The 468,613-nt window shown below is 47.8% G+C and overlaps 1 protein-coding gene across 1 annotated transcript; it reads right to left on the reverse strand.

Moving 5' to 3' along the window:
* Positions 1-61,580: 61,580 nt before the first annotated feature.
* On the reverse strand, positions 61,581-322,119 carry NSL1 (NSL1 component of MIS12 kinetochore complex). The gene is made up of 6 exons (XM_069608536.1): positions 321,802-322,119; positions 205,552-205,627; positions 171,304-171,434; positions 100,879-100,933; positions 74,153-74,220; positions 61,581-62,060 (listed from the first exon to the last, which is right to left on the reverse strand). Exons 1-6 carry the CDS (start codon positions 322,024-322,026, stop codon positions 61,767-61,769), a joined length of 849 nt encoding a protein of 282 aa, XP_069464637.1. The 5' UTR covers positions 322,027-322,119; the 3' UTR covers positions 61,581-61,766.
* Between the last annotated feature and the right edge of the window lie 146,494 nt (positions 322,120-468,613).

Raw genomic sequence — 468,613 nt, forward strand, 5'->3', positions numbered from 1 at the left:
CGTATCACTGGAGCCATCCACAGTGGCTGGGGGCAAACAGCAGCCTTGGCCGTGGGGGCACCCAGGCCGAGGCTGCAACAATGGGCCAGGAGTCAGCTCTTGATCGACTGACGAGCTGGAAATTAGGTAGGTCACATGGTTACCACCATGTTACCAAGGCACAAGTCCTGTGAGCTACCATTCTCCCAGGAGGGGTGAAATGCAACAGGCAGCACACAGAACAAGAGAGAGAACGCACAAAGAGCAAAAGAGACAGCGCACAGAGAGCGAGAGAGACGCGCACAGAGAGCGAGAGAGAGATGGCGCAGAGAAAGCAAGAGAAATACAACACAGAGAGCAAGAGAGAAATACAGCGCATCGAGAGTGAGAGAGAGGCGGCGCACAGAGCGGCGGCACACTGAGAACGAGACGTCACAGAGAGAGCAAGACGGCTCACAGAGCGAGATGGCACACACACGGAGCAAGAGAGAGATGCGCAGCGCACATATCCATGCTCCTCAACCCTGGGTTCCTGCGCAACAGTGCTTTCCTTGGCTGCCCCCTGCCAGGGGCTCAGCCATAAGATATCAGGGCTATGGAGTAGCTCCGCTAACAGAAAACTCTAGGAGAGAGTGGGGCCTGGGTTGCTGGTCTTAGCTACTGCATAACGCATCTGGCTAAATCCAGGGTCTGTCTCGTGATGAGCAGCGCAAAGGAACAGCACACGGAAACCAACTCTGCATCTTTCCATATGTAACCCCAGGTCCAAATGGGCACTTTCAGGAGGTGGTTATAAGCAGGGGGATGTAGGGGTAATATAGGAGGAAATGAAAGGAAAAACAGGCAGGAGTAAAACAAATATTGTAAAGAATGTGGATGTGCTTTAACACTAGACTTACCTGAAGTACCATGTGTCCCCATCATGGGGGACACATAGAACTCTGAGATAATGGGCAGGTCCCCCATACCAGTAAAAATGAACTTCCCATTGGTGGCAGTACGTGACTGATTTGCATATGGCTGGACCCCTTCTGCAATGGTGCAAACAGGCTAAAAAACGGTGGTGTGGAAGGTTGCTCAGAGCAATGCCAGTGGTTCACATTAATTCAAAACCGTTCACCAATCACTTTTTTGATTTTAGTTTGTCTCCCTACATGAGAGAGGGTATGCCCAGATGTGTGTCGATTGTTCGCGTTGCAATAGGGAACCAAGTTGTGCCTCACTGAGGAAACCCCAACAAGGTCAAAACATGTCTGGGGTTGCTTGTGTTTCCTTGCAGAGGGGACCTGGCCTAGCAGTTCGTGCCGGCCTGCTTCCATTAGTGGCAGTACCTGACTGATTTGCATATGGCTGGACCCCTTTTGCAATGACGTGGACGGACTAAGAAACGGTGGTGTGGAAGGTTGCCCAGAGCAATGACAGTAGTTCAGATTAATTCAAAACCTTTCACCCATCACCTTTTTGGTTTTAGTGTGGCCCACCATAGGGGACACATAGAACTCTGAGACAATGCGCAGGTCTCCCCTGCCAAGAATGGACTTACCTGAGAAGGATTCCAAAAGGGAATTTATTGAAGAAAAATACAGAAATGGCAGTTCAGTGAAGGAAAAACAAAGGGAGCTGCGGAAAAAGAAATAAGAAAGGAAAAGCAAGAAGAGAAGAAAGAAGGATAGCACTCGCTGGGGGCAGCAACCTCGAGGGCGACCCCAGGGCATCTAGGAGGAGACAGGCTGGGCTATGTATGCAAGCTGCAGCCTGGCGTGGTTCTGAAACCACAGGCAGTATGTGGGGTGTGTCCTGGGTGAAGTAACGCCCCAGTCCAGGTCCATGTGAGCGGGCGAACCAGTGGCGTAGCCTGTGGGGCAACGGCCTGCCTGGGGACTGGGAAAACCTGTGCCGCATGACACAGCGGCCCAGTGAAGATAGTGCCCTAGCCTGGGGCCGCTTAGTGGGCAACCCGAACCGGGGCGCGGCCTGTGCAGATATGGTCTACCCGAGGGCCAGACGTGGCAGGCCGGAAGGAAGCAAAAGTCTCAGGCCGCGTGGCAATGGTGGCACAGTTCTGAGCGAAGTCCACCTACTGTGGGGCAAGATGGGGCAGGTGGTGTAGAGGAGAAAAGCCGACTGCACCAGCGGCATGCGCTAGGCTGCCAGTCCTGCAACAGGGCCTGTGAGGTATGTGCCCTCCTCGGGGTAGCGTGGGTAAGAATTAACTGAAGTGTGGCCGTTCCTTGCAGGCTCCACCCAGGGAGGGTCTGGGCAGAGCACAAAAGAATTGCTGCCTGTTCGGTCACCACCAAAAAGGAAAATGGCTCTGCCCAGGCTTGGCCTGGCAAGACCAGGAAAGAAAAAAGTAAAGAAGTGCTGCCACAGAGGAAATAATAGGGCATCCATAGCCCAATAAGCATAAGCACGCTATGAAGGAAATGACAAAAGCGCAACAGACGGCAAGGTCCCCGGAAGATCACATTTGTGAACATGTGGTAGCCACCAGCAGCAGAGCGGGGGGTTGACACATTGTTGAAGGGTAGATGCGTGGCCATCTGGAAGGTAGTGTACTTTGGGACTATTATACTTATTCCATGAGCGACAAGTGGGGACTGGAATTGGAAATTAAGGGCAGACTGCAGTTGGCAATGTTATTTACATTAAAGTGAAAAAAAGTGTTTTGGGGTAAAAGTAGGCGGTTTGTAATAAAGGGATGGAGCCTAGAGAAATGTGAGATTAGGAACCCAAAGTTCACTGAGAGTGGAGTTTGTTATGAAGGGTATCTTCTACCATAAACATTTTTTAATAACAAATGGTGAATGGGATAGGCAGTGGGGCCAGCACTGAATTACAGAGTCTACCTGTTAATAGGGTTGCAGTGTAAGGGTCAAAAACTCCCCCTCTGATGTACTGTGCCTTATTTAGTATCTGGAACTCAGGATTGTGGCCCATCTCCAGTACTAACATCTTTAAATCGCAGGATGCTCACCGCCTCACCTTACCAGCTGGTCTGGGATGGTGGGGTGGTTCCAGTGTGGCCCATTACTGGCCTGGGGGTACATTCAAAATTGTGCGCACCCGGACCAGTGCCAATAAAAACAGGGGCTACACTTAAAGCAACAACCCACACCTTGCCCATAACATTTTCTTTACACAACAATATCCTACTGCTCATAATGCTCCCCTGCCTTCTGAGTGTGAGGGTTCAGAAATGAAAGCCGGACACAAAGTTGTCATGTTTTTGTTAGATTTTTATTAACTTAAACGGGTTGGGTTGGGAAAATGCCTATCTGACCCTGCTCTAAAGAGGACTTTCCCTAACTAAAACCAAAAACTAAGGATCTGTCTGTCAGGAAGTCAGAAATCAAAAGCCGTTCTTGTGTCCAAACATTCTATCCTGACCCTCACACTACAATCAAAACAACAAAGTGAAAAGGGAAATGTCATCAGCCTGGTATTGGCAAAAAGTGTTCATAAATAAAAAAAAGAATAGCTCCAAAGTAAATGCTCTGCAAGATGAAAAAGACCTTGTTTCCACAGGGGGATTCCCTTTCCCTGGATCCTTGGATAATTTGACAATGGGCCTCATTACGACTTCCGCGGTAGCCGTTTCGGTAATTACCAGCACGGCTGCCGCCGGAGTCATGAATTTACTGGCACCTAGGAATGGGCAATTACCGGGGCACTACAGCCCAGGTGGACCCGGTAATTGCCCATTCCCGGGCGCCGGTCAATTTTAGACCCCATTCAAGTCCCATTGAACTCAATGGGAATGGAGAAGTCGGTGCATCCGACATGGTCTGCGAGCGGGTGCGGTGCGGTCGGCAGGTCAGACCTGCCGGGCTGACAAGCACCCGCTCGCAGACCTTGAAGTTTGCTGGTCCGCTAACAACTGTCCCGGCAAGCTTACCGGTACCATTGTTACCGGACCGGCAACCTTGTAATGAGGCCCAATATCTTTTCAACTAACAGTTCTTTGTGTCTTTCTTGGCCCACAACAATCCTGTTAGATAAAAAGCTCTTTAGCCCTGTAAGTCTTTCTTTAACACACGGTCCTTCTATGTTCAAAATACTGTCCTTTCTTGACGCTTCTTGGAGGTTTGCAATTTGCCTGGTATGCTTGTCTGCCATGTCTCTTTATGCACTTCTAAACTTCCTTGTGTACTCTCCTGCCAGGACTTCTCTTATACTTTCAAATGCCAGGTATACTCTCCTGCCAGGACTTCTCTCTTGTATTTTCACCTGCCTGGTATATTCTTGCCAGTACTTTTCCTCTTATACTTTCAATTGCCTGGAATAGTCTTGCGAGGACTTCTCTTTTATCACAGTTTCTCTTTGCTTTCAAAATTACATATACTTTCTTTGGCTTGGTATATCTATCTACTTCAATGTCCGCTTAAGCTTCCCTCACATCTGTAATTTATGTGTCAAACTTCCTACTGCACCTCCTCAGAGGTACTCTACCTTTCCTCTCTTTCCCCCAGAAGCTCACTGTCTCCCAAGCTCTGGTTCTCTCTAGGTTGGATTATTGTAACAGCCTCTTTCTAAAGCAACCGGCCTCTTCTCTCAAGCCCTGGGATCGTATCTCTCCAGCTCTGAAATCTCTCCATTGGCTCCAAGTGCATGCAAGGATTACATTTAATGTCTGCTTAAGCTTCCCTCACATCTGTAATTTATGTGTTCATATGTCATTGGGGTTTGTGTTTGCACTCTGCCCTTTTGGCTCGTAAACAATCCTATTCTTTCTGTAGCTTTACAATATTCAATTTGTTGTTCAAGCGGCCGCTCAAAAACCCCTGGAGTCCCCGCCTTGCTTGGGCTGACTCACCAGCTCTTCGCAGCATCTTCGGTCCCATTTGCACTTACGCAGCCTTCCTCTGCCGCTTGCTTCCCACTCTGGACGGCTCTGACGTCTCTCCGGCTCCCTTCCAGTCCCTGTAAGGAAAATGCTGCCTTTTTGAGCTCATGAGCACCCAGGAACCCTCTCGACTCTTGGCATCTCCACAGCACTCCCTGCTCGTGCTCCATTGCTTTCCATCCCTGCTGGCAAGCTTATCTGCTCCGCCACACGGGCTTGTGTCTCCAGCGTCCGCACGCCTTAGATGGAGATCCGGCATCTTCTCCTGAGCTGCCTCTGATAGTTTGGTTGCCATTTTTCAACAATTGGCACGCTCAGTGAGCTTGAGGCTCTCATTGCTCTGCATCATTTCCTTCATCCTTCTCGTCTCTACTTAGGTGGTTGTGGGAATTGGAGTTCATTGATGTCATTTGATGCATAATATTTGGAGTCTCTCTTTCAATGATTCCATATGAAAGATCAGTTCCTCTTGAAGGGAAATTAGAGCTGAAAAAGGTTCAGAGATGGAAGTTTGGCCTAAAGGGTGTTGGCAAAAGGGTTCTTTATTTTCCCTAAAGGGGGAGGGGGGGAGCAGGGACATAACAGGCCATTAGGGTATTGGGTATCGGGGGGGGTTTTCCTCGAGGGCAGATGGAGGATACCGCGCCTCATCCAATGAAGCCATAACATCTCCCTGGTAGTTGTCCTCCCATAGGCTCTATCCTATCCCCCTGGTTTTTCAACCTCTACTTGGCCCCTTTGGCCCACCTGATATCTACCTTCTCTAACATTCAGTGTTATGTGGATGATACTCGGCTTTCCTAAAGGGTCCCCTCAGCCTCCTCTTCTCTCTCGCTAATTCCTAACTGTCTATCCGTGAAGGATTGGTGCACCTCCAACGATCTCTGCCTTAATGCCGGTAAAACGGAGATCCTTCTCATTGGGACCCATCCCCCTGCTTTTCCCTCTCACTCTGGCCACCTGCCTTGGGCCCCCTTCCTTCACCTTCCTGCAAGGCAAAAAACCTTGGTGTCATCTTCAACTCCACTATCTCTTTCTCTCCTCACATCTCGGACGTCGCCAAGAAGTCCCACTACCAGCTGCATCTCCTGAAAGGAACTCTGCCCTTTCTCACTTTCCCCAAGAAGCTCACTGTCTCCAGAGCCCTGGTTCTCTCTAGGCTAGACTACTGCAACAGCCTCTTTCTCAATCTGCCTTCCTCTACTCTCCGCCCTCTGCAACTAATCCAGAACAGGACTGCAAGACTTATCCTTGGCTTCAAGCCCAGGGACCATATCTCTCTAGCACTGAAATCTCTCCACTGGCTCCCGGTGGGTGCAAGGATCAAGTTCAAGGCCCTTTGCATTGTCCACAAGGCTTTCTGGTGCCGGGGCCCACACTACATCCAATGCTCTCTTCCAAAATACCTTCCTTCTCGAGCCCTTAACTCAGCTACCTCCAACTCAAGGGTTAAACGCTTCTCCAGCCAGAGAATGAGGGGGAGGTAGATCTCTCTCCTCTGCAGGTGTCTCCCTATGGAACGGCCTCCCTGCCCCTCTCAAACTTGAGCCAGACCACCTAAAGTCCTGCAAGCAGCTCAACACTTTCCTCTTCTCTGCCTTCTCTCTCCCCCTCCCCTGCTGACCTACCTGTCTGCTGTACCGACTGGTTTCTTGGCTACCCTCAGAGTCTCACTTGGTGCCTGACTCTTTCTTGATCAATCACCCTTGAATTGCCTCCGGGCCTACCACACACCTAGGAGCTGTAACTGTAACCCTACAGTCCCTTGTTCTTGTTGCACTACCCAGAGCCACGCTGCCCTGGCTGCACTTACTCAGAGCATTGCTTCCCTGTTTTCCCCTCCCCTGTCCCTTGCACTTCTCCCCTCCGTTTCCCCTTGCACTTCTCGTTCACGCACTTGCATGATCTGAATGACACATGGCCTAGTAAGATCATTTGTCTTGTCCTCACTCTCGTCTTCCCTCCCTTGTCTTGTCGTGCCTTGAAACACTTGTGTACAGGCACGTTATAAATGACTTATCATACCATGTGATCCTCCCTCATATAGCTGCCCCCAGGGTCAGGAACAGGTAGCGACTGGGAGGAGGTCCCTGACAGGGAATCCGTGATGACTCCAGCTTCCCGGCCTGTGCAAAGTACATTTCTACAATTCATAAATACAATAGTGCAGTTCCGAGTAAATAAGGCACTACACACAGTATTCAGGTGGGACAAACGTGGGCCGCAGTTGCTTTATTGCAGGCATACTAAATTTGCATCCAGGGACAGGAGAAGAGAATATTTTGTAAAATTGGTGACTCGCAGGCCAATAATTGAGGGTTTATAGAAGCATGGGATGTTACTGACTATATTTTGATGCTAGAGTCCAAAAGGTAGCTCTTAATTGACGCATTCAGTTACATATATTATGAGGGAACTTAAGCCTTCTGCCTCCCCTCTAAAGAAAAGAAATGGATTGCATCAGTTAAAGTTAGGTGTTCTTGCTTGTTGGGCTGCAAGGGACCATTTTACTGACCACCCTAACAATGTATCTTCCAGCGAACATCGCAACCACCGATAGTGCTGTTCCCCTTGCTTGTATAATTCTTAACCACTGCTTACACAAGCTCCCGAGACTCCCTGGATCATTGACCGTGTTATCCGATTGCTTGTCCTAGCACCTGAAATTAACTTAAGACAAGGGGTTTAGCACCATCCATGTGGCCTTAAAACCATGCTGATAACATGATGCCTTTTCGAGCCACTCACACCACTGACCAGCCTAGACTCACCATTCGACAACAACTGTCTGAAACGGACACCCATTAATAGAATACACACTGCCGCTAGAATCAAACTGTGCTAGGACTCCATCACTACTGGAACACTTGCAGCTTGCGCTATACTTTAGTGAAGGGATCCGGGAGGGGGGGGCACAGTCTACGACCTTAAAACTCACCTGAGATGATCAAACTATCCTCAGAGAGATGAGCCTAAATTCTCTGCTCTTATAGCGCCCTGACGACTAGGCATGTGCAATGTGCCTTCCCTTTAAAGGTACACCATGCCGGGTTCGAATTCCCTAAAATAAGCCCCATGATCTCCAAGTGGCATCTGAAAGTGGCCTTGTGCAATTCCGGGAAGGGACTTATTTTACCATCTTTTCTCATGAGGTAACCACACTGATGAGTTACTTTACTGTGCAGCTAGTAGTTTTGACCAGTGTTACTGTACAAACATTCTTTAAAATGCACAATTTGCAACAATTGTACAAGAACTCCCCTTTGGATACTAACCAGTCTGCCACAAAAGGTATGAATTGCAATTTGCATATGTGGGCCACTTTTTCATGGGTGCCTGAGTCAATGTTGTGCCCCAGTCCGACTTTGCAGCCAACATAAAATACTGATAATGTGCAGTGGCGATCAACCCCCTCTGACCATGAGAAAGACCTTTTGTCCTCTGTAGTGAAAAGCTATGAGTACTGCTAAGAAGCTCTTCACGTCCCTACCGGCCACCAAGCTTATTTCATACCGCTGTAGTTGGTTACAAGAACATTATGCTTATAAAGAGCCTTGGTACGCATTACATTTCTTCTACTGTATACAGCAACCTTATGTTACACTTCGCAGATGAGCACAATGCCAGGTGACTGCGCCGACCTCGGCGGCAGTCTAACGGGTGCCACCCTTAGCAGTGATGCTCACTACAGCCCGACCAAGGAGGGGGAGAAAGATGCAGGATTTGACGTCTGGGTCCAATGGGGCGCAAGGGGAAGTGATACACTGCTGAGCAGCGGAAGAGGAGGGCCAGTCCAGATGAGCAGTATTTAGGGCCTTGCTGTGGACAGGGGTGAGCAGCAGCCGCTACCTCGGTGTGACCCTGGACAGCAAACTCAACTGGGAAAGCCAGATCGAGAACACTCAGCAGAAGGGAACAGGAAAGATGGCAGCGCTGTACCCACTCCTGAAGACCAAGTCCATGCTCCTCAGGACAAAGATCAACGTCTACAAGGCGCTCATCAAACCAACCCTGACGTATGCCTCCCCAGCATGGATGACCTGCCATGAACGACACTGGAAGAGTCTTCAAATAGTCCAAAACAAGGCCCTGCGGATATCATCTGGAGCTCCAATCTTCACAAGGATAGCAGACCTTCACAGAGACCTGGACATCGAGATGTTGGACGAATATCTAGCGAAGCTGAGTAAGAACTTCTGACAAGTACTGGATCAGAACCCGAACCCTCTGATCAGAAGACTCACTGCCACCACTTCAAACCCCTTCGACTGCTACCCGCGGCCCATCACTGCGAAGACCCTGTGAAACCAGCCCTACTGTGACAAGGCCACACAGACCAAGAAGAATACAAACCCACGACTACATACTCAACCCGAGAAGATGGAGTAATGAGGCTGAAGCCTCGGTATCCAGAAATCACCGCTGATGGATAAAAATCAATCAGCAAGAAGCACAGGGGTGCCCACTTTGCACTACGTTCCTTTGTCTGGACAACTCCAAAGGGATCCAGAACTCTGGCAACTCCAAACATTTATAGCTATATGCCATCATGAGGATCAGCTGTAATTGGAATTTCAAATTTAGCAACACGCACTAAAGCAGACTGATCTCTCCTTGGGTAAAAGACATTGAGTACAGGACACAGGTTTCAGAACGTTTGACCAAGGAAGCCCATGCCTCGACATGGTGGATGACACCCAAGTTGAGGAAGTGGCAATCAAGGAGGATGTTGTAGGAACTCCAGCAACCGGGGTGATGGATGCTACATTTTGAGCAAAATTCTCTTCCTTTGCCAAAGAAGGGGGTGGGAAATGGCAAATATGGGTGTCCTAATTGACGGGGCCGGCAAGCTACCAACTGACCTGGATTCTGTGGGGGGCCTGCAACGAAATAGCAGGGGGGCCTGTCTCGAACTATTCTGTCTCCGACAAGCTCATCTTGCAAAGAGAGGGTGGGATATTGTTGTGTGATATGGCAAGAGTTGCAGGGAACAATGCGTCTTGGTCAGCAAACACTGGACTACGCGTAACTCACCCAGGGAGTACGACAGAAGCACTACAGCAGGATGGTAAAAAGTGAAAAAGATTGTCTGTGACGCAGGAACAGAATGGAGGGAATGTGCTCACATGGGGAACATGGCAGGGTGGGCAGCTACATAACTTTAATAGATCAAGGGAGTGGCAGGAGGGGGGCAGCTATGACTCATACTGCTGGTCAAAGGCCAATCCCTGATTAGGCTGTAGAAGTTACCATGGCTCTCTCGTTACCCCCTGAAGAGGGATATTTTGACCCTAGGATATACTATGGGTTTGAGATCCCTTACAAGGGTCCCCTCGAGACGGCTCAGCTATGAGCCAAGAATCAGTGAAGGAATTTCCAGGGGTGGTGAATGAGAAGATTGAGAAGGAAAGGGTATTGGGTCGAGTGGCGGGCCCAAACCTGGGCCCTACTATGGACAACATTGTAATATCCCCTCTGTGGGTGGTACCAAAAAAGGATGAGGGCACATTTTGCTTAATTCACAATTTGTCTCATCCTAAGGGGATTTGGTCAATGACTAGTTGGATGAAGGGGTATGTTCGGTGAATTATGCAACGAGCCTAGCAAGGAGGGCAGACATGTTGCTTGCAAAGGTGGATAGTAAAGGTGCTTTTAGATTGCTGTTGGTTCATCCGGCCAGTTTCCATCTGTTGGGTTTCCAGTTATGGGCAATTCAGACATGGATAAATGCATGCCAATAGGTTGCAGCCTCTTGTGCGTATTTTGAAGCTTTCAGCTCCTTCTTGGAATGGGCCTTGAATGAAAAGGAGAGTAGGGGTTAATGTTAAAGGATATTTGTACCGCACACTATCACCACCGGAGTGGGGTCCTGGCCCTCTAGCAGCTCAGAAAAGAAAAGGGAAGGGGTGGGGTGAGTTAGTGGGGATGAGCTGGAAAAGGGCAGGAGAGCAGTGATGTGCTGTTGGCAGTCTCAACCCGGTAACGATGTTGGCTGGACTTGGGGTGTTTTCCGGTCGGTAGCCGTCATGTACTGTTGTGCGAGTTTGTGTGGTTTGTTTTGTTGTTGCAGTGTAGTGAAGTTTGTGCGGATTGTTGTGTTTATAGGCTTGTGTTTGGTTACAGTTTGAGAGGTGTATGCAGAGGAGTGTAATTGTTAGTGGATTGGTTAATTGGTATAGCTAACATTCACATCTCTATCCAGGCGTGGCACATGCCGACATCCACAGCTCAATCCAGGTGTGGCACCTGCCACCACACACAATCCCATTTAGATGAGTCTATGGCCAATGTTCACAATTCCAACCAAGCGTGGCCCATGCTATCATTCACCATATCATCTAAGTGTGGCCCAGACTGATATTCACGATCCTAGCTAGATGCGGCGCAGGCTAATGTCTAAAATTCCATCTAGGTGTGGCACATGCTAACAATGACATTTCTCTAATAGGTGGGACATGCTAACATTCACAATTCTATCTAGATGTGACGCAGCCTAGTGTCTAAAATTCCATCTAAGAGTGGCACATGCTTCATATACATTTCAATCTAGGTGTGACACATGCTAACGTCACATTTCTACCTAAGTGTGGTACATGCTAACAATCATAATTCTATCTAAATAGAAACCTAAACCATCAAGGACCACATTGACACCCTTGCTCCAGCCCTTGCTGACTTTTACAACCACTCTTTTGCCTCTGGATCCTTCCCCTCCCCCCTGAAGCACTCCCTTGTGCATCCTCTTCTCAAAAAACCCACAGCTGATCCTACCTGTCTGGCTAACTATCGTCCAATTTCCATTACTCCCTTTCTGGGCAAACTCCTGGAAAAACTGGCCATCTCTCAGCTCAACCTTCATTCTGACACGGTTGGCTGTCTCCATGACCACGAATCTGGCTTCAGAGCTGCCAGAAGCACGGAAACTGCTCTCCTGAACATCCGTGAGTATCTGCTCTCCAACCTTGACGCTAACATTCCCTCTGTCCTCATCCTACACGATCTCTCATCTGCCTTTGACACAGTCAACCATACCATCCTGCTCAACCGTCTCCGTGATAACCTCGGTATCACTGATCAGGTTCTGGCCTGGCTGACCTCTTTCCTCTTTGACCGACCTTCCCAGGTCAAACTTGGGTCCTTCCTATCATCTATCTCCCTCTCTACGTGTGGTGTTCCCCCAGGATCTAACTTCTCACCCTGGCTTTTCAACCTATACTTGGCAACTCTCGCCCACTGCATTGCCATTTTCTGTTCAAATTTCCAGTGCTACGCTGACAATACTCAACTCATCTTCAGGCTACCCTCGGCCATCTCCTCTCCTTCTCTCATCTCCGATTGCCTTACTGCCATTCAAGATTGGTGTTCCACCAACGATCTTTGTCTTAACGCCAGCAAGACTGAAATCCTCCTCATCGGGACACCTTCTCCATTCTTTCCCCTCACTCTCTGGCAGCCTCTCTTGGCCCTCCTCCTACCCCCACCTGCGAGGGTAAGAACCTCTGGGGTCATCTTTGATTCTACACTTTCCTTCTCTGCCCACATCTCTGAGGAGTCTAACAAGTCAAACTTCCTACTGCACCTCCTCAGAGGTACTCTACCTTTCCTCTCTTTCCCCCAGAAGCTCACTGTCTCCCAAGCTCTGGTTCTCTCTAGGTTGGATTATTGTAACAGCCTCTTTCTAAAGCAACCGGCCTCTTCTCTCAAGCCCTGGGATCGTATCGCTCCAGCTCTGAAATCTCTCCATTGGCTCCCAGTGCATGCAAGGATTACATTTAATGTCTGCTTAAGCTTCCCTCACATCTGTAATTTATGTGTTCATATGTCGTTGGGGTTTGTGTTTGCACTCTGCCCTTTTGGCTCGTAAACAATCCAATTCTTTCTGTAGCTTTACAATATTCAATTTGTTGTTGAAGCGGCCGCTCAAAAACCCCTGGAGTCCCCGCCTTGCTTGGGCTGACTCACCAGCTCTTCGCAGCATCTTCGGTCCCATTTGCACTTACGCGGCCTTCCTCTGCCGCTTGCTTCCCACTCTGGACGGCTCTGACGTCTCTCCGGCTCCCTTCCAGTCCCTGTAAGGATAATGCTGCCTTTTTGAGCTCATGAGCACCCAGGAACCCTCTCTCGACTCTTGGCATCTCCACAGCACTCCCTGCTCGTGCTCCATTGCTTTCCATCCCTGCTGGCAAGCTTATCTGCTCCGCCACACGGGCTTGTGTCTCCAGCGTCCGCACGCCTCAGATGGAGATCCGGCATCTTCTCCTGAGCTGCCTCTGATAGTTTGGTTGCCATTTTTCAACAATTGGCACGCTCAGTGAGCTTGAGGCTCTCATTGCTCTGCATCATTTCCTTCATCCTTCTCGTCTCTACTTAGGTGGTTGTGGGAATTGGAGTTCATTGATGTCATTTGATGCATAATATTTGGAGTCTCTCTTTCAATGATTCCATATGAAAGATCAGTTCTTCTTGAAGGGAAATTAGAGCTGAAAAAGGTTCAGAGATGGAAGTTTGGCCTAAAGGGTGTTGGCAAAAGGGTTCTTTATTTTCCCTAAAGGGTGAGGGGGGGAGCAGGGACATAACAGGCCATTAGGGTATTGGGTATCGGGGGGTTTTCCTCGAGGGCAGATGGAGGATACCGCGCCTCATCCAATGAAGCCATAACATCTCCCTGGTAGTTGTGTCCTCCCATAGGCTCTATCCTATCCCCCTGGTTTTTCAACCTCTACTTGGGCCCTTTGGCCCACCTGATATCTACCTTCTCTAACTTTCAGTGTTATGTGGATGATACTCAGCTTTCCTAAAGGGTCCCCTCAGCCTCCTCTTCTCTCTCGCTATTTCCTGACTGTCTATCCGTGAAGGATTGGTGCACCTCCAACGATCTCTGCCTTAATGCCGGTAAGACGGAGATCCTTCTCATTGGGACCCATCCCCCTGCTTTTCCCTCTCACTCTGGCCACCTGCCTTGGGCCCTCTTCCTTCACCTTCCTGCGAGGCAAAAAACCTTGGTGTCATCTTCAACTCCACTATCTCTTTCTCTCCTCACATCTCGGACGTCGCCAAGAAGTCCCACTACCAGCTGCATCTCCTGAAAGGAACTCTGCCCTTTCTCACTTTCCCCAAGAAGCTCACTGTCTCCAGAGCCCTGGTTCTCTCTAGGCTAGACTACTGCAACAGCCTCTTTCTCAATCTGCCTTCCTCTACTCTCCGCCCTCTGCAACTAATCCAGAACAGGACTGCAAGACTTATCCTTGGCTTCAAGCCCAGGGACCATATCTCTCTAGCACTGAAATCTCTCCACTGGCTCCCAGTGGGTGCAAGGATCAAGTTCAAGGCCCTTTGCATTGTCCACAAGGCTTTCTGGTGCCGGGGCCCACACTACATCCAATGCTCTCTTCCAAAATACCTTCCTTCTCGAGCCCTTAACTCAACTACCTCCAACTCAAGGGTTAAACGCTTCTCCAGCCAGAGAATGAGGGGGAGGTAGATCTCTCTCCTCTGCAGGTGTCTCCCTATGGAACGGCCTCCCTGCCCCTCTCAAACTTGAGCCAGACCACCTAAAGTCCCACAAGCAGCTCAACACTTTCCTCTTCTCTGCCGTCTCTCTCCCACTCCCCTGCTGACCTACCTGTCTGCTGTACCGACTGGTTGCTTGGCTACCCTCAGAGTCTCACTTGGTGCCTGACTCTTTCTTGATCAATCACCCTTGAATTGCCTCCGGGCCTATCGCACACCTAGGGGATGTAACTGTAACCCTACAGTCCCTTGTTCTTGTTGCACTACCCAGAGCCACGCTGCCAAGGCTGCACTTACTCAGAGCATTGCTTCCCTGTTTTCCCCTCCCCTGTCCCTTGCACTTCTCCCCTCCGTTTCCCCTTGCACTTCTCGTTCACGCACTTGCATGATCTGAATGACACATGGCCTAGTAAGATCATTTGTCTTGTCCTCCCTCTCGTCTTCCCTCCCTTGTCTTGTCGTGCCTAGAAACACTTGTGTACAGGCACGTTATAAATGACTTATATCATACCATGTGATCCTCCCTCATATAGCTGCCCCCAGGGTCAGGATCAGGTAGCGACTGGGAGGAGGTCCCTGACAGGGAATCCGTGATGACTCCAGCTTCCCGGCCTGTGCAAAGTACATTTCTACAATTCATAAATACAATAGTGCAGTTCCGAGTAAATAAGGCACTACACACAGTATTCAGGTGGGACAAACGTGGGCCGCAGTTGCTTTATTGCAGGCATACTAAATTTGCATCCAGGGACAGGAGAAGAGAATATTTTGTAAAATTGGTGACTCGCAGGCCATGTATTGAGGGTTTATAGAAGCATGGGATGTTACTGACTATATTTTGAGGCTAGAGTCCAAAAGGTAGCTCTTAATTGACACATTCAGTTACATATATTATGAGGGAACTTTAGCCTTCTGCCTCCCCTCTAAAGAAAATAAATGGATTGCATCAGTTAAAGTTAGGTGTTCTTGCTTGTTGGGCTGCAAGGGACCATTTCACTGACCACCCTAACAATGTATCTTCCAGCGAACATCGCAACCACAGATAGTGCTGTTCCCCTTGCTTGTATAATTCTTAACCACTGCTTACACAAGCTCCCGAGACTCCCTGGATCATTGACCGTGTTATCCGATTGCTTGTCCTAGGACCTGAAATTAACTTAAGACAAGGGGTTTAGCACCATCCATGTGGCCTTAAAACCATGCTGATAACATGATGCCTTTTCGAGCCACTCACACCACTGACCAGCCCAGACTCACCATTCGACAACAACTGTCTGAAATGGACACCCATTAATAGAATACACACTGCCGTTAGAATCAAACTGTGCTAGGACTCCATCACTACTGGAACACTTGCAGCTTGCACTATACTTTAGTGAAAGGATCCGGGAGGGGGGAGCACAGTCTACGACCTTAAAACTCACCTGAGATGACCAAACATTCTTCAGAGAGATGAGCCTACATTCTCTGCTCTTATAGCGCTCGGACAACTAGGCATGTGAAATGTGCCTTCCCTTTAAAGTTACACCATGCGGCCTTAAAACTCACCTGAGATGACCAAACTGGCTTCAGAGAGATGAGCCTACATTCTCTGCTCTTATGGCGCCCTGACGACTAGGCATGTGAATTGTGCCTTCCCTTTAAAGGTACACCATGCCGGGTTCGAATTCCCTAAAATAAGCCCCATGATCTCCAAGTGGCATCTGAAAGTGGCCTTGTGCAATTCCGGGAAGGGACTTATTTTACCATCTTTTCTCATGAGGTAACCACACTGATGAGTTACTTTACTGTGCAGCTAGTAGTTTTGACCAGTGTTACTGTATAAACATTCTTTAAAATGCACAATTTGCAACAATTGTACAAGAACTCCCCTTTGGATACTAACCAGTCTGCCACAAAAGGTATGAATTGCAATTTGCATATGTGGGCCACTTTTTCATGGGTGCCTGAATCAATGTTGTGCCCCAGTCCGACTTTGCAGCCAACATAAAATGCTGATAATGTGCAGTGGCGATCAACCCCCTCTGATCATGAGAAAGACCTTTTGTCCTCTGTAGTGAAAAGCTATGAGTACTCTAAGAAGCTCTTCATGTCCCTACCGGCCACCAAGCTTATTTCATACCGCTGTAGTTGGTTACAAGAACATTATGCTTATAAAGAGCCTTGGTACACATTACATTTCTTCTACTGTATACAGCAACCCTATGTTACACTTCGCAGATGAGCACAATGCCAGGTGACTGCGCCGAGCTCGGCGGCAGTCTAACGGGTGCCACCCTTAGCAGTGACGCTCACTGCAGCCCGACCAAGGAGGGGGAGAAAGATGCAGGATTTGACGTCTGGGTCCAATGGGGCGCAAGGGGAAGTGATACACTGCTGAGCAGCGGAAGAGGAGGGCCAGTCCAGATGAGCAGTATTTAGGGCCTTGCTGTGGACAGGAGTGAGCAGCAGCCGCTACCTTGGTGTGACCCTGGACAGCAAACTCAACTGGGAAAGCCAGATCGAGAACACTCAGCAGAAGGGAACAGGAAAGATGGCAGCGCTGTACCCACTCCTGAAGACCAAGTCCATGCTCCTCAGGACAAAGATCAACGTCTACAAGGCGATCATCAAACCAACCCTGACGTATGCCTCCCCAGCATGGATGACCTGCCATGAACGACACTGGAAGAGTCTTCAAATAGTCCAAAACAAGGCCCTGCGGATATCATCTGGAGCTCCAATCTTCACAAGGATAGCAGACCTTCACAGAGACCTGGACATCGAGATGTTGGGCGAATATCTAGCAAAGCTGAGTAAGAACTTCTGCCAAGTACTGGATCAGAACCCGAACCCTCTGATCAGAAGACTCACTGCCACCACTGCAAACCCCTTCGACTGCTACCCGCGGCCCATCACTGCGAAGACCCTGTGAAACCAGCCCTACTGTGACAAGGCCACACAGACCAAGAAGAATACAAACCCACGACTACATACTCAACCCGAGAAGATGGAGTAATGAGGCTGAAGCCTCGGTATCCAGAAATCACCGCTGATGGATAAAAATCAATCAGCAAGAAGCACAAGGGTGCCCACTTTGCACTACGTTCCTTTGTCTGGACAACTCCAAAGGGATCCAGAACTCTGGCAACTCCAAACATTTATAGCTGTATGCTGTCATGAGGATCAGCTGTAATTGGAATTTCAAATTTAGCAACACGCACTAAAGCAGACTGATCTCTCCTTGGGTAAAAGACATTGAGTACAGGACACAGGTTTCAGAACGTTTGACCAAGGAAGCCCATGCCTCGACATGGTGGATGACACCCAAGTTGAGGAAGTGGCAATCAAGGAGGATGTTGTAGGAACTCCAGCAACCGGGGTGATGGATGCTACATTTTGAGCAAAATTCTCTTCCTTTGCCAAAGAAGGGGGTGGGAAATGGCAAATATGGGTGTCCTAATTGACGGGGCTGGCAAGCTACCAACTGACCTGGATTCTGTGGGGGGCCTGCAACGAAATAGCAGGGGGGGCCTGTCTCGAACTATTCTGTCTCCGACAAGCTCATCTTGCAAAGAGAGGGTGGGATATTGTTGTGTGATATGGCAAGAGTTGCAGGGAACAATGCGTCTTGGTCAGCAAACACTGGACTACGCGTAACTCACCCAGGGAGTATGACAGAAGCACTACAGCAGGATGGTAAAAAGTGAAAAAGATTGTCTATGACGCAGGAACAGAATGGAGGGAATGTGCTCACATGGGGAACATGGCAGGGTGGGCAGCTGCATAACTTTAATAGATCAAGGGAGTGGCAGGAGGGGGGCAGCTATGACTCATACTGCTGGTCAAAGGCCAATCCCTGATTAGGCTGTAGAAGTTACCATGGCTCTCTCGTTACCCCCTGAAGAGGGATATTTTGACCCTAGGATTTACTATGGGTTTGAGATCCCTTACAAGGGTCCTCTCGAGACGGCTCAGCTATGAGCCAAGAATCAGTGAAGGAATTTCCAGGGGTGGTGAATGAGAAGATTGAGAAGGAAAGGGTATTGGGTCGAGTGGCAGGCCCAAACCTGGGCCCTACTATGGACAACATTGTAATATCCCCTCTGTGGGTGGTACCAAAAAAGGATGAGGGCACATTTTGCTTAATTCACAATTTGTCTCATCCTAAGGGGATTTGGTCAATGACTAGTTGGATGAAGGGGTATGTTTGGTGAATTATGCAACAAGCCTAGCAAGGAGGGCAGACATGTTGCTTGCAAAGGTGGATAGTAAAGGTGCTTTTAGATTGCTGTTGGTTCATCCGGCCAGTTTCCATCTGTTGGGTTTCCAGTTATGGGCAATTCAGACATGGATAAATGCATGCCAATAGGTTGCAGCCTCTTGTGCGTATTTTGAAGCTTTCAGCTCCTTCTTGGAATGGGCCTTGAATGAAAAGGAGAGTAGGGGTTAATGTTAAAGGATATTTGTACCGCGCACTATCACCACCGGAGTGGTACCCTGGCCCTCCAGCAGCTCTGAAAAGAAAAGGGAAGGGGTGGGGTGAGTTAGTGGGGATGAGCTGGAAAAGGGCAGGAGAGCAGTGATGTGCTGTTGGCAGTCTCAACCCGGTAACGATGTTGGCTGGACTTGGGGTGTTTTCCGGTCGGTAGCCGTCATGTACTGTTGTGCGAGTTTGTGTGGTTTGTTTTGTTGTTGCAGTGTAGTGAAGTTTGTGCGGATTGTTGTGTTTATAGGCTTGTGTTTGGTTACAGTTTGAGAGGTGTATGCAGAGGGGTGTAATTGTTAGTGGATTGGTTAATTGGTATAGCTAACATTCACATCTCTATCCAGGCGCGGCACATGCCGACATCCACAGCTCAATCCAGGTGTGGCACCTGCCACCATACACAATCCCATTTAGATGAGTCTATGGCCAATGTTCACAATTCCAACCAAGCGTGGCCCATGCTATCATTCACCATATCATCTAAGTGTGGCCCAGACTGATATTCACAATCCTAGCTAGATGCGGCGCAGGCTAATGTCTAAGATTCCATCTAGGTGTGGCACATGCTAACAATGACATTTCTCTAATAGGTGGGACATGCTAACATTCACGTTTCTAAGTGTGAGACATGCTAACATTCACAATTCTATCTAGATGTGACGCAGCCTAGTGTCTAAGATTCCATCCAAGAGTGGCACATGCTTCATTCACATTTCAATCTAGGTGTGACACATGCTAACGTCACATTTCTACCTAAGTGTGGTACATGCTAACAATCATAATTCTATCTAAGTAGAAACCTAAACCATCAAGGACCACATTGACACCCTTGCTCCAGCCCTTGCTGACTTTTGCAACCACTCTTTTGCCTCTGGATCCTTCCCCTCCCCCTGAAGCACTCCCTTGTGCATCCTCTTCTCAAAAAACCCACAGCTGATCCTACCTGTCTGGCTAACTATCGTCCAATTTCCATTACTCCCTTTCTGGGCAAACTCCTGGAAAAACTGGCCATCTCTCAGCTCAACCTTCATTCTGACACGGTTGGCTGTCTCCATGACCACCAATCTGGCTTCAGAGCTGCCAGAAGCACGGAAACTGCTCTCCTGAACATCCGTGAGTATCTGCTCTCCAACCTTGACGCTAACATTCCCTCTGTCCTCATCCTACTCGATCTCTCATCTGCCTTTGACACAGTCAACCATACCATCCTGCTCAACCGTCTCCGTGATAACCTCGGTATCACTGATCAGGTTCTGGCCTGGCTGACCTCTTTCCTCTCTGACCGACCTTCCCAGGTCAAACTTGGGTCCTTCCTATCATCTATCTCCCTCTCTACGTGTGGTGTTCCCCCAGGATCTAACTTCTCACCCTGGCTTTTCAACCTATACTTGGCAACTCTCGCCCACTGCATTGCCATTTTCTGTTCAAATTTCCAGTGCTACGCTGACAATACTCAACTCATCTTCAGGCTACCCTCGGCCATCTCCTCTCTTCTCTCATCTCTGATTGCCTTACTGCCATTCAAGATTGGTGTTCCACCAACGATCTTTGTCTTAAGGCCAGCAAGACTGAAATCCTCCTCATCGGGACACCTTCTCCATCCTTTCCCCTCACTCTCTGGCAGCCTCTCTTGGCCCTCCTCCTACCCCCACCTGCGAGGGTAAGAACCTCTGGGGTCATCTTTGATTCTACACTTTTCTTCTCTGCCCAAAGTCAAACTTCCTACTGCACCATCTCAGAGGTACTCTACCTTTCCTCTCTTTCCCCCAGAAGCTCACTGTCTCCCAAGCTCTGATTCTCTCTAGGTTGGATTATTGTAACAGCCTCTTTCTAAAGCAACCGGCCTCTTCTCTCAAGCCCTGGGATCGTATCTCTCCAGCTCTGAAATATCTCCATTGGCTCCCAGTGCATGCAAGGATTACATTTAAAACCCTCTGCATTGTCCACAAGGCTTTCTGGGGCCTGGGTCCAAAATATCTTCAGCTACCCCTCTGTAAATACCTCCCCTCTCGAGCTCTTTGCTCCTCCTCCTCTAACTCCCTCAGGGTCAGTCGTTTTTCAAAGAAACTAGCTGGGGGTAGATCTCTGTGTTCGGCTGGGGCCTCCCTCTCAAACAGCCTCCCTGCCACTCTAAAACTTGAGGAAAACCATCTCAGGTTCCGGAAGCACCTCAAGACCTTCCTCTTTGCTTCTGCCTTGGCCCTCCCTCTCCCCTGCTGATCTGCTCTCTTGGCACCTTGCACGGGGACACCCTCGGTCTCTGGTCCCAGGTTCCTGCTCATCCTGCCACCCTACCGCACTGCCTCCGGGCCACCCCTTGCACTGGGGTTTGTATCTGTACCAATACAGCCCCCGCCCTTTTCTTTCCCCTCCTGCACTTATCAGACCCACCTGATCTGCTGTCTCAAACCTCGCACTTGCCACTTGGCTGCACTACCACTTTGTGCTGATTTTATTATTTATTTATTTTTGTTATGATTATCCTGTTTCTCCTTTGCTCTGCACTTCCCCCTCCCCTCCATGCACTTTCCCCTCCCCCGCTCCCATGCACTTGCACATTCTCAATGTCACTGGGCCTAGTAAGATCGTTGTTTCGTTCTCCCCGTTCCCCTCCCTTGCCTTGTCGCGCTCTGAAACACCTGTGTATGAGCGCGATATAAATAATATCATATCTAGATGCGACGCAGCCTAGTGTCTTAGAGTCCATCTAAGTGTGGCACATGCTGACATTCATTATCCTAACCAGAATTGACTCTTGGCAATGTTCACAATTCCAACCCAGTATGGCCCATGCCATCTTTTACAATATCAATGCTAAAGGCAGCTGATCTGAGAGTCCTGTAAAGTGGGAGGGAGAACCATGCCTAACAGAACAACAACAAAGTACAATGCTAAACACAATTAGATTTGAGAGTGTGGGAGGGAGGCGGTGGAAAATAATCATAGTGTTTTAGATAAGTTTGCCTAAGTGGCTAGGATTTGGTGGTAGAGAAATTGCTCTACTCCCAACCCAGGCCGCTCCTACTGTACTGTGGGAAGACCCATTACTTGGATGATTCCTTGTTAATTGGAGAGGAAAATACAGATGTTTACACATATTTACTTAGCAAGCTCCTCATACTGACGGAGGACTGGGGGGGGGGGGGGGGTGCCACTGCCAGCTGTTAAAGCACAGGGCCTATGCACAAGAGTATTGAGATTGATACGGTTGAAGGGGTTTGTCGGATGCCACAGGATAAGATAAAAGAGTTTGTCATTGATATCAATTTGGGGTTAGCAAGCAGCAGGATCCAAGCCTTATTGGGTCGGTTACATTTTGCAAGTATTTATCCCCGCAGGGTGGGTGTTTGCCAGATGTCTTGCCCTCGTGACAATTTGGGCCACAAAGGGTTGGCACCTGGTGCGTTTGAGTGCAGGCTTGGAGGAGTATCTCCGCATGTGGCTGAATTTCCTGGTAGAAGTTAACGGCGCCCTCTTATGGCATGTGCCTTGCGTCCCTTGCTCGCAGGTTCAGCTCTTTACTAATTTCTCTGGAAGACACCGATTTGGGGCCATTTTGGGGAAGGAATGGTGCAGGAGGAGTTGGCCTAATGTATGGAACAGGAAGGGTTATTGTAAGAACATCAATGTGCTGGAGTTGTTCTCATTTCTGGTAGCCCTGCATGTGTGGTCCCAGTAGCTAGCCAGCAAACGCCTGGTCATGTGGTTCAGTTGGTACCGTTGCCCGGCAACAATGAGTTTGCTTAGTGCTTGAAAATAAATACTGAGACATGGGCCAGGCATGCCCCTGGGGTACCTAATGATGCAGCCAATGCACTTTCTCCTTCACAGATGGTGAGGTTCAGGCAGGCTTGTACAATGTGATGCGATGACTCAGTTCGACAACGGACTTCGAGATCCAGTTTGCAGGAAAGGGGTATGAGGGAAGTAGCAGTGCGGGTATTATCTGCACGAACGAGGGAAAGATCCTAACAGGTGTTTAAAAACATTTATGCTGACAACAAAGGAAGCAGGAACAGACAATTTCGGGGAAAAGGTTCAGTTATTCCTCCCGTGGGCACGAGACAGTAACAAATGCAAATCTTGGATGGCAGGACGACGGATTGCAATTGACTTTCACACCCAAGTAGCAGGTTTGGGTGACCCCAAAAAGAGTTTTCACATAAGGGGAGCCTTGAGGGGGCCAGGCCAGCACACAAAGACGGCAGACTACCTATCGAATTTGGCAGTGTGCTACTCATCATATGAGTGTGTCCTGTTTGGGCCTGTTCTGCGTTGACATGTTTGGGGGCGTTACACAGCAGCAAATTGATACAGAGCCTGCATCCAGACTCAGAACTCAGGGCACTGGGAAGGGAAGATTTGGCAATCAAAGAGGGCACCTTGTACGTGAGGATCAGGTTCTCCAACAACAATCGGGTCAGAAAGGAGAAGTCTCTGGAGTTAAGTAGACTGGGGAGGGTGATTGCTGCTGGTGGTGGCAATGGGGGAGTTCCTTAGACTTAGGCCAGCAGCATCAAGATAACTCTTCACACATGAAGACTGCTCACCGTTCATACAATTTTAGTTCAGAAAGGTAATGGCTGTGATGCTAGAAAATAAATACTGAGATATGGGCCAGGCATGCGCCCGGTGTGCTTAATGTTGCAGCCGATGCACTTTCTCATTCACAGATGATGAGGTTCAGGAAGGCTTGTCCAACAGGATGCGATGACTCAGACGACAGGGGGGGGGGGGTGACGATTCATGTACATGTCTAGTGTTAAACCCCTACATTTAATTATCAAAGTATACTTGAGCGAAGCGTCCTCAGTCGCAAAGCATGGTATGGAACTATGGGATTTGGGGAAGTCTAATGATGTCCAAGTGTGTGAGAATAGTTTATTTGCCTATTCCAATCATCAGCAAACTATGAGGTATATTTAGAATTAGGCCTCCCTCGTATTAAAGACATCCTACCGGTCCTCCACTGGAATCACTTGTGGAGTAACAAAAAAGCGACTCTTAAACAACATCTAATAAAAACTCTCTTGGATAAGGGAATGGTGATACCATGGCTGAGACACATACAATGTATGCTTGCAGAAATGAATGCACTAAATAACTTTGACCCAAAAACTTATCATATGCCTTGGCAAAGCAACTAAATAAGAATATAATCACTGGTATTCAGGATGGAGGAGAAGTGAGGGAGTTTTCAAAACCCTTTAATCGTAACCACATAGTTATTACCAAGGGTGCTTTACAAAAATATCTGCTATGGACTACCATCAAGGCCAGCGTGTCCCGATCAAAAGGGCAAGATTTAATTGTCTGCCCTTGAGAGCGATCCAATCTACATGTTCAAATAATATATCTGGCAAATTGTGCCCTCCCTGTCAAACACCTACTGAAGATCTCTTACATTTTGCATTACTATGTCCTGCCTATTGTAAGGAACTCATGGTGACAACAGTAAAAAGAGACACAAGTGATCACAGTTCAAGGGTGTTTATTGAACTTTATAATGGGTGGGATAAATGCCTAATCTAAACCTTGATCTAAGATGGGAACAAGCTACGACCATCAAATAATAATAAGGCAGTCCTAGTGGCGTCTTGTCAAATAAAAAGGGCCTATACTAAAAAAAAACAATTGCCATTTCCTTACTGCTAAATTACAAAAAGAGTGTGGGATAATGTTCACCAGAAAAGAAAGAAGTGGTCATAAAATGAAAAGTCAGGATGGTATGGCTGGGTCTCCTATCCCCAAGTTTGAAGCACGGGACAAGGCGGAACTCTCGAGCACAGCACACTCCTTGGCCTTTGTTAGGAAAGATTTCCATTTCATGTGTCATTTTCCCTCCAGTTGTGTACCCCCCAACTTTTTGCTGATGTTAAAGGAATAGTGCGCTCAAAAATATTATTGTCCCGAGGGTTCGGGCATGTGTTTTTAAGCATACGTTGATAGATCGTACAAACATTTCCTATGCACCTTACCGTAGTTTTCCTAATTTTTCCCCATGCGAAATCAGGCAGCAGAGCGCGGCCATCTTGTGCTAATCTTATTCGTTGCCACATCGCCCTAAGGTGAACTGCCCTGGCGGCACTAAATCATATCCCCCACCCCTGAGGCTGAGATCACTAGACGCGTACCGCCCATTTCACACGCCAATGCACGTCTCGTGTCAACATTCTCTGTGCTTCAGCTAATGACGTGTCTCCATGGAAATGGCAGGACGCCTCTTTCCTCAATAAGTATAAACAGACCGCTTCTCATCAGACAATATCATCCAACTTTGAGACCTTAACTCGGTCTGCGGCCAGAGATTTTGCTGCCCTCATTGGGACCGGGAATCGGCGCTGCTCCTTCCTAGTCCCTGGCTCCAGAGACGCCGCTCTCCTGCGGGAAGAAACGCTGCGGCTGTGGGCCCTGCTTTGGGGGAGGGGCGCAACATCAGTGGACATCCCGCTCTCCCGTGCGTTGACGCAGGGTGGTCTCCGGTGCCCCCGTAGATAGCGGTGGGGGGGCCATCATCTTTATAATCCAGACACTGCCCACCTTCCCCATCCACCACCCGGAGCTGGTCTGAGGCTGCTACGGGTCCCCGTGCAACACCTGAGAACTTTCCAGACCACTTGATGCCCCCGGCAGGCCTGCCCGCACAGCTCCTGGAATCCGGCCCGTTGGAACAGATGCCTGCCCCGTTATCTGTCCGCCAAGTCCCTCCTGCATTGACCCAGCGGCTGTGACTGCGGGCCCGGCGAGGAGTGGGACGTGACCCTGCGCCCTCCCCCAGGGCTTGAATCTCCACCCAGCCAATATGGTGAGTCCTCGGGTTGTTGCTGGCTACGGCGATGCTCTGTGGGGTCGCTTGCTGCTTCTCCCCGTGGCCCTTCGGTTAGGCGCCTTATTTTCTCTTCGGAGATCCCACTTGCTCTGCGTGATTGTGGCGGCCATTACACTCTCAGAGATACGTGGGAGGGCACAAGTCACACGAAAACACCCAAGGTCAGCTGTGACAAGCGTCGCTATAATAGTGATTTTCACCAGCAACTCACCTCATTAACTGGCACTGATCCCCACTCCCTTTCAGCTCCCACAAGGGAAAAATCAGTCTATTATCCAACTACCTAGCCTTCCATACAATGGAACTGGGGCACTACTTACGCTCCGTGGTTCTGCCAGTGTTAATCTATCCTAACCACGTGCGCACCTACTACAGCTTCTGTGCAGCCGGCTGTCTTCATCTTGCAGGATCTCCATACAATGCCTGACATACATGCTGGCTGCACTGGCACAGGCCCACACGAACGACTGGCCTATGCATCCTGCAGCACTCATGTGATTGGTCTCGTGGAGGTCTGCTCCCCCTCCTGAATCCCACCGTTAATATTCCACCCGGCTGCCGCTCTCAATCACGCCTAGCAGCCCTTGGAGGCCCCCAACACCTCCTTTTCTACACCCCCCCTTTTCTGCCTTGCCACTCTAGATTGTGTATGAGACTACTAGACCGCACACCTCTGGCCTGAGACCTGTAGCACATATCAAACACCGTCACTGTGCTCTTAGGTGCTTATTACTGGTGAGCTGTCGCTCAACACGCTCTCCTGCATCCACTGTCCACCCATCACTTGGTTTTAACTACTCGATTCATGACTTTCACTTCGCCCTGACGTGGAACCTGAACTGTGGAGGCGGCTGTTCCTTGCTCAGACTGTTCAGTTATTACCTTTGGACCCCCCGGTAACATGATGAAAGGTGCTGGTAAAAATACAGAGCTCCATCAATATGTTCACCAAAGCACCAACTAAACCTGCTGGCGACACTTCGGAACCTGAACTGACCACATGGAATTTATGCACGAGGGGTTCACCACCCTACATTCCAAATTGGACGACATGAATGGCACCATCCCCTCGATTAAAGCCCACATGGAAAAGACTGATAACTGAGTCACTGAATTCGAAACGAGTGTGGGTGCTGTGGAGGACGACTTGGCTACCCTTCGGGCTGAGGTCTCCACGCTATCCAGACAGATTTCTGAGGTTGCCAAAAAGAATGAGCATCTCAAATCATGCTCTAGACGCAACAATATTCGTATCATCGGGGCCCCCGAGGACAGGATTGAGGGGACCATGGAAGACTTTGTTGAATAACCTTGCAGATGCTCCTTGACTCTCCAAAGCTTTCACCACAATTTGCAATCGAGAGGGCTCACTGCGCAGTTACGGCCGAACTAAAACATGATGTGGCACCACACCCTATTATAGCACGTGTCTTAAATTAGCGTGACTGCGATGCCCTGCGCAAAGCTCCGAGGGTGAAGAGAGACCTCTTCCTAGGATCCCCCTGAATTCACCTATACCCAGATTTCTCTGTAGCGGTCCAGCATGAGCGTAAATCCTTTCTCGCAGCCAAGAGGAGGCTGCGTGATCTTGGGGTCAAGTACTCAATGCTATACCCAGCCAAGCTCAGAGTTGAACACTCCAATCAGGTTTTCTTTTTTACCATCCCTGAGGAGACCGCCAAATTTATTGACGATCACTTTCCTAGCTGATTTCACCTGTGCATACAACCATGCGCCATACCATAAAGACTGACATGTAATGCACACAGGTCTTTCGTTGCCTCCCCGGCTGGGAAGGCCCTTGTATCAGCCCTGTGTTGATAGGTTATTCCTGCCCTGTTACAATTAGATCACATTGTTTGTTTCTCCACTTATATCATCCACCACTAATGTTTACACTACATTTCTCCGTCCATCCACACACGGCTACACCATCATACCCGTGTGGAGTAAATTGTCTAGGATGGTATTCTGTGTCCATCTATTCTCTGGTCCCTGTGTACCTTGATGCTGGGAACTTCTAGTACTGACTCATGTTTGCGCACTTCTATTCGCCCTTGGTCTTCCCTCATTATTGCACTTGGTCTGCCTGTCTCTGTTCAACACTAGCACAAAATGCCACTTTGATCCAGATTTGTTCCCCGGCTCAGAAGCATCGCTGCCCAACCAGTGCACAACCCCCCCAGGTGATGATGCCTTTGTTCTTGTTATTGTTTGGTGGGAGTTGGGTTTTCACTCCTCTGGTTGGGAGAGGGTTGTTGGTGGTAAAGGGTGGCAGGGGGAGTTAAAGCAAAAAATGCTTGACATGCAATGAAGTGCTTGAGTATGTGCTCGTACTATGGTGTACGCAATTCAATAATAGACGTCTGACCCAAAATCTAGTATTTCCCATGACTCCTGGTTCTCCTGATGGCCGATCAGGACTTGGTCTGCATGAGCTGGAATGTGAGGGGTCTTGGTAGTTACAAGAAGATGCAGAATTTACAATTATATGTGGAACGCCACAGGGTTAAAATCCTTTTTCTTTTTACAGGAGACACACACTAGATCTGAGGGGTGCATCAGGTTTGCCAAGATGTGAGGTCCCCAAAGGTACTATACTAGTTGCTCCACCCAGAATAGGGGTGTCATGATCATGGTACATGGGAGTATTAAGTTTCAACACATCATATCCCATATAGACCCATTAGGACGTTATGTCCTGCTCTACGGCAGACTACATAATAAAGAGATTTTTCTTTTCAACGTGTATGGACCCAACACTGACAACCCCAAATTTTACACCCACCTGGTTTCCCTACTTGCTGGATTCCCCTGGTCCCGATCCTCTGAGGCAGGGACTTCAATACTATCCTTGATGTTGAATGGGATAGATCTCTCCAGCGCTGCTAAAGTGATTTTGGCCACTCTGTCTCAGCTATCACGTTCGGACGCATTTAGACTCTTACACCCAGATTCCCGAATGTATTTGTTCTATTCCTCCGTACGTGATTCACATTCCAGGATAGATAGGTGGCTCACATCTGACATACACATTAGGAACATTACACATATGTCGATCTTACCCCAGACATACTCGGACCACTCCCCGGTGATAATCCCCCTCAACTGGGACTCGGACCGCGGAAAAACCTGTTCATGGTGGTTGAAGCCGCAGTCCTTATCGGACCTAGCCTTCAACTCGGACCTGCAATCAGCTATAGATGATTATTTTACACTTAATACCGGGTCGGTCCGCACTCAGGCTACCCTTTGGGAATCTTCAAGGCCTACATTAGGGGCATTGCCATCTCTAAAGAATCTGGGATCCTTAAAGTGATCCGGAGAGACATATCGAAGAGTGAAACTGCACTCGCCTCCCTTGAGGCCCAATATGCTCAGACACAGTCCACTGAGTCCCTTTCCAATATCGGCATAGCATTAGATACATTCTGAATGCACGCTGAGCGGGAGAGGAATTCCATTGACATTCTGGGTCTCGCTATGAGATATGGTGATGAGCGGGAGAGGAAATCCATCGACATCCCTGGTTTCACTAGGAGATATTGTGAAGGTGAATGACCTGGCTGTGATTTAGCCAGGCTACTCCGCCAGGAAACAAGTGCCCCTAACATTCCGGCTATAGAGAAATATGATGGTTCCTTGGCCCTTCTTCCAAAGGACATCAATACAGAGTGTTTTACCTTTTACAAATCCTTATATTCCAATGTTGACATCATCCCTACCTCTGAAGTGGACGCTTTTTTGGATAGCCTCCCCTTATCCGTCCTTTCCAACAAAACTCGCAATGATCTCGACGCACCAGTCACGGCCGAAGAAATACCCAATGCTATGGATTCCCTGGCTTCAGGTAAAGCCCCTGGTTCTGATGGCCTCCCGATCGAATTTTATAAGCAAGTCAAATCACGGCTAGTCCCCCAGCTTCTGGTGCTGTGGGAAGAGTCCTCTGAGGCAGGTATAATACCACCCACCCTCCCTTCGAGAGGCCCTTATAACGGTCCTGCTCAAACCGGGCAAAATCCCTACCCAATGCGGATCATATCACCCTCTATCCCTCATTAACTGCAACATTAAGATTTTTGCTGAGATCTTGGCCCTGCGACTGACCCCTTACATGTCCCACATTATTCACTCAGATAAGTCGGGATTTATCCCCTGAAGATCTACCTCTCTCAACCTACGTTGTTTGTTTAACATCATTAACCAAACTGACCCTAACACTGATGCGGTGGCGGCGGCCTTTGACATGCAGAAAGCTTTCGATTCTGTCTCATGGGATTATCTCTGGCGGGTGCTTGCTAAATGTAATTTTGGCCCTCATTTTCAGTCATGGGTTAAATTATTATACTCAGATCCGTTGGCCAGGGTCCATACAGAGGACAGATGTTCACCATCCTTTCACATCGCCAGGGGCACGAGACAGGGGTGCCCCTTTTCCCCCCTTGATCTTCACCATAGCCATTGAACCTCTAGCAGACAGGATACACCAGGTTCCTTTGCACCGGGGTCTGAGACTACTGGGCACACCAGACATTATCTCCTTATACACTGATGACTCCTTACTCTTTATTCACTCCCCGGAACACAACCTCGCTCCGATCTTAGAGGACGTTGTCCATTTCGGATGGATATCTGGACTCAGAGTGAACTGCTCCAAATCCACTCACCGACGGTGTCCGGTTAAAGGTTTGAATACAAAAGGTTCGAATGCAATAGGGTCGAGTCAATAGGACCGAAAACAAAAGGTTCTAATTTTTTTTTAAATTATATTTATTTTTTGGGGGTTTCCGTATAGGTAAAACCCCCCAAAAAAAAGATATATATATATATAAAAAAAAAAAAATTCAAACCTTTTGTTTTCGGTCCTTTTGATTCGACCCTATTGTATTTTGAACCTTTTGATTCAAACCTTTAACCCTCACCAACGCAACCCTTCCTCCGCCCGACCTTATGGGGTTCTCCTGGGCACAATCTGAAATCACCTACCTTGGGGCAGTCGTCGCCTGTCAATCCGAATAAGTATTTCAGTTCAACTTTCAAAACTACTTGACCACACTGACTAACAAATGTTCCGGATGGGCTAAACTTCCAACTTCTTTGGCTGGCAGGATTGGTATCTTAAAAATGATTGTACTTAGTCAACTCCTTTACCGCTTCCTCAACCACCCACTCTGGCCCGGTATAGAATTTTTCCAATCTCTAAACAGCACGATTAACTCGTTCCTATGGCACTCTGGTGCAGTTCGCCTCAAACTAGACACACTGACTACCCCAATGGATAGTGGCGGCTTCGGAGCTCCCAACTTTGAAAAATAATGGCTGGTCGCCCAGGCGCAATTCGCGTTGCACTGGTTTAATACTATGAATCCTCCTTCACATGTTAGACTTGAACAGGGGGCGGTTGAGGGAAGTGATATTTGCTCCTTGGTCCTCTCTCCCCCTAATCTTAGTTGTAATCCCTTAGATCCGGTGGGCACCACGTTCCATGCTCTATCTAAAATGTGGACGTCCAATGAGTCTCACCCTTTTCACGGCTATCTACCTCTCTGGAATTTCATTATGGGAGCCCCCTCTATTACACCCTCTGGAGTGCATCTCTGGGCAGAGTCAGGATTCGAATCCATCCGTGATGTTTTCGATCAAGGAAACTTCTTGGAGTGGGCGGACTTACCTGAGGTCTTGCGGCTGAGGTCTCCTATTTGGCTTCAATACTCAGGCCTCTGTCGGTTCTTTAAGAGGAGCTACCCAAGTATTCCTGCTATACCCCCCATTGATCCTATTCTAGCCGAACTCATGAATTCTAACACCTCCAGGGGGAAGATCTCCAGGTTATATGCTCTACGACAATCTAAGTCTACTCCTCCATTTGACAAACTCAAACGCTCTTGGGCAGTGGGCCTGGAGATCGACATCACTGATCAATGCTGGAAACGTATGTGTGCTCGTACCCACAATGTGTCATTTAACTCGCGTTTCAAGCTTATTCAATTTAAAATCTTGCAGATTCCACTACACTCCAATTAGGTTACACAGCATATCACCAGATCATTCCTCCAGGTGTCCCAGGTGCGGTTCTGAGGATGCAACTTACATCCATATGCTCTGGTCTTGCCCATCTCTTACCCAATTCTGGAGGGAGATTTGCTCCACAATGTCTGATATCCTATAGCACGATATCACCCCATCCCCACTGGGTTGTCTTTTTCATGACTTTCCTTGTCCAGGAGGTTGGCAGGACTATGCATGCTTCTCGCAACTCGGTGTATCCTACTGTGCTGGCTCAGGCCCGTGTCCCCACGCACTCACAGTGGCTTTCCGCCGTGACTTGGGCCTCAGATACGGAAGAGGCCTGGGTGACCCTGCAACCTCCAATGTCCAAACACAGAAATGTTTGGTCCCCGTTCCGCTCCTATGTCTCCTCTATTTCCGCCAATGATGTGGGTGAGTCGCCTGTGTCTTCTTCTCCCGCCAACAACTCCACCTGAATTATGCATTAATTACTGTTTGCTTGTATGCTTTTTATGTGATCAGATCCAATGTCTATTCTACATGATTGCCGTTGCTGTACACCAAATGTTTGTATTGATGCTGTGACTACCAAGTTCGGCTTCATGCTCGATCTTCTATTGTAATGTCAAGTGCCATAAATAAAGTTTAAAAAAAATAAGTGTCTCCATTCAGAAGTGTTCCGGCCCTTTCCTGCATGCCTCTTGGCCGTCCGTCCCCCCCGCCAGATTCAATGACTGTTAGCACCTGTGGCCGTGTCCTCCCAAGGGGGGCTGGCAGGGGTGGGAACGGCCAAGGTGCCAAACATCATGTGCACTTCAAAGGTATCTTACGCGCAGGGGCCATTGTACACATGGCCTAGCCAGACCCAGTGTCTCCAAGCAGGCTCCCCTGAAGCAGGCCGCGCCCCTGCTATCCACATAAAACCACGCTATATACACGTCACTCATTCTCATACACACCCACCTTTCTAATTGTTTATAAACCCCTTGATATTTATCATGAGAACATCTGTGAGCACAGCAAGTCAACTCCTGAACGTGCTACCTGAGAACTTCTGTGACCACTGAGAGTCAGCCTGTCATTGTACTACCTGTGATCATCTCCCTGTTCTCCTGCTACTAACTACCCTGCTTGCTGAATCTAACTGTTTGTTGGTCAAGGTAAGGGCAGGTCACCTAATCATGTCTCCTTGATCTTTACATTTCTATCTATTTCGAATGAACGTACCCAGTAGTGTAATGTTCATTCATCTCATTGTCATTACCATTGACTTGAGTTTAATTTGTTCTGTTCTCGATATGTAGCAATTGTCATCAGTGTCAATTGGGATCGAATTGCATCCTTCGCGGACAGTGTCAATAAGCATGTTTCCTTTTGATGCATGATAGTACATTCAAGGGACGAGTAACATGTTACTATTTGCGTCACATCAATCAATTGTGCATGAAAGTTATCCTATAATACAGTCGGCTACGCTACACAGGTTTTGCTTTGGTGACCAAACATAGATTGCATAGAAAAATGTATGATATAATTCCATTTTTCTCACGCTTTTATGTGAAATCATTTTTTAATGATGTGGACCTTTTTTTTTTTTTTACAGAATTTTTAACAATGCCTGCATGTATGATTTACGGTTGCCGTTCTAAGACCCATAATAATAAATAGCTCTAATAAGAGAATGGGTCAGATATTGCGGATTTGCGCCGAACGAGCTTGAAAGTAGAGCCCAGGATGTGTTGAGAGACTTGAGGGGGTGATCGATTCCGCAGCCTGTACTTTACCACAAATATGTACGACCAATCGCATTACACAAAGAAGCATCGACTCAGAATGTCTCGTAAATTGCTTCCAAATGCAATTCCAACTCTATTCACGCACACGCTGCCTCAGGTGAGTCACGGTTCATGATTTAGCTGTAGGCCTTGGGGTACTGAACAGGTAATTACATGGACAGATTGGTGTTTTAGGTGTAAATGTCCCTTATAATACTTTTCATATTCACAAGGTTGTATTGCTTTATAACTAAACCCCATGTTGCTGTACATCTGTTCTTGGGTTTAGGAGTATCATAGAAAACTATTTATGGGAACAGATAACTATGCTATAGTGCCCTTGGAAATGAGCATAATCTTTTCAGAATCGGCTGCTTTACATGTCAATTGTTTTAGGTTAGCATTTCTAATTCAAATTTAATTTTCCTTTTAAAACTCCATGACAATGCATTGAATATGAAGGAGCAAGATTCTGCATCCATGTCTTTCCCGGAGTCGTCAACAGCTTCGAACGCGTATCAGGTAATTTTGTTTCGCTATTCAATTCCGGAAACGTATTATGCATGGAATTAGAGATAATATGATAAAGTTTACGCATCCTGTCATTTGTTTACATAATGTTTCATTTATGGGTTTTTATTGATATGTACCATTGTCTGCATCCCATTGTGTGTGTTCAATTTCACTTTTTTCATCCATACTAAAACAAGTACTGTGTTACAGGGTGATGCTGGTACTTCCACTACAAATTACATCATCCTTTCAAGCTGATCCAGAACCTGAGGTATGCGTACTGACAGTTCCCTTGAATACAAGAAAGTATATTGTACATCTGAGACTATTAGACAGTGACATTATTATAAACAAGCATCTTTTGCAAAACGCTTGAGTGCAACATTACAATCAGTGGGTTTCGCACAGTGATCTCTAATCGAGTACACTAGCCATCAATCAGGTGCAATTCGAAATGTATATTTTGACTAAATGACGTACACTGTGTACGAGGTTAGCTATGTAAGCCTTGTGTGCAAGGAAATTATTTGATTTAAAATACGATTGACTTTTTTTTTTAATCAATATTCTATTCTAGGCATGTATACAAGATCGGGAAATAGAAGAGGAGGCATGTGGATCCGAGGTGCCGGACCAACTTGTTGGAGCAGTCGTTACAGTGAAGAACACGGTTTCAAAGAAAATCAAGAAAGCAAGGGTAGCTAGCAAACAAGTGTGATTACAAAAAGTGTTTTGGGCAGGTGTCTTCATAACATGCTTTATTTTAAATCTAAAGTGCTATATACTGTGTGTTGGTTTTTACATTGAACATATTTTCACAACCATCTCCTAAAGGCCCAGAAGTAAACTAACTTTGATGACGCAGACAGCTACCAAGCTAGATACGCTGCTTGCCAAACTGATTTCACCATGGAGCAACTATTATTTGAGGCACAGCGTGTTAAAATCAATAAGCATACTCGAGATGCTTATGCCCAATGGCCAGAAAATGAATTGAATGTGACCGGCGAAGCCAGCAAAGTGTTATTGGACCATTGCTACAATGCGAGAACTCCACAAGATGAAGATGAAACTGAATATAATGAGGATGCTTTTGAATCACTAGCAGACCACTTGACACAATTAACACCAGCAAAAAAAAGGCCACCCAACAAAAAAATCGACATTGATGTTTTCTCTGATTCGTGTTCAAATAACACAAGTTGAATTAACAGAGACTGAAGCCTCAACACAATTGACCGAGGAACTTGCCAAAGAACTCGGCTACAGTGCGTCCTGTTCGGCCGTTATGTCCACCACACTTGAGTCACAAACCACATTCATGCAGGACGATAGTCTAATACAGGAGCCAAAATACATTGTATTCGACAGCTGCCTGATGGAGATTATACTGATGCTGAAATGTGCCCATCCATTGAGGGGGGGGGGAGTATGCGGGAAGCCATTGTTGAATGTAACTCGTGTATCACAAGGCACTAACTTGAAAATACAAGCCACCTGTGATCTGCTCCATGCAAAATGTTCATGGTCCGCTCAACCGATGCTGGGGAAAGTGGCAGCTGGAAATCTACTGTGTGCAGCAGCTTTACTTTTCAGTGGCTCTACTTTTAATAAATTGTCCAGTTTCTGCCAATTTGTGGGACTCCAGGTCCTTTCTAAAACACAGTACTACAAATATAAACGTGAATATTTATTCCCTGCTATTAGTGCAGCATGGAAAATTGAACAAATGTCAATTGAAAGGACATTCTCTGACAAACGGTTCAGGCTAGCTGTCAATGGACAATGTGACAGCTCCGGATTTTCAGCAAAGTACTGCACATACCACTTTCAGGACATGGAAACTAAAAGAATTGTGAGTTCGGTGGTCATGAAGGTGTTCCAATGTAAATCATCAGTGGCCATGGACAAACATGGTTTCATCAAATCCCTGGAAGATCTCCAATCGAGGGGAATGCAAATAGACCTCATAGCCACGAACAGACATGTTTCAATAGCCAAGACTATGAGAGAGCAGTTTCCAAATATTCACCATCAATTTGATGTATGGCATGTTGCCAAATTTATCAATAAAAAAAATCTCAGCTGCTGGGGAAAAAAAAGGTTCTGAAAATATTTTACAGTGGTCCCAGTCTTTCAGCAACCATATTTGGTGGAGCTCCAAAACTTGTGGTGGGTCTGTGGAAATTCTACTAGAAAAATGCCGGTCACTAATGCACCACTGTTCCAACGTTCACTCTTGGACAGAAAATCAACATTTCCACCAATGTGCACATGCACCTTTGTCGCCGGAGCAGGAACTCAAGAAGAGGTGGTTGATTCCATCTTCACCTCTAGACAAAGCTCTTGAGAAGAGCGCGTTTGATAAAACTCTATCAAGAGATCTGAAGGGACTCACAGAATTCTGTCACACGGGAGATTTGGAGGTGTTCCACAATATGTGTCTAAAGTACAGGCCCAAGAGATTGCATTTTGGCATAGACGGGATGCAATATAGGACATTACTAGCGGTATTAGCGCATAACGAGAACGTGGGGCATGAGCAATCGAGGACTGCAGGGAACTTTGGGATGCTTCGTTACACAATGGCATTTACGAAAAGAAGCAAAAAATGGATGGTCAAGCCAATATACCAGCAAATGGAATTCGATTTTGTGAAAGATCTTATTATGACTTTCTTGGACATACATAATCACAGAATCGCGCACGATTTTGTTCCAAGGACACATACATTGCCACAAAATATTGCAAACGTGCCCTGTCCACCGAAAGCAGAGCTCGTGGAACAGTTCACTTCCCGATTCAAATGATTACCATCTTTTTCTTTGTTCAACAAGGTTTATATAAAGTGTCCAAATAAAGCGTCCAATTTGTCTTTTGAAATCTATCCTCTTTGTCAATTTTATTTTCAAGAAGTGCCTTTTTGAGAATTCCATACAATGTAACGCTGAGCTTTCACACTTCCCAGTTTCGTCGAGTTATTGTGGGTCCTTTACTGATCGTGGGAGGATCAGATGGATAACAGCATGAAAGCAACTTTGGGGTTCTGCAGTTGCCTTACCAAACACTTGTCCAAATAGCACGTCCCACAAAAGGAATGAGACATAGGCTAGATAAGATACTCAGCACGCGAGAACTACTGACTGTTAGAAAAACAGCGCATCAAAAGGAGTTGTTGGTGAAAAATAGCTGCACTCTGACCTATATTTTCATGGGGGCATGTGTTGGGGTCATTGCTAATGTAAGGAAGGAGTGGGTCGGTTGAGCCCCTAGCCTCCATACATTCTACGCGAAAGTGACATCTTGCTCTTGCACTCATGGGGAACGCCTCCTTTGCCCTTCTGCAGCCATGGGCCTCACATAAGCAGAGGTGGGGCTATTGCTAGACACACTTGGACTCCATTTTGCGTACCCTCGACTCCAACTTTGGACTAGGCCGCATTCTGGCATTGCGAAGTTTCCCCTCCCCTCAGCAGCGCCGCGCACAGCGAGTACTGACAGCCCCACCTTTTTCCACCTGTGCCTCCCAAGTCCCTTTCTCACAGATGCACTGAGACAAGATGTTGCAAACAAAGAATGTATTAATTTAATTCTTCCACTGAGATCACTGTCGTGTGTGACAGGGCCAACCATGACTTGTAGTTCATCCATCTCAACAAATGTGCTCCTGCAACTCACCCCGCTGCTGGAAAATTACTGCTTGTTCAACCTGTGCCCCTCCAAAGCTATTTTAACCTTGTGCCCCAGAGTGCATCCTAATAAAACAAGACCCCAGTCACAGTATATTCCGTCCTAAACTAACACGTGTCACTCTACCCTTTCTCGCACTGATGTGCCAGACCTGTCAGCTATCAATCCCGATCCCCGCAGGTTACCTCAGGGGCAAGACCCCCACACCCTTCACCTAGCTAGTGACCCAAAGTGGGATAGTACAAACACAGGTGTGCAACTTATAGGCTTCTAATATATACCTAAAAGCCATCTAATATATACATAAAAGGTATAGTGATGATCATTAGTTAATGCATGTCTAGGAGAAGTGTGTAGGTCAGTGTGGGTAGTGAGCGCCTTCACGATCGGATGTCTTATCACAGGGCCCGATCTTTGATTTGGTGTGGGCTGGCTGTGGGAGTCGCTGGGAGAGTGCGAAGTTGTCCAGAGTAACATTATAAATAAGGCTTTTGGAAGTAAACTGTTTTCATTAAAAAAAAAGTAAATTACTAGAAATTTCGTGCGGCATTGGTGGATGGCAGCAAACAATTAATTTGTTTTTCAAAAATATTTCTAATGCCAATATGGTCTGAAGGGCTATTCACTCGCATTCGGAGCGAAGGTCAGCGGCTTTGAATTTTGCTTGCGAGCTGAGCAAACCTACGCATCGTACAAAGTATAGGTTCAATTGTTTTTTGACCTTCGAAGAAAGGGAGGATTCCGAAAGGAATAAAGGGAGGGGTGTAATGCCGTCAAATATGATAAGGTTCACCATTCTAGAACTGGACAAAGGATCATGAAAATCCGTTGATCTGAACGGAGTCTCTGCATTATGCTGAGAGAATGGAAATGCCGAATATTATGGACGATTTTATAGACCAACGAGTCAACATATCATTAGCCGACCGTTATTGCTGGCTTACATTGTACTGGGTTGTTCTTTGTGGCATATTGCAACGACACACAAATACAACCTGTGTGTGTACTTGTTTTTGTCCCGCGCACATGGGTAGTCCAGCATCGAAATGCATATACTCCACATCTGGGTCCCCCAGGTTCCACAAACGCCAAATTCTATGTTAATATTTAGTTGAAATGCTGTCTATGTGTTCTTCGAATTGTAGTGTCAGCTTCCGCATCCCATTTCAAGCTGAACATACTCCATAGCCCTAACCTCTCAAGCAAATTGTAGACTACTTTCCACGTTGTTTTCTCTGGGTTCCCATTCTTTCACGTTTGTGTTCATCATTAGTTTTCACACGGTGCAGAATTAATGGGTAAAATGATCAATTATAATAAAGAACGGCTACTGAGACACATTTCTGTTATGTTTTTCAAACAGCTACATCCTGCCTTTCTGCAATTGTCATCGATTCCAGATACCAATTGACGGCTTTTTTAACAGGCAGCTGAAGATACACTAAAATGGCTGGATCACCTTGACGCTGTTATGGGACGATCGCCACGGGCCAATATGCCCCTACGCGGTACCAGCGATAAGGAGCAACCTCACATCGTTTACGGTGGCCTAGCGCCAAGCTGATGCCAAGGCCTTGCGATTCACTGTGCGTCCAATGTCTTCTTATACCCAAAAGGAAAACCACCTGACTCACGATAAACATTTGTGGATTGAGAACAAATAAAAAAATTACCCATTTGCTTGAATATGGCAATCGCTGGATGTTCTTGGAGCGTTTATTGTGAAATAAAAGTACTTTACAAATTGTAGAGTTTTGCCATTTCCTTTAAAAGTATAGTTTTGTATTCAAAATTGGGACCCATTGTGTTGTGAGATGATGTGTGATGATATTCTGGGTTCTGCGTCAACCTACGTTAACACGTAGGTAATAACTGGGCGGGTTTGGCTACGCTGCCCAGTAACATCGTGGAGATAGGCAGAGAATATCACTAGGTTTGGTGATGTCAGCCTCAGGGGCGAAGGATATGATTTAGTGCCACCAGGGCAGTTCACCTTAGGACAATGCAGCAACGGATAAGATTAGCACAAGATGGCCACGCCCTGCTGCCTGATTTTGCATGTGTAAAAATGAGGAAACCTGCGGTACGGTGCATAGGAAATGTTTGTACAATCGATCAACGTATGCTTGAAAACACATACCCGAACCCTCGGAACAATAATATTTTTGAGTGCACTATTCCTTTAAACACTGTAGTCTGACTTTACCAGAGGAGCCCAGCCTTCAGCTGCACTCCTCTGGGCTTTTCGCTCACTTTTAATGGGGAAAATGACATGCCCTTAAGACAGTCAGTACTGGGAGAGTTTCTTTCCCTTAGTCGTTTCCAATGTTGCAACTTTTCTACAACATGTAACAAGTGCACAATGTACCTTCCGGTACAGTGCACTTGGGTCTATTAGTCATTTGCAAAGGCCCTAGATATACTCTCGAAGGATTTTATTTTTAGGAGAAGTGCAGATGTGCCTTGGACAGGGCTGGTGGCAGCTTATCATTTCGCATATTTTTAACCCTTTCCTGCCAGGTAAACCATGTTTGGCATGAATAGGTGGCCGGGGTCCAAAATGACCATGCCACGAGGTTCTTTGTCTTGTCGTTTGGCCATCTTGCCTCTTCACCTTCCCCAGGTCGAGCCGACCCAGGTCAGTCCTTATTTGGGCTCTCATTCTCCCGCGAAACGCCAAGCTTTCACAGGCTTCTGCATCCCTTGTATCTGTGCCTCCAGGATGTGGGTTGGGATGTCTGTTCCCAATACACATCCTGGCTGCCAGAAAGTCTGGAGTGTGGTGAATGCCTGGGACCACCATTGTTCCCGATTGGTCCACATATGGTATGCCTGTATGTGAGCAGACCTCCCATTGGGTCCTCTTCTTTTTGGCACAAAGGAGATACTGGATAAGAGAAGGCCCCAAACACCCATACCATGTCGATCTCTGGAGTTCTCACTGAATGGGGGATAGGATCCAAGTATCCTGAAACTAAGAAGCCGAGTTGAGGAACAGCTGGTGAAGGTCTGGAAGGTTTGGCACCCTGAGCCCGCTGTCATCCCGTGGGACCCCTCTGCATCTGGTCATCCTAGAAGGTCTGCGAAGACGCTTCACCCATTGGAATAGTGGGATCAACTATTCTCGGCATCTTCATCAAACCCTGCAAGTAAGCAATCTCGGAAGTGTCCCTGGGCCAACCACTAGCATTCTTTGCCCTGAAGATGGACTTTGGTACAGTCCGAAACACGTTGGCACAACAGTGAATAATTGGTGCTATTTGGGATTGGTACGCAAAAAAAGAGAACAGTCTTGGGCTGATTCCGGCGCTCCTCACAATATTCGAATAAAGTAGATGCAAAGCCGCGTAACAAAGGTCTATTACCCTTAGACTGTAAAGGGAAACAGTACTGAAAATATTAACTAATTAGACCTGAGAGTGTTTCGCGCTTTGTATTCAAGGTATCCAAATGGTCCATCAACACGAAAAACTGAATTACTCGTGCATGTAGGTGTCTGTATCAATTGTGCTTTAAGAGATGAGTCCATCGGTAACTTAGCCTAACTTCGATTTGAAGTCTTACATTCATGAAAATAAAGAGACTGTTACGTCACAGTTTGTAATTTTTCCCAATCTGAATACTTTGATAAAAAATGACAATAGTGTGCATTCAGGTAATTATGCAGGTTAAAGAGCAAATTGCATGTTTACGGTTCTGGTACATTTGGTTCCAATTTGTTGTTCTAAAGTTAACACTGTTAACATGAATCCTGTTACATCACAGAGAGATTCACATTAGCTTAATGAATTCCAGCTTGTTATAAAATGCTGTCCTCTTAATCACTGTTACTTCACAGTTTAGGATTCCATTTGTAAAGTACCTTGGATGCACAAAGGTAATTGTTATAGGTCTGTGCCCTCTTAATCACTGTTGTTTCACAGTTTTAAGTTATTACTTAGCTCAGTTTCGTACCTTTCAGTTTAACTTCACTCAGTTTCGTGCCATTGTTTATAAAAATATACTTGTGGTGAGACTGTGCCTTGTTGGTCTGCTACCCAACACGTGTTTCACCGTCTAGTTTTCGACGGATCATCAGGGGTTTCTTATTTGAATACTTATTCATAAGGACAGTTCTGATTTGTACGGGTTGAATTAGTTATGATTGGTCCTGTTTGAATTGCTCTTGGGCAGCCCTTTTGAAATGTTGTAATGAAAGGAACGAGTTCCAATTCGTAAAAATGTCAAGGTTTTCTGTGGCTGCTCTCTATTTGGGATTGGTGATTTTCAACCTAAAGACTTTTTTTTATGACTAAAAGTGGACATTGTGAACATAGGCCGAGGAGACCTTTATGCTTGTGCCTACAAAAAGCTTTGGATAATAAGGCTTTGCTAATAATATTGTTGTACACTGTCAGCTTACAGAAAAATGTGAAGTATGTTTTGTGTTGTAACTTTTTGTTTCAAGCATTAAGGATTATGTTACGTTTTCTTGCCAAAATAAAAACCTAGTGTTTGAATTAAAAGCATTTGTGGGCGTATTTGTTTTTAAAAAAAAGTTTGTTTCTTGGAATTGTTTTCTTGTTCCACTGGGTAGAACTGTTTTGAATGAAAATATTTCATAAATAATCTTTTGAATTTGAAGAGCATTGAATGTGAATGTTGAATGGCATTGAGTTAATTAAATTACCCCATCTGGGAGAAGCCATTGACCTCCCCGGACCTATTGCACCCATCCCTCGAAGAGAGACCAAATATAAATACAACACACAAAAAACTGCAGGGATTAGAGCTCAATCTAGACTTTTTGATTCTCTGGACCTGCTAAACAGACATAATTGGGACTTAGTTCCCTTTGGAGTGCATTGGTGGCTGACATGTAGCGATACACGTCTCTTGTTTTACAGTCAACCAGTGGGCTGACCAGCTTATGCAGACTCTTTACCCCGATACCGTCGCTGTTCTGAGCAGGCCCTCAAAACTTGGTATGTCGCTAGCTCTGTGTTCACGGCACTCTCACACCGAATTTCGTACACTTGGCGTTTCCAAGTCTGGAGTAAAGTGAGTGCGCCTGAACCGGAGTATTTGCAGTTACTGTTTCACCCAGCGGTAGTGACGAACTTTGCAGGTGCACTGCATTTGTGCCCCTCTTGCCCCTGAAGCCTGCTGCAGTGAAACTGGCCTGATCCATCCACCAGGAGCAGAGAAATTGCCACTGTCCCATTTGAGAATCATCACTGTATCTTCGCCACTGGAAGCCGCAGAGCCGCCAAATTGCCACACTTGAACCTGCAACCGAAGTGGACTCAACTAAGTTTGCTTCGGAGTGCACCGGGGTCGGTGAGTACTCGCAACCCTAACCAGTGGCCCCTAGCGCCTCCATCCATTTTTACGCATGAGTGGCCTCTGAGGGCCCCTTCTCCTTTCCACTGCTAGTGCAAACTATTCCCAACTCTTGGAATCGACTCTGCCCTCGAGTGGAGGCCCTCCTCGAATAGTGGGAACCTATTCTTCATCACCTCACCCACCTTCCTGAGCTGCTACAGACCTCTGAAGAGACCCCGTTTTGCCCATTTGAACTACTGTGTGCGCCAGCATTGCAAGTACATTTGAGCAATAGGCTCCACTCTTCTTAGGGATTGGACTGCCTCTTAGTTAGGAGTGTGTTGGATGCAGAACAGACTAAAGACTATTTGCACTACCTGTTTACTTCACCTTTTAGGTGGTGGACCCATTTCGTGCATTAACCCTTTAGACCCCAATAGTCTTGTATATATGTATTCAGATAGGATTGTATTGGCTTAATAGTATTACTGTGATTTGATTTGCATGTTGAAACTCAAAGGCCTTCAAATTAATGTATTTGTATTTTTGATAGATATATATATATATATATACATACACACACACACACACACCTGACTGGTGGTGATTTGTAAGTGTCCTTTACTCTGTGTGCTCATTGAGGTCTTTGTCACCCTCACCCCTCCCGAGACCTAGTCTTGACAGCCGCCAAGCTACCTTGATTGTTCTGGCTTGTCCAGAAGGTTACCCTGTTCCAAGAAACTAGGCTGGCCTTCCGAACCTCTGCCCACCAGGTCAGAGTTCAGAAATCCATCTTAACAAATTGGTGTACAGCGGTGGGATAGGACTGAAGGTATCCAGTGTTGCACACTAGTGAAGGCATTTCAAGTTATTCCTACCCAGGACACATAGTGAATGTGTAGTGATAACTGTACCTTTATAACCTTAAATGCTTCTAGATCAGAAACATTGAGAAAGATGTGTACTGAGAGGGGTTTACCTGCTCAAGGTACAAAATTGGAAATGATCAAGTTTCAAATGGATCCAAGGGATCTGGACATGGGTCTCATCCAAGATTTCCTAAAGATCTGCTCGGTGTGTATGATGAGAAAAATGACATTATGGACTTGCTGAATGGATTTGAGTATGCATGTGAAGTTCAAGAGGTTGTAAATGCTGATAAGATGTCATGGTTGCACAGCAGACTACCCCATTCTGGCTGCAGTGCTATTATGGAAATGTCAAAAGCTGAAAGAGTAGATTTTGCAATGTTGAAGCAAACTCTCATCTTAAAGTTTGGGAAGACTCCTGCCCAATACTTGAAGAGGTTTAGAGAGTACAAAAAGAAAGAAGGAAGTACATGGGTGTCATATGTGACTGATTCTTTAAAAAACTTGACTGGCTGGGTTGAAGGCTAGAAGGTCTCCAACTTTGAGGGTATGATATGTCTTGTCATGCTTGAACATATTTTTGCATCTTGTTCCCCTGAGCTTAAGCAGCATTTGGCAGATTCAAAGGAGTTACATCCTAAGAAGCTGGCCATTGCAGCATAATTGTTGGTATCACATAGAGTGTCCCATAAGGACAAGACTCACCTGGTAAGCAGGAAAAGTCCAAAGATAAAGATGGTGGGGGATGTGATAAAACTTCCTACCAAAAGATCCACAAAAAGAAAAATAAGGATAAGTCACAAGGGAACACACATGGTAGTGGAGGTTATCCCCCAAAACAGAACTCTGGTTACAGTAAACCTTCCTATGTCAACAGACCCAGTGGGTCTTGTGGAGCAAGTGACCATGTGAAAGGGGACCCCAGTTGTAAGGTCAAAACCTAGGGGGTCCACTCTGCTAATCTGGCCTTCTCCTCCTATGAGGAAGAAGAGATTAAAGGGGCATCCTTCTCCTCAGATTCCTTCCCCAGTGGGATAGATTCTGAGGTAGTTTTAGTTTCCCTGGGAGCCTATAGTCTCAGAGGCTTATGCTAGGATTCCAGACAATACCAATCACTACTTTAAGGACAGTGTGCTGATCAATGGAGTAGATACTCCTGCACTTAGGGATAGTAGGTGCAGCAGAACTTTAGTAGATTGGACCTTGGTAGAGCCAGAGGAAGTTGCCAGAACTCCTCTGAAGCCCACTAAGTTGGCTGATGGCCCACCTCTCAAGTTCCCAGTTATACCTGTAAATCTTACTATCAATGGTACAGTGGTCAGGATTCCAGTGAGCATTCAGAGAGATGTCCCAGAAACGGTCTTGCTGGGAAATGATCTCCGAGCTTTAGGGCTTGTGGGAGATGCAGCAGAAAGAACCTGAACAAGGTAACAAACAAGGGCAGCACTGGCCAAGTCCACTGCCATACCCAAGCCAAAGGGGAAACCCAAGGCTAGAGGAGTCAAGAAAGACAAAAGAGGGAAAGAAAACATTCCCCCCACTGAGGTGGAGGTAGTTGGTCAAACACCTGGACCTGACGAGGTAGAGGTGTTACCTTAAGTATTTGATTCAAATGAACATCCTGAACTAAATTAAAGACTTACAAGTAGAAGGTGGTCCTGACAGGGATGAATTCAGTAAGGGCCAACGTGAGTGCCCATCTCTGGAAGGCCTAAGGAGACGGGGCTGCTCCCAGCTTGAGGGTGAACCTCCTGGCAAGCATAGGATTTATTGGGAAGGTGGGCTCCTCTACAGTGAGCCTACTGAGTCTACAGAAGGAGACCATAGGAGGTTGGTGTTCCCCTTGCTGTAAGACCCCTCCTCCTGCAGCTGGCGCATGAAGTGCCCCTTGCTGGTCCCCTTGGTATCAACCAAGCAAATGTTATCCATACATTTCCACTGGCCCAAGATGGGGGTGCAAGTAGAAAGTCACTGCATGAGTTGTGCCACCTGCCAGTTTTCTGGTAAGAGTGGCACAACAATCCAAGCTCCACTGGTACCACTCCCAGTTGTGGCTGTACCATTTGAGAGGGTAGGGATCGACATTGTTGGTCCACTTGACCCCCAAACATCCCCAGGCAATAGGTTTATCCTGGTACTGGTCGACGATACTACCAGGTATCCTGTAAGACTGTGACTGCCAAGTCAGTTGCAAAAGCTTTACTTTGCATATTGACTAGGGTTGGCTTCCCTAAAGAAGTTGTGTCTGATACGGGCAGCAACCGTATGTCAAAGTATATGCAGGCCATGTGGAAGAAATGTGGTGTCACCTATAAGTTTTCATCGGCATATCCCTCACAAACCAATGGTCTAGTTAAAAGGTTTAACAGAACCTTAAAACGCATGATTGGGGCTCCGGAAGAACCCCAAAGAAGAAAATGGGATCTTCTGTTACCATGCTTACTGTTTGCCTACAGAGAGGTACCACAGGAGGGTGTTGGCTTCAGCCCCTTTGAGCTTCTGTTTGGTCACCTTGTGAGGGGACCTTTGGCCATAGTCAAGGCGGGATGGGAGAGGCCCACTCCCCCCATTACTACCAACGTAGTAGACTATGTGCTCAGGCTCAGAAAAAGGATGGTACTCCTGATGGGTCTGGCTAGTGAGAAACTGAAGGCAGGACAAGCACTGGTGAAACATTGGTATGACCAGAAGGCTTCCCTCATCAATTTCACACCTGGTCAGCAAGTCCTGATCATGAATCCTATAAGGCCTAGAGCTTTGCAGGACAAATGGTTAGGCCCTTACACAGTGGTGGAGTCACTGGGTGAGGTCAACTACTTAGTGGACCTTGGAAGGGCTGGACAGGCTCCAAAGTGTTCCATGTAAATAGGCTGAAGACTTTCATGCCAAGAGTTGAAATTACTGCACTGCTGCTGGCTTCAGATGTTGAGGAAGAGGAGTCAGAACCTATCCCTGACCTGTTCCAGGCAGTCCTTTGCACAGCTCCATAGAGGGTGTCCAAGTGGCCCCTCACCTGACTGCTTATAAACAAGCAGAGGTGAAATGTTTGCTGAGGCAATTTTCCCCCTTGTTCTGACAGTCTCCTGGTTTGACACCTTGGTGCAAACATGACATTGACACAGGAGAGAGTGTACCTACCAAAAGTACGGGATACAGGATGTCAGACAAAGTAAGGTCTTACAGTAAGACAGAGGTCAACAAAACGTTGGATCCTGGGGTGCTTGAACCCTCTAATAGTCCTTGGTCCAGCCCTGTGGTTTTGGTTCCAAAGGCGAGTACCTCTGAGTTGAGGTTCTGTGTGGATTACACGGCTCTCAATGCTGTCACCAAGACAGATGCACACCCCTTTCCTAGAACAGATGAGCTGATGGATACTTTGGGTGCTTCCAAATACCTCAGCACATTTGACCTCATTGCAGGCTATTGGTAAATAGCTCTTGCAGAACATGCCAAGGAGAAGACAGCTTACTCAACACCAGAGGGTCTTTACCAGTTCAAGGTAATGCCCTTTGGGTTGAAGAATGCCCCTGCCATTTTCCAGAGGCTTGTGAATCATGTGCTTAATGGGCTGGATGAATTCTGTCTTGCATATCTGGATGATAGCAGTTTTCAGTGCCACCTCGGAAGACCATGTGAAACACCTTAGGATTGTGTTGCAGGCTCTTCAGAAGGCCCACTTGACCATAAAGGCCAGTAAGTGCCAGATTGGACAAGGATCAGTGGTCTACCATGGACATGAAGTAGGTGGAGAGAGGATACAGCCTCTACCCAGTACAAGCATTACAATACTGGCCTACCCCCATTACCCAGACCGAAGTGAGAGCCTTTTTAGGACTCGCTAGGTACTACAGGAATTTCATGGCAGACTATGGCACCATAGCTGCCTCTCTGACTGCTCTCACCACTCCTAAGAAACCCAAGAAGGTAACCTGGTCTGCAGACTGTGGGAAGCCCTTGAATGGCTTAAAAGACTCCTTGTGCCAGGCCGCTGTTCTCAGGGCCCCTAATTACCAAATACCTTTTATTTTGCAGGGCTTCATTAGTCGCCAGCTTAAGGACAGAGAGCTCAGAAGGTCCACAGTAGAGAAAGAATTTATTTGCATTTTTAAAGCGCTCACACAGCCCGGGGGGCATCGAGGCGCTGTTACAGGAATATGTCTCTTAGTTGCACGCGCTTAATACCTGGAGGTTTCTAAGCGTGGACCCGGGGATCAAACCTGTGTTGCTCCGTGTCGTCTTGCTTCCAAGGCGAGCACTTTGCCGCTGAGCTATCCTCCTGGGATGAATGTTTCTCTATTGTGTGGGCCCTAAGAAAGCTGAGCCCGCTGTCGTCCCGTGGGACCCCTCTGCATCTGGTCATCCTGAAAGGTCTGTGAAGATGCTTCGACCCATTTGGAATAGTGGGACCAACTATTCTCGGCACCTTCATCAAACCCTGCAAGTAAGCTCTCTTGGAAGTGTCCCTGGGCCAACCAGTGGGCTGATCATCTTACGCAGACTCTTTGCCCTGATACCTCCACCGTTTCGACGAGGCCCTTGAAACTTGGTACCTCGCTAGCTCTGTGTTCACGGCACTCTCCCACCAAGTTTCGTACACTTAGCATTCCCATGTCTGGAGTAAAGTGAGTGCGCCCAAACCGAAGTATACGCGGTTACCGTGTCGCCCAGCCGTGGTGATGAACTTTGCAGGTGTGCTGCATTTGTGTAGAAAGACTTGAGTCTGGAAAAAAGTTTTTACTCAAATGCGACAAGTTTGAAATAAATGTAAAATAAAAGTAAAATGTTTTTCAACACCAACATCAAAGGCACCTTCAAATGTGGACATTGCAAACTATGCCCATTCATATACCAAGGAAGAAAGGAAATTCTTTTACCAAATGGAAACACCAAAACAATTGATCAAAAGATAAACTGCAATTCAACGTTTGTAATATATGCCATTGAATGTACATGTGGGAAGCTGTATATTGGAAGTACAACTAGAAAATTCAAGATGAGGATTTTTGAACATTTGCGAGCAATACGTAACAAAGATCTCCGATCCCCCATCTCAACTCATTATTACAAATCACCCCAATTCTGACTTGACAGAATTAAAGATATTTGGCTTGGAGAAAGTTGTGCTTCCCCCTCGAGGAAGCAACAAGAAAGAACTACTGCGGAAGCGGGAATGTAAATGGATCTGCATTATGGACACTTGTGTGGAAGGCTTAAATTCTGATACAGAAATGTATAATTGGTTGTAAGTCTAATCATTAAGCAAGATGGTACATTAAGTTTAGAACGAAAGATGTGTATATCCATATTTATTTTTTGGATATTGACAACAAAATGGTATATTATCAATAGTAGAAACATCATAGTTTGAGGTAAAATACTCAATTGTTATTAATCTAGAGTTATTATAATATTATTAGAAAAAAGAATTGCTTACTGAATGTCTGTAGCACAAATTATAAATTACTAACAAAATCCTAATTTTATTTCTAGCAGGAAACCTAACATAATAATTCCTTGTGAATTAAATTAGCTCTAAGAAAAAAGAAAAACATAATTACGAATCAAGGGTCTTTTCGTTTCATAAATCTGTATCTAAACAAAGTGGGAATTGCGCATCTACATTCCCAATCAAAAATAGCTGAAAAATGCGGCTTTACGTGAAGACGTCACCACGCTACGCGAAATCACGTGATCGCGGCGTGATGACATCATCAAGTTTTCAAAAATCAAATAAATAGCGCGAGAAAGCGCTGTAACCTGGATCACTTGACCCGGTACTCTCTGCAAACTTATCATGGTTTAGCAGACTATTTGAAGAAAGAGAGAGAAATAAGAAGGTAAGATATTTGAACTTCTTTTAAAAAATAATGCTCCAAGCTAGAATTACCACTTTCAACTATTTACTTATCTATTGGATGTTAAGAAGAAACAAATACTATGGGGAAAAACTTAAAAAAAAAATAATGAAGGATTTAAAATTAAAAACAAAGATTAATTGTTTCTTTATCCTTCTCTTCCTTAAGTGATTTGTTTCACAAAGATATTTATAAACATGCAAAATATCAGGCAAAATATGGACCATTAAGGAAAAAGCACTATCTTTGATTTAAAGAAGGATCTGAATATTATGAAAACATAATAATATTCCATGACCATAGACAACAAGGGTGAGTCAAAATGTTCAACTGTTCATATATAGGCAACAACTATCTTTTTTTCAATATATATATTTTTTAAGGTGTAGATAAATTATTGCAATCTGTTTTTCTTCAATCTTTCTTTTTGATAGCATATAGTTCCATCTCCTGATGAACCATTGATACCATCAATGGGGAAACATGTGTTGAGCTAGGAACTGTTGGGACACTCATGAAATTTATGATTTCCAAGATTCATCGGTACTTATAGTGTGAAGCTAACACTAACGGAAATAAATTTGTATATTGAATTCAAGAAAATCTATGAAGTGTGAAGTTAACACTGACATTTGCAAGATTGGACTACAAGTTTGAACAAATCTAGGAACTGTTGGGACACCCATGAGATTTATGATTTTTTAAGGCTTATCCTGTCAACTTTGGCATTGCAAGATTTAACTAAAATTTGAACAATAAAAAGGTCTTAAAGTCTTAATTGACTCACCTGGTAACAATTTATTTCAAACTTGTCGCATTTGAGTAAAAACTTTTTTCCAGCCTCAAGTCTTTCTACAATAAATCTGTGTAACAGTCACACAGCTACTGGAAAATACTCATGCTGACAACAATATCTAACTAAACACCAGTCTAATTTAAGAAAACTATAAAAGTGATTGCCAAGGGAGTGCTTTGTTGGCTGTACTCTTTGAAATTTTGTGCTGCATTTGTGTCCCTCTTGCCCTGAAGCCTGTTGCAGTGAAACTGGCCTGATCCATCCACCAGGGGCGGAGAAATCGCCACTGTCCCGTTTGGGAATCATCACTGTATCTTCGCTGCTGAAAGCCGCAGAGCTGCCAAATTTCCGCACTTGAACCTGCAATCAAAGTGGACTCGACTGTCGAAGTTTGGTCCGGAGTGCACCGGGGGTCAGAGAGTATCGCAACCCTAACCGGTGGCCCCCAGTACCCCCATCCATTTTTAAGCACAAATGGCCCCCGAGGGCCCCTCTCCTTTCCACTGCTAGTGCAAACTAGTGAACTATTCCCAACGCTTGGAATCGACTCTGCCCTCGAGTGGAGGCCCTCCTCGAATAGTGGGAACCAATTCTTCATCACATCACCCACCTTCCTGAGCTGCTACAGACCCCTGAAGAGACCCTTTTGCCCATTTGAACTACAGCATGCACCAGCAGTGCAAGTATATTTGAGCAATAGGCTCCACTCTTCTTAGCGATTGGACTGCCTCTTAGTTATGAGTGTGTTGGATGCAGAAGGGTCTAAAGACTATTTGCACTGCCTGTTTCCTTCCCCTTTTAGTTTGTGGACCCATTTCATGCATTAACCCTTTACACCCCATTGGTCTTGTATATATGTATTCAGATAGGATTGTATTGGTTTAACAGTATTACTGTGATTGGATTTGTGTGTTGAAACTCAAAGGCCTTGAAATAAATGTATTTGTTATATATATATATATATATATACACACTTACCTGACTGGAGTGATTTGTAATATATCCTTTGCACCTGGACTTCAACTGTGCTTTCTTTACATTTAAAAACACGTACACAAGCTCTTTGTCTTGCGAATTCCTCACTTTCATAAATGTTGCTACTTGCAACCTTGGGCTCAACACAGTTCATTTTACTATCAGTTTCCTCTGACTCACCGGCTGCGCTGAAGCTGTTGGCTTCTTTGTTCTCTGGAGTTAAGGTTATTACCACAATAGCCAGCTTGCCTCTCCACCTGTATTATCAAAACAGGGGACACAGTGTACCATTGACATCTGCTGCTCCGCACGCCAGCTGTAATTCCCGGTCTTATGCCTTCCCTTTCGGAGGTTTCGCGGGCATGACTTAAAAAATGAAAGGGCGATTCCCCCTTCGTCGTTCTTGCAGGTCCCACCGCCATTCTTCTCCGTTTGTACTGCTGGTTTGGTGTAGCTGTCTCCTTGTGCATTCGGCCTTGCTCAAAGTGTGCTTTCGTGCTCTACTTTTATCGTTGTGGGGAAGTTAAAAGGTCGTCAGGTGTGCCTAGTTATTGTCAATTGCCTTACTCTGCCTGACCCGTGTATTGGGACATGTCAGGTAAACGGCTCTGGTGTTAGTCCGTTGTCCATGCACCCCCCCATCCATTTGGGGTGGCGGGGAAAGGGCCACCACAAAACGTGGCACAGGCCCCCCCAATGGAAGGGGCAGTAGGTTTTGGGCACCCTGGGGACAGATTGGCACACTAATCTGCCCATCTGCGCAAAGGGAAGTTTGGTAAAGAAAAACAAAATTTGAAAATGGTTCCATGCATTTTGGGGGGGGGCTGAGGGGCACCCTAAACCACCAGGGAATTTTGTAATGGAAAGGGGGTGGCCCTCTCCGCCCCACCCTAAGTGGATGGGGGGGCACTTCTTGTAGCCCTCCCCGGGGGCAGGTTTCTTCCCCTGGAAGGGGCAAATGTGTTTTACTGGGGGGTGAGGGTCAGTAGACCACCAGGGATGGATTGAAACAAATGGTTTTTGTTTCGTTGACAGCTTTTTCTACGCGAGCAGCTGCAACATTATGTGAGTACTGTTTTTTATTATTCTACAGTTAGGGCAGACTGTCAGTGGGGTGGGTGTGACTGGGGCTGGATTGTTGATGGTGTGGGTGGGAGTGGGCTGTCTGGTGAGATATTTTGGTGGGCTGGGACACAATTGCAAGGGCAGCCCACAAATTGCCCCCCATGCCAGCAGAACATTGGTGTTTCCCTGGGAGCGGATGTCTCCCATGTGGGTTAATCGTCCGCAAGCCCAGGCTGCACTTCTGGCTGTGCTATGTTACAGATGTCACCTTCGTGGAGGAATGGGGATCCTGCCAGGGTTCCCTGGGACTGCCGCTGCACTTGGGGATGGTCAACCCACATGGAAGACGGGTGTCCAAGGCCAGGCACGTGATCCCCAACCATCCTGGTATTCTGGCTGGCCTGCGTTACAGCTTCTCCCTCCGGGAAAGGACGGGGAATTTCCTGGGCCTCCCGAGAACCACAGCTGGGCTTGGGGACGTTCAACCCACACAGAGTCAGCTGCCCAAGGCCAGGGATATGACCCCCTACAACCCTGGAGCTCGGCCTGGGTTGCGTTACAGCTTCTCCCCTCTGGGAAAGGACGGGGACCCTGCCGAGGCTCCCTGGAGCTGCCGCTCTGCTTGGGGACGGTACACCCACACATGGTAAACTGATGTCCACGGCCGGGGACATCACCTCCAACCGTCCTGGAGTTCGGGCTGGGCTGCATTACAGTTTTTCCCTTTGGGGTGGTATTGGCACACTGCCGGGACTCCCTGTGGGGAAAAGCTGTAACACAGGCCAGCAAGAACTCCAGGACGGTTGGTGCTGTCCCCGGCCTTGCACATCCGTTTACCATGTGAGTGTGTCGTCCCCAAGCACAGCAGCAGCTTCAGGGAGCCCCAGCAGGGTCCCTTCCCTCCCCCAAGGAAAATTATATATTGCAGCCCAGCCCGCGCTCCTGGATGATCGGGGGTGATGTCCCTGGCCTTGGGCGGCTGTCTCTCATGTGGTTTGACCGTCCCCAAGCCCAGCAACGGTTCCAGGGAGCTCCGACAGAGTCACCGACCTTTCCTGGAGGGAGAAGCTGTAACGCAGGCCAGCCAGAGCTCCAGGAAAGTCGGGGGTAATGTCCCTGGCCTTGGGCACCCGTCTCCCATGTGGGTCTTTGCCGGGGCTTGTGGGTCATAAATTCTGGGGTGATTCTCGCAAGTCAGACATCTGTAGATTCCGATGGGTGTCTTCTTTTCTGAAATGGATGGTTCCCTGTTTTCCTTGGTGGCTTCGACACCCTAGGCCCATATCTGTAGGTTGTCTCCCCAACCCGTTGGGGGTTACCAGTGGTTTAGCCTATTCCATTTGCACTAAGATAGGTGCACCCACACATGTGAGGTACCGTTTTCGTTGGGACACCTGTGAGAACGCGGGATGGTAGGACATGTGTTTTTGGCGGTGTGTTTCGGTGGGTGGGCGGAGGGAAATGTCTGAAAATTGTGTTTTTTTTGGCCAAATTTCGGCCTTTGTCAGGGGTTATAGGTAATACATTCTGGGACGGTTCGCGCAAGTCAGACCTCTGAATTCCCACGGGTATCTTCTTTTCGGAAATGCATGGGGTTCCATGTTTTCCTTGGTGGCTTCGACACCCTAGGCCCAAATCTGTAGGTTGTCTCCGCAAACTCTTTGGACGTTACCAGTGATTTAACCTTTTCCCTTTGCACCCAGGTAGGTGCACCCACACGTGAGGTACCGTTTTTGTCAGGACACCTGTGGGAACGCGGGAAGGTAGGTCATGTGGTTGGTGCTGGCAGCGTGTTTCAGTGGGTGAGCAGAGTGGAATGTGCGAAAATTGTGTCTTTTTCACCACATTTCGGACTTTAGCCGGGGGTTCTGGGTAATACATTCTGAGCCGATTCGCGCAAGTCAGACCTCTGAATTTCCCACGGGTGTACACTTTTTGGAAATGCATGGGGTTCCCTCTTTTCCTTGGTGGCTTCGACACCCTAGGCCCAAATCTGTAGGTTGTCTGCATGAGCAAAATTCCTGAAAATCTGCTGTGCCAAAAGGCTTGGGGTTGCCCATGTTTTAGGCTTTTCCCTTTGTGCCCAGGTAGATGCACCCACACATGTGAGGTACCGTTTTCATCAGGACACCTGTGGGAACGCGTAAAGGTAGGTCATGTGGTTGGTGCTGGCAGCGTGTTTCAGTGGGTGAGCAGAGTGGAATGTGCAAAAATTGTGTATTTTTCACTACATTTCTGCTGGGGGTTCTGGGTAATGAATTCTGGGCTGATTTGCGCAAGTCAGACCTCTGTGGATTCCCACGGGTGTCCTCTTTTCTGAAATGCATGGGTTTCCCATTTTCCTTGGTGTCGACACCCTAGGCCCAAATCTGTAGATTGTCCGCATGAGCAGAATTCCTGAAAATCTGCTGTGCCGAAAGGCTTGGGGTTCCCCATGTTTTAGGGTTTTCCCTTTGCGCCCAGGTATGTGCACCCACACATGTGAGGTACCGTTTTCGTCTGGACACCTGTGGGATCGCGGGAAGGTATGACATTTGTTGTGTTTGCATGGTTTTCATAACATTTTGACCCATTTGCTGCTGCCCTTTGTCACACAACCCTTTTATTTCCCAAATGTGACCTACATTTAGTCACCACATACTTATTTTTTCTGACATTTTCCCGATTTTTCCCCAGACTATGGTATTTTTCCCTACATAGTTGTTGCCTGACCTGCGCAAATCACCCCTTCCTAAACTTGGATTTTTGTCTTCTTTTCAGAAGTGTATGCCTTTCTGTCCTCCCATTCAGCTTTCCTACCCTTTTCATCCATATCCAATGGAAAAAAAAAGGCCATAATCGCCTACCTCTCACAAAATGGTTGATAACCATATCAAAATACATTTTTTTCGTTTCCACTCAACCTGTTCTTGAAAGCCAGGAAAATGGGGCATTCAGTACACCATTTGTTCCTAGCTCGTACAAGGAAAAAACTAGAGGCTTCTTTGTACATGACTTTATTGGCATTTTTTGAAACAAATCCAACATTTTCTCCCTTTTTGGTTATTTTCTCTCACCCTCTGCAGCAAACTAGGATTGCTGGGTGGAGTTACGACCGCGTACAGGTGGGGGAAAAAAAGGGGCCAAATTTGGCCGAGATATCTCATGTAAAAAAAAAGTTCCAAGGCATTGAATGGCGACATACCGAAAGCACCAAAAAAACACCTTCGCACTGGGGGGAAATACCCATGGCAGTTAAGGGGTTAAAGGATGCAATTTGAAGAGACTGAACCCGGAGTGCAGATCGAGTTTAGAAGAAGACCCGAGCATAGATGAGCTTAAGTGTGTGACATGTGATTTGAATTCTGGGAAAGGTCTGGGTCCAGACGGTCTACCAGTAGAATTATACATGATTATGCCGGACGAAGTATATGCCCTAATGCTGGCAATGTTGCATTCCTCACTAAACAACGCTGTACTTCCCTTCTACCACAAGGCATGCCGCCATTTCCCTATTTTTGAAGCAAGGGAAATCTTCAGTGAATCTGAGTAGCTACAGACCAATACGTTTGATTAACACTGATAATAAGATATTTGCAAAGGCCTTGCCATTGAGAATGGAGAACCGGTTACCCGAAATCATTGATCAAGAACCTGCAGGTTTTGTTAAAGGGAGACATGCATCGGAGAACATGCGCAGACTGTTGCTAACTCTATACGAAAGCAAGAAATTACCAACAGAGGTGGCAGTGTTATCACTGGATGCAGAGAAGGCTTTCGATCGCATCAAATGGGAATACTTCATGGCCACTTTAGAAGATGCTGGATTAGGAGAAAGGATGATTCTTTAGATACAACTTTTGTACTCAAGTCCATCTCGAATGCTCGTCCTCCTTGAAAACATTCTGTAACCCGCATCCAGGGCAGTTCCTGAACAGGTTCGATCCGGGCGTCGAGCTTCCCTTGTCCTGGGCCATGTCCATGGTAGATCTCAGATCTTCTGGAATCCTCCAAGAAGCGTAACTCGACGAAAACTTCACCCTTGAGGGGCGTAGAAAATTCCAAAACAGGTCCCCGTTGATCGGAAGTAGAACGGTGGAACTTGAGGCTCGATTTAACCAAAAATGAGAAAATCTTTGAAAAAAGCGCAAAAACGCAGTAAAACCTCAAGAGCTATAGCACGAGGACTCCCAACACTTGAACGTGCGGTAAAAATCTGAGGATGACTGCCGGGGGAGGGGCTTAGGGAGAGGGTAGTCATTGGCTGGGGGCAGTATGACCCAGAGACCAGTGATTGGTTACTACTAAGAAAGACAGATCAGAAACTAAAGTGATACCGATTCTTTCTTTACCGAGGATTCCCAGCCTGACGACGGGGAATATTCATGAACATGTGAATCCATGCCAGACCCCATGCTGGAGAAGTGTGAATACCAATGATCTTAAATCAGCTGTATTTGAACTGGGAAGAGGAACAAGACAGGGATGCCCACACTCCGCACTACTATTCGCCCTTGTAATGGAGCCGCTGGCAGCAAAGATTATGGCAGATCCTGTGATTCAAGGGGTTCAATTTGGAGAGGCCACACAAAAACTATGGCTCTATGAGGACGATATGCTTCTGGTGGTACAAAATGTACATACTTCTGTTCAGGCAACCATTAATCAAATTAAAAAATGTTATGACTATTCTGTATCCAAGATAAACTCGTCTAAATCGGAAGCAATGCCAGCCTCAAAAGCATATACCAGTCATCGGCAGAGGAATTAGGACTTCAGATGGTGCCCAGAGAAAATGCGATACCTGGGAATTTGGTTAACAAAGGAAGTGGATTGAAAGATGGATGTGAATCTATATCACGCTACTAAAAACCTGGAAAATGACTTGCGTATGTGGAAAGAATTGAGACTAAGCCTATGGGGGAGAGGCAATGCTATAAAGAGGACTTCAGCTCCACGTATCAATTACATTTTGAGTGTGATTCCTATGGTGGCAAAAAAGAAATCAATAAAGAAGATAGAAAGCCTGATGCAGTCATTTTTGTGGGACAGGAAACAACCTCGCCTGAAGCTATGGAAACTCCAACTATTGTCTGAAAATGGTGGATTGGGGGTTCTGGACTTTGTTAATTACCACCTGGCTTTCGGTGCAAGACATCTGCTTCCATGTATTGATAATTCATCAGATATCTGGACACAGGCTGAAACCAGTAGGCGATACTGACGTCGGAAGATGCAACTGGATGCAAATCGTATGCACCAACAAAATATCTGAGGGAATGTTGGAAAGGCCTAATGAAGCAACCCAATAAAGATGTCCCCAGTTCTGGTTACTCATTGTTGTGGCTAAATCCAGCGATTAAGCTAGAAGGGAAAACGTTGTTTTAGCCAAATTGGCTTTTGAGTGATATCCAATGGTTGGGCGACTTAATTGAAGATAAAAAATGGAATACCTTTAACTGATTAACTATTGAAAAGGTACTTAAAAACTTCACATATGGGGCATATCGGAAGCCAAAGAGAGCTGTGGGGGATAGGATTCCTGAAGAGGGCAAAAACTGGATGGAAAGGCTGAGAGTATTCAAATTGGATGGGCACATTGCTTCAAAGGTTTGCAAACATTTAGCACAATAGAAGGAAACATATGAGAAATTACTAGACACATGGTCTGAAGTAATAGGCTCTGAGATGAGTGTGAACATATGGAAGAATATATGCAAAAATGTGTCATTTACATCATTGAATATAGGGGAAAGAGCTATATCGATCAGAATCTTGAACAGTGTGTACTGGATACCACAGATACTGTATGGAAGGGGATTATTACAATCAGAGGCATGTTGAAGATGTAAACACAGAGTGGGATCTTTTGAGCACATGATATGGGAGTGTAGCGGTTTAATAGAATTTTGGAAAGGGGTTACGTTAACAATGAACACAGTATTGATGAATTATGTGGACTATGGTTTTACAGGCGTTATCTTAGGGGAGGAGGATCTGGCAGAGGATCTGTCATTCCGGCAGCGCTGTTGGTTCTTCAGAGCTTCAATTAGTGAAAAAAAAATAATACTGCGTGAATGGAAGAGCAAGCAATTGCCTTCAGTAAGAGCCTGGCTGTTAGATTTACAGCAAATGTCTTCAATTGAGCTAGTGATCTTGTACAGGAATAAGAAAAGAAATCTGTATGATCAAATTTCGGAAAGATTCTTGGATTTGTTAATTTCTACTTTATTATCTTCCATGTACTTTAAGGAATATTGGATCTATGCCACTGTTATGTAACACTACTGTGAAGGAGGGTGGGTGGGTTTAATTTCTATGCTATGTTGTAATCTTTTAAATTTTCAATAAAAAATTTAAATACAATACCCCCAGTAAATGCAACAAAATATTCAAAGTATATATGTAATCTAATGTTTAATTACTCTCAAATAAAGCACATTTATATATATATAAAATATACAAATCACAATAGACCACACTGAAGCGCAAATACAAGATGTATGTACAATTTAAAATGTTTACCTTTATACATGTATAATTTAACAGATTTCCACAACTGCATGCCCTGCAACTGCGTCCCTTGATAGGTTAAAGGAGTGTGTCAGGATTAATATTGAATCCACAGGACAGACCAGAAACTAGTTATCTAGCATCTCCATTTCCAGGATACGTTTTGATCGACGCACATGCATCTACTAGCCGAGCCACAGGTAACCATGTACAATTTGAGTTAGGGAAATAGAATATAGTATGCCCGGTATGTTTTGCTTTAAATGCATCTTACAGATTTTAGCTGCATACAGTCTTCTCTTTTACCACAGTCAATATATCAGTATATTTCTGGAAACATTACACTCTATATGGCAGGCCCAAAAGATGCCACACTTCACCACAAATGCCTTTTTACTGTCTCAAACTGGAGTAGTTCTTTTTTACCAATGCATTGTTCATGTCCCAATGGCCAGACTAATTACAATTAGCTCTGCAGAGCAGCACTCCTGAAATAAAATTTCTAGCTGAACTATTGGATGGTGATCATTTAAGGATATTGAAGAGAAACAAAACTGGGCAGCTAAAGAACTACAGTTATTAAAGTCCAAGATGCAAATCATGCAGTTCTGATGCATGCCAATACCAAGAACTAAGTTGTGGGTTAATGGTATTTTTGTTGGTGAAATAAATCCCTAGTAAATTGTGTCCCAAAGAAGTGGAGTCAGGTGGCTGGAGTCCTTTTGATGTTATCAGGGTAAGTATGGGTTTACGTTTCTTGGCATATAAAGTGCTGCCGGCACCAAAACAACCAATGACAGCTAGTGCCACATGTGACAAGGGGGTCATTTGTCTGTATGTACTAAGAGGCTTGAAGTACACATCACTGCTTGTTTATATGTTGGATACATCACAAAAGGCTTGGAAATTAATGGTCTTGTAAATTAGGCAACAAGGGACACAACTGTGGGTACAATTTGGGAAAGGGATTTTGAATTCTTGTGGCAACATATATGCACTCTCACCCATCTGATGTATACTGTAGGGCACAGAGGCTCACTTAGCCCCCTTAGACAACACAGTTTTACTTCTCACAAGGTCTCCTAATGACATGTGCATCAAAGCCCCCCCCAAACAAGCAGCAATAAATGTGGATTTCTCGGACATCAAGGCGGATCATAATTTCTAGAATATACCAAGCCTATTGTACTACACAGATACTGTGAGCAGTCACATACGCATTGGTCTTTGGGAGAGTTCCATTATCTGGGGATTTAAACTTGGTGCACGTGGGAGGACACGTTCACGGCTCAAGTTTAGCAATATTCTGACTGTTTAAACGATAAAGATAGATTTTGGAAGAAGTTGACACCATTTGCATGCATACTACCCTTTCCCCACTGCATGAGCCTTTTGAAAAGAAATGTGCACCATATAGTGTCATAATTAGTGTTGGAAAACCGGCAACTGCAAACCAAGTGTCATACTTTCATAAGGGCACCTAAATTGGAGCTGTGCTTCTGGCAATCCCATTTGTGGTCGGTTGAACATGGCCCAATAGATGGCTTTCATACAAGATTAAGAAAAATCCAGAAACCGCAAAGGCCCACTGGAAATGGGTCTGCAAGTGGGGCACAAGGTCAAAATAGTCACAAAAATGAAATGCTTACTTATGTTATACTTTTGTTTCCCTGTTTCAGCTCTTTGCTTCCCTCTATTGTAATAGCTATTAAATGGAAGGTTTGAAGGATAGTATTTGAAGATTTCAGTCAACAACTGACACCATTTCACAAGAATGGTACATCTCTTTCACGATATCTAGCACTTAAACTTTCAACTGGAAGTGGCCCTAATCCTTTCACAGAAAACACTGAGCCAATGGTAGATCTGTAAGATTCAGTTAAAACAATATCAGTCATAGAACAGGGGTCATGGAGAACATTGTTAAGGTGCCTCTCAGTAAAGTGCATGCCAAAATGATATGGGCCATTTACTAGCCCCGTCACATAAATACTGCTTTACATCAGCCAAGTAAAAATTAAAATAGTAAAGTCTTGGTGCCTGCCAGATACAGACTGATCCTGTACAACTAGTCAATTAGTTGGTCCAACGCCAGTTAAACAGCATTGGGTTAACTCTCTCTAGTCTACCACATCAAGATGCCAGCAAGAGCAGACACTGTACCTCAAGGTAGTATGGTGGCCCCTTTGCATACTGGAACCCATCAAATATAAACGGCAAAGGTTGCTACTGCCACGCCTGATAATCACACGTGTATTGGCACAGGTGGTCTGCATTAAGCTCGAGGTCTTAATGTGTCATATCCCCCTCCACCCGCCAGCCCCCGGCCATTTAGCTCTCCACACATCCTCTGCGAACTAGAGGAGATAGAAATAAACATTTTGAATTTCAAAAAGGTTGAGGCTACAATTACTCGAAGGATGAAGCTGAGGCAGTAAATCATTAATATCAGTGGTACAGGAACTTGAGGTATAAGCAAACACTGATAAAATGTAAAACATTAAGTATACACAGTCACATGTACAACCTCATATGTAGCTATATTAAATTGTCTGTTGCTATCAGCAATATTCAATGATGATAAATGAAACTGTTAACCTAAAAACTTGATAAAACCTTCTTTGTTTAAAAAATAAACAAATAAAAATATATAAAAGTTATCGAAAGAGATGAAGGCTGAATGGGTCCATTTTCATGGGCTTGCAGCAGAGTGCATATTGCTGGGAATTTTTCACTGTGGTCACCACAATGATAAACCAGAACACTGTCCATTTTCAGTCTAATATACAAGTCAATTCGTTTGTGCATGTAGGCTAATTTTTCTCTTTGAACGTGTCCTTAGTGGATACAGCTTGTTCTCTGGGGATTGGGATCTTTTCCGTTTACAAATGCGGTCCATTGAATTTGTAGCTTCAGTCCCTGGAGGTGTAATTTCTAGTTCTGTTACAAAGTCCATAGTTTTCTCTTTTTCTTCAGGCAGAGGGCGAGCAAAGATTTCTTTGTGGGTTCTGGAATCCTGCAAAACGGGCTGCATGCTCAAAACTTGAGAAAGCCCCTCTGTCGTCTCAATCTGTGCTGGGAGAGACTTGTGGGGAAAAACAGAGAGGCAAGCGATTAGTATTGAGGTAAAGTATCACACATTGAAACACTAGCATGCTTGATACACAATTGAAGCCAGTTATTCCTAATACGACCATTTATTACTAGATTGTTCCACTATGAACAGGAGATTAGGACTAGACACTTTGAATGCGAAAGAAGGGAGTGGCGCAATGCCTGCTAGGTGGGGTCTTAAACAAAGGTTAAAGTGGGTGTGAGGGTAGAGGGGGACTGATCACAATTGCTAGGATTACTTAGACAATCCTCATTACTCCTAGTCCTACTCTTCCTCGTCGCAGAATTTACCTCAGAGGCCCTGCCTTCATTCCAGGAACCCCTGTTCAATTTCTGTTCTTCAAAGGTATAATAGCTCCCACTTACCCATGAACACCAGTTAACAGTGCCGGAGCATCGGACTCTCCTCGCAGGGAGCGAGAGAAGGGTCATTTACTTATTTATTTTAACATTTGCACAGCGCGCCAAACCCAGGGGCATCTGGGCGCTGGATAACTTAAAGACAAGGTACACAAACGGTTCAATTAATTACACATACAGCTGGTTGTTGGTTACAGAAAAGCATGACACAGCCGAAGGTACTATCATTAACAAGCATCAGGCTTGACATCCTTATTATAGTGTGGTAGTGTCCTAGGCTTAAGGGTATTGCATGAACAGCCATGTTCCAAAGGGAGGAATCGGACCTTCGGAAAGGCAGGAGTGCATTCCATTGTTGCGCCGCCACCACAGGGAAGCTGCGACCCTCAGCATTTTGCCTTTTGAATTTGGGAATGGATTGTAAGTGCGAGTGGGCGGCATAAGTGGGTCTGTTGGATTGAGTTTTGGAGACTTTACTAGAGAGGTATTTGGGGGCAGTGTTAGATAGGCATTTGTGTGTGAGAGTGTCTTAGACATAATGCACTCGCGAACTAGCAGCCAGTGGGCTTTCTGTCTGGCTGCAGAGATGTGCTCTTTTTTGGGAATGTTCAATGCTGCTCTTAGAGCTGTGATGAGGAAGAGTAGGAGTAGAAGTAATGACGATTACAGGTAAGTAATCATAGCATTACGTCCACGTCCCTCTTCCTCATCCCAGTACTTACCTCTGAGGTATACCAGGGCATGGTCAACAGGGAGAGGTCCCAAACAAACACAGAGGGACAGAAGTGCTGCAATTCAAAACAGCATGCCAACCCGTTGACAATCTCAACAGACAAAACCTAACCCCTGAGGAGCCAACCCCGGGCGAGAAAACGTCCAGTCGGGAACGCGCGAGTAACGGGCACTGATCTGCCCAGGAAGCAGCCCCACATGTCACCAGCAGAAACACCCCCAGGGCATCCGCCCAGGAAACTGCCATCCACCTTGCGGAACGACCCAGGACACGGTCAGGCACAGACAAAGCAGTAAAGACAAGCCAAGGAGAGGACAGCCCGGATAGAACAGCTGACAGACACAGAGGTCTACAGCTAAATCCCCAGCAGAGACAAAAGAAACAAGCAGGCCAACAGAACGACTGAACAGCACCATCCAAGAAAGGCAGACCAAAACAGCCTGCCGAACAGCAACAGCGAGACCCCTGAAAAACCGGGAGAACCAGGAACATAGAGAGGAAGAACCCATGGAGGAAAACCCCATAGAGGCACAGGGACGAGAAGCAGCCAGACCCCTAAGGAATGGACGCACCAAGGCAACCCCCACCATGCGGCCCACAGAGCAAACCCATGAGGACCGAAACAAAGGCCCACAGGGAGCAAAGCGCAGAAACCACCAGACCCTCGGCAAACCCCACCTGGAGTAATCGGAGAACAAGGCAACCCACCACGAAAGGGGAGGATGCCAGACCGCCCATACCAATCCATAAAACGCCCCCAGTGTCGGTCCCAGGAGCACAATGGAGAAGGAGGGTCAAGCCCAGAGGACAAACCACAGGACCAACAAGTCCTCAAGAAGTCAACCGAGACAGAAACGGTAGGGCCCGGACAACCACAACCAACCAGTCCGACAAGCGATGAAGCACCACAGGACCCCACAACCCAGCGGGCACCCAGAGAAGCATCCCATGCCCACAACAGTAGCAAGAGCGGACCATACAGGCTAATCAGGTGCCACCCCCACCCAGAGACTATGGACCTGCAACCATCCCAGCAGACCCGCCTACAGACAGAGAAACTGCGACAGTGGCAATGTACGCCCGAGAAGCCTGGAGCCAGCGGCCCCCGAAGGCAGGAGACCAGGGGATGCAGATGGAGGCAGGCCCACAGGACTAGAAAACAGAAGGCCACAAGCCCCGACAGAGGAAGCAACAAGCGAGCCAGACCTACAGCTGCCAGGTAACCCAGACGAGGACAGAAGGAAGACTGTCCCACCCCTCTGCCCCCCCTGGCCAGAGGGACGACGGCCTACCCACCCGGAGAAAAACAGGACCCCAGCGTAAATCAGACCCAGGGAGGGACACATGCCAGTCATACAGAAAACCCCCAAACAGGATGAGCCTGGCAGACCAGATGCAGACGATCCAGGACCGACCAGCGCCAGGCCCCTTAGACCAGCCAGTCGGCCAGACAGGGGAAAAACAGAACACCCAGCACGAGGAGGCGAGCAACCAACATGGGAAACAACCAGAGGGTCGAATGCAAGCCAAAAAGGAGGACCCGGAACCGAAAGCAAACTGCCCACAGCAAAACGGAAGAAACGGACTAGGGAGGGGAGCAGAGCCACATGTGATTAAGTGACCCAGAGAACCAGGTACGCCAACCAAACCCCATCGAACCAGAGGGAGAATGCACTGAAGAGCCACAAACAGGGAAACCCAAGAGAAGGACACCCTAACCCTGCCCGCAGCCGCACGCAGGAACCACTGACCCCGAGGCCCAAGGAGAGACAGCCACCGCAGGGGGAAAGCAACTGCTGCGAGTACGTGGGTCCAGAGAGACCAGGACATCAGAGAAGGAATATGCTACTTACCTGTAACTCTGGTTCCCCAGCATCGGTATCTTTCATAGATTCACATTCTGTGAATATTCCCCATCGTCAAGCTGGAAATCCTGGTCAACAGAGCAGTTTACACTTAAACTGAAAACTTTCAGTCACTTTTGTGCTCTATTACAGTCATTTTGGGTCATACTGCCCACAGCCAATAGGAACACCTCCTTCATCTTATCCCCTCTCAGCTATCTTCAGATTCTGGCAAGCGCACAGGAGTGGCAGTAAGAGCCAAAGACGAGCTATGCGGGGTAGGCAGGAGGATCGCATGTGAATCTATGAAAGATACCAATACTGGAGAACCAGAGTTACAGGTAAGTAACCTATTCCTTCTCCACCATTGCATCTTTCACAGATTCAAATGCTGTGAATAGAATACAAAGCAGCATTATCTAGCTAAGCCAACAGACCTTCCCCAGAAACAGATCATTCCATTTGAGTACACTACTGTCTCAGTAAAAACTTAAAAAAATAATTTCTAGTCTTAAACCATCTAGATGTCAAGGCGACATTTGCCAAACCACAGTTATCAAGGAAGTGGTAGAAGAGCTTGCTCCCTTCATCACCGCTGTCATAAATGCATCCTTCGAAACAAGTAATGTCCCTACAAACCTTAAAGACGCATGGGTCCTTCCTCTACTAAAAAAAACAACAGTAGACCCTAACATCCATACAAACTACCAGCCTATACTACGGTACCTTTCTTACTTAAAATATTTAACAGGGCGGACTACCTGCAATTACAAAACCACCTTGAAGACAACAATCTATTGGGCCTACAACAATTAGGCTTTAGACCAGGCCATGGCACAGAGTCAGCCCTTCTAGATTTAAAAATCCAAATGGAAGAACTTAAAGATAGAGGGAACTTAGCTCTCCTCCTTCTACTGGACTTATCTGTGGCCTTTGACTTGGTCGACCATAAAATCTTGTGCAAACATCTTACATCAGTACATCCTGGGACTGGAACCTCTAGCTATATTCATGAGAAAACAATTCTTCGATGCTGGCATTAGGATAAGGGGCGAACATCACATCATCTCATTATATGCAGATGATGTTTTATTGTACCCGAGAGACCCCCACCTCAACCTACCAACAATCTTAGATGTTTTAGAGAACTTCGCCCGGGTGTCAGGGATATCTTTTAATAAGGAAAAGTCCAGCATATTCTCTCTTGCTGACCTGGCCACACAACCCGAAACTGATCTCCCAACGGTTGGAATCCGATGGAAACCCCACACTTTCAGATACCTGGGAGTCAACATCTGGCATACACCAGAACAAACACACAGTGGCAACACGCAGGTAGCGGTAAAAGGGCTCAGAAAATCGATGAAATTCTGGTCGAAACTATCAATATTGGGCAGAGCCGCAGTGACTAAAATGATAGTACTACCAAGATTCTTATACTACTTCCACAACATACACTACCTTATCCCCCTTACCTTTTTCCGAGTCATGGAGAAACTATTGAGAGAACTGCTGTGGAATAATGCTAGACACAAAATATCCCTGAACACATTCACTCTACCATACACAGCAGGCAGAATCCAGCTTCCAGACCTGGGTAAATACTACCTGGCTGCACAACTAAGCCACGCGACTAAATGGATGGCCGATGAAAGCACCCCCAAAACCAGATTACTCAAGCAACATGTAGCCCCAGCGAACTTGAAGGAGACACTATGGATCCCGACAGACTGCCTGGGAGAAACTCTGATGCTGGTAGAGCTGGGCATGAAGGACTGGGCCAGAACCCAGAGGCACAAAAGAGGGGCACACCCCCTACTCCACAGACATGCCGATAGCAGCAGGAGTGTGTAAAGAAAAAACAGACCTTGCCCGAATGAGACAGTGGGAGGTGTATGCTCTTTACACCTGGGGAGACACGTGCGAGGACGGAACCTTCAGAGAATTCGAAACCATGGTGGCGAACGAGGGCCTGCCCACTGGCCAATTTCTATGGTACAGGAAAGTCAGAAAAAGCGCCAAGTCACAATGGCACGAGTGGCCAGATGAACCAGAGATAGACCCCCCTAATAACACTGCTATACAACCTGGGAGATGGCTGGAAACCAATATCTAGGCTCTATGCCCAACTATCGTATAGACCCAACCCCAAAAGCGAGACTCTGAAGACAAGTTGGGAGATGGAGCTGGGGGAGTAAATCACCGAAAAGGAATGGTTAAGAATCCTAATATTCCACAGAGAGGTCTTGAGAAATGCCCGATTTAGACTTATCCAATTACAAGTATTATACAGGACGTACATGACCCCAGAGAAAATGGGCAAAATCAACAAGTCCAACAATTCACTATGTCCTCGATGCGCATCAGAGGGAGCGGCGATGACATATGTTTTGGGGATGCCGAAAAATACAGACTTTTTGGTCCAGAATAGAACAGACCTGCAGACGGGCAGGAGTGACCCGATACAAATGGTCCCAGAAGCAATGCCTACTCTGCGCGTACCCAAGAATAGTCAAGTTGCGGCACATAGTGAAACTTATGGACATGGTGTGTGTGTGCTAGCTAAGAGAGCCATTGCAATGACATGGAAATCCCAGAGGGGCCCACACTTCGAGAGATGGTACAGAGAACTGGAGCACTGGTCAGGGGCCAAGACAAAAGTGTGGGGGAGATGGAGTCGGCAGAGCAAGAGCAGAGGCCAGCCCAACATTTGAAGACTGGAAAGCACTAATACGAGATGTTTTTCACCCGTCAGATGACAAACCCCCCTGAACTATTCCATATACACCGAAACGTTATTGAACCAGATTTTAAGCTATTGCCCAACAGAAGCATCCGTACTACTAGACTTGGCACCACTCCGCCAACCCAAAATTCGATGAACTCCGACGACCCAAAGACTAAATGAACCGGGGCTGATCCCCTGGTGCACCTAAGTGGCAGGAATACCAGTTACCTAGTTAGTTCGTTTTGCACTGTTTGGTGTATTATATTTGTTTTCCCCTCCCCTTTTTTTATTTTTATTTTCTCTTTCTTCCTTACTATTCCTTTAGTTATTCCCCTCTCTCTCCCCTTATAAGAATGAAGCCTTACCAAATTACTGTGTAAATGTTTATAAAAGTTAAATGCCAATAAAATACTTTAAAAATAAACATCTTACATCAACTGGTCAATTCTCTGATAAAGCCTCTCCATGGATACAATCCTTCTTATCTAACAGAACAATGAGGGTATTCACCCTGACTGCAACTTCTGAACCTGTCCCAGTATCGTGTGGAGTACCGCTGGGGTCATGTGTTTCTCCGACACAACATTTTTACTAAGCTCTCAATGCCACTAGACCTTTCCTTTCCTCAGAAAGCTGTTTCCAGAGCCCTCATACTGTCCAGACTGGACTAGTGTAACGCCCTGTAGGCTGGCACTAACATTCGCAACTTCAAAAAACTCCTGGTGCTACAAAATAATGCTGTAGGAGTAGCTCTCAATATCCCGAGAAAGGTCACAACAGCTGTAAAACGGACTGCCCATTGGCTCCCGGTTCAAGATAGAGTTTTTAAGGTGATCCTATCACTTACTCATAAATGTCTGTCGAACTCCGCCCCAAAATACTAACACATTTTCTAAAAACCAAACCAACAGACCTATCCGGACCACACAAGCCCACCTCCTAATCATACCAGGATTCAAACTACAAAAAGCACAAGGCAGTAGCTTCCCAGTACAAGCGGCGAAACTTTGAATTCCTTACCCTTGACCTTGAGAGGAACCATCCTACTGGACTTTTAGAGCTCAGTTCTTATTCTTTCTTCTGGGGACCCCTAGGCTTCTCAGCCTCTATTGGGATATTAAGGCTTCCTCCTTTTGCCAAGGGCCATGGGCTTCTCCCCTTCTGTAACACATCCCTCTACTGGGGATCAAAGTCATTCTCCCTTTCTTTATTTACTGTAGCACACTCCTTTTCTGGGCTTGCATGGCTCCCTCGTCTTAGGTTCAAGGGGCTCTTCTTCCCCTAACTGGAGCGCACCCCTCTTCTGGAATTTGAGAAGCTCTTCTCTCTCCTCACTGGAGCCCACCCCTCTTCTGAGTTTAAGGGGTTCTCTCTTCTGACGCCCTCCAGCTTTCTCAACAAACTCCTCTACTCAGATCACAGCCCAGAAACGCTCTCTGCGGATCTTAGCTTCAATTTAAAGTCCTCACTGTCCTCACATGGACTAAAGGAAACTTTAATTGATTGGTTAATGTGCTTCCCATTCCAAGCCAGAGGAGGGAAGTCTTTAAAAGACTTGTCGCAATTTCGTATTTCTTTCAGTTTGTTTCCCATGCAGAAGCTGGTATTTGCCTGCTGATCTGCTCCTGCCTTCCCCCCTGGCTGTTCCCCTGCACAGAAGTTCGTTTTGTGGATTTCTGGTGTTAAAAGGCCATAACTAGGGGAAGTTTTCTTCACAGGCACTGATGCTTGGAGGGGTGGTAGGCGCCAACTTGGGTTTTTCCTTTGAGAATCCCACCTACTGATAAAGGGGTCTCTCTGGATGTGCTGGTGTTCCCCATAGCATATCTTTTCCTGAATCCCTGATAGACATTACGGAATCCACACAGGGTTTTGGATGTCTAAGCCTGATGCATCTTGGGAGATGCAGTCCCAAAAGCCCTGTTTTTGGGGGGCTTGGTAGTTCCCAACTAGTTGCTCTCTCAGCGGACTTGGGAATAGTTCAGGGCTGGTCCTGTCAGTCCTACTCTTAGGCAGACCAGGGACTGTATGCAATGTTGGCTCTGCAACTTTGCCACAATCCTGCGCCCAGGTCTGTGACTTGGCAGAATGAGAAGCAGCTGAAAACTATGCAGATAGAATTTGATGTTTTAGCTGTGTGGATAAGATATAAATCAACCTTATGTTTCTCAAAATGCCAGGTGTGGTTAAGATATAAATCAACCTTATGTTTCTCAAAATGCCAGGTCTATTCGATATGCGTTTGCAGCCAAAAAAGTAAAGAAATGGCTGCTGTGGAGTGGAAAACGTAGTCAGTTTTCTCTTTCCGTGGCGGCCATAGTAAACAAAGAAAGTGGCCGCGGTGGAAGGGAGAAGGGACTATATATAGTCCATTCTCCCTTTCCAAGGTGGCCTGAAAAGAAAAAAAAAAAAAACAAGTGAACACCGGTGCGAGGGACAAGCAATAGCGTGTGCAGCCTTAACGCACCAATCGGTGCATTTGTTACACTTAGAAAAACCTGTGCCGGGTACCAATTCCCTTTATTCCCCCATGCCTCCCAAAATATCCACCCTTTGCACCCCTGGTCAAGCTGCCGAGGTTACACTAACGGTCAAGGGATGTAAATGCACCCTCATCCTGGCTGAATTAGAAGTCTTAAAGAGGCTGCTCCTGCTCATCCCCAAAGAAGATAGCAGAGCCACAACCCAGAACGAAGGACAACACAGGGGATTTCGGACCACCAAAGGAGAGTGCGTCTTGTACCCTGGCAAATCGCCATTAATCTGACTCACTACTTTAGCTCCCAAAGAATATTCCAATAACGCCCAGGTCGACAAGCAGTCTCTGACGCCAGATGATTTTAACACTCGTTTCCAAACCCGGAGTCAACCAGATAATGTTGCTCAATCATTGCTGAAGGACGTCCCCATGCAGGCAAGCAGTCCGGGGATCCAGAGACAAATATACAGGCATCAAGCCAGGTCGAAGGTCAGGTTATTTAGAATCTAGCCCAGTCCACAAGGGTATTAGACGCAGTGCCTGCAGACTGCAGCCTTGGCAAGGTGTGGAAGTTGGCAAAATGAGAGGAGTATGTGAGGGGGGTGGGGGGGATTGGTGATTTTGCACAGGGTACCCAAACTGGGCCATGACTATTTTGAATCTAGGGAAGCACTTGTTTAAATGCACACATTGGTTCCGAGATATATGCAACGGCTCATCCTTAATCCGAGAGGACATTATAAACAGTACAAGATTGCACTATGAGGGGTGTGCCTTTGACTTCATATGAATTGACCTGAAGGAACACAGAGTGGCCAATGGCATATTGAGCGTTGCCATGAGATGCCATCCTTCACCATCTAGTTTGATTGAAATCAGAGCCCACCCTTATTACAGACCTCCATCTAACCACTAAGCCATATCATTCTCTGCTTTCTGGTGCTAATTCAATCCCACAGGGGAAAAGGCCTTGGGGATCAAATAATGGGAGAGGGGAGTTGGCATTCACGGTCAAGTCGAATACAACTTAATCAAGTCACGGTCCCTCTCATTGGGGCGGATATATTGAAGTTCTAGACCATGCTTCTTTTCACTTTATGGAAGGATGCATTGTAACCCATTTTGTTGTAACTGTTTCTGTGTTATGTTGCACTTTCATGGCCGAAAGGCTGAAATAAAGTTATTGATGATGATAAAATGGCATATGAGGGGCACAAAGTTTGTAGGTATTCTTTGATTATTTGCCCACACATTGACTGTCCATGGCCATGTCAATCCCTAAGGCAATTACCACCCGGTTCCTGCCCCCTCCCCGCCTAAAACACCTCATCAGAACTCTTTCAGCTCACTTTAAATTAAGCTTTACCATCAAACTTTGCACTGGAAGTGACTGCCAGTTTTGTTTTCAAATCAGTCTCCTGAGCGTTAATCACTTAATAGGAGCTGTAAACGTGCTTCTGGTGTAATACAAATGTCTGAACCAGGTCTGCCTTCAGCTACTCGATTTATAAGCACTATGCGTGTACTTCACTGAAATTCCGTTAAAAACAAGCTTTGGTAAAGCCAAGTTTTGGCTTGTGTAGAAGTATTAGGCATTTGCCAGGCACTGCCCAGTTACTCTTGCCATATTTCATCTACATCCATCAGGTTCCAGTTACTACTGCTAGTGCCTTTCCCATGCCTACACAAAAGCCCAAACTGTTGGCATTGCCAGTTTTTGTATTTAGAAATGGTAATACATCTGTAGTGCTCACACATCTCTGTGGGAATGCTAGAGAATATAATACGATGGCATTGTACTATATGCAGGACCATTGGTTAATAGGACTGTACTGACTCTTCTCAGCTGAGTGGCTGCAACTACACTTTCAATTAGATGCTAGCACTCATCAGTGTTGCTTTAGTTATAATGGACTGCACAGCACGTGCAAAATGGCAGCTATTCTTTGAAGTAAAAAGTACCTGGGCTTCCCAGTAAAGATGCTTTCGTTCAGTTTTACAGTACCATGTTTACGTTTCATTCTCAGACGGAAGACCAACGTTTGAATGAGCAGGGAGTCTAAATGACTGAAGGTATTGTGCACGCTTGTATGGTACACGCAAAGCACATTTAACAAACTCTCCTATGCCTGACATATAACTAACACCCCCCACCCTTCATACATAGACTTTTAAAAATATTCACAAAGCAGTTATACTTTTTTTGTTATGAATTAGAGCACAGAAGAAGAGCTATATCGTTTTCACTCTGATAAACATTCCTCCATGACATTTCTTTTAATATCACATGTCGATATTCTTAAAATACAGAGTAAGATGTATGTAATGATGCATGGTTGTGTTTGCCATGTTTGTGCCTCCGACAGACATTCCGTATAACAGGTCACTACTAATTAGGCAGAATTAACGATTCCACTCCATATGAATGAGCTCTTAGCCATGTGCTTTACAGCATATGCTTTTCAGGTAATGCCCAATAATTTCGAATACCAAAATAACGAGGATGAAAGAGTTTTTTTAGTTGATTTTTTCGACATTTTTTGTACCTTTTTAAAAAAAACAAATAGATAGGGAGTGGGGTAATGGAATAGGTTAGGAAAGGGGGGGATGTTGGGGGAACTGCAGGGGGATCGCCCCCCGTGTTTCTTTTAAAATAAAAGGAGTGCAAACAAGTCAAAATATTCTCATTAAAAAAAACGTGTCCTTTTCAGTCCTGGTATTTTTTATTCGAAATGCTCACGTAGATCCACTTTTCATCACACATATAAAACACTCTTCAGCAAGTCCTGCAGATTATGACATATTTCTTTAATTATCAATGTCAGACGGCTGAGTGTGCCTGTGTATTATCAGGAGCAGAGCTTTGACTGAGCGCGTCTATTGTCAAATGTCATTTAGGGAATGATTACACAAAGGCCTGAGTTAGTAAATCTGGGTGACATTAGAAGAGCTCTGTAGGAGGTTGTCTAGATGTTTACAAGTAACAAGGATGAATTGTTGTAATTCATGTGCAAGTTCTACCATCAAAATAGATTTACTTCAGCTGATACTTATGAATATTGTATTATTGAACTTCACAGTATTCTGAGGCCCTGTTCCATGGGGCAGGATTCTGTGGAAAGGGCCAGCCCCAGTAGTCAGAAGTGTATTGATCCATGGCACAGTATTCTGAAGTACTTTTTACTGTTATGTACTACTGCTGTGGGGCAATATGTGTACTGAATTCACGATATTCGATTTCTGATTGCAATATTCCATCTGGTACAATATTCTTTATGCTGCTTTTTTCTTTTTAACACTGAACAAAACTCCAGTGTTACCGGTGGACAGTACTGATTATGGCACAATATGTGTAATGGGAATTCCTTCTACTGCGGCTCAGTGGTTGAGGTGAGTTTTAAGCTGCAAAGGACTGAAGAACTCAGATATTGCAGGAAATGGCAATTTTTCCGTGAATCCAGACATATACGATTAAATAATTACCATTGTAAGTAACTTCCTCAAAGTGGTCAGAACTTGGTTTCCACCAGTATAACTTTGAGCTGGTTGTGAATCTGTTTCTTATTATCTCTCGGCACTAAAGAGGCAATTTCAGTATAGGACGCGCTCTCTTAAAATGAGAATACACTCCCATCCAGATCACATTGTATCCATGTGCTTTGGAGGGTTTCCTTAAATATGGACCTTTAGACGCCATGTTTTTTAAATGTCTGAAGTTGAACCCGCTCCCAGCCATCCTTCCACCAAAGGCGTTAGTTCATTTGAAAGCCTCTCTATTTCACTAGCGCCTTTGCTTTTAGTAAAATTGATACCGGCCGGTTTTCGCAAAGGTGACAACGACAAGCACCCCACTCATAAAATTGCTCCAGCACCACTGGCCACGAGGAAAGAAAATAAATGTCTTTATAATAGCACTTACCTTCATAATTTCGCCCAACTGCTTTGACACCCTTGATGTTTCAGCTGTCAAATTGGACATGCGAGCAACTAAAATGTAGAACAAAAATAAAACGTCATATAGTAATAGAGAGCGCAGTCCTTTAAAACATTTTGCAAAAAGTTCACCTTTTGTATACAGAACGTATGCGTGCAGCATAACATTTCTGTGGCCTCCTCTCCCATTTCATTGGGGATAATGCTATTGTACGTCAGAATTTCAAATAACTAAAGTTACCACAAATTCTGTGCGATTAAAGGGGAAGGTACAGGGACCTAAACGAAACCCTCAGAGTGAAGTTTGGTGAAGGAAATCACAGGAAGAGAGGATTGTGAAAAGACAAATTAATAGCCCTGCTTGCTAATCAATGCAGACATGAACATCATGGTGGAAAGATTGAAGCAGGTGTTATGTATTTTAGCAACGAGGCTTGTGTGTGATTTTTACTCAGGAGAGCTTGCAAAGAGACCAATAACTCTTACTATTTAAAGAAGTCTGTTGGAATGCATAGTGCTTTAGAAGGACATTTACAATACTAAAAAGGGCAGTATAGTAATATAATTATAGTTTATCCTGACAATTGGTGACTGTTGTGTTGTAAGTAGCATTAGAATAAGGGACAGAAAAAAAGTTAGAATTTTAGAATATGGAACCAGAGGTTGGAATGCGAGATTTGACAGTTACATAAATATGATTAAAGGAGTTGGTTCATGCCGCAAGAGCTCTGATTAATGGTGGTCAGTATTATAGATAAAACATTTGGCGACGAGGAAGAAAGATAAAGAAATCGCGGTGACCGTAACGTGAAAAGAAAAGGCAATTGAAGGTACCATGTTCAAATGAAATGAGGATTTGGATGTATGGAGACGCACTAAATGAAAGAAATAATGGGAAAAACCGCCACTAACATAGTCGGGTGCTAACATTGGAAAGGAAAGAGTGCCTGATGCGATTGTGCTTGATTTTAAAATAATATAAAAACGTTTGCACATACCAGAGCGCACGAGGAAAGCAGACACGAGTGACTGGGACTCGTGAATGTACATAAACAAAGTGATAAAGAAAAGCACCCTAGAACGTGGAATGCGTTTCGAGGAAGTGCTCCATGAGTAATGACCAAAGTAAAGCACTCTATGCAGCGTAAATTACGTGCCGCCATTTTAAGGATAAATAAACACTATCGTGCATATCAATGAGCCAAAAACATGCCTGTGTAACAAAATACTACACAGAGCAGTGATAAGGATATCTTTTCTGCAGCCAACGTATAAATAAGGACACAGTAAACGCCCCAAATCATAAACTCAAATTCAATTCACAAATACATCCAAAAAAAGAGGCAAATGTGAATGGAGTAAGTGAACAGTACACGGCAAAGTACAACACTGTAACACTGTATGGACACACGATGGCTATCCTTTAGTATACAGTGTTTGCACAATAGTGAAATATAACAGTGAGGATTGCACGATTTAGGTCCATACAAACAGGACAAAAACAGACATAAAAAAATAAAAATAATAAATACAAAATTTTTATTTATGTGTCTCAAGAATTTAAAGTGGTAATGAGAAAGGACTTAATAAAATAATATCTTAAAGTGAGCACAATATTGATAAAAACTAAAACAATTTACAAGCATTGAGATGTCTTCTGAAAATGGAAATGCAAGTGGAGATATGAATGCAGCAACTACAAGTCCAGTGTCGCAAATCATATCAACAGATCCAACAAACTTTCTAAGAAAGCCTAACCCCTTTGATCTAGAACCCCAGGAGAATCAGGGGCAGAGGTGGCAAGAGTGGATTGAAAACTTTGAAGAGTTCTTAAGAGCAGTAGGAAATCAAGATGCCGTCAACAAGCTGGATATCTTCACAAACCTAGTAGGGAGGGAAATTAAAAATGTTATTAAGACAATACCTCCAGAAGATAAGTCAACGTATCAATTGTTAATAACAGCAATAAATGCAAAGATAATTGTCCCTCCCAATAGAGATTATGAGCGGTACATCTTCAATCAGTGCACTCAAACCCCAAGTGAGACCATTGCGCAATTTGCATTGCGCTTGCATAGAAAAGCCATGTATTGTGATTTTTCAAACTTTAATGATGATGAGGCAATCAGGCTGAGAATAATTGATGGTTGCTTGTCTTCACAATTCAGAAAGCACTTATTAAAAAGATCACTTCCACTGAAAGAGGTACTTGAATTAGCACAGTATATGAAAGAGTAGATACTCAAGCAGCCAACATAGAAAATCCCAAAGGGATAGACACCGTTGCTGTCATGGGCCAGAGACAGAATGTACAATGGCAGAGGAAAAATCCAGGTGAACCTCATTGGTATAACAATCGCAAAGGTTATGGAGAAAGGCAATGTTATAGGTGTGGATTCAAGTTCCCGCACAAAAGTCAATGTCCTGCTCTAGGTCACATGTGTTTACGCTGTGGTCAAGAAAACATTTTCAAAACATGTGCAGAGAAAAAAATCGAGTGGACAAGCAATCCAACTCCGAAGATTTGAAAATCAACGAGAATTCAATATAAGGACAAACATGGAAGGAGGGGAAGAAGCAAAATCAAGGCCAGGTCAAACGAATGTACAATTGAACCAACCAAAATTTTGGCCAGGATTTGTGAGGACCATGGATGCTCTGTAAATTGATGAAACTAGACAAGCAGGACAAACAGGATTAGAACAGGACTCATTGCCACAGACCAACAAAAAATGAGAATTACATGAGTGAAATATACAATGATCCTTATGAAAACCCTCCAGTTGAAAGTAGAAGAAATGTCAATGTAAATGAGGAATATATAGGCTACGATATGTATGGCAAAGAATATGTTAGACTAATAGATAGAGCATCGGATGAAAGTAGAGCCATACAAGTAACTATAAACCTGGGAAACCAAAACATACCTTTCCCGATAGACACTGGGACAACAGTGAATGTGATGAGTAACAAAATATATGAAGGAATATCGCATCTATATTCACTGCAGATGTCAAGAGCCAACATATTTCAGTGGGCGCTACACAACCATTGACTGTAAAAGGAAAATTCATGTGTGACTTGATACACAAGGACACTCATATTCCCGCTAAAATTTTTGTCATTGAAAGTCCTGTAGAAGGAAGATGCCTTATCAGCTGCAAAATTGCAACAGGTTTGGGAATCATTAACGTGAATTATAACAAAAATGAGATGATAAAGGGCACTCCACCTCAGAGACAGGATATACAAAATGTAGTGGAGAGCGAAATGAATATGGAAGTGATCAAAAGGAAATTTCCTAAATTGTTTGAAGGAGTAGGTAAACTGAAAGGAGATGCACTGCATCTTCATATTGATTCAAGGGTTAAGCCAACGCCACAACACCCAAGGAAAATAGGGTTTCATCTCCAAGAAAGAGTGTCTCAGGAATTAAGACAGTTAATTGACAATGATATAATTAAAAGAGTAGAGAGTGGTCCAACACCATGGGTGTCGCTGCTAGTAGTGGTTCCTAAAGCTGATGGGCGCATCCGATTATGTGTGGACATGAGGATTCCCAATGTCGCAATACAGAGAGAAAGGCACCCCGGACCTAGCATTGAGGACATGGTTATAAGATTCAATCAAGCAACGAGATTTACAAAACTTGACTTAACTCAAGGATATCACCAATTGGAAATTAATCCAGAGTCCAGATATATCACCACATTTGCAACCCACAAAGGCTTGAATAGATACAAAATATTAAGCTTTGGAATATCTTCGGCAGCGGAAATATTTCAAGAAGCAAACAGGAAAGTGATTGCTCCTATGAAAAACACATTTAATTACAGTGATGACATACTGATATATGGTACTATGGAAAAGGAACATGAAGCACTGGAAGAAGTATGTATGGCATTGCAAAGTAGTGGTCTAACATTAAATGAGTCTAAGTGTGACGTAAACAAGAAGAGTCTACGTTTTTTTGGACATCTATTCTCTGGCAAAGGGATAAGAGCAGATCCGGGTAAAGTAAGCACTATTCTTGATCTAGAGCCACCAAGAAATATAGCTGAAGTGAGGTCATTTTTAGGAATGACGGGATATTGTGCCCGTTATGTGCCTAATTTTGCAATGTTGACGGAGCCCTTGCGACAGCTATTAAAGAAGGAAACAATGTTTGTGTGGAATGAAAAGTGCAAGAATAGCTTTGAGCTAATAAAGAAAGAACTTGAAGGTCGACAGTTGTCTTATTATAATCCAGAGTGGGAAACGGAAGTGATAGTGGATGCAAGTCCCGTAGGTGTAGGAGCAATTCTAGCGCAAGTTGAGCCAAAGCACCCGGAAAGACATGTCATAATGTTTGCTAATCGAGCTCTGAACAGCATTGAGCAGAAATATTCACAAGCGGAAAAAGAAAGTTTGACTGCTGTGTGGGCTTCTGAGAAGTTTCATCACTTCATAATAGGAAAGCCTTTTGTGCTCATCACGGATCACCAAGCTTTGATATCTCTATTTGGAAATCCACAGGTGAAGATGCCTCCACGTACTGAAAGGTGGGGAATACGATTATAAGAATACGATTATCGAATTGTACACAAACCAGGTAAAGAAGCGAACCCTGCTGACTACTTGTCCCGACATCCGACAGCAAAGAATGAAATGCAAGTTGAAGTAGAGGATTATGTATCATGTGTCTGCTAACGCCTTGCCACCAACGATATCATGAGCGGTATTCATTGAAAAGAGCAAAGGTGATCCGACGATTCAAGCAGCGATAAAATTAACAATGACTGGTCAATGGAAAAGATTGGTGGCAAAGCAAGAAGTTGGTGAGGAAGTAGATATAAAGGAATTGTAGAGGATGTCGAAGATATGTGGAGAGCTAACATCAACAAATGATGGCATGCTGTTAAGAGGAAATAGGCTGGTGGCACCTAAAAGTTTAAGGAAATCACTAGTGATATTAGCGCATGAGGGTCATAGAGGGATAACGAACACAAAGAAAATGTTAAGGAATCATGTATGGTTCCCGTGGATGGATGCCATGGTTGAGAACTTTGTGAAGAATGTTTTGCATGTCAAGTAACTGCACCTGATAGCAATGCTAGTCCACTTCATATTGTTCCTTTATCTGAAGCGCCCTGGAATAGGGTATCTATGGACTTTTATGGACCATTGAAAGAAGGAGGATATTTGCTGGTGATATTGGATGAGTATTCACGATTTCCATTGGTGAAACATGTAGCTTCGACAGCTTTCCATCATGTGGTGGGAGTTCTAGATGAAGTTTTCAGTGAGTGGGGAATTCCAAAAACAGTGAAAACTTATAATGGTCCTCCATTTCAGGGGCATCAATTTGAAAAATTTGTAGCATATTTGGGCTTTAAACATCAGAAAATTACGCCGCTGTGGCCACAAGCTAATGACATGGTGGAGAAATTCAGGCTCAATCGAAAAGGCAGAAAGCTATAGTGGAAAATATGGTAATAACTCAAGCGGTGTCACAAATGCTTCAGAACTATCGTAATACTCCAAATGAAATGACAGGATATTCTCCATCTGAACTGATGATACGATATAGACCTCAAACTCGTATCCCACAGTTAAATGATTGTACCCTAGAAGAGGAGGAAATAAGGCAACGGGATGAAGAGAGGAGAAAAAGAGTTAGAGAATGGACTGATAATAAATGGAGAGCAAATGATAACATTGAAGTGGGAGAAAAGGTGTTAGTTCGACAGAGATCATGTTCTAAATTGGATCTGAAATACAAGCTGGTGGTGTGGAGAGTAAAGAAAGTAAAGGGTCCTATGATCATTGCAGTTGATAAGGACAATCACAAAATTACACAGAACACGTAATTTTTCAGGAGGCTATTTCAAGAGGATCAGTTTGATGATGAGCCAGACAGGTCAAGATGTGGGAATGTTGGAGTGAACGACGACATTTCGACATGGGATGAACTTTCGGTGAACTCAGGAGATCTCCGGGTTGTAGCGAAGGAGTAACTAAATGTACAAGAGATGGTCAAGAAACTGGTAATGGGTTAAATTTGGGTGATGGAGATGTAGGAGGTAGGATTGAACCTGTTAATGATGGAAGACTGGAACCTGGTGTTCGAGTTGCAGTAAATAAAAATCGTCCTTGTCGTGTAGTGCGTAAGCCAGATAGGCTTATTGAGCAGATGTAGGTGTATAGACAAGCCAACAAACCGTAAGTACAGAATAAGCATTTTTAAGTAAGGGGGGAGTTGTTGTGTTGTAAGTAGCATTAGAATAAGGGACAGAACATGTTAATAGTAGTTAGAATGTAGAATGTTAGAATATGGAACCAGAGGTTGGAATGTGAGATTTGACAGTTACATAAATATGATTAAAGGAGTTGGTTCATGCCGTAAGAGCTCTGATTAATGGTGGTCATTATTATAGATAAAACAGTGACAGTTTATAATCATCAAGTCTTTTCAGGGAAAGTAGTCGAGACTTCCTTATTTTTACGATATAAATGTCCTCTATACACCTGCTCATGATTCAAAATAACATTTACCCCAAAATATGTAATGTGCTGTTGAATACTGCATTGGGTGTTGTGGACAGAGCTCGTACAGCCTACAAACGCAGTATTTTCAATGTTGAATCGATAGCCAGCCAAGCAATAGGATGTCCCCGATTATCTGATTTGCTAAAGGATGATTAGAGGTACAAATAAGTAAATATCCTGTCTAGGATCATCTGCGTCATCCCGAAAGACATAGACTTGGGGGTCCTGATGGGATTCCTCCAAGGAGGAGAATTGGTCACCGGGAGAGTGGACCCTCTGGGACGTAGGAGGGAGGGATGGGGGTCCACACATCCCTATGCCTCAAAATGTCCTTGAATTGGCCTGAGAAATCAATTAACTCTGCCATTTTGTTCATAGAGGCATAAAACTTGTCCCTGGTCCAGAAGGAGGAGCTGGTTCATGATGTAGGGCCCTAGAAAGAGGAGAGGAGGCCGGAGAATAGCCCTCAGGCGAAGAAAGGGCCTTCCTGGGGTCCAAAACGGGCGAATTAGCCTTACAAAACTTCCCCTGAAGCTTTGGGAACGTTTTTTGCTGAGTTTACCCGTTTTGGCGCGTCTTTCGGCGCTGGAGCATCTTTTGCCGCTGCTGCGTCTTTCATCGCTACCACATCAGAAGTTGAAGATTCAGAGGGAGCGCCTGCTACAGACAGCGGTTTAACACCATGCGTAGGCCGCAGAGGTGGTTGCACAGAGGGCGCTGAACCACGAGGTTCGAAAGGCCCAGGCAAAGACTTCGACAAACTTTCCTCAACGGGTCCACCAGGGAGAGTTTGGGGGTTGTGTGCTTAGAAGCATATGTTGCAGGAGTGTCCCTTTTGCTGGGATTTGACTTCCCCATAGCACTGCTGGCGGCATGCCTGTCGGGGCCAGCGACAGACACCTATAAGCACAAGGGCTCCACAGTAAGGTCACCGGCCTCCGAATCGGAGCCGCAGCTGCCCACAGATTACTCGTCTGAGGCGCCCAAGCCGTGGGGGGAATTACTCTCGGCCTACATGGCGTAGGCTGTTCACCGAGCTCTGCATTATGCGCAACCAATTAGATAGGCGGAAATAAACTATCTGGTGGGACCTCGACGTGTGAGGGATTTTGGGCACACTACATGTCACGTTAGGGATAGTGTTACAGTCACCACCATGTCAATGTCCCTTTTTGATCTTTGAAAAAAGATGCAATACTCTGCGATTACCACTAGATGTCAGACTATATGCACAGCATGTGATTCTAAGCAAATTCACAAGCATCAGAAATTACATATATACAAATTTCACAGCCCTTGCTAACATAGATGCCAAAATTGTCATTATCTGAAAATCTGATGGCACCACATAGTCTTAAAGGAAGAACCTTGCACTGGTAAACGCATGCCCTAGGCCTAAAAATTTCAAGAAGGACCTTTGCAGAGGCCAGATCGATAGTCTTTCAAATCTTTGGAATAAAAAGCCTCCCCCAGTTCAGATATCCAGCTGCACAGTGACCATCTTAAGTGCTCGTCAGGCATGCAATAAATGAACCAGGGGAGATTCAGTATATAGTACAAAGCCCTCCAGCCTTCTCCACAGAAAAGAAAACAGGAACAGAGGTATAGGCAGGGCCATCTTAAGCACTTTTGGGGCCCTGGGCACGGACATCTTTAGGCCCCCCCTCCACCAAACCAAAGGAATTAATGGAATCAAGAATACTGGTTGCGCCCCCCCCACCCATCGTGCTCACAACCTATACATTGAAATGCTGTCTCGCAGCATAATAAGAACGTTTACTCCCTTTAAATCCCCTTGCCCTCTTCATTCTTGCTCTAATCAGAATGATAAACAAGTAGCATTTGTAGACCAACATTAGCAGTCTACAAAGGGGTTACTGTTCTAGTACATACAGAATACTTTTGATCAATAACACCCAGGAAGGTAGATGTAGTATTAATGCAGGGTCGTATGTAAAAGGTACATCTAACCCATAATAGAGAACTCACATTTTCTGCCTCACAGAATGCAAAAGTGCTCATGCATGGATAGAAACCACCAATTGGAAGGAAGGAGAACGCTAAACATACCATAGCATGGATAGTGGAGGCAGGTTAGAAGCTAACAGGAAGGTGTCTTTATCCAGACAGGCTGAGATTAGAAGTGGGATATGGTTTTTAAATAGTGTTGCCATTAGATATCAAAGGAACAAAGGCCTGTGGTGTGCGATATAAATATGCTCACTATTAACACATTGAAACCACGAATAAGGCGTTTATGAAGATCATACCATGAGAAGGCAATCTCTCGGAAGCGCTGACAATTTTTAAAGGTTTAGGGACTGGTAATATTGAGAGGTTCGGCAATACAAGATTAAATGAGATGCCAAGGATCACACATGGGTTGAAGGGGTGAAGCTGGGATTTGGAAAGTACACAAATCACATTATCAAACATGACCATTTTTAAACAAAATATTATAGAAGGGTGTCATGCAAAAGGGGAATTATGCTAGCTTAATTATCTCCATCATCAAGGGAAGTATATAAGAACCAGCATACCAATCGATATGATTTAACAAATTTAATCTGGGTTTGCCTTTTGTATTTTAAAGCTTTAAATACTTCCAAAACAATGGCTTGTGACATTTTCATTCATAAACGTGCATAAAAACCTTCAACTTTTACCAAAAAGCAAACCGTTTTTTGTGTCAAAGAAGCAGACCTTAAAATATGTTTGCCTGTGGCCTGCAACATATGGTCCGCTCTCTTCTGTCTACCAACCCTTCCACCCAAATGGCCAACATAAGAAAGATCAAGTAATGGGCTAAATGATACCAGCAGCATGCAAGAAGGCAAACCTCACAGAAGACAGCACAGTAATGTAAGATATATTAGATGATTTGACCAGGATCACTGTATCGTCTGCCGGCAAATCCAGGATACAAACATGAACGCTGTTGTTCCATAGTCTTGAATTTGGATACTTATTCACCTCTTGGACTAACAGTTTATGCCATCGTTGGAGGTGATTGCCTAGGTTTTACAACACCGCATCTGAACAAACCAATTTCTAGCCCTTCACCATATGGATGATATGTTAGTTTTTATAGCAACCCCTATCTGGTACAGGAACATTGCTGATAATAGCAGATGTTGTTCTGCAAAACCAATTACATATGCAAGTAGGTTTATAAACTTCAGACATAGGAAAGGCTCAGCATATGAACACATATCTTTGCAATGGGTGCTTCACACAGTCAGCTAACTTCTGAACCATTGTGGCACTCAATTTATCAATATGCATTCCGCCATTGCCTATTGCACATGATCAACATAATTCCCACAGGAAGGAACGAATGCTACAGACTTGTGCCGTAAGGAGCACACAAACTAGTATACCACAGTGAACACAGAAAGCAATGCATGATGTGATCAAGACAGAATGCACTTGCCAAAACATAAAGGCAATGGTTTTAATGCTAATGATGGGTTATTCATAACGTGCTTAATACCCATGTTGCTCCTTGGTCCGTGTCGTCTTGCTTCTAAGACAAGCACGTTGCCCCTGAGCTATCCTCCCTAGCCTCAGCAGAACCTCATAAAATATCCTGACGTGTGCTATTTAAGACTGGTGAACAATGGAATCTTACTTCTTCAGATCAGCTAGCCTTGTGGGGCCCCCTCCAAGGTGGGGGCCCTGGTCAAGTGCCGCTTTTGGCCTCCCATAAAAACGTCTCTGGGTATAGGCACCTTTATGTTGTAAAGACTTTCTATAAATCCTACATCGCAGAGATTCTGGAGATCTACAATCGGCTCTCTGTGGTGATCCTGGATGAAGGGGGATACAATTGAGGAAGGTGCGGTCTGCAGGCTAAGTGATGTTCACCTTACATGCAAGTAAAATTCAATGCACACCAGTAGGTGGTATTTAACGACCACAAGTGTGGGGACAGAAGGCATTACGAGTTCAGCAGTAAATCCGCTGGAAAACCACCCAACGGAATAACCGTTACCGCCACTTGATCCGGCAGATTTACCACTGGATTACAAGTGGTGGTGGTGGTGTTAGGCCCCAATAATTTTGAGTCCATAGGACTCCAATAAGTATTTCAGTGGATTTCCCCCCCCCCCCCCACTCCAGGGCCAAACTCTTAGCATGGCAGAGCGAATAAAATGGTGGTAATTCTGTTACCGCCACTATTTTCCCGCCCTGCCATGCTCGTTTTAGGGCAAGTCTTGCAAGGCGTGGAAATTCTTGCTTAGTTTACGTTCATCCCTCTAACTTCTATAGCACCTCACAGGTTTGACTACATCTGGTCTGGAGGGCACAAAAAGCAAAACATTTTCTGGGCCCATACTCGGGATTGACAAGAGGTAGAGAAGGATTAGATAGCAGCTTTAATATCGCAACCAGGTCCTTGGCAGCGCTTGCACTAGTTTTGTACTTTCCCTGCTGATCATATATTTTCACACGAAACAGCTCAACGGGTATTCAGCATGGTAAGAACCTCTTTGTCAGAGGCAGAGAGACAGTAACACACACACAAACACACACTCCTCCACTCCCCTCAATACCCCCAACAGGGGCATCCATAACCTTAGTTGTGAGGGGAAGATGAGGGTAGAGTCAGTTACAATGATGGGGTGAGAAGGCTGTGCAACTCTACATCACTGAAGGTGGAAGCATGATCACTGCGTGTCAGATGGACGGTACCAATGGAGTGGATACTGTACTGTACTGGAGCGGTCCCACTCCACAAGGAGGTCATCTGCTCATAATTGGCATTGCATGTTTCAGCTCTTGCCTACAATGGCTTTATGTACACTTCGCTGAGAATAGTGGGAAAGCATCTGACCCAAAAAGACATGAGCTAAGAATTCTAAAGATCATATTAAGGCTAGATGAACTTAGGTAGCTACCCTTCTGCTGGATAGTGGCTTGCTTTTTACCATGTTTGTGTGCAGTAGACCCCAAATCACCAGCCCAGCACTGAGGACTTCTCTTCAGTGTGTTTATTTTCCCTGTGTTAAGTGACTGGTGTCCCGAGTCTCCAATGATTTGTCTTCCGAAGGCAGAGGATTACATTTGTTCGCAGAGCCACAAATGTGCCATGAAAAGAACTACTTGTGTGCCTAAAGGTGTAATAGACAGGTCCTGGCCACAGTGCCCAGAGAGAGGAAGAGCACTGCCAGGCCAGAGACCTAAAAAGACAGAGTTGTACAGCTTCAGTAAGGTACAGGTGAGGACAACAAGGCGTGCCATGGTGGTGCCTAAAATGGAGATGCTGGACTGAATCTAAATTGGAAATACCGCTGAGACCCTAGCAGTCACTCCTGTACAGGCTGGGTCATCAGGATGGAACTGTAGGCAAGCCATCAATAGGCCCATTAGCTTGCTCACAAAGAGTGTACTCCACCTGAGGTGTAAGACGAACCTCTGGAGCGAGGCTGTTGATGGCACCCCCAGATAGCTGCTGTATGGGTGCGGCCAAGGGCAACAACAGTACAGTCACCATTAAAATGTTTGGAATTAACACATTACCAGGGACTGGTGGATTAGAGAAAGGGAATGTAGTTTTTAAAAGCCAGAAGACTTCCGGTGTCGAAGACCTGCATCTAATGGCAAAGGAAGCCTTTATTTAAAGAAACAAACCACTAGAAATTCAGAAGGTACAAGTACATCACTGATGCTGCGGTCCAGGGTACTGAAGTCAACAAGGGACAGATTTTGCATTGTTTATAGCCAAACTGTTGAGGCATAAATGTCCAAAATAGGACCAGCACCGAAGACAGTGGTTGAATTGACTCTGCAAGAAATCTTCATCAGACTGGTCCAAGCAGAGAGAAGTAGTGAAGGCAAAGAAGCTGATGTGTGCAAGGGGTAGAGTGGAACTGAAAGTGGACAGAGGCCCACCCGTGCACAAGTACCCATGCTTTACAAGACAATTGTTCGTAGCTGGGGTATACATGTCCCTGCAGTCTGGAGGGAGGGCAAGTGATAGCAGTAAGCACAAAGCCTTTCTCAAACAGGTAATCATAAAAACATTCCACAGGAAACCAGATTACTACTTATTGATTAAAAACATTTGATGCACTTGGAGATTTTTATGGCTGATACGACTACAATAAGACATCAATTCAGCTACCCCAAGAACAGAATATTCATTGTGAAACAGTTGTAGATTTTGGTTTGGTTAGTTGCATGAGTAAATCAAACTCCAACAGGTGGAGAATGTTTTTATACATCATCTATTTGGTGTCCCTCCATCGACATCTATCTACACTGTACACTTGGAACTGAAAATGTCCCATGTTAAAGGCTTAATCATAGTATGACCTTAAGATCTATTGTCTTCAATATGGATGAAACATACCAACAAACTCACCCAGGATGTACTGAAGAGTCTTTTGTGGTTAGTATCAGTTTAACAGTTACAGATGTGCACAGGGTAAGCTCTGATGAGACAACCCAGCATTTATAACTCGAGTTGCTATAAGCCTTAGGAATAGTCTGACAGATTTTTCAGGAGGAATGGGAGGAGTTTTGCTCTAAGCACAAACCCTATAGATGCCACTAGCCCCAATTTTCGGATTTGGCTACTGTACGGGAGGATCGGTCAATAGGACACCCCCTCCCACTGCATCTCCCACCCTGGTGAAGACTCATGACTCGTCGGCAGCCCACGGGCCCCTGGGCCCAGGCGGCAGCAGACTGACACGTGAGACTGCATCACCACGTTATGTGGCAGACCACAGACGCCATCTTGTACTAAGCCAACTCCATTTTGTTAGAAACGTTTAGATCTAACCCAGACAGAGCCAACGTGCACACTGAAAGCTGCAGCTTGACCCCCACTCGACCGCGCTCACAGAGGCCCACACTTCACCCACCCCCTGCCGCATGGCAGATCCGCTGAGGACTCGTTCTCACGAGCCACCAGACACGAACAAACAACAAAATAAAACATTGTAGCTGTTAACCTTCCGCAGTACATCATTGCCCCAGCCATGAACGGGAGCATTAGGAAGTAACTGAAACCAGTCCCCAAAACCTGCATGCCCTGACCCTGTACCAAGCCCCCAGCGTTAGACTGTGTGGCGCCCTACACCCCTGCCTACCCCGAAAACTCTTGTAATGTGTAGAAACCATTTATGTAATATATATGTCGTGTTGACTAACATTCGCTGCTAACGTGAAGAAGAATGGGTAAAGAGTAATATGCAACAGATATTGTTTATAATGTGAAGATGTACGAAGACTGGCTAACTGATAACAATATGCAATAACATGTGTTGCCCTCTTTACACATACACCTGCCTAACACTACCTCATGTTTGTATGTCAACTATAGATGTGAATTGTTGTGCTAAAAGGTATGGCCCCCAGTTAGTATTTCTTCTAATGCAAATGCATACAAGTCATCTTAGAGACCCCACGTGTTGTTATTAGAGCCTCAACCAAGGGACAGTACACCGCCTTGTGCAGGATGCCGCGCACAGAGCTGCAAGGCCATCTCCCCTCCTCCCGCCCAGGCCCTCCAGAGATAGCTGGTGTTCAAACAGCATAGCCCTGCCTCCCCTCCCGACCCTGCTGGACCTATTTCAAGCATCCACCTCCCCCATGTCAGAGGCCGCCACAGCCTGACTCCATGACTTAAGAGCTACCTGGTCCTAAATCCCACCGTCTCTCAGGCACCAGTCAAATGGCACCAACGGGCCAGTGGTATCTCCGCCGACCCAAAGTTAATGGCCCTCAAAAGGGGGGCGCCCACCCTTGTACCAACAGATCATAATACCATCCCTCATCAAATCTACCAAGACAGGGTGGTCGAGTAACCCCTCCCATGCCCCGGACTATGCACATGGGACCAGATTGTTTGAACCTAAGGTATCTTCACAACTAATGTATTGGGACACTTCCGATTGCATACCAATGTTCCTGTCTGCGTATTGATCCAAGGTCAGTGCTTACAAGAGTTATAAGCCAACGGAAGCATGAAGTGTGATGAATGGGTGTGAATGTGTGGCCAAAAGGGCACATGTCAGTTTAGTTACCAATCATCGCTACAAGGCATGTCCGGCCCGGCACTCCACCCTGATGTGCCCAGCTGACTTCCAACCCCACGTGGCGCTGCACCAACGTCCACCAATCCTGAAGAAGCAACTGCCTACAATGTATACCCCCTAGACATCAGCACCCAACCCCCATGATTATGTGCCCCCTATAGCTTGTGTCACCCATGACGTTGTTCTGTAAATAAGTAGGCATGTCTTTGCTATTGTCAGACAGAGCGCTCTCGGAGTTTGCAGAGTCCTTTGCATGCCCTATATTGATTAGGATAAAAACCCTTTTGATCTCACCCGCACTTGGTCTTGGTCTCATTCCCTCCTGGGGTGTGTCCTTCATTGCCTCTCAATAGGGGGGGGTACGTTTTCTGGGGACGCTTACATTCACTACATACCTCACCATAATTAACCATCATGAGAGATATTCTCTGAACTTGAAAACACGTATGCCGCCTCTCCCTATAATCAGTAACAGCTGGTTGGGGTCTCGGTGCAATGGGCATGAAATGTGTTTCTGCTCTCATTTTTTTTTTTTTTTAATTTCTTTTATTGATTTTATGCAAACAAAACAACAAAAACCAAACAAGCAGCATAATCATAATAGTTCAGTTACACATCAAGTTATCGTAAGCACTGCTCCCATTATCCCTCCCTTCCCCCGTGAACCTATTTGTCAATCCCTTTCAATGTTTGGCACATGCGGCCGGGTTTCGTTCTCTTCGTAGTCTGTTGGATCTGGTACAATTCTGTTATTAGCGTTTTCCAAACCAACAGGGTACCCGCCTCCCCATCATCAGCCCGGCTACTCGGTTCTTGCCATGCCACCGTTTCAGCCTCCGCCCATTTCTTCAAGTCCTTCCACCATACATCCACCTTAGGTTTGTGGCATTTCTTCCACCCCATGGCGATCCTGCGTTTTGCAAGCACATACGCCAGATTTCTCAGTTTCTCAATATGCTTGAGCTTCCGTGGCCTACGGAACCCGCCCAGTAAGCAGGCCCAGGCCGTGTCTGTGACAAGAGTAACCCCTTTATCAGCCAGTTTCTGTGCCACTTCTCCCCAGTAGCACCTGATAATCGGGCACGACCAAAACATATGTGTCATGTCAGCGTTTTCTAGGTTACATTTAGGACACACTTGTATTCCAGCGTTTCGGAACTTGGATATCCTCAAGGGGGTCATGTATGCCCTATGCGTTACATACAGCTGTATTCGTTTTAATCTGGCATTTCTAGACACTTTTTTGTGGTAACCCAGGGCATGCTCCCATACCCCGTCCTCCATCGGGGCCCCCACTTCCACCTCCCAGTCCAGCCTCAGATGTGTTAAATCTTTCCCCGCCTTAGCCATCACCATCTCATACAGTCTCCAGATCTCATGACCCCCTTCGGACATATCATATATTGTTTCCAAAACTGCACCTGGTTCTTCTATCATAACTGTCTCTGGCCAGGTATTCTTAATCATCCGTACCAATCTAATGTACGTGACATATTAGCCCTTGTGTAGCCCCGCTTCTTCGTTGAGTTCTATAAACTCCTTAATGGATCCCTCTTGCCAAACATCGCCTAGCGTTGCCAGCCCCACTGATTCCCAGTAGGTCCTAACAATCGCCCTCAACTGATCATCCCCTCCTGTCAGAGCAACCAGCGGTATCTGCGGGAGGCACGGGCACGGGACTTCCATCAAACGACAAGCCCTACGCCAAATTTTCCATCCAAGCCTCAACATCGCAGGACGCCCCCTCATTTCAGTTTCGGACAGCCAAATCATTTCTTTCAGATAAAACGGGGCGCAGTCCTGTCCAAGCACCCTATGCTCAGGGGTCACTTCATCAGAAAGCCACTTGGCCACATACTGTAACTGTCCCGCCAAGTAATAAACCTCAAAATGAGGCAGTCTGATACCTCCTTTTTCATAAAAGTTCTGCAGTTTCCAAAACGCCACTCTATTTCGGGTACCGTGCCACAGGAAGTCCCTACACATGCTATTCAATTTGCTGAAAAACCTCTTGGGTATTATGTATGGGATATTACTGAAGTAGTGCGGGATCCTGGGCAGAACTACCATCTTAAGCATGCCCCCCCCATCATCGCCAAGGGCAATCTTGCCCAGAACTGCATGCGGTTTCTAATTTTCTCGACGGCTACTTCCGTATTGTGTCTGTGTTCTTCTTGCACCGTGTGATATACATCTACGCGCAAATAGCGAAAAGAGCTAGTTGCCCATGGTACCTGTAGCACCGGTAGTCCTTCTACAGGGATCCCCTTATAGCTACCTAGCGGGAATATGACAGACTTTTGGGGGTTCACTGAGATGCCCGACAACTCTGCGTACCTTTCCATCACTTCAAGTATGTATAAGAGATTTTCTTCTGGGTATTGCAAGTACAGTAACAGATCATCCGCGTACAAGGATATCAAGTGTCGTTCCCCTCCTACCTCAATGCCAATCGCATCATACTGTGCCCTAAGGCATATTGCCAGAGGCTCCAGGGCCAAGATATAAAGCATCGGGGACTAGGGGCACCCTTGTCTGGTACCTCTGCTAAGTTGCCATCTCTCGGATATCACCGCTCCAGTTTGGACCCTGGCAAGCGGCTCGCTATATAACATCTTGGCCCACCTGATATAGCCCGGCCCCATTCCATACCCTTCCAAAGCAGCCAATAGCCATGACCACTTGACCGAGTCAAAAGCTTTAACTGCATCTAGAGACACTATCGCCATCTCACCCTCGTTCTTACTACCCCATTCGACCACCCGGTGAAGCCGCCTATGATTGTGTGTTATGTTTCTGCTCGGGACATAACCCGTTTGGTCAGGATGTATGAGTCTACCAATCACTTTCTGCAATCGATTTGCTAGGACAGCCGTGAGAATCTTGCTGTCCTGATTCAGCATCGACAGGGGCCTGTAGGAGCCACATCTGTGCTCCGGTTTATTGGGCTTGGGCAGCGGTATTATGATCGCCTCTCTGAGTGACTCAGGCAACCGTCCTATCTCAAACGCTTCATTAAGCATGTCTAACATTGGGGGAGGATTTCCTCTCTGTATACTTTATAAAATTCGCTGGGGAACCCATCTGCTCCTGGGGTCTTACAGATAGGCAGCTGCTTCACAACCTCTTCTAACTCCTCCAACGTGATTGGCTCATCTAACTCCTCTCTCTCTTCTTCACTTATCTTGGGCAGCCCTATGTCTTCTAACGTTTCGATTATCTTGTGCTGGTCACCCATCTCATCGTCTCCGTACAGCACTTTGTAATATTCCACAAATTCTTTGTTAACCCCCTCTTGTGTGGCCACCTCATCTCCGTCCTCCCTAATAATAGTCCTGATCGGAGGCCTAGGGGTCTCGCTTTTGTATAGCCAGGCCAAAAGGCGGCCTGTCTTGTCTCCCCCTGCGTGCTGCCGCTCAACATATTTCTTATAATTGAGATTGCAGAGTCTTTCCCAATGCCCTGCACATTGCTGCTGTAGTTGGAGTACCAGCTCCGTGTCTACATCACCGCTCTTCAATGCTATTTCTAGCTCAGTTTCCACCCTCTGCAGGTCAGCCAAGACCCCACCTTGTAACCCTCTTGACTTAGCAATGGCCGCCCCCGCATCACCACCTTAAAAGCTTCCCATAATGTGCCCGCAGAATCAACACTCCCAGTATTCTCTTCAAAGAAGTTAGTAATCTCTTCACTTATATCTTCTCTAAAGACTGGATCTTTGAGCGCCTCTGCTCGGAGGCACCATGTAGGGATCTTCGCCCTCGGGGGGCAATATTGCCATCCGAGGATCAGGGGTGAATGATCCGAGAGGACCCTGGCCTTATATTCGATTTGAGTGATCTCAGACATCACATCTGCTGTGGCAAAGACGTAATCGAGCCTAGTATGCAGTTGGTGCGGGGCTGAATAGTGCGAATATTGCCTCTCAGTGGGGTGTTTCATCCCCACCCCAGATCACCGCGCTCCCTATACACGTACTAAGATTGGTACACAAGGCTCTGAAATATGTTGCTGTGTTTTGGTTGGGGGCATACGTGTTTACTATGCATACCTCCCTGCTCTCCACCAGCCCTCGCAATATAGCCATCCTTCCATCAGTTTCAACTACCTCTTGTATCGATTTGAACGGGACATGCGGTGCCACCCAGATTAACACCCCCCGGGCATATGCAGAGTATGGCGAGCCCACTACGGTCCCTCTCCACTTTCTCTTAACCAGGTCCAACTTCTCTCGCGTCAAGTACGTCTCCTGTAGTAGTGCGATATCTATTTTCTGCCTTTTCAGATACATCATGATTTTGTTTCTTTTCAGATAGCTGTTAAGGCCCCTGACGTTCCACGTTATTATCCTGAGGTCCCCCATAGGTCATTAATAAGCACCCTCGCCGATCCTCCGCCGATTACGCCCCTTCATGCACCGCAAGTTCACCATGCTGATTCTTCCAAATAGGCTCGAAACAAAACTTAATCTCCCCATGACCACACACACACTCAACTTCCCATCCCCCCACCTTCCTCCCACCCACCCCTCCCCCAACAATACCCTCCCCAACCGTTGCCCAGCTCCATTCCTGGATCTCAGGCACCCCCACATCTAGCCCTGCCTAGCTCAAGCTTCTACTCAGGGCTCAGTAGGGTTAAGCCGCCCTAATGGCCGCTGAAACTAGTAATCTATTGGGGTAGGTCGTCCACGTTCTGTTGCTCCTTTCAAAAAACATTACGTATACAGTTGCCAAACCGTTACCAGTTACAGTTACACTCACTATATTCCAGTCCAAATCGAGCACCTGGCTCAGATTGCGTACAAAGTTCAGTTAGTTACAGTTTCTCTGTGCCATCAGGGTCTTCCTCCTTACGGAAACTTCATTCGGTATGATCCTGCCGGTCACGATCCGCTTCTTGTTCCGGGCAGCCCTGCAGGTCCAGCCATGTGACAACATCCTCAGGGGTATCAAAAAATAGTGCTTTGTTCTTGTGTAGCACTTTCAATCGTGCCGGATACAACAGCATATATTTGACTCCCGCCGCCCTCAGCCTTCTTTTGACGGCGACGTAACTATACCTCTGCCTTTGCACCAGTATCGTATAGTACGGGTATGCTGTGATGTTGGTGGATGCTCTCTCTATCGTGTCGCCCTTCCGAAAATATTCGAGGATCTTTTCTCTATCCCTGTAATTCAGGATCCTCGCTATGATCGGTCTTGGCGGGGCCCCCGGCCGGGATATCGTCATTAGGGCGCGGTGCGCCCTCTCCACTGTAAATCCCTGCAAAAGATTCCTGGCTCCGATCCCTTGTATGATCATGTTTTCGACATAGTTTGTGGGGTCTTGGCCTTCTTCCCCCTCCGGAAGGCCAACCACACGAATGTTGTTCCTCCTCGCTCTTCCTTCCGCCTCTTCCACACGATTTTCCAGGTTGGTGACCTGTTGTTTTAAGACATGAATCTCCTTCGCATTGCTCGTGCTAACATCGGTATTAATCTTCACCTCACTTTCCAGACCGCTGGTCCTTTCTGCAAGTGCTCTAACATCTTGACGCAGCAGGGTGAGTTCCGTACCTACAGCATCGATCTTATTCTCTAGAGCTGTGCGCAAGTCCGCCATTGCCAAGTCCCATTTTTCGCTCAGGCCCGTTATAGCCTCCAGGATCTGGTGCTTGTCTCCTTCGGGGGCGTCATCCGCAGTGGTCACGACCATGCTCTGCACCGATGTTGAGGGGTCCGTTGCGTTTTCGTGAAAGTCTCCATCGTGGGTTGCTTAGTCTTGGTTCTCAACCCTTTCGCCGACATGGCGCTGCCCTCCACTCTTGTACGACTCCGCCTTAATGCAGCTATTGCACTGTCCTCGGTCCGACAAAGGTCTGGCTCCCAAGTCTCCTAACTCACATTCGAGATGGCACTTCGAATTGTCTTACGAATGGGCTATGGCCTCACACTCCCCATTCAAGTTCCGTAGGCCTCGTCGCCCAAGCATCCAATGTTATCGGTCAGCTTGCCGAGGCTCCATTAACGTATGCCAGGCCGGGTGCTCTCATGGTGTTAATTCGAACACTCCGACATACCTCCCTGTCGTACTATTCCTCCAGGCAATTTACAGCAGCCATATCCCGCAGTTCCGGGGAATCAGTGTCATTTCTCCACGGAGGCCTCTCTTTTGTTAGCCGCCATCTTGGTGCCGAAGGGGCCGCACAGTCGCGCCAACAAAAATGTGTATATTTCACGATTCCCGGGGACTATGAACTTCTCCAGCGAACTTCACTTGGCGTGCGGCTTCCGACACCTGATCCCCAAAGTTCTAGGCGCTCGTTACAGTTTCAACGGGTAACTTTGGCAAAAATAGAGTCGGATCATCAGGAGCTCCTCGCACAGCACGTCCTATTCCATGGCCAGTTGGCCACGCCCCCCGTGTTTCTGCTCTCATACTTAGTAGAATGTGTCACCCATTTAATTAACTTATGCCTTCCCTACAAAAAACTTGGCGAACATGGTACAAAATAAAGGAGGATAAAAAAGCATGAATCACAAGCCAATACAACAAAAATGATTTTCTGGAGGGCTAGGAGACAGAAAGCAAAAAAATGCAGTTTCAAATGCGTTTTCAATTGAGAAAGAGTAGCACTCGGGCAAATAGGAAGAGACAGAGAATTCCAAAGAAAAGGGGCAAGAAGTTGGAAAGAACGAAACATCAAAGAGGCACAAGGAGGTTGAGGGACAGAAAGACTAAACTGAGAGGCAGAACCTAAATCTCTATAAGGAGAGAATAAGGAAATCAGGGAGCATAGATGAGGGGAAGCCAAGGCATGAATGGATTTGAAGAACAGACACAAGAACTGGAACTCGAGACACATCATATCATAACAGAGGAGCAAACATACCAAACACCTCCCTTCCTACAATAGCTCATTTGAACTAAAGGCCACACAACTACAAGGTGCATGGAAGTCCCAAATGGGAAGAACAGAGCATCTCGTACCTGTCACTGCCAATAAAACAAATTCACCTGCTTCCATTCATTCATGAAAGACAAATATCGATACCTCTCTCCGTCTGGCAAATCAGAACCAATAAACTATGGAAGCAATAATCTGTTGAGGATACCGCTGGGAGATGGAAAGAGTCACCAAGCAGAAGAACCTAAAGGCATTCAACTCACAAGAAACTCAAGGGATTAACCACATCACCAATTATAAAGTAAATCAACTCCTGAAGGGGCTCAGCAAACTACATCAACACACGGACCATGACCATATACTATACGTCCAAGTCCCATCTACTCAAGCGTATCAGCAAATCCTTCAGTGTGTTTATTTTCCCTGCGTTAAGTGACTGGTGTCCCGAGTCTCCAATGATTTGTCTTCCGAAGGCAGAGGATTACATTTGTTCGCAGAGCCACAAATGTGCCATGAAAAGAACTACTTGTGTGCCTAAAGGTGTAATAGACAGGTCCTGGCCACAGTGCCCAGAGAGAGGAAGAGCACTGCCAGGCCAGAGACCTAAAAAGGCAGAGTTTGATTGGGAGCCAGTGCAGCTGAGCCAGGTGAGGGGAAGAAACTGGCTGACCAGGGAAGACAAAACAAGATATGAACTGAGAAATAAATAAAAGAAAGCAGTGGAAAGAGAACATAGTTAGGTAAGCCAACATAGGGAACTTCCATAAAGACGTGATAAAACTAAGGTCTGAAGAAGAGTTTTAGTGGAAGAAAAGGTTAGAAGGTGCCTTATTTCCCTTTTGCTGAATAAATGAAACTGACAGGAAGGAACTATAAGAGGTGATTTGAGGCTGTAGAGAGAAGAGTCCAAAATAAATCCAAGATTGCAAGCCTGAGGAGAGACCGATAAATTCCAAGGAGGGGGAAAAAGATGGATAAGGGAGGATGAATAGATGGGGTAGCCAGGAAAATAAGATTTCTGTCTTTTTAGGGTTGAGACAGAAGAAGCTAGAAGCCATTCAGGACTGAACAGCAGAAAGAACAGAAGAAAGCCGGTGATGTATATCGTCGCCAAAAAGAGGAACATTTGAGTGTCGTCAGCGTACAAATGAACTTGAAACCCAAAATCAAAGAACAAAGAGGGGACGCATAGCCAGAAAAAAAACAATGTCTTTACAATGTCGATCAGCACATTTTTGTCTTTGTATAGTGCCCGATTTGCTGACTTGAGCTATTATGGAGGAATATCTTTATGGAGCTTTTAATATAGGAGAGTTTATAAATATATTTGGTCAAATGTTTAATTATATAAAATGTACTTTTATTGCAGATTAGAAATAAGTTGTTGTTTGGGACTTTTGTTATTAGAATAATACAGCTGAGTAGGTTTTTGATACAAAAGTAAATAATAGAGAAGAGATCATTTAAACATAATAATAAAATCATACACTAAATACTCATAATTTCCAAAGTAGGTTTAACAATTATCTACATCTTAATCATGTGATGCTTTGCAGATACCTTCACCGGGTCAGCACACAATCTACACAGGTTCCATCTTTACCTAGCCCCAATGTGACTCCCATAACCTCTAAAGTGTTGACGACATTACGTTTAAAACTCAAGTATTGGTGAATGGGTAATCCAAGTTTATTAAATTGCAGCAGTTACTCGCCACTATGGGAGACCAAACAATCAGGATTTTAGGACATCTGCAGCTCACCTCTTGTTAAAAGAGTATTTCATAAAAACATAAATGTGCACTTTTGTTTAGGTGTAATGTGCTGTACTTGCCTTATCACGCGGTTATTCTGTCATAACCACATCTGCAAGCAGGTATTCACTAGTTTTGATTCAGCTGTAGTGTGGATCAAAATACCTACAATCTAATATTCATCAAATCAGGAGTGCAAGGATGGTACATTGGGATCGTTATCTGCTCAATGCCTTGTTCTGTTCCTGCATTAGAGGAAGAACAATAATGGCAAGGTTGGTCAAACACCCACCCCTATATTCCAAGTACATGCAGAATCGGGCATGTCCTCAGCAATTTCAGCACCCGTCAGGAACACAACTCTGCAGCACACATTTCTGGCATCACCCCACTCAGAAGACCTATGTGATAACATATCTCAGTCCATTGCCCCCATTCCCCATCAATAACCTTGAAGCACACCTAAATATTAATTATTACCTGGTGTGCAATATTCACATACCCCTTGGATGCACCCCATAATGTCATTTGTGCATCAGCAAAAATTAGACAAATGTTGCATACTTTTGTTTAAAGTTAAATCTAGCCATACATCTTAAAAGCACACTGCCAAATAGTTGCATTGAATCTATTTGAGAAAATAGCCTAATCCTTAAGACTGGTAGGAATGCTACAAGACTGATCCTAAATGTGTTTGAACAATTGTACTAGTAAAATAAGAAACACAATAACCCGGCAACCCCAACAAGTTAGCTCCAAATGCATAGAACTTGATTTTAAAGATCATTGACATGCTGTTGCTCTTATATCTGGGGAATCTTCAGTACATTAACATCAATATCCTTCAATCTCAGGATTCGTACTTGGCACACTGTACTAGCGTGCAGCATGCTCATCATGCCATACCTTTCTGAATACCCTTGCTTTACAAATACAATCTATCATATATGAAGGCATCATGTAGCAAGACAGAGCCAACACATTCACTTTTATTAACAAACGTATTTTATTTTATGTCAGGATGGAGTAAGGCCTACCTTGCCCTTTGTTAATGTGGGATTTCCCTACCTAAAGGACAGTCTGTGTCCGTAAATTCAACTTAAAAGTCTGGCTGTGTCCAGAACCTATACCTGCCCTCACAATTAAAGATATACCATGTGTAGGGATGTCAGCACCAAAATAAACAGTGTTCAAAATAAAGTTCTAAGCTTCTACCAGCTCTGGCTTGTTTTCAACTCCTCCTTCCCCAAGTTCAAATAATTCCAAAAAAGGCCTGGGGTTCCCTTTCCAAGTACATCACAATTCCAGGATAACTCTGGGCTCCCTTCCCAAAGTCCAACACAGTTCAATCTCTTGGCTTTCAATGAGGCTTTGTGTTTCACTTTATAATCCTTTCAACTCCGTAACAGTTCAAACAGATGCCTTCTTTTACTTCAACACTTACACCACACAGCCTTCGTCTCTTGGCTCTTTCCCAAGTCGGGCTACTCGGTCTAGGCGCAGTTGTCAGACCGCACGGTCCAACCAATATAGGTCACGCAACTGATAACCCTTGACATTTTGTAATGTTTTCCTTGACCAACACAGGTTTCCCACCTTGTACCGTCTTGTGGCCAATGCTGGATTTGACTTTTATGGACTTCATTCATTCACCGTGCGTCACCCTTTCTCAACTCTCATGCTGGACTTCCTTTGCATCTTGTACTCATGAAAGACAAGTTGCTGAACGATGTAAAAAAAATAACTCTCAACACATACACTCATGGTGTCCCTGAATCATGCTGTTCCCATCTTCATCTTGTATCCTGGCTTGCAACATTCTGTTACTGCTGACTTCTGCAATTGTATTCACTCTCCCCTCTTGCTTCTCCACTCCTTTGACTGCTAACTCTGTCCTCTCCTTCTTTCCCTTCTCCCTTTTCCTATCTCCTCCCCTTACTTTCTTCTATGCACTTACTCTATCAGAATTGTCCCTGGACCTAGTATGATAGCAACCTCGTCTGTCTCCTCCCCACTCTCCTTACTGGTTTTTTCCTCCCTAACCCCCATCCAGCACTATCTGAAATGTCGTCATGCCTATTACGATAGTCGCTTGTTTTGTTCCTCCCCTACCTTTCTGCACCCCTCTCCCTCACCTTTTGTTTTTCTCCGGCTCTGCCAGAAATGTCGTCAGGCCTAGTAAGGTAGTCACCTGTCTGTTTCCATTTCCTTCCCACTCTCCCCCTCCCTTCCTTATCTATGTCTTAGCTCTTGCACTATCTGAAATGTCGTCAGGCCGAGTACGATAATTAATTTCACATCCTTACTGTTCATGGCCTGTAAAAATGTCATTGTATTTTCCCTTGTTCCCCCCTTAGCAGTCTTTTGGCTTTGCCGCATCTTGTATTCACTTTATTCTGTGATGTATATCCTCTTCCACCACATTGCTTTCACATCGTTCAGCAACTTGTCTTTCACACTTGCGTTCACTTCGTTCATAAGTATTCATTACAGGTTTTTACTTTGATCATCAATGCTTTCACAATAGCACATCTCACATAATTTCCATATCTTCTCTTTAGTTCATTAATATCTGTTGTTGTATTCCACAAAATACTTGACAACTTGTTTGTGATTCAACATTCTTTCATTTGTGTTCCAAACCCCATTCTTATACTTTTCAGTTCCGCGATCGGTCTTAAAACAGGTCCAATTCCAGCCCCTGGAGCACCCCGGTACAGGTTTTCCCTGTCTCGCACTCACCTGGGCTTGTCTGCTGCTCTGTCTTCCTTCTGTTCTCTGGATTCCACTTCACTTCTGGGTACGCGCCGGGAGTTTCAACGAGCAGCGCTCACTACCTGTGAAACTCGGGCAGTGGCGCACGGCTCTTCAGTGTCTTCTGTGTTCCCCAGCTACAGCTGGGAACACGCGGCATAGGGAACTGCAGGGGCTCCGACCTCGTCAAAGCCCGTGCGGGTCGTAGTACCTCTCACCCCTCAGCAATGCAAGCGTCCTCTCCACTGGCCCCTCTCTAGCCTGCTCCTCGCCTCGCAGATGCATCCTTCTCACCAGGCAGGTTCTCCTTTCCACGCTGGTGGGCTCTCCTTTTAAGCACCTGTGGCCTTAAATGGGTTGCAGGTGTGCATCATTCGTAGTTGTCTCTTCCTCATCCCAGTCTTAAAGGCATTATTGTGGGACAGTGTGTGTGTGGAAGGGATAACGACTTACACTACTCTACGAAGGCAGGGGGAGGGTAGGACTCATTCTCAGACGGGAAAGGGGGATACCATCTTTCACCTGAAGACATCCTCTCCTACACTCCCTTTGGTCCCGCCACCCAGGTGATCCTCCCTCACATATCCACCCCCATGATCAGAATCGAAAAGCGATGGCCTTTCCCTGGCCACCTGAGATGAAGATCCAAGTACAGTAGATGGGAGGATGCCCTCAGGTTCCTCAAACACATTTCAAACACAACACAGACAAGTATTAAAAATGTATCTGTATATACTCACGTTGATTGAGATCACAAATAATTTGTTCTCGGTTTACAACAGGCTGGTAGTCCCCCTAAGAAACAAGAGAAATATGCATACTTCAACACACAGAATGATATTAAACACTGGCCAAAGAGGTACGATTGATTTAATTTATTCCATAGTTATAATAACTGTTTATGTCAAGTTTTCTACATCTAATTACAACTTTCTTGCTTTGTCCTTCAGGTTTTTAAATTTATTGGAATTATTTGTGATATAACCTTACATCACCACACACATTTACATAGATTCACGTGATTCTTTGACGTTATTCTAGACGTAAAGACAAACGTTATGACATCATAACGTGAAATACCTCCCACGTGATAAAGATGGGGGGGGAGGGTGTTGTTTAGCAGCGACTAAAATGGCCACCTGAGCACAGAGCACGAAGACAAATCCTCCTGTAATCTGTAATATAGTCAACATGGAGGCAGGAGGTAGGTAAGTCCTTTATAATGATACACGCTTACCAGGTTACATTCCAGAAGTCAGGTATTAGAGAATGGAAGCATGATCTTGAATATCTCCAGGAGAGCCCACTGGCCCCCACCACAGAGGCGACACGTTTCCAACTGCGCTAGGTGGAACTCTCACAGGCAAACCAGAACATTCTCAGAACCTACTTCAGCACCTGCATTACTTTCCATTATGTCACAGCTTCAATCACACATATAGGCAAGCAGGGAAGGGAAGCAGGATACAACACACCTCGTGTCCTTAGAGCAGTGACAGAGACACACCTATAAGTAGGTAAGAGGGAAGCACACAGGAGGAAATAACACACCGCCTTTCCTTAGACCAATGTCAAAGGCATGCAGGGGAGAGCAGGGGGAGAAGAAAACGGAAGGGCAACCATAAACAAACACCTAAAAACACTTGTGTACAGGCGCGTTATAAATGCCACATCATATCATAACAGAGGAGCAAACATACCAAACACCTCCCTTCCTACAATAGCTCATGTGAACTAAAGGCCACACAACTACAAGGTGCATGGAGGTCCCAAATGGGAAGAACAGAGCATCTCGTACCTGTCACTGCCAATAAAACTAATTCACCTGCTTCCATTCAACCATGAAAGACAAATATCGATACCTCTCTCTCTCTGGCAAATCAGAACCAATGAACTATGGAAGCAATAATCTGTTGAGGATACCGCTGGGAGATGGAAAGAGTCACCAAGCTGAACAACCTAAAGGCACTCAACTCACAAGAAACTCAAGGGATTGAGCAGGTGATTAACCACATCACCAATTATAAAGTAAATCAACTCCTGAAGGGGAGTTCAGCAAACTACATCAACACACTGACCATGACCATATACTATACGTCCAAGTCCCATCTACTCAAGCGTATCAGCAAATCCTTCAATTACCATCAGACGCAACTATACACAATACGTCTGAACCAGCACACAAAATCACACTTTGGTTACCTAAGCGAACATCTTCATCACCATACAGGATGACCGTAGCCTATACCTCAGACCCAAAAACACCTAAACAACCTGAAATTCCTTACCACAGGTTTATCGTCTGTGTGTTTTCCTGACACAGACACAATTCCAATTCCTCTTGTGGTCTTACAGTGTCCTCCAGACACACACCATATCATACATACTCCCAATTCTTCTTGCGGCCTTAGTATCCTCCTGACACAAGCCGACAGTAATATTCGTAATGACATGTATTGCACTCACATGCCCACTGCCAGGATGTCCTCCTGACACAGGCAGTAACAACTCCATTCCACAAAATGCAATCCTTACTCCCTATTCAGATATGATCACACCTATATCATACTCCATACACATGCAACCAAAAGGACAGTAACACACCTCCTGATATATAGCACATTAGTGTCACCATTACCATTATGCTATTTCAAATTACTCCATAATGCCATGTATGATGGGAACATTGTGCAACTAAAAGTCCATGCTGCATGAAAACCTGCGTCCTAAACCTAAAAATCCTCAAAACGGTTACAACTTCAATTCTGTATTTACATCACACTACATTGCACATGCACTCGCTCATATTGAGCTGCAAAATGGGTGACTAAAAGTCCTTGCTACTTCCTTTCTTGGCAGCTTTAAGGCTGAAATTCCTCAACTTTTTAAACGGATACATAACAATTTTAGCCGCAAATTGCCCAATTGTTTAGATCATGCATAGCGTTTTACACTCTCTCCTAAAGACACCCTAAATATCCTCAAGTTCACTCATGCAGCTACATCTAAAACAGCGCACTTTCTCTGTTTCTAATGGCACTAACAAACTTCCATCTCAACGATTTCATCAACCTGCAACGTCCAAGTCTGGTGCCAGACACGTTGTTACTGAGATACATACAAGAAGGACGTCAGATCTTTCAACGCGCATCACCAGTTTACAAAATCATTTTAAACGCACATCACTGGCTTAGAGTGCAACTCCGGCAGCACATTAACTAGATGTTGACAGTGGGTTTACCGATATTGGTCTTCATGTCGTTGCCCCATTGATAATAATCCGCCAAAGTCAACTCCATAGTCGCAGCTTCCAAACTGGAGCTTCACTGACAGCTCTCTCTATGATGGAGAAAGGCACAACGTGAACTCGTCACGTTCCAATTTGTGCTGGCAGGTCCTTTGCTCTGAACCTTCCGGTAGCCTCAGGAAGACTGTTGCTGCGATTGGGCCACAGCGAATCTGGTTGCAGACAGGATTCCATTCTGGCTTCACCAACTCCTTCACCCTGTCAATGACGTCACCATGAGGTGGGCTGCCGCAGCAGGGAGCAGATATCCACTGGGCTAACCATCACAACAGATGACCAGTGACTCGAAGCACCTTGTCGTATGTCACAGGCTACGGACCTCCAACAGCCACTCCGGGAAGCAATCCACTGGTGCTACCATCCTATTGACATTGGAAATCAAACGCTGCACACCGGTGAAACGGGTTCACCCTGCACACCCATGAAACAGGCTCTGGACTTCCTGCAACTACTTCAGTACAGCCAGCCACAACATGCCGGTAAGTGTCACTAGGTCGCACTCGCTTGTGCCTTGGGCCGAGTTCTTTTGCTGCCATCCCGCAGTAGTTCCGAGTGAGACGTCTCTCTCTATTCATCTTCATTTCCAGCTCCCTGCACTGTGGCAGCGGAGCCCTGATGATCACAGCTCACAGGGTCTCCAACTCTCTTCTCCCACATTTCCTTGTAATGGTGCAGGGACCTCACTCTCCTTCTTTCTCTCCGTTTTACATCCAGTGAGACATCCTTCTTTAGCACCAGGGAGGCATCCTCCTTATCCTCGCTCTCCTTTCTTTGCTCCAGGGGCATCCTCCTTCCCCCTTCTTGGCTCTAGGGAGGCATCCTCCATCTCCCTTCTTTACTCCAGGGAGGCATCCTCCTTCTCCCTCCTTGGCTTCTTGTACTCCAGGGAAGAATCCTCCTTCTCCCTTCATCTGTACTTCTTCCATTTCACTTTCACTTTCCACAGGCAGCATATCCTTCCTCCCTGGTGTATTAACATGGGTGGTGGGACTTATCTCTTTGGGGGGAAGTGCATCTCCCTCACCTCAGTTCCTTGCTCCTGCACTCTACACCCCGCAGCAGTCACATCTCCATCTCTCTTAACATGTACCTGATCTTCTCTTGGGGTTTGCATCAAGACCAGCTTGTCACCAGTGTTAAAAGGTCAACTTAGAGGAAGGAGGTAGCTAGATCCTTAGGCTCTTTATTATGATGCACGTAAGCGTGATAAGTCATGTTACATTCCATATGTCAGGTATTAGAGATTGGGAGCAGGATCTTAAGTATCTCCAGGAGAGCCCACTGGCTCCCACCACCCAGGCTACATGTCTCCAACTGCTCTAGGTGGAACTCTCATAGGCAAACCATAACATTCTAAGACCCTGCTTCAACACATGCATGACATTCTATTATGTCACAGCTCCACTCACACATACTGGCAAACAGGGAAGGGAAGCAGCACACAATATAGGGGGTGCATTATTCTGATGAAATTCCACCTTTCTTCCCGTAACCCTCCTACACGGCGAACTGACAATCGCTTTTCTCCTGCTGATGCTGGGACGCTCCGGTGGCTACTGTGAATCTGGACCTCTTGGTGGAGCCAGGGCCGTGGTGCGTGCCTGGCCAGACTCTGGTGGTGCTGCTCCTGGAGTTACGAAGCCTACTTCGCTGGTGGCGCAAAAGATCGACTCCCTGTCTTTGGGAGCCCCTGGTTCGTGGAGGGGAGACGGAGCACTGGTCAACATGTGAGACTGGCAGGCACTCGCAGACAGGGCTGTGAGCTCTCGTGTGTGGTACCTGCGCAGCCGTTGTTATCCTGGTGTACTAGACGTGCGCCGGGGCCCTGCTCCCCCCCCCTTAATGGCTACCGGAGGGGATCATCGCCTGTGCAGCAAATGATTCACTTTGAAGGGGCGAAGACTGTGGCGTATGTGGGCCCGGCTGCCGAGTTGTTGGAGTTCTGTGTTGTTGGGACGCTGAATGGGATATTTAGAGGTGGGCACGCATTTTCCCACAAGACATGTGTACTTCACAACACTGAGGGGCGCTGGTTGGATATCCAGCCCTCCTACTGTACCTATCCCCCTCAACTCGTACAATCATGACTGGGGGGAGGCCGGCCTAACAAAAAACAGGGCTCAGTGGATGTACACAAACACAATGACAACAGCCATTCCTTGCCCACCCACATTGGTGACAACAGGAACCGGGAATGCTGGCGGTGCCGCTGCATACTCCCGTCCGGACCCCATAATGGAGGCTATGCATTTGGTTCAATCAACTCCAACCTGGACGATCTATCAGCGAATATATGCTTCATTCGGATAAAGCTGGAGAAAGAAAGCGGCCACATTACCAATGCTGAGATCAGGATTGGGGAACCAGAGGATAGAGTTTCCACGACTGAGGCTGACCTGGGGATCCTTAAAAAGGAACGAACCTCTTCGAAGCTGAAATGCGAGGATCTTGAATTCCATACTAGGCGCAATAATGGACGGATGGTTGGGGTGCCCAAATCATCCCTCAAAGGCCCGATGGAAATGTTTGTGGGGGGCCCCATGACCACCATTTTGGGCCAACCCACGTTCTCCCCTCAGTTCCTTGTCAAAAGGGGACATAGAGCCCTACAGCCGCTGCCTAGACCCATGGCCCCACCTTGTACCATCATGGCGAGAGAGCAGGGAGAGATGTGTTTTGAAGCCAGCCGGGTGTTCATCTATCCAGATTTTCCCCCTGCTGTGCAATCAGCACAAAGGTCTTTTGACTCAGTTAAGCTCCTTCTCAGAGATTGTTAAATACCCAAAGCTGTATTGTTCCAGCTGCGGATTCAATTTGGTGGGTGAGCACATTTCTTTACAACACACTCAGAAGCAAGATCCGTCATCGAGTCCACCATTCCTTTTAGGATGCCAAGACCAAAGAACGTCCCTGGGGAGGGTCAGAGTGGGGTGGGGAAGACCTCTGGCTTGTGAGAAGGGCTGAGCGGGCCACCTGGTCATCCATGTCGGGTGATGTACCGTGGAGCTGCCGGATGTTTGCTTTGGTATATTGTTTATGTTTAACTGTAATTTCTTTTTTTTTTTTAAGAAAAGAAGGGGCATCTGCGGAACTGATAAGTTGCTATATACTTACTGCATTATACATGTCCTATTCATAGGTTGTCTTGGGTAGCTGGAATCCAGGGTAGAGATGCACCACCGCTCAGAACACCCTCACTGATTTTTCAACCAATTGCAAATGTTGTGGGTCTTAATTAAGACATCAGTGGCATCACATGTTTAACAGTTTGCGGCACCGTGGGATATGGGAGAAATTATGGAGGAGGCAACTTATGTTTTTCCATTATTCGCAGGCCCTAGTGACACTTCTCTCCTGAAATGTCCGAGGCATTAATAATCAGGCATAAGGTAGGAAGTTGGTTGCTTATGTTGAGCGGATATGTAAGCTACAGGAGACTCCTGAAATGGCAAATATGCATAAAGCCTTTGCTCCCAAGGGGGTGGTTCCGGTATAACACAACATATTCTTCACAGGCACGGGGGAGTTCTAACGTTACTTCCCCATACTCTGCATTCCAACATACCAAATCTATGGTTGACCCAAGCGATAGGTATGTTGTCACGCAGTGGACATTCTCCTTGTAAACACGTATGGTAAAAATTCGGATGCTCCAATTTTCTACAGGCAGCTGGCCTGCATCTTGGACGTGTCAGCGGATATCCCGATAATATGGAGCAGAGGTCTCAATATTATCCTTGATACAGAACTCGACCGCTCCACAGCTTCCTATAGGCCACTGTCAAGTGATGTGAAGGAAACCATACAAATAATGAAATTATTCTAACTAGTGGACGCCTGAAGGTGCCTATACCCGTGGACAAGAGAATACTTGTTTTATTCTATAATACACAATATGTCCAGAATTAATTAATGGCTAATCTCTCGTCTCTCCTCGATTTGCTGGAGGGCTGTCAAATAACTGGACCTGACTGTGCTACTTGACGATGCATTTAGACGATCATTAGATGTGAATATTGAGGTTTTCCTGGCAGCAAATGTGGGTTTGGTTTCTTCGTGCGCTACCTTATGGACAACATGTACGGTGTTAATTGGTCAGGGGGCCGTATCACATCGGTGGGAAGACTGAAATCAATAAGGAGGGAGTTGTAGTTACAAGAAATTAAGATCTGCTCTAACGAAGATCGGAATGGCAAGGCAACATTTAGAACAATTGAGAGGGGAAATTAAAACGGAACTGGTAAAGTTTCCTGAAATGACAGAACGGGAAACCTACTATATTAATAAATCCATAGTGGCACAGAGATACAGGGAGGTGGCTAGACCGGGCAGTGCAATCAAAGTGTGCTGGGAGGATAACGTATATACATACATCGGATGGAGCAGTACATACGGATAATGCCTCCATTTGTGTTATGTGGCGGGTCAGAAGAAGCAGCCCGACACTTGGAGGACATTTTTTAGTGTGGTTTATTCAAACAATAACAATAAGGCCAATCTTTCCCTATCGCTAGTGGGTTTCTCTGCCTAAATATATAACTGAAGGTGCTCGTCAGTCGTCAGAATTCCAAAATGAAAATGTCCTATGTCCAAAACGAAGTCTAACTGACCCTACCACTATATGACTAATTATACTAAGAAAATATCTCTTCCTTCTGGTTGCTCTCTTAAGGCAATGTCTATGTGTTTCATAGTTCTCATTAGTAAGATATCTTCAGATAGTCACCTTTTGGACAAGGTCCTATAGTTCTTGTATAATGTACTTGGGTCTTCTCTCCCCTCGTGGGGTAGTTTTTACACAAGGCTTTGCAATTTTCTTTTATAGTCCCTCCCAGATGTATAAAGCCTTTCTGGTCTCTGTAGCTCTGGCCTTTAAGTTGGCTATCCTTTATAGCAATGTAAGCATTTCCCTTTCCTGGCATGGCTCAGTTTTCTCACATCTTCTCTGTCCTATTTCACTTGACTTCATCTCCCTTTTAGATTCCCACCCTTCTTTCGAGGGTGTTTGTCTCCAATTCTTAACACCTTTTCTTTCAGGTTTATTCCCTATTCTCGGGATCACTTTTATACAGTTCAACTTCATGGCTTTATATTTATGAACTAGTCACTTTCACTAGGAAGAGTTTCTCTTGATTTCCATTCCTTGTTACCTTCTCTCGCAGGCTTATTCGTTATTCTACTGGTTACATTCATGTAGTTCTATTTTACTGGTGTTATTTTCAGTATTTCATCAATTTCACTGAGACAAGTATCTCCTCGTACATAACGATGTCTCAGCGGCCACTTCCCGATACTCCCGTTCTCCCAGTTGCCTCTGTTTGCAGGGGGAACGCAATCGGGCTCACCGCTTGCTCGGGTTTCTCTTCCTCTACGCCGCTGTACGTATACCTCCTTGGCGCCGGTATCTCTCACTCTGTTCTCTTCCTCTATGCGACCGTGTCAGACTACGGGTCTCAGGATCTTTCATGGACTCTGTTGCTAATGGTTTCGGCGCTGTTCGACAGACGGACAGCCTACCACAAAGTCCTCGTGGTCACGCCACCATAAAGATAAGGTTTCCCTTCTTTGGTGTTCTCCCCTTGGAAACACTGACCTTCTTGCCTATCCATCTGCTGGCCAGGACTCCTTAGAAAGTCGCGGGCTCTGCGGCTCTTAGGTTACTGCCGGCGTCACCTTGTCAGGGGGGCTTACGCTCTTCTATCTCTGGTTGTGCTTCGCCTCTACTCAGCGTACTCTCTCTCTCCAGCCTCCTCGTCTCATGTACATGTACATCTCCCATTAAAGAGACAGTTCCTCCTTTTTGTGCACACTGGGATATTTTAGTTTTGTCTTCAGCAAGGTCCTTGGAGTTTTCAATGTTCTTTACATCTGACAATCCCACATATGCCATTATGGTGGATGGTCTAGGGAGTTCCTCATGGGAACGGGAGCCCTTGTCCCCCAAGGGGGGAGTCTCTCCCAGTGAGGTCCCACCTGCCTAGACCCCCAGGGAGGGTCTTGCTGAGCGGGCTCACCTACCTAGCCTCACAGGGGGATGCTGCCCCTAAGGGAGAAGGGACGAATACCCTCGATTAGTCACAGATGCCTTTGTTAAATTCTATTGTGCACTTTATTCAAATCGGGATGTTGAACCTTTGGCAGACATGAAAAAATATCTATCTAAAATCATTTGAGTCTGCCGAAATCTTGAATGCCCTGTTCACGCTTCAGGAAATACTAGCTGCAATTTCGGACCTCCCATCTGGCAAATCTCCTGGGTCGGATGGCATAGTTGCAGAGTTTTATAAGGAATACTAACTATAGCAGCGCTGCTTCTGCAGGTATAGAACAAGGCGATGAACAGTGGCTTACTCCCCGCAGTCCGCACGCTCTGAGAGGCTATTATTATGGTCTTTCTGAAGCCTCATATACCACCTGAGAATATAGGCTTTGTTCCGTCCAGGTCTACAGCTCTCAACTTGTGGTGTCTCTTTTGTATCCTTTCCCAGATCAATCCTAAGGCAAACGCAGTGGCTGCCCTTTAGATGGCGAGAAGGTGTTTGACTCGGTTTCCTGGGTCATCTTGTTTTCAGTGTTGGATTCTTTGATTGGGCCATTATTTATTAATTGTGTCAAACTACTGTACTCCTCTCCCCTTGCTAGGATCTGGGCCAATGGAGTACTTTCAACTCTCCTGTGCATTGAACCTCTGGCCGAAATAATCAGAGTGAAACCGTACTTCGAGGTCCCCGGATATAATTTCCCTGTACGGCGATGATACGTTTTTAATTTGTCCGTGACCCTGAACTGAATCATCACCCACTTCTTGAAGAGATACAGGTGTTCTCTCAATACTCTGGATACCACATAATCTGGTCTAAATCGTAACTATTTCCACTGACTAGCATCTCAAGCCCACCGGGCAAGATGCTAGTAGGTTTATATGGACTCTGATGGCCATTAGTTAGTTACTTGAGAATTCAAATCTCCAAGTCCACTGATACCCTGTTCGCTGATAACCTGCCAATGTACTTGCTGACTCTTAGGGCCAAGTTGGACTTTTGGTTGAGACTCCCTTTCTCTCCCTATGGCAGCCTTTCTCTCGAAGATGATAGTCCTGCCAAAGCTCCTATATTACTTTGCTAAAATACCAATATGGCCTTGTAAAGCGTTTAACGAGATCCGTTCTCTTGCATCCGGGTTCGGCAGCATACGACCGGGGGGGCCTTGCTGCTCTGGATTCTGAGCCTCATTACCAGTTAGGCAGAAAATAGGAGGTACATCCTCCAAAAAATAGCCCTGAGGAATTACTGTTACCGCCAGGTCAGGTGGAATTTCCGACCGATTACAAGTGGTGTGGCGGTGTGATTCCCCCATTTACTTTGGGTCCATTGGACCCAATGGGGCTTTTTTGCAGAAATACTGTGGCGGAACTACCGCCGCAGTATGCCGCCAATTCTGCCAAATTTACGGCATTGAGTGGAAAGATTTACCTCCAGGGTTTTGCTGCAGGTAAATGCTCCACTCAAAATAAAACTCATAATTTGGCGTAGTGGTAAAAATGGCGGTAACCACCAATTTTACCACTTACTGCCTAACTCGTAATGAGATCGAAAAAGTTATTACTTGGCAGCCCAAGCACAATTTGCTACACACTGGTACGCAAATTCTCTTACCTATCGCCTTGTGGACATTGAGGCGCTGGAAGCGAGATTGCTGAACTTACACTCAGTACTATTGGGTACACAATATGGGGTGACTGCTCATTTGACCCCGGTGCCGACAACAATCAGGGCGTGGACTATGCTGTTCCACCAATGGGGTATAAAAATGTATTGTAGAAACGTGCCAATTTGGGGCTTTCTGGATATTCTCCCCTCACAGGACAGGGTGGTACAGCTTAGATTGGAGGCTGAGCGCATGCTCACCATGGGGGATATGTTTCCCGATGGGAGCTTTGTTACTAGGTTGTAATTTATTGCTACACTGGGAAGTAACCCGATCATACTCTTAACAATATGCTTGGATGAGAGCAGCTTTCCATAGAAAAAGGCCATCCTTCCTTGCGGAGCCTAAAGCGCACACCATACTTGACATTATCGCCTAAACCACAATCGGACGTAGATTGGTGTCCGTATTGTATCACAAAGCACAACAGGCTTCTGGAAACATAACCCGTATGTGATCCCGGTGGGAAACTGATGTGGGCCATGCTATACCGGACAACGTGTGGGCACCATGCTGTCTTCTCACCGAGGAGGTATCACTAAATGCCAGGTACCGTTTGATACAGTTCAAAGTACTTAATAGGCTGCATTATACCCTTGCCAATATAGCTAAATTCTCTTCAGGCACCTCTGATGCATACCCCGAATGTCATCAGTCACTGTATGATTTTGTACACATGTTATGGTCATGCCCAGTAATGCAATTCTGGGCCGATTTGCCCACAGTCTCGGCAGAAATTACTAATATTCCCCCTGCATTGGCTCCCACGAAATACCTCCATGGGGATATTGGTGCAACAACAATTGTGAACCACAGGTTTTTTTAATCTGGCGTGTTTCATTGCTAAGAAGTGTATCCTTAAACATTGAAATCACACACAGTCCCTACCCGGCAGGCGTGGTTCACTGAGTTGACATATTTGAATGAGAGAGAAGAGGCATATATTTCTGCTATCCCCACTACAATCCATCCAAAGACAATCTGGTAAGGATTTCAAACATATATGCTGAACCTGAATGTAACTATGGGTGTGATTGAATGATTTGGGTAACCATTTGTCAGTAGGTGTAACTGCCAAAACAGCTGAATGTGGGCTCTACATGGATCTTCCTTTGGGAGTTTGATGTAGCTGCTGCATTACCGTTGGTACGTAATTAGATTGTATTGATGTATATTCCCTTGATTAAATAAAGTTTATTAAAAATAAATACATAAAGCAGACCCTCCAGTTTACAGCTTACAGAGATTTTGCGATCCCACAAAATGCTGTGAAAACGGCAGTTTTGCAAAAACACTGGCAAAAACGACCGTTTAAAAAAAAATATTCTGGGGGCCAGGTTCCCAAAACTTTTTTTTGACATAAGAAATGAAATGTGCAAACACATCTCATCACTTGCGCCCAAAAAAGGAGCAGCCCAATCCACAAAGGACACCTAAATGGGCACATTTTATACGCATGCCCATCCAGATGGGCTTTTTCATCTCCTTGCGCAAATCAGGGGTGTTTCTGCCAATTTAAAAGTGCATCCCAAATTTCCAAGCAAGATACACTTTTAAATGTGTAGAAATTTTAGGCAACCCTATGTGCATGGGTGGTGGGGCGTTGAGGGGGTGTCACTGCATGACGATCTTTCCTGACCCTGTCATGCATTTTTATTTTTAAGGTATTAACCGTTGCAGTCTCACTTGCATTTCTGTTCCTCAAACAGGATAGAAATGCGTTTTTTGGGTCGCATTTTACAGTGGCAGGCCGCTGAAGGGCCCGTCACGGTGAAATGCACTGGGAGCGTGCAGAACATTGTCGGGAAAGCGCTTCTATTCAAGGCAGCTGGCCAGCACACAATTTGCGCTACAGCTCTGCCCCGTGAAAATGGACAGGTCACCTTTCAGAATAAGGTGACCTGCTCCTTTCCAAAAATGGGTTATCCAAAAATAGCATACCCTCTATTTTTAAATGCCCCGTTTTTTTGAGGATCTGGGTCAAAATGTACATTTTTTTTAAATGAAAAAATGGTCACACTATGAGAGGGAAAGAAGGGTTCCATGTAATAATGTCGCCACAAAAATCTTGCCATGCAAAAATATTGCTGAAAAATTGCCGTTTTTTGTGGCGACGTTATTGCATGGAACATGCGGGGGACACCCCCGCAACCCCCAAACTTATTTTTTTGTCTTTTTTTTTTTAAATTTTCTTTTTTTTTGCCCCAGTCCCCATATATATGGTCACCCAAATAATATCGCCACGACATTTTCCCGGCGATATTATTTACGGCGACCATATATATGGCAATGTTATTACCTGATACCGAAAGAAGAGAGAGGGGGGGAGTGATGGGTGAGATGTGAAGTGATAGGCAAGAAAGTAGAGGGAGAGCAGTGGGTCAGAGGAGGAAGTGGTGCACAAGTGTTCAGAGGAAGCAGTGCGGCAGTGGGCCAGACATCTGAGAGCGAGCAGAGGTATAGAAAGTAGAGGGAGCGTGTGCTCAGGGGGGAGCAGTGGGCCAGAAAGCAGAGAGGAAGCGGTTGGCCGGAAAGAGCCAGTGAGCTACAGATTGGGAAAAAGGATGAGAGAAGAGTGCGATAGAATGGGAGAAAGGATGCAAGATGCAGAAGCAGCACAAAAGAATGAAGGACAGTATACTGCAGGAGGAATTGTAGAGTGCAAGGTGTGAGTTGGGAGTGTGGCAGGGGTTGGGGAGTGCAAATTATGACTTGGCAGTGTGACATAGCACACGTGTATGTTTATGACAGAGTGAGAGGTTCAGGAATGCAAGTTGTAATGGGGAGTTGGTGAGATGTGTGTCGGTGATAGAGGTGTTTGGGAAATTGGAGAACATAGAAGGGTAATCATTTCAGCATTACAACTGATAATGATCAATTTAGTTAATACTATTAAATAGGCATGCAAAGTAAACCAAATATGTAGCCAAAACAAACCCTGTTCTGCCAAGCCAGAGACATCTGGGACTCTTCTTATTAAATAAATACAAAAGATACATAATAATGACACTGTGGCTCTCTTGTAGCCTTGCACTCCTGCAATGTGACATTCTTACACCTTCCAGCCAATACAAAATGTCCTACAAAAATGCTGAAATAAAGGTCTGTGCCGCAATATTTGCCATTTCATGCCGCAATATACTGGCGTGTTTGATAAAGATACCAGCTTAGAATTTTCACATGCTAAATTCAGTAAACTATGGGGTCACTGGTTAAATCCATAGCAGGCAATACCCACCACCTAAACGAATAGACATTTCCCAACCTTTGCACAAATAGGCCACTGCATAGAATGCAATACTACACACAGACAAGTTCAGTCAGGCTATTTCTGACCCTTTCTTTTTTTCTGTTTCAAATGTTTCCTGTAGGATAGAGGCTTCATTTATAAACAAAAAAGAAATAAATAAATAACTCCTTCTTGGATAATCTTGCATATCACAGGTATAGCATATATCCATTTATTTCCTTTTTTTAAATGTTTTTATTGCATTTAAATTGTAAAAACAATTTTTTTTTTAGCAATTTGTTCTGAATCAACGTAAAATAAATTAAAGTCAAATCAGATCAAAACCAACCGAAAAGAAGAAAAAGACAAACAGAAATTCAGATCATCTCACTGAGCCAAGCTCGAAGGATATTCTTTCAAGAAATTGGACAAGTGCAATTGCATTCTTGGTTCGTGATCCATCTATTAACAAGGGCCACCAGACCGAAGGATCAAATGCTGAAAAGTCAGAAAAAAGGGATCTAAAGTAGGTAGTGCGTAGAGCTCTCAGCCCCGGGCATTCCGTCACAATGTGGATCAATGTCTCAGTCTCATTAGTGTTTTTGCAAAATCAACAATGGTTCTCTTTGGACAAACCTCGGATTGCCTGAATCTCGTTTGTGAGGTATAAATTCAGACGGACACGAAGGAACTGCTCCCTTACTTTCCTGCCCGGAAATTGATTCAGATACAGACAAACCTTGTTCAGTTTCCAACCGTCCAAAGGCAAGTGCGACACCAAACGACATCCACTTGCAGCTTCCAAGGTTTGGATCCAGTCAAAGATTTTTAATTTTGCTTTTACTCGCATAGGGTTCACCAACAGTTGTTCCAAGCGACTTCCAATGTCAGACAGGCACTTTGTCATGTCCTGGGACCAATCCCACAGAAACGGATTGTCGTTTTGCGTTGATTTGTTGTAGATCAAGTCCAAGATTGAAGATCTTGAGGAGGAAAGGCATTTGCCAAAGAAGCCCAGTCTGCTCCAGGTAACTGAGCACCTCAGGGAAGAAAGGCCCAGTTCACAGTGAAGAATAGAGATCGGGGTAGATTGTGGAACACCCAACACTCGCTTCCAGAAAGCCCCCTCAAGGCAGCTCCAAAAGGGTTCTAAGATGTTAATCATTGTGTTGGCTCCATAAGTGACAGTTGGAATTACTTTAGCCTTGTAAAAGCAAAGGACCGGAAGAATAGAAAAGCACCCAAATGTTCCGTTTATCGCGCAAGCTTGGCAAGGTAAAGTTTTCATTTTCTCCAAAAGGTGGGATAGCATAGGCGTTTCAGGTTTTGAGTTGTTTAGCCAGACCCCCAAGTATTTGAAGGAGTCCACGTGCTCCATCTTCTCGCCACCAATTTGCCATGTAGGGCGGTTCTTAGTTTTTGCAGGTGTGCCGAAGCTCATAGTTTTCGTCTTCCCTTTATTAATCTCGAGCCCATTTTGGATAAGGTAGCTTTGGAGGGCACTGAGTTGCCTCTGTAGGCCCACCGGAGTCTGATCGATGAGCACCATTTCATTGGCGTAAAGCAATCGTGGAAGATGGATACCACCCACCTTGGGAGGGAATTATCTTATAGTCTGGAAGGCTTGTCCTCCAGATCGAAGTTGAAGAGTGCCGGAGTCATAGGGCATCCCCGTTTCACACCTCTCGAGGTCACGATTACTTTCGACAAGAGACCGCTTTGATTTAGTCTGACTCTCAGGGAGGTGTCCGAGTACATGGCCTCGATAGGTTCTAGAATAGTAGTTGGGCAGTTCTTTGCCATTTTGGACCAGAGAAGGCCTCTGTCTACCTGGTCAAAGGCCTGGACCAGGTCGACAAATACCAGACCCTTGACAAAGCCACATTGGTAGCGATCATAACTGTTGATGGACTTGCACCAGTGTTGAAAGTGGTCTAGAAGGATCATGCCGTATAATTTGCTGATGACGTCGAGGAGAGCAATAGGGCGGAAGTTCTTCGGATTCTTCCGATCTCCTTTCTTTTGGATCGGAACCACTATTGCTCTCCTCCATGAACTGGACACTTGACGACTTGTGGCGATCTGGTCAAATAAGAGGGATATAAAATAAGCCCAGTCTTCCGGGTACTCCCTAAGCATAACGTTGGTTAGGCCGTCGGGGCCTGGAGCACGAGAGATGTTCAACTTCTTGATCCGGTCTATAATATCGTTGATGTTAGTGTTTGTAGCCCATGGGCCCCGAGTTCTTAAGTGGGCTCCACTATCTCTGTGGTATTAGGCGAAGTAGAAAGCCTAGCATAATGATTGATCCAGGCATCCTCGCTTATTGAGTTGGATTGGTCTATCTTAGAGCAAGTGCGTCCAGTTTGATTAAGGACCAAAAAGCTTGAGGATCTTGGCCAGCCAAGGCTTTCAACATTGACTCAGAATCATTCTGCAGTCTTTGATGTTTGGACATACAAAGCCAGTTTTTGTAGCTTAGCTGGGCCAACCTTGCATCGTTATGGTCTTCGGATAATTTTTTTTTCTTTCTTCAATTCTCAATTTCTGGACCAGTCTTGTTTTGGCCGCCAGTACCAGGTCAAAAGCATGAATACCATTCTTAGTGGCAAGGCCTTTGCCTTTAGACTTGAGACTGAATTCCTCCAGCAACGGAGAGTATTCAACCATGGATGTCTCAGAATTTGTGGTTAACACTCTAATTTTAGCTGATGACATCCTGGGGCGTAGTCCCTTGTTGCAAGAGTCAACCATAATAGGTGTGTAATCTAAGGCGATGGGGTCAGATGTTCACCATTCCAGGAGGAGGAGGAGGTTGTGGTCGCTCTGAGGAATTTTAATCACCCGAAAGCTGTGGACAAAGGGAAGAAAATTAGCGGACACGTAGATGTAATCTAGTATGGAGGTAGATTCCGTGCCTTGCCATGTCGGCTGAGCAGGAATGTCTCCCGTAGTGCTCCCATTCAGAGGGTGCATTTCTCTGGAGTCCATGAGTGCATACCTCTTGTCCCGTCTCACGTGCCTAGGATCGTCGTAGTTCCACGATTGAGCCTGGTTCATTTGTACAAGATCAGTGATGTTAAGGTTGCCACAAATAAAGATTTAAAGTCGGCTCCTGAATTATATAAAAATCATCCAGGCAGGTGGTCATTTGAGCCATGAATAAATCATCAGGGATCAATACTGGGTTCCAGTATACCTTCATACGCAAAATCTTGGTTGGTGTGTCGCTACCAACCAAAAGAGGATCAGATTTCCATTTGATCGCGGTCTCTTGAACTAGACGGTTCGAGGAAACTGATTTCAAAAGTGTCAGGCCACTGCCTAGTTTTACTGCAGTGAGGAGGCCTACCGAGGGGCATCTAAGATTACCTTTCGCAGACGGAACAATAGATAAATCAAAGCCGTCCAACGTACGCTCCTTCAGCCACATCTCCTGCGGGTTGCTTAGGTCAAAGTCACCTAAGTTTAGTTTACTCGGTTGTGTTAAATGGGTGAACCCCCAGGTGTTCCAAGATATCATTTTCAATCTAGCAGGGTTATCTGAGGATTGGACTACTTGAAGATCCCTTCGTTGGTTCCTAATCGTACAGTTGGGTTGCTAAAATGCAGTTTGAAGTGCTAGGGTGTTTGCTAGCCATGACCAATCAGATGTTAGCAAATTGGGTTGTTTAGTTGGTTCTTGCAAAAAAAACATTCCCACTTGGCGGGATGAAGAATCGGTCTTGAAAGTCACGTTTACTTTGAATTCTGGGTATTTACTATAAATCACGCCTTTTCCCAATATTTTATTTGCCCTTTTTTCCCCAGATGGAAAAAGTTTTTGTATGAGGAAAAGTTTGTAGACACAGCACCATATTCCAGAATTGCCTTCACTATTTCCAAGAGGTACTGGATCATTTTATTGAATGTTTGAACATAAGACTTTTAGAATTAAAAGCATGTTTTCTTGTTAAATTGATATAATCATCATAGTGACTGTCTCCTTAGACTATCATTAGATTGAAGATATTGCACCTGATGAAGGAAAGGATTTCCTGAAACATCAAAAAGTTGGAAGATTAATGTTGAAAAAAACATGATAAAAATGAAATTTTGTGATCGAATACAATTGGAATGTATTGTAAATTAATTGATGTTATTTTAATGAGACAATTACAGTACATAGATTTTGACGATTTATATATTAAAATATAATGTACTCACAACTTTCTACTTGTCATATATTACTGACTGATTATTCAACAATTTATGACGTGCAGGGACCTGGGGTATCTATCTTAAAGATACAATTTTCTGACATGATTCTAGGTCAATTTCTGTAAACCTAACTTTTGAACCTGTGTCGGCTAGTTCAAATAGGACTTTTAGACAGCACTCAGTCTATACAGCTGAAATATACTACGCTCAAATAATTAACATGAACAAACATTTAATAATTTGAACTTTCACAACCACAACAATTGTTTAGGGGCTTGCAAAAGAAAACTGACTGGCATCCTGGAAAGCTTTCAGAAAGCAGCCTCCAAAATGTAATAGCCTATGAAGAAATTCTTTCTCCATTTCTCACAGAAATGGATCCAGAAACATTTGCGTCAAGAATAAATAATGTTGGTGGATGGTAGCCATATTTGGGGGGGAGAGGGTATAGTTAGACAAAAACATTCCAGAAATTGCCGACTACAAGTGAGCAAGACTCCCTTTGTGCCTGCGATCTCAATTGTGGGGGGATGGAGGCAGAGGCATCTATGAGTTGAGTAGGTTATGATGGATGGCTACTTTGGTTATGGAACACAATTTAGTGAAGCAAAAATGAAAGTCCAGTACCAGGAGGGAAATTGCCTATTTTTTGAGGAGACGCAGGGGACTTGGGTATAAAGACGACAATGGTCTGTAAAAGGAATAAGGGTGGAAGGTCATAATTTCAACACAAGAAAATAGAAATTATAGAGCAATGTAGTACAAGTCAGGTGGTCTGAAGTTTGTATGGGGCGAGAGACCTAGGGTGGAGCCTGCTGGCCAAAGAGTATTTTTTCAATGTGGTTTGAAAGAGTAATGAAGCGAAGTCTAGGAAAAGGCTGATGGAGTAGCTCAGCATGCTAAGAACAAAAGAGTAATCAAGTTCTATGAACAGCGAATAGTAAGGTGGTAGAAAATAAAATGTTACTAAGTGGGTGACAGCTTTGAGGAGTCAGACATGGGAGACAGACCCATAGGTGAAGTTTTCTCACGTCACCATTTAGTAAATAATAAAGGGTGAGACAAACGCCTATCCTTTCCTAACCTAACAAAGGTTTCCCTACCTAACAAACTAAGGTTAAAGAAAAATTACCTAATGTGCAAAAGAATCTCTCCCTCACACGAAATTCCGTTGGTGACGGTGCGCTGTACAAATACCTTTAACATTTAACATTTAACATACAACAAAATCAAACAGGAATTGTTTGGCGGTTTCCACTTTGCAAAAAACATACATGTTCAAATATAAAGAAAGCAATAATCCTTGTGACCCTGGTTGGATCCCCTTCCCCTGAATCAGATCAGGATGTTTCAAGGAAAGTTCAATTTCAGAAAAAGTTATTTTCATTCGCCAAGTTCTATTCCAGGTGGAACACACAGTTCTTAGCATCCAATATGTCCTTTACTTGACAACATGACTTTTAGTTAAAAAAATAAAATAAAATAAATAAAGGTTTCTCACTATAATTGTTACAGCTTTCACACTTCTGCTTGGTAACCAAAAAAAGTCTTTCTTCATACATCAAATTGGAAAATCAATGGAAAAAGATTATTTTATCAGAAGACCAATCACTTTTCATCACAAGGTACTTCTTCTTCATAAGCAACACCTTAATCAGGATGATTCATTCAGCATGTCTACTTGCATCAGGATGGTTGTATAACAGTCATCAAAACACAGAAGTGCAATCGCCACTTCTTTCCACCACAATCTTCACAACCTTCTACCACAGTCGCAGTAGTTCAGCTCTTTCTTCCTGGTCCACTGGCTTGCCAGGACTAACCACTATGTGTCTCTTTCCTGGTATACTCGCCTGCCAGGATAAAACTCCTACTACTATTCTTACTCTGAGGTGAGGCTTGTTTCCAACTTTCCACATTTAACTCCTGAAAAGGTAAAGTTGAATCAACAACAGCTTCTGGAATAAGTCTTTTGACTTGCAACATAATCGGCTTACAACTTCTTTCATACACCTGTGGTATCAGAGGACAATGATTCTTAGCTGGATCTGTTTGCCATAGGCAATGCAGGTTACAGTTTTCTCTCATTTGATCCTTTATACACGGAAGGGTTTTCGCCTGCCGTATCGGATATATTTCTACACAAGCTATTGGCAATGTGATTTACAACTTCTGGGACTATGACACTCAAATTGCCTTGAAGTTCCTTGCATTTGGCAATTCAGGTAATCATTTGTCTTGTTTCAATATTCTTTGTTTTATAGGTGTCCCTCTTAGCTTTGGTAATATTGGTTATACTATTTTCCTATTGGGTCTTTCCTTTCATGTAAGCCATAGTAACCTTGTTTAGTTATTGCCCCCTTTTGGCTTGGGCAATGTGTGTTACAATATTCTTCTGCTCAATCTCTCTGTTCAGGGAAATTGCCTTCACTTTGCGTTACTTTAAAGGTTCAGTATTCAAAATGCGCATTTCTGCCCAGCGGTCTACTTCGGAGCGCCCCAGGGTTACCTTCATTAGGCCATCACACTGGTGTTTACTGGTGTCTCCTCAGGACACACTGCTTATGTCTCTTTGCTCGTCGGGACTTCCCTCGCGTGTAACAGCTCCAGTCAGCTTCCTGCTGCTCGCGCTGTCTAGCAATGGAGCTCGCGTTGCTCGCGAAATGCAGGACAAGGAGAGTGTTTCTCTCCTTAAGGACAGCTAACCTCAACACCACTTCCCGCTGCGTGTCCTCTGCATCTCCTGGGCACCACAACCTCAACTCAATCAGGGAGAGGCTGCTTTCCAGGGCATTGCAAGAGACGGACCTACACCACAGGTGGTGCAAAGGAGATGAGCGGGAGCCCAGTCCCTGACTCCCCTGTATGTTCTCTGTGGTGTGAAAGCATTGACACTACTGTCTCATCCAAAAAACTTCTGGTCTGCCTAGGTTTCTTTTGCTTCTGTTGCAGAACTACATCTCCCAGAATTCCACAGGTTGTGACAAGAAAGAAGTGGAACAAAACTGCAAGACTGAACAGATGGCAGCTGAACGCTCTACACCCTGAAAGCCCATCACAGCACCGTCAGAGGAAATGATCGTGAAGCAGCAAAAACAAACCTTCTTGTCGCAGCCACAATGAAGACAGTAGCAGCATTGGGAAAGAGCGCAGGTAAGGTATTGTGTGTGTGAGAGAATAGTACCAAGTCTGATAGTACAGCGTGGAGGAAGGGGTAGAGAGCGAGAGGGGGTAGATAGCGAGAGGGGGTAGAGGCAGAGCGGGGTAGAGGCAGAGCGGGGTAGAGGCAGAGCGGGGTAGAGGCAGAGCGGGGTAGAGGCAGAGCGAGATAGAGGCAGAGCGAGATAGAGGCAGAGCGAGATAGAGGCAGGGTAGGGTAGAGGCAGAGCAGGGTAGGGTAGAGGCAGAGCAGGGTAGGGTAGAGGCAGAGCAGGGTAGGGGCAGAGCAGGGTATTGTGAGAAACCAGAAGGGGTCTCACCGGTAGTCCCAGCGGATCTCTCTCAGGTGGCAAGGGCATAGCCATCGGCTTTGGCTCCAGACACTGGGGGTGGACCAGTGGGGGGAGGATCACCTGGGTTAGGGGTCCTCGGGGAGGGGGAGACCGGATGGTAAGACGCAGTATTCCTCTCTTCCCTGAAACACCTTTATCCCATCCTACCCGATGGGAAACTTCGAAAACAATCACCCCCACCCACCCCCTTTCCTGCACAACACTTTCTCACGGACAGCCCGCTCTGGGAGAAAACAGACTCACACCTGAGCCATATACATGACCTGTCCTAATACTATGGTCAGGCGAGGTCAGGCAATCATCGACAATCACTCACACCTGACTTCCATTACACTTCCCCACATGGATAAAAGGTCGGGGCACGAGAGCACACTCTGAGGGAGGCAAAGCACATGAAGGTACAGCAGTTTCGAGTTGGCAGTTGAACGAGGGGAGAAAGACGGCCAGGCACGAGAGGTTAATGAGAGGGGCAATACTGTTGACCTCGTTGACAGGAAGCCGCTACTGTAAAGTGAGCGCTGGAAGGAACATTGTTAAACGCGTGTGGTGAAAGACGCAAGTGAAGCTAAATTGCTGGTGACTATTTGAACATTAGAAGAAAAGATAAGGTACAATTGACAGAGTGGTCCATCACTGTGAATGTGCTCAATCAAAAGGTCTCTGTACGGTATCTTGATGAAAGGAAACAAAAATAGTGTGAAATGAATCAAAGTCGTCCTGCAACGGTTGAAGCAAAACCCATCGCACATTCGAAAGTCTTCATTTCTGGTATCAAGAGGGGATCTGAGCCCGGACGAGGGGGATCCATGGTTGGTATGGTATTCTTTATTTATATAGCGCCTATGCATAGGCAAGTGTTTCAAAGCGCTCAAGGAGGGTGGCAAAACAGAGAAAATACACCAGTCGCTCAGAGCCCTTGAAAAACAGAGACGATAATAGTTCGCACAGGCAGAGTAAGTGCATAAAATACCTTTAACAGTGTGGGATAAAGCACATAGGCCTGACGGCGATTCTGCATATTTAACAGTACAATTAGGGGGTGAAAACAGGGAAGAAACAGACAGACTATCTTCAGGCATGGTGCATACGGATCAAGCAAGGGAGGGGTGGGTCACAGGGAGGGGCGGGTCAAGTGCACCCGGTCGGTTGAGACAGGGATAAGTGCAGAGAGAGCCACTCTCGGTTTAATTTCTCAGTGCGTTGAGTGTGGGTGGGGTGTAGGGTCCTGAGACAAGTGCTAGAGAAGAACTGGTGGGGGTGCCGGGGACCAGTGAGACTCGGGAGGTACACCAGGCGGCCAGTCAGCATTCTGTAGAATAGGAGGAAGAGAGTGGAAAGGCAGAACTAGGTTAGCAGGGTAGAGGGAGAGAGAAGGAAGAGGAGAAGAGGAAGGTCTTGAGGAGTTTCCAGAATTTCAGGAGATCCGACTCAAGACGTAGGGCGCGGGGAGGCTATTCCAGAGGGAGGCACCTGCCGAGGATAGGGATCTCCCACCAAATCTCTGCTTGGAGAACCGGCTCACTCGCAGAAGGTTGGAGGTAGATGAGCAGAGGGCTCGTGAGGGACAGTATTTAGGTAGGCAGCGTTGAAAAGGTAGGTGGGTCCCAGGCCCTTGGTTTAAAATGTAAAGGGTCTTGAATTTGATCCTTGGAGCCACGGGGAGGCAGTGGAGGGAATTCAGTGTCAGAGAACTGCAGTCCTTGGGTTTGAGGCCAAGAATAAGTCTTGTAGTTCTATTCTGGATGAGTTGCAGAGGCCGCAGGGCAGAAGAGGGGAGGTTGAGAAAGAGGCTGTTGCAATAGTTCAGCCTGGAGAAAACCAGGGCTCTGGAGACAGGGAGCCTATGGGGGGAAAGGAGAAATGGTAGAGTACCCCTGAGGAGGTGTAGTTGATAGTTAGATTTTTTAACAGATGTCTGAAATGTGAGAGGAGAAAGAGTGGAATCAAAGATAACGCCAAGTTTTCTTGCTTCGCAGGTGGGTGCAGGGCCAAGGGAGGCAGGCCAGAGTGAAAGTAGGAAAGCGGGAGCAGGGGTCCCAATACAAACGATCTCCGTCTTGGTGGCGTTGAGGCAAAGGTAGTTTGCAGCACACCATGACTGAATGGCAGACAGTCAGATATGAGCGAGGAGGAGAACACGGATGAGGGTAGCCTGAAAGATAGTTGCGTGTCATCCACTTAGCACTGGAAGTTAGAGGGGGGGAAGGTGGCAATCACCCGTGCCAGGGCAGCCATTTAGACCAAGAACCAGGGGGATATGTTAGATCCCTGGGGAACGCCACTGATTTATTTATTTTAAAATATTTTTATTGGCATTTATATCGAACAGTGCGACAAATAGCATGTTTAACAAACAGTTTTTTTGCACACACTGTGCAACACATGAACATAAACAGTTTAAGAACCAGTCTTCACATATACATCCTCCAGGTTGCATGTTCTGCAAGTAAATTAGTGGGGCGTCAGTGTTGCGTTAGTGCTTCTGGTATCAGGGGGTAAGCGGTTTCAAATAATCAGCACCTCAGCAGTAACGATAGTCCTGTGGGTATACAAGTCCGAAACCACAGTCACTGCATTCACGGGGGTTTGTCATCAGACGAGTGGAACATTTCCCAGACTAGTGCCTTCCAGGCTTCGTATGCTGGGCTTGCCTCACCCCCAGCCCTGGAGACCCCTTCACCCCACACTGTAGTCTCAACATTCGTCCAGTGCTCCAGCTCACTATACCATTGTTCATACCTCGGCCCTCCCGCCGATTTCCACGCCATCGCAATGGACCTCTTTGCTAGTATACATGCCATATCCATGAGCTTGATTATGTGTCTATATTTGCCAATCCTCGGGTAGGAACCTAGGAGACATTCCTTCGGTCTCCACTCATACCGCACCAGCCTGGCTTTCCTGCAGACCTGTTCTATCTTGTTCTATAAACATTGTGACTTTGGACACCCTCGAAACATGTGGAGCAACTCCGCTCCCTCCGGACCGCACCAAGGAAACGATGAAGTGGCCTTACAGTTGAACTTAGCAATTCTACTCTGGGTCATATACGTCCTGTATAGGACATTTAGTTGAACTAGCCTAAACCTTGCGTTTCTAGTGACGTCCCTGGGGTATGCAAGGGCCCTAGCCCATTCCCTTTCCATTATATCAGTTCCCGTATAGCCTCCCATTATTGTTTAAGTGCTGTGCTCTTGGGGTTAGGCCCATCTATCAATTGGTTGTAAATCCTGGATATTGGTTTCCACCCATCCCCCGGATTATGCAGTATTGCCAACAACGGGTCCATTTCTGGTTCTGCCGGCCAATCTTTCCAGATCTGTTTCGCAACTTTTTTGATCTTATGATACCATAGAAATTGGCCTCTGGGCAGCCCCTCTTTTTCTACCATGAAGTCAAATTCCCTGGAAGCCTCCTCCTCATAGACATCCCCCCATGTACAGGCACCTACCCCTCCCATAGTCTCATGTTTATTAGGTCCTCCCTAGTTGCACAGACCTCAGCCGCCATCGGATTTTCAGGGGAATATGAGCGGTCACCTTTTGACAATTTTAGGGCCCTATTCCATACCTTCCTGCCAAGCATCACCATCATAGGGGTTGTGTTCAAACACTTCAATGAAATCCATGGCATCTCTTTCAGGTGCGCGGGGGCCACCAGCTGCTTTAACAGTCTAATATCCGAAGTAGCCTCATCAGCAAGCCATTAGGCCACGTGACAGCTGCGCCGCCAGGTAATACAACTCGAGATCCGGCAGTTGGACCCCACCTTCCCTATATGGTAGCGTCAGTGTGGATAAAGACTGTCTGTGCCTGGCTGCACCCCACAAGAGCTCTCTCAGCAGTCTCTCTAGCATGCGAAAAAATGAGGCAGGGATGTAGTGATGAACATTGTGGAAGAAGTACAAGAACCTCGGCAAGACTATCATTTTAGTTACAGCAACTCTACCCATCACAGATAGTGGGAGTCTTGCCCAAAACCCCATGGACTTTCTGAGCCCCTTTACTGCTAGTTTGGTGTCGTCTTCTTGCATCATGTCTGGGGTGTGCCATATGTTCACTCCCAGATATTTGAATGACTGTCTGCCACGTAAGCCCTACCTCAGGAAGCTCGGCCCCTCAGGAAGCTCGGCCATCGGTCTCCCCGCCAATCATGCCAATGGAAATATGTAGGATTTCTTCCTGCTGAAGGATATCCCCGTGAATCCTGCAAACTTATCCAGAACTTCCAACACCACTGGAACATTCAAATGTGGGTCCCGCAGGGACAACAGCACATCAGCAGCATATAGGGACACCACATGGTGTACTCCTCCCACCACTATCCCAGCATAAAACAAAATGTTCCAATGTATATTGTTATCGGTTCCAGGCCCAATATGTAGAGCATGAGCGACAGCGGGCAGCCTTGTCTGGTCACTCTCTGGATGTCCCAGGGGGCTGAGACTATCTTTACAGTCTTTACACTGGCTATTGGCGCTGCATAGAGTATTTCAAACCCATCTGATGAAATGCTCGCCCTGCCCAAACTCCCTCAGTACCACTATCAACCACTCCCAATATATGGAGTCAAATGCCTTTATGGCATCCAGCGAGACAACCGCATAGTTTTCCCGCCGGTTAGCTGTTTGTTCCACGATGTGTTGTAGACGCCGCAAGTTTACTGCAGTGTTGCGGTTTGGGATGAATCCACACTGATCTTCATGTATTAGAGATCCTATCACCCTGGAGAGGCGGTTAGTCAAAATAGTCGTCAGGATCTTAACATCGTAGTTTAGCATTGCTAAGGGCGTATAGGAATCACACTAGTCTGTGGGTTTACCAGGTTTTGGGATCGGGTCCACCAAAGTCTCTCTCATGGTGTTCGGGAGAACCTTGGTATCCAGCGATTCCCAAAATACTTCATGTAGGATTGGAGTTAGCTCTGGCGAATATGTTTTATAAAATTCAGGGGGCAAACCGTCGCTACCGGGAGTTTGGCTGGTGGCCAATGATTTGACTGCTTCGCTTATATCATCAGCAGTCAAATCGCTATTGAGCATTTCTCTATGCGCCTTATCTAGTTTGGACAGCCCAATTTCCTCCAGCGTGTCATCTTGTTGCGGCACTTGTTTGTCATGGCGGTACAGATGGGAGCAACATTTGTGGAAGGTGTCATTTATAGCCATCTGCGTCATGTGCATTTCAACCCCCTCGTAACTAAGAGATGTAGTTAGGTGTCTTGGGTTTTCCCATCTGCAGAGCCATGCCAACAGTCTGCTCGGCTTTTCCCCCTCAGAGTGTGCTCTAGTGGTTTTGGTTATGTAGTCAAATTTCGATAATCTATTCCAGGCTGCCTTGTTGTTCACAGGTTGAGAGAGTGATAGTCGAGTGAATGGCTCAGAGCTCCACCTGGGATGGGCGGGGGGAGAGGAACGAGGTTAACCACGCCAGAGCCTGACCTGTGATTCGACGGGTGTCACAGAGACGTGCAATCAGGATGTGTGGTTGACCGTGTCGAAGAAAGAGGAGAGGTCAAGGAGAAGGAGGATAGATGGGGTGTTAGTGTCAAGATTTGAGAGCAGGTCTTCACGGTGTGTTCAGAAGAGCAGTTTCCGTGCCTCTGGATGCTCTAAAGCCAGATTGATGGTCATGGAAGCAACCAATAGATTCAGTGTGTAGGTTCCGTTGAGAGATAGCAAGTTTCTCAAGGAGTTTGCCCAGGAAGGGAGTTATGGAGATAGGGCAGTAGTTTGCCGCAATGGAGGGGTCGGCAGAGGGTTTTTTGAGAAGAGGGTGCACAAGGGAGTGCTTAGTTTACTTGGGAAAGCTCCAGTGGAGGAGGAGAGATTGCAGGGATCGGCCAAGGCTGGGGCGAGGGAGTCAAAATTGTCTTTAATGGTTTTTGAGGGGCAGCAGTCCACCTGTTTAGATGAAGCCTTCATAGATCAGACCTGTCTGGTAACCTGATCCGGTGTGACAGGTGAGAGAGAAGGCTTTAGTCGTGGACCCTCATGACAGGGGCAAGAGTGTCAACGGTGTTGGAGATAAAGAAATTGAGGTTGGCGGGGGCTGTGTCAGGGTGAGAGTCAGCCGAGGGAGTCAGTGGAGGAGAGTAGGAGGAGACAAAAGCAGCCACTGTCATTTTTTTCCAAGGGTCTGCTAACTTTGATTCCCAGTGGCTGTGCCGGATGTGGTGTCCAGTCAACTGGTCGACAACAAACTGGTCGACTGCAATTTGGTCGACACCATTTGGTCGAATGCCAAATGGTCGAATTTTTTTTTTTATATATATATATATATATATATATATATATATATATATATATATATATATATATATATATATATATATGTGTTTTGTGGGTTTTCGTGTGGGGAAAAAAAAAGGGGGTTGGGGGGGGGGGGGGGGGGGGAACCCCCCCAAAAAAAACCAAAAAATGGGTAAAAAAAAAAAATTAAAAAAAAAAATCGACCATTTGGCATTCGACCAAATGGTGTCGACCAAATTGTCTGTCGACCAAATGTTTTCGACCATTTGACTGGTAACCGCCGGATGTATTGCTGCAAGAGGAGAGGAGAGGTTAAGGTGTATAGAGAGAAGATAGTGGTCAGTCCAAGAAAGAGAGGTAGTGAGAGGGATAGAGAGGGATGTCAGTAGAGAGAAGAGCGTGTTACGCTCACCTGGTATCCACAGGGACGCCACCCAGCCCTGGTTGGATGATTTGCACTCTCGAACCCTCTCCCGGTACCTTGGTAAAGCTGGGTCTGCAATATTGGAGTGCTGGATTCAATACCAGATTGTCTTTATGTTTTCCCACCTCCCTTGGCCTGAACTCCTTCCTCCCCCTTGGGCCTTCTCCTCACCTTAATATTGTAAAAGGTGGATTCTCCGTCCTGCTCCTCATGGCAGGGGCGCGTAGATGGGGGGGGGGGCGAGCAGCGACCAAGTTACTTCACTGGTGCAAGCCCCCCTGTGGGAATCCAGGCCTGCTGCGACTCCATCGGTTTGCTGCTTTACAGTCTTTACATGCAGTTTTTATGTTCCTCTTAGTTCGAATAATAATGTCTTGCTTCTTTCCTTTTAGGTATGGAAAGGTATTTTGGTGTTGTCATGCAATTTGAAGATGAGCATTGGCTGGTAGGCGGGGGGTCGTGGCCAACCGCCATGTAGAGAGGACGCAACTTCGACGAGCTCCGCTCGATAAGCCTTCGATAAGCTGTTCTATGCGATTTTGAAGCTTCCTTTGTGCCTGCTAATGCATCCCAAGTGCTGCTGACATCTGCGGGAGGCTCCGGGACTCCCCACACTCGAGGGTGGAAGCCCTAAAGCCTTACTACGCAGTCTGCGAAAATCTTGTAGCTGGAGGCCAAGATGGCGGCTTCCACTTACTAAGCCCGGGGAGCCCTACGCCAGCCCAGCGAACCATGGAGACGGCTGTCCTGCGCTGCGGAGAGGAGCAGAGGGGAACAGCGTTCGGGAAGGATCCCTCCGGGCTGCATGTGTAGCTGCTGGGGAAAACCGGAGGGTGCATCGGAGGCGCTGCCGGGACCGCTAGGACACGCAGGCGACCGGAACAACTGGAGCCCCGCAGTGAAGATCCGAGGAGACTGGAGATCGGACCGGACCCGCCTGCAAGGTGAGAGGAGAGCGGGGAAGCCCTGCGCACTACGTCGAGTGCGGACGTCCGCTGCCTCACCCCGCTCCTGGTTCCGTCCCGCCGGGGGAGCCACGTACACTGCCCTCCCTGCCTGATCCACACCGCGGGCGCTGCCCGCGCGGCCCCAGCATCCAGCGCCCAGCACCCCCAGGAGAGTAGCGAGGGCGCACAGAGGAGATCGTGAGCTACGGTGTCCGGAACGGGAGTCTGGCAGAGAGGGGAGAGAGCAGCCGTGGCATAAACCCCTTCCTTTGGCGGTGTGCGGAGCGAAAGTCCCTCGTGTGTGGGCCGCCCACTGGGCCTCCCCCTGAGCCGGATATCTGCATCAGGTGGGGCCTTGCTGTCTCGCCCGCGCTGCATCGTGTGGACACCGATGCGGACAGTGATGGGGTCCGGGACTGTGTGACCCCCCTACCCCCTTGAATGAGACTCCAGCCAACGGATTATCGATGAGGTGCCCCCCCCCCCACACACAGCGGGGCGAAGTCCGGTGCCGGGCCAAACCACACACCCCCGCCCCGCGTGGCACACTTCTCCTTGCAGCACAGCCTGGCTGACATCGAGGCTGACCGAATGCGCCTTGAGGATCCAGGAGACCGAACCCCTGCAGTGCAAGATCATTCACTGCCCCGACCGGGGGCCAAGTGCTTGAGTAGACTTCAGCCCTGGGAGCCCTAGGGTGCTCGGCGCCCTTACACCATAAGCCTTCACACATTGCAGCTACACTTCTCAACCAAGGCCACGTCTAAAGAGCTCTCGCCGTGGCACCCCCCCGCGGTGCTTGAAACCCACAGATCCGACAGGATGTCTGGCCTAGATAAATCAACAGGGAGAGGGGCTAGGTCCAAGCAGAGACAGACCACCCTAGACGCCTACACAGCCAACAAACTCCCCAACCCTGAGGGCCCAGACAAGGCAACTGCTGGAAAGGAAACATGCCCCAATGTAGCGACGACTGAACCCAGCAAATCCCAACTCCTGGAAGCCATTACGTTATTCCAAGCAACGATGGTTAATAAAATCGATGCCGTAGCCATAGATCTGGGCCTCCCACGTCAGGACGTCCGCTCCCTGGCTGGCAGGACCGACGCACTTGAGACCCAAGTACGCGAGAATACACAAGTGAAAACCCAGCTCCTGCATGACGTGGACAGCCTCCAGCAAAGGGTCAAGAACCTGGAGGACAGGGTGGAGGAAGCCGAAGGGAGGGCTCGCCGGAACAACATCCGGCTGCTCGGCTTGCCGGAGGGCATCGAGGGTCCGGACCCCACCAACTACGTGGAAAACCTCCTACTGCAGGAGATCGGAGCAGAAAAACTATCACAGGGTTTCTCCATAGAAAGGCCTCATAGGTCACTCTCCAAGAAACCTCCACCAGGCGGCCCACCTAGACCTATGATAGCGAAAGTATTGAACTACAGAGACCACGAGGTCATCCTAGCGTATTCGCGATCAGGTGGCCAGATAGAGAGGAATTCAGCCAAGATAGCGATTTATCCTGATTATACCTTTCAGGTACAGATGAACAGAGCCCAGTTCATACACACAAAGGCCAGGTTGAAAGCTGCAGGACTGAAATACATGCTCCTATACCCTTCAAGGTTAAAAGTGATAAACAAGCACAGAGCCCACCTGTTCGACACCCCGGCACAGGCTCGGGACTGGATGGACGAGCAGCAACTACCGGACATTGAGGACAGAAGGCGTAAGCCGCACTGAACCACATTTCAAGGACTGCAGGAAAACGGTACCTACCTCAAGTGCATAGTAACAAATAAACCTAGCTCTGTGAGCAGCTGATATGATCCTATTACGCGGAACACCGAAGCAACAGCTCCCTCAACCCCCAGGAGTTTTTTCCTTTTTTCAGGGTACGTTTACCCGCCCGTAGGGCACCCGAAGACCATGCCTGGTCCTAAGGAGCGGAAACGGGACAGTCACGACGAGGGTTATCTCGTTAGACCAGTTATACGTTGGGGAAGTTTGTTTAAGGGGAGGGGAAAGCGGGGAATTCACACCCATGTTGGGAAATTTGAACAAGAAATACCGAGACCTCAGGATGTCCTCATTACAGTCGCACCACTAACAGGACCGAGACCGAGGGGGATCTATGGGTACCATCACGCTTATGGCTGAGAGTATAAAAGTAATGACGTGGATGTCAGAGGCATGAACAGCTATGTGAAACAACGCTGGATTCACGCATATCTGCGACGCTGCAAGGTAGGAATTGCTATGCTCCAAGAGACACACCTAACGGAGGAAAAACTGAAGGCACAGGCCAAAACATGGCGAGGAACCCTGATCGGATCCTCCTACTCCTCATATGCTACAGGGGTCCTGATATGGATCGACCCGACCGTCCCCTTTAGGGTAGTGAGCACCAAGAAGGATGACGAGGGCAGGATGGCACTCGTGCAGGGCACCGTGGATGGGAGAGACCTGTGCCTGGTTAGCACTTATGCACCCAATCATGACTCCACGCCTTTCTTCCACTCCCTATACACCAGACTAGGCCCCTATGTAAATTGCGTCATGATATGGGGTGGGGACCACAACTGCACCTTAGACCCTCTCTCAAAGACAGGTCTGATACCAAACACTCCCGCCCATCCCCCCTGCCAAGATATTGTCTAAACTGATAACCCAGCTGTCAATCTGTGATCTGTGGAGGGAACTGGGCCCGGAGCGACGAGAATACTCCTTCTCCTCGCAGCATAACGTCCACACCAGGTTGGACTACATGCTGGTCAGCCAGGAGCAGCAAGCCACTTTTGGCAAAGCACAGTATTTACCCAGGGTATTGTCAGACCATTCCCCCTTGTTAGTTACCTGGGAGGTGAACCCGCCCAGACCCCCAGTTCCCACGTGGAGACTGCGGGCCGAGGCCCTGCTGGACGCAGCCTTCCGGGATCACATGCAAGACAGCACAGATGAATACTGGCAAAACAACCTAGACAGTGTAGAATGTATCAGCACCGCGTGGGAGGCATATAAGGTGGTTATGAGAGGGGACATGATAGCTGCGGTGGGGGGGGCCCAGAGGCCCATCGTGAACTCCCTGGTAGGCGTAGAAAGGAAGCTGGAGAAGCTGGAGAGCAAGGCAGATTCGACTCCTGAACATCTACGGGAAATAATTACTCTGCGACAAGCCTGTCTATCGCACTGGGAGTCCCTGGGGAAACTAAGCTATGCCAAGCATACTGAAAGGACACACGCCCTGGGAGACAAACCTGACAAACTCTTGGCCTGGCTGTATAAGAGGGAAACCCCTAGGATCCCCATTTGCCGCATTCATAGACCAGATGGCACCACAGCGCACACCCAGGCAGAGATTAACACGGTCTTTTCCGAGCTCTACCGTGACCTTTACTCCAAGCCCCCGCCCTCATCTAACACCGGGATCAAAGACGCCCTAGATTGCATAAAGTTACCCAAGCTAGATTCACAGTTGGCTGAAGCCCTAGATGACCCGATCACCCCAGAAGAAGTGATGGCAATCATTAGATCATTGCCCTCCGGGAAGGCACCAGGCATGGATGGCCTTCCCGGGGAATTTTATAAGACATATGAGGGGACCCTTGCCCCACTGCTGGCACAAGTATATAACGAGGCTTTTGAGCGCGGCTCACTCCCGAATTCCATGAGTGAAGCAATAATAATCTCCTTGCTTAAGCCTGGTAAAGATGGGACGGATTGCGGGTCATATAGACCTATTTCTATGCTAAACGTTGACAGCAAAATACTGTCGGCACTTCTCGCCAATAGATTGCGCCGAGTGATTCCCCTGCTAATTCATCAGGACCAAACTGGCTACGTACCTGGGCGCTCCATTACCGAAAACGTATGCACGTTACACCACATCATATACAGCACCGAGTGAGAGTCCCAGAAATATGCGGTGGCATCACTCGACGCCACCAAGGCCTTCGATTCGGTAAGATGGGAATGGTTATACGCCACTATGGTCAGGATGGGGATAGGACCCGCCTTCCTTAAATGGACCCAATTGATCTATACTAATCCCACCGCTAGGGTGCACACCAACAGGACTTACTCTGATAAATGGCCCCTCTATAGAGGCACACGGCAGGGATGCCCCTTATCCCCCATGGTATACATAATTGCTGTCGAACCAGTGGCAGCTTACCTCCGTCAGGAATACGGTGGCGGAGGCATTGTGCTAGACGGAGTGTCACATCTCATCTCCATGTATGCAGAAGATATGCTTCTTTACCTGCACAATCCCGAGCACCTTCTGTCCATCATTCTGGAGACATTAGATTGCTTCCATAAACTCACAGGCATCCAGATAAACAAGGACAAGTCGTGTCTCTACCCCCTCGGAGCATTATATAGCGAGGAGCACAGATCCCTGCCCCCACTAGACCTTTAATGGCGGGTGACATCCTTTAGATACTTGGGTGTTACCATACACCATAACCCGAGCACCGAACACATTCTTAACACGGTTAGGGCGAAGGATGCACTCGCTAACTCCATGGACTTTTGGGGGAAGCTCCCTCTCTCAGTGGCTGGGCGGGCAGGCCTCCTCAAAATGGTAGCACTCCCACGCCTACTGCACTGCTTTTCCAACGTCCCCTTTAACATCCCCCCTGCTTTTTTCAGAGACCTGAACAAACTCTGTAGGGGATTCCTGTGGCAGGGAGGTAGACACAGGGTGGCGCTGGACATTCTTCAAAGACCCTATGAGAAGGGGGGTTTGAAAGTCCCCAATTTCGAACTGTATTACCTGGCCAGCCAACTAAGGCACGTAACGCATTGGATGGCGGATGAAACCACCACTGACACCCGACTCCTCGAACCGGCCCTGCCGCGACTGCTACTCCGAGACTTACTTTGGGTCGAGACGGGGGCTCTACAACATCATCCATACTTGATCAAGCTTGGAACCCAGCTCTGGAGGCGGGCCTGCATAGTCCCATATTCCCCGCAGATCCCCATTGCGGCAGTCATGGGGAAACCTTCATGGGGACACACGGAAACTCGCTCTCAGTGGGAACCTTGGGGGGTGGCAGTACTGGGTGACCTCATTTCTGAACAAGAGCTCATGACATTCACTGACCTCAGCGAGTCAACGGGCCTGCCCACAGGCCAGTTCTTGCTCCACAGAGCAGTAACACAGGCCCTGAAGAAAAGATGGCCAGCGGCCACCAACCAATTCATAGAGAATGAAACCATCAAATCATTGCTGGACACTGCAGAAGGAGGTCACGTATACGAAGCCCTATTGCAGAGCGAGACAAAAAATGAACTAAAATGCAAACGTAGATGGGAGTGCGAATTGGGCCTTGAATTTGAGGACAGAGCAAGGGAGAAAATAACCCATTACCATAAAAAAAATTCTCGAAATGCCCGTCTCCAACTCATACAACTGTACATTACCAACAGGGCCTACCTCACGCCTGACGCCATATCCAAGTTCAAAGGAGCTACAACCCAGACATGTCCCAAATGCCACGAGCCTAAGGCAGGAATGGCCCACATGTTTTGGAGCTGCCCGCTGGTCCAGAGGTTCTGGGCCCAGGTGAAAGAGGGTGGCGACGGCTGAGATTGAGGTGGAAATCCACGAGCCGGCAGCTTGCATATTGGGGAGATACAAGCATAGCAGCAAGAATAAGCCCCTAAATAGACTTATTGATTTGATATACATTACAGCTAAGGCGCATAGCCATGAGTTGGAAGAGCCCAAGGGGTCCAAGCGAGGCCCTTTGGTGGGATTACCTCAGAAGACGGATAGCCGCGGAGACGGCGGCTTGGGAAACAGCAATACAGGTACAAAAACTAGACTCCAGTGCAGACCTACTCCGTTGGGTAGCTCTGACGGTACCACTACTCTGCCCTGTGGCGCTGGACAGCGCCTCGAACAGTTCCGGCAGTCCCGGCCTGGCACGTGAGCCTATGGAAAACTGAGGATGTTACTGTGGTCTCGGAGGGAGGTGGGTGGGACTGGGAACGTTAAGGCATGTTTTTGTTTTATACATACCGCATAGTCTAACCAATGCGTCGTTTGTGTTACTCTTTGTTGAAATACCAATAAAGAAATAATAAAAAAAAAAAAAAGCATTGGCCGGTACGCGCGATACTGTCCGGTGAGTAATGCGTGATGTGCTGCGCTGTTTCGCCTTTTGTATTGCTAACCTGCGTCTTTTCTCTCCTTGCAGGTCGCGATGTTCCTCGCCGAGCGCCGTAATGTTCCAGCGACGATATTGACCAGGAGATGACTACCCAGGTAAGAATTGTGTTGCTTTCTTCGTTCGGGAGGAAACATGAGTAAACGCTTACTAATGCGGTCTTTCTTTCTCCTCTTTCCAGGTTCTGGTATTCCAGGATGCATGCGGTGCCGGATGATGGAGTTCGTACCTTCAGGTGAGTGGAACTGAAGTCGGCGATGGATTGAAGACAGGATACTGTTCCAGGTAAGTTTTGTAGTGTTCTTTCTTTCTCTGCAAGTCCTTGGTTTCAGGTAAGCTGGCATCAAAGAACTGGACACGGTAAGCGTTACGCTGCCCACAGCAGAATAACGCGAAGCATGTTCTGCTGTTTGGGTGTGGTTTAAATAGTCTCATGTAAAGTAGTCCAGGTAAAATAGTCCCAGGCCTGCCACACCCAAAAGACTAGACTGCATAGCTCAGTTCCTTGTAACTGAGCTGTGTGTGCCTCCATGTTGGCTGCACACCCCCCACCCCCCAAGTTAAATAGTCCCAAGTAAATAGTCCCATTCTAATGTTGGTCTTCATGATGGTTATGAGCCTGGCGCCAAAGGCGCCAGGACCGACTCCAAGAGAGTCTTGGATGAAGTTTTAAGGCCTTTGACCTGGCCCTAACTGGAAGGCTGACTTGCCAGTGAGGGCCAGGATTAAGGGTCATGACAAACGTCCAAGGTGTGGCCTGCGGTGTGCGTGGGGCCAGAGGGAAGGATAGAAAGGGTGAGAGTTGAAAAGGTTGTGGAAAGGACCTGAAGAGTCAGGGGAATCCAGACGGATGTTCATATCACCCAACAGGAGGAGATGGGAGGAGGAGGAGAAGGGAGGAGACCAGGTCAGTCCATTCCGAGAGGAAGAGAGTAGACTGAACTGGTGGCTGATAGAAGGTGGCCATATTGAGAGAAGATTTTGGGGTTAGTGAGAGTCTGCAAACTAGGCACTCTGAGGAGGATTAGGCCTGAGTAGGGAAGATGGACACAGGTATCCATTCTGGGAAGATAAGCGCCGCTCCACCACTTGTCTTCTTTGGCCTGTGCACAGAGAGGATTTTGTAGCCTTCAGGGAGGAGTGTGTCAAAGGTTGTGACAGAGCTCTTCTTGACCCAAGTGTCAGTGATGGCGAGCACATCAAGTTCGAGGAGGTTGCAGAGGATGGTGGTCCCCCCAGAGGGTGGCAAGTGGGCCAGGGGGATAATGGAAGATGGCGAAGGAGCAAAGGCCGACAAGGGAGCCGGGACAGTACGGCAAAGAGGAGGCGCCTGTGCAGAGGAGGAGGAAGGCACAGCAGGCAGGGGAGCCTGAACGGAGGGAGAGGTGAGGTAAGAAGGCGAGGGAGGACCCTGTCGAAGAGAATAAGGTTGGGTTGAGGACCCTAACCATGATGGTTCCATTGAGATGAACATTAATGATGACCCTGGAAATGGTGAAGAGGTCAAGGAGAACCTCCCAGCGAGTGCCACCATTAATGGGAGAAGAGGCGGTAGGAGAGTGAAAGCCGACCATGTAGCGAGTTCAAAGGTCAGGTGAGTTGACAAAGAAGAGGATGTCAGTGATGTCTCTATGGCGGAAGCTGTGACATAGGCGTTTGCAATGAAAAGGCCTGGGTTGGAGGTGAGAGTGTCCTTCTTAAGTTTCTTCCAGCCAGTGTTAGTGATGGGAGAATGATAGGAGATAGGGAAGCATTTGGAGAGGATAGGATATTATAGATAGTGACATAGTTGGCTGCAGTGAAAAGGGGGGGAAGGAGACACTTACCAGTCAGAAGCACAGATTCACTTGGGGGTATGGAGAGTTGGAGGGCACACCGGAGGAGGGGTGAGACAGAGGGATGCTTGACAGCTAGTAGGAGCACAGCAGTACAAGGCACCACTAAAATCGATGTTCAGCAGGATAGGAGGAATACATGCTGCAACTGGGCAGGCTAAAAACGATTTTCAATGGGACAGCAGAAATGCATGCAGCAACTGGCCAGGCTAAATTTGAAATTCAGCGGGACAGCCAAAATACATGCAGCAACTGGGCAATCTAAGTTTGAAATTCAGTCTGAGCCCGAACTAGGGAGACCAAGTTGTGAATCTTGTATCAAAAGGGATATGAGCCTCAACGAGAGAGACTTTGGAGGAAGGCCCGGTTGCCTATGTGTTGAACTGTTACCTAGTGGCCAAGAAGCTAGAGTGTGTGCAAAGCCTGCACGTGCCACCTTGACCTGTGCTGAAAAGGGAAGCTAACTGCTCAACTATCCTGACATATCATTTCTTGAACACTTTTCTTTTGCATACATTGTTCTCCCACACCATTTTGTATTTAGAAGTAAGGATTGGCAATAGCTTTATTAGTACAGGCCCTTTTATTTTGACAGACTCCACTAGGACTGCGTTATTATTTGATTGTCATAGATTGCTCCCATCCTTAGATTTAGGTTTAGATAGGCGTTTTACAACCCATTGAAGTTCAATAGACAGCCTTGAACTGTGATCACTTGTGTCTGTCTTTACTGTTTGATACCATGCCTTCCTTACAGTAGAGAGAGCGGAGTAGAGAGGAGGGGTAGAGAGGTGTTAGATAGAGGGGTTACAGAGAGGTAGAGGGGTTAGAGAAAGAGAGGGTAGAGAGGTAGAGTGAGATGGGTAGGGAGACAGAGAGAGAAAGGGGTAGAGAGAGGGAAAGGAGTAGAGCGAGAGCATGGGAGAAAGAGCAAGTGTGAGAAATAGGGAGAGAGAAAGAGCGAGAGAGAGAGAGAAGTCTTACTGCTCTACCACCTATCTTGATTGAGTTTGGCTAGATCGAATTTTCTTTACCCTGTACACTGGAATGAGGTGGTCTCTCAGAACCCTCCACTCAGGAGTTGTTCTGAAAATCCATCTTCATATCCAGAATGACTGGCTACATGTGAACAGGACTTTTGGAACAATCAAGAGCACAGTTGTTCTAATCAGTGCCAGTTTCCTTAGCACCAGAGGAGTCACCATTTCACCTCCCAGGGAAGTCCCAGTAGGCAACCCTTTGGAGCATAGGATCTAGCACTTCTTGTTTGAGCTGGTCGAGAGCAGGTTTATCTGGGCACCTCGCGCCTACATTGAGAAGATCTGCTCCGCAACCTCCCCTTTGAGCTCCCACTCTAGTGAAACACACAACATCTTACTTGGCCGCTGAACTACCAGCGAGCTGTATAGCTGGCGTGTGCACCTCTTCTTCGATTGGCCAAAACCAAAGTAGCAGGTCCTCCCTGCCCAATTTGAGTGATCCCACTGTTAGGTGGACAATCCTCTTTTTACCTGATGCAGTGGGTCTTCGTACATTTTTGCTTGATTCTTTGATGAAGCAGCTTTTTCCTCCCATCCAAGCATAATCTAAAGCTGCTCACAGAGAGTTATTCTTTATTTTTTGTGCCATGCCTTAACAGTCCTTAAGAATCCCAAGGCAGAACTAACCCAAAAGGTGCCCCATAGTGTGCCAGGTTGTATTTACCCTCCAGATTAGTAATGTGGCTAGGATACATTACTTTGCGCAAATCAGCCTGCCATCTGTGGAACCATTTTATCTCACTAGTGTCCTTTTTGATCCACTCCTCCAGGTACCTAAAATGGAGACTGTCTTTGTTCAACGTGCAGACCTGAGTGATAGGATATGATAGGATAGGTTATTTACAACGTGGTTAATACCCAGAGGTTCTAAGCACGGACCCGGCGATGGAATCTATGTTGCTCTGTGTCGTCTTGCTTTCAAGGCGAGAATATTGCCGCTGAGCTATCTTCCCGAGAGTGGATTGCAGGACTGAACCTTGTTGCTTTGTGCGAGTTGGGGGAGGGGGGAAGTGGCATATACAGCTACAGTCTGCCTGTCTGCCTGAGCTATGGTCTGTAACAGCTTGAACCTGTCTACTAGTCTATATAGGTGCTTGTCTGGGGAAGATGTGGATTTGGTCCTTTTTGTTTGAAACCAGAGGATTGCCAATTTAGCGGCCGGCCAATGGCTGCCTGCTAAATCCTTGAATGTAGCACAGCGTACCTCCCGCATGGTGTAAACAATGTCTTACCCACTAGAATTGTCTTGCTGATGTAATCCAAACCTGCATACCTCGAAGGACTGCTGCTCAAGGAAGCAGAATAAAGCTATAAACCTGCATCTTAAGTGATACAGGGAATCCAATGGTGAAGCCATGCCCCTCCAGTGTCTTCCCTGTGATGCGTTGGGGACAGCTGAATTACCTCACTGCCCCAAAGGCCCAGTCTCACTGAAGCTCTTGGCCATGCCTTAATCGCCTGTAGTCAAGCCACTGCTGCTCTGCGACTGCTGAACCCAATTTTCTACAACCAAGGACACCTGACAAGCATCCTTGTTCCATCTCCCACACCTCAGAACTTCCAGGGGCTCATGCATTCCGGTACTGCTCGACTGCATTCTTGTGGAGAGGTACACAAGTCGGGGGTGGGAAAGAACGGTATATGGCAAATGAAGCAGATCTTAAGGGATCAAGGCGCTGACAACGGGAGAGGGCAGGCAATTTGGCAGCAAGAGACATACAAGCAACTAGGGGGCAACAAGGGGGAGCAGAATGCACAATCTCAGATTAGGTGGAGAGTGGAGGAGGTATTAAAGAGAAGCCCTTCCTTGAAAAGGAGGGTTTTGAGCAGCTTCCTGTTGGCAGGGAGTATGTTCCAGTTGAAGGCATATACAGAAAAGTCCTGTCTTCTATATCTTCCTTCCTGCACTGGCAGAGTTTGTATGCATATGGTCTACCTGTTGCTCAGCTGCATCCTGGGACTGCCCCTTTCAACTCTTCCTCCCACCTGCCTGTCGCCCTATAATTTCTATCTCCCCTTTGTCCTGGCACCAAGCCGCCCTGAGCCCTGCAAAACTAGTTCCACTTGCTGTGTCCATCATGGATTGGGGGGGGCACAGGGGGCTGGTGCTCTGGATGGCTACTTGTCCCACACCATGTAATTATCCTCCCCTCCGTCAGGTCACCAAGCTGGCCCCTTTCATCTCTTCCAACTGCCCTGCATCCTATAATTTTCAGCTCCCCTTCCCTGGGAACCACAAAGAAAGTAGTGCTCCGGGGGGAGGGGGTTGTATTCTTGGGTGTGGGCGGGCTCTAGAGGGGTGGAGCAACAGTCTTATAAATGGAAAGAGGATCTGGGCTGGCTCGGTTTTTGGTTGCTGGCGGTGGTGTGCTGACGGGGGACAGAAGAACTCGGGATGCCCTTTCACCATCCTTTCCCTCTCTTTCCTCCCCCAACCTGCTCTACTTTTCCACCAGTAAGGTCCTGAACTCTCTTCCCTGCCCCCCCTTCCCCTGTGCCTTCTCCCCCTGACCCTGTCTCTGTGTCCCTCTCTCGAATAATAATGTCTTGCTTCTTTCCTTTTAGGTATGGAAAGGTATTTTGGTGTTGTCATGCAATTTGAAGATGAGCATTGGCCGGTAGGCGGGGGGTCGTGGCCAACCGCCATGTAGAGAGGACGCAACTTCGACGAGCTCCGCTCGATAAGCCTTCGATAAGCTGTTCTATGCGATTTTTAAGCTTCCTTTGTACCTGCTAATGCATCCCAAGTGCTGCTGACATCTGCGGGAGGCTCCGGGTCTCCCCACACTCGAGGGTGGAAGCCCTAAAGCCTTACTACGCAGTCTGCGAAAATCTTGTAGCTGGAGGCCAAGATGGCGGCTTCCACTTACTAAGCCCGGGGAGCCCTACGCCAGCCCAGCGAACCATGGAGACGGCTGTCCTGCGCTGCGGACAGGAGCAGAGGGGAACAGCGTTCGGGAAGGATCCCTCCGGGCTGCATGTGTAGCTGCTGGGGAAAACCGGAGGGTGCATCGGAGGCGCTGCCGGGACCGCTAGGACACGCAGGCGACCGGAACAACTGGAGCCCCGCAGTGAAGATCCGAGGAGACTGGAGATCGGACCGGACCCGCCTGCAAGGTGAGAGGAGAGCGGGGAAGCCCTGCGCACTACGTCGAGTGCGGACGTCCGCTGCCTCACCCCGCTCCTGGTTCCGTCCCGCCAGGGGAGCCACGTACACCGCCCTCCCTGCCTGATCCACACCGCGGGCGCTGCCCGCGCGGCCCCAGCGCCCAGCGCCCCCAGGAGAGTAGCGAGGGCGCACAGAGGAGATCGTGAGCTACGGTGTCCGGAACGGGAGTCTGGCCGAGAGGGGAGAGAGCAGCCGTGGCATAAACCCCTTCCTTTGGCGGTGTGCGGAGCGAAAGCCCCTCGTGTGTGGGCCGCCCACTGGGCCTCCCCCTGAGCCGGATACCTGCATCAGGTGGGGCCTTGCTGTCTCGCCCGCGCTGCATCGTGTGGACACCGAAGCGGACAGTGATGGGGTCCGGGACTGTGTGACCTCCCTACCCCCTTGAATGAGACTCCAGCCAACGGATTATCGATGAGGTGCCCCCCCCCACACACAGCGGGGCGAAGTCCGGTGCCGGGCCAAACCACACACCCCCGTCCCGCGTGGCACACTTCTCCTTGCAGCACAGCCTGGCTGACATCGAGGCTGACCGAATGCGCCTTGAGGATCCAGGAGACCGAACCCCTGCAGTGCAAGATCATTCACTGCCCCGACCGGGGGCCAAGTGCTTGAGTAGACTTCAGCCCTGGGAGCCCTAGGGTGCTCGGCGCCCTTACACCATAAGCCTTCACACATTGCAGCTACACTTCTCAACCAAGGCCACGTCTAAAGAGCTCTCGCCGTGGCACCCCCCCCGCGGTGCTTGAAACCCACAGATCCGACAGGATGTCTGGCCTAGATAAATCAACAGGGAGAGGGGCTAGGTCCAAGCAGAGACAGACCACCCTAGACGCCTATACAGCCAACAAACTCCCCAACCCTGAGGGCCCAGACAAGGCAACTGCTGAAAAGGAAACAGGCCCCAATGTAGCGACGACTGAACCCAGCAAATCCCAACTCCTGGAAGCCATTACGTTATTCCAAGCAACGATGGTTAATAAAATCGATGCCGTAGCCATAGATCTGGGCCTCCTACGTCAGGACGTCCGCTCCCTGGCTGGCAGGACCGACGCACTTGAGACCCAAGTACGCGAGAATACAGAAGTGAAAACCCAGCTCCTGCATGACGTGGACGGCCTCCAGCAAAGGGTCAAGAACCTGGAGGACAGGGTGGAGGAAGCCGAAGGGAGGGCTCGCCGGAACAACATCCGGCTGCTCGGCTTGCCGGAGGGCATCGAGGGTCCGGACCCCACCAACTACGTGGAAAACCTCCTACTGCAGGAGATGGGAGCAGAAAAACTATCACAGGGTTTCTCCATAGAAAGGCCTCATAGGTCACTCTCCAAGAAACCTCCACCAGGCGGCCCACCTAGACCTAAGATAGCGAAAGTATTGAACTACAGAGACCACGAGGTCATCCTAGCGTATTCGCGATCAGGTGGCCAGATAGAGAGGAATTCAGCCAAGATAGCGATTTATCCTGATTATACCTTTCAGGTACAGATGAACAGAGCCCAGTTCATACACACAAAGGCCAGGTTGAAAGCTGCAGGACTGAAATACATGCTCCTATACCCTTCAAGGTTAAAAGTGATACACAAGAACAGAGCCCACCTGTTCGACACCCCGGCACAGGCTCGGGACTGGATGGACGAGCAGCAACTACCGGACATTGAGGACAGAAGGCGTAAGCCGCACTGAACCACATTTCAAGGACTGCAGGAAAACGGTACCTACCTCAAGTGCATAGTAACAAATAAACCTAGCTCTGTGAGCAGCTGATATGATCCTATTACGCGTAACACCGAAGCAACAGCTCCCTCAACCCCCAGGAGTTTTTTCCTTTTTTCAGGGTACGTTTACCCGCCCGTAGGGCACCCGAAGACCATGCCTGGTCCTAAGGAGCGGAAACGGGACAGTCACGACGAGGGTTATCTCGTTAGACCAGTTATACGTTGGGGAAGTTTGTTTAAGGGGAGGGGAAAGCGGGGAATTCACACCCATGTTGGGAAATTTGAACAAGAAATACCGAGACCTCAGGATGTCCTCATTACAGTCGCACCACTAACAGGACCGAGACCGAGGGGGATCTATGGGTACCATCACGCTTATGGCTGAGAGTATAAAAGTAATGACGTGGACGTCAGAGGCATGAACAGCTATGTGAAACAACGCTGGATTCACGCATATCTGCGATGCTGCAAGGTAGGAATTGCTATGCTCAAGAGACACACCTAACGGAGGAAAAACTGAAGGCACAGGCCAAAACATGGCGAGGAACCCTGATCGGATCCTCCTGCTCCTCCTCATATGCTAGAGGGGTCCTGATATGGATCGACCCGACCGTCCCCTTTAGGGTAGTGAGCACCAAGAAGGATGACGAGGGCAGGATGGCACTCGTGCAGGGCACCGTGGATGGGAGAGACCTGTGCCTGGTTAGCACTTATGCACCCAATCATGACTCCACGCCTTTCTTCCACTCCCTATACACCAGACTAGGCCCCTATGTAAATTGCGTCATGATATGGGGTGGGGACCACAACTGCACCTTAGACCCTCTCAAAGACAGGTCTGATACCAAACACTCCCGCCCATACCCCCCTGCCAAGATATTGTCTAAACTGATAACCCAGCTGTCAATCTGTGATCTGTGGAGGGAACTGGGCCCGGAGCGACGAGAATACTCCTTCTCCTCGCAGCATAACGTCCACACCAGGTTGGACTACATGCTGGTCAGTCAGGAGCAGCAAGCCACTTTTGGCAAAGCACAGTATTTACCCAGGGTATTGTCAGACCACTCCCCCTTGTTAGTTACCTGGGAGGTGAACCCGCCCAGACCCCCAGTTCCCACGTGGAGACTGCGGGCCGAGGCCCTGCTGGACGCAGCCTTCCGGGATCACATACAAGACAGCACAGATGAATACTGGCAAAACAACCTAGACAGTGTAGAATGTATCAGCACCGCGTCGGAGGCATATAAGGTGGTTATGAGAGGGGACATGATAGCTGCGGTGGGGGGGGGCCCCAGAGGCCCATCGTGAACTCCCTGGTAGGCGTAGAAAGGAAGCTGGAGGAGCTGGAGAGCAAGGCAGATTCGACTCCTGAACATCTACGGGAAATAATTACTCTGCGACAAGCCTGTCTATCGCACTGGGAGTCCCTGGGGAAACTAAGCTATGCCAAGCATACTGAAAGGACACACGCCCTGGGAGACAAACCTGGCAAACTCTTGGCCTGGCTGTATAAGAGGGAAACCCCTAGGATCCCCATTTGCCGCATTCATAGACCAGATGGCACCACAGCGCACACCCAGGCAGAGATCAACACAGTCTTTTCCGAGCTCTACCGTGACCTTTACTCCAAGCCCCCGCCCTCATCTAACACCGGGATCGAAGACGCCCTAGATTGCATAAAGTTACCCAAGCTAGATTCACAGTTGGCTGAAGCCCTATATGACCCGATCACCCCAGAAGAAGTGATGGCAATCATTAGATCATTGCCCTCCGGGAAGGCACCAGGCATGGATGGCCTTCCCGGGGAATTTTATAAGACATATGAGGGGACCCTTGCCCCACTGCTGGCACAAGTATATAACGAGGCATTTGAGCGCGGCTCACTCCCGAATTCCATGAGTGAAGCAATAATAAGCTCCTTGCTTAAGCCTGGTAAAGATGGGACGGATTGCGGGTCATATAGACCTCTTTCTATGCTAAACGTTGACAGCAAAATACTGTCGGCACTTCTCGCCAATAGATTGCGCCGAGTGATTCCCCTGCTAATTCATCAGGACCAAACTGGCTACGTACCTGGGCGCTCCATTACCGAAAACGTACCCACGTTACACCACATCATATACAGCACCGAGTGAGAGTCCCAGAAATATGCGGTGGCATCACTAGACGCCACCAAGGCCTTCGACTCGGTTAGATGGGAATGGTTATACGCCACTATGGTCAGGATGGGGATAGGACCCGCCTTCCTTAAATGGACCCAATTGATCTATACTAATCCCACCGCTAGGGTGCACACCAACAGGACTTACTCTGATAAATGGCCCCTCTATAGGGGCACACGGCAGGGATGCCCCTTATCCCCCATGGTATACATAATTGCTGTCGAACCGGTGGCAGCATACCTCCGTCAGGAATACGGTGGCGGAGGCATTGTGCTAGACGGAGTGTCACATCTCATCTCCATGTATGCAGATTATATGCTGCTTTACCTGCACAATCCCGAGCACCTTCTGTCCATCATTCTGGAGACATTAGATTGCTTCCATAAACTCACAGGCATCCAGATAAACAAGGACAAGTCGTGTCTCTACCCCCTCGGAGCATTATATAGCGAGGAGCACAGATCCCTGCCCCCACTAGACCTTTAATGGCGGGTGACATCCTTTAGATACTTGGGTGTTACCATACACCATAACCCGAGCACCGAACACATTCTTAACACGGTTAGGGCGAAGGATGCACTCGCTAACTCCATGGACTTTTGGGGGAAGCTCCCTCTCTCAGTGGCTGGGCGGGCGGGCCTCCTCAAAATGGTAGCACTCCCACGCCTACTGCACTGCTTTTCCAACGTCCCCTTTAACATCCCCCCCCGCTTTTTTCAGAGACCTGAACAAACTCTGTAGGGGATTCCTGTGGCAGGGAGGTAGACACAGGGTGGCGCTGGACATTCTTCAAAGACCCTATGAGAAGGGGGGTTTGAAAGTCCCCAATTGCGAACTGTATTACCTGGCCAGCCAACTAAGGCACGTAACGCATTGGATGGCGGATGAAACCACCACTGACATCCGACTCCTCGAACCGGCCCTGCCGCGACTGCTACTCCGAGACTTACTTTGGGTCGAGACGGGGGCTCTACAACATCATCCATACTTGATCAAGCTTGGAACCCAGCTCTGGAGGCGGGCCTGCAGAGCAATGGGGTTGTCGGTCCCATATTCCCCGCAGATCCCCATTGCGGCAGTCATGGCGAAACCTTCATGGGGACACACGGAAACTCGCTCTCAGTGGGAACCTTGGGGGGTGGCAGTACTGGGTGACCTCATTTCTGAACAAGAGCTCATGACATTCACTGACCTCAACGAGTCAACGGGCCTGCCCACAGGCCAGTTCTTGCTCCACAGAGCAGTAACACAGGCCCTGAAGAAAAGATGGCCAGCGGCCACCAACCAATTCATAGAGAATGAAACCATCGAATCTTTGCTGGACACTGCAGAAGGAGGTCACGTATACGAAGCCCTATTGCAGAGCACGACAAAAAATGAACTAAAATGCAAACGTAGATGGGAGTGCGAATTGGGCCTTGAATTTGAGGACAGAGCAAGGGAGAAAATAACCCATTACCATAAAAAAAATTCTCGAAATGCCCGTCTCCAACTCATACAACTGTACATTACCAACAGGGCCTACCTCACGCCTGACGCCATATCCAAGTTCAAAGGAGCTACAACCCAGACATGTCCCAAATGCCACGAGCCTAAGGCAGGAATGGCCCACATGTTTTGGAGCTGCCCGCTGGTCCAGAGGTTCTGGGCCCAGGTGAAAGAGGGTGGCGACGGCTGAGATTGAGGTGGAAATCCACGAGCCGGCAGCTTGCATATTGGGGAGATACAAGCATAGCAGCAAGAATAAGCCCCTAAATAGACTTATTGATTTGATATACATTACAGCTAGGGCGCATAGCCATGAGTTGGAAGAGCGCAAGGGGTCCAAGCGAGGCCCTTTGGTGGGATTACCTCAGAAGATGGATAGCCGCGTAGACGGCGGCTTGGGAAACAGCAATACAGGTACAAAAACTAGACTCCAGTGCAGACCTACTCCGTTGGGTAGCTCTGACGGTACCACTACTCTGCCCTGTGGCGCTGGACAGCGCCTCGAACAGTTCCGGCAGTCCCGGCCTGGCACGTGAGCCTATGGAAAACTGAGGATGTTACTGTGGTCTCGGAGGGAGGTGGGTGGGTTGGGAACGTTAAGGCATGTTTTTGTTTTATACATACCGCATAGTCTAACCAATGCGTTGTTTGTGTTACTCTTTGTTGAAATACCAATAAAGAAATAAAAAAAAAAAAAAGCATTGGCCGGTACGCGCGATACTGTCCGGTGAGTAATGCGTGATGTGCTGCTGCGCTGTTTTGCCTTTTGTATTGCTAACCTGCGTCTTTTCTCTCCTTGCAGGTCGCGATGTTCCTCGCCGAGCGCCGTAATGTTCCAGCGACGATATTGACCAGGAGAGGACTACCCAGGTAAGAATTGTGTTGCTTTCTTCGTTCGGGAGGAAACATGAGTAAACGCTTACTAATGCGGTCTTTCTTTCTCCTCTTTCCAGGTTATGGTATTCCAGGATGCATGCGGTGCCGGATGATGGAGTTCGTACCTTCAGGTGAGTGGAACTGAAGCCGGCGATGGATTGAAGACAGGATACTGTTCCAGGTAAGTTTTGTAGTGTTCTTTCTTTCTCTGCAAGTCCTTGGTTTCAGGTAAGCTGGCATCAAAGAACTGGACACGGTAAGCGTTACGCTGCCCACAGCAGAATAACGCGAAGCATGTTCTGCTGTTTGGGTGCGGTTTAAATAGTCTCAGGTAAGGTAGTCCAGGTAAAATAGTCCCAGGCCTGCCACACCCAAAAGACTAGACTGCATAGCTCAGTTCCTTGTAACTGAGCTGTGTGTGACTCCATGTTGGCTGCACACCCCCCACCCCCCAAGTTAAATAGTCCCAAGTAAATAGTCCCATTCTAATGTTGGTCTTCATGATGGTTATGAGCCTGGCGCCAAAGGCGCCAGGACCGACTCCAAGAGAGTCTTGGATGAAGTTTTAAGGCCTTTGACCTGGCCCTAACTGGAAGGCTGACTTGCCAGTGAGGGCCAGGATTAAGGGTCATGACAAACGTCCAAGGTGTGGCCTGCGGTGTGCGTGGGGCCAGAGGGAAGGATAGAAAGGGTGAGAGTTGAAAAGGTTGTGGAAAGGACCTGAAGAGTCAGGGGAATCCAGACGGATGTTCATATCACCCAACAGGAGGAGATGGGAGGAGGAGGAGAGTAGGGAGGAGACCAGGTCAGTCCATTCCGAGAGGAAGAGAGTAGACTGAACTGGTGGCTGATAGAAGGTGGCCATATTGAGAGAAGATTTTGGGGTTAGTGAGAGTCTGCAAACTAGGCACTCTGAGGAGGATTAGGCCTGAGTAGGGAAGATGGACACAGGTATCCATTCTGGGAAGATAAGCGCCGCTCCACCACTTGTCTTCTTTGGCCTGTGCACAGAGAGGATTTTGTAGCCTTCAGGGAGGAGTGTGTCAAAGGTTGTGACAGAGCTCTTCTTGACCCAAGTGTCAGTGATGGCGAGCACATCAAGTTCGAGGAGGTTGCAGAGGATGGTGGTCCCCCCAGAGGGTGGCAAGTGGGCCAGGGGGATAGTGGAAGATGGCGAAGGAGCAAAGGCCGACAAGGGAGCCGGGACAGTACGGCAAAGAGGAGGCGCCTGTGCAGAGGAGGAGGAAGGCACAGCAGGCAGGGGAGCCTGAACGGAGGGAGAGGTGAGGTAAGAAGGCGAGGGAGGACCCTGTCGAAGAGAATAAGGTTGGGTTGAGGACCCTAACCATGATGGTTCCATTGAGTTGAACATTAATGATGACCCTGGAAATGGTGAAGAGGTCAAGGAGAACCTCCCAGCGAGTGCCACCATTAATGGGAGAAGAGGCGGTAGGAGAGAGAAAGCCGACCATGTAGCGAGTTCAAAGGTCAGGTGAGTTGACAAAGAAGAGGATGTCAGTGATGGTCTCTATGGCGGAAGCTGTGACATAGGCGTTTGCAATGGAAAGGCCTGGGTTGGAGGTGAGAGTGTCCTTCTTAAGTTTCTTCCAGCCAGTGTTAGTGATGGGAGAATGATAGGAGATAGGGAAGCATTTGGAGAGGATAGGATATTATAGATAGTGACATAGTTGGCTGCAGTGAAAAGGGGGGGAAGGAGACACTTACCAGTCAGAAGCACAGATTCACTTGGGGGTATGGAGAGTTGGAGGGCACACCGGAGGAGGGGTGAGACAGAGGGATGCTTGACAGCTAGTAGGAGCACAGCAGTACAAGGCACCACTAAAATCGATGTTCAGCAGGATAGGAGGAATACATGCTGCAACTGGGCAGGCTAAAAACGATTTTCAATGGGACAGCAGAAATGCATGCAGCAACTGGCCAGGCTAAATTTGAAATTCAGCGGGACAGCCAAAATACATGCAGCAACTGGGCAATCTAAGTTTGAAATTCAGTCTGAGCCCGAACTAGGGAGACCAAGTTGTGAATCTTGTATCAAAAGGGATATGAGCCTCAACGAGAGAGACTTTGGAGGAAGGCCCGGTTGCCTATGTGTTTAACTGTTACCTAGTGGCCAAGAAGCTAGAGTGTGTGCAAAGCCTGCACGTGCCACCTTGACCCGTGCTGAAAAGGGAAGCTAACTGCTCAACTATCCTGACATATCATTTCTTGAACACTTTTCTTTTGCATACATTGTTCTCCCACACCATTTTGTATTTAGAAGTAAGGATTGGCAATAGCTTTATTAGTACAGGCCCTTTTATTTTGACAGACTCCACTAGGACTGCGTTATTATTTGATTGTCATAGATTGCTCCCATCCTTAGATTTAGGTTTAGATAGGCGTTTTACAACCCATTGAAGTTCAATAGACAGCCTTGAACTGTGATCACTTGTGTCTGTCTTTACTGTTTGATACCATGCCTTCCTTACAGTAGAGAGAGCGGAGTACAGAGGAGGGGTAGAGAGGTGTTAGATAGAGGGGTTACAGAGAGGTAGAGGGGTTACAGAGAGGTAGAGGGGTTAGAGAAAGAGAGGGTAGAGAGGTAGAGTGAGATGGGTAGGGAGACAGAGAGAGAAAGGGGTAGAGAGAGGGAAAGGAGTAGAGCGAGAGCATGGGAGAAAGAGCAAGTGTGAGAAATAGGGAGAGAGAAAGAGCGAGAGAGAGAGAAGTCTTACTGCTCTACCACCTATCTTGATTGAGTTTGGCTAGATCGAATTTTCTGTACCCTGTACACTGGAATGAGGTGGTCTCTCAGAACCCTCCACTCAGGAGTTGTTCTGAAAATCCATCTTCATATCCAGAATGACTGGCTACATGTGAACAGGACTTTTGGAACAATCAAGAGCACAGTTGTTCTAATCAGTGCCAGTTTCCTTAGCACCAGAGGAGTCACCATTTCACCTCCCAGGGAAGTCCCAGTAGGCAACCCTTTGGAGCATAGGATCTAGCACTTCTTGTTTGAGCTGGTCGAGAGCAGGTTTATCTGGGCACCTCGCGCCTACATTGAGAAGATCTGCTCCGCAACCTCCCCTTTGAGCTCCCACTCTAGTGAAACACACAACATCTTACTTGGCCGCTAAACTACCAGCGAGCTGTATAGCTGGCGTGTGCACCTCTTCTTCGATTGGCCAAAACCAAAGTAGCAGGTCCTCCCTGCCCAATTTGGGTGATCCCACTGTTAGGTGGACAATCCTCTTTTTACCTGATGCAGTGGGTCTTCCTACATTTTTGCTTGATTCTTTGATGAAGCACCTTTTTCCTCCCATCCAAGCATAATCTAAAGCTGCTCACAGAGAGTTATTCTTTATTTTTTGTGCCATGCCTTAACAGTCCTTAAGAATCCCAAGGCAGAACTAACCCAAAAGGTGCCCCATAGTGTCCCAGGTTGTATTTACCCTCCAGATTAGTAATGTGGCTAGGATACATTGCTTTGCGCAAATCAGCCTGCCATCTGTGGAACCATTTTATCTCACTAGTGTCCTTTTTGATCCACTCCTCCAGGTACCTAAAATGGAGACTGTCTTTGTTCAACGTGCAGACCTGAGTGATAGGATATGATAGGATAGGTTATGTATAACGTGGTTAATACCCAGAGGTTCTAAGCACGGACCCGGCGATGGAATCTATGTTGCTCTGTGTCGTCTTGCTTTCAAGGCGAGAATATTGCCGCTGAGCTATCCTCCCGAGAGTGGATTGCAGGACTGAACCTTGTTGCTTTGTGCGAGTTGGGGGGAGGGGGAGAAGAACAAATTACTTTCTTACCTGGTAACGTTCTTTCGATGGGATGGTCCGACGACGTATTCCATATCTATGACAGGTAATCACCACAGCTGTGCTGCTTCGGGAACTTTTCCGGCGTCTGCGTCCTGCGGCGATGCGCCGACGTCGAGGACCTCCTCCGACGTTCGACGTCATCCGATGTGATAAGTAGGACGCACGACGCCTGTAGCCTCAGTTGTAGTTTTTTCCCCCAGAACGTGTGACATAAGTCAACTGCCAGTCAGACACAAAGCCTTGCGGAACGTAAGCTGCAATCGCAAAAGAAATTCTGCAGCGGGGAAGGCAGGGCGGGAGCGATATGGAATACGTCGTCGGACCATCCCATCGAAAGAACGTTACCAGGTAAGAAAGTAACTTGTTCTTCGAGGGGATTGGGTCCTCCGACGTATTCCATATCTATGACAGACTCCCAAAGCAGTACCAGAGCAAGGAGGAGGGAAAGAATTTATAAACAAAATTTAGAATAGCCAATCAAATAGCAGAGCAAAGGACCGCCTTGCCAAAGGCCAGATCCTGCCCTCTGATGGAATCGAGGGAATAATGCCGTACAAATGTATGTACTGAAGCCCAGGTGGCTGCATCACAGATGTTGCGAATAGGAACACCCCTCTGCAGCGCAGTAGATGCAGCCACACCCCTGGTAGAATGGGCCCGCAAGCCAGCCGGTGGGTCCTTACCCGCCAAGCGGTAACACTCCGAGATGGCCAAAATAATCCAGCGGGACAAAGTCTGTTTCGTCACAGCTTGCCCCAAACGCTTACCAGCATAACCAATAAAGAGTTGATCGTCCACTCTGACCCGGGACATGCGTGAAACATAAAAGCTTAAAGCTCTCCTAGGATCAAGCCTATGGAGCCTCTCCTCTTCCTTACCAGGATGCGGAGGAGGATAGAATGCCGGAAGAACAACCTTCTGGGCCAAATGAAATTCCGGCACCACCTTCGGAAGAAAAGAAGGACGAAGGACAACCCTGTCCTTGAGGAAAACAGTGAAGGGTGGCTTAACTGAAAGTGCCTGTAACTCACTCACTCTGCGAGCGGAAGTAACCGCAACTAAAAACACAGTTTTCAGAGTTAACAGCCTCAAGGGGCAAGAATGTAAAGGCTCAAACGGAGCACCCATAAGAAACCTAAGAACAAGGTTTAAATCCCAACCGGGCACCAGGAAAGGTGACGGAGGGAACACATTAGCGAGCCCTTTCAGAAACTGTGAAATTAAAGGGATCTTAAAGTAAGAACACTCATCAGACGAGCGCTTAAAGATGGACAGCGCCGCCAGGTAACCTTTAATGGTACCCACTTGCAAGCCCCTGTGGGCCAAAGAAAGCAAAAAGGACAGAACCATGGGGATGTCACATGCAAAAGGATCCACATTCTGAACTCTGCACCAGTCGCAGAACTTACGCCAACGGCAACGGTACAGAGACTTTGTTGCCGGCCTTCGGGCCGAAAGCAACACCTCCATCACGTCCTCAGGGAGGTCCCAATCCTTATACCTCAACCTTTCAGAAACCAAGCGTGAAGGTTGAGGGATCTGACCTCTGGATGGAGAACCTGACCCCCCCTCCCGTGAGAGCAGATCGTCTCGGTAGGGAAGACGACGTGGAGGGCAGATGGATAAGTCGAGAAGGTCCGGGTACCACGTCCTCCGAGCCCACGCCGGGGCAATGAGGATCATCCGGGAACCGAACTTCCGTAACCTCCGCAGCACTTGCGGGATGACGGGGACTGGAGGAAACGCGTACAGCAGCGGGAATGACCACTCCACCACGAACGCGTCTCCTAAGGCTCCTTCTGGAGGAAATTCCCGCGAGCAAAACCTTTCGCACTTCCGGTTGATACTGGAGGCGAAGAGATCCACTTGAGGGGTCCCCCAAAGGGCGAAGATCTCCAGGAGAATCTCCTGAGCCAACTCCCACTCGTGAGAGATCGCACTCTGCCTGCTCAGAGCGTCCGCCGTCACGTTTTCGGCACCGGCCAGATGAACTGCCGAGATCGAAACTTCCTGCTGGATGGCCCAGAACTCGAGCTGCATCGCCTCTCTGCACAGAGGAAGTGACCCTGCCCCCCCCTTTTTGTTGAGGTAGTGCATGGCCACTGTGTTGTCCGTCAGGATCAGGACATCCTTCCCTCGCACAGACGGCAGAAAAGCCTTCAGGGCTAGCCTGACGGCCCTCAGCTCCAACAGATTGATATGGAGTCTGGACTCCGACGGAGACCAACGACCGCTGACTGTCAGCCCGTTGGCATGAGCTCCCCATCCCGTGAGGGATGCATCCGTCACGATCGTCACCTCCGGCCAGGGAAGCCAAAATGGAGCCCCCTTCATCAAGTTGCCTTCGACGGCCCACCACAGAAGGTCCCGGGCGACCGAGGACGGCACCTGAATCGAGTCCGACATCCTGCCGGAGGACTGCGACCATTGCGTCTTGAGTGCCCACTGCAAAGATCTCATCCGCAGGCGAGCCTCTGGCACCAGAAGAATGCAGGATGCCATGAGGCCGAGCAACCTCAAGAACTCGAACGCTGGGAGCGTCTGGGCATGCTGAAACTTGTGCACCATCTGCTGAATGTGAAGAGCCCTCACCTGGGGAGGAAAACACTGCCCCAGGGAAGTGTCGAGCACTGCTCCGATGTACTGGAGCCGCTGCGTTGGCGTCAAATGGGACTTCTTTAAATTGAGGGAGAAGCCCAGCCTGTGAAGGGAGCGACAGGTGACCGATAGATGATCCAGGACTTGCTCGGGAGAGCTCCCCCTGATCAACCAATCGTCCAGGTAGGGGTAGACGTGAATCCCCCCTTGCCTGAGATGCGCTGCCACCACCACCATGAGCTTGGTGAAAACCCTCGGGGCGGAGGTCAATCCGAACGGCAGGACCCGAAACTGAAAGTGCGAGTCGCCAACTGCGAACCTCAGGTACTTCTTGTGCTTGGGATGGATCGGCACATGGAAGTAAGCATCCTTGAGGTCGAGTGACACCAACCAGTCCTGAAGCTGAAGGGCCTGGAGGACTTGAGAGAGAGTAACCATCTTGAACTTGTCCTTCCTGAGGAATTTGTTCAAATCGCGCAAGTCCATGATGGGTCTCAATCCCCCGTCTTTCTTCGAAACCAAAAAATAAGGGGAATACCATCCCTTGTTCCTCTCCGCTACAGGCACCAGTTCTATGGCGCCTTTCTCCAGCAGGGCTTGAATTTCCTGCGCAAGGAGCGGATCCGGAATCTGCAAAGAGAGGTTCCCCGGTGGATTGTCGCGAGGCCTGTGCCGAAAAGGAAGACAGTAGCCGTGGGTTATGATCTCCAGAACCCACACATCTGAAGTAATGGCTTGCCACTCTACAAGATGCTGCGCCAGCCTTCCCCCAACCGGCGAACCATGGGACATGGCCTCATGACTGAATGGGAGCGGCTGCGGCGTTACCTGAGGGCAAAGAGGCAACTGCCCGAGCGGCCTTGGCACCACGGGTACCCTGTCGTCCACCTCTGGTACCCCTGCGTTGGCCTCTTTGACTGCCAGCACCTCTCGCTTTACTGAAGGAAGAGTAATAGCGAAAGGAACCACCCCTCCACTGCTGTCCCCTAGGACGAAAAGGCAGAGGTTGGCGAACTGCAGCGCCCAACGACTTCGCTGCAGCTTTTGAGGTCTGCAACCTCTCAAGGCTCTCGTCAGCCTTGCTGCCAAAAAGGTGTTCACCATCAAAGGGCATGTTGAGGAGCCGGGACTGCACATCAGGAGCAAACCCCGACTTCCGCAACCACGCAAACCTGCGTATCACGGTGCTCGCCGCCATGGACCTACTGACGCATTCAGCCAAGTCCAGACCCGACCGAACGGACTCACACATGGCATCCTTACCATCCTGGACCATAGCAAGGAAACCATCCCGTTCAACCCCTTCGGGAATATGTTCAGCCGCTAACGCAACACAGTTCCACAGAGTGTGCGTGAAACGTGACAAGGCACAAATGGAGTTGGCCGCCTGAAGCGCCATACCACCAGAAGAAAACACTTTCTTCGCCCAGCCATCAAAACGTTTGTCGTCCCTATCAGGAGGGATGGTAGGGTACGACGCCTGCTTTGCCGGGGCCGTGGCCGCCTGCACCACCAAACTTTCTGGAGTGGGGTGCCTGGTCAAGTAGCAGGGGTCGCTACTGGCTGGACGGTATTTACGCGACAAGGATCTGCCCACCGCCGGGAGACTCTCCGAAGCAGTCCAAGCCGCCGCCACCCTTCCTGTAAAGCCATATGGAACGGCAGTACCGGGTCAGTTGGGGGACCAACATCAAGGATGTCCGTCAGATCATCTTGCACAAACTCCCCTGGGGGAGCAGACCATCCCAGATACTCAGACACCCTAGCCATAAGGCGCCAGTACGAGGAATCGGCATGGGAGCCAGGCTCAGGCCTACAAAATTCCACCTCCGGAGAGGTGTCCAGTCCACTGGCATCATGCAGTGACTGCCTCAAATCGTCAAACTGACTATGGCCCGAGACAATTTCATCTGGCACCTGACTAGGAACCAGGCCATCAGAATCCTCATCCGCCTCCGAAATATATTCCAGGTGGCGAAAAGGCACCCGAGAGTGCTTGCTCTTAACCAGAGCCTTCCTAGGGGGTACACCCGTGACACGGGGCACCTCCGACACGAAAGGCGTCGATGGCGTCGAGCGAATCGGCGCCGACGCCGAGAAAACCGGCAACGGCGCCGAGAGGATCGGCGTCGACGTCGAGGAAATCGGCGTCGACGTCAGATGCAGCGCCTCCAGTATCGGCGGCGTCGACACAGCCCTCGAAGCCGGAGCCCCGAGCGTGTCCATCGCCGACGGCTTCGACGAGGCCCTCGAAGCCGGAGCCTCGAGAAAGCCTGTCGACGCCCTCGACGCCTCAGACGTCGATGTCTTCCTCGAAGACTTCACAGGAGCACACGGTCTCGAATGCGTCGAGGACCGGGACCTGGAACGGGTACGGCGAGAACGAGCCTCCTTGTCCGAACGGGACCGCTCCCGTGACTCGTGCCGACCACTCTTGCGAGCGGCGTCTCTCGACCTCACACGGCCGACCCCACTCGGGGGCGCGGACGGCTGAGTACCCTGCGACTCAAGAATCACCAACATTTCCTTCCCGAAGGAAGCCCATTCTTCCGGCGTCGCACGGCTGGTGGGGTAACCGACGTGCCGTGCAGAATCCTCGGAAGAGGACCTGGAAGGCGACCGGTGACGGCGCTTCCGAGAATGCCTCGAAGAGGCCGAGGAGTGGCGAGACCCACTCCTAGAAGAAGACCGACGAGACTTCCGACGATGACGCGGAGAGTCACCCCTCGAATCATCCGTCGAAAGCCCCGCCGACTTCGACTTCCGGGGCTTGGACACCCGACCTACCGACAACTTCTTCTTACGTTCGCGTAAGGCTTTGGACGTGAGCGACTGGCAGTCGACACAGTCATCCGTGTCGTGGGCCTCCCCGAGGCACCAGAGGCAGGCGTCGTGCGAGTCAGTCACCGACATCTTGGACCCACACTCCCCGCACTTCTTAAAGCCCGGACGCGGGGTTGAAGACGAAGTGGAAGACATCGCCGAAGGAAATACACAAACGAACAGGTTCGAAGAACCAGAAAGAACAGAACTCCAAAGAGTCGAGGCTTAGAACCGAGAAACACGAAGCAACACGTTCGCGGAAAAAACGGAACTGAGGCTACAGGCGTCGTGCGTCCTACTTATCACATCGGATGACGTCGGACGTCGGAGGAGGTCCTCGACGTCGGCGCATCGACGTCATCGACGCAGACGCCGGAAAAGTTTCCGAAGCAGCACAGCTGTGGTGATTACCTGTCATAGATATGGAATACGTCGGAGGACCCAATCCCCTCGAAGTGGCATATACAGCTACAGTCTGCCTGAGCTATGGTCTGTAACAGCTTGAACCTGTCTACTAGTCTATATAGGTGCTTGTCTGGGGAAGATGTGGATTTGGTCCTTTTAGGTTGAAACCAGAGGATTGCCAATTTAGCGGCCGGCCTATGGCTGCCTGCTAAATCCTTGAATGTAGCACAGCGTACCTCCCGTGTGGTGTAAACAATGTCTTACCCACTAGAATTGTCTTGCTGATGTAATCCAAACCTGCATACCTCGAAGGACTGCTGCTCAAGGAAGCAGAATAAAGCTATAAACCTGCATCTTAAGTGATACAGGGAATCCAATGGTGAAGCCATGCCCCTCCAGTGTCTTCCCTGCGATGCGTTGGGGACAGCTGAATTACCTCACTGCCCCAAAGGCCCAGTCTCACTGAAGCTCTTGGCCATGCCTTAATCGCCTGTAGTCAAGCCACTGCTGCTCTGCGACTGCTGAACCCAATTTTCTACAACCAAGGACACCTGACAAGCATCCTTGTTCCATCTCCCACACCTCAGAACTTCCAGGGGCTCATGCATTCCGGTACTGCTCGACTGCATTCTTGTGGAGAGGTACACAAGTCGGGGGTGGGAAAGAACGGTATATGGCAAATGAAGCAGATCTTAAGGGATCAAGGCGCTGACAACGGGAGAGGGCAGGCAATTTGGCAGCAAGAGACATACAAGCAACTAGGGGGGCAACAAGGGGGAGCAGAATGCACAATCTCAGATTAGGTGGAGAGTGGAGGAGGTATTAAAGAGAAGCCCTTCCTTGCCCTCACCATCTATACCAGCCCCCACCTACCACTCCCTCGCCAACCCTTCTTTTCTCCCTTGGGGTCCCTTCTCACTCTTGCATCCAAGCGTACTCAGCAGGCACCCGTGTTTCACGCCAGTGGGTGTGCCTAGCTAGTAAGCCTGTCATCAATGCCCCGCCTTGTGCCCGCAGCCCAGTTCAGACAATCATCTGTGTCCAGTGCGCTTAACTTCATCTGCTGGTAATGAGTCTACTTCTCTGCCTGTAATAAATCTGTTCATGGTTTCTGCAAAGACTTTGGTGTCTTCATTTGTGTTCCCATTTTTTGGTGTGGCATGCCTGTTATTGCCACAGAGGGACCCAGTCCATCTGCCTAAGACAACACACCCTCACCGGGGTACGTTGGTTCCTGGCCTTCCCCATTTTGGCCTGCCTCCCACTTCCACAAGACTGTGGTACTCTTTCAACCCCACCCCCCGCATTCGTTGGTGACAACTAGATCATAGCTCCCTCTCCAAGGCCCAGTGTTCCTGACGTTCCAGACCATTCCTGCATTACCATGCGCAGAAGTGAGACCATTCCTTCATTATCAGGCGCAGAAGTGGGAGCCACTTGGGAAGTTTCAAAGACCTATGCTGCCCTATGTCGTGCAACCTGTGAGAAGCCTGAGGGGTCCTCACATCTACTACCCGTGGTCTTCTTCTCAGGTGGCCAGGTAATAGTAATCACTTTTGTATCCTGACCCTGGGGTTGGAAAAGCGAGGGAGGATCACCTAGGTGGCGAGTCCTTGGGAGAGACTGAGTATTCCCCCTTCCCATTCCATAATGAACCCGAAATCCCTGGCATACTTATGGGGTGTTGTTACCCCTTTTTCTCTGGCCAGGGTAACATCATCAGGAAATATTATAAATTCAGAAACCACAGAAGGAGGGCAAAAGAGAGGAGGGTTAATAAGGAGGCATGAGATCCCCCTTTTCCAATTGACGACCAGCCTAACCCTCCCTCGGCCTTTATGGGCTGTTAAACACCTTTCCCTGCAGTTTCCATCGTATACCACACTATGGTACTGGGACAAGGAAGAGGCCTGCAGAGTATTGTAAAGATCAGGCATGCCTCTTTAATTATGGTCAGGCAATTGGACTAATTGACCACCACCTGTGGTCACTTAGTAAGCCCAACAGATAAATAAATGAGGGCTTTTCACAGCAGGAGAGGTTGCATAGCAGCCTGTAGTGTGGAGCCGGCTAGGCCTGGAAGCTGGCGGACCGGAGAAACAGAAGAGGGAGACGCAAGTGTTGGAAGCTGTGTTGGGCGAGGACCAGAGACGCCGGGGCAGGCCCAGAGAAGGCCGAGACATCCTTTATCCCCTTTGTGTGGGGCGCAAGCAGAAGCTGCGGTGCGCCGAAATACTCTGGTCGCTGTGGACCTCCGGGAGAGCAAGTGGCACTCTCCCCGCCCTCTGTGAGAGAAGAGCAGAGACTGTGGAGCCGGGAAAAGCCAAGCGAGGAAGGGAGCAAAGCCGACGGGAGCAGCAGCCTGAAGCCGGTGAGTGCAGAAGAGGTACAATCATACTGGGGCGCTCTGAAAACCGTCAATAAGCCATTCATGAATAACAAACGTTGCAGAAACTGTTATAAACACTTTTGAATACCAAGGCAAGTGTTTGCAAGCTTAAACAAACTGAAAGCATTACTAAACATGTGAAGTTTGAACACTGAATGAAATGAAAGCCCTACTGAATACTATACAAAATGAAAACAAGTAATAAGGATGATGGAATAAGCATTTTTTAAATGCCACACAGAAAGAAAGCAAATGATGAGCGTATTCTGAATGTAATAAAACTAACGCTGTGCAGGTGGCAAGTACCACAGAATGAATTGACTGAAATACAAGTATTGGCAAAGCAAGAAAAGTCCCAAGAAGGGTGTGAGAAGAGCATTGACACTAGCCAAGTGGTCAAAAGACTGCAGGTTAAAAGTACAGAGAGCATAATTAAATGAATTGTAGCCAAGGCAGCCATAATAAGGTGTTGGAAGAAAAGTAGACCTGATGCAAGAATGACTCTTCACTGTTAAGGGAAAGGAGGGAACCATGGTTGATGAATTAGATGGAAAAGGGGTATCAGTTGCATGACCTGTGATGGGTGGACTGCGTGGTCTGTCAACCGCACGTAGACCGAGGGGACACCTGCATGAGAGTGATACTGATAAATCTCAGCCAAGAAAGGAGCATAGCAAAGTGACTAAAAGGAGATGGCAAGTGTTGATGTCAAGAGGAGCAAGTCAATGAGAATGTTTAGGAAGAGACTTGTGTGATAACAAATGTGGATTGGCAAACTAGGGAAAAGTAACCCCGGTAAGAAGGTTGGGGAAGATCCCAATCCTTAGTGAACTGTTTTGTTTCAAACTTTGGAACTGTCTTGAACTTGCGGAAGGGAACCCCGAGAGACTTTGTGGAACTGCTTTAAACTTGGGGAAGGGGAGCTGGAATAAGCCAGGAGCTGGAAGGATCTCAGAACTTTATTTGGAAAACTATTTCTTTAATTATAGCCACCCCTACACATTGTTTAGCTTTAGTTGTGAAGGCAAGTATAGGTTTTGGACACAGACAGACTTAAGTTGAACTTTCTGACGCAGACTTTCCTTAGTTTCGTTAGGTAGGGAAATCCCACCTTAGCATAGGGCAAATTAAGGCCTATAACCATCCTGACATTTAAGTTAATAAAATCTTTCTGTTTTAATTTTGAATCTGTTGTTTTTGTCTTGCTTTGTGATGCCTCGGCTCCAAGTCCTCCTTCCGTGGCTGGCTCATCGCCAGCATGATTTTGTAAGCAAATCTGTAATAATCTTACTTCCCTGGGTCTTTTCAAAACAACCAAAGACTCAGAAGGCCAATCCTGACCCCGAAGGGGACAGAGGAACCATACATCACCCACTACAGTAGACTGCAGCTTCACATTTCTGCTTCTGTGGCCCGGACCCTCAACCACCAAGACAGAATTTTGAACAAGCCTTCTTCCCAACTCAATGGGCAAGTTGTCAATGCACTTTCTTTTGCTTCAACCTTTATCTCTGGGCCCCCTTTTCATCACCATGGATCTCTGTTACCTAAACATCACATGAACTCCAGAAATTGCTTCTTTGGACACTTTCGCAAAAGATCTCTTTTCAGCAAAAACCTGCACAAATCTCGCACTGGAAACTATTCTAGTTAAGAAGAACAAGTTACTTCTTACCTTGTAACGTGCTTTCGATGGGATGTTGCTCCGACGTATTCCTTATCTTAGATATCTCCTTCCAGCTCTGCTGGCATCGGAAAATTTTTCTCTAGAGGGCGCTGCGCGTCGAAGTCCGCCGAGTCGATGTCCCTCGACAGCCGCCGTATCGACGTCTACGTCATCCTGCCTATAAAGGCCGCGCGCAGCGTCCGTTGCTCAGTTCCATTTTGTAGCCCACAGTATTTCTGTCTGGACTGGACTAATCACCCTGAAGGAGCGTAAGCTGTAACAACAAGGGAAGTAGAACTGGGGGGATGGATGGGAGGGTCGATAAGGAATACGTCGGAGGAACATCCCATCGAAAGAACGTTACAAAGTAAGAAGTAACTTGTTCTTCAAAGGGATTGTGTCCTCCGACGTATTCCTTATCTTAGATAGGCTCCCATAGCAGTATTCTATTATTGGAGGTGGGAGTACTGACTTCATGCTGCCTTCTATTGATGAATAGAGTGCAATACTGCCCTTCCAAACCTAGTCTCTTGACTGGAGGAGGAATCCAAGTTGTAAAATCGTGTAAAGGTATGGACGGATGACCATGTGGCGGCCGCACAAATGTCTTTAACCGGTACTCCTCTTTTGAGGGCCGATGAAGCTGCAATACCTCTGGTCGAATGAGCCCTAAGGTTTTGAGGGGGCTCTTTTCCTGCCAGTTTATAACATTCCAAAATGGCTAGAATGATCCATCTGGAAATGGTCTGCTTAGTTATCAGTAACCCCAGCTTGTGACCTGTGTAGCCTACAAACAGCTGGTCTGCTTGTCTTATCCTGGCCAGTCTACTGATGTAAAAACTTAAAGCCCTTCTAGGGTCCAGCCTGTGTAACCTCTCTTCCTCTTTCCCCGGATGAGGAGGAGGATAGAAAGATGGCAGGGTAATCTTCTGAGTGATATGGAATTCAGAAACCACCTTTGGGAGGAAATTAGGTTTCACTTGCAGGACAACTTTGTCTTTGTGAAAGATTGTATGAGGCGTTGTACAAGAAAGAGCTTGTAACTCGCTCACCCTTCTAGCAGATGTAAGTGCTATTAATAAAACAGTTTTAAGGGTAAGAAATCTTAACGAACAAGAATGGAGTGGTTCGAAAGGTGTGCCCATCAGGAAAGTTAAGACTAAGTTTAAATCCCATAGGGGAACCTAGAATGGTCTTGGGGGATAAACGTTGGTTAACCCCTTTAGAAACTGTATTACCAAGGGTAACTTGAAATAGGATGGTTCTTCGCAGTGCGCTTAAAGATGGATAGCGCTGCGAGATAGCCCTTAATGGTGCCAACTTGAAGGCCTGAATTCGCCAAATAGAGTAGGAAGGACAAAACCATTGGTGTACCACATGAAAAAGGGTCGATATTCTTTTCTCTACACCAGCTGCAAAATCTGTTCCAACGGCAGCGGTATAAAGACTTTGTTGCGGGCCTCCTTGCCTAAAGCAACACCTCCATGACATCATCAGGGAGGTCCCAATCCTTGTACCTCAGCCTTTCGGAAGCCAAGCGTGAAGGTTGAGGGTTTTGATGTCTGGATGGCGAACCTGACCTCCCTTCTGTGAGAGTAGGTTCTCTCTGAGTGGAAGTCGAATTGGAGGGCAGATGGACAAGTCTAGAAGGTCCGGGTACCACGTTCTCCTGGCCCAATCCGGGGCAATTAGGATCATGGTTTTCCGGAATCTTCTCAACCTCCTGATCATTTGAGGAATGACAGGGACCGGTGGGAACGCGTACAGAAGTGGAAACTCCCAGTCCACTATGAACGCGTCTCCGAGAGCTCCTCTCGGGGGAAATTCCCTTGAGCAGAACAGGTCGCACTTCCTGTTGACACTGGTGGCGAACAGATCCACCTGAGGGGTTCCCCAAAGGGCCAAGATCTCTTGAAGGACTTCCTGAGCTAGTTCCCACTCGTGGGAGACTGTGCTCTGCCTGCTCAGAGCGACCGTTATCAAGTAGCTCTCCGGCTAGGTGAACTGCCGATAGAGAGATTCCTTCTTGGATTGCCCAAAACCAGAGCTGCATCGCCTCTCTGCACAGAGGTAGTGATCATACGCCTCCTTTTTTGTTGAGGTAATGCATAGCCACTGTGTTGTCCGTCATTATCAGGACATTCTTTCCTTGTACAGATGGCAGAAAAGCCTTCAGCGCAAGTCTGATGGCCCTCAGCTCTAACAGGTTGATGTTTAGTCTGGACTCCGATGGAGACCAACGACCGCTGATGGTCAAGTCGTTGGCGTGGGCTCCCCACCCCGTGAGTGAGGCATCCGTGACTACTGTTATCTCCAGCCAAGGTTGCCAAAACTGCTCTCCTTTCAGAATGTTCTCCTGATAGGCCCACCACTGAAGGTCTCGAGCCACCCTGTCGGGAACCTGAAGAAGATCTGTCATTCTTCCTGAGAATTGTGACCACTGAGTCCTCAGTGCCCACTGGAGAGATCTCATTCTCAGGCGAGCCTCTGGCACTAGGAAAATGCAGGATGCCATGAGGCCTAGCAACCTCAAAAAGTCAAAGGCTGGGAGACGTTGGGCATTTTGGAACTTGGTAACCATCTGTAGAATATCTTGAGCCCTCACCTCTGGTGGCGAGGCTTTTCCCAGGGAAGTGTCCAGGATCGCTCCGATGAACTGGAGTCTCTGTGATGGTATCATTTGTGACTTCTTTAAATTGAAGGAGAAGCCCAGTCTGTGAAGGGAGTGGCAAACGTGATTTAGCGGGATCTGAGCTTGTTCCGAAGATACAGCCCTGATCAACCAATCGTCCAGGTAGGGGTAGACGTGAATCCCTTCCCTCCTTAGACTTGCCGCCACTACCGACATTAACTTGGTGAAGACCCTCGGGGCAGAGGTCAGCCCAAATGGCAGTACCCGAAATTGATAATGAGAGTTGCCAATTGCGAACCTCAGGTATTTTCTGTGTTTGAGATGGATAGGCACATGGAAATAAGCGTCCTGGAGGTCCAGAGATACCAACCAGTCCTGGAACTGAAGGGCCTGAAGGATCTGAGAAAGAGTTACCATCTTGAATTTGTCTTTCCTGAGGAATTTGTTCAATTCTCGCAAGTCCAAGATGGGTCTCAGTCCTCCGTCTTTCTTTGGAATGAGAAAGTAAGGGGAGTACTAGCCCTTGTTCCTCTCCGCTACAGGTACCGGTTCTATGGCACCTTTCTCTAGCAGGTCTAAAATTTCCTGCAAGAGGAGCGGATCTGGAGCTTTCTGAGAGCTGATCCCCGGTGGACGACTCTGAGGTATGCATAGGAGAGGCAGGCAATAACCTTGGCCAACTGTTTCCAATGTCCAAGCATCTGACGTGATAGCCTGCCATTCCGCCAGATGTTGAGTTAACCTGCCTCCTACAGGTGTCCTGTGAGGTAAGTCCTCAGAGTGGTTTTGGGGCGGCTGATGCAGATGCCGATGATAAAGAGGCACCTGCTGTTGCTGCGGCTTTTGAATATCTACCCCGTCCACCTCGGGTAGTTCTTCTTTGTCCCCTTTGAGCCGGTCGTCCTCTACCTCTTCCGAATGCGGAGTAGAAACGAAAGGACTTGCCCCTCGCAGAGGTTCCTGTGGGACGAAAGGGTGTCTGACGGATTGCAGCGCCTAGGGATTTTGCTGCTGCTTTTGATGTCTGCAGTTTTTCTAAACTGTCATCCGCCTTTTTCCCAAACAAAGAAGAGCCATCGAATGGCATGTTCAAGAGCCTGGCTTGCACATCTGGGGCAAAACCAGACTTTCTCAACCAAGCGAATCTCCTGGTTGTTGTACTTGCCGCCATTGCTCTGCTGATACTGTCAGCCGAATCAATGCCCGTCTGGAGGGATTCGCACATAGCGTCTTTACCGTCCTGTATGATATTTAGGAACGCCTCCCTTTCTTCTCCCTCCGGGATGCAGTCAGCCGCAGTAAAAGCACACTCCCAAAGTGTATGGCGGAATCTAGCAAGGGTGCAAGTAGCATTAACAGATTTTAACGCCATGCTACATGCCGAAAAAACTTTCTTTGCCATAGCATCATATTTCTTATCGTCCCTGTCCTGTGGGACGGTAGGGTAAGCAGTCTTGACGTCAGTAGAATATGCTGCCTGTACCAACAGACTTTCTGGGGATGGGTGTTTTGACAAAAACTCTGGGTCTGCAGAAGATACCCTGTATTTTGTAGGCAGCTTTTTATTTACTGCCGGGACGACATCTGGGGTTTCCCAGTTCGTCATAATCTTCCTCTGAAGAGCTTTATGAAAGGGCACTACAGGATCCTCCTGTGGACCTTTGTCAAGAATATCCGTGAGGTCATCTTGTTGGAAAGCCTGTGAAGGTGTTGACCACCCCATAAATTCTGTGATCCTGGCCATTAAGGCTCTATAGGGGGTTTCAGCATGCTCCCCCGGGTCTGGCCTAGCAAACTCCACCTCAGGGGAAGTGTCTAACCCACTTGCCTCATGTAAGGTATCATGAAGATCCTTTAACCTGCGTTCTTCTGAGGATAACTCCTCTCTAACTGGGGTTGCAGGTCCCTGCAACTCAAATGTGTCTTCCTGTTCAGAAAGTTCTCCCTCTTCCAAAATTGAGGACATAGTTCTCAATTGTTCTGAACTCACAAAGGGTGTAAAACCCATCTGCAAGGCAGAGGGTGCCAAACTTGTCATAATCGGCCTCGAAAACGTCGATGTCGTCGACGCCGAAGGCTTCGGGCGTGGCATCGAAAACAAAGGCGGAGGCCTCGAGGTCCTCGATAGAATTGGGATTCTGCTCGAGGAAGTCGACAATCTCGACGCCATCGTCATCGAGGACCTGGGGATAGTCACTGGGTGCATCGTAACCGCGACTTTCCTTGGCGTCGACGCCGGTGTCGAAGATGGCGTCGAGTCGACAGACCCGTGTGTCGAAGGTCCCTTCGTCAACGGCGTCGAAGACACCGGCCTCGGCGTCGACGGAACCTTCGAAGAAGGTTTCGAGGTCATAGCTTTACTCGAGGGTTCGTGACGCGCTCGAGAAGCTTCCTTCACCGGGTACTGCGACTCGATGCGTTTTTGACCTTCGGGTCTTTCGACCAGAGCATCGCTCTCGGCAGTCTTCGAGGGGGTCGAGGCCGCTTTCTCGAAGACGCTCATCATATTTTTGCGGAATTCCTCCCATTCAGCCCGGGAATTATGTTTCGTGGGGCAAGGGATTCTCTTAGGAGAAACACAGGAAGAGGAGGACGGAGAAGGGGATCTTCTGGAGGAGTGATGGGACCCACTCCGAGATCTGGAGCGCGAATGGTGACGAGGAGACGAATGTCTCCACTTCGTCGAGGAAGAAGAAGTTTTTGAAGTCTTACCTTTCTCCAGCTTCCCCCTACGCTCCTTCAGGGCCTTAGCTGTCATGGACATACAGTCCTCGCACTCCGAACAATGGTATTCAGCTCCCAAACACCACAGACAAACTCTGTGAGGGTCAGTCAGCGACATCTTTTTCCCACAATCTCGGCATTTTTTGAAGCCGGACCGAGGGGTCGTCGGTTCCGACGAGGAAGCCATCGAGTACGGATCGAATATCTCGAGGTAAATAGGATAAATTGTCTACGAAACTGAACAACGGTATTCCGAGGCACTGAGTAAGCGCGGAAAAATGGAACTGAGCAACGGACACTGCGCGCGGCCTTTATAGGCAGGATGACGTCGATAGGGCGGCTGTCGAGGGACATTGACTCGGCTGACGTCGACGCGCAGCGCCCTCTAGAGAAAATTTTTCCGAGGCCAGCAGAGCTGGAAGGAGATATCTAAGATAAGGAATACGTCGGAGGACACAATCCCTTCGAAAGGTATTTTACTCACCCGTGATTGCATTTTCCCTTCTAGGAAAGACTTTGTTGAGCTGCTAAGAACACTTTGAAACCTACAATTGCATCATATGACGCTTACTTAACTTTAAGTGCAGGGTTTCATCTCTCTCCATTTTCTATAAAAAGATTATAGTTTCATAAAAATATACTGTGTGGACTACTGAGAGTCAAGCCGGGGCTTCGCTGCCATACTAGAACTTAAGTGAGCCTGGTGAAACTTGCGATTGGTCAACTATCATTGGAAATTACTCCCGAGACAGTGTACAACGTAGGAACTGGTCAGCACAGGTGAACACCAACAACAACGCCAAAGAACAGATGCCTACTTCGCACGCGGTTGGCTCCGAACCGTGGCTGAGTTGATACAGATTCTTGCACAATTCACCCTCCCAGGGGTCTGATCGTACCCTCTGCAATAGTGCACTATTGCTAAAGCATTTTGGGGTTTCTGGAGAATCGTACTGCTAAAACTATGAGCTGACCTGCACTGGCTCCGGCTCCTGAACTCTGGGATTCCTATCGTTCCTCTGACATTGCTGGAGACCTTCATCTGGACCCTCATTTGAGGGTATCCTCATTCGGCCCTCCATCCTTCAGAACAGTGGGACTGCATCTGTTGTATTTTTAATAATAGTCCGATCTCTCTTCACTAAGAAAATCATGTTTTGTCAAGCCTTTGACCCACTGTTTTCATTTGATCTGCCTTCTCCTTAAAAAGAAAGAAACCGTTTTCTTACCTCTAAAGGTTCTCCGCTACCTCCACTGGAAGACTTTCCAGAAGTAAGAAGAACTTTTAGAGACTTTAAACCATTGCTTCTTATTGTACAAATTGATCTTGCAAAGGTTGACTTGCCTGTAAATGTTGCGATTTTCCTCATGTCTAAATATTTTGTTATTTTTCAAAATATATTGTGTGTAAAATCTTTTATTGTGTATTCATCAGGAGTCTTCGCTGTACCTTAGGACCACCCTGCTGACCTTCTAAAAGTTAGGCCTGGGCTGCTGTGCCACCCTATCCTTTGGAAAACCTACTATATTTGAAGGAAACTCTAAGCCAAGTGAGGTGAATGCATTTAGGCCCTGAAAACTGTGAAAATCAGAAAATCCCACCAATACACACACATCTATCTTTTTTGTGTAATGCATGGCGGTAGTGCTGTCCGTGAGTACCTGGACAGTCGAACATCTGATTCATGGTAAAAAAAAGAATTACAACTGTTTTGAGTTCCAGCAATCTGTTTCAGAAGGACTTTTCCGGGAGGGCTCCCTTAAAGATTCTGCAGAGGAACTTCCCGTCCAAAGAATGATACAGCCACGACCTGTATGCCCCCCAGACATAGCTGCCAGAGTAGGGACTCCCCCAAAAGGATCCTGCTCATGGATGCCCACCTAAGAAGGTCCTTGGAGACATGTGGAGGGTGGGAGGGAGCAAGATAACGTCCTTCATGTCCCTGTTGAACTGGGACTACTGTAGTAATCATTCCCGCAGTCTTGCTTCGGAGACTATGAAGATGCTGCAAGTCGTCCGCCCTAGCAAAACCAAGAAAGTTACAGTGCAGAGACCCCAGCGCAAATGGAAGAGGACTGCCACTCTCCCTCCTCTGGAAGAAGTCATGCCTCACTCTGTATACAGAACTGTAAGCGCTTGAAGGAGGTTCAAAATAATCTCTTTAGGTTGATGGAGAAACCTTATTTGTGGAACAGCTTCAGATCCACCTATTCCGATCTGGCCAGCAGAAGCCAGTCATCGACGTGGGGAAAGACATGCACTCTTCCTGTGCTGATGGGCAGCGAAAACTGCACGCCCTTCTTAAATACTCTTGTGACAGAAGGGAAGAGGAGTAGGAGCACTGAACTAGTAATCACTGTTTCCTACCTCAAAATGAAGGTATTTCTGATGTTTAGGTTGGAGAGAGAAATTAATTTACACACACTGCTGATCTAAAGACACACGGAGGTGTACAGCTCCAAAGCCTGGGTAGAGACAGAGTGGAGACATTCCACCCAGACCTGGGAGAATTTGCTAAAAAAATGAAAAAAATCATAGAGGCTGTTCGGACTGAAAAACCATTCTTGGGCGTGGACATGAAAAAAAGGAACCCAAGCAAAATAGTGTTAGCAGTTTTGAGTAGAATTATGGATGGCAGCACTTCTGCATGAGACGGCTCCATTGTCAGAGCTGCATTACGCCACCTGGTGACAGGAGAAAACTATCCGCCGTTGATTGCATCAGGGGTGTACTTTATAAAATGAAGAAACCGTGGAAGAAACGTATCCATTAGAAATTTAAAACTTCATCGAGCAAAGTTGAAAATTCTCCTAAATCACAAGGCTCCCGTGATTAGACTCAAAGGGGAGCTATAGAATGTGCAGATCCAACTGTGTATTGACTGATAGAGTTCTATGATAAGCGCACCATGTATACTGCAAGTGAACTTGAGTCAGACAGGAACGGGTGATGGAAAGGAACACTACTCATGAAACAACGTGAAAAGTATTTTCTGAAGGAGTCCTTCAGGTATGGTTTGAAATACCTGGAAAGAAATTCAAGCTCCCCCTAGGATTTTTGTTGGCCAAGATTCTGATAATCTTGCTTTGAGTTCTGCCACACTTTCCATTTTTTTCCAATCATACTCAGATTGCAAGCATGGATTTCAAGGGGTATAGATAGGATTTACAAGCACAGGCAGGACTCGTAAATTATTTCAAATCCCACTGGTTCTACAGGTTGAGTTTCTTAATGTATATACTCGCCCCAGCTGAAATACACTCGCCCTTGCCCCATAAGGACGGCGGACAAAAAATGTACTCATGCCTTTTGGTAAATGGTTTATGTCACCATTTAACAGAAAGTAGACGTTATATTTGGTGCAATGCTGCCACCCAGAGGCCAGCCAGGCACAATTAACTTGTATTTGCCATTTAATGCAAAGAAGGTATGTTTGCAGTAAAAGTCAAATAAGTGCCAAACATCCCCATGAAGGGAAAGTACCATACAATTTGTATTCGTCATTCATACAATCTAGACTATGCGAGTGGGTGATTAGATTTAGTGAGCCCCGACAGGAGTACGTGAACGTTTTAGGAACAAATTTAAACAGTTGTGGAAGGTTCTAAAATCACCCTTGCCCTCCACACCCCAAAATACTATTCTTATATGAGACCAATAAACAACAAATTAAAATTAAAAAAAATCTGCATTTCATCTATGCCAGAATAAAACAAACATAAACAGTCTAGTTATTAAAAGAAATATACAAGGATTGCATACTAATGTCCGTACATGAATTTACAAAATATGACTACCCAGATAGGTCACAGCAGCCAAGAACAATAAAACTGCAATGCCCTAGGTAAGGCATAAATGGATGGGAACTGATCCAACTGAGGCCAGATGCTGAAGGGGCTGCAAAGGATGTATAGGCACTGTCGTACAAGCATGTACAAAGCTCTGGACATATGCAGCAAATACCCCTCTCCCATACTGTTGCCCAGGAAGTGTGGGCACACAAAGCCCCCCCTTTTTCCATTTAGCGCACTTCGGCAGAAAGTGAACATACTGTACACCTACCAGCATTTCCCGCTCAGCCTTCAAAGTTCTGGAGACATGGGCAAGGATCTTCCTGGGATAGTACTTCCGTTTTGTAGTTGTTCCGACTATGACCTCATCAAACTCATCTTCTAAAATTTTTATGTCGAGACCTAACGGAAAAAGGGGAGAGAAAACGTACGGAGAATTTACATAGAAAGAAAACAAAATCAACTTGATCAAATTCTTACAGGCCATCTAATTTATGATATGAGGAGACAGTTTGTTTCCCATACCCAATCCTATGGCAAAGCTTTAACTAGTGCAAACAAAGAGCGTGCACAATCGTTTAGCATGCTCCAACTCTGGCTCCCCAAGCAACCATAATTAACATAACTGGCAACAAATATTATAAAAAGGTCGTCTCAAGCTCTTGCAATGGAGGGCGAGTCATTGTGCATGGAGGTACCACTAGGAAAAAAGTACGAACAGCAATACAAATGTGTAGAACGACTAGGAACCAGACGTTCGGAGCTCTCAGAACCACAAACGTTAAACAATATTGTATAGCCAGCCTCACTCAGCATTACCAAACAAAAAAAGCAGATAGAAGTAATGTCATTGACGCATAAGGATGCTTAAAAAACACATTCGTATCCATGTACATGTCGCCCTTCTACAGTCTTTTGTAAATCACCTACTCTGTAATCTGTAATTTAGTCCTCATGTTTTGACTTCATCCTGGTCTTCCAAACTAGGAATATTTGTTTGTAAGCCACAACCATGGCCCTCTTTATGCAACCATGATGTGCCATTCCAAATCTTTGAATATCTCCTAGAAAATGACAGAGAGCCAGAATCGCATGTCTTTCCACTGGGCCCCCAACACCAGGTCTATCCCATCCAAGACATCAGCCCAAAACGGCACGTGCCACATGTTTACTATTAGAACACGGACATAATAATCAGAATGACTAACTGGTGAATAATAGAAAAGGTTTTACCGGACCTACAAGGAGGATCATTAAATGATAAATGTGCCCAAAAAGAACAGTTTTGGATCTATAATCTTAAAACATCTACAGAGGGTCTTAACAATCATCTTAAGTGGCTAGTATTACTGTAAGGCTTTGTGGATACATTTGATCTTCAGTTTACAGCCCGTTATAACCATAGCCTTTTAGATCCAATGTAATGGGGACTACATTTCGACAGAATCTGCACAAAAATAATGTAATTAATTTTAAATATTCACGGATATTTTGTAACATTGAGGTTTTCGGACTTTGTGATCTCTAAGGAGGTCTGAGTTTTATTACAGCATATACTGTATAGTTACGATACATATGTAAAAAGCCATACTGAGGTTATGTTTACTCACTCAATTCTGCCTTTCTGCTCATTTCCAAAATGGGGAACGATGTTAGAGAGTACGACTCTGTGCCGGGAAAGTTAAAGACTCACATGTACTAGAGTCTAGTGTTTTTTACTTTGAGTCACGTCAAAGTCGCGTGGATTTCAATTAGACGCCAAGCAACTTTTTAAATGCTCTTTCATTCACATTTGGCTGTGCAAGCTTTCTGCAAACAAGCAAAATGGCGAAAGTGCAACTAAGTCAGCGTTGTAAGTAATACCCATTACTCTGTATTATTTGCATTTTTAGGGATACAGTCTTTATATTGAAATTATATACCGAATCACTTATTTTTATTTTTAAAGTATTTTATTGGCATTTAACTTTTGTTAACATTTGCACAACAATCAGTTAAATCTTTGTTTCCATAAAGGGGGAGGGAAGTGGGGAATAAAAAGAGAAGAAAAAAAGAAAAAGAAAATAAAACGAAAAATATAAAAAACAAACAATAAACAAACTAAACAACTAGTCTTCTTGCTAATATGCTGGGAGTTATGCCCCGGTTCGTTTGGTCTTTTGGGCATCAGAGTTCTTCAGGTGATGGACTGGCGGAGAAGCGCCAAATCTGATAGTTCTGTGGGTGCTTTCGTTGGGTATTGGCTTTAATTCTGATTCAATGGTGTCCCAGTGGTCGGGGGTAGTTCAGGGGGGTTTGTCGTCCGACGGGTAAAACATATCTCGTATTAGTGCTTTCCAGTCCTCGTATCTTGGGCTTGCCTCTCCTCCCGCTCTGTCTACTCCCTCTCCCCATACCTTTGTTTCGACCCCTGACCAGTGCTCTAGTTCTCTATACCATCTCTCGAAGTGTGGGCCCTTGGGGGATTTCCATGCCACTGCTATGGCTCTCTTGGCCAGCACACACACACGTCCATAAATTCCACTGTGTCGCAGTTTACTTATTCTTGGATACGCGCCGAGTAGGCATTCTTTCAGGGAACATTTGTATCTTGTCACTCCTGCTCTTCTGCAGGTCTGCTCCACCTTGGACCAGAAAGTTTGGATCTCCAGCCATCCCCAGAACATGTGCATCATCCCCGCTCCCTCTGACTTGCATCGAGGACATAGTGGGGTACTGGTCTTGTTGATGCTGGCTATTTTCTCTGGCGTCATGTACGTTCTGTATAGGACCTGTAGATGGATTAGCCTGAACCGGGCGTTTCTCGACACCTCTCTAGGGTATGTTAGGATTCTTTCCCATTCGTTCTCAGTGATTTCCTCCCCCAGGTCCGCCTCCCACTTTGATTTCAAAGCCTCACTTTTGGGGTTGGGTCTGTCCGACAGTTGGGCATAGAGCCTAGACACTGGTTTCCAGCCATCACCTAGGTTATATAGCAGTGTGATCAGTGGGTCTAGCTCTGGTTCCTCTGGCCACTCTTTCCATTGTGATTTGGCGCTTTCTCTGACTTTTCTGTACCATAGGAATTGGTCGGTGGGTAGGCCCTCGTTAGCCACCATGGTCTCAAATTTCCTGAAAGTTCCATCTTCGTATGTGTCCCCCCAGGTGTAAATGCCATGCCTCTCCCATTGTCTCATTCGGGCTAGATCTGCCTCCCCTTTGCATACCACTGCTGCAATCAGTATGTCTGCGGAGTAGGGGTGTGCCCCACTTGGGTGTGCCTCTGGGTTCTAGTCCAAACTTTCTTGTCCAGCTCTACTAGCATCGGAGTTTCCCCCAGGCAACCTGCCGGGACCCATAGTATTTCCTTCAAGTTTGCTGGGGCTACGGGTTGTCTGAGTAACCTGATTTCAGGGGTATATTCATCGGCCATCCATTTGGTCACGTGGCTTAGTTGTGCAGCCAGGAAGTATTTTCCTAGGTCTGGGAGTTGGATTCCGCCTGCTGTGTATGGTAGCGTCAGTATATCCAGGGATATTTTGTGTCTGGTGTTGTTGCACAGTAGCTCCCTTAGTAGTTTTTCTAATACCCGGAAAAAGGAGAGAGGGATGAGGTAATGTATGTTGTGAAAGAAGTATAGGAATCTTGGAAGTACTATCATTTTAACGAGTGCGGCTCTGCCCATCATTGATAATGGTAGTTTTGACCAGAATTTCATTGATTTTCTAAGCCCATGAACCGCAACCTGTGTGTTACCTCTGTGCGTTTGCTCGGGTGTGTGCCAGATCTGTACTCCCAGGTATCTGAAAGTGTGGAGTTTCCATTGGATTCCCACCGTTGGGAGATCAATTTCGGTTTGTGCGGCTAGGCCAGCCAGGGGGAATATGCTGGACTTCTCTTTATTGAAGGAGATCCCTGACGCCCGGGCAAAGTGCTGTAGGACCTCTAGGATTGTTGGTAGGTTAAGGTGGGGGTCTCGCAGGTATAGTAGGACATTGTCTGCATATAGTGAAACAATATGGTGTTCACCCCCTATTCTAATGCCAGCATTGAAGAATTGCTTCCTCATGTATATAGCTAGTAGTTCCAGTCCCAGAATGTATAACATGGGTGATAGCGGGCAACCCTGCCTGGTGCCCCTCTGGATGTCCCATAGTCCTTACACTGTCTTCCCAGTCTTGATTCTAGCCACCGGTGATTGGTATAATATTTTTATCCATCTAATGAAGGATGCCCCCAGCCCGAACTGTCTCAGGACCTCCAGCAACCACTCCCAGTATATGGAATCAAAGGTTTTTGTGGCATCTAAGGAGACCACTGCGTATGGTTCACGTAGGTCTTTAGTTTGTGCCACTATATGTTGAAGTCGACGCAGGTTCCTTGCTGTGTTCCGGCCTGGTATGAACACGTTCTGATCTTCATGTATTAATGTGCCTATCACCCTTGAGAGTCTTTAGGCTAGGATAGTGGTTAGTATTTTTACATCATAGTTAAGCATGGCTAGTGGCCTGTATGATCCGCATTCCTCTCTCGGTTTCCCAGGTTTGGGGATCGGTACTATCAATGTCTCCCTCATGCTTTTGGGCAAGGTTCCTTTCTCGGAAGATTCCTTAAAGACTTCCAAGAGGGTAGGGGCCAGGGTCGTGTCATACGTTTTGTAAAACTCGGGGGGGGGGGGGGGGGCAGTCCCTCACTGCCGGGGTCTTGCTCGTGGACAGTGATTTGACCGCCTTGGTTAGGTCCTCTATCGATAGGTCCTCATTTAGGGTAGCTACCTGGGCTTCGTTTAGTGTTGGGAGGCCTATTTCTTCGAGGGTGTCTAAGATGTCCCTTTGTGGTATCACTGTTGTGTGGCTATACAGTTGGGTATAGAATTGGCTAAATGCCTCATTGATTTCCGGCTGTGATCTGTAAATCTCACCGGTGGAGGTTTTAATTTCAGTGATCGGGTGTTTCGGGTGTTCCTTTTTGCATAGCCACGACAAGAGTCTACTTGGTTTATTGCCTTCCGCATGTGCTCTAGTGGTCCTGGTTATGTAATCAAATTTGGCTAGTCTTGCCCATGCATTTTGGCAGTCATTTCTGACTGTGGCAAGTTCATCTTCTGCTTCCCTTGTTTTAGGCGCAGCGGTTTCGAGCTGGGTGATTCTCTCTTCCCCAGCTTCTAGTTCTTTCCGTAGAATGTTCTGGCAATGACCTCCCCCCTAATCACTACTTTTAACGCTTCCCATATTGTGTCCCATCCTTTTACGGAGCCTATATTAATGTCCAGGTATTCTTGTATTTTGTCCCGGAGGTCCTCTTTGAAGGCCCCATCGGTGAGGGCTTCTGCCGGCATTCGCCACATTGGCGTGTGTGGTCTAGGCCCTTGTGTTTTCCATTCCATAAGGAGTGGGGAGTGGTCTGATATTGATCTTCCCAGGTAGGATATTGACTACTTGAGACAGGTGCTGTTTGTCTACTAGCAGGTAGTCAATCCTAGTGTACAGCGTATGGGGAGATGAGATGTATGAGTATGCCCTATCGTGCGGGTGACGATCCCTCCACACCTCAGCTAGGTCGAGGTTCTCTAGTACTTTGTCCAGTGGGGATTGGGCGGGGGTTGTTGGTGATGTTAAGGGTTTAGCTCTGTCTAACGTGCAGTCTCGTGTGCTGTTAAAATCGCCCCCCCACATGAAGAGGCCATCTCAGTAGGGTGTTAATTTGGCACTTGTCTTAGACAGGTACGCCGGGATGCCGTTGTTGGGGAGGTAAGTGTTGACGATGCAGATTTCCTGCTGTTCAATGCTGCCTTTCAGTATCAAGTACCTTCCTTCTGAGTCTACTTCTTTTGACTGTAGCTTGAAGGGCACTGTGCTATCAATCCAGGTGTAAACTCCACATGCATATTTAAAGTAGGGGGCACTAAAGCCCTGTCCTCCCCAGCATTCAGTCATTTTGGTAGTGTCTTCAGCAGTTAGGTGTGTTTCTTGCAATAGTGCAATGGAGACGTGTTTCCTTTTCAAGTATGATTTGATCCTGTTCCTACGCATGTAGGAGCCCATCCCTCTGACATTCCACGTCATCACCTTGATGTTAGCCGCCATCATCGTGTTGCATTGTCTTGATCAGCGTCTCCAAAGTCCTTTGTTTCCGCGTGTGTGTCATGGCGAAGAATAAAAAACATTTAAACAGTAACTTGGTGAACTCAACCAACTGCACCCAGCAGTTACGCCTCGTGGGCGGTGCTCGGGTGCCCCCGCCACCTTTTGGCCTCTCCAAGCCATCCTTGTTGGGTTGTGATAAAATGGCAACAGGCCTGCATCGGTCCTTTCATGGGGTTGTGTCGTTTTGCACAGGTCAGTCAGCATGGTGGACCTCGCTTCTCTGTTGGCAAATGCTTTGGTGAAGGTAGTTACTTGTCATGGGTAAAGCACTCCAGTAGGGCCCCGTTGGGTCAGTGTTGTGGTCGTGCATCGGTCTCCCCATCATCAGCCATGTTGTTGTGTTCGAGCCACATGTTTGCCGCTGCTGGAGTCTCTAGGAAGATGGCTCGTCCTTTGTGTATGATCCTGAGCCTGGAAGGGTAGAGTAGCATGTATTTAAGGTTCAGCTGTCGCAGCCTGGCTTTAACTGAACGTAGGAGTTTCTCGGCCTTTGGACCGCCGGGGTGTAGTCCAGGTATATTGCGATCTTTGCATTGTCCCTGTTTATTGCACGCTCCTCGCGCGAGTGTCGTAGTATAACCTCCCTGTCTTGGAAGTTAAGGATCCTGGCTATAATAGGGAGAGGGTGCAAGCCAGGTGGTGGCTTTTTCTGGAGTGCTCTATGTGCTCTTTCGACGGCAAACCCCTGGAAGAGTTTGCCGGCACCCACTTCCTCTTGCAGCTGTCTCTCCACAAAATGTGTGGGTTTGCGTCCTTCCGGAACACCAAGTAGGCAAACGTTTTTTTTGCGTCTGGATCTTCCCTCAGCGTCCTCAACCCTTTCTTCCAATATTCTGTTGCGTTTTTCCAGCTCCTCCACTTTGATCAGGACCTCTTTCAGTGTTGTGGACATCTCTTGCTGGTTCGATTCCGTGGCTGTCACACATTCTGCAAGATTGCGCAGGCCATGGCGCATTAGTTGCATGTCCGATTTCACTTCCTCTATCATGGTATTGATGAATGAGCGGAGTCCTGATATTGCTTCTAGTATCTGCTCATCTTTGGTGTCTCCTCGGGGGGCCTCTTGGGTTGGTTCAGTCACTTTGGTTTCCAGTCTTCGTTCCTTTGGGCGGGCTACCACAAAGGATTCCATGATGTTAGTTTTGCACTTTCCTTTGGATGGGGACATTGCTTTGCCTTGCAGATTGGGACTGCAAGCGGTCGCCAGGCTGTGCCAGTTCTCCCATGCCTCAGGCCTGCGTGCGCTTCTGTGATTGCCACCCAGTATGTATCTGGTTTGCGATCTTCTTGTTCCCTTGGGCTATTGTAGACCGCTCAGTTAGGCGGTGTCTTCCAGGTGTCATGATGCCTACCTCCAAGGAGCCAGGTCCGACCCAGCGACCCCAGAGGCAGGCATCATTTCCCCCAGGGGAGTGCCAGCGGGCCCAAGCTGGGGCCCTTTGGACGCAGTCCTGGCGCTTTAGGCGCCAGGCTCATGTTGGACCTCTGTCCTGGCGCCTTAGGCGCCAGGGTCATAAAGCTAGACATGTGTTCAAGTGTTTTAATGTGCACTTACCTGATGCAGACCATGCTGCCACATCCAGGCCCTCTTAAGGCCTGAAAGGAACTACTTTACCTGTGGGACTACTTTCCACCCAGGTGTGGTCGGGGAAGGATACATACCTGATTGGAGGAAGGATACACACTTGGGACTTCTTCCAAAGCTATTTAAACCACACCCGATCAGCAACTCACGCTTCGCGTTGTTCTGCTCCTCGCAGCTGGACGCTCACCGTGTCAGCTCCTGCATCTGGACTTCAGCCACGCCTGTCAGCATCCTGGGTCACCTGCAAAGGGAGACAAGAGACCTTACCAGCTAAATCTGCACCACGGAGACTTCACCGACGATCCTGAAAGGGAAGACATTATTTTTAAAAGCATTTCGTTACGATCGCTGCAGCGCTGCATTTCACTCACCTTTCCTGGGTTCCTCCATCTTCAGCAGCGATCATCCGGATACACAGCCACTTCCCAGAGCCTAGGGAAAAAGACAAGAATAAGAGGTGAGAGAAGGAAGGGAATAAGACTTACCTGTTGGGTCGTTCCCATTTCATTTCGGGTCTTGCCGCTTCCAGGCATTTTCCGGAACCCGGCCCCTATGGGGAAAAAAGACAAAGACATTGAATGAGCGTATGCAAAGACCGTTCCCGAGCGCTCATCCAGAACTAACCTGCCATTTACTGGAACTGGAACTGCACGTTTCACTTCGGGTCGGTGCCATATCTCCGGCATTCCGAACCCCGGCCCCTAAGGGGAGTAAAGACATAAGCATTAGCGCTTGCTGCAAAAAGACAATGAACATTATTATTAAGCTTGGACTTTTGAACTTGCAACAGAACTTTTACAGAGCCTTACCTGAATAGTCAAGCTTACCTGAACTCCCATCAATCCTCAATCCAGTGAAGTAACTGGGTTTCAACGCGCCCCTGCATCAGAAGCAGGATGGAGAGCTCATCCTTCCTGACCCTAAGGTGAGACTTCACGGGGAATCGTGGAAGGGTATCGTGGAGGGTTGGAAGAGAGTGGGAGGCTTCAGCATAACTCAGTCAGTAGGTAATACTCCCTTTTCACGCACAGGGGCATATTCCTGCAAGCCGGAGAAGCCAGAGTAGAGGGCCCTTCCTGTCCAACTTCAGAGTCCTGCGCTTCACCTTTGAAGAAGCATCAGCACTCGAAGCCAGACCTGCGCCTCCGTGGGAATCAGGTGAGCGTTACAGAACGCGAAGCCTACCCACAATTTCCCACCCGGGCGCTATGGAGACTTCCGAGACTGACCAGCTGGCCCAGCTTTTGGGGGAATTACGGGTAGAGGTGCACTCAGCCCGCCAGGAGACTAACGCTCTCAAAAGAGAACTGATCTTATCCAAGGAAAGAACAGATGACCTAGCCAAAAGGTTATTACAGGCCCAGGCAGGGCACACTCCTTTACCTAATTCCGGAGACATTTCCACATCAATGGGTTTGAGTAACCCGGTACAAATTAATCTACCTGGACACATGCCTTTGGCCCCGCCTGAACGTTTTGCGGGGGATACCAAGAAATATGCCGTCTTTATGAACCAATGTCGTTTACACTTTCTATGCAGACCCGGAGCCTTCCCTAACGACCAGACCAAGGTAGCCTTTATACTATCTTACCTCAGTGGCAGTGCTGCCGATTGGTCTATTCCATTGGTAAATCAGGATGATCCCATTCTCCAGAATTTTCAGGGCTTCCAGGCCAGCATGGAAAGATTGTTCGCTCGACACTCTCAAGGACAGGCCCTTGATAACGAACTGCTATCCTTACGACAAGGTAATCAGGATCTTCTGTCCGACACAGCCACCTTTAACAGACTGGTTGTGGAAACTGGATGGCCAGAAAGCAAAAGGATCACATTGTTTCATCGAGGCCTGCGCGGAGAGCTTACGGATGTTCTAGCTCAGATAGTAAACCCACCCCAGGTCTGCGCAGACTACATTGACTTGGTGGTTCAACTTGATCACAGACTTCAAAATAGAAAAGCAGATCGGTTCAAGTATGAAAACCGAGCACCGATCAAAACCCACGCTAACTCCAAGAGTACCGACGTATCTGAACCTATGCAAATTGGTGGTGTTAAAGGACCATTAACGCAGAAAGAACGAGAGAGAAGGCGGCAAATGCAACTTTGTCTGTATTGCGGGACTTCCGGTCACTTTCTTCGAAATTGTCCAGTTAAACCACTTAAGAAGGTGGTTGGAGCTACTGATAACGAATTAGTGACACCTGATTCGGGAAACGACCTAGCCCGGCAAGCGTAGGGGTCCGCTTGCCGAGCTTGAAAACTAACTCTTTGACCTCGCATTTTGTCATGCCAATGGTGCTCGTGGACCCAAAACAGCCTCAGCAGTTGCATGCTATAAAAGCATACATCGACAGTGGAGCTATTGGAAATTACATAGACCGTGAATTGGCTGCCAGGATTAAGCTTCCTCTCCGCCCGAAAGTAACCCAAGATGTCATTACTACAGTAGATGGAACCGAAATAGCCTCAGGGCCTGTAACGCATTCCACTGTTGAAGTGACACTGGTGGGTCAGGATGGACATCGGGAAGCAATCGTGTTTGATGTGTTCAAGGCCCCACAATTTCAAGTAATTCTTGGAATTCCTTGGTTAGAAACACATAATCCCAGAATTGACTGGCGAGCAAAGAAGATAAGTTTTCCTGATTGTGAACCAACTTGTTATCCAAGAAATCCAGCTATGGGTCTAGCCTCAGCAACTTCCACCCCTGTACAGCTACCGTCAGAATACCAAGAATTCCAAGACGTTTTTCAGAAAGAACAGGCTAACACGTTACCTCCCCATCGGTCTTATGATTGCCAAATCGATCTGGTACCCAATGCTCAACTACCTTGTAGTAGGATTTATGCTCTTACGGAACCTGAGAACCTGCATTTGCGTCAGTATTTAGATCAGTACCTAGCCAATGGTTTTATTCGCCCGTCCAAGTTTCCTGTCTCTTCAGCTCTGTTCTTCGTGCCAAAAAAAGAAGGCGACCTTAGAACGTGTATAGACTATCGCGCCCTAAATCAAATAACGATTAAGAATCGTTATCCTCTGCCCTTGATCCCTGAGCTTATCGACCAGGTGAAAGACGCTTGTGTGTACACCAAGTTAGATCTCCAAGGAGCTTATCACCTGGTGCGCATAAAAGAAGGCGACGAATGGAAGACTGCATTCCGCACCAAGTTTGGGCTCTTCGAATATCAGGTGATGCCCTTCGGTTTGTGCAATGCACCTGCCGCCTTTCAGTACTTTATGAATGATGTTCTTCGGGAACTTATCGATGTCTGTGTCATTGTTTACATTGACGACATCCTGGTGTACTCTTCTTCAGAATCTGATCACAGAAAACATGTTAGGGCAGTTCTTGAGAAACTGCGCCAGCACAGATTATTTGCAAAACTCGAAAAATGCGTTTTTCATACCACAGAAGTTGAGTTTCTCAGATTCATCCTGACACCTCAAGGAGTCCGAATGAACTCGCGAAAGGTGGACGCCATCCTCAAATGGCCATCTCCAAGGTCGGTGAAGGGAGTTCAGAGCATGCTCGGCTTTGCCAATTTCTATCGAAGATTCATCCCGGAATTTTCCCGAAAAGTCCAACCCATCACCGCTCTCCTAAAGAAAAACAAACGCTTCAAATTGACTCTTGAGGCCGATCAAGCCTTCCAGGACCTGAAAACCAAATTCACCTCTGCACCTGTATTGAAGCACCCGCACCCAGATCTCCCGTACATAGTGGAAACCGATGCATCCAGTTCGGCCATGGGAGCTATCCTGTCACAAAGAGACCCAAAAACTAACCAACTACACCCAGTGGCCTTTTGGTCCAGAAAATGTTCTCCTCCTGAAATCAACTACGCAATTACCGATAAAGAGTTACTGGCCATCAAATCTGCTTTCAAGGCTTGGCGTCACTACCTTCTCGGGGCAAGACACACCATCAACGTAATTACGGACCACAGAAACTTGCAGTATTTAAAAACGGCCAAAGCTCAATCTTCACGACAACTCCGATGGGCTCTATTCTTTGCGGAATTTGATTTTGTAATTACCTATCGCCCTGCCTGCAAGAATGGAAAAGCGGACGCCTTATCCCGGATTGGCATGGAAGAACCTAATTCGAGCTTAGAACCTGTGCCCATCATACCTGAGCAAAGAATCTTAGGCTTAACTTCATTGCAAACTATTGAGGATATCCAAACGCAAGTAAAACAACTTCTAGACTCTTCAACCTTACTGGAATGGAGTCAAAAGGGTCCTCATTACACCGTTAAGGATGACTTACCCTACTTCCAGGAGCGGTTGTTTCTGCCAAGTAAAGAATTGCAAGGACTCGTTATTGCCCATCATCATGAATCTTTAATGGAAGGACACCCTGGTATCGCTAAAACGGAGGAAAAAATCAAACGCCACTTCTGGTGGCCTTCTTGGAGAAAAGACAAAGTCTTTTGTACTGTCTTGTGGAATTTGCGCCCAAAACAAGGCTCAAAAGAAAAGGCCAGCCGGCCTACTTCAACCCTTGGATATTCCACCGGCGCCATGGCATACCCCGTCAATGGACTTTATAACAGATCTGCCTCCTTGTGCTGGTTACAACACAATCCTTGTAATTGTGAACCTATTCTCCAAAATGGCCCACTTTATCCCTTTAAAGGGTTTGCCTTCAGCTTCCACCTTGGCCAAGGAATTCCTGGAGAATATAGTTCGCATACGTGGTTTCCCTTCCATATTAGTCTCGGATCGTGGAAGTCAATTTATCTCACATTTTTGGAAGAAGTGTTGCCAACTAGCACAAATAGATGTGCGGTTATCCACCAGCCACCACCCCCAGACCGACGGACAAACCGTGAGAACCAATCAGACTCTCGAGCAATATCTTCGGTGCATGTTACACCCATCAGAGTTAAATTGGATAGACATCCTTTGGATCGCAGAATATGCATACAACAATTCAGTGCATTCTGGAACCGGACAAACCCCCTTTTATACTTTGTATGGTCACCATCCTCGGACCTCTGACCTAGATCCACCTCTGACCCTGGAAATGCCCGCAGTAAATCATCTGCATTCCACAATAACCCGAGCCTTCAAAGAAGCTGCAACTCATTTACAGCAAGCCAAGAAAAAGTATAAAGAAAACGCTGATTTGCACCGAAGTAAAACTCCTCCTTACCAAGTAGGAGACCAGGTATGGCTAGCAACTAAACATTTACCCCTCAAGGGCCCGCAAACCTTCAATCCCAGATTCATAGGACCTCATCCCATCAAAGCTATAATCAACCCAGTGGCCTTTAAACTGGATCTACCGTCCAACATGCGAATTCATCCAGTTTTTCATGCATCACTTTTGAAGCTAGTACAACCAGGAACCCAATTGTCCAAGCCTCCAGATCCAGTTCAAATTGAAGGGGAATTAGAATTCGAAGTTAAAGACATTTTAGACTCCAAGGTGGTAAAGTCGAAACTCTTCTATCTTGTTGACTGGAAGGGATATGGACCTCAGGAGAGATCGTGGGAGCCTAGTAACCATGTCCACGCACCTCGATTAGTACAAAGGTTTCACCGGAGATTTCCGAACAAGCCCAAACCCCTGGAGGGAAGAACCTTGGGAGGGGCCTGGGGGGGGGGGGGGTACTGTCATGATGCCTACCTCCAAGGAGCCAGGTCCGACCCAGCGACCCCAGAGGCAGGCATCATTTCCCCCAGGGAAGTGCCAGCGGGCCCAAGCTGGGGCCCTTTGGACGCAGTCCTGGCGCCCTAGGCGCCAGGCTCATGTTGGACCTCTGTCCTGGCGCCTTAGGCGCCAGGCTCATAAAGCTAGACATGTGTTCAAGTGTTTTAATGTGCACTTACCTGATGCAGACCATGCTGCCACATCCAGGCCCTCTTGAGGCCTGAATGGAACTACTTTACCTGTGGGACTACTTTCCACCCAGGTGTGGTCGGGGAAGGATACATAGCTGATCGGAGGAAGGATACACACTTGGGACTTCTTCCAAAGCTATTTAAACCACACCCGATCAGCAACTCACGCTTCGCGTTGTTCTGCTCCTCGCAGCTGGACGCTCACCGTGTCAGCTCCTGCATCTGGACTTCAGCCACGCCTGTCAGCATCCTGGGTCACCTGCAAAGGGAGACAAGAGACCTTACCAGCTAAATCTGCACCACGGAGACATCACCGATGATCCTGAAAGGGAAGACATTTTTAAAAGCATTTCGTTACGATCGCTGCAGCGCTGCATTTCACTCACCTTTCCTGGGTTCCTCCATCTTCAGCAGCGATCATCCGGACACACAGCCACTTCCCAGAGCCTAGGGAAAAAGACAAGAATAAGAGGTGAGAGAAGGAAGGGAATAAGACTTACCTGTTGGGTCGTTCCCATTTCATTTCGGGTCTTGCCGCTTCCAGGCATTTTCCGGACCCCGGCCCCTATGGGGAAAAAAGACAAAGACATTGAATGAGCGTATGCAAAGACAGTTCCCGAGCGCTCATCCAGAACTAACCTGCCATTTACTGGAACTGCACGTTTCACTTCGGGTCGGTGCCATATCTCCAGCATTCCGAACCCCGGCCCCTAAGGGGAAAAAAGACATAAGCATTAGCGCTTGCTGCAAAAAGACAATGAACATTATTATTAAGCTTGGACTTTTGAACTTGCAACAGAACTTTTACAGAGCCTTACCTGAATAGTCAAGCTTACCTGAACTCCCATCAATCCTCAATCCAGTGAAGTAAACAGGTTTCAACGCGCCCCTGCATCAGAAGCAGGATGGAGAGCTCATCCTTCCTGACCCTAAGGTGAGACTTCACGGGGAATCGTGGAAGGGTATCGTGGAGGGTTGGAAGAGAGTGGGAGGCTTGAGCATAACTCAGTCAGTAGGTAATACTCCCTTTTCACGCACAGGGGAATATTCCTGCGAGCCGGAGAAGCCAGAGTAGAGGGCCCTTCCTGTCCAACTTCAGAGTCCTGCGCTTCACCTTTGAAGAAGCATCAGCACTCGAAGCCAGACCTGCGCCTCCGTGGGAATCAGGTGAGCGTTACACCAGGCGATGGATTGGCGGGAGCAGGCAGTTGCTGTTGTTGGATGTGATGGTGTCTGTTCTGGGGGTCTGCAGCGTTTGGGTTTCGTGTGGTTATACGCTCATACAGCGGTTCTCTCCTTGTGGTACTGTAGCTTCTAGTCTGGCTAACCTCCTAGTTGATCTCGCCGAGTGCTGGCCTGCTCTAGTGGGGTTATATGATCCCCAGTTGATGGTGTAGCTAGCGCCGCTTTGTGGGTGGCAGCACGAGCGTGTTCCAGGTCGATTATTGCAGGCGTGATGCTATCCCGAGCCAGCAGGTTTCAGACCTCGGCGCCGTCTGCCATTTTAGGTTTGAAGGCAGCGATTCCGCTCGATCTGGTCACTGAGTGTGCAGAGTCGGTTCCCCCACAGGATCGTTCGTTCGTTGCCTGTGGGCATTAATTTCGCCGTGTATTACGAGGATCTGTTAAGGATCAGGACGGGAGCTTGGTCCCAACATGTCCTCACATCGCGTGTGCAGGCCACGCCCCCACCGAATTACTTATATATCTAAGCATGTACCTTGAAAACCCTTATATCGAATATAATTATGGTGGGTTAAAGCGTTCATTTTTGGGGGGAAACGATTGGGTTGTGTTTTTAGGGGTCTGACACAAGGGTTTGAGGGGGGAGGACCCCCCCAGAAAATATAATATCTCAGTATAAAGACATGTAACCCATTTTTAGGCACAGTATAATCAGTAAAGGAGAAGAGCATACAATTTAGTCAATATTCCTCTTTCATCATTACAGGCAGCCCCCGACACAACGGCCTTAGATTATGTAGTTGCAAAGTACTAAATGTACATTGATAAGTCTTTCTGCTCTTCCTGCATGCATGCTGTGAAAAATAGAAGGAAATTCACACCAGTCTCATACCAAATACAAGTTACTACTGCACTAATAAACAAAGCAAATTTACACAGATTTTCTGTATTATTGCAGCATGAAATAACCAGTGGAAAATCATTTTACCACAAATGTTTTGATGCCTATACACTGGTAATCTATTTAGCAAAATTTGGTTTGTAAATATTTGCCCTAGAGATTAAAAGGCTCTTTAGTATTCTCAAGCAGCGATTACCAATTTTAGTATATTTTTTGTAGAGTTGGCACAGTTCAACATCTTTCCTTTCCTTTCCTTTCAGGCATGAGTTTGAGGAGCGTGGCCACCAACCAGGAGCAGAGTTGAGTAGCCTGCTCTCACACGGCAGCGAGAAAACACAACTACCGACAATAGAATACGTTTAAAGAGTTTTATTACAAAAAAGTAAAGTATAACATTATTGCAAGAAAATTGATTCAGAAAGGCACTAACAAAGATTCTTGGGAGACAGACGGTCTTTGAACTACTCAGGATTTTAAATGAAGGACAGCAAACAAAAAGGCCTTCAGAAAGGAAGGTCTTGTGTTTAGGCCACTCTAGCATTCAGTCTTGACCACTTCTTCTGGGGACCATAAAGGTTTATATGCCTCTCCCAGGATTTAGGGCGTCCCCCCTTTGCCAAGTACCCCAAAATACTCTCCTTTCCAGTTATCTATTCCCATTTTCTGGAGACGAAGGGCCCGCCCCCTCTGCTCTTTTACTCAGGGATATGTTGCCCTGCACACCCAGGGAATGGAGTGCCCTGCTCACCGGCTATCTTCACTGTAGCACACCCATCATCTAGATTGCAGCGACTCCCCTCCTCCTCACACAAGCGCACAACTCTTCTGCAGTTCAGGGGGCTTGTCTCCCCCTCACTGGAGCACATTCTGCATGTGGGATTCAGGGGGGTCCTCTCCCCCTCACTGGAGGAGACACCCATTTTGGGATTCGGGAGCGGGGGTTGGAATCTTCCCCCTCACTGTAGCACACCCGTATTCTGGGATCAAGGGGCACGCCTGCTCTAGTGCTTTTGTGCTGCCTCAGCAAACTCCTCTTCTCAGCTCCCAGTCCAATAGACATGGACTCTTAAGTCTAGGTTTTAAAGCCCCCACTTTAAAAGCTCCCATTGCCTCAGGCACATTTTTGGATTGATTGTAGATCTGACAGCTGCTTTTGATGCTGTGGACCGCAATCTTTTGTGGTCAAAACTTAGCATGTGGGGAATCCCCAATGGTCTCTTAAGAATGATAGTCGAACTCCACGAGAATTCCAACATTCGAGTCTGCTTGGATTGTGATGGGCTATTGTCTCACCAAATTTCTTTTTCAAGTGGGGAGGGCGGGAATCAGGCAGAGTTGCGTCTTAGCACCCGGTCTGTTCAACCTATACATGGCCGATTATCTGGAGCCAGTAGCCTTTGTAACCCCCAAATTACACAAAATATAACCGCTCTGGATGGTTTACGCTGTTTACTTTTAAATTTTTGACTGCACTCGTATAGCAGTCCAACGTTTAATCGATGGCTTTTCCAGTTTTGCTGATTTGCATTCCTTAAATGTCAATCCAGTTAAGACTGAACTAATTAAGTGCTCAATACGGAATAAAGGTACTTCTTTCCGCTGGCGGATAGGTCCAGCGCATGTGGAGACGGTTGATAGTCTCCTTTAACTGGCCTTTTTGATCACCTCAAAACCTGGTAAATAGAAACTACAGAAGTGGTGGAACACGCATGCTAACGCACTCGCAACCAACTAAGTAGGATGGATGCGCACTATGGCAAATTTTCTTTGTTACCATGTGTTCGGTACTATTAGGAGAAATTAATTCCTAAAATCTTTTATGGGATGGATGTGTATGTCTCATCCACCGTGGAATATTTGCCCACCCTGGAAGCTCTGATCTGGAAAAGGGCTTTGCGCCTCTCAAGCTCTCTACCACTATGTGCCATAAGATATGAGCTTGGATTAGTCTCAATGAAAGCAACAGCATACTGAAAAAAGCCTTTCCTTAAGGGAGATTATGTGCCCGACTGAATGTTCTCTGTTTGTGGACCTGAAAGTAATATTGTTGGAGAAGGGCTGCCAGCCGCTGCAAGGATCGTATGATCTTTGCTGTGATCTACTTTTTAGATCTGGTAGCTCCATGACAGAATTGAATGAAAATACAACAAAAGCAGAACACTCGCTATACCACTTTGACTGGATTAATGCCAGAGATGGTATGCATTTGTATACATCCTTGACTCACCTTGGTGAGGATCACAAAAAATTGGGGATGGTGGTCCCATATCTAGCGATTTATCCGGACAGGTTTACTAGAAGAATCTTTATTCGTTTTCGTTGGAATCTTGTCTTGACTAAGGAGATTCTGGTTAGGTATGGTATATGTATGGTAAGCTTGAACTGCCAAATGATATTTCCCATATTGAAATGTCCACTACTTCTGTCTCTTCCTTGTAGCTCAACAAAAACAAATGTGAAGGGAGAAAGACGCTTGTATTGTGATTATGAATGTTTAATTTCTTTTTCTCAGAAAGGGAATTTGAATATGGTTATTTCATCTTTTATATTGAAATGAATTGTATAATGTGCTCGGTCTTATTTTAAGAATTATATTTTTGTAACTTAAATATTAAAAAGGTAAAAGTATTACAAACCAGGGTGAAGGAAGTATTGGCTTTTGGCCATCTTGGATATCTTTTAGCTGGTTTCCAAGTGCAGGAGCTGGTGTTTGTCTGGTGCTCTACTCCTGCCTTACCTCCTGGCTGTCCACCTGCACAGAAATTAATTTTGGAGGGTTCTGGTAGAAAAGGCAATTCCAATGGTCAGGAAACTCATAATAAATTCACCCCTGTGCACAGCCCTTTTTTTCTTTTAGGAAAGGGGAAAGAAGTATTTCTCTTCTTAAATGCTGCAGGAGAGGGAGACACACATTCTCCTTCACAAGCGCTGCTGCTGGGAGAGCCAAGGAAGTTGGCTTAAGTTAGGTTTTTCCTTCAGAGGATCCGCAACTGTTGACCAAGGGGTCTCTCTGGATGTGCTAGGTTTTCCCCATAGCGTATCGTTCACTCAATTCCAGAAACACCATCCGGAATCCACTGTGGATTTTGCATTTCTAAACTGGATGCATCTTTGGAGAAGCAGGTTGTTTCTGCACAAATCAATTGTAACTTTCAAAGGCTCCTTTGTCACCTCAACTCTGGAAGTCCACAGATCGTGTAGAAAGGCACACCTAGCCAGTTCTTGTGTGACCAAGGGAAACCTTTCCCTAAACACAATGAAGGTCATTAACGCCGATCCACGAGAACATGTCCAAATTTCATCACCCCCTTTGTGGGGCCAATTCGACCTGCATAGCATTCTATTGTCCACCTGTAAGGCCAGGTTGTGCCAGAGAGATGCCTCTCCCGGTAGATACATATTTGAATTATCTGAACCTATCCATGAGATCAAAGAGCTGTGTGGAGGTTCAAGATGGCTGCCTGCAGGGGATAGACGCGCTGGCGGAGCTCCCGAGCCCCGGACCTGGGAATTGCCCACCACCCGGTAACTTGGCTCTGACAATCACCGGCTGAGGTTGCAGAGGAGCATTGGCGTCTCGGTGCCCTTAAAGCACGGATCTGGGTGGACTCCCCCGTCGCGGAAGCCGCGGCCGCGGTGGTGCTGGAGCGGGAGCCTGGGGGAGGCTGTGCATCTGTGCGGATCGTCACAGGAGGAGGAGGAGCTGCGGCGGGGACGATCCTGCACCTGGTAGGCGGGGGCTGTGTGGCGGCCGCTTTGCCCCGTGGCGGCCCAGCGGTGGGGAGGCTTGGCCGTGGTGCTCTCTCTCCGGGAGCAGACCGGGAGTGAGGAGGCAGCCGCAGCCCAAGTTAGTGGGCCCCCGACCTGCTCCGGCGGAGAGGAGGGGCCGCGGCAGAGGTGGCGCAGCATCGGGCCGTTAGCTCAGTCGGAGCTTTGAGAAGCCGCGGGGAGAGGGCCCCGCCCCCAAGAGAAGGAAGGCAGCTGCGGGGGGGCGGCTACACTGGTGGCAGACGGCCGCAATGCTGAGGCCTTCTGCCCCCCTGGAGTGGTGCCTGCCTTGGAGGAGGAGGAGGGAGTGGCCCTCCGGAGACAACAAAGAGAGGCACCAGTGGGAGCGAGAATTGTAGGGGCCGGCCCTGGAGAGCTTGGAGGAGCTGGCCCAGGAGAGGCTAACAGCAGCAGCAGAGGAGACCCGGCCCCCGGAGTGGGAGAAACCTAAGGTTTGAAGGTACAGAGCGGGGAGTCACGCCAGGAGGCTGAGGAGAGGCCTGTAAAGTAAATCAATAATAGACCAGGAAGTGGGGGAAAGGCCTATAAAGCAACTCGTGCCGGGAGAAATCTGGGGGGATTGTTCAGCCTTGGCCCCCTTACGCAGATAGGCAGCAGGGATCCCCAACGGCCTGTGGGGAGGAGAGGCGGGACGCAGGGGACCTTTGGCGTTCCGAGGAGGGTGCCCTCCCAAGGAGAGTGGGGGCAGACCACATCTGCTATCCAGCGGGTTTATATGAGGGACCGCACGACAGGGAGGAGGACGTCGGAGACTTTGGACTAAGGCATTGGGCAAAAGGCCTGCGGAGTGGCCGCCTTGGCCTTGCAGAGGAGGTCGGTGGTGTCCAAGGGCTAACTTTAAGTGAGCAAGGCACGCCTGGGATGGCCGGGAAAAACAAAGGGAAGGGCGGGAGAGCGCTGCAAACTCTAGGGGACGCCCCAGGTACACTCCTCACGATGTGGCCGATGTAGGAGATGAGGGAGACAGTCAAAGGCACGAGAGACTGCTCAGACGACGCCGATTCACCATTGGAGGGGGGGGGACTCGGACATGCTCTCGAGGCAGGACTTTAGGGGGGGAGATGTCCACACTGCAAACTAGCCTAACTAAAACATTCCAGGAACAATTTCAGCTTCTGCGTGCAGACCATGGGGGAAATCAAGCAGGAACTGCGGCAGCTAGGGGAACGGACGGATCTCCTGGAGAGGGGCTTGCAAGAAAGAGATAAAGAAGTGTCAGCCAACAGTGAGGCAATTGAAAGACTCGATGTAGCCATGCAAAACCTGGAGATTCAAATGGAGGACATGGAATACAGGTCCCGAAGGATTAATATAAGGATCAAAATGTTGCCGGAAACGGTTCAGGACAGGGATCTAAAAGGAGTGGTCCAAACCATCTTCGCTAAGATACTGGGGACCCCCCCCCCGGATACCGTGGAGCTGGATCGCACACACAGGGTGGGCAGAGGGGTTAGAGGTACAACAGCAAGACCCAGAGACGTCCTAGTGGCTTTTACCAGGTATGCCCAAAAGTAGGCAGCCCTTCAGGCGGCAAGGAAGCAGGAGCCAATAATGTACAATGAGCACCACATCGCACTGTTCCAGGACTTGTCGAGCAGCACTCTGATAAAGAGGCGTCAAATGGGCCCGGTTCTTAAGGCACTAAATGCCAGAGGGATTCGGTACACGTGGACCTTCCCTTTCGGACTGGTGTTCGAGTGGGATGGGAACCAAAAGCGGATAACCACGCTGAAGGAAGGAGCGGACATTCTCCACTTGGACCTTGGTCTGGTCTATTCCGCAAGATAAGGCATTCCAACTCTTGAAGACAAGATTTACTCAAGCTCCCATTCTGGCCCAACCCAACATTGATCGACCATACCTCGTGGAAACGGATGCCTCTAACTACGCCATTGGAGCGGTGTTGAAGCAAGAATTTGAGGATAAACTAGAACACCCTATTGCTTACCTTTCACAAACCCTGACTCCCAGTGAGACACAATACTCCGTCCTGAAAAAAGAACTTTTAGCCATCCGCCAAGCATTCACTGAGTGGCGACATCTACTCCTGGGAGCAAGATATCCAGTCCAGGTCCGCACGGACCACCGAAATCTTCAAATTCTACAGTCATTAGAGTGTCGGAACAGTCAGGCTCGTTGGGCCTTCTTCTTTGCCCAGTACCAGTTCCACATCACTCATGTTCCTGGATCACAAAACTTGATTGCTGACGCCTTATCTCGACGGCCTGACTACGAAACTACCGAAGATAAGGCCTATCCTAAGATGTTTCCACACACGATTTTTGTAGCCCAAGCAGTCAACCTCCTGGAAGAAATCCGAGTACAAACCCAATCCTCTGAAATCTGGAAGAATATTTCAAGAAAGAATCAATGGAACCTGAGAGTCAAGGAAGGATATTTGTTCAAAGACAACGCTCTGCTCATTCCTACACAAAAATTACAACAAAGAATAATAAACCTCTGTCATGATACCCTTCACTCCGGACATCGTGGCATCACCAACACCCTCCACCTCATACAAAGACAATTTTGGTGGCCTAAAATGAAGACTGACAAACAACTATACGGCTGAGCCTGTGCAATCTGTAGTCAGAATAAACATGACAACAAGAGGCCGGTGGGTCTTCTGCTACAACCCGCACTACCAACAAGGACATGGGAAATTATCACTACAGACTTCATTGTGGAATTACCGCCTTCCAGAGGGTATACCATCATCATGGTTACCATTGACTCGTTCACTCATATGGCTCATTTCACACCCCTCAATAAGCTACCATCCTCATCTGAACTGGCTGGAATCTTCCTGGAGCACATATTCCGTCTTCATGGACTTCCTTCCAAGATAATTTCCAATCGAGGACCTAAATACATCTCACAATTCTGGTAACACCTCTGTCAAATATTAGGAATCCAACGCGCTCTTTCATCAGGTTATCACCCTCAAACCAACGGGGCCACAGAACCTGCTAATCAGACTCTGGAACAATATCTTCGATGTTTTGCTACTAAGGTTCAGGATGACTGGTCGCTCCTGATACCCGTGGCTGAATTCGCATATAACAATTCCGATCATTCAGCAGTTAAGACCAGTCCCTTTTATTGCAGCCAAGGATTCCATCCATCAGTTCTGCCCTCTGTTCTTCCACAACCCACACCGGTACCTACTGTCGACTCCTGGATTGAAACACTCATCAACATACATAAGGAGACCAAAGAGCACTTAGAGAAGGCCAGAACACAGACCAAGAGATATGCGGATTCCAAAAGAAGACCCTGGCCTTCTTATTCAGTTGGAGATCAAGTCTGGTTGTCCTCGAAATTACTACCCCGACATCTACGGCCAAACAAATTGCCCCCCTGGTATTATGGTCTGTTTTCCATCAAGGAAATTATAAACCCAGTCTCATACCGGCTCAAGTTACCAGAATCCTGGAAAAAGATTCACCCAGTTTTTCACACCTCCTTATTAAAACCTTACATTCAATCCTCACGGAAATCCTGCAGACCCACTCCTGTGGTGGTGGACAATCAACTGGAATATGAAGTGCCCCGGATATGCGACTCCAGGTATAAATGGGGTCGGTTTCAATATCTGGTTGAATGGAAAGGATATCCCCCCAGTGAAAGAACTTGGGAACCACTTTCTAATCTGAATACCCCTCTACTGCTCAGAAGATACCACCTCATACACCCAGGCAAACCTGGAGGAACAGGTTTTTAGAGGAGGCATGCTGTCATGACCCACAGGACACGCCCCTTTTGGTTTTCCTGGTCCTTGTCGCAACGGGCCTTGCATTCCCGGACACTCCCAACATGGCCGTCCAGCGTGACACGCCTTCAGCGGTCTATACATTGGACGTAACATATTCTACTAATAGACCGCACGCCCGCGGCTCCGTGCGTCTCAATGCTATTGCCAAGTAGCGATCAGACGTGTGCTCCGTAGTTCGCAGAATTGCTTTCCTGGTTCCTAGCTTTTCTACTTCCATTCCTTGCCCCTTTCCCTTTTCCTCTTGCTTCCTGGACTTGTGCGCCATTAGCACATCTTCTTCGTTTCCCGGATCCCCGGATTGCTGCATCCCGGAATCTCAAACGCACGCTGGAGTCGGAAGAGACTCACTCAGCCTATTTCAAGTCCAGGTCTGTCCGCAAGAAGACACCGTCTACAGAGTCCAGCAAGGATCGGTCTCAGGTGAGAAGGGGGGGGGGACTCCGTGATAGCTACTCCATTCATATGGAGTCCGGGCGGCATTAGGTATCTCGGAGTGAAAATTACACCAACCCTGGCAGGCTGGTACCCAGCTAATTACCCTCCATTGTTAAAAGACATTAAGTCCGACTACCGAAGGTGGAGGGGCCTTCGTGTTTCATGGCTGGGCAGGATGGCGGCGGTCAAAATGGTCACCCTTGCCGCATCTACTGTATCTTTTCCAGGCAATACCCCAAGCAGTCCCTGCGAGCTTCTTTAAGGAATTGGGAACCTTGACCAGAGAGTTTCTGTGGGAAGGGAAGAAGGTGAGGGCTAGTAAACAACTGCTGATGGCACCTAGACGGGAGGGGGGACTAGCACTTCCGAATTTCCAACAGTACTATGAGGCTACACAGCTACGGGTCATTAGAGATTGGCTTCGGGAAGGGGAAGCTACACAAGATAAACAGTGGGTGAAAATGGATAGAGCAGTGGTACATCGCAGTCTGGCAGAGGTGCTGTGGCTCCCAAAACAACATAGACCCAAGCATCTATATGAGAGCACTATAACGAAATTGATGGCGGAGAACTGGGATAAACTGGTGGGCACTAAAGGGATTACGACCTTCCCATCCCCCTTCACACCCTTATTTGGCAACAGGGATTTCACCCCTGGGCTGGAAGTAGGAGCTTTCAGGCGATGGCAGGAGGGAGGCTGTAAATGGCTGGGGGATCTGTTTCAGGGGGGGGGGGTTCTCTCATTTGAGGAGTGTAAGAGGGAATATGGGATAAAGGAGGGGGAAAGGCTCAGATACGCGCAATTACATAATTGGGTCTTGAACCCGGTGAATAAACAAGCAGCAACGAGAGAGAAGACGCGCTTTGAAAGATTCCTCCTGTCAAACGATGGGTCCAAGGGGTTAATAACTAACCTATATAAAATTCTGGACGAGGCATCCGATAGGGGCCAATGGCAGTACATGCAGAGGTGGAGTCAAATCCTAGGAAGGGAAATGGCGCGAGAAGAGTGGGCGAGGCTGTGGAGGGACATCCCCAGACTGGTTAAAGCATCCCAATTACAGGAAATGTGGTATAAAGGTACTGTTCAGGTGGCATTATACACAGCCGGTCTCCGGGAGATCTACCTTAGCACCTCGGGGAGTTGTTGGAGGAGATGGGCGCAGGAGGGCACGGCGCAACACATCTGGTGGGAATACAAGTTTGTTGTTGTTAAACCAATAAAAAGATGTTCTTATAAAAAAAGGGGGATGGAGGGGGAAAGGGGGGGGTTTGTTGAGGGAATGTTTTGCATAAGTTATACAATTCAATAAAAAGTGTTTTCAAAGAGCTGTGTGGCTATCACCGCTGGTAAAGACCTCCGAGTACCTGGAAGCTTACCTAGAGAGCACAAGCTGTCAAGTGTGAATGGCAGGACTGAGTGGGCCACTAGCTTTACCCAGGGAGGCATCACTGTGGTGGTCCAATCTAGCCTGTATGAACATTTCTTGCTTATCAAACCTTTATTATATTTTGCAAGCTCGGGATACCTGCATCCATTCCTTAACACTATGAACAAGTCTGTACCTGGGACCTTAAGAGTTACTTCTGCACCCTGAGAAAGGCTTTTTAGCATGTGTTTACTAAACTCCACACAGAGGGAATAGATCAAATATAAAGCTTTCAGGAGAAGGACCATCTTGATAGTGATAATTTCACCCCAAAGCCCTTGTGCAGCCCCAACCCCATTTTGCAATGTCCTGCTCCATGGTTTCATCACGCTATTTTACATTTATGCCACTTTCTTTTTCAGGTCACAGATTAGGAACACTCTTCAAATTTCTCAAAGCCCAATTCTGGTGTGATGGGATGAGTTCAGAGTACAGAGCCTTAAAATAGAATTGAACTACAATCAAAGATGCCCTTACCAGTCATTATCAGAGTAGTAATGTCACCCACCATGCTCGAGATCGTCCTGCGTTCCAATATACCCATCAGTTTCCTGGCCAGTTGCTTCCACATGCTTCCAATAAGATTGTCTGCAATAGAACACTCCTTTTTTAGCTATAGAGTCCACTAGAATATCCAGTGACCTTCAGTCTCCCAGCCCTAAATTGGTCTAATCTTCCAGAAAAAGCTTTTTTTTGTGTCTTGCAGAGTTTCTGCGATAGTATCTTCCCTTTTCTATTGACAGAACATGAATAGCTTATCATACAAAAAGAGGCCAGGGTGCCCCTCTGCAAGAAAGAACACAGCATAATAACCTTTTCTGTGGGAATGTGCAGAGAGACGCCCTGACCTCTTTTTGAATGTAAAAGGGACTTGGGGTTGGTCACCCTAAATTACCTAGGGTTATCCAGACATGGACCCCTTGCTCACTGTGGTCAGAGAGGCACAGCTCCACCTCAATGATGAGGCCCGACTAGGTCAAAATACTTGTCTGGGGTTGCTGTTGGTACTCTCGTTGAAAGGAAGATTGCCTAGCTGCTCAAGTGGGCGGCACAAAGACTGATATGCAAATGGATATTCCTCCTTTATGAAAGGTACAGTAAGCCAAGACATGTAGCTGCGGACTCTGAGTGGGTACATTCCCACAGAACAGGTTATCATACTGTTTTCTTGCAGAGGTGCGCCTGACCTCTTTCTGAATAGCTTATCGGTTCACCCTAAAGCCATCCCACACAGCGTGTTTTACTGCCAGGCCTGCGTTGACCTCAAGTAGTTTTCAATTGTTTCCCGCAAACTCTCTGCGAAACCCCCTTCCTGCAGAATTCCAGGCTTCACCATCTAGCTCCTTGGCCAGCTAGTTTGATCGAGCAGTCAATTTTTTGCATGACATTTATATGGTCCGATATCCCAGTCTCCTCCAGCTTCACTGGTTATCTCCTGATGACAAGCCAATCTGAAATCATAAAGTAACCAAGCCTAAAGTGGGAATCATGAACCGAAAAGTAAAAGGAGTATTCCCTGACCACTGGGTTCCTAATACTTCAGATATCAAGTACATTGTAGCCATAGAGCCGTTTGCTTGTCGCTCCTCCTGTGCATCTACAGTCGGCAGAATGATTTATTAAGCCACATAGGTGATGTGCTTTTAATTGTGTAGAAAACTCCAGGACTATGCGCCATTAGGTGTTGATTGTGTTTTTAATACTGAGTCTCCAAAACAACAAACTAGTGTAAATAGATGTGCCCTTTTCTTGATTACACGTGTATCGGCTCGCTGAGCCTTTGTTAAATCAGGGCCGAAAAAGCTAAAAACGGATTGGTCCATGTGTTATTTAGTAGCAAAATATATAAATGGGTCTGATCCCACAAGCCGGCGCGTGAGACAGTAGTTTCTGGGATATGGAGCTTGGGATCAGATGCCTGGTACACTCTCCTGCCAGGGATTTGCGCTTCCTTTCATATACTCATATAAGAGGTGTTTGTGTAAAAGGCAAGCCCTGGCAAGAGGACTTTCCAGGCAAGTCAAATTGGACAATATGCTATGAGAGGATCCTGACAAAGATATCAAAAGATAACTAAGGAGTGTGAATAAAACATTTTCTGAAGTAGGAGGGAGCCTGGCAGGAGAGTACAGCAGGAAGTACTTTGTATATACATTCCACTGCTATAAAAGGAACTCTGAGAACTGCTATTAAGTGAAGAGAAATCCAGGGGAAGGGAATTACTCTCTGCAGTTGTGAAGCATACATATTTTAAAACTTTGTGTTGGAAGGTAACATTTCTTGGTTTGAACATGTATACACTTTTCAAGGCCAAAGACATTTCCCTTTCATTTTACAGTTGATTTTAGAATGTGGGGGTCGGATTAGTACTTTGGACACAGGAGCTATTTTTTTGGACATTCTGACAAAGGGCCAACCCATTTGTTTTGTTTTGGTAGGGAAAATACCTCTTACAGCAGGGACAGAGAAGCGTTTTTCCAACCCACTTTTTAAAATAAAAGTCTAAAGCCAAAAACATGAATCCACTGTGCCCGAGTCATTCCTGACCCTTCCCATTTAGAGAAAAACATTGAATTCACATACAACTTTCTTATTCTCAGGAAAAATAAACACAAAATGTAGAGTACATGTTGGTTTCTAGTTTGGCATGTATATAAAATGTAGTGTAGGGTAGTTGGGCTATTTGGTCTAAAGGCTTAGGTTTAGGATAAAAGCTTTTAATTTGGACAACACAAAATCTTGATCCATTTAAAGAGTTGCACAAACATGAATGGAAATAGGAGGGTAGCAAACCAATTAGCACTTCATTTTACTTGGCATTAGGAGTCAGTTTAAGGCAGAGTCCTTTTGTTTCTATGCAATCTTATTTAGAAAAACTACTTCGGTTATTTAAATTGATGTTATTTTCTTGGGCATAAGGTGGACAAACTAGCCTCCTTCCTATTCCACTTTAAGGGATACAACCCTACTCAGGATTTCTCTTTTAATGTTACTATTGTGTTCCCAGGTCAAGAACTCTAACAATTGCTGAAACACGTTGTACACAATGTCACAAATCCCAGAATATTTGTCCCAGTGAAAACCGAGGAATTCATTTATTTGTCTGTCAGAATATATTATGTGCGCTGCGCCATCATGACGTCTGGTGCATATTTATTTTAAACTCAAAACGTCCCAAGGAGCCCAGACCCCATTCAGTGGCATAACTTGTAAAGGGTTCCCCTAAAAGGCTTTCAATTGCTATCAGGTGTTTAATTCTGAATGTACTTAGGTTTATTGTACTCACTTTGGGTTTGTCTTTTAAAGGCACAAGATAGGTAGGAAACAAACAGCTCCAGGCAGCTCCACCAAGCAAGCTCTACCCCCAGTTGGTCCCCAGTTCCAAAATCCCTCTACGACAATCTGGTTCCATCTTCGGCAAGCCTTTTTCATCATACTTACCTAGAAAAGGACTTCTTCAGAGGCATTTGCATATGCTACATCAAAGGTTGGTGGCCAACATAGTACTTCTCCTGTCTGACAAGCTGCATATTTCCCAGGAACCCTCAGTATTCCCTGTGTATCTGGCTTTAAATAATTGATAAACTTCATCCATTAAGCAACATTTGATACATTTTCTAATTGGACGGGACCTTGGATAGGTTCTGCCCAGATACAGACACCTACAATCCCCCCCCCCCTTCATTTTGATTGGTTCAATGTACTGTGCCATATGACGAGGGCAAGTTCTCTTCTGTAATTTTTTGTTATGGATCGGTACCATTATTGATGCCTGCATATTCGAAACCGCAACAACATTCTACATTTGAAGACCTCCTTCATGTTCCAATAACTGGTAATATGAGAAAGTTATATGAGAAAGTTATTATATGATGGTAACTGCTTTATTTATTTATTTATCTGTAATGTGCACTATACAGAAAAGATGTGATTCAAGGTGCATCAAGACAGGGGGAAAACGGGAAAAAAAACGTTCTTAAAAGGTCTTGAAACATTCGGAATGTGCAAGTGCTAAAGAATGGGAGCAGGAGAGAGGGGGAGGAGAAGGAGGACTGCAGGAAGGGCAAGGGTTGAAGACATAACAACTGAGGAGTGTCCTATGTAACTACCCATTGGAGCTCGGATGTTCTTTGCCATTGTACGACCAGGGAGGTATGCAATGGCTGAATACAATCGATTTTTGTTTTTAAGCCAAGCAAATCATTCAGAAGCTATGACAGATAATGTAATTTCATTTTGGTGCCGGTTAAATCAATAAAATGTTTTACTTTGTATTTCAATGGGTGTGTATTGTAGGTTTCCATGGGAATTATTAACTATGAAAATGTATTGTGGATTTTGTTGTTGATTTAGTGGTTATCCGAGTGTGCACTTTTTAGTATGAGTTCCTGTCCGAGCGCTGTATGTTTTTGTGAATGTTTCTTTAGGAATGCATTATTTACTTTAAATGCCAATGTATGCCTTGGAGATCCCAGGCCATGGAGCAGACACACAACAGATGTAGTTTATTGGCGTGCCTCAGGTGAATAGTTGGAGGGCTGTACAGAAATGTGGTCTTTTGATGCATTGATTCACTAAGAAACAGACCCATGTACTTACGATCCAGCTCCCCTCACAGAGTAAGACACCACAAAACTGGGGATTTTCTAAAATGTAAAGGCCTCATTTTTAAGAATCACCACGTGCTCCAAATATATCCCAGCTGTATCTGTTCGGATAAAATGATGGATTAATTACTAATTAATGGTGGACTTTATGATGCCAGAGAACTGACCTGTGAACCTTTTATCTTGGGAAATGGGTTGAATAAGCACAGACTAGATTTCAACTGAATTTGACCATTTTCACATGACATGCAAATAGAAAGCAATGCTATAGTACACATCTACTTAATTAAATGTTGGTAATAAAGGGCTTTATCAACAAATTAAATTCAAAAACATGTACACCACACAGCGCACATTGCATTAAATTGTTACTTTCCTGTCATATTAAAATACAGTTTTTGGATGATAATGTAACATGGCTGCACAAAGGGAAAACTGTTTGTCTTGAACATTTGCTTAAACATGCTTTGCAGGATTTACAATATATAGATGAAAAAACCCTAACACACAATGCATTTTATTTTTTAATAGAGATGAGTTTCTTTTATATATATATATATATATATATATATATATATATATATATATTTATATTATATATATAAGCCTTAAACAAAGCTTTCTCTAGCCCTTGCTAGTCCCAACACCCACAGTCCATTCCATTTCTCGGTCATGAAAACTTCACATGAAATCGAGGGAATGAATCGTATTGTTCACCCTGTTTGTGGGGTGCAGCACTTTATGAGAACATGACAAATCTGCCTGATGTTCATAAAATTAGTTCCTACAGTTTGGTCCGAGGCCTAAAGTCTGACCTGTGTGGCGGCGTGTTGCAGTCGTTCTGCTGGGTCACAATGATATCTAGATGGCAGCGTAGGGACATGCTGAGCCTTACTGGTGTGGTTGCGGCTACTTTCCCCGAGCATGGCTCACGGATGGATCAGGCATGTGGCCCAGTCATGGCTCGAGCTTGCAACGAACAAAGCAGTGAGCGCCAACACCTTTAATGTCAATTTTCAAGATCTTTTTCCTTCTTAGGCCATAGGATGCTCTTGGCAGCAGGACAGCCTCGTCCATGAGCTCAGGACCTAGGTCAGTCGGGAAGGCCTCTGCCCTTTCGTGCTCCGTGAAGGAGTGGGTTTGTCCATTTAATACCACCCATATAGAAAATGGGTATAGCATAGTAGTTTACAGTTTTCCTTCTTGCTTTCTTCTTCGCCTTGGTATACAGTCTTTTCCCTTCAACTACATCCATACCAGTATTCATAAAAAACCCTTGGCTTGGAAGGTTTGGTCTAAACTGGCGACATCCGATAGTGGTAAGAAACTGAATGTCATAAATGTAAGTAGTCCAATAAGTCCTTAAAGTCGCGTCTCACCAAGTCGGGGGTTTAGCCAAGTACAAGACCCCTTGCTGAATAGTGTGAAGTATAGGTGACCTGGAAGGAGACTGCGCCTGATTCTTGCACACGAGACTTATTTTTTTATTTTATATTTTTTGTTTTTTATTTTTCAGAAAAAATTGCCCTTAACGTTGATGACACGTGTTTCGGTCCTCCAAGGACCTTTCTCAAATCAGGGCTATTGATTAGTCTTATGGTCATGTAAGAGGCCCCTGTCACAAGATGTGAAAGATAAGCTTCCATATATCATTGGGATAAATCCCTGCTGTTCAGATTAAGCGCGTACAATCGCAGAATTGCTACAAGTCTCAAGGGGGCCATAAGACTAATCAATAGCCCTGATTTGAGAAAGGTCCTTGGAGGACCGAAACACGTGTCATCAACGTTAAGGGCAATTTTTTCTGAAAAATAAAAAACAAAAAATATAAAATAAAAAAATAAGTCTCGTGTGCAAGAATCAGGCGCAGTCTCCTTCCAGGTCACCTATACTTCACACTACATCCATACCAGGGTACGAGAAAATCATAGTTCAATATCTCCCCCAGGAGAGAGCTCCCATTTCTCTTGCCTTCCTTATAATGTTCTACGTTAAGGGAGACATCAGGAATTCTGCAAAGAAATGGTGAGCTCTTTGTCCCAATTGTGGCTTGGGAGCCAGCAAGCTGTCACCGCCTTCAATTGCTAAGACCTGCCTGAGATACAAATCTAGTGAGGCTCTTTTGTATGAAGTGACTAGCGTTACATTGTTCAGCATTTTCCGGAAATCCAGCAATGCAGAGGCTGTTTCACCGGGAGAAGTTTACTTCTTAAGACAACTCCAGTGTGAGCATTACATTTTGTGGTTGAGAGTCCCCGATTAGCCCTGCCATCAATATTAGTCTTACCTCTGAAGCAGTCATCCTCTCCTCCACTGTATCTACCTTTGATGTGAGTTAGCCGTCGTTCTTCTGAGCTGAAGCTCTGTACTTTGATATCTGCTAGGTCAGTACTCAAGATAAGATTTCAAAATGAGAGTATTTTACTCCCTACTTTTTAAAGTTGGGAGTAAAATGTTTTTTTAGGGAACAAAAAGCCAAATCCCAATGGGAGTATATTTTTAAGCAAGTAAAACATGTTTTAACTATAAACCAGACAACTTGTGTATTAAATATTTCACAGCAGGATGGCAAGCTCTTTTGTGTTAGATTCCTATTTTTTGTTGGGAGTATTTTTACTCCCTATTTGTTTAATTTTTGGGAGTATTTTCCAACTTTTAGGGAGTAAAGGTGGCCGATACATACACCTTACCTATACGGCTGCCTGTCATCCCTTCAAGTCTCTTCCTCGCCTATCTGGCATTTAGCTGGCTGGGAGGGCTCAGGCTCTGGTGTAGTTGGATAACCCATGGCTCAGTGGTGAAGAGAGGAGAAACATGAGTTTGTAGTGCCATCTTTGGTGCTGACTTTGGTGCTGACAGTTCTAGAACCAGATCCATTTTAAGGGCAGTGAGTTGGAAGAAAGCACTCCACCAACCCTGCAGCCAAGATATCTCAAACTAAGCTCGAAACTTTGTGAATTGCTGGCACAATCTGGATTTTGTTAGAGAACAAGAGGAGGTGAAGGGGCTCCAAACCTATAGTTCAGAGACTTCTAGGTCCGATTTGTAGACTACTACAACCTACTGAAATTAAACGCGGAACGTCTCCTTCGACATCTCACTGCTAAGCATCACTTTGATCACGTACTCTGTGCAATTAGGTCTGTGCAGTTAGGGTTTGAACATTGTTTTGACAGTTCTGACTCGCAAGCCAACTGAACCTGTATCATCTAGTGAGATTTAACTGGTGATGTGGAAAGATGATTTTCTTACTGATGTAGATACACTACATGAGTGCTCTATAAATAGTCACTAAACAAACACATTCAGATCATTTCATAGGACCAAGATGGTCATTCAGAATCATTCCTTGTTTTAGCCAGAGATTGTACATCCTAACATACTTTTCTGTGAAACCTTTCTTCAGGTGCTAAAGGTACTCTCCACAGTCTGGGCATCAAAAGACTACAACAGTTCAACCTGAACCATATAGAAAATGTTTGGCCCATGTTTATTCTGTACATTCACTGTGCTTGGCCTAGTGCAAGCAGGATTGCAAACCTTCGCTGTCTCCCGATTCCTGCAGTGTTGCTATGATATGGCCCTCTCAGTATTAATATTAATTACTTCGGGACAAAACCTGTGTCTTTTTCAGCAACATGTTCAATCGAGTCTAAAAAGCAGTCCCTGGGGCAACCACATGCTATTAATGCAAGCACTATGCATCATGTATTCTCTAGCTCATCTTCTCAGCTCTGTTAAAACGTGCTGAGGAACATTTTTGGCAAACCTTCTGGCATATCAGATTTCGCCGCTTCCCCAATTCAGTGTTGGAATTCTTTGTCATCTTCCTGCTAATCACAGGGAAGGTGATAGGGTGTGATAGCACGTACAAATGAATCACTGTAGTGAATCTTGAAATTGCACATCACTCCAGCAACAATTTACACACCATCCTTACTGTAATTCCATTATGTGTCTCTGAAATTGGCATAGAGGTCACACATAAGCACAAGAGAAGCTCAACAGGTACAGAATACAGAGTGAGGCTGTATAGGAGTTGCCCAGCATAGTGACTAGAATGTTCATTGAAAAGACACTAAGGAGGGTCAATATTGTACATGTTCATTTTGTGACTAGGTTTTTAGTTAACTTATTTCAATATTTTCTTGCATTTAACTTAATATAAAAATAATGACAACACTTTCTTGCAGTCAAATTAAACACTTAAGGTTGGATCATATATATGATATGATATGATGTTCTTTATAACACGTTTAATACCCAGAGGTTTCTAAGCGCAGACCTGGGGATCGAACCCGTGTTTCTCTGTGTTGTCTTGCTTCTAAGGCCAGCACGTTGCCTCTGAGCTATCCTCCCTTTTATTTATATTAAAAGGCACAATATCACCCAGTGAGACAAATCAAAAGGTAGTGTAGCATAAAATAGTAGGTAACATGTTTGAACAATGATAAATGTGGAAGAGGGAGGGGGGGGGGATATTTTCCTAAAACAACTGTTGCTGCAGATTAGTTGAGTGCATATATGTCAGGTACCCTCTTGACACTTCCAGCTTATTCTTCCTCTTGATTATGAATGCCATTATGCCAATCATCTACTTTTAGTTTGTGCTTATTCTTCCCGACTGACAGAATTATTCCTTCAACGATAACAATACCCCTTTGCAATCAGATTTAATGGATGGTGGAACAGATTTCTAACTACAAAAACACTTTTCTTTCATCTGCAAAATCTACCAATTGCTTCTCTTTTTAAAAAGGTATATTGATGCACCAGAGAACATGTGAAAGGAACATATTAAAAAACTCAATAAAGCTAAACCAAGAACCAACCTACCACTTGGAGAATCGGACGCTTCATGAAAAGGTTGTCCATCGATGGTGACATTCTCTTGAACGATAGTATCAAAGTTCTGAAAGAAATTGACGTATACATTACAGCTTCTTTAACTTCAGCTTACAGAGTCAGTCCCTCATGTGAACACCACAGTTTTTTTTTTCCAACCTAAAGTTGTGGCTCTACCAATAGAGTTAGTAAGAACAAATGCTTACATAGTAAACTTTAAATGTTATCAATATCTTCTCTATACATTTATCAAGGGGCAAAAATTAGTTGCAAACTTCTAGCCACACATATAAAAGTTACTTGCCACCTCAATTTTATACATACACACAGCATACCATTTCTTGTCAAGAGTCAAATATCACTAGGCAATGAGTAGTGGCAATTTTGCGCCCATTCAGTTATATTACTAAACCAACAAGTATTTAAGCTTGCAATATAGTCTTCAACGCAAATAGAAACACTTTAACAATGGTCTCACTCTCTTGTTTAGTATGTAGATCTATTCCCTTGTAAGGATAGTACAGGTGTATTAAAAAATTGTAAATTATATAGTTGCAATATTAGCAATAAAATAGTTGAGTACATACCCAGCCTTCTACACTTCTCCTATTCACTTCTAAAAAGTTAAAGCTGCCTACAACCAATCATCAAGGTGCAACCATTATGGCACAGAAAACTTAAATCCTACTCACAGTTGTGGTGCTGTTAGGATTGGCGAGCCAGGGAACAGGTGAGGTTATGCATACCAACCCCTGAATAATGCGGAGTAAACATTTCAAGTTGAAAACTACTAGCCAGGCATAAGTCACTTGCCCCCATAGTTCTCCACATACACAGCACACCATTTCTTACTCACCAAGAGTCAATTATGAAAAGCCAATTATCATTAGTGGCAAGCGCAGATGTTGAGGCTCGGACGAACCAATTAAATGGAAAGGATTACACAACTCAGTCAAAAGTAGATGGGCTTCTATGGGGCATTTAATGATAAACAGCCTACAAGTAAACTAAAGCCATGGATTAAAACATTAAAGGTAAAGCATTTTAACTGCAGAAGGATGAGACTGACACACAGGTGGCATGGTGATTGTTCTAGACTTATTTGTCATGAAAATAAAGAGAAAACATAACTTTCACAATCTCCAAGAGGGGTTTCCCAGCCTCAATTGAGGGGTCTGTTAGAATGTCCCTGTAAATCAATGGTCGACCGTCCTGTGTAAAAAACCCTACTTCTGACCTTTACACTTGAAACTAAACTAGAGATAAGGTAGACCTTCTTGGTCCAGAGGAATGACTCCCTTCTTCTGGACTGGGGATAAAAGTTCACTTCCAGGTTTTTGCTTCTTTTCTAGGGGAAGGACTCCCTTCCCCGGGTCAAAATTGAGCTCCAACACAAAAGACAAAGGTCCTCATCGAGAGTTGGGTGGTAACCCTTGAATGCGTCGGTAACAGCGTTAACTCCGCATTTAAGGGTCTGCCCAATCATGAGTCTGGCGTGTTTACCCCCAGCTCAGGGGGTAAACACGCAGGGAAAATGCAATTATTTTTACTGGCAATTGCACCAAAAATTCCCCAATGGGAATTAACAGTTAGCGCCCAACCTGTGATCCACAAGCAATACCGCCGGACAGGTGGGCGCAAACGCTAATAAAGTTGGGCGGTATCCCATATGGGATACCGCCCAACTCGTGATCAGGCCCAAAGTTCCGACACTTCTCACTGTCAGGTACACCACCTTGTATCATAAAGTCTTTTTAGCTTGGGTTACCAGGAGAATGACTCCCTTCCTCTGGTATCTGTATTTCACAGTTCAACACAACCAGGACTCCCTTCCCTAGGCTTATTGGTTTCACAGTCAACTTCACACTGAACTGTATCAAGTCTCTACTTTCAGCTAGCCTGGGCCGAATGACTCCCTTCCCCCAGGCCTTTCCAGCTTGTGCTAGTTTACCAAATTATCAGGAGAATGGCTCTCTTCTCCTTTTGTCTTGCTCACAGTTGACTATACCCAAGGGGCATGGTTCCCTTCCCATGGTCTTCCTTTTCAAGAACTTTCACACTTGCAACATCCCCTTCGTGTTTCAGCTCTCCTTTGCACTGGCCCACTTGATTCACTTCCCTGCCAGGTACTGCCACGTGGAAGATGACTGGAACTGCTTTTTTGAGTTTGGGTCCCTGACAAAAGTTTCACTTCCAGATTTTCTTTGGGTTGGCACACCTGGATCACTTCCCTGCCGGGTAGTGCCACGATGAAGATAGCTTGTGTCTTTCTCAGAGGAGGGGTCCCAGGCCAGTGTTTTAGTTTCACCTCTTCTTTGGGTTGGCCAACCTGGTTCACTCGCCAGCCAGGTATTGCCAGGAAGATGACTTGTACTTCTCTCTCGATAATAGGGTCCTCGACCCTTCCTTGCCAGTGGATGAGCGGTTGCTACTGCGATGAGAAACTCTTGTACTCTGATTGATGGTATGGGTCCTCAACCCTTCCCTGGTGGCCAGTCGATTTGACTGGCTCACTGTGACGAGGAGGTGGAGGAGGAAGACTGCAGGTCACCAGACCATGGCGTGATCCTTAGGACTTCGACTGCTTAGGAGCCTCAGGACTGCGCTCTTTGACTGCTCAAAGGGCCCTTCCATGTCCCCTCTGGATATCCTTAGCTGGCCCTTACCTTGTTCGGGGCCTTGGCTTGTTCCCGGAGATTCCAGGGACAACAAACGATCATCTGGGCTTCCCCGGCGTCTTGCTTCGGCTGTGGCAGTGTGACATTATTCCCCACTGCAGCTTGCTTCTGCTCACCCTTCCTCCATCCTTCGCCAGTCCGCCCGTGCGAACCAGAGATGCTCGCCTGACTGCCAACATCATCCAGGCTTCTCTCCTCAACAACGCAAGTTTGAAACCCCATTGTATGGTGTACCGCGCATCTACAGTCACTTGTGGCCGCTTCCTCCCTCATTGGACGTCCTTTGTGGATCTTTATACTTTGTTGCCAGCTGCATTGGGCCTGGTGGTGAAAGTATTTTGTAATTTTCTACTGGGCAACAATACATAGAGGTGGAGTCAAAATAGAAAGTACTAGAGGTGAGTGGGGCTTGAGGAGGGGGGGTATGTGTTGGTGTACTGTGAGGTGCCACAACCCGTGCAGTAGCCTCTTTCCCCAGGTGGGGAGCTCCGTCCCATGAGGACCTCCCTCGCAAAACCACCCCTAGGGGGACAATTGGGTAGCGACAGCCCCTCCCTAGCCTCATGAGAAGGGGCTCCCTCCTGGGGAGAAGTGGCGACGTCCAATGATTTGTCACACCCTGCAAGGATTCCTCTCTTCCGTGCTCTGATGGATCCTCATTGGCTGGCCAAAGTAGTATGAGGGGCAGCACAGGTTACCTACAGGCGCTATGACAAAATGTGAACCACAATAAACTAACTGTTTCACCATCACACGGGTAGAAAAGAAAATATATATGTTGCAAAAATTTGATAAAATGGACAATTTCAGTCCCCATAATATTGAAACAGACAAAAAGAATTTGGATTTGTAAACATTAAGTGCCACTTTTGGGCCCATGTGAAGCTTACAGTGTCAGGGTGAAGGCATCAGAAAGTTGGTTTGCTTCTTCTTGCCAATTGGTTCAGCTCTGTAGTTTTGACTCCAATGTATTGTAGTAAGCATTACAAATAAGAATTTGCAAAGTGTCCTTTCTAGGTCCATAGACTAAAACTACAGTCATAGCTCCAGCCTTAAATTAGCTGCTTACTTTCTCTTACCCAGTGTAGGGGAGGCATGGTATCACAGGTATAACACTGACACAATGGATACAATTTGTAAAACCTTTATTGAAGTTGTTCGGATTGGAGAAACTCCTACTTTGCCCTATAACTGAAATGGCAGCAGTCTTGACCATCAAACGATAAACAAAACAGTCCCAGAGGAGTCCGTGAAATCAGAAATGGCCTATACTAACAAAAACCTAATGCCTGCCCTATCTCTTGTACAAAAAGTGTAAAAAGGAGAAATGTATACAAAGGAAAAATCAGTGTTCAAAAGAATAAATGTGGCTGAACCAGCTCTCCTCCCCAGGTTAGTACTCACGGAGCAAAGTTGTCCCTTGTAGACAGGATAACACAATCTGGCTCCGTTTATAACACAATAGGCCTCAATACAAGGTTCCCGGTCCGGTAACTACGGTACCGGTAAGCTTGCCGGTATTGTAGTCATCGGACCGGCAAACTACGAGTTCTGCTCACGGGTGCCTTTCCACCCGCGAGCAGAACTTCAGGGGCTCAAATGGGAATGGGGGGTAAAAGTTTCCGGCCCCTGGCAATGGGGAAATACAAGGTCCGCCAGGGTTGTAATGGCCCTGTATTTCCCCATTGCCAGGGGGCGGAAGAATGTGTACGTTTGGCGGCAACCTACCGGTTTTACAGGCAAGACTACCGCTAAACTTGTAATGAGGCCCAATGAGCAGTTCAAAAACTTGGATCGAGGCCTGCCTTGCTTTTCACATTGAAGTCTCTCTTCCTGACTTCCAAAATAATGTTTCAAAAAGGTTCACGTAGGTCCCCCTCTGTCGGGCTCAGACCTTTCACAACAAAGTTCAACAAAAGCTTGCAAGGGGGCTCCCTACCCCAAGCTTATTTTACTTCGGGTCTCCCTTTGTCGGGCTCGGACCACTTTATGATGTCAAAAACTTTCAAATGTAATGTGCATGGCTTTCTTTACAGACAACAGCAGGACCACTTCGACTCAAAGTTTGCGTTTTAACTATCACTCTCCCTTTCTTTAGGAGTTACTCTTGCTTACTTCACTTTTGCTGTTCATTCGCTTTATTGCTTCAAACAATGTACCTTTCACAGAGACTTTCAAGTTGGCTACTTCCTTTCGCCAAACCAATCTGTTACTTAGTATCGCTGATCTCACAGCTGTCCTTACTTCAGAGTTCATTCCCAGCTCTGCCTTTCTTCCTGTCTCATCCTTACACGTGCAGCCTTCACTTGAGATATAATGTTGCTACTTCAAACTTAAACACACACCAGTCTCTCAGGTCACTTGCCAACTCAGCAGCTGTGTGAGTCTCTTTCTTGGTTTTGCGATTTCCAATTCACGAGTCAAGGTTAGTACTACAGACTTGGCCTCGCCTCCCATACTCTGCCGTTCACCTGGGAGGGTCGCTGGTGTCCTGGAAATGCAATGTAGTCTTCACTTGTGGGATCTGGCTTTCTCCGCGTACCTTTCCCGGCCTGTCGGAGGCAACAACCTCCAATAGAGATCTCTTGGGGTTTTCTAACTTGCTGCTCTCATCCCTTGGTCCGTCGCTCTGTTCCAAGTGCTGCTCGTACTCGTGTTGCATCTTGCCCAAAGAGTGTCCTTAGGTTCTGCCTTTTATTCATGTGAGGAGAACCAATTGCTATCAGGTGTATGCACTTAGAGTCAAGTGCATGACTTTGCCTGATTGGATTAGCAGGACATGTCCAGTACGATGTGTGAAAGTTAATGTTGTTACTCTCAGTCACCCTCTTACTCGGCCCAGTGTTTGTGTAAAAAGGGGGGTAGGAGGGGAGGAGTTGGGGCCTCGGAGTATCCTAAAAAATATGATGGGTTAGATAAACAAAATAAGGGGGAATACAGCATCTCACCATTGGCGGCCTCACCCCCACTCTCTGAAGAACCCTCACCCAGGTAATCCTCCCGCACTGGTCCACCTCCAAGAACTGGATCCAAAAGCGATGGCCGTGTCCTGCCCACCTAGATGACAAGTCCTCGAGGACTAGCGGGTGAGACACCCTTTGGTTTCTCACACCGGGCAGTCAAGCCTTGTGGAATCAGCTGGGTCCTCCAAACTCTGCAAAAACAAAGAGGTGATGGCTGAAAGGTTTAGAATGAATCTTAACCACTGGCTTTGCTCTGGGCAACCCTCCAGACCACTGTTCTCCACCTGCCAAGCCATTACAGAAGGGGAAAGACCATATGCAAATCAGGCTTGGCCCCACCCTAAAAGGGGCAGTCCAGCCCGAACTGCTAGGCCACATCCCTTCTGCACGAGATCACAAGCATCCCCAAACATGTTTCGCCCTTGTTGGGGGTCAACATGTTTGGGGATGCTTGTGGTCTCGTGCAGAAGGGAAGTGACCTAGCAGTTCAGGCTGGACTGCCCCTTTTAGGGTGGGGCCAAGCCTGATTTGCATATGGTCTTTCCCCTTCTGTAATGTCTTGGCAGGCGAAGAACCATGGTCTGGAGGGCTGCCCAGAGCAATGCCAGTGGTTAAGATTCATTATAAACCTTCCAGCCATCACCTCTTTGTTTTTTCTCCTCCAAACTCTGCCCCTATTTGGTTTCTTCATCTATCTGACCCCTCGTGTTGCTTCTAGACTCTGTCCTCCTGAGGTCTTGTAAAGATGTTTTATAAAAAGGCACAATGTCACCACCTCAAAAATCTACAACACCCTTGTGTCCCTGCTAGACACTTAACAGGAAGAAGTCAATGATTTTAGCACTAGTGTTATGAACTGCTCAGTTTGTTCTCCATCGAGAGAACATTTACAGGGTAATTCATAGAATTTCGCAGAAAAGTGTCGCAAGCGGCTGGCGCAGAGTGTCCGCGTGCGATTGTCTGCGCCAGGCGCGTGCGCCAAAACCGATTTCCGCGCACAGCGTATTCATGGATTTTAGGCTCCCAAACCAGCCGTGGCGCAGAGTATCGCAGCGACCCTGCAGCAGCGCCAGTAAGGCCCCCAAGAACGCCCTCGCGCAAGGAAAAGCCATCAAAATCGCTAAATCATCGCAAAGGGCTGCGCTAACCCTGGACCAGTTTACAGGGCTGCCAAACAAGAAACGCAAAGCGGGTAACGTTCATATCAGGGGTACGCGGGAAGTTTCACATGCGATTAGCCAGGGTAAGTGTATTACAGGGGTACGCGTGAAGTTTTACACGCGTTTAGCCAGGGTACGTGTATTACAGGGGTACGTGTGAAGTTCTACACGCGATTAGCCAGGGTGTATTACAGGGGTACGCGGGAATTATCACACGCGATTTGGCTGGGTACGTGTATGACAGGGGTACGTGTGAAGTTTTACACGCGATTAGCCAGGGTACGTGTATTACAGGGGTACGCAGGAATCATCACACGCGATTTGGCTGGGTACGTGTATTACAGGGGTGCGCGGGAAGTTACACACGCGATTTGGCTGGGTACGTGTATTACAGGGGTGCACGGGAAGTTACACACGCGATTAAGCTGGGTGGGTCCTCACAGGTGTTCCCTGTACACCCTCCACGGCCCCTGCAGGCAGCCCACAAAACAGGGGACTACCCTGCACACCTGCTCATGTCTCCCACCCCCCACACCCACAGCAGTGCAGGGGCAGCCTCCAACAGGCCCCCACTCATGTCTCCCACCACCCCCACCCCCAGCAGTGCAGGGGCAGCCTCCACCAGGCCCCCACTCATGTCTCCCACCACCCCCACCCCCCAGCAGTGCAGGGGCAGCCTCCACCAGGCCCCCACTCATGTCTCCCACCACCCCCACCCCCCAGCCACCAGGGGCAGCCTCCACCAGGCCCCCACTCATGTCCCCCACCACCCCCACCCCCCAGCCACCAGGGGCAGCCGCCACCAGGCACCCACTCATGTCCCCCATCACCCCCACCCCCCAGCAGTGCAGGGGCAGCCTCCACCAGGCCCCCACTCAGGTCCCCCACCACCCCGACCCCCAGCAGTGCAGGGGCAGCCTCCACCAGGCCCCCACTCATGTCTCCCACCCCCACCCCCCAGCAGTGCAGGGGCAGCCTCCACCAGGCCACCACTCATGTCTCCCACCACCCCCACCCCCAGCAGTGCAGGGGCAGCCTCCACCAGGCCCCCACTCATGTCTCCCACCACCCCCACCCCCCAGCAGTGCAGGGGCAGCCTCCACCAGGCCCCCACTCATGTCCCCCTGCAACCCCACCCCCAGCAGTGCAGGGGCAGCCTCCACCAGGCCCCCACTCATGTCCCCCACCACCCCCCAGCCACCAGGGGCAGCCGCCACCAGGCACCCACTCATGTCCCCCATCACCCCCACCCCCCAGCAGTGCAGGGGCAGCCTCCACCAGGCCCCCACTCAGGTCCCCCACCACCCCCACCCCCAGCAGTGCAGGGGCAGCCTCCACCAGGCCCCCACTCATGTCTCCCACCACCCCCACCCCCCAGCAGTGCAGGGGCAGCCTCCACCAGGCCACCACTCATGTCCCCCTGCACCCCCACCCCCAGCAGTGCAGGGGCAGCCTCCACCAGGCCCCCACTCATGTCTCCCACCACCCCCAGCAGTGCAGGGGCAGCCTCCACCAGGCCCCCACTCATGTCTCCCACCACCCCCACCCCCCAGCAGTGCAGGGGCAGCCTCCACTAGGCCCCCACTCATGTCCCCCTGCAACCCCACCCCCAGCAGTGCAGGGGCAGCCTCCACCAGGCCCCCACTCATGTCCCCCACCACCCCCACCCCCCAGCAGTGCAGGGGCAGCCTCCACCATGCCCCCACTCATGTCCCCCTGCACCCCCACCCCCAGCAGTGCAGGGGCAGCCTCCACCAGGCCCCCACTCATGTCTCCCACCACCCCCACCACCCCCACCCCCCAGCCACCAGGGGCAGCCTCCACCAGGCCCCCACTCATGTCCCCCTGCACCCCCACCCCCAGCAGTGCAGGGGCAGCCTCCACCAGGCCCCCACCCCCAGCAGTGCAGGGGCAGCCTCCACCAGGCCCCCACTCATGTCTCCCACCACCCCACCCCCTAGCAGTGCAAGGGCACCCTCCACCAGGCCCCCACTCATGTCTCCCACCACCCCCACCCCCCAGTCACCAGGGGCAGCCTCCACCAGGCCCCCACTCAGGTCCCCCTGAACCCCCACCCCCAGCAGTGCAGGTACAGCCTCCACCAGGCCCCCACTCATGTCTCCCACCACCCCCACCCCCCAGTCACCAGGGGCAGCCTCCACCAGGCCCCCACTCATGTCCCCCTGCATCCCCACCCCCAGCAGTGCAGGGGCAGCCTCCACCAGGCCCCCACTCATGTCTCCCACCACCCCCACCCCCCAGCAGTGCAGGGGCAGCCTCCACCAGGCCCCCACTCATGTCTCCCACCACCCCCACCCCCCAGCCACCAGGGGCAGCCTCCACCAGGCCCCCACTCATGTCCCCCTGCACCCCCAACCCCAGGAGTGCAGGGGCAGCCTCCACCAGGCCCCCACTCATGTCTCCCACCACCCCCACCCCCCAGCAGTGCAGGGGCAGCCTCCACCAGGCCCCCACTCATGTCCCCCACCACCAGCAGTGCAGGGGCAGCCTCCACCAGGCCCCCACTCATGTCTCCCACCACCCCCACCCCCCAGCTGTGCAGGGGCAGCCTCCACCAGGCCCCCACTAATGTCTCCCACCACCCCCACCCCCAGCAGTGCAGGGGCAGCCTCCACCAGGCCCCCACTCATGTCTCCCACCACCCCCACTCCCCAGCCACCAGGGGCAGCCTCCACCAGGCCCCCACTCATGTCCCCCTGCACCCCCACCCCCAGCAGTGCAGGGGCAGCCTCCACCAGGCCCCCACTCATGTCTCCCACCACCCCCACCCCCCAGCAGTGCAGGGGCACCCTCCACCAGGCCCCCACTCATGTCCAACTCATGTCTCCCACCACCCCCACCCCCAGCAGTGCAGGGGCAGCCTCCACCAGGCCCCCACTCATGTCTCCCACCACCCCCACCCCCTAGCAGTGCAGGGGCACCCTCCACCAGGCCCCCACTCATGTCTCCCACCACCCCCACCCCCCAGCAGTGCAGGGGCAGCCTCCACCAGGCCCCCACTCATGTCCCCCTGCACCCCCACCCCCAGCAGTGTAGGGGCAGCCTCCACCAGGCCCCCACTCATGTCCCCCTGCACCCCCACCCCCAGGAGTGCAGGGGCAGCCTCCACCAGGCCCCCACTCATGTCTCCCACCACCCTCACCCCCCAGCAGTGCAGGGGCAGCCTCCACCAGGCCCCCACTCATGTCCCCCTGCCCACAGGCCCTGACAATCCTCAAGCATTGGCCTCATGGCCAGCCACCACAGCCCAAAGACACAACCAAGTATTACATGCGCCCATGAAACTACTCCAATGGAAACAATGTAAATGAACACATGTGTCTCACACACACACAATGGTTGCAAGTGAACCTGAAAACCCATATCATGACATGCATGAAAACAATGAGATGAAACCACACACTGAAGAATGAAAAAAATCAAAATAATGTATTAAAAACAACAGTAATGGCAATCAAAATTAAACAATATACACAAGTATAAAATAAAGCAAATTAAGCTGGCTGTCCCTTTTCAAATTAAAATCAATAAATGATAATCCAAAAAAATGTCTTCTAAAGTTCAAGTCCATAAAAAGGAAATGAAGGGAAAAAAGAAATAGAAAACCATTGCTCCATGGAAAAAAATATTCATAGTAAAAAAAATATCCAAATGCAAAGTCCAACTATGTACAAAGTATTCAGGGTCCATCATCCCAACAGAAGAAATGAAACCTACAAAAAAACCTATCTAAAATGGAACTATATACAAAAGGTGGAGCAGTGTCCGTCGACTCCAAATAAAAATAAACAATAAAGGAAACCTATCACTAAATGACTATATACAATGGCGGCGGGCCAGTCCAGCGGCTCACTCAGTGGTGTTCCGGGCCAGGGCATCATCAAACTCCTCGTCTATGTCCCGGAGGCGGTCCTGTTCCATGGCCCCGAGGGTCCGCAGGGACGCCGACATGTTCACCTCCAACTCCCTGCGAATTGCCTCGAGGCACTCGGCCCGCCTCAGGGCCCTCCGCATGGAGTTCTCCGCCCTGACCATCGTGAGCCGCGCCTCTTCCGCCCGCCGCCGCTCCGCATCTATGGCGTGGCCCAACCGCTGCCACACGGAAGACACTGCCCGTCCAGGGTCCTCCTGCCCTCCGGCCGATGCCTGCCCCTCCGATGTTGAAGGCCCAGAGCTATCGTGGCTCCCACCTACAGCCTCCTGCTGCTGCAGCTGCTGCTGTCCATGTACCCTGTCCGATGGTGCCTGCGCATCCTCCTCCAGCTGGGGTGCAGTCGTTGATGTGGCCACCCCTGCTGGACGTCCGACTCCCGACTGTGGCAGGGATCTGTTGTCCACCAGCCTGGCCGCACGGTCGGAGGCAGCTCCACAGGGCACCCAGGTGACACATGGGTGGGAAGATGGCATGGAGGACGACTGGGGCATAGGGGGTTCTGTGGAGAAGGGGGTCGGAACAAGGTCCAGGAAACGGAGGAATCCAGACCTGGTGAGCTGTCCCAGTGGGTCAACGCGGTCAACGAGCCATGCGAGAAGATGTGCAGACTCATCATGAAAAGACTGCAGGTCAGCTCGCATGGCCCGTTGATGCAACGCCACCCCACCCTGGACAGGCTCAACCTAGTGCAGGATAGCCACATCCACAGGGAGAGGAAGGCCAGGTGTTGTAAGCCAATCCTCTCCCTGAGAACGGGTCTGGAGGTAGGCATCCCCGCTGGTGCAAGATGATGCAGTGACAGGAGCAGGGACAGGATTGCACACAGGCACCTCCGCGGCGGCCTGTGCTGCCTCCTGTCCCTGATCCTGCACTGCACCACTAGCACCAGTGGAATCCCCACCTCCAGACCCCGCCTCTGTCGCTTGCACGGCCTCCTCCTCCACCAAACCCCCCACCAACCTGGATGACTCCGTGCCATCTTCCTCCGTTGGGCCCTGTGGGGTCCCAGCTGCCCCTTCTGCTGCCGAGGAGTCCAACTCCAACCTCCGCCTCTTGGACCTCCCCTCGGCAGCTGCGGCCTGGGACGCGGCACCGGACTCCTCACTCCCCGACGAGATCACAACCTGGGAGGGGATCCAGGCCTTGCGTCTCCGGCTGGTGGTGCGACCCCTGCCGCTGTGCTCCACAGCACCTTCTCCGCCCTCTTCATCAGTTGACGCTGCAGACAGGGAGAAAGAAAACACAGGCATCAGGGCACTGTAAATTGGACTCATACACACATGACAGTTATACATGAGTGGCATTGGTAAACCTCAGACATGGCATCACAATAACCAAACACACATGTCATTTCAACTTGCACACATCAGCCATACCACAGCCATATTGCAACAGCCAGCACCATCTATTCACATACAACAGCATGAGCAGCCAAAGGTCATCCACACATCACATGCAACATAGGCAGTACATTACACATGCACACACACCACCAAACTGACATGCATGTGTACACCTCCGCCAACTGTCGCAGTGTTTTGATCGACATCCATGTCACACCTGACAATCATTCCTCCACATCCTGTGCCATGCAAGCCCACACACAAAAGCACCATCCATGTGTCACACATGAGACCCCTCGCATGTGTCACCCTCACGGCCCTGTACACCCCCCTACTTGGCCACATAAAAATACATGTTCAACCTGCACACTCCTGGCACACCACCACACGCACAGCTTACAATCAGTATGCAGGTACACTTACCGCTTGACTCCAGACGGGTCTGTTTCTCAAGGACCTGGATGTGGAGCGCTGGGGATATGCGTTCCAGGACCCTCATCTGATCTACCGACAAGTGGCCCCGGCGCCCCTTAGCATCCGCTGCCTTCAGGAGGCGCCGGGCCTTGTTGAGGGTCCTGGACCTGAAGTCCTCCCAGCGCTTCCTGACACGTTCGTAGTCGCGGACTGCCACCTCCTCCGCGTTGATGGCAGTCACGATGTCCATCCAGATCCGAGTCCGTCCTTCCTTGTCAGCGCGCAACCTTCCGAAGAGGGCATCATACTGCCCCAGGACATGCTCCACCAGGACACCAACTTCGGTGGCAGTGAAGCTGGTGCCCCTCTGCCTCCTTGGCCGGGGGTTGCCACTGGTGCCAGATGTTGCAGTGCCCGACATGGCAACCCCAGAGGCAGGAGTGGGTGGGCAACTGGGTCCTGGGGCTGGGCTGTGGGGCGATGGAAAAGCAGTCGGAGTCTTCGGTTCCAGCAGGGGTGGTCACAGCAACAGCACCCCTGGCTGATGTGCAGGCAGCAAATGGCAGGGCACGTGGGCAGCAGGCAGTCAGGCAGCAGCAGATGGCAGGTGGGAGCGTGCTCTGGGGGGCAGTAATTCGGCCTTCTGGGCAGGAGCGTGGTCTTCCGTGTGTGAACGCGTGGCCAGCTTGATACGGAGTGATTTTGCACGTGAAAATCCAACACGTCTGCGTGTAATTCGAGGAAAGGCCCTTAGCGCGTAAACGCGTCAGCACACGTCTGTACATTCATTGGCCCAAAGGCCACCAGCGTATGCGCGTCTATGAAGTCACGTGCACGTTGAATATGGCACACGTTGGAAATGTTGCGTGTTAAAAAAATGAAAGACACGTCTGAGTGTCAAAGCGTGTAATTGGTGGAAATGGCCTTAGCGCGTACACGCGGAAGTGGCAAAGCGTGTAATTGGTGGAAATGGCCCTACACGCAGAAGTGACAAAGCGTGTAATTGGTGGAAATGGCCCTAGCGCGTACACGCCGCGTAAGTGACGCTGGACGTGTGGGCCTGCATAAAAGGTACGTGTAGAACACTATTTCCTTGTACGTGCTTTTCGTGGAGAGCGAGTGGGTGAAATCTGTACTTCTTGTCGTTTCACACGCGATTTACTTCACGGCGTTTCAAGTTCGTACTCCCTGTTACCTCTGACAGCTTTTTCTCTTTTTTCTCTTTTTCTGGTTTTCCTGGGCTGTTCCCTCAAACAGCGTTCCCTTCTACTGTTGTCCTGTCTCCTCAGACAGCGTACAATTCTTCTTTTGGCGGGGGTGTTGCCAACGCGCACACGCGCTTCTTTTTCACGCTCTTTTTCCTGGCAGACGGTGAGTCACGTACGTATCTAACATCTGTGCTTGCCCCGTGTGTAGCCTACCCCTTCAGAGGTCATTCTAGGCTGCGTGCGACACGCATACGTTCATTCTTGTGTTACTGGGTGCCACAGCGTAGTGCAGGTTTTTTTTTCCGCACACGTGGTCTAGGAGGGGTTGCGTGCACGTCATCTCCCTTTTTTGGGCTTCCTGTGCGTTGCGTGACCCGTGATCTTTCCCCAGGGGTCACATTCAGCCTTGCTAGAGCACTAGGGTACAATTACCATCTGGTACCCAACCCCTTTGACCCCCAATTGCCCGGGACAATAGTTTACAGCCACTCCCATACGATCCGGTAGGGGACGTAGTCGTTACTTGCAGGGTGACCCTGTCCCCCCATGTGTGGAGGACCAGTCAAGAGCACCCATAATCCCCCCCCCCCTGATTGAGGCTGATGTGGCTGACACCATCCATGCTCAGCCCTTGTTGGACCAGCCCATTGTGGCACCAGACCTGGCTGACTCCATGGCTGACTTCCAGGCAGGTCAGCAGGCCTATGACACGTGCGCCGGTGCACGTTGATGTCATCAGGCCACGTGGATCAGGGGCAGCAAGGTCATCTGCTGCCCCAAGTAGGCAGGGTGGAGAGCCTGCAGGGGCAGCTGCAGCTCCATCCACCCCAGCTCTCACACACCCAGCCAGGACAGTGTCGGTCCTAGTCCATCCTGCTGACATTCCCCCTGACACCATTACACTTGAGCCAATGCCTGCACCAACTCCCATGCTGAGTGTGCAATCCCACACTCCTGATACAGAGTCCACCAGGGCTCCTGCCCCTAGTGTCCAGAGCGGCATAGGACATTCAGGATCACCACCACCTTCCAAGCGGAAGAGGAAGAGTGCTCGTCCGGCACAGGCTGATGCCCCAGACACGGCTACACAGTCCGGCCCGTCGAGGAAGCCCAGCTTCACGGATGCCGAACTGAATGCACTTGTCGAGTATGTGTCCGCACATGATAACGAGATGGTCATTGTTGCAGGATCCAAGACCACACCTGCACAACGCCAGGCACACTGGCAGACCGTTGCGGACATCGTAAGTGCCCTTGGAATCGTGAGGCGCACAGCCAATGATTGCTATAAGCGCTGGAATTACCTAAAGCGCAGGGCAAAGAATAAGCTGGCCTCAAGTCATGCCGCAACTCTAGTGACTGGAGGTGGGTTTCCAATAGAAGACATGGAACTCACTCCACATGAGTCAGTCGCTGGGACCTACGTCACGGAGGAACAGATCCAAGGCGTGGGAGATCTGCCTGATTATGAGGCATTGTCCGGTGAGTGCACATGCATGTGTGTGTCATCCATGTGCATGGTGTGTGTGTGAGGGCTTCTGTTTGTGTGCCAGGTGAGGGTGTATACACCTGAGTCGTTTGGGTCACCCATGTGCTTCATGCAATACATTCTGCGCAGCAGAATTTGGCCATAGCAGTATCCCTTCTGCCAACAGTAGACATATAGCCCAACAGTAGACATATAGCCCAACAGCACGCCAGTTGCCCTTGAAGTGTCACCTTGCAACAACATTGTTGCTTATTTTTCTCTGTTCATTCAGGCAAATTGTTTGCATTCCACCACTTTTACTAGGCATTTCTCGGTCCTCTAGTCACATGTCTGACATGGCTATGGTAAAGTGGAGTGACTTTGTTACCTGGATATCATTTGTTTAGACATGTCCCTGTGCAATCGGACCATTTTGGACTGGCAGCTCCAGGTGAAAAATCAGACCTGTTTGAATTAGAAAAGCTTTTACATGAGGGAACTGGACTGAATGAATAAGTGCTGCCCTCCTCTCCATCTTCACTCAATAGCAATGGTACATGCCATCTGTGTGATGGCATGTGTATTTCACCTGGCAATCACAGGCCAATGTGTGATGCCACTGCCAGTCAGCATGCAGAAAATGTGTTCCCCTTCCATCTTGGTGTCATCAGTGTGTGCCATTTGCCTGCCCTTCATACGCAGTGAGGGTGCATGCATGGGAGGGTTTTAGTCATGTGGGACATGTGTCAATCAAGTACTGGTTCTGTTGCTTCTCAGCCCTCATTGTGTGCCATGGTGCTAATGCCTGTTTCCATTTGTTTGCTTTTATGTCTTTGCAGGGGAAGACGCACCCGATACTGCTGGGGTTGTGGAGATGGTGCAGACCCAGGAGGGGTCCGAGGGCCGACCGACCACCAGTGAGGGACGTGGTGTGGTGGTGGGTGAGAACCCACAACTGCTGCAGGTCGTGCTCTCAAGGGGTGTCTCTGGCTGCACCTCCCCCGAGCTGTACTCAGGTGTTGATTCGGATGATGAGACCTACGTGCCGTCGCAGGTGAGTGTTCCTGGGAGGGATTCTGTTCTGTCCCACCCACCTGCACCAGGGTCAGAACCCTCAATGGGGATGTCAGTGTTGGCAGCTACGCCTTTGGTGGTTACGGATGCAGGGTCACACTCCGCGACATCTGATCCTGTTCCTGGGCCAGCAGATCAGAGGGGGAATGCAGTCCTGCAGCCTCAGCCAGTGCCGGCACAGCAAGGCACAGTTCGCCTTGCCCCAGACAGGTGTGGTGCCCGCCGACGTGGTGGCCGTACGCCACCTGGCAATACCGCATGGGAGTAATCCATTTACGGTATGGCAACCCAACAGGCAGCATCATCAGAGATGATGGCTCAGGCCATGGATAGGGTGGCCACTTCCATTGTCCCCCCCGAAAGGCTGATGGAGCGACTACAGCAGGCAACCGACTCCATCTGCCAGTCACACAGGGAGGACATGTTGGCGTCCAACAGGGACAGGCGGGCGGCACTGGCGACTCTGCAGGAAGCCATCTCCATAGAGTCCCAGGGCCACAGGGAAGCCCTGAGGCTGGAACTCCTTCACCTCAGGACGACTCTTGTTGAGCTTGAGGCTTCAACAAACCGAAGGACAGAACAGCAGCTGGAGCGTCTCACCCGTAGGCTCTCAGCTGAGATGCAGGCAACTAGGGCGGAGGTCCGGGCATCCCGTGAGTTGTTGCATGGGGACCTCCGCACACTCATCCTCCAGAACGAGACCTACCACACCCGCATGCTTGCAGCCATGGAGGAACAGACTAGTGCCTTACGTGGGCTGCCTCCCATAGTGCAACCACCTCCGGATGCAGCTGCACAGGGTGATAATAGCGACAGCAGTGATACTCCCACAATAGGGTAGCCGTGTGGGCCATGAGCCCATGGAGGTGTTTTTTTTCGCAAGATCCACACAGGTGGGTTTTGGTGTGCACCCTGTCCTCGGACCTCCTGGGTGGCCTCCCCAACCCCCCCGGGCCCATTAATGGCCATTTTTGATTATTTAAAAAAAATTTTTTTTTTTTTTTTTTTGGGGACAATGTGTTGCCTTGTGTGGCTCCCGTGGGCATACGCTGCATTGTGGCTGGGCACATGCAGGCTTGTCATGTATTTGGTTCAGATGCTTGGGTTTATGTCACACACACCCCTCCTGCTTCCCGTTTCCATGGGCTTGCAAAGGGTGTGCCCAAGTGACATTGACGTACATGGTGACATTGGACTCCCACTACATGTGTGGGTAGTCTAGTCAATACTGTGTATACATTCCTAGTGCATATTGCTGTTGTGTTGTACACTGCATGTTGCATTGATGTGTAACTCATCATCCGTGTCTACCTCCTAATTTGCAGGTCCTTTCCTCATGTCTACACAAGGCCCTCTACTTTGGAGATGGGGTCCATGTTGGCAGCAGTGCACCTACAACTCTACATGGCGGCAACACCATACAGTTGGAAGTGGTGGGAGTGCAGGCATTTCCAGGTGGTGAGACTACTAATTCCTTACATTCGTAATGTCATGTTAATGGTAGTTTTGAGGGTCAGTAGCTGATAAGTGTTTTTGCTAAATACCTGCTCAAGTGTGTTGTAGGTCCTGCATTACTGTGAGCATTTCAGGTGTCGCGAGTTTCAATTAGGGACACTGTACATTGTGACACTTGTGTCATGTTGTGGGGATTACTTTGTTTACCTGCACATAGCATGACATGGCACGGTGTGTCGTGTGGCGGTGCTAGGTATGGGTTGGGTGACATGGCACTGTCCTCATGTTGCATTTTGCAAGTGGGTATTCATTTTAGCTGCATAAATGTGTTTTTTCACGAAACTGCATTGGTGGTGTCTGTGTAGGTAGGGATGCACACATTGTAACACTTCCAGGTGAACAATCACAGGCTGATATGGTTTTGACGGTTGATTCTCCAGACATTCAGGATCAGTGTCAGGTTGAGTCATCATTGATTGTCAGATGGTATGTGCCAGGGCAGTGTGCACTCCACAGGGGTGTGATTTCTATGTGAAGTAATTAGCCACTAGCTGTGTACGGGCTGCCTCCCCCCGTGCCCTTTGCCCTCCCATGCGCAGCGGGCGTGCATGTGGTTGGGGATGTGGATGCACCACCATGTCCACAGGCAGGCCCCGGTGTGTTGCAACGTTGTGCAGGACACATGCTGCCACTATGATCCTGCACACTACTGGGGGAGCGTATAACAGCTGCCCGCCAGAACGGTCAAGGGAGCGAAAGCGTGACTTAAGCACTCCGAATGTGCGCTCCACTATGCCCCGGGTTGCAATGTGGGCTGTGTTATATCTTACCTCGGGTGGCGTGGTGGGGTTCCGAATTGGCGTCATCATGTGGGGGCTGAGAGGGTAGGCACTGTCCCCTGTGGAGGTGGTGATTGGTATCATTGGTGGGGTTGTGACCTTGCTCAGTATCTGACATGCATGCATGTACAGTGGCATTCATACTCACCAAGCAGCCATGTATCGCCATGCCGCCCAGCTTCTAGGTCTCGGCTTAGGGTGGACATTCGGTAAATGAAGCTGTCGTGGGTGGACCCGGGATAGTTGGCATATACTGAGGTGATGATTCCCTTGGCATTACATACTACCTGCACGTTGATGGAATGCCAGTGCTTGCAGTTCCTATAGATGTGCTCAGATGCCCTGGGGGGACGTAGAGCCACATGGGTGCAGTCGATGGCACCTAGCACTTTGGGGAATTGTGCCACACCGTAAAAATCCAGGGCGGCAGCATGCCTTTCTGCATGTGTTCTGGGCAGGTATATGTGCCTGCGGACTGATGGGCGTGCAGTGATGATGTTCAAGACCTGGTGTAGGCAGCGTGACTGCGTGGCCTGTGACACCCCACCCACTATGGCACTTGTCCGCTGAAATGATCCAGTGGCTAAGAAGTGCAGTACATTGAGGACCTTCTCCAGGGGGCTGAGTGCTTGGGAGCACAGGGTGGGTCATGTGAGGTCCTCCTACCACTCACTCACCAGGTCCAGTATTATGTGTGGTGGAAACCTGTACCTCCCATACACCTGGCCATCAGGCATCCCGAAAAGGCTGGTTCTGGGTGTGAATATTCTGGCCCTGACTATCCTCCTCCTCCTCCTCCTCCTCCTCCTTTGGTAGCCCACGGCCACTGCTGCTAGGAACGGTATATTCATCCTGGCGTCTGAGCTTGTTATTTTTTTTGCGCGCAAATTTATGCGTCGCGGGTCGACGTATGCCTGCTTCCTACTGGCGTACGTATTTCTTTGCGCGTGTTGTAGGCGAGCGTGTGAAACTTCCCGCGCACCCCTGAAATCCAGTACCCAGGCCAATAGCGTGTGGAAATTCCCGCGCACCCCGGAATACACGTGCGCTGATGTACTTGCGTGTGTAAGTGCCCGCGCACCCCTGAAATACACGTACATAGGCCAATCGCGTGTACGCGCACTTTTGTCCAATTACACGCGATGACACTCTGACGTGCAGTCTTTCCACGTGTGCTCCGTCATCACGTGCTATGAGGGAAACACCCGTGCGGGTCACGTCACAGACGCGCTTACGCGCTGAGGGCCTTTGGTCCAATAGAATCGCGTATGCGTGCTGACGCGCTTACGCGCTAAGGGCCTTTCCTCGAATTTCACGCTGACGTGCAGGATTTTCACGTACCAAATCACTCCGTATCAAGCTGGCCACGCGAAAACACACGGAAGACCACGCTCCTGCCCAGAAGGCCAAATTACTGCCCCCCAGTGCCCCGAGCAGCCTCCCACGTGCCATCTGCTGCTGCTGCCTGCCTGCCGCCACCGTGCCCTGCCATTTGGTGCCTGCACATCAGCCATCTGCAGGGGTCCAGTTGCTGTGTCCACCCCTGCTGGAACTGAAGACTCCCGACTGGGATAACATCGCTCCACAGCTCAGCCCCAGGACCCAGTTGCCCACCCACTCCTACCTCTGGGGTTGCCATGTCGGGCACTTCCACATCTGGCACCAGTGGCAACCCCAGGCCAGAGGGGCAGAGGGGCACCAGCTTCACTGCCACCGAAGTTGGTGTCCTGGTGGAGCATGTCCTGGGGCAGTATGATGCCCTCTTTGGATCGTCCCGCGCCAGCAAGGAAGGACGGGAGAGGATCTGGGCCGACTGTGTGGTTGCCATCAACGCGGAGGGGGTGGCAACCCGCGACGTCCAGAAGATCAAGAAGCGCTGGGAGCGTCCAGGACCCTCGTGAAGGCCCGGCGCCTCGTGGAGGGGGGCCGGGGCCGCATGAGTTCCATCCAGATGAGGGTCCTGGAACGCGTACGCCCAGCGCTCCACGCCCAGATTCTTGAGAGGGAGACCCGTCTGGAGTTGAGCGGTAAGTGGCCAAGCATTGCTGTGTGAGACAGGGCATGTTGCGGTGTGCTGGTTGTCTGATACTTGCCTGTATGTGTGACATAGGCCATGTATGCATGTATGTGTGCAGGGACATCATGGTAATGCATGTGCGACCAGTGATGTGTGAACCACATGGTTGTTGCATGTGTTTAAATGCGACATGGGGAGCCCTATGCAGATTTTACACATGAGAGCATGCCAGTCTCTGTTCCTGGACATGGGTGGGGGTGAGGGATGGGTGCTGATGACAGGTACATATATGGTAGCCATGTCTGTGTGCCTGACCTGCGTGTCTGTGACTTGTGAATGCCATGGATGCATGACACATGTGTGTGACAATGCACAGATTCACTGATGCAGCCTAGTTATCCTTGTATCCGCTGTGTTTGGGGTGTATGAGGCCAGATGGATGTGACTGAGGTGTAGTGTGTGCATGTGATAGGCATGACCCATGATGCATGTGAGTTCCATATCATTGTATGTTTCAAGAGTCCATTGGACATGTATGGAAATGTCCATGGCATGCACCATGCCTGTTACTGTGTGTGTTTTGCCTGGACTGACCCATGTGTTGTGGGGGGACATGATGGAAATGTACTTTGACAGTGGTACTCATCTGCTTCCTGTCTAGGGGACCATTGAACAGTACCCTGATGCTTGTGTTCTATGTCTCCCTCTACGCAGAGGCTAGTGAAGAAGAGGGCGGAGACGGCGCTGTGGAGCAAGGCGGCGGGGATGCCCCCACGGCTGCAGCGGAAGGGGTGGGTGAGCCCCCACAGGGGCCTGCTACGGCGGAAGACGGTGAGGAGCCATCCAGGTTGGTGGTTTCAACAGAGGAGGAGGAGGCCGCTACTGAGGCACACATGGGGCCTGGTGGGGGCATCCCTGCTGGTGCAAGTGGTGCAGTCCAGGGGCAGGGGCAGGAGGCAGCACAGGTCACCGTGGAGGGGCCTGTGCATGTCGCTGTCCCTGACCCTGTGAGTGCACCACCATGCACCAGCAGGGATGCCCCGTCCCAGGCCCGTCCGCAGGTAGAGGGGATGTCCATGTCACCTGACTCCCCTCCACCTGCGGACGAGGGGACCCGTGACCGTATGGAGAAGGTCCTGATTGGGGTCGCGATGCACGCCGGTGCAATTCGTGATGACGTGCGTGCTTCCCGGGAGGAGCACGCACGTCATCACGAAGAGCACCGTGCCGACGTGGCCCAATTGGGATCTTCCATGTTCGGGGGTTTCCTGCATGTGTCGGCCAATCTGGCGGCCCTCTCCTCCTCTGTGGAGGCTATACGCCGGTCGTTCTCCTTGCCGTCTTCCGGCCCAGATGCCACCAGGGCCCCCTGTTGACCTGCCCTGACCAATGCAGCCAGCTCGGTGGGGATCTCATCCCTTCCACAGTCGGGAGTCGGAGGTCCAGCAGGGGTGGACACCACAGCAACTGTACCCCAGCAGATGGAGGATGTGCCGGCATCATCAGGCAGGGCACGTGCACGACGGCGTCGGTGGATTCCATCAGCCTGGATGCCGTCGTGCTGGCAGAGGCAGTTGCGTCGGAGGCAGCAGCAGAGTCAACGTGGGAGGCATCATGGCTCGGGGCCATCAACATCAGAGGGGCAGGCATCGGCCGGAGGGCAGGAGGATCCAGGACAGGAAGTGTCTTCCGTGTGGCTGCGGTTGGGCCAGCAGATAGGTGCGGAGCGGCAGCGGGCGGAAGAGGCGCGGCTCACGATGGTCAGGGCGGAGAACTCCATGCGGAGGGCCCTGAGGCGGGCCGAGTGCCTCGAGGCAATCCGCAGGGGGTTGGAGGAGCAGATGGCGTCGTCCCTGCGGACCCTCGGGGCCATGGAACAGGACCGCCTCCGGGACATAGACGAGGAGTTTGATGATGCCCTGGCCCGGAACACCACGGAGTGAGCCGCTGGACTTGCCCGCCGCCTTTGTATATAGTTCTTTAGTTTTAGGTTTCCTTTGTTTCTTCTTATGATTTGGAGTCGACGGACACTGCTCCACTTTTTGTATATAGTTGCATTTTAGTTAGGGTTTTTTGTAGGTTTCCTTTGTTCAGTTGGGCTCATGGACCCTTGGATGTTTTGTACATAGTTCTTCATTGGATTGTTTTTTTTTTTTTTTTTTTTATTCACCATGGAGCAATGGTCTTTGCATTTATTTTTCTCTCTCGGATTGATTTTATTTTTAATGTTACTTTGGACAACATTTTTTTGGATTTGGATTTGTATTTTTGATTTTTTTGGACGGACATGCAGCTTATCTTTTTTTCATTGCCATAGTAGTTTGTTTCATTTCATTTGCATTCAATTTTTTTTAATACAAAATTTTGTTTTCATACTTCACTGTGTGATATCATCTCATTGGTTTCATGCATGTCATGTTGGGTGTTTTCCCATTCAATTGCAACCACTGTGTGTGACGGACATGGGTTCATTTGCTTTATGAACATTGGGGGTGTAACATGTAATTTCCATTTCCATGTGGGTGAATGGGTTACTTGGTAGGGCCTTTTGGCTGTGGAGGCGGACCATAACGCACATGATTGGGGATTGTGAGGACCTGGGTGCAGGGGGACAACAGTGGGGACCTGGTGGAGGGTGCCCCTGCACTGCTGGGGGGTGGGGGTGATAGGGGCCATGAGTGGGGGCCTGGTGGAGGGTGCCCCTGGATGCTGGGGGGTGGGGGTGGTGGGAGACATGAGTGGGGGCCTGGTGGAGGGTGCCCCTGGATGCTGGGGGGTGGGGTTGGTGGGAGACATGATTGGGGGCCTGGTGGAGGGTGCCCCTGGATGCTGGGGGGTGGGGGTGCAGGGGGACATGAGTGGGGGCCTGGTGGAGGGTGCCCCTGCACTGCTGGGGGGTGGGGGTGGTGGGAGACATGAGTGGGGGCCTGGTGGTGCTGCCCCTGCACTGCTGGGGGGTGGGGGTGATAGGGGACATGAGTGGGGGCCTGGTGGAGGGTGCCCCTGCACTGCTGGGGGGTGGGGGTGCAGGGGGACATGAGTGGGGGCCTGGTGGAGGGTGCCCCTGCACTGCTGGGGGGTGGTGGGAGACATGAGTGGGGGCCTGGTGGAGGGTGCCCCTGCACTGCTGGGGGGGTGGTGGGAGACATGAGTGGGGGCCTGGTGGAGGGTGCCCCTGCACTGCTGGGGGGTGGGAGTGGTGGGAGACATGAGTGGGGGCCTGGTGGAGGGTGCCCCTGCACTAATGGGGGGTGGGGGTGGTGGGAGACATGAGTGGGGGCCTGGTGGAGGGTGCCCCTGCACTGCTGGGGGTGGGGGTGCCCCTGCACTGCTGGGGGGTGGGGGTGATAGGGGCCATGAGTGGGGGCCTGGTGGAGGGTGCCCCTGGATGCTGGGGGGTGGGGGTGGTGGGAGACATGAGTGGGGGCCTGGTGGAGGGTGCCCCTGGATGCTGGGGGGTGGTGGGAGACATGAGTGGGGGCCTGGTGGAGGGTGCCCCTGGATGCTGGGGGGTGGGGGTGGTGGGAAACATGAGTGGGGGCCTGGTGGTGGGTGCCCCTGGATGCTGGGGGGTGGGGGTGGTGGGAGACATGAGTGGGGGCCTGGTGGTGCTGCCCCTGCACTGCTGGGGAGTGGGGCTGGTGGGAGACATGAGTGGGGGCCTGGTGGTGGGTGCCCCTGGATGCTGGGGGTGGTGGGAGACATGAGTGGGGGCCTGGTGGAGGGTGCCCCTGCACTGCTGGGGGGTGGGGGTGCAGGAGGACATGAGTGGGGGCCTGGTGGAGGGTGCCCCTGGATGCTGGGGGGTGGGGGTGATAGGGGACATGAGTGGGGGCCTGGTGGAGGGTGCCCCTGCACTGCTGGGGGGTGGGGGTGCAGGGGGACATGAGTGGGGGCCTGGTGGAGGGTGCCCCTGCACTGCTGGGGGGTGGGGGTGGTGGGAGACATGAGTGGGTGCCTGGTGGTGCTGCCCCTGCACTGCTGGGGGGTGGGGGTGATAGGGGACATGAGTGGGGGCCTGGTGGAGGGTGCCCCTGCACTGCTGGGGGGTGGGGGTGCAGGGGGACATGAGTGGGGGCCTGGTGGAGGCTGCCCCTGCACTGCTGGGGGGTGGGGGTGGTGGGAGACATGAGTGGGGGCCTGGTGGAGGCTGCCCCTGCACTGCTGGGGGGTGGGGGTGGTGGGAGACATGAGTGGGGGCCTGGTGGTGCTGCCCCTGCACTGCTGGGGGGTGGGGGTGATAGGGGACATGAGTGGGGGCCTGGTGGAGGGTGCCCCTGGATGCTGGGGGTGGTGGGAGACATGAGTGGGGGCCTGGTGGAGGGTGCCCCTGGATGCTGGGGGGTGGGGGTGGAGGGAGACATGAGTGGGGGCCTGGTGGAGGCTGCCCCTGCACTGCTGGGGGGGTGGGGGTGCAGGGGGACATGAGTGGGGGCCTGGTGGAGGGTGCCCCTGCACTGCTGGGGGGTGGGGGTGGTGGGAGACATGAGTGGGGGCCTGGTGGTGCTGCCCCTGCACTGCTGGGGTTGGGGGTGATAGGGGCCATGAGTGGGGGCCTGGTGGAGGGTGCCCCTGGATGCTGAGGGGTAGGGGTGGTGGGAGACATGAGTGGGGGCCTGGTGGAGGGTGCCCCTGCACTGCTGGGGGGTGGGGGTGGTGGGAGACATGAGTGGGGGCCTGGTGGTGCTGCCCCTGGACTGCTGGGGGGTGGGGTGATAGGGGACATGAGTGGGGGCCTGGTGGAGGGTGCCCCTGCACTGCTGGGGGGTGGGGGTGCAGGGGGACATGAGTGGGGGCCTGGTGGAGGGTGCCCCTGCACTGGTGGGGGTGGTGGGAGACATGAGTGGGGGCCTGGTGGTGCTGCCCCTGCACTGCTGGGGGGTGGGGGTGCAGGGGGACATGAGTGGGGGCCTGGTGGAGGGTGCCCCTGCACTGCTGGGACGTGGGGGTGATAGGGGACATGAGTGGGGGCCTGGTGGAGGGTGCCCCTGCACTGCTGGGGGGTGGGGGTGCAGGGGGACATGAGTGGGGGCCTGGTGGAGGCTGCCCCTGCACTGCTGGGGGGTCGGGGGGGGGGGGTGGGAGACATGAGTGGGGGCCTGGTGGAGGCTGCCCCTGCACTGCTGGGGGGTGGGGGGGTGGGAGACATGAGTTGGACATGAGTGGGGCCCTGGTGGTGCTGCCCCTGCACTGCTGGGGGGTGGGGGTGGTGGGAGACATGAGTTGGACATGAGTGGGGCCCTGGTGGTGCTGCCCCTGCACTGCTGGGGGGTGGGGGTGGTGGGAGACATGAGTGGGGGCCTGGTGGAGGGTGCCCCTGCACTGCTGGGGGGTGGTGGTGGTGGGAGACATGAGTGGGGGCCTGGTGGAGGGTGCCCCTGCACTGCTGGGGGGTGGGGGTGGTGGGAGACATGAGTGGGGGCCTGGTGGAGGGTGCCCCTGCACTGCTGGGGGTGGGGGTGCAGGGGGACATGAGTGGGGGCCTGGTGGAGGGTGCCCCTGCACTGCTCTGGGGTGGGGGTGATAGGGGCCATGAGTGAGGGCCTGGTGGAGGGTGCCCCTGGATGCTGGGGGTGATAGGGGCCATGAGTGGGGGCCTGGTGGAGGGTGCCCCTGGATGCTGGGGGGTGGGGGTGGTGGGAGACATGAGTGGGGGCCTGGTGGAGGGTGCCCCTGGATGCTGGGGGGTGGGGGTGGTGGGAGACATGAGTGGGGGCCTGGTGGAGGGTGCCCCTGGATGCTGGGGGGTGGGAGTGGTGGGAGACATGAGTGGGGGCCTGGTGGAGGGTACCCCTGCACTGCTGGGGGGTGGGGGTGGTGGGAGACATGAGTGGGGGCCTGGTGGTGCTGCCCCTGCACTGCTGGGGTTGGGGGTGATAGGGGCCATGAGTGGGGGCCTGGTGGAGGGTGCCCCTGGATGCTGAGGGGTAGGGGTGGTGGGAGACATGAGTGGGGGCCTGGTGGAGGGTGCCCCTGCACTGCTGGGGGGTGGGGGTGGTGGGAGACATGAGTGGGGGCCTGGTGGTGCTGCCCCTGCACTGCTGGGGGGTGGGGGTGATAGGGGACATGAGTGGGGGCCTGGTGGAGGGTGCCCCTGCACTGCTGGGGGGTGGGGGTGCAGGGGGACATGAGTGGGGGCCTGGTGTAGGGTGCCCCTGCACTGCTGGGGGGTGGGGGTGGTGGGAGACATGAGTGGGGGCCTGGTGGTGCTGCCCCTGCACTGCTGGGGGGTGGGGGTGCAGGGGGACATGAGTGGGGGCCTGGTGGAGGGTGCCCCTGCACTGCTGGGACGTGGGGGTGATAGGGGACATGAGTGGGGGCCTGGTGGAGGGTGCCCCTGCACTGCTGGGGGGTGGGGGTGCAGGGGGACATGAGTGGGGGCCTGGTGGAGGCTGCCCCTGCACTGCTGGGGGGGGGGTGGGGTGGGAGACATGAGTGGGGGCCTGGTGGAGGCTGCCCCTGCACTGCTGGGGGGTTGGGGGGGGGGGTGGGAGACATGAGTTGGACATGAGTGGGGCCCTGGTGGTGCTGCCCCTGCACTGCTGGGGGGTGGGGGTGGTGGGAGACATGAGTTGGACATGAGTGGGGCCCTGGTGGTGCTGCCCCTGCACTGCTGGGACGTGGGGGTGATAGGGGACATGAGTGGGGGCCTGGTGGAGGGTGCGCCTGCACTGCTGGGGGGTGGGGGTGCAGGGGGACATGAGTGGGGGCCTGGTGGAGGCTGCCCCTGCACTGCTGGGGGGGGGTGGGGTGGGAGACATGAGTGGGGGCCTGGTGGAGGCTACCCCTGCACTGCTGGGGGGTCGGGGGGGGTGGGAGACATGAGTTGGACATGAGTGGGGCCCTGGTGGTGCTGCCCCTGCACTGCTGGGGGGTGGGGGTGGTGGGAGACATGAGTTGGACATGAGTGGGGCCCTGGTGGTGCTGCCCCTGCACTGCTGGGGGGTGGGGGTGGTGGGAGACATGAGTGGGGGCCTGGTGGAGGGTGCCCCTGCACTGCTGGGGGGTGGGGGTGGTGGGAGACATGAGTGGGGGCCTGGTGGAGGGTGCCCCTGCACTGCTGGGGGTGGGGGTGCAGGGGGACATGAGTGGGGGCCTGGTGGAGGGTGCCCCTGCACTGCTCTGGGGTGGGGGTGATAGGGGCCATGAGTGGGGGCCTGGTGGAGGGTGCCCCTGGATGCTGGGGGGTGGGGGTGCAGGGGGACATGAGTGGGGGCCTGGTGGAGGGTGCCCCTGCACTGCTGGGGGGTGGGGGTGGTGGGAGACATGAGTGGGGGCCTGGTGGTGCTGCCCCTGCACTTCTGGGGGGTGGGGGTGCAGGGGGACATGAGTGGGGGCCTGGTGGAGGGTGCCCCTGCACTGCTGGGATGTGGGGGTGATAGGGGACATGAGTGGAGGCCTGGTGGAGGGTGCCCCTGCACTGCTGGGGGGTGGGGTGCAGGGGGACATGAGTGGGGGCCTGGTGGAGGCTGCCCCTGCACTGCTGGGGGGTGGGGGGGGTGGGAGACATGAGTGGGTGCCTGGTGGTGGCTGCCCCTGCACTGCTGGGGGGTGGGGGGGTGGGAGACATGAGTTGGACATGAGTGGGGCCCTGGTGGTGCTGCCCCTGCACTGCTGGGGGGTGGGGGTGGTGGGAGACATGAGTTGGACATGAGTGGGGCCCTGGTGGTGCTGCCCCTGCACTGCTGGGGGGTGGGGTGGTGGGAGACATGAGTGGGGGCCTGGTGGAGGGTGCCCCTGCACTGCTGGGGGGTGGGGGTGGTGGGAGACATGAGTGGGGGCCTGGTGGAGGGTGCCCCTGCACTGCTGGGGGGTGGGGGTGGTGGGAGACATGAGTGGGGGCCTGGTGGAGGGTGCCCCTGCACTGCTGGGGGTGGGGGTGCAGGGGGACATGAGTGGGGGCCTGGTGGAGGGTGCCCCTGCACTGCTCTGGGGTGGGGGTGATAGGGGCCATGAGTGGGGGCCTGGTGGAGGGTGCCCCTGGATGCTGGGGGGTGGGGGTGATAGGGGCCATGGGTGGGGGCCTGGTGGAGGGTGCCCCTGGATGCTGGGGGGTGGGAGACATGAGTGGGGGCCTGGTGGAGGGTGCCCCTGGATGCTGGGGGGTGGGGGTGGTGGGAGACATGAGTGGGGGCCTGGTGGAGGGTGCCCCTGGATGCTGGGGGGTGGGAGTGGTGGGAGACATGAGTGGGGGCCTGGTGGAGGGTGCCCCTGGATGCTGGGGGGTGGGGGTGGTGGGAGACATGAGTGGGGGCCTGGTGGAGGGTGCCCCTGCACTGCTGGGGGGTGGGGGTGATAGGGGACATGAGTGGGGGCCTGGTGGAGGGTGCCCCTGGATGCTGGGGGTGGGGGTGCTGGGTGACATGAGCAGGTGTGCAGGGTAGTCCCCTGTGGTGTCGGCTGCCTGCAGGGGCCGTGGAGGGTGTACAGGGAATACCTGGGAGCACACAGCCAAATCGCGGGTATAATTTCCTGCGTACCCCTGTCATACACGTACCCAGCCAAATCGCGTGTGGAAATTCACGCACACGTACCCTGCCAAATCGCGTGTGGGACTTCCCGCGCACCCCTGAGATCCACGTACCCAGCCAAATCGCGTGTGGAAATTCCCGCGCACGTACCCGGCCAAATCGCGTGTGGAACTTCCTGCGCACCCCTGAAATCCACGTACCCTGCCAAATCGCGTGTGAGACTTCCCGCGCACCCCTGAGATCCACGTACCCAGCCAAATCGCGTGTGGAAATTCCCGCGCACGTACCCGGCCAAATCGCGTGTGGAACTTCCCGCGCACCCCTGAAATCCACGTACCCTGACAAATCGCGTGTGAGACTTCCCGCGCACCCAGGAATACACGCACACGTTATTCTTCAGTCAGCGGGTGTCCGTGTTTGTGGGTACCCCTTTGCACGTCATTTGTCCTGGAGGGCCACAGTATAGGACATTCATCATGGCTGTATATAGGTGCTATTTGTTGGCGCACCTTTTGGCGCACATTTATTACAGGCGCAGAGACGCTACCGCCTGCTTTCTTGTGGCGGTCGTGTTTGTGCCTGTGCGCTGGTTTGACCGTGCGCTTTTTTGCCCTATTCGATTCCATGAATACGTGTTGTAGGCGAGCGTGTGGGCGTTCCGCGCACTTGCACCCTGTACTTCCCCCGTGACGCCCACATTTTGGCAAGTTGTTCCCCATTCCTAGTGTTACGCCCCGTGTTCCGCCTACTTTTGTTGTGTGCGCTGCGCTATGTGCGATTTTCGCTGTGGCCTGTGCGATTTTCGCTGTGGCCTGGCGCACGCCGTTAGATGGCCTGTGCACCAACGTGCGCCGTGCACTTTTTTAGCGCACATCCGATGGTTTTCTCGCGCACGGCCTTCCATGAATCGATGTGCGCTGCTTTTCGTGCGATTTTCGCACTTGCACTGCGATTTTCGCTATTCCGCTGCAAATCGCACGTTTTTGGCCACTTGCGCCGCGCTAATTATTCCATGAATCGGCTTGTAAGTTTGCAAAATTTGAAATTTCACAGCACCCTCCAACTTGAAAACACCTCCCAAGAACAGTGCTGCCCCACTGACGGTTGATAGCAGCTCATCCCATAAAAACTTTTAATGTTGTTCAGTTCTGTTTCTCAGTGACTAATATGAAAAAAGGTTTACATAGGAAACCTCAGATTGGGACATGCACACCCCATGATAGTTGCGGCCAATTAGTATATACTTCTTATAAATGACATTGCATTTTATCTTTCATGAGGTCAAATTTACAATATGGCAGATTTTTCAGATTCACGATCATGTGGATTTATTAAAAAGGAGAATTATTGAACTGGCAAGGTTAAAATTTACAAAAAACATGTGCACAAGACAGTAAACACTCTAAGAGTGTGCAACGTATCGTTTCAAAATAACATGCCGGGTTTAACTAAATCACTATCATGTTTTTGAATCTTCCTTCTTTGGCATCAACATGTGCACTCTCCAATAGCCACTGGCACGTAGGAAATTGTGTGCATGTTAAGAATTGAGGGGGCAAGAAACTTTATGACAGGCTAAACGTTCACCCTGAAAGGTGAATATCTGATGGCATTGTTCAGCGCACACTCATCTTGTCATTGAGACAATGCAATTTTTCACAAAATGATGTGTAAGCATACAAGCTACAAGTAACCTTTTCGTAGCTCTTCAAACTCTATGCAGTTTGCATAGAAAAACTATTATTTTAAAGGTACAGAGCTTTTCTGGCTTAAAGTCAGAACATTCAATGTCACTTTAAGTGAATATGTGTTTTCATCAGCAGCGTCAAATGCAACTGACAAGGGTTTAATAATGGTTTGTGCGTTTTACTTGTTTCACTTGTGCTTGCAAAAGAAAGATGCCAAAGCTAATAGTTCTGAATGCACATATGTGAATAAGCATCGCTGTGTTTTACTAAACCCTGTCAAAGTCAATTGGCAGTATTGCTCATAGGTTTCAAGCATTTGTATATTTGGATTGTAAGATGTTCAAATCGCAGGTATATTTATGCAAATAAGGGCATGTCAGTCCCTTTTCTGTTGCTAGTATTAGATTGAATCAGGGTTCAAAATTAAGATTTGACAAGCAGAAGCTCAAACCAGCTGCTGGGTGTCAGGCATCATCCAGTAGGCAGGAGCTACCACTGGGTAACCAGGGACGAGTATGCAATGCACAGCTAATCTAACTTCCATACGAGATGCTCACTTTAACTTTTTGGCCATTATGTGTGACTGGTTATGGTTAAATGTGTACTAGATGTGTTCAAATCTTTCTTTTATAACATTCTCAAACGCTCAAAGTTAATGTCACACATGTAAGTTTGTAAAGCATCAGTTGGCCTAGGGAGCCAAACGTAGCTCCTGGTAGCTTTTGGTTTCAAGCTAACCAGGCTCTCCTAGGCTAGAAGCAGGAACTTAATAGTTCCCAGCAATTTCGAACCCTGTAAAATATATGTAAACCCTTGCAATGAATGTAAAGGTAACAGGCTGCAGCGAAGTTTGAGTCTCTGCCATCACTCCTTTGAGTTTCTCATCTACCTAGGCTTCAAAAAAAGGTTTTGCCGGGACGGGGGCCTGCATAACATCTCAGCTCTGCAGATTTCCAACAATTCTCTCCAATCCAATCCTGTTATAGGCTATTTAGCAGTGTGTTTTGTGGTCACCCAGTGTTGCCCAGAATCTGCTGCTTGGTCGCGGTGGTCCTCTGGGACTTGTCCGTTTGGGTCACTCTTGGCTCAGAGTTCTACCACTGGGTCGCTTTACCTCGCGACTGGCCTCTGTGTTCTCTATGGAGCATTCCCAAAGAGTCAGTGCTTTTTCTAATGCGACTCTAGGAATCAGCTACTTGTTCTTTGTGCAGCTGTGGATGTGCCGGGACTCCTTTATTGCAGCCTCACTTGTATTGAGGGCAGTGGAGCCGGGCCTGCTGGATGCGCTGGCCCGCTTTCCAATGTGTGTTGATCGGCACCGGCTCCACTGGTTCCCGGTGGCGGCAAGGATCAATTTCAAGACCCTCTGTTATCGTTCACAAGGCTTTCTCCGGCCAGGGCCCACACTACATCCAACTCTCTCTTCCAAAATACCTTCCTTCTAGAACCGTTCGCTCAACTAGCTCCAACTCAGAGGGGCAGACACTTCTCCTTGTGCAAGCGCTTTTTTTAGGCTTTTGCAACAAGCTTGTGAATACCATCTAAGTGGTATTCTTTGCTCTGATCAAAGTTCCATGACTGTTGTCAAGACCAGGGGCTTGGGTAAGAACCATGGCCCAATGGATTCATTCACTAATACCCCTGCTAAATCTGATATCACCGATAGTGCAACACATACTTTTTTCTCAACAAAACTGTCAAACTGTATTAAGTTCAATCGTGAAGGGCATGCAGATTAGATGTGCAGCTATCAACACCACATTGGATGACCTTGCAGCAAATACAAACTATATTCAGGCTAAGCTGGACAAGCAGAGTGTCCCTTTTACATTTGCCAAGTACAGGATCAGAAATTCAGGACGTCACCAGGCTGGATACCACGGCCACTGCCATCAGCAGGGACCTCTCTGCAGTTAAACAAAAGCAATGATTTGGAATCCAGGTTCAGACTGAACAATATTCATATAACCAGTGCATCCGAGAATGCCACCAAAGGGCCGATGGAGACTGAAAAACTGCTACGTTCTTTGCTGGAAAGTCTATGCTTCACATCACAGGTCCTTGTGGAAACACACATTGATCGCTGCAACCTAAGGCTAAGCCTGGCACCTCCCTCACCCTTTTGTTGCACGATGACGGAATTATAGCAATATGGATCCAAGCTTGAAACTGGCTAGGGAGTGTGGTGAGTGGCAAAAGAATTCAAACAATGTGTTCATATAATCTGATTTCTCTCCCACTGTCCTAGCAGCACTCAAGACATTTGAGACTTCGCCAACGTCATGTGCTTATGCCTTGCTTTCACTCACCAAGTTCAGAATTCAGCATGGAGATCACGCCTATTTCTTCATATCTCCAATTGACCCTGTGTCCTTCAGCAAAGCCCCCATACGCTTGAACCTTTGCATTCTGGCGGCTCCTCCACTGCCTTAAATCCTAGCTCTCAAGACACTGTAGACTCATCTGTGCTATGCTGACCTATTGGCTCTGGTTTCCACAGTGGCATATTCGTTTTGACTAAGCCTATGGTAAATTAGTATTGAAAGCTGGGCTGCGCCATGTTTAGACATCTTTGTGCTGAACGCAGAGACCCCTATGATTTGTCTAGTCGCTTTGCTCGTTGTGGGTATCACTGTTAAGTTGGGTTGGACAATGCTGGTGAGGTTTTGGGGGGAGTTGGGTTGGGCGTGGACCTCATTATATAATGTCATCAATTATTGTTGATTTATTGTTATCTGTAACTGTGGTGGCAATTCCTCATTTATAGCATGTTAAAGAACCTAGCATATGACGGCAAATAAGGCATCCAAAGTCCAGGTGAACACATTTGCGATTGCAAGCTACTAGCCAGCCATGAAGTCACTTGCCACCTCAATTCTACACATACACACCATTTCCTACAGTACACCGTTTCCTACTCAACGAGGGTCAATTAGCACTAGCTAATGACTAACGGCAAGTGGAAATGTTGAACCCCGATCTTTTCCATTACTATTTTTCAGTGGGAATGTAGGAGGAAAACTTATCACATATTTAGAATGGCACTCATCTAAAATGGTGATGCTTTAAAAAAACTCATGCTTTGTCCACTGTATGCGAGAGCTTTTATAAGCGTTGGAGTAGGAGTCAATATTATACTACTTACTCTTCTCAAGGGTGTATTGATATGGATACAGCACTATCGATTCTTCCAGTGTGTCAATGTGCGTATCGACCCTTTAGGTAAATTGTGCATAGAGTTATGCTGGGTGTCAAGGTATTGCTGATATACACCTTTGGACCCAAAATAATGCACTCTCTCTTTTTATGAGGAAATACCTACAATGTGGTGTTGGAGAGGATGTTGCTGTAATATGGGTTGAAGGTTTCAACTCTATTTGCGATAGAACTTAACTGTTCCATAAATGGGCTTAGGGTTCCTTCTGCCTCCGTGAACACTATTGGTCAGATTATGTCTGTTCTAGACTTATTGATACTTGGAGGTGCACTCATCCCCAGGCAAGGGAATTCTCATTCTACTCCTGTGCACACATGTCTCATATTGACTACTGGCTGATATCTTAATTGTTGGGACGGTAACTATGGCTGTGTGCATGGCTCGCTATGCAACCTCTTTGGCGATTGACTTCATCGTCGCGCTCAGATTCTGAGTTCAATTCTATTATAGCTGATAAAATCTAATTCTTTTAGATGAATTTAGGCTCAGTCTCACTTGACTCTACTTTGCGGGAAACATTTAGAAGTGGAGTTGCACTATCCACCTCCTGTGGCATACTATGGGATTTGCTCTGAGCCGACAACTTGGAAGTTAGATCGGAAGTTAGATCGGAGGTCAGTAGGGTTATCATATATGGGGTTAGAGCAATAGGTGGTAATATTGTCATACATCCTGCCACCATTAATGCTTGCTTTGCAGATTTATCAATTCCTTTATGTGAATACCGACATTAGCACATCTGATCCTGTAGCTTGTATTGTAGCAAAAAATTCACTGTTGACAGCCTTAAAATCCTCGTTCTAAGAATGATATTGTCCCGGCGCGTACGTACTACAGTGGGAAAAAGGAAAGTGGAGCTGGATGAGGAAGCATGGACAGGGTTTTTGGAGGCAGAAACAAACAAAAACTTAAGGGCATTCTGATAATTTGTCAACAGTGGGCCAATATACAAGTCCACCAAAAAGTCAAGGGGAAAATACATGGAGGCAACAGCTTGGGTGGCGCATTTTTCAGAACTGTTTAAGGACAGATATTGTATGGAGGATGATAGGAACTCCGGATCTTTGCTGCACTTTACATTAAAGGAGGTTATTGGGACCATCAGGAAACAGGCCGTGAACCGAGCCCCAGACCCAGATGCTATTTCAGCAGATTTGTTCCAAGATCAACCCAAATTGTGGGCACCGCTGTTGACTTTAGCATTTAACGTGTGTTTAGAGTCGGGACTTTATCTGCTGTCTTGGAAATCCGCAATAATGTTTCCAATATTTAAAAAGGGGGATCCTTCTAGCCCTTCGTCATGTAGACCAATATCCCTGTTGGATACCACATTCAACATTTTTGGGAGGGTGTTACTGGGATACATTGAAGCATGGCTATGAGATTGTTCGGTCCTGTCGGATATACAGCTGGGTTTCCGGCCCGAGGTAGGCACAATGGAACAGGTTCTTAACCTGTACCTATTGATGTCCAAATCAGTGTACTGTAGAGGGGAGGCAGTGCATCTTGTATTTATGGACCCGAGCATGGGCTTTGACAAGGTCAATAGGCCAAAGTTGGGGGCCATGCTCTGGTCTTTGGGCTGCCCAGTTGAGACACAGACTGTGCTTCGGTAAATACACAGTGATAACCATGCAAGTGTCCGACGTGGACCATGCGGACAATGCATTGTGTGTTTTAAAGTAGGTCTGGGCGTCCATCAGGGCTGTGTCTTGGCCCAGATTTTGTTTACATTGTATATCAATGGGCTGCAGGATGCCCTGGTGGAGATTAAGGTGGATTATCCGTGTCTGTGCGGCAGGGCATTACCCATTCTAGCCTATGCTGATGACACGCTGTGTTAACAGCTTAAAGTATCATATTTCTACCGTGCTATAACGTTGCTACACAAGCTTACGGAAGAACATGTACAAGATACAATTACCTTGCTCAATATACAAGAAATACAAGATACCCATACCATATAAACATTCACATCTAATCTCAACATCTTTACAGACCTGTCAAAAGATACTCGATTACGATCTACATCGAATTGTATACCAAATTTAGCAGCAGACAACGTTCTAGATATGTTTTTCAAAGAAGTTGAACAAGAGCCACTGTTCGCGGCGGGAACACAACACTTGACACTTACACCTAACAAAATCTAAGAACTAACTGGAACACGTCTATGTTTGCAAGACTGGCCACATCTCTAATCTGTGAGTAGATATTATAATGTATTCTGTTGCAAAGCTGCTGTTACTGCTTGCGTAGTCAACTAATGAATGCACAGAGTCCTCTACTCCATCTAGCGATTACACACAGCTTGTAATAACACACTCTGTGTAGTCCAATACACCATCCCCAGCTGCACCTGACCAGCACGCAAGTGCCTCTAGACACCCTATCAGCGCCCATCTAGCCTACCGACTATCATAGCCTACCAGCCCACAGCTCGTGCGCCACTGCCATTAGCTCACTGTGCGCCTGTAATAACAGAACCTTATGTTCCAAGTCTATCTCACCTACCCACCTCGAGGGAATCTGAAATAACACACTGTTCCTGTATAGCCTTGCCTTGCGAACTAGCCTATCTTGAACATGTTCCTGCTCATCATGCTTTACCATTTTGTATTAGACCACTATGTATTTACATATTCTCCCAATTAATCTGGGAATGTGAACTAGCCTACCTTGATTTTGTGCTTTACTACATGTATTAGACCACTGTGTATTTACATATTCTCACAATTAATCTAGGATTGTGAACTAGCCTACCTTGATTTTTGTGTTGTACATATTTGTCCAATCCCTATCTCATCTGCTACCACTGAAATAGCTATACACTCCTCCAGCGGAATTATAAACATTAGACAGAAGAACTATGCACACTGTAAAGACTCAACAAATGATCATATTGCTCTGTGTCTTTACAATAACGGCCTGCATCAATCTCACACCTTGTACATTGCAAGAGAAAAATTTGAGACTCCGAGCAAGATTACCCGGATCTATGAACCCAAGACTAACAAAACTAGGACACACGACCCGTATCTCAGCCACAAGACATGTGCCACAGTCTATAATCCTTCCACACCTTCACTAGAAACTATGCAAAATACTCCTACCTGCAGTACAGCCCACCCTCCTCTTATTCAACTCAGACCTAATCAACCTAAACAAATGCCCGCCCCTCTCCAAGGGCAAAACGAACGGACAACTATCCCTGGAGCCTTAATTAACGCCAGATCTCTCATGGCGCATAGCACGGATATTGCAGACATACTCGCTATGGATGACCTAGACATCCTAGCAGTTACTGAATCTTGGCTTCATGACGCAGCCGGTCTAGACCTCATGTTAGCTTTACCCGATAACTACAAAATATTGAGAGTCGACAGGCCCAACTCCAGAGGGGGCGGCCTTGCTATTATAGCCAAAACTAAACTAGCACTATGGCTAACTACACCCCTCAAAATCAAATCATGTGACCTACTCTCAGCCAAACTTCACATCTTGGATAACAGCACATTAACTATCTTCTTAAGGGGGGTGTGGCTAACTAGCCATGTGAGTAGCTGGGTGGCTCCGTAGCTCCTACAGATCCGGAAGAATCCGACAGATGCCCGCCCGGTAGATGCACTGTAAACTGCACCCAAATAGAGGAGAAATTATGCGAAAGTGAATCGCATCCAACACGCCAAGAGAGTATCAGATCCGAACAATGAGGCAAGAGATCTCCGCGAAGAACGGTCGCGGGATCTGCTCGACCGTACATCTTAAAATGGCCACCCGCGCTGGACAAAGGACCCGGGCAGATTGAAACCGTAGATGAATGGGCAGAGTCAGGGCATGCCCGCGAGGAAACAGTGAGAGCTGACATCCGCGGAACCCACACAAAGCAGCGACCCGGAGGTGCGTGCAATGCGACGCTGCATCGCAGGAGCGAGGATTGGCGTAAACGAGGCGCCCCAGGCGCGGGCAGTGCAATACGGCGGAAACCGCACCAGCGGAGCGAAAAGAAAGGCAGAAGCGCCTGATAGATGCACCACATGTACCGCCTGACACGAAGAGCAGCCGACGGGCAGAAAGGCGACCAGCGCCATAGCCGGTGCCGGCATTGCACAATAAACACATGGAGAATTAAGAACTGTGAAGGATCAAGCAAGGGCTCATCACGTAAGCCCACGCAAGATGGCCGCTTCCGGAGACAAAGGACTCTGACGCGCTGAGGTCCAGGAAGCGAAATGATATGGGGACACCAAAGTGAGGAGGAGCCCATAATAAGCAAGGCATGCAGTGCAAAGGAGGGCCAGCCAGGAAGGAGTGAGGGCCGGCTCCCAACACACATTGTTTAAAGAAGTGACCCGGGGGGCTGAGTGACACAAAGCCCTAAGGCAGGCAGTGAGAGACTGTGTGCCCACAGTGGGGTTACACCAATCCATGGGAATCACACAGGCTGGGTTGCAAGAAGAGCAGAGACCCTCCGCAGAGGAGAAGATCCACCAGCAGGGATTGCCAGGTGCGGAAAACTACACCGCACTGGCGGATTGGACTCAAATCAAAAACAAAATAAATAAAAACGGACAGGACGGCGGAACACCAGATCACACGGTAGTAAGGCACACACCACGGATCACTACGGGGAAGCAGGACATCAAGATAAAAGTGTCCGTGCCTGGCAACGGTGGCAGGGGCACAAAACTATATGCATGGAAGCCCAAGACAGCAGGGCCAGCACTTGGGACACTGGAAAGGCCGCCCCACGCCACATAGGGGCTGTGCCTCATCCTGGGCCAGCAAACGTGCCACAGACTTGAAAACTGAGTGAAGTTACTCTATTATGACTGGTGCTCTCAGTTGACCCTACGACAAGGGCTGTACGACATAGCTATATTGCTTCTGAATGTCCACTGCAATTCAATTTAAATCATCCAATACTTGTTGAATTTCTCCAAAAAATATATTTATTCCATATTATTGGTTGTACTTCTTTCAAAGAATATTCTATTTCATATTCCATGAGGACAAGCATAAAATACTGGCCGTAATTGTATGTACATAGTGCCAATGCATTTCGGTAATTAAACCTTCGTCAGGGCCGTACAACAATTTGAATGTGCCCAATATTTTACTCTATTACATTTATCAATCAACATTCGAAGAAACATAATTTTTCACAGTGGTGTAATACATAAATGTAAATGCACATACCGGTTCCACAATGTGTCAACATGATCCAGCAACTGAAGTGGTAGAAATGTTGAAAAGACAGAAAAGCAACAAGAATGGAAACCATTGTTCGTTTTATGTCGGTAAAGCTAATATTTCAATCAACTTGTAAACGTCAACCAAATAGGTCAAATGTACTTTCAAATCCAATGAATTAAATTCGCAACTGAAGTCTCCAATCTGAATAAATATTCCTGTAAGTATTACGTAAAATCTCGTTACTAAACAGTAATGGTTTCAACCACTAATCACTATAAGCGTGTGTTAATTACCTACCATTACTCAGCAGAACGGCGCTCTGCAAGACATTACTCCGTGAAAGTCCAACGCATTTGTGAAGCCGCGAACGCGACTCTGAGAAGAAAGGGAGTATTTATTGGTTGTCATGGAAACCCAACGGTGTCGCGTGGATACACGTACGCCTTGGGTCCCGCCTCCGTGCGAGCACGGAAGGCGGGAATGTTAGCATGGCAACTCTGAATGCTCAATGGTCAGGTAAAACTTAAGTGTGAGATAAACAAAAACAATACACTTTAATACAAAGCTGATGGAACACGACAATGTTGAGATAATTGTCAATGGGACCCAAGGATATCGTGTGTGAACACGTACTCACTCGGTCTCATTGCCGCAGCGGTGCAGGACACGGGGATGTCAGAAAATGGCAACCCCCGAGTGCGGAGGAATGTGGGACATTGCGTTGTTCATGATATGTGATCAAAGTTATATTTATCAAAGCACTATATCTCACTTCTAAATCCATAAATTAAGGAAAAAAGGAAGAAAAAAAAAAGAAAGAAAGGAAGGGAAAGGAAACATTTTTACATTGGTTCCCAAAAAAAAAAGAATCACTTGTGAATTAAAAGGAACACTTGTCAAAACGACTATAATTCGCAAGAAAGCACAATGGTTCTACTGGGATGTCATCAGGGTGGATACAGATGGTGGAGCTTGATCCAGAGTGGGCAAACAGTGGGGTCACATTCCTATACCATCAGTTGGTTATGTAAAACTTCACAGATAACACATAGTTTATTTCTTCGTTCAACCCCTTGGGTATCAGCGAGCTTAGTCGATCTATCCAGAATGTTTCTCGTTGGTCGAGTCTTTTCTGGAGATTCTCATATTTGTTGAATTTGCGAACCACTTCTCAGATGAAATCTTATTTGTGCCAGATTATGTTTTTTCTCTTGCCAGTGTCTGGCCACTGCTGAAGTTACTGTGTGGTTCCTTATACATGAACGATGCTCATTCCATCGAATTTTTGCTGTGCGTTGTGTCTGTCCTACATAGAACAGCCCACAAGGGAATTTTATTCCATAAACAATGTTCTGTGTATCACAGGTGGCATAGTCTTTCAGCTTAATCTTGACTCCGGAATGAGGATGATTGATAGTTGAGCCTTTGATGATGTAATTGCAATTACTGCAGTTCAGGCACGGAAATGTGCCTGTTAAATCTGTTAACTTCTTTTTGCGTAAAGGTTTTGTGTTAACTAGTTTGTCTTTCAGGTTCTGACTGCGTTGGTATGCAAAAGTTGGTAGATCTTTAAAGAGATGCTCTATTCTTTGGTCACACGTTATGGTGTTCCAATTTTTCTTTATTATGGATTTGATTCGACTACTCGGTCTCAAGTATTTGGAGACAAAGACCATTGGGGTCATTTGTTCTGTCTTTACTTTTGGTCTCAGTAGTTCTCTACTTTTTGTGACAGTTCGAGCAGTAGCTGCATCTATCTCTTCTTGTGAGTAGCCTCTTTCCAAGAATTTGGTTCCCATTTCTTGTTTTAACTTTTTTGTTTCTTCACTTGTTCTTGGCATAACATAAGGTAGAGGCACACAGAAAAAATATTTTTTACTAAACATGTCATTTGCGGATATTGAAGCTCTTACTACAAACAAAGCTGATACTTTAGGCTTTTCAGCCGAAGAGGCCACAAAAATACTGGGTTTGATTAAAGATACCGGATTTAACACAACTAGCACAAATAAGGAAGATCCCACTCGTCAAGTGAAACAATTGGAATACTTAATTTGCCAGGAAATTAATCGCAAGCTGCATGCTATATAACATTGGGCAGATATTACAAGAACCAAAGAATTTCCAGAGGCTTACGCATCCAATTAAGACCTACATTGTGTAAAGAGCGCAAATAATTTGTGAAGAAATGGGAAGCTATATTAAATAAGTGTTCTCTGGATCTCATTTTATTAACTATCCAGGAATTAGCTGGTAACCTACAAGATTTAAAACAAGAAATTGACAAAACAGAAAAACAACTAGTTGCCACACCCAACAGGGAAGAGGTAGATGCCATTCTAGACGACATCAACACCAAATTATCAGAATATAAAGCAGAGCTGGAAAATAAAAATAAACAAATCAGGAAATTCAAACGGGACACCTACGATTAGTTAAAAGATGAGGTGTATACTTGGATGGATAGATAGATATGGACCACCACTGATAAAATCTAAGCCAAACGACAGAAGTGAAACATCTAGCTCAGAGACAGACAGAGAAAGAGAGAACACAAATCAAGAAGAAGAGACAGCAACAGGGTCGACAGGCGCTACAGGCACAACGGAACCATTGAGACACGAAAGGATTCCTTTTTTAGACAGAGGAAGAAGAGAACCAGAAGAGGGAAAAGGAAAACAAAAAACAAAACCCAACACAAGATTACAACAAAAGAAAACCTAGTAATCAATTTATCCTCCAGAGTACTCACCTCTAAAGAGATCCAGACATTGGAAAAAGGATTGGGCTTTGTTCCTACTCACAACAGCACCCTTTTTGAATCCAAGATTGAATTATATAAATTGATTCGTAAAATGAAGCTGAAGGTGTTCTTTAATGAGTTGGAACAGGAAAATCAACCAGAAACAGATCCTCCAGACTTTAAAGAATTCAAAAATAAAAGTAATTTCATTCCTCCCATCAGTGTGCCATCTATTGATATATTCCAAAAGCAAGTCACAAGAGATTTAGAGAAAATCAAGTTTGGCCACTCAAAGAACAGCAATATGAAACCTCACGAATTCAAATTAATACGAGATCTATATGGAGATTGTCAGGGTTGAATATTGCCCTCGTTGTGTAGCCGAAGAATTCTTCTGACTATTATACCCCGCTGGCTGGAAATAAACAACCAGTGCGATCTAGTGGCCAAAAGATAGGATGCCAAAGGAAGACCAAGATGGCTGCAGTACTCAGGATAAGTGCGTCGACACAGGAGTATAGGTAGACTGGAAGCGACTACAAGGAAAGTGATGTAAGTTAACCACAATCCGTAACAGTAATACAGTGTAAGCAATAAATAAAGCACTGACCTTTGAGTTAAGAACTCTCAAACCCAAGGAAATGTGTCAACCAATCCACTGTTTTTTTTCAAGTTCAAAGTACACACAAAGTTTCAAATCCAAAGGCAAATCCACAACCAAAATCCAAAAGTATCCGTAAGCCAAGGTAGTTCAAAGAGAAGTCCGTCGCAATCCCAGAAAGCCTGCAAGATCCGAAGAAGTTCCAAAGGGGCTTATAAGAGAAGCAATCCAAAAGGCAAACAAACGTAGGCTAGTTCAAAGTCCGTGGACGTTCCAAGGTCAAAGCAGTACGATGAAGGCAGCAAACAATGTCCAAACACCAAGGATGAAGAAGACAGGCAGAATCCAGGGACAGTCCAAAGTCCGATACACGGAATAGAAGTTCCAAGAAGGGTGGGGAAAAGGAGGGAAGGTTCACAAGAATCAAAAAGGTACAAAGTAACGCCACTGGAAACCAGGAAGTTCAGAAGCACCGAGTGATTCCCGGCGGCGCTTATTAAACAATCACGTGAGCGCATAGTGATCACGTGAACAAACTAGCAGCACGCCGGAGGCGGGGCAATGAGGAAGTGACGGGACGCCAGCGTTGCCAAGCCAATTTGCATGCACTTGGTAGTCCTCGTCTTAAAGGGCCAGAACCTTTCTGAGCACGGCTTCTCTTGCGAACGAAAAAGGGGGCCACAAATCTTCTAGAGCCTGAAGCTTTATTCATGACAGAGATGAATCATTAACAATAAGATCTGCAGACAAGGGTGGTAGTATAGTGCTTTTGAACAGTCATGATTATAACCAAGAATGCATACGTCAACTGAATGACATTAATACATATGCCCTGTTGGACCCAGACCCCACAGAAGAGATAAAAAAGAACCTATAAACTCTATTAGTGAAAGCAGAAGAACTAGAATGGATTTCTCATAACACAAAGAAGTTTCTCACCAACCCACATCCTCGTATACCCCATTTGTACACATTACCTAAAGTTCACAAGGATTCTTCAAAACCACCTGGAAGGCCCATAGTAGCAGGTATAGGTAGCATTTTAGAGCCATTGGGTAAATACATTGACTATTTTTTACAACCCATAATTAAATAAAACCAGCACATATATTACGGACACAACCCATTTTTTTTACAGTTACTCAAAAGCATACCATTCTATCCCAATCATATCTGTTTCACTGTAGATGTCAAAAGTCTTTATACCTCCATTCCCCATGACTTGGGCAGAGAAGCAGTGGAATGGTTACTATTACAAGAAGGTGAAATACAGGCACTGAAAGAATTCATTATGGCGTTGTTGGAATTCATCAGTAACAACTCTTACTTTCAATACAAGAACTCATATTACCTGCAAGTCGCAGGCACATCGAGGGGGGCCACCATGGCACCTTCTTATGCCAATGCATTTATGTACAAATTTGAATCGGAACATGTACTTAACAATTCCTGGTATAACAACCTGTCTATATGGATCAGGTACATAGATGAGATTTTTGGTATTTGGACACAAACAGAATCTGAACTTTTGAACTTTGACTATTTAAACAGCATAGATCCTCGGATCCAGTTTACACACGAACACTCCACAAAAATCATACATTTCTTGGATGTAGAAATAAGGCCAACAGACTGTGAATATCGGACCACAATCTATCGTAAGAGCACGGATCGCAATAATCTCCTACAAAGACTAAGTTTCCACCAACCAAGTCTTATCAAGAATCTCCCCTACAACCAATTGTTAAGGGTTAAGAGAATAGTCAGTGATCCTACAGACTATGAAGAAGCATTGAAAGAGATGGGAACCAAATTCTTGGAAAGAGGCTACTCACAAGAAGAGATAGATGCAGCTACTGCTCGAACTGTCAAAAAAAGTAGAGAAGAACTACTGAGACCAAAAGTAAAGACAGAACAAATGACCCCAATGGTCTTTGTCTCCAAATACTCGAGACAGAGTAGTCGAATCAAATCCATAATAAAGAAAAATTGGAACACCATAACGTGTGACCAAAGAATAGAGCATCTCTTTAAAGGTCTACCAACTTTTGCATACCAACGCAGTCAGAACCTAAAAGACAAACTAGTTAACACAAAACCTTTATGCAAAAAGAAGCTAACAGATCGAAAAGGCACATTTCCGTGCCTGAACTGCAGCAATTGCAATTACATTATCAAAGGCTCAACTATCAATCATCCTCATTTCGGAGTCAAGATTAAGCTGAAAGACTATGCCACCTGTGATACACAGAACATTGTTTATGGAATAAAATTCCCTTGTGGGCTGTTCTATGTAGGAGAGACACAACGCACAGCAAAAATTCGATGGAATGAGCATCGTTCATGTATAAGGAACCACACAGTAACTTCAGCAGTGGCCAGACACTGGCAAGAGAAAAAACATAATCTGGCACAAATAAGATTTGTCATCTTAGAAGTGGTTCGCAAATTCAACAAATATGAGAATCTCCAGAAAAGACTCGACCAACGAGAAACATTCTGAATAGATCAACTAAGCTCGCTGATACCCGAGGGGTTGAACGAAGAAATAAACTATATGTGTTATCTGTGAAGTTTTACATAACCAACTGATGGTATAGGAATGTGACCCCACTGTTTGCCCACTCTGGATCAAGCTCCACCATCTGTATCCACCCTGGTGACATCACAGTAGAACCATTGTGCTTTCTTGCGAATTATTGTCGTTTTGACAAGTGTTCCTTTTAATTCACGAGTGATTTTTTTTGGGGACCAATGTAAAAATGTTTCCTTTCCCTTCCTTTCTTTCTTTCTTCTTTTTTTTCCTTAATTTATGGATTTAGAAGTGAGATATAGTGCTTTCATAAATATAACTTTGATCACATAACATGAACAATGATTTGAACATTCCTATATAGTTCCTGTGTTGCATAGACATTCAGGAGTTATAACCCAGTGGTATTATCCAAGGTTAACATGTTTTAACATTTCATAATGGTAAACCACACTTATTTAGATGCCTGTTCCTAAGTATGACTATTGTTTGCTTTAACACAATGTCCCACATTCCTCCGCACTCGGGGTTGCCATTTTTTGACATCCCCGTGTCCTGCACCCCTGCGGCAATGAGACCGAGTGAGTACGTGTTCACACACGATATCCCTGGGTCCCATTGACAATTATCTCAACATTGTCGTGTTCCATCAGCTTTGTATTTTTGTTTATCTCACACTTGCGTTTTACCTGACCATTGAGCAGAGTTGCCATGGTAACATTCCCGCCTTCCGTGCTCGCACGGAGGCGGGACCCAAGGCGTACGTGTATACACGCGATGCCGTTGGGTTTCCATGACAACCGATAAATACTCCCTTTCTTCTCGGAGTCGTATTCGCGGCTTCACAAATGCGTCGGACATGCACGGAGTAATGTCCTGCAGAGCGCCGTTCTGCTGCGTAATGGTAGGTAATTAACACACGCTTATAGTGATTAGTGTTTGAAACCATTACTGTTTAGTAACGAGATTTTACGTAATACTTACAGGAATATTTATTCAGATTGGAGACATCAGTTGCGAATTTAATTAATTGGATTTGAAGGTACATTTGACCTATTTGGTTGACGTTTACAAGTTGATTGAAATATTAGCTTTACTGACATAAAACGAACAATGGTTTCCATTCTTGTTTCTTTTCTGTCTTTTCAACATTTCTACCACTGCAATTGCTGGATCATGTTGACACATTGTGGAACCGGTATGTGCATTTACATTTAGATTTATGTATTACACCACTGTGAAAAATGATGTTTCTTCGAATGTTGATTGATAAATGTAATACAGTAATATATTGGGCACATTCAAATTGTTGTACGGCCCCGACGAAGGTTTAATCACCGAAATACATTGGCACTATGTACATACAATTACGGCCAGTATGTTATGCTTGTCCTCATGGAATATGAAATAGAATATTCTTTGAAAGAAGTACAACCAATAATATGGAATAAATATTTTTGGGAGAAATTCAAGTATTGGATGATTTAAATTGAATTGCAGTGGACATTCAGAAGCAATATAGCTATAGCGTACAGACCTCGTCGTAGGGCCAACTGAGAGCACCAGTCATAATAGAGTAACTTCACTCTATTTTCCTTTGCTTATGATTATTTGATCCTCATGCCAGAGGACCTTTATTGACTGGTAGCCCCAGGCTAAAACTTAATTAATGAATACAAGCTAACTGAGTTTGATCAGCACAAAAACCAACATTACGTAGCGCCCTCCTTTAACCTTTTTTGTTACAGACTTGAAAACTGGCACAGACAAAGAGGGGGGCTGCATAAAACCACACTCAGCTGCGCAACAGAGGGTAACAACCAAGGCTCGTAAAAGGAAAATCACCCCCAGAGTGCAGGACAACATACAAACTGAACCAAGGCCCAAGATGAGTGGCCGCGTAACGGATGTCGTGTAAGGTGATAAACACAGAAGTGTGTTATAGATCATACTGCGCTCCTACCTACCGGACACTAAGGAACGGCAAGTGCAATAGGCACACTCAGATCCAGGCTAGCACAGTGGGAAACCTCCCTAAAACAGAGACAAGAACTGCACAGGCTCGGACGAGCAAATCAAACGGATACTCTGATCCCGCTCACCTAAAGTGAGGGCACCCGAAGGCATGGAAATGGCATCAAAACTGCCCAAATCGAAGGGGAAGCAACCCACCATGGAAGACTACACAAAAACACCACAACCGGTGGAAGGAGACAGACGCAAAGAGAGGAACTCGCAACTTGACACAGCACCACCGCGAGATGACCGATCTTGGATGCAATAGCAGACTTAAAGGTAGCATGGGAATCCAAACTAGAAGCAGCCATGGCTAACCTTAAAACATCCCTAGAATTCAAAATCGACACAGTACAAGTGGATGTCAACTTATTAAGACAAGACGTAAGAGCGATAGCGAAACGCACAGGCCAGCTGGAGAAGGAGGTCAAATCGAACACGATCACGGCGCGGCAAACGCTTAAGAGATCCACACACTACGTCAACAAGTCAGTAATATGGAAAACAGGGCAGAGGAAGCCGAAGGACGGACCCGAAGAAACAACATACGAATTGTAGGACTGCCGGAAGGTGAGGTATCGTACCGCACTGAGTATATCGAAACCATGCTGCTACAAGAAATAGAAGGAGGGGCACTCACCCAAGGATTCGCGGTGGAAAGGGCACAACAGGCACTGACACCGAAACCGGCACCAGGAGCCCCCCCCCCAGGCCGATCATTGCCAAGAAATTAAATTACAGAGACGGGGAGAAGATCCTGGAATACTTCCGAAAAGGGGGCACAATACAGAGGGCATTTGCATCAATAATAGCATACCCGGATTACACTCTCCAGGTGCAACGACGCCAGCTAAACTTTGGAGCAGTTAAGAGAAGATTACGCAAAGCAAACTATTAATACATGCTGATGTACCCGGCGAGACTGAAAGTATTTCACAAAAACAGGGCTTTGTTCTTTGAGACTCCGGAAGAAGCTATGGACTGAGTGGATGCACAGAATGGCCCGCAGAGACGCATGATCTGCACGAGGGCGGAAACACAAAGTGAGGCGGCGATCACAAAGACTGAGGTGCTGTATAAACAATGACAATGGGACTGGAATATAGATCCGTATATAGTAATAAGAAGGGCAGTGCACACGGGCCGGCAGGATAAAAAGTAGCATAAATGCGGGGGACAGAGGACCAAACTCGCACCCCATTAGATAGACTAGTTTGGCTGCCAGTAGTGCGGCAGCCCCCTGATGGGTTCCTAGTACCGGTGTAGCCAGGGTAGGACCAAATGCGGGAGAGCCTGAGATCCAGGGATGGAGCTGGGCAAAAGTTGGGGTTGGGGAGGGTCGGGGGTGAGGAGGGAGTTGGGGAGTTTGTAGCAGAGTTAGTAAGGGAATGAGCTTATTTCTATGCGTAGCAGCAACGTGGCGGGTGGGCACGGGTAGACAGAAGCACGATGGGATGTGGATGAGCGATGGGGGACCTTGAGATAGCAACCTGGAATGTCAGGGGACTCAATAGTTATCTGAAAAGAAACAAGATCATGATGTACCTGAGGCAAACAATAGATATTGCCTTGCTACAGGAAACCCATCTTACAGAAAAACAGGAGGTGATAAGGAGAAAATGGAAAGGGACCGTCATCGGAGCGACGTATTCGCCATATGCCAGGGGGGTATAATCACTTGGATAGCGCCATGTACCCTTCCAGTTATTGCAGTCCACAGTAGAAGTGGACGGGAGAATGGTGGTGATACGGGGGATGGTGGCAAACAGGGAGTTGTGTATCATTAACACATACGCCCCAAACCAGGATACAGTGGCCTACTTTAAGGCCCTGTATGGCAAAGTTAGCCCGTACCTGGGAGGTGCGGTTGTTTGGGGTGGGGACTTCAACTGTATGCTAGACCCCAAGATGGACAGGTCAGACAAAAAATTGGATAGGCCCACCCCCGCAGCCAAAATGCTCCAGACCCCGTTAGGCGACCTCAAGTTAGAAGACGTATGGAGGATGCACCACCCATACGATAGACACTATTCGCATTACACTGCTCCACAAAACCTGTACACACGATTAGACTACATGTTTGTCAACCCTGAACTTACTGGGGAGATAGCGAGTTCGGAATACAAAGCAAGGTTTTTAGCGGACCACTCACCTCTGATCCTGAAGTGGCAACATCAGCCCCCCAGAGCCAAGATCCCAACATGGCGGCTCAGAGCTGAAGCACTGAAAGATACAGAGTTCAGGGAGGACCTGAGGGAGGAAATAATAGAATATTTCGAGAAAAAAAACTGGCAGCGTTGCGTCGGAAAGCAGCCTGTGGGAGGCATTCAAGGTAGTGGTGAGAGGGGCAGTAATATCAAAATCCAAAGGGCTCCAGGGGGACATAGTAAAAGAGTTGCAAAGAACGGAAAGGAAACTAGAAGCAATGATGAACAAAGGGGACGCCTCACAGGAAGAAGCTGAAGCTATGAGCCAAATGCAACAAGAATGTGGGGGACTCTGGGAGAGATTATGTAACTTAAATTATAAGAAATACATAGAAAGGCAACACGCTGGGGGAGATAAGCCGGGAAGACTGTTGGCGTGGCTATTCAAGCACGAGAGGCCCAGACCAGCGATAAGGGAGATAAGGGAGAGAGAGTGGTCAAATAGCAGATACCCAAGAGAGCGTAAACGGGGGATTCCAAAAAATTTACCAACTCTTATACAAAGATACAGGAGGAGCGGATGAGAGCTATTAGAGGACATCGGGTTACCTAAATTGAGTGCAGAGGAGAAAGAGTCTGGACGCCCCCATTACATTAGAGGAGTTAGAAATGGTGGTCAGACAGTTGTCCACTGGCAAAGCCCCGGGAACAGATGGGCTCCCTAGTGAGTTTTATAAAACATACAAGTTGGAGGTGCTCCCTCTGCTACTGGCAATGCTAAATGAGGCTTTTGAGGTAGAGAGACTACAGGAATCTCAGAGAGGCAATCATTATTCCGTTTCTCAAAGCGAATAAGCCTGGCACAGATTGTGGGTCGTACAGACCGCTATCCATGCTAAACCAGGATAGTAAAATACTCACGGCAGTGCTGGCAAACAGGCTTAGATGGGTTATAAGTAAATTCATGATCAGACAGTATATGTTCCGGGGAGAAGCATAGCCGATAACCATAGACGGCTCCATCGCTTCATGGAATAGACAGAAATAGATGCAAACGAAGTGGCAATAGTCTCATTAGATGCAGTCAAAGCCTTCAATTCAGTAAGGTGACCCTGGTTGATGGAGGCCTTGAAGGAATATGGAATGGGGCCGGGTATTTGAGGTGGGTGAAGCTGCTGTATAGCTCGCCGCTGGCCAGAGTCAAAACAGGAGCGATCATTTCGGACAAATGGCAGCTCAGCAGGGGCACCAGACAAGGCTGTCCATGGTCTCCGATGCTGTAGTATCCTTGCATTGGAACCCCTAGCGATATACTTGAGGCAACAGTATGAAGAGATAGGAGTCCACACTAGGGAGGGTCTGCACTTTATATCACTTTATGCAGACGACATGCTGCTGTACCTGAGGTATCCAGAAGAAAACCTGCAATACATCCTAGAAGTGATGGAACGATTTGCGTCATTCTCCAGCATTGCGGTTAACCCCGGGAAGTCGTGTATATTCCCCCTAGGGAGATACAAGGGAATTGCGCAAGATAATCTGTCGGTACTACAAATACCCTGGGAGACTAGCTCATTCAGATACCTAGAGATTGATATTTACCATGAGGTGGAAGAAGAACACAAATACAACACAGAGAAGGCAGTAGCTAATATTGAAAACAGTATGAAGTTCTGGGCTAAACTCCCCCTAGCTATGATGGGAAGGGTGGCATTGCTGAAAATGGTCGTATTGCCTAGGCTGTTGCACTTTTTTGTGAATATCCCACATATGCCACCCAAATGCTTTCTTGGTAAACTACAGAGCTTATGTAGAGGTTTCATTTGGCACAACACCAGAAATATGATTGCCCTATGGAAGTTACAAAACGCGTATGAAAGAGGGGGCATAAAACTGCCTAACTTTGAGATATATCATCTGGCGGGGCAGCTAGAGTATGTGGCCAAGTGGCTTACGGAAGAGACAACAGCAGAGTCCAGACTGCGGAGGTCCGAAAGCGCACCATTCTTTCTGAAAGAATCGATATGGCTGCCAAAGTCAGAGCGAAAGGGGCGACTGAAACTGTTAGAACTTGGGTGGAAGACATGGCGCAAGGAATGCCAAGTTATGGGGAACCCGACTCCGTGCTCCCCCCCCCCACCCCCCAAGTGCCGCTAGTGGCGCTGAGGGGAGTGGATGAACAACTAAGAAAGACGATACGTAGACACTGGAAGCCGGTGGGCAGAGCAACATTGGGGGATGTGTGGCGAGAAGGAAGGGCATTGCAATTCACAACACTAAAGGAAGAAACTGGAGTACACCCAGGCAATATTTTACCCACACCAGACTGATAAGGCAGATAAAAGCCTCATGGAGACCAACCAGACTCGGCTATAGAGACAATGTATGACATTTCGGAGGGAGGGCATGTGGTATCTCGAATATATGAACTGATAATGTCCAGGGTGGGAAAGGAGGTGACCCAGTTGAGACGAGCGTGGGAGGACGACGCCGGGGAACACATGCAGGATGGGCAATGGGAAAGAGCACAGAGGTACCATAAGAAGGTGTCCAGAAATGCTAGATTACAACAGATCCAGCTATATGTAACCCACAGGGCGTACATGACCTCTCATAAGAACACTGACACACAAACGTGCCCCAAATGTGGAGAAGTGAACGCGGGGATGATACATATGTTTTGGGCATGCCCAGAGATACATAAATTATGGGGGGAAGTTACCCACCGCTTCTTTGAGAAAGGTATTAAGCTAGATGTAGAATCGGTGTGGGCATCTATGATGAGAGGATTTACTAGACCAGGTAAAATGAAGCATGTGTGCAAACTCAAGGACTTGGCTTACATCCGGGCCAAACGCAGAATAGTTATGGGGTGGAAAGCGGGCCAGAGACCCAGGGTAGAGGTGTGGTGGCATGACCTTCTGAAATGGGCTGAAGCGGAAACAGTAGCATGGTATGAAGTGCATATAGGGGGGAGGATGACGAAGTGGGAACCCTGATGGCCTGGAGACAGCTAGTGGCCACATTAACTGAACCCATCTAGACCAGTTCAAGCGAACATGACACCTCTGGGAGCACGGATGGGGTGCCCCTGGAGGAATAAAATTGAAGATTCGACGGAGTAAGCTCGAGTTAAAGGGGGAAGGGAAAGGGATGACAGTGTTAAATGCATGTTAAAGCATATGATGTTTGGACAATCAATATTTTCACTGTTGGATGTGCTGCAATGTTTGTAAACTGGAAATAATAAAAATTGTTTAAAAAAAAAACAATCTTCTTAATATACAAACCTCCAGGTCCAATCGGTACCTTTGAGGAAGACCTCTCCAGCCTCCTCTCTAACAATATCAGGGACGGCTCTCAACTCCTATTACTAGGAGACTTCAACCTAGGCTTTAATGATTCCGAGGACAAACAAGCCCACTCTATTGAAGCTGTTCTAACAGAACATGGCCTGACCCAAAAAGTCCTTGCACCTACTCGTATAAAAAGGGTGAATATTAGACTGGGTAGCCAATTTGAACTGTTCCACTACTATTACCAAAATAACCCCTCAACCTTGGACTGGCCACCACTTAATTGGTTTCTCGTCCACTATTGAGCCCCAAAAACAGATAATCCTTGAAATAGCTGCACCCCTCCCTACTAGATGCAAAAATGACTGCTACTAAAAAACGACTTCCTCTCATCCTACCTACCCTCACTGCTATCCCCGATAGCTCCGACCCAAACGCACTAGTAGCAACCTTTAATAATACCATGGCCAAGGCCCTTGAGATTATTGCGCCAATCAAACTCCATAAAAGCAAACAAAAATCCCATCTTAACAACTGGTTCACTTCCCAGCTCAAAGAACTACGTATCCAAAAAAGGAAACTCCAAGCCATCTGGCATCATTCCCCCACGGTCGAGAATAAAACTACACTAACTAACTTTGCCAATATGTATAAGAAAGAAATAATCCTCACCAAAAAGAATACCTTCAATGCAAAATTAACAAGGCTAATTCAATTACCAAGGAGCTTTTCACCATCCTACGGGAAATGGAAAACCCTATTCCACCTACAGTTAATGTTCTGAAAGATAAACAATGGTGCACCAGCATCCACAATGCGCTTTCCAACAAAATAGTTACTCTGCAAACCAAAATAGCCAACAAAAAAGCATCCCTGCACTCTACTGAGACGCCACCTACCCCACCTTCAGGGTTTCCAATCATTTATACAACCTTCAAATTCACTAATATCTCCATTTTGGAAACTGAAAAGGTTATACTATACCTGAAGCCCTCTATCTACCAGGGCGATAGCTGCCCAGCACAAATAATTAAGGATGCAGCTAGAGATTTGGCCCCCTTTATCTCCAAGCTAATTAACGTCTCCAACTCAAATACTGTCCGAATCAACCTTAAAGAATCCTGAGTGCTACCTCTCCTTAAGTAACAGACACTAGATCCGGCCATTCCCACCAATTACAGACCTATTACAACAGTGCCTTTCCTCCTTAAAATTATCGATAGAGTAGCTTACCTCCAAATCCAAAAGTATTTGGAGACTAAACTTCTACTAGGTTCGCGCCAATCTGGATTCAGACCACAACACAGGACTTAAACGGCGTTAATTGACCTCAAGACACAAATCGACGAGTTGAAGGATAAAGGTAAAACAGCTATGCTACTCCTCCTCGACCTTCCGCAGCTTTCGACCTGGTGGATCATGCAGTGTTATGCGCTAGCGTCAGCTGCACACTTCTCAAGTGATATATATATATTTATACACAATCCTTCCTAGCTAACCGTACGATGAGAGTGTTCTCCCACTTAGCCTCAGCAGACCCAATCCAAATCACCTGTGGTGTTCCACAAGGTTCATGCGTCTCTCCGACAATGTATAATATCTTTACCAAGCCCCTCTTCAACAAACTTGACAGGATAGGCGTCACATATACCAATTATGCTGATGACACCCAGATCCTCATACCCCTCTCGGGCAACTTCGTCGAAGACACAGCTCTGGTAAACAAGATATACCTCCTCATTCAGGCATGGATGGCCTCACATGGTCTCTGCCTAAATGACAAAAAAACGGAGATGCTGATTTTGGGTTCTGACTCCAACCTAAAAAACCTCAGCCCCAGCTATGCTGCCTTCAACATTGATGGCAACATAATCAAAGTAGTAACTGAGGTAAGGTAAAGGCATTAGGCTTTTACCTTGATTCCACATTATCACTAAAAAAACAAGTTAGCTCTTTGGCATCATCGACAGCTTTTACCTGTAAACTGATCAGGGCCCGCAGACCCTACTTATCCAGAGCTAGCTGCATTACGCTTGCCAATGCATTGATAATGTCTTAACTAGACTACTGCAATGCCTTATACACAGGCGCTAACAAACAAATCCTCAACAAGATGCAAATATTACAAAATAATGCCTTGAGAGCTGCCTTGAACATACCTCGTTGAGACCATATCTCAAACTTTAGAAGAGACCAGCATTGGTTAAGAATTAGTGACATGATTCACCTCAAAAAGGTATCCCTTACCTTCAAATGCCTCAACAATGCTGTGCCACCCTATCTCTCTGCCAGACTGACCAGAAAAGCCACAACTCATCACACCAGATCATCCAACGACCTCTGCCTAGAAATCCCAAGATTCAAACTTTCTAAAGCAGGGGGAGCTAGCTTCCCAGTTAAAGCTGCTGTCTCCTGGAATGGACTCCCTGCTGCCCCAAGAGTGGAACAACCATACCCAAGATTCAGACATAACCTATTAAATCAGCTTCACACCAAGGACACCTAGATATTGTTCACCCATCTGTGATTATATCCTTCAACTATTTGCATCACCCGGCGTGTACCATACTACCCTCGTTCCATTGTGTGTTATGTACCCCGTACCTAAATTGTATGTACTGTAAATTGTTTCTTATGCACTGTAAATTGTTCTATTCCTATGTAATGACATGCTGTAACTAAGTCTAAAATATTCTTGTAACTGTTGCGCCCAGCATCCGAGGGTTTGGTTCGCATTATCAAATAAATAAACAAACACGACATAAGAAAGGAATACCTGAAGGGATGCAAACCAAAAATGTATCATAACTTAACACTACAACAACAAAAAAGCCCTACAAGATGTGCACAATAATCCAGAAATTACAATCAAAATAGCGGATAAAGGAGGTAATATCGTTTTGGTGAATACCTCAGATTATGTCAAAATGGCATCTGAAAATTTCAATAATTAACAGTGCTATGAAAAACTATCCAAGAACCCCTTACCAGAATTGACAAAGGATTGAAAATCCTATGAGCACCCATTGGAATGAAAAAGGTCTTATCTCAGAAGAAGAATATGATTTCATGTATACTCCATACCCCATGACTGCTACTATCTATTTCATTCCTAAAATCCACAAACCTTTTCAAACTCCACCTGCCAGTAGACCAATCATAAACAGCATAGGTTAATTGACAGAACCGATTTCTGAATACATCGACAGATTTTTACAACCTTTGGCCACAGGACTCCTCTTTCATACAAGACACAAAGCATGTGATTCAACAGTTGAAACAAGTTGTATGGGAGCCCAATTACAGACTAGTAACCCTAGATGCATCTGCTTTATACACGAATATCCTACATAAGAAGGGAATAGATACAGCATATTATTTTATAAAAACAAGATCAGTCTCATTTCACCAACACAACCTTATGCCCCTATAAATGCTCAATTTTACATTGCACAATAACATTTTTTCTTTTCAAAACCAATAATGCCGTCAACAACAAGGAACGCCCATGGGTGCAAAATTTGCCCCATCCAATGCAAACCTATACATGGGCCATCATGAATCAGAACATGCATGGCAACAACCAGCCTTCACAACAGATAATATCATATACTGGGTCAGGTATATTGATGATATACTCTTAATTTGGAATGGTACACAGAAACAAATTGAAGACTACCATCAATATATCAAAACCAATGACTATAACCTCAAATTTGCTTTACAGCAAAGGACTTCACATATAGACTTTCTGGATTTGCATCTCTACATCGAAAACAACAGGATTCAACCTACATTATTTGTCAAACCAACAGCACAACCGACAGCAGTGAACAGCATTATCCACGCTATGAGTCATCATCCCCATCATGTGCTTGCAAACATCCCCTACGGTGAATTATTGAGGATTAAAAGAACAAGTTACTTTCTTACCTGGTAACGTTCTTTCGATGGGATGGTCCGATGACGTATTCCATATCTATGACAGGTAATGTCGTCCACAGCTGTGCTGCTTTGGAAAATCTTTGGCATCTGCGTCCTGCGTAGATGACGTCGATGCGCCGTCCCCGAGGACCTCCTCCGACGGCCGACGTCACCCGATGTGATAAGTAGGACGCACGACGCCCATAGAGTCAGTTATAGTTTTTTCCCAGAACGTGTGCCACCAGTTTTCTGCTAGTCAGACACACAAGGCCTTGCGGAACGCAAGCTGCAATCGCAAAAGAAATTCTGCAGCGGGGAAGGCAGGGAGGGAGCGATATGGAATACGTCGTCGGACCATCCCATCAAAAGAACGTTACCAGGTAAGAAAGTAAATTGTTCTTCGAGGGGATTGGGTCCCCTCCAACGTATTCCATATCTATGACAGACTCCCAAAGCAGTACCAAGCAAGGAGGTGGGAAAGAATTTAGAACACAAATTTAGCATGCCCAATCAAATTGCGGAATAGAGGACTGCCTTGCCAAAGGCCAGATCCTGCCCTCTGATGGAATCGAGGGAGTAGTGACGTACAAAAGTATGTACTGAAGCCCAGGTGGCTGCATCACATATGTGACGAATAGGAACTCCCCTCTGCAGGGCAGTATACGCAGCCACTCCCCTGGTAGAATGGGCCCGCAAGCCAGCCGGAGGATCCTTACCCGCCAAGCAGTAACACTCGGAGATAGCTAAAATAATCCAACGAGACAAAGACTGTTTCTTCACAGCTTGTCCCAAACGCTTTCCAGCGTAACCAATGAAAAGTTGATTGTCCACTCTGACCCGGGACATGCGCGAAATATAAAAGCTCAACGCTCTCCTAGGATCAAGCCTATGGAGCCTCTCCTCTTCCTTACCAGGATGTGGACGAGGATAGAACGCCGGAAGAACAACCTTCTGGCTCAAATGAAATTCCGAAACCACCTTCGGAAGAAAGAAGGACGAACTCTAAGGACAACCCTGTCCTTATGAAACACAGTGAAGGGTGGCTTAACTGAAAGTGCCTGTAACTCACTCACTCTGCGAGCGGAAGTAACCGCAACCAAAAACACAGTTTTCAGAGTTAACAGCCTCAAAGCGCAAGAATGTAAAGGCTCAAACGGAGCACCCATAAGAAACTTAAGAACAAGGTTCAAATCCCAACCGGGCACCAGAAAAGGTGACGGAGGGAACACATTAGTGAGCCCTTTCAAAAACTGCGAAATTAAAGGAATCTTAAAATAGGAACACTCTTCAGACGAGCGCTTAAATATGGACAGCGCCGCCAGGTAACCTTTAATGGTCCCCACTTGCAAGCCCCTGTGGGCCAAAGAAAGCAAAAAAGACAGAACCATGGGAATGTCACATTCAAAAGGATCCACATTCTTAACTCTGCACCAGTCGCAGAACTTTCTCCAACAGCAACAATACAGAGATTTTGTTGCCGGCCACCTGGCCGAGAGCAACACCTCCATCACGTCTTCAGGGAGGTCCCAATTCTTATACCTCAACCTTTCAGAAGCCAAGCGTGAAGGTTGAGAACCTGACCCCCCTCCCGTGAGAGCAGATCGTCTCGGTAGGGAAGAAGACGTGGAGGGCAGATGGACAAGTCGAGAAGGTCCAGGTACCACGTCCTCCAGGCCCACGCCGGAGCAATGAGGATCATCCGGGAACCGAACCTCCGTAACCTCCGCAGTACTTGCGGGATGACGGGGACTGGAGGAAACGCATACAGCAGTGGGAATGACCACTCCACCACGAACGCGTCTCCTAAGGCTCCTTTTGGAGGGAATTCCTGCGAGCAAAACATTTCGCACTTCCGGTTGACACTGGAGGCGAAGAGATCCACATGAGGGGCCCCCCAAAGGGCGAAGATCTCCAGGAGAATCTCCTGAGCCAGCTCCCACTTGTGAGAGATCGTGCTCTGCCTGCTCAGAGCGTCCGCCGTCTCGTTGTCGTCTCCGGCCAGATGAACAGCCGAGATCGAAACTTCCTGCTGGATGGCCCAGAACTCGAGCTGCATCGCCTCCCTGCACAGCGGAAGTGACCCTGCCCCCCCTTTTTGTTGAGGTAGTGCATGGCCACCTTGTTGTCCGTTAGAATCAGGACACTCTTTCCACGCACAGTCGGCAGAAAAAGCCTTCAGGGCTAGCCAGACGGCCCTCAGCTTTAACAGATTGATATGGAGTCTGGACTCCGACGGAGACAAACGACCGCTGACTGTCAACTCGTTGGCATGAGCTCCTCATCCCGTGAGGGATGCGTCCGTCACGATCGTCACCTCCGGCCAGGGCAGCCAAAATGGGGCCCCCTTCATCAGATTGCCTTCGACGGCCCACCACAGAAGGTCCTGGGCTACCAAGGGCGGCACCTGAACAGGGTCCGACAGCCTGCCGGAGGACTGAGACCACTGGAGCTTGAGTGCCCACTGCAAAAATCTCATCCGCAGACGAGCCTCTGGCACCAGAAGAATGCAGGATGCCATAAGGCCGAGCAGTCTCAAGAACTCAGACGCTGGGAGATCCTGGGCAAATTGAAACTTGTTCACCATCTGCTGAATGTGAAGAACCCTCACCTGGGGAGGAAAACACTGCCCCAGGGACGTGTCGAGCACTGCTCTGATGTACTGGAGCCGCTGCGTTGGTGTCAAATGGGACTTTTTTAAATTGAGGGAGAAGCCCAGCCTGTGAAGGGAGTGGCAGGTGACGGACAGATGATCCAGGACTTGCTCGGGAGAGCTCCACCTGATCAACCAATCGTCCAGGTAGGGGTAGACGAGAATCTCCCCTTTCCTGAGATGCGCTGCCACCACCACCATGAGCTTGGTGAAAACCCTCGGGGCGGAGGTCAATCCGAACGGCAGGACCCGAAACTGAAAGTGCGAGTCGCCAACCGCGAACCTCAGGTACTTCTTGTGCCTGGGATGAATCGGCACATGGAAGTAAGCATCCTTGAGGTCGAGAGACACCAACCAGTCCTGAAGTTGAAGGGCCTGGAGGACTTGAGAAAGAGTCACCATCTTGAACTTGTCCTTCCTGAGGAGTTTGTTCAAACCGCGCAAGTCCATGATGGGTCTCAATCCCCCCGTCTTTCTTCGAAATCAAAAAATAAGGGGAATACCATCCCTTGTTCCTCTCCGCTACAGGCACCAGTTCCATGGCGCCTTTCTCCAGCAGAGCTTGAATTTCCTGCGCAAGGAGCGGATCCGGACTCTTTAAAGAGAGGTTCCCTGGTGGATTGTCGTGAGGCCTCTGCCGAAAAGGAAGACAGTAGCCGTGGGTTATGATCTCCAGAACCTACACATCCGAAGTAATGGCTTGCCACTCTACAAGATGCTGCGCCAGCCTTCCCCCAACTGGCGAACCATGGGACCTGGCCTCATGACTGAGTGGTAGCGGCTGCGGCATTGCCCGAGGGCAAAGAGGCAACTGCCCGAGCGGCCTTGGCACCTCGAGTACCTTTGTTTCCACCTCTGGCACTCTTACGATGGCCTCTTTGACTGCTAGCTCCTCTCGCTTTACTGAAGGACGAGTAATAGCGAAAGGAACCTCCCCTCCATTGCTGTCCCCTAGGACGAAAAGGCGGAGGTTGGCGAACTGCAGCGCCCAACGACTTCGCTGCAGCTTTGGAGGTCTGCAACCTCTCAAGGCTCTCGTCAGCCTTGCTGCCAAAAAGGTGTTCACCGTCAAAGGGCATGTTGAGGAGCCGGGACTGCACATCAGGAGCGAACCCAGACTTCCGCAACCACGCAAACCTGAGCATTACGGTGCTCGCCGCCATGGACCGGCTGACACAATCTGCCAAGTCCAAACCAGACACACATGGCATCCTTGCCATCCTGAACCATAGCAAGGAAACCATCCCGTTCGTCCCCTTCGGGAATATGTTCAGCCGCTAATGCAACACAGTTCCACAGAGTGTGTGTGTGAAATGAGACAAGGCACATATGGAGTTGGCCGCCTGAAGCGCCATACCCCCAGAAGAAAACACTTTCTTTGCCCAGCCGTCAAAACGTTTGTCGTCCCTATCCAGAGGGATGGTAGGATACGACGCCTGCTTTGCCGGGGCCGTAGCCGCCTGCACCACCAAACTCTACGGATGGGGTGCCTAGACAAGTAGCAGGGGTCGCTACTGGCTGGACGGTATTTTTGCGACAAAGACTTGCCCACTGCCGGGAGACTTTCTGGAGCAGTCCAAGCCGGCCGCCACCCTTCTCTGCAGAGCCATATGAAATGGAAAAACCGGGTCAGTGGTGGGACCAAGATCAAGGATGTCCGTGAGATCATCCTGAACAAACTCCCCTGGGTGAGCAGACCAACCCAAGTACTCAGTGACCCGAGACATAAGGCGCCGATATGAAGAATCGGCATGAGTGCCAGGCTCCGGCCCACAAAACTCCACCTCCGGAGAGGTGTCCAGTCCACTGGCATCATGCAGTGACTGCCTCAGGTCATCAAACTGGCTATGGCCCGAGATCAGCTCATCTGGAACCGAAACCGGAACCAAGCCGTCATCAGAGCCTTCATCACCCTCTGAAATGTACTCCAGGCGGGGAGAGGAAGACCCCTGGGGACCAAAGCAGTGCCTGACCTTAGTCAGAGCCTTCCTAGGGGCTGATCCCGTGCCACGGGGCCCCTTCGACACCATCGCCTCGAAAGGCGTCGAGGTCGAGCGAATCGGCATCGGCGTCAGCTGCAGCGCCGCCAGCATCGGCGGCGTCGACACAGGCCTCGAAGCCGGAGCTCCGAGCGTGTCCCTCGACGACCTAGGCGCCGACGGCGTCGACGACCCCCTCGGAGGCAGAGCCTCGAGAGAAATCGTCGACGACCACGGCTCCACAGACATCGACATCTTCTTCGAAGACGGCACAGGATCACGCGGTCTCAAGCGCGTCGAGGACCGGGACCTGGAACGGGCATGGCGAGAACGGCTTCCCTTGTCCGAACGAGACCTCTCCCGCGAGCTGTGCCGACCACCCGAGCCCGAAGGCGTACTAGCGGTGTCTCTCGACCGGTGCCGACCGACCCCACTCAGAGGCGCGGACGGACCGGTGCCCTGCGATTCAAGAATCGCTAACATCTGCTTCCCGAAGGAAGCCCATTCCTCCGATGTCGCTTGCATGGAGGGATAAGGGCGGGGAAGGCAACCGATGCCGGCGCTTCCGGGAATGCCTCGAAGAGGCGGAGAAGTGGCGAGACCGACTCCTGGAAGGAGACGCACTGGACTTCCGACGATGACGCAGAGAGTCGCCCCTCGAATCATCTGTCGAAAGCCCTGCAGACCTCGACTTTCGGGGCTTAGACACTCGGCCTACCGACAGCTTCTTCTTGCGTTCCCGCAAGGCCTTTGCCGTGAGCGACTGGCAGTCGACACAGTCGTCCGTATCGTGGGCCTCCCCGAGGCACCAGAGGCAGGCGTCGTGCGAGTCTGTGACCGACATCTTGGACCCACAGTCCCCGCATTTCTTGAAGCCCGGACGTGGGGTTGAAGACGAAGTAGACATCGCCACGAACAGGTCTTCACAAAAAACCGAACAGGTTCAACGAACCGAGAATTGAAAACAGTAAACTCCAAAGAGTCGAGGCGTACCGAGATTCACGAAGTGAACACGTTCGCGGAAAAAACGGAACTGAGGCTATGGGCGTCGTGCGTCCTACTTATCACATCGGGTGATGTCGGCCGTCGGAGGAGGTCCTCGGGGACGGCGCATCGACGCAGACGCCAAAGATTTTCCGAAGCAGCACAGCTGTGGACATTACCTGTCATAGATATGGAATACGCCGGAGGACCCAATCCCCTCGAAGAAATTGTACTTACAACAGGGAATTTGAAAAACATGCTATGAAGTCTATTCAAAAAGTTCAAAACAGAGGCTACAACAAAAGACATCTAACAGAAACATTTCACAAAACCTGAATGAGAAATGGAACAGATCTGTTAATTAGCCTCCCTCTGGAACAGCCTCCCTGAAACTTGAGGAGAACCATCGCCGGTTCTGGAAGCACCTTAAAACCTTCCTCTTTGCTTTGGCTTTTTCTCCCCCTCTCCCCTGCTGAATTCCTGGCTCTAACTGAAACTGCACTGGTTACCTGGCCACCCTTCTGATCTCGGGCCCAGGCTCCGCCAGTTGCACACCTGCACTGCCTCCCTGGCAACCCCCGCACCTGGGGAGTGTTTTTTCTGTATCCCTACAGTCCCCTCTCAGCACTTATGTCTGCACTTACCTTGCACTTGCCACCAGCTGGCCGTATTTTTTATGTATTTATCTTATTTATTCTATTATCCCATGTACTGCTCTTTCCCCTCCCCCCCCCCCACACTTTTCCCTTTCTCATGCACTTGCGTGATCTGAATGACACCTGGCCTAGTAAGATCTTTGTCTGTCGCCCCTCTGTTCCCCCTCCCTTGCCTCGTTGCGCCTTGAAACACTTGTGTATAGGCGCGTTATAAATTCTATATCATATCATATTAAAAATAGAGAATTTGAATTATGAGCCAAATTTAGATATTTAAAAAATACAGCTATTCCTACAATCCCAACAGGTACTGACATATATTTCTATTTAAATTTTCGATTCAAGATTGTTTTCAAATCTGATTACAATCAAGTTAAAACCCTCCTGAAGAACTGTCTCACAAGATAAGACGAGGAAACACACGTCGAGGGGAATTTGAGTAAATAAGACACAACTGGAGTGAATACACAATTTGTGCACAATAGTGACATTTGAATCTAAACAGATACGTTATATATTAAATTATGGAGTGAGTGTACAACTCATGAAGTAAGTGCAAAAGTGCACCTATATTTTCATTTTGAAGTGACCATATAGAGGAAATCAAAAGATACAAGAATCTGTACCCTAAACAGACCTTTGACATAAGAACTTGTAACAGAATAAAAACAATTGGCACAACAAATTCAGACCTGTCTCTTTTCTTTATTTAGTATATGTTCAATGCACTGGACAGCCTCAATGCCATAGGGTCAGACATTGCAGCCTTTTGAGCAAAGTCATCTACACATAATTGACCTGAATCAAATAAGGATGCGCCAACAGTTGTTTCAAGGCTGTATTCTAAAATAATGTATGCTGATGACACGGTTTACATAGCAAGTACGCCCCATGGCCCTACACGGCTTGATCAACACTTATGCAGCATTTATGAATAACCTGGAGTTGAAGATCAATACCTCAAAATTAACAGTGATGGGTGTGTTGAGGGAAAAGGCCGTAATGGGGCAATTATACCCAGAGTCAAGGCTTTTGACTCTCTGGGGAGTACGATCCTCCGAGACAGTCACAGGCCGAGCACACCCGAGAAAGCAATCATTGAAGATGCTGCAACATACGGGAGGGCTTTTTTGTTTTTTGAACCGATGCCAGGGGCAACTGCTGAATTTGGCTCTAGAGGTGTATGTGAGACAAATGAAAGTGGCAACCTTGTATGGAGCACCTCTATGGGGTTATATGAAAGCGTCTAGTTACAAGTGTTGGAAAACAAGTTTCTCTGACGTTTACTGGGACTCCCAAGATCTGCATCGAGTGCAGCAGTGCATAGGGAATTGGGTGCAGGCTTCTTGCAGGATCAGTGGGAGCTGGCTCAGATTTCTTTCCGACTCCACCTTTGGTCCAATGAACACGCTAGCTTAAGTCATTTTATTATTAAGTCTTTGATAGGTCGGGCTAATGGGTATAAAATTCCCTGGCTCACCTTTATCAAAGACTGCTTAAGTAAGAGTAACGCTTTAGTCCCTTTTCCGCCTGGCAATTTATTGTCCCGGGGGCAAAAGCAGTATTATAAGTGTATTTTGACATCAGCGGTTATGGAAAAGAGGGAAACCTGGGCACTTGTTACTAATAATGATAGAGCACATGCTGTTATCAGCAGGGTAGATAGGATACAGCCTTCTCTCCGTAGGAGCTCAAAAAAGGAAAATCATTGGCTGATTACACGTGCTAGAATGGATTGCCTACAGTTGAGGGTAAATACAGTTAACTGGAAGGGTTATCTGGATACAGCAAGGTGTCTGTTATGTCGGGAGGTCAAGGAGTATCTAAAGCATTTCATTCTTTTCTGCCAAGCATACAGGGACATTAGAAAGTCCACATTACTACCTGTTTTTAGACAGTTCAATCTGCTCTGTTATCATTGTGGCTTGCTCTTTCTCTTATCTCCGGATTCAGAATATGTTGCTAGTGCCTTGCTATCTTTTTAAAAAAGAGCTATGTTTGTTTATTTATTTATTAAGCGCACCGAACCCAAAAGGTATCTGGGCGCATTACAAGTTACTTAGTTGCCGGTTACAGGAGGAATATAGGAGGCAAGAAACAGAAATGCGATAATTACAGGTTACATAAGTTACAAGAAGAAGAAAGCAAGAAAGAACCACACATGCGATAATTACAATAGATTAAAGGAATATACAACGTTTTCATATAGATATCTACAAGGCGTCAGAATAATATAATCATTATACATCAGTGGAGTGGAGCCAGGATTTCGTATTCTTCCTAAAGCTAGAGTAGGACGATTCTACTCTTGGGTAAGCTGGACGAGAGTTCCATAGTTTAGAGGCCATAACTGGAAAGCTACTTCCACCAGCTTCTTGTAATTTAAATCTTGGTACAGGTAGTGTAAATGTGCTGTTCTGGTAGGGTGGATTGAGTTTTTTTTGACAAATTTGTCAACAAGATATTTAGGGGCAGAATTGGTGAGGCATTTGTGCATGAGGGATAAAGTTTTAAATTTAATTCGATCTTTGACTGCGAGCCAGTTTGAGCTACGGCTGAGGGATATGCTGGGTTCTTGGAATGTTGAATACACTTCTTAAGGCGCTGTTCTGTAGTATTTGTTGTTTGTTCGAGTTGTAGTTGCTTGAGCCTAGATATAAAGCATTACAATAATCTAAAAATTAAGGCTCTGGCCAGTATGTTACAACTGTCTGTTGAGATGAAGGGTTTGCATGTGTTAATTTACAGGTGTAAGCAGTGGAGGATGCAGTGGCATTAATCTGTTTCTTTAAATTTAGAGCTGAGTCGAGGTAAAAGCCAAAGGTTTTCACCTCCTTGGAAACTTTGATGTGGTTACCGTCTATGTTGAAAGAGTAACTGCTGACTTAGATTATTGAGTTTAACTGTGGACCCGACAAGGAGAAGCTCCGTCTTCTCGTCATTTAGACATAAACCGTAGGTGGCCATCCATGCCTGAATCGTCAAATACATTTTATTTACAAGGGTGGAGTCAGTTTCGTGATCGCCAGTGATGGGGATTAGAATCAGAGTATCATCTGCATAGTTAGTGTAGATGACACCCAGACTATCAAGATCATTGAATAGAGGCTTAGTGAATATATTGTACAATGTTGGTGAGACACAAGACCCTTGTGGGACTCCACATGTGATGGGAATGGGTTCTGCTGCAGCATTAGGTGAAAAGACTAGGTGAATAGTGCGATTATCAAGGAATGATTGAATCCAGGCTATGGCTTCCTGGGAGAAGTGTACTGCTGAGGTTAGATGGTTGCAAAGGACCTTGTGATTAACTAAGTCAAATGCAGCTGAGAGATCTAAAAGGAGGAGAATGAGTTTCCCATTGTCCTTTAGATTGTCCATTTGATTCTTAAAGGCAGATTCAGTTCCTTGTTTAGATCTAAAGCCAGATTGACGCAGACCTAGGAGATTGTTGGTTTCCAGGTAAGACTGAATCTGGAGATAGGCGGCTCGATCTAAGATTTTGAGAAGGAACGGGACAGGAGTTATAGGCCTGTAATTGGTTGGTATGTTAGGATCTAAGTTTGGGTTTTTTAGAAGCGGGAGGACCCACGCATTTTATACATTAGCGGGACAGTGCATGAGTTGAATGAAGCGTTAATGAAGGTGGTGATGAAGGACGCTAGTTCTCGAGCTGCCTCTTTTATTATGGGTGCAGGGCAGGAATCGCCTTGGCATCTGGAAGGTTTTAGTGGGGCCATTATTTCCACAACCTCTTGTGTGAAGACAGGGGAGAATTTGAAACGGTTGCATGGTTTTGTCTGAGTTAGTTGGAGTGGGAAGATCCTTAGAAAGATTAACAGAGTAATTCATAGAATTTCGCAAAGTGGCGCACGCGGCTGGCGCACAGTGTGCGCGTGCGAATGTCTGCGCCAGCCACGTGCGCTAAAATCAATTTCCGCGCACATCGTATTCATAGATTTTAGCCTCCAAAACCAGCCATGGCGCAGAGACCCTGCTGCAGCGCCAGTTACGCCCCCAAGAACGCCCTCGCGAAAGGAAAAGCCATAAAAATTCCCAATTCAGCGCAAAGGGCTGCGCTAACCCTGGACCAGTTTACAGGGCTGCCAAACAGCAAACGCCAAGCGGGGGGGAACGTGTATTACTGGGGTGCGCGTGAAGTTTCACACGCGAAAGGGCCTGTGCGAGTGGGGTACGTGTATTACTGGGGTTCGCAGGAAGTTTCACACGCGATTTCAGCAGGGTACGTGTATTACGGGGTTTGCGGGAAGTTACACACGCGATTGGCCTGGGTACGTTTATTTCAGGGGTGCGCGGGAAGTTTCACATGCGATTGGCATGGGTACGTGTATTTCAGGGGGGGCGGGAAGTTTCACACGCGATTGGCCTGGGTATGTATATTTCAGGGGTGCGCAGGAAGTTTCACACGCGATTGGCCTGGGTACGTGTATTTCAGGGGTGCGCGGTAAGTTTCACACGCGATTGGCCTGGGTACGTGTATTTCAGGGGTGCGCGGGAAGTTTCACATGCGATTTGCCTTGGTACGTGTATTTCAGGGGTGCGCAGGAAGTTTCACACGCGATTGGCCTGGGTACGTGTATTTCAGGGGTGCGCGGGAAGTTTCACACGCGATTGGGCTGGGTACGTGTATTTCAGGGGTGCCCGGGAAGTTTTACACGCGATTGGCCTGGGTACGTGTATTTCGGGGGTGCCCGGGAAGTTTCACACGCGATTGGAGCAGGGTACGTGTATTACTGGGCTGCACATGAAGTTTCACACGTGATTTTGCTGTCAGAGCGGGGAACGCATATTTCGGGGGTGCGCGGGGAGTCCTACACGTGAATTGGCAGTGTGGGTCCTCCCAGGTGTCCCCTCTAACCCCTCCACGGCCCCTGCCGGCAACCCACACCACAGGGGACTACCCTGCACCCCTGGTCATGTCCCGCAGGCAGCCCATCCACCATGGGCATGCCCCCCCCCCCAGCCAAGCCACATGTCACGTTGTAATATGATCACCAACTCATGTCACCCAGCACCCCCACCCCCCAGCAGTGAGGGGCACCTGCCAGCGGGCCCCCACTCATGTCCCCCAGCCCCCCCATCATTGACAGGCACCTGCCAGCAGGCCCCAACACATGTCCCCCAGCACCCCCACCAACCAGCAGTGAGGGGCACATGCCAGCAGGCCCCCACTCATGTCCCCCAGCCCCCCCCCACCCCCCCATCATTGACAGGCACCTGCCAGCAGGCCCCAACACATGTCCCCCAGCACCCCCACCAACCAGCAGTGAGGGGCACCTGCCAGCAGGCCCCCACTCATGTCCCCCAGCCCCCCCCACCCCCCCGTCATTGACAGGCACCTGCCAGCAGGTCCCGACACATGTCCCCCAGCACCCCCACCCCCCAGCAGTGAGGGGCACCTGCCAGCAGGCCCCCACTCATGTCCCCCAGCACCCCCACCACCCCCACCACCCAGCAGTGAGGGGTACCTGCCAGCAGTCCCGACATGTCCCCCAGCCCCCCACACCCCCCCCAGCATTGACAGGCACCTGCCAGCAGGCCCCGACACATGTCCCCCAGCACCCCCACCACCAAGCAGTGAGGGGAACCTGCCAGCAGGCCCCGACACATGTCCCCCAGCTCCCCCACCCCCCAGCAGTGAGGGGCACCTGCCAGCAGGCCGCGACACATGTCCCCCAGCACCCCCACCCCCCAGCAGTGAGGGGCACCTGCCAGCAGGCCCCCACTCATGTCCCCCTGCACCCCCACCAGTGAGGGGCACCTGCCAGCAGGCCCCCACTCATGTCCCCCAGCCCCCCCACACCCCCATCATTGACAGGCACCTGCCAGCAGGCCCCAACACATGTCCCCCAGCACCCCCACCACCCAGCAGTGAGGGACACCTGCCAGCAGGCCCCCACTCATGTCCCCCAGCCCCACCACCCCCCCCCGCATCATTGACAGGCACCTGCCAGCAGGCCCGACACGTCCCCCAGCCCCCCAATCATTGACAGGCACCTGCCAGCAGGCCCCAACACATGTCCCCCAGCACCCCCACCCCCCAACAGTGAGGGGCACCTGCCAGCAGGCCCCCACTCATGTCCCCCAGCCCCTCCACCCCCCCAGCATTGACAGGCACCTGCAAGCAGGCCCCGACATATGTCCCCCAGCACCCCCAACCCCCAGCATTGACAGGCACATGCCAGCAGGCCCCGACACATGTCCCCCAGCACCCCCACCCCCCAGCAGTGAGGGGCACCTGCCAGCAGGCCCCGACACATGTCCCCCAGCCAACACGTCATCACAATCCAGATCCCTGGCTCTTATGGCCAGTCCAGTCCAGTCCAGTCCAGTCCAGTCCAGTCCAGTCACCCAACCAAGCAAGCTTTACATCCACTCCAAATTGAAATCCCCATTACATGATAGATCACAAATAAGCAGTATGCGCATGAGTACAAGTCTGTCAGACCCACACAATGGCAACACATGACTGAGAAAACCCACATTGTGACATGCATGAAACCAATGAGAGAAGACCACACATTGAAGTAAGAAACAAAAATGTATTCAAGTCAAAATGAAGGGAATGAAATCAAAACACACAATAATGCCAATAATAATCAAAATGCAGCATGTCCCACAAAATGATAAATAAATAAAATGAGAATCCAATTTAATCCAAATGAAAATGTGTCCAAAGTCACTGTCCAACAACGCAAATCCAAAGGGAAAGAAAAGCGTAATATCCATTGCTCCATGGTGAAAAAAAAAAAAGATGAAGGAGAAAAATCCACTGTAAAACTATGGACAAATAGCAAATCCAGGGTGCATGAGCCCAACGACATAAATGAAACCTACAATGAAACCTACCTAATTACTAACTATATACAAAAATGTGGGGCATAGTCTATGTGCCCCAAATGAAAGAAAAAAGAAATGAAACTCAACACTGATGAACTATAAACAATGGCGGCAGGCAAGTCCAACGGCTCACTTGTTGATGTCATGGGCCAGGGCATCATCGAACTCCTGTTCAATGTCTTGGAGGTGGGCCCATTCACTGGCCCGAGGTCTCGCAGGGATAACGCCATGTCCACCTCCAACTCTCTGCGAATTCCTTCGAGGCACTCAGCCCGCCACAGCGCCCTGCGCATTGAGTTCTCCGCCCTGACCATTGTGAGCCGTGCCTGCTCCGCCCACCGCCGCTCCGCACCTATCCGCTGGCCCAACCGCTGCCACACGGAAGACACTCCCATTCCAGGGTCCTCCTGCCCTCCGGCCGATGCCTGCCCCTCTGATGTAGATGGCCCCGAGCCATGATGCCTCCCACGTTGAGCCTGCCGCTGCCTCCGACGCAACTGCCTCTGCCAGCACGACGGCATCCAGGCTGATGGAATCCACTGACGCCGTTGTGCATGTGCCCTGCCCGATGATGCCGGCACATCCTCCATCTGCTGGGGTCCAGTTGGACCTCCGACTCCCGACTGTGGCAGGGATGGGATCCCCACCGAGCTGGCTGCGTTGGTCAGGGCAGGTCCACAGGGGGCCCTGGTGGCATCTGGGCGGGAAGAAGGCATGGAGAACGACTGGCGCATAGTCTCCACAGAGGAGGAGAGGGCCGCCAGAGTGGCCGACACATGTACAAAACCCCCGACCATGGACACTCACAACTGGACCATGTTGGCACGCTGCTCTTCGAGATGACGTGCGTGCTCCCTCCGGGAAGCACGCACGTCATCACGAATCTCCATACGGTCAAGGGTCCCCTCGTCCGCAGGTAGAGGAGCGTCAGATAACATGGACATCCGTCCTACCTGCGGACGGGCCTGGGATGGGGCATCCCTGCTGGTGCATGGTGGTGCACAGGCCCCTCCACGGCGACCTGTGCTGCCTCCTGCCCCTGCCACTGGACTGCACCACTTGCACCAGTGGTACCATCCTCACCAGGCCCCATGTGCGGCTCAGTATCGGCCGCCTCCTCCTCTGTGGAAACCACCAACCTGGATGGCTCCACACCGTCTTAAGCCGTTGCAAGCCCCTGTGGGGGCTCACCCACCCTTTCCGCTGCAGCCGTAGTGGCAGACGCAGCACCAGTCCCCTCACTCCCGGACGATGGTAATTTCTGGGAGGGTGACTGGGCCTTGCGTCGCCGGCCGGTGTGGGCATCCCCGACGCTTTGCTCCACAGCGCCGTCTCCGTCCTCTTCATCACTTGCCGCTGTGTAGAGGGAGACATAGAACACAAGCATCAGGGTACTGTACAATGGTCCCCTAGACAGGAAGCAATAGCAGATGAGTGGCACTGTCAAACATCACTTCCATCATGTCCCTCCACAACACATGGTTCAGTGCAGGCAAAACACATGCAGTAACTGGCATGGCGCATGCTATGAACATTAGCATACATGTCCAAGGGACTCTTGAAACATACAATGCTGGTTTGAAACTCACATGCTTCATGGGTCATGCCCATCACATGCACACACTTCACCGTAGTTTCATCCATCTGGCCTCGTACACCCCAGACACAGTGGATACAAGGATGAGTAGGCTGCATCAGTAAATCTGAACATTGTCACAGACATGTGTCATGCATCCATGGCATTTACAAGTCACAGACACGCAAGTCAGACACACAGACATGGACACCATACATGTCCATGACGGCAGCACCCATCTCTCACACCCCATCCATGTCCAATAACAGAGACAGGCATGGATTAATGTGTGCATTCCGCATGCTGCTCCGCATGTTGCATTGTAACACATGCAACAACCATGTGGTTCACACATTACTGGTCTCACATGCATGACCATGATGTCCCTGCACACACACATACGTACATGGCCTATGTCACACATACAGGCAAGTATCAGACAACCAGCACCCTGCAACATGCCCTGTCTCACACAGCAATGCTTGGCCACTTACCGCTCGACTCCAGACGGGTCTGCCTCCGAAGGATCTGGGCGTGGAGCGCTGGGTCTACGCGTTCCTGGACCCTCATCTGGATGGTACTTATGCTGCCCCGGCCCCCCTCCACGAGGCGCCGGGCCTTTAGGAGGGTCCTGGACCTCAAGTCCTCCCAGCGCTTCTTGACTTGCTTGATGTTGCGGGTTGCCACCCCCTCCACGTTGATGGCAACCACAAAGTCGTCCCAGATCCTATCCCGTCCTTCCTTGTTGGCGCGTGATGTTCCGAAGAGGGCATCATAATGCCCCAGGACATGCTCCACCAGGACACCAACTTCCTTCTGACTGAAGCTGGTGGCCCTCTGCCCCTCTGGCTGGGGGTCGCCAGTGGTCTCAGATGGTGTTAGCCCCGACATGGCGACCCCCGAGGTAGACGTGGGTGGGCAACTGTGTCCTGGGGCTGGGCTGTGGAGCGATGGTATCCCAGTCGGGAGTCTTCTGTTCCAGCAGGGGTGGACACAGCAACTGGACCCCTCAGATGGCTGATGTGCAGGCACCAAATAGCAGGGCACGTGGGCAGCAGGCTGTCACGTGGGCAGTATTGGCAGTAAACTGTCCACAGTGATATTGCGCCTATTTCTGGTAAGTGTGGGAGGGGCCATAGGGTTAGTGGTGGGTTGTGACCTGGTTGGTAGTGAGAAAGTGATCAGATGGTGGTCAGCCCAAGCACATTGTTCATTAGCTGTAATATTGGTACTGCAATTGAGGTCAGCAAGCCAATCTAATGTTCTTCCTTTATTATGTGTTGGCATATTGATACAGTGGGTGAAGCCAAGTTCCGTGATAGTATTTGCCAGGGTGGAAGCGTTATTGTCATTGGGGTCATTAAGGACTAGGTTGAAATCACCTAGAAGCATAATATGGGAGCAAGGTTTTGTGTTGGTGGTAAGTGGAGAGGTGATATCCTCCTCAAAGGACGATATAGGACCGGGAGGTCGGTATATAAGATGCAAGGTTATGGTACATGCTGGTGGGAGTGGCAATTTAACTGTAAGGAGTTCTCCAGAGGGGAATGTGAATCAAGGGAGTACTCTGAGACCTAGATTGGTTCTAGCGATGAAAGCAATACCTCCTCCTCGGGAGGTTTCTCTGTCTGACCTTAGTAAGGTATAGTCGTACTGCTAGTGACAAAGAGGGGCCTGCTGCGGCATGCAGCCAAGTTGCCGTTATTGCTAAGATGTCCAATTGGTTGGAGGTAATTAGGTCTGCAATGTGTAAGGCCTGGGCTACCATGGACCTGGTGTTCATCAATGCCCCTTTGATACAGTATTTTTACAATAGTTCTTGATTTTAGTGCTGGACCTAGTTTGTGTTCTATAGTCTGTACCGGTGGAAGACTTTTTAGGTTGGTATATAGTTAGGGGGTAATTGATGGTCAGAGTTTAGTCACAATCCAAGCCTAAAGTTTCTTAAGATGGTCGAGCATGGTTGATTAGGGGTGGGTCTGGTCGCGTAATGTTAAATCCATTGGGCAGAGGAGAGTGCAGTGTATTGACTAGAGGTACAGTCTGGGAGACACGGTGGCAGGAATGGGGTTGCGGTAATAGAGCCTGAAGGGAGGAGTACTGTGCACATAGTTAGAGAGAACACAGGTTTATGCAGAGATTACATTCAAATATAGGCTGTTGTACTGTTTGGCAGAATGCTAGATAGGATTACACAGATTAATGCGATTACTGGTATTACAGGTATAGATAATATTCTAGGCATCTGGATGTTAGAAAGTCTAACGGTCAGAAGATGGTACATGACTCGTGGTGTCTGTTTAGCATGCATATAGGATTTTGAGGTAGACACAGAATAGTTTGCAAACAGTCTCAAACATGAGTGGGTGGTGTCTACTAAAGGATACTGTACATGGAATGCAAAGTATTAGGCACAAGTTTCACAAACTAGTAGTTGGCAGACACATCGGTAGAGAACCATTTAGAGGCAAGCTACGAGTCTCAGGTACTCAATATATCATGTTATGTCTTGATATAACAAACTCTATACAGTAACTAATGAGAGTAAAATATGGAACTGTGTGGCATTTACATATAGAGTTCCATTTGGGTCTATGACTGGCAGGTAGATGCACTATGCTAGGTGGACAGGGACTATGCTATATGGTCAGCAAACAGTAATATATGTAACATTCTGAGATTAGAAAGATTATCTACTACATATGAGCTGGTGCCATACATAAGTAGCACGTAGTAGATAGTTGGAACATTTGTCAATATATTACATACAGAATACTCTCAGTTAGATAGTAATGACGTTCACATAAGGCTGTGCTTAAGTTGGGTACACTTACCGGATGAACTGAATGTGTGAAGAAGGTTCAGGATAGTGATCACCGGTTTCACACTCCAGTGCATATGCAGGCGATGTTCAGGGTGCCGAGAAAGTTAGTGTTTGTCAACGACAGGATCCTAGAGCAACGTAGGTTAAGGGAGTCGCCTGGGCAGCGTGGCGTACCCTATGACCGTAACGGCCCGGACAGGCAGACGGGGGGCCTTTGTCGTGGGGGCCGGCTTCCGCCTCTGTTGCCTCCTGGTAGGCTAAAGGCCTAACGTAAGCAGGTTGCTAGGCAACCAGTATAAACAAATAAGTGTGGCTCATCAGGGTGGCGGCCATCTTATTCAGGGCAGAATTCTATTGCATAAACCACAGAGTACGATGCTCCACGTGGATGGTGCAGCAGCGGATAGGCAAGGGCGACCTGCAAGGCAGTTGGGCGGCAATTGTCGTCGAGCATCCGGTCACTCGATGCAGAGGGGGAGGATCACAGGTAATGCTGCTCCTGCAGCAGAACCGGTGAAGGTGCTCCGGCGATGAAGCTGCTCCTGCAGCTGTGTTGAGGCGCCGGGGCTCCTGCCCTGGCAAAGGTGTGTAGGGACTGTATAAAAGAAACAGTGTTTTGGCAGTGTTATGAAGGTCTTTATTTTATTCTTGCTGACTGTATAATGTACTGTTTTTATTATTATCTATTGATGTGTTTTTTGTCTGTTTGATAGATGTTCACGTCCTAATAAACATATTGACTGACTGAAAAAGCACCAGTACATGGGGGGGCGCTCGGGAGCCCGACCGACATTGCCGAAGGTCTGTGAAGCTCCTCGGCGCCCCTGGCTATCCGGCAAGAAATCCACGACTCGTGAGGCTTTTCACCGTTTTGTTGCGGTGTGTCGGCGCCCGAGACCGTTCAGCCCCCAAAGGCACTTGATTTGGCCCGTGGGAAAGGGCGCAGCTCCGTACTGGCGCGGGGAGCGCCGGCACGGTGTGGAGGTGGAGCGGCCTTGGAGAAGCGGGGCTGCGGCACGGGAGGCCCACTTGTTGTAGCGGGGGAGCTCTTGTCCCGTGCTGGCGGGTGGGCGCTGTGAACCCGTGAAGCCACAAGGTGCTTCGTGGGGGCGCCCTGGCGGGTACGCCGCAGCCACGGTGGGGAGCGGAGGCGGAGGCGTGAGCAGCCCGGGAGGGGGTCAACCGAGGTAGCGCTGTGGGAAGAGCCGGCGGGGTGGACTCTCCTTGCCGCGAAGGTGGCGTGGCGCTGCAGGCGAGGCTTGCTGCTGGGATCTCTGCCTTGGAGGAGCCTGGGGGAGCGCTGCTTGGGAAATAGCTGCGCTCCTTTTTTGACCCCTTCCTGCGGCCGGAGAGTGTGGGTGCCGGAACGGACTGGTGCTGTGGCAGGAACTCCCGGCGAGCTTGGTGTGCTGACTGCTCGAGCGGACTTGGGGGATGGGGAGGGGCCTGGTGCTCCCCTGTGCTTAGGGGCACTGCGCACGGGCGGGGTGGCCTGGCTGCCCTGCGCATTTCGGTACACCTGTGTGCCCGGAGTGCACCCATTGCCCACGGATTGCAGGGCATACGTTTGTGGCGCTGTGGCCGCCTCGTGCCCGTCTCCTCTTGTTTCGCGGCTGGTGGCCTGGTCTTGGTGGCGGAGTGGTCCAACTGGCGCATCGGCGACTCCAGGAAGGGCCTGTCAGTGTGAGGGGGGCTCTGATCCTGGCACACTCCTGTTTGTGGGTGCCTTTGCCTTTTTTCCCGCCCCCCTTGTCCGCCATGTCGAAGCCAGGAAAGAGTGGGAAACATCAAGCCAAGCTGCATTTCGAGGCGCCTACTCAAGCTAAACTCGGTTATGTGATGGTGGACTCCTCGGAGCAGTGCGCCCTAACGGCCGGGACAGATCCTGCCTCTGCGTTTCAGGATATCAAGGCCATGTTTATGCAGCTGCAATCCAAGATTCAGTCTCTTGATGGGAAGCTGGATACCCTAACCTGCAAGGTAGATCATATGCAGGTCAGATTGGATAAGCATGGAGAGAGGCTAGATGAGGCAGAGAAACGGATTTCCGGGGTGGAGGATGTTGCGAACTCGGTGTCAGGAGTGATGGCGGAAGTGCAGAGGGCCCTGAAGGATATTGAGTCGCGGTCGAGGAGACATAACGTGAGGATTGTCGGACTGGCGGAGTCGGTGGATCGGAGGGATATGGAGGGCCTGATAGAAGACATCTTGAGGGAGGCGCTGGGCTTGGACGCTTCTCCCCGGTATGTGTGGTGGAGAGGGCTCATAGGATCCCTAGTGGCAGGAGGCCGGTTCCGGGAGCCCCACCAAGGTCATTGATAGCACGCCTGCTGAACTATCGGGACAGGGATACTGTACTCCGGAAGGTGAGGGACAAAGGTACTGTGTCTTATAAGGGGGATGTCATCAGGTTCTTCCCGGACTTTTCGGATAAGGTGCACGCCGTTCGAAAGACTTTTTTCGATGTAAAGAAATGGCTGAGAGCCAGGAATATGAAATATGCTATGCTGTTCCCGGCTAAGCTTCGTGTGGGGCATGGAGGCAAGGCGCTGTTCTTTCAGACTCCTGGGGAGGCGGCCTCCTTTTTGGATATGTTGCCGGAGGAGCCTGGCCAGTGAGGCACTACATTGGGTTGGTTTGGTACATTGTCGCTGACATGATCTTTGGGTTTGGTTTTCTGTGGAAAGAGTCAGTGAATCTACAGTGGGGTGCCGGGGGGGGTCGGGCTGGTAGATCCCCCTTAGCGCGAAAGCCGGTTGATTATGTTGTGGGTGTTTGGAGTGCCGGAAGGTTGGGGTGTCTAGCATGTTGGGGGAGGGAGCTGGGTGTGGGTTTGGGGGGTAGGGCGACGGGGAGGCACCGACAAGTTGGGGGGTTGTTGGTAGGGGAGGGGGCGGGGAGGTTGTGGGGTCGTTGGTAGGGGGGTCATGAGACGGGATACACAATGCTGCTGGAGGTCGGTGGCTGCATGCATGATGGGTTTTGAGTTGCTCAGCGATGGCGTCGCTTAAGCTCTTATCTTGGAATGTGAGGGGCCTTAACAATCCGCCGAAATGCTGTAAGGTTTTACAATATTTGCGGCGCCATCAGGTGGAGGTGGCCTTCCTCCAGGAAACCCACCTGACGGTTGACTCAGAAGCGAAGATTGGTAAAAGCTGGGGGTGCCACAGATATTTTTCGTCGTACTCTTCCTTTTCCCGGGGGGTGGCCATTCTGGTGCGTAGATCGGTGGGATTCCGACTGGTCAAGGTACTGAGGGATCGGGAGGGGCGGGCGCTCATACTCCAGGGGCTTATTCAGGGGAAGCTGTACACATTTATTAGTTATTATGGTCCTAACCAGGACACGACTGGGTCACTGCAGTGGATTGAGCGGGAATTGGCGGATATGTCTACGGGGGAGGTACTATGGGCAGGGGACTTCAATGCGGTGGGCACCATTCTCACTCTCACAGTCGGTGCTCTGTTAAGCTCTGCGACATGCAAGAGGTTTGGGGCTTGGCGGATGTTTGGAGAGTGTGAAACCCGGGGGTGTGTCAGTACACTCATTATTCTACACCACACAATTTGGCTGCACGACTGGATTATTTCCTGGTATCTGAGGCTCTTTTGGGACAGGTGAGAGGGGTCTGGATCCTGGCTCGCACTCTCTCTGATCATGCTATAGTTTCCATGGATGTCCGGCTGGGGGGTCGGATTGGGGGGGAGACCGCCGTGGAGGTTTAAGGGTACCGAGCTCGCGGATGTGGTTTTTCGGGAGGAACTGGGGAACGCTATCGACGACTATTTTGAGGTGAATGGGGGATCGGTGTCATCTGTGGGTGCCCTGTGGGAGGGGTTCAAGTGCGTGATACGGGGGAAGTGTATTTCTAAGGAAGCCGGTATATTGAAAAATATCCGTAGGGATTTGGAGAAGAAGGAGGAGGAGGAGATACGTGCCTTACAGGAGGCTGCCCCTGTCCCTTCCAAACCCCAACAGGGGGAGATAATGAGGTGTCTTCAGGAGTTCCGCGCGCTGGCCCAGCGGGAGGTTCAGTTCCTATGAACAGGTCGGCCCCTCAGAAATATGGAGTTTCACGCATTCTATACCCACCTGTATGCTTCTCAGTCCCGCGCTTCACAGGCGGATATTGATGCGTTCCTGGATCAGGTTGTTTTGTACTGGTGCTCGGAGGGGCAGAGGGAGTGGCTGAATAGGCCGGTGACGTTGGGGGAGGTGCAGGAGGCTATATGGTCGTTGCCCAGTGGGAAGTCCCCAGGCCCAGATGGGTTCACCTCCGAGTTTTATAAATGTTTTGCGGACAAATTAGCTCCCTATCTGCTGCGGGTGTACCAGGAAGCGGTAACTACATGTCAGCTGCCGGAGTCTTTGAGAGAGGCCTTGGTGGTAGTGCTCTTGAAGCCAGGGAAGCCTGGAGGATTGCTCCTCTTATCGCCCGATATCTTTGATAAATTTAGATAACAAAATTTTGGCTAAGATTTTGGCGTCCCGCTTAACGCCGCTGATGTCCACACTGGTGAGGGCCGATCAGGCGGGCTTTATCCGGGGCGTTCGACTTCGTTTGGTTTGAGACGGATGTTTGGGTTGATGGCCGCCCTGCCGAGTACGGATCCACCTGTGGCAGTCCTATTGGATGCCACTAAGGCCTTTGATTCTATCGAATGGCCCTTTTTATTTACGGTCCTGCGCAGAATGGGTCTGGGGGGGTCCTTCTTGGCTTTGGTATCACTTTTATATGAAAAACCGGTGGCAAGGGTGAGGGTCAATGGGCAGATTACTGCACGGATCCCGCTTGAAAGGAGGACAGGCCACGGGTGTCCGTTGTCTGCTCTGTTGTTCGCTTTGGCCATAAAGCCATGGGCCGAGATAGTGAGGGAGTTCAATCTTCACCAGGGGATTCAGTTGTATTCCCATAGAGTGGTAATTTCCTTGTACGTGGATGACATGGTCTTGTTCCTGGGCCACCCTGAGGTCAATTTAAACCCGGTTATGTTAGATGTTCAGCAATTTGGGGAGCTCTCCGGGCGAAGGGTGAATCCAGGCAAATCGGTGATATTTCCTTTGACGGACGGGCTGGTTCGCTTTCAAGATGAGTGGGGGTTTCAATGGGATATGCTTAGTACTCGGTACCTGGGTGTTACTTTGGCTCGGTCTATGGATACGGTGCTCCGCAGTAACTCTGGGGCGGTGCTTCAGCAGTCTAAGGAAGCGATGCAAAGGTGGGCTTCCCTTCCGCTCAATCTATATGGGAGGGTCTCCGTAGTCAAGATGGCCATTTTACCCCGATTTTTATATGCGTTTCTTAATGTTCCCATTCAGGTACCTAAGAGATTCTTTCAAGACCTCAAATCGGCGGTGATTGAAGCACGGGTGGCGTGGAATAAGCTCACCGCATCTGTCCCTAGAGGGGGTCTTGCGTTGCCAGATTTTTAATTATATTACGGGGTAGCTCAGGCCAGTTATTTACGGTATTAGTATGGATTGGCGGCAGAGCATAGACACGTTGGGGTAGAATGGTCCATTGCGTCCCCGGCTTTGCTGCGGTCGGTTATTCTGACGGCTCCCATTCACTCGGGGGGTGTACGAAACTTGGTGGAGTTAACGTGCAGGGCTTGGGCTCAGTTGGAGCGTGCGCCCGCGAATAGCATACTTTATTCGACAGAGCTCCCGGTCATATTTGTCCCTAGCATGCCCGTGACTAGTGAGGCAAGCTACGTTGCCATGACTAAACGGCTGGGTCTCGTTAAATTTGCAGATTTGTTCCCGAATGGTACATTTCTTACTGTTGATCAGCTGCGGAGCAAGGGGGTTCTGTCTGCGTTACATGTATTTATGTATTACAGGCTATGGATGGCGCTATAGCGGCTCTTTCCGACCTTTCCCGAGCAACCTCCGGTGGCACAGCTGTTAGTGTGGTGAAGGGTGACTTGGATCGCGGGCTGGTCGCACAGCTTTATGCAGCGGGGCTGGAGGGCAGGTCGCTGTCTGTATCATCTCCGCGTGTGGAGTAGGAACAGCTGTTGGGAAAGGAGGTTTTGGAAGAGGTATGGCTATACTGTTGTGAAGGCACGAAGAAGGGGGCTACTAACACCAACTTCAAGCTTGTTCATTTTAAATTCTTACATCAATATTACTACTCTCCAGAGCGTTTACATCGTTCTTTCCCCCACAGGTCGGCGGCCTGTAACAGGTGTGGGTATGAACCCGCGGGTTTCCTCCATGTGGCATGGGACTGTTCATTGTTTGGACAATTCTGGGGAGGGGTGTTCGATGTGGTAGGGCAGATCGTGGGTCAGCGGTACCCTCCGGATCCGATGATGGGCTTGTTGGGATATACTGCCCAGGTACCGAAGGGGTTTAGGAAGTTGGTTACTCTCTGGTTGATCTTGGCCAAGAGCAGGGTTGCTATGGGATGGGGTAGTGGTGCCGCTCCGACGATTGCCCAATGGTCTCGGGATATTATGTACTGTAACGAAATGGAATTGAGATGGGGTGCGATGAAGGGAAACACCTGGGGGGATACAAGGATGTGGGGTGCATATACGCCATATCTCCTTCAGGGAACGATGGGCGTTTAGGCACCACTTCACCACGGGCACTTCTGACCTCGCTGTCACCAAACTGAGAGGCCCGACTGTTGTGTGCAATACAAGACAGCTTTATGACTTTGAACTGCTGGTCCACTGGGGGGAAAAGAGGGGTCGTACTGTCTTGCATCCCCCTCCTCATTCTGTATGTGCTTAGAGGCCTGTCGCAGTGTGGTACATATACTTCGCATTGTCGTACTATGTGGTTTATTTTTTATGCACTTTGGCCCGACTTTGGGTATGTGAAATGTCTACGTGTCATGTCCGGGGGAGGGGGGGTTGGTGGTTTGGTTTGTTGTTGTTGTTGTTGCTGTCCAGTCAAATGGTCGAAAACATTTGATCGAATGACCATTTGATCGACAGTCAAATGGTTGGAAAAAAAAGGTCGAATTTTTTTATTTATATATATTTTTTAGTTTGGGTTGGTAAGAAAATGTTTTTAATAAAGAAAACGGGGGTAGAGGGGGAAGCCCCCCATAAAAAAAAAAATGAAAATCGACCCTTTTTTTCGACCATTTGACTGTCGATCAAAAGGCATTCGATCCTTTTGTTTTCGACCAGATGACCTACAACCGTTGTTGTTTATATGAAATGCCAATAAAGAAAGTTTTTTTTTAAAAAACAGTACATATTTTGTCAGAAGTAACCTTTGGGCAAGTGCATTTCTCTTAGGTCGTCTATGTAAACTAAGGAACTCGCCCTGCAGGCCTAGTGGGATTTCTAAGAATTTGCAAGGCCTGATCAATGCTCTATATAACATGCTCCATTAGCAACCTTTGTTGAAACCTTAACACTACCCTGTCCCTCATGTTAAAGGTACATGATTAGAAAGTATGAAAACACTCTTTGTATAAGTACATTTGAGGCTCATTTCACTATTGTCTGCAGCTGTACATTTACGGTCCTTGCCTAGCTCTCGCAATAAAACTTCACTTTAATTAATGTAGTTATTAGAATTTACCTTGTTTCCTAGAAGCTTGAAGCTGTAGCCTACAGTTCCAAGCCTCAATACACAATTATACTGGCGGGGAGGGGGAAGGCTCTTTGTTTTCGGTGGGTGGGCTGAGGTGCAACACTCTCTTTCCTGTGTGCTATGTGGGATGCACCCTATGGAGAATATCCACTCAAGGAAGTCCACTAGATTGAGAGGGGGAGGCCAGGAAAGTATAGATGGGAATGCAGGACAACCTGGTGGCAGAAGATGGTTAAGATCGCCCACAGCAGAGATTAAGTAAGAACACGTCTGTACTTTGGACTAATGAGACATAAACCCTCACCCTGAGACCTTTATCTTAAACTCCCATCAGGAGCACCACATTGCCTTAGTCCTACTATACTAAACAGTCGAGTAAGCCACACGGCCAGTAGTCCCGATTGAGGCAACAATTTAGCATGTAGAGCATGGCATCTCCATCACCCGGGTTCTCGTACCAACTCACTCACCCTCTAGCTCATATTGACAAAGCAGGGCATCATCAACCTTAACTGGAGAATGGCCAAACATATATGGCATTTCAGTGCCTGATCTCCCCACATTAATCTACCAACCTTCTGTTCCAATGCAGTCGCCTTTCTTATAGTCCTTAGCTTACTTTTCTGTGCTAGAAAGATTAAGCCTTGGCAAATCCCAGTACTTAGTCAATCAGGCTTTCAATCCTCAGTGGATTGCTGGAGCACACATCCAGCCCGTCATTTAACTACTGAGAAGTACCACCAAGTACAAAGTACACTTTAAGGTGGTACATTACATTACATTACATTACATGATGGGTTTTTCTCATGTAAACCCTATTAAGGGACATCAATGTCTGATGTTTTTGAAACCCAATTCCAAAATACTCACTTCATTTGTCTATAGACATACTTCGTACTTTTTATTAAATCTCACCAAGATTGCATTATTGCTATCCCTGAACATATCCTCTTCTTTTATTGAAAAATGCACTGTTATTGCAACGGTTCTCTCTTATCTAGATGAAGTGTGCATTCCTCTCCTGTACAATTTTAACTTATGATTTAAGATAACCTTGAAGAAGCATCGACAATACCAATAATTTCTGCTTATGAACAGACATGTCCGATATTACCATAATAGGCATATGTTCTTACACTATTTGCCAACTACAACCTGCTTCCTACTAGAGAGATATTAGGCTTGCAAAAGAAAGAGGGGGATGGCTGCCAAAGTTGCAGGTTTTGTCTAAATCCACCAGTAAAAGAAACTGCTTGTCATTTGCTATTGGATTGTGATTATTCGACCAAGACCAGGAGTATGAATCTGGTTAGATATATAGTTTGGTTTAGAGTACTGGATCCAGACGAGTTGTGGGCCATGATATTTAGTAGGGCGCGTGTTAGCCTAGCATTGGCAATAGTAGAATTCTTGATGAAAATGTTACTACCGGAGGAGAATTGTTAGAGCGGTTTATAAGAAGAGATATGTTTTAAACAGTGTTGACTAAAAGTTATTTAAGCGAAATGTTTTTTTTTTCGAACTTTTTTTAAAATTACAGGCTAGCAGGTTACAGCAGAGCACAGGTTCATACAATATTGGCAATTCAACATCATAGTAATAGCATTTCTGCTTACTGTATTCACACTTCAACAATATATCTTATATGATACATCTCACAACCCCTCCGTTTCTCTTCCAGCGAGATTGTCTGTAAATGGGCCCCAAATGTCTTTAGGTCTACTCATCGAATATATCCCTTCTCCAATTAATTTACGTAGGTCATTTCTCGTAGCCATTCCTGAAACGTTGGTGCTCTCCTGGATTTCCATTTCAACATTATACATTTTTTGGCTAACATGCATCCCATGTTAAACAATCTTCGTATCTTAATGGATACTTTACCTATGTCTCCCAGTAGGTATTTCAATGGGGTAAGCAGGGGCGGGGGGGATCCCCGGTCATATCATGCAGTGCCTCCGATATCTCTTCCCAGAACCATGCAATATTTGCACAGTCCCAGTGCATGTGCCCTGAATCTGCCCCTTCTTTGCCTTCTTTGGATGTTTTTTCGCAGGGTTTTTTACCCCGATTTTCTAAAATTCAATGGGTTTTTTCGAAGAAAAAAAAAAATCGCGGTAAAAAACCCAGCGAAAAAACATCCCGCAATGAAAGGACGCTGTACCTCAGGTTCTTGCGGAAAGGATGCAATCTTTGGCACACCACTGCCATCATTCTAAAATATTGTAATAATCTCACAGGGTTGTTCCCCAATTTCTCTCTGAACTCCTCTTGGGTTACAAAAGTCCCTCACGGAAACAGGTCGCCCAATCTCATAGTTCCCTCGGGGTCCCAGGCATTCTTTATGTCCGTATCATACGACGGGGGGAGCCGCAGGCAATTCCAGAGTGTTATTATACTGTTATATGGTGTACCTACATTTAATCTCTTATGTACTTGCATTATGCCCAGCTGGCACAGCATTGACGGACTCAATTATGCCAGGTTAGCACAGCAGTGCCATTTCCATTATGCCTAGATGGCAAAGTAGTGAAGTGTACAATTCAACACAGCTAGCAGAGTAAGGCCAGATATTATTTCAAGCTGGCACACCACAAGCAGTGCTCCAGATAAGATTTTGAAGTTTGAGTATTTTACTCCCTATTTTTGAAAGTTGGGAGTGAAAAAATGTTTAGGGAGTAAAAACAGTTCCGCTGCCAATGCGAGTATTTTATAAAAGGGTTCAAATGTTCAACTGTAAAACAGAAATGTTTTGGTGAGAAATACAACCAAGCACCTTAAAAGATAAATTTCACCTTGTCCATAATTATAGTCGTTACTACATGAACTTCTAGTCCAAACACATCCATGGGCCTGTTTGGGCGAAAGCAGGGGCACAAGCTCCTATGTGTCCATTTCCCATTGGGAGTATTTGTACTCCCTATTTTTATTTTTTGGGAGTATTTACCTATTTCTAGGGAGTAAAAGGGCCTGATGCACCCCTTATCTGTAGGAATGGTGACAGGTTGGTTCCATTACGCCCAGTAAGCACAGCAATGCCAGATTCTTGTATGTCCACTTGGGACATCGTGCACAGATCCAGTTATGCCCCGTTCACACAGCGATGCAAGATTCAATGGTGCCCAGAAAGCACAGCAGAAACAAACTTCACTGTGCCAAATAGCATAGTCTGTCCAGCTAGTATCAAAAGTATTAGATCCAATTATGCCCAGTAAGCACAGAAACGCCCGATTCCATTATGGCCATTTACCACAGCCAGGCAGGCAACGTTATGCAGGCCCAATTAGCAGAGAGGTACTAGTTTACATTATTCCCAGTTAGCACAGCAGTGGCAGATTTCCTAATGTCCAGTTATCACAGTATGACTCCATATATTATGCCCCATGCTCATTACCCATATGAACAGAAATTACTTCCCAAAGATAACACGAGCCAGCATGGTAAATAGCTTGCCACGTCCTATTCCGGGACTGTGTTGTCATAGCCGCAGACAAGGATATCAGGGTGCGTGGATGCATTTCTTATTTAAGGATTAAATACTAGTGGAGTTTTAAGACTAGACTATTTAACACGCTTTGCAATGCCCCTGGCAAGCCCATCTGCCACAGGCATTTCTGATGTAGGCTGGCAAAAGGAGGCAATGCACAACACCACCTTCCCGGGTCAGCACGAGAGAATCAGCGAATGGGTGAAGTGTGAATGCGCAGGATCAGGCTGGCCTAAAGGGCACTTTGCAAAGAGCTGACAGGTAGGTGGGCCAGTTTAGTGGGGCAACGTGGGCCTGTTCAATGATTTTGTGCATTGTACAAGTGTCCGTTTTGACCAATGTTACTCTCCGAAGATGCTGTAAAATGCACTATTTGTCACAAATGTTCCCAAACCGTCGGTAGGAGTGGGAAAAAAAATCAGAAGTTGTAGGTCACCACTTGCAAACGTGTGTTTTTTGGGGTGCCGGTCATACTCTTTTGACAGGTTACAACTCTAGGCGGCCATCTAGGACCTGTACATATTGCACTAACTGCCTGCCTGTGAAAGACTAGGCTGGCAATGATACAGAGAAATTATTTCAACGGTACTCTCCAACAAGCATTCACAAGTGTGCTGACAGCACGCTGGTGGTGCAGTCAAAAATAGAAACAGAATTGAGTGTTAGACGCACACATGGGCTGGGTGACAAGGGTTAGAAGAACAGGATAGGCTTTGAGTGAACCCCTTAGCGGAACTCATTGGCTCAAAGTCCACAACACAAAGAAATACTGTGCAGGCATGGGAGGAGACACCAGGGGTTACTGTTGCTGGGATGAGGATGAACTGTGTAAGGCAGACAGGGAAACTGTGTGCCTTTACTCTTGCTTTTAGCAAGAAAGAGACACAGTTCTCCAATCAGTAGTGTATTGGATAATATACATCACTTAGACTTAATTGGATGGATGCACTACAAGGTGGAAACTATATCCTCACTCTAATCAGTAAACTCGTACTGCTGGATTATTTTAGCTACAGGTGGCTTTGCAACTTCCAGCTAAAACTAAAACGTAGAGCAACAACACACAGACATACTACTTTGACTCATTGCAACTTACTACTAACTAGGTTTCATGGCCGTGCTTACTTGAATACCTTTGAAAAAGCGAAATAATCCCGTATTGCCTGCAAACCTGTCCATCTTGGATCAAGGCATGTAATACTAAATATACATCATTTAAAAAAAATCGCATAATCGATGTTGAAAATACTTAAGCACTATTTCATGATTTAGTTTTATTTAACATTTCCTTCAACATACCATGTGGTTTGGTGCAGTGCAGGAACTGCCTCATTAAATAGGTATTGAAAAAAATAAACGTTTAAACATGAATTTCTCTTCAGAGATTACCAAAGAAACATTACGTTATGTAATTGCATGCATCCTTTTCTTGCTTATTTAAGAGTACATTCTATGAAATGGTTGCAATAATATGTCAGAAAGCTGCTAATGTATCGGTAGATGCGCTGCAGGTCTGATTTCCGTGTAAAAGTTGTGTTGGCGGCACTATTTCTTTCAAACGACAAAGTTTACTATCACAATAGCCCGGCAGCAGTCATAGCCTCAACCTGAAAAAGCATTTTCCAGATGTCCAGTACCTCGGCCACATCAGAATGTTACATTAATTTCTGACACTGTGCAGCAGGTCACTGTTGGGGACAATGAAAACTAGACTGTGCGGGTGCGGCAAAGAAAAGGTTCTAACTTTCTGCTTTGTGATGAGAACGGTATGTGAACATGTGTTGAGAAGTGGTAGGATTTAGGTGGGATTTTAGGTTTTCTTCCTTATAGGAGTGTGTAGTGGTAATCCACTCTTCAGGTAATCGTCCTCTGCTTTACTGTACACATAATAGTAATTGCTTGTAGAGAAGAGACTCTTGCCCTACCACTGCTCCTGGAATTCGGTTGATTGGTGTCTGGTAGTTGGTACTAGTGGTGGGATCAGGACACTAGTGGTGGGATCAGGAGAATGTGAATCAACCTAGATTTTGGCTTGGCAAATGGCTAGAGCCATTCAATGCCTTTTTATTCAAGTGCAAAACACCAAGGCAAATCTTTCCTTTTCAGAAAATGTCCAAGTGATTCCATTTAATTTTTCCTACTTGCTATGACAATGTGAATGGACTAAACACAACGTCCACACTACATCATCACTCGTATGTTCTCGACCAGACTCTGGTCTCCCGCTATTATCAGTTCCATAGCTTTTTTTATTGCTCATCAAATGCATATTGTAAGTCCAGAATCCCTCGAACAAAATGGCATGGTATCTACCTACAGTTCAAGAAGCGCATAGACATGATAATAGTACTGGCATTTCCGGCATCTAAATATGAACTGATATTAAGAAGCCCAGGTGGGACACGCAATGTGCAACAAATATTTGCCTCTGCTACCTTTGCTAACAGTAGTAGTATGCAGATACATGCCCCTGACATGTTGCAGTCCAAGACGCACCAGGCCTTGATACTCTATTAGAGACAGCACCCTTCCAACCAAGCATCATTCTATTGTTACTCTGCTGATGCGATGAGCACCCAACCCAGCACTGCTACAAATGCATGCATCACTAGCAGGAACAGTTTAGGGACACAGCCTATGGGCCATTGTGGTCTATCACACAGAACAAGCAGATATCCTGCCACATATACCACATTCTACTCCAGTTTGATTACAATTGTGCATCTAGATTACATTATTTTTAAAGTCAGGTGATGCGAGGCAGTGAGGCACTGTCATGCTTATCATGCGTTATACGAGCACTAGTAACAAAGCTATAAACATGTTTTATACAGACACAAGGAAACAGAGTTGCTTCTGTCAGACTATATACCGAGGTCTAGTTCATAGACATTGTTAATGTATAAGGACTGCAAGGCATGCACATCATCTGAACATCTAGCGACTTCTCAAATGCTCTCCTGCAGCATATCTACAAGGAGTGGTTCTGGAGAATTTTTTGGAGGGCATATACCTACCATACTAATATTACCATTTATAGAAAGCACCAGTAAGATCGCCTTTACAACAACAACAAAAATGTCAAAAAAAGGGTACTTCGTCCAGGGTTCCAAATTCAGATTCAAGAAGCAGGAGCTGAAAGTAGCTCCTGGGCGTCAAGGATTTACCTCTGACCAGGAGTTATACAACTGACCCAGGAGCTGTTAAAGTTTCAAAGGTTTTCTTAGGATAGTGTATGCATTCAAAATTAGTTGAAAAAAAGATCAAAAGAGTATCATACAAAAAGCTTTATAGATAAAGGATGCCGCATTTTACTCACTCTGGAATACCTGAAAAATGGTTAAACTTAAACACCCGAAAATGCTCTGTATTGCACTGTTACCGACTATCTTTTTACTATGATCTTGTGCAGTATGATATATGATATGAAAAGGCATTTATAACGCGCCTATACACAAGTGTTTCAAGGCGTGAAGAGGCAAGGGAGGGGAAACAGAGGGAAGACGCAGACAACGATCCTACTAGGCCAGGTGACAGTGAGATCGCGCAAGTGCAGGGGAACGGGGAAGGGGAAAGTGCAGTACATAAAATAGCAGTAAAATAAATAAAGACAATAAAAGTGCTGCCAGCTTGTGGCAAGTGCAAGGGTAAGTGCAGACATAAGGTGTCAAGTGCTAGTAGGGCCTGTAGGGATACAGAAACAGTCCCCGAGTGCAGGGTTGCCAGGGAGGAAGTGCAGGTGTACTACTGGCAGTGGGGTGTGGGGTGGGATCCTGGTCCAGAGATCAAAGGGTAGCCAGGTAACCAATGCAGTTTGAGATTCAGTCAGATCAGCAGGGGAGAGGCGAGAAAGCAGAAGCTAAGAGGAAGGTCACAAGGTGCTTCGGAACCAGAGATGGTTCTCCTCAAGTTTCAGAGAGGCAGGGAGGCTGTTCCAGAGGGAGGTTCCAGCAGAAGAAAGATCTACCACCAACTCGCTGCTTGGGGAAGCGACTGACCCTGAGGGAGTTTGAGGCGGAGGAGCGAAGAGCTTGAGAAGGAAGATATTTAGGAAGAGAGAGTAGAAGGTATTGAGGTCCCATGTCCTAGAAGGTCTTGTGGACAGTGCAGAGGGTTTTGAACTTAATCCTCGCCGCCACTGGGAGCCAGTGCAGAGATTTCAGTCCTGGAGAGATACGATCCCTAGGCTTGAGGCCAAGGACAAGTCTTGCAGTCCTGTTTTAGATGAGTTGCAGAGGGCAGAGAGTAGAGGCAGCCAGATTTAGAAAGCGGCTGTTGCAGTAGTCCAGCCTAGAGAGAACCAGAGCTCTGGAGACAGTGAGCTTCTGGGGGAAGGAGAGGAAAGGAAGAATACCTCTGAGGAGGTGTAGCTAGTAGGGAGACTTCTTGGAGACGTCAGAGATGTGAGGAGAGAAGGAACGTGTGGAGTCGAAGATGACACTGAGGTTTTTAGCCTCACAGGTGGGAACAGGAAGAGGGCCAAGAGAGGCCGGTCAGAGAGTGACAGGAAAGGAGGGAGCAGGTGTGCTGATTTGGAGGATCCCTGTATTACTGGCATTAAGGAAGAGATCATTGGCGGCACACCACTCCTGGATGGCGGACAGATAGTCAGAGATGAGAGAAGGAGAAGAGGTGGCTGAAGGGAGCCTGAAAATGGGCCGTGTGTCATCCGCATAGCACTGAAAGTTGGGGCAGAGAGCAGCAATGCGGTTGGCAAGAAGTGCCAGGTATTGGTTGAACAGTCGGGGAGAGAGGTTAGACCCCTTAGAAACACTACAGGTCTAGATAGAGATAGAGGAGAGGAAAGACGCAAGTTGGACCTGGGAGGGTCGACCAGAGAGGAAGGAGGACAGCCAAGCCAGGGCCTGATCCATGATACCAGGTTATCACGGAGACGGTTGAACAGGATGGCATGGTTGACCATGTCAAAGGCAGAAGAGAGATCAAGTAAGATGAAGACAAAGGGGGTGTTGCAATCAAGGTTGGAGAGCAGGTCTTCACGGATGTTCAGGAGAGCAGTTTCCGTGCTTCTGGCAGCTCTGAAGCCAGACTGATGGTCATGGAGACAACCAACAGATTCAGAGTGAAGATTAAGCTGGGAGATGGCCATCTTTTCCAGGAGTTTGCCCAGGAAAGGAGTGATGGAGATTGGGTGATAGTTAGCTGGGCAGGAAGGGTCGGCAAAGGATTTCTTAAGAATAGGGTGCACAAGGGAGTGCTTCAGGGGGCAGGGGGAAGAGCCAAGTGGCGAAGGAGTGGTTGCAGAAATCAGCCAGAGCAGGAGACAGGGTGTCGATGTAGTCTATGATGGTTTTGGAGAACAGGGGTGAACTTGTTTGACAAGACTTTCATAGATCGGACTTGTCTAGAAACCTCGTCTGAGGAGAACAGGGGAAAGGCAAAGAAGGAGGGAGGAGAGGTGGCTGCAGAAGGGCCAGAGGAAGAGAAGGGAGTAGAGGGAGGAGGAGCAGAGGAAGAGAGAGATGACGGGATGTCCTGGGTTTTAGAGATGAAGTGAGAAGCCAGGGCTGTGCAGAGGGCCTGGGAGGGGACAGGAGAGGTAGAGACTGCAGCAGGATTGGCCAGCTCCTTGCAGATTTTAAAGAGTTCAGCCAAGTTGTTAGATGCTGCAGAGACGCAGGCTTGGATGTGGGCTCTCTTCTTCTAGTTCTAGAGAGCCGGTATTGCCTTTGGAGCAGGCGGCAGGCTAGTTTGTCAGAGGATGTACCAGAAGCCCGCCATTTCCTCTCAGCCACCCTGCACTTGAGGTCTGAGTCGTACCAAGAGTTGCACTTGGTTTTGAGCTTCAAGCGGATCCTCATGACAGGGGCAAGAACATTAAGAGTATCAGATATAGCAGAGTGGAGCATGGAAAGGACTGTGTCAGGGTGTGAGTCAGCCACGGGGGGAGGGAGGGAAGACAATTGCAGCGAAAGCCTCAACTAGCACACGCTTCATGGGTCGGATAACCGAGAAGGAAGATGGCAGTGCTGGAGTTGGCTTTACCTGAGGGGTAGAGAGGGTGAGATCGGAGGAAAGGACAAAGTGGTCACTCCAGGAGAGAGGAGTGGTGAGAGGGGTCGAAAGGGGAAGATCTGATGAGATCAGAACATCCAGAGTGTGCCCTGCAGAGTGAGTCGGGCCAGAGGGGGGAATAGAGAGGGAGATAGTCGCAAAGGTCACGAAAGAGTCCAGTGGAAGGATAGGAAGCATCAAGGTGGATGTTGAAGTCTCCAAGAAGGAGGAGTTGAGTGATTGAGACCAGGAGGAAAGAGGAGAGGTCAGCCCACTCAGAGAGGAAGGAGGAGATCTGACCAGGTGGCAAATAGATGGTAGCCACAGTAAGGGAGTGGCCAGGAGAGAGAAAGACAGCCTGCAGACGAGGCATTCGAAAGAGGAGTAGGCCTGCGTAGGAATGAGAGAGGCAGGAATCCACTCAGGGAAGATCAAGGCTACACACCCTTCGAATGGTTGGATCTGGGCACAGAGAGCATCTTGTAGCCATCAGAAAGGAGAGTGTCAAAGCTTGTGACAGAGCTGGCCGTGAACCATGTCTCAGTGAGACCGAGGACATCGAGGTCAAGTTCCTCCATGAGGCAGCAGATGTCAGAGGAGTGTTTGACAGCTGAGCGAGAATTAGGGTGACAACATGGAGAAGGTTGCCGTCCTTGAAAGACTTCCGGGGAGGAGTACAAATCAGAGGAACACTGTGCAGAGGTGTAGAAGCAGCCCGAGGGGGGCAGAAGAGGAAGGAGGAAAGGACAAGGTAGCGAAGGAGGAGACAGCAGGGGTTGGCAAGGAAGCCATGGAGGGGAGAGAGGGGACAGCAGAAGAAGAAAGGAAATTTATAAGGCGCAGGAAGCATCGATCAAAGAGGAGAAGGTTGGCTTGAGGGCCTTAGACCAAGACTGTACCATTCAAGTAAACATTAATGACTTTAGAGTAGTAGAAGGGGTCCAGGAGGGCCTCCCATCGGGTGCCACCATTAATGGGAGAGGAAGAGAAGGGAGAGAGCAGAGAGACCATATGTAGAATCCATAAGTCTGGCGAGGGAACGACAAAGAGGATGTCGGTGAAAGTTTGCCTGGATGAGGTACTGGTATAGGTGTCAGCGATAGGGAGGAATGGGTTGGAGACCAGGATGTCCTTTTTAAACTTTTTCCTACCAGATTTAGTGAGGAGAGCAGGATAGTCAATAGAGAAGCGGTTAGAAACGATAGGAGAGACAGAGAGCACCATAGAGTAGGTAGGGAGAGAAGAGGAAGGGAGTGGGAAGGGGTTGGAGAGAACACTAGGGAAGGACACAGGGCAGAGGGAAAGTAGACGTTATGCAGCTTCATATTGATTTCCCTTTTATTTACTCTTATGCCAGCTGCCCTATTTGTCCCTCTATTGCTTCCTCACACGCCCATTAACGTCTGCCGCTACACCCATGACTGTCACTAGAACACTGTTTCTGTTGCTACATCTATTGCTTTTGCTATCCCCTCACTGACATTTCTTTCTGCTACTGCCTCTTTGTCTGCTACCACCTTGTTCTCTCTCGTGCTACTGCACCCTATATCTACCCCACCCTCTGCCTTCACTTTTTAGGTGAAGAAATAGAGTAAGGTTTTAAAAGTAACTCTGGTTGTGCTTTTGATTAAGACTGAAAAATGGGTTTATGGTGCAGGTGTCGAAAATACCAGATGCCAAGATGTTTGCTACAGACGCTACATGATTCAAGCTGAAGTGTATCGCAGGGGTTATTGGCCATATTTTAAGGACCTCAGGAGGATGAATGGTTGTCATACCTGCTATGGTTCCAACCGGACATATATAGATTTTAAAGATTTTAACCGACTGAGAATATCAAACAACACCAAAACATCAGTAAACAGTAATTTAAAAAGGCATCTGGCCCAATGTATTATGTGGTTTCTCTTAGCAGCCTTATACAGCATACTTGTAATTTCTTTTATAGCCGACAACCTTTTCCACAGGTGTTGCCCTACCATTAAGATCCTGGTCCGACTTGAGATTTCTATTGTCATGTATGAGACTTCATGCATATTTTGGAGGGATTGGAAGGAAAAAGGACATTTTTGGCAAAGTGCGTTTTACAGCAGCAGTAATGTTTTTCAGAATCAAACAAAAAAATGACAAGGGTTAGATGACTTCATCAGTAACCTCCGTTTAATGTTACAGTGAAAGGTCTCATTAAGGCAACTGCCCAGCTGTAATTGCAGGCATAGTTTGCAACTATTTTCTAACTGGCATTATCTGTACCTCACAGTGCATTACAATAATGTAAAAGTCAAGGGGAGAAATTTGCAAGCAAAACCTACACCTGCTTTTTTAAAATCTGTATTCTTCCTCTAAAGCTATAGTCCGATCAAACCTTAACCAAGAAAAACAGTGGGGTTTCCGACAGTAACTAATTGGATGGTCTTGTGTAGCAGTTTATAATATAATTTTACAGCCTTTAAGTGTTGCAAGAAAATATGTTTTTAGACCTTCTAAAAGAAAGGCTGTACAAGAAATATCAGTACCGTCACTGCTTTCCTGTAAGAAAAGGAGTGAAATTGACTTAACTTTCTTTCAAAAGCACAACTGAAGGAAAAATGTTTGAAATTATACACAAGTTTTAAATGGTAGAGCAAGCGTCCTTGTGCACAAGTTGTTTCTATATTTTATATATTTTCTTGGTGTGTGAATCATTAAAAGAATGGGTACTGGAGGCACACTTGCTCTGTTTTATTTAGAAACAACGTTTGTCTTTGCTCATGGGGTGAGGCTGACAGGGGTGATTTATGCATGTTCCCAGGAGGCTAATTCAGCAGGAGCAGAAACCAGCTCCTGCATTGGACTTTCAAGGCGATTACCAGGAGCTAAATAGCGGTCAGCTCACCTGAATTTTGATCTCGGTGTCTAGTTTTAAAATGTATTTAGTTTGCAAATAATCATTCTGTCACAAACGAATTTCATACAACCTTGTATGAATTGCCTGGGCCCCAGAGGGTGTTAGATTTCACAGATGGCGTTATAAGCAAAAGATGGAAACAGTTGGTTAAGCAACCGTCTTACCAGAAGTGGAAGCCCATGGAAGACTCAAGCCACAAACTGCCATAGGTCCATACATCCGGGCATGCAGAAAATGTGAGAATTGACTGAATTTGAGAGAGAATGTAAAAACCTAGATTTCAGATTTGGTGAGCGTAGGTATTCGAGTGGGATTTTGCTAAAAACCAGAGGTTTGGTCATGAAAAGGATTGAACTCTTGCATCCTAAAGCATTGAATACTCAGGATTCTAGAACTGTAAGAATGGCGACGCAGTTCTCCAATGAGAACAATAAAGTATTTAAAATACTCCATAAACATTGGGGCATCCTCACATTAGATACGGATTTACAGCCGTATATATCTAACAGACCTGATTTGGTGTTTACCAAAGTTCCAACATTAAAGAATGAATTGTGTACTTCATTTTTAAAAGCGGTAGAGAGATCAGAGATATGATATGATAGTTTATTTATATAGCGCCTATAAACAATGTGTTTCAAAGCGCTCCAAGGCAAGGGAGGGAACAAGGGAAAATACAATGACATTCTTACAGGCCATGAACAGTAAGGATGTGAAATTAACTATCGTACTCGGCCTGACGACATTTCAGATAGTGCAAGAGCTAAGACATAGATAAGGAAGGGAGGGGGAGAGTGGGAAGGAAACCGACAGGCGACTACCGTACTAGGCCTGATGACATTTCTGGTAGAGCTAGAGAAAAACAAAAGGTGAGGGAGCGGGGTGCAGAAAGGGAGGGGAGGAACAAAACAAGCGACTATCTTACTAGGCCTGTCGACATTTCAGATAGTGCTTGGGAGGGGGTGGGGACAAATAAGGGGAGGTGGGTGACAGACGAGTTTGTTGTCATACTAGGTCCAGGGACAATTCTGATAGCGTGAGTGCATAGATGGGAGGAGGGGAGGAGATAGGAAAAGTGAGAAAGGGAGAGGCGGAGAGAACAGAGAGTAAGCAGTCAAAAAGAGTGGAGAAGCAAGAGGGGAGAGTTAAGGGTTCAGATTGGTGAACATTTCTCCGCATTGAGCAAGGAGGATCCCAGATTGCCTTTATCCACACATTGGTTACAACATCATCAGATGGATAAAAAAGTGGATTTCAGATTCATTGGGCTCATGACTATCCTGAAGGACCCGAGAAGGGGTGGGGCGGGATAGAGAGAGAGGGAATTGAGAAGAGTTGAAACATGACTAATTTGTAAACATAGAACTGTGCTGCATGGTTTGAATACAGAGCATGAAATGATTGGTTGTAGGATCTAATTTGATTTACTCATGTGGGATGTGTTTTGTTTGTTGGATAATAGTGATCAGCAGAATCAGGAATGTAAATACTCTGTGAGCAATTGTTCTTTAACTGGAATGGGGGTGGATAACACTTAAGTTGATTAGAGGCACTATATTATCAAAATCACTTACTAGTTGAGACCAATCATGGTCATATAATGATGTGATTGTTGTACCTCATACAAGTTTAATTGCAGTAAAGCGCCAGCGCTGTGTGTTTGCCATATTTGGTCTAGTGTGCTTGCGGTCAGGGTGGACACGTGGGTCCCGATTATGGAAAGGAGTAATCCATTATGTGGTGTGGGTCCAGTATGAACAGATAATGAAAAGAAGTAGTTGCTTAATGGACACCGAACGTAGATGCCATGCGTTTATGGGGTGAACTGGGTGATTAACAAGAGGTGCTGGAAGTTGCAGCGCTGAGTGGAAACCCAACCAAGTGATGTCCTAGATGTGTAGGCAACTAATAATTTGGGGTATAAGATAGTTTTCATAAGAACCTCCCATAGGTTTGTGGGTCTGTGTTTACAAACACGATGCGTGTAGGGGCGCGCTATGGTGGACGTCGGAGGCGCCATGACATTACACCTTGGCAGTATTGGAATGGGATATGAAGTATCTTTTTTCCCGGGTGGGATTTCGCTACTAGTGGAAGGTGCCTTTCTTTTCGCACGGATCATCGCAGATTGTGCCATTGGGCCTTCTGTGAGCGAGATTGCTCAGAGAAATTGTAAGTAATTCGAGAGTCTTTGTAGAATACTATTTAGCAATGAGTTGTTTGCATTGTTGTTTGTCAGAGGAGGACCGTGGGAGGGTAGCCGATAGTTTATGAAGGATGGAGGTTGGTCCTGGTTACATTTGTGTTCTTTAACAAGCAGCATTCATTCTGTGAGAGTGGGGCATAAGTATTTAGACATAAGGAGGTTAAGTGTTCATTATTAGTGAACAATTAGTGGGATATTAAAATGAAGATTAAGGGTGGTTTTTGGATGTCTTGCAGATATTGGGGACCATACGAAATAGTGATGGAGTGAACCTACTTATTCACAGCATTTGAGTTTCAACATTTGTCTTTATGTGACAAACAGGTAACGTTGTAGCTATCAGGCTGGTGACATGTAAAGGTATGTTGGAGGGTGTTCGAGTAATGGCAATCCAACCAATGATTAGGACCCTCAGGCTGTTAGGAGTCCATTGTTATCTTTCTTCTGTAGGGAGTTTGGAAGATTTGAGTATATCAAGATTTCGGTTGGAATTAAGAAACGGTAAAAGCTTTTATTTTGTAGTTTGTGAGGTAGATGTGATTGGCACATGCAAGGCTATGTAATCAGTTGTGGGATTAAGCCACTTATGATATGCATGTACTGATGCCCACTTGTGGTGAACACACAGGAATGGTGAAGGTTTGAAGGATATAATTGGGGTTTCAAAAACAATATACATAATATGTTGTTTTGTGTCTTCTCTTGCTTTCCTCTGCAACCTATGCTGCAATTTGACATATTATTCATGTTGTGGAATATTCGAAAATTTGATGGAAATCTTTTTTTGCAATGTATGAAATTGGTTGAATATGTTTTGTAATCAATGTTATTGATGAACTTGCACTGGTATTATAGCCCTGAAGAGGACCTCATGGAGAGGTCGAAACATGCGTTGGCATACCATTAAAGAAGACAAAACAACAAACTTTTTGTTGCAACATTTATTCATAATTTATTGACTGTCTGTAGGGATATTAGTAGGTGCAGCGCATTTGGGCCTGGGATCATTCGGTTTGATGTCATTCTATTCTGTGACTCTGGGCTTTTGTCACTTCTCGGTCACCAATGCTGCTCTACACCACCAACTTTAGCATTCAATTGCTATTTTGCGAATATAGGTACCAAGCTCGGTGGGGGGGGGGGGCTAAGTTATTGTTGTACATCTATTTTCATATCATGTCAGTCCCACCTAAACCTCCAGGCAATTGCCCTCTGAACAAGAGTTTAAGAGGCCAGCCCAAGAAGGATTAGACATGGATTTTCAATGCCTACATGAAGCCTCTTGCATCACTTACAGAATCCACTATTTCAGCTCTATACAGATAAAATGCAAATATGAATTTGTCCGTATAGTGAATGTACCAATATTCTTATCGTAACCGCAACTCAGCATATAAGAAAAGACAAGATTACCTCAATGAGGGCAAAAGTGAATTCTTAATTGGTCATCCAATCCACTTCTGGAGCCAACCTCCTGGGGTATCTCACTCACATCCAAATAAAAAGTAGAAATCTAGGTGCATCTTTTAAAAACCTAAGTTTCATCCCTGAGATAGACTCAACGAGCAAATCCGCCCAGTTTCATGTCCTAAAAAAGATACTTTCCCCTACTGAACATATGCTACAAAGTTACAGTAAAGAGATTCCATCTCGTTTAGACTACTTCAATAACCAGTATGCAGGTATTCCAAAGAAATCCAAGAATGCAGGAGCACAGCCATTTCTCACCAGCCTCAAAATCTCGCATGTGGCGATTATTAAAGAAAAAAGTGACTTTAAGCTCTTCTGCATCACGCAATGAACATACTGTAGAAAGCATCCCAAACAACTCAAAAATCTGTCTCAAAAGCAGCCATGCTGCTCCAGTGCACTAAACACAGGAACAATGAATAGAGTGGTAAACTGTCCTCAGTGGTCCCAAGCTGCAAATGCACTCCCAGAAAGCATTACACAGCAAATGAATATCCTCTGCTTCAAAAATACCTTCAAGAACTCCATACCACAACAAGCACTCCCTCTATAAATGTATTTACAGGGTCCTGCATTGTCTTTGTGTTACAGTCCACTCCTCCCATTTCACGGCCACAAGTTCCTCAGCTGAAAGGACTGCTACAGTTATTGAAATTAGATCATTTGACCAATCAGACTTCCCTAATAACGCGTACATCGTTTTTCCAGCTTTGCTTTCAGAGTTTTTGAGAAACTGGAAAATGAATGTGTGTTACAATGGGATATAAACTACCCCCTCCCCTTTTCCTAATTTATACATTTTCCCCAACTTTCCCGTCAGCAATTTGAAGTGGTCTAACTCTCCATGCAATGAGTGATCCAAATCCTAAAATTAACGGAAAACCGGGCTGCACCTGTATAAATTATATGTGCAGTCCTAACCTCTCCCCAGAAGCAAAAAGTTACCACAAAGAACAATAATGAGGTCAGGGGTTTTAGAGTAGGTATTGTGAGAAACATGAGGCGTTTCTCCCATGCTATTCCCGGGCATCCCCAACTCAGGTGGCCAGGGGAGGTCCAGCTCTCTTGGATCACAACCTTGGGGTGGACAAGCGAGGGAGAATCACCTGGGAAGGGCACCCTGGGAAACTGTGGGAGGAAGGCCCACTGACGAGACACAGTATTTCCCCCGTTCCAGTACATCCCTACCCAACATCCCCTCAGTCGTTATAGGTTATTATCACTCAAAACCCAGTCCCGCGCAACAATACCTTTGCCCTCTTCATCCTGACAAGAACTACAACTCCCACAATCCCTACACCCATCATGCAGAACCAACAGCCAAAAAGGGGAGGAGCGTCTGATGATGGTATGCAATAATCCCCACTGAGAACACTAGGCCGGGTAAGGTTCCCATTCACCACCCTGCCCCTCCGTTCTTAGAAATTATGTTCAGTGCCATTCCATATAACCCCCCTCCCCCTTTTCTAACAATACCAAGAAGAAGAGGCCACCGAGAGGGATGAGGAGTGCAAACGAGGAACACACTTGTGGCACAGTTGACAGAGACTCCCCTTCCAACAGCAGGCTGTCCTGTGAGTGAGGCCAGGCAGCGTCAGGCAGGCCCAGCCCCAACCACACACCAGCAGCACATTAACATCCCACAGGTGCTTAAAAGGAGCCTGCAGGAGAAGGGAAGTCAGTTGCTCTTGTGAACAGAGGAGGGAGGCTGCAAGGCTGAGTCCGGCAGAGGATCCTTTCCTAAAGCCCAAGCACTCAGGGAGCAAGGCAGCTCAAAGACAGAAGCAGTTTGCCAATGTCTTGGACAACCCTTTCTGCAGAGAGCCGATGAGCAGAGATGCAGAAGGAAAGCAGAACACAACAAAGGCAAAGTAAGTTTCTGTGAAGTGCTGAAGGGTATCCAGCCATCCTTTCGGGTAAATGAGAGAGTTGGAAGGGACAAAACCTAGCCGTGGTACCGGCCATAACTCCAATAACAAAGGCAGAGATAAGAAAATATCCCACACAACCGGTGAGTGCTAATAGAAATGAAGGCCCATTTTGTGTGAGCTTTGAACTACTACAAAATCCTTTAATGAAAGATATGTGCATGCCAGTAAAACCGTGAGTAAAGAAAGACATTGTTGCAACCAAGAAGGGAAGAATACTCAGTAGTGGAGTGGTGCGGTATGAAGGAATGCCCAATCGAAAGTCTTTGTGAACCATAAAGATTGTTGCAAGTGAGACAAGGTGATTCGTGTTTACCAAAGAAATCATTTTGAGTAAAGCCAAGGAAAAGTGGCGAATAAATCTACAAGTACCAGGTGAATAGTGTCAATTTCAAGGAAGGTCGAAGTGGTCATGCGGGTTAAGGATAAAAACCGTGCACATTCAAAAGTCTTCGACGAGCAGAAGAGAGAACCCTGACTCACGACACCCCTCAGTCAGAGTCAGAAAGTAAGGGGAAGGGAAACCCAGTTGTGAATATTGTTTGATCCCGGCTGAGGAAAACACATTGGTAAAATATGGTTTTTGAATCTAATTGAACTGCTAAAATTAAGTGGACGCTGAGAAAACAGGAGGATGAGGGAAGCCTCATAACGTATTGAAATTGGTTTCATCCCAGAGGAGGAAAACCGATTGTAATAGGTGTTGAACAGTGAACTGTGGGAGAAATAAGAAATCCATGACTGAGACCAAAGCCAAGAATGGCTGCAACCCATGTCGAACTGTGAAAAGTATAAGCAGGCCAGAGAATATCGACAAGCCAAGGGGCTCCATAAAACCATGTGTATTGAACGTGGGGAAGGGAGCTACCAGTGCCATCCTTAGCTAACACGGACATCCTGACTTATTTTTGACTCACTTGTTTCCTTTTTACATATACATTTCCCTTTACACCGTTATTGGATAAGAGATAGGGCAGGTATTAGGTTTTTCTTAGCATAGTCCAATTTTGATTTGACACTAGGACTGCATTTTTATTATTTGATGGTCGAGATCACTCCCATCTTAGTTATAGAAGCCAGACAAGAGTTTTTCTAACCCCAAGCAAGTTACAATAAAGGTTTTTGAAAATCGGTAACCTTGTGTTGTACGCTTACTGTCGGTACCACGAGTTCTTCACAGTATCCACAGGAAATATCAAGATAGAAAGTAAGAGTGAAGGCTCAAATTAATAGCGAAGTGGTTAATGATAGACAAGTGGAAAAATTACAACTTTTAAATTAATTATTTTTTCAACTGATCATACAAGGATAATTTATTTACTGCTGATTGGATTACATTATTTAATTGAGGTTGGCCAACTGTCCCCTGTACTCCTTTTCTACCCCCGTTCCATATCCTACAGCATTTTCAGATCTAGAAGGGGATATTTGACACTATACTTTTGGGAGAGTTACGGTGGCTGTAAAAACCCTCAGTTATTCTGCCTCACAGCATGGTTACAGACCTGAGCCATCCAGTTGTCATTTGAACTTTGCAAGCCTTAGCTCCCCTTTAAGATGGCTTCCAGCATTTTCACAATCGTCGGGTAGGCCGTTTACTTTATATAAATGGTTGCTTAGCAACACCTGGCTGCCTTTCGAACTCATTGGGAATGCAAATTCTACTGCAAGCTGGATTTTTGCCCGCCACAAGGGAATTCTTTAAGTACCACTGGGTTCATATGAGATTCCCTTTTTACATCTTTTATTCGTCAAGAGACGAAGGGAGACGAGCCACTGCTTTATTTATTTTGCAGATTAAAACAAACTGTCGCTCGGCGTGATAGTTACTAAGCAATCACAACGCTGCCTGGTTTTCTCTATAGATCCAGAGCGATTCCTCTATTCCTGCGGATTTAAGCCAGGTAAGAACCTAGAAACTACAGCGATTTTCTAAAGTGCTAACTAGGGCAACTGATTTTGTCCCATTTTTCAGCACAAGCTTTTTTGCGCAGTGACAGTTCAATAAAATGTCACATAACCACTGCCACTTATGAATCCATATGGTTGTATGAATGTAGAGACAGTAATAACAAGCTGGTTTGTTATTTGCAACCACTGTTTGAGCTTTTTGCCTGACATTGTTGAGGGGATTGTCCCTCGTCTGTTACCAGGTTTCTATAGAGATAATCATCTTTATAAATCGATATATTTCTCTTCTTCAGAATTCATGGACATTTCTGCACCTGGCAAATCGGCCTTCTGGATCGTCTTTAGGATTAAACCTTTATTGCTATACTGGAAGGCATTGATTAATCTTAAGGTGAGCTACTAGATATCCTTGGGAACCTACCCAGTGATCCGTCACGAGGGTTGGAGACTTCTTAGTCCTTTTGTGTTTATTTACAGAGACAGATAACTCTTCTTATTGAGAGTTTGACAATAACATCCATATACAACTAAAGATATTGGACAACATCTTCGATGGATGTACTTTCCCATCTATTTAGAACTTTGTATTGGTTTGACAGTATCCAGCAGGCTTAGTGCGAGGTCTACTACATTTAATACGCAGGGGTTCATTAGAGCTCTAAAACACAACCTTTTGGTGTGTTCGCAGATGCACATCCAGTAATTGGAGTTGGCAGTTGCTCTGTGGCTACTAGAGACACATACCCTGAGGTAATCCTATAATTTATTGACATTAAATATGGTTATTGTATGTAGGGTTACTTCTACCCTGCATCATTAAGACTAGTGGCACTAATGGCTACCCTTTTGTCTATTTTTTGTTGCTATTCCACAGTTGGAAAATATGATTTCGAAAGGGCACAAGTTTCAACCTCAAGAACTTAGATGGGGGTCATTTCTTACCACACCCCCGCCTGAAGTGTGACCCAATTCATCAGCTCCTGAGGAAGGTTCTCCACTCGGTCGAACATTATAACTGAAACATGTCGAGCATGAGCCATTATAAAATGACAATGGTGTTTGTATAACCCCTTTGGGTATTACCAGGAAAACCTTTTCCAAGTGATCCGATAGTTGTTTACAGACCTATTCTACCTCATTAGTTAGTCTAGAAGTAGCACTTGACTAATATTTGTTATTTTTCATTATTATTATTGATTGCGTTTGTATATTTGTAAGTGTCAGTTACTTGTCTATCATTAACCACTTTGCTATTAATTTGAGCCTTTACACTTACTTTATATCTTGGTTTTTCCTATGTGTGATACAAAACACCAAATAAATAACCAGATAAATGTGAAGCACCTAATCAAGGCCCTGCTCTGGTCTCTGTTGTGACCAAATGTAAGATCTTTCTGATTGAAACACCATACCTTTTTGTTCAATATACAATTCAATACCAGTCAAGTCTAACCCATTGGAACAGTTCACAAGAACTGTTAAGCACATAATGGCATGCAATTCTCCTCTGAACGAGAGTATCAACAGCAACTGTAAGTTGTTAAGGGTAATACAGATGTGGAGCCCTTGTTTTTATGCCCAGGCATGCTACTTCTCAGCCGCATCACACTGATAACGCCAGACAAGATATAAACATGTGTTTAGGTTTGCTGGAGAATAGCCTGACAGTTAAGGGTTGAGCTGTCCTTATACGAGGGACCAGACTGGTAGGCAAATAGATATAGTCTACTCTGGTTTGGTACAGATCTGAAATGCGGTAGTAGGCCCTTGTGATCAGTCCATGAATCAGGTTATATGACTTTATTAATTCTCAGTTTAGGGGATCTTGCAACGTTAGCAAATAGATTTTAAATGCATAGCCCCAAAACAATGTATATGGCAAAACAATAGGACGAATAAAATATGACTTGCTTTCGGAGAGCCCACAACTATTAAAATGTTAAGCAAGCATTGACAGAGTCATTCGGCCTGCCTTTTTTAACAGTGACAGGTTGTATGAGCAGGTGCTAAGAGGGAAGAAGCAATACCATGTTTTCGGAGATGCCTTTCATAGCACCATCTATTGCTAAAGGACAGCAATGCTCACCTCCAGCCTGGGACTGAACGGATGTTGCCTTTCCTTCATCAGTAAATCTTTGGAAGCCCATAACACACATCTTGCGATATGCAGTTTCTGGCTGTGAAGTGTCTAGATTCACAACATGAAAAAGGCTGGAAATAAGATATGCAGATTCCATGTCTTATCTTAAACTGTGCAGTTTCTGGCACACCATTACAGGGCATAATAGCATTAAGAAGATGGAAAATGCATATTCGGGTTTCATGTCTTCCAGCAGGTCAGCATATTGCATCCAGTACTGCAACTGAATTGTTCTAATCTAGAAGCTGGTTTTCACATGATCTATGATGATGTTTGGGTCGAGCACTGTGAAACCCATGGTTGTAGCTCCTTCGCGGCATAATGGGAATAGAATGATAGGCAGCGTCACAAAATCAGCATAGCTGAAATGTGCAGATTCAGTTGCATGTCTTTCTGCTGTGCTTTTATCTTGTGCATGGTAAGATATTTGTATTTATTTTATTTGAATTTTTGTTTTGTGCCGACTTGATTGCCCCTTAGGGAGTGATTCCCTGCCTGCCCTCCTCGACCCCTCGCTAGGGCTGTGTAGAGTGGGCACAGAATCACAAGTCTTAAGTTATGATGAGAGGTGCTTCAGGGGTTCGGCCTAGCGCTTTTGACAGTTCCCCAAGTTCTGCACCCCTCGTCATACTGGACGAAAATACAGCCAGAAAATATTGTGTAGTTCGTTTTGCCTCAAAGAGACCTTATTATGAAGCATTGTTAAAAAATATGAAGCTGACACTTGAAGGTAGCAAGTCAATATATGTATTATCACTTCTGTTCTCTACCAGCTTTGATCATCATTATGCCTGCCATAATAACAGCAATAATAATGTAACATACTATCATATATATGGAAAGCGTTATTGCATAAGCTAAAAACATAAATGGCGTCTAACAAAGATTAAGTACAATTCATCATTTTTAAAACAACCGATTGAGCAATCATGGGGTTCATGTTATGTAGTCTAAGCTATGCTATGGTATGATTGGGAGTGGAGTGACATAATAAAGCATGCCGTCAGTCTAACATATGCAAAAAAGTTCAACCAACACACAAACTCACGATTTCCAGGTCTTGCTGTTCTGCATGCAAAGTGACCACGAGGACCTGCTGCTCTGACCTGCTATTGAAGGCTCTTCCCACCCCCCCACGATCTCATTTTCTCTCTGCTCGCTGCCGCCGAGTTCTCCTTTAGCTTTAGTCTGTTGTGCTTTTTATATTAACACGTGTGACTTAGTCTGAATATACTATGTGCGTCATTTCCTTGGCCTGGAAAGAATGGCTAGAGTCTGAACCTGCTTTTGTTCTTTGGGTCGTACCGTTTATATGTGGCATTTATGTAAAAATTCAAGTGACACGTGTTGCTATTTACCCTTGATTATTTCTATTCGAATGAATGGGCTTCTGCTTGACGAACAGGCAAGGTGTAGTGTTTTTTCCTGGCCTACTTCAACTGCTATTATATCGAATGCATATTCTGAAGGGGTTTAAGCGCGACAATAGCTTTGGACGCTTTAACCGCATATCATGCTTCCTGTCCAAAACTGCTTATCAGTGCAGAAGCATCTCTTGACTCTGCTACGAGCTCATCTACAAAAGGAAGCTGTCACTTGTGGTTGGCTTATGTGCACCTGTGCACTTCTATTTTGGTATGGTGTTCCCTGCCTTTTGTCTCTTATCTGATGTGCCAGGTGCGAGACTTAGCTGTTGAAAACAAGAAGCTGCTATCCTGTGGTTGGAAAGAGGAAATGATCAGACTGTGTCCATCGCATTTGTTTAGAGCCAAGAGACAGATTATGCACTTACTCTTTGCGGACTACACTTCAGTGTGTGGTCAAGAGAGCATTTGTCGATGGCTGTTTTTTGAAAGCGGCTCCTGTATTAGAAGTGAACGTGTGTTTAATACTCTCCTCACACTTGTAGTCTCTGAGCCAACTTGTCTTAATACAACCATTAAAATGACCATTACTCCATGACAGCGCTGGCCCAACTAAGAGGGTCTTGAAGCAGCTTAAATGGTTCAAATATTGAAAAGGCATGAGTTGAAAAATGAAGTTACAAAATATTTTCAGGAAAGGATCAGAAGATTAGGATAGACAAGTGATAGCAGTGAAGGGGGTACAGTTATGTGTGGCGAACGAATACGGTTTGAGGCTCTTTCTGAAAGTGATACACAGATGACTGACAAAAAGCTTCTATGATGCAATTGGACCAAATCCCAATTCCTGAAATGACAAAACCTGCATTTAAATCCCACTAGCACACATCAATGGGCCACCGTAGGAATCAGGAGAGAAGAAAGATTTGAAAACTTAACAGAAACTGCTAGTAAGTGCTTCTGAGGAGAGAGTGTAATGGTGCACTTTTGAATGTATAGGTTAGTGGGAATTATAAAAATGAAGACTTATATCACAATTTCAGAATGGCATTTTAGCACAATTGCCTACATGCAGGAATACCCACATCCGCCGCCGATCTGAGTAGATGCAGTCTTAGTTTGGTCTTTGAAGATTTCTGGAAATTATGATTTCAACTTGACTGCTTTATAGAGGAGCAGGTGTATCCGTTTTCCCTAGTTCCCGTCCCCTTCCCGCCGTCGTATTGGAACAGCAGGAGAAGAGCTATATGTGGGACCCCATGCGTTGTCCCTATGCTGCATTGAGTGTTTAAGAGACAATATGCACTCAGGCAACCAGACCGAATATACTCTCGTACTGAAAGAGTGGAATGATGTCCGCACGCACTTTTGGGCATCATGGAGCGCTGAGTGAGATCTAACGAGTGCAGAGTGATGTCATGACGAAGTTATACGGGGACATACTGAAATGATATCAAAATACTTAAGAGTGACGATGTAACTGAAGTGACTAAATAAACATGTACAACATGATAGTCATCATATATACAAAGAAGATAAAGTAACTTGCTGACCAATAAGTGTAATTACGCAGTAATGAAAGGTAGATGAGACATATAGAAGTTTGCTATAGAGGAAAATATAACCTGGATAAGGCGGCCATGATAGGGAGATGGACGTCGGCTTGTGTCAAGACTCAATATAGCTACCTCAGAGACAGACGAGGGATGCAGAGTCAGGAGACATTGGAGAGCTCGCTTTGTGTGCAAAATAAAGAGGAGTATGTGCTGGCCTGGGATCAAGGGTGCTATTTTGAGGAATAACTGCAAGGCACAAGGGTAGGCAGCAGGATAAGCTATGTATGTAAGACATATTTCTCTTAGATTAAAGAAATAAATATTTGCAAGAGCCAAGTATTGGACAATTAACAACAGATAAGGTCTATACAAGATGGAGTGAGCAAGTCCCTAAAGGCCAAGAGGAGCAAGAACACCCAGTATAAGTAAATCAAATAGCAGTAAATAGGTCGAAATGGACACATTTGTGGTCTCCTCACACGTGATTCAGAAGTTGAAAACAAGGGCTATTCATTAAGTTTCGCATGAAGATAGTGATGTGCTTACACTCCCCCCTCAAATGTCCCAGAACAGAGTGAAGACTACAAGGTCAATTACAGACTGGAAAGTTGGGCTTATGGTCGCACTGATGAGAGATGATGGATTAATTGGGAAAGTGGGGAGTAATCCAACATGACTAAAGCACCTGGGTTTTGTTTTACTTATGAGCCGAAAGTCCAAGGTTGGGTGAGAATGCCAACCAATCAGAGGGACTTATGGGGCAACATACTATACAATTTTGCATAGACCAATCTGCTGCCATTTTCTCAGCTATAATCAGTATTATACATATTTAGAGGTAGTTTGAGGCATGCCTTACAGATAAGGAGCATCCAATGAAGTACTTACACCTATGTATACCTTAGGTACATATGTTCCCCTAACCAATCCTTCCCTTCAATAGATTTTGTAGTTTGCCACGTAGGGTGACGTCATACGGGACGCATATTGGGGTAGATAACCTCTGTATAATCAAGTGTGTGTGTGTGAGTGTGCAATCATCAGTCCGATGTCTGCCAGTTTGCCCTACTTTAGTAAATTGAGAGTAAAGTAGTATTTTGCCATATTTTCAGAGTCTGTCCGGTTATTTTGTCTGAGATCTTTATTGCTAATTCCATCTAGCACAAGAGACACTTCCAGGTGCTAGAGCACAGCTTCATCCTAGCAGATGCAGTTTGTAGCGTTGTGGTATTCAGCATCAGACAACAATGAAAGTGAACATTCCACTTAGAGGTTTTCTAATAGGTCAGCATAGTGCACCTTCTGTGATGCGGTCCTGGCTGCATGGTTTTCAGAATTACTGCTGCAGGAATTTGTAAAAATGCAGATTTTGGTTTCAGCTCTCAAGCTTAGCACAAGCAATGTAGAAATCGTCTTTTTTCACGCGCCTCCCAATTTACACAGAAAAGGCGATGACAACATGACCTATAACGAACTGCTGCCAATGGAGCCCGCACTGAAACTCTTCCAAGTTTGTCCGTAAGCGCACCAACTCAGTAGTATCTTGTTAGTTGATTCAAGCCATAAAATGTGCACGCCATTTATCTCTGGTTATTAACTTGCAACTTCATATGTTTCCTCCTGGTTGAGGTGTAGAGGTTAACTTTGGGGTAGAGCTGCGAGGAATGCTGAGAACATTACTTGCACAGAGAAGCCAATAGCTAATCACCTATCCCAGTCTTCCTTCCTACACAACAACAGGGAAGGAGATTATGAACAATTGGTACCCCTTCTGCTGGCATCATGCAACTGTTTTATGCCCTGCAGGGGCGCTTATGAGGTGTTTTGTTCATTCTTAGTTCCAGATACAACAGTCTTGCTGAGTGGTAAGGCTGTACCCAGTTCTAGAAAGTGGGGGACTAGCAATAATGCACTGTCGTATGAATGTGGAGGCTGAAAGATTGGCTTTCATGTTAGCTAAAAGGCAGCCACAATGTGTTGCAGGGTGACCAGCGAGGATGTATGCAGGCAAGACTTGATAATCAATACACTGCCTTCCAGATCGACAATTGCCTAATTCCTGTCTCACCCTCTGTAAAGACTCTAGGAGTTCACCTTGATGCCTCACTCACCATGTCCAGATAAGCACCATTGCCTCTTAAGAAACATACGTCACCAAAGTCCTCAATGCAGCCACACCCTTCCTCACCAAAAATAACTGCCTTACAATTGCCTGTGCCATCATTGGCTCCAAGATCGACTATTGTAATGTCTTATTTACAGGCACCTTCTCTGGAAATATCCAGAAACTACAAGTCACCCAAACCAATGCCTTGAGAGCAACTCTCCATATCCCGAAAAGAGAACACATCTGTAAAGCTAGAAGAGAACCATACTGGATCCCCATCCAGGAGCACATCAGATATAAAACACTTTCCATTACCCACAAGTGCCTCTCCAATACAGCGCCCCCTTACCTCACCCAAAGAATCACTAAAGCTCCCTCCTCAAGACCCACTAGGATCCCCTACACTGATCAACTAGTCGTACCCAAAGTTGAGAGATGCAAAGCCGGAGACTCCAGCTTCCCTTACCTTTCTGCGAAACTGTGGAACAACCTCCCCCACCCCCACCTTGAGGGCTGAGAAATCCTACTGGATCTTTCACAAAGCTCTAAAAATTCAGCTCTTCTCCTAACCTGCAACCCCACCTGCCCGCCGCACCTACTTGTCAAACACTGAACTCTATTACCAGCCCACTGTACCATTAACATTTATGATATTGCTTTTCAATTATGTAACAGTGTAACTGCACCTATGCCACCCCTGTTTTTTACGTGACTAAAATCACAACTGTAAAACAAAGTATGCTTTCTTGACTTGTACCTGCAACAGCGCCTCAATGCCTCCGGTATATATGTTTGCTTTACGAAGTAAATAAGATTTATTAGGCTCCATTAATGGTAGTCAACGTCTTGGTCACATGCTGCTCAGAAAAAGATCTCGGAATTGCATCACTTGACACAAGAAGGGGACTGATGCCTACTCCAGAGAAATGCATGAAAGAAAAAAAAAACAGGGACTTTTCCTGCTGCACACCCTGCCTTTGGAACAAGTTACCAAAGCAGATAAGCTTGTCCCCCTCCATCCTAGATTTCAGTAAGGACCTGAAGACCATACCCTTCAAGAAACATCTCGCCAATTCACTCCACTATTTATACTCATCCCAGCCCCTCTGCTACACTTGCACCCTACTTGTCATCCCTTGGATACGTCCCCTTTGAACATCACGCCATTGCTTTCCAGTTAGGTTCGAGCTTTATAAATCCCATACAAACAGATGTTGCTTGTTTTTAGACGACTGTTGCGCTTGGTTGTATGAATTTAACACCATTTTTCTTTGTGCTTCTGTATTACTCGTTTCTGATACAAATGTTTCTCTGGAGTGCTTGTGCGCTTGCTTGGTGGAATAATATCATACACATGGTCTTAATTTGTAGATCCCCTGTAGACTGTATTTAACTACAATTGTTTTCCTCTTCCTCTACACGTGTTTTGCCGACTGTGCAGCTCATCAGGACGAATAATAAATAGAACATGAGACGTTAACTTTTGACTTGCGTTTGATCCTGTATTAATACAATGGTAATTTTGCGTGTCTATACATTCCTCTTTCGTGGCAGCCAGTGTGGCTCACTGTCATGTATCACAACAGGAAGCTCGCGCTGATCAGCACTTTGATTTACACATGCATACATACATGATTGCCACTCCTAGAAAATATCAGAGTAGGGAGTGTTGTTTCCAGGGATGCCATGTCTGCTTATTATAAGCGACTTGTTTTCGCCGACCGTCGCTTATAATATTTGCAGGTCGCTTGTCACAGTTTTTGTCCGCATTTTCCCTTGGTTGCTTATTGTTCCACTTTGTTGCCAGCCCCTGTCCAACTTGGCCCCGTTTACAAAAAAGTAAAAAAAAAATGCATATAAAAGGCGAACATCCCGTCCTCCCATAACCAGTTAAGCACACGCTGTGAAGCTCAGGCTGATTGCTATTCTAATACGAAGCCACACGCAGCGTCCTGGACGGGGCTGTCTGCAGCCTCTTAACGACCTGCAAGTACTCCTTTCTTTTATTACCAGCTTTCCCATTGTAGGTTGTGTGGAGGCATTTTGCATTGATGGGCTCTTTCAAAATGAGAGACCCTTTGAAGGCGCATTACCTAGCAAAGAGTTAAACACTTACATGGTATTTACTGCAACACTTAGTTTAGTCAAGATGGAAACAAGCATTGGCAATGCCAATAGTTTGGGGTTTTCTGCAGGCATGGGAAAGGGTATCAGGTAATAATATCCCTATATATATATATATATGGTCGCCGTATATAGTGACGCCGGAAAAAGGCTGTGGTGACATTATATAGGTGACCGTATATATAGGGACACGAGCAGCAGGGGTTGCGGGGGTGTACCCCGCTCCCCATGAAAAATAAAAAAGGGTTTGGGGGTTACAGGGGTGGCACCTGCATGTTCCATATAGTAATGTCCCCACAAAAAACAGCAATTTTTCTGCAATTTTTTTCCATGGCGATATTTTTGAGGGGACATTCTTACATGGAACCTGGGAAAGGCCCTTGGTAGGCACTGCTTTCTTTAGTGGTATGAACGGTAGCAGGTGCAAAATGATGCTAATACCTGGCCATCTAATGGCAGTGCCTGGCAAATGTCTGATACGTTTACAAAAGCCAAAAACTGTTAACAGGACTTCACTGAAGGACACACAGAGTGCTTATAACTTGATTGGCTGAAGACAGACCAGGTTAAGAAATTTGTATTACACCAGTTGCATTTACAGCTCAAATTAAGTCACTGTTGAGTGCAAAGTTTGATGTTAAGGCTTAATTAAAGAGAGCTCAAAGAGTTGCCATGAGAAGGTGTTTTGGGCGGGGAGGGGCAAGAACAGGGTTGGGGATTGGTATGGCAATGAGCAGTCAATTGGTGGGCCACCTACAAACTATGTGTCCCTCATATGCGATTTCTCCCGATCTCTATTCTAATGCAATAGTTTTGGCTTATAAAAAACTAAACTAAAAAGGGCAGTCACCTTTTAAGCAGAGGAGGCTAAAATGGTATGGGCGGGGGGGGGGGTTACAGCTTTACATAGGCATATGAGGGATTTAGCTATATTATGACAGTGCCTAGGCATAGGAAACTTTCACTAGCATGTGAACAGTACCAGGCACATGATGGCAAAACCTGGGCGTGTGAAGCTATAACAGGGGATATGGCAGTAGTACCTGTGCTTACTTATGTAACCATGGGCTACACTTGGACATTTGATGGGAACATCTGACCATACATGAGCCATATAATAGCTGTACCTCTTCATGTAATGGCTGTGGCTGGACATTTGACAGTGTGCTGGATTAAGATGCCAGTACATGCACAAAAAGCCAATATCTGTCATTGGCTGCCCATGCATACAAGTCTACATAGGGCATATTATACAGACCCTCCAGCTTATAGTGATTTTGCGATCCCGCAAAATGCAGCAAAAATGGCCGTTTTGTGCGAAAACAGCACCTTTAAAAAAGAAAATTTTAAAAAACATTAATCTGCTAAAATTACTGTTTTAAAAAAAAAATTACTCAGGGTGCCAGGTTCTCTACTTTTTTTTTCTCGCAATAAATGAAATGCGGCAACACATCTCATTACTTGCGCCCAAAAAAAAAAAAGAGCAGCCCAATCCACAAAGGACACATGAATGGGCACATTTTATATGCGCGCCCATTCAGATGGCCTTTTTCACCTCCTTGATCAAATAAAGTGGCATTTCTGCCAATTTAAAATTGCATCACTCATTTCCAAGCAAGATGCACTTTTAAATGTGCAGAAATTGTAGGCAACCATATGCGCACGGCATGTGGGGGTGCCACTGCATGACAGGGACTTTCCTGACCCTATCATGCATTTCTTTTAAGGTTTGAACCGCTGCTGTGTCCCTTGCATTCCTCAAACAGGATAAAAATGCATTTTTGGGTCGCATTTTACAATGGAAGGCCCCTGAAGGCCTGTCCCTGTGAAAGGCGCTGAGAGCTTGCAGAACACTGCCGGGAGAGCGATTCTATTCAAGGTAATACCCACATTTTGATGACAAAAATCGATCGAATGGTAGACCTATTTCGTCCAGTACTATTCGATCAATTTTTATAAATACCGAACATGTGTTGCGGGAGGTGTCACCCGCTCCCCAAGTTCAGTATTATTTGGGTTAGGGGGTTAAGAAAATAACGAAAAAGGGACCCTGCAGAGTCGGACCGACCCGCGTTAGAGGGACGGATCTGACAACGCAGGGTTGCAGGGGAAGCGGCAGCGAGCAAGCAGTTAAGTAGGGGTGGAGGGTGGTGGTGAAAGGTACATTTTGGGTTGTTTGCCTAAAGTTTAGTTTAGAGTTTATTATTTGATAATGCGCTCCAAACCCAGGGGTAGCCGGGCGCAGCAGTTACAAGTATACTTGGGCTTAGTTACATACAATAATACATAAAGAAAGAATAGTACAAGTGTTGTTAACGATTAACAAGCAGGTAAGAAGGTACAGGCCGAGAGGCACTCTTATGCAGCGAAGGAGTCTGATCAGGGATCAGGAATATCATATCAGTTATTCACAGTGGTTAGTCAGTGGTAGGTCCAGGGAAGGAGAATTAGTGGTTAGTTGTCATTCGACCAGAGCCAGTTTTTTACGTGGCGTCTAAAGCTTGCGTATGGTAGATTAGCTCTCAATGCAGAGGGAAGGGCGTTCCATGCGCAGGCAGCTTTCACAGGGAAACTGGCTCCACCCGTTTTTTTCAGTTTAAATTTGGGAATTTCGAGTAAGAGGTGGTTAAATGCTCTAGTGTGGTAAGTAAAAGATTTTCTGGTTAGTCTAGCCGAAATGTATGGTGGTGCAGCGTTGTTCAGTCCTTTATGAGTAAGGGATAATGTTTTGAGGAGGACGTGCAAATCAATTCGCGGCGAAATGGACTACGGTCAATTCCGCAGCAAATAATTACACTTCGGTCAAACAACCCAGAACACCATTCAAGGCAGCTGGCCAGCGCACAATTTGTGCTACAGCTCAAGCCTGTGGCAATGTGCGGTCACCTTTGAGAATAAGGTGACCTGCTCATTTCCAAAAATGGGTTGTCTAAAAATAGCATATCCTCGGCTCTATTTTTAAATGCCCCATTTTTTGAGGATCTGGGTCAAAATCTACATTTAAAAAAAATACAAAATGGTTAGACCTGAGAGGGAAAGGAGAGAGAGGGCAAGTGATGGGTGAGATGTGAAGTGATGGGCAAGAAAGCAGAGGGAGAGCAGTGGGTCAGATGAGGAAACGGTGCACAAGAGAGCAGAGGAAGCATTGATGAGGTGGGCCCGAAATCTGAGAGCGAGCGGGAGGTACAGAAAGTAGAGGGAGCGTGTGGTTAGTGAGCCAGAAAGCAGAGAGGGAGCGGTTGGCCGGAAAGAGGAAGTGAGCTGCAGATTGGGGAAAAAGGATGAGGGAAGAGTGCGATAGAATGGGAGGAATGATGCAAGATGCAGAAGCAGCACAAAAGAATGAAGGACTGTATATTGCGGGAGGAATTGAGTGTAAGGTGTGAGTTGGGAGTATGATTTGGAGTGTGGCGGGGGATGGGCAGTGCAAATTGTGACTTGACAGTGTGACATAGCACGTGAGTATTTATATGACAGAGTGAGAGGTTCAGGAATGCAAGTTGTGATGGGGAGTTGGTGAGATGTGTGTTGGTGAGAGAGGTGTGTGGGTGTTTGGGGGATTGGAGAACATAGAAGGGGAATATTTTCAGCATTACAACTCATAATGATCAATTTAGTTAATACTATTAAAAAGGCATGCACATTAAACCAAAAATGTAGCCAAATCAAACACTGTTCTGCCATGCCAGAGACATCTGGGACTCTTCCTATTAAATGAATACAAAAGATACATAATAATGATACCCTGGCTCTCTTGTAGCCTTGCACACTGCCTATTTCCTGCAATGTGGCAATCTTACACCCTCCAGTTAATACAAATGGCCCACAAAAATGCAGCAATAAAAAGGTTTGTGCCGCAAAATTTGCCATTTCATGCTGCAAAATTTGCCATTTCATGCCGCAAAATCCTGGAAGGTCCGATTATAAAAAACAGGACTATTGCATTTGACAATTCTTGTTCCACTCGTCGAGTAGGATTCTTATCTTCCTGCGTGCGTTTTTGTTCATATATTATTTTTCCTATAGGTTTAATTTTCCTTCTTACTCAGTACATTGACCGGCCAACTCTAGCATGAACCGGAAGACTGCGTCCGTTCACCAGTACTGCCATAGCACCTGGCTAGTTCACTTGGGGATTACAAGTCGACACTTTGTAAATGGCTATTCTTTTTCTTATTACACCAACAATTGTCCTCGGTAACAACCCATTTATTTTATCATTAGATCACAATGTAAGGAGTGATTTACTAGAGGAGCAACTCATGAAGGAGCCAATGACCAGAGGGGTGATGGACCATATAAACCAAAGACCAGAGGAGAACGATCAACCAGGTTGCCCAATACCAGAAGGAACAGGACGGTGGCGGTGGAGTGGGGGTCATGGCACGCGTGTCGCCATGAGCCAGTCCTCGATTTTCACTCTGCCTACTGGTCATTGTAGGCCCATACTTATAATGGGAAGAAGTAAAATACCAGTCCTAGCATTTAACAGGAAATGCCTGGACTGGCTCAGTGTCATGAAGGACATGGGGCTACTTGGCAGGTACCGGCAATGGAGCAAAGAACATGAGGTAAGCAACGAATCAAGGACCAGAGCAGCCAAGGATCCAAAAAGCCAATGATGTGCTTTTATAAGTCACACACACACACAGGAAATTAAAAAAGACCAATTATAAGAAAATAACAATTTTAATAAATGCTTTTTGTTAACATTATGTTTGTGTTCTCTGTATTGTCCCGGGAGGTTCGCTCAGCGGCAACGTGCACGCCTTGGAAACAAGACGACACAAAGCAGCACAGGTTCGATGCCCGGGTCTGCACTTAGAAACCTCTGGGTATTAAGCGCGGTATAAATACGCAACTAAGACATTCCCGTAACAGCGCATCAATGCCCCCGGGATTTGTGAGTGCTATAAAAAAAAATACAAAAAATTTAAATCAAAAAATGCTAATTGAAATTCTATGTATTGTTTGCGTTATAGTTATTTTTCAACTTCTGAGACCTATCCACAGTTTTTTAGAGGTTCCCTTGTTTTTCAGCTTATTTGGTTGGGATTTAGCTTGTGTTGAAGGGGCATTCAGCTTATTTTTTACTTCTGAGATGGCAACACTCGCTGTTTCAAAGTGCATTAAGCTTATTATGGGGCACCATCAAAGCAGAGTATAAGAGGCAGGGCAGTTAACGATGAGCGTCTAACTATGTCGGAGGGAAAGACAGCGTTCTGGGTTTGTAGTCCCCATAATAAAAAAGGCTTTAGTGTAAGTGGCAGAAGAAGGCATTTCTCTAAACAGACGTAAGCCTCTGGTTTTAAACTCCAGCTAGTCAAAATCAAGGCTACTCATCTTTTAGAGGAAATTGACAGAAAACTAAGAACACACACTAAAATAAATTAATCTACTGAGGCATTTGGCTTGTTGGGAAAGTAAGACTTTAAGGGCGGGCACCATTGTAACCAGTGTGGGAGTTTACACTCACGCATGCATACCAGCTCCTGTCATTCGTCGTCACAGCGCGCCTCCCATATTCACCGGCGCCTGTGTGTCACTCACCCAACGCGCCTCCTGCAGCGCCCGGTCCCTGCGCTCCGGGCACAGTTGCCCCTGGCTCTGCAGTAAAGCACTGCTGAAGTCGCTGCACATCTCCATCACCTCCCCCAACAGCCGCTTGTTGAAACAGCGCACCCGCTGATCCCGAACTGCGGGGGGCGCCGCTTTCTCAGTTTGCAGCCCCGCCATACCCCCCACCGGCGCCCCGTTGCCGGGGCTTGCCGCCATTACTCCTTTCAAAACATCCGGAAACTATGCGCGGTCCGCCTTCATCACGTTTCCCCAGTCTGAAATGGAAACATGTGCCCGAATGACGAGGTTCCAGTTCCACTCTGAGTTGCTGTGCTGTGTTCAGCCTGCAGTCGGGCAAAGGCGTTAGAGATTGGGCGAGTTCCCTGTACAATTGGGCTGCACACTATGTGTGCGAGAAATTACGTAGATGTGAGATTTGGGGCTTCACCACAAGACAGCGCGCTGTTTGGTACCAGGCTCGGAATTGGATGTGTCTATGCCAAAATAGACAGCTCACCATTCTTTCACGGGCCAGAATGGGTTCCTTTTATTTTTGGTCAGAGTGAGCCAGTTTAATACATGAATACATTCTTTTTAACCAATGTTACTAAGAAAATATGCTTTCAAATGCATTATTTGGAACATATTTTACTAAAAACATCCATGGGTAGTAGTCGGTTATGGAATGCATAGACTCAACTCGCACGCTTTTGGCGAGTGTCACCCGCCTTGTAAAGGGGCTGACTGACCCGCCAAGCCTCCTGCACGCCCATTCATTCCAATGGGCGTCTCACCCGCCAAAAACAAAATCGGGTGATTTCCCCGCCTTTGCAACACAAATGGTTGAGAACTATGGGAATGTGTGGGATTGTGACCTGTTTTTCATTGGTGCTTGGAACGATTTTATGTCCCAGGCTGACCCAGTTTGGAAATAAACTGTTCATATGTATCGAGAGGTGGACGTGTAAAACAATGCTTATCTTTACCCCAAAAGCTGAAAAAGGCCCATTTTCTTTCCAAATTTAGAATCAGCTAGGTTGCTCAGACAAGCAAGCATTGCCCATTTCCCAAGTCTCGTCCTATCTGACATAAAACTATAGCGTCTTGGCTCTGCAGCCAGCACCTTAACAACCTCCAATTTCTTTTGCTATCGGCAGCATAGCCCTCTTTATTATTGTTAAGACGTTTCCAACTGAAAGGCCAGAAACAGCAGCAGTTATATTGCTAATGTGTGCTTATTTCAAAATCAGATAAAGCGAGTAACAAGAAAGCCCCCTTTTTAAGATTCATGTATTATATCCCAGATGACTACTAGCTTGGCATGCAAAATAAAAATGGTTTGCTGTTTGTCAATATTCAAATATTCTTAACATCATACATAACAATGTTCTGGAAGTTTGTGTCAAACAATCTCCATAGCTAACTTAGTTTAATACACAACTTATTTCTGTGTGTGCCTGAAAGTGGTGAAAGTACAGTCGGGTTAAATAGATGATGTTTCAGGATTGTATTAATTTGCAGTCTGGGAGTTATAGTTTTATTTTCAGGAGGTTAAAAATAAAGCTACAGTGCTATTTTAGCTTAACATGTTTCTTCAAGAATGTACATGTTCTCAGTTTGCTGCGATCTGTGTATTGCAAGTAAATGCTATCATACAGTATTATTGTAGGCCTTGAAATCCAAAATGTAAATATTTGCAGCATGTAAAGCTTGGAAGATGTGTAGTTAAGTGCTTACAGTGTAGTGTGGTTTAAAATCTGTGCTTCACTTTTTAGCCAACGTGGGTGATCCTGGGAAAATAATGTAATCTCACTCTGACTTATCTGCATACATCATAGTCAAGTGAGTAAGTTCACACTATATCAAAAAGATGCCTAACAATGTGGCAGATTTAATGATTTTAGGGGCAAATGGTGTACCCTCAATCTCCTCTGTTAGCAGAGACGTCTTTATGGGAGGGCAAAAGGGGCACTTGCCCCAAGCCCCCACCTTGGAGGGGGCCCCAAGAAGGAGCCTTACTAAAAAAAGTCAGTTTCCCTAAATCAACAAAATGAAACATCACACCTCAGTATTTTCTATGGTGTGCTGCTAAGGTTAACCCTAATTTCTGTCTGTTGGTGATAAGTACATTTTGTTCTGATCTTTTCATCCTGTAATGCTATGTTCACTGCTGTATGCATAGTTCGGGTGGCACAACACCTGAAGCATCCTCACCTTTCTGTGGGGATTATATTGACCATGTGCAATAATAGCCAAAGTTGAAATACACATTGATACATTTGAGTGTCCCGATGTTTCAGCGGATAGCTCAGTGTGTTAAGCACTCATTGCAGAGATATGTGTTGACGTGCAAGATTACAATACCAAATTCCAGCTAGGCTGACTTAGCATTTCCAATGTATGAAGTTGTTAAGCCTGCATGCATATGTACTTTGTTCTATAGCACTCCAGGTGTTATCACCAATTTACCTGCACTAGATAGCGGTTGCTATACAAACTAACAGAGCGTCAGTATGGTAATGGTCTAGAAATTGGTGTGTTTAGATGGGGAGTTGTAAAACCTAGGCAGGCACCTCCAATGATGACAATAAAGTGTTATATGTGTTTATGTATCCAAATTCCAGACTGTGGATCCAAAGCGTTTATGCTTGGATCCTGGTTTTGCCAGCAGACAATCCAGTGATCCTGGACAAATCATATATCACTGACACTACTGTACTGCCTTCTGTTAAAAGGTTTTCTTCTCACATACTGGTGGCATTGTTTGGCCAATTACCTGATCTTTCCTATCATGTAGGCCATTTGAGTGTAAGGAGTTCTAGACATGAGAGCAGCCCAGATATTGCAGGCTTCTTACCAGCATATGTTAAGGTCTGTTTATGTGACAACAACATGGTTTGCTTTTTTGTACAATTCAAAGGTTTTTTTGCATGTTTTTAAATACCATTGCACAAGCCTGTGTTCGGGGTGTATTTAAAGCTTTACAATAGAGAAACATATCTGAAATCTTTTAAGATGACATCCATTAGTATGCTGGTATTTATATACTTTCCTTGATGATGGAGACAATGGGCCTCATTACAAGTTTGTCGGACCGGTAACAACGGTGCCAGTAAACTACCGGCACCGTTGTTACCAGACTGGCAAACTACAAGTTCTGCGAGCGGGTGCCTTTCTGCCTGCCAGGTCTGACCTGGCGGGCGGACCGGCACCCGCTCGCAGACACTTACGGCAGCACCAGCACCATTCTGATTGGTGCCGGTGCTACCGTCCTCTGCATTCCTATTGGGGCTCAATGGGAATGGGGACTAATAATTACTGGCAATGGGCAATTACTGGGTCCGCCGGGGCTGGAATGCCCCCCCCGGGTGCTGGTAAAATCATGACTCCGGCCGGTACTTAGCGCCACGGCTACCGCCAGGGTCAAAATGAGGCCCAATGAAGCTAGAATCATTCCCATTTTTAATAATATGTTTCTATAACGTTTTGTTTTTTTAAATGTTTATATTAGGTTATGTGATTTTCATATTTTGTAAATCAATTCTGTAAAATGGGATTATTTTAGTTCAAGATAAGAACTAGAAAATACATTGGTAAAGAGAAGAAATTGTGGGTACGAATCCCAGCTTCACCTTTTAATCAATGTGTGATCCTGTGTATCTCATTTAATCTTGTAGTTCTTCACCTGTCAAAATTGCAAGTCCCTAAACCTTTCAAAATTGTCAGCCCTTCAGAGTGATTTCCTTCTCAGGTTATGACCTTTAGGAAAGACTCATTCATGGTTTCCCTGGCTATATAGAGTGTTGCTTCCTCTATAATGAGAGTGAGCATTGATATATTACAAAGAGCAGCCACCTGTTTCTTTGCTCTCGAATGGCAACACTGCTTGAAAACCATGTCCTGATTCTAATCTAAGTCAGTCTGGATACAGACACCTTCCTGGTATCTTCAAATCGTTATCTACTCTCTATGCTATGGTATGTGTAGTTTTATCCTTGCTTCCCATTGGTCGTCTGTATCCATGCTTGAGCACTTTTGCTGTCTCGGAGGCAGCTAGTCTCAGACTATTCTGGATTATGTGTACCTGTGTCATAAAATCGGTTTCCTGCAGTTATACTATGTCCAGTATAGCTTCCACGTGGCTGCTATTGATGGCATGTTTGCTGTATCTATGCTTGAACACAAGTACCCTCGCGTAGACTGCTTATGTTGCCCTTGAAATGCTACTTGTTTATCACTCTGATTACAACATGAATGAAGAGTGTAAGGTATCTGAAAGGAAGTTTACCATGCTTATTTTGATCTCTGCAAGGCAACATATCAAGCTATGGGTTGTTATCGTGACACGGGGTGCTGCGCACTAGATATTCTATATCCCTTAATTCCTTTGGTCTGTCCGAGGGGGGCCCTAGAGGTGTCCGGGCCCCAAAGTGCTTAAGATGGACCTGTCTGTTAGTGGCCCCAATGATGTCACCTAGAATTGTATTATTGTTGCATTGGCCCTCCCAAAGTCACTGTATTTAATAGGCAGATATATATATCGTCTCACCAGCCATTCTGTGCACCAGAGATAAGTTTATAGCTGGGGACTGCAGAAGATAAAACATTAATGTTGTCCACTGCTGTCAGTCACTGAAGTTGCTTGGGCCATCCAGAGCTGTATCCCAAAAAATGAGTGAAACTCTGTTCTATGCCCTCTTATGCTATTGAATCTTGTACAGCATGCCTTCTACCATTTTCATGATTTCTAATAGCCTCATGACCTGCAAGAGGTAGGATAGGCAATTAATTTAGTAGCAGAAGGAGCTGGACAATGTTGCTTTATTACAATCTTGATGTGTGGAGATCTGAAAAGAGGAGGCTCTTTGTGGGGTGTAAGTTCTAGATATTTTGTGAGCTGTCTTTATGATGTGTTCTCCAGGTTGTTGAGGTAATTGCGTTGTTGTCTGTGATTTCTGTCAGAGCAGCGCTTCAGGACGGTGGAGAGTTGTGTTGGTGTACTTGTGGTGGGTTATTGTACCGTTTAGAGAAATGTAATGCACCTTCTGGTGATGTATGTTCCATTGTGTTATCTGTGTTGTTTCGATGGAGGAGTTGTGTGTTGAGCTGTGTTTTTGATTAGGGTGGTGTGGTAGGTCAGAAGAAGGGCACGGCCGCTGATTAGACATTCGGCAAAGGTGCTTATTAAAGAATATGAATAAAGCCTATCTTTCCCTATTCTACAAGGTATCCCTACCTAACATAACTAGCTAAGGTGCTCGTCAGAAAATGTCTATAAATGAAACCGCCCACTATCCAACTCTGACCCTACCACTATTTTAACAGCTCAAAGTCAGGAGAATGGCTCCCTTCTCTTGAGGTTCAATGACTTGTTTCTCAGCCCCTTTTCAATATAGGGTCTTCAGATATTTTTTAGTGATCACTTTCATCAATTCATGCAGTTAATGTATTATAGTTCTGGACTCCTGTTTCTTCTCTTGCCTTTTACTATAAGGATTGGTCCTTCTCTTCTTCCCTAATAGACGTAGCTCACAACCTTCTGGGTTATTGACCAGTTCATAGTCCTTATTTCTCCTTTTCTCCTTTCCTGGGTCTATTTCTGCAAAGTCCAACTTGTTCTCAGGTTTCTTGGTTCTAGCCTCTTTGATTTTTCGGATTCGATCAAAATTACCGCATCCAAATGACCTACACCACCAAATTACCTAAAATAGATACTACTAAATGTCCTACTGACTAAATGTTTGTAGGATATTTTGTAGTATCTATTTGGTGGTGCAGGTCATTTATTTACATTTTTTTGGTCGGAACAGCTGCAGGGTGTCGCCCGCAACCCCCGCTCTCTATACTATACAGGGACAAACCGCAGCTGACCCGACCAAAAAAAAGGCTGCGGGGGCTGCAGGGTGTGCCCCGCTACATCCCACTCACTATACTATATAATATAGTGAGCGGGGGACACCCCTGCAGCTGACCGACCAAAAAATAAACAAATAAAGGACCCTGCTGCGCTGGTTCCCGATCACGGAAGTGAAAGGGAGCTGACATCGCAGGGTTCAGCAAGATGGAAGGAAAGGTAAGTAGGGGGGTAGGAGTGGGGGTGTGGGCGGGGGTGGGGGGTTTAGGGTTTCTAGAGATTTGGGGTTGTTTTACCTTGGATGACCGAATGGGAAATGTATGAACAATTTTGTGTTACGTACATTTCTCATGCAGTCATTTTCGTCGCAAACATTTCTGTTGCGGTAAAACTAACCCGAATCGAATCTTCTTAGGCCTTCTTTGGATTTATCATATATTGGGGCCTTCCCAAAATCTCTGTCTTTCTCGTCTCTTGATATTGACATTACAATATTCCTCTTTTTACTAAGGTGATTATGAGGAATTCAATAATGATTCACATTTACTTTTGAAATATTCTTTCTCTCTTGATTGTGACAAGTGTGAACATTCCTATAAAGATTATCATTCTCTCTCTTGACTCTGACGAATATGAGCGCTCCAATAATGATTCCCATTCACTCTTATTAGGTTTTCTCTCTATTGACTTTGACAAGCATGGGTACTCCAATAATGTTTCTCAGTCACTCTTGTTAGGTTCTCTTTCTCTTGACTGTGACAAGTATGAGCATTCCAATAATTCTCATTTACTCTTATTAAGTTTTCTCTCTCTTCACTGTGAATAGTATGAGCATTCCAATAATCGTTATCTCTCCCTACCCCGGGTCTCTCACTATACCTATTACATTGTGTTTGGATGGTTAACGTAACCGGATTTCTCAATTGGTGAAGATCAGTTTCCTTTCTTCTCAGTCGTGCTTCTCGTTTTCCCTCCTCCGTTTCTTCTTCCTTCGTTAGTGGTGGTTCGGTATATCAGGTACCGGTCTACATTAAATGGTCTCAGCATTGTTATCTTGTCCCTGGTCGACCACGAATCTCCCGTGGTCATGCCCCCAGTCTCAGCATCATTCTCCTCCTTGGCTGCGGGGCACTGTGCATCCCGCTTTAGTTTGTTTGTCATCCTTGCTACCGTTGGTAGCACACCTGATACCTCTTGGTTCCTCACAGCTGTAGGATGCAGCCCATCTCGTCTCTGGTGCTGCTCTTTGTAGGCAGCGCGTGTCTGCGTTTGAAGTTTGCTGGCTGTGTTTTCATTTCCCCAGGATCCTACCCATTTTGGATTGACGTAGCCGTGGGGTTTCCACTATTTAAGAATCATCTGTTCCTTTTTCTCGTTCTCTGGTGGATTCTCTTCTCCTGCATATGTCCTATTCTTCATCTCAGTGGAATGGGAGTTATCAAGGAGGTTCACCATTGTAGGTTGTCAATAACACTTATTGGCCTTTTCTTCACAGATATTGTTATCAGGAAGTCTTAAAGATGGTACTTTGGCAAGTCCTCTAGGGAGTTCCTCTTGGGAACCGGAGTCCTTGTCCCCAAAGGGGGAGCCTCTCCGGTTGAGGTCTTACTTGCCTCTACCCCTACGGAGGGTATTGCAGAGCGTGCTCGCCTCCGTAGCCTCACCAGGAGGGGTGGAGTGGAGAGTCCCGTCACAGTGGGAAATAGAATGGTTTTAGCATGGTTAGTGTTACCATGTCTTTCTCCAATCAGTGCTGCATATGATAGAATGGACACATGAAAAGATGTGTCCTTCAGGAAAGAAGCATCGAGACCATGCTGGGGTGAGTAATGTATTTACTCAAGTTCAGTAGACAAGGTTACAGGTAAGTTATAAGTAAAGGCTTAGGTAGACATCCACCAGCCCCCTCTCTCACAGGCACTCAGCTCTCAACTGACATTCAGAGAACACTCGAGGGAAATCACACATCAACATTCCACACATGAACATTCCACAGGCATTACAGCAGCTCGCACGCTCACAGCACCAGAACAGGGGAGAAGTCAAGAACACAACAACACACCAAGCAAGTATGGGACATTGGGGTTTTCAAAGTGCACTTTAGATAGTGGCAGCACACAGAAAAAGGAAGGATTTTGCTTCCATTTATTTTTGCAAGGAACCGAAGACCAGAAGGGCGATGGATCAGAGCTTCCAAGGTCCCGAGGGTCAACTGACCAGAAGAGAGTGACTCACTAGGAGTTGCGGACCAAAGGGGTGACGGGCCAGAGAAGCATTTTGCAAGTGAGTTGACAGATGACTCCATGTCATGAGGGACGCCCTACTCTACGCCTGGGCTTTTGTTTCAATTTAGTTTTACTTCAGTCAATTTTATTCAATTGAAGTAGATGCAGCCAGATAATTACTGACAACTACAAAGTGTATTGAATTTAAGTACAGGTATGGGCTTGCCCAAAGTTTTGAATTTCTGTTTTGTTTAATTACTGCTATTTATAAAAACAATACTTCATTTAGGGAAAATGATACAGTGGCAATATAAAAATGAACATGAGCGTCACCTGTCACAGCTGAATTGAAGTCCTACACTCGCTTGTAGGAAAATGTCATTTTAACCTACTGACACTGTTAAGATCCCTATGGGTTATAGGTCAAAGGATCGAAAACAAAGCATCGAAACACAAAAGGGTCGAAACCAAAGGATCGAAAGTCAAAGGGTCGACAAACCACACACATAATATACAAGGGTCATTTGATCGAAACAAAGGGCTAGCCCATTGAAATAGCAATTAACATAAAAAAGGGTTAAAGGACATGATAGTAAATGAAGAGTAAAGCAACTTGTATTAGAACAATAAGCACAGCTGACGGTTGAAAACAAACTGTCAGTGCGTCAGGAAAGTGACAGAGAGAGCAGCTGACCACAACAACCGAGTGAATAGCGTATACGTGACTAGAAAAACGGTAAGTTACACACACTAAATAAGCGAATTATAAAGTCATTCACACAGTTTTGTATTTGAAATGGGGGGCTCCCCCCGCATCCCCCCCTGCTTTTTAAAAAAAATCTTTTTTATTAATGCGAAACCCCTCACAAAAAATATATAAATAAAAAAATAAGAAATTTGATTATTTTTTCGACATGAAAGTATTCCTTATGATAACTTTCCACATTAAGCAAAAGATACTTTGACTGCACACTCGTTTCCCAAACATTTTAGCAGAGTGGGTGAATTAATTTATACAATTTGATATTTCAGATACAATTCGATAAAGAAATGGAATTCATAAAATCGCAAATGGGCGCTTCACAATTGGCATATGAAGGATATGTGTACAACAAGGAATGCACAAGAAACTAAAAAAGCTATTAGAAATGTAAGGAATACAAAAAATTAAACTGCAACGGCAGAGCTATAACTGAAAGAGAAAATATACGTTTAATTGGTGAGCATAACCATATGCCGGAAAATACCACAGTTTTAATAAAGAAAACGCTAAATGAATTGAAACAAAATGTAGAAATGAATAAAAATGAAGCAACAAGTTCACTCGTAAGCAAAGCTTATGGGAAGTTACCACTGCATGTAACAGCCCAAATGCCAAATACGAAATTAGTGAAATGGAATGTAAACAGGCAGAAACAACGGAAAGAAAACTTACCAATAGCACCACAAAGTTATGTAAACATGATTGTACCGGACGTTTTACAAAAAACAGAAAAGGGGGAGCAATTTCTGTGGAAATCGTTAGAAATAAACAGTGAGAAAATGTTAATTTTTACTACTTTTCAAAATATAACACACTTGGGGCATTCAACTACTTGCCATGGAGACGCTACTTTTAAAACCTGTCCAGCACCATTTCTTCAGTTTTACAGCATTCATGGCACAATAAATGGGACAGTGATACCTTTAATTTTTGTTTTAATGCCTTGAAAATCGGAAGAACTGTACAGCTGTATATATAAATTAATTAAAGAATCATTGCCGGAAAACAAAACAAAAACAATAATCATGGATTTTGAACAAGGACAAATAAAAGCATTTTCAAAAATATATCCAGAGACACATATTCAAGGGTGTTTTTTTCATTTCGGACAATCATCATGGAAAAAAATTCAGAAATTAGGATTATGGACAATGTACATAGAGGACACAGAATTCCAGCACCAGATCAAGAAATTATATTTGTTAGCTTTTGTAAAGGAGGACATGGTTGTGAAATATTATGACACTTTGATTGCATCAGAATACTACACAATTCATGAGGAACAATTAAGTAATTTAATGGGCTATATGGAGTGCAGGTGGATTGGACAACTAACAAGACATGGTACCAGAAGAAAGGGAAAATATGAAATACACACATGGAATTGCTATACATCGGTGAAACAAAACTGGCCTAGAACAAACAATGTACGAGAGGGGTGGCACAGCAAAATAAATAAGGAATTCAACACAAACAACCCGAATTTATGGCACTTCATCAACAATCTAAAATCTGAACAAAATAGACAAGAAATAAAACTATCACAAACAATATCGTTGGAAAACCAACCAACCACCAAAAAAAAATACAGAGACTATGAAGAAAGAATCACAAGCATTGTAAACAATTTTGAAAGTACAGAACCTATGCAATTCCTAGAAGCAGTAGCATACAATTTAAAATGTTAATAACAAATAAAAGCAAACTCACCAAAAAAAACGCCAGCTCCGGACACCGAAAACACACACCAAATGCTGGTAACCATCCGTTGAAAAAAAAAAGCCAAATCCAAAAAACGCGTACTCCATGCCAAAAAATCCATAAAAGTTAAATCCATCCATGCAGGAAAAAAACCAGGAAAACAAAAATCCTCGCCAAGTGAATCCGTCATCCGTTAAAGTCGAAAACCAAAATCTATTAACAGGTTATCCAAGCCAAAAAATCCAAGACACGATCCAGTAAAAAAAGCATCCAAGCAGAAGAAAAAATCCACAAAAAGAAAAAATCCATCTGAAAATCCTTTGAAAGTGGGAGCGCGAGCAACAGGCATCCGAAACGCAAGCAAAAGACTTCAAAAATGGCGTCTACGTCGACGCACGAAACATAATACGTCATACGTTACAAACAGAAAACGATTATAAATTACTATGCATGTTAAAAGTAATACAACACCACCATCTAGTGTTCAAAAAGTAATACATACAAAATAATTTTTTTCTATGTTACAAAACAATTCATATATTTAATTATTTAAGAAATAAAAGCAGTTATATATTTATTTATTAATGTTACCTGCTTACAATGTTGAAAATATTACAAATATTACAACAAATAAATATAAAATATTTATTGAACAACAATAATAAAAAAAATCAAATAAAAACCCTTGTAAAGTTTATTTATTTTTAAATACTTAAAAACCATTGTAAAGTTTATTTATTTTTAAATGCATTTCGACCAATTTCGACCATTCGACCCTATTACAATTCGACCAAATTGAGTCGACCCTTTAACTGTCGATCCTTTAACTGTCGACCCTTTGACTGGACACCATCCCTATGCAGTATTAATTTAATGCCAATCACAATATGTGTATATTGGGTTTTTGGTAAGAACCCCGTTCACCTGGGCGCTGGAATACTGGTAATATTGGTTGTGACTTGACTTAAATTGTCAAGCAATAAATGAGGAGCCTTGTCACTTGTTTCTAGGATATAACAGTGATTTATTACACACTTAAAGCTGACGCGTGTTTCAACCCAACATGGCTCTTTTTCAAGGCGTGTGTGTTATACGTGATAATGTTGCTGTGGGTGTGAGCTCTTGAGTAAGGGCTCTTGTTGAGTAACCTGGCAGGCCTGGGGGGTGGGGGGCCAGCACAAAGATGAGCGGTCACAGTGATCTTTCAATGAAGATCGCCTTGACCGCTCATCAAGAGCTCACACCCACAACATTACCACGTATAACACACACACCTTGAAAAAGACCCATGTCGGGTCAAAACACGTGTTGTCTTTAAGTGTGTAATTAATCACTGTTGTACCCAGTGGCGTAAAACACAATTTAGGGGGCCCCCTGCGAGCCATGCTGAGGTCCCCCCCCCCCAACTCTGCAACAAATCAGGGGTCACGCCACACTCTGGCTAGATTACCGCGCTTGCACAAAATATGCACAAACGTACTGCTGCAGGGGTACGCCACGTACTGCACTAGGAGAAAGATATAAATGTGTTTTAATGCATTATACAGCACACTTTCTAAGAAAAATGGGCAAAAATGCCTGAGCGTTTCCAATTGTTTTGTAGGGTAACACCAATCCAAAAATCCAATACAGGCATGTCGCCAACAGTGCACAGGAACATTAATGCTTTCATTAATATAATGCTTTGCTATTAAAAATGGCATGACACAATGAAAACATGTCCAACTGGCTGCACAATGTAGACCAGTCTAGACACGTAATAACATATTACAGTAAAGCATGCCAGGCCACATTTAGACATACCTAGACTGGTTGTACCAAAATGCCAGTCGAAGCTATAACACTTATCATGGTTATGTTATCACAGAAAAATATACAATGCTGCAGTAAGAAACGGCTAGACTGGCAGCACCCAAATGCCAGTCTAGCCAGGTAATTACACTTAGCAGGACTGCTTTATCGGAGATGTCCAGCTAAAGAAAAGCCAGGCCAAACTAAGAAATGACTAGACTGGCTGCACCAAAATGCCTCTCTAGCGCCTAATATCACATATCATGCCTACTTAGCCTGGACATAGATGACCATTATGATTCATTGCACAATCCCTGTCCCACCCCACACACCCACTCTCCCTCCCACCTCCTGCCCCAGCCCCAAAATCAGCTTTTCGGCCCAGAATTACCTCCACATCCCTTTTCCTTGTCCCAGTGCTTGCGTATGAGGCTTCTTGCCTCATAGGTAAGTAGTGGGGGAATGAGAACAAGTGGGACTAGGTTTAATGAAGATTACAGGTAACTAAGCCAGGCATTGCTTCCATGTCCCTCTACCTCATCCCAGTACTTGTGTATGAGTCAAAGTGCCTCATACACAAGTACTGGGACGAGGAAGAATAGGGCTATAAGTAATGAAGATTAACAATAAGAAACCAAGGTATTAAACACAAGTAGTGGTGCAACACGATTGAGCTGACTGGGCTTCAGCCCTCCACCCCGCCACCTTGAAATTTTGAACTATGTTGACTCGACCTGGCTGACCTACAGAGCCGTTGCCGGACAGAACAGGACACAGATGTTAAACGGCACCTGGGTTTCACTGTTAATACAGGCCCAGCAATTACCAACGTAAAGAAATGTCCCTGTTAGTACCAGCATTCAAATGCAGAATTCTTTAGGCAACAAAATCTTGATGTGGGTTTAGTAGTTGCATGCCAGAGAAGTGAATGGAAGGGTAGAGAGGGGACAGGAGACCGCTTATTCGCACAGCAGTCCATAAGTGAGTGCTTTCAGACTTAAAGGAGAGAATTAACTGCTTGTAACATTGAAGCTGCACTAGAATAGTCTCATTAGAATGCATAAAGAAGTTAGATGCCCCACACAAATACATTTGCCCCTCCCCCACCGCCTCTCAATTTAGCACCTCTCCCAACATTTGAAGGGTTAGCACCCCCCCTGAACACAAGCACACACACCATTCACCATACACACACATGCACACCCAGCCACCCCTACATTTAAGTCTGCACCCTTTCACCATCCCGGCACACACACACCCAGGCAGCCATCCATACATCTAAGTGTGCACCTTTTCACCATACACTCACACAGGCAGCCACCTATACATGTAATGGTGCACACTTTCAGCATACACTCACACAGACAGCCACCTATACATTTAAGTGTGCATCCTTTCACCATACACTCAACACGCACACCAAGCCACCCGTACATTTAAGTGTGCACCCTTTCACTATACACTCACACACGCACGTGTTATGGGGCTGAGGAGAGCCCCCCCCCCCGATATTTAGGTTTTGTTGACCCCTGAACACAAGCACACACACCATTCACCATACACACACATCCACACCCAGCCACCCCTACATTTATGTGTGCACCCTTTCACTATACCGCACACACACCCAGGCAGCCACCCATACATTTAAGTGTGCACCCTTTCACCATACACCCACACAGACAGCCACCTATACATTTAAGTGTGCACCCTTTCACCATACACTCGCATGTGTCATGGGGTTGAGGGGAGCCCTTTTACTTAAAACAAGAAATGGTTTCTTTTTGAAGTCACACCGACTTCATAAAGAAATTATTTCCGTTAAGGACCGAACCATAATGAAAATAACATCAAAAAGAAACGATTTCTTCTAGAAGTCATAGAGCTCCCCCACCCCATGGAGGCTTCCATCTCATGGGGTAGAGGGAACCCTCGGACTTCAAAAAGTAATAGTTTCTTTTTGCAGTCACTCTGCCTTCATAAAGAAATTATTTCTGTTACGCAGAACTAATTGGATTACAAGGGATCCCCCATCCCAGGATGTGGTATTGGGGCCCCTGCACCATGTGGGGTATGGGGACCCCCATTACGCCAGTGATATAACGTAGAAACAAGTGACAAGTCTCCTAATTTATTGCTTGACAATTTAAGTCAAGTCACAACCAATATTACCAGTATTCCAGCGCCCAGGTGAGCAGGGTTCTTACCAAAGACCCACTTATAACTCACCAAGACGGAAGAACAACATCTCCCAAGAACCTCTCACTGGCAGCAGGACCCACTCCCAACCATCATGATCAGCAGAATGATCTCTATATTCTAGTGTTCTGCCCCCATTTCTAGTACAATATGTTTGTTAATTGTGTGTTTTAGTGTCACTGATGACTCAAAGATAGCACTAATAACTGTGTGCTAAAGAAATCTGTGTGTGTTAAATAGTATCGTATATAATTTGCATATACAGTTAGATCAAAGATTTCTATTTAGTGATATATTGTTTGGATATTTCTGTTAGGAATGAGTAATATTCCAGGTATTGTCTGGTCAGGCCACAATGCAACAAGAACCAGTAAGGATTGCAAATCTAAATGTCGAGCCCCGTCTTGCCACCCATCACCTCCCCGTATCCTAGTCCCTCCTTTTTGGATACAGCCAGAGTACCATTAGTTCCTTGTCCCCACTTCCACCACTGCTTATATCACAACATATTCATACCTTATTAAAGCAATGAAGTCTAAAGAATGTTGAGGACTGAAGTATACATGTCAAACTTGAACAGCTGCCCAGTGAGTGATCAGTGTGCTGTGCAGGGAGGGGGAGCTAGCAGAAAGGGGGTGTGGGTCTCCCCTCACCATACCTGCTGTGATCTATTTAAATCTCTTTTATTAAGATTTCCTCACCTCTGTGCCAGGCAGTTCAACTCTACACACTGCATATAATCAGTGATGTTCTCTCGCTGTGTAACAAAAGGTTTCATGGCAAGAGAATATCACTGATTGCATGCAGTGTGTTCTGCCGAGCTGTCCAGATACAGACACGGAGGTGAGGAAATCACATAAGGGCTTCCTGTGCGAGATCTCTTATGTACATGCCAATATGCCCCACTGCATTCAGGAAATACTAGTCCTGTCCTGCATTTAACCTTTCATTCTGGCAGTCCCCATTATAAGCACAGCACTACAAGTCTCAGAATACAACGTTAAAACCAGAGTAAACTAGTATGCAATGGCGCATGTTGGCATGTATGTTATAGAATATGGTTCCCTCATCTCTGTGTCTGGGCAGCTCGGCAGAACACACTGCATGCAATTAGTGAAGTGCTCTCGCAGTGAAATCTTTATTTCAATTGTCTTTGTACCTGATTTGCAGTTTTTAATATACAATGCTGAACAACTTGTGTTTCATGCACGCAAATCATATTTTGAACTGAACATTTAGGCCCATTGAGAAGTATCTGTTTGGGATACTTGTGGGCTACTTCTCAACTCCTATTGGGCTATAGACGGGGTTCCTTTCTGGCAACCCTGCTCCAACCCTGGGAGCTTCCAATGCACAGTCCTGGTTATTAAGAGCTACTTTCTTGGCTGCGGCTGGAAAGCCAACAGACTTTGCGCCTGCGGAGCAAAACTGCTGGTTTCCCATTGTTTGAGTGTATACCACAGAGATCTTTGCTTTAAGCTTTCCCCTTGTCGTTTGCCTTCAGAGATATTAACTTGTCACTCTTCGAAACCGGAAGATGCAGCAGCTCTCAAAACTGCGTATAGTATTTTTCACAGGTCGACCATATGTGCTTTACTTGTTTCTTTGTTTGCTTATTATTAATACATCTACATAAATAGGTAAAGCTTTCCAAAACATAATGTGGTATTACATGCATAGCTCAGTGATCTCATGGACTGATTTTGCTTCTGCATCTTCAGTCCCCATGAAGAGGCCAAATACCTGCCACTGAGATACGAGCCCAATGATTCAGGAGAGCCCCCTTCCAAAGTTTTAGTTGGGGGCAGAAGGCGAGACCCTGAAAAGTGGATGGAAGAAGGAAGAGGGTGATGGAATTAAGGGATAGAAAGCAAAGAGTTTGAAGAAATATATCCCTCAATTCACACGCCTATTGTGGCTCACATGGCCTAGAATCAGTTAATGTTCTGATTGCCTACCAGTAATCTTCATTCTATCCCATATGGGAGGGAGAGCCGGGTTGTCAGTATTGTGATGAGGAAGAGCAGGTCTAGGTGTAATTAAGTTTACCAGTAATTAATCGGATCATAGCGTCCACGTCTGTTCCTTGCCCAGTACTTGGTAATGAGACATTCCAGGGGCCCTAGGAATTGGGTTTATATATCAGACTCTGACCAGGTGTATGCTGTGTACAAACTCTGCCACCATTTTACAAAAGGCTTAGTCAAAAGTCTGCTTACAAAGCTCCAGCACTCAGAACACCCCAGCCAAATTAGCTTGCTGCTTTTGTGTTAAAAATGTAGATGATAATGTCTCATGAAGGTGTTTGGATCTGCCCAGGTAAAAGACCTAAAATGTCTCGCAAATCCGTGACCTAAGTTTCTGCCCCGGATGCCTACATTCCCCTCGTGGAACATCCCTGAACACTTTTGAAGGGGCAGGCATGACCCCTCATAAGTCAGATTGACCAAATCCCTTATCCAGTAACTGATGGTAGGAACAAAAGACTTTCTACCCAAATTCGCACCCAAAAGAAGATGAATAAACTATCCAATCTGTGCATAGATGCAGTCTTGTCCCCAAACTTTCTGGAAAAGGGCAAAGACGCCCTTATTTGAATAAATAGACTTCCCTGCTCCCCACGAATATTTCTGTAAACTTCATATTCGCTAATCTCTCCCCTGTACATGGTTTGTTAGCATTGTCTGTTGTCTTTCGTTATATGTGCGCTCTGATGGCTGTGGGCTATGGCGCGTTATAAGTGCAACATAACATAACAGATACATGAAAACGAATCGCCTCGTATCTAAAGCATGCAACTGTATTTCCTCTGGAGAAAATGGGTCCTGAAAGAAGGACGGAAGAGCAATTTCCTGCTCCAAATAGAATTCGAAGATCATCTTGGGCCAGAACACTGGGTCACATCGTAAATATACAGCATCCAACCGTATCCCAATTAGCAAGCAAGCAGTACGTTAGCTGCAATATGGCGTCACTTTAAGTGCCCAAGCTGATTTCATTGGTTAAATTATCAACCCAATTTTGTGGCTGTCAAATCTATTACAGAAGTGTTAGAAGTCTACGAGGGATCATTTGTAACTACAGCAGGAAGATGCTCTGACGGATTTCTAATGGCATGTATAAAATTCAATCTGGTCTAATTTTTTCATTGGTTTGTTTTGCAATTAATCCCTTTGAAAGTGAATAGGCAGTTTAAAAGGACATCATTGTATGAACCAACCTATCTGGTGGCAACCTATAACAAAAAAATATAAGCCATTTCTAGGTTTTGACATGGGGACTGCTAGGAATACAGAATTATACAGCTTCAGATATTACTGTAATGGTATTGGCAGCCTGTTGGACAGTGACTCATTCCTGTTAGGGCATGTGTGGATTCAGTGTGTCTGGGCCCATTCCCAGCCACAACCACCCTTTGAGGGTATCCAATATGCTCGGGAGCGGGAACTAAGGGGGGCGTAGTAACCCCCAAACCGGCCCAAGAGTGGTACCGGCCCCCAGGGCCTCACCCTCGAAGTGATTTTGGCCCAGCCAACGGACCGACCAATCCAACCCCGCTGGAATGTGCAACTGTCTAAGATCTGCTGACGGTGACACGCTGCCCAGGTCTTCCGAGAACCGGCCTTTTGATCTCCTGAGGAGAGTCCACCACCAGTGCACGATTCCTTTTTCATGACTACTTGAGCCTTGACAAAAGTGTCTAGCTTTGTGGCCTCCAGAGGCTCTTCTTGGATGGCCCAGGCATCTCCGCACTACCATTTTAAAATAAATAAAACGCCTATGCAGCAATAGGCCTCAACTGCGAGGATAGAAGCAGGAGGAAAGAAGTGTGCTTGCCTCGACAGGCTGTAGTTACTGCCGGGTTTCCTGAAACAAGGCCAATCAGTGATGGCAGGATGTGGCAACTGTTTGTATTTGCTGATTCTGCTGCTGCTTGGCAGTGTGTGCTTGTGATGGGAACAACTTCAGGATTTAGTGACCCACTCGCTTCTCTTTTCAGTAATGGCTGGGGCCGTGAACACCAGCCAGCCTCAATCAAACCACACTTCAGTGTCAGTGCGTGCCCATAGCTTGGAGGAGGGCACACCGCACGTGCGCCCATGGGCCTAGATGGCGCCAGTAGCACCGGTGCCACCCGAGGCCGGGGGAAGGTAATAAAGCAACAAATGTTACTAATTTATTTGCCAATTGCCCTGCCCTGTCTGAGGGCCGAGGCCAGGCCCGTTTCCTGGCCCGGACGAGGTGGGCAACTGCCCGGGGTGCAATAGCCCCAGGGATGCAATTGCCCCAGTCCTTGGAGCCTCTGGAGGGGATGGAATTTCCCAGTTTGTGGGGTGGCACATTGACATGGGGGAAGTTCCGCAGGTCAGGTGCTGCCCCTTCCGACTGTAATGTCACATAGTACAAAAGTACTAAGTGACATTACTGAAGTCAGAGGCTCCCTCTGACCACTTTAGCGCCACTTGGGGTGGGGGGCATAAGCACACCAATAAAAACACTTTAGGTCCCCCTGCAGCTAAGACCAGCCCCTTCCATCACAATGCCGGCAGGAAACTGCTAATGGTGGCCCATTAGTCACTAAATGCTTTTGTGCTGGCATTGAGATGGGAGGGGAGGTATAGTGGGCTGGGGGAGTGGGCGTGCCTTGCAGGGATGCACCGTGGGCCCATGGTGCATACTTGCAAGCCCAGAAAATTGGCAAAATAATAGTTTAAAGCAGCGCTATTTCTTTCAAGCCGCTTCTTTTCCAAACTATATATCAATTACACTTTAAACCACTTCCATGGCACTGGTGATGAGATACTTCACTATGCGGATAATAGTTTTGACCAGTGTTGCTGAGTAAATATTCTTTAAGCTACAAACCGGTTTATTTATTTATTTATGCAATGTTTGTCGGGTACATGGAGACGGATAATTTATTTATTTATGCAATGTTTGTCGGGTATCCGACACACATTGCATAAATAAATAAATATGCAGGTGCCCGACAAACATTGCATGAATAAATAAATAATCCTGGTCCATGTATCCTTACAACAGTCAAGACTTTACTGTATCAAAGCATAACCCGTGATTCCCATTCAAAGAATGTTAATGTGATAGTTTATTGGGTTCAGGTGTCTCCTTGTCATTGCCCTTTTGGCTTAGGTTGCCTCCAAACCCCATTCAGCATCTTGTGTTCTTTGTTGGTTGTATATACTGCATCCTGTGCCATATTCATGGTCTCTTGGTTGGTGTGCCCAGTCCTCATTATCTGAAGCCTAAGTGGACTGGTGAATAAGATTGTCTTGGGCACCAGTGAAAAAGTGGCCCACCGTTGCAAATGGCAATTCATTCCCTGTGTGATGGACTGTTTGACTTTGGGTAGGAGTTCCTTAACGGTGTAGTTTGGGAATGGCGCGCAGGGTGCAGTGGGAGTGGTGCGCAGGGTGCAGTGGGAGTGGTGTGCGGTGTGCGGCGGGAGTGGTGCGCGGGGTGCGGCGGGAGTGGCGCATGGGATGGAGTGCAGGGGGCGTGCATTCCTAGTGTTTCGACCCTGGGCACCAAATGGACTAGAAACTACCCTGGCCGAGGCCACAGAATACACGTGTAACACGTTTGTTTCCTAACATTATAAAAATGAACAGGCACATTCACTTTTATAATGTTAGGAAATGAACGTGTTACACGTGTATTCTAGCACTGCCCTGCCTGAGGGCCGAGGTTGCAGCCTGCAGCAGTGACAGTGGTAGAATACACGTGCCCCCTAGAGGCTGACTGACGTCGCTGCCTGATGCAAAGACCGGCTCTGGCTAAGTGTGGAGGCTTGCACAAAAGGGCCCCAATCTTCCCCAATATCCTAGCCGCAGTGATGGCCACTAGGAACACAGCGTTATGCGTCAAAAACTTTAGATCAACATCTCAAAGGGTGCCTCCTGCAAACCAACACCGATGGCAAGTCCCATGTTGGAAGCCCTAACACATGACTTGATCTGGAATTAGCAAACCACTATAACAATCTATACACTAGATTTTCATTCTCGGCCTCCACTTCCCAAAGGTTTAGCACCACACGAATGGCTGCCCATTGTGCTCTTGGGCTTGAAACAGCCAAGCCCATACCAAAGTCCTCACTCAAATACAAACGGAGTAGGGCACTGAAGGGCCAGTAACCCCATCTTTGTGCATCATCTCGAGATATTTCAACAGTGCCTGTCATACACCTTTAAGGTCACTGATCTTCTTGCACACTGGACCCTATGTGCCAAGAGTGGGGTCCGACCTAACCTTTGCAAGCCTTCCCTTTCAGGTTCCATGACCGCCAGTGCGGAACTTTGGACACCATCTCCCCTGTGCTCGGGTCAACAGACAAGGGCACAACTAGAGCAGAAACACTGGAGCAACTGCAAGTTACATTACCAAAAGAAACCAATGTCAGGAGAATCGGCTCCACTGCAAATTCTCACTAATGGGCCTCGCACACATTTTCTCAAGGAAACATCGTAGAATCTTAATGTCAGAGACAGGAATGCATATAACAGACCCTCTTGCCATGACCCGTGGCATCTATCCCCATACCCCTTGACATGGGAAACTGGAACAGAACCTCTTTGCCTTCTTATTGAGAGGAGATGCAAACAAGTTCGGAACTGGAGTACCAAACTCAAGACAAATAAACCTCTCATGTCACATTTGCCGTATTGCTTATGAGAAAACCCTGTTTCATCATTCTGCTATTGAATTCTCCTCCCCCTTGATATGGACCGCCTTTATCCACAACCAGTGCATCTCTGCCCATTCCCCCTGGGAATTTGCCAACCTTTCCAAACCTCTCGACCTGGCACCCCCTTGTCTGTTTATATATTCCATGTCCTAAGTACTACACCCTTCCCATGGAACCAGACCCAAACGCCTGCAGGGCCCTGCCTGCCAATTCCCCCATGAACACCCCACTTCTCCTGATGCGTGAGGTTTCCTACCATAGCCCCCACCCCAGCTGGTATTGGTGGTAACTGATTCGACATGGCTGAGTGAGAGGAAACTCCTTCCAGGTTGTGTGGCCATACCAGGAGCTGACACTTCAGTTCCTCATGGAACAGGATCAATTTCTCGACGTGCTGTGACTCCATAACCCATGTCCTGCGCAGATGTGAGAGCCGGGGTACTTATGTACAACCTGGCCCAAAGAACCAGTAATACACAGGAGGTATGTGACCCGGCATCAGTAAAAATTACTTTGCTGTAGTCTGCTGCAGGTTCACCAGTGACTGCATCTAACTCTGCAATCTGACCACACTCTTTTCTTTCAGCATAACCATGCCCTTGACTGACTGGAACCTGGCACCTATACATTTTAAGCCCTGAAAAGGATGCATGTGGGATTGTGGCTTGTTCAGGATGAACTTCAAACTCTCCAATACTCTGCAAGCAATAGCCACATGCTACAATAGTTACCCCCAGAGGAAGTCCTGATGAGCCAGTTGCCCTGATAAAGGAAAGTGGGTATCCCTTGTTAATCAAGCACTTATACCACTGGATCCAGTACCTTCGTGAATACTCTCAATGGCATCTTGAGTTCAAATGGGGAGCCTGAAATGTATAGTGTCAAGTTCCCACCACAAACCTCAGAAGCCTTTAATGAGCCGTCCAAATGAGCACATGATAGAAGGTGTCATGCAAATCCAGGGACGCTAAGAAATCACTTCTCTGGATCATGAGATTGACTCTCCAATTTGAACGTCTGGTTGGATAGGTGCAGATACTCTTTTTTTGTTCCAGGATTGTGCTGTATTTCCCTGAAGGTTTCAGCACGAGAAACACAATGGAGTAAAACTCTGTGCCATCAGCCACTTTGAAATTTTCGGGATCGCCCTTTTGATCAGCAATTCACGGATGGTGTCTATCATTGCCCCCCTTTCGAACTGCCCCAGAGCATCAGGGTGAGGATTTTTCCTGACCTGGTAGGAGGAGATGAAATTCTATTCTGTATCCCATCTTTACTATTCAGTTCACCCAGGTGTCTGAAGAAAGGGCCTCCCAGGCTTCTGAGACGAACTTGAGTCTCGCCATGACAGGCCTGACATCCGGACCTTTGTGTGGACACTGAAGACTGAGATTTCCTCATCTGCCATGGGGGTCTGCTGTTTTCCTTTTTCCCACCTTTTCCGGAATCCCTTATTGGGTTGCTTGGTCTTGCCAACATTCTTTGTATCGTCCACCAGAGCCTCGATTTAGGCCCTTATCTTCTGTGCAGTTTGTCAGCAAGTTTATCAGCCCAGAACACTTTAGCCACCTCATCCTCCAAAACATCACCAAATAACTTTTTTCCCTCGAACGGCATCTTCATTGTGGTGGCCTTTTTATGGGACTTTGTTTGCCAGTCTCTAACCTAAACATGCCTCTGGCCAGCAATGGGTGCCTACATAGATATAGCCTCTGCCTTCACCTCGTTGTAGGCCAAATTCGAAAGGAGTTCAATCTGTCCTTTCAAATTCTGTAATACTGGAGCATCGTGTTTGCCAGTGCCTTCAGCGACCCCAAAAGCAGTCCCAGCCGTCAACAAAGCATAAATCGCTGCACAAAATACAAGATAGATGCGCCAACAGACTTTCTTCAGACTGAAGTCTATCTTCTTGTGCACACCGCCTCGCAGTGCCTCCTCTGTGGACCATAGACAGTCTTGTTTAGCAAGGATGAGGCTCATTCTGAGTTTGTAAGAGCAGTAAAAAACGTGGCAGTAATTCTGTTACCGCCACTTTTTCTGGCAGTAACAGAATTACTGCTGTTGTAACTACACCGCAAAATCCTGAGTTTGATGTTTAAGTGGAAAATTTACATCCAGCATAAAACTGAAGATAAATCCTCTACTTTATTGCCAGAAATCTGCAGAATTAGCACTGCGGGATTACAGCTCGCTGTAATTCCGCCCAAATCCCCATGGAGTACTATGTACCCCAAAAAAGAAGACCAACACTGCCCTACAACCACTTGTAATTCCATGGTAAACCCACGGCACCAATAGGCAGAAACGGTATCTGATCTTGGTGGTAATTCAGCAAATCTACTGCTGAATTACCTCCAAACTAGTATCCACAGTCACAGCCAAAAAGTGTCTTTTCCTCTCCCCCCAGGAGATAAAACCTTGCCATAAATCCAGGGACACATGCACTCTGAGGGTCTTTCCATTCCCTGTGTGTTTGAATTTATGTTTATGTTTATTGAATTTATATAGCGCTTTAAGCCAAAGCGCTTTACAATATAACAACAGGTACAAAAGTGAGAGAAGCATATTTGCAAACATGAACAGGTCATTAGAGCAATAAGTAGAACTATTTACAAGGGGGGGATAGGGAGGAGGAGGGGGTAGGTGAAGGGAGTTACGGTGTAGGATTTGAGATAGGGGGAGGAGGCGGTGGGAAGGGAAGGGGGAGCGATCAGGTGTCCTCGTTGCCTTTAAGTAGTATTTGTTACTAATTTAAGGTCAGAGGGGAAGGAGAGAGGATGGGGGGAAAGGAGGGGAGCAAGGGTGGGAGAGGAGGGGTAGGGAAGGGAAGTCAGGGGGAGTGTAGAAGATGGGCTTTCAGGGAGTGGCGGAAGGATGAGTAGGAAGGGGTGGAGCGGATGGAGAGCAGGAGGGAGTTCCAGTGTAGGGGGGCCAAAAGTTGGAAGGAGCGAAAGCGTGAGGAGGCACATGGGGCTGTGGGTACAGCGAGGAGGTAGAGGTTTGCTGAGCCGAGAGAGCGGAAGGGGGAGCAAAATGAGAGGAGGGATGAAAGGTAGGGGGGCGCCAGGTCATGGAGAGATTTGTAGACAAGACAGAGGAATTGAAATTTCAGTTGTGAGAGGAAGGGAAGCCAGCCAAGATGAGAGAGAGAGGAAGAAATAGGGTCTCGAGGGTCGATGAGGCATAGAGTATGGATAGAGGAGTGGTAAATGGATTTTAGGGGAGTTAGGTGAGAGACAGAGAGTCCAAAGAGGAGAGAGGAGCAGTGGAAGAGGCGGGATAAAATGTGGAGGAGATTAGGAGTTTGGAAGCATGGAATGTGAGAGAGATGGGGGTCTTGCGGATGTTATAGAGGTGGTACCGACAGGCCGAGAGGTTAGAGAGATGTGGTTGGAGAAGGAGAGAGACGAATCAAGGTGGAGACCGAGATTGCGGGCATGGGAAGATATGGGGAGGTTGGAAGGTGGAAAGTGGATGAAGGGAGGGGGAGAAGGGGAGAGAGTGTTAGAAGGGTAGAAAGCACCTGAGTCTTGTCAGTGTTGAGGGAAAGAAAGTGGGATGACATCCAATCTTTTATGGCCGTGAGGTAGGAAGAAAGAGTGAGGTGGAGGTCAGATGGCATGGAAGAGAAGGAAAGAAAGAGTTGGGTCTCATCAGCTTAGAAGTGGTGGGAAATGCCGAAAGAAGAAATGACTGGGGAGAGAAGGGAGGTATAGAGAGAGAAAAGAAAGGGCCCCAGTACGGAACCCTGAGGGACGCCATAGTTCAGGGGAAGGCTGGAGGAGGTGCAGCCGCCCCAGGAGACAGTGAAGGATCGATTGGAGAGGTAAGAGGTGAGCCAGGAGAGAACAGAGTCTTTGAAGCCGAAGGAGGACAGAGTGCTAAGAAGTAAGGGGTGATCCACGGTATCAAAAGCTGCAGAAAGATCAAGGAAGATGAGAATTGAAGATTGCTTAGCATAGCGAGCAGTGAGGAGAGAGTTGAGGACGTAGGTGAGAGCTGTCTCAGTGGAGTGTTTAGGGCGGAAACCAGATTGAGAGGCGGGGAGGAGGGAGTGGGAAGAGACGAAAGCAGAAAGCTGAGAGTAAGCAAGGCGCTCGAGGAGCTTAGAAATAAAGGGGAGAAGAGAGATTGGTCGGAAGTTGGAGGCAAGAAGAGGCTTAGCAGAAGGTTTCTTCAGGATGGGGATTAAGGTAGCATGTTTGAAAGCTGAAGGAAAGGTGGCAGAGGAGAGACAGATGTTGAAGGTGGTTAGGTAGGGAACAAGGAGGGGGTACATTTTGGGGATGATGGAGGTGGGGATGGGGTTAGAGGGGGCAGCAGTAGGGTGAGTTTTTTTGACAGGAGGTGGGAAACACATGCAGGGGTGATAGGAGAAAAGGTGGACAAGTTGGCAGAGCTGGAAGAGGGGGAGGAGGGAAGGGGGGAGAAGGAAGAAGAGGAGAGGATGTTCTGGCGAATGAGAGGAAGTTGGTGAAGTCAGAGGGAGAGAGAAGGGTCAGAAATCGGAGGGGAGAGAAGCCGAGAGAGGGTTTGGAAGATACGGCGAGGATGAGAGGCTTGTGAGTGGAGGAGGCTAGAGTAGTGGGAGTGTTTGGCAGATGAGAGGCAAGAGTCGTAGAGAGTGTGATATGAGAAATAAGAGGATTGATTAGTCAGAGAAGGGGATTTGATCCAGCGTCGTCGAGGCGTCGGAGGAGACGGCGCATGGACAGAAGGTGTGAAGAGAGCCAGGGTTCGGAAGGTTTGTGAGAAGGGAGTGAGAGGATTGAGTTGGTCAAGACTGGAGGTTAAAGAGAAGGACAGTGTGGAGAGGGCATTGTCTGCAGAGAGGGAAGCAAAATCAGAGAGAGGGATAAGGGAGGAAGAACATAAGTTGTGGAAGAGAGTAGGGTTAAAGTTGCAGAGGTTGCGACGGGAGAAGGAGGGAGAGGTGGGGGAAAATAAGGAGGAGGAGTGAGGGAGAAGGAGAGCAAGGCGTGGTCGGAGAGATAGTTTGGAAGAGACGATACGGGGGAGGAAGAGTAAGAACAGAGAAAGATGAGATCAAGTGTGGAGCCAGAGGAGTGGCTGGGGGGGGTAGAATTGGGATAAAGGGTCTACCTGATGTTCACCCCCAGCTACTGGCTCCTGTTCCTGGAATCCCATGTACTCTGCTACCTGCAAAAGTACTATTGGCATTGATTCATTATCCAGGTACTTTCCATTAGGATGCCCCTCTTCTGGATCTCTGGCCTCCGAGTAGTATGAGAAAGTTGACGAGAGGGAGAATAATCTTTTTCAGAATTCTTTCTAATGTTACCTTCTGCACCATCAATTTTTCAGAATATCCTTTTTCTTTCTATGTTTTCTACTCTTCTCATGAGAAGTTGACCTGGAAGAGGAAGACTCCACCACCACCTGCTTAGGCTTCTCTTTCATCTTTGCACTCATTTTGATGAATCCTGCGGAGTCATCACTGATCACCAGCCTAAAGTCTCCTCCCATGGGGACAGGGGAAGGCAGCTGCTACCTGATCCTGACCCTGGGGGTGGTATTCTGAGGGTGGTTCACATGTGAGTGGGTGGCTCCTGCAGGGGAAATGCAGTATTCTTCCCTTGACTGTGAAGAAGAAACCCCAATCCCAGAGTTTCTAATGGCCTGCTGTCATTATTCAGAACCCTTTAATTGTGAGGTCTTAAAATCTACTTTTATTAACCATTTTAGGTAGAACTTTATTCAACTTTCTCTTGTACATAACACTCCTTTGACATCTAATGTTGGTGATGATTGTTATGTAGACACATGTGTGCAACAACAAACCTTAAAATACTATGGAAATCCTTTGGACTTCAATTCCCAGAAAGCTTTAAGTACTGGGACACAGAAGAGGAGTAAAGAGTTAATGAGGATCAACAATACTGCCAATAGTAACGTGCGGTCTAGTTGTTGTCCATTGAATCAACTGTGCGGGACATTTAAACCAGCGAATCACCTGCAGACAGGAGAGAGAGAAGGTGAAGCCTGATCGGGCTGGAGAGTACACAGATCAGGAAGCAGAGCCGCAAAGAAAGGCAGACGTGCGGGGGCGAACCAGGCTAAAGGGACTAGAAGGTTCTCCTGGCCTGCCACTTGTAAATCTGATGTACCGCAGTGGTGGGAGACCCAACAGAGTTTGATGGGCACTGGAGAAGTGCAGCAAGGTCGTCCATGACGCTGTCAGACAAGAAAGCGGCACCGGAATCAGCAAAGAACCACCAAACTGACAGAGGGCCTGAAAAGGGGTTTGACACATTGTAGAAGACATATCCAAAGCAAAACTCTGCCGCTACAATGAACTACAGGTCAGAGACGCCAAGAGATGCCAGTCAGTAAGTTGGCCCTTTGATAGTGGTAACCCCGGGGCATTCCAACAGGTACATGGACAATTAAGTGAGAGTTTTGAATACTGACCAAATGGAATCATAGAGAGAACAAGAGGGCAAACATGGAGCAATTCTCCTTATAAGAGATGTCTGTTGGGGGAAACCTGGAATCAGCATTACCATAAACTAAAATACATTATAGGGAGAACAAGAGGGCAAACATGGTGCAATTCTACTGATAAGAGATGTTAGTTGGAGTAAACCTGGAACCAGCATTGCCATAAGCCAAACAACACTATAAAGAAAACAAAGGAGCATAAATTATACTATTCTCCTGACATGAGATGTCAGTTGAGGGACACCTGGAACAAGCATTGCCAAGAGCCATTGTAAGGGAGATTTACAGAAGGAGCTTGTACAACCCCTCATATAAGGGATACCAGTGTGGGGGAAATTGGTGCAAGTGCTAACTGAAGTCAACAAGGTTGTTCCACTGAGAAGGTGCAATTGTAAGAACATTTAGGAGAAATGTGAATGTTTCAGAAATACCTGATAACATCACCAGGTAGTGAAGGCATTTTGAAAGAGATACCTGACAGTGGAGTACACCAGGGAATATGTGTGAGTCAAAAGGGGGCTGTTCCGGCCAGGAGAGTACCTGGTGGTTCGCACATTTCTCATGCGAACTTTCCAGCTGCAGGAAAATCAGCCCCATTCAGATCACGTAGATCCCTAAAATAAACTAAAGGAAACGCACTAACAGAGAATTCTGTCCCTCACACTTAAACATACAACAAAAAAACAAGAAAATACATGCCACTTCAAAACAATAATGCTTGAGTTCATAAACAAAGGCTCTCTTCCGAACCTGGGTGAACTTCCCTTCCCCAGGTTTTAAATGTGATTCTGCTTTACAGTTCAATTAAAGAACACAAGGAAATCCTGATTTGCAACCAAGTTTCAATATAGTCTGATGTAAAGGAATGGCCATGAAATGAGCTTTTAGAGGCGTTTGGAGTGTCTGAAAATCATCTTCTTCCATTTTATACTGCCTGCGCCAGCTGGGCTATCCCCCTGGGTGGCTCAGAGAAGCAGAACTGGAAACCTCTGGGCTTTCACTCTATGATGGGAAAGATGGATGCGATGGGGAAATTGTAGATGGTGAAACTCCTCAAAAGGCCATCAGTGTCTCCCATGACCTTTCCAGACTGGTAAACTATCCTGGCTTTAATACATTGAGGATGTGTAGATGACTATTGTATGTTTGGTTCAATTCCAATGCAGCCTTTCCATCAGAAAGATGTCTTTGCAAACTACCTTGCATCTACTTGTTATTGAAGTAGGCATAGGCTATGCTGACAAAGAATGAGGAGTATTTTTGGCGACATAATTTACGATCCCATGCCGCCTGGTCCGCTTGCTTGCCTGGAGCTCCTATGCAACATGGGAGCAGATGCTGCCTGGCCGCAATGATGATCCTTTCAAGCCTCCTCATATACTGACTCTGGCCCTCATCACCACCCCTTTTCCTCTGCTGCCCTACTGCCTGGACTCTTGTTGAAGCCACCCTCTTGATCTGCCTGATACTGCCTAGTCTCTTGTTGGTCATCCTTGCCTCCGGAACTGCCTGCTCCATTCTAAGACTTCGTTTTGGACATTTAACTGCCACATTCAGCTGCTAGGCCGCCTGGTGAGTTGTGTCATGCCTGCGCAGTCTCTCCTTCTATCCCTTTACTCCCCTCTCTACTGTCAGAATTCTTCCTCTTGGACTTGGCCCTGTAGTGTAGAAGAAGAATTCTTCCTGCTAATATATCACTTTGAATGTGCAAATAAACATACAAAGCAATCTATTGACTGGAAGATTGGATTCCCATCGAGACCTCGTGGCTGTAGAAAATAAACAAGATTGATATGATTAGAACAACTGACAATGGGTACAAAAAAATAATTTCTCTAGAGTTACTCCAAACTAACCTGACTAATGTTTAGAGACTTCACAAGGAAAAAAAGGAAACCCAATAGATGTTCTGAAAGAGGGAAAAAACAATGTGAGCCTATAACCCTGGGATCAAAATGAAGAGTGACAATAAGCAACAAGAACCATATTTTGCTTATAATAATGTAGAAAGTTTACCGAGTGAGGCCTTCTTCCTAGGCAGAGCGGAGGCTGTCCCACGGTGCAGCGGCGGCTCTCCCACGGTGCAGCGGCAGCTGTCCCACGGTGCAGCGGAGGCTGTCCCACGGTGCAGCGGCGGCTCTCCCACGGTGCAGCGGCGGCTCTCCCACGGTGCAGCGGCGGCTGTCCCACGGTGCAGCGGCGGCTGTCCCACGGTGTCCAATGGTTATGTTAGTCTCTAATACGCGGAGGTGAGATAATGTCTTTACCGAGTGCAAAACAACAGAAGGAAAAAAACCAGAGAGTTGCCAAGTACAAACCGGGCCGTGAATCCACGCGGGCAAGCACAGGAACAGAGGGAAAAATGGTCAGACGTAGTCAAGGGACAAAAGCAAGAGTTCGTTACCAAGAAGACCAAAGTTTTCAAAACAGACAAGGATGATCCAAAAGAGTAGTCGAGTCAGAAAGCCGGGTCAGGAACGTGAATTAAATCAGAACAAGAAAAAGGCCAAAAACCGAACGCCAAAGAAAGCTCGATCAGAAGCACTGAACAACGTGGAGGCGTGGTTTAAATAGTCCAGGTCACCTGATCAATGCCGTGATCCCAAACAAACGTTGCGCTTCCTTAGCAACGTATCACGTAGTTTCCATGGCAATCTCCATTCACTGTGGCGAGTAGTGCTCCGATACGAATGTTCTCTTACTGCATTAGCGGGACCAAACTTGCGTGACCCAACGCGCAGCGGTCCACGCATGACAGTACCCTTCCCTAAAGAACGACCCCGTTTCCTTGAGGCCCAAAAATCGGAGATCAAACAGGGAGCATGAATGTTCTGGACAGGCTCCCAGGTCCTCTCTTCCGGACCATAACCCTCCCAATCCACATAATACATCCTGACCCCTTTTGAAACCTTTGTATTCAAAATCCTACGCACCACGTACTCCTCTTCCCCTTGTACCATGATTGGAGGAGGACGAGAAGGAAGGGCAGTATCCGGTAGAAAAGGTTTGACAAGGGAAACATGAAACACCGGATGCACTTTCCATTTTGCAGGTAAAGATAAACGCACTACCACAGGATTAATTACCGCCGTAACAACATATGGTCCTATAAAACGCGGAAGAAACTTCCTCCCTCCAGGTACCCGCAGATTCTTGGTAGATAACCATACCTTATTGCCTACTATGTAAGCGGGAGCCGGAGAACGATGGGCATCTGCGAACCTCTTAGTGTTAATCTGCGCCGTCTCCAAATGTTCTTTCACCCGTCGATGCACCAAACACATGTGTTGAATGCAGGAGGAGGCCGCCGGATGGCGAGCGGGCAGGACAGGAGAAGCAGGATGCCTGCCGAACATAGCAAAAAATGGTGAGGAATGCGTTGATGTATGCAAAGAGTTGTTATAGGCGAATTCCGCCATAGGGAGTAAAGACAACCAATTGTCTTGATACTGGTGCGTAAGGCAACGGAGATATTGTTCCATGGTGGAGTTGAGACGTTCCGTCTGTCCGTCGGTTTGAGGATGGTAAGCAGTGGAATATCTATCATCGATGCCAAAAGAGGCAGTGAGTGATTTCCAGAAATGAGAAGTGAATTGGTAACCTCTATCCGTGATGATAACAGACGGTAGCCCAAAACGACGAAAGACTTTCCTGAGAAATAGATCAGCCAACTGTGGGGCAGAAGGAACACCTCGACAAGGTACAAAAAGAGCCATCTTGGTGAAATAGTGGATGACCACCCATATGGTGTCATAACCACAGACCGGAGGCAATTCGACCACAAAATCCATTGAAATCATGTACCAAGGATAATCTGGAATCGGCATGGTCTGTAGAAGTCCAACAGGTTTGTAATTTGAGGTCTTGCACTGGGCGCATATATAACAATGAGCAATATGAACGGCCACATCCTTTAACATAGAGGGCCACCAGCACCAACGTTGTAAAAGATCAACGGTCTTTTTGTTACCCGGGTGAGCAGCCAACTTGGCATCATGACACCATTGGATAGCTTTCTTCCTGCTACCCTTATCCGGAAGGAACAATAAACCGTTGATATGGGGTAAACCCTCTACAATGTTGAGGTTAAGTTCCGTAATGTCTGTGGGGTGGGTCTTTACCCATTCACGTAACTCATTACAGAGAGAAGACTGGAGCGTACACCCACAAATCACCTGATGTGGTAAAAGAAGCGGACCGTCTGATCTAGGGGGAGGTGAATCCCCATGTATGCGTGAGAGTGCATCCGCTTTAGTGTGCAAGGAACCGGGTCGATATGTAATGGTAAAATCAAACATGGAAAAGAATTCATGCCACCTAGCATGTCGGGCCGTGGAGCACTTTACGGATTGTAAGGCTACTAGATTTTTATGATCAGTGAATACCTGAATTGGAAAGGCTGACCCCAGTAAATGATGTCGCCAAGTCAAAAACGAGTCACGTACTGCTAGCAACTCCCTTTCTGTGATGGTATAATTCCTTTCATAAGGGGTGAGTTTTCTTGAATGGAAGGCCACTGGATGCAATCCTCCAGTTTCCGGACATACTTGAGACAGAATTGCACCAAGAGCGATGTTAGATGCATCAGCTTCTACCACAAATGGTAACTCAGGATTTGGGTGTTGTAGTACCGGTGCACTGGTAAAAGCCGATTTAAGACTTTGAAAAGCTCGATCACAAACTCTATCCCAAAGGAATGCTACTTTGCTACTAGTCAACGCGGTCAGTGGAGCAACCAAGGATGAGAAATCTTTGATGAATCTCCTGTAAAAATTAGCGAAGCCTAAAAATGACTGTAATGCCTTCAACGTCGTGGGTACTGGCCAGTCCAAAACTACCTTGACCTTAGAGGTACTCATATGTACACCTTTACCGGATATCTCATACCCCAAGAACTCGACTTCTGTAGCATGAAAGTTACATTTCTCTAATTTCGCATACAAACAGTTATCACGTAGCCTCTGAAGGACACGAGTAACATGAACCACGTGGAGATCATAGGATGCGGAATAGATTAAGATATCATCCAGATAAACCACTACAAATTGGTCCATCATGTCATGGAAGACGTCGTTAATGAAGTATTGAAAAGTAGCGGGTGCATTAGAGAGCCCAAATGGCATCACTCTATATTCAAATAAGCCGTACCTGGTTTTGAAGGCTGTTTTCCATTCGTCTCCGCTACGGATTCTTACTAAATTGTAAGCCCCACGGAGATCCAATTTTGTAAAGATTACGGATGATCCCAACTGATCCAAGAGTATAGAAATAAGTGGTATGGGATACTGATTACGCACCGTGATGGCGTTAAGGGCCCTATAGTCTATACATGGGCGGAGGTCTCCCTCCTTCTTGGGTACAAAAAATAATGGGGAGGCTGCAGGTGAACGTGAAGGACAAATGAAACCTGATTTAAGAGCCTGATCAATATATTCTTTAAGAATGACATCTTCCTTGTAGGTTAGGGAGTAGATCCTTCCTGATGGAATCTTAGCCCCGGGAACCAAATCAATAGGGCAATCATATGGTCTGTGAGGGGGTAAAACAGTACCACCCCCTTCATCGAACACATCCTGAAAGCCGGAATATTCCACGGGCAATTCCCCTGATACTATGGCTCCGATAGTAGTGGCTGTATCCATCAATGGAAGGCAAGGATTATTTATAAGAGTCTTTCTATCATGACACTTAGTCTCACAATATTCCGATAAGAACTCAATAGCGCCTGCGTGCCAGTCAATGGATGGATTATGCAGTCGAAGCCATGGTATTCCTAGAATAAGCCTGAACTGCGGAGCAGTGATTAGATCAAAATATATGTTTTCAGAATGTCCTTGAATAGTCTCCATTATCAGATCTTCGGTTTGCTGCACCACCATACCCGATATCAAGGTAGAACCATCAACAGCATTGACCATTACAGGGTTCTCTCTCTTAAGAACGGATATCCCCAAGCTTTCCGCATAAGAGGCATCGATATAGTTTCCGGTAGCACCAGAATCCAGAATGGCGGTGGCATGAACGATCTGCCCTTGAGGTAACCGGAATATCACCGGAGCGGCTACTGGTTGATTGATTGTAGAGTCCTTAGACACGTGAATGCTCGACAATCGGACTCCTCTCATTGCCGAGCTCTCAAGTTTCCCTGTTTCTTGGTAGGTTCCTTGGTACATGCTTTTAGTAAGTGTTCTGGAGAACCACAATAAAAACACAAGTTGTTTTTCTTTCTATGTTCTCTCTCTTCTTGAGTAAGAGGACCTCGTGTAGCTGCTCCTATTTGCATTGGTTCAGGCGAAGTCGTAACTGGGGTAGGAACAGGTAGAAGATTAGAAGCAATACCCCTCTTCTCCCCTTTTCTAGCAGCTTTACGAGCATCAATCTGCAGAACTAGCTCAAGTAGTTCAGGAAAGGTTACTGGAACTACCGGTACCATAGCCAGTATGTCTTTCAAAGAATCAGATAATCCCTTGTAGAAGAGTGATGCCTTTTTATCATCAGGCCACCCCGTCTCAGCAGCCAATTGATTAAATTTGGCTAAATAGGCCAGAAGCGTCAAATCACCTTGTTGTAGATTCAATAATTCTAATTCCACAACTTGAGTTTTGTATCGGGTGTCGAACACCTTACCCATGGCTTCCATCAATGCATCGCAATCAAACAATAAAGGACTGCCTGCCTCCAAAAGAGGATTAGCCCACGCTGCGGCAGTACCACCAAGGTGTGACAACAAAAACGCAGCTTTAGTGGCAGAATCAGGAAATGAACCGGGTCGACATAAATAATGGAGGCGACACTGATTCAAGAAGGTCCTAAATTGTCTTGGATCTCCATGAAATCTTTCTGGCGGGGCCAGAGGGAACTGGGATGTAATATACACCGGGCCGGTTTCTGCCTGTGCAGGTTCAATGGCTGGAGCATTAGGCATAACTGGTGCTACTTGGGGTACAGGTTGTATGGCGGTTTGTAGTTCTAAGATCTGTTGTTGAGTGGTGGCATACGCATTAGCCATGTCGGTTCTGAGATCTGCCACTAATTGAAGAAGATTAGCCAGGGTCTCGTTGGGATCCATTTAATAAGGCTTCTGATTATGTCAGAATTCTTCCTCTTGGACTTGGCCTGTAGTGTAGAAGAAGAATTCTTCCTGCTAATATATCACTTTGAATGTGCAAATAAACATACAAAGCAATCTATTGACTGGAAGATTGGATTCCCATCGAGACCTCGTGGCTGTAGAAAATAAACAAGATTGATATGATTAGAACAACTGACAATGGGTACAAAAAAATAATTTCTCTAGAGTTACTCCAAACTAACCTGACTAATGTTTAGAGACTTCACAAGGAAAAAAAGGAAACCCAATAGATGTTCTGAAAGAGGGAAAAAACAATGTGAGCCTATAACCCTGGGATCAAAATGAAGAGTGACAATAAGCAACAAGAACCATATTTTGGTTATAATAATGTAGAAAGTTTACCGAGTGAGGCCTTCTTCCTAGGCAGAGCGGAGGCTGTCCCACGGTGCAGCGGCGGCTCTCCCACGGTGCAGCGGCGGCTGTCCCACGGTGCAGCGGAGGCTGTCCCACGGTGCAGCGGAGGCTGTCCCACGGTGCAGCGGCGGCTCTCCCACGGTGCAGCGGCAGCTGTCCCACGGTGCAGCGGCAGCTGTCCCACGGTGCAGCGGCGGCTGTCCCACGGTGCAGCGGCGGCTGTCCCACGGTGTCCAATGGTTATGTTAGTCTCTAATACGCAGAGGTGAGATAATGTCTTTACCGAGTGCAAAACAACAGAAGGAAAAAAACCAGAGAGTTGCCAAGTACAAACCGGGCCGTGAATCCACGCGGGCAAGCACAGGAACAGAGGGAAAAATGGTCAGACGTAGTTGAGGAACAAAAGCAAGAGTTCGTTACTAAGAAGACCAAAGTTTTCAAAACAGGCAAGGATGATCCAAAAGAGTAGTCGAGTCAGAAAGCCGGGTCAGGAACGTGAATTAAATCAGAACAAGAAAAAGGCCAAAAACCGAATGCCAAAGAAAGCTCGATCAGAAGCACTGAACAACGTGGAGGCGTGGTTTAAATAGTCCAGGTCACCTGATCAATGCCGTGATCCCAAACGAACGTTGCGCTTCCTTAGCAACGTATCACGTAGTTTCCATGGCAATCTCCATTCACTGTGGCGAGTAGTGCTCCGATACGAATGTTCTCTTACTGCATTAGCGGGACCAAACTTGCGTGAACCAACGCGCAGCGGTCCACGCATGACATCTACCATCTCTATGGCACTCTCCATCCCACCCATCTATTCTAACTGCTATTCTATCACCTAACCTCCCGCTCTCACAAAGTCTAAAAGAAAAAAGTAAAAAAAGATCTCTGGTCTTCTAATCCTGGCTTACCTATCGCAAACACCTATGTCAGTGCTACCTCGAACCAGATTGTCACTGATATCCTCTTTTCTGTCCTCTCTCCAGACCTATAGACTCTGCATCTGATCTCCACTCTCTCCCCTTTCTCTTCCTCATCCATTACTGGTGGCACTAGATGGGAAGTACTCTTGGCTCACTTCACATCCTCTAGGTGCATCATTAATGTCTATCACAATGGCACTATCATGTCTCAGAGTTCCCAACCCAATCTCCTCCTTTTTTACTGGTACCTTCCATCTCTCATCAACTTCCTTCCCACTCCTGCTATCCCTTCTTCCTCTCTCTCTGAACCTCCTTCACCACCTCTGACGGGTGTACCACCCCCCTGTACTCCACCTCGGGAAACCTTCAAGGGTAGTGACCGGCGTCACTTAGCCATGCTTAATGCTTGCTCTGCTGTCAAACATTCTTCTGATATCTGCCTCCTTCTTGAAGACTTTGATCTCGACCTCCTCACTCTCACCAAAAAGTGGTTCAATGCCAGCTCAGTCACTGCTTTTGGCTCCCTTCTCCCTGATGGCTACAAAATCATCTCCAAGCCTCATCCTAACCGATCCATTGGTGGAGTAGCCCTGATCTTCCCTAAATGGGTCTCTTCTTCCCTCATACCCACCCAGTCTCACACCTCCTTTGAAAGCCTGGTCTGCAAGCTTGGCGTCTCTCCTACTTCTTCTCTTGCCGTTGCCACTATCTACAGGCCCCTGGCCCTATCTTTTAGTTCCTATCTGGATGGGCCAATTTCTCTTCCTCAAACTCTAATCTCAACCTCCTGGATGACTTCAACATCCACCTCGACTCCTCAGTCACAACCGCCACTATTTTCTGTGACCTCTGCATCTCTCTCTCCCTCTCTATTCTCCCTTCGGGTCTTACCCACTCTTCTGGACACACTCTCGATGCCTTCATCCACGCAGATCTTCCGCTTTCTGACCCTCTCTCCACCCCGCTTTCCTGGTCTGACCACTCCCTCCTCCCCTCCCACCTGGGACCTATCAGCCACGACCGAGCCTCCCCTAGTGCTGCCAGCCTTGTTAACTGTCATCCAGCCGATAAAACGAGTCAGTTGCTGCATTTGCCTCCACCTTCATCCCTCTTACTCCTTGCTGACTCACCCACTGACTCTGCTCTCAACAATCTTCAACTTGCTATCACCAACACTCTCGACATTCTTGCCCCTGCCATGAGGATCCGCCTGAAACCTGTCACCAAGCGTAACAGTTGCTACGATTCTGATCTAGCAGCTCTGAAATGCAAGTGCAGAGCTGCTGAATCGAAGTGGCAGTGGCTATTCTCTGATTAACTGGCCTGTCGCCTACTTCAAAAGCAATATCATCGAGGGCGTGGCCGGCCAGCGTGCAATGTGCATGTAGCTTTGCAGAGCTCCTGCTCCGCCGGCCTGAATCCTGCTTAAAATCCACAGAATATGCCCTAAGTATGGACCTGAAATAGGGTAAAGTATTCCGTGATGCAGCGAGCCACATACAACAGGCTGCAGGGGCTTGTGGGACCTCTGTGCGGTCCGTTTAAAGAGAGGTGGAGGAGCTGAGAGATGCCGCGGCCAGTAAGCTCAAGATGGCCGCCGGGGCCTGGTAATCTGAGGAGAGCTGAGGAGAAGGCTCCCGACCTGGCGTCGGGCTGAAGCAGGTTCATCAAGGAGCCAGGGCGTACCAAATAATACAGTGAGCATTGAGAGGAAGGGTAAACACCCCCAGATACACAGGGTGTGCAAACTGGCGCCGCACCCCACTATTATTCAAGTGTGCATGATTCATACTCCCGCCTGGACTTCCACCTAACGGGAAGGGAACATTGCCAGTACTTTGAGGAGCCGATATACATGGGACACACCCTGTCGTACCACTCCCCCTTAGTGGTCACATTGTTTGGGACTAGTGAGAAACCTCCCCAACGGTTATGGCGGCTCCAAAAAGAGGCACTTGTCATGAATACACACACTTCACCCTCACAACAAACTCCCAGCATCGCCCATTCCCGTTCACATACCCAATGGCGGCGGCGGCGGCTCGCAAGAAGAGGTGTTTCCACAGCTTGCAGACCAGCTTCATTGCGGCCTTTCCTGTATTGGCAATTGCTGTGGCGCCTTTCCCATGGCCACCGGCATTGCATGGCCGTGCAATGTTCCCCGCGTCACGTGAACAGGAAGCAGACTCTGTCCACATCACGGGTCACTTGACGCTTCATGCATAGTTCCACGATCCGTGTCATGTGACCTTGCTCTTACATTAAATAGAGCACAAGAGCGCAGAAGAAACGCTTCACAGCTGATTCCCACGGAGTGCTGTTTGGCGTTATTGTGTTTTTTGGATTTCAGGACCTTCGACCTCAGAACGTTTTTCACAGACTTCTTTGTTTTCTCCTTTGGATACTTCCGTACCATTCTGTCTACCGGAACTCGACCCCTAGCATTGTTACTTGGACTGAGATTGGATATCCTCGGTTCTAGCGTTCTTGTGGCTCTTGACCTTGCTTCATTTACTGGACTGCCTTAAGGATCTGCCCGCTGTTTTGTACCTCGATACAGGTGCCTCCCAGAGTGTTATTACATCTGTTACAGCCTGCTGCTGCCGCCGCCCCATAAGAAGCTGTGCTTCTCTTTCCACTCAGACTATCCTCCACCTATGCTAGGTAAGCCTTTGGTTATACCCTGAGTTGTCTTGTGCTTTCTACTTAGTCAGCGTGTGTAACCTAATCCAATCCTTGCCTTACAGTGGTTCAGGGGTTCTTCTGGCGTTCCCAGTTCCTGGCTGATGACACTCTACACCTGTGGCCTCAAAGATTGCATGAGTAGTGGTTTTACTTCTGCTCGTGTGGTACTTGGGGACGGAGGTTCCATATATCTGCACGACCATCAAGACACAACAGCACTAGGGGATGGGGCATTTGTCGGTGAACTACAGGAGGGGATCAGAACCTATTTTGAGCTGAATGAAGGGTTGGTAAAGTCAAGGGAGTCACTTTGGGAGGCCTTCACGGTGATGATGAGAGGAAAGTGCCTATCCATGACAGTAGGTATGCGTAGACGGCTCCTCGACATGCTACGGCGAACGGAAGCCCAAGTGGTGGATCTAGATAGGAAGGAGGCAAAGGGCACCCCGGTGGGGGAAAGCCTGGCGCAGAAACTTGAACTCCACCAGGCGAACCTGTCGCAGTTTGATAATAGTAAGCGGGATGTTCGACTACACGGGGAAGGGGATAAGGCGGGTAAATTACTGGCTTGGCTGATCAGTAAGGAAAACCCGAGTCAGGCTATTACCCAAATTAGGACCAACTCGGGGGAGATAGTGGGGACCCAGGGGAAAATTAACATTCTACAACAACCTATATACAAGTGAGAATGGGTATGTAGATGCAGATGTGGAAGATCGCATGGAATCACTACGACTAGCGAAACTGGGGGATGCCCTAAGGGAGGAGTTGGAGGCCCCAATAGAGGAGGGAGATATCCGTTGGGCAATCCGCACTATGAGGAAAGGCACTGCGCCTGGTAGTGACAGATTTCCGGTAGAGTTTTATTCCGCGTTTATCGATTTCCTGGCGCTGCAGCTCCAGAAGGTGTATGAGGAAGCCTTCCAGAAGGGCCATCTCCCGGAATCTATAAGAGAGGCAGTGATCACCGTGATATTGAAGGAAGGGAAGGATCCGATGGATTGTATGGCATACCGGCTGATATCCTTACTAAACGTGGACGGGAAAATTCTGGGAAAAATACTAGCCACCAGTCCGGCGAAGGTAGCGCCGCAACTGGTCCACCCGGATCAATGCGGGTTTGTTGGGGGAAGGAACACGTCTGGTAACATTTCTCTTCCTTTGACGCCATGAGGGCGTTAGACTCACTAGAATGGAAATAGCTCTTCCGTGTGCTGAGGGAATTTGGGTTTGGGGATAACATATGTAGGTGGCTGAGCCTTCTATACAATAAACCGACAGCGATGGTGAGGACCAATAACTGGGTGCCCGGAACATGGGAACTGGGTAGGGCGACACAGCAGGGGTGTGCAGCTTCCACAAACCTATTTGCCCTGGCCTTGGAGCCATTGACAGCATTCCTACGGCAGGAAATGGAGGAGGTGGGAATTGATGCAGGAGGTCAGAGGCTTGTAGTCTCACTATACGTGGACGACCTGCTGCTGTATGTAACAAATTCAAGGGTATATCTCCCAGAGCTGCTTGAGATACTGCGGAATTTCCGATTCATGTCAGGCTTTCGCATTATTGCAGATAAATCAATGCTGTTCCCATTAGGGGGGTTACGAGATAGCCCACTGGAGGATCTACCGGGTTGGAAATAAAATAGGAGCGGGAGTCATTTCAGTACTTGGGTATTAGGATATTCCATGATATGGAGGATACGTTTGTACATAATACAGGAAGGGCACTGTCAAAAATAGGAGACTTTGTTCAATTTTGAAAAAATCTACCTCTCTCTTTGATGGGCAGAGTAGCACTATGCAAAATGGTGATGCTGCCACGACTGCTTTATCTCTTTACCAACATACCGTATGTGGTGAAAAAAGAAAAAAGTCTTCTTTAAAATGGTGTACGTCAGGGTAAGGGAATTATTGTGGAATAGGGGGAGGAGTAGGCTATCCCTGGAGGTATTGCAGAGATCTAGAGAGGAAGGAGGACTGGGCTTGCCGAACTATGAGAAATACTTTGTGGCAGCACAGCTACAGTTGGTACTATTGTGGGACCAACCCGGGGGGGAAATTGTGAAAGTCCTGATAGGTGATCTGCCACCGAACCGGAGAGCAGTGAAACTCATTGGGTAATAAGGGGAGAGCCACAGTGTTTGAGGCGGTGAGAAGAACGTGGAGGAAATACGTTGGCATGAGAGGGGTCGGGGGACAGTATGAAGGTAAACTCCCATGGGGCGTGGATCAGAAACTTTGCCAGGTGATTGGAGGGGCAGGAATACAGAGGCTTTGGGAAAAAGAGCGTGAAACGCTGGGGGATCACTTTGAGGGTGGGAAGTTGCTTACATGTAAGGAATGGTGTCTGAAGTTTGGTCTACCACAGGGTCTTTTCCTGGTATATGGTGCGATGGTCCGAAGACTGGCAGAGATTTGGGAGGGAATCCCAGAGGAACCGGAACCAAGTCCGTTGCTGCGAGTACTGCTAGACCAGTCGGGGGGGTAGGGCATGGATCTCGTGGATCTATTAAGCCCTGCGGGAAGGGGATCCTGCGGGAGAGTTGAAGGTTAAGGAGAAGTGGGAGACGGACATGGGATACCAAATATCAGAAAAAGAGTGGACACAGGTATGGGAACTGGTCCGGAAGGCATCACGCAATGCCCGCTCTCAATTGGTCTAGTTCAATATTATACACAGGACATATGTAACCCCAATGAGGATCTGGGTAATGAATAAAGAATTGTCGGATGAATGCCCCAAATGTGGAACAGGTCAGGTGGGATTCTGGCACATGATATGGGAATGTGGTGTAATATCTGAGTACTGGGATGAGGTGATCAAAGGGGTGAATGGGCTGTTGGGGATCAAATGTGTAACGCTCACCTGGTATCCATGGGGACGTCACTCAGCCTGTTCTGACCTCTTACGACCTCAAACCCTTCCCTGGAGGCTATTCGACTGGAGACTGGGCCTGAAACACAGGATTGGTAGAGTTTAACTCCATATTGTCTCTTTGTGCTTGAACCCCTTAACCCCCGGGGTCCAATCCTTCCCTTTGATCCACAGCTCACCTTGTTTTCTTGGATAGTGTGCTCTCTGTCCTGCTTTCAGCGCAGGGGCGTGTTGATTGATGCGGGCTCGTTGCTGCCTAGTTACTTCACTGGCAAGAGTCCCACAGGTAAGTATAATGAGTCTTTTGAACAGTTCTCTAACTTCGTTCCTTTCCTTCCTTAGATGATGGCCGGCGTCCGGGGATGGTGGCGTGCTGCTGAGATGAGTAGCGCCGAAGGTGAGTGAGAGCGCGATGCGCGATGCACCCCTTTCGTATTTGTATTTAACTGAGTTCTTTTTCTGTGTCTTTTAGGTGCCGCAACGTTCTCAGCGGGAATGCCGGTTATGAAGAACAAATGTGGTGGGTAAACGCGGTATGCGGCGCCTCTAGATGTTTCCACGCTAACCTGGAGTGTCTTTTCCCTCTTGCAGATGGATGAGAAGTTCCGGAGACAGAGTTCCCCCAGAGCGGCTGGGATTCAGGTAAGCGTTTGAAGCTCGTACAGTATTTAAAAATAAGCGAAGATTTGCAGAATGCTTACTAATGCCTTTTTTCTGTTCTTTTCCCTTTTCCTTAGGAAGCGGCGTGCCGGGATGGGAATGACACAGCCGAAGATGCCCGCAGAAAGGAAGGAGCGATGAATGATGGGCAGAAGCGCAGCAAGGTAAGGCTGTTCCTAACGGTGTTCTTGTTCTTGCAGGATCTGAGCGCAGAAGAAAGATGCAGGCCTACTGGAGACCGATCCGAACACGGTGAGTGTCACGCTGCAGGTGCAGAAAACGCAAAGCATGTTTCTCAGCCTGGGTGTGGCTTAAATAGTCTCTGGGTATCCCAGGTGTCTCTGGGCTGAACCACACCCAAAAGACTAGACCGCACATGCAGTTCTGGGAACCGAAATATGTGGGGGCATCCATCTTGTCCCCATCAATGCACTACAAGTCCAATCCCCAATGTTATCCTATGGGAGTGAGTGAGTCTGGTGCCACAAGCGCCAAGTCTGACTCCAAGTGGGTCTTTGGAGGGATGGAGAGGCCCTTTAGGGCCATGTAGGTGATCATGGCCTGCTCCATCTGACATCTTGGAGGGCTGGTGACATGAGGGGCAGGAATCATGGCAAAATGGGAACGGAATCCAGGAATATGTATATGGGGTAAACTAACAGGGGGGAAAAACACAAAACATAGAATAGGATGGGCCGGTTTCTGCTGATACTGGCCAAACGTCGGATGGCTATAGCATGGAAACGCCCACAAGGCCCGGCAATAAATATGTGATGGACGGATGACCGTAGGTGGGGTATGGCGGAATTGACAATTTAGCAGAAGGCAGACACCGAGACAGAAGGGGAGGGAGTGATGATACACTGGTCCCAACTGCTGGATGATTTGTGAAAGACCAATGCCCTACGGCCGCCATGAGGGGTGGCTAGTCAGGTGCGGGAGATGGGGGGAATAGGGATGGTGTGGACTAAGGGAGCTGCCACAGATCCGCCAGGCTCTCAGGGACACTACAGATCATGAAGGACTGTTCGCCATCAACCATGGAAAGAATGGAAAGGCCTGGAGGGCACACCCTGGATATTCACATGTGGAGGGGGGGGGGTGAAGTGGGTTATCTTTTGGGGTTGTGATCACGGTTATGTTTAAAAAATGTTAATAAAAGGTGTTTAAACAAAAAAAACAATATCATCTCTGTACTCTCTCTAAGAAGAGTGTTTCCATCCAGGCCTGCATTTCTGGTGCTTCTAACAACATGGCTGAACTCTTCAAAATCTGCAAGGAACTAGCCAATCCATCTGCAGTCTCTACCTCAGTCTCTACCCCACCCCTTCCTTCCCAGGCCCTCTGCACTGCACTGGCCACCCACTTCACTGCTAAAACACAGGACATCCTGATTTCTCTGTATTCCTCCCCTTGCCCCACTCCTCCACATATCTCCCTGCCTCCCTTGGACTCTCCTCCACCCTCTTCCTCTCTCTCCTCCTTCACTCCTATCACATCGGACAAGGTCACTAGAGTAGTCCGCTATATGAAGGTCTCATCCAAACAGGTCTCTACCTGTTCTTCCAGGACTATCGAGGACAATATCTGTTTCCTCGCCACAGCGCTCACTGATTTCTGCACCCACTCCCTTGTGCACCCCCTCCTGAAAAAGCCTTCTGCCGACCCCTCATGTCTGACCAACTACCGCCCCATCTCTATCACTCCCTTCTGGAGAAGTTGGTCTTCCCCCAGCTGTCCTAACATACTGAGCTCGTTGGTTGCCTGCACGACCATCAATCTGGATTCTGAGCATCCAGAGTCACGGAATCTGCTCTCATGAACACCCGTGAAGAATTGCTTGCAAATCTTGTTTGTAACTCTCCTGCTGTTCTCATTCTACTTGATCTTTCCTCTTCCTTTGACACCGTCAACCACTCCATCTTCATAAAGCGTCTCCATGACACCCTTGGTATCTCAGGCAAAGCACTGGACTGGCTGACCTCCTTTCCCACTGACTATTCCTCCCAGGTGATCCTGGGTTCCTTCTTCTCCTCCACCTCTATTTTCACTTGTGGTGTTTCCTGGGGCTCTATCCTATCACCTTGCCTCTTTAACATCTATCTCGCTCCTCTTGCTTACCTGATCTCTACCTTCTCTCCGCACTTCCAGTGTTATGCAGATGACACGCAACTCTCCTTAAAACTCCCTACTGCCTCTCTTCCTACTTCTTCTGTCATTCCTGATTGCCTGTCCGCTATCCAGTCTTAGTGCACCTCCAACGATCTCTGTCTCAATGCCACCAAGACCTAGATCCTTCCCATCAGGACTCTTGTGACCTGTTTCCTCCCTTCACTCTGGCCACCCTCTATGGTCCCTCCCCCCTCGCCTTCCTCTGAAGCTAGAAACCTCAGAGTCATATTCAACTCCTCACTCTCTTTCATTCCTCACATTTTGGACCTTGCCAAGAAGGCCCATTTTCAACTTCACCTCCTCAGAGGCATCCTGCCTTTCCTCACCTTTACCCAGAAGCTCAATTTCTCTAGCACTCTGGTTCTCTCCAGGCTAGACTATTTCAACAGCCTCTTCCTTAATCTACCTTCCTCTTCTCTCCGCCCCCTCCAACTAATCCAGAATTGGGCTGCAAGACTTATGATTGGCCTCAAGCACAGGGGCCGAACTCTCCAGCTCTAAAATCTCTCCACTGGCTCCCGGTTGCTGCAAGGTTCACGTTTAAATCCCTATGCATCATCCATAAGGCTGTCTGGGGCCAGGGACCACGCAATTTGCTACTCGCGCTCACTATATAATCTCCCTCCAGATCTCTCTGATCCTCCGGCTACAACTCTCTACTGGTCAAACACTTTTCTAAGCAGAGAGCTGGTGGTCGATCCCTCAGCTGGCTCCCTTCTTTGAAACAGCCTCCCTCTCTCTCTCCATCTTGAGCCTGATCTCCTCAAGTTCCACAAGCATCTTAAGACTTTCCTTTTCTCCTCTTCCTTCCTTCTCTCCCTCCGGTGCTAATCCCCCCACTGTCACTGTGATTGGTGGCCTGGGCCCTTAAGAGTCCTATTGGGTCCTGGCCTTCTGCCCAATCGCCTACAGCATCCACCCCCTGCACTTGCCTTTGGGCCCATACTGGCCTGTGGTGTTCATCACATCTGCACTCATTGATTGGCAGCTGACCTCCCTCTTACCAGGTGATCACTGCCTCGCACTTACCTGTTGCCACTGCATTTGCCTCTCTGGCACTTCCCTCCAGCACTTACCCCCGCCCCCTGTTCCCTCTCTCTCTCTCTCTCTCAGAACTTGCACGCTTCGAATGTCACAAGGCCTAGTAGGACTGTTGTTGTCATTTGTTTTTCATTGTCATTTTAATCCATTGTAATGTTTTGTTCCCTTCCGTTTTGCCTTGTGGCGCTTTGAAAGACTATTCTAGCTATATAAGTGCCTTCTAAATGCCCAATAAATAAAAAATAAAACTAAAGTCAACTTGTCAACAGAAACTTCCAACACATGGATTGTAAAATTCTTCTTCTTCTTTGAACAGTTTCTCAGTCTTTCAATAACAGCAATGGTTATATTGGTCAGCATGGTTTGCTACTGGATTGCCTTTGTATTTATCCCTGGATTTTGGCTGACCTGTGAGTTTTCTCCTGGTTTTGTGACTCTGGCTTTTTACCCTTTGGATTGCTTCTGGATTTCCCTTGTGCTGTGGTGACCTGAACTTACTTCTGGATAATGAAAGTTCTTTGGACTTGTGCTTTGCTTCTTTTGGATTTTTCCATGGAACTTGCTACTAGAACATTGACTGTAACAATCTCCATTTCTGCACACTCATCCTTGAGGGAGTTTTTCCCACTCCTGGGTTTTTCCCTTTCCTCCATTCTACCTCCTTCTTGTGCTTTGATAGGTAGGTTACAATACCTGTTTCCATACGTTGTGGTAGTGCAAATTATTGTGTCCTAATATTGTTCCTTTCTTTCTAGCTGCCTGGGGATCCGGTGCTGCAGTTCCAGTCCACCTGTGGCCCTAATAACTGGTCAGGGAGTTATTTTCACTTCTCTGACTGGTGCTTGGGGACGGAGGTATTTAGTCCGCTCGGGAGATCACGTCTTGACAACTGCCCCCTGGCCAATATGGGACGTGTCAGTCTGCAAAATAAAGGCTCTATTGAAATCTGCTACCTTCAGAATAGGCTCACCGCAGAAGATATGTTTTAATTGTTTGAAAGACTATTGATCTTCCGGCTGCCATCTGAGTTCCTGAGGTTCCACATTTTTAAGTTTATCAGTAAGAGGGGCGAAATAGAAGAAACATTTTGAATACATCTGTGGTAATAACCAACAAGACCCAAAAAAGCCTGTAATTCTATTTTTGTTTTTGGGGATGGAGTTTCCATGACTGCTTTAACTTTATCCGTCTGAGGTTTCCTACAAAGAATCCCAAGTATTTTACAGCTGATCTGGCTAGATTACATTTCTTTGGGTTTGACGTGAGTCCTGTTTTTCTCAATGTGACTTGGTACAAATTTGACATATGCTCAGGCCAGGTTTTGCTTTGGATAATAATGTCATCAAAATAAGCTCAACAGAAATATGACAAAGCTCTCAAAAACGTGATCCATTAGTTTCTGAAAAGGAGCAGGGGCCCCATGCAACCCACAAGGTAGTACTTTAAATTGGAATAACCCAAAAGGGGTGGAAAAGCATTCTTGGGCTAATCCCCTGGATTAACTGGCACCTGCTAATAACTTTTAGTTAAGTCAATGATGGCAAGGTATACAGCATCTCCTAGTCTGTCAATCAAGTCATCTGTCCTGGGCATTGGATAGCTGTCAAACTGTGACACTTTATTAACCTTCCAGAAATCAAAACAGAATCTCCAAGTGTTGTCGGGCTTGGCCACTGTAGGAAAGGCATGGTATCACAAGAATGACACTAACACAATGGATACATTTTGTAAAACCTTTATTGAACATGTTGGGGTCGGAGAAACTCCTATTTCACCCTATAACTAAGATGGGAGTAGTCTCGACCATCAAACGATAAACAAAACAGTCCTAGTGAAGTGCGTCCATTAAAAATGGCCTATGCTAACGAAATCCTAATGCATGCTCTATCTCTTGTACAAAAAGTGTAAAAAGGAGAAATGTACGCAAAGAAAAAATCAGTGTTCAAAAGAATAAAGGTAGTTGAACCAGCTCTCCTCATGTTAAACCTCACAGAGTATGGCTGTCCTTGCAAACAGGATGACACCCTCTGACTCAGTTTCTAATACTCTAAGCAGTTCCAAATCATGGATTGAGGCCTGCCCGACCTCCCACATTAAAGTCTTTTTCTTGACTTTCCAAAATTGTATTCCAACGTAAAGTTCACAAAGGTCCCCCTCTGCTGGGCTCTGACCTTACAGCACGTAGTTCGCGTAGGCCCCCCTCTGTCGGGCTCAGTCCTTACAGCACACAGTTCACATAGGTCCCAGGCTGTCGGGCACAGACCTCTCACGTCACAGTTCAACACAAACTTGCCAGGGGGCTCCCTTCCCAAGCTTATTGTACTTCGGGTCTCCCTCAATTAGGCTTTACAGACCACCGCAGGACCACTTCGACTCAAAGTTCACATTTACTCTTGCTTTATTCATTTTTGCTATTTCACTTTAAAGCTTCAAACAATATACTTTTCACTGAGACTTTCAAATGGGCTACTTCCTTTGCCAGACCACTCCGCTACTTAGTATAGCTGAATTTACAGCTGCCTTTTACTTCAAAGTTCATTTACAGGTCTGCCATTCTTTGCGTCTCAGCCACACGTGTGCAGCCTTCACTTGTGATATAATGTTGCTACTTCATTCACTTTAACACACATCGTTCTCTCAGGTCGCTTGCCAACTCACCGGCTTTGTGCACTTCTTTCTTGTTTTGCTATTTCCAATTCACGAGTCAAAGTTAGTACCACAGGCTTGGTTTCGCCTCCCCATCTCTGCCGTTCACCCGGGAGGGTCGCCAGCGGTTCGCAGTCTGTCAGAAGCAACGATCTCCAGTAGGGAATCCTTCGAGTGTTCGGCCCACTGCTCTCGTCCCTTGGTCCATTGCTCTGCTCCAGTAGGTGTGCCTTTGTCCCAGAGGTTCTGCTTGCAATTGTGTTCCACCTTGCTCAGAGTGTGTCTTTAGGTGTTGCCTTTTATTCATGTGAGGAGAGCTAATTGGTATCAGGCATATGCACTTAGTGTAAAGGGCCTGACCTTGCTTGACCCGATTATCGGGACATGTCCAGTACGATGTGAGAGAGTTAGTTTGGTTACTCTCAGTCACCCCCTTCCTCGGCCCAGGGTTTGTGCAAAAGGGGGTGGGAGGAGTTGGGACTTGTCGCAGAAAGGGGAGGGGTTAAATGCCGGAGGCCCGGCGAGCAAGAGAAAAGAGAACAACTAGATCCACAAACCGGTAAGTAGTGAGGGTAGAAAAACGGCACCACCTAATGGCTGAAAAAAAAAGTCCTCCACAGCCTCCACGCAGGCAAAGCCGGAAAAATGCTTGTTTCACACTAAAAAAGTTGATTTGTTGGGTTTTCACAAATCACCAGGGGGTTTGTCCATGAACAAATCAAAAATCCGTGCTATCACTGATTGGCCTGCCCCAGGGAATCTGAAACAAGTACAATCGTTTTTGGGCTTTGCGAACTTTTACAGGCGATTAATCGCTGGTTTCTCCTCCATCGTTGTCCCGCTCACTGCCTTGACCAGTCCTCTGGTCCAGTTTCATTGGTCCATAGAGCAACAGACAGCCTTTGATACTCTGAAAACAATGTTCACCACAGCCCCAGTCCTCCAACACCCTGATCCTGAACTTCCATTTGTACTAGAAGCAGATGCTTCTTCCTTTGCATTGGGGGCTGTGCTTTCCCAGCTCTGTCCAACCACCGGTCAATTACACCCTGTAGCTTACCACTCGTGTAAATTCACATCAGCAGAAAAACATTATATGGTCACAGAGAAAGAGCTCCTAGCCATTAAAGATGTTCTGGAAACCTGGCGACACCACCTTCTGGGGGCCAAGCATCAGACTGTAGTCTATTCAGATCACAAGAATCTGCAAGACCTCGCCACACTCAAATGCATGAACAGTCAGCAAGTACAATGGCATCTATTCTTTGCAGCATACGACTTTGTGGTCAAGCATAGGCCCGGGGTGGTTCATGAGAAAGCAGACGCCCTATCTCGCTCCCCAGGGGGGGACCCCCTCCCTTCTTTTCCTGGCACGTTGTTAGGGAAGGGTCATGGCATCTGCATCTGTACACCATCACAGACCATGTTGTTCGCCATACGCCACTGGGTTTCCCAACACCGGCACTCCTTGACGGAATGGGATCCGGTGTTCCAGGACAGATTGCCTTTTGTACAAGGAAAGCTCCTGCTGCCCTCAAATGAGATACAAAACCAAGCTTTGGAGCGGTCCCACGACACGCCTATCCACGGTCACCCAGGACAACATCGCACCTTAGACCTACTTAAGCGTTGGTGCTGGTGGCCGTCGATGAAACGTGACGTGGAGATCTACGTGAACACCTGCTCAGTATCCGCTCGGTGCAAATCACGTAGGGTCCATTGGGACTACTGCACCCATTGCCCATACCCCCAGACCCTGGCACACGGTTTTGATGGACCTGATCACCAACCTACCTCGTACGAAGGGTTTTGATACCATTTGGGTGGTGGTTGATTCCTATAAAAAATGGCTTGTTTCGTACCATGTACAGGTATACCTTCCGCTCCCACGTTGGCTAGGCTCTTCTTTAAATCAATATTCTGCCTCTTCGGTTTGACACAAGTTCTGGTCTCGGATCGCGGTATACAGTTTACCTCCCGTTTCTGGCAGGCCCTTACCAAGTTGCTGGGCATTGATGCCAGGTTCTCCTCCGCATATCATCCAGAGACCGACGGGCAGACGGAAAGGGTGAACCAGACCTTAGAGCAATATTTACGTTGTCTGTCCCTCCAAATTCAAGGTACTTGGCTCGATATGTTGCATCTCGCAGAATTTGCTTACAACAATACCCTACATATGTCCACTGGTTTTTCGCCCTTCTATTCCCTTTATGGGCAGCATCCCTGCACCCTTCCTTTCCCGGATTATGCCTCCTCCAGCACCCCTGCTGCCACCGCTTGTGCCCACGATCTAGTTGCGGTTCATGCCCAGACACTTGTCCATTTACATGAAGCACAGGCTTCGATGAAGGTTGCTGCCGATAGGAAGCGGACAGAGGCGCCTACTTATCAGGTGGGGGATCGGGTGTGGTTATCCTCGCGCCATTTGCACATTCCAGGTTGCGGTAAATTGCTTCCTCGCTTTGTGGGTCCCTATCGAGTAACCAAGGTATTGAACCCTGTGGCCCTGCGTCTTGCGATTCCCTCATCTTGGCGAATCCATCCAGTGTTCCATACCTCTTTGATCAAGCCTTGCCCGATCCCCACTCGTATGGTTGTCCCTCCTGCTTCTGTTTCCGTATCTTCCCCTGAGGTATATGAAATCAGCGCTATACTAGGTTCCCGCATCCATAGGGGGAAGCTGCAGTACCTTGTGGACTGGTTGGGTTACGGTCCTGAGGACCGCTCTTGGGTTCTCTCCCGGGATGTCCAGGCTCCTCGATTGGTCGCCCGTTTTCATCGCAACCACCCGTCGAGCACACAGGGTCATGGGCCCTTGGGGGGAGAGGGGGTCTCTGTCATGAATACACACACTTCACCCTCACAACAAACTCCCAGCATCGCCCATTCTCGTTCACATACCCAATGGCTGCGGCGGCTCGCAAGAAGAGGTGTTTCCACAGCTGGCAGACCAGCTTCATTGCGGCCTTTCCTGCATTGGCAATTTCCGTGGCGCCTTTCCCATGGCCACCGGCATTGCATGGGCGCGGGATGTTCCCCACGTCACGTGACCAGGAAGCAGACTCTGTCCACATCACGGGTCACATGACGCTCCACACACAGTTCCACGATCCGCGTCATGTGACCTTGCTTACATTAAATAGAGCACAAGAACGCGGAAGAAACGCTTCACAGCTGATTCCCATGGAGTGCTGTTTGGTGTTATTGTGTTTTTTGGATTTCAAGACCTTCGACCTCAGAACGTTTTTCACGAACTGCTTTGTTTTCTCCTTTGGATACTTCCGCACCATTCTGTCTACCGGAACTCGACCCCTAGCATTGTTACTTGGACTGAGATTGTATACCCTCGGTTCTAGCGTTCTTGTGGCTCTTGACCTTGCTTCATTTAATGGACTGCCTTAAGGATCTGCCCGCTGTTTTGTACCTCGATACAGGTGCCTCCCAGAGTGTTATTACATCTGTTACAGCCTGCTGCTGCTGCCGCCCCATAAGAAGCTGTGCTTCTCTTTCCACTCAGACTGTCCTCCACCTATGCTAGGTAAGCCTTTGGTTATACCCTGAGTTGTCTTGTGCATTCTACTTAGTCAGTGTGTGTAACCTAATCCAATCCTTGCCTTACAGTGGTTCAGGGGTTCTTCTGGCGTTCCCAGTTCCTGGCTGACGACACTCTACACCTGTGGCCTCAAAGATTGCATGAGTAGTGGTTTTACTTCTGCTCGTGTGGTACTTGGGGACGGAGGTTCCATATATCTGCACGACCATCAAGACACAACAGCACTAGGGGATGGGGCATTTGTCGGTGAACTACGGGAGGGGATCAGAACCTATTTTGAGCTGAATGAAGGGTTGGTAAAGTCAAGGGAGTCACTTTGGGAGGCCTTCAAGGTGATGATGAGAGGAAAGTGCCTATCCATGACAGTAGGTATGCGTAGACGGCTCCTCGACATGCTACGGCGAACGGAAGCCCAAGTGGTGGATCTAGATAGGAAGGAGGCAAAGGGCACCCCGGTGGGGGAAAGCCTGGCGCAGAAACTTGAACTCCACCAGGCGAACCTGTCGCAGTTTGATAATAGTAAGCGGGATGTTCGACTACACGGGGAAGGGGATAAGGCGGGTAAATTACTGGCTTGGCTGATCAGTAAGGAAAACCTGAGTCAGGCTATTACCCAAATTAGGACCAACTCGGGGGAGATAGTGGGGACCCAGGGGAAAATTAACATTCTACAACAACCTATATACAAGTGAGAATGGGTATGTAGATGCAGATGTGGAAGATCGCATGGAATCACTACGACTAGCGAAACTGGGGGATGCCCTAAGGGAGGAGTTGGAGGCCCCAATAGAGGAGGGAGATATCCGTTGGGCAATCCGCACTATGAGGAAAGGCACTGCGCCTGGTAGTGACAGATTTCCGGTAGAGTTTTATTCCGCGTTTATCGACTTCCTGGCGCTGCAGCTCCAGAAGGTGTATGAGGAAGCCTTCCAGAAGGGCCATCTCCCGGAATCTATAAGAGAGGCAGTGATCACCGTGATATTGAAGGAAGGGAAGGATCCGATGGATTGTATGGCATACCGGCTGATATCCTTACTAAACGTGGACGGGAAAATTCTGGGAAAAATACTAGCCACCAGTCCGGCGAAGGTAGCGCCGCAACTGGTCCACCCGGATCAATGCGGGTTTGTTGGGGGAAGGAACACGTCTGGTAACATTTCTCTTCCTTTGACGCCATGAGGGCGTTAGACTCACTAGAATGGAAATAGCTCTTCCGTGTGCTGAGGGAATTTGGGTTTGGGGATAACATATGTAGGTGGCTGGGCCTTCTATACAATAAACCGACAGCGATGGTGAGGACCAATAACTGGGTGCCCGGAACATGGGAACTGGGTAGGGTGACACAGCAGGGGTGTGCAGCTTCCACAAACCTATTTGCCCTGGCCTTGGAGCCATTGACAGCATTCCTACGGCAGGAAATGGAGGAGGTGGGAATTGATGCAGGAGGTCAGAGGCTTGTAGTCTCACTATACGTGGACGACCTGCTGCTGTATGTAACAAATTCAAGGGTATATCTCCCAGAGCTGCTTGAGATACTGCGGAATTTCCGATTCATGTCAGGCTTTCGCATTATTGCAGATAAATCAATGCTGTTCCCATTAGGGGGGTTACGAGATAGCCCACTGGAGGATCTACCGGGTTGGAAATAAAATAGGAGCGGGAGTCATTTCAGTACTTGGGTATTAGGATATTCCATGATATGGAGGATACGTTTGTACATAATACAGGAAGGGCACTGTCAAAAATAGGAGACTTTGTTCAATTTTGAAAAAATCTACCTCTCTCTTTGATGGGCAGAGTAGCACTATGCAAAATGGTGATGCTGCCACGACTGCTTTATCTCTTTACCAACATACCGTATGTGGTGAAAAAAGAAAAAAGTCTTCTTTAAAATGTTGTACGTCAGGGTAAGGGAATTATTGTGGAATAGGGGGAGGAGTAGGCTATCCCTGGAGGTATTGCAGAGATCTAGAGAGGAAGGAGGACTGGGCTTGCCGAACTATGAGAAATACTTTGTGGCAGCACAGCTACAGTTGGTACTATTGTGGGACCAACCCGGGGGGGAAATTGTGAAAGTCCTGATAGGTGATCTGCCACCGAACCGGAGAGCAGTGAAACTCATTGGGTAATAAGGGGAGAGCCACAGTGTTTGAGGCGGTGAGAAGAACGTGGAGGAAATACGTTGGCATGAGAGGGGTCGGGGGACAGTATGAAGGTAAACTCCCATGGGGCGTGGATCAGAAACTTCGCCAGGTGATTGGAGGGGCAGGAATACAGAGGCTTTGGGAAAAAGAGCGTGAAACGGTGGGGGATCACTTTGAGGGTGGGAAGTTGCTTACATGTAAGGAATGGTGTCTGAAGTTTGGTCTCCCACAGGGTCTTTTCCTGGTATATGGTGCGATGGTCCGAAGACTGGCAGAGATTTGGGAGGGAATCCCAGAGGAACCGGAACCGAGTCCGTTGCTGCGAGTACTGCTAGACCAGTCGGGGGGGTAGGGCATGGATCTCGTGGATCTATTAAGCCCTGCGGGAAGGGGATCCTGGGGGAGAGTTGAAGGTTAAGGAGAAGTGGGAGACGGACATGGGATACCAAATATCAGAAAAAGAGTGGACACAGGTATGGGAACTGGTCCGGAAGGCATCACGCAATGCCCGCTCTCAATTGGTCTAGTTCAATATTATACACAGGACATATGTAACCCCAATGAGGATCTGGGTAATGAATAAAGAATTGTCGGATGAATGCCCCAAATGTGGAACAGGTCAGGTGGGATTCTGGCACATGATATGGGAATGTGGTGTAATATCTGAGTGCTGGGGTGAGGTGATCAAAGGGGTGAATGGGCTGTTGGGGACCAAATGTGTAACGCTCACCTGGTATCCATGGGGACGTCACTCAGCCTGTTCTGACCTCTTACGACCTCAAACTCTTCCCTGGAGGCTATTCGACTGGAGACTGGGCCTGAAACACAGGATTGGTAGAGTTTAACTCCATATTGTCTCTTTGTGCTTGAACCCCTTAACCCCCGGGGTCCAATCCTTCCCTTTGATCCACAGCTCACCTTGTTTTCTTGGATAGTGTGCTCTCTGTCCTGCTTTCAGCGCAGGGGCGTGTTGATTGATGCGGGCTCGTTGCTGCCTAGTTACTTCACTGGCAAGAGTCCCACAGGTAAGTATAATGAGTCTTTTGAACAGTTCTCTAACTTCGTTCCTTTCCTTCCTTAGATGATGGCCGGCGTCCGGGGATGGTGGCGTGCTGCTGAGATGAGTAGCGCCAAAGGTGAGTGAGAGCGCGATGCGCGATGCGCGATGCACCCCTTTCGTATTTGTATTTAACTGAGTTCTTTTTCTGTGTCTTTTAGGTGCCGCAACGTTCTCAGCGGGAATGCCGGTTATGAAGAACAAATGTGGTGGGTAAGCGTGGTATGCGGCGCCTCTAGATGTTTCCACGCTAACCTGGAGTGTCTTTTCCCTCTTGCAGATGGATGAGAAGTTCCGGAGACAGAGTTCCCCCAGAGCGGCTGGGATTCAGGTAAGCGTTTGAAGCTCGTACAGTATTTAAAAATAAGCGAAGATTTGCAGAATGCTTACTAATGCCTTTTTTCTGTTCTTTTCCCTTTTCCTTAGGAAGCGGCGTGCCGGGATGCGAATGACACCGCCGAAGATGCCCGCAGAAAGGAAGGAGCGATGAATGATGGGCAGAAGCGCCGCAAGGTAAGGCTGTTCCTAACGGTGTTCTTGTTCTTGCAGGAGCTGAGCGCAGAAGAAAGATGCAGGCCTACTGGAGACCGATCCGAACACGGTGAGTGTCACGCTGCAGGTGCAGAAAACGCAAAGCATGTTTCTCAGCCTGGGTGTGGCTTAAATAGTCTCTGGGTATCCCAGGTGTCTCTGGGCTGAACCACACCCAAAAGACTAGACCGCACATGCAGTTCTGGGAACCGAAATATGTGGGGGCATCCATCTTGTCCCCATCAATGCACTACAAGTCCAATCCCCAATGTTATCCTATGGGAGTGAGTGAGTCTGGTGCCACAAGCGCCAGGTCTGACTCCAAGTGGGTCTTTGGAGGGATGGAGAGGCCCTTGAGGGCCATGTAGGTGATCGTGGCCTGCTCCAGCCTGACATCTTGGAGGGCTGGTGACATGAGGGGCAGGAATCATGGCAAAATGGGAACGGAATCCAGGAATATGTATATGGGGTAAACTAACAGGGGGGAAAAACACAAAACATAGAATAGGATGGGCCGGGTTCTGCTGATACTGGCCAAACGTCGGATGGCTATAGCATGGAAACGCCCACAAGGCCCGGCAATAAATATGTGATGGACGGATGACCGTAGGTGGGGTATGGCGGAATTGACAATTTAGCAGAAGGCAGACACCGAGACAGAAGGGGAGGGAGTGATGATACACTGGTCCCAACTGCTGGATGATTTGTGAAAGACCAATGCCCTACGGCCGCCATGAGGGGTGGCTAGTCAGGTGCGGGAGATGGGGGGAATAGGGATGGTGTGGACTAAGGGAGCTGCCACAGATCTGCCAGGCTCTCAGGGACACTACAGATCATGAAGGACTGTTCGCCATCAACCATGGAAAGAATGGAAAGGCCTGGAGGGCACACCCTGGATACTCGAATGTGGAGGGGGGGGGTGAAGTGGGTTATCTTTTGGGGTTGTGATCACGGTTATATTTAAAAAATGTTAATAAAAAGTGTTTAAACAAAAAAAACAATATCATCTCTGTACTCTCTCTAAGAAGAGTGTTTCCATCCAGGCCTGCATTTCTGGTGCTTCTAACAACATGGCTGAACTCTTCAAAATCTGCATGGAACTAGCCAATCCATCTCAGTCTCTACCTCAGTCTCTACCCCACCCCTTCCTTCCCAGGCCCTCTGCACTGCACTGGCCACCCACTTCACTGCTAAAACACAAGACATCCTGATTTCTCTGTATTCCTCCCCTTGCCCCACTCCTCCACATATCTCCCTGCCTCCCTTGGCCTCTCCTCCACCCTCTTCCTCTCTCTCCTCCTTCACTCCTATCACATCGGACAAGGTCACTAGAGTAGTCCGCTATATGAAGGTCTCATCCAAACAGGTCTCCACCTGTTCTTCCAGGACTATCGAGGACAATATCTGTTTCCTCGCCACAGCGCTCACTGATTTCTGCACCCACTCCCTTGTGCACCCCCTCCTGAAAAAGCCTTCTGCCGACCCCTCATGTCTGACCAACTACCGCCCCATCTCTATCACTCCCTTCCGTGGGAAACTTCTGGAGAAGTTGGTCTTCCCCCAGCTGTCCTAACATACTGAGCTCGTTGGTTGCCTGCACGACCATCAATCTGGATTCTGAGCATCCAGAGTCACGGAATCTGCTCTCATGAACACCCGTGAAGAATTGCTTGCAAATCTTGTTTGTAACTCTCCTGCTGTTCTCATTCTACTTGATCTTTCCTCTTCCTTTGACACCGTCAACCACTCCATCTTCATAAAGCGTCTCCATGACACCCTTGGTATCTCAGGCAAAGCACTGGACTGGCTGACCTCCTTTCCCACTGACTATTCCTCCCAGGTCATCCTGGGTTCCTTCTTCTCCTCCACCTCTATTTTCACTTGTGGTGTTTCCTGGGGCTCTATCCTATCACCTTGCCTCTTTAACATCTATCTCGCTCCTCTTGCTTACCTGATCTCTACCTTCTCTCCGCACTTCCAGTGTTATGCAGATGACACGCAACTCTCCTTAAAACTCCCTACTGCCTCTCTTCCTACTTCTTCTGTCATTCCTGATTGCCTGTCCGCTATCCAGTCTTAGTGCACCTCCAACGATCTCTGTCTCAATGCCACCAAGACCTAGATCCTTCCCATCAGGACTCTTGTGACCTGTTTCCTCCCTTCACTCTGGCCACCCTCTATGGGCCCTCCCCCCTCGGCTTCCTCTGAAGCTAGAAATCTCAGAGTCATATTCAACTCCTCACTCTTTCATTCCTCACATTTTGGACCTTGCCAAGAAGGCCCATTTTCAACTTCACCTCCTCAGAGGCATCCTGCCTTTCCTCACCTTTACCCAGAAGCTCAATTTCTCTAGCACTCTGGTTCTCTCCAGGCTAGACTATTTCAACAGCCTCTTCCTTAATCTACCTTCCTCTTCTCTCCGCCCCCTCCAACTAATCCAGAATTGGGCTGCAAGACTTATGATTGGCCTCAAGCACAGGGGCCGAACTCTCCAGCTCTAAAATCTCTCCACTGGCTCCCGGTTGCTGCAAGGTTCACGTTTAAATCCCTATGCATCATCCATAAGGCTGTCTGTGGCCAGGGACCACGCAATTTGCTACTCGCGCTCACTATATACTCTCCCTCCAGATCTCTCTGATCCTCCGGCTACAACTCTCTACTGGTCAAACACTTTTCTAAGCAGAGAGCTGGTGGTCGATCCCTCAGCTGGCTCCCTTCTTTGAAACAGCCTCCCTCTCTCTCTCCATCTTGAGCCTGATCTCCTCAAGTTCCACAAGCATCTTAAGACTTTCCTTTTCTCCTCTTCCTTCCTTCTCTCCCTCCGGTGCTAATCCCCCCACTGTCACTGTGATTGGTGGCCTGGGCCCTTAAGAGTCCTATTGGGTCCTGGCCTTCTGCCCAATCGCCTACAGCATCCGCCCCCTGCACTTGCCTTTGTGCCCATACTGGCCTGTGGTGTTCATCACATCTGCACTCATTGATTGGCAGCTGACCTCCCTCTTACCAGGTGATCACTGCCTCGCACTTACCTGTTGCCACTGCATTTGCCTCTCTGGCACTTCCCTCCAGCACTTACCCCCGCCCCCTGTTCCCTCTCTCTCTCTCTCTCTCTCTCTCTCTCTCAGCACTTGCACGCTTCGAATGTCACAAGGCCTAGTAGGACTGTTGTTGTCATTTGTTTTTCATTGCCATTTTAATCCATTGTAATGTTTTGTTCCCTTCCGTTTTGCCTTGTGGCGCTTTGAAAGACTATTCTAGCTATATAAGAGCCTTCTAAATGCCCAATAAATAAAAAATAAAACTAAAGTCAACTTGTCAACAGAAACTTCCAACACATGGATTGTAAAATTCTTCTTCTTCTTTGAACAGTTTCTCAGTCTTTCAATAACAGCAATGGTTATATTGGTCAGCATGGTTTGCTACTGGATTGCCTTTGTATTTATCCCTGGATTTTGGCTGACCTGTGAGTTTTCTCCTGGTTTTGTGACTCTGGCTTTTTACCCTTTGGAATGCTTCTGGATTTCCCTTGTGCTGTGGTGACCTGAACTTACTTCTGGATAATGAAAGTTCTTTGGACTTGTGCTTTGCTTCTTTTGGATTTTTCCATGGAACTTGCTACTAGAACATTGACTGTAACAATCTCCATTTCTGCACACTCATCCTTGAGGGAGTTTTTCCCACTCCTGGGTTTTTCCCTTTCCTCCATTCTACCTCCCTCTTGTGCTTTGATAGGTAGGTTACAATACCTGTTTCCATACGTTGTGGTAGTGCAAATTATTGTGTCCTAATATTGTTCCTTTCTTTCTAGCTGCCTGGGGATCCGGTGCTGCAGTTCCAGTCCACCTGTGGCCCTAATAACTGGTCAGGGAGTTATTTTCACTTCTCTGACTGGTGCTTGGGGACGGAGGTATTTAGTCCGCTCGGGAGATCACGTCTTGACAACTGCCCCCTGGCCAATATGGGAGGTGTCAGTCTGCAAAATAAAGGCTCTATTGAAATCTGCTACCTTCAGAATAGGCTCACTGCAGAAGATATGTTTTAATTGTTTGAAAGACTATTGATCTTCCGGCTGCCATCTGAGTTCCTGAGGTTCCACATTTTTAAGTTTATCAGTAAGAGGGGCGAAATAGAAGAAACATTTTGAATACATCTGTGGTAATAACCAACAAGACCCAAAAAAGCCTGTAATTCTATTTTTGTTTTTGGGGATGGAGTTTCCATGACTGCTTTAACTTTATCCGTCTGAGGTTTCCTACAAAGAATCCCAAGTATTTTACAGCTGATATGGCTAGATTACATTTCTTTGGGTTTGACGTGAGTCCTGTTTTTCTCAATGTGACTTGGTACAAATTTGACATATGCTCAGGCCAGGTTTTGCTTTGGATAATAATGTCATCAAAATAAGCTCAACAGAAATATGACAAAGCTCTCAAAAACGTGATCCATTAGTTTCTGAAAAGGAGCAGGGGCCCCATGCAACCCACAAGGTAGTACTTTAAATTGGAATAACCCAAAAGGGGTGGAAAAGCATCTTGGGCTAATCCCCTGGATTAACTGGCACCTGCTAATAACTTTTAGTTAAGTCAATGATGGCAAGGTATACAGCATCTCCTAGTCTGTCAATCAAGTCATCTGTCCTGGGCATTGGATAGCTGTCAAACTGTGACACTTTATTAACCTTCCAGAAATCAAAACAGAATCTCCAAGTGTTGTCGGGCTTGGCCACTGTAGGAAAGGCATGGTATCACAAGAATGACACTAACACAATGGATACATTTTGTAAAACCTTTATTGAACATGTTGGGGTCGGAGAAACTCCTATTTCACCCTATAACTAAGATGGGAGTAGTCTCGACCATCAAACGATAAACAAAACAGTCCTAGTGAAGTGCGTCCATTAAAAATGGCCTATGCTAACGAAATCCTAATGCATGCTCTATCTCTTGTACAAAAAGTGTAAAAAGGAGAAATGTACGCAAAGAAAAAATCAGTGTTCAAAAGAATAAAGGTAGTTGAACCAGCTCTCCTCATGTTAAACCTCACAGAGTATGGCTGTCCTTGCAAACAGGATGACACCCTCTGACTCGGTTTCTAATACTCTAAGCAGTTCCAAATCATGGATTGAGGCCTGCCCGACCTCCCACATTAAAGTCTTTTTCTTGACTTTCCAAAATTGTATTCCAACGTAAAGTTCACAAAGGTCCCCCTCTGCTGGGCTCTGACCTTACAGCACGCAGTTCGTGTAGGTCCCCCTCTGTCTGGCTCAGTCCTTACAGCACACAGTTCACATAGGTCCCAGGCTGTCGGGCACAGACCTCTCACGTCACAGTTCAACACAAACTTGCCAGGGGGCTCCCTTCCCAAGCTTATTGTACTTCGGGTCTCCCTCAATTAGGCTTTACAGACCACCGCAGGACCACTTCGACTCAAAGTTCACATTTACTCTTGCTTAATTCATTTTTGCTGTTATTTCACTTTAAAGCTTCAAACAATATACTTTTCACTGAGACTTTCAAATGGGCTACTTCCTTTGCCAGACCACTCCGCTACTTAGTATAGCTGAATTTACAGCTGCCTTTTACTTCAAAGTTCATTTACAGGTCTGCCATTCTTTGCGTCTCAGCCACACGTGTGCAGCCTTCACTTGTGATATAATGTTGCTACTTCATTCACTTTAACACACATCGTTCTCTCAGGTCGCTTGCCAACTCACCGGCTTTGTGCACTTCTTTCTTGTTTTGCTATTTCCAATTCACGAGTCAAAGTTAGTACCACAGGCTTGGTCTCGCCTCCCCATCTCTGCCGTTCACCCGGGAGGGTCGCCAGCGGTTCGCAGTCTGTCAGAAGCAACGATCTCCAGTAGGGAATCCTTCGAGCGTTCGGCCCACTGCTCTCGTCCCTTGGTCCGTTGCTCTGCTCCAGTAGGTGTGCCTTTGTCCCAGAGGTTCTGCTTGCAATTGTGTTCCACCTTGCTCAGAGTGTGTCTTTAGGTGTTGCCTTTTATTCATGTGAGGAGAGCTAATTGGTATCAGGCATATGCACTTAGTGTAAAGGGCCTGACCTTGCTTGACCCGATTATCGGGACATGTCCAGTACGATGTGAGAGAGTTAGTTTGGTTACTCTCAGTCACCCTCTTCCTCGGCCCAGGGTTTGTGCAAAAGGGGGTGGGGGGAGTTGGGACTTGAGAAAATCCTACAAAATAGGATGGGGTAGATGAACAAAAAAGGGGGGAATACTGCGTCTCACCATCGGCTGTCTCACTCCTAATCCCCGAAGACCCCTCACCCAGGTGATCATCCCGCACTGGTCCACCCCCAGGAACTGGATCCAAAAGCGATGGCTGTGTCCTAGCACCTGGATGACAAGTCCACGAGGACTAGCGGGTGAGAAACCTTTTGGTTTCTCACACCACTAGGACAATAGGGGAAGGCCAGGGGCTTTGTTATGGTTCAATAATATCGGCTTTCAACATGGACTCTACTTCTTCAGCAGGTTGACATGATAAATAAGGGTTTACATTTTTCTGTCAGGCTGGGAGATTTTATAATTATAAGGTTCTGTTTGTTCAATAACCCTGTATGGTCCATGCCATTTAGAAAATATCTTATTGTCAGAAGATGGAAGGAGAACCAACACCTTTTCACCTATGGAAAAAGTTCTCATTACCACCTTTTTATCATAACATTCTTTCTGATGTTCTTGAGCTCAGGTCATATTAGTTTGGACTATATTCCTAAGTGCAGTGATATGTTCTTTTAGTCTTTGAGCAGTTTGTGAAAATGGAATAGTAGCTCTTTCCCTTTCCTCCCAGGTCTCACGTAACCAGGGTATCATGATATCCCAATTTTTCTCATCTGCCTCAACAAGTTTCTTTAAGATGTGTTTCAGAGTTTGGTTAAATCTTTCTATCAGACCATCGCTCTGGGGATGATATGTGGGAGTTTGCAGAGTTTTAATCTACAGTTTACTCATGAAAGTGGACCCTTTACCTTGACCAGTTAGGTGTCAACTTTCAGACTTGAGGACTCTTCTGCCTCTAATTCAGACAATGCCCCCTCCTACTCACCTGTTTCTTCGGACGTGCTGTCCTGTTCATACTCCATCTTTCGTCGTCCTTTTCGTTTCTTTTTGAAGAGATAGGGTCTTTCCCAGAGCAAAGCCACAACGGAACCCCCTTCAAAAGGGGCACCAATGGGCCCCTCTCCGGAAAAGCCCTGGGAAAGGAAAAAGCCAGGAAGGCAGAAAAAACCTCTCGGATCGGATATCTGAAGACTGTGAATAGTTGGTAGTTCCTCCAGCAATCAAGGGCGTCGGATGGTCCAAGCAAAGGCAGAAAGAATCAGGACGCCCGGCTCCGCGAAGGAGAAAAAATAACCGGGATCCTTTAAGGAGCAGAGAAAAAATAACAACAACAACCGCCTGAGAGAGAAAGCCGGTTCCGGCGAACAGAAAGAGACGACAGAAAGTCTAGGGATAGGCAGAGAGGCAAGGACTGCCGCGAGCAGGTAAGAACTGGCAGAGTAACAAAAAAACGCTGCGGGAAGGGAAGGAAGGCTGGGAATGGCAAGGAGAGGGAAGACTGAAACAGCGTGTTAACCCAAGGCAAGAATGCAAGCGAATAGGTTGCAACGCGACGTGTCGCAGAAAGGGGAGGGGTTAAATGCCGGAGGCCCGGCGAGCAAGAGAAAAGAGAACAACTAGATCCACAAACCGGTAAGTAGTGAGGGTAGAAAAAACGGCACCACCTAATGGCCGAAAAAAAAAGTCCTCCACACCCTCCACGCAGGCAGACGCCCTCGACGCGTGACATTAGGATCTCTTATGGAAATCCCGTTTGGGAAGAAATTGGAAGGAGATGTTTCAAGATCTGCTCGGAAGTATTGTTGTATAAGGGAAAGGCTTCAGGGCAACAAGTTGCATAGTCTAAAATGTCTAATATGTACTTAGTGCCCAGCCTGGATGTTTCTAACAGACCTACTATATCCATACCAATTCTAGAAAAGGGAACATAAATAATAGGTAAAGGTTGTAACGGAGCAGGAGGGGGCATCTTAGTAGTAGTTATCTGACACAGCGCACGTGTGTATATACAGTTCTTTATATCGTTGTAAATCCCAGGCCAATAAAACCTGTTTATAATCTTAGCTTGTGTTTTAGCTGTTCCTAAATGTGAATTTTAAGAGCTACAATTTGAGTCGTAGGGTTACCGGACGGTTCCGCATTCCCCTATCGCATTCAAATCTGACGGATGGACACTTAGGGCTGAAGAAAACACTGAAGACCCTGCTTATGTTTTTATATTGGGCCAGCGTCAATGCATAGGTGAATCCAAAGCTCTAATCCCTTATTTTAGACATTTGTTAATTAGATATAGTACTCTATCACAACTATTACAAAAACCAAAAAGCACTTCTTATTATATGTAATATCAATCGCATTTAATGGAAGACCGCACAGGTCTTCTTCAGGGCTATTCAATGCTATTATAATTTCATAAGAAAATTTACAAACATAATATCACTGTCATGTCTCGCAGGCGACATTGGTCCATTTGGCACCGCTGGAAGCAAATCAGCTGTGTTTCTTCTTATTCACCCGACATGGTGGCCCGTAGTTGCAGAAGCCTTTCAGCCACTCTCCAGTCTACTCAGAGGCTGACTCCGCCCCCATTGTCAGGAAAGGATTATCAGACAAACGGAACAGGATTTCAGCATGTTGCTACTTTTCTGGTTGCTACACGTACACTTACAGCTCATACATTTTTCCTTGCTACTCTCCCTGTGCTCACCTCTTGTACCTCTCTGTTTTCAGAACCCCCTCTCAATCTACGTGTCACGCCTCTCCGGAGACCGTGGTCGTTGTGGCATCGGTGGTCCCATAGATGGATTTCGGCCATTTTCACTACCAAGATGGCCGCCACTATGGAAGGTGTGGGTCTAGACGTTGAACAACCCAGCGGCAAGGAAGGACCGCCCTCCTGCTTGGGATTCAATACATCTGTTCCTGCCAGAAACGCGCGGACGCGTTGCTACTCTTCAACAACAACGCTACGTGAGTTTGTTTCTAGGATTCTTGTTGCTGCTCCTTGTATTCCTTCTGTCTAACCCTGTCCTCCCATTTCCCTCATTCAAGCTCGACCTTCTTTCCCAACTCCTTCCCGATACAGGGGACTCAAGCCGGCGCTCTTACACTCACCCACTACGAGCCGGATCTCGCAGAACAGTCCGCTAAAGAGATTCTCCCCCTAACGTTCGGTACGTTAGATAGAATAGTCAGACATTCCATAATGTCCCCAGAGAGAGAGAATTAAACCTGACATTTCCAATTTATCACAATCTTTAGGAGCCGCGAGTCCCGTGGTCCAGCCCGCTCTATTGGTGTTTGATAACATCTTCCTTCCTTATACATCCTCGAGTCTGATTCCATCAGGTTCTAATCGGGGATCCTCCTATCCAGCTTGTTAGGCCGACACCCCCTTTTTCAGGTAATTCCTTGCCATCCGCGGTTGATGCTCTACCTTCTACTTACCCATCTCATACTCACCATACTCTTCTGCCTTTCCCATTAGACGGCTCTCAACCTGCGGTTACCTGAATCTTCTCTGCCCATACGACATCAATCCAGAGGCTGTCGACGCAGGGTTTTCTTCCCCAGAGGGTTTCCCTGAAGCCTTTCCCCTCCTCTATTCTTGACCAGAAGGCGGAGGAAGGGTCTCGGGGAGGCATTGGCATTCACCCCCTGTCGGACCCTTTTTTGGGACAAGGAAGTGAAGAGATAATGAAAAAGAGCGATCAGTGATCCCTTGAGGTAACATTCAGTTGTTACATCATTTACGGAAACTTTACGTATTACACTACATGAACCACTCGCGCTCCGATATCTTTCTGTCAGCAGGCAAACTTTCACAGTGCATAATTCACTCTTGCTACGTCTCCAGACCTTAGTTATGAGTTTCACTCTGAGCAATCGTCCAAGCCTAACAAGGTCATTTCTTTTCAGTATTGTTTCCCATGTCCTTCGTTACCAGGTCAACGAGTACAGCTTTCAGCAAACCCGGAAGCTTACACCAGCGTATCCGCGGCCCCCACTGCAGTGCCACTTGCTCAGCGAAGGAGACAGCTTCTCTGGGTAGGTTCTTAATCCTTTTTTCCCTTGCTCTCCATCCTCTATCTTCCGCTCCATCTCATTCTTATCTACAATATTTCAGATCCTGTATTCGCCCTTTGATCAGCCTGACTGCTGCTTCCTCCCCTGGCCCCAGTCTGAAGTACACACTATTTAAACACTATAATCCTCAGAAGTAATACGCTCCTTGCATTTTACAGTGCCTGTAAGAAGAGATTAATCTACTTCCGCATCCAGACATTCCATGATTCACAACTAGAAGGGCTCATCTCTGTTGGAGCTGAATCTTGGATTTCTTCCCTGCAGCATTTCCTGGGAGGTTCCGTTCCGCTCTGGCAGGTTCTGTTCAGGCTGGAAAGGAATTTCCAGGTGAGCTCTCATCTCTTCTTATCTGCTGTTACAGGTTAGTGTGCTTTGTAAAACCGCTTCTCACAGTGTGTAATTTTGATGTCCAAGTATTACAGTTAGCAATGCCTAAAAAAGATTACAGAGTATCACTATGTCATGCATGCTGGACATAGTACCCCTGGACCTGGAACAACATCTTCATGCAGAACGAGTTATGCTCATAGAACTGCTAGACCCTTCTATTCTAAATGGAGATTGGTTGATGCACTGCCGGGAAAATGACGTCTGCATTATTCACGTCGTTAAATTCACGTGATTTAGGTTAGTCACGTGTGTTTTGGCAGTACGTTCATAAGCAGCGTGAATACGTCGCTCGCTGCTTCTGATTGAACCATTATGGCGTTTGGTAGCTGAAACCTTTGATCTGCGTCCTCGCATTTTCTTCAGTTACTTCCTTGGCTTCTTCGGTGTGTTTTCCTTCCACACGCGAATTCCTGGAGCTGCTGTCTGGAACTCACAGGTTGGCCGCACTGTCTGCGTGCTCTTCAGTCGCATGTATTCTGACACGCGGGTTCCTGATTTCTTCGCATGCTGCTTTCCTGACTACGTGAAGTTGGACGCGTGAAAAATCCCACACGGACGCTGTTTCCATGCGCGGCTGTCCTGGGCTGCGTGTACTTTGTTCGCGGGTAATGGATTTTGGAACTCTTCAGGTACGGCTGATCTGACTGCGTGCTCTTTTGTTTGCTTATCGCACGCAAGCTACTCTACTCTTTACATGCTTTGGTCCTAGTTACGTGTCTTTGTGTTGCGTGTGAATCCTCACGCTGGCAAGAGCGGCTGTCCCGACTGCATGAACTCTGTCGCGTGTAAACCTACACGCGGGCTTTTTCCTCACGCTTGCAAGAGCGGCTGTCGCGGCAGCGTGAACTCTGTTGCGTGTATCTTGCACGCAGACTTTTGAACTCTGTTTGAACGTGTAATTTCACACGCATACTATTTTTTGCTTTGAAGTGAATCCCTGGCACCTGTGAGGAGATAACAGGTGGACTCAGTTCATCATATTTCTGTTTCTATGTGGGAAAGGAAGTTTTTCTTTTGAAGGTGATTGTGCACAGTGCTTTGGACGCTATCCTGTGGTGCACCAACCCGGTATCTTGCATGAGCCTCGTGCCGTTTCGGATAAGTCTCCCTTACTAACTTTCCCTTCCTTTTCGTTGTTTAAACTCCTGGATTTCTTCAGAGACTTGGTGAAGACTTCAGTTCTAAGCTCACAGGTCATTGTTGTTAACTAGTGATATTGCTGTTCTATAGTCAGTTGATTTGGGACAATTTCTTATGATACCTTGGTGATTTATGACACACTGTCATGGACCAGATGCAACAGCTAAATGCAGCTGTGCAATCTTTGGCCACCGAGGTGCAAACCCTTAAACAAGAGAATGTTCTCTTCTTGTGTATTGTAAATGAATGTTTTTTTTGTCTTGTAGTTTGTGAAAAATTTTGACTGTGTCACAATAAAAAAGTATATATATTAAACAAGAGAATGCAGTTTTACGCCAACAGATCGGAAGGTCCCCTAGTAGTTTGGAACTCCCTCCAGGTCATCCCCGGGGCTAGGTTTGATGGGAACCCCCACAAACTGAAAGTATTTCTGGAATCCTGCACCATCCAATTTGCCTTTCAGGCTGCCTTTTTACCCACCAATAGGGATAAGGTGGGTCATATGATCTTGCACATCACTGGACCAGCCCTAGCGTGGGCAATTCACTTAGTAACCACGAATAACCCGATTCTTGACTCGTATCCCGCTTTTGCCAATAGTTTAAAGACTATGGGCCTCATCACGAGTTAAGCGGTAACCCTTATTTCCGCCGGAAATCCTGCCAGCGCTATTACAGCAGGCGGTAGTACAGCTGGCTGTAATGGCGCCGGCACCCAAACGCGCTATTACAGAGCCATCACAAGTCCGGCGTTGGCGCTCGTAGCACCAGAAAACCTGTGGTAAAACCGCCAAAAATACCCCAGGCCAAATGCTGCAGGTAAAAGAACACATGAGACAGCAATAAGAGCCCAGGTGAAAACAATGCACACCAGAGGCCTACAAAAGACCCACCCATGCACAACACACCCTTCCCAACACCATTTCAACCATCAGGAGCAGGGAGGAGACAGCAATAAGGGCCCAGGTGAAAACAATGCACATCAGAGGCCTACAAAAGACCCATCCATGCACAACACACCCTTCCCAACACCATGTTGCCATTTGGAGCCGGGAGCCTTGACGTGGACATGTACTTGCTGCACCTGGAGCTTCAGAGGCCTGCCAACCAGCCCAGGCCCCTGGGAGCACAGTGGGTGGTGGAGATGAGGAGAAGGAGGAGGAGGAGGAGACCAGCACCAGCATGGCAGCCAGCCATCCCAACGGACAGGCCAATACCCTGGGCCCTGACTGATGGGCAGCTGGTGACCGAGTACAGGCTGGACAGGGCAACCATCACCCAGTTGCTGGACACAATCCAGGCTGACAAAAGCAGCCGTATAGCCATCAGCACTGCTGTGCCCCCACTTGTGAAGCTTGTGTCTGTCTCGGGACTAGCAGCTTCCAACACACCGTTGCCATGATGCATGGTATGGCCCAGTCCACCTTCAGTGCCATGCTAGGACAGGTGCTGGATGCACTGCTGCTCCATGTCATGTGCACATTGCATTTTCAGCCACACAGGCACTGTTCAACCAGCTCAAGGCACAGTTCCATGCCATTGCCCAAGTCCCGAACGTCATAGCAGCCCTAGACTGCACACATGTAGCACAAGAAGCACCCCGCGAACATGAGGCAGTCTACAGGAACCATAAGAGTTACCATTCCATGAACATGCAGATGACGTGTAGCCCCAACCTAACCTTCGCTCACTGCTGCGCCTGCTACCCAAGATCAACCCACGACTCCATGGTCCTGCGCAACAGTGCCCTGCCAGCCTACATGGAGAGGCACCGAGGCCAAAACACATGGATGTTGGGTGAGTACAAATCTAATCTGAAATGCATGCCAAATTACACCTGTTTGTGGGGGGGGCATACACACAGGAATCCCTGCATGCCAGCAGGAGAAACGGGCAGCACTAGCACAGCACCATTTTCATGCATGTGCCTAGCATGAGAACCCTTGCACACTTTCCACACAGCAGAACACACCCAGTCTGAATGGCACACACTTGTGAAAGCACAGTCACAATGGAAGCCCAACTGCCACAAAGCATCTTGTGTGTGTTACAGTGCTGCTCCTCATCCTGACACAGAAGAGATATCCCATGCCAATAGACGGTCATGCCAATAGAGTCCTAATGTAGGTACATCCACAAAACCACTATACACAAGTAGTTGGAGTGACGACAATGACCATCCCTGAGATAGTGACCCCTGATTGGCCAATCACATGTCTGGCCAAATGTACATGATTGTGCCAATGTCACGCTCACCTGGGTCTCGGCGGGAGCAATGGATTCCTCCGGTCTCTTCCTCTCGTTACCCCAGGGCTGGAAAGCTGACCTGCCAAGAGAATGGGTCTTTTAGAGGGTTTCTGTGAAGAAGGTGCTCCAAACCCTCCCTTGACCTTCCCTGTGTCCCTAGTGCAGTGTATACCCTTGATTTGGGCGTGGCTCACCTTTTGATTTAGTGCATCACACAGGGGCGCAGAAGTCTGGGGGTCTGGTGCTAGCTGCTTCACTAGGTTCAGGTTGAAGGTGTCCTTCCGGTGAAACACGCTCTTTGCAGTATTTGCCCAGTTACTGCACTGGGAATTGTTTGCAAGTTCTTATTCACAGGCTTGATTCCTGGAAACCACGTAGCAGCAAGCTGCAGGTAAGTTCACTGCGAGTGGAAGGTAAGTTCTATGATGGCCAGTTACTTCACTGGCTATGCGTGCGTGTTGTGGAGAGAAAAAAAGTGGATTGTTGACTGTAAGTATGCTGAGAGCTTATTAAAGTTCTTTGTCTTTGCAGGTTTCAGAAACGGAGCAGCCACTGGATGCGGCTGCGGTGAAGAGTACTCCGCTCAGCTCACACACGGAGGTAAGTTAGAATGGATGCATCTTTTGTCACGCGGGAGACAGAGGCATTAGTTGCATGCGTGCACTTACTGATTCTAACTTTTTCCTTTTCTTTCGCAGGTCGGGTCCGGAGCGCTAGCGTGACGCACAGATGAGAAGCTTGCTTCGATCGCGAAGAACAAAAGGGTGAGGAATCCACTGGAAGTCTGGACTGCGGTGAAGCGGAAAACAGGTAAGGATCCAATGGAAGTCCGGGCTGCAGTGAAGCGGGAAAACAGGTAAGGATCCAATGGAAGTCCGGGCTGCAGTGAAGTGGGAAACAGGTAAGGACCAATGGGAGTCCGGGATGCGGTGAACGTGTGCTGAAAGCTACAGAATGCACACGAAGCATGGGCTAGTTCTTGGGCGTGGCTTATATAGGCAGCTATGCCCAGACACTAGAGGGTACTACCCAATTCCACACAGTTCTTGGATGTTACACCTGCATCCATGTTGGAGGTACAGGAAGTAGCTGGACAATAAAGGCTATGCCCAAAACTAGGCTATGTGAGTGAGGTGCGCCCTATGACTGCCTCAATGAATGTTTTGCTTGCCAGGCCTTTACCTATTCAGTCCCTATTTGTGCTTTCCGCCTTCACCCATGTGATTGTGCTAGCGAGGAGTGGGCCCATATGCTTGTTCCCATGACAGTCCTCCCCCTCAAGGTGTCATGCCTGCGCCATGGGCACATACATTTACGATCAATATGGACCTTATTTCCCATTTGCGAGACTTTGGTGCTTTTCTATTTTTCCCAACAAACTACACTTACCACAATGCACTTGGCTATAACCATCTTTTCCTGGCCATTCCTATTCGCCATCTTCGGAACTACAATCCCCTGAAGCCCTAGGGATCTGCTCTGCTTCCACCCGCTCAGGAACAGAGAGGGAGGAGGCTGATTGTCTGCAGGTGTGCTGATCCAGGTGCGACCAATTAGCCTTCCTCTGTGCTGGGCTGGGCGGTATAAAAGCTGCTGCCTGCAGGAGCTCAGTCTCTTGCATTAAGAGCCCTTCCGGCACCTTTTTGCTTCGAGCTACGGATCTTGTATGTGGTTCCTCCTTACTCCGGCTTTGGATCCAGTGCCCTGCCGGGCTCTCTACATTGCAGCTGATCACGCTGTGCTGCTTTCCAGCCACCGCCCTTGCCCTGCTGGGCTCTCTGCTTTGCAGCCGGTCACGCTCTGCTGCTACCTTCCGCCCTGGTCTTCCAGGCTCCTGCCCTGAAGCCTGCCTCACTCCGGCTGCCTACAGCCCTTGTCCTCTGGACTCCCTGCCCTCCAGCCTGCCTCACTCCGGCTGCCTACAGCCCTTGTCCTCTGGGCTCCCTGCTCTGCAGCCTGCCTCACTCTGGTTGCCTACAGCCCTTGTCCTCTGGGCTCCCTACCTTGCAGCTTACAGTCCTCTGCAGCCTTCTACAGTCAGCGGCCCTGCTCCTCTGAGCTTACTCCTTGCTGCCCGGTCCTTCTGGCTCCTTGCCGCACAGCCTGCTTCTCTCCGCTGCACACAGCCCTTGTCCTCTGGCTTTCTACCTTGCAGCCGATCACGCTCCGCTGCTTGCTACCTACAGCCTTTGTCCGCTGGGTTTTCAGCCTAGCAGCCCTCTACAGTCCTCTGCAGCCTTTTACGGTCAGCGGCCCTGCCCCCCAGGGCTCACGCCTTGCTGCTCGGCCCTTCTGGGCGCCTTGCCGTGCAGCCTGCTTTACTCTACTGCCTTAAGCCCTTTCCCTCTGGGCTCCCTACCTTACAGCCCTGCTCCTGTGGGCTTGCTCATTGCTTTCCTGCTCCTCTGAGCTCTCAACCTTGTTCCTTACTGTCCTCTGCTATCCAATCCTGTTACACGACTTTCCCTTCATTTCCTTCTGCTAGTTTGCTATCGACTTCCTTTTTCCTGGATTTGTCTGTTAGTATCTTCTCTTGTACTGTTTGTAGACCCTTCTGTACAGAGCTTGTCTGTTGGTTTCCGTCAGGCAACCTCTGCTCCTTCCCTTGTCTCGTTTCTACGTTACAGACACCCATAGCTGTTGTTCCAAGCCATGAGCAAACAGCGAGGGCCTCTGTTATAGCAAACTGTGCAGAAGGCTAGAGTTTTTCCTAAGGTCAGTGGACTACCCTTTTCCTATATCTGCATACACCCCTAGAGGGAATCCATTCTGTTGTACCTTATTCCTTGCTACACTTGCCTACTCTTCGTTCTCATTACTTACGCTGTGTGTGTACTTATCTGTCCACCTTATTTTGGCACAACCACCCAAACCCTTCCTGGGTGTCCTGTGCCACTCCTAACAGGGTGCCATCCCATGGCACAAGGCCCCACCCAACGGTGTTCTTCCTGGTCTGGGTTTGGTGGGATTATCCCAATGAAATTTACGTAATAACCGGGGGGCGTAGATGTTCTCACTCGGTTCCCATGATCTATCCTGCGGCCGTATCCTTTCCAGTCTACAAGATAGTATAGGGTATTTCTTGTTACCTTAGAGTCTAGAATACTCTTGACTTCGTATTCTGGTTTGTCACCCTCTACCACTATCGGAGCCGGGGGTATTGATACTCGCGTCCCAGGATGCACAGGTTTTAACAGCGAAACATGGAACACCGGATGAATGTGCATGCAAGGTGGGAAGACTACTTTCATGGCTACTGGGGAGATTACAGCTTCGATTGTAAAAGGGCCTAAGAATAAGAATAAGAATAATTTAGGTTGAAATTTCCTTGGTCCCTTAAGCGCTATATATTTTGATGCCACCCACACAGAATCTCCTGCCTGGTAGCTTGGGGCCTTCTTTCAGTGTTGATCGGCGTATCTTTTCTGTGTTTCCTTAGCGGTTTGTAAATGTTTTACTGCCTCCTTGGCTGCCCGGATGATACGTTCATGTAAGGTCTTGACTGCTGGCATTTCAATTGTTTCGGGTGGATCGTATATGGAAGTCTGTGTGTTCTGCCCATATATGGTATAGAACGGAGTCAATTGAGTAGCAGCATGTGTTGAGTTGTTGTACGTGTATTCTGACATCCACAATATTTCCACCCAAGCATGGTTTGTTTGGTGCAGCAAACAGCAGAGATATTGCTCCAGAGTTTGGTTTGTGTGTTTCGTCTGTCTGTCGGTTTGCGGATGGTGACTGGTGGACAAACGGACTTCAACTCCTGATAGAACACAGCATTTCTTCCAGAACTGCGACACAAACAGACTCCCTCTGTCAGATATTACTACATATGGGAACCCGTGTAATTTCACCATGCTCTCTAGGAAGATCTGGGCTAAAACCTTAGCCAAAGGTATTCCTTTCAATGGTATGAAGCGGGCCATTTTGGAAAAAAGGTCAACCACCACCAAGATGTTGGTGTACCCGGAACAGGAGGGCAGGTCCGTGACAAAATCCATCAACACTGTGTGCCAAGCAGCAGGGGGTACAGTCAGGGGTTGTAGCAGACCGGCTTGCCTTTGCCTTGATGCCTTGTTCTGAGCGCAAATCCCACACAAGTTTACGAAGTTTATGGTATCACTCCACAAAGTTGGCCACCAGTAGTATCTCCTTACCTTGGTAAGAGTTTTAGCCCCTCCAAGGTGACCTTCCAGGGGTGAACTATGATAACTGGTGAGAACCTCGTCCCTAAGAGCATGCGTAGGTAGGTACAGACATTCCTGGAACTAGGGGAGGTCTTCTCGTACGGAAAAGTGCTATTCTTTCTGGTTCCAAGTCCTCAATTCTTCTGCAGGAATGCTGCTCTTTACCTCTTCTTTGAGCGTATTCAGTGGTGAGAGAGAGCTTCTGCAAATGCTTAGGATTTTATCACTAGGGATTATGTATACTGCATCTGGATTGCTGTAGGCATCTTCTCCTTTGCCGATGCGAGATAACGCGTCTGCTTTGCCATTTTTGACTCCTGGTCGATAAGTTATTACAAAGTCGTACTCAGTTAAAAACGAAGCTGTCGCGATGATTGGTCTTTGGCTGAGCATAAGTATTGTAAATTTCGGAGGGGCGTGGCTACAGGGACATGTGAAGAGACGCGACTCTGGAGGAGCTCCGTTCGATCTGACACAGATCTGCTACAATAGTGCACACTGAGGTGCCCTTAATCTGTGAAACAACACGCACCGGCATATGAACACACTGCGCGCCCACACAGAGAGTTTGCAACTCATGGAAAGCATGGGTCCGGCAGATCGAAAGATATGGACGTTGCGGTGCCCGTGAAGCAAAGATCCACTATGGCCACCCAGTGAGGACAAAGGTCCGATCCTCTCGGCCAACAACGACACAGAGGAGCGCTGATGAAGGGCGGAACATAGCACACTGGCCGCGGCCCTGATATCTTCAGTTCGCTCCATATAGCACGCCACGAAGATAACGGAGGTCCATTGCCGGGGCTGCCCAGGGCTCACACACCCCCAGGCACGGCTGCAGGCGGGATATGGGACTGCCAGACCCCCTTGACACGGGACCCAACGAGAGCAACGGCCGTCTTGAGCCAGCGGGGGCATCCGAGGAGCGGGCCGCGGAGCCTCCGTCAAACCGCTGGCTGCCTAGCACAGTCGGGGAAAGAAAGTGAAAGGAAGAGAAAGATACTGGCTGATACATTGTGGCAAGACACCCCCGAGGAAGGGCACAGCACTCGGCTAATGCGGAGCAAGTTATCTGAGTCACACCGTGCACCCAAACAAGGTGAGACATTGTATCAAAGTCACCTGAGGCCTGTGAGCAGGAGGGGCTGGCTTGGGCACGCATTACCAAAGTCAGATCCCTGAATACAGAACAAAAGAACTACCGGAGACGTGCACTGCAGCGATAAGAGCAGCTCTGCAAGTCCCAGCTGCATGAGGGATAGTCACACAAATAACAGTGCCCGCTCCCCTCAAGACTGATAGCCCCGGTGGAGACCTTGCGATCTAAATCCTAAGGAAGCCGGCGGCCGCTAGCAAGGTAGTCCAGTACACATGAGAGGTACTAATGGCACTACCCGGGGAGTAATCTGGATTGGGAGACAAGCTGGAGCCCGATCCCAATGACAAGGCGGCCAAATGGTGAGAACAAAGGAGCTAGGTTGAGATGGCATCCTTGAGCCTAAGCTGTGACAAAAGGAGAAGCGCGAGGCACGACCAGCGGAAGGCGCCATTGAGGACCCCACATAGATATTAGTAGCACCAGTAGCCAAAAGATACTTACTGTGGGGGATAGCCGGGTCTACAGCAGCATCCATATAGGCCCACGAGCCCTTGGGCCCGCACATGGGAACATGAACCACCAGAATTTGGGGCATAATGACAACAAGGAAAGGTAGCGGCCAAGTATGTGGGAGGACATAATCCATTCTGGACACAAACTAGCAGAACACGAGGACCTCCACTATAGCCCCCCTACAGTACTATGGCCGGGTACGGAACACCCCTGAGGAGCCAGGGAGCATAATACAGACCGCCCGCAAAGAAAGGCACTGCATTAGCGAGATGGCAAACAAACAGGTTAAGGCAAAAGGCAAACAACCTACGCTGGAAGAATATGCCAGAACACTGCTAATGGCAGAAGGGGCCAGGAGTAAGGAGAAGACCCCCGCCACGGGCACCAATACTGCGGGCAAAGATCAAGAAATCCTGGAAGCGATTGCAGACTTGAAACTAGCGTGGGAAACCAAATTGGAATCGGCCATGGTTGAACTGAAGGCGGCACTGGAACTTAAAGTAGGTGCATTGCAGGAAGAGGTGAACCTCCTAAAACAAGATGTCAGAACGCTAGCAGAGCGCACGGGCGAACTGGAAAAGGAAGTGGCCCCCAATACAGCTGCATGTGCGTCCCACAAATCGGAGATTCACATCCTAGAACAACGTGTCAGCAATCTGGAAAGCAGGGTAGAAGAAGCTAAGGGACGCGCCCAGAGAAATAAGGTACGCATCGTGGGATTGCCGGAAGGAGCTGAGGGACCAAACCCCACAGAGTATATTGAAACAATGCTGCTGCAAGAAATAACCGGAGGGGTGTTGACTCAATGATTTGCAGTTGAACGGGCGCACAGGGCCCTGACAAGAAGGCCACCGCCAGGAGCCCCCCCGAGACCAATAATTGCCAAGATCATGAACTATCGAGACAGGGAAAAAATCCTTGAACATTTCCGAAAGGGAGGAACGATACAAAGGGTTTCGGCAAACATAACGGCATACCCGGACTACACATTGTTGGTACAAAGACGACGTATGAACTATGGCGCAGTGAAAAGAAGAAGCAGGAAGCAGGCTACAAGTACATGTTAATATACCCAGCGAAACTGAAGGGGTACCACAAAAACATTGCTTTGTTCTTTGAAACTCCAGAGGATGCGACAGATTGGCTTGACGAACAGAGCTGCCCACCGGAATCGGGTATCCAGAAGGAAGACGGTGCAGATAAGTAAAATGAAGCCTGCGGTACTCATGGTGCTGCATTCTCAGACACTGGGACTAGAATATAAGACAGAGCAAAGACAGCTGGGGCAGGCGTTAAAAGGGCGGCATAAGTATAAATATGATTCTTCAAGCACAGACAGGTGGTGCAAGTTGTAGGAGCCTACCGGAACTAGCTCTCACACCCCCACGAATAGACTAGTTAGGTTACCGGTAGACCGGTGACACCCTGCTGGATTCCTGATCTCGGCATTCCGAGATAGGACCAAATGCGGGGAGCCTGAGATCCAGGGATGGAGCTGGGCATCAGTTGGGGACAGGTAGGAAGGAGGGAGGGGTGGGAATGTGGGCAGTGAATATAGTTGGGGAAGAAGAGGGAGGGGGGTTAGTTGGGGAGTTAATGTTGACATTAGACAGGGTACGAGCCCACATTCATGCTAAACAAGACGGGTGGGGAGAATATAGAGGGAGGGAGGGGGGACAAACTATGGATGGCGATGGGAAGTCTTAGAATTGTAACTTGGAAAGTGGGAGGCCTCAACAGTTACCTGAAGAGGAATAAAGTAACGATGTATCTGAGAAGGCTGAAAGTGGACATAGCATGATTACAGGAAACCCACCTTACTAAAGAGAAACTAGAGGTGGTTAAAAAAACGTGGAGCGGGACCACCATGGGAGTGACATATTCCGCTTATGCTAGGGGGGTGGTCACCTGGGTGGCACCCCATGTGCCATTCAAGATGCTTCAGGCAACGGCGGAACCAGATGGGAGGATGGTACTGATGAGAGGGCTGCTCGAGAACAGAGAACTGAGTATTATAATACATACGCCCCTAATCATGACACAGCGCCTACTTCAGGACCTTATATAGTAAACTCAGCCCCCTCTTGGGAGGTGCGATCATATGGGGAGGGGATTTCAACTGTACGCTACACCCCAAAATAGACAGGTCAGATAATAAACTAGATAAACCCACCCCTGCCGTGAAAGCATTACAGGCCCTGATGAGAGATTCTGGACTAGAGGATATCTGGAGACAGCAACACCCGAAGGACAGGCACTATTCACATTACGCCGCCCCATATAACCTGTACACAAGACTGGATTATGTGTTGGTGGCTTCCGAGCTCGTAGGGGAAATGACAGGCTCAGAATTTAAGGCGAGAATATTATCGGACCACTCCCCCCTGGTCTTGGAGTGGAGAGACCAGCCCCCCCCAGCAAGAATCCCGACATGGAAGCTCAGAGCCGAGGCCCTGCAGGACCCGGTATTTCGTGAGGACTTAAGGGAGGAGATTATCGAGTACTTTGACACTAACACGGGGAGTGTGCAGTCAGAAGAAACCTTATCAGAGGCGTTCAAAGTGGTAGTAAGAGGGACGGCCATATCTAAATCCAGAGGGCTCCAGGGAGGCATAGAGCGAGAGCTAACAGAAACAGAGAAGAAACTGGAAGAAATTATGCAGAGGTGGGGAACCTCACAGGAGGACGCCGAACAAGTGAACCTACTACAACAAATAGCAGGGAGCACTGGGAAAGGCAATGTAAATTGAACTATACAAAATATATCGAAAGGGAACACGCAGGGGGAGACAAACCAGGGAGGCTGCTAGCGTGGCTATATAAAAATGAGACACTGAGACCTGTAGTCAGAGAGATAAAAGGAGAAGAGGGCCAGACCTGGAACGCCCAAGAGGGAGTGAACGAGGGGTTCCTTAGATTCTACAAACGCCTCTATGAAGATGCTGGGGATGAAGTAGGTGGGGAGATTCAGGAAACACTGGAAGATATAGGATTACCCAAATTGAACGAGGAAAAACGGGAGGACCTGGAGGCCCCAATTACAATGGAGGAACTAGAGACAGTGGTTCTGCATCTACCCACATGCAAAGCCCCGGGGTTGGATGGGCTCTCTAGTGAATTTTACAAAACTTATAAACAGGAGGTACTCCCCCGCTGCTGGCCATGCTAAATGAAGCGTTTGAGAGGGGAAGGTTGCCAGAATCTCTGAGGGAGGCAGTGATCATTCCGCTCCTAAAACCTGGCAATCCAAGCACAGATTGTGGGTCATACAGACCCCTATCTATGTTAAATCAAGATAGCAAAATTCTCACGGCAGTGATGGCAAACAGACTCAAAAGGGTAATTGGCAAGCTCATACACCCGGATCAAACATGCTACGTCCCGGGCAGGAATATATCCGACAACCACAGGAGACTCCACCACATCATAGAACAGACAGAGAACGACACCAGCGAAATGGTAATAGTCTCGCTGGACGCAATAAAAGCCTTCGACTCCATCAGGTGGCCGTGGATGTTTGGCGGCCTTGAAAGAATACGGGATGGGACCAGGGTATCTAAGGTGGGTCAAGATGGTATACAGCTCCCCAATAGCCAGGGTCAAAACGGGTGCGATAATTTTGGATAAATGGCAACTTAGCAGGGGTACAAGACAGGGTTGCCCCTGGTCCCCCATGCTATACATTCTCGCATTAGAACCATTAGCAATCTGTCTCAGACAACAGTACGGAGAGATAGGGATTCATACGAAGGGGGGCCCGCACCTGGTATCACTGTATGCCGACGATATGTTGCTATACCTGCGCTTCCCAGAAGAAAACTTACAGTATATCCTGGAAGTGATGGAACGCTATGCAACCCTTTCTGGCATAGCTGTAAACCCCAAGAAGTCATGTTCCAGCTTGGGAGATATAGGGGGGCCCAGCACAGGAACCTACCTATACTGCCGATACCCTGGCAGACCAGAACATTCCGATACTTGGGGATTAATATACATCACACAGCTGTGGACAAATATAAATACAACACTGAGAGGGCAGTGGAAGGAATCAGGAACAGCATGGGGTTTTGGGCAAAGCTCTCCCTGACCATGGTGGGGAGGGCAGCTTTGCTGAAGATGGTGGTCCTGCCCAGGCTGCTACACTTTTTCACAAACATCCCATACATGCTCCCCAAACGCTTTTTCACGAAACTCCGTAGCTTGTGCAGGGGCTTCATATGGCACAATTCCAGAAACAGGGTGGCCCTTTGGAATCTGGAAAACCCGTGTGATAAAGAGGGCATAAACCTACCGAATTCTGAAATATACTACTTGGCGGGACAGCTCCAGTATGTGGCTAGATGGTTGTCCGAAGAAGAGACGGCCGAAGCCAGACTATTGAGTAGGGACTCCGCCCTATTCTTTCTAAGAGAACTGGTATGGCTAACTAAACCAGAGATGCAAGGAAGTGCGAGACTGCTGGAACTAGGTTGGAAAATATGTCACAAGGCATGCCAAATAGTGGGAAACCCGACCCCATGCTCCCCGCAGGTGCCACTCATGGCGATATGCGGTGAGGACAAGCAAATGTTAAAAGGGATCTGCAAATACTGGGAACCGATGGGTCTTGCGACCCTCTGAGACATATGGCAGGAGGGGGAGGCACTAGACTTCCAGAAGATAATGAAGGACACCGGCGTGCATAAAGGACAATACATCACATATACTAGAATTATTAAACGGGTGGGGGAAACGTGGCCCGAGGAAGTACTAGCGGAACAACCCGATACAGTTATTGAGACGATGTATGATATTTCGGAGGGTGGGCACGAAATATCCCGAATTTATGAATTACTGATGTCCAGGGTGGGCAAGGAGTTGCTCCAACTGAGGCAGGACTGGGAGGAGGAGGAGGTGGGAGAACCTATGCAAGATGGACAATGGTAAAGGGCCCAGCGGTATCATAAGAAGGTATCCCGGAATGCGAGGCTACAGCAGATCTCATTATACTTCACCCACAGAGCATATATGACCCCTAGCAAAATCGCCAAGTTTGGGAGCTCAGTGATACAGAAATGCCCCAGGTGTGGGGAGGTGGAGGCCGGGATGATACACATGTTCTGGGCGTGCCCCGAGGTAGGCAGATTCTGGACGGAGGTTAAACAACGCCTGTCCCAAAAGTGGATCAAGTTGGAGGTGGACTGAGTATGGGCATGCATGTTGGGGGGTTTTGCCAAACCACGCAACATAAAGCACATTAGTAAATTGAAAGACCTAGCCTACATATTGGCCAAACAAAGAATTGCTATGGGCTGGAAAGCGGCCCAAATACCTAGAATAGAGGCGTGGTGGACCGACCTCCTGAAGTTTCAGAGGCTGAGACGCAAGCATGGTATGAAGCGGTCAGCAGGGGAGGGGAGGAGGAAGTGGGACCCCTGATAGCGTGGAGACAACTGGTGGCCATGATATCAGGCCTCTCCCAAGCTGAACTCAGTGAAGAGGACGCGCTTGGGAACAACGAGGGAGATGAACTCTAAGTAATGAACACTGAGGCATTGAAGTAGGTGCTCGAGTTAAGAGGGGTCGGAGGGGGGAGGACTGTGATGTATAAAATGTAAAACAATGACGTGAAGTAAATATATGTGAATGTCCTATATGTTGGTAAAGTTGGGTGTGTTGTTAATTATCTGTTATGATTGTGATGGTATGCTTGGCTCAGAGTAAATAAATAGTTCCTCCACTGCTTAAGGGCATTTTTAATTGCCAGTAGCTCTTCATCCGTAATTGCGTAGTTTAATTCTGCTCGGGAAAATTTCCTTGACCAGAACGCCACAGGATGTTAGTGGCCAGTTTCAGAATTATGCTGGGATAGGACTGCCCCCATAGCCACACTGGAAGCATCGGTCTCCACGATGTAAGGGAGATCGGGTTGTGGATGCTGTAATACAGGAGCTGAAGTGAACCTGTCTTTCAGTGCACGGAAGGCTTCTTCTGCAGCAGGCGTCCATTCGAACTTTAGATGTTTGCGGAGGAGAGAGGTAATTGGGTGTACCAAGTGTGAAAAAACGGGAATGAAGCGCCGGTAGAAATTTGAAAAGCCTAAAAAGCTTTGTACCCCTTTTAGTGATGTGGGTGAAGGCCAAGTGAGTATAGCTTCTACCTTTCTGTTGTCCATCTTGATGCCTTGCAGCGACAGCACAACCCCAAAAAACTCCACCTCAGTGACATGGAATGAGCATTTTTCAAGCTTGGCGTATATAGTTTTCGCATAGCTTGCAGAGTACTGCTCGCACATGTGTAACATGTTCTTGTAGGTTAGACGAGTAGATGAGGATATCATTGATGTACACGACTGCACACACGTTGAGTAACTCCCGTAAAACATCATTCATGAAGTGTTGAAATACTGCCGGGGCATTACAGAGCCCGAACGGCATCACTTGATACTCGTACAAGCCGTACCTGGTGCAAAACGTGGTCTTCCATTCGTCACCCTTCTTTACGCGCACCAGATGATAGGCTCCTCGAAAATATAGTTTTGTGAAGACTTGCGCTTGTCGTACTTGGTCTAGCAGGACTGGGATTAACAGTAGTGGGTACCTATTTTTTACGGTGAGCTGATTTAGTGCCCGGTAGTCAATACATGTTCGGAGATCACCCTCCTTCTTGGGAACAAAGAATAGGGGGGAAGCTGCAGGTGATTTTGAGGGACGGATGAAGCCATTTGCTAGGTATTGGTCCAGAAACTTCCTTAAGTGGGTATTCTCTCCCTCTGTCAAAGCGTAGATCCGGCTGCATAGTACATGGGCCTATGTCATGCGCCGTAGTCAATCAATTTGGCAGTCGTAAGAACGATGAGGGGGAAATGTATTAGCTTGGTCTTTAGCAAAGACTTCCTGATATTCCTGGTATTCGGCAGGTAGGCATCCTATTATTCCTAGCACAGGCATCGACTTGGGAGACGCGAGTAACGGGTTTACAGAGGGACGATACTTCTCGTAACAACGATTGCATTCCTTCGAGAAAACTAGTGTTTTAGCTCGCCAGTTTATTTGAGGGTTATAAGCCTCCAGCCAGGGCATGCCGAGAATCGCCTGGAATTGTGGGGCCGCAATGAGATTGTCAGACTTGCTGTGTCGTGAAGAGTAACAGGGCCTCTGTCCCCAAGTACCCCACAGAGAGGTAATAATATACTCTCTGTGCGAGCCTTGAAGCCACAGGTGTTGGTGTTGTTCAACAGGAACCAGGCGCAACCGCAGACCCCAAGGCTGTGGGAAGGAAGCCAAGTATTAACACAAACAGTTACAGTATAAGTATGAAAACAGGCACACACTAAATACCCAAAGATCTTACCTAAACCCGATAAGGGATTGGCTGGGATCGGGAGTGGTGGTGCAAGGGTGCGCGCAGACAGTCCCTGAAGCCTTGTAATGCTGGCTGTCAACACCTGAATGTCTTGTGGCACTTGGTATGAAATGATGTTTGAGCGTGACTTTAACAGATGGGGCGAGACGAAGGCAAATCCAATATGCAGTCCGAGGTTCGATTCCGAGTATTCATGAAAGGCGAACAAAGCAAAAGGAAGAACCAAAGGCAGTCCAAAGTTCGTAATCCAAAGGTCAGTATTCCGTGTATCCGTGCCGAACAAGTAGTGGTGCCAAAGGTTGAATGAGGAAGCAGTCCGTGATCCGTGAGCCGAGGTCGAGTACCATGAAACTTGAATCCTGAGACGAGACGCTGAACAGTGTTACGGGAAACAGCTGTGAAGCAACAAGCCATTCGAATAACCCGGCTTTATGTGTGGCTGCCGATCACGTGAGCAGATGACAAGTCACGTGATCGGGAACGCGTCCTGTAACCAGGAAGCGAACGCGGTCAGCGGCGTCTGCCTGCTCGCAACCTCCAAGGAAGCTGCCAATGGAAGTGAGGAACGTAGTGAAGGCGGGCGCCACCCCGGCCTTGCAACAAGGACCACCCACGCTTCCCTCGCACCACAGGTAACCTAGAACCCTGAACTAATTGTGACCTTGGCAGCTTAGCGCTATTACTGGTCGAGGAGGTATCGTGAGTGTGAGAGGTGATTTTACTCCTGGTATTAGGTTGTGTGACCTGTATGGAATTCCTCTCGCGCATGACAGAGATCAAACGAGATTTCTTCTTTATGACCGTCTTGACAGAGCAGTGTGACATCAGCAGTACAGTGAGTAACGGGGCCGGAAAGTAGTTGGGAACCATCTACTGCGGTTATGTTGTTGACTGTTGTCTGTGGGCAAACCGGTAAACCTATCTGGCCAGCAGTTTCCAGGTCCATGTAGTTGCCAATGGCCCCGCTATCCACAAAAGCCTCAATTGCATGCATCTTGGGTGGGTGTTGTGGATTGATGATGATAACCGGAATAGCAAAGTGGGAGGTCTGAGGGGTCTTCACCGTGCTCGACAAACCGACCTCTATGTCTGCCGGGCATTGAAGTTTTCCGTCTCCTCCATACCTTTGTTCCCATCCATTGCCCCTACTGTCTTCCGAGGGGGTTTTGCTGGACAATTATGAAGAAAATTACCTGATTGGCCACAATACAGGTATAATTGTTCTTGCCGCCTCCTGTCTCGCTCTGACTTAGTGAGGGGACCTCGTACTACACCTAATTGCATAGGCTCGGGATGCGCTTCTGCTGAAGGGCGGGCTGATGTCTCCTTGGGCCGTACATAGAATGTTCTGCCGTCAGAACGGGCACGATCAGTCTTCCGGTTTTGTAATCGATGATCAAGCTGGAATGCTAGGTCGATGTACTCTGCACAGCCATCTGGAGGATTCACTACTTGCGCCAGTACATCTTTCAGTTCTCCGCGTAAGCCTCTGTAAACAAAGGTGATTTGCTTTTCTTCTGGCCAATTTGCCTCGGCCACGAGCTGATTAAACGTGGCCACATATGCCAGGAGGTCCTGACTAACCTGTCGGAGAGATAACAACTCATCGTCTAAGGCTTGTCCTTGTGTGCGACGAGCGAACAGCTTTTCTAACTCATGATGGAAACCGACATAATCGCGTAGCAAGGGGTCATCCCTGTTTACTAATGGGACAGACCAATCCGCTGCATGGCCCCCTAGATATGATAGCACAAAGGCCACCTTAGACTGGTCTGTAGGGAACAATCCTGGTTTACACAAAAAATGTAAATGACATTGGTTCATAAAGGTTCCAAATCTCTTTGGGTCTCCCACAAATCTCTCTGGTGGTGCTAGTGGTATATTACCTGGGATTACTACCTGTATGGGGGTTACGGATTGAGACTGCGGCATTGGGGCTGATGTAGCTCCCCCTGGGAGTGGTGACAGACCTGCCTGGGTTTGGAGTAGCTGCCGGGCTATCTCATCAGTTTTGTATCTATTGACAACCAACTCACGCCTCAAAGCGTTGGTCTCAGCGTGGGCTGCATGTACATCCGCCCGCAACTCCCCCAGAAGCTGAGACAACTGATCTACATCCGAAGTTTCCATTGCTCAGGCAGAGTAGTTTACGGTAGGCTTCGTGTTCTGTCACGCTCCCCTGGGTCTCTTCCTCTCGTTACCCCTGGACTGGAAAGCTCACCTGCCAAGAGAATGGATGTTTTAGAGGGTTTCTGTGAAGAAGGTGCTCCAAACCCTCCCTTCCCCTTCCCTGTGTCCCTAGTGCAGTGTATACCCTTGTTTTGTGCGTGGCTCACCTTTTGATTTAGTGTAGCACGCTCTCCATCCTGCATCTACAGGGGCGCAGTAGTCTGGGGGTCTGGTGCTAGTTCCTTCACTAGGTTCAGGTTGAAGGTGTCCTTCCGGTGAAACACGCTCTTTGCAGTATTTGCCCAGTTACTGCACTGGGAATTGTTTGCAAGTTCTTATTCACAGGCTTGATTCCTGGAAACCACGTAGCAGCAAGCTGCAGGTAAGTTCACTGCAAGTGGAAGGTAAGTTCTATGATGGCCAGTTACTTCACTGGCTATGCGTGCGTGTTGTGGAGAGAAAAAAAGTGGATTGTTGACTGTAAGTACGCTGAGCGCTAATTAAAGTTCTTTGTCTTTGCAGGTTTCAGAAACGGAGCAGCTACTGGATGCGGCCGTGGTGAAGAGTACTCTGCTCAGCTCACACATGGAGGTAAATTACAATGGATGCATCTTTGGTCGCGCGGGAGACAGAGGCCTTAGTTGCATGCGTGCTCTTACTGATTCTAACTTTTTCCTTTTCTTTTGCAGGTCGGGTCCGGAGCGCTGGAGTGACGCTCAGATGAGAAACTTGCTTCGATCACAAAGAACAAACAGGTGAGGAATCCACTGGAAGTCCGGACTGCAGTGAAGCGGAACATAGGTAAGGATCCAATGGATGTCTGGCTGCAGTGAAGCGGGAAACAGGTAAGGACCAATGGAAGTCCGGGCTGCGGTGAACGTGTGCTCAAGGCTACAGAATGCACACAAAGCACGGGCTAGTTCTTGGGCTTGGCTTATATCCCTCTCTCCCATCAGAACACCCCAGCACACAATCCCCTGTCCCCCTTCAGAACTCCCCAAAACAGTGCAAGTGGGTCCATGTGCCCAGGGCTCGACACACCTGTGCTATGTCCATCTAGGATGGTCATGGGGGCTTCCCACGTCCGGGTCCCTCTGGTGAGCGGTGTGGGAGATTGTGCAGGGAACATAGCTCCTGAAAACTGCTGCTGCTGGCGAGCAGATTGTTTGCCTCCCACATCTGCTCAGCATGTGCAGATTGGCCCTCACACAGCTCACATACTCTTTGTACAAATCCTGTCAGGGCCACTGTACAGCCCTCCACCACTCTACGTGTGCACGCATTATCACGTGCCATGGTCTTGGTAGCATTGCGCATGTCATGGCTTATTGCCTTGATGTGGCAGTTGTGCTCAGCCGACATAGCCTCAATTCTCAGCTGTCGAGCCTCTATCACATCCAGACGCCCCATTACAACAGGTCCCATGATGAAGGGTGTTTGAGGTGTGCTGTTGATTGGACTGACAGGTCTGCACTGGTTGGCAGGGGTGCTGTTGGGGGACTGTCACACTCTGTTGCGGAAATAAGAGTACACGTAGACAGGAAATATTGTTCCAACACAACTTTAATTAAAGATATTAAATAGTTAAGAAAAGGATACGGTAGCATGCAGTTTCTTCCAACGTGGTAACAAATTCTTCTTAGCTAACCATCGGAATGAAGGTGTCAGGACTTGAACTCCTCTTTATAATGATTTGCCAAAGGAAGAATTTTCACAAAATACAACTAACACCCAGTTTGTATTTTTATAGTTGGAATTGTATCAACTAAGTTCCGTGAGGTTCAAACAAATGTATAGGGCATAACTCATATAGTGTTTATCGTGGGACCCTGTCCTCTGTCAGAGTCTTACTCATCTTCTTACAGAGTACAGTCTGAAACTCATTTCCATTTTAGAGGGTTGGTGTCAAACGCCGACTTGGTAATTAGTCTTCAATTGGTTTACAGTAAATTTATCTGAGAAACAAAATATGATGAAGCGGTATTACCTCAGATCACTTCGTCTTTACTTTACAGGATTCATTCGTTATTTGCTGTGTCAGGTTCATTAAACGTGTGCTTTTCAACTGCGGTATCACTTCTGCAAATGACACTTTCATGAGACGCAACTACGCTTCAGCATAACCCTTCTTTCTCAAGCCGGTTTGTGCTTCGCCTTCCTACGCCATATGGTCGATCGCGCTGTCAATTTCAAAGCTATTACAGTCAGCGAGCCGCAGCACTGAGCAAGCTCTGCATCTTTCTGCTACTCCGCTCGGCTCTTCGTCACTTTCTAAGCTGTTAGCATCAGGCTGACCTGCTGATAGGCCCCGCCTCCCTGCTTCCTTCATTCTGCGGCTTCTCTGTATTTCACAGCCGCTGACCCTACGCGAGGGAAGCGAAGCAGAGATCGATCAAGTTAATGATTTTAACGTTTTCTTCACAACTCTTTAACCATGCACAACAGCGCAACAGTCTTCCTCCCTTCAGATGTTACGGTGGAGCTAACTCTCAGTGAGCCCACTCGTAGCTGACATTTTTCCCATTCTCCTCCTCTGTTGTTTCCTAGTAACCAAAAAACAAAACCAATAGCCATTAAAGAAAAGGAACCCACTGATTTCTCCTTTTGCACATTATGAATGTCAATCATTCCCGCCTACCTAAGATGAACCCTTTATATTCTGTCTAGATTGTATCCTGTTAATGTTAGAATCACCTTTTGGGCCAGAACCTTAACATACCTCCCCTTCTGGGCCCTTACGCTTGTGAAGGGTATGAACATGTGACAAAAAGTCTGCTTGGGTCATCAAGCGACCCAGTTGATGAACAGTTTGAAAAGAGAAGGGCTGGAGAGAAAGGAACCACCTTAAGACTCTTTGGTTTGTGTCCTTGTTTCGTGCAAGCCATACTAGCGGTGCATGGTCCGTCACCACGGTAAACTGTCTTCCTAACAAATAGTACCTTAGTGTTACGATTCCCCATTTAACTGCTAGACACTCTTTTTCAATGGTTGCATAGTGCAATTCGTGTGGAACTAGTTTCCTACTTATGAATAATATAGGTCTTTCTTCCTTCCTTTGGTTTTGATATAAAACTGCCCAAAGACCAGTTCCAGACGCATCCGTATGTAACAAAAATGGGACTCCATAATCTGGACAATGGAGAACGGCTTTATCTGTAAGGAGATAAATGCTTTTTCAGTCTTTTCATTCTGCCATTCCCTTCTTGACGAAGTTGACTTTTTCAAAAGATCCATTAGTAGTGCCGCTATTGTTGAAAAGTGAGCCGCTATTGTTGAAAAGTGAGGAATAAACCTTCGATAATACCCCACAAACCCCAAGATTTGCTCAGACCTGTCTGGCATTTCTTGGAAATTGTAATCGTTGAATTGCTGTTAATTTCTCCTTTTGTGGTTTGATAACTCCTTGACCCCCATAATAACCCAGATATGTTGTATGAGAGTTGGCTATGTGTGTTTTTTTAGGATTTACATGTAGACCTGCCTGTTGTAGGGAATTAAATATAGCTTCTAGATAAGTGATGTGCTCTTACCAGGATTGACTGAATATGATAATGTCATCCAGGTAAGCCCCAACATATTGTTTGTTCATGACCCTTGATAAGGTGGTTCATTAGTCTTTGGGAAGTTGCAGCCATGAATGCCGAAATGAAGAACCGTAAACTGATAAAGTCCCGTTGGAGTGGCAAAGGCTGTTTTCTCTTTATCAGAAGTATGTAAGGGTATCTGCCAATAACCTTTTGTGAGGTCTATAGTTGTCAAGAACTTTGCTTTTCCAAGTTTATTTAGAAGGTCTTCTATCCTTGGCATTGGATAAGCATCAAACTTTGAGACTTCATTTAACTTCCTGAAATCCATACAAAACCAAACACTCCCGTCAGGTTTGGGAACTAAAACTATTGGGGAGTGTCTCGCTCACCTGGTCTCCACGGGAGCGTCGCACGAAGCTGCACGAATGATGTCTGTACTGGCGTTACATGGGGCTGAGTGATGAGGCTTGCACGCGACTTCTCACTCACTGTCACTTCCCAGGAAGAGATTGCCTAAAATGTTGAAATAAGATACTAGCCAGCCGTGAGGAGCGGGTTTGGTTCCCACCTCCTGTAACCTCCTAATGCCCCCTCTCTGCTTCCGCCTCACCTTGGGTTTTTTAATAGTGGACTCTCTGTCCTGCGATCTCTAGAAGGGGCGCAATATGTTCAGTCTTTCCCTGGATCGAGTTCCTTCACTGATACTGCGGGGGCTGTAGCGGAGTCTTGAATAGCTTAACTCAGCAGGTAAGTCTCTATGCCAATAGATCCTTGATATAGTTGCTTAATGTCTTTATTGTCCAGGTTTTGACTTTTGTTTCTCTTTTCATTCAGGCGCGGCCTTGGACAGTTTTCAGATGAAGATTTGCCTCTGTCATGAACTACAGAACACGCCCCTTTTGGACTTCCTTGTCCTTGTCTCAACGGGGATTACACTCCCTTGTACTCTCAACATGGCCGTCCACTCTGAAACACCTTCCTTGCTCTACACCTTGGACGTAGCGTGTTCTATTAATAGACCACGTCTCCCGCGGCTCCGCGCGTCTCAATGCTATTGCGAAGTTGCGACCAGACGTGTGCTCCGTAGCTCGCGGTATTGTTTTCCTTGCTTCTTTCCAGCCAACCCCATTCCTAGTCCCTTTCCTTCCTTTCTTGATTCCTGGACTCGTGTGCTAGTAGCGCACTCTGTACATTTCCCGGATTCCTGGATCTTTGCATCCCGGAACTTTGAATGCACGCTGGAGTTGGAAGAGACTAGTGCAGCCTTATTCAAAACTCGATTCGTCCACAAGAAGGCATCGATCAAGAAATCCAGCAATGATTGAACTCAGGTGAGAAGGGGGCAACTCCTTGACAGTTTGAGACGCCACCCGATCGAACTCGATATGGACATGGAAGCAGCCGTCCAGGACCTGATGCGTGGCATGCAAGAGCTATCAACCAAGGTGCAGAATCTAAAGGCGGAAAATGCTGCTCTCAAACAATTAGTTCTATCCCGTGATTCTGCCACAAAAGAAAGTTTGTTGCTGGGCAGCATATGGACAAATACGTCCATGTTTGGTCAACTTTACTTTTAAGCCCTACTACTTTTCAACTCCCAGGGCTAAGGTGGGGTTCATAATTTCCCACCTTTCAGGAAATGCCTTAACCTGGGCTACGCCCCTCGTTAATTCCGGCGATGCTCTCCTAGATGACTATGATGGCTTCATACAAGCCCTTAAGACCATGTTTGACCGTCCAGAGCAGGTCTATAGTGCCCAGGAACGCCTGTTAGACTTTCAGCAAGGATCCCAGGATATGCTCACCTATGTTACCCGATTCAAGCAATTAGTCAAGGAAGCTGATTGGTCCCCTGAGGCGAGTTTTACCCTTTTCAGGAGAGGACTGAATGAGGAGATTAAGGATGAGTTGGCCAGAGTGGCTCGCCCAAACTCATTCCAGGCACTAATGGACCTTGCCATGCAAATAGATTTCCGTATCCAGGAAAGGAAGGCAGAGAAGAAGAAATCCAGAGGTAATCCTCCGAAGCTGTCCTTTGAGAGTACCACCAAGACGGACACAAACCCAGGCTCAGTCTCTGAACCAGAACCCATGCAGATAGGAGCCTTCCGTGGACCTATATCCCCGCAAGAAAGGATGAGAAGGATTCATACGGGGTTGTGCATGTATTGTGCCTCAGACAAACACTTGGTTAGGGAGTGTTCTCTATCCCCCCCTCGGCGTTCGGGAAACGCCAGCTCCCGATCCTAGATGGAGCAGAGCTTCGGGAGAGAGATGTTTGCTCCACATCAATTCCATCCTTGAACTCTCCTGGACAAAACAATTTGGTGATACTACAGGCCTTCCTGTCATCCTCCAAGAATAAGACCTATCCTATTCTGGCCTTGGTAGACTGAGGAGCTATGGGAATTTTCATTGATCAAGACTGGGTTGTTAGTCATCATATTCCGTACGAGACACGAAGCACCATGCAGCCGGTGGAAGCAATCGACGGAAGACCCCTCACTTCAGGACCCATAAGCATGCAGACAAAAGAGATCCAGCTTTCTATAAACCATCACCAAGAGCGGATTACATTTGACATCATTAAGTCAGCTCATTACCCCATGGTATTGGGTATGCCCTGGTTACAGAAGCACAATCCGTATATCAATTGGACAGCAGGATCACTATTCCTAGGCTCAGAGTTTTGTATGTCCCACTGTCTATTCATGGATCCCTCCTCGACACCCCCTAAAGAACCACTAAGAGACCAGCAAACACCACTCATGGTTTCCAATATCATACAAGTCCCAGAGGCCTATAAAGTATATGCTGATGTATTTTCAACTGCCATAGTCCAGGCCTTACCCCCTCACAGACCTGAAGACTGTGCCATAGATACAGAACCCTCAGCAGTGATTCCCTTCGGCAGAATGTTCATCCTTTCCGAACCTGAGAAAAAGGCCCTCCGAGAATACCTGGATACCAACCTTGAAAACGGCACCATAAGACCCTCAAAATCTCCAGCGGGTGCTTCATTGTTCTTTGTTCCCAAGAAGGACACCAAGGAACTCAGACCTTGCCTCGACTATCGTGGCTTAAATCAATGCACCCTCAAAGATCGGTACCCACTGCGCCTGATCTCGGATATCCTGGAAGCTGTGAGAGGCGCCGTAATATTCACAAAGTTGGATCTCCAGGGTGCCTATCATTTGATCCGTGTCTGGGAAGGAGACAAATGGAAAACAGCCTTTAGAACACCCTTTGGTCACTATGAATATCTAGTCATGCCCTTTGGACTAGCTAATGCCCCCGCAGTTTTTCAACGTTTTATGGATTGGGTGTTTTCTGACATGTTATTCCTCTTCGTCATTGTCTATCTGAATGACATATTGATCTTTTCCAAGGATCCTCTAAAGCATGAAGAACATGTAGAGGCAGTATTACAACGACTCTGTGAACACAAACTTTTAGCCAAACCCGAAAAATGCTTGTTTCACGTTACTTCTGTTCACTACCTAGGATTCATCCTTAGCCCAGAAGGAATTGGTATGGACCCTTCAAAGGTAAAGGCCATACTGGCATGGCCCGCTCCCACATCCGTGAAACAAGTTCAATCCTTCCTGGGGCTTGCCAACTTCTACCGGAAGTTCATTTCTACCTTTTCCGAGATCGTTCAGCCGATCGCTGCCCTCTTAAAGAAAGACACCCCCTTTATCTGGTCTGCACAGCAAGATAAGGCATTCCAACGTTTAAAGACAGAGTTCACGCAAGCCCCCATCTTGGCCCAACCCAACATAAATCGGCCATTCATAGTGGAAACGGATGCCTCTAACTACGCCATAGGAGCGGTCTTGAAGCAGAAACTTGAGGATAAACTGGAACACCCCATTGCTTACCTCTCTCGAACCCTGACTCCCAGTGAGACACATTACTCCGTCCTGGAAAAGGAACTGTTAGCCATCCGCCAAGCCTTCACTGAATGGCGACATCTACTTCTGGGTGCTAGATATCCAGTTCAGATCCGCACGGACCATCGGAATCTTCAAATTCTACAGTAGTGGAGTGCAGGAACAGTCGTCAGGCGCGTTGGGCCTACTTCTTTGCCCAGTACCAGTTCCAAATTACTCATGTTCCCGGATCACAAAACCTGATTTCTGACGCCTTATCTCGACATCCTGACTATGTAGCTACTGAAGACAGGGCCTATCCTAAGATGTTTCCCCACACAATCTTTCTAGCTCAAGCAGTCAACCTCCTGGAAGAAATTTGAGTGCAAACCCAATCCTCTGACCTCTGGAAGGATATTTCAAGGAAGAATCCTTGGAACCTAAGAGTTAAGGAAGGATATTTATTCAAGGACAATGCACTGGTCATTCCTACACAGAAATTACAACAAAGAATAATAAACCTCTGTCATGATACCCTTCACTCCGGACATCGTGGCATAACCAACACCCTCCGTCTCATACAAAGACAGTTTTGGTGGCCTGGAATGAAGAACAACGTACAGCAGTACATCAACGCCTGTACTATCTGCAGTCAAAATAAACATAACAAGAGACCGGCGGGTCTTCTACTGCAACCTACACTGCCAACAAGGCCATGGGAATTCATTGCGACAGACTTTAATGTGGAATTACCACCTTCCCTAGGATACACGACCATCATGGTTACCATAGACTTGTTCACTCATATGGCTCATTTTACACCCCTGTGTAAGCTACCACCCTCGTCCGAGCTTGCTGGAATCTTCCTGGAACACATATTCCGTTTACATGGACTTCTTTCCAAGATCATATCTGATCGAGGACCTCAATACGTCTCTCAATTCTGGAAACATCTCTGTCGCATTTTGGGAATCCAACGCGCCCTCTCATCTGGTTATCATCCCCAAACCAATGGGGCCACAGAACGTGCTAATCAGACCCTGGAGCAGTATCTTCGATGTTTCGCCACAAAGGTTCAGGATGACTGGTCGCTCCTGATACCCGTGGCTGAATTCGCCTACAACAATTCCGATCATTCAGCACTTAAGATCAGTCCCTTTTATTGTAGCCAAGGTTTCCATCCATCGGTTCTACCCTCTTTTCTCCCTCATCCTACACCAGTACCTACTGTCGACTCCTGGATAGAAACCCTCATCAACGTACACCAGGAGGCCAAAGAAAACTTAGAGAAGGCCAGAACACATACTAAGAGGTATGCAGATTCCAAAAGAAGACCAGGTCCTTCTTATGCAATTGGTGATCGAGTCTGGTTGTCCTCGAAATTACTACCTCGACATCTACGGCCAAACAAGTTGGCCCCTCGGTACTATGGTCCATTTCCCATCAAGGAAATTATCAATCCAGTTCCATACCGGATCAGACTACCAGACTCCTGGAAGAAAATTCACCCAGTATTTCACACATCCTTATTAAAATCCTATACCCAATCCTCCCGTAAATCCTGCCGACCTCCTCCTCTGCTGGTCGACAACCAATTGGAATATGAAGTATCCCGAATATGTGACTCCAGGTATAAACGGGGTCAGCTTCAATACCTGGTTGAATGGAAAGGATATCCTCCTAGTGAATGAACCTGGGAATCACTTTCTAATCTCAAGGCCCCTCGACTGCTCAGAAGATTTCACCTTATACACCGGGGCAAACCCGGAGGAACGGGTCTTCGGAGGAGGCATGCTGTCATGAACTACAGAACACGCCCCTTTTGGACTTCCTGGTCCTTGTCTCAACGGGGCTTACACTCCCTTGTACTCCCAACATGGCCGTCCACTGTGAAACACCTTCCTCGCTCTACACCTTGGACGTAGCGTGTTCTATTAATAGACCACACCTCCCGCGGCTCTGCGCGTCTCAATGCTATTGCGAAGTAGCGACCAGACGTGTGCTCCGTAGCTTGCGGTATTGTTTTCCTTGCTTCTTTCCAGCCAACCCCATTCCTAGTCCCTTTCCTTCCTTTCTTGATTCCTGGACTCGTGTGCTAGTAGCGCACTCTGTAAATTTCCCGGATTCCTGGATCTTTGCATCCCGGAACTTTGAACGCACGCTGGAGTCGGAAGAGACTCGTGCAGCCTTATACAAGACTCGATCCATCCACAAGAAGGCATTGATCAAGAAATCCAGCAAATATCGAACTCAGGTGAGAAGGGGGGAACTCCTTGACAGCCTCTTCCTAGAACGCTGAGCAGATATCCTGCGGGTGAGTATAGCGCAAGTGCGTGGCGCTAAATGTCTTTATTGCCCAAGTTTTGACTTTTGTTTCTCTTTTCTTTCAGGCGCAGCCTTGGGCGGTTTTCAGATGAAGATTTGCCTCTTCTTAGAACGCTGAGCAGATATCCTGCGGGTGAGTATAGCGCGAGTGTGCGGCGCTAAATCTCTTTAATAATGGTTCCTTTCCCGTGCATGACTAACCTGCTGTTTTCTTTCCTTTTTCTGCAATGCAGAGGCAGCACGGCTCCAGAGTGGCGACCGGACGGACCGCCTCAAAGAAACTCCAGAAGAAAGCAGTCTCAGGGTGAGTATTGGCTATTCTTGCAGATGCTTTCTTTTCTGCAGGTGCGACGATCCGGAGAGCAGCTGAAGGCGCGGCTTTCGGATGGAGTGCTTCAGGTAAGGCTTGAGTAGCTGTACTAATTCCTGTTCCTTTCTTTCTCTTCTTCTCAGGTGCCGATGGATCGGGATTCCAGAACTGGCGTGGCTGTTGAAGTTCGGGTACTGGAGCTAAGCAGACACAGTGAGCGTTACGCTGCAGGAGTGCAGAATAACGCGAAGTGTGTTCTGTCTGTAGGGTGTGGTTTAAATAGCCTTGCAAGTAGTTCCAGGTAAAATAGTCCCTCCAGCCTCATCCTGCAATCTCAGGTAAAGTAGTCCCTCAGCCACACCCAGGGTAGGCTGGATGGCTCAGCCCATTAGTCTGGGCTGTATGTAGTCCCATGCAGTTTATCACCAGATGAAATATTATGAGCCTGGCGCCAACAGCGCCAGGACTGAGTCCAGGAAGTCCTAAAACAACCCTTTGGGGCTTTATAAGCCCTTATGGGTGCCAGTTACTGGGGTAGGCCCACCAGCTCCAGATGTTTGGGAGCATGCACCATGACAGCACTCCCCCCCAAAGCCCTGCTAACGGTGGGTTCTCCCAATGGTCCAGGTTTGCTCGGATGATTATGATGGAATCTTTTTAACAACCGTGGAGCATGAATGTGATCACTAGGTTCCCATGATCTTTCTTGTGGCCCATATCCTTTCCAGTCTATCAAATAAAATAGTTTTGATTTGATGATTTTTGAGTCCAGAATATCCTTAACTTCAAATTCAGGTTCCCCGTCGACCATGACTGGTTTTGGTGGTTTCAGTACTCGGGTCCAAGGTTGCACTGGTTTCAAAAGCGAGACGTGAAACACGGGATGAATACGCATGTGTAGAGGTAAGTCCAATTTTCCTGCTACCGGATTAATGATGGCCTTTATGGTGTACGGACCCAAATATCTGGGATTGAAGGTATGAGTTCCTTTCACTGGTATGTGTTTCGAGGCCAGCCAGACTTCATCCCCAACTTGGTACCCTGGGGCTTCACTTCTATGTACGTCTGCCGATTTGTTGTATCTTTCCTTAGCTTGCCTCAGATGGTCTGTCACCTGTTTAAAGGCTTGAGTGATGGTAGTGTGCAAATTGCTTACAGCTGGCATTTCCAGAAGTTGAGGCGGGTCAAGATTGGAGGTTCGTGGCTGCATCCCATATATTGTATAGAAAGGACTCTGCCCAGTGCTGGAGTGTAAGGAATTGTTATAGGCATACTCTGTTATCCACAAAACATCTTTCCAACTGCTTTCTGTTTGGTGTAACATACATCTTAGGTATTGCTCCAAAGTCTGGTTGGTCCTCTCGGTCTGACCATCGGTTTGTGGATGGTGACTGGTGGAAAATCTTACATCGATTTAAGCTAACTCGCAAACATTTTTCCAGAAACGTGATATAAATTAACTGCCACTGTCTGAAATCAGGATGGAAGGAAATCTGTGTATTCGGACTATCTGTTCAAGGAATTCCTTGGCCAGGATTGAAGCTGAGGGTAAGCCTTTTAATGGAATCAAATGGGCCATTTTGGAAAACAAGTCCACTACCACTAAAATGGTGTTGAATCAATTGCAAGGAGGGAGATCAGTGATAAAATCAAGAGATAATGGCCCTCATTCCGAGTTTGGAGGTAAGCACCGTCCCTTACCGGCATGGCGCAAATAGCGTGTCCGAGCTGGCAGCAGCCCGCTAAAAGCAGACTATTACGAGTTTGCGGGCACGAGCTTTGCGCCATGCCAGTAAGCGACCTAGCGCCATGCCTCAAAAGGGCCAGAAAAATCCCCTACCGGCATGAATCGCACCGTAGACAACACTACCGCCATAGTTCAATGTGGCATTAGCGGAGACCGTAAATAGCAGCCACCGTAATTAGCGGTCACCGCTATTTACGATCCTCGTTAAATTGCGGAACCGGAAATAGTGTCATCGCACAGGAACGGGAAGGAGCAGGGCGGCCATCTTTAAAAACACAATCCATTGCCATCCTCACCACACAGGAGCCCTGGCACACTGGTGATTGACCGGAAAGTTCCTACAAGCACCCAGGAATGCCCAAAGCACAAAAAGTGATCTGCTCGCCTCTGAAAGGAGCGGTTCAGCCAAGATGACCTACAAATGCTCGTGGACACCCTACACAAGCATGCTGGGACTGTGTTTAGCAGCAACATGAGGAAGGAGGCTGTGCTGCGAAAGAAAGAAATCTGGGCACTAGTATGCCAGAAGGTGAGCGCCGTGGGCAACACCCACGCACCGTCAAGGATTGCTGCAAAAGGTGGGATGACCTGCGGCTGAGAGTGCGGAGCATCCTTTCTGCAAACCGAAACCAGGCCCTGGAGACCGGAGGAGGACCAAGTTCTCCAATAAAGCTCATGCCTTGGGAGGAGACATGTGCAGGCATGATAGGGGCAGAATCCATTGAAGGGGTCGGAGAAATGGAGTGTGGCGCAACGTCATCCGCTGATGGAGGTGAGTGTCCAAAGTAAATACTGCTAAGCCAAATGTGATGAAAGTCACTGCTAACATCTGGCGAAAGAGTGACGCCATGGTCGGCCACATACACACCCCCTGTAAATTATGCCGAAGCAACTGAGACCCAAGCCAGTGCCTGGTGCAAGGCCGTAACGTACATGACACATACCACACAAAGTTGCAAATTCCATGAGGCACACAGGGTCGTTGATGTAAACAGTCTGTGTGTTAGACAGCACAGTACCTGGCCAACATGAGTGACATCGACATATGCCTGCATTTACCACCCATATATGGAATGACGTGCCGTTCCCTACACAAATGCCGATTACCTACAATTGTGTGGATGTGCAATCGTACCAATGTATATATGCTGGCTATCCAAACATCACTCATGCCGTCCCTCTCTTTCATCCCCACAGGCAGTGAGCATGACAGTGAGGACCAGGACAGCAACCGTCCCTCCACTTCCAGGGGCCCAGGCAGAGGCCGGCGTGTCCCAGTGAGGAAGCCACCACTGGTACAAATACCATCAGCACCAGCAAGGCCCATGGCAGGCGCACCAACCCCACCCCCACACCCACACCTCCCTGCACTGCCTGCAGACACCTGCCCAACGCCACGGTCAGAGGAGTCCAGTGTGGCTGGGAGGTGACAGCCACGGCCCCCCACGCAGTAGAGGACAGCCCCAATGACATCTGGGGCACTATTGAGGATTAACCTGTGGAAGTAGTCCACACCCCTGCAGTTTTGTCTACCCCCCCAGGTATCCTTCAGTGACTCTGGTGATGACAACACACCAGAGCAGTCTGTGCATGAACAGACTCAGGGACATGGCATCCCGTTTACAGTCCCGTGGAGGATGCGCCCGCAGGACATGGCAGCCCGATCCCCAGCAGGGCCACTGGTTCAGCCGCAGCAGCACAGCGGGCTGACCAGCTCTCTGCCCTTATATTGGAATTTGTGCAGGACAGTCGGCATACCAGGGAGGAGTGGCGTGCAGATTTGAGGGCACTGGGCCAGACCATAACGGAAAACACTAACCGCCTCTGCGAGGTGCTTGGCCGCATAGCGGATGCTTTGGAGGCTGCTCCTACCCGCCAACAGCCTCAGCATGAGGACCTACCGTCCACGAGCAACTCCACTCAGACCAGCCCGCTCCGCCGGTCGCTCCGTGTGCAGCGCCTGATGGGACATGCCTCACCCTGGCTCTGGAGCGCAGAGTAACTGTACTAGCAGCCTCATCTGAGCTACCTGGACCCTATGGGACTAGTATGGGGTTGTTGTGGTGGGAGGGGGAGGAGGGAGAGGGTGTGTGGGGGAGTTTTGGGGGGTAGGGAGTGAGGGTGTGTGGGGCAGTTTTGGGGAGAGGCAGAGGGGGGGAGGTTGGTGGAGGGTTTGTTAAACACGTTCATATTTTCACTTACAATACACTGGTTGTGTTACAAAAAAATAACCAGATTGGACATTCATCATTGCGCATGTGTCATTTATTCTAGCACAGTGCATAGTGTACATGTATCCCCACACCCAGTGCCCTATGTCCTAACATTATGTCACCCTCTGCTGACTTGTGTGTCAGAAATATTGTGCAATCACTGACTGCCGCACAGCACGTCCCTCCTGTGCATCTGCACTGTGATGAGGTCCTGCCACATCTTCCTCCTCCCCTTCATCATCATCAGGTGGTCGCAGTTCCATGTCAGGGGGCAGGGGCATGTTCCGGCGGATGCACATATTGTGCAGCATTACACATGCCATGGTAATCTTGGCCACCTTCTCATGGTTGTAGATGAGTGCCCCACCCGACCGACTGAGGCAGCGAAATCGTGCCTTCAACAGGCCAAATGTTTGCTCAATTATCACACGTGTACGGGTATGGGAACGATTGTAGTCCTCCTCGTTCCTGTTCTGTGGGTTTCGGGCAGGGGTCAGGAGCCACGGCTTCAAGGGATAGCCACCATCACCTGCATGAGAGGGGAATGAAGGTAAATGTTCGCACATTCATGTTGGACAACTGTACTAGTCTCACATGGCTGCAGGTAATTTGTACCCAAATGCACATGTACCTTGATGCATTGACCCCATTTCTGGTCCCGCTATGTGTCCTGTGCAATGGACTTATGGTGTGGGTTGCATCTTCAGGATGGTTCATGGTGTGCACTGACATCTTGTTGCACGTGAATCGTATATGCATACAGCAGTATTGGGGTAAATTCACTGATGAGTGGTGCATGTGTTGTGGGATGTGGGCTGGTTACCTGTTAGTCATGTAGTGATAGGTGTCGGCCTTACTTCATCACTATGGTATTTGGATGTCATGTACTGTTTCAATTGCTTTGGGGCGCAGTGTTTGGTGATGTGCACATCGTGCACTGACGTCAACATTCCCACCCAGGTGGAGTATGAACCCCCCCATTCCTACCCTGGTGGAGTATGCACCCCCCATTCCCACCCTGGTGGAGTATGCAGCCACCCACCTCACAACCCCGATGCACTGCCATGAACTAGTCAGGCAACTCACTAAGCAGCCAGGCACGTCGTCCAGCATGTCGCTCCATGTAGCGCGGTAGCGTTGAGTTCTGCAGGACCAAAGAGTCATGAGTTGATCCGGGATATCTGGCACAGCAATGTGTGATGATCTTGCTGGCGTTGCATACCATCTGCACATTGATGGAGTGGTATTGCTTGCGGTTACAATACTCCACCTCCATGCCATGCGGGACCACCAACTCCACGTGGGTGCAGTCGAGGGCACCTACACAATTTGGCATGCCTGCCAGTGCATGGAAGGCAACATTTGTATCGAATATCTCCTGGGGGGTCTGTGGTAGGGATATGTGGTCCCTTGTGTGCTTGAGGAGGGCATCCAGTACTTGGTTCAGTATCCAGAAAAATAAGGGTTGTGATATGCCAAGCATTTGCCCCACTGTGTGCTGGTAGGTGCCTGTGACAAGGAAGTGGAGCACAGACACTACCTTCAGTAGAGGGGGGATGGCAGTGCGTATTTCTATGAGGCTGACAATGTCGTCATGTATCAGGTCCACTATGGTGGTGATGGTGTCACGGTCAAGCCGGTACAGGGTGTGGATCTGCTCAGGGGTTAGGTTGAATGGACTGGCTCTGATGCGACGGATTGGGGGCTGCCGAAGTGGTAAGGGTGGCTGCACTGGTGGGGCATGCTGGGCCTGTCTCGCCCTCCTTCTCCTCCTGCGTCTCCTCTGTGGTGGCGGCTGTTGTTGTTGTTGTTGTTGAGGCATTGCAAGCAGGGCCTCCAGCTCCAGTAATGCTACTACTATTGGTATCATCTTGGTGTGGGAGGGGGTGAGGTGTGTGGGTGTGCTCCTTTTGTACTGGCCCTGAATCCATTGCCTCCACCAGTGCTGATTTTGTGCACCTGTGGCACTTGGAAACACTGCTCAGGGTTCTTTACGCCTGGTCGGCGATGCCGGTATTTACACTGTGCCGGTATGCAGTTTTTCGGCCTTCAGGAGGCCGTTATTTGCATGTCCGCCTCACTTGTGATCACCTCCGGTTTACGGCATGCCGCTAATGCCGGCATGGTGTGTCGCATGCGTGCGCCCAGACCGCTATTAATGGCATTGTACTTTACAATGCCGTTAATAGCGGTCTGGTTGGTTGGACTAGCCCGTAGCAGTAAGCGATGCCGGTAATCCTTTACTGGCATTGTTTTTCCCTTACCTCCAAACTCGGAATTAGGGCCAATGTGTGCCAAGGTGTAGGCGGAATATACAGTGGTTGCAGAAGACCTGGTGATCTCTTCTTTTGGGCCTTGTTTTGTGCACAAACTCCACATATTACAAACTGCTTGATGTCCTTATGCCATGTTAGCCACCAGAAATGTCGCTTGACCTTGGCTTCGGTTTTAGCAATTCCAGGATGACCTTCTACCAGTTATTCGTGGTAATTTGAGAGGACCTTTTCCTGAAGTTCCTTGCTGGGTAGATAGAGACGTCCCAGAAAATATGGCAAATGGTTTGAGACTGAGTGGTGTGCACTTTTGGTTGGCCAATCCTGCAGCGTGTTGGTATCGATGAGATGCGGGATTTCCTCGTGAATGTCATCTAATGTTAGAGACGTTGTAATTCCTAGGATTCTTCCTCCAGGGATGATGGGTACTGGGTCTGGATTTGTACATGCATCATCTACCCCTATACGGGACAGGGCATCCGCCTTTCCATTTCGACAACCAGGCCGGTAAGTAATTACAAAATCGAGTGGGGCGTGGCTAGGTAGCCATGGAGTAGGCTGCAATCCTAGAGAGCTCCGTGATCCGTTTCATAGATCCGTGCAAGCGAGTGCCGCTGGACATCGAATTGCACCCCAAAAAGATACACTATGAGTGTATGAACATGCCGGGAGAAGACTGAACAAGCCGGCGGGATGTTTGAGACAAAGTAGGAACAGTTAAGCTACTTTGTTTCCAGGATGAAATTGACATCAAAATGGTGGCGGCGGCGCACAAAGAATATCTGAGGGAAGTGCCCTGAGAATAAAGAGGCTGGCAACTGTGACCCTGTGCAGCCGTCAGCCCAAGAGCAGATGGACAAGGCAGCTTTAATCAGCGATGCAACGTGTGGCTTGCACCATGCAGCTCCGGCAAGTCGGGAAGGCTGGGAGCTCCCGGGGAGCGTAACAAAGACCGCCACTGCCTCAACGGTAAAATGCAGCCAGGCCAGGGCAGCGCTGAAATTATGGGACGATTGTGAGCCTGTGGAAAGCATAAACAGACTGCCGCAGCTGGAGCAGAGCCCACACATAGCGCAAGCTCCGACGACGTAGCCCACGTAAGGTGAGCAGCTCTGGTGACGGGGGATGGTCGGGAGCCCCCACGAAGTCAACAAAAGGCCGCGTGGTCCGGCATGACATTGAAGCATCTACATAACGGCTACGTGAAGCAGGTAGCCCCTGTGGCACGGGTATAAACATTATAAAACACTGTAGCTGGAGACAGTCGCAGTGCAAAAGAGGAGCGTCTGCCAGCCCATAAGCAGCACATTGTGGCAGAGGAATACAGGATGAGGAACGGCCAGCTTTGGGGGCTAGGGACAGCTGGGAACCCCAAATTAACATCACAATACTCCGCGGCAGGAGGCAATTTGGAGTATAAATAGCAAGAGGTCCCAACTGGGGTGAGCTGAACAACGGACCTCTGGCTGCTTCAGGGGATGCTCAGGGGACCCCGCCAGCATTCTGTAGCTGGGCGCCAGCACAGCACAGGAGCCCAGTGGAAGCGCATGCACAACCGGGCCCCATCGCAGACCTAGGGCCCCCAGAACACGTGGACAAGGCAGCAGAGAGTGCAACGCCCCTGAGTGTGGTCATTGGGCCGCGGGCACAAGGGTGACTCTACTGGACTGACAAGGACGTGCCCCCCTTGATTGCGGGCCAAAAGAGGAGGACACAGATGCTGGGTGCAGATGACACCTACTGGCCAATGCAAGAGCTGGAAAGAAAGGGGGGAGAGACACACCCAGAGGATAGTGCCGCAGAACACCGTACGGGTGGGCAGGCAGCACCCACAACCAGGCGGTATTTGAGCCGGGAGAACGCTGATCCCATCACGACACCCAGCAAGGCCCACAAGCACTTGCGGGCACGGCCACTGACCTATGCCAGCAGGAGCTGGGGCACAGAGTCGAAACAGAACTGCCAGGGCACAGCCACGATGGAGGGCACGACCCACTCCAGGCACAGATCAAGCAGTATTGGGAAACCCCCCAAGTTGGCTTGCCGGGGTCCCTTCACCGACAGGGGTCTGATCCGTCTGAGGCTCGCACACGCAAGCCCCACAACATAAAGATGGCCAACAAACTGGCTTAAACAAAGGGCAAACAGCCCACATTGGATGAATACACCAGAACATCGCCAGTGGCAGAGGGGGCCAGGAGCAAGGACAGAACCCCTCAGTGGGCATGGAGGCCGCGGGCACGGATCAGCAGATCCTAGCAGCAAATGCAGACCTGAAAGTGGCATGGGAAACCAAACTGGAGTCGGCCATAGCCGAGCTGAAGGCGGCTCTGGATCTCAAAGTTGGGGCAGTACAGGAGGAGGTGAACCTCCTCCGGCAAGACGTTAGAGCGCTAACAGAACGTACAGGTGACCTAGAGAGGGAGGTGGCCCTGAATACAGCTGCATGCGCTTCTCACAAATCCTTGCTCTACGTCCTGGAACAACACGTGGGCAACCTGGAAAACAGGGCAGAGGAGGCAGAGGGACGTGCCGGAGGAACAACATCCGCATCGTAGGATTGCCGGTGGTAGCCGAGGGACCCAACCCCATGGAGTACATAGAATCAATGCTGCTGCAAGAGATAACTGGAGGAACGTTGACTCAGGGGTTTGCGGTGGAACAGCAGCATAGGGTCCTGATGAGAAAGCCACTACCGGGCCCCCCCCAGACCAGTAATCGCCAAGATCCTGAATTACCGAGACCGAGAGAAAATCCTTGAGCATTTCCAGAAGGGAGGCACGATACAAAGGGTGTCGGCAAATATAACGGCATACCCGGATTACACCCTGCCAGTGCAACGCTGACGTGTGAACTTTGGTGCAGTGAAGAGAAGGTTGCGAGAAGCAGGCTATAAGTACATGCTGATCTACCCAGCTAAGCTGAAAGTGTTCCACAAGAATAGAGCACTGGCTGGATACACAAAGTTGTCCCCCGGAATCGGGTATCCAGGAAGAAGGAGACGCAGATAAGTGACACAGAGACTGCGGTACTCAGGGTGCTGCAGGCTCAAACTTTGGGACTAGAATATAGGACAGGATACAGTCTTCCGATGCAGTGTGATCAGGGCTGCGCACATATGATACGTTGAGTACGGGCACTCAGAATAACACATAGGAGCCTAACGGGACCAGCCCTCACACCCCCACGAACAGACCAGTTAGGTTACCGGTAGGACGGTGACACCCTGCTGGGTTCCTCTCCTCGGCATTCCGAGGCAGGACCAAATGTGGGGGAGCCTGAGATCCAGGGATGGAGCTGGGCACCAGTTGGGGTTGGGGTTGGGCAGGGAGGGGGGGAGTGAAGGGAGGGTGTGCAGTGTTTTTTGTTGGGACGGGAGGGGAGGGGGGGGTTAGTCGGGGAGTTTTTGTTGGGGGAGGGAGGGAATCGAGCCCAAGTTCATGTCAAACTAGACGGGAGTGAGAAACCGGGAGGGGAAGATGGGGGACAAACTAAGCATGGCGATGGATAGCCTTAAAATTGTAACCTGGAACGTGAGGGGCCTCAACAGTTACCTGAAGAGGAATAAAGTGATGATGCACTTGAGAAGGGTGAAAGTGGATATTGCACTGGTACAGGAGACCCACCTTACTAAGGAGAAATTAGAAGTGGTCAAGAGGAAGTGGAGAGGGACTACCACGGGAGCCACATATTCAGCTTACGTGAGGGGGGTGGTCACATGGGTGGCACCTCATGTACCGTTTCAGTTGCTTCAGTCTACAGGGGACCCAGATGGTAGAATGATAGTGGTGCGCGGGATGCTGGAAAATAGAGTTAAGTGTGCATTATAAACTCATATGTCCCTAACCAATACACGGCGGCCTACTTTAGGGCCCTATATGGCAAAATTAGCCCCTTACTGGGTGGAGCGATTATATGGGGCGGGGACTTTAATTGCACGTTACACCCCAAAATGGATAAGTCGGATAGCAAGCTAAGTAGGCCCACCCCCGCAGCGAGAGCATTACAGGCCCTGCTGGGAGACTTTGGGCTGGAGGATATCTGGAGACAGCTACACCCAGTAGATAGGCAGTACTCACATTACGCCTCAGAGCTGGTAGGAGAAAAGATAGGCTCGGAATACAAGGCCAGGGTGCTTTCAAACCATTCTCCCTTGGTCCTGGAATGGATGCAGTAGCCCCCTAGAGCAAGAATCCCGACTTGGAAGCTCAGAGCCCAGGCCCTGCAAGACTCAGGATTCCGTGAGGGGCTGAGGGAGGCGATTGTCGAGTATTTCGACCTCAACACAGGGAGTGTGCCGTCAGAGGGAACCTTATGGGAAGCGTTCAAAGTGGTAGTACGGGGTGCATCCATATCCAAATCCAGAGGGCTCCAAGGGGGCATAGAGCATGAGCTGCAGGAGACAGCGAAGGAGTTGGAAGGAATAATGCAAAAGGGGAGCGCCTCACAGGGGGGTGGCGACCGGGTGAACTTGTTACAACAAACTAGCAGGGAGCACTGGGACAGAATAGGTAACTTGAACTACAAAAAATATATTGAAAGGCAACATGCGGGGGGTGACAAACCTGGAAGGCTGCTGGCATGGCTATACAAAAATGAGACACCGAGACCAGTGGTCAGGGAGATAAAAGGGGAAGATGGCCAGACTTGGGATACCCAGGAGGGAGTTAAAGAGGGGTTCCTTAGATTCTATAAACGCCTCTATGAGGACACGGGGAGGAGATGGGCCGGGAAATTCAGGAAACACTGGAAGACATAGGTTTGCCTAAACTAAACGATGAGGAACGGGAGGACCTCGACGCCCCAATCACATTAGAAAAATTAGAGACAGTGATACAGCATCTACCCACATGTAAGGCTCCGGGGTCGGACGGGCTCCCAAGTGAATTCTACAAGACATACAGGCAGGAGGTGCTCCCCCCGCTGCTCGCCATGTTAAAGGAGGCGCTTGAGAGAGGGAGGCTGCTGGAGTCCCTGAGGGAGGTGGTGGTCATTCCGCTCCGAAACCGGGCAAGCCTAGCACGGACTGTAGGCCATACAGACCCCTATCGAAGCTTAACCAAGATAGCAAAATCCTTACAGCTACGCTGGCAGACAGGTCAAACGAGTCATAGGCAAATTGATACACCCTGATCAAACAGGCTACTTCCCGGGTAGGAATATAACCGACAATCGTAGGAGACTCCACCATATTATTGAACAGAGAAAAGCCCCGGCAAGATGGCAATAGTCTCGCTGGATGCTATCAAAGCCTTCGGCTCTGTGAGATGGCTGTGGCTATTAGCGGCACTGAAAATATATGGGATGAGGCCGGGGTATCTGAGGTGGGTCAAAATGGTATACAGCTCCCCGATCGCCAGGGTTAAAACTGGCGCAAAAAACCCCTGGTCGCCCATGCTTTACATCCTCGCTCTGGAACCTCTGGCAATCTGCCTCAGTCAACAGTATGGGGAGATAGGGATCCCAACGAAGGGAGGACCGCAACTCATATCATTGTATGCTGACGACATGCTGCTGTACTTGCGCTTCCCAGAGGAGAACCTACAATATGCCCTGGAGGTGATGGAACGTTACTCCACCCTCTCGGGCATAGCTGTAAACCCCAAGAAATCAAGCATTTTCCCCTTGGGCAGATACAGGGGGGTTTTGCATAGGAACCTACCGGTCTTGCCGATACCTTGGCAGACCAGGACATTCCGATATCTGGGAATCGATATATTTCTCACAGCCGAGGAGGAGCACAAACACAATATGGTGAGGGGATTGGAAAGCATCAAGAACAGCATGGGGATTTGGTCCAAACTACCTCTGGCTATTGTGGGTTGGGCGGCCCTGATCAAGATGGTGGTCCTGCCGAGATTGTTACACTATTTTATGAACATCCTGTACATGCTTCCCAAATGCTTTTTTGCGAAACTCCATAGTAGGGGCTTCATATGGCATAAGTACAGGAATAGGGTGGCCCTTTGGAAGTTGCAAAACTCGTGTGAAAGGGGGGGGTATTAATTTACCTAACTTCGACATATACTACCTGGCGGGACAGCTCCTGTATGTGGCCATGTGGCTGTCCGAAGAAGAGACGGCCGAATCCAGGCTTTTGTGCAGGGATACCGCCCCCTTCTTCCTAAGGGAGGTGGTGTGGTTGCCCAAACCAATGTTGCAAGGATGGGCGAGACCGCTGACAATGGGCTGGGAAATATGGAGCAAAACATGGCAAAGAGTGAGGAACCTGACCCCATGCTCCCCGCAGGTGCCGCTAGTGGCACTATGTGGGGAGGACCCGCAAATGATAAAAAGGATTTGCAGAAACTGGGAGCCGATGGGCCGCGTGGCCCTCAGAGATGTATGGCAAGAGGGGGAGGCACTGGACTTCCAGAGAGTAATGGAGGACACCGGGTTGCACACAGGCCAACATATCACCCACACAAGAATCGTCAAACGGGTGAGAGAGAGGTGGACTGGGGCAGCACTGGCAGAGCAGCCTGACACGGCCATTGATACAATGTATGATGTATCGGAGGGTGGGCACGAAATTTCCTGCATATATGAGCTATTGATTACTAGGGTGGGCAATGAGCCACTTCAACTGAGGCGGGAATGGGAGAAGGAGGTGGGAGAACCTATGCTATGCTGGATGGACAATGGGCTAGGGCACAAAACTACCACAAAAAGGTGTCCCGAAATGCGAGGTTGCAGCAGATCCAGTTATATGTCACCCACAGGGCATATTTGACCCCTAGCAAAATTACCAGATTTGGAAGTTCAGTGACACAGAAATGCCCAAGGTGCAGTGAGGTGGAAGCTGGGATGTTACACATGTTTTGGGCTTGCCCAGAGGTGGGGAGATTCTGGATAGAGGTTAAGCTACGCCTAGCTGAAAAAGGGATCATACTGGAGGTGGAGTCAGCGTGGGCAAAAATGCTGGGGGGTTTTGCTAGACCACGTAACCTTAAGCACATTCGTAAGATGAAGGACCTGGCCTACATCTTGGCCAAACGAAGAATTGCAATGGGCTGGAAGGCAGCCCAATGACCTAGAATATCCTAAAGTGGGCAGATGCGGAAACGGCGGTCTGGTATGAAGCAATCAGTAGGGGAGGGAAGAAGGAGGTGGGACCCCTAGTAGCTTGGAGACAACTGGTAGCCACTGGTAGCCACGATGGTGGGACCCTCCCAGCCCGAACTTAGTGAGGTCGACATGGGGGAGAGTGATGAGGAAGATAAACCCGGAGACGCGCAAGCAGCTGGCATTGAATTAGGGGCTCAAGTTAAAGGGGGCGGGAGGGGGGAGGACTATGATGCACTACCTGTGAATTTAACGATGTGATACGAATGTCCTCATTGGTTGAAATGTTTGGTGTGTTGTTTAAAAAAGAATACAAATTGTTTAAAAAAAAAGTAATTACAAAATCGAATTCAGCAAAAAATAACGCCCATCGGAGTTGGCGAGATGATTGTGCTTTCGCCAACTTTAGGTAATGTAGACTGCGATGATCTGTGATTACCGTGATGGTGTGCCTTGCTCCTAAGAGATAATGCCCCCAAGCTTTGAAAGCCGCATTGATGGCTAAACGTTACTTGTCCGTTATGGCGTAATTCAGTTCTGGTGCCATGAATTTCTGTGACCAAAAAGCCACGGGGTGAAGTTGACCCATTTCAGGATCTCTTTTCGAGACGACCGCTCTCATTGCCAAGCTGGAAGCGTCGGTCTCAACCATGTATGGGAGATCTGGACGAGTGAGTTTCAGGATTGAAGCTGAGATTAATTTTTGTTTTAAGTTCTGGAAAACGTTTTCCGCCTCTTCTGACCAAAATGTTTATTCTTTCGCAGTAAAGAGGTGATGGGGTGCACAAGTTACGAAAAGCCTGGAACGATAGAGAGCGACGATAGAAATTCGCGAATCCAAGAACACTCTGAACTCCTTTGATTGAGGTTGGAGAAGGCCAGTTGAGGATGGCATCAACCTTTCGCGAATCCATACGTACACCACAAGAGGTTAGGACAAATCCAAGGAACTCGACCTCAGTAACATGGAAGAAGCATTTTTCTAATTTAGCATATAATTTGTGTTGCCGAAGTTTGTCCAGAACAGCACGGGCATGTTTCACATGTTCTTGTTCAGAAGAGGAGTATACCAGAATGTCGTCGATGTATACTACGACACAGACACCGATCAACTCTCGCAGGACGTCATTCATGAAATGCTGAAACGCCGCTGGGGCGTCACACAGGCCGAAGGGCATTACTTGGTATTCAAATAACCCGGATTTCGTATGGAATGCGGTCTTCCATTCGTCCCCTTTCTTAATTCGTACAAGGTGGTGCGCTCCTCAGAGGTCTAACTTGGTGTAAATTTGTGCATCTTTAACTTGATCCAATAGTTCAGGAATCAAAGGCAAGGAGTAACTATTTTTAACAGTGACTTGGTCCAATGGGTGGTAGTCGATACAAGTCCTAAGGTCTCCTTCCTTTTTAGGCACGAAGAATAAGGGCGAGGCCGCCGGAGACTTGGACGGCCGGATAAAACTGTTTGCCAGGTATTGGTCAAGATACTTTTTAAATGCAGATTTTCAGGCTCAGTGAGCGCATAGATTTGGCCACATGGAATCTGTGCACCTGGTATAAGGTCGATCTGGCAGTCGTATGGTCTATGGGGGAAGAGTGTTGGCTTGATCCTTCTGGAAGACATCCTGATAGACTTGGTATACCTGGGGTAGCAGATTCGTTAGACTCATGATCGTTGCCACTTCTTTGGCCAAAGGTTCTTCTGCTTGATAGTAAGTAGAAGCACACTCGACTGAGAAGGTCAGCCTCTGTTATTCACCACTCTGTATGCTGAGTGGAGCCTGGGTAAGACGACCTCGCGGAGGGAGGTAGGATTTAACAGTTTCGGGTTCAGCCTCCAGGATTCCAGCTCCCCTGAATTCTGTGATTCAGGCTTCCTCTAAGAGGGGCTCTTTTCTACGGTGTACCTCTCTGCCGTTTGAGTAAAAACCAGCAGAGATGTCTATCACCTAAAAGAGCGGGAGAACACACACCGCCAATAACCAATGCTGCAAAGAAAACACAGTATGATTAGAAGCAATCAGGAAATAGGGAGTTATTTAGACAATCAGATAATTCTTCTAAGTACCTAGACAATGGTTGAGGTGGAGTTGGACCTTATAGATGAACCTACAAGAAACCCCAAGACTATGAGTATGCACAAGTGATAACCACAAACTCACTATGACTGATACAAACCCCCAACAGACCTGATAAGTGGGATTCCTAGGGAAAATGGGTACCAGTTGAAAGGAAAACAACGGCAGGTACAAAACAACAAATGGGAAGGTTAGTAAGGAAGAATATACCCGGGCGGCATGAGGGTCGCACTAGTGACGGGATGGTGCATACACTGGAACGTGTCACTACTATGCACTTGGTTGATGTAGAAAAGGTAAGAATAAATTATATAGTTCCAGGAATCCACACGTAAGAGAAAGACTGATGAATTTCAGGTAATGAACAATACAGGAGAAATGGATGGGTTTTACCTTAATTGCACAAACACAGGCCAAGTTGGTGAGGTAGTCTTGTAATGTGCAGCGTGGTACTCCACGTAGGAAGATAGTTCAAATTGCGTAGAGCACCAAGAAAAAGTGAACTCACCAGACAGGCGAAAGCACAGTGGGAATCCAGGGACAGTCCGAGTTCGGCAACAGGGTTCACTGATCAGAATGGAGGAACAAGCAAATGCAATCCAAGGACAATCCGAAGTCGACAACAGTGTTCAAAATCAGGTTGAAGGAACAGCAAGTACAATCCAAGTAGACAAAGGTGGGTTGAAGAACCAGGAAGTCAAATATCAAGAGGAAAAAGGGAATAAGCACTGGAACAGGATGAAACCGAAGGAACGTAACGCCACAATTAGCAGCAACAAGCCGCGGAGTCCCTTCAGCTTTTATGGTGCAGGGGGGCAGAGCCCCCTTACGTGTTCTCTGCGCACAGGACGTCTCAGCTGATGCGACCTTCTCTGCTGTACGGCCAGACGCCATGGCAACCGATACCGAAGCCACAACGAAGTTCTGGAACGTGCTTGCCACCGTATGTGGCCACAAGAAACGGGAGGCACTGCAGGACGGGGCCGATATGTAACAGCATCCGCCCCCAAAGACACCGGCCACCCCCTGGTGGAATGGAATTCCCTCAAAATCTTAGGACAATGTAAATTAGCAACAGGCTCCCAAGTACAATCCTCAGGACCACAACCCTTCCAATCGACCAGATAAAGGATAGTACCTCTGGATACCCTATAATCCAGGATGCGAGACACCTCATATTCTTCTTCACCATCTAACACAACAGGAGGTGGATGCACTGGAAGCCTAGTGGAAGGAACAAAAGGCTTAATGAGGGAAACGTGAAAGACCGGATGTACACGCCAGGATCTGGGCAATGACAACCGGACTGCAGCAGGATTGATGACCTTATTAATGGAAAAAGGACCCACGAAGCGAGGCAACAATGAGCGTTTTCCAGCAATCCATAAATTACGGGAAGACAACCACACCTTCATGACGATCTGATAGGTAGGTGCCGGCAAACGATGTGCATCAGCTGCCTTCTTTGCACGGTCTTGGGCCCTAAGGAGATGACATCTTACATCTTTATGCACTTGATCCAGATCGCAGATGCAGTCACGTGCAGCCGGATTGGAATCTGGTAAGGATGGATCAATTGGTAATGTTCTGGGATGACATCCATAAAGGGCAAAGAAAGGAGAAACTCCAGTAGAGGTGTGCATAGAATTATTGTACACGAATTCAGCTCGTGGCAACGCCGTAAACCAGGTTTGTTGAAATTGGAGAACGAGACAGCGTAGGTACTGTTCAATAGTAGCATTAACCCTTTCAGTTTGCCCATCTGTTTGTGGATGGTAAGATGAAGAGTATCTATCATCGATTCCAAGAGAAGCCGTAAGAGCTTTCCAGAAGCGTGAAGTAAACTGCGTTCCCCTGTCGGAGACGATGACAGACGATAGCTCAAAGTAGCGAAACACATTAGACATAACAGCCTGGCCAATTTGGGTGCTGAAGGCAACCCAGAACAAGGCACGAATATAGCATACTTTGTAAAGTAGTCCACTACTACCCAAATGTGTCGTGTCCTTGTATCTCTGGCAATTCGACAATGAAATCCATCGACACCATCTGCCAGGGTTTATATGGAACTGGTAAGGGATGTAATGACCCCACAGGTTTGGTTCTGGAAGTCTTGCATTGAGTACATATGGCACAAGTTGTTATGTAGTCTTGTACATCGCGTGCCATGGACGGCCACCAAACCCAACGTCGTAATGCTTTCAACGTTTTCTGGTTACCGGATGCGCAGCAAAAGGTGAATCATGAGACCACTGAAGGGCTAAAGTGCGAGCTTGACCAGGCGGAATGGAAACACGTCCCTGAATGAATGGTAAACCTTGCAGCAGATCCAAGTTCAGTTCTGCAATCTCATTAGGATGAGTAGAGGCCCAATCCGTAATAACGGATCGCAAGGGGGGTTGAACAGAACAGCCACATATGACTCTGTTTGGTAGAAGCAGCTTATGTTCCGCCTGTATGAGCCGGTCACCCGCACAAGAGCGAGAAAGAGTGTCAGCTGATACTTGAGCCTTGGCAGGACGATAGGTAATAACAAATTGGTATTGTGAGAAAAACAAATGCCAAAGTGCCTGCATGGCAGTGAGACATTTCATGGATTTGAAGGCCAACAAACTCCTGTGGTCTGAATAAACGGTTACAGGGTGTCGAGCACCAAGAAGATGATGCCTCCATTCCAAGAAGGCATCCCTGATGGCCAGAAGCTCACGTTCTGTAATTGAGTAATTTCTCTCATATGGTGTCAACTTGCGAGAGAAGTAAGCGATGGGATGTATGTCGCCCGAAAGAGAGCACTGTTGAGATAAAACAGAACCAACTGCATAACCTGAGGCATCCGCTTCTACAAAGAACGGAAGATCTGGGTCTGGATGCATAAGAACAGGAGCAGTAGTGAAAGCAGATTTCAATTTGTGCCTCTGGTGACCATACATACTTTGGCACTAGTCAGGGAGTTCAAGGGAGCTGACAGATCAGAAAAACCATTCACAAAACGCCTATAAAAATTAGCAAAACCTAAGAAAGACTGTAGGGCCTTAACTGATTTAGGTATAGGCCAGTCTAAGATAGCCTTCACTTTGGATTGACTCATCCGAACCCGAAGGGGTAGGTAAATCGTAACCTAACTCCACTTCAGAGGCATGAAAGATACACTTTTCTGCTTTTACGAACAATTTATTTTCTCGCAGGCGTTGAAGCACAGTTTTGACATGTTGGACATGTTCGGTGAGATTCTGTGAGTATATTAGAATGTCGTCTAAATATACCACGACGTATTGATCCAAAATATCGTGGAAAATGTCATTCATGAAAGCCTAAAAAGTGGCCAGGGCATTGCAAAGCCCGGAGGGCATCACCAGGTATTCGTATAGACCATTCCGTGTTTTATTATTTTTTTAAAGGTATTTTTATTGGCATTTCTTTAAACATAAACATGGGGACTCAACAGTGTTCCGTATCAACCCCCGTCCCTCCTCCCTCCCCCCGCACTGGCCGCATCGTTCTTCGGTGTCCCACTGAGTCTCTTTTCCCGCTTCAGAGTTATCCTGTGAACAATTCCAGTATTCAGAGTTTATGTGGACACCATTGGAGCATGTGGTCGCTTTGTAAATACTCTATCGCATCCCCCCAGTCTGCTGCAAATCACTGTCTGTCTCCTTGTATATTGTATGTGATTCTTTCCATTGCCACATATGTCCATATCCTGTGCAGCCATTCTTGACTGGTTGGAGGTGATTTACGTTTCCAGTTTTGAGCTATCGCTAGCCATGCTGCTATGAGGAATCCCATAAAGTTTCTTTTTTTGTGTCTTTGTGAGAGACCTGTCTCGAGGGCCCCACATGCTGCACATCCAGATTTCCTCTCCTAGGTTTGCCGTCTCTTTGAAGAGATTCTGCATTTGTGATTTCACCTCGGACCAGAATGGTTGCAGTTCAGTGCAGTCCCACCATATATGTCTCCATGACCCTACTGTGTCGCATCCCCTCCAGCATTTTGGTTGCATGGCGGGATACATTTTGTGGAGTTTTTCTGGGGTATGGTGCCATTGTATCATTATTTTCGCCCAAACTTCTCTCGTGTGGATTGACCAAGTCCACTTGGGGATTATTTGCCACATGTAAATCCATTGTTCCCTCGTTAGTTGTTTCCCTAGGGTCTTTTCCCATTTCTTCATGTATTGCCACGTCATGGTTTCCGTCTGGGCGTTCAGGAACTTATATAGGGTGGAGACAAGTTTCCTTTCGCCGGTTTGGGACATTATATACGCTTCGAACGGTGTCAGTGTTCTTGTCAATGCCTGTGTTATTCTTGGAGTTGTGAGCCAGTGGTTCAGTTGTTCGTACTGATATCTGTCCTTCTCCGTGAGGCCCAGTAAGTCTTGACGTTCTTTGAATGTTCTGATTCGTTGTCCGTTCAGCATGTCTCCTACTTTTGTGCAGTCGAGGTCTCGCCATTTCTGGAATGCTCCCTTTCCCATCCCTGGGGGGAAGTCTAGATTGTCTAGGATTGGAATGAAAGGGGCTGGATCTATTGTGAGTATTCCTTTCTTGGTCGATCTGTCCCATGTGTTCATTACGGAGCTCATGATCTCACTCATCTTGATGTTCTGGTGTCTGTGCTCAGGTTTACTCGATAGTAGGTGTCACAGATCAGACCTCGCTACAGCTCTATCCTGCGCTACCAACCACTTGTCCGACGTGTTGGTGATCCATTCTTTCAGCACCCATAGTTGGGCGGCCTCGTAATATTTCTTGAAGTGAGGGAGTGCCATGCCCCCGTCTAGTTTCTGTGCCGTGAGCGCCTGTTGTGACAGTCTAGGTGTTTTGTTTTGCCAGATATATTTCGTGACTATTTTGGCTAGGGTCTTGAAGAATGTCGGCGGTACCTGAATCGGGAGTGCTTGAAAGTAGTAGAGAAGTCTTGGGAGAATTGTCATTTTGATAACTGTTATTCTGCCCCACCAAGAGATTGCTAAGGGATTCCATCTGTTTAGGTCTCTTTTCACTTTTTCTATGAGCTCCGTGTAATTTCCTCCGTAGAGGTTCTTTACTGTGTCTGTTAGGGTGATTCCCAGGTATTTCAAGCCGTCTTCCGCTGTCTGCAAGTGGAGATCCTTCGTCTTTTTGTAGATTGCTCATTTGTCTCCTGCCAGTGCCATCACTGATGATTTCTGTCTGTTTATTTGTATGCTTGAGATTGCGCTGTATTCCTCGATTTGTTGGATGAGGAGAGGGAGTGTATTGATTGGGTCTGTTAGGGTCATCATCATATCATCTGCGTATGCCGCTATCTTGTGGGTCTGTCCGCCCATTTCCATGCCCTTTATCGTGGGTGTCTCTCTGATCTTTGCCAGTAGTGGTTCGAGGAAGACTGCGTAGAGCAGGGGTGATAGAGGACAACCCTGTTTGGTACCTCTTCCAATTCGGATCGGGTCTGAAAGTTCTCCATTCACTGCTATCCTGGCCATTGGTGAATTGTAATTGGCCCGAACCATATTTATGTATGAGTGGCCCATGCCCATTTTCTTCAGTGTCGCAAGAGCATTGTCCATTCTACCCGGTCAAAGGCCTTTTCCGCATCAACTGATAGTATTGCTGAGGGGATATTTGTGATTCCGGCTTTCTGTATAAGATTAATTATTCGTCTAATGTTATCATGGGTTTTCCTGTTCGGGATGAATCCTGCTTGTTCTTGATGAATTAACTTCGGGAGTAGTGGTGAGAGTCTATTGGCGAGCACTTTGGTGTAGAGTTTCGCATCAATATTAATCAGGGCTATTGGGCGATAGGAGCTCGGGTTTTCTGGGTCTTTCCCTTTCTTGTGAAAGACTAAAATCTTTGCTTCGTTCATGGAGGGAGCGATGTTGGCTGTGTCTTTGAAGGTGTTGAAGAGAGCCGTCAAGATCGGTGTCAATGTTCCTGCATATGTTTTGTAAAAGGCAGCTGTAAAACCATCCGGTCCTGGAGATTTATTCCTGGGAAGGTCTCTGATTGCCTTCGCGACTTCATCTGGTGTTATTGGTTTGTCCAGTGTTGTTTTTTCATCTGCTGTTATGGTTGGGAGCGTGACTTCCTTTAGAAAGGCTGCCTGTTCTTGTTCGTTCGGGTTCTGTGATGTGTAGAGTTCCTGGTAATAGTCTCTAAATATTTCTTTGATATCTTTTGATTGCGTGCTTATTGACCCCTGCCGGTCTTTCAGTGTTTGCACCGTTTGGTTTTGCTGTTTGCCCTTTAATTGTCTCGCCAGTAGTTTGTCTGATTTATTTGATTTCATCGCATACTAGTGCTTTGTGTTGAGAAGTTGTGCTTCCGCTCTTTTAGTTCTGAGCGTGTCAATCTCGCTCTGGACGTGTCGGTATGCTCTCTTTATTTTCAGGGATGTGCTCTTGGACATCTCTTCTCTTATCTCTTCCAGTTTTTTTTCTAATTCGCTTTCCCATTTGTAGAGTTGTTTGTCTTTTTGAGCTTTTAGTGCTATGATTTGACCTTTTATCACCGCTTTAAAAGCTTCCCAAATCGTGCTTGGTGAGATATCTGGAGTGTCGTTGTGTTCGAAGTAGTCCACTATCTTTTCCCTTATTGTTTCCTTCAGGGCCGGGTCTTGTAGAGTATCTCTGGGGAGTGTCCAGCGCCAGAGACCTGACCGTTTACGTATTTTGGGGAGTGTGATCCATAATGGGGCAGTGGTCTGACAGGGATATATGTCCTTTCTCTATATCTTGGATCTCGCCCATCAAGCTACCCGAGGCCCATATGTAATCTATTCTGGAGCTAGTATTGTGTACATGCGAGTGGTACGTGTATCCACTGGTCGTTCCTCTGAGTCTCCGCCAAACGTCTTCTAGTGCCATCCTGTTCATGATTTGTTTTAGTGCTGATGAAGGGGTACCTTGATGGGTGTGTTTGGGGTATGATCGGTCTACCAGGTGATTCCATGCGATGTTAAAGTCCCCTGTTAGTATCACCTCACCTTTTGCGAAATTTTCTAATTTGTTAATCGTTTCTTTGATGAATCCATCCTGGCCCGTGTTTGGGGCGTATATGGTTGCTATGGTTAGTAGTCTATTTTCAAACTGGGCCACTGTGAACAGGTATCTACCATTTTTGTCCGCCATTGTCTCTTTGATTTCTGCGTTGAGGTGGTTGGCAAATGCTATCAAGACTCCTTTTTTTTCCGTGTCGTTGGATTGGAGTAGTTGATTGAAGCCTCTTATGCGGGTTAGGGTCATCCTGTTTTTTGGTATGTGTGTTTCTTGGAACGTTATTATATCAAACTTTTCTCTGTGCAGGAAGTTTTCGATTTCTTTCCTTTTTACTAGCGTGTTCAGGCCCCTGATGTTATACGTCAGGATTTTTAGCCCCATCTTTTCTTTTGGGGTCGGTTCTGCAGGTGGGGCTCTTTCCGTTGGTCGCGGTGTTGCGTTTTAGGTCCGGTGATTGTGTCTATCTCCCTCTGAACTTCCCCAACAACCCCCCCCCCTCCCTCCCTCCCTTTTCCCCCCAACTTTTTCCCTGACGAGGGCTCTGGGCCCTATGGTTGCTCAGGCATTCCGCCTTTGCCCCATGCCCTCTAACATCTCAGGTGTACAGTTCCGCAGGGGGTCCTAAACCCTGCTTGAGTTGTGGATTCCAAGGGTGCCCCCTGCTCTGCCACGTCCTTAAGTGGCCTCCTGCCCAGGCGGAGGATTATTTCCTTTTCATCGCTCTTTTCCTTGAGACCCCCTCTGTTTTTACTTAAGTCTGTCATCCGTGTCCGAGCCCGTGCCCATTTCCCTCTTATCTGCGGGATTGGAGTCTTGTCTTTCTTTTCTCCGTCTGCCATCCCTTCGGTTCTCTCCTTCTTCTATTTGTTTCTCCATCGTTTGGGGGATTTGGCTCATGTTCTTGACATCCTATGATCTTGAGGCCTTCCTCGCAAGTTATGATGCGTTGTTGACCCTCCTCCCATGTAAATAGTAGACCGAACGGGAAGGTCCACTTGTATCGTATCTGTTTTTCTGTTAGGAGTTATGTTATTGGGAGCATTTCTCTTCTCTTACTGAGTGTGGATAGTGCCAGGTCTTGATATAGCTGGACTTCTTTGCCGTTCATTCTTATTTGTTCTATTGACCTAGCCTTCCTGAGGATTTGTTCCTTTTGCACATATTGTGTCATTGCCACTAGAACATCTCTCGGGCGGGTTCCGGGTTCAACCGTTCTTTTTGGGCCCACTCTGTGTATCCTATCTATCTGGATTTCTTCCCCGGTGTCATCTGCGAGTATTTCTTTGAAAACCTGTTGTGTTGCAGTGCGAAGGTCCTTGTCCTCCACCGTTTCCGGGATATTCTTAATCCTTATATTCGACCTCCGGGATCTATTTTCCAGGTCTTCACATTGTGCTTCTAGTTCCTGCGCCAGTCGCGCTAGTCTGTCTTGCGCTTCTGCGTGTTTGATAGTTTCCTCGTCCATGTTTTGTACTGCCCTTTCCAAAGTGTCCGTTCTCTCCTCCAGGTTTTCTATGTCCCTCTTTAATTCATGGACCGCTTGCTTCATTTCCCCCTTCATGTTCTCAAATTGTGCCTGGGTTGTGGATATGAATTGCTCCTGAAATTCCTTGAACCAGGTTTTCATATCGTCCTTCGAGGCCATACCTGATTTCCCTTCTTGGTCTGGCGTGCTTTCCCCCTTGTTTCTTGGTTTGTCGGTTTGTGTTGGCGCTATTTTTCCTGCACCCCAGATTTGGATCAGGTCCTGTTTGGTTCTGTTATTGCTCGTTAAAGCTGCCTGAGCTCCGTGTCTGGTCCTGACTTTTGACATGTATGTGTTTTAGGGGCCCTTTGGCTGTTTGTTTCGTGTATGTTCGTGTTGATTTGAATTGCAGCTAGGCCGCGCCGGTCCGCGTGTATTTCCTTTGCTGTTACGGGGGGTGTCCGCTTCTGCGACCCTTTATCCTGTATTACGCGTGATCTGTGTGGGGTTTTCGATATTCTCGGTGCAAGTTTGTTATTTGTGTGGGGGGGTTCTTTATTGTTTTCGAGAGCTCTCTGGGGCGTCGGACTGGGCCCTCGCCAATCTGCTTCTCGATACTGCCCCTTCTATTTGGAGATTTTGCGTGTATGTTCTGTCCTTCTCGTTTTCCCTTAATTTATTCAACAGTTTTCCCCCCTCGTTTGGCAAAGTGGAGCGCCAGCACCCCCCAATGCTTTTGGCGGGGTATGAGTCTCGAGGGGGGATGGGTTAGCGCTCCGCGGCCTAGCAGTGTTATGTTACTGGCGCAGGGGTAGGCCCCGGCCTGCCGCTGCGTGTAGTTTGATCAATTATATTTAGGGCCTTGCTCTCCCCTCTTCGTGGCGCCCGGGTTGTTTGCTTCTTGGATCTCCCTGGCCGCTGTGGTACCCTGGAGCGCTTTGGTATTTTCTGGGGGGGTGGTCTGCCGATGATAGGCTCTCTCCCCCCCACCTCGTACCTGAGTGTCCGTGGGTCCGGCGCTTCTGCGGAGCCCCGTCGTCCTCTGGTGGATTGTTGCTGCGGCCGGGTCTCCCTCGCTCCTCCAATCGGGGTCGTCTGAGAGCAGGTCTTCTCCCGCTTCGACTACGGCGGCGTCTGGATTGCTGCGTCATCCGCGGCTGGGCTCTCTGTGTCGGGTTGGCGCCCTCCCCGTTTGTGGTTGGGAGTTCTCCGTAGCCGCTCGTGGGTCTTCTAAGATGGACCTCTTCGTCTAGTCTCTGCTCCTTCCTTTCGTCGATCGGTCCTTCTTTCCTTGCTGCAGGTGGGGGGTGGAGGGGCTCCGTCGGCGGTTGACTCCCCCGTCTGTTGCGCGTCTCTGGGCTGCTCTGGGGCTGGGCTTCCGGATCTCACCCGTCCTCCGCGCTGGCGTCTCTGGAAGGGCTTGCAATTCGTGCGAGGTCCTCGCTACTCGGGACTTCTCTTCTCGCCTGAATTTGGAGGGAGGCAGCACTCCGCTGGGCACGGTGAGCGCTTATGTGTGGTGCTTTATTATTGCGGCCCGAGCTGCGGGACGGAGCTCTGCTCACGCACGTCCACTCGGGTCGGCCGCCATCTTGGAATCCATACCGTGTTTTAAATGCGGTCTTCCATTCGTCCCCTTCTCTCATGCGTACGAAGTTGTACGCTCCTCTAAGGTCAAGTTTCGTAAAAACCTGCAATGAACCCAACTGATCGAGGAGAACAGAGATCAGCGGAAGGGGATATTGGTTCTTTATCGTTACCGCGTTCAGGGCACGATAATCAATACAAGGACGCAGGTCTCCTTCTTTTTTCGGAACAAAGAAGAGAGGAGAAGCGACTGAAGACTTTGATGGTCGTATAAAGCCCATAGCAAGCGCTTTGTCTATGTACTCCTTGAGTACGACATCTTCTTTGAGAGTGAGGGAATACACTCTTCCAGCTGGTATCCTTCCGCCTGGTACAAGATCTATTGGACAGTCATAGACCTGATGTGGAGGTAGTGTTTCTGCCATTCCTTTGTCAAATACGTCCATGAATTCTGCATATTGAGATGGGACCACGGGTGTAGAAGATTTAGTGATCGCCCCAATGTGCTTGGAAGGAGAGGCTAGTGCTCTAGCCAGACCGTCTTGAGTTATCCCAAGCAATGAAGTGCATTGGGTATTACAAATGGTTGACGGGAATTGGATCTGATTTGTTGACCAGTCAATGGCAGAGTTGTGAAATTGCAACCACGGAATACCAAGAATGAGTTTATACACAGGAGCGTTGATAATGTCAAAGGATATTTCTTCCGTTTGTCCATCCTCAGTACTCATAATTAAAGGAACCGTCTGATGGGTAACCTGGCCAGAAGCAAGAATAGAGCCGTCTACGACATTGACAGTTTCAGGGTGTTTTTTGTGGAGTAAGGGTATTCCTGACTCAGAGATGTAGCCTTGATCAATATAATTGCCTGTTGCACTGGAATCTATTATCGCCGTAGCTTTTAATGACAATCCCTGGTTCAAGGAAAAATCAACAGGGAGACGAAAAAGCTGAACAGGATCCTGCAAAGGTGAGTCCAGAGTAAAACATCCCGACGTAGGGACTCTATCTACTGTCGGGATTTGGCGTTTCCCGCCTTGCGTTTGGGTTTTTTAGGACACTCGGGGAACAAATGATCTGAGGCTCCGCAGTACATACACAAGCTGTGTGACCTGCGATATTCCAGTTGAGCAGGCGTCAGCGGACCCCTAACCGCTCCTGTCTGCATGGGTACAGGGGCAGGTAGGTTTGTGGACGTGGCTTCAGCTGCTGCCGGGGCGAACACAGTTGTTCTTTTTTCCCCGCGTCTTTCAGCCTTACGGGCATCAATTTGGAGGACTAAATCAAGTAATTCTCCAAATGCAGTGGGAACGACTGGAACAGTGGACAAAATGTCCTTCAGTTCGTCAGATAGACCTTGATAGAAGAGTGCTGATTTCTTCTCTTCAGGCCAGTCGGTTTCGGCAGCCAACTGATTAAAGCGGGCTAAATAAACCAGTAGGGTATTATTCCCCTGTCGATGTTTCAGCAACTCCAGGTCGGTGGCTTGAGTGGTGTATCTTGTATCAAATACTTTACTCATCATGGTAAGGAGGGCATCACAATTATAGCGCACATGACTGTTAGACTCCAACAATGGGTTTGCCCATGCGGCTGCAGTACCACCTAGGAGTGACAACACAAAAGCAGCCTTAGTGGTGGAAGAGGGAAAAGAGGCCGGGCGACAGAGGAAGTGCAATTTGCATTGATTGACGAAAGTTCTGTATTGCTTGGGATCACCCATAAAACGTTCTGGGGGGCCAGAGGAAATTGAGTGGTAAGCATTACCGGAGCTGATTCCTGACTGGGAGCTGCAAACCCTGACCCTGAAGCCGTAGCTGCAGTGCCACTGGGTTGTGAGACTGGAGTAGTCACCAAAGACTGAATAGCGTCCACCCATTGATGCAATGCCTCCCGTGCGTTGGTCAAATCAGTACGAAGATCCGTGACCATTTGCACAATCTGATTCAGGCAATCGGTTGTCTCTCTAGACATTTTTAAGGCTGCTAATTCTGTTACTCACCGCTCCGTATGCTGAATGGAGCCTGGGTTAAACGACCTTGCGGAGGGATGTGGGATTTAACAGTTTCGGGTTCAGCCTCCAGGATTCCAGCTCCCCTGAATGCTGTGATTCAGGCTTCCTCTAAAAGGGGCTCTTTTCTACGATGTACCTCTCTGCCGTTTGAGTAAAAACAAGCAGAGATGTCTATCGCCTAAAAGAGCGGGAGAACACACACCGCCAATAACCAATGCTGCAAAGAAAACACAGTATGATTAGAAGCAATCAGGAAATAGGGAGTTATTTAGACAATCAGATAATTTTTCTAAGTACCTAGACAATGGTTGAGGTGGTGTTGGACCTTATAGATAACCCTACAAGAAACCCCAAGACTATGAGTATGCACAAGTGATAACCACAAACTCAATATGACTGATACAAACCCCCAACAGACCTGATAAGTGGGATTCCTAGGGAAAATGGGTACCAGTTGAAAGGAAAACAGCGGCAAGTACAAAACAACAAATGGGAAGGTTAGTAACGAAGAATATACCCGGGCGGCACGAGGGTCACACTAGTGACGGGATGGTGCATACACCGGAAAGCGTCACTACTATGCACTTGGTTGATGTAGAAAAGGTAAGAATAAATGATATAGTTCCAGGAATCCACACGTAAGAGAAAGACTGATGAATTTCAGGTAATGAACAATACAGGAGAAATGGATGGGTTTTACCTTAATTGCACGATCACAAGCCAAGTTGGTGAGGCAGTCTTGTAATGTGCAGCGTGGTACTCCGCATAGGAAGATAGTTCAAATTGCGTAGAGCACCAAGAAAAAGTGAACTCACCAGACAGACGAAAGCACAGTGGGAATCCAGGGACAGTCCGAGTTCGGCAACAGGGTTCACTGATCAGAATGGAGGAACAAGCAAATGCAATCCAAGGACAATCCGAAGTCGACAACAGTGTTCAAAATCAGGTTGAAGGAACAGGCAAGTACAATCCAAGTAGACAAAGGTGGGTCAAAGAACCAGGAAGTCAAATAACAAGAGGAAAAAGGGTATAAGCACTGGAACGGGATGAAACCAAAGGAACGTAACGCCACAATTAGCAGCAACGAGCCGCTGAGTCCCTTCGGCTTTTATGGTGCAGGGGGGCGGAGCCTCCTTACACGTTCTCTGCGCACGGGACATCTCAGCTGATGCGACGTTCTCTGCTGTACGGCCAGACGCCATGGCAACCGATACCGAAGCCACAACGAAGTTCTGGAACGCGCTTGCCCCCGTATGTGGCCACAAGAAACGGGAGATACTGCAGGACGGGGCTGATATGTAACAGCCTCTTAGCACGCCAGTCGATGTAAGGATTGTGTGGTTCTAGCCATGGCATTCCCAGAATTATTTGGAATTGTGGAGCCTTGATTAAATCGAACACAATGGCTTCACAATGCCCATCTTGGCACAAAAGCATCATCTCGGTCGTTGAATGTGTTACCGGTCCCGAGGAAATCTCTGTTCCATCGACAGTGGTGACTAAGTGAGTTGTTGCCTTCTCGCAAAGGGGAAGATTCATCCTTGTAGCCAATTCTTGATCCATATAGTTACCAATGGCTCCGCTGTCGATATATGCTCTGACTGCATGCGTTCAAGATGGCTGTTGGTGACTTATGAGAATCATTGGCAAAGCTAGGTGCGAGGTCTGGGAGTCCTTCTTTTCGTTCGACAAATGGACCTCTACGCTTGTCGGGCGGGGAAGTTTTCTGGAACTGGCTGTGCCTCAACCTTGCCGGCAACCCCTACTGCTTTCTTGGGTGGTTTCACTGGGCACTCTCGGAGGAAGTGGCCGGCTGTTCCGCAATATAAGCACAACTGTTGCTGTCTTCTCTTGTCTCTTTCAGCTTTGGAAAGCGGCCCTCGCACCCCTCCAATCTGCATGGGTTCGGACACATCGGTAGTTTTGGAAGCATTTTCCTTATACCTGAGTGTTCATTCTAGCTCGATCAGCCTTACGGTTCTGCAGTCTATGATCAAGCTGGACCACAAAGTCTCCACTACCAATCTACTGAAGGTTACAATGTATGTTAACAGATCTTGGTTCCCTTGACGCAGTGACAGGAGTTCATTATCTAATGCCTGACCTTGGGTGTGCCGGGCAAACAACTTCTCCATGTACAGTTGGAACCTCTGGAATTCTCACAAAATGGGATCATCCCGATTGACTAGTGGTACCGACCAGACTGCAGCACTGCCACTGAGATATGAAAGCACAAAGGCCACCTTCGATTGGTGATTTGGGAAGGCCCCCGGCCTGCATTGGAAATGTAGACGGCACTGATTTATAAAAAACGTGTACTTTTTTGAGTCTCCTGCAAAGCGTTCTGGGGGTGCCAAAGGTAGGGCTCCTGGAAGGACCACCTGTACTGAATTGCTTGATGAAGCCGGGACCGTTGACCCCAATCCCGGTAGTGGTGTTTGCCCCGCCTGCGATTGAAGCAGTTGTCTGGCGAGGTCATCTGTATGATCCTTGGCTACAATCAGTTCTCTCCTTAAGGCATTGGTTTCTTGCCTAGCTGAATGCACCTCAGCCCTGAGTTCCCCCAAAAGCTGGGCTAGCTGGTCAGTCTCTAAGGTTTCCATGACACCTAGGTGGAGGTTTTATGTAAGGCTTTGCGTTCTGTCACGCTCACCTGGTCTCCACGGGGGCGGTGCACGGAGCTAAACGAATGATGTCTGTACTGGCGTTACACGGGGCTGAGTGATGGCTTGCATGCGACTTCTCCCTCATTGTCACTTCCCAGGAAGCGTTTGCCTAAAATGTCGAAATAAGATATTAGCCAGCCGTGAGGAGCGGGTTTGGTTCCCACCTCCCGTAACCTCCTAATGCCCACTCTCTGCTTCAGCCTCACCTTGGGTTTTTTAATGGTGGACTCTCCATCCTGCGATCTCTAGCAGGGGCGCAATATGTTCAGTCTTTCCCTGGATCGAATTCCTTCACTGATCCTGCAGGGGCTGTAGCAGAGTCTTGAATAGCTTGACTCAGCAGGTAAGTCTCTATGCCATTAGATGCTTGGTATAGTTGCTTAATGTCTTTGTTGCCCAAGTTTTGACTTTTGTTTCTCTTTTCTTTCAGGCGCGGCCTTGGGCGATTTTCAGATGAAGATTTGCCTCTTCCTACAACGCTGAACAGATATCCTGCGGGTGAGTACAGCGCGAGTGCGTGGTGCTAAATGTCTTTAATAATGGTTCCTTTCCCGTGCGCGACTAACCTGCTTTTTTTCTTTCCTTTTTCTGCAATGATGCAGATGCAGCGCGGCTCCGGAGCGGCGACCAGACGGACCGCCTCAAAGAAACTTCAGAAGAAAGCAGTCTCTGGGTGAGTATTGGCTATCCTTGCAGATGCTTTCTTTTCTGCAGGTGCGACAATTCGGAGAGCAGCTGAAGGGGCAGCCTTTCGGATGGAGTGCTTCAGGTAAAGCCTGAGTAGCTGTACTAATTCCTGTTCCTTTCTTTCTCTTCTTCTCAGGTGCCGATGGATCGTGATTCCAGAACAGGCGTGGCTGTTGAAGTTCGGGATACTAAGCAGATACGGTGAGCATTACGCTGCAGGAGTGCAGAATAACGCAAAGCATGTTCTGTCTGTAGGGTGTGGTTTAAATAGCCTTGCAAGTAGTTCCAGGTAAAATAGTCCCTCCAGCCTCATCCTGCAATCTCAGGTAAAGTAGTCCCTCAGCCACACCCAGGCAGGCTGGATGGCTCAGCCCATTAGGCTGGGCTGTATGTAATCCCATGCAGTTTCTCACCAGATGGAATATTATGAGCCTGGCGCCAACAGCACCAGGACTGAGTCCAGGAAGTCCTAAAACAACCCTTTGGGGCTTCATAAGCCCTTATGGGTGCCAGTGACTGGGGTAGGCCCGCCAGCTCCAGATGTTTGGGAGCATTTACCATGACACGGAGCACCAATCGCTGTGAGAAGGTTCGATCACTCCCAGATCCAACATCTCTTGAACTTCTTGGTTAATTGCTTGAATTTCTGCTTCCAGAATTCTATACGGACGTAGTCTCACAGTAGAACCTGGTGGTGTAGTTTTGTGGTAGAAAGAGAGATTGGTTTTCCCTGGTAGTGAAGAAAATACTTCTGAGTATTTATCCAGCAATAGCGACAAATCTAGCTTCTGGCTCTATGATAAGTCTTGATTAATATTCAAGTCTTCTTTTCCAGACATCTTCCTGGCCTGTAGAAAATGTTCTGCTTGTAACTCATCAGTGCTGATCATCGCCAAGGTCTGAATTGGTTCCACACATTTTTTAAGTAAATGCACATGGTAAATCTGCACAGGTATTTTCTTCTCCGATTGTGTCACCTTATAGGACACTGGACCTAAAACCTCTTCGACTCTATAAGGTCCTCTCCAGGCTGCCAGCATTTTATTTTCCGAGATAGGTAACAGCACTAAAACCTGATCCCCAACTTTAAAACTTCTCAGTTGAATATTTCAATTATAATACCGTTGTTGCCTTCCTTGAGCCTGGAGTAGATTATCTTTGGCTATTGCGTGCAACTTCTCGACCCTCTCTCTCAACTGATATGCATACTCTGTGAGAGAAATTTCTTGTGAGAGTTGTTCTTCCCAGCTTTCTTTTAATATATCCAACAATGTGTGCACCGGTCTACCGAAAAGAAGTTCAAAAGGAGAAAAACCAGTTGAGGATTGTGGAGTATTTCGGAGCGTAAGCAATATCCAAGGCAGGATTCTATCCCAATCCCTCTTTTCTGGAGTAGTAGTCTTCCTTAAGATCTGCTTAATGGTCTGGTTATATCTTTCGACAAGGCCATCTGTTTGTGGATGATATACAGCTGTTTTTAGATGGTGAATCTTCAGTGTTTCACAAACCTGTTTAAGAATGTTAGAGAGGAAATCCGTCCCTCGATCCATCACAATCTCTTTCGGGATTCCAACTCGACTTATAAAAGGAATTAGGACATCACAGATCTGTTGTGCATTCGTTGTCTTCAATGGAAAAGCTTCAGGATATCGTGTAGCATAATCTACTATTACCAGTATATACTTATGGCCTCATGTAGAAGGGTCAAGGGGATCTACAATATCCATACCAATACGATTAAATGGCTCAAGCACTATCGGCATTGGTTGCAAAGGAGCTTTTGTTATATTAGCTCTATTTTTCTTCTGACATTCCTCACATCCCTGACAAAATCTGGCGACTTGGCTGTGTACTCCTAGCCAGAAGAACCTTGCCAGAATCTTTTAGGACATTTTTTCAGTTCCCAAATGTCCTTCACCAACTTGTAGATGTGCTACTTCCAAAACAGTTTTGCAGTATTTGTTCGGAACTAACAATTGTCGAAGTGTTTCATCCCCTTGACCTTTTGAAACTCGATAGTATAGACCATTTTCCTGGATAAAATATGGTCCCTTTCCCGTTGGGATCTCCTTGGCACACTCACGGGCATATCTCAAGAGTGAATCCAACTCTTGTGCCATCCTAAAACTATCTCCTTCCTCATCCAACTTCCAGTCTACGGCGATTGGCAAGACATTTTTTTCTCTCCATTCCCTCTTTAGCCTTCTTCTGTTTGTCCGACTCTTTGGCTGTCTTTCGGGAGGGCTGTTGATTTCTTGGTCGTGAAACGGGGCACTTTCTAACCAGCTCTTCTCTACATTCTTTACCAATTGCGAAAAATTAGGTACATCAGATCCGACTAACGGGTTCCGGTAATATAGGCATTACAGCAGCTCTTATCCCTATTCTCTCCCCAGCAACCTTTATCTGTATTTCTTTTGTTGGATAGGACTTTACATCCCCATGTACACACCTAATGGGGATCTTTCTACTGGAACCAGATATTTCACCTACCAGTTCTGAGGTAACGGCCATCAGGAGGCTTCCGGAGTCAATCATGGCTCGGGTAGGTTTCCCATCGACCTCGGCATCACAGGTATATACATACTGGGACTTGTACTTAGGAGCATTTTCTTGGTTATCACTTTCGTTTGGAACGTCGAACGTTCCAACATCCGCAGGTTCGCTTTTAACCCTTTTAGGACAAAGTCTGGCAAGGTGGCCCCACTCTCCACACTCAAAACATTGTGGACTTCTAGCACTCAAAGTCGATTGTCTTAAATTAGTAGGACCTTCACTGGCAGGCGGTGGCCTGTTAATTTCCAAATCGGGTCTTCTCATCATGGAGTTTGGCCACCTCTGCTGATTCCCTGGCCTGTTAGAGGAAACAAGAGGACCGATGTTGGTTCTAGTGTTACCCGTATAGGATACTAGTCTACCTTGTCCCGCTTTCTGGTAAGCGGAGGCGATATTAACGGCTTCCATTAAGGTGGGTCGGTGGTGTTGCCTGACCCAACGTTGAACTTGTAACGGAAGTGCTTCTACGAATTGTTCTAGAACAATTTTCTCAGCCATCTCTTGTGGTGTAGATATTGCTGTTTGTAACTATTTATCTGCCAGTTCCTTCACTCGATAGTATAACTGTCGGGAGTTTCTTCTGTTTGGAGTTTGATCTCTCTGAACTTTATTCTATAGGCCTCTTCATCATGACCTAGTCTTTCCAATACTACCCTCTTCATATCTCCATAATTGATGTCACCGGTAGGGTTTACGGCTTGATAAGCACTTTGCATTTCTCCCGTCATTAAGGGGGCAATATAATGGCACCATCTTTCTGTGGGCCACTGTGCATTTCTTGCAACACGTTCAAAATTCACAAAAAAATGTGCAGGGTCCTCACCGGACACAAACTTCTGAAGAACTGAAGCAGGTACTTGTGCGCTGCTCCTTAGATTAGTGGCTTCTTACAATTGTGCCTGTTGAACCTGTAATGCTTGTTGAAAAGCCTGTCGATCTGCCTGTGTTTGCTGGCTTTGCAATTATAGTGCTTGTTGTAATAGATGTTGTCCTTCACTTAAGGTCTTGATTAATTCCTCCATGGTGTTCACTCTTATCCCAACGCTGCCACCAAATGTCACACTCTGTTAGGGGAATAACAGTACATGTAGACAGGAAATATTGTTTCAACACAACTTTAATTAAAGATATTAAATAGTTAAGAAAAGGATACGGTAGCGTGCAGTTTCTTCCAACATGGTAACAAATTCTTCTTATCTAACCATCAGAATGCACGTGTCAGGACTTGAACTCCTCTTTATGATGACTTGCCAAAGGGAGAATTTTCACAAAATACAACTAACACCCAGTTCATATTTTTATAGTTGGAATTGTATCAACTAAGTTCCTTGAGGTTCAAACAAATGTATAGGGCATAACTCATGTAGTGTTTATTGTGGCACCCTGTTCTCTGTCAGAGTTTTACTCATCTTCTTACAGAGTACAGCCTGAAACTCGTTTCTATTTTAGAGGGTTGGTGTAAAACGCTGACTTGGTAATGAGTCTTCACGTGGTTTACAGTAAATTTATCTTGAGAAAAAAATATGATGAAGCGGTATTACCTCAGATCACTTCGTCTTTACTTTACAGGATTCATTCGTTATTTGCTGTATCAGGTTCATTAAACGGGTGCTTTTCAACTGCGGTATCACTTCTGCAAATGACACTTTCATGAGACGCAACTACGCTTCAGCTTAACCCTTCTTTCTCAAGCCGGTTTGTGCTTCGCCTTCCTACGCCATCTGGTCGATCGCGCTGTCAATTTCAAAGCTATTACAGTCAGCGAGCCGCAGCGCTGAGCAAGCTCCGCCTCTTTCTGCTTCTCCGCTCGGCTCTTGGTCAATTTCTCAGCTGTTAGCGTCGGGCCGACCTGCTGCTAGGCCCGACTCCCTGCTTCCTTCACTCCGCGGCTTCTCTGTATTTCACAGCTGCTGACGCTCTGTGAGGGAAGCGAAGCGGAGCGATCAGGTTAATGACTTTAACGTTTTCTTCACAACTCTGTAACCAGGCGCAACGGTGCAACAGACTTCCTCCCTTCAGATGTTGCGGTGGAGCTAACTCTCAGTAAGCCCACTCGTAACAGAATGTTTTCTCATTCCCCCCTATGTTGTTTCCTAGTAACCAAAAAACAAAACCAATAGCCATTAAAGAAAGGGACCCCACTGATTTCTCTGTTTGCACATTATGAATGTCAATCATTCTGGGAAGACCTGCCTGCCTAAGATTAACCCTTTATATTATGTCTAGAATGTATCCTGTTAATGTTAGAATCCCCTTTGGGCCAGAACCTTTACAGGGACATGGCGGCATCTATGATGGGGCTGCTGCGGTTGGAGGGGCTGCCTTCAGGGGAACCATAAGGTGTGTCCAAATCAGGCACGGGTGTGCGGGCATGACGTACATGCACAGGTACATGGGGAGTGTGTGCTTCCACTGGCACCTGCTCCGGGCTCCCTTGGAGTGTGCCCATCTCATGAGTGGCACTGTGGCTGGGTGAGGACACCAGTGCAGTGTGTCGTACCACAGTGGATGTGTGGCCCTCATCTGAGTTAGACATACTGGTGGCTCCCTCCACATCCTTAATGCCTGTGGAGGCTCCCGACGTTTGAGGCGCTGACGCCCTGCGGCCTTGTGGATGTTGCGCCGGTCTGAGTGGGCTCTGGTGGGGTGACCTAGGATGCGTCCTGCGTCTTGCCTTCTCATGCTGGTCCCTTTGCGGGGTGGTGGTGCTGGTTGATGTGTGTCAAGACATGCGGCTGGATGTGGATGCTTCTTCCCCCTCATCATTGCCCTGCGAAGATTGCTGCATGCCTGTGGCGTACATAGGGTGTTGTATGAGTTGAGGGCAGCTTACATTTGTATCATGCATTTCATGCCTTACAGTGGGTTAGGGCACGGTTTCTATCATGCTTGCCCATTTCATATTAGTCAGTCCCCATGTTGTGATTGGTGGAACATGCTACAGGGGAGGGACACTGCTTGGACATTTTGGTGTGGCATCTTCAGATGTCTGTTGTGAATGCACAGCTCCCATGTCGCTGTGCGTGGGGGGCTTTGATACGCACCCACACATCACGTTGCTGTGCCATGCCCATGGATGCCTTTCCCTTTGGGCTTAGATTGATACATTTGAGGTACTTATGGTACCAGGGGACGCTAGGGTACAGTGGTACGAGGGGGCACTAATGGGTGACTGCAGTTCATCACCCACATTGCAAACACATACTGGGATTGGCGGGGTGGGCCTAACATGATTATGCAGTTTTCAGGGGGGTGTACTCACCTTGAGCCTCCTGGGTACCAGTGCTTGCCTCCGCTTCACCGACTCCCTCGATTGTGCCCATGTCTATCAGGGTGGTCATCTGCTCCTCCCAAGGGGTCAACTCGGGTGGTGGTGGTGCTGGCCCTCCTCCAGTCCCCATGCTCTCGCTCCTGTGCTGGGCCAGGCGACCACGGAAATGGACCTGTAAGTCATTCAGGATTGCTTGCTTGCGGCAATCCTCCCCATCCCTGGGCACACGGCCTAGAGCTGATGTTAAGACGGATTTCTGAACTCTGTCCTGGTGGCGCAGAAGTTCAGAAGGCCAACCTAATTACTTGGAACAGGGTAACCTCTGGACAAGCCAGACCAATCAAGGTAGCGATCGCGGCGGTCAAGACTAGGTCTCAAGAGGGGTGAGGGTGACTGAAAGCCCGCAATGAGCACACAAAGCAAGAGCGCTTACAAACTACTCCAAACAGTTGTTATATCAAAAATAGATACACATTTATTTTAAGGCCTTTAAAACAATGACCGTAGCGAGAAAATCACAATATCACAATATTAAACCAACACATACCATATCAACACAATATATATACAAATACACAGTCGCAAGCGTTTAAAGCACGAAATATGTAGTCCACCTGAAAGGAAAGGAAAACAGGCAGTGCGATAACGCTTTAGACTCAGTTCGCCTTCAGAGGCACCTAACTAGATGGAAGTCCGAGCCCTGCGAAGAGTGGAGCCTTGTGCTCAAAGTACCTGCCACGCCGGTGCCAACGGGCAAAAGGGGAAGCTCTTCGGAGGAAGTCAGGCAGTTCGGGTTAGTGCACAGCAGAAGGAGAACAGGTTCCGCAACTCAAGCGCAGCCTCCACAGCGGGCAGAAGCCGAGCGCGAGTACGGCCAAAAGGGTGCTTTTTTTACACAGCAGGGAAAAGCAATGGGATACTGCAGGAGGGCGACCAGATCCTAGCTAAACTACTCACCGGTCCCCGAAGCAAGCAGACCCAGGCTTCTCCACGTTAGTTTAAGCAGCTGGCAGGTTCAGAAGAGCAGGGAACGCCTCGTAGTCGTGTAGAGCAAAAAGACGTCCCAATCGACGAAACCAGCACAGTTTTGTTGCCGCAGCAGGACAACGGAGCGGCCGTGTGTATTCAAGCCAAATGTACACTCCTCCCTTCAGACTTGGGAACGCCAAGTGTACGAAGTGTGGGAGAGTGACAAGGACTCGAAATACAACACAACCTGGCGGCAGTTACAGAGCAGGACTCCCTTGTAAGCTGGTCAGTCAACTGGATGGCCCAGAGACACTTCCGAAGGCTTACTTGGCAGGAGATGATGAAGTCGCTGGGAATAGCTGTTCCTGCTATTCCAAAGGTCGAAGCACCAGTACAGGCCTTCTGGTTCGATCCAAGGAGGAAAGGGTTTCACAGGACGACAGCAGTGCAAAGGAGGATTCCTTCAGCGGGTCACCAGTGATTCCTCGGTCCAGCCTCTTGGTTGCAGGATACTTGGCTCCTGTATTCCTTCGTTCGTGAGAACTCAGGAGATCGACATGGTAGTGGTGTTTCCAGCCCCCTCTTATCCACGGTTCCCTTCGCGCCAAAACGGAGGGGAGCCAATGGGAGATCCGCTCATCAACACACATACCATACGTGGACCAATCACGGACCACGGTGGTCCCAGGCATTCACACCACCCTAGACTCTCTGGCACCCAGGATGTGTATTGGGACCAGACATCCCAGCCCACACCCTGGAGGCACACAAACGACATGTAGAAGCCCGCGAAAGCAACCACGTTTCGCGGGAAAGTACATGCCCAAATAAGGAAGGCCCCGGGTCGCTCGACCTGGGGAAGGTGAAGGGAGCAAGACGGTCAGTGGACAAGACAAAGGAGCCTCGTGGTCTGGCCATTTTGGGAGCCAGGCCACCATTTTGGGTTCAGTGCGAAAAACGTGCTCAGAACGCCAAAAGGAGCTCAAAATAAACAAAACGATCGCTGCCACCATTCCAGTCCCTGAATGACTTGCACCGATCAAATACCATCCTAAAAGAGTATCTAGGGCCTGTAGAAGGCTAGAGACCCAAGAGAGCTGTAATTTAGCTTACAGTGCCCTCTTGTGTCATGTTGCACTAAAGCCGCAACATGATAAAAGAAACTACGGGAAACAGCGTTCCCCGGTACTGACTGTCTTAAGGGCATGTCAGTTTCCCCGTAAGAAAGGAGCGAAAGCCCAGAGAAGTGCGGCAGAAGGCTGTACTTCTCTGGCAAAGTCAAGAACAAGGTGTAAAACAACAGCAAAAAGTTTAGGGGTTGCCACATGGAAGGAAAATTCCCTACAATTACGAAATCTTTCCTAACACTCGCCCCTCCCAGACTATGGACAGGGGGAACTAATCCACCCCTGGATGAGTCTCTTGTTCAGGTCGGTTAAACATTCTGGACAACCCATCAGCATTGCTATGTTGGACACCTGGCCTATGCTCAATAGTGAAGTCGAAGCCTTGTAGACTTATGGACCACCTAAGCAACTTTGGATTCTCCCCCTTCATGTTCATTAGCCACTTTAACGGCTTATGGTCAGTCTGCACAGTGAAGTGGGTCCCATAGAGGTAGGGCCTCAGCTTCCTTAGGGCCCACACAACAGAGAAACATTCTTTCTCTACCGTGGACCATCTGAGCTCTCTGTCCTTAAGCTGGCGACTAATAAAACCGATAGGGTGTTCCTTACCCTTCTCATCTACTTGTGATAGTACAGCTCCTATCCCAGTGTCAGAGGCATCCGTCTGCACGATAAAAGGTCTTTGATAATCAGGGGCCCTAAGCACAGGCGCCTGGCACAAGGAGTCTTTTAAGCCATTGAAGGCCTTCTCACACTCGTCGGTCCAAGTTACCTTCTTGGGTTTCTTCGGAGTTGTGAGGGCAGTCAGAGGAGCAGCTATGGTGCCATAGTCTGCCACAAAATTGCGATAATACCCCGTGAGTCCTAAGAAGGCTCTCACTTGGGTTTGCGTAGTGGGGGTAGGCCAGTCTTGTACTGCTTGTACTTTACTGGGTAGCGGCTGTATCCTCCCTCCACCTACTTCATGTCCAAGGTAAACCACTGAGCCTTGTCCAATCTGGCATTTACTAGCCTTTGTGGTCAAGTGGGCTTTCTGAAGAGCCTGGAGCACAATCCTGAGGTGTTTCACATGGTCTTCCCAGGTGGCACTGAAAACTGCTATATCGTCCAGATATGCAAGACAGAATTCGTCCAACCCATTCAACACATGATTCACAAGCCTCTGGAAAGTGGCAGGTGCATTCTTCAACCCGAACGGCATTACCCGGAATTGGTAAAGGCCGTCTGGAGTAGAAAATGCTGTCTTCTCCTTGGCATGTTCTGCTAAAGCTATTTGCCAATAGCCAGCAGTGAGGTCAAACGTGCTGAGGTACTTGGAGGCACCCAAAGTATCCACCAGCTCATCTGTTCGAGGCAAGGGGTGGGCATCTGTCTTGGTGACAGCATTCAGAGCCCTGTAATCCACGCAGAACCTCAATTCAGAAGTGCCTGCCTTTGGAACCAACACCACAGGACTGGACCAAGGACTACTAGAGGGTTCAATCACCCCAAGATCTAACATCTTGTTGACCTCGGTCTTAATATAAGACCGTACTTTATCTGACATCCTGTATCCCCTACTTTTGGTAGGTACACTGTCTCCTGTGTCAATGTTATGTTTGCACCAAGGTGTCAAACCAGGCGACTGTGAAAACAGGGGGGAAAACTGCCTAAGCAAACTTTTCACCTCAGCCTGCTGATCAGAAGTCAGGTGAGGGGCCACTCGGACACCCTCAACGGAGCTATCTGAAGGACCGCTTTGGAACAGGTCGGGGAGAGGTTCAGACTCCTCTTCCTCAACGTCTGACGCCAGTAGCAGTGCTGCGATTTCGACTCTTGGGACGAAAGCCTTCAGCCTATTCACGTGGAACACTTTTGGAGCCTGTCCAGGCCTTCCAAGGTCCACTAAATAGTTCACCTCACCCAGGGGCTCCACCACTGTGTAAGGGCCTGACCATTTGTCCTGTAAAGCTCGAGGCCTTATGGGATTCATGATCAGGACTTGCTGACCAGGTGTAAAGTTGATGAGGGAAGCTTTCTGGTCGTACCAATGTTTCACCAGCGCTTGCCCTGCCTTCAATTTCTCACTAGCCAAGCCCATCAGAAGTACCATCCGTTTTCTGAGCCCTAGCACATAATTAACTACATTGGTAGTAACAGGGGGAGTGGGCATCTCCCATCCCTCTTTGACGATGGCTAAGGGTCCCCGTACGGGATGACCGAACAGAAGTTCGAAGGGGCTGAAGCCAACACCCTCCTGTGGTACCTCTCGGTAGGCAAACAGTAGGCATGGTAAGAGAAGATCCCATTTTCTTCTCTGGGGCTCCTCCAGAGCCCCAATCATGCTCTTTAACGTTCTGTTGAAACGTTCCACCAGACCATTGGTCTGGGGGTGGTATGCAGAAGAGAACTTGTAGGTGACCCCACATTCTTTCCACATAGCCTGCATATACTTCGACATAAAGTTGCTGCCACGATCTGACACAACTTCTTTAGGGAAGCCAACCCTAGTAAATATGCCGAGTAAAGCTTTTGCAACTGACTTGGCAGTTACAGTTTTCAATGGGATGGCCTCAAGATACCTGGTTGCATGGTCGACCAGCACCAGGATAAACCTATTGCCCGAGGATGTTTGTGGGTCAAGGTGACCAACGATGTCGATCCCTACCCTTTCAAATGGTACCCCCACAACTGGGAGCGGTACCAACGGAGCTTGGATTGTCGCGCCAACCTTACCAGACAACTGGCAGGAGGCACAACTCCTGCAGTGACTGTCTACTTGCACCCCCATCTTGGGCCAGTAGAAGTGCATGGATAACCTTTGCTTGGTCCTCTTTATACCAAGGTGACCAGCAAGGGGAACTTCATGCGCCAACTGCAGGAGGAAGGGCCTAACAGCAAGGGGAACCACCAACCTCCTATGGTCTCCTTCTGTAGACTCTGTGGGCTCACTATACAGGAGTCCACCTTCCCAATAAATCCTATGCTTCCCAGGAGGTTCACCCTCAAGCTGGGAGCAGGCCTGTCTCCTTAGGCCTTCCAGAGATGGGCACTCACGTTGGCCTTTACTGAATTCGTCCCTATCAGGACCTCCTTCAACTAACAAGTCTTTTAGTTCAGGATGATCGTTGGGGTCGAATACTTCAGGCATCGCCACCTCCTCGTCAGGCCCGGGCGATTGACCAACTTCCTCCACCGCAGTGGTAGGCGAGCTCGGGGGAATATTCTCTTTCCCTCGTCTTGACTTGTAGACTCCTTTCGCCTTGGGTTTCCCCTTCGGCTGGGGCGGCGTATTGGACTTGGCCAATGCTGCCCGTGCTTGAGACCGTGTGTAGGGTCTTTCGGCAGTGTCTCCTACGAGCCCTAAAGCTCTGAGATCATTGCCCAACAAGACCTTTCCCGGGACGTTTCTCTGAATGCTCACTGGAATCCTGACTGCTGTACCATTTAAAGTAAGATTTACAGGGATCACGGGAAACATACGGAGGGGGGCCGTCAGCCAACTTAGTGGGCATCAGAGTAGCTCTGGCAACTTCCTCTGAGTCTACCAAGGTAGAATCCACTACAGTTCGACTGCACCCACTATCCCTAAGAGCTGGAGTATCCACTCCATTGATCAGCACACTGTCTTTAAAGTAGTGCTTGGTATTATCCGGAATCCTAGCATAAGCCTCTGCGACTTTAGGCTCCCAGGAACCCAGGGACACTAAAACTACCTCAGCCTCTATTCCGCTGGGAAATGAGTCTGAGGAGAAGGATGCTCCTGTAATCTCTTCTTCCTAGTAGGAGGAGAAGGCCAGATTAGCGGAGTGGACCCCCAAAGGTCTAACCTTACACCGGGGATCCCCCTTCACATGGTCAGTTGCTCCACATGAAAAACAAGCCCCAGTGGGTCTGTTTATGTAGGGAGGCTTATTGTAACCAGAGTTCTGTTTTGGAGGCGAACCTCCACTACCCTGTGAGTTCTCTTGTGTCTTACCCTTGTTTTTCTTTTTGTGGCCCTTATGGGAAGAAGATTTAGCAGATTCCCCACCCTCCATATCTTTGGACTTTTTCCCTTCCTCCTGCTTACCAGGATGAGTTTTGTCCTTATGGGACACTCGATGTGACACCCATAAGTCTGCTGCAATGGCCAGCTTCTTAGGATCTATCTCCTTCGAATCGGCCAAATGCTGCTTAAGCTCCGGGGAAGAAGAAGCAAAAATGTGTTCCAGCATGACAAGATTTATCATGCCTTCGAAGGTAGAAACCTTATAACCTTCAACCCAGCCAGTTAAGTTTTTCAAGGATTCAGCGACATAAGATACCCAAGTACCACCTTCCTTTTTCTTATACTCTTGAAAAGCTTTAAATATTGGGCCGGAGTCTTCCCAAACTTTAAAATGAGAGTTTGCTTTAACATTGCGAAATCAGCCCGCTCAGCCTTCGACATTTCCATAATGGCACTACAGCCAGAATGGGGCAGTCTACTGAGCAACCACGCAATCTTATCAGCACTGTCAACTTTTTGAACCTCGCATGCATACTCAAACGCATTCAGCCAGTCCATAATGTCATTCCTTTCTTCATAGACACTGAGCAGATCTTTCGGAAACCGTGGATGAGAGGAAGCCCCAGACCCATGTCCAGGACCCTTGGACCCATTTGCAACCTGAAGCTTGGCCAGTTCCAACTGGTGATCCCTGTCTTTCTGTTTTTCTGCCTGTTCGATTTTTAGTTTGGCTATGCTGAATTCAAGCTCCTGCTGCCTAAACCGCAGCTCTTGCTTCTTGAATTCAAGCATAGCCTCCCCATCAACACTGGCAGAGGAAACATTAGACATTACATCCTCCCTGTCCTCGTGGTCGCGATGGATCAGTGCAGCGGCAGAACCGTCGGTTCTACCAGTGAGAGCAGCCCCACCACCTTCTGCACTGTCCTCGGAAGTTATAGCGTCAAGCTGCGCTTCTTGCCACGCCACGATTCTCTGGATCATTTCCAATTTTGTGCCTTGAGAGGAAACACCTCTCTCCGCACACATCTTTTTCAGCGTTTCTGATTTGGAAGCATTTAAAGTTAACAAGGTATTTGCTTCCATACTGTTTGATAGGACTATGGCCTTTTTAAAGTTATATTACAACAATTCACTACGTGTACTGTTTGGAATAACCTGAAATGCCTTAGTTCGAGCGCAACACTGGATACCTTCAGTCGTATCCCACCGCTGTACACCAATTTGTTAAGACGGATTTCTGAACTCTGTCCTGGTGGCGCAGAAGTTCAGAAGGCCAACCTAATTACTTGGAACAGGGTAACCTCTGGACAAGCCAGACCAATCAAGGTAGCGATCGCGGCGGTCAAGACTAGGTCTCAAGAGGGGTGAGGGTGACTGAAAGCCCGCAATGAGCACACAAAGCAAGAGCGCTTACAAACTACTCCAAACAGTTGTTATATCAAAAATAGATACACATTTATTTTAAGGCCTTTAAAACAATGACCGTAGCGAGAAAATCACAATATCACAATATTAAACCAACACATACCATATCAACACAATATATATACAAATACACAGTCGCAAGCGTTTAAAGCACGAAATATGTAGTCCACCTGAAAGGAAAGGAAAACAGGCAGTGCGATAACGCTTTAGACTCAGTTCGCCTTCAGAGGCACCTAACTAGATGGAAGTCCGAGCCCTGCGAAGAGTGGAGCCTTGTGCTCAAAGTACCTGCCACGCCGGTGCCAACGGGCAAAAGGGGAAGCTCTTCGGAGGAAGTCAGGCAGTTCGGGTTAGTGCACAGCAGAAGGAGAACAGGTTCCGCAACTCAAGCGCAGCCTCCACAGCGGGCAGAAGCCGAGCGCGAGTACGGCCAAAAGGGTGCTGTTTTTACACAGCAGGGAAAAGCAATGGGATACTGCAGGAGGGCGACCAGATCCTAGCTAAACTACTCACCGGTCCCCGAAGCAAGCAGACCCAGGCTTCTCCACGTTAGTTTCAGCAGCTGGCAGGTTCAGAAGAGCAGGGAACGCCTCGTAGTCGTGTAGAGCAAAAAGACGTCCCAATCGACGAAACCAGCACAGTTTTGTTGCCGCAGCAGGACAACGGAGCGGCCGTGTGTATTCAAGCCAAATGTACACTCCTCCCTTCAGACTTGGGAACGCCAAGTGTACGAAGCGTGGGAGAGTGACAAGGACTCGAAATACAACACAACCTGGCGGCAGTTACAGAGCAGGACTCCCTTGTAAGCTGGTCAGTCAACTGGATGGCCCAGAGACACTTCCGAAGGCTTACTTGGCAGGAGATGATGAAGTCGCCGGGAATAGCTGCTCCTGCTATTCCAAAGGTCGAAGCACCAGTACAGGCCTTCTGGTTCGATCCAAGGAGGAAAGGGTTTCACAGGACGACAGCAGTGCAAAGGAGGATTCCTTCAGCGGGTCACCAGTGATTCCTCGGTCCAGCCTCTTGGTTGCAGGATACTTGGCTCCTGTATTCCTTCGTTCGTGAGAACTCAGGAGATCGACATGGTAGTGGTGTTTCCAGCCCCCTCTTATCCACGGTTCCCTTCGCGCCAAAACGGAGGGGAGCCAATGGGAGATCCGCTCATCAACACACATACCATACGTGGACCAATCACGGACCACGGTGGTCCCAGGCATTCACACCACCCTAGACTCTCTGGCACCCAGGATGTGTATTGGGACCAGACATCCCAGCCCACACCCTGGAGGCACACAAACGACATGTAGAAGCCCGCGAAAGCAACCACGTTTCGCGGGAAAGTACATGCCCAAATAAGGAAGGCCCCGGGTCGCTCGACCTGGGGAAGGTGAAGGGAGCAAGACGGTCAGTGGACAAGACAAAGGAGCCTCGTGGTCTGGCCATTTTGGGAGCCAGGCCACCATTTTGGGTTCAGTGCGAAAAACGTGCTCAGAACGCCAAAAGGAGCTCAAAATAAACAAAACGATCGCTGCCACCATTCCAGTCCCTGAATAACTTGCACCGATCAAATACCATCCTAAAAGAGTATCTAGGGCCTGTAGAAGGCTAGAGACCCAAGAGAGCTGTAATTTAGCTTACAGTGCCCTCTTGTGTCATGTTGCACTAAAGCGCAACATGATAAAAGAAACTACGGGAAACAGCGTTCCCCGGTACTGACTGTCTTAAGGGCATGTCAGTTTCCCCGTAAGAAAGGAGCGAAAGCCCAGAGAAGTGCGGCAGAAGGCTGTACTTCTCTGGCAAAGTCAAGAACAAGGTGTAAAACAACAGCAAAAAGTTTAGGGGTTGCCACATGGAAGGAAAATTCCCTACAATTACGAAATCTTTCCTAACAGCTGACATCTTCGGGCTCACTTGTCTCCATATCTGTGCTCACTGCTGTGCACTTGTATTGCGCTGCTGGGGGCCATAAAGCTCTTCTTGATGTCCCAAAACCTCCTCGACAAGTATGGCAACCTCCTGGTCTGTGAACTTGGTTTTTTCGCACCCTGTCCAAGGCTGATTTGCCCCTGGTATGTTCCTGTGACATTTTCCAAGCTTTAGAGGAGTGCATGGCTTAAAGGGGCTGCGATTTTCGGCGGCTTTTGATTTCCAAGATGGCCACTGCTTTATTTCCTGTTCCTGCAGTGACGCTTTTCCCGTGGTGCTAATAGCGCACGCTACTAGCGCCGCGGCTCGGTGGAAGTGAAATGTGCACTGGATTTGCGGTTTCATAGCCATTTTTTCCGATGGGTACTTTTTGAGTTAATGCCATAGCCGTGTGCGTGTGCACACCGACTCATGATCTGGCGTTGTTTCCGCCAGACATCGTGGCGCAAATAGTGCTTGACGGAAAATATGCCGGGATACCGCCCAACTCGTGATGAGGCTGTATGTTTGGATGAAAAGAGATTACAGTGTCATCCCAAGAACAGCCTGGCCTGACGATGCCCTCATAACTCTTTTTCATAGAGGATTGATGTAGGAGCTGAAGGATGAAGTCTCCCAATTGCCACGACCAGCTAATCTGGCCGAGATGATCCCTCTAGTTATGCAGCTCGATTATCGCCTACAAGAGAGGCATCATGAGAAAAAGAAAAACAGAGCTGGTCGGTTCTCTTCAGATTTCCTGTCACTTCCTACGAAAGCACCTAACACAGAGGAACCCATGCAGTTAGGTGTAGCTCGAGGTCCCTTGTCACCCGAAGATCATTGCAACCTCGGGATATGCATGTAATGTGGCTCTAAGGATCATCTAGTACAGAACTATCCGATGGTGCCTCCAGACGGCAGGAAAATGCCAACACCCGACCGTAAGGGGAACCACAGTTTGGGATCCATCAGCTGGTTCCCCTTATTCAGGTCTAGCTTCTCGCAACACCGAAACCCCAGACTTCCCAATGACTGTGCTTTTGTTCACGTTTTCATGGAACACAGTCCAAGTCATCAACATAGTAGACAGTGGGGCGGCCGGTAATTTTATAGACTATAGCTGGGCAAATTGCAACAGGCTTCCCTGTTTCTCTAAATCTAGCTCTATTCCAGTAGAATCGGTGGACGGCAGCCCTCTCACCTCAGGACCAATTGTAGAGCAAACCCAACCTCTCCAAATGAGTGTCATGTCCCACAAGGAAGTCATTACATCCCTCCCTTCCTCCTCACCTAGGTCTTCAGTGGAGCTTTCTTCAAGATCCTTCTTCCTTCTTCGAGATGATTTGGGTTTGATGCTTCCTTTCTTGTCCTTCTTTTGTAGTAAATAAGGTATTTCTCCACGGGATGCCACACTGTCGGTAGGAATATCCCCAACAGTGTGGACTCCCCTGGAGCTAGCCTCCTCAAACAGGGAAAATCCTCCTTGCTGAAGAGCCCTGTATTTCCAAAGATCACGGCCCGGACTTGCACTGGAGTGGCCTGAGGAGACTTAGTAGCGATGATGAGAATCCGGCTATTCCCAAGGTGGTGGTCTCAAGGGTGGAGCACAATTGCCAGATGATGATAGCAGGCGGCAGTAGAAGAACCAGTAAGCGGAAGGATCCGCCGAGAATGAATGCTGTAACGTTCCAAAGAAGAACGAGAGGCTCCGGAGAGCTGGCAACAGAGAGAGCCCAAAAGGTAAGTCAGAAATAAGAAAGTTGGGAAGGGAGCCCGACGGAACAGGGGAAAACAACGTGCAGAATGCACACAGAAAGAAAAGGCGAGAGAAAGAGAGAGAAAGTAAACCGATGCGGACTAGCCGCGAAGCAGGGAGAAAAAGGGGGGAAAAACAGGAAGGGTGGACTAATGCACCAAAAGGTGCTGGTCCATGCAACAAGAGGGCAATGCACACCAGAGAGGTGCTCACAACCAAAACAATGGTAGGCAGGAAGCTTCTGTCCAGGAAACTGCACAGGAGCGAAGCGCAAAGAGGAATCCAAGGTGCAAAAGGTGCAACGCACCGAGCCACATCTACTGTGTCCGTATATGCCGATTGGCGGCAGCCATCTTGGATATGACAACTAGACCGATAAGTGAAACAACGGCAAAAACGTGATGGAACAGTAAAACCCCTCCTTCTCAGAGCCCCCCCCCCGGCTTTCCCGGGTGGTGTCGGCACCATGATAACCGCCAGTGGAGAATACCAACAATCCATAACTAGGAACTCCTCCATACGGGCATCGTCCCCCTGAGGTGAGAACAACCACATGACAATACAGATGGCTCGCTCTCAGGCAATCCCTACCAGGGAGATGAGAAACAATCACGAGAGGAGCGCTTTGGAGGCGAATGGCCACCCGCCCAAGACCTCCCTCTCCCCATGAGGCCTCAAAACTGCCACTAATTGAGGAAATGGGGTAAAAGCACAGGTGACACTGCACACGTTAAAAAACGGGGCGATGTCACGTTGTGACGTGGCAGACCTTACACCCTGCCACATCGTTATGTGGGGGGCCCAGGCTTCGGGTCAAGTTTTTGTGGGAAGCGACATTGGGCTAGAGAGAGGGCGGGACAGGGGAGGGAGGGCACGGGGTTTCCAGTTAGTACTTTGTCATGGCCCAAGCTAATAAAAGGGAGCCCTGCAGGCACGTGCGGCAGTACGGCTCCAGACTCCATGACAGGAACACACTGAGTCCACCTGTTATTATGGCCTGCACGCCCACCCTGTCTAATCAGGGCCTGCAGGCCAGGGTGTCATGGGGCCCCCTGCCAGGAAGGCAGCTTGGGTCCGCAGGAGCTGGGTGGCCTTAGCCTGCCACCCCTAGAGGCACGTGGCTTCAACAGTGCTGGTGTCCCATAGCACTGCAGGGGGGGCTGGTGCGATGTCCATGCCCAGCCCCCACCCTTCCAACCTCCGAGGCACTGGGCCTCTTGATGCTGGTGTCCCAGATCATCATACTGGAGAGCTGGTGTGATGTCCACGGCCAGCTCAGCCCACATAACATTAGCGATGAGGAAGTCTGCATCTCCTTGAGGAAAAGGGGAGAAGACGACGGGCCCCGCGAGGCACGTTCCTGTCTCTCTATTTTGTCAAAACGAAAAAAATAAAAGAGGAGAGGGAGAGGAAGAGCGCCCTACCCACACAGCAAGCTAGGATTGGCCTGCGCCTCCCTAACATAGCTGCGGTGTAGGCCCGGGCCACCCTGTGGTGAAGTGCACCACGCGGCATCCCGCCGCATCAAAATAACTGAGTCGTGAACTGTGGTGTGACTGTCTTGAACTCCCATTGGTGAAAAGCCGAACTGGTCTCCTGCAACTCCACTAGTGCGTGAGATGGACACCATAGACATTCCTGTGAAGGCTGGGAGCCTGCAAACCTGGATTTGCTTTAAATGGCCCAGTCAATGGGTAATGCAAAGTTGTGGACATGCTTTAAGTGGTGCCAGCGCTCTCATTGGACATGCTTTAAGTGGTGCCAGCGCTCTCATTGGTTTTTTTAAATTTCATCAGATCTCACACACTGAGCTTAATAAAGTACCACTAACCCTGTCACCCCGTGCCTGATCTACAGCATTGTGCCCTATCAACGGCACACGGAGCAACCAGGATGCCCTGAGACCTGCGTCTCGCTGCCCTGCTCTGAACATCGGGGGACTATGCCGATGTGGCCCCTGGTACCCGCCAGGTGCGGCTTTGCCAGCTGTGGACTGTACCATCAATGGATCTAGACCCGGGAAGTGACTCCTGAACGGACATTCATGGAAGATGAACTGGTCTCCTGCAGTCCTGCCTTTGCTTTAAGAGGACTCAGTAAACATGCGTTTTGATGCTTTGAACCTGCATAGTACTTACATGCTTAAAGTGGTCTCAGTAAAGGACAGTGATGTGAAGCTGTGCTCCTGCATGTAGTAGGGGTGCTCTATATGGTACCAGTGACTATCTGAGAGTGTCAGGCTATGGTGGCAAGTCTGTACCACAGGTTAATAAAGGGTTTGGAGCTGGCGGTCCGACTGCCAACCGTCGACCAGGGCCTCCCCCAACCCCCCGTGACTGTCACCCGAGGGTGATGGGTCGGTAGGTGATAAGTATACAAGAATGTGAGACCATGGGTATTAATGGCACATCCTGCTTGAAGATGGTCCCCCGATTCTGAAGTAATGTTGTTCTGTAATGGGAGGGGAGAAAATCAGTTACGTTTTATTACAGGTTGTTTTGTTCCTTATGAAAAAGGAGGGATGTTGTGTAGTGAACCCTCCTGTGTGTTATCCCTTTAAGGGGATGTGTCCCTCCCCTGTGTATTGCCCTTTTAAGATGGGCCATGACTTTGTCATGGCCCAAGCTAATAAAAGGGAGCCCTGCAGGCACGTGCGGCAGTGCGGCTGCAGACTCCATGACAGAAACACACTGAGTCCATCTGTTATTATGGCCTGCAGGCCCACCCTGTTTAATCAGGGCCTGCAGGCCAGGGTGCCATGGGGCCCCCTGCCAGGAAGGCAGCTTGGGTCCGCAGGAGCTGGGGGGCTTTAGCCTGCCGTCCCTAGAGGTACGTGGCCTCAACAGTGCTGGTGTCCCATATCACAGCAGGGGGGGCTGGTGCGATCTCCATGGCCAGCCACCATCCTTCCAACCTCCGAGGCACTGGCCCTCTTGATGCTGGTGTCCCAGAGCATCATACGAGGAGCTGGTACGATGTCTATGGCCAGCTCACCCCACATAACACTGTGACCATAGCACATTTATCATTACAGTGAATATATCTAAACAATAAGAGACCTACCAGTTGGTTCCTAGAACTCCCTATTCCAAAAAAGAAGGACTTTTAGGTTAGTTTCATACGTTAACTTTAGAGGTGATTATCTAATTTACCTAGCCCATGCAAAGATCTGTTTATTGTGTGGGACACCACGCTTTTTAGCTAAATGTCCCACCTCAGATCTACTGCGTGGTTGCTATAGTGAACTTGGCTAAAGTTTGTTTGAACATTTCATTTGGGAGGGTTACAGTGCCTTATCTTCCAATTTCCTTTACTCTTACTTTAAGAAGTCAATACATAACCTTGGCGACAGAATTACCAATACCTCTAAATTGTCTGAATAGAAGACACAGGTTAGTGATTGGAACCTTTTCGCAGGAAAGCTTAGATATGATGAATAATAATTAGCTCTCTTTTTTCGCAAAAATGATTAAAATTAGAAGTATTTTTTAAAAAATATTTTTAATAATAATTAATTCCTGTTTATATTTCAGGAAGAACTGTGTACGCTATCAATACCTAAAGAAGGACGTACAGCCCGAAACGTGTAGTATTTGATTAGTGGAGTACATCAGAAAACAATACTTGGAGTAACTCCCCGTCCAGATATCGAGATAACTTTATGAAGTCCAATTTAGAGAGATTGATCTTTGTTCAGTTATTATTTTTCACTTTGAATGTATTAATTGATTTGTTGATTTAATAGATATCTAATGTGATCAGAAACATCACTATTAGACTAACTTAGATATGTACCACCGTTTGGAAATTTGAATGTTTATCAATTATACGTTTTTGTTATGTTATGTTATTTTGCATTTATATAGCGCCTTATATACCATTGGTATGGTCTGAAGGCGCTGGTAGGTTGAACACCCTTGGGAACCGAAGTTCATATCAGTAGAGAGAGTAGAGAGAGACAAAAGGTGCGTGTGAGCACCGGGTATGTGTACAGCTCGTGCGGTAACAGTGTAATAGCTGCTTTCTAGCGGTAGGTGTGGTGGTTGAGAGGTCAGGAGTATGTGTTCGTTCTGGCAGGATTTATCCAGATAGGATGTGGCTGCGTTAGGCCTGAGGAGAACGCCTCCCTGGGGGGGGGTTGAACCAGCAGTGATTACTTAGAATGATGTGGAGTGAGCGGCGAATGTTGATATGAGAACAGTTATACCGAATGGTGTCATAGTATCTCTGTGTTCTAGTTGAGTGGTGATGTAAGGAGAGAGTAAGCGTGTTGGTGAGATATGA

The sequence above is a fragment of the Ambystoma mexicanum genome, chromosome 4q, assembly GCF_040938575.1.
Source record: "Ambystoma mexicanum isolate Mex_15411 chromosome 4q, UKY_AmexF1_1, whole genome shotgun sequence".
Lineage (NCBI taxonomy): Eukaryota > Metazoa > Chordata > Amphibia > Caudata > Ambystomatidae > Ambystoma > Ambystoma mexicanum.

What these genes read in the sequence shown, in the direction of transcription:
- NSL1 (XM_069608536.1), bottom strand. Translation starts at nt 322,026, where the DNA reads ATGGCGGCAAGCCCCGGCAACGGGGCGCCGGTGGGGGGTATGGCGGGG. An exon ending in CGCTGCAGGAGGCGCGTTGG is followed by an intron (nt 205,628 to 321,801) that starts GTGAGTGACACA and finishes AATTTCTTTCAG; the next exon opens with AACTTTGATACTATCGTTCA. An exon ending in AGTTGGGCGAAATTATGAAG is followed by an intron (nt 62,061 to 74,152) that starts GTAAGTGCTATT and finishes TTTCCCCACAAG; the next exon opens with TCTCTCCCAGCACAGATTGA.